This window comes from Doryrhamphus excisus, linkage group LG1, assembly GCF_037039965.1.
Source record: "Doryrhamphus excisus strain RoL-2023G ecotype Guam linkage group LG1, RoL_Dexc_Guam_v1.1, whole genome shotgun sequence".
NCBI classification, from domain to species: domain Eukaryota; kingdom Metazoa; phylum Chordata; class Actinopteri; order Syngnathiformes; family Syngnathidae; genus Doryrhamphus; species Doryrhamphus excisus.
This window is the reverse complement of record NC_136357.1, coordinates 8,741,456-9,274,186: the sequence shown is the minus strand read 5'-3', so window position 1 is coordinate 9,274,186 and position 532,731 is coordinate 8,741,456. Positions and strand designations below refer to the sequence as shown.

Sequence of the window (532,731 nt, the reverse complement as noted above, 5' to 3'; positions counted from 1 at the left end):
ATAAACATGACAAAAATAAACATGACTTACAGTGGTAGACCCTGTGTTCTAGAGACACACAACAATCTACACAAAAATAATTTTGTATTATTATAGAAGCACATTTTTGTGGTGGAGTCGTTTAAAAATGTTCTTAAGAGTGAGCGTGCTGTATATGCTGCAGCTATATGCACCATGTTACTATTTAATGAGCTGATCATATCCAAATCTTGTTGGAGGGTTCATACTAAGGGTAACCGTGTACATACAACTTAGAACAATTTAAATGTCCAAATCAGGCAGTGTGACCAAAGATGATAAAACACAGCATTTACTAATAAATAAATAAATCCCTTTTTACAAGCAAAAATGAGACTAAGCCTTTGAATTAAATAACAATAGCAACCGCCCTTTGCTGCCTGACATTATTCATGGGAATTACAATTATGTGAGCAACAAAGGGAATTCAATATTTGTTTTACGAATCAAAGAGTAACTTGGAAGGGTGAAAAATAAAAAAAAGATGATTGGCAGATGAAAAAACAGTTTAAATAACAGTGTCATTAGAGGTAACGTACGCAGAAAATAAAATTGGTTTCTTTTCAAAGAAGATGGATTGACAGCAGGAGTCTCGTGGTGGGTGATGTGAGGCAAGGAGAGATAAATGTTAGTTAAGGTGGTGCAGGCAGGTTCGGCCACATAATTGATGGCCATGGTTGTAGCTGATGTGTTAATGCTATTACAGGGGGCATGAGCATGGAAAGGTCACTCAGCTCACAGAATACAGTATATGACTTTTTCCTCCTGCTGGTTTCCTCACTCCTGTTTACTTCAAGGTTCTTTCCCCGCTCTTTTTTTTTGTTATCAGTCATGTATCCACAGTTGAAATGTTGGCGAGAGATTATCAGACACAGCTGGAGTCCATTTCCTCCTTTGGATGTGTGAAATGGGATCAGGGGAAGAGTTATGGCACTCTGGAAATTGATATAGTGAGTATTAAATCAGTTTTATGGAATTACTTTGTAGTCTGACATAGCATTATGTGTTAGGGTGTGTCAATTCTGCAAGATTAATAATTCTAACAGATTTGTTGCGTATTTCAAAATGACATTACAGCAAGTTTTGTGGGATAGCGCTCTAACACATTTTCTGTGTGGATTCAATTAATTGTTAAATGACAGTAGTGAACTTATTTCTTGACAAATTTCTCCATGGGCCACAGGTTTTCTTGACTGTTGGTGCGAAAAGCAAATATGTTTCATGGTGTTAATAGCAGCTGTGCCCCTTCAACAAAATTCCATTCCAAGCTCCATTTGAGCCTTACTAAGTCATCCTCTGCAACTTCACAAAGGTCACAGAATATTTGAAATTGTAGTTGGTTTCCAAGACAAAAAAGTTCAACATAATGCTGATTTGAACTGATGAAAGAAGAGAATAACTATAAAAAAAAATAATAACCAGGAGCAAAAGTACGAAAGAGTTTTAGAGCCACATTGAAAAGAAAGTTACGAGACATAAAGTTATATAGCGACTCTGAACTTTTTCTTTGATCTTCCCTGTTGATAATGGAGTTCAGCGCTGTAACTAAGTATATTGCTTGTATTTTTAATCCAATTTGAAAACCTTTTAAACTGTGTGATCATTGACTCCATCTCAAATAACAACACAGCCCAAAGAACCAGGAAGAAAAGCTATAGAAAAGAAATAGCCATTTCAGAAGTCTTAGAAAGTCCTATATTTGGGTCAGTATTATTTATGACAGGAATTGATGAAAACGGATCTTAAAAAGGAACTTATCACGGAAAGTAGTGATCAAAAGGAAAAGCTAAATCAAAGGTAAAGTTGTTTTAACAATTATTATTCACAACTGTGAATTGCATGACTTCTTCTTGCACATACTGCAGATCCCTATTGAAATTACTTGGTGACCACACTGTGTGGACCACACTAGACTAGACAAAAAAAAAACGACTGAGGTCTGTCGCAATTTGTGATGAGCTAGAAAATTACGTTAATTTAATTATTTTATTCATTATCTGTTATGGATAACGCATTTTTGTCAGTGCATTTCATCATTATCCGTATTTGTGGAGCCAGTATGGCCAATGCAACGCAAGCACTTTTTGACTTGACTGCCGCTGTCGAGGGAGAGGCTGTCGCTGTGTGTTACTGGCCAATCATAGGGCATGAAGAGTGAAACACAAATACGGATAATGACGAAATGTACTCGTATCCAGCAAAAATGCATTATCCGTATAATCAAGTATCCGGCTTGTTGATATCAGCATCATTTTGCAGCTCTTGTAAGAGGCAGAGGTCATTGCGTACAGCGCTGGTCAACAAAGGAGCATTAAACCATTTCTTCAAATTCACCCTTGCATAGAACAGACATAGGTCATGCAATGCCTTCTCTTCGCCATCAAAACTGTTGCCTAAACTTCCAGACTTTGATGATACAGATGACCTTAGTCATCTGCAAGGCCCCACTGCTGTAGTGTCAGTCCAAACCGTGCTTTTTCCTGCCCAGATCCAGATGCATTTTTTGGAACAGCTTACAGCTGTGAGACAGATTGTCCTGAGACTATTACTGGTAGCCGACCAAACTTTTCAGAACCTGATATACAGTATCTGGCATTAACTTCTCCCAGTGAGCTGTCAATGGTATTTTTGGATGGAAATCTGCTTTTATCGAGCTTGCATCTGCTTTTCTGTGATCACGGCGCTGACAACAAATAGAACTGCAATTCAATGCCAAATAAGAAACATCATGCCCAAGACTGTTGGCAGTTTCAATCACAACAGTCATCACATTCCCATCAGACATACAAGTATGATCCAGTGTGGTAGCCAAACCTGTTTTCAGCATCTCTTTTCAGGTGGTACTGTTTGATGGCAATAGATTCTCGTTGAGTTTTTCGTTCACCGAATTGCTGCTGGTCTCCATACATGCAGTGTCCTGCACTTTTCTTTCCAAGTTGGTGCTAAGTTCACCTTGGGCTTGCTGCTGTGGTGAGATCCCATGGAGTCACACTGACCCGTAACTCCCTGACTCATCTTGCAGGTTCCCTCAGAGGTGGCCTGGCTTTTGACCCTTGTCAACGGTCTTGTTTCCTTTTTCTCACGTGACTTATGGACACACATTATAGACCCCTTACAACCAGGCTTCTCTGAGAGTTGAGGAAGGCCCGATCTTCGTCTATCTCCATCAGGGTTATTGAAGTTTGATTTAAATCCAACTTCTTTTTTTTGTTGCCTGACTAACCTTCTTTTGGCATTTTTCTTCATTCATCGAATAAAACCTCCACTTTTGTAACGACATCCTGTTTGTGGCGAATTGTTATTCAAGAATTCTTCTACTTTACCTGAAGTAGCTGTAGAAGCAGCTCTGTAGAAGCACCAGTTATGTTTTCTTGAGGTGATAACAAGTATGAATAGTGACTACATTTGGAAGCCATATCGCTAAGCATCCACTATTATCGATCTACTGTTGTGTAGCTGACTTCAAACTGGACATATACATTTATTTTTCATTCAGAAAGATAATGGAAACCATGAGAACCAGGAGGAGTAATAACAGTGCTGTTAATACCATGTACATTGTAAACGATACAGCAGTGACATCAAACCTGAGGTACAGAATGCGTAAACTGCACTTCTGTGATATTATATTCAGAGAAAGATAAATCAAAACTTGAAAAATAAGGACCACACTAATGTGTAGGTGCGTACGTGTGTGTGAGAGAGTCATTTCGTTTCTGCAACGGCCATCACTATAGACGTCCACTCTATGGCATTACAGACAGCTATCAGTCATTCTCAGTCACACTTCAGTGGTTTGCTGCTCTTTCAAGAACTGCTCCATAATTTTACACACTCTAGTAACTTTTAAAGACTCTGGGCCTTGTGGATACATTTTGATGACTGGTAGAAACCATTCTTTGTGAAATGATTTTGGGGTGGAAGCTCGCTGACCCTGCAGTCACAGGGCCAAAAGCATATGCTATTGAGCCATAAATGTCAATACGCACAGTTAAGACAAGTAGCCCGGTGAAGTATGTTGCAATACAGCAGCGTAACGATCACAATCTCTTGCATCGAAACAGCATTAGTTACCGTTAATCACTGTTTCATCAATGCAGCTTTACGCACTGATCTAATTAGCGGCTGGTGTTGGCCATTGTCCTGCCTTAGCTACTGTTCGATGTCTCTCCAGCTGCCCCTCAGCAGTGTATTGTGTATGGTTGTTCAGCAAAATGCTGGATCAGCCATGGGAGGAGTGCATGCTGGGAGAAAGGATCCCTATCGATGTGGCCCTTATTCATTAACCCTCACTCGCGACTCCCTTTCCTTTGCGATCACAAGCCCGCCATTTTAGGATGGCAGGAGGTGATTTATTTGCTGTCCTGCCTTAATCAGCATCATCGACCCGCCATCTGAGGAGTTGACTCATACCGGGATATACTCATTCCCTCTCTGTGGGCTCCACCTCATTCAGTGATCTCACACCAGTCACAGAGGGAACCAGAAAGCAGCATGATTACTGTAAGATATTCATTTCAATTTGGAAAGCATCAGAGGAGCCAACGCTACTTGGTCCTCTTATTTGTACATCAGTATGTTTCAGCTTTTCGCTTTTGATTTAACATTTGCATCTTATTATGAAAAGAAAGAATACCAAAATGTTATAGTAGAACCTCTAATTGTATTGTATTTGTGCCTCCGGCCGAATGTCTTAATTTATTCCACCCACGGCCCGCCTCTGAGCACCCCCACTCGGCTGTGGTTGGTCACACTCCCAAACGACTTTCTGACTGCTGCGAACAGTACTTTAGTCTAATTTAGTCTGTATAGTTGATATAAATGATAAAGAGCTCATTGAAAAGTGTTACTGGCAGCTCATGAGCTACTGGCTGGAGACCCCTCACTTACCGTGTATGAACTCAAACAGTAGCCACTGCTGGTGGAGCACTCATTGTCGCTCACACTTTGTCAGAAACACCGCTGGTGCCATGGAGTTCAAGAGAACCGGGACGCAAGAGCGCTGCATTCATCTCGCCTGCCTGAGGAGGAGCCCAATATTGGTATATAGGTTATCAGCAAAAAAAGACAATATTGGACGTCCCTCGTATTAACTGAATATGTAAATTTAAGCCATAGCCATCGTGACTGGACAAAAAGAGTAATGCTCAAATTCAATCCATTCAAAGGTAAGTATTTATTTATGTGAACATATCAAAAATGGCAATCATTAGCAATGTGACACAGCATTATGTTACCACTTTGCGATCTTTAAAATGAAGCAGCATTATACAGGATAATTCCAGAAGAATGAACCGATGTCATCTCACAGTATTTTTTTACGGAAAAGAAAGAAAAAACTCCAGTCAAGTCACAAGTATTCTACTCACAATCAGGTTTCATTTCCTGTCCTGTAAGTGTTTAATGTGGCCACCAACATCAATGCCATAAGATATTTCCTCCCAGACTTGTATCAGCATATCATGATGCATTGAGTTGATGGCTGTTGTTATTCAATGGTAATCTATCACAGTTTTAGACACGTTGACATGAATAGCATCATAAATCTATGATGATTTTAATAATTCATTTAATAATCTTGTTTGGAGTCTTCTGGCTTGTCTTTGTTTTGACAACTCTACATATGACTCCGATCCCAGAGCACATATGAACAATCATTTACACTCACATTCACAACAACCATTGTGGGAGGAAGGCGCACAGTAAAAACACTGCATAGACTCGAACCCTTGACCTTATGTCTGTGAGACCAAAATGCTAACCACTCATTTATCCCTCTTTGAAAACCACTGTATTAAAGCAAATAAACCTCAATCAGCACATCTTGAATATACTGTGACTCCTTGCTTGCTCTCTGTAATAAAATGAATTGTGGTGTATTCAATAGCGAAAGTAAAAAGTCTGTGTGGCGCATCAATCAATCAATTGCAGCCCGTGTTGTCGTGTTTCTCTGTTTTCCTAATCCTCCTCAAACAAGCCAACAACTGATCCCTGTCGTTTCATCAATCCATTGTCCAAAAGTCACCTATTGTCAGACAAACATTTCTTAATAGAAACCATGCAGCTCTGTCGATGGCATTGATCACACTCCACAGTGAGGGGCTGGGCTGTAGGAACACACATGTGTACTGAATGCGCTCAGATCCTAATCCTACAACTATCATGCCGGTCAGGAGGAATTACCAGATCCTGTGCATGTGACTATCAATGAAAAATATTTAATGAAATAATATGGCACTAGCATGTCCACTTATATGTACCACGAGGGAGCTATTCAAAACTGTGTAAACTGACATGATGCACATAAAGTAAGGGCTTCTGTCCAACTACGTGACTCATTAACTTTTGCTTTACTTTTTGTACAGTATTGTATGTAACAAACTACTGGTAGTCTGTGTACTGCATCATTCAGTAAATCAAGTGCCCAAGCAAAGCACGCCATATTTCTTTTGATTAAATACACAGAATAAATACCCGTCATGGGGCCAAACAAAGTTGCTCATCAAGAAGGTCTGTTATTGTGCCATTTATAATTATCAATCTTTAAATAATGTATTTTTATTAATATTTTTGGATGTCTGGAACAGATTTATTGGAAAAATTCCCTTCATTTTCATATGTTTTGGTTTTTGTTCAACCTTTTGAAATGAAACTAAAAATTAGGTTCCACTGTATTTACAACAATATCTTTAAAGTAAAGCCAATCTAGCAATTCCTTAGTGTGGCTTTAATTGCTGTAGAAACACAATTAGCACAACTACTGCTGTATTACAGCATAATCCCATTGTTTAAAAACAGTATTAGCCAGTTTTAGGGATGTGAGGACTACTGATAACAGCGATTATTAAGGTAAACACTATTACAGTAAACCTACACCCCCATTCCCTCCTAAAGGAATTAGCTCCAACAGGTTGCTGCCATGTATTTATCTTTTTTTCTTTTGTCTTCACGTCTGGTTGCTCTGAGTTAATAGCCAGTTATTTATATTTGTGTATCTCATTAACGTTATGATTGATTTTGGTGAGGTCGAAATGAGCCCGCCCTCACTTCCCTTGTGCAAAGACAGAGTTGTCTTTGTTTTGGATGACCTTCAACGCTACCATTTTGTGTGTGTGTGTGTGCGTGCGTGCTTCTGTGTGTGTTGGTTGGGTGCTTAAATCCTCCTATTTAAAAAAATAATAATTTTTACAGTTTGCTGCACCTTTGTAATACAGTGAGCAACATTTCAGCTTTTTTTGTGGAAAATGTGAACTTGGCTTAAAGTAATGAGTCATATTAACCCACAACCTTGAATCAAAAAGTGCCTCTCATCATGCAAAACTAATTAGTCTGTTTGTATATCCCACTAGAAAAAGATTACCTTATATTTTCAAAAACTTTCAGAATAATTTGTATTAATGATTTTGCCTGCAAGACCATTTCTGTGACACCACAACCACTCATCCCACGATGCTGGTGATGTATGAGAGCTAGTGTGGTCGATGGACTGCCTCACCTCTCATATGCAAATATCTCTCCCCCCATGCAGAGACGTGATTGGCTTGCCATTATTAATATTCTGCCAGCGTGTGACTTCCTTTAGCCCTGAGTTACTGTGCCAACAGGCAGCACTAAAAAGGGACTTTGTCAATGTTTGATGTCTTATGAAGTGATGCTGTGTGTGTGTGCAGCAGGTATTGCAGGGACATAATCAAGTTTAATTAATAGGGATAAAAGATTCAATTTTACGGTAAAACTTGCCGTATAATGAACATGAATGCAAGGGTAGGTTAGGGTAAGGTTAAGGTGCATTTACATTAGCATTAGATTTTACATTTATGTAAATACAAATGTATTTACATTCGTCTGTTTTCATCAAGCTATTTGTATGGTTTGTTTGGTCAGTTGTGACGGCACTAATCAAACATTAATTCGAATTCGGGGAGACGGGTAGGAAACAGATGACTGTGCTGACATACATTTTTAGTTTAAGCATGTATGTACAAAGCCTTATCTGTGGGAAGTTGGTGTACATCCATGCAGGTCTCTTTTTTGGCACCATCAGTCTTCTCAAAACAACACTGGCATTGAATTAGGTGCTCCCAATGTATTAAAAATACAGAGTGACTTTGGAGATAGTAGTCCAGATTACTACACACTTTATTGCTTTCTACTTTTATGCTGTTACGATTCTGTGAACCTGGTACATAATTAGATATCTTATTTTAGATTTTGTACTGCTGTTATACTACTATATGTAAAATGACAATAAAGGGCATTCTGATTAAGATTTTTACAGTACATGGTCTGAAAATGTGGATGAGTGGTGACCCTAAAGTTAATCTGTGCTGTGATGGAAACACTGTTCAAAAGTTCCCAATGGGAGACCTTTCTTGCACTGACACCAACTAAACAAAAACAGTGGCTTTTCAGTGTAATCGCACTAAGTCTCAATCTATGAACAGCCAGTCTGTGGCACACCCATTAAGCCGCCAAAACCCACGACAAGCTAAATCTAGTCTCTGAGAGGTCTAAGTGCAGGTTTGGCTTATGGAAGCTGTCAAGGCGCAATCTCCACCTATTGCTTTTCATCCATTTAAGCCTGGGCCGCTGCCAGGTCTGCCTCTGCTTGTAAACAACAAACGAGTTGAATCATACGAGCCAAAACCGGGTAAAGGGACACGATGGCAAGTCTAAACTAGCTGTGACATATCCGCCCGTGGCCCGCCTCCAGTCAGTGGCTGTCACTCTTAAACTTCTCTGTCACTGCTGCATCTCAACAATGACAGCACAGCCCTAGTGCTCTCAAAACACATCATAAGGTTTGTCATGACAAGGACCACTCTCCATTGTGTGTGTGCATGTGTGTGCGCGCGTGTGTGTGTGTGTGTGTGGGTGAAGTCAATCCCCTAAACTTGAGCCGGTGACCCTCGGTAATACATTTCCTTTGGCACAGCCCTCTTGGATTTCCCTCCCTTGGAGCGCCGGCATTTTGTAGAGAGAAAAGTATAGGGCAGCATTTTCTAAATTGAAGTCAATACCAATTGGCCATTTATCTACAAGCACCCTGACGCTCAGGGCAACACAGACCAGCATGCACACACACTGTACAATACACACACACACAAGGTATTACTTCCACAGGCAAAATACATGATTTACAGCCAGCTATCATTTCAAAATGAAGCACATTTCTTTAATCCCAATTCATTCTATGAAATACCTCGGTTGTATATGAGCTCATTTGTAATTTGATATCAAGCTCCAGGGTAATATTTTGTCAGAAACTGATTGTTTTTTTATAGGTAGCAAGAGAATCTAATATCACACAACGTAATTACTCTTCACATTAAAACAGCATATTGGAAGTAGAACAACAGTCAATGGGGCACATGATAGATGAGTCATCATAAAACATGGCCAAGTCATCAGAGAGCATCAGTCGTGAGACTTGTTTGTCCTGAGAGAGTCCTTGTGTGACTTTCACAAAGATCATCCATTTATATACCGCTTTTCTATAATCATTTTCTATAGCGTATATCTCAACCGACTTCGGCTGAGAGGTGGGGTACACACTGGACTGGTCGCCAGCCAATCACAGGGCACATATAGACAAACAACCATTCACACTCACATTCATACCTATGGACAATTTGGAGTCGCTAATTAACCTAGCATGTTTTTGGAATGTGGGAGGAAACCTGACTCACAATAATCAGATTTATAACAATATAACAAACAGAATGAATGAGAGAAAACACATACAACAAAAAAACAACAAACCAACAAAGCCAACAAAAAACTAAACAGTGTCAATATTCCTCCTACCATTCTTACTCACGGTGTCTTAAAGAAAATACTAAAACATCACACAGCAATGTAATCATTCGATAGCAACAGATAAGACACTGCCAACAAATGCAGAATACCCTACAACTACGTAAATTGTTATCCATTTACAACAAAAGTACAACAAAGGACACTGGGAAACAGGAAGAGAGCCAACATCGAGTGCTGAATGTACGTACGTCAACATCCCCGCCATATAACATAAGTAATATAAGTAATTACTTACAGACATCCCTAGTTGTACTGTGTATGTATGCAGATTGCAGCTGGGTAGTCAAATGCATGTTAATGTTGACAAATGTTCCTCTCAGTTAAGTCATTCAAGGTCCATACAAAAACAAAAAGATGTACAAAAATCACAAAAATTGAGTTGTTATGGGGGGAAAACAGTAATACAATTTCCATGAGTACAAAGGACAAAACAAGAGAAGAAGATTAGATGTAATGGTAAGCGCAACAAATTACAATCACAATCGAGCTCTGACTTTGAAGAAAAGTCACAGCTGTTGAGCTGCAAAGTTACGGTTGAGGGATGTGAATATTATTTCCGCAGCATATTGAGGCAAGCAGCAACATGTTGAAACATTAAAAGAAATGCATTCTCATTTCTTGGTTAACAATATGATGCCATCCATTTCCTCTATTTAAAGAAAACATCTGTCAGAATAAGAGCAAGTCACTCCATTAGTTTACATTATAAATATATATATTTTTCATTTGCAATAATCAACTTTTCTTTGTGTTATTTCTCCACCACTGCTTTTTGACGGGCTGTGTTCTGCATGTTGTCCACTGATCTATATTCATGATCTAACTCTCCCCCTTTCTGATGGGGATTACATGGTCTCCAGGCAGGATAATTTGATATCCATTGATTGAGTCAAGAGACAATTTCAAATTGAGGAATTTTACTTATTGCTATTGATTTTAATAACTAGGCTATTACATTTCAATCTTTGCACGTCTTTATCAATAAGTGAACTGTTCCCTCTAAAATAGGAGACTATTTTATTCTGATGATTCTGATGCAAAATGCATTTAACGTTAACTATACACAATAGCCAATAATGAAGCTTATGGAAGAAAAGTAAGTATTGAGCAATGAAATATTAAACATAAAAAACCTCAATACAGAGCTATTATGTGTAATATTAATGGCTCTGGGGTACATATCTCTCGTTTTATAATTTGCTGCTTATGCATACTTTATGGTGTGGCTCATATTATGGTGCAGCCTTTCAGTAACCCCAAAAAGGTTGTTAATTTACCTTAGCCTGCAGAGACAGTCACTCAAACTTTCCACTGATCCATATTATTGGTTTGAGTCTCCACAGGAAGTGCTCATCATGAAAGATTACCAAAACATTTTAGACCTACAATGAAGACATGCTGAAAAATGATTTTAATTGAAAAAAAAATCCACTAACTGAAAACCCGCTAAACTACATTCCATTGTGATATTAATCACACATTAATAATAACAACAACAATGACAATAATAATAATAATAATAACTTTCTTATTGTCATTGTTGTTATATTATTGTTGTTATTAATGGTATTATTAATATTAATATTAATGAGACAAATTAATACAATATGCACAAAAATAAAATGCATAACTTAAGACAGTTTCCAGCTGTCACCATCATAAAACCTTCATAAATTGTACAAAATTAGATACCACTATAGTGTATTAGCAGTGCACTGCATCATACTGAGGGTTGCTCAGTGACTGGTCAGGCACTGACTTCTTTGGAGTGTTTTTATGTTAATGTAGGTTGCTCATTAAAAAGAAAAGAGGAGAATAATTCACTTTGGTTGAAATGTGTTTTCAAACACTTCTTTGCCCCAGTTATAATGAATAAGTATTAAGGACAATGACGTCACACTTACATTAAAGACATTACACTGGCTGGAGAAAGTCATTGTTTATAGCAAATGGGGTAATGGGGGCAAACGAGGTACACCCTGGACTGGTCGCCAGCCAATCACAGGGCACATATAGACAAACAACCATTCACACTCACATTCATACCTATGGACAATTTGGAGTCGCCAATTAACCTAGCATGTTTTTGGAATGTGGGAGGAAACCGGAGTACCCGGAGAAAACCCACGCACTCACAGGGAGAAGACGCAAACTCCACATAGAGATGCCCGAGGGGGGAATTGAAAGCAGGTCTTTCCGATCTCTTGGCTGTGTGGCCAAATACTAACCACTCGACCTCCGTGCAGCCTGTATTCTTTTCATAAATCTTTTATGAATGAATCATTAAGGGTGAAAACTACCCTGTGGTTGTACAGGAGATGCATTTATTCAAGCAAATAACAAGGGGTTGATTTTTTTAATATAGCACAATAATTACAGCTTTGGCAACCAGTGATAATGTGTTAGGATGACACAGAATAATGATTACTATGGACACCTCTGAGTTGGCAGTGGTGCGTATTGACAGTGGTCGTAAACGCAAGTGCTGAAAGCGAGGTTGATGATTGATGTAAAGTTCCATATATGAGGGATGATGGAGCTTGGGGTGTAAACAGACACAGATTCTGAAAAAGCCGACATAATTCACTGTGGAGCAGATGTACAACCATTAGCGTTTTTGTTCCAAGCTATTTTTACCTTCTGATCTATCGCGGAAAGTGTTTGCGATGCATGAAAATGAGGCAGTAAAATTTGGGAACCTTTAAAAAGGTCACTTTTTGCATCACAATCTGCGATTTAATGTGATGCAATATGGCAACCTGCAATTGCTATTTTTTTATTATGCCCATATGACCTATATTGATGAAACAGTGAGGCATATGTTCTGTTTTAAGATAAAAGTAACAATTTTTTTTGAAAATACATTCATCTTTGCAACCATTAACGTGTGCAAGGTGAGCTTGCTCACTGACTCAGAGCCTGTGGCCGCGCGCTGAGAGGCAATCCTTGCTAAGGAGATGAAGTGAAGCTGTTGCAGCCTCTAAGTGGGAATGAATGGAAGGCTAATTTGATGGGAGCCACTTCTCTCCTCGCCACATTTAAAACCTCATTATAACAACATCCACCGCGAATACCCCACTGGTCTTTTTTGAGATAAGTGAGCTGCACAGGTCATGCACTAATAAATATGCATATACAGTGCTGCAGCACAGGCTTTGTTGAGAAAAAGCAGGTATAGAAGGATCCGGCTTAAGTAAATGTGCCGTGGCTTTGTGGCTACTAGACCATGAAAGGTTATAAGAACTCACACAGTCTCTTTCTCACACATACACACACATAAACGCCCACACAGAGTCAATGGGGCCCATTAGCACCCCTGCTAGTTCGACTTTTCAGACCCCCTTCGAGGGGAGCGGAAAGTCCCCTGCTGGCTTTCTCTGCAGTTAAAACATGAGTGGAACTGTACTCACTCAAAGTGCTACTACTACTGGTACAGTCGGCCCTCGCAATATCATGATTCAATTATTGCTCATTCACTATATTGCATTATTTCAGAAATTCATTAATGACAACTGCCCAAAGAATTAGGCGGATTTGGTTCCCAAATATAAGGTCACCCACTTTCAACCAAAACCCAAATCACATTGCACCTTGCACATTTCATTGCAGATACAAGCGGCTGAAATTAGCTTCCTCCGGGAGAAGGCCCCAGGGGCAGACCTTGGACATGCTGGAGGGAAGATGTCTCACAGCTGGCCTGGGAATGCCTTGGTGTCCTCCCAGTGGACCTGGAAGAGGTAGTCAGGGACCGGGAAGTCTGGACTTCCCGACTAAGACATCTTCCCCTATGACTCAGACTCGGATAAGTGGAACACAATGGAATGGAATGATTGCTGTTTTGTGGTCCAGAACATCGGTATTGAAATACAAGTGATATGACATGTAGTTTTCAGGCCACTAGGTTGCTAGCTAGCGACCATCTATCTAGTTGTGCAATCCGGTGTAAACAATGAATGATCGGAGTGTAATGGTGACTATAGGGGTATTATTTAATTTCTACTGGGCTCTAAAGACCATATTTAGAAAGTAATAATCAGGTTTCTATGAGCTAACTACAAAAATATTCAATTTATTCGCATTTATTAACATTTATTAATGTTTATCAACATTTATGAAAAACATTTATTAACATTATTAACATTTATTGACATTATTAACATCCTATACTGTGGAAATGCATTTTTTGTGCTCTGGTGTGGAACCAATTAACTGTATGGCTGGGACACTTTTGATAAGTTAATCAATCATAGTTTAGACTTAATGCCTTATTTAGTTTAGGATGACAAACTGAAAACAGAAATTGTAATTGCTTTCATTCAGACAGTAGCTGTAATGTCTGTGTCCCAATACTTATGTCCATATAGTGCAGCTCTACATGCATTCTCTGCAAGTGGCACTGCAGTGCGGGATCACCTTCACGGGATTAGACCAGTCTGAACTCTACTGATTTCTCATCCAGCGTGCACACAGCCCCCTGCAGGGATCAACTCAACACTATTAGGTGTGCATGCATGAAATGGCTAGAGCGAAACTGTGTATCATTCTGTATGTGTGTGTGTGTGTGTGTTCTTTGTTGTCAGTGTGAGACATCGCTTGTGGAGGTGGACGTGCAGAGGGAAAAATATCAATACGTTGCAGAATTGTTTGCATGGTTATCTTTGCTTTTCCAAACCGATTATGCCACCATCAGCCTCGAATGGATCAAGACCTCCATCTGTGTCTCTGTAAAAGACATTTTAACAACACATGTACACACACACAATGAGCCGGGTCGTGTTCAGAGGCGAATTTCATAGCATCAACATCTATTCGGCCTGCTCTTTTCATACATCTATTTCCTTGTATATTCACTAGTGCCTAAATGTAGGAGCTGAGAAGTTAAGTATATTATTCAAAGCACCTTGGGCATTGCACTGAACATGATTACAATATCTAATTATTGACTCTGTAAACACATTTTACACAGGCTGCCTATCAAAACCACTCACATCCACCCCCCCACCTCGCAGGACTGTGTGGATGTGCCAAAATGCCGCCTCCATTTAAGTGTTTTCCATATACTTTTCTTTTAATTGCCCCCCTTGTGACTTGAGCTGAAAAATGCACGGTGGTCTAACCGTGTTAAGTATCGTTGGCTGGGAATGATCTGTTTAGTAGCTTCCGTTTGATCTTCTGAAACAAGTCATTAGATTCAAGCAATCTGGTTCCTTTCCATCTTGTCCGTTTACTTTTCCCTCACCCCCACTACATTCACAGTGAGTCTTTATTTAGTCAGTTTCATGAAAGCCGAGTGACTCAAATTGCTCACTTACATAACATATGTACATACAGTACCTATGGCAAGGATAAGGGAATGAAGAGATGGCTTTGGGGGCTGAGGGTTCTCTGCGGAGCAAAAAAAGACTCATCACTTGGGTGGGATCTTCAAAAATAATGACTTTGTACTAAAATTGTTCTGTTTAGTATGAGAGGCAAGTGAAGCTATCGCCACCAGATCCAGCCAATACCACCGTCCCTATTTGGAACGACTCTGCTGTCTTGTTTTTGTAGACCAGGGGTCCCAAGCAGGAGTGATGCAAGTAGTTGCTAAAATTACATACATGTTTAGATTTAATATAAGCTGAGTAGTAGGTTGAGTAGTGACCTCCTGCAATTTCCGATGGGTTGACAAGGAGTCAACAATTTTGGTTCCTGCTCTCACAAATAAAGAGCAATTTTCTTGAATCAAGCTAGAAATAACAATATTTCCTATCGTTATAATTATGTTTTACATTTTATTATGCTTGTGTGAGCTTCTGGTGGTGTTTGTTGACAAGTTAGTCATCAAATTGAAATGGATCAGGGTGAATACTTGATGCAACTCAGCTTCACTCGGCCTCTACCTCCAAAAGCCCCCAGTGAAATGGAGTTTGAGACCCCAGCTGTATACCATCTTCATAATATAACACTGCACTTGTGCAACCTTCCTGACTTTTTTTCTACTGTGGTGGCAGTGGCAGTTATCAACACTTGTGCATTATTTAGATTATTTCTCTTCCGTAAGATGCTGGTCATAATTTAGAACTTGCGGCAGGGAGAATTTGATAAATCCACGTCTTGAGCCCAAACCAGATTTGGTTTTCGTGTTTGTGCATTTGAAGTAGTGTCATATTAAGATATGCCTTTATTCGTCCCTCAGTGGGGAAATTTGTAATATTCCAACATTCCAGCATTCCACACTGCAAAATCAGCCATAAAAGTATGTATGATTTGTGTTGATATTGGATCGATATCAGTATCGGCTGGTACTCAAGGCTGCAATGTTGGGAGTTGTATCGGACACCCATAGCTTGGTTTATACAATACTACGGTATCCTATAAGGCACATTCATTTGGCAAAGTCAAACGAGAATGTTCTACAAACTTGCCAGTTTTGCCTGTATTGCGGAATCAAGTGTCCAAACAAAGAATCCCACACATTGGTGACTCAGTCTTGTCGTGTTATTAATACACTGTACAAGTCCAACTGTTTTCGTAACATGTCTTTATGTAAGGGATGCCTACTGGTGCAGCTGTGCGAATATACATTGTAAGTACATTGGTAAATCTCACTCCCTGGCACCTAAAAATTCGCGCTGGATGTGGAGTTGAAAGTGCACGCTTTTAGGTTAGTCTACTTGACTCTCATTCTGCTAACCTTGGTTAGAGCCCAGGTGGATTACATTTATTCCAAAACATGCCTGTTGGCATGCTGTGAACTCCAACCAGAGGCCAGCCAGGTTGATTCTGTAGTTCTTTTTGATAATTAACACAGTTACACTACAAATGTCTGCTTTTTTATTGAGTACTGTGAGTCATGTTTGTGCTTTCTGGTGAGTTTGGGCTTGCAGAGATAAATTATGTCTACAGTCTAGTTTATGTCATCATATACATTAAATATGGCATCACAGTTCCAGAAAGAGTGTGTCAACTGAAAGTGGCTTAGCTGATTTTCAGCTACTGAAAAGAAAACTTATTATTTATTGTTACTTGTACAAATGTTGTCTTAAATGGTCTTAGTCTTAACTTATTTTTTCAAGTCTTGTCTTTACTTGACCTGCGTTTATGGTGTGTTGATTACAACACTAAATAAAATTGCCTATCTGTACTTTGCCTAAGGTCTGTGGTTTAAATATGTATTTCAGGCTGTCACTGCGATACAAACAAAAAAAAGTAGCTGTGCTTCTGTCAGCAACACTGCCCTTCTTGTCCTATCATCGTCACTATGTGAGAGTAATGAAATGTAGATCACATTGGGGATTATTTGACTCAAACAGCATGGGTCTGCCATCGGGGGACTGTTAGTTATGTGACACTGGGCTAATCCACCAACACAGAATTGCTGCACCTGTTTTTTTCACACTGAGCAAAACCACAATATGCTTATCATTGTGCTCTCTCATGCTTTAACTCTTTCATGGCCTTCATTTTTTTTTAGTCATGAGAACAGTTCATAACATGTTTAAAAGGTACCAGAATCAATAGTACACTTAAGAATATAATGAAGTTCTTTCTTGAGTGTGTACTTCAGAGAAGCGGATAACGAGTTCTGTTTGTTAATCCTGTTGTTTAAGTGGAAATATACCCAGTATTGAAATGTCTCCATACAAAAAGCTAACACTATAATCGATGCCTATTGTGCACACGCTGTCGGTATAGATGTGAATGTTCTGAGTGTGTGTCATACTTTTGTGTGTGTGTGACAATTCTGTTGATGTTAGCAGTTTGTTGTGGAACAGAAGCAGGGGTGCTTACACCTACACTTATTCCTAATGAGGGTTTTACAGGACCCACAGCGTCTTTTATATAACTATACCAGTCCTTGTGTGTGTGTGTGTGTGTTTGCGTGTGGCAAGAGTTATTGATACTTTGGGAAAAGGAAAGGAGACGGAATGGAGGATGCAGAAAGTGAAAAATGTCCTGGTTGGAGAATAAATGGTAGGTGGAGCAGTTATTAAAATCCATGTGGGAGGTGGGGAAGGCATGCACAATACATGCAAACATGTCTATAGTTTGCATTGTATATACCACTAGCATTAGCTTTCAATGGTATCAGTACTGATGAATGTGTTCAGCTCAATTCCAACACCATATACTGTATGTATCCAAACACTCCAAACACTTCACTAGTCCATTCCCATTGCAATGCACTTCCTCCTTGTCACCAGACACACCATGAGATGCACTCAGAGACACTCTGAACATCACAACAATGACGTTATTGTGTGTGTATGTGTCCTCTAAATAAAGAGAAATACACTGAAAAACAATAAGTGAATATTCTTATCACTCGTGTTGTAATGTTTAATTTGGAAGTATTTAAGTATGATCGGAAATCCTACAAAATCCACTCCAGACATGTGAATTCAACTTAAATGATGTGGTGTTTTTGAATGCAACTCCTCATTGCTCATAACACATTTAAAGTCACATTTAAACCAGTGTTAGGTAAATAAATGCCATCTCTTAAGTTTATTTAAAATTTAAAACTGTTATTTGGTGCTGTTAATACATACAGTATAATCCTTTTATCTTACTTTCAGTAAAATACAGTAAAAATGGGCATTTAGTGTGACATGGTAATTAATTATGATAAATTAATTTGGATTAATTTTACATTTTTTTATCATTTGGCAGCAAAATTTTATTAAACCACCATTTAAGTGCTTGGTGAAACTCAAAAATAAACCGTAAGAGTTTAATTTAAGATGAAATTTTCATGTTATTCATGATAATAACCAAAATCAATTAAGTACTTACATCACACAAATGTTCCTTTAGTTGTACCAGACATTAATATGAACAAGAAACTTGTGAAAAAAGTGTGGTCTAGTATTCTTTTGCATGTGTGTCGTCACAGTATCCAAGGGTTACATACTTGAAACCTTCTGTTCACTACTAATATTGTAACAGCATTTCCACTGTGTGTACATTGTGAATTGTTGGTGTGCAGTCATAAAGCCATAACTGTTGTGCCCGTTTAAAACTCAATTAGTGATGAAAGCATCAGCGGCCTCTTAAAAGTCAACACTGTAGCACTACTCTGGGATGTTCCCCAAACAGAGAATCAAGCCGACAGCAAAAAGCTACTGGAAGATCATCTCATTACTTGTAAAACAGAAACACAATTACGTACACAAGGGGAGAGTTGTATGTAATTTACGGTTAAAATGTAATGCAGAGTGGCGTGGCTAATCATGCCTGTTCTGGAAGGGATGTGCAGGTGTGGTTTCATATTTACTGCCTTTTCATGAGTATGGTGTGGTTCTGACGAGTTATTGTGCAGAAGCCGCTGTGTGCAAAATGTACGAAATGCATTGTCTCTGTAGCATCCACACTGTTATACACTCATGCGCATAAGAGACTAAGAGACCTCATTACATGGGTGGATGGATCATCGACCCCTCGGTGGAGGAATTAAAGAAATCTCTTTTTTTCCACCACATAGTGTGACATGATGGCCCGGAGATATTTACCTGCTCTCTGTAGCATGACAGCTAATCTCACCTGCAGTCCCAAGAGGTCGTATGTGACAGTGCAACAGTCTATCAGAAAATTGTGTAAGCAAAGCCTTGACTCACTTATTTCACCAACAAAACTGGAAAGTTGGAACCCAGCTCTTAAGGATGCTCATGTTCCATAATAAATAACGTTCTTTCATCCCAAAACTATAGTAGTATTATAAGTCAACACCCATACAACATTCAACAAGGCTGTGACATTTTAGAGATAGTAAACTAATAATCCTCTCTTAAGCATCGACAAGGTCACTTATATTGCCACAACACCCACAGGAAAGTGTGTGACATGTTTGTCACCCAGCCCTACCAGGGCTCTTTGCAAAAGAAGTAATTGGACAAGAAAAGAGTCGTCACAGTGAGTTGTACAATGAGGAGCCGCAGGCAACAGGCTGCTAACCTCCTCATGTCTGGTGCACCGCAGCAGGGCAGGCGTGTCAAGTTCAATTTCTGAAGGACTGAAATGGAAAATCAAAACATATTACATTTCTTTCACATCAAATCATTTGATTCAGACTGGCCATTGTGTGAATGTGAGCACAGCGTGTTGCATTCATGGCCTAGCCACGCTGTCAATGCTGAAGAGTCACTAATGTTTGGAAGCTGATAAAAGCTGATGACTCCGTGACGTTGGTACTTGTGGTGAGACTCTTCTCACTTCAACTCAGTGGGAGGTGTACAGAATGCGTATATATAGAAATTATACATATTTTATTGGGGTTATATAAAATAGGTCTTTATTATTCAGAATTCAATAATTATTATTAATTATTATCAATTATTGTTAATACTGCAATACCCCGCCTCTCGCCTCAAAGTCAGCTGGGATAAGCCACAGCAGGGGTGGGAAAACTACGGCCCAGGGGCCACATGTGGCCCACCAAGCATTTGAATCCGGGCTGCCAGTTTAAGTATTTCAACTTTTAACAACCAGCTGACAATGTGACTTTCAAGTCGAATGTCTTATTCAATAAAAAAAAACAAACACTGTAAAATTCAATTTCGAAGTTTGATGTGGTCTGATGTTCTCCTGCTCCTGAAGTACTCCTGAAAAAAGAGAAATGAAAACATAGCTGCTATGTTCTATCAGTACAACTCTCGTGAGGACAAGCAGCATAGAAAATGAATGGATAGATGGATGGGATATTGTTAACAGCCATTTTTAAATGTACTTTTTCAACAATAAACAAACAATAAATCATCAATGTTTTGTGGTTGAATACGGTTTATTATTAGTCACAAATATGCATTTAAGCAAATCTGCATACATATTTTCAAGCATATACATGCTAAATGAGCTAAAATACAAATATGAGGCACTCAGAAGACGCAATGACACTACTGACACCTAGTGACTAGTGTCGAATACTAATAATGTTTGCTGAGACACACAAGCACCAGACTTGATTGCCTGGCTTGCTGTCAACATGGCTTATTGCAGGTTTAAAGTATCTTAAAAAACGCAACAACGGACCTGAAAGTATTCAGGTCAAAACTGCAACGTTTTATCGTTTCAGCCTCTCATCCACATTGGGACGGCATTCTGGGTGACCTGAAACGGTACATTTTTCCAGAGTGGGAAAATATGAAAACACCAGCTTGTCATTGCCGTACTTACTTGTCCTATACTCGTAATGATTCACAGAATTTCCATCGCCGTGTATCGTTTACTACATCGTGCATTACATGGTTTTTGCTCAGTTATCCGTTCCCGTTTACTAATCCAGTATACTTTTTTTCCGTGTGGACAAGGCCTAAAACTCAACTCTGACCCCCCCAAATTACTTTCAACCCACTTAGCTCCCCAAACATTTATCTTTGAGTTCCTTCATACTGCTTTTCAGTCACTCTTTATGCAATCATTGGTCGGTCTACACGTCAATCCTTGTATGCAGCTCCAATCTAACATTAGCAGCAAGGAATGAGGTCTTCATTTATCATTTATTATTGTTTAAAAAAAGTGCATTTTGTATCCCATGTGTCTGATTATGCATCAAATATTATTATAGTCTAATGGAAGCAACACATGACAATACTGACCCAAACGATTTGTTTACTCATGAGCTGTCGTCCGTGCATGCGTGTGTTGTGTTATGCTAATTTCATTTTATATCTCAGTGGGCCAGCAACGATATTGTTTATATTTGGCAGTTCAATTGTGATGACAGCGTTTCTTCTATTCATTTTAATTGTGAGGCAATCAGAGGTTCCAGATGTGTCCTGAGGAGGGAAGAGAGGAAGAAAAGAAGGAAGGAGAGAGAGGGAGGGCAGCTTCCAGTCGGCGGCCACGAAGACTCAAATTATCATGACAACACTAATTAATATGATGACAACCAGTTTAATCCCCCACCACAGCTGGGCTCAGGCCAACATGGTAACACATCACCGCCAAGTGTGCTTGACATTCTTTCCACCACATTGAGCATATTGTCGCGCATAAATCACAAGCACACGCTCACACTCACAAAAACTGTGGACACAAACAATTACAGGCCTTAGGAGGTGTAAATGTGCAAGTGGATTTTGGAGCATCTTGAAGCAACAGCTCATGTTCCGTGACCTCCTAGCTGGGGGCCACCGGAAGAAAATCACTATTAAACCAATGAAGCTTAGCAATGTGTGTGAGACAATGTGTATATATTATGATTACACATGTGACAGCTGGACACCTTTGGGGTGGGATGCGTCCGGCGATACCTTTATTGCTTTATTGCCTTCCTCATCTCCCTCCTTTCATTTAGAACCCCCACCGGCCACTTCATTTGGTACCTTTGCCCTACAAGTGTCATTACAGACCTCTGCCAAGGCTGAATAATTGTAATTTGAACCGCATTAATCTGTCATTTATCACGGTTAATTGGTTCCGGACCAAACATTGACAAGTGAATTTCCGAAAAAGTAGGATTCTTCATTTACAAAGAATACATTTTCATAGCCAGAGGATACACAACTTGTTTACAACCTTCACAGTTTGTAGACTAGGAATGAAATAACACCCCTATAATCACCTTTGCATTGGTATTACCAAACATAATCAGAGTATGTCAGAGTATATCAGAGTATCAGAGTATAATCCGTGTTTGCTATAAATGTTTTCTGAGGCGAAAGAGAGAAAGACACTGGAGGGTTCAGAGTTGAGTTTTAACTTGGATGGGTTGCTGCAGCAACAGAAGCCCATGTTTTCATTCTGGATTTTTAGTAGGGATTATTGTCCCTGTTGTGAGAAAATTTTACCCTGCAATTAAAGTAGCATTATTGGCACCTACTGACCGGTGTAGAGTACTAAATATTCACAGCTTGATTTAGCTATTTTAATGCTTAATATTGGCAGCAAAATAACTTAAAATGTGCAATTTGTTTTTACTCATATTAGTAAAATTCATTCACAAAACTACATAATTCATTGATTAATAGATTTTGGAAAAAACGTGAAATTCACAATGTGGCATTGGACAACTGTCCAGCCAAATTGGGCACTTTCACTGATTCATGCATTACAGTGGTACCTCGGATATTGTTATTAATTTGTTCCTGAAAACTGAAATACAAAAGACAATGCAATTTTTCTCACATTAAATAATTCAACTCTAAATAATCTCTTCCAGACACCCAAAATATAGTTTTACATGTAGAAGTCAATGCAAAATAGAACTGCCTCAACTGAGGGTGAAAATTTATTAAAAAAAAAAACATTTTTGGGGGGTTATTATTATACATGTCACCTTTATTACATTATTTATTATTATCATATAATTATTATCTGATTGTATTATTTAATTACATTTTCATGGTTGTCATGTTAGTTGGCTAGCAGGATTACACAAAGTATACCACCGATTGTTATAAAAACACAAATACACAGCAAGACCAAATAAATGATAATAAATTAATCATAATGAATAAATGATCATAAATATGGAGAATTATTTATATCAACCCACAAAGTTAATGGTAATCCAGATCTGTATAATTAACGTGATTGTCCCATCAGACAGATATTAATGCTAGTCATCTTGAACTAAATAAAGAATATGGCACAAAAAGGAAAAGTTACACAGTGTTGTATCGTGAAGTGATGGCACGTGCTGAAGTGCCGCTAATGACTGCACTGCATCACACTGAGAGTTAATGTTAGAGGCAGCTCTTGTCTTAGATGCCATTAGATTGTGCAGTGTACCTAACATTGTGGCCATTGAGGCTCTATTCAAACTCCAATTGAAAAGGTTCCAATGTGTGTGCTTTTGTGGGAAGTGCCAATATAATAGGCCAAAAGATGAGCTTGTGACATGAGGAAAATCTAATTGTGCCGTATGTGTGTTGAGGTTTAAGCCAAACATGAATGAGCTGACTGCATTTCATTTGAATGCCTCAACAAAAGCCTTATCTTAACTTCACAACCTGAGCCAAATTGGCCCGATTATTTGCCGCTGCTGCTTCTGCACTCCAACAATGAGGCGAACAGACAAATAATTGTGTCTGAAGACAACACACACAGAAATGCCCACAAAAGAATATAAAAAAGATGACAATACATTGAATTTAAAGTACATTTTCTGTCACCCCATCTTTATCCATTTGCTTAAGTAAAAATACTTTAGAACAGCTCACAGGCTGTCATTAAAGGTCTTGTTAATATTATAAATCTTTTGCATTACTGATTCCGTATGTGACAATTAAAAATCCATATTATAATTAAGAAAAATAAATATTATGATTGTAAGTACACCAAAAACTACAAAACAGCTAAGGGGGGAATGGCAAAATATCAGATAATTAATAAATACGACATGACTGGCTAAATTAGTCACTGCTTATCAAACACTAGCGAGCACTGGTGGATAAACTGTTCACAGAAAGTTGACTCACCAGAAAAACACTACGGGTGAGGAATGATTCGTTTCCGATGGGCGGCTGAAGCAGTGCCCCGCGCCAGAGGAGTGCTACTGGCAACCACGCTGGGGGGGGAGAAGTATAGCCCCCGGGCTGAGGCGAACACACATCAGCTCCAGGTGTTGGTCAAGCTCTCCCACGTTCACTGTCAAAGTACTGAGGGCTTCCACAATCTCTCACACTTATCATGGCTGCCAACTAACTGGCCCTGGTGTGATAACACAGAGCGAAAGTGTCCGCCCCCCTGCAGGGTTCATGTTTGGCTAGATTGCTCTGTTAGGAATGGCCAACAGCCAGTGGTTGGACCCCAAATCAGAGATGTGGAGAAACAATATATAATAACAAAAAGCACACTCAAAAAGAGTGGACAAAAACACAAAACAGAAACACAAAAACAGGGAAAAGCCACGTGGTACAATAATACAACTAAAGGAACTGCTGAAAAAACTAAGCAGAGCTTACAAAAGAACTCATAAAGTACAACAAGCAGGGTAACAGACCAAGAGGACAAGGTTGAGCTGGAGGCGGCGTGGACATTGCAATAATCTGGCAGCAAATGAGTGCGCAAGGATAGCTTTAGAAGTGCTGACTGAAACTGCTACCAGGTGCATGCAGGTGGCTCCGCCCTGGTAAAACCAGCAGTGTACTGCAACGGAGAGCAGACGGATGGAAGCAGTGATGGAACTGCTTGCCTTATAATGCCCCAAAAAGTATGTTTGGAAGACTTTAGTTCTGTATTCATTTTGTGGATATTTGTATATTTTTGTCACTTCATATTATTGGCACAAATTGTCATATTTATTATATAGTTTTTTTTTGCTATGGATATATTTGAATGTGCAAAGAAAAAATAACTACGTAAATATGTGAAAATGTGAACTAATGTATCAAACTGTCCAATAATAAACTGAATTGTGAAATATCATCTGAAATACAGTGTATTAATTGTATTAAGCCCCATTTCAAATATCTGCTGGTAAAGAGAGGCTATAAAGCATATTTGCCCGCCTTTCTTCTTAAGCACCAATAGAATTGTATAAAATTACACAGCATTGCAAAATGAATGAAATCAGTCATTATATGTCTTTGTTGCCAACAATTAGTTTGCACTCAAGACAGCAGAAAACACACACATACAAACAGAACTCATGTGTGCAAGGTTATTGCTTTTGTGGAAAAAAAAACATGTAGCAGAGGTTAGTCGTAGAATTGCACTCTTTCATGGCTGCATGCACACAGATACGAGTGATGAGCTGGTTGCAGCAAGAAAGATGTGACCAGCGGAATGATGCATGACGAAGAGCGGCGGCGGTGCTAAACTCATCTCATACGAGCTCAGCCATGGCCATGCACAAATGCAGGCACAATGGATGTGTGTTATGAAGACATATTAGAAAATATTCACATGTCAAAGTAACATGGAGAACTCCAAATTGCATTGCATCTGTATTTTTTTTAATACAGTTTTACTGTACGGAGAGATTCTATTGTTTTTTTTGTTCTGGGTTTAATTGTTGCCATGTGACTAGTTAATTTATTTATTATCGACCAAGGCCATTTTTTTAAACGAGAAATCGTGTCACATTTTAATGTCACAAGATCTTCTGACATACCTGTACAGTATACTATATACTTATCAATATCTATACCATCTATATATCTATATCATAAGACACAACAAGACAACAAGGTTGAACTGGAAGAGAGTGTACACGTTGCAACAATCTGGCAGCGAATCAGTGTGCTGGCATGGCGTAAAATGGGCTGAGTGGAATTTTTCCCTGGTGCATGCATGTGGCTCCGCCTCAATAGGACCAGCAGTGCACTCCAGATCAGACAGGTGGGAGCAAAGCAACTGTAGCTGAACACTCCATTTAAGAAAATCCATCATTTACAATAAATGCAGTCCCGTGTTTCTTTCATAACCTGATCAAGCTGCCTGCGCTTTTGTTCTCCCAACTATGTCTTAGATTTGTTATTTACCATTTTTTCAAGTTGTTTTTTTTCATGTGTATATTATTGGTTTTGTGCAAAACTGGTCGCTATACTACATTGATGAATGTTGTTACCAAACTAAATTATATATGCGCAAAACAAACAAATTGCATTTTAATGACTAACAGTCTGTATTGGACTGTCGGAGTCAAAAGAGAGGCTGGAGTGGACCAGTGGTGCCTGCAAACTGACTCGACACCAGTTTCATTTTCTATTGTCCTGGGGATCATCATTATGTCACAGGGATTAGTCTCCAATCAGAAAAATAACAGGAAATGTTAAGTGGTTTAATAATAAATCTAGCAACTTCTGATCGATCCATGTCGATTTCAGACTTAAAATAATGTACAGATGTAAGCCACACACATTTCAGGTTAAATCATGCCTACTTCCGGTGTATGCCACGCCCACTCCGAGTATAGATACAGATAATTTAGATGGGTGAATGGATACAGATAGTGGTGTAATCGCTAAGTCCCTATATTTTTACCCCACCAGCAAGCTGGCATGCCTGTAAAAAAAACCATCACACTGCCACCACCATATTTTACTGCTGATATGATGTTCTTTTCGGAAATGCGGCTTTACTTTGCAGTAGTTGTAATGGGACAGACACCTCTGAAAAAGTGTCTCATCAGACAACAGAGTATTTTCCCAAAGGATCATCCCGATGTTTTCTGGAGACGAGCATTAATGGTCTTTTTGTTCCGGAAATCTACCATGCAGGCCATGTTTTTTGCCCAGTCTCAGTCATGAGCGCTGACGTTAACTGAGGCAAGTAACCCCTGACTTTGGTAAGAGTAAGAATGCAAGAGGTGGCCGGAGACTGGGAAGTCTGTGCTTCCCTGCTGAGACTGCTGCCCCTATGACCTGCACCCAGATACGTACGTGGAAGAGAATGGATGGATGCTTGGAATACATGTGTCCTCTCTTGTTGCCACTGGTCACATAAAGAGTGAAGTAACAATACAGTATTGTAAAGTGGTGCAGAGTGTAACAGTAAACAGTGTTTGCAAATCAATACTTTAAAAAAAAAGCACTTAATATGTTGTTATGTCAGGCGCATATCCTCCTCCTCAGGGAGCCTAAAGAGCAATAGAGAACTCTCCAGTGTGTCTTGTCATCATTCAGCACTATTGAGCTAAACACTGGTCTATACAGGCCAAATGCTTTTCCCTGCTTTGCAATTGTTCCCAAAAGAATAAAGAAGGGGTATGCAAAGAATCCACTTTTACTTAATTGCTGCTTCTTCATGTTACGACGAAAGAGCCAATTCAGGCAATTTTTATAAATGAGCCATCCTCGATAAATGATGAATAACCTTTCAACATGAAGACACCATTTGACAGAGTGGTGCTTCTTTTTATGGAAGCGAAATGACACAGGAAAAACAAGATGTCTGTGCTTTAGTAAGTAACTTTTCATCTTAATATTCACAATCTCATCAGCAAATTTGTTTGTACACCTAATATTGATGAATTGATTGCTATAGTATACATGCTTTGATGCTGACTTCTTCTAATGAGCACTTTTATGTGCGCAATAAAGAGATGCTTGTCTGCAACCTGTGCAGTTTTCCATGTATGAATCCCTTATTTGCTTAAGGTGGACTTATTTTGGCTGTTGGGCTGTTTGGCTACCCTCTGAGTTGCACCTAAAATCTAGACCTTCATTGGAAGCTATATGAAGCAATGCCATTTTCTGTTGGGGTGCCCAAATTTAGGCACCTGCCTATTTTTGTTTAAATAATGATTGCACGCTTTCTGTAAATCCTATAAACTTTATATCATTTCTCATCTATGGCTGTGTCTGTCTGCTATATAATATGTTTAACTAAAATGGCTTGAACAACCAGTGATTTACTTGAAAATGATCAGGGGTGCCTAAACTTTTTCATACCACTGTATGTAATACAGATATCCTCAAGGTTTTACTCAAGTGATCGATGACCTACGGCCAATTAGTTGCTTAGTCCCACCCCTGCCCTTGTTTTGCTTGATGGCAGCCAATCTTGCTCAAATTTACAGGCATGTTTTTGTCAGTCCCCTAAAGGTTGAAGTCAAAGGAAATTGCTGCTAAATGTGGAATCTGAGTCAGAAGAGGATGCAACTGGTTGAGGATTGCGTTTAAATCAAATAAACATCCACACGTTTTTTTTTCTTCCCATTATAAACTTTTTTAAGAGCTTCACTGCTGCTCTTCTTCCTCCGACTGCACTGACGTGATTGGCAGACCAAGAGCAGACATCCTTGATAAGATCAAACTGAGTCCTTTTGATGATCACACATCACAAGTCTTATATGCTAATAAATGTGCTGTCATCTGTTCTGTAGTGAACACTACAGCTACAAATGTGGACTAAGAAGAATGGGCTGTTCTTTGATCTCTTTTACTCATTAGCATGCTGTGTATGTGTGCCTTCATATGTGCATGTATCCAGTCACCTCTCCGGTCACATACACAGTATATAAAGTCAAGGCTTAAACATAAAGAAAATGTATTCATCTTGAACTTTTTTGGCAGCTACACCACGACCAAGGAACACCTGCCAATTTCATCTGAGTATGTTGTACACCAATCAAAACATTGTTGTTGGTGTTGGCAGAGGTCACATGGTCGCAAGGTTAGTCTTGAGGATTTTTTTTATAATATTCATACTCAGACTGACAATAAAATAGAGAGAAATGTGATGTGTGGAGGCACTGCAGTAGTCACCCTGCAGGGACATGTTTGAGCAGGAAAGTGCTTGTCATTGCCGTCCTTCCATAGAAAGGAAAGTGGGTTTTTAGACAGCAGCACCAGCTAGAGCTAGATTGAGCAACAAGTTCATTAAAATTTAATGCAAATGCATTAAAAGGTATTTTTAATGCCCTGTTGAATGAATAAATGAGATTTTCCTGGAGAGGAAAGTTTATAAATAAGTAAATAAATGGGAAAACCGCTTCTGGTCACTAATAATATATATATCAGCATATATGAAAAGAGCATATAAGAACTGGCACAACTGAAAAAAACACCACTGAGAAATGTATGTATGCTTAAATTCATTAAAAGTACATCTAATATTCATTCATTCATTCATTCATTTTCTACTGCTTTTTTCCTCATGAGGGTCACGGGGGATGCTCGTGCCTATCCCAGCTGTCTATGGGCGAGAGGCAGGGTACACCCTGGACTGGTCGCCAGCCAACCACAGGGCAAATATAGACAAACAACCATTCACACTCACATTCATACCTATGGACAATTTGGAGTCGCCAATTAACCTAGCATGTTTTTGAATCATGAAGCATGAATGTGGGAGGAAACCAGAGTACCCGGAGAAAACCCACACATGCACAGAACCCTGGTCTCCTAGCTGTGAGGTCTGTGCGCTAACCACTAGACCGCTGTGCTGCCCACATCTAATATTATTAAATATTTTATTGATTTAGATTTGATTTTGCAATAAAATAATAGTAAAGTTAGTAGAATTTTGTAAATTTTTTCAGAATTTTTTGTAATAATAATCATTAAAAAATAGTAATGAACTAAATAAATCAGCAGAAATTTGTCAAAATATCATTGTTGGCTCCCAATTCCTGTCAAATTACACACTGGCGGCATGGTGTTAGAGTGGTTAGCACTGTTGATCAGAGCAAGTCGGTTCCTGGTTTGATTCCTGATCAGACCGCTCCTCACACTGGACTTCAGGGTCCTTCCTCCTCAAACGTGTATTCTTCAAGTACTCCAGTTTCTCCCACAATCAAAAACATCCAGTAAGTTTCCTCACCAAAGTGCAGACACAAGATCCACCCTCTGGGCTGAATGTCGAGTACACATCTCAAGTACCTCTGTGGACACATACGAGCAGCCTATAATGCAGTCAGCAACACAGCCAATGTAAAATGAACTGCATTTACTGTCTTGTGTCAGTTTGAGTAGGCTTGCACATACGTGGGAGTCAATGTGTATAAAAGCTCGCTCTCTGTCTGTTACTAAATACTTGATCATCCATCCCTGCATGTGCTGTGAGGGGTGAAGATTCTCCTCCCTCCATTTAATGATTGTTAAAAAGTAAGCTGTTTGCTCGAAAGTCCTTGTGTCTCACTGTGTCTTTCTTCTCTCTATCCTCTCATCTCAGGCCATTTTACCCCACCACCCCCTCCTCAACACTCCTTGTAGCCTTGGGCTAAAGTGTGAGCACTGCAGTGATTTAAAGGCTCACATAAAAGTCTGCCATGTGCCAGCAGACAAAAAAAAAGACAGACACAGTCGCAGAGGCTTGCTCTAAGCGTGTGCGGAGGTTCATGCGTGGTTATCGGAGATCCCTTAATCACCAACAGGGCCTCATTTCCATTTCATTTCGACATGTCAATCTGCACAACCGCTGAACACTCTTCATATTCACCCCCCTTGAACTCAAAGGAGAAATCAATTTCCTGACTGCATCTAACATACTGATTTTTTTTTTATATTCATTCCAGTGCAGCTGGAAAGGGACATGGATGTATGTCGCAAATTAGAAGGGGTGCAATTACTCATTATGGATTTATGAGGAGGCAAAACTGTGATGAAGACTAAAAAAAATTGCATGTTTGCACACTAAAATAAAAGTGAAGACAAATGAAAGAAGAGATGAGAGGAGCTTCAGCATGACCAGTCTAAAAATAGTGCTGATGATATACGCATTCATATGAGTGTGTGTGTTGTGGCTGAGACAGAGAGTGAGTGACTGCCCAATTCTAGACAGAGTGAATTTATAACAGTTAGCAAAAGTGCAGATTTTCAAGTCCTTCAGATAAATGACTCAAGGCCCCTGAGTGGGTGCGAGAGTAGGAGGGGGGGACGCTTGGAAGATTGAATCGAGCGGAAGGAGTTTTCTTTTTCTTTTCTGACCATTTGCAAACTTTAGATAACAATGAGGATATAATCAATTATAAGTGACCCTGAAAGAAGAGCTGTGACAGTTATTCATAAGATTCATTTGAAAGACACTCGGTAGAAGGCCTAACTGTCCTGACCACAACAACACAACTAACTATTTAGACGAATCAAGTCAAATGAAGTAGTAATGATAATAATAATGATGTCACTGTCATGTCATATAAGTAACTAACTGATAAACAAACTGACCAGATGATTGAAGAACTGACGGCCTCACTGACTGAATAGCTGACAAAACAACTCACGGACAACATATCTAATTAACTAACTCAGTAATTGACAAAGAAAATCACTTAATATTTGACAAACTGATTAACTGGCCAACTAACTCACTGATAAATTAACACTCATCACTCGCACCGCAAAAACACCAATATGAACCGATATTGCATGATTATGATAATATCAGCACAATGGACAATAAATTAATACATGGAAAGGACTTTAATCACTGTAAAAACTAAATACGTACATGAAATTGACTAGCTAGCAAACTAACTTGCTGACAAACAAACAACTGTTAATTTAAGTGGCTTAGTTGCTGCACGGTGGTCGAATAGTTAGCATGCTGGCCACGCACCCAGGACACCCAGGACTGGGTTCGAATCTCCACTTGAGCATCTCTGGGTGACGTTTGCATGTTCTCTGGTTTCCTCCCACATTCCAAAACCATGCTAGGTTAATTGGTGACTCCAAATTGTCCATAGGTATGAATGTGAGTGTGAATGGTTGTTTGTCTATATGTGCCCTGTGATTGGCTGGTGACCAGTCCAGGGTGTACCCCGCCTCTCGCCCAAAGTCAGTTCGTATAGGGTCCAACATACCCGTGACCCTAGAGAGGATAAACGGTAGAAAATTGATGTATTATGATTTTATATACTCTACAGTATATTCAGTGCAGTTTTTCCAGGTCCAGTTTATTATTATTTATTTGTGTTTTTTTATTGTGAGGGTGTTCAAACAAAAATCAAGGAAAACAAACGCTTAAAGGCGATGAAACAAAACTGGAACGTGTTTGTCAAACATTTGCATAGAGCTTTTAGGGACAGATAGAAGTGTATTCATGTGGAGGCGTTTTGTTCCATGAGTCAGCATTCAAAATAGCCTCATAATGTTCTAACTCCATTCATTTACCATGAAACAGCAGGCTCTCTCCACAGTTGGCTCAGTGATTATTTGATTAATCAATAAAATGTTATTTAAAATGGTATAGTAAAGCAGGGGGTCATACCAATGGTGAGTCTTTGGTTGTCTGTGTTTGACACACAATACATCATAAATATATAGCTTAGACTAGGTAGATTAGACCTATTAGTTCACCAGAGGGTTTGTAGGAAAGAGTCTGACTCATTGTGAGAAGACCTCCTAACTTGAACACATAACATGCAGTGATTTATGTTGTACACATGACATGAATGAATCTGCAGTGTTATGGACATAGTTCAGAGGTTTAAGAGGGTGTTTAGCCATAAATCAAATTGTTGACTGACTGATATGAGAAGTGCCTCAACACAAGTGCAGTGTTATTATTTTTGGTGACATACTGTAGCCTAATGCTTCTTTTTCATACTTACTGATACGATATTGATGCTTTTCTGTGGCAAAATTTCCAAAGTACTAGAAATACTACATAGTCAGCTGGAGTTGTCGAGTTGAAATTACATGGGTGACCACTGAAAGAAGTTAATTGGTCGAAGTTCATTCATCATCACTATCATTGAAGCATTTAAGGCTAATGGCTAGAAATAAACACACGACCCAATGTTTGATAGCTCTGGACATTGCAGTGTTATAGTTCACTCTTAGATAAAATTTGACTCCAAGATATGCTGAGAAAAAAATCAGCAGGGCATCCTTTCCCTCCATTTTTGGTGTTAATTTGGAAACACATCTTCCCATACATTTTGGATACTTGGAGAAGTTTTACAACAAGACTACTGCAAAACAGAAATTTAAGACAAAATACAAAATAAGTAATTATAAAAACTATGTCCAACAAATAAGTTGGTTTTCAAAGTGTGAGGGCTCCCCGGAGAAGAACATTGGGGGGTTGGGGGGGGTGCAGCAGCTTGAAGAATAAAGAAAGCCATCTTTTTGAGTGTTACACACTTTTTTGACCTGTGTATGATGATTTTTTCTCATGTCAGTGTGAACAGTCCAGTTCAGATTTTTTTCAGGCCTCATTGTTATGTAGCTGTATCCGTAAAAACAAACAAAAAAAAAAATCGGGCATCATGCCATGCTGTGTGAACATTGCCTGAGTTATGTATGCATAGCATGTACTGAAATGTGATGAGTACTTCCATCCATTTTCTATAGCGCTTATCCGCATAAGAGTCGTGGGGGTGCTGGAGCTGTCTTCGGGCGTGAGGCGGGGTACACCCTGGACTGGTCGCCAGCCAATCACAGGGCACATATAGACAAACAACCATTCACACTCACATTCATACTTATGGACAATTTGGAGTCGCCAATTAACCTAGCATGTTTTTGGAATGTGGGAGGAAACCGGAGCACCGATAGGAAACCCACCCACAAACAGGGAGAACATGGAAATTCCACACAGAGATGGCTGAGGGCCGAACTGAGGTGTTTATTCATTAAACTGTAAATCCTAACATTTGTTCAAGTGATCTAACATAGTCAAAAATATGTTACTCACCAAGATAATGATTTCAAGTATTTAATCTTGCTTATGTTTTATTTATTTATTCATTTATATGTTGTGTAGTGGCATGAGTCACTTCAACAACACACACATAATGTACAGCCATTGTAAAAATGTAGTAGAACCACTTTTAAAAAGACTGTTCGTGTTGATATAGAGATATGGTGCTTTGTGTTTTCATGCTCGGCTGGTGTAGCGGTGCTACAGCGTGCAGACACACAACATGTCCTCCACCAGCTCTCATTAACACCTAGTGGCCATTTGGATCACAGTGTTAAGCATTCTTTAATGAGTTTCCCTGCGGAGCAAAATGCTTGAATGTCACTCTCAGTCAAATGCAGGCTGATGGGCGGGGGCGGGGGGGGTGGGTGTGGGTGGACCAGTGGGCACTATAGATGTGTCTTCTTTCTGATGATGGAGGAGAAAGTAAACAAACACTCTTGTGAGCAAACAGAGTGTAGGAGCAGGCAGAAAGAGAGCCTTTATTGACTATCAGCGATACGTCATTCCCAGCATGCACTCTTGTTGCAGCAAATAGCAAAATAAATAAGACAGACATTACATTCTCAGTACTTGGCCTTTTTAGGCTATTACTCATTTAAGAGCAAAGAAGAACAACAAAAGACACAAATGAGACGCCCGGGAATGAATTTACGAGACAGGGAGCGACATTTTCATTGAGTGACCTCACAGTGGAAAGCTTTGCGCAATTCCAGCAGCCCTCACTTATAATGTTTGCGTGGAAACAAATAGGCTATGAAACTTTCAAAATGCTCTGATGCCAACAAATGCCCATGGAGACATTCAGAGGCACATTACTTTGATTCAATGATATAATGCCTGACTGATTTGCTCTTTTGAAGAAAGACAACAAAGCCTCTAAGCTTCCTTTAAAATCCTGGGAGCCTGTCGGAACAATGTTCCTTGGCAGGACAAAACTGTGTGTTGTCACGAAAAACTAGGGGGGAAATCTGGTTTGTTTCCTCCTGATGGGAAGCTTGAAATAAATCCAACTATAATCATCTGAAAAGTTCATTAGTACCTCGGTTTTCATAGCATTGGGCTTTTGATGAAAATGATATGTCCCAGTTTTCACATGGCTTAACAGTGCGGCTCGGAAACTAGTTTAACAAAGTTGTCCCTTTCCGCTGAATTGAGTGGCCTAATGAAGCATCCATGCACTGGTGACTCTGAAAAATTAATACTGAGTTGGGACACTATTGACAGATAATGGTCAGGGAATGCTTTAATCATGTTTATTGTGTGTTATTATTTGTTCATTCAATGCCCATAGAACAATGAACAACTACATGTCTCATATCATCCTCCTATAAAGCACTGTATGCCATGCGCTGATGAGGTGTTCAGGTTGTAAATAATCCACCATGGGGCCCAAAAAAGTTGCAAGCACCAGGACTTTGATAAAGAAGGCGATAAACAATATTGAATTCAATAAATAATCAAGGAATTAAGGCTTGAATGAGGATTGTAATGTTAAGGTTCCTACCTAACACAAGTTGCAGAGGGAACAGTTTCAAGGAGACAACAGAAAGCGTGATGATGATTGTACCTGCAGCTGAAGACAAAGTTCAAGTGAGCAAGCTCCACTGCTCTAACCATCTACTTTTTAAAGTTAACTTTTTAACAAACTAGAGTGAAACATCATCCATGTGGATCGTCAGTCCCCTCCCATCTTTCATCCGCTCATTTCATTCATTTTCATCTCTTCCCATGAATCATTTTTAAACCAATATCACATACAACCAGTCCATGGTACTTGAAGTACACAGGGCCAATTGTTGTATTAGTGCATATTTAATGTTAGGGCTCAAAGCTTGAGTTTTACAATAAGCTACAGTCTACCACAGTTAAAATATGCTTATTAAGTTAATTGGAAACTAAATTGTCCATAGGTATGAATGTGAGTGTGAATGATTGTCTATATGTGCCCTGTGATTGGCTGGTGAGCAGTCCAGGATGTTGGATGGATAGGCTCCACCTCAACAAGCGGAAGCGTATAGAAAATGAATGAATGTTTCTTCAATATTGTCTTGTATGAGGGGAAAAAAATTACATGAAAGCTTTAGTTTCAGCGTTTGGACCTACAGTATGCCTTTTGAATGCATTACAGGCTACACCTGCCCAAGCAAATGTGATGATGCTCAAGTTTAAGTGACACTGTCAAAGATGTATTCATTTTTTTTACAATTTCCAATGCTGTATATCCCTTTTAAGGTCACAGAAGGTGCTGGACCCACCTTGGAATAGTTTCTGTCAATCACAGGCCACTAAACTGGCATGGATCCCACATCAGCTGCATAAAAGTAAGTTATGCGAACTATGACAGTATAACAATGGCCTTGCTTGTTGAAAGCTTTCCATGGAAATAAAGGGGAAATACAAGTGGGAAGTTTTGAAAATGACAGAAAAAGCATTTGGCACCACCATCCTGATGAAACAACTATGTTGTTTTAATTGTTGTACTCCAACCAGTCCAAAAAGTCACCTGGGATAGGCTCCAGCATACCCCTGTAACCTTATTGAGGATAGAAATCTGCATACCGTACTTGCTTACAACTTGGTTAAGTGTGTGCTTCCAATATGATGTGATGCAAGGTGACATGAGAGTGAGTGACAGCTGAGGGAGGGGGGAGGGAAAGTTATAGGTGCTGTGTAAAGATGGTGGGGGCACCACAGGAGGAGAGGAGGTGAGAAATATAAGTTAGGGGGTGAAAGAGGAGACATCATTCTCCAGATAACGAGAGGTGACAGTGTGAATTATATTAGTGCTAATGAATCCACACTTGACCACAAGCTCCAGTTATAGAATATAAATACAGCCTTTATAGTATTAGACAGCAGCACGCACACACATATCATAGAGGCTAGTTTGCATCAACCTGTTTCATTTGCATTCAATTTGCTCATATTAAACCTGAAAATTAAGAGAGGAAATCCAGTGACGTGACAGAACATTGGTCTTTTTCGTGCGCGTGTTGGCATCCATCTATCTGCTGCATGTGCATACGTTTCTGGGAAGGAATGAGATGACAGCATGGTACATGACAGATGATAAAAAACAAAAAAATAGCAGCTCCTGCAAATTTTACACCATTTTTTTCACGTTGTAGGAAAGCTTTTTTTTTGCATAAGACTTGTGTTGTTGTGTTAATACACAGCATGATTCCAACTGTGTTGTTAATATATGTTTTAAAAATCATAAAACGGCCTTTCTTGTTATCATCCTATTAGATCGCTTATCAAAATACAGAAAGTGACTTTGGTACATCAGCCGTCTATGATGTAATCACTTGACTCTTAAAAATATGAGCGCAAAAAAGCGTTTTTATAGTTTTACTTTTGTAGTTTTGCATGCATAAAATAATTCAAAATGCAATAAATGAACGGTATAAATGACAATTTAAGGTTATTTTTTATGTATTACACCATCCCCGCTACACAGATTTGTCTGAGATTTCAGTGTTAGCAAGGAGCATTGGTTTCTTCCTGGACATGTTTGTTCGGGTTTGAGGTTCACTTAAATTGTTTCACGCATCTGGCATTGGGCAGAAATGGTTGATGTTGAGTTGATTATTCTGAACCAGCAAGAGAAACATATGGTTTTGTGAACATGGGAAAAGCTGGACTATCAAACTGTTTCTGAAGTCCAATGGCTTTCCAACGTTGGTCATGTTGAAGAGTCCAAAGCGCAAGCTCTAAATAAAAATGTATAAGTGTCCTAATTGTGTTTAGTAGGCTGTTGTGTGTGTCGCATTATATTGTGTGCATACAGGCAGCAGGGTGAAATTTACAAGCTCATCGGTGTCTGGAGTTGCTAATAGCCTTTTCAAGTAGCTCTCTGTGGGGTTAATTCTTTTATTATCAACTCCTATACCAACAAAATTACAAAGTGGTGTTTGGCAGTGATCCGGAAGTCTCAGGGAACACTTGGAAGTGTGGTCAATCACAGTGGAGTGGGCGTTCACAGAGGCTGGAATAAATTAAAACAGAATTTTTGGGAAATCCAAGGAAATATAGCTGGAATAGGTGCAGATTCTGGAAGCACTTGAAAGCTTTCTGTGCGGTTTATTGTGTGTAGCTGCTCTATAGGAGTCCACAACTCAATATAAAGGACGAAAAATTTAGCATAATAGATCCCCTTGAACATTTTGGAGTTTCTGGAGCAGAATATTCTGCAAGCAAATTAAAGGCATAGAAGCAACGACAATTTTTTCACATAGGATAGGACAAGACCTGAAAGGCAATCACACACATTTGGTATTTTTTCCACTCTAATTGTAGTTACAGAGTGTGAATGTGAGATGTTGGCTACTTAGTCTGAGTGGATGAACAGATTCATCAAAATGAGTGCAATAGAGCACTTTGACATTAACGGAAGCTGTTGGCATTCTTCACTGCATTTGCTCACAATCTTCAGCAGGACATATCACAACCAGGACGCGATAAGACCACTAATAGGACCTACCTCTCACACATAAGGCAAAAACATCACTTTGCAACAATAGATCAGGAGTGTTCAAAGTGTGAGGTAAACTATGCACACATGGGGACAGCATGCAATATCCACACATAGATGCCTTCAATCGTATTACTGCGACGCCAACATATAACCAAATGATTTAAGGAACATGTTAAGCCATAATAATCTTACATCTTTACAGTCGCTTTCTTCATGTGTTAAAGCTAAGCTGACTGGGTTTCGGCTCTGAGCCTTGAGAACAATTTCTCCTGTCATGAAAAAGCGCAGAGTCAGTGAAAAGCTTTGACAAGCTGTTAAAAACTCATCTGTTCCAGAGCCACTCTGTCTGTATTGTATTTTTTATTGCGCTCTTGTTTTACTTTTTACAAAGAGTCTGCTTGGCACAGCAGTGCTTGGGAAAAGGAGGAGGTCACTAAATGGAGGGCAACGACTTCCATTCGTCGTTATGGTAGTGCACACTCAAGTGATGGGACCCTGTGGTTGTTTTTGTCCACAGATTCTCAAATTGATTTTGAATGATGCCAGTTAGTGGCGTTCAAAGGTGAAATATCAATATCAAAACAGGAACATTATTGTTTTATGATATCAAGGGAGTGTTTTTTCAAGATAGGGAACGAGGCTTACAGATCATTTCTTTCAATTGTCTGCCATCATTGCATGTTTGCATGAATCACTAACTTCATCATGAAAGTCTTCCAGATCACATACACACATACACACTACACATATAACAGACTAATAATAGTAATAAAAATGAAGACGCCTGACAGAGCCACACATATACAGTACACAAACTCTATAGCTGGTTGATAAACAATAACTATAGCAACTTCTCATCAATCCATGTTCATTTCAGACTTAAAATAATGTGCTGATTTAAGCACCGCCCATTTCCAGTTAACCACGCCCACTTGTGATTCATGACCCGCCTACTTTGAGCAACTTCCGGTTTATGCCCTGCCCATTCTGAGTACAGATATCGGTGTACTTGCATATCCCTAGTAACTATGGAAATATTCAGTTTATTAATATTGAATCATACTTTGCGGAAATTCACTTATTGCGGTTGAGTCTGGAACCTATTAAACGAGGGATTACGAGGAGTAAACAGAATTATTAGTTGGTTATTGGTAAGTTTAGGCAAATGTATTTTACTTATACTTAATACAGAATAAATATGAACATGTGTAAAACAGTATACATAGAATATCCAGGAAGTAGGAGAACGTACAATACAGAAACTCAACTAACCATCCCTCGGAGAAAATATCTTTATCGCACACTGTGTATATTGAAAGTACAGTACACAACCAATGGAGTAAGATGTACTAACTGGCGAGATACCGTCTCAATTCTCAACAACTTTGTTGCCAGATGGCAACATAAGGCAGTGAGCTATTTTCCATATAATTCCACTCCTATTTAACATTTTCTTACGTGAAAAGCACCTATTTCAATCAATTCTCAATCAAATACCGCTGGAAAGCCAGTTTCTGAAGTAACGGTTCCTGAACATTTGGTGGAAAAGGGTTCTTTTAGGTGTTTCTGAGAACAGGGTACAAACACTGTACCCTGTAAGTCCACACCTGCTAAAACGTCCCTGTGGCCCATTGGGTTTAGCGCTTTAGAACTTTAGAACAACTTTAGAAGTGTTTGTGTCACGATGTGCATAGTTGGCTTTGCGGTTCGACCCCAGGATGCAGAGAACAGGACCAAATGCAGGAATTTTCATTTTTTTTGTAATAAATGCAGCAGCAGGATAAAGCAACTCAGGTAGGCAGACTGACAAATGATAATGGTCCCAAACAGGAGAAGCACACACCTGAACTAAATAGACAGGACAAATTAGGGACAGGTGTGGGTGATCAGTACAAGAAAGGAAGACGAGGCAAAGCAGGAAGTTCAATACAAAATAAGAGCATCCAAAACGGAAACTAAAGCCCAGAGAGGGAACATAAACAAATTGTTTTATGTGGGAACCTACACAGAGTGTGACACTTTGCTTGTTAAGCATATTAAGCAATGACATTCAACTTCTGCCTCGGTCCTCACAGACACCTCTACAATAATCACAACCTGTACACCTATTATTTATTTGGATGCAGTCGACTCAAACATTTGCTGGTATCTTCATTCCTGAATTTAATTCTTACATGAAAAAAAATCAGCAATGATTATGAGGGGGGTTTAGGAACGTTTCAGTGGGGCCTAAAATAAATCTAATGATGTCAGATAAGCCAGGTAGCTGATGCGAGAGGTCAGAACATTAGGTGTGCTTATCACGTCTTTAACCACCATGGATTTCAAATGATGCATTCACACTTTCAGGAAACATGCAGAGAATGTAATTTATCCAATCATAATTTTTCATTATATCACACACTGCAGTATAGTTCTCGTTTTAAGAACATGAAAGAAAGTGAACATCTCTCACCACTATCAGGTTCAAAGGTTATATTGTTGCATGTATTTTCCTTCTCTGTCAAAGCTGTGTGTGTAACCTTTGTTCTGAACGTGTGCATGCTGTCACTTGTGATCCAAACGCTGCTACATTCTTTATGTAAAAAATATCTGATTTTTTTTTTTAAGATGTAGCCTGTTACAAGGACATCAGTGAAATGGGAATGACACATGGAGAAAAATGTCCCTCAGTGCTTCTAGTGTCTGAATGTTGTATAATGAGACAAGCAGAGAAAGCCCCCTCCACCAGTCTCATGCATTATTTCACCTTTATTAGTATCAACCAGACGAGAGGGACCACAAGGACCATGGAGTGAATTAGATGTTTCCTGCATGACTCAAAACATGCTCTGATTTTTCTTGTCGGTATTTCTGGGAGTCATAGACGACAGGACTGATTGATAGCCTGACAAACATTGTCAGTTTTTTTCCCCCTACTCCGCTCAAGTTTGTTCATTCTGACGTGTGAGGTGTACTTAGGACACATACGTGAGAGAGACACTTGGAGGCTCGTCAAACTGATTGATTCATTTCCTTGTCAATTGGGGTGAAAAAAAAACGCAAACCCTCTCCCGGCAGAGTGGTGTGAGATAAATTGTGCGCTATTGTTTTGGCGAAATGCAGATTTCTTATGACAAGGCTGCCCCTTTTCTCCTCTTTTCCTCACAATGGCAAGGCTGATAGATGTCATTGTTCTCAATCTCACAAACCAAATGGAAGAAGAAGCTTCACGAGTCGCATTCTGTAACATGAATGAAAGACTATCCATCCATTCATTTTCTACACCTTATCTTCACTTAGGTTGCGGGTATGTGTGGAGCCTATCCCAGCTGTCTTCGGGAAGGACTCACATTCATACCTATGGACAATTTAGAGTCACCAATTAACCTAGCATGTTTTTGGAATGTGGGAGGAAACCGGAGTACCCGGAGAAAACCCACGCATGCACGGGGAGAACATGCAAACTCCACACAAGTTACTAACCACTCGACCACCGCACAGCCCTGTGAATCACCACTGCTTACCAATTCCTATTTGGAGTTAGAAGCTGAGCCTCATTGGCACCATGCTGGACGGTCACTCATCCGCCAGTCAGCTCCACTTGATTACTGCTGGCTGCCTGAGCGGGGAGAATTAATGGTGCTGTCACAACCTGATGCAGATCATATGATCAGGCACAGGAAGACACACAATTTGAACAATTTATGCAGAGCATGCCTCCAAAACACATTCACTAAAGTCTGTTTGTATTTGAGGTTCACATTGACAAGTAAATGCAAATATACCTTTTACTGCAAATAGTCGGTGACCTGAGTTATTTGTTAGTGCTAACAAAGTCGGTACTTTTTCACTGCTTGACAGCCGAATGACAAAGCCAGCGGGTAAAAGCTGAAGGTCATTCTTAACCAATCACCTCAAGCAAATGTGTTGCCAAATCACATGAAAATGTAACTATTTATGCAAAGTGTGCATAAAAATCAATTTTGTTGCATCATTATAGCCCGTTTGGAAATGTGTTTATCCTCATGAGCGGCTACATAGTAGCTAAATCTCAGGAAAACACAACAGTTTGTGTTTAATTTGTGTAAGAAAAAGAAAGAGGAAGTGATCCCATGTGAGCTTGGCTTTGGCAGGTGCAGGAAGCAAAGATTATGTACGTTTGGTGCTTCGAGCTAATTTTAAACTTTTGTAACCAAGGCGACAATATTTCCCTGGAGTGTGCCATAGGGGAAAAAAAAACAAGAATCATTCTTCACTTGTTATGAGCACAAGTGCAAAATATTGGATGACGCTGGTGGGAAATAAATGAAGGAGGGGGTGAAAAAAGATGAAGTTTGCAGATTTCTATTATATACTTGGCAAGGCTACATTCATTAAAATCCTTTTTTTCTTCCATGAATCATTTCGGGTAATTTTGAAGGTGATTTTATGGGTGCTTGTGTTTTTTTTCCCACCTCATTTCTGTCTCTCCAATCCTTTTTTATTTTTTCATGTACTTGTAATTCTATCCATCATTAGCCATCATTTACATTGTGTGTGTAAAATGTCACAACGGTTGCTTTCATCCATTACAATGTAAACCTAAATCCATACATAATTGTGTACATAACACATAATGAGACATGTACACGTTGTTGATGGATGTGCTTACCTTTTTCAAATGGCATCATTCAAATGCATATATATGCCAATCTCATGATGATAAAACTGTAAAGTAATTGCATGCTACTGAGCCACAATCATGTTATGGCTGTCTTCCACCGTGGGATTATTTTTCTTCATGCATGAAGTGGTCTCACTTAATAAAATGTAGTATTCATCAGGAAAAGGCTAACACAAAGACCCCTGCCTATCTAAATCACTATATCCATTATTCTGCCACATGCTAAATATGGAATATAATTTTTCTTGTTGAAGAAATGTCATGGGAGTGTGCCTTTTTCCCTTTCCCTGCCACCCCTGGCTTAATTAGAGTTGTGTAATTACTAGAACTGTAATTTCTGGGTAGAGGAAATAGGAAGTGTTGTGTGGGCTGCAGAGGAAATTCTCAGAGCACAGTGACGCCACGTACCCCCCCTCACAGATGTGATCATGAAAAGACTCCCGATTTTAAATGGGCATGAAATTAAAAGCGCATTTGCATAGTTTCGAGAAGGTAAAAACAATGGCGGTACTTTATTTCAAGTGTTATGAGAAGATGCTAAAGAGTAGATAGATGATAAGATAAGGCGACTGTGCAGAATGATGCCATTGGCTAAGATGATGATGCAATCTCTCTCCCTCTCTTCTAATTTCCCCTCAAGCAAATGTTTCCAAATAGGGGGTTTATCCTTTAAAGCGAAGACAACTTGTAGCCTTCGGCTCTTTTATTCCTTTCTAAGCTCTTAGTAAGGAGAGCCACAGGGAATCATGCAGGTTATTACATCTTACAGCTACTAAATGTGGTGGGTGACAATTAACTAGCGTTAGAAGTTGCTTTTAGAAGTCATAGTATCATTGAAGTCGTAATTTAATCAGACAATATTATTATTGTTATTATTAGTCTTGGTTCCGATTTACTAAAGTGATTGGTCCAACATCTTCCTCCTGAGACCATGAACGCGTACTGCTATCTTCTCATGCTCAAAAAGTCATTTAGCTCTTATGTGCATGAGTGATTAGAACAACATTTTCCAGGACATTAGGAGGGACAAATCACCCCTGTGAAGAATGTGGGTTTACACAAAAGAGGAGATGTAAAAGACACAATCCTACAAGCTGGAAGACTGGAAGACACAGATTCAGGGGGTTCCCATTGGGAGTGACCAGGATGGATAGGATCATGAACGAGGAACATCAGAGGGACATTACATGTTAAAGGCCTGGGAGATAATGTCAGGGAGGCCAGATTGAGATGGTTCGGACATGTCCAGTGGAGAGACAGTGAATATATTGGTAGAAGGATGCTGCCAGGTAGGAGGCGTAGAGGAAGACATGAAAGTTGTTGGCGTGAGAGAGACAGATGCAGAACAAAAGCCCAAAGAGAAAGGGTCGTTCATGCAATCCCCAGCTGTTTAAGGAAACTGGTTGAAATCGTTTGTATCTAGGTTGACATACATACAGTTAAACACCTGATTTTCATTATATTCTATCAGAAAAATCGCATCGATTTTCATGTATTTTGATTTGCGCCAGACCTGGAAAAAATGAATAACAAAAACCGAGATATGACTGTATGAAGATTTACTTTTAGTTTCCCGTATATAATGAAGAACATGTTTAGTTTGTTTTATATTAGCGCTGTCAAAAATAAAGCGTTAACAACAGTAACTAATTAATTTCATTAATAACGTTTAATTTTTGGACGTAACTAACGCATGCGCACCACAGCAAGCACCTCAATGAAGCGTCCTCAGAGGCTGACACTGTTCTAGAACTTCATTCTGACCTGAACAGACACTGCAGTACAATTAGATATACACTATATACTGTATGTATCTCCATTCCTTCTTCCTATGAACATAAAATAAACAGGAAGATCAAGAAAAACATGAATTGGATATTCTTATCACTCACTTCCCAACAGTTTAATAAGATTCAAGTGTTTCTACACAGAAGCGCGGTCAATGACAGTCCACAAAACTTCATTGTGCTCTGGTAGTGGTGAGGGGATAGCGAGGATGTAAAAAAAACACAAAAACGGCTAAATGCGCGCTGCAGGAAAAATACACTTCTAATGAAGGTGAAGACTGAGTGGTGTTCAAGACCCGCTGTAAATAATGATGATGATGGCTGTGTTGAGTGAGAGATGAGAAAGAGTAGATTAGCTAAATGGTGGAGACAGGGACCTGACCATTTCTGAGACTGGTGATGTCATAATATGCACATTAGGTGAGTGAATATACTCCCACCAACTTTGCCTCATACTGATGATTTTCTCTCATTTACAGTATGCCTTCATCTTTAACCATTTTCAACATACAACCATTTCAAATACTATTATCAAAGGGGTTCATTCAGACGTAGAGTTTGCTACATTTTAAGTACGCTGAAATGACACTGAAAAAATGACATTTACTTTAAACTACATTATGTCTGTGAACACAATCCCTCATTGCTCATAATAACACAGTTTAAAGGGAGATTTAAATGTTCTAATACTATTCAAGAGACTAGTATTACTCAAATTGATTTATTTGTAACTCTTAATACATAATGATATAGATCAGCATTTATCTTTCTATTCATTAAATACAGTAAAATGGGCATGTTTCAGAATTAGTTGTTAATGGTGATTAATCTTGATTAATGCGTAAAAAATCTGTGATTAATCTGATTAAACATTTTAATCATTTGACAGCCCTATTTTATATGGATTCTATTTGATATGGATTGAAAGTGAGTAGTTATATTACAATAATACTGTATTTAAATTGTAACAATTTATTGTGTTACAGCCAAGGTCTTTCTTAAGACCCAATTTTGTTTCGAAGGCAATATTAATTGTTGTTGTCAATATCAGTGAAATTAAAACCAAACGATTGCAATAAAGAGGACATTGCATACTTTAAACTTTGCTACATGTATCCAAACACAAGTCTATGTAAAGTAATTACATTTAGCGCATCTGATTGCATTTTCTTTTCCGTGGCAGTGCAGCCCTAATGAGACAACACATTTGCAGTCAGTTCCTCATTTAGTAAGTAGATTACTGTGGCTAGTTTTCCATCTGGCAAGATGCCTCTGGCAGGGCTCATCCGAGGTGTCTGACACAGCGAGTTTCACTGTGTCTGTTTCAGTCATTTTTATTTCATGCCACAACAACACAGCCAGGAACGTGTTTACATGCCAATATTGCTTCCTGGACACTGTGGCTGCAGCAGGTGACCTTTTATGATTATTTTATAATTCAACAAAGTTGTTTCATGAAAAGAAAAGTTTGAGAGTGCACTCAGAGGGTGCTGTAAAATGTTGAGCCTTACTATAGTTGAATCTTTGAACAGTGAGGGGATGCAGTTGAGGCCTCACCAATCATGATGAAAAATATGAAAACTGTCTTGGTTCATGAGTTTGCCCGTGTGACAGTATGTTTCTGTTGGTACATTCTTATTTTGGTCATTCTTCCTGCTTTACATGCTGTCTGCCTCCTATATGCCAGCTCCACCTGATTGGCAATCAGGCACCTGGGATGCACCTTCCAGAGATATGAAGAGAACAGGACCAAGTGTGGGTAAAAAGTGTCTTTTTAATAATTATGTCTGATATGCAGCGGCAGAATCCACACCACACACGCCTGAACTAAATACTATCAACACAAAATAGCAGCAGGTGCAAATGAACTGCAAGGCAAAGCAGGCAAACCCAAAACAGGGTTCTCCTGAAAGTGTCGCTGTGTGTTGCCATTTTGTGTCAACTACTTTTGTTTTGCTAGTTTATTTTGCATTCTGGTGTTGAGGATTGCTTTTTGTTTCTGTTCCCAGTTTTGTGGGGTTTTTTTTCAGTTGCTCCTGGAATTAAATACTTGATTTACATTGACCCATGAGTGTGAATGGTTGTTTGTCTATATGTGCCCTGTGATTGGCTGGCGACCAGTCCAGGGTGTACCCCGCCTCTCGCCCGAAGACAGCTGGGAAAGGCTCCAGCACGCCCCGCGACCCTCGTGAGTAAAAGCGGTAAAAAAATGAATGAATGAATGAATTTACATTGACCAGCTAGTGTGCTACCTTTCCCTTGTCTGGTATTTTTTTTCTACACTTTTATTCCGCCCCATTTTTGTTCTAGACACCTTTGGGACGTAACAGAATGCCTGACAGAAAATTTGAACGGATTTTGGCTTTTCTGGGCTGTGGTCTTAAACTTTTGATGAGATGAAAAACAACCTATTTCAGTTTATTTTGTTTGGTTTTTTTTTATTTAAGTCCAAATGTTTTTGTCTCACTCCCCATTTTTGCCTTTTGCATATTGTAGCTCTACTTAAAACCGCAAGATCAAAATGTCTGTCCATCCATCCATCCATCCATCCATCAATCCATTTTCTATGCTGCTTATCCTCACTTGGTTCGTGGGAATGGGAATGGGAACATTTTGATTAGGGCTGTATGTACAAAAAGAAGAATGAGGAAAAACAGTGTGAGATTTTTACATTTTCCAATGAGGAAGGGCTGTTTTATAAAACATGCTGCAAACCCAAAGTAGCAAGCGAGATTTCTGAGTCAAAAGTGTGAACTGACCGGATACTGTTAGGTGGAGTTGAGAGTTGATTTTAGTTATTATTTTTTTATATAGACAAAAGTATACATATGCAACAAATAAAACCTCCTTTTCAAGTCAATTTCCTGGATAAAATGGTGCCACAACTGGCTGCTTTAAAAAATTAATTGGGTTACATTTCCTTATTGGACTTTCACTTTCTATCAATGGTAAACAAGAAATGACAAAGTAGTGATTTTCCACAAAATCAGGATAGGTAGACCACGGTTTGTTCATCTCAGGTTGAGAATAAAGAAAGCAGAGATCTCTCAGGTTTTGGACAGGTGCAATACCACAGTAGACACGTCTGATGTCGCTCACAGCAGTCCAAAGAATGCTCGGGTCGTTTTTGTGTATGCTCAGGTACTGAAAAATTAGGAGGAACGTTGCTCATGGTGCCTGCCAGTTTGTGTTTGTCAGCATGTCACCAATAATATAATGTGGCAGGAACATCTGGTGTACACCATGACTACAACCTGTGTAATGTCTTTAGTGTACTGCATGTGACATTTTCTTTCTAATCAGACAATAAAATGCATACAAATTTCATTGGGAGGCTCATGCAGTACTGATGCCCTTCCAGAGAGGAAAAGCCAGCATTTTTGTTTTTTTCCATATATACAGTTGGGTCCTCTGCTGAATGAATGAATGGATGAATGAATGGATGGATTATATACCCAAGCTAACCAGAAGGTGATCAGAAAAAGTATCAGAACTTTTTCCCGGAGAAGAAACGGCTGCATGTACTTCCTACATAAATAATATAAGAAGCAAATAAAAATTGTGATTATCATTTCCAGTAAGTGTGCAACGACAGTAACTGATTCGGGACTGCACTGCACCTCAGGAATTAAGTATGCAGTGTAAATAGTATACATATCGGAGTATTTTTGTGTTTGTATTTTGGCTGGTAGATTTTGCAAGGTGATGTAGGACACTTCCTCATTGATGGAGAATGATTAAGGCAGGAGTCTCAAACTTGTGACCATATTTTGTGGCCTCTTAATTTCCATTCAAGGTTCACCTAAGTGCAGCCTGAGTACCCTCAAGGCCCAAACACACTTGGGCTGTACGTGGAACATAGGCCGCATAGGAATACCCAAAAAAAGAGGTCACCCACCAGCCCCCTACATGTAAATCTCGGATTTTACTACCGCAAAGACACTTTGGTGTCACACAAAACACACCCACCCATTTTTAATGTGACACCAATCTGCAATTTTGCTGCACAGCCATCCTCTACGCAGCACTGACCAGAGAGCAGTGACTCCCATAATGCAGAAATAGTGGAACGTCTTACATTTTTTTGTGACATTCCGAAGTATTGAAAATGCATTTCAGCAATAATACTTCTGTCCTTCACCAGCATGGCATATTCCCTTTGCTCCCCTTTGACTTGACTTTCAAAACCTGCAGGAAAAGGGGCTCTTCTTTCTCCACTGACGCCATGACAGAAAACAATAAACGTGCAAGTATTGTGGGAAATGTTGCGTGTCACAGAAATATGACAGGAAACTCTGTGGCAGTACATGCTACATTTATATGCAGATTTTCCCAAAGATGACACATTTGACACCTTATACAACATAGCATTGCATAGTAAATCAAAAATGTAATTTTTATTTGTACTTTTTGGTCACACTTCATTCTTATGGCCTTAAGGAAAATTCCTTTGAGCTAATTCCACCATCTCTTTCCATCTCTTTGGGATTACAAAGGCCCGAATAACTTGCTTTGTCAGCTTGACAGCGTCTTTCACCACCGTGTTCACCAGCAGGTCCTCGTTTTGTCAATGTGACAAAGACAAACGATGACCCCGGGAGAGGCTTCCTTGTCCGTGCGATAAAGCTTTTTACCTTCACGGGCAGGCACATTCATGCATACTCGCTTCATGGACAGTAATCTTAAATGTAGACATTCTCCCGCAATTGTTCTTTTTTGGTAAGCTAATGAGGCAATACATTCTAGATCAGTGGTTTTCAACCTTTTCTTCAGTGAAGCACCCCAGGTGGAATATTTTTTTTTCAGCCAAGTACACCCTACATCCTAATCAGAGAAAATCTTTTTTGGATGATTTTTTTTAAGAGGACCGAGGAGGACCGAGGAGGACCGAGGAGGACTTTTTTTAGAGATTTTTCTGACCTATAAATGGCTCAAAACACTCAAAAGGCGTGGTAAAATTGTTCCTTTGTGACATCACAGATCACAGAGGGGCGGACTTAAATGCTCTGCCCTCCCTCAAGCTCTGCTACTCTATTTACGAAACAAGCTCAGGCAGAAGTTATTTGTGTTTGGTGATTCCCAGCAAGAGAAAAAAAAATTAATCTGTCAACGACATTTCACACGAAACTGTTTTTGTGAAAATGAATGTGAAATATCCGTCAAACTGTTGCTGTAGCCAGGAGCAGCGCGCTCTCACCGGGAAAGGTGCAGTAATTTCGGACTTCGTCTGGCTGCTGAGCTCCAGCGCACCAACGCTGCCTCTGACAAAGTGTGTGGGACGATGAGCACTCTTCCTCGGGCAGGCGAGGTTGCCACATGTTCGAATTCTCTTGAGTTCCACCGCACTACATTACCACTCTGAGTTCATAAACAGTATGTCGGTGTGGAATAGATTAAAACAGGTTGTTTTGGCGGGAAGCACAAATCCAAGGAAATATAGCTGGAATAGGTGCAGATTCTGGAAGATCTTAAAAGCATTTAACGAAACATTTGGAAATGAAAATACATATGAAATAACTTCATGATAAACAAACAAGTTAATTACAAAAATGTTGGTGCATATAAAATAATAATCAACACTGACAAAAGTGACACTGTTTGCCATTATAAAAAACTAATTAAAAAAGCACATAGACATGTTTCTTCTGTATTTATTCATAAAATTCTTGATAAAATCAGCTTCATAACACTTGATGTACTTTTTTTTCAAATCAAATCAACTTTGTTTATATAGCACTTTTCCTGCAAAGACATGCAACACAAAGTCCTTTACAGAATTAAAAACAATTACCACAATTAAAAGGAAAAACAAAGAAACTGCTTGCTCTAGGGCTACTAATAGGCCCATTTGAGAACCACTGTTATTGATAATAAATGCTCTCTTTTGATTGACACTGTCAAAAAGGTATGTATTTATCAATACTGTATATGTTACTGTCCTGTAGTTTGCAGCTTTACAGCTGCACTGCATAATGCAAAAATAAACTTTTTTAAAGTGTAGAGAGTTGTTTTTAAATTTCCGTATCATTTAATAAGGGCGACAGAAAAAGGGGACTTTGTCAATAAAGTATATGCAGACTGTGTATGCTGTGCATCTCCAATAAAGCTGACGAAATTTATTGCAGACTCGCAAGATGGCTAATGTTAATAAATGAGAGCGGGGTTGACGATCCATTAAAAAGGGCTTTGAAGCTCCATTTAAGAAAAGATGGTCCCGTAACCTGCTGCACAGCAATTGAAAAGAGGAATAGGCCTTGTCGACAGCATTTATCCTAAATAATATAAATGTGTTAATGGAAAATATTTGTCAGTGGAAAGTTGCGGTTATTGTAGTCGTCATTTGACATGTGTTAAATGCCTATAGCAATTTGTCCAGTGAGAAGATGCATAGAGATTAGTGTTGCCGATATGGACCTTAGCATACGTGTATCCCAATATTTTGGGGCTGTATCACAATACAAAATTTTAATTCAGCAGAGTCTAATATAAAAAGCTACAAACCTTAACCCATATAATGAAATACACTCTCAAATTATTATTTTGTGAAACGCCTTTTACATTAAAACGGTTACGATGCCAATTCCTATATCATCATACCAATCGCATGGATTAAAGACTGACCAATTCCCTCCCCAAACTGGTTGAAATGGCGGTTGAATCGTAAATGGCAGCTAGCAGGAGTTAGCTTGTGTGGTTGTATGTGCGACTTTGCCTCCGTGAGTACATTTTCACCACGTTGTGTTTTTCAGCTTCTATGTAAGGAACTATTTACAGTGCATAATAGCTGGGGTCCTGGTCAGGTGACTTGCAACTGTTTTCTAATTGGTTGATTCTCCCAATTGCATTGTTGCACTTTAGTTTGTGTGTGTGTTTGTCCTCATCTAAGCATTGTTTATTTGTATTTAGTACATTTGCATGTCACAGTTTACATGAGTGATTAGAATATTATAACAATGATGTCAGATGTCTGTTTTGATTCCCATACAATACTCCATCCATCTCCCCCCGTGTGCTTGTTCCCTCCTTGTTTGCTTCCCCCCTTTTGTTTATTGTCTTTTTGTCCTCTCCCCAGGTACACCTCACCTCCGACAGCACCAGAATGAAGGATGTATTACCAATGAGTGTGTGTGTGTGTGTGTGTGTGTATGACCTATTGTGCCCCTGCTGAAAGCCTGCATGCCATAAGGGCCACTTGATGTGATCTGGCGCATCTGCTATCAAGACAGGTAGTTTCTCCACCTGGGGGAGAATTCTCATTGTGCCTTTGTCTTCCTGTCTCCTCCAATCTGTTTCTGCCCACACACACGCAAACACACACACATACAGTGTTCCTAGGATGTGTACCAGAAAAAAGATTGACTGATATCAGTCACGAGGCTGTAAAAGATGATGATTAAGAGCAAGGGCAACATTATCTGACCCCTCAAGGGCTTCAGTTCCAATACAATCTGTGCCCTATTTAAGCTCTATTCCACACTTCTTATTATTAACTTCAGAAAGAAAAGTTTGGGTACAGTTCTCGTATTGTATGTGTACCCAATGAAATGTCAGCTGGGTGTCTAATATGATTGACATTTCTGAAAATATGTCTGAATCGTGAATGAGTGTTTTTGTTAATCAGCCAATTTAATGCTGATAAAAGGAAATGAACTTGAAAGGCTGCCTCTCCACAATGGATGAAAAGAGACTCTGACTTTTGCTACGACAAGTAGCGATTCTTTGGCTGTTAATGACTGAATGCTGTTGTGAACAGAGTTGATTTAAATATGAAAAGTCAACTGACAGGCATGATGACATTTTGTCACTGTGTGTCAAAGCACATTGTTACACCCCGGCGAGGGGCAACGTCCAGGGCAATTACATAAATGACGAGACAACCACCTCTGTTAAATAAGCATTTTAACACAACTTTTATGATGATATGCCTTATACAGATCTGGGTTCACATAACTCGTATGTGGACTTATGTGGAGTTTGCATGTTCTCCCTGTGTATGTGTGGGTTTTTTTCCAGGTAATGCATGTTAGATTAATTGGAGACTGGAATGGATGTTTATCCATATGTGCCTTGCGATAGACTGGCGACCTGTCCAGGGTGTATTACACCTCTCGCCCAAAATCAGCTAGGGTAGACTCCAGCTACCCCTGTGACCCTTCTGAGGATAATCAGCATAGAAGATGGATGAAATATTCACATTTAAGCCAATAGTGAAAGTGACACTGATTCAAAATCAAACATGGCGCAATGTTGAGGATACCGTCAGGACTTCTATTGATCGATCTAAAAATGTCTTTTGCTTCTATATCAGTCAGTCTTCATCAGACCTAATCATAAAGGATTACAAACAAAAACTGAGGTACCACTGTAGATACTGAATAATGTTTAAACATAAGCTCTGATTGCTTAAGTCGAGGTATTGTTTCTTAACCACAGAAGGTTTAAGTGGCAAATTACTGCCTTTTGCTGTAATGTCGACGCACCGACGATGACACCAGGTAGTTTGGATTGCAAGGTTTAAAGTGTGCGTGGAGCACTTAAGGTGCGGTTCCAATCCTGCCTTGCACACTTTTATATTACACTCTATTATCATTCATAGTAGCAACACCATAGTTAAGTCTGATTGGCTTCTGCCTGCCACGATCTCATGAGACAGCTTTTCCCCAAATATTAATCGTGTCACGTTTTCATGTTGCCTTGATAGTACAAATATACCTTTGTCAAAGAATGAGATAACAACAATAAACAGCAAAACCAAAGTAAAACTGACTTAACATTATGTAGTGAATGGATAAAAACTGAGTATAGTTCAGATGAAACTGATAAAAAGTAAATAAACCAATTGGTGTGACATAATTTTGTATTATGAAGAGATGATTACATCATAAACTGCTAATGATAGTGAAAATGATAATAAATCTAAAATACAACAGCACAGTGAATGAGTGATTAGCGGGTTTGATTTCCCCCTTGCGTATCCCTGTGTGGAGTTTGCACGTTCTCATCGTGCATGCATGGGTTTTCTCCGGGTACTCCAGTTTCCTCCCACATTCCAAAAACATGCATGCTCCAAATTGTCCATAGGTGTGAATGTGATGTGAATTATTGTTGTCGATATGTGTCCTGAGGGTGTACTGGGATAGGCTCCAGCATGCCCCGCGATGGATGGATGGACAAGAGCACTCCTCTGCTGCTATGAAAATGTTATGGTCTGAACTATTTCTGTGTGAAAAAGACAATTCACCAAGTGTGTGATGAATAGGTAATTGTTTAAATCTGAAAAAGCTATTATTCATATTGATTTGTTGTTCTGTTGTCTGCCTTGATCAGTTGGGGTGAGATAGAGAGACAGACAGTGAAGCACATTCTAAATTCTGCACATTTTCCATGGAGTTCCAGTGAAATGTAATGCATTTTATGTCAACCTGGATCGACAGTGCATCCGGAAAGTATTCACAGCGCTTCACTTTTTCTACATTTTGTCATGTTACAGCCTCATTCCAAACTGTATTAAATTAATATATTACCTCAAAATTCTACACAAAATACTCCATTATTACGAAAGCCACTCCTTAGTAAAAGGAACATGGCAGCCCGTCTGGAATTTGCCAAAAAGCACCTGAATGACTCTCAGACCATGAGAAACAAAATTCTCTGGTCTGATGGCTTTCGTCTGGCCACTCTACCATACAGGCCTGATTGGTGGATTGCTGCAGAGATGGTTGTCCTTCTGGAAGGCTCTCCTCTTTCCACAGAGGAACGCTGGAGCTCTGACAGAGTGACCATCGGGGCCTTGGTCACCTCCCTGACTAAGGCCCTTCTTCCCCGATGGCTCAGTTTAGAAGGCCGGCCAGCTCTAGGAAGAGTCCTGGTGGTTCCAAACGTCTTCCATTTACGAATAATGGAGGCCACTGTGCTCATTGGGACCTTCAAAGCAGCAGACATTTTTCTGTATCCTTCCCCAGATTTGTGCCTCAAGACAATCCTGTCTCGCAGGTCTACAGACAGTTCTTTTGACTTCATGCTTGGTGTTTGTGCTCTGACATGCACAGTCAACTGTGGGACCTTATATAGACAGTTATTATATTTCCAAATCATGTCCAATCAACTGAATTTACTGCAGGTGGACTCCAATTAAGCTGTAGAAAGATCTCAAGGATGATCAGTGGAAAAAAGATGCACCTGAGCTCAATTTTGAGCTTCATGGCAAAGGCTGTGAATACTTATGTAAATGTGATTTTTTTGTTTTCTATTTTTAATAAATTCAAAAAAAGTAAAAAAAAAAACTTTTTCACATTGTCATAATGGAGTATTTTGTGTAGAATTTTGAGGTAAGAGATTAATTTAATACAATTTGGAATGAGGCTGTAACATGACAAAATGTAGAAAAAGTGAAGCGCTGTGAATACTTTCCGGATGCACTGTATCCCAGTTGATTAACAAAGACATAAAACAGGTATAAAGACATAAACTCTTGGCGAAGGTAATGATGTCAAAACCAGGCTCTTTATGGTGTACACAACTATGCTATGCATGCATCATTGTCACCTTTTGAAAACGACTCATTAAATCAAAATGGCTGAATGAAAGTGAAAATGTCAAGGTGTCCCCTGAAGAGGAAGGCATCTCAAATGGTTGGATCACATCTCCAATGTGTAGCAAAAGAAAACAAGGAGAGACAGAGATAGGGAGCGAGAGAGCCCCAGGGATCATGACGAGTGCCGCATGGGAGAAAATGCTTCTATGCAAGTGAGACTGAAATTTGGAATGTCAAGGTATCCTTTTAACTGTTCAACAAGTGTCACTAGCTCATCCCCCTCTCCCTCTCTCTCTGTCTCTATCTATCTCTATCTGCCTGCACCTCTATATCCCTCCCCTCCATTGCTGCCAAGGACACTATCCCTGCTGTGGTTACCATGGAGACAAGCCCAGAAGGGCTGTGGGCGAGACATGTGAGGGACTGCGGGTGACCGTGTGTGCGTTCATGATTTGTCAAGCTTACTTCCTCGTGTTTTCATGAGCATGGCTGCAAAGTGAAATACTGTATGCAAAGGTCAAAGTTCGAGCTATAAGTTGGGACAGTGATTATGAACGAAAGGGATAATAAGCATTGATGTGAAGTAGAATAAATGCATTTAGCAATTCTGAAAAGTACAACTTTCATATACTTTGATTTTTTATAAATGTATGTCTCGACACACCATGAAAGCTTCCAATATATTATGTGTGTGTGTGTGTGTGTGAGAGAGAGTTGTGGGAGGTAATGCATGTGTTGACAGGCATAATTCACTCCATTTAGCGAATGAGAGATGGCAAGAAAGAGCCATTTCCTCGTTCCACACACTCTCTCCACTAATGTCACTTTCACCTTTCTTAGATAATAAGGCCCCAATACCTAGCATCTTTCCACATACAAAGCTGGCATTTACGAAGCGTGGAGTGTGATTGATTTGTCTGATTCAGAGCAAAAACGCAGTGGCAATGTGCTACGTATTTGACAATTTTCCTAAACTCTCATTTAAGAGGGGTTTGCATGATGTGAAGTGGGCTATTACACAATGTGGCAGCAGCAAAAATGACACATTTCCCCCATTCCCCTGCCTCATTAACAAAAAAGACAACACAACAACTCTTGTAGTTGGAGGAGTGGAGCACTGACTCCTTTTAAATGATCACAATAGGCAAAGCTGCATACACATGCATGCACACATACGGTATTCTGCAGCATATATCCACACTATTCAGAAAAGTATAATGATTCGATGTCCATGAACGCACCATGATCTATTCCCTTGCGATGACTCCATGAGGTGCATGATCTGTTTTAATTTATTCTGCTGTGATTGGTCACACGCCCGAGGTGCTTCCTAACCATGAACCATATAAGGAAATCCGCCCCTCTATGACATCACAAAGGTGAAAACGAGCGTTTTGAGCCATCCCAAACTTCTTTCATGGCTCATTTCCAAGTGTGCACACCTCATTATCTGAAACTATGGCATCGTTTAACACGAGAATATAACATTCTAACTATATTTTTAAGTCAGAAAAGTGAAAAAAGCATAATAGGTCCCCTATAACAGTCCATGGCTGCAGTGCCACCATTATTTTGGCATGTCCATGACAGCCTGTGTGGAGAGAAATATTTTTTTTAAAACATCACTTTATGGATGGAGATTTTCTTTTTTTTACATGTAAGAGGGGCAAAGGTGCGTTTTTGAAAATATCCGTGTTCATGTGGACATGACCTGAAAACTCACTTTGAATTCTTTAAAACAAGTCGGGCTGCCTGTCTTCACAAGGTTCAAGGTGTTTCTTACTTTGTTTTGAAAACTCCAGAGGCGCTGCATTCATCCACCTCTAATGCAAAGTATTTCCACAGGTGACTTCTACTACTCTGCATTTTGACAAGCTGAGTTGTTGTGCTTTCTTTGTACTTGTTGAGACATTTTTTTTTTAAAGAATAGTGTCAGATGCTGCAAGGGCAAGACAAACATCTCTGACGGAGTCCTTTGGGGTTGTCAACACAGCTTAGCACACTAAAATGAAGTATACAGTATACAGTTTAAACATGTATGCACACTCGTGTAAATTGTTGCGCACACACACACACACTATAGTTTGCACGTGTGCACACACTCACACGTGAACACATTAGTAAATAGTTCTCTAAATAGATGATTATTCTGTGTTATGTTCTAAATCTGTGAATAAATGTTATTTTGTCATCATTTTTTCCCTGTTTTGTTCATGTTGTTTCATCGAAGTAAACAATGCTTCAGATGTGTCACTAAAACAAAAAATATGTCACCGTTCTGCTTGAATTGGCTTCTCTGCAGAAATATTTTTGGTCAAAATCAGGTGTTTTTGCTGAAACTATCTTGTGTTCTACTGTCTACGTTATAAAGGCGCAAAAAGGTTAGAAACAAACTTAATTCTGATGAAAGAAAAGAGTTTCATTACCTACAGTAGTTTCAATGTTTTTGTAATCCTAAAACTACATATTTTGTAGGTCTTCAAAGTTCAGCAAAATGCACCAAAAGTCTGGCAATCTCCTCTCTGAAAATGCCTGTCAATGAGTTAATAAAATTATTGGGGAAAAAAATAACGAAAAAATCAGGTCCTGATTTTATATTTTGCGTGCTAATGTCAAACTTGGTATCAAAGTTGAATTAAGTTCAGCCGGAAATGTTGTATATGTGACATGTAGTATTCCAATGTATTATCTGGTTAGTCATCTAAATAGTCTTTGCCGCTACTATGTAAACAGCCACTATGATATGTTTCTTCTGAAGGCTTGCCAACATGTTTGGCCCGGAGCAGCCAAAACACACGCTGTTTCGCAAACGTCCCATGAGGCTTTTAGCAACTTCGCACCTCCACCCACCGACTGCTCACTAAATGCCTGAAGACCGTGGAGCCGCTGTTTGCATCATGAGCTAAACCTCAGAGAGTGTAAATACAACAGTCTTGTATCTGGACAACAAGAATGAATGTGACTCAGCATTAAAAATGTGACACAACTACCTTTTTGTCACCATGATGGTTGTTACTATTACAATTTACAGGCTTCAGAGTCAATCACCATCCATTCCATGACGATGGTCCACATTAAATTTCAATTGAAAACAATTTTTTTATGTAATGTAAAAATATATAGTCCAAACTGTGTTTTGAAGTCAGTAAGGACTGATCAGAAGCTGATTATTTATTGTTTATTATTCAGCTGTATTTGTACTGTGTATGTGTTCAAGTGATCGGTAAGACTTGTTACTGTATGCTGTTTTGTTTTAATATTTTGTTTCTACAATGTGCCATTCACAGGCCCATAAAAAATACAGTTCACAAATGGACCACGGGTCATGCTGTGTTTAGTAGCACTATCATGAAATCACCCTCGCTATATGCAGGCTTCCACAGTGATGCACAGTTTTTGAATTTTGGACTTTGCTGTGAATCCTAATCAGGATAAAGATTCAGGAAATTTTGTTAGATTTGTTGAAACATTTTTAATGTTTGTCTTATTTTCTCACAGAATAAGGCCTGCATCGGTAATGATAGATTTCATGCTGATCCAAAGATCTCTGTGTGTTGCATACAGCCCCAGCTAGTTTATTTTTGCACATGACTTGAATGGGAACGCAGAGCTACGCTACAAAGCTAGCAGGCAATCATGCTTGTCTTTTAACATTTCGTCCTCCATCTTGCAGTGAATAACTTCTCAATGTCACCACATTGCTCTATGCACTACAAGGCTTCATGAAAGCTTTTTCTTGTATTCTAAGTTATGCGCTCAGCACATGGCAGAGACATCAGGACGAGAGCAAAAAGCTAATCGGGGCAAATAGAGACTAATATGCAGAAGGTAATCACCTCCATTAAACGGCCATATATTCAAGCAGACAGGACATCATTTTCAAATGTGTGTGTGCCATTTTAGAGTGTGTCTTTCTATTGCCTCAGCTTGAGCACTGTGGCATTGATGGAGCATCATCATCATCACCTGATGGTAAAGTGGCTCCTTGGCTAGAGTATCTGTAGGAGAAAGACTGGGGTGATCTCAGTGTTGCCGAGGCCTCACTGGCAGATCTCTTCGGCAAACAAATGGCATCCGCCTGGCCGGGTCGCTGAGGGGTGACGCTGGAGTGATGGGCACCGCAAAGTGCTTCATTTCTCCTGTCAGGACCACCACATACCACACTAAATGGTAAGTTTGCCTGGCCTGCGATGAGCTCGTTGAATTAATTTATCGCCTTACAGTCTTTTTGATATTGTTGCTGGAGATGCTGTCAATTTATTTTTGAAGCCAAGTTAAATAACAGACAAGCTCTGACGGTAACCAGGCAACAGACACCAGTGCCGATAAATCAATTTCAGCTAGGTTGAACGAGAGGACAGATAGAGTGAGTGGAATAAATGCAATTATGTGCAGCATGTCATTAATTCTTTATACGTTTTCTCCTCAAGCCAGCGCATTGTAATATTCAGTAATGGTCATTCAGCTGACAGAGAGGAGGAAATTAATCTTAGTGAATCTTTCATTCCCACTTGAGCTTGTTTCCCTACCGTGACCATCACTTTCCAATGAAAAATTTAGATTGATAGAGTAACATAAAAGCTGCTGAAAGTGAGTCTTTTGTGAACATTCGGAGGTCTTCACGGGAAGCAAAGAAAAACTTTTAGAAAAGTCTGCTAATTTTCAAAGAAACTGAAGTCCACCATCTTTCTTTCACCCACCAGAACACCCACTCTTGACCGCAAACATAAAAACATCACACATGCGCTTTGTTCCGTATTTACCGTGTGTGACAACAGCTTGCGTGAACTACAGTACAGTATGAGATTCTCTGCATGGAGAGAGAGTAGGTGTTTGTGTTTTGATGATTAGTCCAGGATGAGTACGTGCCAACACACGAGGCCTAAACACACACACACACACACAGTTTGGCAGAATCCTAAGAGAGGGTTAGCAACATCTCACTTACGCCCACCGACTGTTAAGTAATTGCCTGAATAGCATCCATGCGTCGCCTCATTTATTACACAGTGAGGGAAACCTGAAACCTCACATGAATGTGTGCAAACAAGATGAAACATAATTTGACTCAATATTTGCATGCTTCAATGTCAATCTGTGAATAGCTAAAATCTACAACAAAAACTCAGAAATTGGCTTTATTTTCAGATTTTTCATTAATGATGATGTGAAAAACCTGCACGGTGGCCAAGTGGTTTGTATGTTGGCCACACAGTCAGGAGATCCTGCATGTTCACCCCATGTGTGAGTTTTCTTTTCCCATATTCCAAAAACCCATACCTGTGTGGAGTTTGCATGTCCCGCCTCGTGTGTGTGTGGGTTTTCTCCCGGTACTCCGGTTTCCTCCCACATTCCAAAAACATGCTAGGTTAATTGGCGACTCCAAATTGTCCATAGGTATGAATGTGAGTGTGAATAGTTGTTTGTCTATATGTGCCCTGTGATTGGCTGGCGACCAGTCCAGGGTGTACCCCACCTCTCACCCAAAGTCAGTTGGGATAGTCAGCATACATGAGCATGCAACCCTGGTGAGGATTAGCAGCATAGAAAATGGATGGATGGATGAAAAACCTGGGAATATCACATTAAAACCAGGATTTGCTATTATTTTTAAGGCTTGCTGTACTTTTTTCACGGAACTGACACAGAATGGGACCAAGTTGTCCCTCCAGTATTCTCCCTTCAGAGTCAGTATCTGGCACCTCTTTCAACCACATGCAGTCACATTTCAGTGCAAGTGTGTATGCTTTCACACAGCCACATGACATGCTGCAATCATATAATTAAATACATGCTAACACCAGCGCCAGGGTTTGATGTGACATGTAAAATACCTATTATATAGCAATACAACAGGCTGGAAAAAGTGAGTACAAATGTCACACCACTTTTCCACTATTGTCATACACACAGGTACTGTCCCGCCGGTGGATTATGTGCAGGACAATGTCCGTGCAGAACCACAACATGTAAAAAAGGTGGGAAAATGTATAACTGTCTAGAAATTGTGTAAATGATGCATCCACTTTTGAATGCGGGGGGCTGTGATGTTATGTAAAAATGCACACCGTTGCAGAAATATCACTTGGTTTTATTAAAGCACCACTTTTATTGCCAAAGTACCACTAAAAAAAAAAAAAAGAGCACTAACATCTTTTTTTGCCATCGTAAACACTTTAACCGCTGTACATCTAAGGTTTGAAGTAAGAGTAAACAACTGTTTTAAAATAGTAGTTGACAACTTAAAAACAATAAGTTATGTAACATCATTCTTTTGATTATACGACTTTTGACGACGTACGTATAAGTGAGCATTCACAGATTTATTATCATAATTACAATTATCCTGCAGCTTCATCTTTCTTTTATTACTGATACAGTTCTGAGACAAATGGATACATACTGTTTCTCAATCATTGGACAATACTTTCCTTGAAATTTGAGAGTCTATTGTATGTCGTTTGTCACAGCTTCAAGGTAGGGATGTAGGGGACCTCTGAAGTTAGATGAAAATTTAATGTCTAATGTCTAATAATGTTTAAAACTGTATTTAAAAGGTCGTAAAAAGTTTTCTATGCTCTAAATATTATATGATTACTACTAAATATTATATTCCAATATCCTACTTTGCAGAAACGATGGAAAGTTTGGTTGTACTTCACCTCAAAAGATGCAGCAAATTCTTGAAGGTGAAATTATTACACAACTCCTGCATGAAGGATTAACTAGCAAACATTGTTGTCGTCTCACATCGCCACAATTGTATATCAATCATCAGTCTTGGCTCGAATCGTGTGGAATGTCTGCACTTGAAGTACTGTTAAGTGTAGCGATTTTTTGCGATTGTTGTTAGTACAGTTTCCTTTTGAAGTAAGGATGCATGGTGCCCTAATTGTTAGCATGTTGGCAACATGGTCTGGAAAATATGGGTTTGAATCTCCGTGTGGAGTTTGCATGTTCTCGCCGTGTGTAGGTTTTCTCCGGGTAGTCCAGCTCCCACATTTCAAAAACATGCATGTTTTTTAAAAATTGATATTTATGTTTTCCTTTTTTAAGGGATCACTTCAGGCACCGTTTAAGCACCGGCACTGTTTCAAAAGTATTGGTTATGGCACCAGTATCGGATAATATGAATATGTACCCCAACCTTCTTCAAGGTAGATGGAAAGCTATGAAATCAATCGTAAAAAGTGGTTATTTAACCATTGGAACAGGTGTTTGAGTTGCTAATGCGGTGTTACAGCAAGTGCACCAGATCCTCTCAAAGCAAAGCAATGCATGAGACCTCAGATTGCTTTGGATGTGCCCAGTCAATTTGCAATCGACTCCGTGTCAGCATCTCACAAAAGTAAGCTCTGTAACACAGCATGTATTATGCATGTTGCCTGGCGTGGAGAAGGAGCCGGCGCCGACAGACCTGACAGCCCCGGGGAGTCAAATGAGTGAATGAGAAAAGTTGATTATAAGGCTTTTAACGTCTCGGCTAATTACCACAGATGCTAATTAGATGGTGCTCGCTGCAAGGAGGGTAATCAGTGTCTGCAATGAGACAGAAGTTTGAGTCAAACTATCATCTCTCAACCCTTCACGGGGCACAGTTAGACGCTCTGCACTGCGCTGTTATGAGCCACAAAAAGTTCCTTCTCATGCTGACATGTGACAAGCCTTCAAGGCGACAGTGAAAGTTTGATGTCACAGACTTCCAAGAAAAATCACGGGTATGGTTTGGTCCCTGAGATGTGTCTATATACTTGAGTATATACGAATTTGCAATGTTTGACCTTCACAGCACGCAGTACACCATAAATAGATCAATGTAGTATTTCCACCGACATACATTTAGCGTGACTTATGTTATGTGTAATCATGTTATATTGTGCAGTAAATCCAGGATCACCACCACCTATGCCAGACTACCAGCTTCATCTTCAATTACCAACCCTCACAACCAAAGGGATTCCTCAGGGTCCCCATGGACACAACATTTGAGGACTTATATTACCTATGTCAAGCGCAAGAGCTATAGACAACGTATTGATCGGCATTTCTGCGTGTTAGCAGGATTACATTGGCATGTTATGTTTGGGTATCCTTTATCAAATCCACAGGGGAAAAAGAAGAGCCACTACACCCGAGCCCGAGGAGAAAAACAGAAGGTGTATTCTGGTGGTCCCTTACATGGATCCCCCAAAGATTGTCTCATTAGTGGCCAAGGGAAGAATGGCCCCTAACGAGTTGTTTTTTCACCAAGCATGCAAATGACCTATGCTATGCAGGATGGCTCTTCACCAACCATGCTGGACAACAACCCCAACAACAGCCTTATTGTGACCACCCACAGGGGACACACTCGCCAGAGACATAAATAGGGAGACTCCACACATAAAAATGAAATTGGTAAGTAATTAAGTGTTTTGTCTGATGACTATATCATTTATAACATTTGTCTTTCACCAAACATGTTGCCAACTTGGCAGTTTTGTCATTCTAAGCCCCCTTGACGGCATATTTACTCACCAAATCTGGTGACGTTTTCTGACATCATTGGGGAGTTTTCTAATATGTATTGTTCTGCATTTTGTGTTCTCACTGAGCAGTGGCGGGTGCTGTTGACAGGTCCGCCCTGCCCAAAACCAAGCCATGATGTGGAGCTCTACGGAGCATAACGCATTGAAAGTGCAATTACATATATTCACCAGAGTGTTCTATTCATGAACCATGTAAGATTTTCAGTTGGAAAACAATGGCCTCTTACTAGCCCGGGATAGCCATAGCAGCTGAAATGTTATTTATATTAAGTTTATTTCGCAAGACAGTGCAGCAGCATCCCCCCCCCCCCCCCCAGCACACACAACAGGCCTCTCTCAAACAATTCACCTAGCCCCTTTTACCTGTGAAGGGCCAACCATAGTTCCCAATGAGAGGGTGAGGCAATAAGTCCAAAAGGTACCCTATTTACATTCACAACACCCTTCTTTTATATTACAAGTCTTTCAAGAGTCCCACACTGTAGTGTCACTTCTTGTGTATATATATATATATATATATATATATATATATATATATATATATATATAAACACTCAAGTACACCTAACAACTTAGGTTCCCGAACTACCACCCAGTCAATCCCCCCCTCCTCCAGGTGGCACTTGGGAGAGTCCAATTAAGGTGATCAGCCTCTGGCCTGCACTCACATGGGCAGGCCACCATGTTTGTGCCCCGACCAATCACCTCAAAAAAAAGGAGAAACTGATGAGAAATTAGGAACAACACAAATGACTTCTAAATAAAAAATGAACTAACTAAAGTGGCACTTGAACTTAAATGGCAAACAAATATAATTAAAGCACTAACCAAAATATATGTAAATAACTAAAGCCAACTATATACACAAAGAAAAACCGGACAGTGTAGGTGGGGCATACACCTGATCAGTGAGGGAGGATTGGCAGCTCCCTCACAAACCAAATCTGTCATGTGAGACATTGAATAAACACAGCGTCATGTTATTATTCAGTTGTGCTGATTTTAAAAAGTTCTCAATTTCCAATATGTGATGGAAGATGCACTGGACAAGATATAAGAATATTAGTTATTTGATCTTTGATAAAATGGTGGACCATTTTAATTAGCATATTTTTTTAACAAACCAAGAATCACATGTATTTGTGGTTGTAAAGGTAATTAAGGTGTTTTACTCCCTATTTTTGTCTCTCCTATGGGATTTTACATCATATGCAAATGATATGCATATTAGATGGTGATCATCTAGAAGCTTCTGGCGACTTTTTTCTTATTGAAAAGTTGGCAAGCTTTTGGAACAAGTTTTTACACCCATGTTAGGTTAATTGGTGACTCCAAATTGTCCATAGGTATGAAAGTGAGTGTGAATGGTTGTTTGTCTATATGTGCCCTGTGATTGGCTGGCGACCAGTCCAGGGTGTACCCCGCCTCTTGCCCGAAGACAGCTGGGATAGGCTCCAGCATACCCGCACCGTAGTGAGGATAAGCAGAATAGAAAATTGATGGATGGATGGGTGGATGGACTCCGCCATCATCTTTTCTGATGATGAAGATGACTCCCGGAAACCACCATCAGGCAGAGCTGCAGTATTGTTGGATGTACAGATCCTGTCTATAAAACAAATATGTAAAAGAGGTTGCTTTAATTGACATGGTTAAAGAGGTGTTAATGTAACCTATACAGTATTCCTTGATAAGAGTTACACAGCTTTTCCAGGTTCTTAAGTCTCACATTTATTCTGAGGTCCTATACTTAATTCTAAAGCGTGATATGCCAAAATGTGTGGAGGAGCCCACTTTGCCATGTCTCTAGTCACCCATGTCTCTGAGCTGCACAAACAGCTTGACTTCATTAATCGGCTCTGGTCTCCCCAGCTCCCCCATCCCTCACCAGGCTTTGATGGTGTGTTGCTGCCACTGAGCTTACATCTCCAAAGGGGCTTTTACACGAGGGGAGCGACTCTCCTGCCGTGAGTCCCAATGCAGGGCCTCCTTGTGGTGCTGTGGCAGCAGCAAAAATCCCCGACAGCTTGCTGGTTGTCAGGACCTTTCATGTCCCTTGGAGGGGAGAGATTGCTGCATGGTGTCTTCTGGGAGGACGATATTATTCAGAAGCTTGACCTTGTAACGGTAGGCTGTCATCACAGCATGGCGTCCTCGTGGTGTTGGAGATTTTAAGGGCTTGAGAATATGATTATTTTAGACGGAGGATTTTAAAAGAAAGAATATGATTTGTGGCATGTTTATTCAAGCATGTGTCAAACGTGCGTGTTTATCCTTGAGTCGTTCTTTATTTGCTCTGACTGTCTGAAGCTGCAGTATGTCCGCACAACCACACCACACCGACCACAAATGCCAGTTGACATGAATATTTATCTTCAGGCCGATAAGTGTATGCCAGAGCAACAGGTGGCACTTGGATGTACATTTTAGCTAACAGATGCTTTTGCAAAAAAAAGCATGAATGCAGGAGAGGGTAGAATAACACATGTGGACTTGGGTTTCAATTATGCAGCAATTGCCAGATTTTGGAAGGCTAAGAGCGTGATTAGCTATCTGAAAAATGTGTCCCTTCTTTTTTAATTACTCTAGAGTGAAGTTTCATAAGCGCCTTTCACACAAACATCCGACTAAACGAAGCATCAGAGCCCGAACAGAAGAACCCAGCCAAACAGGATACTGCAACAAGTATGCTTTCACACAGCAACATTGTGTAGTGGTGCAGTTTTTTTTTTGGGCCACACGGCTATCGGAGAAGGAGTCAATGATCACACAATTTACTTATCGCAAATCAAAGCAACAATACAGAAGATCATTTTAAGATAATTGAAAATACACTGAGTTAATAGACTGAATCTAAAGATGTAATAATGATAACAATAACAACCACAAAGAGGTAAGATACCACAACACCTGGGTGTAAATACCCCAGATACAGGAGTACCTACTTTGTGATGGGGACATTTTCGGAAAAAAAATTATGTTATTGTGAATTGTAACGTTATGTTATGTTACGGACCAAAAAACATACAAATGATACAGTGGACTTTCCATTTGTTCATATTTGAAAAAATAACTCCCAACCCATGACAATATAAATACAATGGAACTGCGGTCTTATTAATCCATTCTGAATCACACAAAAACAAATCATTTTTTCTCATAGGAAACAATGCAAATCCAAGTAATCCGTTCGACAACCAAAAATATTAACACAAAACACGTTTTTAGCTATAACAGCTATAATTATAGTTTTTCTTGCAACATTACTGTAGTCCATAAAAAATCAGAGACTTGTGTAACCATGTTAGTTGGCAAAGAATTACAGAAGGCCAACAAAGTGGGAGACGAGATCAAGTAACCGTTTTGTAATGAACACGTTACAAACACAGTTAGACTCACACTGTGTATTGCCATTTTTAGCCATACTATAACCAAGACCATTTTCAGCAATAATTTTTCAAATCCAACGACAACTGGTGCATATGAAATCCACTGTAATCTGTTCCAGGGTCAAATGTGGCCCACATTAAAAAAGAAGCATTTTAGGTAACACAAACATACTAAACATCATAAATCGTAAACATAACTTAAACCTCTGTTACCAGCTATTCTTTTTCTTTACAATCTGAGTTGAGCTCCTAATTTTATGACTGTATCTCTTCCATTTCCTATTATTTTCCTGTGACTTCAGGCTGTTTTGTGTGCTTCCTGTACTCCCACCTGTGTATCCAACATGTAATTAGTCGCATTGCACGTGTTATACTTAGTCCTGTTAAAAAGCCTGTGACCAGATAGTGATTGAGTTGCAACACTCACTTTTATTTCCTCCGTGGTCCTCTGATGAAAACTTCTCCCCCAAGGGCTCGACTCTCTGGATTAATTTGTTGTGGTAGGAGAGCTTTTACTGTGGCGCTGCACGGTAATCACTCAGAGCTGCTCCACTGACACGCCGTCAGCACAGAAGAACTGCTGTGAAACCACTGCAAAAATAAAATATATATTTGAAAAAAAACCCAACAACATATCCTGCAGTGTATGAGAGCCTGAATCTCAATAACAAAGCATCAGTTTCCCATGGTGACGATGGTGTCTGCCTTCTGCAGCACTTTGATTTACAGAGAATGATGGAATATTGGAGTGCATGAACTTTATTTTATTTTTCAGTGTGACTAACATTAGCAGCTAGGCACAAGCAGCGACTTTGATGCCTTCAGGAAGTGAGGAGGATTGCAAATGCCTTTAAAGATGAAGCTGCCTTATACAAATGGTGACTCCTTTTTCACCTGAACATGCATGATGACTTCGGAGAGGGCGAGCGTGACTAAAACAACAAAGTAAGATTTACTGTATATCCAGAGGCACCAAATCCTGTTTTCAAGCACTGACCTCTTGAGAAATAAAGAAAGGTGAATTTACATGTATATGAATGTATATATAAATACATGCTATATTTTCTTACATTCATAGCACAGGAGCTCCATACAACAATGTTAGATTATGTAACAATAGACATAGATAGACATAGACTCCCTTTATTGTCATTGCACAAAAACACAGTAGTGAAATTGCCAACAAAATGTCGTTGCCTGGCTCCCATATAATAACAGACACAAAAGAAGATAAGTAATAATAAATAATAATAATAATAATAATGTGGAGATGATACAGTACATATTCGGTAAAATTGCACATTATTCAGCATGCTCTTGGGTTTTCAGAATAAAAGCCCAAAGCAATGACTCTTGAGCCATGTTTTATCTTGAATGCATGCGTGCTTTATGCCTTTTTTCTGTAGATAGACGAGTGCATCTGTGCCAGCTCTGTGTACAAGCAGCTATACATAAAACACACACATATAGCAGCAATTATCCTATGGAGGAAAAAGCAGTAAATGCACATATTAAAGCAGCTGTGCAGACAATATGTGATTGCACCACATGCATAATTGAAGCCCTGAGAGAAAATATGTTATTTCTTTTGTTTATTCCATGACAATAAGCTCTGCTCTGACTTTGCACATAAATAAATAAAAGCAACACAAACATACCCCCTCCTAAATTAAATTAAAACATTTTGAGCAAATAATGTCTTTCATTGAATTACTGTGCTTAGTGGGCAATTTTTTTGAAGGCTCATTTAAAATAATTACTACGTTCCAGTAGTCTTTCATCCCACTTAAGAGGTTTTGAAGGCGTCGTAGTTGTTTATGTCAGACGAGGTCTTTAGTTTTATTGCAATGGTCCACTTTCCGAGGCTGCCGAGTGGTTAGCGTGCAGGCCACACAGATAGGAGACCGGGGTCAATTCCCCGCTTGAGCATCTCTGTGCATACCCCTGTGTGTGGGTGGGTTTTCTCCGGGTACTCCGGTTTCCTCCCACATTCCAAAAACATGCTAAGTTAATTGGTGACTCCAAATTGTCCATAGGTATGAATGTGAGTGTGAATGGTTGTTTGTCTATATGTGCCCTGTGATTGGCTGGCGACCAGTCCAAGGTGTACCCCGCCTCTCGCCCGAAGACAGCTGGAATAGGCTCCAGCAGTCTCCACGACCCTCGTGAGGAAAAGCAGTAGAAAATGAATGAATGAATGTTACAATAACAATAAAGGACTATACTATACTGTATCTTTTTACCAGGTCCCTAAAAGTGGATCTGTCCAGGAAAAAAGCTGGTTATCCTATGCACAGCACTTTGAAAGTTGCTGTGGTTTACGCTAGTATAAAGTTTGTATAACAATTTTTTTCTCTTTATTTTATAACAATGTTGCTTCTGACACCATTTTGCAAGGAAATGTCTGAAGAAGAAAAAATAGACATACAGTACATACTTTTTCAGTAGTTAAACTTAGCTTTTGGATTAAATTACCACAAACTGCGTTGAAAATGAATTACGTCCTTCTATCAAGGAAGACAGCTGGGATAGGCTCCAGCATGTCCCAGACACTCGTGAGGATAAGCAGTACAAATAATGGATGCATGGGTCCACTTTCCAGAAGCTTAAATGGCAGAGAAATTAATTTGCTTAAATTCATACTCATATTTTTGACAATTACAATACAGAATTATGAACCAATATAGGAATGATGCTCATTTATACTTTGGGGGAAATACATTATGATCACTTACGAAAGTAACTGAACAAAGCATAATGTGGTTTGTGATTAACTAAGCAAAGAAAATGTTTGTGAGTGGAATCAAACTTGCAACCTTTGCTTGATGGTGTACTGTCAATCATTGTGGTAATGACGATGTTGTCTGATTGCTTGTCTCTTTTTTCTCTCTCCTGCACATACCACATAGCACAATGGTCAAATGTCAAAAAGATGATGTAATACAATTTTTTTTCAGTGGTCATTTAGATACGCAGGGATGACAGTTTATTGCTGTTATTTCTTTCTGGTCTTTCTACTGTCTCTATGCTCTGTTTGTTGCGAGGTAAGTGGAAGAAAAATCCCAATTGCCAGAGCATCTCTTCACTGTAGCGAGGATGTTGTAGCTCCCTAATGCCCCAGACTATTTGTCTCCCCAAAATACAACTTAGAGAGATGTGAGCAAACTACAGTATGTGAGCTAACACCTTCTCACCTCGAGCCATCGTGTTCAATATTGGGTGTTTTTCTTCTTCTTCTGCTGCTGCCCTGTAGATTAAGTGGTTGTGTACTGTAACTCAATTTAACCTTCACAGGTTGTCGACCTTTGATGGAAAATAGAGGGAAGCTTTCTTCATTGTTCTTCTAATATATGGGGAACATGGGAGAATCTCTCGAAAAATATCTACAATTTGGAATTCAAAGAAAATGTTTATTACAGTTTGGCTGTCATCCTCCACCTGTTGCAGAGGACATCCCAGGACAGAGTTGGCCTTCAGTTTGTTCAGCCTGTTCCTGTCAGCGGCTGTGATGCTGCTCCCCCAGCAGACTACACCATAGAACAGAGGTAGGGAACCTATGGCTCGGGAGCCAGGTAGGGCTCTTTTGATGACTGTATCTGGCTCTCAAGCATTTCTTACCACAATAAAAATGTATTTTTGCTAACATTTTAAAGTAAACCATCACAGAAATGACTGTTAAAAATAATATTCAAAATCAACAACTTTCTTATGCATTTTAATTCGTCCATCTATATTCTGCTGCAATACGGCCAACCATATCTATCTTTCCTGATGATATTTTCCAGGTCAAACACCAAAACTTGATTATTACTGGGTAATGCTGTAGTCTACCTCGGTCATTGAGATGTCAAAAAAACATGTAAATGTAAACTTTCCTCCTTTAGTCAAATAGCTAAAGCTGCAGAACCAAGCCTTCTGACGAAGATGGCCAAAAGAATGAAATACGTCTACGGAGTACGGTGCAAAACTATGCAGCAGCAGAAGTTGTATTAATGGCAACAAATATTTGATTTATTATTAGACACTGCGCTGCTCACGAAAGTGTGCTGGCCACACCCCATTGGCGTGCGGTAGTGTGCCTGGTCTACGTCATTAGAGCCCATTATCTAAAACTGTTGGTCTTACATAAAAATGCACACATTTTATTGCATTCAATGTTTAAAAAAATGTATATGGCTCTCACAGATACACATTTTAAAATATCTGGCCTTCATGGCTCTCTTAGCCAAAAAGGTTCCCGACCCCTGCCATAGAAGATGGCAGAGGCCATCACCGAGTCATAAAAGGTCTTCAGGCGTGCTCCTTGCACTCCAAAAGATCTCAGCCTCCTGATACAGTCGGTTCTGACTGTAGTGTAGGTAGTCCAGTCTAGCTTACGGTTTAGATCAGGGGTGCTCACACTTTTTCAGCATGCGAGCTACTTTTAAAATGATCGAGTCAAAATGATCTACCCATTACAAAAATGCAAAACATCTATTTATTTTCAAATGTATTGAGGATTATTTGTACGTACAATGTATGTTGATGTACCTTACATAACCAAATGAGCCAATATTGCAAAACACACATAATTAACTATTAACATTTTTTGTAATTACCTGAGTTTACTTTGATGACTTGCACTGAATTGAATCAGCCAGGGATGCATAGTCCGGACAGTAGCTGCTGATAGCCAGGTTAGCCAGGTTAGCCAGGTTAGCCAGGTTAGCTAGGCAAACGCACTTCAAAAAAGACATTGCGAAAAAAAAGTCCACCTCCCATTCCGTATGGAAGTGATATGTTTTTGCCTTTTTACTTGGTCCAGCGACTTCACTCATTTTAGTGACCATAAACTTTAGCGAGGGCTTAAAATCTGACGCAATTCGCCGACTAGCTTAGCACTTTGCATCGTTGTTTACGCATGAGCGGTGACCCAAAGGTCAAAATTCACTTGTCATCTGACTGGTTGTCCTGTATGTCAATCAAGTAACGGGGATGGATGATAGGCTGACATCGTAAGTTCTGCTGCACTTAGAGACGTTGTTTGATTTGATCGGTCACCCGAAGGGCAACATTCAGTTGTCATCTGAATGGCTGCCCTGTATATCAATCAAGTGATGGCATTGATGCTAGGATGATATTTTTTTAATGTCACGCCGCGATCGACCAGCGATCGACCAGTACCACCTCCGTGATCAACCGGTAGATCGCGATCGACTTAATGAGCACCCCTGGTTTAGATGAACACAAAGGCTCTTAAGAGATGTAACCGTTTTAATTTCCCATCCCTGGATGTTCACTGGTCAAATGGTGAACGACGAAAGCCCACAATCAGTTCCTGTATTCGCCTCAGGTGAACCTGAGTGTGCGGCCAACAGGAAGTGATGTTGGGTGCTCAGAGTTGATTGCCAGAACAACACGCTTTTATTGCAGGATTTAATTATCTCACAACAGTTTACAATAATCGCGAAAAATAAAAATCTCTAATGAAAACATGGGCTACTTTTGTGTCTGTTACCCCTGCACAGCTGAAACTCAAGTCTGGTCCATGTTTGTCTCATCAAACATCACAGTAATATTACCAGTGTAGATTACTAGACGACATCTTTGAATGCATCTTCTGAATGCCTTACATTTATATTTTAGTTCATTCAGCCATTTTTGTGTTTGAAAATTGTTCATTTAGAAAATGGTGCATAACATTTGCTTAAATATACATCTTTTTAAACCAATAATACAGCACAATTTCTTTTTGTGTTATATAATACAGTGCAGGATATATTATAATATTATAATAAGGCAAGATATTGCAAGTAACCCTGACATGGCTCACCTGTGAAAAGAAAACCATTTCAGGTGATTAACTTATGAACCTCACTGAGAGAACATGGTGAATGCATGATTTCATTATGATCATCAAGTAACAGTCCTTGAAAACACAAGCAATGGTTCTCTGTAAAATTGTAATGTGCCTTTATTGCCCAGACACAATAATGAGTCTTCAAAAATAAACACAACATCACTTCACACATTCTTGTGTTATTTATTTCCTTTAAATAATAATGCTGTTATGTAATTGTGGGCCTGTTTAATTTATTCCTTGCTACTAAGGAGGAATCCCCTCTTCATTCATCATGTATCCTGTTCTCACATTAGGTACAAGCATCACTCCACTGAAGCTGACAGTTCATCTTAGCAGTCACAGCACTCCTTGAATTCCCCCTATCCTACGTATAATCTTATGTCCTCCGTTGAGCATATGACTATGCATATTCACTGTATATAATAATATAGTTATTGTAACACACACTGATGATTCATCTAAGGCGACACAAATGAATGCACACAGTGTGTCGCTCTTCTGACATCCCAGTCCCCAGCATCAGAGTGTGGTCTCGATTAGAGCCCACATGTCCAGCCTATCAATCACTGTCTGTTAGGACCAGGAGGGTCGTGTCAGGTCATAATTTTGCTGTGAGATGGTTGACTGAAGACATTACATGCTTCTATCAGAAGCTTAAAATGACACTGACTGCACCCTAACAGGGAAAAAATGACATCGATATTTAGCAGATCCTCCTTTTGCAGAAATAAGCGCTTCCTATAGCTTCAACTGAGGGTGTAGATTCTGGTTGAAGGTGTTTTTGACCATTCTTCTTTACAAAACATTTCCAGTTGAGTCCAGTTGATGTGTTGGTTTACGAGAATTTTACACTACTCTATGTTCTTCCACTTCCTCCATGCTGTCATGTAAGTTTTTTCATTCAACCTCACATGCACAAATGCACTAGGGCTTAAAACTGCTCTAAAAGTGACATCCATTAGCGTTGTCACCTCGTTTTGCTTCTCACGCAAAAAACATAAAAGACACATAAATAAATCTTTGGGATCGGGCGTTCTGGATTATAAACAACTTATAAATACTTCTTTGCTATTGAAAGACTTAAAGATCACATCACCATGACAACAAGGATAATGGAGTATACGACCCACAAAGAAAGAATGATGCAGTTGGAAGATGATATTCAATAACATTTGACATCATGACCATGTTGCAAGGGACAGCTCAACAAGAAGAAATTGAATTAAGAAATCATGTATCTACATTTCATAATATTCGCAGTACAATATGAAAGATGGCAGGACATAAACACAAAAACCACAATCGAAAGTACAGTCAATATAACCCATGGCACACTCACTTACCCAGGGTTACATTTGTGTACGTAATAAAGACATGTCATTTACTTAAATTGCACCTCTTGTAAGTAATGAATGTCAATCATAACCTTGCACATAAGAAATGCAAAACTGACTCTGAAATACCCTTGTATGCTCTCCATTTTGTTTTTTTTTATGTTCCTGGTTTCAGTTTCAAGTTCAGTCTGTACAGTACAAATAAATAAATAGATATGATCTGTTTCTTCTGGGGGAGGGGGTAAGGCGACGGAAAATAATTGACTGAGTTAACCAAACAGGCATGTTTTTGGAGTAAACCCACGCCAGCATCTGGAGAACAGAGGTCCTGGAGTCAAACCCAGAACCTTGTGGGTATGGGAGAGATTGTTGTTGAATACTGCATCCTGAATCCTGAGCAGCTCCGGTGCAGCCTCCAGAAGCATTCCGCAAGATTGAAATCCCTGTTGTAAGCTCACATTAGCTCGGCGTGGAGCAGCTCCGGTTACCAAGGCCTTACAGCACAGCGGAAAGAATCGTTTTTTTCACTGGAGCACTCACTGGTCCAACTAAGGGGAATATTGAGAGCAAAATAGGAAGTCAGATGCCTCAAGATTGAAACTTCTGCTGCATTTCTGAATAAAATCAGTCCAAAGACAATGTATTTTGTCTTTTGTATTGCCTGTACACTGGCGCTAAGTCGGAAATTACATCATTACCGCGAACACGGGGTCATAAAGGGTGTGGCAGGCCATCACATTTGGAAAACAGAATTTTGTATGACAAACAAATCTATGACACCGCGGCTGTGCAGGCAAATATTGCTGTTGTTTACAAGAACTTCCTGTATCCAAGGCTAGTTATTGTGCAAACTAGATATGTATTTTCTTTTCTAATAAAACTGGACTTATGAATGGCGTATAGAAGGGTTCAGATTCTGTTCCACAGATGGCGGTAATGCACACGAAAGCTGCTTGCCAACTGCCAATAAACAACAGAAGAAGAAAAACACCACGAAGAAGAACGCAGTCTGACAACTTTCCGTTTGAGCGGGTACAAGACACCTCAATCGGATTGGGGAAAGGAATATTCCACCCCTGTGAATCCGATTATATATTCATTCATTATATGGCACTTCTCTTTCGGAATGATGTGTATACAAAGGTTAGATTCTTTCCGTTTAAGCAAATAACCCGAATGGAATTGGAATATTTGGGTCCATGTAAACGTGGCTAGTGTGAGTCCGGCGTGAATGTACTGGTACCTAATGTACCTGGATGATGAAACCAACTCAATAAACATCACTTATGGTAAAACTGACCACATTTGTTTGTACAGAAGACCTCCCATATTAGACTTGAGGTGATGTTGTCAAGCAGGATTAGCTAGTAAATGTGTACGTTGTTGTTCACGTCGCGTTCCGGGAGCACCAAGGAGGGGGTTCGACTAAAACTGTCACCAGCTGCCAAAGATAACATCCCATTGAAATTCATGGAGGCTGACTCAGTCATGAATATAACAATGAGGGGATGAGAAACCCATGCATGCCCAGGCGCACCAATACACAACAGGCTCTGCACGGCAGAGCAAACACCTACTTGGCACCCAAGGAGTCAGGAGCCAGTCATGTGACGTGAGGCGGAAGAAGAGTGCCATCTGACACTGGGGATCATGAGAGGCAATTTTTTTTCAAAGCATGTTTAAAACTCCTGCAGAGGCGCGATGCTATGGAAAAAAAAGAACAGCAGAGACAGCAGGTTGGAGGAAAGCAAAAGGGAAAGTAGGGATTGATGGAAAGATTAAATTAAGTCTGTGCGGTGGGAGAAAGAAGGCTGATACCACTATACTATATCACCCATTTACCAAAATAATAATACACCATAAGGAAGGCACCATCTGCAACACGGATCTTTGACAACCATTTTTCCAGTACAACCTTAAAAACAGCAGAGCGGTCTTGTTTTTTATGTAGGGGGTACAGTCAAATATAACAGCGTTTCTTACTTCCACTTTCAGTTTTTCACCTCAGCACCTTAAGGGCCACAGGAACACATACATTATCAACTGAAGAAGCCGGAGATATGTCATGTTATCCATTAGACGCTCAGTTAGTTTCCAGCCACTCTGTGGTAATAATGTATCGGTCAGTTAAACAAGCTCTCATGTTGCACTCCTGCAGCAAACCTTTTTACAGACATATTTATAATTCTTCAATACTGAATCTGTCACTGGCAAAAGGAAACTTATTGCTATTTTTAAACTGCTTTGTGAGCTGCATGCCAAAGAAATACTGTCATCCATTTATCGTCTTATCCTTACTATGGAATTGCGGTGGTATGCGGGAGCCTATCCCAGCTGACTTCGGGGAAGAGGCTGGGTACACAGTGGACTGGTCACCAGCCAATCATAGGGTACATATAGACAAACAACCATTCACACTCACATTCATACCTAATACCTAATTTAGAATCACCAATTAACATTGGAACGTTGGAGCAGCCTTTTAGTTTGGCTCATCTAAGGCAAAACCTTGCAATAATTAGCATCTTCATACACCACACCCATTAGGTGTATGGACAGATTTATGAACAATATCTTAGAACTATAAAAACTACTTGACAAAACTTGACAAACATCGGTTCAGCTCATGAAAAATGGTAGGACAAGTTTTGTATTTGTTTTGACTGTCGTTTATCAGGGTTAATTGGTTCCAGACCCAGCCATGATAAGTGAATTTCCACTGATTCCTTTTTTATAAATGACATTTATAGTTAGAGCATAGAAAATCTGTTAACAACCATCTAAATACAGATTTTTAGCATTACTACAGTCCTCTAGATATGAAATAACGCCTCTCTAGTCACTTTTACTCTCATATTACCCAATATAGTAAACATCCATGCTGTGTTATTTGCTTGGTACGCCGCCATGAGGTGAGTGCCATGTTTATGGGCGACTTTACCACGCTTAAGCGGGATGGGAGGACAGCGAGTAGGAACTCAACATGATGTCCGTCTGACAAACAGCTCCAAATTTCTGCTGGAGAAGAGCGTGTTTATAAAAGGAGATACACCATCTCACCGCTGCAGTCCATTTAAATATAAAATATTTGTGAAGTTTTAGTTGTAAAATTGCCACACTTTTCCGGGTCACATTTCTGGGTCACTGCTTGTCATTAGTGGTGATGGTGGGTCCCGCGGCCAAACTAGCTGAGAACCACCGGTGTAGAGGATTTTTGTAGTCTGAAAGACAGCAGTGTTCCTGTCACATAGAGGATCTTTGACTAGCATTTTTGCAGTACAGCGGTGAATGAACATAAGAATTGAGGGCGGTGTGATTGTGAAGGTGAGAGAAAAAAAAGAGTTATTTGGCTCCATTGCACCTGTGGCAGCACTGCAAGGTGGATAAATGGCTGCACAATTTTATTTCATCCTCCAATCGGACCGCTCTGCTGTTGAGAGGAGTGAGGAAGGAGAAAGTGTTTGCCTGTGGAGAGAGAGAGAAGGAGACAAGGTAAGCGACAGCTGGAGGATTAATAGGGAAATGCACAGCAGATGATTTGTAACATGACTACCTTCTATTAATCTTCCCTAATGCACTTCCCAGTGTGGGGAGGGCAGGGCAAACAGACCAGGAAAAAAAATAGTAAAATGTGCAATTTTACAGACAAAACACATAAGCACAACCTTTGACCTCCACATCTGCATTAAAGATGCAAGCCTACAACCTCCAAGCTAATTTCTTAATTAGATAAATGAAGGGCTCCAATTAGTGCCGACATGCTGTTCATCAGAATTAGCCCAATCGAATAATTAAGTTACATTTTCTGAGAATTGCTCATTCACAGTTTAGTCTGGGCCCATATGTGCTGAGCATATTTTAGCAGAAAAATAAATCTGTTTGATGATGAATCTGACACCTCTTTTTGCAACTTGTCATCATTATTTGTGACAAATACATATTGCCGTGTTGCATTCTGATCTGTTTTACTTATTATAAACTATATATGTCATTTTGTTGTTGTTTTTTTCAGTATGTCCGCACTGGTAATAAGAGGGGGAAGTCACAGTAGGTGTCCTTCTTTATGCTCATTTTCGGCCCTTGAGTTGTGGACGTCTACAGAGCAGCTATTCATAATAATCTACACAGAAAGGTTTCTAGATCTTCTAGAATCTGCCCCTATTCCAGCTGTATTTCCTCAGATTTCCAGAACTCAGAGTAGCGTTTAGTAAGTGCAGACAATCTTGGCACAACTTTTGTAGCGGAAATGTGTTCATTACACGTTTTTTTTTTTGCAGGACTATACGTGTTTAAAAAACTTGGGTAGATGCACCGATTGTGGTGGAAAAGACTATGAACAACTCCAGACATCGGTGAGCTTGTAATTTGCATGCAGGTAAGACGATCCCTGTATAGACACTCGATAATGCTACACAAACAACTGTTAGGACAAACACAGTTAGGACACTGATAAATAGTTACTCACAGCTTGACTGTAAGTAACACTGAAAAGGCATCGGACTTCAGCAACAGTTTGGCAAATTTCACCAAAACAGTCTTACTGGTCACCTGATGTTTGCCTCTTTCAAGTTCACACCTACCCCGTCTCTACCCCGAAGTCATATAGGATGGGCTCCAGCATAAGGATAAGGGGCATAAAATATGGATGGATGGATAATTAAATGGATGGATATTAATACACCTTGGACCTGTTGCCAGCCAATCACAGGGCACATATAGACAAACAACCATTCACACTCACATTCATACCTATGGACAATTTGGAGTCGCCAATTAACCTAGCATACATGTTGGGTTTCTGGAGAAAACCAACACACACACAGGGAGAACATGCAAACTCCACACAGAGATGCCCAAATGGAGATTCGAACCCAGGTCTTCCTGATGTCTTGACTGTGTGGTCAACACGCTCATCCACCGTGCGGCCCCATCACAGTAAAAGTATGTGTTGCTTCATGACATGAGAAGTGACGTGACATTAGTTTGAGGGAAAAGCTGCAGTCTTTATTATTAGTATATGTTGATATTGGTACCAGAAATCAAGTGCTGGACAGTATCGGTATATTGAATGTCTAATATTGGGCATCTATAAATATTTTCTGATGATGCTGACATGATGGGACACTTTCACCCTTGAAGCGCTAATTTTTTATTTCCATTCTTTTCTATGAGGGTAAAATGGATTCTAAGTGTAAACAAAAAGGAGCTTTAACGGGAAATAAATTATCTTTATTATTGCAACTTTTCGTGCTCCTTTTCGTGCTCCATCTCCTACTTTTTTCAGATAGATAAACAGATGGATAGATCTCCAAGGAGCAAAAGAAAAAACAACAGTTGTCTTTAGCTGGAGTCAAACTGCATCCTGTGATTGCCTGACTGCACCTAAATGTAACCTTGATGATGGCAGGCAGGGGAATAGCACCACTCTGCCTACATCAAAGCTGTAATGGCATTCCGAACGGGAAAGTCCCAGGAGACTGTGTGTTTCCAGGCCAGATGCACATTGCTGATTAAGACACTGCTCCTGAGTATTGACACAACTGTAAAATACAAGATACTTCCACATGTATTGATCGCCGGTCTTGGCCTAACACATCTTAGCCACTCACATGATGACGTGTCCACGCGCACGCATACATACATACATACATGACACATAATGAAGAAGTTACAGTATATAGAGACTATAAGCGCGCGCGCACACACACACAATGGGGTCTTTGGTTGTAGATCGATGAGAGACAAGGCTGTAAGTAATAGTGGTTAGTGAGGGGCCCAAAGGCGAGCTGGATTATCAGCGTGTAGCCTTTTATCATGTGAACCGCATCTGAAGGTTGCACATGCCTACAAGCATGTGTGTGTGTGTGTATTGCAGGGCTCAAAGGGAGGATGGTGATGTCGGGGTTCTAATGGTCGACCGTGAGGTCCCACACTGACTGCTCCTGTGTTCCTTCTTCCTTTCATCCCTGATTCTGTAATTAGTTGATTGACCTCTGCTGTCGGGGCCTAATTAGACATGGTAATTAAGGATTAGATGGGTCAGGAGAAGGAGGGGGCTGCTTGTGTGTGTGTGTGTGTGAGTGTGTGTGTGCGCGTGCGTTGACGCTACGGCGGGTGGGGGGTGATGGTCACATGTTGTGAAATGGGCTGATAGGGGATGTGAAGGTCAATACTTGCTCTTAATTAGTGGGGACAACAAATGGTCTAAGCAAGATGAATGTAAAGCGTGTTAATTAAAAAGAAAAACACACACCGCTTTGGATATCAATGAACTGACCAGCACAATAAAATAAAGAATTGTTGTGTATTTTGGAAATATTTCCACAGGCAAACTATGAAAGTATTGTGTTATGTTGTTAATTCGTAATGTAGTCATTCACATTGGCTGGATTTCCAGTCAATGCACTATTAAGATGCTGATGAGCCTTAGGCTGGCCACAACAAAAGGACAATGAAAATGTGCAAAAAACATCCCAGTTCTTGCATGACCAGTATACTCACCAGACATGTTACCCATTGCACTAAATCGCTCCTTCAGTTCCTGCTAATATCCAGCAACTTTGCATTGTCATTGAAGAGAACATTCCACAGACCACAATCAACAACCCGATCATTGACCTTTTATTGTGGCCAGTGTACGTACAACAATCTAATCTAATCAGTATCTTCATATGTCATACCTATGAGGTGCATGGATTATCTCAGCAGACATAAAGTGATGTCGTAGGTCTGTAATTAATCTTTGAGTGTGTAATGCTTTGGGTATTAATAAAGTATAATGAATATTCAAAGAAAATACATAAGGGCAAAGACACGTGCATTGACCTGTGACATTTTTTTTTTTACCAAACCTTTTTTTTCAGTCTAACCGAATGTTCCTGTCCCACTTTTTGTAAGTAATGCCACTACAGAAAGAGGTTGTCATGTTGGAATACGTCTTCCATCCCAACAGTTGAAGTACTGTAAAATTAATGCTCATAAAAAGCCAGTTTGTTTTGGCTGCTCAGAATGGCATCTTTATTTTGGGCTTTTCCCTTCGGTTTGCTTGCCGCCATCTACACAGCAGCAAGGAGGCTTACAGCACAGAAGAGAATAGTAATGAGGCTTTGTAATCATCTAAATTTGGCTTCAGGTCTCCCAACGGTTAAGTGTTTGCAATGCACCTTCGTTTCCCTCGCGTTCCCGACCAAGCACAGATGAGTGGAGCTGTCTTATGCTAGATATTTCCCCCTCTAGGCTGTTTTCCATTTGTGGTGCTGCGAATAATGTTACACACTCCATTATTTTTATAGGCCCTGGGCATCTCACTCAGATCCATTCACGAATATATTGACTTTCACTTTGCCGCATGATTGAGGCTTGTTTGCCTTGCTGCTGGAAGACAGCAGAGGAACGCACGTCATAAAATGGGGTGGAGGGGAAACTTCACCACACACTTTGTGAGTTACATTGTATTCACATTGCATTGTGATTGAGTCACTATTCGCTAAATTATTGCTTCACATTTGGTGAAACAACTAACATTTTGTCAATGTTAGTTGATGTTAATTTTAGTTTTTGTCCATCGGAGGTGCGGCGCTCTCTCAGGTACCTGGGTGTTTGTTCTTTGTGCTTCAATGGGCTGTTTTCCAGGCTTTTCCTTTCCCCTATCTGGCTGCTGGCCTGTCAGGGGTGTCTTTCCAATGGGAAAGCTGGGACGTGCTGCATGGCTGGTGTATCAGTTATTGCCAACCACTTTCATAAAAATGTTTACCATAAAAAGGGTTTACCATTCCAAAACTAACTGAACTGAACTTTGTGTTAACTTACATATTAATCATGTCTTTCCATATGTTTACCTGATAATTGATTTAACTGCACTCTCCTATGAGGATGTTAACAAGCACATAGTCCCTGCTGGTGAATGAATCGTCCCCCAGACACTCAAGGAAGGCAGATACAAATACGTCTCCGCCTGTGTGTGCTGTGACACTGTCTTCATTAGTCACATTTACTCAATGTGACAGGAGAACCTCTGCTGCATCAACGACATCAGCCTTTACATCCTTGGGGAATGACTCATTCTGCTAATGATGAGCGAATGAACGGTCTCACATTAGTGATAAACTAATGTGTCTGAAAGTGGCACCTCAGATGTGAGCTCCCTTTTGAAGACTTCATCCCGAAGCACATTTGAGATTACACATAAAATTAAAGCTTACACATTAACATAGAATATATGCAAAACTACGCTCACACTACAAACCGCAAGATATGCTGGGTAACCTCACACGTCTGAAATATGCATTTTTCTACATTAAGGACAAACAAGAACAGAAACCTCAGTTTGTTTTGTGTTGTTTTGTGTCTGAGTTAGAAAAAAAAAGTTAAACCTGTATATTTAATTCTTTCTGAATTTCTTTTTTTATCTGAAGAGTTGAATCAAAGCAACTGAACTCTGCTGGATTTTCTTAACCTGTTTCATCTCTCATTCAGGTACATGTCCAGTTGCTCTGATTCAATTCATCTCAGCAATACCATGTAAGATTGTGTTTAAAAATGTATTGCTTCTGAAATGTTCATAAAACTTACTTTGTGCTGGCACGCAGTGTTATTTTGAAAAATTTGGGGAAGCCGCTTGTCAGTATGGGGTGATGGTGGGTCCTGCAACATAAATCTGGGGCTGTTCGTTGAAGCAAACTAGAATTCCAACATGTACTGTGACATTGTGAAGCAGCGAGCATGATCCCCTCCCTTGGGAAACTGGGCCACATGGCAGTTATCCATGATACATGATAACAAACACAAACATGACAAGTGCCTTGCTAAAAGAAGATGGTGGTGATGGCGTGGCTGAGTATATCTCCTGACCTGAACCCATTTGAACACCTGTGGGGAATCCTCAAGTGGATCTTGAGCATGAGGTGTCTCACATCCCACAGCTCCACCAGTGATGTCCGCTGAGAGGAGTCCCAGAAGAATCCCAATAAATGCCCTAAAGGCTGAAGGCATTGCTGGACTACAATGGTTTTGGACACAATGTTGTTCACTGTGATAAAAAGTATATAAATGCAACACTTCATGAGCTGAACTTATGTGAGACCCCCAATGAATGGCAAAGAAACTACAACAATGGACACATCTAAGCCCTAAAAGTGTATTTTTTAATATTCTGAACCCTTTAAGCCCCTCACAGTTATTAAACACATTTTGCACATATCAAGTGTGCTACAACAAGATGTCTCTGTTGATTAAATTCAAACAACATGAAAAGAGCCTATTTATCTAAATATATCCATGTTGACTAATGGCTTGTGATCCCTTGCATTTTCCAATGCAGATATAAATCGAGAGCAATAAGCTCATGGGGAAGGTGATGCTGTATCTCATGTCTTCCTAAATGAGACATGAGGGAAATGGACTGCATCCACAAACTAATAGACAGCCAAAACTAGAGCAACATGGCGAAAGACACTGTTTATGGGTGCAGCTTTCTCATTTACATTATCTTTTTGAATCTATAGATTACCTCTGGGCTCCCCCGTGCCACATTCCAAAATCCCAGAAGCAGAACATCTGCCAGAGTGGACGGGATCATGCGATAGATGTGGATTATTTTCACTGATGGAGGAGAGATGTAGTATGCTCGAGGGGATGAAGACAGAATTCAAGTGAAACTGAAAGAAAGTGGATGATGGAATTTGGGATTCAAACATTCAATGAGGTTTGTGTTTATGATCAGATGAAAAAGACACTTAAACACGTCCACTGGCCCAACTGATGATTTCCACTTTCATGCAAAAAAGGTCAGCATCATTACCACTCAGTCACTGTCCTGAGGGAAATAATAGAAGAAGAAAATGACCCAAAAAAAATCACACACACACACAGACTGCCCTAATCCCCTGCTCGAAGGTGTTTGCTTTTACTCTTGTCAGCAGTTTGAACCAGCAGCCTCATATCCATTTATGGCATTGTGTTGTACAATTACACTGACAAATGCTTGAGTGGTTTCTTGGTGGTGTTTTATTTAAAAAATGAAATATAAGGAGAGGGATTCAAATCTAAAATACAAGCAGGGGAATTGAACAGACAGAGAATAAAATTGTATTTTTCTTTTCAGACTTCCTTCTCATAAATATTATAATTGTCCAGTGATGGCAAAAAAAATAAAAAATGTGATTTTTCTGCTTTCACTACTGGAGGCCCTAAATTGTGTGCAAGCTGAGCCTGGGAGATAATAAGAGAACATCTGAACAGTATCTTCATCGCCATGGCGTGCCATAAAGGGGTGACAGCTCAGTGTAAAACATGCAGATTTAGCAGACCGGCTCCACGAGGGGAATAATAATGGTGAGCTTGGGCTGTGTTCAGTGTGAAGGTCTTGCTGACATATACATACGTACACACATACACACAGCCTTCACTAAAGTCTAGATTTTTTTTAATAGTATGTCTTTAAACAACACTTAATAATAATTTTGTTAACTTAACACTGCATAATTATGAAAAATATGACACTTGGTAACCATGGAAATAAGTGAGCATTGTATTATTGAAGACTGTGAACTCCACACAGGTAGCATTAGCTACTAGCGCTAGTTCTTAGCTATCTGACAACGGACCACCTCAATGCCGTACATACAGGAAGGAAGAAAAACAGTAAAATGGAGAAGGAAAATGTTTTTTTTTTCATATACTGCTGCCCAAGTTTGTTTTGACATCCACCATACATTGTTTGTTCATATTTCTGGGCTGTTGAAAACAGTGCCTTAACAGCAGTCACAAAGGAGCGGAGTGGTGCCTCATTCACGTACACGGTGCAATTGGCAAGTTAAAAACAGCTCCAGTTGCGTTGGGAACATAGCTCACCTCTATTTCGGTTTGAAGGAGTGGGCTGACACGTCTCGTCAACATTGCATGAACGTCGGGAACAGTACTTCTGGATTGGCAGACCAGGGTGGTGGTCCCCCTTTTCAAGATGGGTGACCAGCCCGTGTGTTCCAACTACTTCTCAGCCCCCCTGGGAAAGTCTTTTCCAGGGTGCAGGAGGGAAGGGTACGACAGTTAGTGGAACCTCGACTACAGAAAATACACTGAGGTTTGGACCAGCTCTACGCCCTTGTAAGCGGAGCAGAAGGAGGAGGTAAATACTATTTGCCCTAGTGACCAGTACAGAACGTGCACTGCCTCTCGCACAAAAGCAGATGGGAATATCCCTGCTTATTGGGATTAAGTGGCACAGAAAATGAATTCATGAATATTTAAATGAAAGGGTGACAAGAGAGACGTAAAGCAAAGTAAAAGACAAAACAAAGAGGATGATTAAAATTGCAGGAATTAACTTATTTTTACACTTGCATGACAGTAGGACAGTTATATGAGAGTTTGATTAATCCCATTTCCTATGGGAACAATTGGATTGAAATTTGACCACCAGTCCTTATGCAAAGGCTTCTGAATGCTTCAAATTATTTTGGTCCTACATATCATCTAATATCTGTAAACCTTTTTGAGCTGCATTGGTTTGGACTGATTTTTTTTTTAGACTTTGTCAGGTGTCTATGTCTTTCTTTGTGACTTGGTTGGGAAAAACTGTCCTGTCCAAGTGGGGACATAGGTGATGCTTTCGCTTGCAAGTAATGAATGTACACTCTGTCAATATGGCAGCGTATGTGCACATGCGAGCATGCACAAAAAACTTGTTATCGCTAAAATAAATGAAGTGGAGAGTTGCAGAGCCATCCTTAAAGATAAGACCATGACATGCTGAGGTTCCTTCTATTTTTTTTTTCATTTTCCAGTTGTTATCGCTAGCACAGGTGAGGGGGGGGTGCAGTATCTATCTTGAAAACGACAATCTCAAGAGGCCACCTGACATCTAATAGCTAGACAGCGGGTAGATATGCTTATAATTATCTCCATATTTCCATGTTACGGCTGAGGGGGAGAGCACATCTCTCCAGTGGCGCATGATTCATTAAAGGCACAGTCCCAGGTTTCTGTAGGCCCAGGTGATTAAAGAGGTCAGAGGGTTTAGGCACCACTGCCTTAATGAATGCAACACATATAGCTGAGGATAAAGGTCAAATCCGTAACATCTTTAGAGCTGTACTGTTCACAATTTTTGTTCGGTATCAAACAAAACCCAAATTATTTTTAGATATATTAAAGAGCGATTTCTCCAGCTGCTTAGATGTGTGCTGCAAGCATTATTAGCTTGACTTGTGCTTTGACATCACCTTTTTCCTGCTTTGAATAGGTAAACGACACCCTGTGTAACACACACGTGCATTAGTGTGCCATCTGCTCATCTCTAATCAATTAGTTTCAAAAAGTTTAGCGACTAAGGTTTGCTATCATCAAATGTATAACGCCTGCCTGAGATTGACATTGAGATTTCCGATTCTGATATCAACCAATACCAATATGTGTAACATCACATATATTTTTATTCAGCAGTGTTTCTCAATTATTTTCTGTCATTCTTCACAAAGGATGGACATTTTTTAGCGCCACCCAAATTTGAAATGATAGAGACATTTATCACATTTATTCATGTATTTGTACTGTTCAGACTGAACTTGAACCTAAAACCAGGAAAATATAACAAAATGGAGAGCATACATACAAGCTTATTCAGCAGTCAAATTGCATCTTGAGTACTTTAAATTTGGTGCTACGTGCTCGGTTCTCATAAAGGGAAAATCCAAATACCGATATCAACCATTCACACTCACATTCATACCTACCATGATAACACATTTAACCTAACATGCATGTTTTTGGAATGTGGGAGGAAACCGGAGTTTCCCGATTGCCTGACTGTGTGGCCGACATGCGGCCATTGTATATCATTTTTTTAAAGTAAAATAATGGCACATATTTCCAAAATTGACATCTCTTTACATAAAAATAGATGTAATTATTGTTGTAGTTGCGTATCAAATCGTTTACCACTAAAATATTTAAATCTCTACTTATTATAGATATAAAGTTTTCATCTGTGATTAACTGTGTGATTCAACGACATAGTGAGGTTTAGAAATTTCATTTGTTTCACTTACCTTTGTGTCAAAGTAATAATTTGACAAAAGTTAAGCCAAATTGGGCAAATTAGACAAGGTCAAATAACAAACGAGTATTTTCATGTTGTGATGCTCTGCTCTTTCAACCAAATCGACTTAGTGACTGCTGTCTCATGTCAAAGGAAGACTGAAGCCTGTTGATTTCGATGGATATCACATACTGCTGTCGGCAAACCTCAAGTTTATATGCTCGTCAAGTCTTCAAGGAGTATGCTGAAAACAACTGCATGAAGCATATCTGACCCAATGGCCAGGGCGGCTAAACTCAGATAGGTTGATTAGTGCTCTACAGGTTGTAAAATTTCAGCTGATTCGCCTCATCAGTTATCACCTTGCAAAAACTGCACACTCCCACACTGGTTTTATTGAGCAGCCACACACACATATAATAGATACACAAACTTGTTTTTAGGCTTATTAGTTGTCTGATGAAGTGGAAAGACAAACAAGGGACAGCGAGATGACTGTTGTCTCTTAGTAAAATCACACTCAGCACACTATCCATAGAGATAGAGAAATACGGCTTTAATTAAACAACCCAGGAGAGTTTTTTTTTTTTTCTGCTGATGCGCCATGCAGTTCAAAGTACTTGAACAATACCATGGTCAGTCCAAATGGGACAGAAACAAGGGTAACCATAGCAACAGTCTCCTGGCTAAATGCCAAGGTGCATGACAGAAGCTTTAAAGCTAATTAACAGCATCATACACCATACAGTAAAAAATATTCATTGTTAAAGATAATAATGCTCACTTTTGAGATGAGAGGTGTTTCTAATATTTTGGATACATGAGAGGAAAAGTATGATAAACTTCTTGCTAAATCAATGCAAATGAAGTGGTGAGGTATTACTAGTGAAGGCACACGCCAACCAAATTGTCATGCTCTACATTCTTCTCTCTCGTTCCTCCTCCATTTCTCCTTCCCAGCCTCCTCAGTGATTTTTTTTTGCTTCTGTCCCGCGGGGGCAAAGTGAGGGGACGGAATCTAGGACACATGAAATATTAAAATTCTTCCTAGGAAGTTCTTATCATCATCATATGTTGCTTTCATCTCTGGTTTACTCACTTTTACGAGGACTTCTTCCGATTCTCACCACACTTCATATTCATTCATATCCTTGGTTGCGCTTCTGTCTCACTTTTATAAAGCATTCATTCAGCTTGAAGAACCAAAAAGAGGTCATGAATGGCTTTATTCCCCTGAGAATATTTGGCAACATTAAGCATTTGGCCTATTCAATGATCCTCACCCACTCACTGGCTTCATGTAATGTTAATATCTTCTGCAAATGACTTTCAAGTCATGCAAGAAACAAGAGGAATTCTCTGAAATAAGATTAGAAATACAAAGTGAAATGTAGTAGGACAAGGAAGCCTGTCATATTTCTAGGAAATATAGATAACTAAGCCTGATCCAAAGTAGTTTCAATAATGCCACTTTAACAGTTATCCCCTGAACTGGTCAACCACAGTGCACATATACTGAAGACATACAAACCTATTTAGAGTCCCCAGTTAACCTAACATGCATGTTTGTGGGAAGTGGGAGGAAGCTGGACGAAAAATGAATGAATGAATGAAAAAGTGAAGCCATATTGCTACTATTTTATGACGTTTTATTGTATACAGAGAAACTTGTTATCTTATACAGCACTTTCCATCTCCACTAATCCCAAACACAATAATAACCAGGGATAGTGAGGGAAACATTTCTAAAGGATCTCACATAAGGTTTTATGTGGAAGGTCCTATGGGTCAGCTAACAAAAACCTTTTTGTGTTGTGGTCAGTGTTCAGATTTTCAACCAAATAGACACAGTTTAAAATTGTGGTATTGGTTACTCTCCTTCAGATTCTGTTGTTAGAATTGAGATGGTTGATTGTGAGGACAAGGTAACACACCATGTGCTGCTATAAACACATAAACCGGCATGCCGGGTATTCCATGCATCTTAGAGACCTTCCATGATGTTGGGCAATTAAAGCTAGAGGAAGAATGAATACCAACTGATGTGAACATTTTCAAATCCTGGTCATATGGTGGTCATCCTGGTCCTGGTCCTGGTCACTCCATGTTTGAACTTTTGCCATCAGGTAGACGTTACAGGTCAATGAACAAACAGACTTAAAAACTGTTTTTATCCAACCGCAATAACAATAACTCGTGCAATAGCAATGAGTAAATTGTATGTTTGACTGAGTGTTTTATTTATTTATGTATTTATTTATTTATTTATTTATTGTAGTTTATATTTTAATGATGCACTGACTGTGTGGCACTTTTTAATATTTGTTGTACTTGTTACAATGACAGGCTGCACAGTGATCGAGTGGTTAGCGTGCAGATCTCACAGCTAGGAGACCAGAGTTCAATTTCACCCTCAGCCATCTCTGTGTGGAGTTTGCATGTTCTCCCCGTGCTTGCGTGGTATTTCTCCGGGTACTCCGGTTTCCTCCCACATTCCAAAAACATGCTAGGTTAATTGGCGACTCCAAATTGTCCATAGGTGTGAATGTGAGTATGAATGGTTGTTTGTCTATATGTGCCATGTGATTGGCTGGCGACCAGTCCAGGTTGTACCCCGCCTCTCGCCGGAAGACAGCTGGGATAGGCCCCAGCACCTCCGCGACCCTCGTGAGGAAAAGCGGTAGAAAATGAATGAATGAATGTTACAATAACAATAAAGGACTATACTATACTACATCTTTTTACCAGGTCCCTTAAAGTGGATCTGTCCAGGGAAAAGGCTGGTTATCCTATGCACAGCACCTTGAAAGTTGCTGTGGTTTACGCTAGTATAAAGCTTGTATAACAATTTTTTTCTCTTTATTGTATAACTATGTTGCTTCTGACACCATTTTGCAAGAAAATAGACATACAGTACATACTTTTTCAGTAGTTAAACTTAGCTTTTGGATTAAATTGCGTTGAAAATGAATTACGTCCTTCTATCAATTTCAATATGGTGACTGCGCATTTGCTGTAATTCAGTCTTGTGCGTGCTGTTACTGCTATCTTGTATTTTGCAGGTGGTTAGACTATGAATGAGAATAACCAGAGCCCATGAATTTTCCCGTAGTGGCAGTATCTCTCCCCTGTTCTAGCATCCTATTAGGCAACAGTCCATGCTGGCTTGTTTTTTGCAGGCTGTTTGAAGACGGAAATGTCTGCCTCTCTGAAGTGCTGATTTACTCACTTGGGGGAAGTAGAAGAAAAACAATGAGAGACAGAAAGCAAAATGAGAGCGACAGATGGCCCATAAAGGTAAACTGGGCTGGCGGCCAGACGCTTAAAGTCTTTATATAGAGTGAAGTAGCCACATCAGATAAACAGGTGTGCTGATCTAGATGATGCCAATAAGTAAGCTATCCAACTTGAGGGATTAATAGACAGAAGCTAAGAGTTGCTTGACCTGCTGAATGGGATAACAGCGGATAAGTTCAAATACAGACTTGTTGACCTGCTACAAGTGAAGAAATTGTCACTGGCATACAAAGTGTGTCAAGGTTTGTTTGTTCAGGACAAAAAGGAGAAAAAAAAGGATTGTTTCCTTGCGAGCCTGAGCACTTTCCTAAACACATTTGCGGTGTTTTTTCCTCAAGTGGCTCCTCAGTGTGTTACCACAGTGATGTGTTGTTGATGATGCTGTCACTGCTGCTGGCATTTCTGGATGTGCCCCAGTCTCTCCAGGCAAAAGAGGGTTATGATAAATCTTTTCCTACCTCACACACACACACATACACACACTGAACGAGCCTGTTGCCTCCTTGCTTCCCCCGTGCATGGCTATGAGGGGTGAGCTGTGCGGTATCAAGTTGGAGCGCAGCGTGTGTAACTAAGCACATCCTGTCAGACAGTCATGCTATCTGCTCGTGCTTCAAGACCTCGCCTTCCCTTCATGCTCCGTTTGCCGTTTCCCCCTCTGGAGGATGCTGCAGTATGGAAGTAGAGCTATTAGATGTACAACACACACATCATTATCACCATCCACTTTCAAGGTGAATTCTGCTAATCAGGGGATTTGCCTTTTTTTTTGTTAACTGAAGCAGTCAATAACACAACACAAGCCCCATCAGGTTCATTAAAGTGCGGCCATAACGGAATTAAGTTCAATGGCAGCAATCTTTCGGGAACATCATCAGAGCTCTTCCAATAAGATGAAAGCTATCACAATATTCTGATCTTCAACTTGTCTCATAACGTACACAAGCTTGTATGCAGGCATGTGTTACGTCATGCACCTCAGCATCAGGGGTAGCACAAGCGCTATTTTCCTTGAAAATTATTTTTGTCTTATTCCATGAAGTTATCATGAATCAATATAAGAATTTTGTTAATTTTCGTCTACTTTACCCACTTCCGGTATGCCCCGCCCACTCCGTGTACAGGTACGGATACAGAAAATGAACAGATACACACACAGAGACAGAAAGTGGTGTACTCGCTCATCCCTAGTAATCAGCCATGAAGTATTCTTAAATTAATTCCTCGATGATAGTTTTTAGAGTGTTATTACATTTGCCGTGTTCCACACAAGATGCTGCACTCGATTCTTCTAAGCACCTATCCTATCACACTTGTGATTAGTGTAGTGCTTTCAACCAAAGTCTATGTCACAACCATAGCCAGAAAACAGCATGTTTTCTTCTTGAGGTGGGCCCATGTACCACAGGTGCCCCATTCTAAAATTCATATTACTCTGTCCTCCTGGGTAACAATCCCACTTGTGACACCAATTTCCACGGAAGAATTTGAGGAAGAGTACACTCAACACAGATTTCAACCTGGGTCTATTGGGCTGACAAAAACAGCCGGTTCTTCTACATGAAGAAGCAGGTTCTTCTACATGAAGGGTCCTTCCAACTGGGCACACCAGAGATACCTTAGAGTTAAATATCCCACGTCTGACACCATTTGTCCTCCCCCTTCCTTCAAGAGCAGGTCAACGTCCCCAAACATGTACCCTCTTCCAGACCTTCAAGTGTCTTTACCCATCTTAAGGGATCAGCTGTCTAAACGGTCACACATTTGTGCTGCACACGACACAAATGTCCTTAAACTTAATTATCCCACATCTGACACCAAGTGCGGAAGAGTACCCTCAACCTGAAACCTGCATGGTGATCACGATAGTGGTGTGCCCCATTCCAATCTTCCGAGTGCCATGTCAAGACTACCCACTTTTAATACCACTTGTCATTTATCATTAAGGCCAAATATTTGTTAAAACGCTTGTTTTAGATTCCACTATTGTGTAAGTCAAAGTAGGAGTGTATTAGCCCATGTATGGTACCAACACTTTAAATGTCCTAAAATCAGCGCTACGTAAACAGTATTTTGGATGCAAGTCAATTTAAAACCTTGAAAAAAATATTTGGATGTTAACCAAATAATGCAGTAACCGGGGCGGACATTACCTGAGGTACCACTGCAATTCATTTTGTTATTTGTGGAACTTAGCACAAAAACTGTCAAATTGAGTTATTCTCAAATAAGGAATTCATTTATGTTTGACATCAATTCATCAATTTTTTTGGGGGGGGCGGGGATCAGACTCTCTATAATTTTCCTTGAAGCAGAAATGGGTCTGGGTCCTTATGGGTTAAAATGTACATAGAGTGAGTGAATGTTACATACATTAATATATTAATTCCCTTAATTTGAATTTAAAAGCGTCAGAAATTGAGTCAGCTTCCAAATAAGTTTTCTGTTTGGTTTGTCAGGAAGGTTTTTACCCGCACTGTCCATTTCCCACCCATCTTTGCATTTTGTGACTTTAAAAGGCTAATGTTCACATGAATAATAGCCATTTACTTTGACTAAATTGATGTGCCGCTTTGAATTTAGCATGTTCTATAATTCCATTCCCTTCTCATCAGGGTTCCCAAAGCGCATCACGATTTCCTTTAGCTCTCTTTCGCCTGAAACGCCACACATCAATGTGTGTGTGTTGCTCTCTCTCTTTCATGCTTTCATATAATTTGTACTGAAATCTTTCCTTGTCAGGGATCATTGATGTCACCATCTTGCCTTCTATCTCCATTATTATCCCATAAAAACAAAGGCACATCACCCTCCATTCATATTCACTCATCCATAGCTGAGCCAAAGATGGATGGCATCGCCATGTTAGCGTTGCCAATGCAAAGTGAATGTCCCGTAGGGCTGGTGGGTGGGGGGGGGGGGGCAGTACGGCCTTTTCACTCTGACCTCTCCTTGTACGCAAGCGCCACTGACCCAAGCAAACCAACCGTAACATTTAATCTTGAATGTGTCAACATCAACTAATATCGGGTGGATTCATTGCTTAGTTTTACATTGACATCATAGCGCTTTGATTTATAGCTGACCCAACTTTGCAGTTTTTTTCCTTTTCAAAATAAATGCTAAACATCTAACCATCTGTCCGTCCAAATATTATGATGTCTTTAATGACCTTGGTGGAGAGTAAAAACTTAATATGTGGTAACATTTATACTGCATTGGAGCAAAAAGACTGAGGCAGACAGTATGGTTCTTTTTTTTTTAACCTTGACAATCATCATCAATCATCCTTCCATAAAGCAGTCATTTTTTATTTTTATTGCATAACACACACTTTATTACTCCTGCAAAGCCAGACCACTTTCTCCAATTACGGTGGTCTGGCAACACACATCTGTGTGAGGGAGATTATTGGAGAAGCGCACGAGTCACGTTGCCTCTATTCGCTATGTTGGCAAAGCTTCCACAGCAGATGAGGCAGGTGATAATTCATCATAAAACATTTGCAAATCAATTTCTAACTTTTTACCCAACTCTTTAATGACAGATGGAAACTTTCAATTGGTGTTTGCAGAATTGTGTAGTTACAGAGACTGAACATGTAAATCAATGGTGAAAAACAACATGCTGAGCGTCTGTCTTGGAATCAAATGGACCGTGTTGTTACACATTTGGGTCCAATTTTACTATCATAACACCTAAGTTGACAGTTGTTCACAAGGCTGGGAGCTGGTGCCTTGCATCCAAACATACTCTAATTGACTAAATCTCCTGCTGCTATCAGAGGTCAGAGTAAGTCAGTGGTTTACAAGTCTCAAGTAAGTCCCAAGTCTTGAGTCAAATCTCAAGTAAAAGATGAGCAAGTTCAAGTCAAGTCCAAAGCCATAGGTTTGAAATTCTTGAGTTCTTACAACTCTTAAGCACTCTTTTGTGTCTCCTATATAAAACACAATTTTAACAATGTAAATATGTATTTAATTTGACAAATACAATGAATTGTTGCACTTTGAATTGTTTTATTTATTCAATAAAATAAGACGAGCCAAACAAGACTTAATCACAGAAAAAGAGTGCTGACGTACAGTGCATCTGGAAAGTATTCACAGCACTTCACTTTTTCTATATTTTGTCATGTTACAGCCTCATTCCAAATTGTATTAAATTAATCTCTTACCTCAAAATTCTACACAAAATACTCCATTATGACAATGTGAAAACGTTTTTTTTTTGACTTTTTTTGAATTTATTAAAAATAGAAAACAAAAAAATCACATTTACATAAGTATTCACAGCCTTTGCCATGAAGCTCAAAATTGAGCTCAGGTGCATCTTTTTTCCACTGATCATCCTTGAGATCTTTCTACAGCTTAATTGGAGTCCACCTGCAGTAAATTCAGTTGATTGGACATGATTTGGAAATATAATAACTGTCTATATAAGGTCCCACAGTTGACTGTGCATGTCAGAGCACAAACACCAAGCATGAAGTCAAAAGAACTGTCTGTAGACCTGCGAGACAGGATTGTCTTGAGGCACAAATCTGGGGAAGGATACAGAAAAATTTCTGCTGCTTTGAAGGTCCCAATGAGCACAGTGGCCTCCATTATTCGTAAATGGAAGACGTTTGGAACCACCAGGACTCTTCCTAGAGCTGGCCGGCCTTCTAAACTGAGCGATCGGGGAAGAAGGGCCTTAGTCAGGGAGGTGACCAAGGCCCCGATGGTCACTCTGTCAGAGCTCCAGCATCCTCTGTGGAGAGAGGAGAGCCTTCCAGAAGGACAACCATCTCTGCAGCAATCCACCAATCAGGCCTGTATGGTAGAGTGGCCAGACGAAAGCCATCAGACCAGAGAATTTTGTTTCTCATGGTCTGAGAGTCATTCAGGTGCTTTTTGGCAAATTCCAGACGGGCTGCCATGTTCCTTTTACTAAGGAGTGGCTTTCGTCTGGCCACTCTACCATACAGGCCTGATTGGTGGATTGCTGCAGAGATGGTTGTCCTTCTGGAAGGCTCTCCTCTCTCCACAGAGGAACGCTGGAGCTCTGACAGAGTGACCATCGGGGCCTTGGTCACCTCCCTGACTAAGGCCCTTCTTCCCCGATCGCTCAGTTTAGAAGGCCGGCCAGCTCTAGGAAGAGTCCTGGTGGTTCCAAACGTCTTCCATTTACGAATAATGGAGGCCACTGTGCTCATTGGGACCTTCAAAGCAGCAGAAATTTTTCTGTATCCTTCCCCAGATTTGTGCCTCAAGACAATCCTGTCTCGCAGGTCTACAGACAGTTCTTTTGACTTCATGCTTGGTGTTTGTGCTCTGACATGCACAGTCAACTGTGGGACCTTATATAGACAGTTATTATATTTCCAAATCATGTCCAATCAACTGAATTTACTGCAGGTGGACTCCAATTAAGCTGTAGAAAGATCTCAAGAATCTATGTGAATACTTTCCGGATGCACTGTAGCATTCAGGATTTAGTCACTGCACAGAAATATAATACACACTTTCATTGTTTGTTTTTAAACCTGATTGGACATTGTGTGATGCATTCAATGATGCAGATTCTGTGGGAAAGTATGTTGTCTTGCTGGAAATGACATCATAATAATCATGTCAGTTGAATAGTTTGAATGGGTACACATAGCTGCACAGTGGACGAATAGTCACACAGGCCACACAGCTAGGAGAATCGGGTTCGATCCCCCCCTCTGGCATCTCTGTGTGGAGTTTGCATGTTCTCCCTGAGCATGCGTGCGTTGTGTCCGGGTACTCCGGTTTCCTCCCACATTCCAAAAACATGCTAGGTTAATTGGCGACTCCAAATTGTCCCTAGGTATGAATGTGAGTGTGAATGGTTGTTTGTCTATATGTGCCCTGTGATTGGCTGGTGACCCTGCCTCTCGCCCAAAGACAGCTGGGATAGGTTAATTTTTTTTCAAATTTCAAATCTTTTGAAGTCATCAGACAATTGAGATATGGTGCTCTAATTTTGTGGCGCAGCGCAAGGTGGCGCAGCGCAATGTGGCGCAGCGCAAGGTGGCGCAGGGTGGGCTGGAGCGTGGTCCAGCGCACCATCATGCACAGCCAATTTGGTAAGTTGGTAAATTAGCTAAATTGCAAAGTGTGCTGGCCACACCCCATTGGTCTATGAAATTAGAGCCCATGGTGTCAATTATTGCAGAGGGCACTATTTGAAAAAGTAATCAACCTAACTCTCCTGTTGTTCTCTATAATGGGATGCCATCTTGTAGGGCTTCTTGTGGCTTTCGTGGGATTTCAGTAGGGAATCCAGTAAGCCACTTAACACCCCACATGACAGAACACGTTGGAGGGCTCCATGCCAAGTGCTCATCATCTACATTTTGCCAGAGATGATTGCCGAGCTCTTGTCAAGTGTGTTGTCACAGATGTCAGGCTAAACGCATAACACGTGAGAGGCACACACACACACACACACACACAAACAAATACAAACCATCAGGGAGGGGCAGGGGGGGCTAACTTCCACTTCCACACTCGATGCAATTGCACACTTGTGTGACTGCTGTCACTCAAGCCAATCGGATGTTCTCATTTCCCATTTTTGTGTTTTTAAGATGTCAAAGAGGCTAGCTAAGGCATCTCTAGAAGTAAATGTGCTGTGATGGAGCAGCCTATTGAAACCCAATATAATCCTGTTTATGGTCTATTTCAAGACTGCTGTCAGTCGTGCAGTAACTTGCTTTATTTTAGTATCAAATAAAGACAGATTTATGAAGGAAGGAGAATGTTTTTTTAATCACATCAAAATAGCTTTGGGATATTTTGACATTACCCATTTTCTTATCAGAGATCTTGCTGTCTGTACACATTACCACAGTTTTTGGCTTGAGTGAAGCAGTAGAATCTTAGAACAGAGAAAACTTTACATTTTAAAAAGCAGAAATTGGAAAAAAGGAAATATGTTAAAACACCATGCACAAACTTTTTTGGTGTTTGAAATTTTCGCAAAATATCAATCAATGTTTTGTGGTACAATATGGATGAAAAGCAGGAATGTAAATCAATTAAATAATATTTAATTGTGATTAATCGCATTTTGTCTATAGTTAACTCAATTAATCACAGAAGGGTTTTTTGTGTGATTACTGTGGTAAACAATTCAATATGCATTTAGATACATGGGGCAAGATAAGATTGAAAAACAATATATTTTAAAAACAGAATGATTTGATTCGATATCATTCACTGGATATTATTCACTGGTTATCCTACAAATGAATTGCCACTTGGGGATAAATAACGTTTGAATTTTTATTGATGTAAACATTCATCTTACATAATAAAATAAAGAAGCCAATTCTATAAAAGTGGCATTCCCACAGTATTTTTAAATGTGGAAAAAATGTCACGGTTCGGCTTGAGAGCTTTAAGGTTCGACCCCAGGATGCAGGACTAAATGCAGGTAAAAATATTTATTTCTTGCAAAAATTGCAGCAGCAGGAAAGAAACAACTCAGGAAGCAGAAGGACAAACTATAATGATCCCACACAGGGAGAAGCACACACCTGAACTAAATAGACACTGAAATTAGGGACAGGTGTGGGTGACTATGACAACGGAGGCAGACGAGGAAAAACAGGAAGTCATATACAAAATAAGAGCGTGCAAAACGGAAACCAAAGCCCAGACAGGAAACTCAAACCCAAACTGTCACTTGGGAACCCACACAGGACGTGACAAAAAACAGCACATCATATTCCCAAGCATGCTGTAAGGCAGTGGTCCCCACCCACCAGAGTCGCAGGAAACATTCAGAGGCAATGATAAAAAAATAATAATAATAATAATTTGCAAATAATTACATAAAATGTTATGTAATATTGGCCATCCCAAATGTACATCCTGGACTGGTTGCCAGCCAATCACAGGGCACATATAGACAAACAACCATTCACACTCACATTCATACCTATGGACAATTTAATTAACAGAGTATGCATGTTAACTGATGAAAAGGTTAAAGTTGACAGAAACATTGTTGGATGATGAGTGAGTACAGACAACGTACTGACCAAGAAATGAAGAGTTTAGAGGGAAGTGGTTCAGAACTCTTATTATAAAAGAAATTATGAGCAGGCTTCATTTTTTCAGACTAAACCCTCGAGAAAACAGGTTGTAGAAAGATGTCTAACTCATTAGAAGTCATGAAACCAGCACTGAGGACAAACCCTGATGTGGAATATGTCAGTGTAATTATGTGCACATATTTATATAAATATATATACAGTATAGATGACATGTATAGGCCAGGTTGCGTCCCTTTAGTATGCCACAGGACAATGAGATGCCCTCTGAGCGCCACAGTCATTAATCAGCTACTCATTACTGAGCTGCACTGGGCTTTACGCACACGGATGTAAATGTACGCACGCACACAAGCGTTAAAACATAGCTTTGTTTGAGCATCCCTTCTCTGACCTCCCCATGAGCCGCCTTATTACACACAAGCCATTAGTCAGCACTGGGGGAATTGGAGGGCAAAGGTAAATAAGTACAAGTACAGTCAAGTAAAAGTACATTTAAAGTATGTTTACCCTTGGCCAATGAGTGGATTTTTTTGCAGACCTTGTCCTGATCACTTCATGTGGCCTCATGAATCTATGCATGAGAATATGCAGCCAGCAAACCTATGAGAAGCTAACACTCAAGCACATACTTCTGTTCATTTGCATAGCATTATGCATTGTAGCATTCCCAAATTAGCATTTCATATTTAGCATTTGAGCATTCGCTGTCAAGTCTGCAGGTGTCGTTCATTACATGAGGCTGGACCACGTGACTATGGCGCACCTGTTGAGACGAGGGGTAGACGTCAGGCTTGTTGTTTAAATTAATGGATGAATGGATCACACATGATGGTTTACTTCTTTTTACACTTGTGTGAAAGTTAATTTACATGCATCATTGAAGTTAAGAATGGTTAACTTATTTTTTTATTTTGCATTTAAGAATGTTATGCTACACCCTCGGCCATCTCTGTGTGGAGTTTGCATGTTCTCCCCGTGCATGCGTGGGTTTTCTCCGGGTACTCCGGTTTCCTCCCACATTCCAAAAACATGCTAGGTTAATTGGCAACTCCAAATTGTCCATAGGTATGAATGTGAGTGTGAATGGTTGTTTGTCTATATGTGCCCTGTGATTGGCTGGCGACCAGTCCAGGGTATACCCCACCTCTCGCCCAAAGACAGCTGGGATAGGCTCCAGCACCCCCCGCGACCCTAGTGAGCATAAGCGGTAGAAAATGAATGAAGGAATGAATGTTATGCTAATGTATTGTACTAAGTTGTCCATGGGTGTGAATGTATATGTGAATGGTTGTTTTCTATAAGTGATGAAGTCAGTTGTGATTGGCTCCAGCTCATGCATGAACCCAGATTAGAGAAGCGGTATAGAAAATGGATGGACGGGAAATTGTTACTTCAAACATTGCCTGTACAGTTAATAAAGGTTTCATGGGGGCAACAGTTTGACCCTGCACGGGTTAATTCAATTTCCCTTATTTCCTATGGGAAAATTTCGACTCTAGCGTGTTCTTAAGAGGTTCCACTGTATAAATTCATACTTATAAGTGTAGTCTCAGGTGTATGCAGTCCCGCCTCAGTGAGTCCCCTTTTCATTTCTTAAGAGAAACATGAGCATCAATCAGCCACACACATTTGTCCCTGCCGCCTTACAAAAGTGTCACTACCAGCTTTCACCTCTCACTGCGGGTTGCAATCTCTGTTCCACACAAGACGAAGATTTATAACAATTCCCAGGTCGTCACCCTCCAATCCACTCTAAAGTCGTCCTCCTTTCCGCACTGTTGCCATGTGTTTGGAATGAAGAGAAAACTGGCCTGTTATCCACAGAGTCTATGACCAGCAAGTCCAGTGCATGTCATGTGTGCACATATGTTGGCAGGTGGGTGTGTCCATGCTGCTGCCAGTGAGCCATCCTTTTTGTCACATTGGAGCATAAAAAAAAATGTATCTGGGACTGTATCTCTGCTGCCCCACGCAGGACAAAGACTGTTACTGAAGGCAGCATGACTGATAAGACACTCTCCCCACTGTCCAGTGCCCTTCTCAGTCTCTCAGTGGGACTGATAACAGTGGCTGGACTCCAGCTGTTTCTTCACTTAGGCAGACCATGCGTGAACACACACAGTCACCGAAGCGTGCAAACACACACACACACACCCTTCAGAGTCGCTGCTGAAAAAGAGCGCCATGCTGACATTTCCTCTCCAGACGTGTGTGTCTGCCATTCATTAAAGTCCATCATATAACCCTGTTACACTGTTAAAAGACCATCCAAGGGACTAAAATGGATAGATTTATTTACATTTGCATTTATTGCCATTTGAGTAGGTACACATATTCTGGGATTGTGGATGTAGTTTACAGTGGTCCAGAACTGTTCTGCATCATGTGACATTCTTGTACTGTTTTGACGGACTTATGTAGCAACAAAAGAGGGTCACTATATTCGAAAAATCCCACAACAAAACTTTTTTTTTCCCATAGTAAATCCTCTTTTGCCACCATCATTCACTTTTGCAAAATGGTACAGGCCTTTTTTTTACATTCTTTGCACTCATACGTACTTTAAAAATAGTTTAAGTGCAATACACTTACTTGATGACACTTTCAGAATTATTTGTATTTTGTAGTAGCCATCTTTTGTTCTGTTTATTTTGTAACTATTAATTGATTTCATTTCATTTTATAGTATATACAGTGTATAGACTGTACATGCTGTGTATAAAGCTACATATATAAATACATTTTACTGTTTTTACTGTTTACTTTTTACTTAACTGGATTATTTTCATGATCTCATCAATTGGCTGGGATAAATAAAATGATTTATCCGTAATGTGAAATGTATGACTCAAATTTGACTTAAGTTAAGGGTAAAAATACAAGTTCTTCTTGTCTTCTTCTTGTTATTATTATTAATGGGATATTGAAGATTGTGATTGAATTCAAAATTCTTATTGAACTTTGGAGTTTCTTTTGTGTTTTTGGTATTTTGTACAAGTGCAGTCGAACATTTTCTTTTTTTGTCCTGTCAAACAGGAAAGCCAATTTTCTTAACACTCCCATCCATGTTCACTGCTCTTCTGGTGCAAAGTGTCCATCTTGTCTGCCCTTGATGGTGCATTAGTACACTTCTTGGTGCATTACTGCTATCAACTGTCACTCAGCAAAACAGTGTGTATCAATAAGACAAGAGTGCATCATGTGCTCTTAAGCAGCCAGCACTAACATCCTAACCGAGCCCACCACATTCCCAGCACCCATCTTCCATGCGTCTGCAAATTGTTCCCTTCCTTGTCTTCCATCCATTATAATAAGCATTATAGCTGCATCCAACTACTGTCATGTACAAACAAATCTTACATGCGGTTGCGCTCATGCCATAACAAAATATGATGCCACGGTGCATATTAGATTTGCTGTATTTCATGTTAAACGTAAATCAGAATGCAGCATTTCACTTCATTATGCAAGCAGAAAGATTCACCAGCAGGGTTTCTCTGAAGTAGAGCAGGTTTGATGTACACACGCCTCCTGCAAGTTTCATGAATCAGCCTTATAGGATTGCCATGCAGAATGTGGGGATGAATGTAAAACCTGGCTGTAATGACAAAGAAAGGACAGAAAATACAAAAAGATGAGATACCGAGATACTCAGTTTTGTGATTGTCGCCTATTATCCGGTGTGGAAGTGGTACATTTTTGGCTGCTTATTTTGTCTTTCGGTGGTTAGCACGCAGGCCTCACAGCAGCGAGGAGACCCGGGTTCTATTCCCCGCTCGAGGATCTCTGTGTGGAGTTTGAATGTTCTCCCCGTGTATGCATCGTTTTCCTCGAGGAACTCCGGATTCCTCCGTCATTCCAAAAACATGCTAGGTTAATTGGCGACTCCAAATTGTCCATAGGTATGAATGTGAGTGTGAATGGTTGTTTGTCTATATGTGCCCTGTGATTGGCTAGCGACAAGTCCAGGGTGTACCCCACCTCTTGCCCAAAGACAGCTGGGATAGGCTCCAGCATGCCCACAATAAGGTATAGAAAATGGATTGATGCACGATGCAGGAAGCCTTTTGGAAATAAAAATCATCTTTGAATGCGATTTGAAATAAAGAGCTGATGGCCATAATGGAATTATTAATGTTGACATTACAGTTTAAATAATTGATGGATTTTTTGTATTTAATTCTTATTTTATTATATGTATTTAATTTTGGCAGAATATACATCCTACATAATTACTGATACACGGAATATTAAAAAGAAATATTATATATATACATATAAAATATATATATATAAAATGTGGTTGTCATAGCAACATACCAACAAGAGTGTCCCCACATTCTTTTGCCTTGTTTGCCTGTCTTGATGTGCACCCCTACTTATGATAAGCAATATATAAGCAATAAAAATATACCAAAGCAAAGACAAAACAAGTCGATTTTACAGGAGTGGTTTCTAGGGAGAAATAGTGCTGACAGTCATGTTGAAGAGGGAGAAAAAAGTCTAATGCAGAGTTTTCTTTCTATTAATATCTGCAGGCACACTCTCAATGGATTTACAGCAAAACAAACAAACAGCGTTGATAGAATATCAATCTCCCTTCTCCCTCCCCAGCGACTGTCCTCTGGGTATTCCAGCCGACTTTGCTGTTTTTGTTTGTTCACTTTTGTTTTTTTAGGTCAGCCTTTCGTCATCCATCAGGGCTACAAAGGCAGCAAATACAATCATTGCATCCGCTTCATTTGTTTTCCTCCTAATGATGCAACTTCATCAATACTCCACAAAGACCGACCGATATGTACTATGAGGATTTTTTAAATTGCTTATGAGTAATTTACGCCCCTCCCAGATATAGCAGGTGGAATGAGGCAGATCACTGAGGGTCCAACATGGAGGCAGGAGTCAAACAGACCTGACATTACCATTCTCTCTGTGTTACCATTTTAGCAAGTCATTAGTGAGGTTGTCCTGTTAGATGTCCACCCTCTGCGTCCGTCAATAGCTTTTATGTTAATTCGCTTCCCAAACAATAAACTCATTTAGACTCACTTCTAAAAGGTAATTTACAGAACTCTGCGGCAAACATGGATTCTCCCGCGCTGACCTGGAGCGTGTTTACTCCAAGTGGTTGCTGCAGGAACTCAAGTGTGCAGCATGTAATGTTTAATTGTACCACTCTTATCTCTATGGGGGTTCAGCTTAATGCTGAGTGTGTTTCTAGGGGACAAATTAGCAAATTAGTTTCTATCTCAGTCTTGTGTGGCAGTCCATTGATTTAGTACAAGCAAGGTCGTCCAAGTGAGAGGTCTTGAAGAATGTCAAGTCCTCACAAAAGCAGTAAAAGTTCATACACCTAAATTGAGAGAAAGTGTTGCCAGTCCAAAAGTGTAAACACCAGAGCTGTGGACTTGAGTCCTGTGACTTGACAATATTATCAAAGATTTGCAACTTGACTTGGACTTGACTCAGACTTCAGTCTGATGACTTGATAATACTTGAGACTTTTAGTGAGTGTGTTGGCTCAAATGTGTCCTCATTATTCAACATTCAACCATTATTATTGAATTTTGAGCATATTTTCCCCCAGAATTTGCCTCACAGATGCTCCCGCCTGCTGGAGAGTGGCAGTGATATAACAGTAGGATAACAAACCAGTTAGCCTCCAATTGACTTATTCTGAACTTGAATGTTTCCAAAGGACTGGGGAACAAGGACAATGTATCACTTTTTTTTCACTCTATCATGTCAGACATGCCATGGCTGACTCCACGCAGTGTGAAAGTAATGTCAAATAATGTCATGTTTCAGCAGTGTAACATGACTGATGCCTAGTGACCAGAATACAACATATAACCTCCATCCATCCAACCATCCATTTTCTGTTCCGCTTATCCTCCTGGGGTCGCGGGCAGTGAGGCGGGGAACACCTTGTACCGGTCGCCAGCCAATCACAGGGCACATATAGACAAACAACCATTCACACTCACATTCATACCTATGGACAATTTGGAGTTGCCAATTAACCTAGCATGTTTTTGGAATGTGGGAGGAAACCGGAGTCCCCGGAGAAAACCCACGCATGCACGAGGAGAACATGCAAACTCCACACAGAGATGGCAGAGGGTGGAATTGAACTCAGGTCTCCTAGCTGTGAGGCCTGCGCGCACATGTAGCAAGGGACGACTCTATACAAATATTCCCCTGCATTCTAAACAGGAGTCAATGTGGGTCATCTGAATGTAAAACAAACAAATCAAATATAAGCACAATCTTGTGTCCTCCTATTTCTATTCAGGGGCAGGCGCCCCCCCATCCCCCACCCCCATTGTGTATGCGACACTGCCCCATTTGTTGCTTATTGTGTTACAGCGGCGTGTGTCTGAGTAATCCTATCTTACTTGGCCACAGGGATGTTTAATTCTTCATAAGGCTTGGTGGCGTTCCCATCTGGGAGCGCTACAAGCGTTTACTAAGAATCATATAGATAATTCAGGATTATTCATGAAACATTCAATCTCTATGAATTATTCAAACCGTTCATGTAACTTATCATCTGTCCCTACAGTGTTTTAAACCACTTAAGGGACCTCACAGTAACTCTGGACAAAGCATATTGTGACATGGCAAACCATCAACTTCCTGTTACAGTCTATTGTGGAAAATGGATAGAATAAAAATGATATTCATCTTTTTCAGGGTCAAACTGTTGCCATTGTCATAAAAAGAGTAACGTTATTTACCTTCAAACAGTGGAGAGATGCTTGCTGAAGGAGACTGAATGTGGAAGCAAAGTGTGGTCAATCACATAGATACCTGCAATACAAGTGTAAAAAGAAGTTAACCACTCCATATCAATTATTGATGCAAATTAGCTAACTTGTAATGAGCAGATGCAACAAATGTATGTATACCATGTGTAAATTAATTTCTGGGTCTATGTTCATCAGTGGTGTTCACCTGTCTGTGGTGGTATCACAATATTTTTTTTTAAAAGCTACAGAAAAATCACTGAATAAGTTTAGTGCAATTTTACAGGCCAAACACATTCTCACATGGAAAATTCAAGGGCAACTTCATTTTTTAAAATTCCATTCATTCCCTTTCTTTAACTCCTATTTGCTTCTTCATATTTTTACACTCCGCATACTTTTCATTCAGGAAGTGAAAACAATGTAAATGACAATGTCAGAAAGTAAAAGTTATGGTATGAATGAGCCGTAACAGCCATGGTGATGGGGTAGAATTAAATGTGATCTCTGCTTATTCCTACTCCTATTCAGACATGTAAACATGTGATGTTCCTTCATGTAACTTGACACGCATGTCTGAAGCAAACATACCATCTGTGATAAAAAATGCGTAAAATGTTAACCACTCCGTCAACATCACAATACAATAAATGTTATTTGGCCATATTGTATCCAGCACCAAAGACAGAGATACATATCCGTGCTGCATTTATGAGGCGTGCCACTTTGTGCATCTCATTTACAGTTGAAGTATCTTCTATGTTTTGTAATTTTGCGCTCTGAGGATTTTGCCTATCCCCCCAAAAATGCACAAGCAGAGTGTGTGCGGTGATTTACAGGAGGTCGAGCTTAAACTGCTTATTGTCAGGAGCCGTAATGGATGCCGGCGTCTGCTTTTAATTTCAGCGAGCAGGGATGCTGTAGATATTGCTGCTTGTTATTTCCCCCCGAGGCCATTTCACTAATGTTTCCCAAGGTACCCCACTGTGTTATATTTGTACCATATGGGCACGAAATGATGCAATTAAAAACACTGTGAAAGCCTTTTAAAATTGATCACTAAGAGGCAGATATGGTTCCAGTGAATGCTGTGATATATTTTTTTTAAATGGCCTGTGTTTTCCCTTATTGCAGATCTCATGATCCCCAGAGCTGAGATAAGAGGAGGATAAACCCAGGTGGAATTATTTGATGGAATCTGTCGTCCGTGGGCTCTGATTAAAGGCTGTTAAACATATGATGTGCTATCAGCATGCATACTAACAAACGGACGTATTTACAACTTGAAGAGCTTCTTACATAAGCTGCACTATGCACTTGCTTTGCAAAGGGTTCACCTCCAGACTGCTGCCATCTGCCGTTTGAGAAAAGCATTGCAGACGTTTTTTCACTCTTGTCTGGCAGATCTTTGCTTGTCAAAAACGATTTAGTGTTCATCCGTCTGCTGCAGGGGCTAAAACATGTGAATTGGAAAAGGGCGATGTGAGCATTAATTTGAGTGGGGACACAGAAAGGAGTGGGACGAGAGAATGATTGACATTCACCCGTCCACAGATGTTCTAATTATAGGCATGCAGTACCGAACTTCACCGCCCGGTTAGCCAGTGAGTAAATTCCCCCCGTCCTTCTTTCCTTTGAGATGATGCAATTGGGTTTGCCTTTATGATGCAGGTCACCTTAATAGCCAGTAGATGGCAATGGAACGTTAAGTTTGGCACTCTGATGGCACAACTTAGCATACTTATTACACAGATGTATTGACAGGGGTTCATCAACTGGTAAATAAAAAAAATAAATAGCAGGAAAGATCAATTACAAATAAACAACGAATAAAAGCATTAAATTAACAAAATAAATAACAGATGGCGATAGATAATTCTAATAATCCAAATACACCAAATGAGAATGAAACTAAAATACAGATGAAAAATAATATATATAGAGAGAGAGAGAGAGTCAAATATATGAACTAATTAAAATGAAGTAACAAGCTGAGATATTCATTACAAAATACATAAAATAATAAAACTATTATTGGTTAACCGAGTGAGCGCGCAGGCCATGCAGCTAGATGACCAGAGTTCAATTCCACCCTCGGCCATCTCTGTGTGGAGTTTACATGTTCTCCCCGTGCATGCGTGCGTTTTCTCCCACATTCCAAAAACATGCTAGGTTAATTGGTGACTCCAAATTGTCCATAGGTATGAATGTGAGTGTGAATGGTTGTTTGTCTATATGTGCCCTGTGATTGGCTGGCGACCAGTCCAGGGTGTACCTCACCTCTCGCCCAAAGACAGCTGGGATAGGCTCCAGCACACCCGCGACCCTCGTGAGGATAAGCGGTATAGAAAATGGATGGATGGATAAAATAATATACAATGAATTAGGGATGTTCCAATCAGGATCTTATGCTGCCGATACCAATACCGACCACATACATGCAGTGTAAATGTTTAAATGTACTACTGGCTATATTAGGGGGCATTTTTTTTCTTCAAAGATACTTTTACAAAATGGAAATGAACAAGAGCTATACTCATGTTTGTAACATTTATCTTCATAGTTTATTTCAAGCCAAACAAAGCCAATGTGCTTGTTTTACCATGAACAAAATGCTAGTATCCACAATTCACCTTTTGTAGTTCACAATGCATTAAGTTCTAGTCTTCTAACATTATTAATTGAAAACCTGAATGAAAAGCAGGTTCATCCACCCCTGCTGGACCCCTCCCGCCACATCCGCTGCCTTCTGAAACACAGATGCAGCCGACCCCCTCTTCTGTGCCCTCGGCACCCCAGAGAGGAGACAAAATGTCACCAAAACTCCACCAGCTAGCACTACTGCTGAAATCAGTGGAAGTGCCTGAGGAAGTGCGGAGAATGGCGTGCACGCATGTTGTGCTCATGGAGTCAGAAATGGTTGTAGATGAGCACGCCCATCACATGTCATCCATAAACCAACGCAGCCCCACACACAACGAAAGTTCCTCCTGCACCAAAATGCTACAAAGTGTCTGCATGCTCCCAAATCTCCAATTACAAGTATAGCGAGTTGGGACGGGAGCTTTAGCCGCAGCCTGATCACAGCTTTCCAAATCACCTCCTGGTGAGGCATTTTTTTGAGGTGCATTTTGCAGGGTGCAAAAACTATATCACGCTTACAAAGACAGACAGTCCCACACATGATTGACATGGTTCTTCTGAATGCTGCAGCGGGGGGGCGGAGCTGATCGGTGGAGGGGATCAGTGCTTACTGATAAAGTGCTTTTTCACTGATATCGGCCGATACCGATTAGTGGCCAATCAATCTGAGCACCACTACAATAAATACAAATGAATAAAATAAACTAAAACAATTTGATAAATTAAAAAATGCATAAACTGCAAAATTATAAATTTCAATATGTAAATAAAATGATACAATTGTTATGAAAACAGAAAGGGACTATTTTAAATAAAGTGGATTTATTATCATATAATCATGACGTCACTTTCCTCATGTATTTATGCATGTGTGTATGTAATAGCTCAGCCAATCATCGTATGAGCCAAAAAAAAACATTTGATTGAATATATTAAGGATTGAATGAACGATAGAGCAAGCAAATAATTAAAATCTATCACTTAGCTTGTATGTACTGTAATAAAGTAATGAAAACTGCTGTCCCGTTGATGGCTGTTGACACGGTTTGAGGCTATTGCTACACGCGCTCGCGCACACGCAGCTTCCGCTGCTGGCCGGGTTGCATGGAGGCTCTTTTGCTATTTTTATCCCCTCTGGTGCTGTTTGTGCTCCTCAGCTGCAGCCAGTGGAGAGCAGAGCAGAGGTGCGGGCGTTTCTCATCATCACGCCCACCTCTCTCTCTGCCTCCATCCCTCTCTTTCCTAAAAATAGCCCCAAGTCGTGATCAGCCCGTCCTTGGGAGAGAGAGAGAGAGAGAGAGAGACGGAGAGAGAGAATTCAGTATTATTGCTAAGAATCGACAGTGGGTGGGTTGGGGGGGTGCTTATGGATTGATACAAATAGTGCCCCCCCACCACCACCATAGCCAACCCCTGCGCATGCAGGCTGAATTAATGTGTTGCTATTTTTGGGAGCCCCGTGTTTCCAGGAGAGACCTAATGACGCAATGACGTCAATGCGGGTCAATCGCAGACTGGAGGAATTGAGTGGCTTCCATTTGTGGTGGTGGGGGGGAGTTGGGGGCGGGGGTCCTGCTTTTGCAGTATTTTCTTTCAAGAAAGGATAGAAACGGCTGGAAAACTGAGGCGCATCTGCTCTGAGAATGCGTGGAAATGTGTGAGGCGAGGGGAAACGTAGGGAGGTTGGGGGGGGGGGCAGAGCTGAAGCTCCATGCGTGCAGAGGTGAGCATGTTGCATCACGGGCGCAACACGGATAGTAAAGAGAGGTGTGTATGTATGGACGTAGGTATGATGGAGGGGGGGTTGTTTGGGTTTTTTGTTTGTTTGTTTTTTGCAGAGTGCATGCAATGAATGACACATTTGACTTAATTAGATGTGCTGTTTCTTTCACAACTGAAAATGATACACCACAATGGACTGATTGCTTGCATTTTGTGTATCTTTTACCTGTCTCTGTCTCCCAAGGGCTTTTTCCACTCCAGCCAGACCGATTCCAAGCGCTCGCATGGGCGCACAGAGGTAAGCTATCCACTAAGAGCACACACGCACACACACACACACACACACACACACACACAGAGCGAGAGAGGTGCATTTATATCACATCGTGCATGTATAGTTCAAGATGCATATTGTGTGTTAGGGTGGTTTTGGTGTCATTATTGTATGGCAGGCAGTTGAAGGTGCGCGTCAGGGGGGTTTGCAGGCAGCTCAAAAGGCTTCCTGCTGCTTCATTTGACTGGCCGGTTAGTGTTAAGATGTTTTATTTTAGATGCAAAAATGGGGGGGAGGTATGTTGATTTATTTTCTTTTGGATTTGTAGCCAAGATGAATTGAATAAAATATATACATGTTGAACTTCCACACACACACAAACACACGTGCTGACAGACGCTTGCACATACTGTATGCATGCATGCACAGTGCCGTTAAGGTGTGTGTGTGTGTGTGTGTGTGTGTGTAGTGGGGTGCAGGGTTGTGTACGTTGGGTGTGTGTGGGGGGGGGTTTAGGGCGTGTACCGGCAAGGGCTGCTGAGAGAGGTTTTCAGAACCATGGACAGCTCACACAAGGCTCAAGTGCAGTCTCAACAATTCCCACACATTGTTAGGCAACTACTGTCCATCATGAGACTTATTTAATTATGTTAATAATCTCCATTTTCATGTAATGATACAGACAAGTTAACAATTCTGAGCCCTGTTTATATATTGATACAGTTTTATTGAAATCACATGCTAAATGTTTCTGTTATACGTTCACAAACCAATACAAAAGCTCTACCAATAACTCTGCCTTGGCAAAGATTATAATACTCAGTTTTAATTGACACTGTCAAAATTACCAATTTGTTCACTATCAAAGTTGTATTGCAGTGATTTAGCCACTCTCATAACCCAAATATGAGTTACAGTTATGCATCACTGCAAACGACAACCACAATCACAACCATATTGTGAGATGAACAGCTATGTCAATTAAACGTCTTTATTATTAATGTTGTTCAATATTAGAATGTAAGGCTGTACCTGGTGTAAAAGTATTCTATTGCATCGTGGATCTGTGCACGTCATTGTGCATAAAGCAAAGACTTAAGTATCCAAATCAGTCCAACTACCTGTTACTCTAACAGTAATGTAGTAATGTTGCTTGTATTTTGTAGGTTTTTAAGCCCTTGCTACCTCTTCCAAGGAAGTTATCCACTGAATTATGAGGGGTTCCGATTGGATTTATATATTGAACCCAAATCATGTCTTCATATTACAACAACATTTACAAGGCAGGACATTTGTAGATATATGTCCCCTTGTGTGTGTATGTAATGATGTAAGAGTATGAAAGGTAGTAGTAGCACATAAATAGTAGTTATTAAATCAGAAATACCACTTTATTTGTTCTGAATGTGTTATTACATTGTATATAAGGGGCTTGTAGATCATTTTTATTCTATGCATTGCAACAATATGTTTACATTTGGTCTCTTGGTGTCATTTGTTACTTCGTATTGATCACAATATTTTCCCTGTCTTGTCTCTACATACAAAGAGCATTTAAATGCAGCTTTAAGTCATATAACTAAAACTGCACAAGGTTTTATGTGTAGACGTTCACATTGAGGGCATGAGGAAGTTTGTATTATGAGTTGTACTGTACATACTGTATATTTACTGCATTTGGGTTTTGGAATTAGTGTTATTGTTTAACACTACTGCAATACAATATGTGGCCATTTTGTAGTAGATGTAGTCACATTGTTGTGTGTACACTAATGTGTTTTTTTTTCACTTTTTGCCATGTCTCCCTACTGTGTGTGTGTGTGTGTGTGTGTGTGTGTGTGTGTGTCTAGTATGGAAGGTGGGAGGGAGGGGCTTAATTGTTTTTAATTCTGTAAAGCACTTTGTGTTGCATGTCTTTGCAGGAAAAGTGCTCTACAAATAAAGTTGATTTGATTAGATTTTTATCAATAATGTGAAATATGTCTCTCATTCTGTCACATATGAGATGTCAGAGCATTTACTTTCTTTCTCATGATTCCTCTCAATGTATGTTTCAGACACTGCAGCAACCAAATGTGATTTTAAAAGTCACACATCTTATTCTTTTCAGGTCTTTTTGCGGTCTGGGCTTGCTGTAAAATTGACTATCCAGGAAGCCCTTACCCCAAAAAGCATCTGCAAAGGATACTTACATCCTAAAATACCCTCCCTGGTCACCCCCTGCCTTGTGAGCGCTGTGTATTTATTGATGTCTTCTAATACGTCAGTAGTAGTACAGTGTTGATAAAATGTGTGTTTCAAACTACACACTCGCCGGCCCCAACATATGTACACAGCACAATCTCTTAAGAGTCAGTACAAGAGTTTTTATCAACAATTTTACTTATACAAAAATACATTTGAATGCTAAAATTACAGAAAACAGCTCTCGGTGTGATGTATTGTAGTTTCACACTATACACACCAATATATATAGTGGAGTATCAATGGTACAGCTCTTGTATTGTATCTCAATGGCTAGACAATGCAAGTGTAACTAATTATGTGGCTAGTGAGTTATGCATATGTGTATCGTGTGTCATCTCTACCCAAACAGTTGCTTTTATATATACAGTATAGTGTATTTTACTACTGCATTTTGTCATGTCTATGGAATGCTTGTCATAATTCGCCACAAGAGGGCAGAAGAGTTCAACTGTGTGAACTGAAAACATTTGTCATGAATCTAAACTCACATGTTGATGGCAGCCTTGTGTATGATCTTAATTTAGCATTAGATCTAACAATAATAATAGCTTGGGTTTATATAATACCTTTCAAGGGACCCAAGTGAGTCTAATTTGTGGGTACAAAAGGGGGTCTACTATGGTGTAATGTAACTAAAATCATCATTGAATCAAAGGAGGAAGTCAATTAGGAGCTCTTGTCTCCAGAGACCAATTCCTCATTGTCTATTCATTACTCATTCCTACATGGTCAGCATTTCCTGTGTGCAAATATGGTTTTACTTAGGGGAAAAAAGAAGTATTATTCATGTCTATTTACAAGTGCTGCACATATGTGATGCCACATTACTTCCAGTAAAGCATGTTCCTCGGCAAATTACTATAAATGTTATTTGAAGTGTTACTCAATTATTTCTTACAGTGGGAAACACAGTTTAGTCAGATAAGTGCTTTTTTTTTTTTTTTTTACAATGTCACAATTATTTTTTATGGGATAGAAATTAGGTGCACCTGTACATTCAGCACAAGAGCTCTATTAAATTGAACAATATTGAATTAAATGGATATTTGAATATTGAAAAAATGATTTTGCATGACTGACAAGTGGTTTTACTTTTTGAAAGAATATATATTATAAAAATAAACCAAATAAAAAAGGTGAATTTTGAGGTGTGGATTTAAAAATGTGTTAACACTTGTGGCCGAGCTTGAGAATTGTATTCACGAGATTTAAACATGACGAGATTTCCTTCAGAAAAAGACTGCCTCGTGGGCACTAGGCTTGCAACGGTAATTTAAATAAATAAATAGCCAAACAAATTCCAGCCTTAATATATTGCCATGTGCATGTGTTTCTGTTTTCCCCATGTCCCACCTCCAAACAGGCAGGACAGGAGTTCACTCCGTACGCTGGTTTCAGCAACTGGTTGGTCTTGGTGGGTGGAGGCGGGGCTAGTAGCATACACACAGAGGGCAGAAGAGCGTAACGCACTATAAATTATTTATCATCAAGATGTTTTTTTGGCAAAATTGAGATCTTTCTTAAGATGCAGTCATGAACACTTACCTTAACTGAATGGTGTTGTGGGGGCATTCTGTGACCTCTTGGATGAGTTGTTGCTGCACTCTTGGAGTAATTTTGGTTGGCCGGCCCCTCCTAAGGTTCACCAATGCTGCAAGCAATTTGTGGATATTTCTCTCAATGTGGGTTGCTGGAGTCCCAAAGCTTTAGAAATAATTGTCTTTATAACCTTATTTTCTTAACGGGCTGGGGCAATCGCTTTTTGTCTCCCTTAATAATAAAAAGTTTGATCTAAAAATTGCATTTTGTGTTCAGTTGTGTTTTCATTAACTAATATGGCCACGGATGAATGACACTTTGTGCATTCGAAATGCCATCAATAACCCCTCCTCCTCATTTTCACATTTGAGAATGGCCTTTTATTGTGGCCAGGCTACGACACACCAGTGCTATAATTATGCTGTCTAATAAGCATCTTTTGCCACATTCAATTGCCTTCATTTGTGAGGGGATGAATGATGAATGCTCACTAATACATTGAGACAGATTGTGAACAATATTCTAGAGAAATGAGCCTTATGTGTGCTGTACATGAAATGTTTTACATCTTTGAGTTAATCTCTTGAAAAATCAGAAGGTATAAACATATCTAAAGGATTGCATTAAAAATTTTTGTTGTGTCTAATGAGGTAACAAATGTATTATATTACAAATACAAATGCACGTATTACAGACAGCTATCAGAATGATGCAACATACTAAAAATAATAAACATGTCTTTAGTTCAAATCATAAAAATATAAAAATGGCCATTATAATCTTCATTGAATTATGGATACATCTCTTTTTATAAACATGTGCATGGGTTAACTAATGTTAACTTAAGTTACTCAATCTTGTTGGACGACCATTCACTGCTATGCACGTCATGAAAAGCCTGACGCAGGTTTTTTCACACTGCGTTTTATGGTGTCGAGACGTCAGTGGAGGGCTGCCGGTAGGGGCTGGGAGGTGGGAATAGCTTAAATAATGTCAGCACATGCAGAATCAGAATTCCCGTCATTCCTGTGACTCACCCAAGCAGGTCCTGCTGAGCGGAAGTCCCCTTTTATTTTCTTTAAAAGACAACATCTGGAAAAGTAATGCGATGCTGTGAAAGACCCCATATGAGCACGCCTCAAGACAGTCCTGCAGGGTCAAAGGTCAGCAATACCACCCTGCATGGCAAATACAAGCTTTATTACAAGATTGAACCTTAAATGAAAAATATATGCTCCAAGTTTGCTGAATGGGTGCATGCATTTCTTCTTAAGACATGACTCATATGCTACCATAAGTCATGTGACCTTATGAATAATTAATGAAGCCTTGCAGGGGTCCTGTCATACTTTTTGCTGTGCATTCGCCATTGATTCTCCATGGCGGCATCTGTAAATATAAGGCACTTTAAAGTGTTAAAAGTCCCATATTGTACTATTTTGCAGCAATTTACACCACTGTCAGAATATTTTTACTGGAAGTGTGTTCTAGCATAGATGCTGGAATTTACAACCCATCGTTTTGTGTATCTGTAGATTTAATGCTAATAATGCATGGCTTGATTAAGCGCTATTGTGCACTTTATCCACTGTTTGCATATACAATGTAATTCTGCCATTGCAATTGGAGGACAGAAGCATTAGCAACACAAGCAAAGCTAAGTGAGCTACAGTTCCAGTGTCACATTCTAACTGCAACATGCTTAACTTAAAGTGCCGTAAATAACACTTTAACATTACACTTTACACTTTAACATTGCTAATAACCATATGAAGCCGCAGAAGTGTTTGTTCCAATTAATGTTAAGTGATGGAACCAGAAACACAAACGCGTGACATCAGTCTTTAGAAATAGCAAATCAAGTTTTTGACTTTAGACTGAAGATGAACCCGTGCTACGTTCAAGTACTGCAAACACAGCTGCACCAAGGTCATCAGTAGCAAATACTTCCCAATAGAGCTCTTGGCTGACGTTACAATCCAGCGAGCCAACACACTAGCCCAAATACGCAACATGTACGTCACACATGCAGTCGGATGTCAGGGAAACACTGCTCTGCAAGCCTCAACAAGCCTGGCTAAGTGTTACTGGTCTTTAAACAGCTCTCAGCTCATCAATGCTTCATAAACCACTCCGGTTTTCACTCTTAGCTCCTTGAACATTCCCCTATTTATACAGATCAGGATGGAAAATACATACAAAAATAAAAAATGCCCATTGAACTGTATTATAAGTGTACTTTCTGTGTGATCCCAATCGTTTTTAACATTTCCTTATGTAAAGATCGTAGAATTTGCACAACTCCTGATCAAATACAAGGCAGAAACCTAGTTTTTTTTTTTCAGCTTTGTATGTAAGCCCCTCCACTAGGGGAGTGAGTACATGGCACCAGCAAGTTTCTGTTTGTCAGCATGTTGCCAATAATATAATGTTGCTAAAACTATTATACACTACGACTTTCTACAGCTCATGTAATGTACGTATTTAATGTAAGTGTTACATCATCATTATTGCTAATCGGACAATAAAACACAGAGAAATGTCATAATGGAGGCACTTGCATGATTTGGGTTATTCTGATGGGGTGTGGGGCATCCATCTGTGAGCTGGAAAGTGCTTGTCACTGCCATTCTTCCATAGAAAGGGAAAGCCAGTGTTTAGTTTTTAACTTCATCAAAATACAAAAATGCCATCCTTTTTTTTTTTCCCCCAGTGCCTCACCAACCATGAACTTCACCACATGTCACGAGGCGGCTGCCTAGAGGGTGTGCTAACTTTCAAAACATACTGTAAGCATTATAACCGGCCCGCTTCCGGCTTTGAGCTTCAACTATATCCAATGCAACACACACACACTAGTTATATTTATTGTCAGCTAATGATAGCAATTTGACAAAGTTTAGCGACTAAAACTGTGTTGGTAACATATACTTTACCATATTTTTCTGTGGCTGGAAAAAAAAGTAAGATAATTTTGGTGCTGGTGACCTACTACAGCTACTAGTTACCATGCTCACTAATAAAATAAGCATTAATGTCAACATGACTTCCTTGGTGGAAGTAATGAAATTAGATATTACCCTTCACAGATAAAACCTTACTATATTAAGATAAAATATAATGAATAATGAATTGTTGCTGGTCTATGGACCAGCCTGGACATACGTATACTATTACTATTATTATTTTAGCATCAGCCCCAACTTTGCTGCTTGTGCAGAGCTGGCCTGGTACAAACGTTAATTTCCGTCTCATTCTGACTCTATTGTATTTCACACCCAGAGGTGAAGCCAGGGTACAAAACAATTACATATGTATTGTCTTTACTTTAAGGTCTTACTTTCACTGCAAATGACAAGCTTGCATAGACACTAATCCTTAATTCACAATTATTAAAATTTGTTAATATGGTAAACCTTCAAACAGCTAAAATTATGCATAAAGCAAACAATAAGCTGTTACCCCAAAACATAAACAATTATTTTCAACAAGAGCGAAGAAATGTAATCTTAGGAGAAAGCAAACCTAAAACATGTATATGCACAGAAAAACACTAAAAACCTGCCGTTGGGGAGACCAACGGCAAAATATGATTCTTAGTCTGCCTCACTGCAAATGAAAAGTATATACAATCACCATGACGACACTTACCTTAAATGTTTCCTGTTAGCAATGGTGTTGCATTCCAGTAGGCAAAATTTCAGTGACCGGCAGCTGTTATTCATCCCAGATGTCAGCTAAAAAAAAAAAAAAAAAAAACAAAGTTAAAAAGTCTGTTTGCTGCTGGCACAGAAAAGTAAAAAGGACCTTCTTTAGTGCGTGTGTGTGTGTGTGTGTGTTTGGAAACTCCATCCAGTTCATTCCTTCATGTTTTTGCTTTCATGAATAATAGACAATTCCCGTTGAAAGATTAAAGTGGGACCTTGCTTGCCACCAGTTTACTCTAATTCCCAGAAATTAGTCTTTTAGTGTGCCTTTTCTCGTCAATTTCCAGATACGATCATATTTCTGCTCAAGCTAAGCGTGTTATAAAGACAACGCGCGACTTTTATGAGACCTCTGTTTTCTCTCCCCCTTCGCGTCAGTGTGTATGAGGTATGCAGGCTTTACAGTAAATTACCTTGAGAGAAAACTAAAATAACATAATAGCCTTGTTTTGTTTTTAATTTCCCATAAGGATGTAGACCTCCTCTAAGGCCTAAGTGTCTGTGTCACAACATTGAGATCCATCCAAGAATAGCTGCTTCATGAGAGAGAGAGAGAGAGAGGGGAAAAAAAGAAAGTAGGGGGGAAAAAAATTAAGACCAAGAGCTGAGACATCAAAAATGACCTAGAAGCTCCATTAGAAAAAATTGGCAAAAATACTGAATATGTTTTCATTAGAAGGCAGCAGATGTTACACAAGGCTTTTACTGTATGTGATGGTGATGGCTTGAAATTAGCAAAACACAAGCAGGCTGCTGCGTTCAACTAAGCGGTGAGGCATAAAAAGTTTTATTGGAGTGACTTGATTCTGTGCCGAAAAACATTCCGGGTAATATTCCGGGACCAAAGAGGATTTTTTTCCTCCCCCAAACCTCATCATATGCTTCTTTGGTGTGATAATTATCACAAATATGTAATTTCAGTATTTTACATTTGCTGATCTGGTAAACCTTAATTCATTCATCAATTCATTCATTCATTCATTTTCTACCGCTTATCCACATGAAGGACCGCGTGAGAGGCGGGGTACACCCTGGACTGGTCGCCAGCCAATCACAGGGCACATATAGACAAACAACCATTCACACTCACATTCATACCTATGGACAATATGGAGTCGCCAATTAACCTAGCATGTTTTTGGAATGTGGAAGGAAGCTGGAGTCCCCGGAGAAAACCATGCACGAGCGGAACATGCAAACTCCACACAGAGATGCCCAAGGGTGGAATAGAACTTCGGTCTCCTAGCTGTGTGGCCTGCGTGCTAACCACTCGGTCCCCAGTGGGGGCATGAGAACCACAATTGAGAACCATTGCACTTGACACACAAGACAAGACCATACATGATCTTGGATTCACAAGAACAAGATAACTATGATTGGCTGGCAACCAGTCCAGGGTGTACCCCACCTTTCACCCAAAGTCAGTATACACTTATGTGTCCTGACAACAACGGTATGTGATGTCACATGAAACGCAGCAATTACTAGAGCTAACACCGTGGCAGCTGTTGAACACCGATGAAAAATACATCCATATGTCATGAGGGCAGGCTGAATTACAAGGTTTATAGTATGCATGAAGCATGCATGTACAGTTCCAATCCTGCCTTGTGTACTGTCATTTCCATATTACGTGTATTATCATTCACCATACTGTAGTTCAGTCTAATAGTCTGATTTTGGCTTCCCTCTAAATGAGAAATATCATGTTTTAATGTCATGATGACCCTATTAATAACATTACATAGTGTACAATAAACGCCACACCTCTAATAAAGGCCATGTCCCATCTATGAGGAAATACAGTATCTTTAAATAACGCTTATGTGTTGGAAAAAATAAATCATTTGACGAAGCTGATTGTGGGTAAATAGTAGGTGACTGACTATTTACACTTTAACATTGCTAATTTACAATTTATTGACATGGCTTCTTAGATTTAGCCACCTTTTTTGGTGAACTCTTCCAGGACCTCAGTGCAGACTACCATTACATTTGTAAATTTGTAAATATATTTAAGCTTAAAAGAAATATATAAATGAAATATAATATTAAAATATTGATACAATAAAAGTAAAATTGTTGGCAATGATAATATAAACATAATATTATTGTATATTGACATTTTCAATAGTTATTTGGGGCTTGAATGACCTGCTACTGTGGAGATGAGAAAGTCTATGTACCATTTCTTGGCAAACAAATGGGACTGACCCGGTGGTATTAGGCAATATTTAGAATGAGCCATGGACACTGCAGGTCAGCACAGGATACAACACGTATAGCCTACTGATTATCTGGAACTGGGGCTTTATGTAAAATGGTACGAGAAACTGTTATTGGGTTTAAGACGTGATGAATTACGCATTGGAAAGCCATTAGCAACGCTTCTTCAAGGAACATTAAGAAACCATTTTGACGCATTTTTGACTGGTGACTCAAATATGGTAGGTTAATTGTTATGAAAATTGTATTGTATATTCAAGGCCCCACCCCGCCCCTCTCTACATTGCAAGGGGGGGAGGGGGGGTCCGATGGGAAGAGGTAGGTGAGGGGATGGACAAGGGGAATGGAGGGTCGGGGAAAGAGATGAGTAAGAGATGACTCAACATCCCACCACTATAAGATATGCCGATGGGCGCCTGGTATTGGACATACAACCAAGCAAGGGTAAGTGTAACTTTCTTCTCAGCTTCTTTAAAGTACATTTCAATGTGTCGGTTTGTATGGTTGTTAATATACTGGATGTTAAGCATTTTGTGGGATGCTTGGATGTTGACTTGATGCGCAAAAGAATCCTGGTAGTCAAAAGCCTTGTTGTTACAAATCTGTTACTGAGTTGTTAAGGTCGTCCTTACAGAAAAAAGGGTTGACTAGAAAAATAAGAAATGTGCCTCAGGTGTGCCTGATTTTACTGGTATTTAAAAACAAAAAAATCTGCATTCATATTTTTTTTTAGATTGTCTGCATTTTGTATTGTACTTTTCATAATGTATAATGTATGTATTTATTATGTAGTTCAGTTATTTTCTGCATTTTCTACTTTACCATTGTGACTCCTGCAGAACCTTATGTATTTTTAAATCTTCTGAAAATAATAATTCAAATGTTTGTATTCTTATTTACATTCATATACTACTACTTTGCAGGCTGATAATTATATGGATGTATATTAAATATATCATTTTAATTATTGCTATTTCTTCTTAGCTTATTAGTCTTTCCTAATAAATAAATAGCATCATCATTAAATAACATTTTAATATGCATATTTCAGGCATGCATGCCACAGTATGATCTGGGAAATAAATAGCATTTTATTTTATGTAGCCATTACCTTTTGTTGTTTTTAAACTGAGAATCTGGACATACAGTATAATTACTCAATACAAAACAATAAAATGATTATAACATGACTCATAATTACTGAAAATGAAATATTATCTATTGCAGGAATATACATGTATCTGTAAAAGAAGAGGTTACCTCAACTATGTCCAAGTGGCTGCTGAACCAAATTGGGATAGCACGGCCTCAGTGGAAGTCTGCATTTAGACAGTTAGTGATCTTTGTACATGTACCATACTTAGTCAGCTGCAGCTGTAGGTGTATCGCAAATATTTGCAAGCACATCATTGAGTAAATTGGCATTGGGAAGGCGGACGTGACAGTTCTGAGTGAGAATAAAATACGAGGGTGAAGGGGTGTAAACAAACAACTTGCATCATATCTAATCATGTTGGGCTTCCTCTTAGATAAAAAAAGTGAGTAAACATGGATTACATCACCTTGGCCATCCTGGTATCCTTCTCCCACATGCTGGGTGTGACCACAGCTGCCCCTCTGCCGGTGGAAGCCATGAAGATGAAAAACAAAGTGAAGCGTATGGCTGAACAGCTGGTGGTCAGGCTGAATCTAAACATCCAGGTAACATTCACAATATAAACATCATTTTGAGGGGGAAAAAAAACAACCTTGATGGATTGTTGTCACCTAAGAGCAGGTTCCTGCGAGTGTGACATTGACGCCACCCACAGACCAACTGGACGGGCTCTCCTCGGTGGTGGCGCTCTTGGACGGTTACAACGGCCTCATCTCGGACTCCCTGAACATATCCCAGGTCAAGACGGACATCTCCTCCCTAAAGGGATACCTAGTACAGTGGAAGCAGGTCCACTGCAACGACACCAAGTCCAGGACCAAACCTTCAGCATCGGTCCCACTGCAGCGGCTGCAGAGTCAGCGAGCCTTCAACCTCACCGTGAGCATTGAAGCGCTCATGAGAGTGAAGGAGCTCCTAGGCCAGCTACTGGGGAACATGGACCAGCTGGAGAAATGCTGAAAGACTGACATAATCATGTTCAACACACACTTATTTAAATACTGGGATCTTTATATATGTGGCATTTAGTTGTTTTAAATTGTATTGGCAAGAGCTCTGCAGGAAATTATAAATGCTTATTTATGATAGGAAAAAAACACATGAACTACATGAAGTCAGTGCAGTAACATCATGAGTGTTTAAAACAGGTTGAGGAACTTCCACCAAGATGCAATATATCATCAGCTCTTCCGGTATTGCTATTTATAGACTTAATATGTGCATTTTGTATATTTTTGTACTGTACTTTTTTATAAACACTATATGATAACTATTTAAGGAAAGATGTGTATCATAAAGTAAGTTTTTTAAATGTTAGAGTTTTCAAAATGGTTCGACATAAACGTCAATGAAATATTGCAGACCCAATTGTTTTGATATGTTTAATAAAAAGCCAGCTGACAAGTAAAACTCTTACATAAGTGTGCTTTCACTGGTGGATGCGACAACGTAGTGAAACACGAAGGTTTCATACAAATATATTGTTCAAACTGGCACCACATTATTAAATCAGCGTCACTTGAATTATGTTGTTTGAAAATACATGTTTAAATTACAGCAACTAACTATCAAACCACTTGTTTTTTCTCATACTGGAGGTTTTGTCACTTTTAGAGAGAAGTTTCTTCTTATACTGCTCCACCAGGTTGTCAAAGTGGTCCCCGCCCTTGCTCTTTGGAGCCTTACTCTTCTAGAAGGAAAGAGAACAGCAATAGTCAGGACATAACAAAAACATAATTATGACAGGGGCAAAATATTAAAGGCGACCTATTATGCCTGTTCCACTTTTCTGTCCTATAAATGTTGGTACAATGTTGTATTTTTCTAACACCGGCTCACTGTGACTGCACTGTTTCACTGCTCTGATTTCACCGTGAGCATGGAGCAATGGCTTCCAGGAAATATTTGCTCAGGTTTGAAGGACGGCTAGCTGCTTGCTGTGCGAGTTATCATGTGTAGGTGTTCTATAGGAATCCACAACTCAATACAAAGGGCCAAAAAAATTGCATAACAATTCCCCTCTAACAGCTTTAACTACTGCAATCTACATCCACAATAACAAATATACTGTGAAATTAATACTGCAATCAAACCGGATTATCGCTGTAAAGGCACAATTTGTGATACTTATTATACTTAGTCAAACTGTGCCCAATAAATTGGCTGGTGAACATATATAATAACTGGTCACATTGCAATGAATTATGACTCTGCTCATTACGCTACCATTGTGCTATATTACTTCAGCTATGTATGCAAACACCTGTGAATAAAAAAATAAATACAAAATGAATAACCATTATTAGAATTTTCAGTGGTGTTTTAAGTCATCAAGATACGACAAGATACATTTTCTTGCATCTTCTTGACTTTGTATTCTAAAACAACGTTTAGAAGTAATTCTGCCTCCTTGCCAGTCCACAAGAGTTGTTTTATGTTTAGGGAAGTGACAGGATGACAGAGGATGATTCTGATTGGACAGCTTTTTAGGAACTACTGCCGCCTACAGGTTTGGCAAGCTTATGACTGTGGTTCACAATGCTTTTGTATGGTTAAGTGTTGATGCATTTTTTTCATACAAGGTTGTGTGGACATAATTTTTTTTATATAAACAGAGAGGGGAAAATATGTGGTTTTAATAATACCATGCTACATGTGGACAAGGCCTTAGTCTACATACTTGAAACAAACCTGATTTTTTGGATGTGTGGGCTTCTCCATTAGTCGTGTTTGGCGTTCTTTCCTGCTGCCTCTTTGCTGTACTTTCTTGGGGGGTGGAGCCCTTTGCTTCCCTTTGTCACGCAATCTTAAAAAAAAAAAGTTGTTATTAGTGACTGAGACCAATAAAGATGACTATTTTTTACCTTGCTTACACTGAATGATGCATATATGTAAAAAGTATCACAGCTGCACCTGATCTTCGGCCCCCGATGAGAAGGAAACACCAGAACTTTCCTCCGTTTCTTTCCGTTATCCAAATCAACGTGCTCCACCTCAGGCTTGGACTGGAAACCGCTGTGTGAGTTGGGTCTCACCTCTTGAGTTGGGTTGTCATGATGAGCTGATGAACACACAACAGTTGATTGAAAAGGACCAGGAAGAGTGTACTTACACCTGCAGGATCATAGTGTGCTGTAGAACTACTTAATTATTTTGATTCTTTTGTCCATACAGTTTCTCAGCATACAAACAATAGTGTTTCCCTCATAAAGCCTGGGACACAACCCACTCTGGCAGAGAGCGGTTGCGTGTTTTGTATGTTGAGAACATGGTAAGTGAGCTGTACGTCCTTACAGCACCCTTGTCCTTGTACGATCTCTGTACTTACAAGTGCTCATGTACGGTGTCCTAACTCAAATGTTGTAAGTGTATGCAAGTGTGATGAATGGCAGTTTTCGCATCCGATGGAGACAGTATATATAGAACGACCTTCAGAGGTTCTCCAGAGGTCCCTGCTGTTGGCAACACAGGGCGCACACATCACACACATCTGTAGCCTCGACGCAGACTTGCTTGCAAGCAAAAGTTCCCACTAGACTAAAAGTGGTGCATAGTGTGCCCAAATTCGCACCACGTACACGTACCAATTTTTGCCCACATTTTTACAAGTAGACAGCACGCACTTGCAAGTGTGGCGCATTGGGAGCCCCGCTGAAGCCAAATATGTATGCTATACCTTTCCTCTTTCCGGGCTTCTGCATTGGGGACGTAACTTGAGTGTCAAAATGTTTGATTCCTTTCCCGTCTCTGCTTGTTGATACCTGAGATGACGTGCTGACTTTTCCAGTCTGTTTTTTGCAATGTTCCTACAAAAAACAATAATTTAGATATCATTAAAGTAGAAAAAAACTTTTACAAGCGAAAAAAAAGTCCACCTTATTTTTTTGTCGCTGCATTTCTTTCATTTTGAGCTTCCGAGAATCCTCCAGAGAAAATTCGACAATGGGTCTCTAGAGTATGACACAAGATGCAAACAGATAAATAAGAGATACATTTTATTTAAAAAATGCCCCCCCCCACAACACCACCACATAATGTAAAAGCAATAAAGCAAAATTATCATGTGGGCAACAAGCAAGCACCTTATGTGGGCCAAAGATGTTGGGGTTGTTGTTGAGGTAGCGAAGTGTAGCGAGAGCATGTTCATGCTCCTGAAATTGGACAAAACCATAACCTAGAGACTGGCCCATCACCTGACCCTTCTCAGGCTTCTTGTCATAAATGATGCGACACTGAAACACAAGCGCACAAGAGCAAACATACACAGTTTGTGAAGTGATAAAAAAAAAAAAAAAAAAAGACAAATAAAAACACCACCCTCTAGTGGACAGTTTGTAATGAGTGGGTCTAAAAGCTCACCTCTGATATCCGCACTCCTTTGGGTTCCTTCACTGCTTGGAGACACAGCGCTCGCAGCTTTTTGATGTCTACAGACTTTGGCAAGTTGTGGACGCACAGACGAGTCTTGGACACAAAGACATTGATGTCCCGGAGCTTTGTTCTTTTTACTTCTTCAAACTACGGGATAAAACAAATGGGACAAATAAATGCGTGAACTTCTGCTTTTTTTTGGTTGTTCCTCCTAACACTTGACTCACTCTGGCTCTCTTAATCATGTCTGCTTCAGGGACGCCCTCTGCTGCTGTGGTTCCAGCACGGATCACTGAGAGACAGTGGATAACATAAATTAGCATGAAATAATAATGCACAGCCTTATAAGAACATTGACTACAAACTAGGCCTGGGCGAATGAGATTCTGATGAAATGATAACCTTGGGCAGAAATATCACAGTTTTCATAATAATAATAACAGTTATAAAATGTGTCATTTTGAAAGATCTGTATTGAGAGAAAATGGGGCACAATACACTGGAACATGATTGAAGTGGACCATATGTATATCAAATATATAACAAAAATAGACAATTAAATGAATTATTTCTTAAAGGGTAACTATTATGCTGATTTTTCGGCCCTTTGTATGCATTGAGTTGTGGACTCCTTTAGAGCAGCTACACACAATAACCAGCACAGGAAGCGTTATAGTTCTTCCATTTCTTTGGATTTTGTGGTTCCTGCGAAAACGGTTCTGTTTTAATGGATTACACCCACGGCACACCTGCAGGCACACCCACTCTGCTGTGGTTGGTCACACTAGTGAGAAATGGACTTCTGGTTTGTGCCGCAAGCTGTGAACGGCTTAACATACATCTGTACTGTATATTTGCATGTAATAAAAGCTCCAAATGAACTGAATATGTAAATCAAGCTAAGATACCACAGTGGTCTAAAAATCTATTTGTCTAACTCAGGGATGTCAGACTTACGGCCTATGCGAGACGATTTTATAAAGTTGAGGGAAAAAGTATTATTTTTCAATACTACTGTTCTAATTATGACCGCTGGATGGCGCTATAGTGGTTGCTTAAGCAAGCAAAAAACTCAATCACACTTTAAACCAGTTCTTAATTATTTTCTGTCAGTTTCTGTTTTTTTATACTAATTTTATGTTGCTGTCAGACTATCAACACCATAGTAGCTATGCTGCGGTAAGGCAATCCAAACAGGAGTAGAAACGGTTTACTCACGTCCTTCTCTGGCCAGATACAAGTTCCTGGTGCCCGTCTGCACTTTGACTTTATTATTGACCTTCAGCTTGGCCGCGTCATCTTTGCTCACTGCAGCCACAATCAGCAGCTTTCGACCGTCCACCCGGATGCCGCTAGCCTGCACAAGATAGCATGATAGGGGTGATTAAAACACAACACTATGCCATGTTGGGAACTCATACAGACTAGATGATACAGTATCTTACCTCTGCTTCATCCTGTGCTGCAGCTATGCATCTGTCCGCTGCCTCTTTTGTTTTAAACTGAGCAAACGCACAGCCTGTTAAAAAAAGCAGAGCTAGGATAAGTACATGAAACAAAAACAAGAGCAAAAGAGCATCCCACATGAGGGGTGGATGGCTTGCCTTTTGAATGTCCTGTGTCTGGATGGAAAACAATCTTGATGTAGTTCAGATCTCCGTACTGGAGAATAACTTTTTCCAAGGCTTCTTCTTCTGTGTCAAAGGACAGGTTCCTAGGACATGGTGTGAGACAGGCATGTTTGAGTACAACCACCTCTGAAAAGAAGAGCATAAGAAGAGCAACTGCGAACCTGATAAAAATTGTTCTGCCCTCTTGCACATCTGACGGGAGCAGCTTCTTTGTTTTCTTGCGAGCTGGTGTGAATGAAAGTGATGTGAACACCACCCCAAAAAAAAACAATTACATGCAAAAGTACAAAAAGTATGAAAGAAAATACCTGATTTGTCATCTTCTGCCTCATCTTCATCATGACTGTCATCCGCATCCTCCTCCGAATCGAGGCTATGGTCGGACTCGTCGTCTTCTTCTTCTCCCTCCTGGGACTCTTTGTCATCAATATCCTCATCATCTTCACTGTCTCCATCATCATTATCATCATCTTCTTCTTCTTCGTCATCATCATCATCATCTGACTGTGAATCCTCCATTGGTGGTGCAGATTTTTTAGCGCCAACCCTGTGGGAGGATAACTGGATGAAAAAGAACCCTGCCAAGCCCCAAATCCAATTGACTTCCTACTGCTCATCACATTCAAGGGAAGCTGGAAGAGGGGTAAACCCTGAACTGGTCACCAGTCAACCACAGCTCACATATACAAATAAACATTATGCAGGAGTTACAGCCTGACGTACGTACGTGTTACCACAAACGTGGGCTCTGCAATTTCTGTACTTATGGGGGAAGTAATTTGTGACAATTGTCAATCACCCGACAAGTGTGTATTAGGTGCACTTCATGTAAGGCTGTTGTGGGTTTTCACTTGGGCGTGCTGGTTTCCGACAGCACCAACAGCTATAGTGACCGGGGGAACCAGAGTGTACAGTGGAAGTAACCGCCCCCGTGGCCAGACAAGGCCCATTAATGTCAGATTTGCTATGCCACTGTGTGTCCATGGAGGTGGAGAGAACCACAATGTTGACAGGGAGAAGCCAAGCGCTGTTGTCGGGTTAGGCGCATTAATGTCGGATACGCTATGCCGCCATACATCCACAGAGTTCGGGAGAACCGCAGTATACAACTGGAAGATGCAGCTCAGATTTTCCCAAGGACAAAGAGCACCAATGAAAAACTAAGTGATGAGTTGTGTCACCTTTGAAGCTTGTACTTGCTACTGGTGGCTTGATTCTTTTCCTCATCTGGGTCTTCGTTATCTGACTGAGGCTCTGATTGTTTTGCAGAGCTGCCTTCAGTTGTAGTCGTCCCTGTGAAAGAAAACAATGTCAATGAAATTGACAAAGTGACTTGTGACCGACTAGAAAAAGAGACATAAATGGTTTGCAATGCGGATCATTACTTAGACTGGAGGTCGCCTGCATGGCAACATACTTGTCCTTCGGCACAGCCCAGTCCACAGCCACTTGCCGACCTTAAAATGTTGCACAGTAAGTATGCAGCCACATTGTAAAGCTAAATAAAGGAAATGGGTGTAAAGAACATATTTTAGTGACCTTTTATCTCTTTCAGGTTCATGGCTCGAAGCGCTATGGATGCCTCACACACAGTCTTAAACTGAACAAATGCAAATCCTCGCATCTTACCATCTGTGAAAAGGACAACAAGTTAGGATAAAATGATTTAAAAGTGATCCAAACCTACAACTGCATGAGAAAAATCTGCATTTATATTTCTGTGTGCTTACGAGGTAAGAACTATTTGTACACTATGTAGAATTTAGGTTACTTCAGCAAACAATTTACCTGGCTTGAGGGGGATTTTAGCTGCAAGAACTGATCCAAACTTGGCAAAAACTTGCTTCAAATCATCCTCAGAGCACTGCAACACAAAACACGACATATACACACCATACTTCTCACAACAGCTGTAAATGAAGGAATCTTACAGTACCTTGAAACTGAGGTTCCTAATGATGAGTCGAGCTTTCAAGTTCTGCTTCGTTAAGTTTTGGGATTTCTTGTCTGTTTCCTTTTTTGTCGGTGGTGGTGCTGCTGCATCCTTTGTAGCTGGATATGCAAAATAAAAAAAAGGTTAATACTACTGGCAAGCAACTGTGAACAACTTCGTCCGCGGCTTTATGCACACCTGTTTTCTTCGTGTCTTTCAATTTCTTCTTTGCCACCGAAATAATCAGCTTCTTTCCATCGTAATCCTTTATTTCTTTCAGTGCTCGCAGTGCATCTTCTTCCATGGCATATATGACATAGCCAAAACCCCGACATTTTGCTAAGCCTGGTTTTAAAATATATGGTGTTCAATGACCCAACAACTCAAACTGATAGTTTGCATTACCTTTCTCTTTGACCACGAAGCACTGCTTGACAGGACCAATCTCAGAGAAAATTTCCTCCAGGCGTTCGTTTGAAGCAGATTCTGGCAGCGAACCGACGTACAGAGTATGTGCTGGCATGGCTAGCTACTGCCTCGCTAATGTTAATAAGCACGTAATAGCACGCCGATTCTACTATTTTTGGCTCGGTAATAACCCCCCAACGAACCAGTTCACCGTCGTCAACAAAATTTAAAACAATACAGAAACTACTAGTACGAATACGTGTTTGTAGATATGGACATAGATGCAATGTGCGCGACAAAATCGTGTGCGATGCAAGCGGCCATCTTGGAAATTACACGGAAGTCGTCACAGGAAGACTCGGTATCGCCATCTGGTGGTCAGGGTGCCGGTAAACCCAGCCTGGAAATTACAGGAAGTCGTCACAGGAAGACTCAGTATCGCCATCTGATGGTCAGGGTGCCTGGAAAACGCAATTCTATTCATTTTACTAACATGTATGAGTATGAGCTACAGTCCGTTCGGACTGGATTCACGGTTAGTGCTGCATTCTTATCAAACAATCTTTGGTGACGGAAAATAATAATATTGGAAATAGATGGCTAGCGGTATACAAGGTAGCGTGGCCGAGCGGTCTAAGGCGCTGGATTAAGGCTCCAGTCTCTTCGGGGGCGTGGGTTCGAATCCCACCGCTGCCAAGATTTTTTTGCTTCCCGTGAACATCGAGCCAACGACCTCAATCAACAAATCTATAAAATTAATTACACATTAAACTACAAATTGATATAATAAGTCACGTCAAATAATAAAATATTAATACTTTATTTAAAGAGACACTTAAGGCACGAGAATGTCACAGACCAAAAATGTGAATAAATTATTTGTGAAATTCATAGGCAAAAACATGTTATACAAGCACTGCTTTGGGTTAAGAAACAGCTCTTTCAGAGTACATTCATTTGTAAGCATGGTAAGAAAGAAAGAAGGTGTAATGTTTAATTTCAGTTGACCAAGCATCTGTGCCTCTTTTTACTGTACCATTCAAAAAGGCAAAAACTGTGAAATAGCATGAGGTTAACTTTTGACACTTGTGTAACACTTGTTTAATTGTTACTTGGAACACTGCTTGACGAGTTAATAAATATTTTGTGTTGGTGACAGTTTCAGTCTGAACAATTGACTTTCTATAGGAAAAACATAGATTTTTTAAAAATTACAACCTGGAAGTCAAACAGTGTCACAGAATGGATTGTGTTCACGTTTAGAGGTTCAACTGTATTAGCTTTGGTAGTAAAACAGAAAAAAACATTGCAACAAAAAACAGTCAGGTTCAAAACTACTACTACACTATACTTCACTTTAGTAGTTGGCGATGTTGAACAAAATGTTTGTGTCCTTGTAAACATATTCAAGATAGGTCACTAGAGTTCTCGCAGGCACATATGGATGGCATTGAAGTGAAAAAACACAGAAAAAACACCAGATATTTTCTGCAGTTGAGTGTCTCTAGCCACAATTTCAGGAAATAAGGTATTAGCTCACTTTCGCTCATGCAGTTATGCATTACAAATAAATAAATCTTCTATTGCAAGTAGTATAATAAACCTGAGAAGTTATTTTCAAGTTATATGGACAGTAATATTTTCCAGGTCCACTCAGGGGCCCACAAAAAAAAATCCAAGGTCATGTTGTATTGCTACATCTTGGCCTTCAGAAGAACCATATGGAGTGACTGAATGAATGAGTGTAAAGTTGCCAGGTACTCTTGCGGGTGGGTCTTTAGGTGGCCAGCATGTTTGGAATGCTCCCACTTCTTAACGGTTAAGTCGATGCTGCGCTTCCGCCAGAAATCTATCACGTCCTCTAGCGCACGGGGGTTGCTCAGTGGGTCGTTCTCGCAATAGAAAAATAGTGCAGGGGCGGTGACGGGAGAGTTCCAAAACACATCTATGCTTCTGGTGTAGTAGTTGGTTGTCTGCCGCTTGAATATGTTGAAGTATACTAAGCTTACTTGTTTCACTGGTGTCTCCCATCGAGGGAAGGCAATCTTGGCCACACCTGAGCACAGACGATGCAGGAGTACACAGTATACAGGAGAGGAAAACAATTGTTAATTCATGTATTTATTGCTCAAGCATGTCAAAACAACCCTAATGTTGACATTAATAGAGGGTAAATTTAAATAGTTAAAACAAATTTGCTGCCACGGCGACACAGCAGTGGTGGTAGTTCGTCTCAGATAGAGCCCACCACCACAGCTTCAAAACATCCTAGGAGAAACCCTGATGGTGTTCATGCTGCACTGACCTGAAGCCATTGTCTCCACAGATCCAGCCACCAGGCTGTCGTAGACTTGACCCTTGATCCTCCCTATAAGTGCCTGATATTTCTGTGGATCTTCAGACACCAGGACCAGCAGCTGGGAAAATGTGTAACCCCCGATGGAGAAGGCATGGACGAGCAGTGGCCGGGAGACGAAGCGATCGCTGAGCAGCAATTCCAGCAACTGCTTTCCGTGTTCTAAACTCCAGCGAGGCCATAGGAATTCTTGCACCTTGAAATGGACGGAAATAGCATGAGAGTTGATTGTACTATGTATTTTAAAATAATATAGAAATGTAGGCACTTTTGCAACTTTTTAAATATAATAGAACCTCACACTGAACTCATATTTAATTCCATACACTGGTCTGGACTCAAGTAGTATCAAATCGTGCCATCAAGCCACCCTTCTCTATTAATTTTCAACGTGAAATAATCTAATGAATTAATCTCTCCAACATTCTGGTGTAAAAAAATAAATGAAAACACAAATAAATGATACAACAGTCTTAAAGAGGAACTGCACTTTTTTTTTAAATTTTGCTCATCATTCACAATCCGTATGTGAAACATGAACACATATTTCTTTCCCTTTTCTGTGCATTATAACACAAGAAAAATACTTAATATGAGAAAGCTAACAGTGCACATCATTGGGACACACCTATTTTGACCTTTGAAGACCACTTCAAAAAAACCTCTAACATTGTTGCATCGTATATAATATCGCTGTAGTTTGGGTAGTTTGGGTCAGTTATGTAAATGGACACTGTTGGCATTTTCTTCAGCATTAAAAAAGGTACTTGAGCTGCACGGCAGACGAGTGATTAGCGTGCAGGCTAGGAGACCCGAGTTCAATTCCACCCTTGGCCATCTCTGTGTGGAGTTTGCATGTTCTCCTCGTGCATGTGTGGGTTTTCTCCGGGGACTCCGGTTTCCTCCCACATTCCAAAAACATGCTAGGATAATTGGCGACTCCAAATTGGTATGAATGTGAGTGTGAATGGTTGTTTGTCTATATGTGCCCTGTGATTGGCTGGCGACCAGTCCAGGGTGTACCCCGCCTCTCGCTCGAAGACAGCTGGGATAGGCTCCAGCACCTGCGCGGCCCTCGTGAGGATAAGCAGTAGAAAATGAATGACTGAATGAATGAAAATAGGCACTTCCCATGACGTCCATTGTTAGCTAGCTCATATTAACTTCTTTTCTCACACTCGAATGCACAGAAAAGGGGACTAAATATATGTTCATGTTTCACATAAAGATTTAGAATGATGGGCAAAATTCCAAAAATATACACTTTAAATACACAGTAATACTGTCAGTCATGTATCCATACCTCACTCTCCACTACAAGCACATCAAAGCCAGTGCGGAGATAGATCTCACAGTACTTGGCCACAGCCTGGGGACGTGCTCCCAACCATGGCAGCATGAGCGTTAGTGGTTTATGTTTGTCACAGGCTTGAGTGGAACCCGCTGGCGTGGCAGGGGCTTGTTCATTCACATAGAAAGTGACATTTTTACTGAGGTGGTGGCAGGAGAAGCTTCTGCTCAGTACGCTCCTCCCCAGCATCCCTTCTGCTGTCAGTGGTGCCAGTGGATGACCAAGAACTTCCAGATACAGTATGTAGGGGAAAAAGAATTGCAAATTATGTTTCAAATGCAGAATTATACATACATGTAAAACTAATTTATTAACATAGTCATCTTGTAACGCCCCGGTGTTTACACTCTTACACTCTACACTCCCTACTCTAACATTACGTACACTCACACAATTGTGTTGGTCCCCTCATGTAGGTTACTAAGGTAAGCTACATGATAAGATAAGTGAGCACTTATCTTGGAAATGTTCTTATACGAGCTCTTTTGTCCCTTCAATGACTAATTATGTCTTCACATTAGTGTCTAGCGGATACACTGACACGCATATGGACCGTGGCTCGTTTCGTGTCCTCGTTACACAAGCTTACGAATTTTGTCAACTTTACAAACCTTTGTCGACTTTGGCTGTACACCTTACCTCGGCTTGAAGTTGGCGTCTGTTCCAAGTGTTGACGTTTTAGTCACGAAAATTATTTATAAACGTCTGTTTGCGGTCCACAGTCAGGTGGCCTTCTTCGTCTTCTTTAGTATTTATGGGCGGTGCCCAAACCTGCTACTTGGTGCATTACCGCCAACTACTGGACAGAAGTGTGGAGTGCAGAAATGACCAAAAATAACAAATGCAATTACGTTGAATAAATTCATTCATTGATGAACTTAATGATGTAAGGGTATATTGTGCCTTATTGAGGAAAAAGCGGTAGAAAATGAATGAATGAATGAATAAATCTACCATCCAGTTTGTAGTACCGAAATATATATTATAAATTGTTAATATATATATTATATATTATATATATATTATATATTATATTATATATACTACGCCTTTTTGCTCTGTTTTTCCCAAATTTGTTTTTTTTTCTTTTCATGTTATTTCTACAATGTGCCTCGGGCCAATAAAAAAAACAAGCTGTGGGCTTCAAATAGCCCTCTGCTATCACCTTGGGTGATACAACAAAAATATATATGTAACACTTTTGTTTTTGCACATATTCTGTGAATGGTTGTTTGTCTAGTATATGTGCCCTGTGATTGGCTGGCGACCTCTCGCCTGCAGATAGCTGGGATAGGCTCCAGCACCCCCACGACCCTCGTGTGGATAAACGGTAGACAATGAATGAATGAATGATGCAGTACACTGGAAAGTATAACCACAATAATACCACACACTACATCACTTAGCAGGACTATATCCTGTATATTACAGTATGTCATTTTACTTTGAAATGCACCATGTCCCAACATAACCACTTTGTTGTCCTTGACTTTGCTTGTGCAGCTTTGTTTCTGCATCTTGTCCTGACTGTTCTCAGTCCCAGCGGTATCCCCCGGTCCCTGCTGACTTTGTCTTGCTGGATTATGACTTATCCAAACAGAAACCAGTTGCCCAATGGATTTAGTCGGCAAGTGTTAGGCACTGACGATCTGGTCATGTCTCTCACTGACCTCATATGTTTGGCCTGCCATTGTTTCTTTCCAGTCCTCTTACTTACGGCTGGGTTGGTGCTTTCCTGTGTCCCCTTCAGACAACTGATTTAGTACATGAAAGATCAGTTCTTCACACTGTCTAGTTGTGGACAAAAGCTAAAGTATCATCAATATCAACATCCAAAAAGTGGAAGAATGAATGAGTTAAACCAATTTTCGGGGGTTTGGAAAAATATTCCTCGGAAGTCAGAGAGGACTTCAAATGTGGGTGACTTCTCATGCCAGAAGTTTTTTTTGCTTTATCTTTGGCTTTCTTGTGCAATGCCACCACAAAAGAGTACGCCTAATGGCAAAAAGGAAAAGTGTGATGACTAGTGTGTTAACTTTTTGACATCATTTCCAAAATTTATTTTGACTTTGAAGTCAATCGCTGTTTTTGGTCAGTCAGTTTAGGATGTTTCCAATCTACCATACATCAGCTGACCAGGGAAGGGAGTGTGACTGTGTGAATGTGTGACTTTGTTGTACAGCAAAAGGTATGTGGATCAGTGTCTATTTTAGAACTAACCGGGGGAATTGAATTAGGCCACGAGGACATTGGATTTCACCCCCCTGGATAAAAGCACGATATATGAGAAAATGTAATAAAATGAGAGGGAAATAAAGACAATCACTTGCAACAATCAAGCTCTGAAACATACAGTACAGTTTCATAGTATTATTTAATGAGTGCAATCACTAGGATCGAGCAAGCACTCACCCACATGATGCATACATGATGCATTTATGCTATTCAAAGAGACCATTTTGCTTTGGGATGCAGATGTCGAGCTGTTGATGTGTTTGCCACTTCAGCACGAAGGGCACAGCATCAATTGTAAATTACATTCAATGCCATGTATTGATCCACTTTGGTTAGTTCACTATTGGCTGCAGCCACTGCAGCTCCCATCACTTACATGTGTTTTTTTTGCCATCTTTACTGGTGTACTCTATATACAGGACACCAAAAATAATATTCAGGGGTAAATTTGACACAGATATAGTGGTGAGGGCCCTACAACTCGTGGGACATATGCAAACGAGAGCATTTTGATCTCACTGTCATGCAATTCTAAAAACAGAATCAAGTGTTATGCAAAGCTAACCCACATATGTTCATTAATAATAAACTACACGCCCACTATTCATGGGGAGCAGCACAATGTGCAAGAGCGGGGCTTATCTGGAAGAGGTGGGGTCTGTCCCATGTATCTGTTGGAGGGGGGGGGCATAGAGCTGGATGTACAAAAATCACACAGTGAGAGTGCAGCTATACAGCGTTGAAGTGCGACATGTTAGGAGAATCCGCAGAGGACTGGGTTATAGATGAGGTAAAAATGCTGAAATAGGCTAGATAATTATCAGTGTTGGTGTATCGCTGTGTGCTGTTGTGGATCTCCACACTCGTGTTTGGAACGTCTGCATTATGGAGCTCACACCACATGCATTATTGTCTTGTCTCAGTAATTCTTTCTCTTCTAGGCATGTAAATATCAACTAAAATCCTCTCCAAGATGTGATTAAGGAATTTCCCAAGCTCTCATCATGCTGTTTCTGTGGAATCCTTATCATCTCTCTTCCTACTTGTGGTGGCTTCTCTCTTTTCATGTCACAATCCTAACCGGAGAACATTCCAAGGAGCAACTCTCACATGGGACTCATGAATTGGGTTCAGTTCCAGGCGAAGACACGTTTCAACACTCCTCCAGTCCATCTCTGAGTTGGGAAGATGATCGACAGGGAGTTCTGGGGGAATATAGCGATGCAGAGCTGATCCCAGAGATGACACAGTTGCATCAAAGTGACAGGGAAGCAACGATGCCAACAGAAAGTACCAGAGAACATACTCAAACAACAGCTTCTTCTCCTGGACGACCTCTCCTGACTACAAATGGATCTATATTCCATTCCACAAAGCCTGGAGAACATCAGCCAACTTTTCAGGGCTGGGAAGAACCCCCCGATAGGCAGGTTCTACTCCTTCTATCTGGTTCACTTTCTCCAAATGTTCCAAATCAGGATCTTACCTCTAACACTAGACCTGTACTGGGTGCTGAGGAGAGCATCATAACCAGCAGAAGGAGACTGACTGTTACAACAAAGGCAGTAGAAGATACAGAGGATGTGGTTCTGATCAGGGGAGCTAACATGGACACAGAAAGGGGTAATTGTATTTTACTTCATGAAAATATGGCACATTTATGTTTTATTCAGCCTAGTAATAATTAATTAGTTGGAAAAGTAGGGTGAATGCATCCTCGGCTGGTAAGAGCTCAGAGCTAAATTTCTCGACATCAAACTACAAATTACCATATGCCACGACTGTCATTAGTAATAATATTATCCACATGAATTATGTTGGATGTTGGTTTTGATGTTTGTTTTTACTTGAAAGGGACAGTGCTGGTTTCCGCCTGTAGACCCAGACATGTATCAAATGAATGCAGTGTTCCACAACACAGTAAACAGTATAACAACTCACTTGTACATGATGGTGTTGTGCCTGCACGCATCCATGCATTGACAGAACTGTGTTAATGTTTTTGTTGCAATGGGATTTTCTGTTGACTTCCCATGTTTTAAATGAGAACTCCCCCCAAAAAAGCACCTGTTAGTGTTGTCAGGCGAGAGTGGAAACAAGCCATTTATAATGAAAGAGGACAAGAACTAGGACAGTTTCCATTTATAACCACAACTAAATCGGAGCATCATTTTACTATGAATGAGTTGCACAATCACAATCGTTCATCATATTCTCAGTGAAATGATCCTGTGACTATACACAGCACATCTGGTGTATGCTTATTAATATCCAAACTAAATGGGAGCAGCTGTGAAGTCAATATTGGCATTCAGTCGTTACTGGCTCCCCATTCTGTGTGACCCAGTTAGAGTCCCTGCTACAAGCCTGTTGTCTTTTATTATGGATTAACTTCACCTAGCTCAGTTCATCTGGGAATGAAGAGACAGAGTTGAAAGACAGTTTTGATTTTATCACCTCCAGTGAGAGGTACTGCAATGTCATTGGTTGGATTAAGATTATGTAAAAACTGTTGAACCAATCATCATTTTTGATTACAGTTTGGTTGCACTGTGGCTAAGATACCCAATAGACCCAGAAGATGAAAAGTGCTCGCACTAAATGTGAGTGGTGTGTTTTATCACCACCTACAAGACTGACCATGACTTTTATAATGAAATGAGCCAGGTGGGCATTTACTTTAGGATTGTTCAACCGGCTCATCATGGTTGGTGCCATGAACTATAAATGTAATTTGGTGATTTTACCATTCACTTTGAAAAAATTAAACAATATAGAAGTTGATAAATCATGATCATGTCACTGTAAGCTAATAGCTGCAAGGTCTCAACAGTCAATCTCATCCCCTAAACAAGAAGTCTTGGGCTACCAAATGTTACTGAATGACTGACCTTTGTGAGGCAGCAGTTGGCCAAAGGGTGCGCAGACTGCCCGAAATATCAAGAATAAGAACAATCTGTTTTTATGATCAACTCTTCGCCATATAATTTGGATTGTGGTAGGAATTGGAGGACACATTATGTAAATACTGAGTAGTCCTTGTATGTACCTGGCTTTAATATTATTGTTGACGGAAGTGTCATTTTCTTGTTTTTTGACAGATGCCTCAAAAGATGGTGATGATAATGTAAAAGTCCCAGAGGATAATGGCCCCCTCCAAACAGACGAAAACACCAACAAGACGTCAGTGAAACCCTGGGGAACAACCATCCAGACATGGACTTCCATTGACTTTGATGATTTTACACCCAGTGACTCATTGGGTCTTTCTCTGGCTCACAGTGCAGCCCTTTTTGTCCCTCTGTACTCAGACTGGAATTCTGCCCTTGCCACATGGGGATTTGCCTGGGAAGCCCACATCTACGGTCTTGGTTCGGTTTTTACGGTATTTGGCCTGATCTCTGTGGTCTCTCTGTTAGGACTTCCCTTCCGGTGTCCATCTGGAAGCCCCTACTTCATCCTCCTGCACTTGTTCCTCCTAGGATTCACAGGAACTCAGGCTTTCTGTTTGCTCTATGATGCTTACAGTCACCAAGATCGTCTTCCACCTCTCAGCTCTCTTCTGCTTTCCCAACTTCCCTTCCCTTGTTTGACCTCCGCATTCTCTTTGGCCTTCTTCATTCTTTCCCTGCGTTCACGCAAGCGTCTTTCCCTTTCACTTGCCATTTCTCCCTCACTGTCCGCCCTCCCCAAACCTTGCCTCTTACTATGTTTATCCCTGATGCACTTTTGTGCTTCTCTGGGATGCATTGGCCTTCTCCAACTCTTCCCCAGCGTCCCCACTGTCATTCTCCTGCTCCCTCATGGTGTGTTTGTGAGTCTCACAATCTTCCTCTCGTGCGCCTACGTTATCTTTTTCTGTCTTATACAAATTGACACAAAACACATTTATAGGCTGAATGACAATGGGGAGTGTGGAGGATCTCCTGAGTTGATTCAACCCACAAGTTGCCCCTTTGCCAATGTGGAAGATTGGAGTAGAGCGGCAAGTGCTGGAGTAGAGGCCACCTTGTGTTTGTTAGGATGTGGAGGTCTACAGCTTTACGGAATCTTACACACCCTTGGTATGGGTGGGGTGGAAAGCTACGGCTTCCTACCTTGGCCTTGGTGGGGCTATCAGATCGGATGTCGGCTATGTGAGGCTGGTGTGTGTCTTGGTTTGTCTCTCATTGGTACGCATCCTCTATTTTGCCACAGCAAGTCCTTAAAAACTCATCCCAGACCAGGATCTTGGTCTCGACTTTCCTGCGGCTCCCCCTCACGAGGGGTAACCCTCCCTTCTCCAGGTGGCACAAATTCTCCTGTGCTTTCCTGGTCACAAAACCAACCAGAAAAGATGGTAGTGTGTGATGTCATCACAAAGGGACAATCAGAGAATCTTCCTTTAAGCTCCGTGGTGGATCTTCCTGGATATGGATTTGGATCTGTCTCAATGCCTTGCCAAAACCAAGCTTTACCACACACAAGTCCACCTCGGGCTAAAAATGCACTGGAAATGCAGCTGTCCTCCCAGATAAGTCTAGGACTGGGCGCTGACTCTACCGGGGACTTACGGCCTCCATCTCCTATAGACTTGTCTCGCAGCATTGACCAGGCTCTGTTCAGTGAATCCTTATTCACTCACAGTATATTTGGTCTGCAAAGACTCTTTCCGAGTTCCTCCAGCCATTCACTGGGATCTCCCAAGCAAGGTCCATCAAAACAAGGGTCTTCCTCGGTGGAAAGTTCTCTTTATAGAACCTCTTCCTGTGGAAATTTGGATCAAGAGGACACTAAAGCTTCCAAGCCTTATGTTTTACTGAAATCCCTCAACAACAAACCACCAATGTCACAGGAACAGTTTGATTGGAAAGGGAGTGTCTCTGGATCAACTTTGGGTCTCTGCAATAAATCCAAAGATGCAGGAAAACTGCGATCTAATTCCTGGGCGAACAGAGGGCAACATATTGCACAGAACAGCCTTCCACGTGCCATCCCTCACTTGTCTTATCACAGACGTTACCGAACTTTGAGCGTAGCCTCCAAAGACAGCTTGGGATGTGGACGACTGGCAGGGACTAGACAACTGAGTGAGAGCAAACAGCTAGAATGGGATTTGGCTGTACAAGCAGAGTTTGTCAACGTGTGCAGGCAAATTGATGCTTTTAGCGTTTGCAGTGACACCATTGATTTGTAACCATAGCATTGTCTCTTTTTAATCTCTTCTGTTATTCTACTACTTTAAGAAATATATGATAACGTATAATTTAACTCACAGAAAATGTGTCCATAGAAAAAAAATTACAGAGAAAAATGTGAAGAATTTTTACAATACATAAACCCTAAGTTATTTTTCATGTATTTTGAATTTAATTGGCTCCGTACTGTACATATTTAATATTGATATAATAAATATGACATTTCCAGCATCAGTTTAATCATGTTGGTAATTATTGTGGAGTCCAGTCAGTTTTGCCTGCTTTTTCAAACGTCACTGTTCTGTATAAAACGCTAAATGGGGGGCGAGAGGGGAGTTGACCATGTGTATATGGGTATTCCGCAATGCCAGGACCTGGGTGTGAATAAAATTGACACTGTCCTATCTTTCATCATCAAAGATATTGTCAATCAGTGTCTTCTATTTAATTCAGATAAAAGGTGTACATTCCAGCAGTCACACACAATAGCTCCTTTAAGGCGCTAGCAGCAGTTACCTACTAGTACATTTTACATATTTGTACAGGTTTATTCTTTGTTCCTTCTGCCATACAGCAGCTCATTTTATTTAATAGATTACCACAATATCCTGAGTGAGGTCACGTACTACACTGTACATATGTACCATTTGGAGAAAATGACCCTGAATATGCACTGTGCAGTGCAGTAAAAGCTAATGAACAAATGCAAATGTACATATTTTCTCCCCCAGCATGGCTTAAAATTCTAAAAAACAAAACAAAACATCCTTCCATAAAATGACTTTTTTGTGGTGCTGTCCTCTGGTGATGAAATAAAATTCAGTCAAAACACAATGTTGTTGCCTCTTTTTGTAAAAAAAAAAAAAAACTGTGCTAAAGGGACACTTAATTAGGTACACCTACACCGAATCCAAAATGAGCCAAAATTTGTACCACTGTAAAATATAATGACAGTACAATAACATCTTGTTGAACTGATACTTCTAAAACAGTTATGGTATTGGATCCCATTTGATTGTACAGGTGTACCTAATGTGTCAGCTGTGGCAGTCCAGAATGAATAAATCAGCTGTTTGTTCTTCATGAGGTATCAACAGAATTGTTGAAAAACATGTCATGGATAACATGGATATTATATTAAACGTGATCATTTCAGCATTTTGTTCACATGTATGTTGTTTGTCTGCTCAGTAGTGCCGGGGAAGGCACATCAGGTCCTGATCGGGTGTTTCCTTTTCCTCCGTGCTCAGTAAAGCCGCTTCTCATAACTACAAATTTAAAGGAGAGATACAAAAAGGTAAGTTTTTTTGTGGTGGTCATATTGCACTATATGCCATACATGGCTGTGAAACGGATGACTGGGGACAATGTAGTAATACAGTGGAAAAAGATGGACAAATACCAGTATGGATGTACTTACATGGTACAAAAGAATATCTAACATGATAGCATGAGCAAGAGGAGGAAGAGAAAAAAACAAGTTTGATGCATTACAACTACAAAATACTTCTTATATTAAATGCATAAAAATTACGGTGGGTATTGGTGGGTGACCATCAGCTACTAAACAATAGACAACACAAACTTGATGACACTGAAGATGGCAAAATGCAGTAAAAGGGCCAAAGTTCATCAAAACTTACGAGTGAAGGCCATGAACGCCGCCTTCCATCTGCGCAGACATCGTTCTCTTCTCGAATTTCAGCTCTCCAGAATACATCATTGAACTGTGAAAAAGACAGCTCAGTCAATGAAAGCAGTACAGTAGGGGCAATTCTGTAGGGTGGCAGAGAGCAGTACCTCATCATATCCAACAGATGGTACTGTTGTTCATTATTTTGAATTCATATTTTAACAGTGCAGCAATTCAACTAGAATCGCAGGGCAAATACAGACATATATATACAGAGAATGCGCTTCTGCCACCTTGTTGCGTTTTTTTCAACATAAAACTGCATTAAACATGCTTGCTTCTATTGTAGAATTTCATCATTACCTCTTTATTGAAAAAACTAAATACGGAGCATCTGTGATCCTAATGCAAAAGTAAAGCGTACAGCCTTGCAACACATCAGAAATGACCGGATGTCTTTACTCAATGCAGCAGTCCAACTCATGAAATCATCTTAGATAGAAGGCTAAACTCATCACACAGCAACTTAAGAAATATACCATGTGCCAAAATGTTGTGAAAACTGTTGTGAAAAAGTGTTTCCTGATTTCTTTGTTTTTGCACGTTTGTCACATTGTCTCATTGTTACATCCGTGTTTGATATTTGTAGTACAAAGGTAGGGAAAAAAACTCAAACCTAAATGACCCTTTGTGAAAAAGTGATTGCCCCCGGTAAAACATAACTGACATTAATTGAGAACTATCCATCTGGAAAAGGTACTCCATGAATTTTACCCAGTAACAAGTGATGCATTGTGTGATGGAACGTGGAAAAATTTCAAAATTTGCAGATCTATTGCTATTTCTGCTACATTGCTAAAGGTGTGAAATTTTGTATTCTGTATCAATCAGGAGATTTACATTGCACAGTGTGCAATAAAAAAAAACATTATAAAAAGCACAGCATTTTTCCCATCTTAAGTGATTGGTAGACTCACCGTAAAATTGACAAACTCTTGGCTCCAATGTCCTGACAGCCATGTTGAATGCCAGCAATGAGGTAAGGAACAAACTTATGGATGGAGCCTTTGTCTTGTACTGATCCTGATACACCTTGAGCCACCTTTACCTTGTCTCCCTCACTGTTCACCAAAAAAATCACACACAGAGAAAAGATAAATAAAAATTATTCGGATTGTGTGTCAATAAATCTACTTTGTTTACTATAAAATGGCTTCCTGACTCCCACCTGAAGTAGCGTTTCTGGCTGTTGTTTTTCTCCATGGCATCCAAGGAGCCCATTCCTCGATACTTCTTCAAACGCACCCCATCGGAAAAGAAATATTCTCCTGGAGCCTCGGTGGTCGCGGCGAGCAGTGAACCCATCATCACTGAGCAGAAAAAACAAAAGAAATTGAATGAATAGAAACTAAAACTACAATAACAAAGCTGTCTGACATTGCAAATCAAAGCTATGCAGTTTGATATTTATAAAGGCAGACATTTTTATCCATGGAATATGGTCACTTTTGTCATTTGGTAAGCGGGAGAAGTGTCTCACCTGTTGATGCTCCCAGAGCCAGCGCTTTGACTACGTGTCCAACCGTCTGAATACCTCCGTCAGCGATTACGGGCACTCCAAAGCGGCGAGCGTATTCAGCAACCTTGTACACTGATGTACCTTGTGGTCGTCCACATGCCATCACTGGGGAGCAAGAACATAAAGTCCAACTTTAATAAAAAAATATTCACAATTTGCGCCCTTCAGAAGACTGTGGTCTTAAACGGTTTCTGGTTACCTTCCTGGGTGATGCAGATCGAACCACAGCCCATGCCCACCCTGAGGGCATCTACACCCGCATCAATGAGGTTTTTAGCCTGGGCAGCTGTCACCACTAAAGGGACACGGATATGGACAGAGGTCTTTTAACGATGTAAATACTTTAACCAGGATGTTCAATTTCAGTAGGCAAACTCACCGTTTCCTCCAACCACCTGTAGTTCAGGGTATTTCTGTTTAATGTAGTTTATCATGTTGATTTGATACACGGAGTTTCCCTGCGAGGAGTCCTAGTAAAAAGAAGATGGTGAATGGGGAGGCACTGTTTAAAAGAAACTGAACTAAGTGACATTTCGTTACAGCCACTTGCCATTTAAGTGCAAAAAGAAGTCATACAAATTAATGTTTCCGTTTTATTTCGGTCATAACCTTATGAGAAGTTCTGGCAATTAGCATCTATTCATAAAATTGAGCTAAACCCACCAGGACCACCACATCCACCCCAGCCTGCATGAGGAGGTCCAGTCTGTATTTGTCGTCATCCCTGGTACCTATTGCTGCTCCACAAAGCAGCTGTTTGCGGGAATCCTTAGATGCCAGAGGGTAGTCTCTGTTCTTCTTCAAGTCTGTCCTGGCAATGATGGCGACCAGCTCATCGCTGTCATTGACTATTGGAAGCTTTCCTAAAAAAGTAAAAGACGATGTTGGATTAAAAAGTGGATCAGTTTTCCACTACCATTGCTTGAATTTACCTTTTTTGCTACGTTGTAGAATATCATTCGCTTCTTTTAGTGTGACACCAGCAGGTGCAACCACTAAATCCTCCCTTTTTGTCATTGCCTTTGAAAAGAGGTCAAAAAGAGTCACCACGACTGGCATTAAGTATTGTATTTCTATGATCTCAGTATCACTGACTGCGTGCACTTACCTCCTCTAGGGGTCTGTCATGGTCCTTCTCAGACAGGAAGTCAATGTCTCTGGAGGTGACAATGCCGACAAGCTTGCTCCCCATCTTGCCAGTCTCTGTAACAGGGATTCCTGAGAAACCGTGGCGTATCTTGGCCTCAAAGACATCGCCTACCGTGTGCCGGGGGCTCATTACCACAGGGTCTGTGATGAAGCCCTGCTCAAATTTCTGAAAACAACAAAAAAGTGTATGAGGTTAGCAAGTTTTGATAATTGTGTGAGAGAAAACAATTTCTCAAGACATCCCTTTAAGTTGTACTTCTGCTGTTTGTATAATGTTCACAAGTAACTGATGAAGTTATCAATGAAGGAAAATTTTCCCCCCAGAAACGGAATGGGCAGGAAAACAGAACATGCTTCAACACCCATCACAACATAAAAGAAACAACTGCTGAGAAAACAGGGTCCAGTTCCTATTCTGGTCCACTCTGGTTTTATTCACTGCTCAATGCAAAATAATGAGAAATCAACGAGGATTACTGTCTTATGTTCACATTGCTGCGGGTTAAGTCAATTGTGCTTGGAGCAAATGGGTCATTTCAGCAGGCTCCATTTGGAGTCTTTAAATATGGGTATAGAAAATATATTGCTTATTCCATCACACTCATAGCTTTGTTTTTCTGGCCTGAATCAGTTGATTGATGGGCTTGTAAACTTGGTCTGTTTTCTACCAGGTTTCACATTGTGTGGTAGATCCTTAACAAAGTTCTGGCCAAACTTATAAACTTTTAGATAGTGTATTATTAAAAATGCCATACTGTTTTGAGTTCCAGTCTTGAAACATCACCTCACATCATCTTATCTTACCTTGACTTTGCGAACCTCATTGGCCTGGAACTCAGCCGTACAGTTATGATGAATTATTCCAATCCCTCCCATCAACTGAATCCAGCCAATCAGAGACAGGAGAGAAAAACAACCTTTATTAATTCCAACAGGAAAAGTGGTTGAAAAATAATATGCTGTATAAATGCACTCACTGCCATAGCGATGGCCATGGATGACTCTGTAACTGTATCCATGGGGGATGAAATAAGAGGTGTCTTCAGTGTGATCTTTCTTGTTAATGCAGAAGTTAGATCCTACAAAAGGGCAAGGAACAGGAAGCATTCAAAGGTTTATGCACATCATCTTGCAGGAGAGGTCCACCTCACACATTGAAAACCACAGTACTCAGTTATACATTACAACAAAGATGTGTGCATTGATGCTGGTAGATTAAATGGTTCAAAATTTGCCACACAACACCACCCCTATAGTGTTGCATTTGCAGCACATTTGTTAACCAAATGCTAGTTTTGTTTCCACGCTACCACAGAATGTACCTAACAGCCAACCCCTGGTTATTAGAGGCCAAATTATCTTGCTCAGTGTTGGATGACACAGGTGTGTCTGTAGCAAGCACCTGCTCTCCCAGTAAACACCCATGTGACCTGTGCATCATCCCAGTAGAGTTTGCAAAGATGAAAACAAGTCCAGTCAAATGAACAAAGCAGTGTTTCACTGAGCAACACAGCAGAGTTGACTAATCGGTGGGATGGCACGGCATTATAAACAAATGAAATGATACTCACCACTTCATCAGAAGTAAAATCTATGAAACCAGGCAGGATTAAGAAGTCACTGGAAGGCAAGAGAAAATATACAGTATGTGACCTGAAAGTAGAACCTATGCACAGCTAACTGAAGGCTTTTGGAAATAGATATTCATTTAACATTAGGGGTGTGCCAATCGATATCACTGATATTTTATCTCTTCTCAGGGCACAGAATATGCGGCTGGAGGGACCCAGCAGAGGTGGATAAACTTGCTTTTCATTCAGATTTTTGGTTAATAATGTGAGGAGACAATAAATAAATGCATTGTGAAATACAAAGTTGGGGATACCAGCATGTTTGTTTATGTTTAGGTTTGGTTTGAAATAAGCTATGAAAATAATTGTTACAAAAATGAGTAACTCTTGACCATTTTCATTTTATAAAGTAGCTCTCACAAGAAAAAAACCTTGGTGCCCCCATATATAGCCAAAAGTACAGTTAAACATTTACACTGCATGTATGTGATCGGTATTGGTATCGCTATCGGACGATTTCACGACGACTTATCCAGATCGGTAAAATCTTGATCTTGTCTTTCTTGTGCAGAATACGACAGGAAAAATATTTTGTTCTATCACTACCTCTCTATCAATCATACATACATATCTCTGTGATGGTGTTTTTTCCCCTAAGCTCTTGTGTTTGTGTAGGTGTTCCTAAAGTTATGGTCAGTGAGTATACTGTAGCTTTCAAGCTCATATCAATTTCACCCCTTTTAAACTAAATGTGTGTCATCAGTCACTCTCTGTAGCCACTGAAATGTTCTGAATTCATCCCTTCCACAACCCTGCACATATACCCCTCCCCCATTAAGGAAACTACAGTGACACCATTATCTCACACAAATACACACACACACACACACAGCTTTTAATGTCCATAACAGCACTCAGTTATCCTCGAAAGTAGTATTACTCAAAATAATCCGCCATGCAGATGTGTTTTACTGATATTATTAAACATTCCATGGAAGATGTTGCTTCACTTTGGGCATGTACATACTTTGGTCAAACGTATGTACATGGTTGCATCATTTGCATACTTACTTGTATGTGAGCCCATCACCAATAGCAAAGAGCTGTTGCGCTGTCAACCCATCCTCAGGAACATAGCCTGTGCCTCCGCTGATCAAATAGTCGGCCATGCTGAAGAATAAACACACATGTGCTCAGAATGCATGACATAGTAAGTACGCTACATTTGTAAGAAACATGCAATTATGCAGACAATATTGTGTTTATTCTTATGTGCCACATCTTCACTACCTAAGTTAAACAGTCAAGCAAATTCTGATTCCTATTGGCTGTGTGGATTAGATGATCAAAGTCTCATCAGTAACAAAAGCTAAATAAAACACATTGGCAATGCCACACTGTTGTGGGATGGCATTCCTCAACCAGGAGTTGTGAGTCGCAAGTGCATTGGTTGTTCTTATCACTCTAGTACAAAGAGCACATGCAAGTGGATCTCACAAGTGTTCAGTTACGTTGAGATAAGAACCATTGGCAAGTCAGTCCATTCTTTCCACTTCCAAATTCTGGAGGCAGTGTCTAATACCACTCTGTGGGGGCGAGTGTTTAGATAGAGTTTGGGTCCAGATTATGAAGATGTGAGATTGCCCCCAATACTAACAAGTCTTGTCTATCCAGTGATGGAAACTCAAACATAGGTAGTGAAGATTTGACACATTTTTCCACCTTGGAAGATGTCTCCACTCTACTTAGTGCCATTCTAGGAAAGCAAAAAGCCCTTTGTCTTGCACACATGCTCTTGCCAGATCCTACTTCAAATGACGGTGTCATCACAGGAAATGCTAACAAAAGGAATCCACCCTTGTTATTAGAAACTTCTTCTTAAGACACCAAGCTCAGTAGGTAAGAGGATTTGGGTTCAGCCGAAGTGCATAATAAATGGGCTTGTAAATTTGGACGACAAACACTATCAGAAAGTGAAAACACCTTAGATGGAACTTGGTAGTGAAGTGTTTTGAAGAATTATAAGAGGTATGGTGTGATATTCTGATTATAACCTTTCATTTATGTTTCCATTTAAGCTGTGAGTCCCACTAACCTCTCTGGTTCATACCCAGCTTGAATACGTGTCGCACTGTATCGCTGTGCAGCCGTCTCATGCCCGTGACCATGTGTCGTCGAGTGGACATAGGTGCCATAATTGTGGGGTTGCTCCCCATCCTTGTTAGGCATGCGAGGCCTTGCTGGTTCCATGTCCCCTACAATCCTCCTGTAGTCAATCTGGTAGTTCTCCCTTTCTCCTTCCCCGAAGCGGTCATAATTATGACCTTCCATCTCAAGGAAATCCAGGGCTATGACTGACAGTCCACAGGGCCCGGACACTTCACACTCTTCAAGGATTCTGGACTCTCCAACCAAGTCACAGTCTTACACTCAGGGCGCCCAGTGCTGCCCAACAGAGACACACACTTAGTTTGCTCTTGAGATAAAAGCAATTAGAAGCACGCTTCCACAGCCAGCCCTTGGAGTGCATGTTCACACAAACACCCTTCAGACACACCTGACATGGGCTGATGATGTCCTGTCATCTCTTTGGCCACCAGTGTCGCGGAGCCAAAACAAAAAGGAAATGTCACTCAACAAATCTTGATTTCTTAGTTAATTTGGAATATTTCCTTAGAAAGTACAGAAGACTGTCAATGAAATTCCTTCAAAACCAATAGGCAGCCCAGAAGTACTCCAGTCCCTTTTCCTTGTATTGCCCCTTGTAGCACTTAGGGAGACTTTTCAGTTGTTTATGAAGACAGTGCGCCATGTTATTCCCCTGAAGGTCCCCACGGCACGAGCATCAGCTGGGAATGGGAGTCAATTCTTACGTGGCAAAGATCTCTTCTCACTGGAGGTCCCCTGTAAATGAGCACTGCTTGGTTATTCCTGCACAAGCTTCTCACCACTGTTTCTCCTGCAGATTAACTGTTTCTGACAGTAGCAGACGTCACTCTGCCTCAAAGAGGATTGGGAGCGTTAATACAGGATGGGGTGGAGTGAGGTGGGTGTATAGGGTGGAGTGAGGCAGCAGGGCTGAGAGGGAGAAAGAGAGAGAGCAAAAGAAAGAGAAGGATGGGTCAAGAAGACACTTGAACCTCTCGGAGGATTAACATGGTGTGAATGTGCGTGTTTTTGCCAAGCTCAAGGAGACGGATCTGTGAATGAGACCTAGGTCAAATCCCACAACAGGTAGCAGGGTTTGACCCTTTGACGTAGAGAGAGGAGAAGTCAGACAGAGATAAATGGACTTGTACATTAGCGGGTTAAGGAACAGATTAACAAAGTAAGAAAGGGACACATTTGTATTATCATTCACAAACACTCAAGTTTAACAAAAACAAACCTTTTTTGTTAAACCATCCTAATTACAATGAGGGTGGTTTAACAATACTTTACTGTAAAGTATGAGTTATCACTTTCATGCTAATAATGTCATTGTTCTGGTGTCTATAATAAACATGAAACAGAAACGGGAGCGTATACATACATGTTACCCAGGGTGACCTCGCCACTATCATCTGCAGGTGACTGACTGACTGCTTGTGACAGTTACCCAGGGACTGAACCAGAAAAGCCTCTTACCCAGTCTCTCTCACTCTCGCTCTGCCCTCTCTCCTGATGACTGAAAGAAACACCCCCCCACCCCTATTATAATAACATTGATGATCAAGTCTGATTGATTTCTACATTCTAAACAGCAAGCAACCATCAACACTGTAGTGGATCAACAATATTCTAAACAATGCTCCTTACCCTAAATCAATGGACAAATCAAATCGGTTTGCTGAATAAACAAACGTAACTGGGCTATACTCATCATAAAAGTGCCTGTCTGATGTAACAATCCAAATTATTTCATCTTTCATTATTTAAATAATGCATTCATATTTCAATATAAATAAATATCATATATCTATTCAATTATATCCGGAATATAATTGTATATGTAGAAGTGTACGTGTAATTCCAACATTTTATACTGGAAGGGAACACTCTTTTCATACAGGCACTTGAGACAGCTTTGGGGTCCTTCAGGCATATCGACAAGTATCCAACAGTCTTTACCAATAACTTAGAATTTGAGTCCGCATTTCAGGTAAGGAAAATGTGATTAAATGATTAAAGTAATGATAACGCCAAACGAAAAGTGAATACTTGTAAATGATGAACAATAATGTAACCCAAATCTTTATATCGTTTGTTAAATGTTTGATAGGATGTTGTACGTACATCTAGCGGTAAGGTCAAGGTGCTTGTAGAATTACCGACTGACATTAATTATATTTTTTGAAAGTTGTTTCTGGTTTACTTATTTTTCTGTCGTTCAGTGAGTATATAATTCTCACATTCTTCACAGTCTAATGGGCCGACTGACAACAAAAATACCAAAGAAGTCATCGGCAGCCAACAGTCTTGGTGCTCAGCAGTGCCATCTCCTGTTGAAGTCAGGTAAAGCCTCTTCAGCTTGGCGTGATGAGAACTGCATTGTGACTAAAATGGGTTTATAATATGACATCCCATTAGAAAAGTTAGCCACTTTGTTACCAATAAATAATTTGGGATAGGCTTAAGGTTTGTCTATTTTTTTAAGACTCTGCTGATTTTGAATGTTATATTGTTTTACTGTATATCGTCATATCATGATACATCCCAAAAAGATTGTGATTTAATGCTAAGGTCCATATCACCCAACCCTACTTTGTACTGATTTCAGCAATGCTTCTCAATCATTTTGAGCTGATGACCTAAATTAAAATGTAACTTCTTCCTTCGATGCAGACTTACAAAAGATATACAGTGCATCCGGAAAGTATTCACAGCGCTTCACTTTTTCTACATTTTGTCATGTTACAGCCTCATTCCAAACTGTATTAAATTAATCTCTTACCTCAAAATTCTACACAAAATACTCCATTATGACAATGTGAAAAAAGTGTTTTTTGACATGTTTTGAATTTATTAAAAATAGAAAACAAAAAAATCACATTTACATAAGTATTCACAGCCTTTGCTTAATACTTTGTTGATCCACCTTTGGCAGCAATTACAGCCTCAAGCCTGAGGTCAAGAGCGCTCTGGAGCAGGTTTTCATCCAGGATATCTCTATATATTGCTGCATTCATTTTCCTTCTATCCTGACTAGTCTGCCAGTTCCTGCTGCTGAAAAACATCCCCACAGCATGATGCTGCCACCACCATGCTTCACTGTACGGATGGTATTGGCCTGGTGATGAGCAGTGCCTGGTTTCCTCCAAACATGGCGCCTGGCATTCACACCAAAGAGTTCTTTGTTTCATCAGACCAGAGAATTTTGTTTCTCATGGTCTGAGAGTCATTCAGGTGCTTTTTGGCAAATTCCAGACGGGCTGCCATGTTCCTTTTACTAAGGAGTGGCTTTTGTCTGGCCACTCTACCATACAGGCCTGATTGGTGGATTGCTGCAGAGATGGTTGTTCTTCTGGAAGGCTCTCCTCTCTCCACAGAGGAACGCTGGAGCTCTGACAGTGTGACCATCGGGGCCTTGGTCACCTCCCTGACTAAGGTCCTTCTTCCCCGATCGCTCAGTTTAGAAGGCCGGCCAGCTCTAGGAAGAGTCCTGGTGGTTCCAAACGTCTTCCATTTACGAATAATGGAGGCCACTGTGCTCATTGGGACCTTCAAAGCAGCAGAAATTTTTCTGTATCCTTCCCCAGATTTGTGCCTCAAGACAATCCTGTCTCGCAGGTCTACAGACAGTTCTTTTGACTTCATGCTTGGTGTTTGTGCTCTGACATGCACAGTTAACTGTGGGACCTTATATAGACAGTTATTATATTTCCAAATCATGTCCAATCAACTGAATTTACTGCAGGTGGACTCCAATTAAGCTGTAGAAAGATCTCAAGGATGATCAGTGGAAAAAAGATGCACCTGAGCTCAATTTTGAGCTTCATGGCAAAGGCTGGGAATACTTATGTAAATGTGATTTCTTAGTTTTCTATTTTTAATAAATTCAAAAAAAGTAAAAAAAAAAACTTTTTCACATTGTCATAATGGAGTATTTTGTGTAGAATTTTGAGGTAAGAGATTAAATTTATACAATTTGGAATGAGGCTGTAACATGACAAAATGTGGAAAAAGTGAAGCGCTGTGAATACTTTCCGGATGCACTGTAATTTACGGTACTGCCTAAGTCTTCACATACTGCATATAATGAACACAACAAACATCAAGCGACCAAAAAGTAAAAAAAAAAGACCCAAAAGACTAAAGCAGACCTCAAGACTCAAAGGTTGGATAGGAGGAAAATGGTTTAAGTCTGTCCAATGATGTGGGTCATTTCCAATATTTCCATACACTGCTACACAATGGTTTCTTTCAGTTTCAGGCCAACTCTGTATTTATGGTGTTCACATCTCTTTAAGCTTTGAGAAGGCATCCTGACTTCAGATATATCCTTCACGACACACCATACCTGAACTTCAAATCGAATATCACCTTTGGTTCGGCAGTTACAGTAAGTGAAAAATAAACAAGTGCCTCCTACAGGCATATAAGGAATTTATTCAGAAAAGAGCTTGGCCTCAAAAAGTAAAGTTAGTCCACAGTTTAGCATAAAGAGGATTTGCCTTGGGAAAGCTCATCACATACAAACAAAGTGTGACCAATTCTTTTTAATCAAATTAACTGCAAGCATATTTTTCCATTTGGATGCTATTTATGGAACGTGAGTATGAATATACAAGAATTAGCAACTCATGAAAGAATGTAAGGGAAAATACATAGGCTATGTCAAAGTATTTTCACTCAAGACATTTTCAACTAAACTTTAATAGGTGGAAAAACAATCATGATGAATGTGATGTCATTCATTGCATAGTTTGATGTGTGCAAATTCCATGGCTACAGTATCAACTCTGAAACATGGATATGAAAAGTATGTTAACTCCCCCTTGTTTACTTCTCTGATGACCTCCTCAACAATTTTTGCATCTGGGGATTTCTTTTTTTGTACAAGGTACAGGTTGCATCTGACCCTTCTGGTGACTCAAGCATGCCACAATAGCACTGCAAGCCATATTGCCGGTTACAGTTTCTTATGTTAAAGGTTTAAAGGAATTTGTAATCACACGGTGGGCAGAATTAAGACACAATTTGGCCATCCCTATGATATTGACATATTAGTCGGTAACTGATATATCGCCAAGTGAAATAAGATATATACGGAATATTTACTGCACATGAACATATTTTTGTTTGTTTCTTTTGGCTTTTTCCTGATTACGGAGTCGCCACACACATATTGATTTGTAAATGTAAATCCTGCATGGAAGGATGAAACGAAGTGGGTCTTTATCTTTCTTTATCTCACAGAGGTGCAACTTACACAACATGAACATTTTAATCTACCATACCATGTTATAGAGCCTTGCAATGATAAGAAAATGACTTATATCGGAACAAATGATAAACGTAACAAGCCAACTTTGATAAATAAGATGAATGAAATGCTGTTGTCGTGAGGAGTATTTGCTCGGCACTACAAACACTAAACCGCCTTACCGATAGCCTTTCTTTATTAATCCGTTTCAAAGGGTCTGTCTGAAACCAAATGATAGGAAAAAGTCAGCCTTATCCCACAGGAAAACGATGTGAATCCATTGCCGACAACCAAAAAGGTTAACACAAAAACTTTTAATTTAGAACAATTCATAAATATGCTACATGTGACGAGTTAATGATCTGTTATGTTATTTATCATTTATGTATAAACAATTAATTTGTCATTCTTCAGTCTTCTTTGGTTAGTAATGCCCACGGAACCTCACTAATGTTTAATTTAAGTTATTTTAAGATTTATATTGCTGTAGTGTATTTACACAGACATGCAAACATTGTACCGACAGCCGTCATCAGTGGAATGATTACACTCGTTCATCACTTTGTCACCACTCCCTTCATCTGTCTTTTGCCTATTATGCGGTGTGGCGCTCATGCGACACAAAAGCCATGCTGACACAGTCGTCTAAATTATTCACATCCAGCACTTGTCTGAAGAATAATGATCACGCACAGGTGCTAGCGGATGTGACACCAACTAAGGATTCGCCACATGTTGCTGCACTGTCGTCAAACAAGCTGGCGTCTGTATCTTCTTTCCATGCAGCTGGCTTGATAGGCGCGGTCTGCTCTCTCTGTCTCTCTCTCTGTTTCTGTTCGTTCACCGGCATTTATCCTCAGTGGATCATTGACTTCAGTCACAAGATTTCTTCTTGTAGATCTATGAGTGGAGACATAATCACACCACCAGAAGAGGAGGAGGAAGGAGCGCTTTAGCCAGATGAATATCACATCCTCATATCAGAAAGGAAACCACAAGCCCATGTGTGACCTGGTGTGCTTTGTGTTGTGAGGAGGAAATACAGCAGAGAGAAGGCAGCGTGAAAAGGGAGGGGAGAGTTTTGAGGATCCAGTCAGTTGATGGAGGTGGGGGTCTATAGGGAGCATTTTTAAAAAGTGAAAAGGAGGAGTTGTGACGTGGTGGGGTGGGGGGATCTAGCCCACATCTTACATCAAAGCACTGAAAGGAGGAGGAATCGCTTCCCATTCAGTCGAAAGAGTCGCAGTGAGACTGGAGAGACACAGACTCTCCCGAGACTGGTGTTGCAATCGGAGACCAGAGGTTGTCTGCAGCATCCAGTGACTGACAGAAGGAGGTAGAAGAGGAGGAGGAGGTGAGAGCTGAGTGTAAAGACCAGTGCTTTCATCTGGACTGAGAGAGGAGATTTAGAACAGGAGGAAGAACGCAAGAAGGTTCTCCTGAAGGAAATTAACCAGAAGAATAGGGTCATGGCTGTCCAGCTCATCCCTGAATCTGCTGTGTGTTTACTCATGGTGAGTCTCCAGTGTACAGTATTATTGCTGCCTTTGTACTGTGCTTTTTTCCCCCCATCTCACCAGTCTCTCTGAAACACGGGTTAAAGCGGGTACCCGTGTGCTCCTCCCCTTTACTATCATCCATCAGGAAGGGTTAAGGGAATAACTTTTTGCTGAGAATCCCTCTTACTTAAATAAATGTGCCATCTGACTCGTAAAAAGTAAAGCTTTTGTCTCAGCACGCCACGTGTTCATGCAGTGTAGTAAGGTGGAATCCCTCAGAGACTGGCGTTAAACATTGTGTTTGAGCTATGCGGTCATATTTGCTTCTTATTATATGTGTGTGAGTAAAGTGCAGTGATATATGGCCCATGCAGTCTTAGAATGTTTTGTGCAGCGTATTGCAGAGGTCGCTTAGAATCCAGCACCTCATTGAAAAGGAACTAGCCTGACCTGCTTCAGAGCTGACCATTGTGTGTAATTACATCAAAATGTATAACGTGTATAAGGTGACCGCATTCAGGGAAGACAGTCAAACAATAACTCAGTGTTGCCTTGCTGCATGTTAAGTACGCTGTCACGCTATTGTGAGAAGCCCATTCAGAGTAATTGCTCTGCGCTGGTCCAATTTGTACAGAGAACACGCTATACTCGTTCTCATTCTATAAGGTTGGCATTCAGCACGTCCAAGGGGGGAGTCATGCATCACTGCACTACCTGTTATCTCCACCTGTGATGGCTGTCTGTTTCTATGGCAATGAGCCATGCGCCCTGCTCAGGGGAGATGCAGGAAAAGAATGATGGAGAGGAGAGGGAGGAAGGTGAAAGGGCAAATGTGAGTGATGAGGGCAAGGATAGAAGGTGGAAAGAGAGAGGAAAAAATTGGTTGGAAGTGGACACATTTCTGCAAAGCAAGTCCTATTAGGGCATTTATTGACACACTAAGCCCTATGCTTGTTGCTTCAGACCTGTACTTCACGGTGTAGGTGGTTAGATGCCATCAACAGAAAAGACAGTTTTTTGATTCTATTCTATGCTGCTGATGCACGTTGGCATCAGCAAATTGGCGGCATAGTGCAAAATGAATTCTTTTAAAGGCTGTTAAACTGCCTTGCTGTCTCTGAATTTTATTCGTTTTTTGGTTAGCTCAGTGGTGCAACTTTTCACTGTCACTGCACCATTTCCACACACAAACACATATTTAGAACGCTGCCTTGAGCACTTGGCACAGAACATGAGTGAAGTAAACAGCACACACTAATGAGCTTTAACGACGCATAACTCATTTAGAAGCAAGGTCATCGTTCACAAAACCCAAAAGCATTTGCATTCAGGCTGACGCATTCGGAGCTTGAACCCACCTGAATTATTAATGAGGGTTTATTCAGTCAGTCTGTGTCTGTGGGTACATGTGTGAGCCCAGGCTAATATTGATTATGCTTCCTGCGTCTGTGCGTATTAATATTTCAGGTGAAAAAGTGAGCATCTCCTGTGACAACACCTGGGAGCTGCTGCAAATAATTTATTCTGACACAAACAGCTAAACAGTAAACAGCTGTTTATTCATAAAGTTGATCTGTAACACAAGAAGAAACGGAATCCTAAAGGGTCCGGGGAACAAGCTTAATCTGTAACATTCTACAAAATCAACAAAAATAATATAAATTGTGAGTGCTGTTCATTTGATATTATTAATATAAACTCATATATGTAATTATATAAAATTGTATGTATATTATTTACATCATAATATTATTTACCGATGTTAATTTTAGAATATATCAATCATAAAAGGTGTATAACAAAAAGGTTCCAATAATAAGCTCAAACTTAATTAGAATTGAAGATAAATTTACCATGTGGCCCATATTAACAACTCAAAATTTGTGTGTTGAGTGTAGTATTTCTCTTTTTATTCTGTGGTTTCCCTCTGTCTGTGCTGTAATTATACACAGCAAATACAGTGTCTCTGTCTGCAAAGTATTAAGTTGGAGAAATCAATAACATGTCTCCAGCTATATGTTTATCAGATATAGGAGAGGATTAGAAGATAATGGAGTTCGTATCATTTTTTGCCTGCTATCAAGATGAAATTGGACATGTGTCCCGGCCTTATCTGGTTCCAAAATTGGAAAATGTGAGTGGCTTGGCATTTTCTCCGATATTTGACAGCATCGATGTTGTACATAATTGTATGCATATTTATGAGCTCATTACTTCAAACTGGAGTCAGGCAAACCCAGAATGCGTTCTGATTTTGGATTAGCTCTGCTTTGAGGGCTGCACAAGGAGCATGTTTAAGATGGCTCAAAGGCAAGCTATACACTGGGGATACCATGAAATACAAAATGAAATGTGGACCAAGTCAAGATGAAAGTAATTGAATTTCATGAAGAGGTCAATTAAAACCTCTGCTTCGTTGTGAATGTTGGTGTAAATAAGCACAGGATCTCGTCTGTAAATTTAGGTTTTGATAAAGCTATTCCAAGGTTTTTCATCTGAATACATGGCCATAAGGCACTTCCTGGAACTGTAATTAAGAGAAGGGTGGGGTCAAAAATGGTGCTATTTGTTATACTGAACCATGTAAACAACTGGACGAAGCTGGGCACTTTGTTTTTATTTGTTTCCTGTGTGACATCATTGCACCCCATAAAAGATGGCCAGTGTCACAACAATGACCTCATAACAGAGGCATTAATCATGGCCATCTAGCAGCTGAGGACCTGTGGACCGGTAATAGTACCTGAGAAGAGAGCCTGAAATACAGGCCTCACGTTACCCTTGATGTTCCCATCCATAGCTCATCATTACTGTCCCTCATTTAATTATCCCACCATTGAGGACGCAGACCAGATGACTCCATATTATCAAGCCTTGGGATTCATTTAGCACTAATCAAATCACTGCTGTATGACATAATGCATTGTGTGTGTGTATGTGTACAAACGCCTAATTGCATTGTGACAACGCCTATGATAATATATCATGTTCAAATCTTAACACCCATGCATCCTATTTTGTTGGCTCTGCTTGTACGACTATTGTTATGCTTCTTGATGTATACAGATAGAAGTGGACTGCGCTTGTTTGGGGGAGGGTAGGCACCATGACATCATGCTGAGATAATTGATTACTGTCCTACAACAATAGCAGAAGGGTGGTATGGCAGATTGCAATGTGTGTGTTTACACGATGTACTTCACATATTTATATCTCTTCTGTTTGTTGTAGATGAAAAGTGTGCCCATCAAAGCTATTTGTGTTTTGTCCAGCCTCTTCATCTTTCCCTCTTGTCCCTGCTCCAGCTTTTCCATTATAGTAATGAAATATGGTCATTTCACAGTTCATCATTTGCTCAAAGCTGATGTGTGAAAGTGGAACGGTCATGCTTGAGTGATGCTGGTAGCTGGTATTGCTGATATCAGCTAACTAAAGCTGTAAAGTTGCTGCAGGGGGGACCAACACTTTTTTCTTAATTTCTCTGTCAACTCTGTGTTCATATTGCCTTGTGTCTTTAAAATAAAAATAAAAAAAAACACACAATGCAAGAAACCGTAGAATAATCCACTTGCTCATTGAACTGTACAATATGGGTACAATGGAACCTGAAAGGTCAAACAAAGCAAAGCAATTTTTCCCTCACAGGAAATATTGGAAATACAATGAAACCGTCCTGGGTCAAACTGTAATTAAAACCTGTATTAAATGTACAGGAAACATATTAGTAGGCCTGTCACGATAACAAAATTTGCTGGTTGATAATTGTGCTATTAATTACCGACCGATATCCAATAATTTGTACTTGTGTCACGTAATCATTGTGTCATGTCAGATTTGAGCCACTAGATGGTAATCAAGTGTAGTGTTTCTCTGCGACACGCCATATTAGCTGCAAACCGCAGAGCATCAACACATGCATAAATGCATAAAGTATGGTCTGCATTAGATTGCAGTGAGGCTGGAGTATATCATTAAATTGCTCGCACTCTTGACACTGCAACCTTTTTAAAAACTACTGATGAGCTGCACGTTCCCCAGCTATAATTTACTGAGACTGAGTATTTTTGGTCATTTGTTCTTGCAGCCGCAGGAACCACTGAAGAGTGAATATTGTGAATTGTTTGTGTTACGAGCTTGTGCTTGCAGAAGTGCCCCCAGCCCTCATATCGATGCATGCAGTAGGCTCCCCGCGGTGTGAGACTGCATCGAAAGGCCAGTCGACTGTGATCCAGGTCAAGCAGGTCAAGAAGTTTGCCTTTGAATGAGTTAGTTAGGCCACAGTCAATGAGAGGGATGTGTGTATCTGGGCAGATGCTCTCTAAAGTCTGTCAGTATTTCCCAGAGCTCTTGCGCTCTGCTTGCATCCTGTTGTTTATATTTAGGGCTCCCCGTCTTACTTCTGGCTTCCCCTGCAGGCACATTGCAATGAACCAAAAATGTTCAAAAAGGGCAATTTAATTATGTAGAGCTTAAATCTGTCTGTACTTTCACATACCAACAGAAATTCAATTCAACAGAGTTTTCGGATGTTAGATGTTTGTGTCAGCTAACACTCCTGAACTGCTGAACACCAAAGGGTGAAATGTGGGCAAAACATGCACCCCTACTGTGTGGCCTGTGCTGTTACTTTTCTGACAAACAATGAAAAACACGGCGAAAATTCTAAGCACAAAGTATTGAGGGACGCTACTTTGTGCTTAGAAGAAGCAACTTCTTGCCGGACTAACTACGTTATGTCACGTCATTATCAGGTACTCTGGTTAACAAGTACATTGTATGCAGTAACTTTTAAAGATCCTTGTTAAGTTAGATATTGGCCACAGCAAAGCCCATGTATAACATTTATCTGATGGCCCGATCGCCTGCAAGCTGCCATGGAAATAAAGCTTTCAGGGAGCATAGCAATGAGCATGGCTCATCGTGTCGTTTCGGTGTAATTAATGCATGTTTAATTTTTTTTTGTCCAATCAGTGGCTGTGTCACACTCACAAGGTGCCACCTGTCATTTGTGCCAGAGTGCACATTTTGAGGAGGGGCAGCAGGGCAGCACGGGAGGTGGGGAGTGGCAGAGGCACCAGGCGGCCTGATTGGCTTGCCATCTGTCTCTGGGAGCGAGCAGATGTCTATGTCGAAAGACAAATCTCTGCTTCCTTCCATCTTTACTGTCAGTGCCTTCCTGGTGTGCACGCGCCTGTTGTTGTGTACACGGTACATATACGTATGGTTGTGTGTCTATTGCGTGTGTGCTCTTTTGACATTTCACACTCCGATTGATGCAGGTCCCATCGGGGCTGATTGTCTGCCATATTGAGTGAACAGGTTCTTGTCATAATGAAGAGGTGTCTTGTTAGGGGTGAAAACAAGACATCTGTCTACCACTTTGCATGACCACTGTCTTTGAATATATTTCATACATTGTTTTTTTTTATCATTAAACATCTTATTTTTTAAGCTACATTTTCTGCCAGGACTACTGTATATTGCACTTATGTAGCTTGCTGTGTCATCAACATATGCTCCCTCATAATATTGCGTTTTTTCAGAACATAATAAAGGATTGCTCTTTTGTGGTTAACTAGATAGATAGATAGATAGACTCCCTTTATTGTCATTGCACAAAAACACAGTAGTGAAATTGCCAACGAAATGTATATAGCCTATTATTAGATTAAAAAAATATTGCAAGACAAGTTATACTGTATGTATGTAGTATTCTGCTCACGAGGCATCAATGTTGTTATGTTGTTAAATTACATTACCTTTCACTGTGCATGCAGACTAGGTGCTGAGGCAACCTATGGCTGATTTTGGCTTCTTCCTTCTTCCCCACTGCGGAATTTTGGAAGTTTAGAATAAGTACATTTGAGAAGCTAGTTAATTTGTATAGCTTTCTATGCTAGAGGCAGCCGTCTGGTATATGTCCATGCAGTGCTCTTGTCAGCGGCGCAATGTAAAAAAGAAAAAACAAATGAAGAATAATAGGAGTCTAAAAGTGACTTTTGGGGGTGTAATTCCATGTCTACATGGCTCTAATAATGTTAAAACTCATATTTACAAAGTCATAAATGGGGATGTTGGCCCGATTGCACATAAGCAGGGTAGTTCCACAACAAAACAAAAGCTGTGTTGTGTTATTGACATTTGAATAACGTACCAGCCAAAGAAATATGTGTGTTGGTACAGACTGAAGAGAATCTCTCACCAGTGTGACCTTGGTTGTCACAGCAACAGCTGCAATACAAATTTGAGAACAAAAATACTATTTTGATGCTTGATATTTTTCCATGCATTTATTTTATAAGTGAAAGAAGTTTATTGTATTTGCATGCAAGAATAAGGTACATAAGTAAAATAATTTCATCTTGCATATAGTCGAAATAGTGGTGGTCCAGTTTAATCAAGAATTTGACTGAAAGGTGAAATTAATTATAAGAGAAAAGGATTCGGCAAGAAACAACGAAAACTGAACGGCCGTTGATTGTTTGGCCTTGATCTGGATTTGTGGCTAGACACATGGCTGTTACATTACTGACATGTATTTTTACAAATGATCCTTCTAGTAGTGCACAATTATTAATGACGCACAGCAGGAAGAAGAGGACTGGTGACAGGGTGGAAAGGAAAGTGTTTCTTGTAGTTTCTCTCATTTGCCACTTGATGGAGATGAAGACCTTTGAAGCAGTTCTCCATATTTTGTCTTCATATGGACACAGTACAATGGCTATTGGATGTTGGGTTTTAACACCCTATTTATTTACAGGCAGTAAAGTGTGCCTGGCATTTTACTCACATGGTCTGAGCCACTTGTTCTCAGGGAAATACCTGCTGTTAGAAGCGGGTGAGGGAGCAGGACGGCCTGCACCGTGGCTGCATCTTCCCAGCATGTTATAAATGGCAGCTCCACAGGAAGTAGGTCATATTCACATACACATAGACATACAGAGGCTAATGGTGTCTTTTTGGTGTCTCTGTTAATGTAGATGAGGGTTAATTATACAGTAGGTCAAATTCTTCTGGCAATGTAAGCTTTTGCTTCTGTTTTTTTAGATTATTGTCAGTCAGATCTGTTCACATGCAGACTTTTGACTTTTCATGTCACTTTTTCATTAATTCTGTTATTCATCAGTGCAATAGAACACCCACAGGCAGTAAGTGCATTTCTATTAAGGGTCACATTTTTGCATGTGTTTGCATGATGTGATGATTTATATGTTTTTTAAATTGAATTTATAAAGATACGTGATGAAATATGTTTACATTACCTTGCACATTAATACATTTGCTTTACACACATTAGACAAAGATTGGCTGTAGTGTATTGGCCTTAGTTACACCATATTGTCATAGTGTTATTTAATGTTTTATTTGAATTTCAAAGACGTAAAGCTCAGATGTTTTTGCTGTAGTTCAGTAGTAAGGAACAGTGTATTAATATACATGACCAATTTGCCACTTTAATAGATTGTGCAAATGTAACTCATAGGCATGTGCATTGTGCATGGCTCAGTGTGCTGTGAATGCTGGTTGCCCGTGGCAACGGTTGCCGGGATACCACTCTGGAGTGACTTCATAGCATCGGACGTGCGTTTGTGTGTGTGCCTCTTCCTTTGCCTCTGAATTGTGCATTTAGATAGCGGGAAATGTATTTTGTAGCATTTGTACATCTCTACCGTGCAGTGGTGTGGTGGGTAGAAGCCCCTTTTAATTCTACTAACGTATTAAATGAAGAAGATGAGTCTATTATGCAGATGCACTTTCATCAAAGAAGGGTGAATGCTGCTCAAATGAGTTTTTTAATGCTGTTTTTTTTTCCAGCTAAAGACCTAAAGAGACAAAGGATGTTTCCTTAGATGATGAAAGTTATGGAAATGAGTGTGATTAAATATTCTTTCTCTTTCCATCTCTGTCATTGCCACTCTCTCGCCCACTCTTGCTCAGCCCATCCTCTAGCTCACATTTCGCTCGTCCATCTGTCTCTCTCCCTCTAATTCTCTGTGTCTCTGCACTCGTGAGATAAGATGTTCCTCCCTCTGAGCAGCGACGGCGGTGGCGGTGAGGTGTGAGGGAGGAGGAGAGGGGCTTTCCCTCTCTTTTTTTTAAACTACCTCCAGGCTAGTGAGTGCACCCACACATAGCAAATATGGTCTTCATATATTTTGTGTCTGTGTGTGTGCATCAATATGCATGTACAGCATGATTCTTTGAACTGCTGTTTAATGAACTTTAGATTGCATGTCACACATGCAGTCGTCCCCCCTGGCAACAGTCGTCTCCAGCTACCTCAAACACGATCCCTCTGGCTGCAGGAATGGGCTAATGTAGTTTCAATATACAGTGGAACCTCTCAGATTGAAACAACCTTGATTAGTTTGTATTTCAGAACAGTTTTTTGTACAACAAACAATGGAGTTGGAAATAATCTAAGTAGAATATGTGGCATCGGAAAACATTTTTTGGACTGTGCGGATATTGTTTTCAGTAAAACTTTGCAAATCTTAACCGTCATTGGTGTATAATATATCTGCTGCATAATTAATCTTGCAGTCGTTTGCATTCAAATATCACATCGTGTTTGTTTTGTATGTCTTTATTGTATCTGTATTTACATTCATTGAAAACAACCACCTTCCTTCAGTTTCTTGTTCATTTTAATGCCTGGTACAACTAAATACACATTTTCACGTTTCTTGTTAATCACCAAAATCACCTAAGTTACATCAATCAACGACAGCAAAAAAAGTGAAAGTCTTATGAGCTACTTTTGTGGACATTATTATATTTGTTCATACAAATGTACCTTTAGAGAAAGTAAAGAAACAAGGGTGGTAGAGATCCAGTATTGACTATTATTTTGATCATTTTTTGTTTGTTAAAACCTCATCACCGATAACAACAGCATCACGCTGCGGGAAAAATTGGTTTATTTACTATGGAATTCTTATTTTTGCAATTTTCAAGTTCAAGTTTGGGTTCTTTCCAGGATTCTTTTGCAAGATAGTTTGAGTTTAAACACGGGCGGTTGTTTAAAATTTATATGTATTGTTTCACTTGAGGAAAATGAGGTGCGTCCTCGGGACGCAGGGATAATAAGTTAATTGCATCAAGGACGCGGGACGTGTACCTAGAAACATCATGAAATAAATATGTTTGGTTTCCACAATGTACAACTTTTAAGTTCACCATTTTGATCATTTCCCTTCATTTTTTATTTTGATAACCTCTTAAAATCTTGTTCAGGTGGAGGTCCAAGCCTTGACTCATGAGAATGTGTTTTTCAGATATTACTCATTATCACTGTTTGAGCAATACCTGGATTAAACCCTCTTCCATCTTACCTCCAGTCCCAGTCAGGATTTCTATGTATTTAATGCGGATAATTGATTTAAAAAGTCATTAACACCCGTCATGGTGTATTACTTTTATCTCACAGATACATGTCCCATGTATCCACCCGTAATTAGTGGAATTAGATTGCTCCTCTGCCTGTCTGAATGGCCTAATGTGGAGTGGAAAGCTGCAAAAAGGAGAGACAAATGTGAATTATGATCACGGCCGATGAAACATGGATGTTTGTGCGAAATGTGCAAACCAACATGTTCCAGACAATGTGCTATTCCATCAGACGGCCCGGTGTATTGACTCTGATTGTTAACAGGCACACACCAGTCAATGGCTGTTGTTTTGTGCAGAGCGGGAGTCCCAGCAAATGAGAGTCCACAGCAGTTCTCTCTCGAGTGGCATTGATTTAGCTGTAATGCTCTGACAGGGTCGCACATTGACTTATGGGTCCCCAAGCCAGATGCTCGGGCGCGCACTGCGAATAACGATTAATATGGCTTCTCTCTTTTCTCTTCCTGACTCTGTGTCTTTCTCCTTTCCATGCCAACCTGTTCTTATTGAATTCACATAGGCTGTTGGGCTGTTGGACTAGGTATCATCCTTATTGATGCAGTCTGTTACACTTCTAATGCAGATAATATTCCCTGGACAGTCCACAAAAGCAAACATAACAGAGTAAATCCTGGACCAAATTAATCGGTAGATTTTAAAGGCAGCAGGTTGAATCACTGGGTTTTTAAAAGCAGAAAAAAGCCTCTAATCCTGCCTTCCTCCCTGTGATGTAGTTTAATTGATAAATCAGTACAAGCACTCCCCGTGTTTCCCTGTGAAAGCACAGTGTTTTCAGTGGTTGCTAATTACCACAGCTCATTGGCTGTCTGCTTACAGTCTAATTGCAGCTCTCTGCAGAAACAGCCTGAGAAAATCACACATTTGTCGAGGCATTTGTGTGCAAATATTGTTCCCCCCCCCCCCCCAACATTTGCTCTGGCTGCAGGCACAAGCCAGATCACACACCAAGAAGTCAAAATTTAGTGGCAACACATGAGATAGGAATAGCAAGACATTATGATGCATCACCACACGCTATCCAAGGTGTGTTAGCTCACATGTGCATGATGAGAAAAGTCACAAGGGATTCATTTTAAGGTCCAGCCGGAGCAGCAAGAACCATAAGAAGAGGAGGAGGAAGGGGTAAGGTGATGGCTGATGGGGGATGGGGAGGCACGGGGGTTGGGTTTAATGGGCAGTGTATTGCAATAAATTGCAGTATGCATTGCACTGTGCAGTATTACCCTGTTAGTATAATGTTATCACCTCCTCCATCCCATCCACCCATTCCTATTTTCATGTGTAGCTATGTACAGATTTAATGGAGACTTATAAGAAGGGTTGGGGGCAGGGACAAGGTGTCTGTTGTCTGCCTATGTTTAGCTCATACTTTTGGGGGTTAACATTCACTGCCACCGGTAATGCGCTATGGCGATATATTTGGCCATATGTCACTGAGACTTGCCAAACTCGGTAACAAAGAAACAGAAATGAATAAATGAATGTAAATAAATGTCTCCATGCTTGAAATATATATATATTATATATATATAGTGTTGGTGCCATAAACATCATCCTTCCCAATCAGACGCCAAGCTAAACTTGCCATATTTACTCAGCTTCACCATGAGCTGTGAACATTGAAAGTACAGAAATGATAATAAAAAAAGCTAGGTAGACTACGGGAGGAAATGGCATAAACGTCCAGTCATTCTCTGTGTATATTTAGGAAAGGCCTCCTACTGCCGTCAGAGGTTAGCGAAATAATGAGATTCGAGGGCTTCCCTTTTGAGACCTCTGCTCCACTTATCCAATTTTATCCATTATTTGCGCATGTGTGAAGGAGAGAATGAGGGGTTGATGTATCGTGTGTTTGTGTGTCTGTTCGTGTTCATGTCCCTGCATGCTTGTGTTTGTGTCAGAGAGAGAGAGAGTGTAGCGCATGCTATGATACAGTCATATGGTCCAGTGGCGATGCTCAGTACAAAGTGATACCTTTTTTGATGTGAAGTCAACCAAGGAATATTCTCCTTTGGGAGATCCCCATTTGAACAGGCTTTTTAAATAAAACAACATGACTGTAAAGCACGTGCAGAGATGTCCATTTGTTGATATTAAGCACAAAGCTGAAAGATAATGTTTATCAGATAGGGCGCCACAATGTGCACATTAAGTAATTTTTCAAATTGTTGTTTAAAACAAAACAAAACTGCCCTTTTTTTATTTTACCCATCATTCACAATCCTTATGTGAAACATGAACACATATTTCTTTCCCTTTTCTGTGCATTATAACACCAGAAAACTAGTTAAACTATGATTATCATTGATTTCATTCTTTTGATTACATTTATGCCATACAGTATTACCCAATGAACCACATGGTACCACTACCTGTGGTACCTCGTGGTCCTCATGCGCCGAGGACCATGATGGTACCATCATGCAATAGGCAAGACAAATGTGCTTGGTATTCACATGTTGCCAGTTAGAGTATTTAGACAATGATGGCTGTGTATATCCAGTGCATAGTACATTGCTATTCAAGCAGTCCACTTACTCCTGTACGTTTAGTTATCATAAAGAATTATATACTGTGTCTTTGTAACTACTGTACTGTTATATACTTTTGTGCCCAGATCAGGCAGTAATGTGCTGTCTTGTCCAAAAATATAACAATGTGGCTTTAACAGTAAAGTCCACTGTGGTTAATTCAGTATATTTAATCATTCTCTTCACCTTTTTGGGTCAACACAGAGAAACTTGGCTGAAAATAAGTGAGCAAGACAGTGAGAAAGTGGGCGCCTTTGTGGTATGTGGTGGTTTTAAAGCCTCCCTTGTTGCAAATGCCACAGAATAGGAGGACGACACTTATTTATTTCCAATTTTACATTCTCACTTTGCACTTGTAGCTAAACTGAGATGGTTGCCTCGGCAACAATCACCTGCAATCTGGGAGCAGAGGTGACTATTTGTCCACTTAAATGGCAATGCATTAGCACACTTGCACACGCAAAGATGCTTATCTGTCACCATGTTGTGTAAATATATATAATCTTCAAACCTACTACACACAAAGCAGTCCTTGTGATGACCTGCCATGTTTAATGATCATCTACAACTGGAGCCATGTGAGAATGGCTATATGTGAAAAGGAGGGACAAGGTTTGTGTGTTTCAAAGAGTGACTCATGCTCTTGTCTATTAAGAGAATGGAAGCTGATCAGGTTGCTAGGCGATTAAGAGCCACTATTGTCCTGAGGGACAATGCTAGCCCCGAGAGTGCCCTCTGTGTATTTTTTTTCCCAATCACTTTCACATGCTTGATGATTTTTTTCCTCCCTTTATCACCACCTCACCCCATCTCACCGCCAAAAACGCACACACACACCTCCCTCCCATGTTAGGGGCGGGCAGTGAACAGGAGGACTGCAATGGAAACATTATGGGATGCAAGGAGTGCAGAGAAGCAAAGCTCGAACATTTTTTTAATGCAGTCATTTGCCACTTTGAAGGGAACAAATGTACTGGAGGCACTGAGATGGAGTGAGAGAGAAAGAGAGAGAGAGAGAAAGAGAGAGAGAGAGCTTGTTGAAATCACTGCTGTGTAAGGGGAAATCTCACAACAACTGACAGGTTGGTGGGAGGAGAAGCACTAGGAGTTTGGCACTGCCCTCTCTCCTCCCGCTCGCAAATGCATGTGTGGCTTTGTGTGTGTGTGTGACAGTGCCACACACACACACACACACACACCAAACCACGCAGTGTTCTGTGTGTGCGGGTAGGGAGCTCCGCTGTAGGAGAGGGAGATGCTTGCTCTAAGGATGAGACAGCGTTTCTAACAGGATCTATTTGCGGACCGGGATAATACCGCCGACACAGCCGAGGGAAGCAACCCCACCGGAACCAAGCCAATTCGTCATGGAGGGGCTGCTATCGCCAATGAGGACGCGGGTAGGTTACCATGGGGATTGCTGAGTGTCTAAAACTACTGCTTCTCATCCAGGGAACCATTACCAAAATGTCACACAGGGAGAAGGGATGCTGAGCTGCTGAAATGAATTGGTCCGTGATGCTGGAACTCAAGCCGAGAACTTTCGGTCCAAGTTGCTGCCTTATGCTGTTTTATATTATGTGAAGGAACGATGCAAGCTGTGAGTTTGTGCGTGTGCGTCCATGCACCCATTGACAAGTGTTGGCTTTGAAAGAATGACTCAGTGTGTGTGAGATTGGTGCCTTTCTCCTTTCAGTACAAGTCCCTGGCCTTTTGGTTTGGGCCAGAGGAGCAGAGAAAGAGGTGCAAGCAGTGCAATTGACTGTTGTTCTTGTTACATATGAGTCTTTGTATTATGTAGTTTGGCCATAAAAAGTACCCTGCATCCAGACCTGCTCTGTTCCAGGCAGAAAAGGCAAATAAAATGACGAAATGGTATATTTGTGTATTGAAAGTTTGTCAGAATACAGTTGATTACTTGTGTGCATGCCATGTTACTGCATGGGATGCCCAGTGTGATTGTGTGGATTTTAATGCACCCTGTCTCTCTCCTAGATGAGGTTTGGGATGAATATCTTTTTATTCCAGCTGGGATTTTATGTTGCATATATATTATAGTGTGAATTTATATGTGTGAGAGGTGAAGCGCTATAACTGCAGAAATACGATGGTCTGTATTACTATATCTAAAGGCATGATTGCATTTTCACAAATGTGTGTGTGTGTGTGTGTGTGTGTGAGTTAGTGGTCTGCACGGTTAAAGTAAGGCTAACAACCACAGCATACACTACAATGCAGCTGTATAACAACGTTATGCAGAATTCAATTGTTTTCTATTTTAATTCTTAGCTTCCTTTACCCTGCCAGCAGATGATTTTGCAGTCTGACAACCCCCCACCCCATCCCCCTACCAGAGTGTATCACCACTGGTGCTGATCGACACAACCAAAAATAAATTCTGAATGGAACCTGGTCTTCCAGCTGCACATGTGACAGGTTGCATACACCAATGCTACTTAAAACCAACTAATGGCACCCTGCTGAGGCCACGTAGACAACCTGATGCCGTTGTTATACGCGGGTACTCTACCCTCTCCTTTCTCACCTTCAAATCTTCCCCTCCTTCCCTGCACAGTGTGAAACAAACTTCCTTTCTCGCTCCATTTCACTAACTCAAATAACTCCAATACCCCTTGTAGTCTCTTTGGCACTTTATATAAGCGCACTATCTGGTAATTGCAGATCAGCCTCAGTGATTTGCCAAAGGAGGGACGTTTATTGGCTTTTTGGAGATAGTGTCAACTTCAAAGAAATGGCAGAGGGTCAAGTCTTGCTGCTATATCGATGCTGTCTGCCACGCTGACCACATTTGCCCAAAAGCTATGCTAATAACTGCAACGGTAACATCAGTGATTACGTGACCTTTTTTTCCCTTCAGTTTATCTTCATAAACCACATTTAGCTTCTGATGCCCTGCAGGAAAGATTTGTGTGTATCAGTGTGGGAATCAAAATCACTTTATTTGAAAGAATCACAGTGTGTCGTACCAGAAAGCCATTGCTTAATGTGTTAAAATAGTAGATATAAGCTGTAATCAATAGGGTTGTTGCCGTAACTACAACAATAATGGTCTATAAAATTACACAGATTTTTTTTCTTGCTTTTGCCTTCACTTTTAATCACCAGAAATATTGAACAAAACCAAACTCCCTTTTTATAAAATTGTCTATTCTAAAAAAAAACATAGTTATTTTTACTATGACTGATTCCTTCTTGTGAGAAATGTTCTGGAAAAACTAATGAAGAAACGCAAAAGCAAGTGATGGAGGCCATAATACAATATTGCTGTTCTACAAATACAGTCATCTTCTTACCTTATTCCTAGAAGATGTCTGTTACTCTCAGTTGAGTAGACAAACCACCAGACACTATATAAGGAAATACTGCAACAACTAATCAAACCCCAACATTTGTTTCAGGTCATTTGGAGCATTGAGGTTTTTACCTTAAGGAGCCACAAAAAATGACTTCAGTCTAAAGATAAATCATAAGGAAAAGCACAAACCTACAAGAAGCGGCACCTTCCATAATCATCTGCCTTCTAAAATGGGAAATTTTGTGCTGTGTAGGCTTTAGTAGATGTACTCCTCCTCTCTGTATCGCTCTTCTGTGCTGTTCTTTTATTACGAGTGACAGTAATGGGCAGTGAAGCAGGGGAAATAGAAATAAAAAAGGAATGCGTTGCAATGCCACTGAGTTGTTTTGAACAAAAAGACAGCAGAGAAAGCCTTGACCTGAAGTGTTTATAAATGTTGCTTACACATGTTTCTTATTGTTGCATTGTTATTTCCTTGTTCATATCTGCTGACCGTTGCATGCTTTCCTTGGAGGCGCTAAGTGGCAGTTTAGAGATTTCCAGAGGTCACGGCCCACAAGTGCAAGCGGTGACAATGACGTCCGTAACCACTATAACTGAAATAGCTCCAAACTCAAAGACTGCATACACTTCATCTGTAGGCTTTGCTTGATTTATGTGTCTAATTGTTGGATTAGGCATTGCAGTATAATGTTATACATTATGGAGGGGGCTGTGAAGGGTGAATGGCTGCACCTTACTTTGCTGACGTGCCTGGATGGAAAAGCAAGGTTGTGGAGGATGTTTTACTAGTAGCTATAATTATACAATACTATGTCCTAGCTAAATGTATCCAGCTGGCTGGTCTGAGCGTAAAGGACTGATGTTCAAATAATGTACAGGAAATCACCCACACACTAGTACTTATAATGTATGCATATAGGTCAGTAGAGTAGAACAAGGACATCCGTAATTGAATCTTTGCTCTCTAATAAATGTGCCATACTCTGAAGTGCATTAGTGTTGCTCGTGTGCAGTAACAACGCTTCTCCCCTCTTGTGTGTCCGTGAATCAATATGGAGTAGTTATCAAGAGCTTAACCCTGTAAATGTGTTATCAGTCTAATCAGTGTCTCCTGTGTACTCCATCACTTTCCAACTGCTGTCATTTGTACGCTCACTTGCCTCTCCTTCCGCCACGGTGACCAACACACGTGCTGCCCACCTGCTGTGACAGATGGGTCCATTACAGGATGTTTGCATTTTCAGACATACTGCACACTCAACACTATGTTTAGAAATGGTCAGTTTTGACAGGAAATATCTCTTTATTTTCAGTGGTTTCTAAGAACCTCTGGCATATTTTGACCAAATGTTATGAAACACAAATTTGCATGTTTACAGTTTCACACCAATACAAACATCAGACGCATAACAATGTTGTAAATGTACTAAGGCTTTGTCCACACAAATATGAATAAAAAAACACACATATTTTTATATGTGTTTTGGCCTTCCATCCACACGTAAGAATAGGTGTTTGGACCCAACAGCTGGTGGGACAATTTTGACACGCATTTTATTTTGGAAGAATGGCGTGGCAATGATCAGCAAGAATCATGATTGCGTTTGACTGAACAATTGACCAAGCACACACAGAATTATTTCAGCAATGGTAGCGTCAGCTGATGGAGTTCTAGCTTGACCGATAAAATGAACAACATTTCACAGAGCATGAAGGAGCATAATAGCCCTTAAAGGGGGAACTGCACTTTTTTTGGGAATTTTACCCATCATTCACAATCCTTATGTGAAACATTAACACATTTATTTCCCTTTTCTGTGCATTCTAGCACAAGAAAACAAGTTTATATGAGCTAGCTAACAATGACCATCATGGGAAATATCTAATTTGACGCTCAACCCTCACAAAGAAACTAAATTTTGAAAATATCTGTCATTACAGTCAGACTTACCTTTTTTTAAAATAAAATAAATAAATGACACATATTGCCATGGCAAATTGTGGAATAATGCAAAGGCAAAATACAGTATTGGTCCCTGCATCCCTTCAGGCAGACGGCTGTCAGGGGGACTAAATTCAGAATTGGGACAGAGAGCAGTCCAAGTCATCCAAAAGGGAAGTGACCAGAACCACAACCCTGCAGCAACGCCTTGCTGCTTGGATGAAAATAATTAAGAAGTATAGGCACGGTAAGTGTGGTTTGAATTTGCGGGACAAGGTGGGAGTGCCTTTGGCTACTCAAATACATATTCAACACACATCAGGTTGGCGTGAAGTGTTCAAGGGCCAAAGTAAATAACAGAGGGAGATAGTCTGGTGTTTGGAACCACAAGGGACAACAACACTGTCCCAAGTTCACTGTCAAGGACAGATATGCAAGAACTTTAGCTTTTGTTTTAAAGATTGTAACCCATTTTGTATTTTAGATTCAGGTTGTTTCCTACATGTGCTAGAATAAGGACGACTTACGTATGTATCTGCTGTAAATAAATGTTCAAATTGTTGAAATGATTGGTGCATAATGCTGCCCTTGAGTTGTAAACAATTGCTAGTCAGTGAATAATCACTTGTAAATATTATTGAGCAATGTAAGGACATGTTTACAATGCAATGTTTCTGGATTCTGCTTACCATCATGGCGGCCAAAACCATACAGGGCGCATAATGGAAATGAATGCAGAATTGACAGTCTTTTTCATTTTTAATAAAACAAAGAACCTTTGTTAATATACACTGCTATCCAAGCTGGACACTGACTACTCTCAAGTAGATCCATATTAGTATGTCCCTCAAAATATATACTCTACATAAAAAATGGTTCAGGATAATGAAGGATGTCCTCACTCTGGTGAGGTACTGTATACGTATGTGCAAGAATCTCATGTCAGATGCTTAATGACTAAATGTGTCTGGATCAGTGGGGATGCCATGAATCTCTATTTGAAGTGCTCCCTCTCCGCTGCACATTTTCATGCTTGCCGCGTGAAGGGCATAGCCGCCGTGCATCCGCTATCCCGGCAAGTGTTGTGCTCGCAATTCCTGCTGTGTCAAGCATGTCAAATGTGCTTTTGTCCCCTTGAAGAGGCCCGTGTGATGGGATCAATCAGAGCGCAATCGAGCAACCAAGGAAGGAAACCAGTGATTCACTTAATGTTAGAAGTTGTCATGGAAACACCGAGTACAGATTTTCGACTTCATTGCTCACCATCACGTTGAAGGCTTTCCTAGAAAAGCCATTGAAAGATGAGAGGGAAAATGTCATTTCTGTAAATACCCACAAAGAGACCAAGGAAGTAGCATAATAAAAATGTTCTCATCAATTGATGCTTAGCATAATAGGGATAATTTGATTCTAGTATACATTACTGTATGCTGTCAGTTTTGTCAAATGTTTATGCCATAGCAACAACCGATGAAACATTTTGCCTTTCCAATATCTCAGTGACAATTACGCTCTCTATTACTAGGATTTAGGCAAGAACACACACACATACATACTCAAACAACCACAGTTTGATAAACGAGCGGAGGATTAGTAATATCACCCCAACCATGAACGGTGACCTCTACATTGAAAGGATATCATATATCACCCTATCCAAAGATTTACATATATCAACATCAGAAATAAGCGCTTCGACCCCTTCATATATTTTCTTTTCGTTTCATCATACAACCCCCACCTGATTCTCTCCCATTTACAAGCACGCCGTCACTTCTACTTCTACCCAATTTGTCTTCTCTCCCAGGATTTAAAGCAGGCCACAGCCGTTGGCCAGTCTGCTCAAGATTGATTGGCCAACCATGGAGTGGACTGGTGTCAACGCTGTCCTGGGGGGGGCTGAAAGGAAGGAAACCAAGGACTGAGGGGAGTGGGAGGGGGGATGTGGATGTTTTGTGAAACTTAATTTGGAAGTCCATCCATAACAACTGGATACAACATGTAATACTCCCAGTTGGTCTCCGGTTGAATGCGCTGTCTTCCAGTCCTCTGGCTTATTCACAATTTTAGTCACAGCCTGAAGGTGTTGCAAAGGGAAATCACTCAGGTTCAATCCATGTCCCTCCTCTTTGGCCTTGGGTCTCCTTTGAGGGTAATTGGCAATCTAGCAAGTACAACAAGTTTGCTGGGCCCGGGTCCATTTTGGTTGATCCCTTTGGCCACCACATGTGTTATGTTGGATACAAGCTTTGTTCACTTTTTACAAGACACCAGAGGACTGGAAACAGCTGTGGAAAGGATGCTAGCCATTCCAAACAATGAAACAGGAAGAGAAGTAATGAGCACATTTAGGGGGGGGAAAGTTATGTTCCAACGTTTTACTGTAAGGATGACCTCCAATTTGTTCACATTTCCATATTGTTAAAATAAAATAATGGAAAGCGAATATGCAGTACACACATGTGTATGTTATGATTGCAACACTCAAGGAGAGAAAGATGTCAGTCCCCCCAATGCTCAATGCCTCACACATACATGTATGATGTTCAATTTGCATGCATAATAACATGCTACATGCACAGCTGGTTAGAGCAAAATTCTGCCACCAGACAGATTTTCAGTGTCGCCTGCTGAGGCTTGCAGTTTAGGAGCTGCTGGAAAAAAATTGATGGATAAATAGGGAGTCAGGAATAGCAGAATGATGAAGGTACCAAGATGAAAGGGGGATAAAGCTGCTCAAAATTGTACTCGGGATGGAGAATATTTTAGAGGTTCTGTGGGAAGCAGGAGTGCATGACACCAAAAACAGCGTCATAGTGTCTGACAAAGACATGTATTCTAGCAACTGTGTGTTTAATTTTTAATCATTCCATGCTCACAGAAGTATATACCATATTGTACCATACCATACAAACTTAAACATTAAATTATTGTTAAGTTAATTTTATTCATTCATTCATTTTCTACCGCTTTTTCCTCATGAGGGGGTCGCGGGGGTGCTGGAGTCTATCCCAGCTGTCTTTGGGCGAGAGGCGGGGTACACCCTGGACTGGTCGCCAGCCAATCAAAGGGCACATATAGACAAACAACCATTCATACTCATGGACGATGATGTCAATTAACCTAGCATGTTTTTTTTGGAATGTAGGACGAAACCGCAGTATCCGGAAAAAATCCATGCATGCACGGGGAGAACATGCAAACTCCACGCAGAGATGGCCGAGGATGGAATTGAACCCTGGTCTCCTAGCTGTGAGGTCTGCGCGCTAACCACTCGACCGCCGTGCCGTCCAAGTTAATTTTAGTATAGTTAATATATGTCTCATGCTGTACGAAAGTGGGTTTTAAAATGTTTTAAAAGTGGCCACGTGAAGAGGGAGATTGTTCCACATTGTAAGCAGCAATGGAAACTGACCTGTCCACTTTTAGCTTTCGCTTGGGTTTTGGTACCTTTTAAGAGCAGCTGATGCTGATACCTGAGGGACTATAGCAGGGCGAAGGAGTTGGAGCATCTCTTGAAAAATACTGTCAAATGTTGTTAGGTCGAACAAGACCAGCATTATGGGATCACCAAGATCAGTTGAGATCAGTTTTTAATGGTTTTGTTTGTTAGCGATCTGGCATGAACAGTGTCCTCAGATTTTGGCAGCAACGGGTGAAGCAGGAGCAGTTGGTCCAGAACCCTTCATCCAAGCCGGCCACTGGTACAATTCAGCCAAATTGACCCATGGAGGGCCAAGATCACGTAATCCACGCCCCTTCCAGGTAGCGATGGAAGAACGTGCTAGGATGACTTTTAGCTTCACCAGCTGGCTGCAGGGTAGTGATGAAACCCTCCATCCATCTGCTCATCCTCATTATGGTCATAGGGGTATGCTGGAGCCTTGTGATGAAACCCTTTGTTGAGTGCAGTAAGTTAAAACCAAAAACTTTAAATCGGAGTGACAGCAGTAGATCCTATTTTACTTGGCCTCTCAAGTGTATGTAGATATTTAGCTACCAAGGCCGCATATTGGTTGCCAGGTGTCTTATTATCACACTTCTCCCATTGTACACAGTACAGCAAATTAAACCTGAATAAATCATTGCACTTGATAGATTGATGCTCACCATACTCCAGGGAATATTTGCATCACCATAAGTGTCTCACTGACCCCCAATGCCCTGCTTGTTAAAGCAATTAAATACGACGTGCGTCAGCTTTATATATCTCTCTCTGCCATCTCACCCCCATCCCGTGTGTGAATATGTGCATGCATGTACTCCAGGGTATTTCATTCTGAGCAGATGTGCACATCTGCCGTTGCAGTAAAAGCCATTAATATGTGTCTGGAGGTGTTTGTACGGATGTGTCTGTTTTCTGACGGCAGCTGTGGTTTTTGGCCTGTAGTGTTTTTTCTGGAGAGTGGTGACTTTACGTTGTTCTTTTTTAGTTTTGGTATTCCTGTGCTGACAATTGTAACACAGGCAAGCTCTCAATCACAGAAAATATTTTTTGAAGCTGGGATAGGCTCCAGCATACCCGCGACCATCGTAAGGATAAGCAGTAGAAAATGAATGAAGGAATGAACACAGATGATAACCTACCAAAGCATTATAATGTTGACACCCACATCATACACATGTCTGAATTTTTCACTAAGTTTCCTATAGGCACGGTGTTTGAGTGGTTAGCGCTCAGGCCACACAGCTAGGAGACCCGGGTTTGATTCCCCCTCGGTCATCTCTGTGTGGACTTTGCATGTTCTCCCTGCGCATGCGTGGGATTTCTCCAGGTACTCCAGTTTCCTCCCACATTCCAAAAACATGCTAGGTTAATTGGCGACTCCAAATTGTCCTTAGGTATGAATGTGAGTGTGAATGGTTGTTTGTCTGTATGTGCTCTGTGATTGGCTGGCGACCAGTCAAGGGTGTAACCCGCCTCTCGCCCGAAGACAGCTGGGATAGGCTCCAGCACGCCCACGACCCTCGTGAGGAGAAGCCTATAGACTATAGTTTTCAAATAAAAATTAACGAAAATCATTCACGGAACCAAAATTGGTTTTGAGTTTTGTTTTTGGCCGCATCCGTCCTCAATGTTTTTCGTGAAATTTTCCCTTAAAATCAAAGCACCAAGGATAAAACATGAACTCAGGCCTCTCTGAGAGTGTCTACAGAATTGAGCGTTATTAATCTTCAAATGAGGTTTTCTGAATAATGTTTTGTTCTTTGCATCATCTTAACACGCAAGCATACGACCTCACTATCCGAGTTCATTGTGACCTTTAATGGCTACCTAACCTGAATTGTAGTACCGATAGAAAGGTATTATTTGTTTTTAGTTTCCTTGTAGTATGGGCTTGTCCATGGTTGTCCTTTGTACTTTTAGCCTAGACTCACACGCTCTGGCCACCAGAGGGCGCTCTGCGATGGGCTGCCACTTGCCAAGGCTTCTCTAACGGCTTATGTTTCAAGTTGTTTGTGCTTGGATTCATTCCTTATATCCTCCAAGAACCGGCTAAAGATTCCCGACTGCCAGGTGCAACCAGCCTCCACGCCTTGTCCTCTCTATGTATGGACTCAATTAGAGGAGCTCTTCAGCTCTAGTGAGCAGAGGCCTGCTGTCCTGGTGCTGTGTGACAGTGGTGCCGACTGGCTGTTTGGCCCCAATAAACGCAGACATTTAGTGGGCCACTCTGCAGCTCCGCCCATCCGTCATTATAGGTTCTTTGGTGAAGCATGTGAAAGGGACCAGGTGGGGAAGCAGGAGAGTGTATGTGTATTATTAATGGCCTCATGTTGATCCTAATCCTGTCTCAGGCAGAGACAACAATGATAAAGCAGCCAAAGACTGGAGACGGCAAGTAAGACGGAAAATAATGATGAGGGGAAACAGTAGGACACCGAGATAAGAGGGTAGCACATGTATGAGGCTGTGCATATGTCTTAATTATGAGTTTTGTATGTGGTCACCCCATCTCTGCTGTCTACCGAAGGGGCAATTACACTGGATTAAGTGCTCCCTCCCACGAGACCATCCTCCTCTGCACTTTCCCATTATTCTTTCCTTTTGTTACTGCAGAAGGTTCTAGGTTTCCATGGCAATGGTGAGGCTAAAAAATCATGGCAAATATCAAACGAAACGACCTTGACCTGAAGTGGACTGGGAGTGATCAAGCAGCTGCCTGTCAGGGCACATATGTTATCAGACTACTGAGGAGGTGAGGAGGACAAAAGCAAGCAATAGGTGACTTGATAGGTCCATCATCTCCAGACCCCTGTAAAGGCCAAGGTCCCATAAGATCTCGCTGCCCCCTTTCTGTAGCATTCATCACGATACTGTCACTGGTAAATGTCTGTTTAAACAATTGAAAACAGAGAGTTTCCAGTGATTGAAACTCAAACTGAAATGTTGTTGTTTTTTTCTTCATCATGGTGCAGTTTGGATCACCTTTTTCACTGTTCAACCAAATTGTTCGTTTGGTGAATACAAAGCTATCAAGAGGTACTGCTATACCATCTATACCATCTAGTACCTGCAGATGTCCTTGGTTGGCATGGCAACAAATCAGTTTCCCCCTGTCTGAGGTATTAAAAAGGTATGCCTGCAGCAAGTGGCGGCGCTCACCAAGACTGGGCTCACGTCGCTGCTCTCCAGGGAGCCTATGCTTGCATACGCTAACATTCATTAGGTCAGGTCAGCTCTTGCAGGAAACAAATGTATGTGCAGCCCGGTGCACAGGTGCATCCCCTTTCTACTTTACTGTACGTCCACATCTGCGTTTAAGTTGTTGGCTTGAGGATTCATTGTCTATAAAAGAGCCTAGTCGTTTAGTCATGTGAGGCAGAGCGGTTTATGACGGTTGTAAATGCAGCAGATATCCTGCTTGGAGATGAATGTGTTTGATGTAAAAGGGTGAGCAAGGAAAACTACCTGTGATGATTGTGAGATACAAGCCAAATGCTTACTAGACTCGGGATATAACGTTTTGAGAGTTATGAGCACAGTTTTTGTTGTTTTTGTCTGTGCATAATTTTGAATACATTGTTTAAATCCTTGAGTTCACTGGTTGGTTCTATAGGCTAGAACAGGGGTGGGCAAACTACGGCCCGGGGGCCACATCCAGCCCGCCAAGTGTTAGAATACGGCCCGCCCGTTCTTTCCAAAGTATTTCATTTAAACTTAATGGGGTGACAGGGCCTTCTCCATTGCTGCCCCCACCCTACTGGAACTCTTTGTCCCATTTGCTGCGTGTTTGCCCTGACCTTCCCAGTTTCAAAAAACAACTAAAAACCCACCTCTTTAAATCTGTTTTTAATGTTTTTAACCTCACAGCTAGGAGACCAGGGTTCAATTCCACCCTCGGCCATCTCTGTGTGGAGTTTGCATGTTCTCCCCGTGCATGCGTGGGTTTTCTCTGGGTACTCCGGTTTCCTCCCACATTCCAAAAACATGCTAGGTTAATTGGAGACTCCAAATTGTCCATAGGTATGAATGTGAGTGTGAATGGTTGTTTGTCTATATGTGCCCTGTGATTGGCTGGCGACCAGTCCAGGGTGTACCCTGCCTTTCGCCCGAAGACAGCTGGGATAGACTCCAGCACCCCCCGCGACCCTCGTGAGGAAAAGCGGTAGAAAATGAATGAATGAATGAACTTTTATACTTGACTGCTGTGCCCCGCTTTTACCCATGTTTTAACTGCGTATAAACGAATGAATGTTGTATTTTAATGTATCTTTTACTCTGTTTACTTGCTTTTATTCAAGTCCATTTTTCTGTAAAGCGTCTTTGAGTATTTTGAAAAGTGCTATACAAATAAAGTGTATTATTATTATTAATAATATGCAACCTGGGATCATGACTTGAGCCAACTTTTTGATTGTTTAAGTAGCTGTTTGATTAATTTTGTTATTTGATGGGGTCTGTTGTTTACAAAAAGCTCCTTGAAAAGGGGACATATAGCAGATTGCATGACATTTTTTATAGAAACAATAATACCAGGTGGACTGTTACGTGTAAAATGTATAGTATGCCCCCCCACCCCCGTCAATTTTGTTAAATCAATGCGGCCCGCGAGTCAAAAAGTTTGCCCACCCCTGGGCTAGAATAATTTATGATGTGATTATTTTATGCTAGGATAATTACAAGTCATTTACATTCAAATTATGACACCCCATGCACAAAACGTTGAACATTTGGCAAAACATGCACCCACCGTGTTGCCTTACTGTGCTGTTATAAGTCATAATGACTTGAAATTTCTCACACAGTTCAATGGGTGCTACAAAACACACACAGTAACTTGGGCAGTTTACATCACCACAGAATTCGGGGCTGACAAGCACATTTGTAGAGTTTTTGTGAGATTGGTTGAGCAGTTAAATCACTGACTTTTTGTCTTATTATTACAGATTAACTCATTTTCTACCGCTTATCCTCACAAGGGTCGCGTGGTTGATGGAGCCTATCCCAGCTGTCTTCAGGCGAGAGGCGGGGTACACCATGGACTGGTCGCCAACCAATCACAGGACACATATAGACAAACAACCATTCACACTCATATTCATACCTCTGAACAATTTGGAGTCGCCAATTAGCCCAAATTGTTCCCAAATTGCGCATCGGTGAAAACTTGTCACTGTGAAAATTAGGCTTTAGTGTTGGTTGTCTGTACAAAAAATCAGACTGGAATAAAAGATAGGTAGAATTATTACCTGATTATATTATCGATTTATCAGTGCTCATGTACATACGTTACACACGCACGTTTGGATGTGTGAACCCATGTTTCTCTTCTTGCCAGTGTTTTCCTCAGAGAGCAGAATCATGTCTAACCCATTTTCTCTCATGATCGACACTGTAAAGATTAAATATGTAGCCATGCCATCAAACATTTAATGCTCACTGCTGCAAACCAGACTCTTAATCGTGCATGGTGTATGAGGATGCAGACTCCACGTGAGTGTCTTGATGGTAAGTGAACATGAGTGTGCCGTTTGCACGCTAGAGTAGTTCATAAAAGTTGAGCAGGATAACCGACAAACGAGCACACCGTCTTACTCCAGTGTTAATTGGAAGTGTCATTAGGCATGCTGTTTGGATGGGAAGCTGTCTTGTTGCTGGGTAAAGTGCACTGAGTTTACTACGGCAAAAAACGTACGAGGCCTTCGTACAACCAGCATCGAAAATATGCCCGCTGTCAAGCTTAACGCTCCAAAGTAGACAAGTTGTTATGATGTTCTTCAAATGTTTCTGAAGACTCTCCCGGCAACAAACACATAAGAAAAAATAGCGTACCTGCCTTTATCCTCACGTGCCTTCCTGAAATCACACAAAGCAGCTTCTAGAGACAAAAACAAACAGCAGAGACATCCACTCTAATGTGGAGTGACATATTGAGGGTGCAGTGTGACGCAGCAAAACTCACATTACTAAAAGAATAACAGAGTGCAATGCTGCTTCCAGCACTTAAGGCAAACATCCATCCATCCATCCATCCATCCATTTTCAGTCCAACTTATCCTATTCCAGCTGTCTTCGGGCTAGAGGAAAGGTAGACATAGAGCATAGAGTAGCATAGAGTACATAGTGTATGTGAATTACCCGATTGATCCACATATAAAGCAATCCTGAGTGGATTTAGCATGTCCTCTCTAAGGGTTTTCTCAGGTACTCCGGCTTCCTCACATATTTTAAAAACATGCATGCTAGGTTAATTGGGGACTCCAAATTGTCCATAGGTATGAATGTGAGTGTGAATAGTTGTCTATATGTGCTCTGTGATTGGCTGGTGACCAGTCCAGGGTGTACCCCGCCTCACGCCCGAAGACAGCTGGGATAGGCTCCAGCATCCCCCCGCGACCCTTGTGAGGAAAAGCGGTAGAAAATGAATGAATGAATGAAGGTTGCTGGTTGATAATACTGTATGTGAGAGTTAGTGACAGGAAGAAAAGCGCTAACTTGCTGGGGGTGGAGTCGTTTGCTGTCTGTTGATTTGCATGTATAAATTTCAAGAAGCTGAATGTAAGATGACCCGTCTTTACAGCATGACAGGTCCATAAAGACACTTTTGAGTTTGATGTACCCTGACTTCAACCCCATCAGACACTTTTAGGATGAACTACAACAGATACTCCCACAAACACACTCACATTTAACAAAAGAATGAATGCAATAATAGCATTTGCAGACATTGAAAGGCACACAAACAGATGTGGTGGAGAGTGCCTGGACTCTGCAGACTATCCCACTACTTGTGTCAAAGTGTATAAGTAATAAATCCCTGAAACAGTTGGCTGCAAACCTTCCTTAAGAGGCTTTATCAACATGTCTGGAGTAGATGCTATTTTTGAATGACTGAGTGTGTGCAGTGCAAACTTTAAACTACTTGGAAGCCTGCCCGGAGCTTGATTAGTACCGTGTCTCTCATGGCATGTGACCATCACCATCAATCAGGTCGATGAAGAGGCATACTCCTCCTGCCCAGACTTAGGTAGGAGTGGGAAATGTCATCAGAAGTGAAGGTTGACAGTATTGGGGCTTGTTCATTTCTGTTTGCCATGCAAAGTGTGAGCTGCTGCGGTAGTCAAAGCTCTGTTGTTTTGGATGTTCTTTGGATCATGAGGACAGTAGGCTTCGATGAAGGATGTTGGGATAATACATCTGACTGCTTTGGCATGCTGCAGTTAAAGGTACTGTCATATTTTGGGTGATTTCCTCAAAAATGTTGATGGAGTACTAGATTTGAGGTATTTAACTAGCATAATAACCAACGCACTTGCTAATAATAATGGTGTTCAGTGGCGGACGGAAAGTGCTCCGGTCCTCCTGTGGAAATCTGGTGTTTGGCTGTAGATGATGTGCAAAGACAGCGCCACACTGGGACATGTCAGCCAAAATGGCCTCTTTTGGAGCCAAGCTTTTCTGTAATAACAAATGCGGGTCAACCAACACTGGCAACCTGCTGCTCTCTGCACTCCACCTGCCAGCTGCTTAGAAGCTGCGTACAGTTCGCCTTCACCTTCAAGTGAGAGGGTATTTATAATGCATGAGCGGCATGCCGATGTGAATTAAGAGGGATATGCCTGACTTATTAATGGTAGTTTGATGCATAATCACTGCAGGCGGCATCGGGAGCTTCTTCGGGAAGACTAAAAACCCTCCCGAGGGCTACAAAGACCCGATGACTGACTGCATTTTGTCTAAATCACCTATCCGAGTGTGTCATGGTGCCTATAAGGTGCGGCATCTGTGATTTGATAACAAAAGTGTAGAATCCAGGCTGTGTGATATCATTTCTGTCACGCTCCACGCAGCTCCACGAGTTAATATGAGAAGTGTTAAGTGGCTGATTTTGTTGACCTCACATCTAGGAGAGGTCAGAGGGAAAATATCACTGGCTTTCCAGGACTGTTTGGGTTTGTAAAAAATCAGGAGAGGAGCAGGCAGACAGAGGGAGCTCGTCACAATTTGCAGACTGTATTTTTTCTTATGAAAACAGTATGAAAAATTTGAATTGTCCTGTATTCGTGGTCTCAAGGTAAGTATATGCCAACTAAGCTCTTCTTCTTTCTCTTTCGGCTTTCGGCTTTTTCCTTCCCTTCACCTCCATCCAACCCTGTCTTCCACATCTGTCTCTCTCACACCAACTACCCTCATGTCCTCCTTCAATACATCCATAAACCTCCTCTTTGGTCTTCCTCTACGCCTCCTACCTGGCAGCTCTAAAGTCAGCATCCTTCTACCAATATATTCACTATCTCTCCTCTGGACATGACCCAACCATCTCAGTCTGGCCTTTCTGACTTTATCTCCAAGGCCTCTAACATGTAATGTCCCTCTGATGTACTCATTTGTGATCCTATCCATCCTGGTCACTCCCAATGTGAACATGCACCAGAGCTCATTTTAACAAATGACAAGTTTTTGTCTTAAAAAAACACTTTTCTGAAAGTGGGTCGACAACTTGTATTTAGGGCCGTCTTATATTTGGGTCAATGCAATATTCTCTTGACTACCTACAGTATATGTCTTGAAAACATCTGTGTTGTGTAAGCTACATTTCCTTATTCACTATAATAACCCAATTGTTTTCTCATTATACTGTAGTATGTATGTAAATGAGATCTGTTTCCCTCTACTTATTCCAGCCATATCCTGTTTGTTCTAACAGCCCCGATAAACTTGATGCCCCCCGCTTCTTCCCTCTTTGTCTGAGGCTGTCTGTTTCAGTCAAACTGAATCTTCTTACAAAGGTCCAAAAAGCAAGTCCTCTTCATAAAGCCTCCAATTAACATCCTTCGTTTTCCCAGTTCCCGTCTTTCACTTCCCTTCCTCCCGTACTAATGCCCCTGTTTTTCCTCCCTGCTCCCCCCAATGGCTCGTCTCATCCCGCCCGCCCCTTTCCCATTATTGTTACGTAAGTTTCCTGTCAAGTCCGCAAAATATTGCTGTTGTTGTCCCCAATGTGTCTGTGGGACATACCAGATCCAGGCCTGGCCTTTAATGAGGCTTTGACAAAGGCCCATTGATGAGAAGCCCAGTGTGAAAGAGGATGACCCCAGCCAAGATCGCCCAGAAATGGGCATCAGCTGCCCCAAGGCTCTTCCTTTGTACAAAGATGTCCACTGTGGTCATGGAGTTGAAAGGGCATGGGGGGGAGAGGGAGGAGATATCCTGTTCCAACAAATATCCCAAAAATTAAACAAAACTACACTTTGTAGCTTCTCAGACGATGACTACCCCATCAAGTTGTTCTCTCTTTCTTCTCTCGTGGCGAGCGAGACACACCCTACGCCTTTCCGAAGTAGCTCAGACGAGGAGATTGTCTCAAATCTTTTAATGAAGCCACCTTGGAGACTTTACAGGACACTTGTGGAAACTTAAGGAATACCTATTGGTGTGTACTGCACCGTTGGACAATATCATGGCATGGAAAATGGCTTTAAACTACTTGTCAAACTGCCATGATTGAAAATAGATTCATCTTAAATTCCTTTTGCAGAGATTTTATTCATACTAGCTGGAAGAATGACTTTCTCATCCCGGCTGGAGGACATCGAGATGACACTGGAGCATATGCTCACGGATGTCTTCGTAAGTCGTTTTGGTTCACATTTCTCTTTTCGTCTCTGTAATTTACTTAATTCCTTTAAAACATCTTATTTTACTCTCCCTCTCTTTGTGCATGGCATCTCTATGCTGACCTCTACATAATTACAGTTTGAGACCAGAGGCCAGCATATGCTCATGTCTCTTCCAGATGCTCTCTCATTAATTAGTGCAGAAAACAATGTGCCGATTGTATGTCAGCGGTAACCTGCAGGAAAAATTGATAGTCCGGGGAGCTAACCTGGGCTGTATGGCCTCCATGACTCCACACAAGGTCAGCCCACTAAGGAGAGACTTTAGGGAGTGTTTTCTCAACATGTGAAACCCTTTCATCCATTGAACTGAAGTATGGGTTTTTTCCATCAACATCCTTCACATGTTGTCGGTGAATCACCCCACCGGGAATTAATACAGGAAGAAAGGATTGAGAATGAAATAAGGACCAACAACAACAGAGGAATTCTGATGGATGTGACTGTCATATTCCCATTTTCCCCTGACACTTGTCTAAGAGGCAGATGACTCAGACTCCCGTGGTTTATGAGATGCTTCCTGGATGTTCCAATGAAAACTGACATTCACTCGGGCTTTAAGATACCTTAAGGGGCCTCAGCATGGACACAAGCTCTAAGTACAGTGTCCCATTCTCTCTGCTTTGAGCTGCTTTATGGTGTAATGAGTTTGGTCACTAAGCTCCTGTTTCCCTTTAACATTGTTTACAAGTGCAAGCATCTGTTGGAGAGAAGCAAATCTGTTCTTTACTGAGATAGACTGAGCTTGTATCACCTTCATTATAGTGTTGCTGAGCATCAGTCTAATACAGTTTTGCAGCATTTTCATAGCAAACTGGTATGAAATTATACTGTAAATAATAGTGTTTCAGACTAGAAGACTTGATTATTCATGCGATATCGAGGAAAAAAACATTCCCTCCTCTATATTTCCTCTCAGCAAGCTTAATTACACGGTTTATTTATTCATTTTGCTAATTGCCAATTGATGCTGAAAAACAGGGGGCTAGATGGCTACTTTGCATTGTTGAATATTCATATCACCCCCACTTTTGTTGTTTACCATGCACACACACACAGTGGTACATGCACACGTTTTTGGTTTTAAACAAGTTCTTATTTCCGGAAGAAAAAAAAAAAGAGTTGCCTACTAGGTCATCCGTCAAGTTCCTTTTTGTTGTTATTGTTTTATTGCTGGTATGTTATACAATCTGCTAGATGTTACTATCCATTCAAACCACAGATTTTTCTGTATGTTGGTGGGAAAAAAATCCCCTAGATTCTATATCAGGGGTGGGCAAACTACGGCCCGGGGGCCACATCCGGCCCGCCAAGTGTTATTATTATGATTATTAGATTATTATTAGATTATTAGATTATTATAATTATTATTAGAACTATTATGATTATTATAATTATTATATTAATGCTAATTATTATATTAATTATATATAATATTATTGTTATATTTGCATATTTTACATAATAATAATATAATAATTATTATTTTAATTTTATTGTAATTATTATAATATTTTATTATTTTTTAAATATTTAAATATAAATATAAAATAATAAATAATAATAGCAGATTGCATGACAATTTTACAGATACAATAATACCAGGTGGACTGTTACGTGTAAAATATATAGTCTGCCCCCCCCCCCCCCGTAAATTTTGTCATATCAATGCGGCCCGCGAGTCAAAAAGTTTGCCCACCCCTGTTCTATATAGTACTTACTCACAGTCAAACTGTCATCCAACTATACAAGCAATTTCCAATTTTAGCATATACAGCACTCATACAAGCATAACAATTAGTCGTACAAGCCATACAACACGGATAAGGTGCAGCATAATGACTTATTGCCTCGGCATACAAGCATCGGTTCTAGTCGGTTCCATTGTATTAAAACTGTTCATGAACCTGTGCCTCATTTTATGTGTGCACATGTGTAATGGCATATTAATGCTCATGAGCATAATGATAGTTCTCTCCACCCCTTATGTTGTCAGTCATTGGCCAAGAATGCACAGCCATTGTACACAACAACTCTTTTAATTAGCATACAGTAAGAGTAGCACACTGAGTGCACATGAATGATTCAGTGATGCTAAGAGGATTCAGAAAATGAACCTTCCTGTACAACCTCCACACATTGAAAGTGGGTCAGGAAATACAGTAGAACTGTTGTGGTAGGCTTAGGATTTTTTCAGGTCAACACTCTAATTCTTCATCCACTGTATATTTAAGGCTACTCACGACACAACTGAAAAGTCATGCCTGGAAGCTCGGAATTCCAAAAATGCTCCATGTAGAATTATTACAATAGAAAGAGAAAGGGATTGAACCCACAGTATACAACATAAATAAATACCCTGCCCAAGGGAAGCCTTGCAAAAAAGACCTTGAACTCTATTCATGTTTTAGAGGCAGAATAGTTCCCTGTTCCTTGCTACTGGCTTAATTACCATGGAGCCCTGCCACTGTGGTTTTCATTCACACGGTAACACAAAAACGTCCACAGTGACAAGCCGCTTAGTCAAATGGTGGCATGATGTGTATGTGCTAATTGGATCCTGTACAATGTCTGTTCATGGCATATACACATCGGTTCCAGCCAAAGTCATTGTGTGTTGTTGTGTTGCTGGGCACACGCACACACACAGATGGTGGCTCCTCATCCTCACAGTCTTACACAAAGCCTGTGACTGTCATGTCAAGAAATGGAGCGCCATGATTAAAAATGCATTCATTCCTTGTGTAGTTTAATTGAATCTCCTCCTCTCACAACACCCGCCCACCCCCAGCTCCTCACCCCATCCCATAGTCCTCTCCACCAACATCCCTTCTTTAACACAGGCTTGGTGACTGAGCCAAACCCACCCCCCCTTTTTTTCTTGTGTCTGTCTCAATCCCCCGCCTTTTTACAGAGTAGCAGGACGGGAATGTTTCTATCACAGCTGCTCATTTATGCATCTCCTGTCCTTGCAGTTGTCATAAAGCAAAGTTGATGCTGTGGGGAAAGCAAGTCTGCAACAAAGGTCATGTCATGAGCGCTTTCATTAGGCAGAACGCGCCAGAATCACAATCAATAGAACCTCCGCATCCATGTTTGGCTACGTTACAGTTGTTGGGATTGAACCGATAGAGAGAGTGGCGCCGCTGACTGCATGTGCTGTGTCCTCCTAATCTGTTATGTAACGCTTAGGTCCTCTACCAGTGACAAAATTACTCAATTATAGCAAGCTGACCCCATCCTGTGCTCCCCAACACCCCCTGCCCCATTTATTGCATTCTAGTTAGTTCTAGACCTGAGAGTGATAAGTGAATAAATAGAATATTTTGACAGTTAAAAAGCCTATTTACAGCCTCCTAAATACCCTTTTAACACTATTGGATACCTTGAGATGTGAAATAACATCCCATAGTCACATTTGCACTTGTATTACCCAGTATAACAATAATGATACATTTCATTTCTAAGCGCCTTGCTAAAAACCCAAGGACCCTGCACTTGAAGCAGAATAAAAACAACATAACCATCATAGACAAGTCAAAGTGAGTATACAGTCTTGAGTTGATGAGTTTTGAGTCTCGATATGAAGATGGGGAGTGAGTCAATATTTCTGATGTCAGATGGTAATGAGTTCCAGAGTTTCAGCCGCTTTGCCCCCCATGGTGCTGAGGCGGGCAGAGGGCACATTGAGTTGAACAGAGGAGGAGCCGGGGTGGCAATGTGGAGAAGGTCAGTCAAGTGCAGAGGGCTGAGGTTGTGGAAGGCCTTGAAGGTATGTACGGAATTTGGGAGTCAATGAAGTTGCCGTAGGATGCGAGTGATGGGATGAAATGAAGTTGTTCTGGTTAAAATCCGGGGCAGCAGAGTTCTGGACCGGTTGGAGTTTATGGAGGGACTGCTGGGATTCACAGTTAAGTTATGTGATTGGTATCGGCTGATTTCACCCCTGAATAATCCAAATGGGCAGCATAAAACCCTGATTGGAGCATCCTTAATTACCATTATTATTCAGCCTACATTTTCCATCACATCATATGAGCTGCCTATCACACACACTGGGGGTGTGCAATGGACTTGGCGTGTGTAATTCAGAGGCCTCATCTGCTATTCAGGACTGCAAATTGCACATCCCACGTCCATTCAAGTCGGCCGCGGCTCTCATAATAAAATACTTATAGGGCCATTTCAATGATATATTCTCATTCTAATTCCATCAGGGCATCATGGCTGCTTAATGGTAGTGGATGGGAATTGGGGGGTTTTGGAAGGTACATTATTCACTACATTGTAGGCCTATAAGCAGGTTACAAACAAAGGATAGTAAAAAAGATGGAGGTGATCCTTCAGCCCAGTGTTTGTGGTCATACAAGAATGATAAATTTGAATAATAAATCAATATATTTGTTATTTGGACTGTTCTCCAATGGCGCTTGGGTTTTCCATCGGTCTTGGGCAACCAGCGTTTTTTTTTGGCAAAGTGTGTGCTGATGTACTGCAAATGTTACGATGCTTTGCTTTGAAGGCATACATTATAATATAGTGGCAAAACAAGAAGGGACCATGTTTCTCAGCGGCTCGGCCTGGCTTAACTCCAGTGAGCGATTGATTTTTGAGTAGACACAGATGCATCACAATGCCAACATAAGGCTAGCCTTGCATGTGCTCTATCAAATCACTAATGCAAAGAATCCCCTATAGATTGTCGACTTTGCGTTTCACTGGCAACGGCATGATTGTGTGCAGAGATTCTCAATAAACTGTTTGTGAACGCCAGCATTCATTCTCATCGGGAATTTGTCCCGCTGTCATCGCAGAGTGGAAAAGTCAATGACAATCCTCTCTCTGTCTCTCAGCATGATCATATTTTGATTTGGTGAGTGTAGAGGAGGCGGAGGAGTGAGGCTGTGAAGGAGAGCCAATCAACCCGCAGCTCATCAATGGAATACAATTTTAATCATATTAAATAATCGATGTATGCCAATCAGTATTGACAATGTATGACATCATAAAATGAATAGGTCAAATGTAAATCATAGTTAAAGCTGATACACTTCTGTGGCGACACAGTAACCTCACAGCAGGTTGAGCAGATGTTGCACTGAATTGATGCGATTGATGTGACCAGAACAGCGTGTCCGTGGACCCTGACAAAGCTTTCCAAAATACAAATATGGCCCAGTTTTTCACCATAAGGTGCATAATTGTCCCTTTTTCCTGGAAATCTCCCAGGCAATCTGTTACCTTTGTGAGCATGTCAACATATTTCTGAGGCTCTCCTAAACCAACACCTTTGTGAGGAAATGAACGTGAAATGAATGTGCTTGTACATCTTCCCATATAGACCCAATAGTGGTCTGGGGTTTTTTAATAATTGATCAAAATGTGTATTTTTTTCCAACCAATTGTAGTGGATTATCACATGCCTTGTGAATTATCATCCAGAGTTTAATTATTGAGGATGTAGGATTGCATTTTCTTAAGGACGCCGCTGCAGCTGCATCATTTGTCATCACTGCGGTCGAGAAGTGATAACATGCAAACAGCCTTGAACAGCGAGAGAGTCCAGCTTGAGGGTATCAACGCACAAACAGACACACAAAGAGAAGAAACCCAGCGAGTAGGAGGACCATAGGGATGAGTCAGACAGCCCATGGGCAGAGACAGCTTGGGTTATCAGGCTAAATTAATGCCAGAAACATACAGCTGAGATCCAACGCTGCGTTTTATCAAATTCTGGAAGGGAAATGTCCTCTCCCAATCACACAGCAAACTTAAAATGATCTGTGTGCTTTGTTCCCAATCACTTTATTAGCGTCACTTAATATGAATTTCTGTTTGTATTTATCAAACCTCACGTCTTGTTATCTGGGGGATGTAAGAAGAGCTGATTTATTTGGAGGACTGCTGGTGCGAATTGACCCAGATCACTGAAGCATCTCAAAATCACCCAGTTTAACGCTTGATTTTCATCGTTTAATGCCTCACATCTTTAAATTACCATGTGCAGATTAGTTTTGCATACTTGCTCAGTGACTTAACCTCCAAAAATAAACATTCATATTTTTACATGTCAAGATGAGCAGGAAGGGTGTAACATGCTTGATGGATTGGTAGGAAAATTGGAGCAGCAGCGAAGCGGGAACCGACCTGAATGGTTCATTTAGAAAGCTGCACTGCCATTTCCATGTTGAAGGTGTCAAGCCAGATCCTTGTTAAAGTGACAAACACTTCTGTCTCAAACCAGCGGTACCTGTTAATTCTCGCACGTCAAACATGCATGGAAGCTGCCACAATGGGAAGACGACAAATATGAATCATGTCTTCAATTTCCCACAGTCTATCATGTGCTTCTACCTGCAGGTACTGCGCTCTGGAGGCTGTCTGCCTGCAGACCGGTGCTAAGTTATAAATAAACCTCTGATATTTCTCATGTAGGCCACAGTCAGTCACACTCTGATGTGGGCCAGGCTGTTGAATTAATAATGCTGACTGGGGATTACCGCAGCAGATGATTCTCTCCCGTATGATTGTTGGCCATCTTTAGCACAATGTGTGTCGTCGTGTCTATCTTTATAGTATCATATCACTAAGTCCAGCGGGTGGTCCTCCATTATTGCAATGATATTGGAAGGGGAGTTGGGGGGTGGATGCTCATTTGACCTCCTGCTTTTAATCTGATATAAAGACCTAGTTGCAATGACCTTTTCAATCAATCAAGTTCCCACCACAATTAGTGGCCACATTCGATTACCGATGCTGTAGAAAACCTAAAGCTAAAATGCTAAAGCTACTTACCATTGAGAGACGTCTTAAAGTAACCTCTTTTCTTGAGCAACATAGGACTATCCAGTCTCTAATTCCAAAGAAATACAGCTGAATAGGTGCAGATTCTGGAAGAACTATAAAGCTTAGTGTGCTGATTATTGTGTGTAGCTGCTCTATAGGAGTCCACAACTCAATACAATGGGCCAAAAAATGAGCATAATAGGTCCCCATTGACAATAGTTATATCATTGCTATACCCATACATAGTGGCTAGCTTTTAAATGCTTTATTTTGCATCCCACTTGGGGTATCCAATAAAACGCCCAGTGAGTGTACACACAATGAAGGCCTGCATATATTCGTGTTTGCATGCGTTGATTCGCTCAAGTTAATCACCCGACAGATCAGTATTGATGTGCAGAGGCAAACAGAGCTCAACGTTGAGTGATGACAAGAATATGGCAGCAAGTCAGAGGGCGCAGCAATAACTCATGGGTGCAATCGTATTAATGGTCATGTAAAGACCACCGTGGTGGGTGAAGGGGACTGACTCAGCTGAATGGGCCTCAAAAGGGTGCGGGGTGTCGATGGCTGCTTTGTGGAAATCTGGCTAATTTCCTGCACTGTTTTGCATACAGATGATGTATCTTGCATTACAATAATGTAGGCTTGACGTCACTGATGCGTGTTTGTGTGTGATCCCCCTCACTCCTGTCCCTCCCCTTCGAAAATCCAGACAGTGCAGGGAGAGAAAGCTGGATGTGGGATTTCAGAGATAATCTCCCGACCAGATGGCAAAACATCCCATATTCCTTTTGAGGTTCCCCCACATGTGATCCCCTCACAAGGGCTGCAGTTGGTGGGCGGATGTATAGACAGTATACGTTCATGCAAAATGATGATTGGACCACCAAATAACATCCACGACGTCACATTAATCCGGTGACCTGGTTAAGCCCCCAACTGAAGGAAGTGAAGACGGGGAAAGGGGAGGGTGATTGGAGGGTGTGTGTGCTGTCAGAGCAAGAGGAGGAGAGACAAAAGCGTCTCCCTCTCCCTCCCACTCTCACACACACTCATTCACCCTTGCCAGAATCCGAGTGGAGCAGAGCAGGCAGAATGGGCAGAGTGTTGACAACAAAGACGGGAACTTAAGGACTTCTTCTCCAGACATCACACACCTCTTTCCCACCTTTCTTTTGTGCACGCGCAAGCTCGCGTGAAGCCGGCTACCAGGCTGGACGGGACAGCAAGGACACCCACCCCACTCAGCGGCACACATGCTCACACGCCCACGGACACTCTGGAGCGCACCATGTTGGTCCAGGGAGCGGTGACACCCGGGAGGACCCGCCGGCTGATGCTCAAGCTGCCGGTCGGGACTCTCCGAAGGAATAGCGGAGAGCGGGTGAGGCCAGGCTTCCCTTTTCTCACTCTCTCCGTCTTCTACTCTTGAACGTGGTTCTCATCTTTCTGTGTGACCGGGTCTTGTGTGTGTAAATGAGATTTCAAGCAGTTCTAGGCTAATCCAGGAGACGGCATTAGTTTAGAGTTGGCGAGAGGCAAGTCAAGTGCAAAGCTTTTAATCTCCAGAGTGGACAATTACTCGTGTGAGTGTGTCTTCCCGTCAGTGCGAGTCTGTCAATCCTTCCTTGCGCTCAGTCCGTCTCTGTCAGCGCTAATGTATTCAAGTGTCGTTCTCGGTGTTCAAGGTTGTTGGAGGACTGTGGCAGTGCTTTTCTTTGAGGGTTTGTCTGACATGTCGATACATTCAAAGTGAGACACACAAGTATGAAGCTCCGACTTAACATTTCAAACCATGTTTTACTCAATTTGTCTGAAGATTACGTGTGTGTTTGTGTTTGTGTTAGGTGTGTGTTAGGTGGGTGTAAGCTGCTAATAATGGTTTTCTAGCTAAGACTTGTGCGTGCGACAGTTTCTTCTTTTTTTTTTTTTTTTTCACAAAGACCGGCTGCAACCTGCCAGGTGATTCATTCACCCTTTGTGCTCTTAAGGAAAGTTGTTTACCACACCAGCAAGCTGTGCATGTCAGCACTCAAAGCTGACTTGTGTATTTGTATGTGCGTGATACCCCATTCCTTTCATTCTGTCATGGCAAGATGTCAGCTCTCATTGGGAATCTAGTTAGATTTCATCTTCCTTTTGACATTCTTTCTTCCTTCAATGTGCAATATGACGTCACTTTTATGCCACTAGCTTCTGTAGAATTCTTTTTGTAGTTTTTTTTTTTCTTTGAATGCACACGTTCACAGAGAGGGGGGAGTCAGATAAAACAGCTTCTACTGTGGCTTCAGATATACATTACTTTTAATAGCATCCTGTTGAAGCCTATTCTAAACCCTCTTTCAAAGACAGGCTTTTTGAAACTGAAATCGGATTAAAACCGTTTTTCAGTGTGTTTGAGACTGAATATGCAAATATCAGAAAACAAGTCTCAAAGGGATGCTTAAGTTGTCAATTCCACATGAAACTTTTCATAAACATTCCCATTTTTATTAGGTTTTTCTTGTGCAAACGTATACTGAGAGGAACTGACATAAAAGCTATTTTCAGTACAATGATTGATTGAAGGACTAAGAATATTCACTGACGAGAAGTAATTGCCTCTTCCGCATTAGCACGCTAATGTACACGCAATCAGTGAAATCACCTCGATTAAACAAGGAAAGCTGATTTTCTGCCATAGTAGCAGAGGGAGGTCCTCTGCGTGATTGCATTGTCTTACTCTTAATTCTTTTTACAGCCTGCTGCGTTCACACAAACTCATTGGGATTACTTGTTATGATTTACGCAGTCACGTTCTAGAAACCACTGTGATGAAATGCAGTTGAATTGAGGCAAATGAAGAAATGAATGGTGTTATGTATTAGGATTTAATTTTTTAATTGAATGCATAAGAATTGTATAGCTTTTTAGCTTTTACCATTGTGATATGCAGTTGTTTTGGAGTGCAAGGCTGTGGGATTTTGTACTTGCAAGGAATGTTTGGGAAATGTTTCTCTATGGAAGCTCAGAACCAATTAAAAGCAATTAGGACACTTGGGAACCCAGTGTTTATTAGACCCTTCAGCATTCAGCACCAAACATCCACATGAGGTTAGTGCATGCACATCATTTTCTCCCAAACTCTCAGTACTCCATCAGTTACCATGGTGATTACATCTTTTTAATGGATTCACTACAATCTTGGCGTTTGTTTTTTTTCAATCTCTTCATCTGTTCCCTGTCTCTTACTTAATTCAGATAAATTGTCCAGTGTCTAAATATGTGATGAATGCAGGTGTCTATTAGATGGTATCTACAATGAGAACAGAAAGAAATGCTTTATGAAGCAAAAAACAAAAAAGCAATTTCCCTCCTTGCTATTATTTCTAAACATGTCACGCTTCTGTCTTGAATCGAGGGATGACTAGAAAAATGCTCCAAACACTAAGATAAATAACAGATGGTATAAACAGCTTGTTTTGAGATGTTTATCTTTGTGAGCAGTCTGAATTAGGATTATCACCCGCCTCTGTGATCCTGCTATCACTTTAAGCCGTTATTGTGAAATTAGGAATATAGAAATAACAAACAAAAGGATGAGACGGGAAACAGCTAGACATGTGTGCATGTCTGCATTGAGACAAAACATTGCGGTTTTTATGAGGTCAAATGCTCTCAGAGTGAACATGTTGTTGTCAAGGGGGGAGCAACGTGAGAGGAGTGCATTGCTGAAGAAAGGAAGTTTGCACAGGCGCAATCACATGTTGCAGACAATAGCGTGCAGACAATAGCGTGACTGTGATTTACCATAATATAGGCCTTTAAACCAAACCGGACGGGGGGGACGACAATGCTAATCGATACTCGTTACCTTTAAACATCTTTGTCTGCACCAATCACGGAGAAGGTCAGCCGTGGACATTTCTGTTTGCATCAGGTGGATGCAAAGCTTGCTTCTCATCAAGCTGATTTAACTGGGAGGACATCAAAGTCAGGCTTCATTTGCGGCCAGCCTGACTACAAAAATGCTTGTGCAGTGGGGACCCCAAACAAATAATATTTTAAATTGTTATGATGGAACCACTAAGTGTAATGCCTTTATACAATTTGTAATTTTGCTTCAAATTTTTGGGCAAAAGTTGCCCTCAAGTCACACAAAGTCTTGACAAGACTTCTCTACTAAACACTTTTGACTTAACTTATATTGTATTTATTGTGTTAACCATAAGTTTACAATTAATAGTTTATGATTTTTTCCTTCCTATACTTGCTAAGGGAAATTAATTGGAGCTTGACTAGCAGTGTCTGTTTACACTGTCCTTGCTACTATAGTATAGTGTATATATATAGTATGGTATTATATAGTATATATAGTATGGGTATTTGGTAGTATACTACCAAATTATTATTATTATGTGTTAGCCTCAACTACTTTGTTTTGTCTTGCAACAGTATTGATTCCCTGTGATCTCAAGCCTTCAGGACCTTAGACAGGAACGCTGTGGTCAGTCCAATTATAGAGACAGCGATAGGGGGAGAGGAAAAGGGAAAGAAGAAAGAGTTGTGCGAAACTAAAGCTAGAAGCTCGGCGGCCCCTGCAGGGCCCTCTTGCATCTCCCCCTGCTCGCCTTGAAAGGGAACCCCTTTCCTCCCCAAGGCAGCGCAGGGAGGAAGAATGTTGAGGACGGGTGAGTGGTGGGGGGACGGGGGGGGGGGACTCCCACCCTTTCATCACTCTCGGCTGTGATTTTCTTTTTTTTTCTTTTCTTTTCCTTATCTTTTCTTCCTCATCCAAAAGTAGACCTATAGCTCCACAGCACAGCTGTATGTGTGTTCAAAGCCAATCTGGATGAGATCAAACAATGAGGAGATGATCGGCTCTTGGCTGCGAGTAGAAGGTGACGCCAGTGAACCGCTACTAATGGTTTTTTTTCTCTCTCTCTCTATTGAGACAGTATGCTAGCAGGGTAGTGATGGCGACTGTGGACTCCTCTGTCCTTGGCAAAACATTCTCAGTTAGAGGATAGGTGGTGTGAGATGTGGGTGTTTGTGCGTTCACGTTATGCCTCCTTCATAGAGACCTTGGAAAGATGACTTCATTATCTCTGCCTCTTCATTCTCAGAAATATCTGCTAGCTTGGAAGCGCCTGAAAATAGACAGCGAGATGATGAGAACAATCCAAAGAGGATGCACAGATCTCTAAATGTTCTTTTTGTTACCGCATTGACTCACTCTTATTAGTTATTCTTAGCGTGTGAGTAAACCATGTCATGCAAAAGCACATTGTGAAATGTTCAAAAGTCTCTTGAAGCTGTTTTTTAGGCCCAGTTCGTGGCATGTGTGTTTGCATGAGTAAAAAAAAAAAAAAAAAAAAAAGAGGGGGAGTGTCTCTGTTCCCCTCTTGTTTTCCTGTGGGTGTACTGCAGTAACATGGTAATCCTCATTAATATTTATCTCACAGGCAAAGTGGAGGGAATGATGAGCTGGAGAGTGTGCTCTTTTTTTTTTGCTGTTGAGCGTTAGCATATTATGACTGGTGAACTTGGCCACGTTTTATGCCAGTCCTGATAGCTCAGAGGTTTGAATACACTCACTGATTCTTCATATTCTGTGCACACGTCACAAGGCAAACACAAACGTGCAGAGGCTCCTCGCCTTCATCCCTTTCTTAAGCCACATTAAGTTATGTTATTGATTTTCTGGCTTGCACCTCTAACACAATCACATTAAATTAGAGTGATCGGAATTGAATTTCAGTCCCAATCACTCGTGTGTCACTTATTGTCCCAGCTGCAGTGATAGTGGCAAAAAAAGTATCTCTTAAATTAGAGATTAGTTGCACAGCCTTAATGTTTGTACAGGTTTTGCATTTACACAGAGCTCCACATGACAGTGCTTGTGAATTCATAGCGTCTGTGACCCATTTCCCTCCACTGCTTTGCCTCTATGTGACTTGCATGCAGCACGCCTGACTGAAGATCAGAGAGCAGGAGGAGGTCTCAGAGATGCACCTAAAATGAAGCAGAGAGGAGATGAAGACAGGGGGAAAGTAAGCAAAGTTTGGAAGCAAATATACAGAGTGCGGAGAGGAGAAGAAGTCTTGGTTTTCTTTTCCGACAGAAATGACCTTTAACTCATTCACTGCCAAACATTTTCAGAGACGAGCCTGAGTTTTGGGTTTTAAAACCCACAGAATATTGACTTTTAGGACTAGCTAAACTTTAGAATCTTTAGATTCTTTTTCATCATTACAAAAAAGAGTTTGTTTCTAGCCTTTTGTGGTCGACAGTAGCATAGGGTGGTTTGAGCTAAATTTTGACATAAGAAATAACTGAGAAAATGAGCTTATTCTGCAGAGAAACAAATTCAAGCAGAACTGTGTTTTTGTAACACCTCAAACATCTGACGAGTTGTTTACTTCTGTGCAACGACACAAGAATAAATGATGACAAAATAACTATGGTTATTCACACATTTAGAAGTAAAACATAACACAAAATAATCATCTATTAACAGATGTGCGTGTTAAATATAGATGTGTGTGCACGCAAACTATTTATAGATGAACAACAGCAATGGCGTCACCAATGTCAACCCTATCCTTTACGATTGCGACAGATTTGTCGCCATATCCCTCTGTCACCGTGCATTTCAGCAACTTCGATCTTCTCCATAGCCAAGCTGTTGCTACTGATCGGCGGAAAATAGAATTGCTGCCCCCTGCTGGGACAGACATATATTGCCTACAAGTCTGAAATTCACACATAACATGCATAAGACTTTGATCTGTGACTCCCCCGGAACATACATGTGTAAAAATAAGATGACATGTTAAAGTGTAAAAAGAAGTTAACCAATGACAAGATGTCAACAACTAGCCAGTCGCATTGCATCAACTTATTTTGAAGTCACTCTTTCATTGTGGCTACAAATGCAAGGTTGAGGCTGATGGTCACGTGGTTGAGTCACCAGGCGCTGGTTTGGCGGTTCAATCAAAAATTCAAAAATGTGAGGTCTTTGCATGTTCATCACTGGGTAAACATAGCTCATTTTTGTTGCCTTTTGATTATTATTATTTTGTTGTCATTATCCCTTGCTCGGGCTGCACGGTGGTAAAAGTGGTTAACACACAGGCCTCACAGCTAAGAGACCTGAGTTCAATTCCACCCTCGGCCATCTCTTTGTGGAGTTTGTATGTTCTCCACGTGCATGCGTGGGTTTTTTCTGGGGACTCCGGTTGCCTCCCACATTCCAAAAACAAATTGTCCATAGGTATGAATGTGAGTGTGAATGGTTGTTTGTCTATATGTGCCCTGTGATTGACTGGTGACCAGTCCAGAGTGTACCACGCCTCTCGCCTGAAGACAGCTGGGATAGGCTCCAGCACCCCTGCGACCCTCGTGAGGATAAGCGGTAGAAAATTAATGAATGAGTATCTCTTGCTCAAGTAGCCTTGGTGTCAGGAGATTTGCTGTCGTCGAGTTACAAGTGTAGTTTCTGCTTGACTTTAGAGGCTTATTTTTCCCCAAATGTCATCTGAAACCCATATTGTCCAACTTCAACGATTGGGTTTCCACTGTACAAACTAAAGTGAAACATGCTTCATCATAGACTTTAGCCATCAGTCCCAACTAATGTTTTTACATCCCACCAGCTGTCACTGGTTGTTTACATCAGTTGGTCGGCGTGACCTTTCCCAGGATTCATTGGTACATCTGCACACACACCACAGAATCATGGGAACAGTGCACCGTAGCACCTAACCTCGTAGTTCTACCTCAACAAATATTTACTCCCCTCGTAAATTTGGTTCCCTCTGAGGTGTGCACGTTGAGTCTTCCCAGTGTAGCTCCAGCCAGCCCTGTGATTCATGTTGGAAAATTCACACTGTAGGAATGCAGCACATTCCTCAAGGGTTTCTCAGGACACTGCAGAGAGGGCAAACGGAGGCCCTGAGATAGGCTGTTGAGAAACTATGTGGTTGTTCATATTAAATCTATTAAGGCTCTGTGCGATGATCACATTTTCAAGTCATGATGTCATACAGTGATGCTCCCAGCAAGTATTCTACCACCATCCCTCTATGGGACACTGTAAGATGGCCCCAGTGTAACCCTATCCTCGCCAATATGAGATGCATGCTTTTGAATTGGCTGCAGCAGATGGATGCTGACTTCCCATATACTGTACTTTAAAATATGTAAGGTCATACATCTAGTACTTGCACAACATTGTGGAGTTTGTTTAGTATTATGTATTAGATCAGCACAACCAAAGCAGAAAAGCCTAAACTTCACTGTCCCGGACTGCTTTATCCAGCTTCTCCCAGATAATTTTGAGGCATTCCCAGGTCAGTTGAGAGAAAAAGTCTGTCCAACGTGTCCTGGGTCTTCCTCAGATACCTGAGCCATCTCATCTGAGTCCTCTCAAAGGAGCAGCGGGTCTACTCTAGGTGACGGTACCTTTCACCTCATCTCTAATGGAGAGCCCAGCCACCCTACGAAGAAAACCCATTTCGGCTGTTTGTACCCATGATCTTGTTTGTGGATCGGTAAATTGAGAGCTTAGCCTTACGGCTCATCTGTTTCTTCACCATGACTGACAGATGCAGGCTGCTCATCGCTGCAGACGCCGCACCAATCTGCCTGTCAATCTTGTGATTCTGTTGCCCAAAATTTTAGTGTTGCCTTTACAGTCAGGTTTTTCCCAGTAACGTCATGCTAAATTAGCCTTTTTAGTAATAAAAATCCCATAATTCTAAATGTAGTGAAGGCTGCTGTTGGTGGGCGTATACATAGGGTGGACAAGTCTAACTAGGACTGGGTATTTGGTGGTATCATTTCTATGAAGAAGATTTTTCTCTTATAATATCATGAAAACTTCAACAGCTTGTTTGGGTGCCTCTTCTCAAAAAATGAGTAAACAAGATTCTCACATTTGGTGTTCATAAAAAGGCTCGAGGGACACATACTATTGTTATAACATCATTAATAAAAAGTAAATATTGCATAATAGGGGACCTTTTAATGGTTTTGGAACTTTGGTGGCCCCTATTATCAATAAAAGCTTCCATGAGAAGCTATTTAATCCACCCACAGTCAGGGTGGCTTTGGTAGAAGAGCAGAGAATTACTGCACAGGGACATTTAATTATTATGGAGGTTTTGTGACTTTAAAAATGAAAGCAAAACAGGAAAAACTCTATATGCAATTCATCTTTCTTTTAAAAGCAGAAGTGTAAAAGTTGGTATCTTCAAAGTCTGACTTTTGGAATTAGTTGAACGCAAAATTTCACACAAAAGCACAAGGCTTGCATGGGGGTCTGTATTTCCTGTATGTGGTCGTATGTGGCCACAGTTACACGTTGCTAAAAATAAGCTCACATTTAAGTTTTGCTATTGAGTGGCAATGTTTACACTTGTTGCACAGCTTCTGGGTGGTCACAGGTTATTGAATTATAGCATATATTATAGTATAATAATAATTTAGTTCAGTGGTGTGTATCACTTTAAAAACAACTAGCAGGGTGAGAGAGTCGAGGAGAGCAGGGGAATGTTTGTTTTTTTGGCGATTCAGACCAGAGAAGTGAGGCTTGAGTGTTTCAGCGGGAGAGAACGAGGGAAGGAAGAAGAGAGGGTCACCAGGGACCATTAGCAGTGTGGGACTGAGACAGCAGGACCTGCGGGGTTTGACCTTGAGGAAGCATCCCGGAGAGACAGGCAGGACAGGGCAGCCATATCTGGCTAATGTCCAAAAATGAACCGATTATATTCTCTAAGTGGTCTCAGGAGGAAATTAAAGGCTGATCATAGGCGCTCATTTCTGGGGCCATGGGGGATGCTACCTGAAGTAGTTCATCTGGGCATTTAAGGTCTTAAGACAGTGTGGCTATCTCACTTGTATGCAGAAGTAGTCCAGTCATGGAGAGTCTCTGGTCAAGTATAGATGATTCAGTCTGCACCCAGCAGCAGAGTCTACTCTGGACTCTCACCTCTACAGCTCTCCGACGTCTTGGTGTGCATGCAAGGAGTTTTCACGGTCCTCTGCATCTGTTGCACAGTCACGGGTGTGTTTCTAGGCCACTGTACCAGGTAGGACTTACCCCATGATAACCAAACAGACATGTGCAGTGTTTGTGATGCATTGTGCAGTAACTTGTGATGATGTCCTTCAGGCTGTAGACCACCATTAGGGGAAGGGTTACAGTAAGTCTACATTCATCACAATGAAAGAATTGGGTGTGATGTTGTGGCGGTGATTGTGATAGTGGTGCTCACAGTTTCAGAAATCAACTCTATCGTATGTATGAAGGTGAAAATCAGCTTTGTGTTATAGTGTGCATTCGTTTGTTGGTAATTGTTCTGCTCAGGATGCAGCGCTCTGACCAGGAAATTGTGTTGCTCGGAAGCCTCAGCACATAGGCTGCTTCGTGTTTCAGTCGGTATGTGAAAGGAAGATACACTACATACAAATTAAGCTGTTATTAGCTTTCACTGTGTCCCCATTGCCTTAAGTTAAAACAAATGCCCTGGTCACTTTTGATATCCTAAATGTACTTCATTTCATGTTTCATTAGTATTATTGATTTCATGCATCGTAAAAGCACATTTTGTCTCTTATTCCTAGCTGTGAATCAGCAAAATGGTTCCATCAGTATTCGCTTGCTGATATCTGAATCTGCACTCGGTGCTTTCATTGAGCGATTAGTATTCCCTGGATGTTTCTCTGCCCCTTTTGCAGCTGGGACCACCAGAACAAATCCAACACATAAAAAGAAAGAGAGCTGGCCTGTTTCTTAATGCACGGACAACACTCTACGGACAACAGATATTGTACAGTTCGATTCAGTTATTCTGCATGACCAAAGACCATCCTTACTTTTGTTTTTATTGTGCTTCCTTGGAACCACCTTGAAGCATCCTTAGGGAACAGCAACACAATTAAAGGAAACTGAACCAATGCAACAGGCCAGTTCCAAAACAAAACCATCTTGAACACCCCCTGCAGGTTTAGAGTGGGACTCATGCCTGAAAACTTAACACCTACCAAACATCCTCTTCTGAACAATATGCCCCCCCCTGGCCTGACTAAGTGGTGGAATCCAAGGCAAGCAGTGGGGGAGTGACGATGTGTCATATTGCAGGAAGGGGATATCTAAGCCTCACTGCTTTGCCTCTAAACATTGCTTCCGCTGATATTTTCAATACAATACCGAGACACACAATTGGCATGCACACTTGAATGCGTTAAGTGTGAGTCAATATGAATCATTCTTACATTAAAGGAATATTGCCTTATTGGGAGGTAAAGTGTTTGCTGAGTGTTATGCATACAGTCATGGAAAAAAATATTAGACCACTGTTCTATCTTCAGTTTATTGATCCATAATCCATAGCTCCATTATGCCTGGTGCAACAAAAGGTACATGTATTTGGGCAGATATGATGATAACAAATGTAGCTCATAAGAGTTTAATTTAAGAGCTGATCTCTAGCAACTTCCATGGTTTCTTGGTAATAACAAACATCACTTACGTTCTTACATCAATAGCTATAGCATTGCACTGTCATTGTTATATTTGCTCAAATTAGTTTTACCCAGCATTAAATGAACAAGATACTGAAGAAACAAAGGTGGGCTAATGTTTTTTTCCATTGCTTTCTTCAATATGCTACCTACTGTCAATGTCAAAGTGATTGTTTTCTGTTTAAGGTTCTTAACATGTCCTTAGTAGTCAAACAGTGTTTGTTTAAGTTGTTGGCATTTGTGGCAACAATATACTGTTGTTTGATCTTCTTGCCCCTCACGAGACAGCACTTCACTGTGTTCACACTTCCATATATCAGACTGAGTAATGTTGACTCAACAGTCTGCAGTCACACATTTTCCTCTGTGGAATGACCCATTAAATAGGGTTAGCATACAGACATGCGTCTGAGGGCAGTGTTCTACTTTGTACATGTTAAACAGTGTCTCTGGGTAATTGTTTGTCATTTCTGCCGTTGCTTTCCTTTCATATTGATTTCAGCTGTGTGCATTCCTGTTTTCCTTCCTTCCTTTTGTGACAACCCACCCTGTCCTAAAGGCAGGATATGTTTGGGAAACAACATGGATAATGACTGTAGCGATTGCAGGTGGCCTGGTTTCATCTGAGTTTCTGAATTTTGTATTTAATTATAAGCAAACTCACCCATCCATAAACTTGTCACATGCTGTCAGCACCCTGTCAAATAATTTCAGCCAACGTAAACATCCTAAATTCGGGGCTTTTAACATTAGCAGGCACAAATGTAAACACACAACTTACCTATTATGCTTTTTTTCACTTTTCTGACCTATAAATGTTGATAAAATGTTGTATTCTCATGTTGAAGTATGCCAAAGTTGCAAATAATGAGGTTTGTGCATTCGGAAGTGAGGCCTGAAGGAAGTTTGGGATGGCTCAAAACGCTTGGTTTCAGAGAGTTGTTTGAAACGCTGGATCCCTGTGACATCACAATGAATCAGACTTCCTTATATGGCGTTCCCAGATACAAGCTGTCGGCTTCCCTACCTATCTGAGTTCATACACGGGAAGTCAGGGGCCAACCAATGGCTCCAACCACTTTTCAAATAGCTTTCCAAAGGGTTTATACATTTATTATCAAATCTTATACAAACAAAATTAACAGTGGGGTTCGGCATTAGTCTGGAAGTCTTCGGGAACAATTGCGAGCGGGGCGTGCCTGGGGGCAGGCCATGGATGGAGAAAATTAAAACAGAGCTTAAAACAGACTTTGGGAAATCCAAGGAAATACAACTGGAATAGGTGCTGATTCTGGAAGATCTAGACAACTCTAGATCTCTATAGGAGTCCACAACTCATTACAAAGGGTCAAGAAATGAGCATAATAGGTCTCATTTAAACTTTTTTTAATGTAGATAAGTCCTCGTCCCATTTCCTAGTCCTAAAGTCCTATTTCTCTGAAATATTATTCACAAATCTGTCTAAATTTGGATGATTATTGCACAGGTGTGCCAGGCTCACCATAATGACCAATTGTTTTTTTCCTGAGGGAACAACATTGTCAGTAGCCGTGTCCTATGACAGAAAGCAGAGACACTGCAGTAGAAATATACAGTAAAGCAGACACCCATCCTCCTACTGTCTTGCTGTTAGTGTATTTTGTCTGTAGTCTGTTACATCCTCGTGTAGGCCTCCATGTGCTCCATCAAGTAATGTTGGATCTAAACAAGTGTGTTTCTTGGAAGAAGAGTCCAGTGTGACTGCCAGAGGCTCCCCCTCAAACTCTGCTAAATTCAAATGTATCATTATTTATCCTTTCATATTCTACATAGACATGACTAATCTTACCAAAGACACGCAAATATGTGATTCCTGCTAATTCCAGGCCTTTTCCCTCTGCAAAGTATTTACTGAGTTTGAAGTTAAACCTGTGACAGACATCCTTCTGAGGAATTTTGATCACTGTTCCAATCTGGCATCTGTCTTTGTTCACTTTGCCAAAAAAATCAGGATCCGTATGTGGGAAAATCTATTCCCGGAATACATTCATTTCCCATGAGTTTTAGAGTGTGGATTGGTCTTGGTTTCTGAATTTTCCCACCATTCTTTTTTGGAAGGGGTCATTTTCTAATTTGTTTGCAACTCGCTGGAGGCATGTTTGTTTTTTGATATTCCCGCTTCGGCACACAAAACATCACTGTGAAGAGAACGGTGGCTGAAGTCGTTGTATCTCTCCGCAGATAACATCTTATTTGCATAGTTTGCCTGGAAAACATTTCCACTTCTCCATGACCGAGTTGTGGACTGTTTTTGTGTGGAAAGGGAAACAAGTCACAGCACCAAACACAAAAAGGATTCTTCGAATCTTACCACAGTCTGCTAGATTAGGCCAAACACGTGCATGGTTATCATGTTACAGTCCATTCACCGGATTAATTACAGTGCACTCAGATTGGAAGCACACTCACGCTGGCTCATGTGTTCAACAGGCAGCCATTCTGACGGACTAATCTGATTTCAAGCAGTAAATTTCATGAGACCAGAGTATTTAAATTTATAGCATAGGAGGGCTACCAATGAATTCATTAAATATAATAGTATTCTTCTTGCCTTGTTGAAGACTAGTCTGATATTAAACATGATAAAAATGGTAAAATCTTGCTTGCTTCATAAATCCAAATGTCTCTGAGTCATAGCCAGAGCCACAACAGCCCCAACCGACTTTTTTTTTTTTTTTTTGGGTGGCGGTGGTTCTCTGTGGAGTCCTAGGTTTTAACTGTAGCATTAGTGATGGGGATAAAAGGGCTTATAATGTTTTAGGTTCAGAGGTTAGGGCCTCGAGTGTAGGATGGTAATCCCGGCGGATTATAAAGGCAATCTGGTGAATATCTGAGGAAATCCCACTGAAAGACTTTCAGATCCTCTGTTTGCATGGATATAATATCCCCTATCTGTTTACTGAACAGTGATTTTAACTTTTGGGGATAAAAGATGAATTGCCATTTACCTAAACTTAAATATAGAAGATCTAGAAACCTGACGATGAGGATCACAGTGTGATCATTTAACAATATGTTTATTATTGTGGTTCTAGTTGATGTAGAAGTGTCATACTCACAGATGTATACTCACAGTATACATACTCACAGAATATTTTGTGTGGCCAAATAAAGCAGCCAAAACAATAGTGTTTTTGTAAATGCCAAATTTCTTTACTGCAGGGGTGTGCAAAATGCCACAGGGGAGCCATTTGCACCTCTGCCTATTCTAAAAGTAAAATGAATTTGTTGTTAATTAGACACATTATTACGTATTACGTTACTTTATAACACAGCAGAGATGAGGGTGCCGAGGTTCTCATTGGGAGTGACCAGGATGGATAGGATCAGGAACGAGTACATCAGAGGGACATTACATGTTAGAGGCCTTGGAGATCAAGTCAGAGAGGCCAGACCGAGATGGTTCGGACATGTCCAAAGGCGAGATAGTGAATATATTGGTAGAATGATGCTGCCAGGTAGGAGGCGTAGAGGAAGACCAAAGAGGAGGTTTATGGATGTAGTGAAGGAGGACATGAGGGTAGCTGGTGTGAGAGAGACAGACACAGAAGACAGGGTTGGATGGAGGAGCTTGATTTGCTGTGGCGACCCCTGAAGGGAAAAGCCCAAAGAGAAAGAAGAAGACATTACTTTATAACACAATGCTAAAATATTGATGTTTTGTTTCGATACTTAAGCATATATTGACCTACACTGGATCAGTTTTACCATCTGTAATGCACAAAATGTATCAAAGTGGCCCACATCCTTCACTATACTATACACATACTATAGTATTAATGCAGAAGAGATAATCCTATTGCACACAGACATGTTCTTCACAAATAATTCAGACTGTTAGCAGCAGGGTAAAAAATGACCACAGTCATATGTAATGTGATTGATCAGGTGTTTTTATTTATTGAGCAAACGCTTTCCACCTCAGATCCTGGCTGCTGCTTGAGATGTAAAGGCCAAATGGCGGACATTCAATACATTTACAATGACAGGGTTCCCTTTGGAGTAGAACATGGCTCTGACCACACATCCTTGCCAAAGGGATCTCCCTATAGATGAGTCGGATCATTTTTCATTACGCAGGCTCAAAGGAATCAAGTGTGCTGACACAGAATGAGCCAAAGTGTGGGAGGGCGGATTCCCAATTGAATGCAGATTGTAGGTTTGAGTCTTTAGATTAGATGTAATGTCACTAATGTAGAGCATGCTCCTTTCTTAGTTATTACACAGATGTCAAAAGTAGTTAACTGCTGTTAAAATTAAACATAAAATTATAAAAACTTGGACTCATCTGACCTTTGAGAAATCTACAAAGGGATACAGTCATGCTTCTGCTTGAAATGTGAGCCTTTTCACAAAAAGGAAAAACTTACAAGGCATGGGCCAGTATGCCGGTTTTCAGGCTGGTGTTGGATACTCTTCTTCTGTACCTGTCTTCCTAATTAGAATGTTTTTTCTGTGAAGACCCTGAAGGACGAATACGCAAACATTACCCTTGCACACACAAGTGTTTGCAAAAATAAAAAATGTTAAAGATATGGATGCCTTTTTAATCCAAACACCTCTCCTGTCTCAACACCTCTTCTGTTCTGTCTCAGTGTAGATGTTAGAAAGGCCAGGAGCTGTGACATGCACACATGTGACTCCTGAAAGGCCTGCTTAATATTCAGCATACTTAATGATTAGAGTGTTTGGTATTCCAGCCCACTGCAGGGCAGTGCAGAGAGGCCACTGAAGTTAGATGTCCCTATGCTGCACAGTGCCCTTGAATTTGCAAAACAACACTTAATAAAAACAAAGGCAAGATCAAGATTTCTCAGTCAGTATGATTGAGTGAGTGTGCAGGCTTCCACCCAAAATGCACATTGAGCGATAACGGATGCAGAAACAAATACTGTATGGTCTTCCTGCATGCCTTTCAAGCAGTGTCAGTGAACAGTGGCTCACTGGGGTCTACAGTGATTTCTCATGGTGTAAAATATAAATGAAGAGGGAAGGTGTAAGCAGTAAAAGATCCTTCCCTTGTGAATGAGGCTCTCACACACTCACTGCCAACATGTATCCATGCAGATCAACCAGACATCAGACTCGGTTTCATTGATAAAAGTCATGACATCATACCTACCGTGTTTGTCTCGTGTTACTATTGGTTGCCTTTTCATCCGAGGAATGTCCTAGTCATGGCCTCCATCATCCATACCACTTAGCCTATGCTAGATGTATACCATGAATATTCAGTTCAGTATGATATGATCAGATATAGAGAGTACCACAACAACTGATTTGTACAAAACCAGTACCCTTCAGTCAGTGTACCAACAACTGTACGGTACAATTATGTCACTGTATTCTGTAGATTAGTCAAGAGGGAATACCATATTTCTTTGTTGATTTCATTGCCGAGGTACAGTACATGGCAAGTTCCAGTACCCACACTGTATCTGTAGTATGTGACCCAGTTTGTTCATCCTATTCTTGGCATCAGAAAGGGCAATATTTATAGGAAGTTGGCCTTATGGGAGATGTTTTTCTGCACCACTACGAAGTGCAAGGGAAACAAGGCCAAATCCAATGTACAGTATAGTACCTATAATCTACTTTCTATACCACTTACAATGTATTGTTCGTGGTGACTAGAGGGACTGGAGCCCAGATCTGATGTGCCAGTTTTATATATAATATATGTTTTATTTTTAGTGCATTTACGAAGCATTTATTTTCTATACCGTTTGTCCTCGCTAGTGTCGCGGGAGTATGCTGACATTGGTGGATAGGCAGGGTATTTTGGGGTGGATTTGGGTGGATATGACAGATGCAAATTGAACTTCAAGATGTAAAGCCACTTGATAGGTTTGTGGATTTAAACAGAATATATTGCAGGAACACCACAAACTATTTAAATGTGTTTAGTATCACAACCAGAAGTCACAATGCTTCATCGATGAGCTTAACTAGTGGTTGCAGTTCATAGAATTATAGGCAAAGTTGTCATTTTGAGAAAACGTGCCTTGTCTGGGAATGGAGCGTTCGAGTAAAACCAGAACAAAGAAGAATTCGCTCCAGAAATATCTCCCATTTGTTTGAAGTTCCACAGTGTGTTGCTGTTTTTTTTTTCTAAAAAAAAAGCCCTAACTGGAACCACATTTTGGCCTCAAAGTCAGACACGGGCGCGAGGGTGGAGCTCACAGACACACACAAAAACACACACATATATACACACTTGAACAAACACAACACGTCTCTCTTGGTCAGTTCTTTCTCAAGACATTCCTGTCTGCCTTTCCATGACCCTCCCTGCTTAGTTTCACTATGGTGCTTGAAGCCCTGGAGGAGAGGATGGGTATTGGCCCTGTTATTTACCCATCAGGACATGGATAATTATAACAATAAATAATAAGCTTTATTGTCATTGCAAGCGAGTACAATGAAACATATATGATGATGATATGATATGAGAGTGCTCTGGAGTCTACAGCGTCTGAAAAGTTAGGCCCCAAATGGATTCCTTCCGTTTGTCCGTACGTCGGCGGGAGCCGGAGCTGTACCGTACAGAGCTAGTGTGAGCGTGAAGATGAGACATTGCCTGAGTAAGACCGTGATTGCTCTCTAAGTGACAAGTTTAAGAGCTTTTGAGTGTAATCACCATAAATATGGCGGTAGCAGTGAAAGGGTGACACAGACATGAAAACAGACTGAAGTGCATGCGTGTGTGTCAAAGAAATTCTCCATCTTGCTTCAATTAGCATTCAGGCCTGTTTATATCAAATTGCACCCAATGTAGGTTATTTTTTGGAGGACACGCCATCCCCCTAACTCTTTGCACAACCCTAAAACCTGACTCTTGACCCGCCTTCTTTAATAGAAATACACGCCATCAGCACATCATTAGGACCACACCTCAGCACACTGGCTCCATAACAAGGCCCAGATTAGTCACACCTAGTGAAGTGTTTCCCCACATTGTGCTTTTTGGCAAACACCCTTTGGAGGTTACTAAAAGAAAGTTGATGGGTGTGAGCACAGTGTGATACATGAACATTGACATTTTGTCATATTCCTTTCTTGCCGTCTCATTTCTTTAGAGCTACCACCTAAATGGATAGTCACAAAGGTCTATTTGATTCATTTTTGCTGTCATAATTTATTATTGTTAATATTAATTTATATACTATTATATTATGTTATTATACTATATTATTAATTTGTTGAGCTTCATCATTACTACCAATTTGGAAAAAAAAGGAAATCCACCATTTCAGCTTCTCATATTCCAAACTAAATATAAACGTTGCTTTCATCCAATCCATCTTTGTCAATCTTACGCCATTTCCCCTCCATCTGTGTTCTATCCCCTTTTGCTTTTCCTTCTCTTGCAATGCTGAGGAAGCAACCAATGAAGGCAGATATGTATTTGACCGAGGGGAAGAAAAAAACATGAGGAACGGGTGTTTGTATGAAAGCCAGAAAAAGAGTCATCTGGAGATGTTTAAGTTGGACAGGCCAGTTTCCGGTGTCTGGGAGAGGCCAAAAATATCCAGAAACATAAAAATCCGGTAAGAACGTGGGGGAAAAGGATACACCTCCTTGTTATTACTCATGTGACCTTCTAGAATTCCGCAGAATTTGAGTGTTGTGTAACTGCAACAAATGTTTTTTATGAAACCTAATTAATAGAGCATAGAGCATAAACGGAGGACAATCCAGACCCAGATGTCTACTAATATACAGACTCAGACCTGCTTATTTAGAGAACCTTTGTGAGTGGCAGGCAAAGTAAGTGGAGAAAGAATTGGTTAAATGCCAACAATAACACAATGCATGCCATATATTAGTTTTAAGAAAAGCACAATGAAAAAATATATGACAATACAGTATATATTACAATCTACCCATTTAATTTCTACTAAGTTAAACTCTTCCGCACTCTATGTGCATGCTAGCAGCCCCGCCGCCACCCATTGAGACAAAGAGACTGACAAAAGAACTCACTCCATTCATGTTCTATGGAACAAATACGCCAAGTGAGTGAACTCTCTTCCTGCCACCTTGTAGACGGGATGATGTACTTTTCGGTATTACTCATAAAGGTAGCTAGTTAGTGTCTTTATTCATGCTTGCGAGCACTCATGGTTTCTACAGATAAATAAATATGAGGTTTTCACTGTGTTTGAAATCATGGGGGACAGAAAATAATTGAGAACCACTGATTTACACTGTAACTCTGTACTCGTCCAGCATAATGGATGCCATATATTACCTACAACAATGCATCAGTGGGGGACAACACAAACGTTAGCAACACTAGCACAGCTATGGGAGCAACAGGAACACATTTACAGCTCCCACATCTGTAGATGACTGACATATCATTGGAAGAGGTCCAGGCCTTGTTTTAAGACATGTAGGGGACACATTTTACTGAAATATTGTGTCATATAACATGCTTAAAAAGTCACATTTTCATAATTAGGGACCTTTTAAAGCTAAGACTACATTAGTAGTAGTCAAAATTGTCCCGAATATAGTAAGGCAGGTGGTTCCCATACTTAAAAAGTAGTAGACAAAGAAAGCTCTGCCTACACGTACAGTACAGCCTCTCCATTTGTCTATTTTTGGTACCAAAAACTGTACTGATTCTGTAAGGTTAACAACTTGTGGTTTCCACAGCTGCTGCTGCCACCAGTGTCAGGTGAACACAAGCTTCCAATTTGGGCTTCCAGAACACGAGCGCCGCTGCCTCTCACTAAAGGCCGGAAATCATTCAGGCAAGACCAACCTGAGCAAGGATATTTATGGGGATAGCAATCCAATTGGAACCCTCGTTTTCCTCCCTTGTGTACATGCGTAGATGCATGAAAACGAGGAGACAAATTATCTGGAATTGATACAAAGTGTGGAAAGTAGCCTGAACACTGTGATGTGAATGAATGCCATCACATGTTTTGACTGTAGACTGTTCGGTGCACATACGCGGATGTCAAGACGGAGAGTGAGAGGGGAGTTGTGATTCACATAGCAGATACAAAACACTTGTTTTACGCCGGACCAAGTATTTTACGCCATTATTGTAGTTTTCCAACACTAAAGTAAAATCCGAATGATCGGTTAAATATTCAACAGACGTCTGAGTATGAAGCAGTTTCTCCCCTGCGTGGTACCCCCCCTGCTGTTGCTTACAATTGGTACGGCCCGCAGCTCAGTTCTCACAGTTTACGCTGGTGGCTGGAAGGAGGAGGAAGGGGAATGAGGGGGCGGGGGGAAGCGGGACTTGATCGCCCGGTGAGAAGGTCTCCTCAGCCAGCCTTCAGAGACGTAGGGATGAGAGGGAAGCTCGCCTCCGAAAACGCCACTAGTTAGCGGGCTCATTCCCGTTGCAACATTCGGAAGCTAGCCCGTGAGCTGTGTTGAACTGTTGGTCACCACCAACATGGATGCTGACGTGCCTCCTCCCTCAGGCCAGCCAGGAAATTGGCTACTATTTGACTGTTCAATGCCTGCTGCACGACCCTGCGTCTTTGCTTTCTGGGATTAATAGTTCGGGTGTTTTTATTTTTCTGCAAACCCTTGGAGGCGATTTCTGTGAGGCGTTTAAGGTAACAACATCCAACAAATAATTTGAATACTGGCTGAGCATCACTGTCAGATGTCAGTATGTGTTCTCTTTGGAGTGTGGTTAGCCATGTTAGAATAATCTGGAATAAATGCTGATTAATCACACCACGATGAAATTTTATGTGCTTCTATGTGTTATGAGCAGCATGATGAGGAGAATGTGTGCTGTGGAGTTGCTGTGATTCAGCTACTTCCTAACCATCCCACGTTGCCTTTTCTTGACTATATTTATGGACTTTATTGTCATTGGCTTCAAAAGCTCAGTAGTGCTCGTCCAATCCCACAAAGTTAAGTTTAGTATTTGTCTCAGCCTAAAAAGCCTCGAAGGCGGTGATTTGTTGCATGTACACTATCCCCATTCAGGGTGTATTTTTATTTGTGACACCGTCAGCAGTTTAAAGCTCATTGTGAGATATGTTTACTCATTTTGTGTGTGTGTTTGTGTTTCTCATCTGGAGCCATGACTGTTGCTTGGCATGACATCTGTGTTATTGTATAATCATACTCCAATGTGCTGCTCATTATTGATGACACTAATTAAAATGATTGTATATAGTATAAACACTGAATACAAGTCCCAAGGTGGATAGGCAAGTGGTAAATGAAAACAAAAGTCAACGTTAGAAAATAAAGTGTGTGTTGTTCGCTGTGTGTGCACAGGTGCACCCAATCCAAACCCTCAAACCACTGTAGAGCGGTGAGTGGGTGGGTCAGCTGAAGCCTTTAAAGTGTATAGTAGCCATGTACACACGCAAAAGCACACATTCACACCTGGATGAGTGTTGGAGGCACACCATTGTGACTGCTGAACTCTCACATCAATGCAAGCTGGTGCTGGAATGCTGTATGTTGGCCGCCACCACCACCCCTCAATATGGACACGCCCTGCCCAATGCACTACTGCCAGGGGTAGTCAACGTGAATCCTGTGGTTTAAAAGTTACAAACCCTTATCGCTGCTATGTTTTGGAACTGTCTTCCACGCACCCCCACCAGCATCTTTCCCCGTCCATGCCACAGATGTGAGGGCAGGTTGGTTAGTGTTCCTCAAGGTCCTCAGGATCATAAACAACTGAAGGATGACTAGTGGGATATATTGTAGTCATCTCCAACCATGTATTTCCAGTGTTTAGTTGGCTAACTGAGACCCACCTAGCTTTTCTCTACAGATCGGTTCAAGGATGGTAGACACATATTTTAAACTTTTTCAGTTCAAGTTGTACCGCCATTTGGAAACACTTGTCTGGGCTTTATCTTCATGTGGATTGTTTCCCACAGTTGCACTGTTTGGTTCTTGCACCTGCTTCTTTGTTTATGAAATTGGCAGATCTTTTCAACAAGCATCACATCAACTGTTCAAACAGTGCAGCAACAATCAGTCACAATCAGTTGTGCTCATTGTGGTGAGTGTATTGCTGCGATGGACTGTGGTTTCCCTGCCTCAAAGAGGGAATGCAGGACGATGATGTGCAATGTTCTTACATCTAGGATAGGCTCCAGCATACCTCTGACCTTAGTGAGTAAAAGCGGTACGGAATTGATAGATGGATGCAATGTTCTGGCAATAGATTAAATGGCAACAAATATTCATAAATGTACTTTCTTCTTTTGTGCAGATGACAGAGGGTAGGCGATGTCAAGTCCATCTCCTGGATGACAGGAAGTTGGAGCTCCTTGTGCAGGTAAGTCACTTGTCCTTCCTCTCATCTTAGCTCAGGGCGAGGGAGGAGTAATGCTGGTGTCCCGGAGGGCGCCGGTTGCTGCTGAGTAGACGAAATATGTCAGCAGTAGGTGACTTTGCACTTTTTCTCACGCTCGCCTGACCGCAAAGACATTAAACAGACTGACGACTACTGCCGCGCTGTTATATCTGAGGGGAAACATCCGAACAGCAGCCACATTTATTTCACTACCCTACTAAAGAAACGTTGTTTGTGTTTTTGGTGATTGAAATGCATGAACGTAATGATCAACATAAAGACCAACATGAAACTAATGTAGTGTACATTCCAGGCCAGTAGTTAGAAATGTCACTTTGTCAAAAAACACTGTTAAGCTCCAATTTAATAATAATAATTCACAATGGGCAAAATATGCACTCCAATCTCTCAAGCCAAGCAATCCATTCTGCAGCCATGGCCAGAAAAAGAGCAAGCGGCACTACCACGCACAAACCATCCCTTTCTCGAGGTGGTTTTAAACCACGGGAACCCGCTGGCTGTTTTAGGGTGGTCCACACCTTATTGCGTGGGAACCGTCCCCATAGGAGCACTTTTCAGGGCGGCGTACCTCATATAGTAATGTCTCCGGGGCAGGGGAAAGTGCCTCTGCGCAGCACTTGACACACTGGAGTTGATGTAATCATCTTGCTTCGACAAAGATGTAAACTCCAGCCACACCAAAACAAAACGGGATTTGTGTTTTTGAAGCTACAACATAACACATAAGTCTAAAATAGATAACTCATAACCTCACCTTGGTTCACCTTGTTTTAACTCCCAGACACCCGTGCAATTTAATTTCATGTGAAGCCCCCTCTATTTTTGCTACCCTCTCATAATGCCCCTTGGGTTGCCTCATTACCCGACTGCACCAAAAAGCAAAGAAGACAAAAGAATATAATTGCACTGGTGTAAGAGATGAGCAAGGGTAAAGTGGAGAGATTGACTGAGAAAGTCAGGAGGTTTAGCCAAAGAGAACAAATTGAGATAAGGGCTCAGGAATAGACAGACACGAGAACAGAAAAGGAAAGGGGGAAATTCAGTCTTCAAGCCAAGGATAGGTCTGCTGACTTTTTGATTCGATTACAGTCCCAGAACTGATCCCCTCGTCTTCATCTATCCATCCCTTTCTACATCTCTCTCGCTCTTGACTTTCCACTTCATGCTTCACAGTTTAGCTTCTTTACCCACTCAGCTATTCATTCCACTTTTGCTACCTTCCCCAAAATCCCAGTGCCTGTCCAAACATAAATGTACCAGTTCTCTATCATCTCCATCCATGCATTCATCCATAGGATAACCATTCTTATTCTCTGTCATGAATACAGACCAGCAACAGGGAAAAAGGTGGGAACACAGCTGTGGAAAGGTTCATTAGGGAAGTCTGAACTGCATAACAGCATTTTGGTGCCCTCCTTCTCCAGTTGAGGTTTCCATCTTACCTCTGAAACCTTGACCTTATTTTGGTCATGGATTTGTAACATTGACCAAGTGTTTAATCCCATATCAGTTGTTTTCTTTTACCACTTTCCTCTTACCTTTTGAGAGGAAGTCCTCTGCGGTTTGTTTGTAGAGCAGCGCCTCATTGGACGGCGGCTATGTGCCAGGAGGCCAATGCACCTATTGGTCAAGTTGTAAACCTAGAAGCCGATGAACTGATATACCACCCTAGTAAAACTATATGTTGTTCATATGGCTATCACTCCCTGAGGCTAAAATGGTGTAGGCTAATGGGCAGCAAATGGAGCGTTGAGGCCATGTTGAGTAATATTGTGGTGGCTCCTCTGTCAAGGGGCATTTTCTTCCTCATCGTCTGCTTGCTGCTTGCTTTTAGGGTTTTTTAACCTGACTGAAGATGAAATTGTGGATCACTTTAAATTTTGACGCATGTCTGGATAGAATGGCAGCGTTTTGACCTTGTAAATGAAGGGATTTTAAAAAAATCATTAATAATGTCTTGATTTATTAGTCCTCATGTTACATAGACCTCTATCTTCCAGGCACTTACAATTGTACCTTTCTAAAGTGCTAATAACTTGACATTGATATTGTCACAGAAAAGGTCTCAGGTCACAGAACAGAGCCAGCTCCTGTTGGTGGTGAGATGTTGCATTTAAACGCTTTGTCAAGCCTTGCTACATTATGCCTATTGTCTATGAAATTATATACCGGATGCATCAGGAAGTAAATGGGTCAGTTATTCTGATAATTCCCGTCACTGTCTGTTATTCTCTGTTTGAGTAATACGACTTGTTCAAGTTTTTTCTGACGCTATTACACAAGTAATAAAAATGTATGATATCGGACCGATATTGGTTATCGGTATTGGCTGATATTCATGGCTGTAATATCGGAAGAGGACAGGGAGTGAACATTTCTATTGGGACTTCCCTGCTACTAACTTTAGCTGCAAACTAGGATTGGGCGATATGAACCTTAGCATATATCACAATATTTTTGGGATGTATCATGATGACGATATAAAACTATATAAAATTAAAATTCAGCAGTCACTCTCACATTGTTGACATTGAATAAGTCACCTTTGTATTGGTATTACTTAATAAAGTAGACCTGACAATTAATTATAAGACATAATAACTCAAAGTTAATATCGTAAAAGATCTTTGTTGTGGTATCTCAAACTAAATGTCTGTCAATTGCAGCCAGGACAGCCAGTCTAACATTAACCTGCCACACCGCCAGCTTTGTTTACATCACATTGCACATTACTTGAGCACAGGCTACACCATTGCTAAAGTGACACGCTGAAATCACCCCCCACACCCATGGATTGCTTTTGTTGCTTTCATCCCCATTACACAAGCCTTTATCATTCCATCCCCGTTCCTTGCTCACTGTTGGTTCTGCTGCGGTTGCATGGTTACAGAATAATTGCTATTATCGCCCCAGTTGTTGACGGCTATGTGGAAATAAGAGACCACGCTGTATGTCTCAGATGGACCCAAAACATTAATTACCACTAATGCTTAAAAGAAAGCATGGTTCCGGACCCGACATTTCCATCCATTGGTTATGCCACTTTTCCTCTTGGGGGGAGCTCATAATGTGCCAGAAGGAGCTCTACTGACTATGTTGTTTCCCAGTCTAGCACAAAGTGACTACTAGTCACACTAACATTCACATTTTATTCACTTAAATTTATTAACATAACAATGTATACATTTCTCTCTCTGGTGTGTTTCTCTGCTCTCCTGAGCTTTTTTGTGTAGGAAGAAAAATCACTGTAGGCGCCTTATATGTGATCTAGGTCAGTGGATATGTGTGTGTGTGTGTGTGTGTGCTGGGAATGACATCACTGCCTTTTCTTTAAATAGCTCCCAGTAGCGTCTGTCACTGGGGTTGTAAGTGTGCTGTGAGTAGATAGTACCAGACCTCAGGGGAAGATTGTTAAGAAGATGCATCCCTTAGTGCAAGCTAATAGTTTTTATGGATGTGTGTGACATTTTTTGTTAGTAGATGTACCTGTAAGCTGTGAGTGGGCTGCTTTCATGATCGGTATAGGCGTGTGTGTGTGTGTGTGTGTGTGTGTGTGTGTGTGTGTGTGTGTGTGTGTGTGTGTGTGTGTGTGTGTGTGTGTGTGTGTGTGTGTGAGTGAGTGAGGAAAGAGTACGTAGGCAGGGGCAAGGCACACCCATGGGTTAACCTCAGGGTGGGGCGTGCTGTTACTCAAGATGTCACATCCCAGCACCATGAGGCTGCAGTCCTCCTGCCTGGCTCTGATTTAAGATACTCTGGATGCTGTTAGTGATGTGATGAGTGAAGTGGGGGGTGGTTGTCACAATGTCTCCTGTTCTATACATCACTTTCACCTGGACGTGATCCCACAGCGTGAACTAGAGTTGGCAATCAGAAGCTCATGCTGGCTGCAGCCCTCTTCTCCTCTGCAGTAAAGCATTCTGGCCCAGAGGCATGACTCTGCAGTAGAGGTGTGGGTCAGAGACTGAAAGGAGAGTGGGAGGGAAAGGAAGGACATGGCCACAGCACTGTCAGCAGCATCCACAACCTCCATCCATTTCCATCTCACTTCCTGTCATTAACCTCTTCTTCGTACTTATTTTTTTGTGCTTTTCCCTGATCTTTGTAAGAATGCTTTGTCACTGCAGTGGATCAATAACTGCTCAAATCTAAAATACAGCAGTGTATGTTGCAGTGAATTTGCTGAATTTAATTTACAGAACACTCATGATATTGAATGTATTTGTCTGCAGCCAAAGTTGATGGCTAAGGACCTCCTGGACCTTGTGGCCTCACACTTCAATCTTAAGGAGAAGGAATACTTTGGAATCGCATACACAGACGAAACGTAAGTTTTATTAAAAGATTTTCACTCAGAAGTCAAGTGTAATACATAATGTTTCATCATTCTCTGCAAGATTTGTTGTTTCTGTTTTAGCAGCATTTTTTGAGCGTCTTAATGGCAGTTCTGTAAACATAAGAAGACGGGGATACGAAGTCAGTAGTTCTTCCATCATACGCCTGTGGCAGTGGAGCCATCAACCTGAAAAACATTTGATTTTCTTTTGCTAAAGTTCGATGTCACAGCAATGACAATTTTGTTCCAGGGTACAAGCAGACATCACAGGTCTCTGCCAGCCGCAAGGTTTCCACTGACAAGAGTTCCTGAAATTCAGAAGAATTACATTTTCTTTATTTCCTCATATAGCTGGGAATGGGTTTTTTATGAAGCTATTTAGGATACAAAGGGGGAGGTGCTTATTGCTATAAGCCTCTATTTGAATAAATGCATTATTTCCATAAAGGGTTTTGCAAGTGTTTTGCAATACGCATGCTGACTGCAGGAATGTCTAATACAGTAAAACTGCACATTTTGGAGTGGCCTTTAATTATGGTAAGCCTGGCACACCTGTTCAATAATAATGCAAATTTAATCAGATTGATGAATAATATTTGCGAAAACTAGGACTTTTGTTTACATTTAAAATTTTAAAGGGGAATTATTATGCTCATTTTTTGGTTCTCCTGGTCAAGGAAAGAAGCAAAGGAAGTCCGAATTTTTCATTTGTGTATCTCAATAAGGGTGCTAATTACTGTATTTTTGTTTCTTCACTTCTTAGGGGCCATTTTAGTTGGCTGCAGCTGGACCGCAGAGTATTAGAACATGAATTCCCCAAGAAATCTGGGCCCATTGTCCTCTACTTCTGTGTCAGGTGAGTCTTTATCCACTTTATCACTTACTAATGGAGGATTGTGCTTGGGAAAGAAATACAGTGTGATGTGAATGTGCAGGTGAATGTGCATATGCACAATCCCTTTGGTGCAAGGAGCACATTAACAGGGTCAGCTATTATGAGCCCCAATAAAATTGCTTTGACCCTAGTGTTTAACTCCCACCGTGGGGCCTCAAGGCCAATCACGAGCCTCATTGACCTTGTGTATGCGCTGCGTGTTTCCCCATAGGGAAGCTTTACCATTTCCTGCTCTCCTACCAAAGAATGGCCATTTTTATGTTAAGGCACTACCTCTCTGGCTTATTGTTGAAAGCATTTTCAGCTCTGCAACATGTGAGCAGAAATAATAGTGGCTATGGAACGGAAATGGTAGTCCTACTACACGTCTTGTATGAAAAATATGCACAGTTTGTATGTGACGCCTCCACACACACAAACATGCAACCTCAGATAGCCTGGAGTAGAAAGCAGGGGCTTTGTTATTGACCAACTGAAGTTCTTTGTTCCCAGCACATCCGGATAATGTCATTGCCCACTCCCCCTCCTGAAAGGTCGCCATTGGCTAGCAAAGCGCATAGCAACGTGATACACATGACTAAACAATGTGGACAAGAAATAATTTCCAGGTTGACATTTACAACAGGACCAATCTAATGACACAATGTGACAATTGTTCGGCAGAAACATGTTCTCATCTCACTGAGGAGTTGTTTGTATTATTGGTTAAAACCATTGTGTCTGCAACAAAGAAATTTTTCTTTTAATATGTAGTTGCTGCTCTCTTATTTACTGTTACTTGTTGTCATGCCAATAACTTGTAAATAATAGCTTCATATTCACTCAGCAGGTAGTCAGGTAGAAGTTATAGTGCTTACTAATCGTAACCCCAGGGAACCTTTTTGGCTAATCGAGCCATGAAACACACAAGCCACATCTGGCTCCCATCCCATAGGTTACCTACCACTGCCGTAAGCTGTTGGGATGTGTCTTAATTGTTCTCACTGGTTCTTGAAAATCTCCAAAAGATGTTATATTGTATGCATCCCCTTTTAGAGTGCAAAGATGAAAAATATATGGTTATTTAGTTGACATATTTGTAATTCTAGAACCCTAATATATGCCAGTGTTAGCTGTTGGGATGTTGGGGGTGTGCCTCCTGAACTGTGACTCCAGTTAAAGGTTTCATTCCCCTATTCTCTGCCATGGCTCAGTCCTATCACAGACTCATCTCCGTTCAATCACACACACAGATGCAAGACTGACAGAAGAACAATCAACCCAAATGTCAACCCTGAATGCATTACCAGTCCAAGCATATTGTTTTCACAAGCATAACATATATGTGTGTTATGCATAATAAATGTCAGGTTGACCTGTGCCCGTGGCCCATCAAGAGTGTAGCTTTAATTAAATGTTTATACTAAATATTGATTGGGCTTTCTCTTGCAGCTTAATTGGTAAAGCGATAGGAGCCCTTTTTCATTGATTCCCTTTTGAACCCCTACAATCATTGCCGACAGACTGCTATAGCACAAGCAGTAGTACTATATGAAGTCAGAAAGATATGTGTTTATTTGTATAAAGGAATGTGTCTGGGATAATATTATTCCACTGTTTACTTACCATCCTTTAACATAGATGTTAATCTGAGAGGCAAGAACAATGACATACAAATCAATTCAAACTTTATTTGCAAGTAGGAAGAAATAAGAATAAGAAATAAGAAATAAGAAATAAGAAGAAATAAGAAGAGTAAGATTGAATAAGATATAACAAGAACGGCTAAAACAAAAATAGACGTACAGTACATAATGACATCTAAAAGCCCTATACTCGTATCACGTATCAACTGAGGGTTTTTAAATGAGATTTTAAAAACTGATAGCTCCGTGATAGACAGTAGCGCGGGTGCAAGGGCGCTCCAAAGCTTGGGGGGCAAAAGCAGCAAAAGAGCAATTCCCCCCATTTTTTGTGCCACCGTAGCATCCCGCTGGCTGTGCATGCATGCATTCATGAGCTAAATTTAGAATACATTATTATGTTACTTCCCTGAACACTGCTCGGCCAGAAGTGGGTTACTGTGCTGTGCTCTCCAGCGTGTGTGTATGCGCGGGTGGAATCACTACAAGATGTTGAGGCAATGCGTGACAAAGTGCATCACATGCACATTCAGAGTGTGTGTGTGTGTGTGTGTGTGTGTGTGCGTCTGCGTGTGTGTTTACAAGGAAATACAGTGAGAGAGGGTATGTTTTATGGAGGTGAATGAAAGACACAGGCTCACAAATACGGAAGGATATTGCACCCCCTTCTGGTCATTTTGACCATCACACTTTCAATGTTTGAAATATAAAAAAAAAAACAGTGTCTTATGACGATTATGATGCTTAGATTGTAATATGTCCTTTATCTTATATTTGGCTACATGAGACCGACAAAGTATAACTTATAAATGGCACACAATAATAACCATACAGTACTGTTAAATGTATGTCTCTGTTTGTGTCAATAAAAGATTTGGTAAATTGGGTACTAATACTAATAGAATTTATCATGAATGGAGGTGTATTGAACCATTTTACTGTATGATGATTTTCCAGGGTAAATCAAAACATGCACCATCTCTGTACATAATGATGCATTTTCAACAAACTTTTTTTTCTTCATTTTCAGGTTCTACATAGAGAGTATATCATACTTGAAGGACAATGCCACTATCGAGCTGTTTTTTCTCAATGCCAAGTCCATCATCTACAAGGTAAACCACCACGATGACTGTTGTGGATACACAGTTCAACTGACAAATAGTGTACTGTTTTCATTCCAAATGAGTAGTTTCCCCTCTGGGTAATTGACGAGATTAGATTTGTGAAGTCCTGATACATTCTATTAGGCTGACTTTAGCAATAGAAATCAAAACAAAAATAGCAGCGAATATGAATCAGCTGTTACCAACCATATTTAGTTGAGCAAGTAACGACTGATTTTTACCACTTATGGCCATCTGCTCTATGTGGCACAACAGATGCTGCTTATTGGAAGGACTGAGTGACGAGAAGGTTTTTGTTGCATCCAGAAGGGGGCATACATGACCCAAAATGATGTCTCAATTCCCTATGTATTGAGATTTATTTTCTAGCATGAATGAAACTGTGTTTTAATACTCACTCATAGCGAATATATTGATCATATTCCAAATGAGAAGAACAGTGATAAATGCCAATCAACAGATCCTACAACACATACATGTTAATTTATGATGTACAGAAAATACTCCTCTAAGTTCTGCAGTGTTTGAAGGAAGGACACAGTGGGTGTTACTCATTGTCTCGTGTTTCATCTCGGCTGTCTGATCTCACCAAACCAATTAAGAGGTAGATTGTCAGGAGAACATTCCTGGCATACTTGACCCACTATTCACTTCTCAACCACCCCTCCACCTTTATATACATTCAATAATGTAAACCTCCGGGGAAAGAAACACTTATTGCTTGCCCAATTTACCGATTTAAAGTTAAGTCATCCTGGAAAAAAAAACAAATATGCAATCAGAAATAAGTTATGAATAATACATTTCCAGATCGTCCGTGTCTCCCCGTTACCACAAAATCCCGTCCCTCCCCCAACCCGTGCCCTAATCTCCTAGCTCCATCCACATGAGGAGGTCATGAAATCTGAGAAGGCAGAGAAGAACTTAACAGAGGAGCATTTGTCTGCAGATGAAAAAGCAACCAACCAATCTTGGGTCAAGCTATGAACATCAGAGAACATCTCTACGGTCCACGCCCAATCTTGTCAATGAATCTCACACACAACTCACATTTTAGTCATCAAAAAGCTACGTTTAGCTCGTTAGTGCCTTGTTTTCATCATGAAAAAAAACGTGTCTCAACAAAATAATTCCGTTATTGTCACCACTGATGAAAACAACACTGGTGTTATTTCCTTCACCTGGTCCTCCATGTTTCTCCTACTCATGTTTCTCTTTTCTATTGTAGGAGCTCATTGAAGTGGACAGCGAAGTTGTCTTTGAACTGGCTTCCTATATTCTCCAAGTAAGCTTTTAACCTCCCCACACACACTTGATCCAAGGAAGTAGCCACCAGTGTTTGATTCTAATTGACAGGGATCAAACTCTTATTATGTAATGCACTCATCCGTCTGTCAGTGATCGTGTAAAGATGCATCCAAGTTTAAGTCCTTAAAAGCCTCAACTGTCTGTTGGCTCCCATCTAAATTCTTGGCTTCCCTCAGCTTCTTCTAATGTAACCCAGCAGCAGAAGCAGCTGGGTGACGCTTTTAGTTCACAGACACTTTATGGCATATGTGAGTGGCTTGTGTGTGCACACAGGTGCAAAGGTGTTTATCTTCTTCTTTAAGGTTTCAAGGATGATCATTCGGTGTTTCTCTGTGATTGCAGCAGGGAGTTTCTCATGTTTGCAGTCACTGCTGCGTTTTATCATGGATGCTTTGTGCTCACCTATTCATATATCTGCTTTGTTCCACAGGAGGCTAAAGGGGATTTCACCAGGTAAGATAACTTCCTTTGGCCGTCTTGTCGATTCGGTCATTGATTCACTGTGATGGCTTTCAATCAATAAAAAGTTAGACTCAGCTCACCCTCCACAAACGGTGATAGTCATTCCTACGCCATTATAGCTTGTTTAACATGTTCATCTTAAAGAGTCCTGCTGGTCATATAGGTTAGATAAGAGAAATTAATTAATCACGTGCATATGCAATTTTCAATCCATAAAAAAACAGCCGTTTCCCATGTGGACTGGGCCTTGGACAATGTAGGTCATTCCTACACAGTCAATCGAGAAGGGGGGGACTTTTTGTTTACTAGTGATGCCCCACATGTGGCTTTCCGTGAAGTATGACCGACTGCAGCAGCCTCTACCTCTGACCTCGTTTTCTCAAACCAAATATCCTACACACTCGGCTCGGAATGTGACAAACTCTAGTGACATTCCTTTCACCCTCCTCCCTACTTTTTCCTTACCCCTCCACCCACATGCACCCTATAGACCCCTCCTCCTCAATGCTATATGCAACTTTTCCTAGTAACTCTACTCTGCTGGTTGTCAGCTTTTAATACAAGTACAATTGTACTATATGAAGCATATAGAATATGAGCCGAGATTAAAATTATATAAATAAAATAATCCTGTGCCACCTCTGTGAGGCAGTTACATTCACATGGTAAAGAACAGCCGTGTAGACATTTGCTGGGAGCTCTTTAATGCCTGGCGCTCCCAGGGCTTTCCCCAATCCTCTGGGGCTTGGCAGATAGGCTCCTGGATATGAGCAAGCTTCCATGACCGCTTGCCAACAGCGATCTGAAAACGCCGTCTCAGACCAAATCTCTTTGGCTCCCTGCCTCCTTTACTCTTTGTGTTTTTGTTTTTTCTCTTCCATGTCTGCTCCTTTTGCTTTTTAATCTTTCTGTAATAAGCTTTAAGATTTTTCTTTGTCTTCCTGTTGATTCTTGCCTGTCTCCAACTGTCTAACAGTTACTTGATTTAATGTAGTGCTTACAAATATTCACTGTTACTGCTCTTTGAACCATCTTCTGAACCTAACAGTGATGTACTCGACAGAGTTCTTAGCTGGCCTTGTGGTTTTTCTTTCCTAGTAATGATGCAACCAGGTCTGACCTGAAAAAGCTGCCTGCTCTGCCCACCCAGGCCCTCAAGGAGCACCCATCCCTGGCCTACTGGTGAGCGACTAACCATATATCCTCATTGACCTCTCTTGTCATCTTTTTATCATATCTTTTCTTCTCTCACAGTGAGGAGCGGGTCATCGAACACTACAAGAAGCTCAACGGGCAGTCCAGAGGGCAAGCCATTGTAAAGTGAGTACTAGCGTGTCTCCACCACTTTTACCACGATTACTACGTTCTGTAAAAGTCTCACACGTGTTGTCTGTCTCCTCCTCACAGCTACATGAGCATTGTGGAGTCCCTGCCCACATATGGAGTACATTACTATGCTGTAAAGGTACAGTTTTACTACTCTGCCTTATTTTCCCCCCTGCTTTTCACCACATATGTTGTTTTTCATTCTGGACTTGCAAGTAGGCAGTTTGGGACTTTGGGAGTCATAATGGTGCCCAAGGCTTTTTGCTGCCGTTACTTCTGATGATGTCAAACCATCCCCATGCTCATAAGTGATGTTTTGTTTTGTTTTAGGATAAACAGGGAATCCCCTGGTGGCTGGGCCTGAGCTATAAAGGCATCTTTCAGTATGACCATCAGGACAAAGTTAAGCCCAGGAAGGTAAGATGACCCTCAGAGCCACAAATGTCCTTATCGGCTATAAAATGTAGCTGGTGAGAAAAATGTTTTTTATGCTGAAAACTCCTGTGGCTGGGGGTGTTTATTATGTTCGTCTAATAGGGGTGAAGTGTTTACTCCAAGTAGACCTTTTTTTGTGCGTCTGCATCTCTTTTTGTGGAAAATGTGGGCATCTATTGAGTGTTTGTTTGTTCAAGTAGACGACACACCCTGCACCGAGTCACAGAGTGTATCACTCTTTTAAAACCAGACCCAAGTCAATGGGACAGCGTGGTTACATTTGTGTAGCTCTGTGTGCTGTGTTGCTAATTTTAAAGAAAAAGAAGACAATTCAAGCCACAAACACTTGAATAGGCAAATAAATCAGCATATGTCATGAATATTTTCATAAAACAAAACAATGCGACAGAATCATCATTGTTTAAAAAGAACCAATAGAGTGGCAAAACCAAAACCTGCCAAAACCCTCTAAACAAGAAGATTCCTTTTACTCTTCCAGTAGCAAAAATATGTACAATTTCATATTTACAGTAACCACTGAAATCTTGCTTTTACTGTGATGCCAATCCATGCAGACATTGTAGATGCAGAGAACTGTTATTTTGCATATGTCTTTGTCTAGCAAGCCTCTCAAGCCCAGAGGCCCCTGTTAGAAGAGTGATTTTATTGTGTTTTACCCCCTTCCTCATTTCAAATATGTTGCTTTGTTGGTAATCTCTTGGCCTTCCTGTGACTAAATAGCCACTATTCAGTTTTAATCCCTGAGAGAACACATGACCATGCTTGACAAATTCTAGTGTCTGGAGATGTTTAGCATCCTGTACGCTTTCCTGCCTCACCTTTGGCTCCTCGTGGTTTATGGGGCTTTGATTGCTGGCATTCTGCCTCCTCTGACAGAGTGTTAATAGGTTTAACATAATGAACAGCCACCAGCTCACTCTGAGGCCCATAAACATCCAAACACTCTCACAGGAACTGGACTGAGCAATGGACTTGCCATCCTGATGAATACTGTACATCCTGTCTACTGCCACTTTCCTGTTTGCCTCTTAGTCTGAGACTCTTGTCATCTAGGCAAGTCATTATTACTTTATGAACTAAGTAAGGTTGAAGTTGTAGTTTTAGGAAGTTAAAATTGTTTTTAAAAAGTTCATTGTAGGTTCAAATCAAAATTGACTTTCACCATATCACTCGTTATAGCTTTACAGAATGAACAGTTTGAAGCTTTTTCCAAGAAAATGTCAACAGGAAACAGGAAGGAGATGGGCTTTTAACCAGCAAGGGAGAGCAGAAGCAGTATAAAACATTTGTACCCTGGTGACTTGTCAAGCATTACAGTTACCATAGCAACTCCCAGTACGAGGCGCTGGTCTGTTAAGCATCAGCGCTGACCTCCACTCTACCCCCTTTTTCTCACATATATCGGGGTCTTTCAGTGAAACAAATTTTCCCATAGGAAATTATGTTAATCTAATTACTCAGATTAGGGGGTCAAACTGTCACCATCATAACAACTTAATTCACTGTACAGCCAAGTACCGATTTTAGTAAAGTGTAAAAAGAAGTTAACTTCGCATTTATTGTAACAATTCAATGTATTATTTTAATAATTATTTTAAAAACTCTTAAAAAGAAATATGCTTTTTATTCAACAGCAAGGAAATGTTAAAGAAATAGTCTTGTCAACATGGATGTTTCATTGTAGTCTAAAGACCTTGACTCATACAGTGTAACCCCAGACTGACTAAATTCCATTGACCAAACTTTGGAATTAGTCAGAGAAAAGAAGCTGTGGGTGTGTGAAGTCTTTTCCCCAATAAAATGTACTAAAATAGACAAAGAGCAGTTTCTATATTGGCCAGTCAATCCAACACCAGTAACCACTAACTCACCCTGACATCACTTATTTGCTGATTCAGTTCGGCAAATACAGAATACTTACGAGCTATTTTGGGCCCAATTTACTGTCTTTTCCCACAGTTAAAATGAAGTCTGTTTTAAATTATCATTAATATGTTTACTAGGTGACTGTAGTTGTGCTGCAAAATTGGCTCATGGTGGGTTTCATTACTTTTCTTTTTATGGTTAAGATCCTGTTGTTATTTGGGGATGTTTAAACTTTACTGCCTCAGCTTACCACAACCACACATAATACACACAGCACCTGAAGCTCACAATACAGGATATCCTTATTCATAATTAAGATAGACATGTCTTTCGAGTGGCTGACTTAATTACATTTTTCTGCAGAACGAGTACCCACCCACTCGCTTGAGTAGAAAGACACATAACAGCCGGTTCCTATTATTTTTTTCCAGATATGTCATCCCTCCAAAATGGTACCGTCCCATACAAACAACAGGAAGAGTGTATAGGCTTTGCCTTGACAACGGGTGGATGTGGTTTACACACCAGAACCTCCCCACCCACATGGACATAACATTGTCTTTCAATTCTCAGGTCCATTTCTAGAAGTGAACAATCCTGCAGCCATGCTGCAGCCCAGGCTATTTAAAAACTATTCTTCTGGTAATCTCGGGAGAGCCCACTATACTAAAGAAAGGCCTTTATACTCTATCAGATCTGACCTTTTCAGCTCAAACAATACTATGCGTATGTCACACACGTGGGTCTGGGTTCAGGTTAGGAGCATAATTAGTGGTTGCAGCCTCTGCATGTGCATGTTTGTGCCGTTATGATTGCATTTCAGTGTTTAGAGGTTACAGGATTTATAGCATACATGTGCTCAACTCTCAGCCTTCAAAGACTGGCTTTGGCCGACTTGTTAAGAACACATCTGTCAGCATGAACTGCAAACATCTCGTGCCTGAACACAATTATAAATGTCTCTTATCTCCATATCTAACTATATGCAGCCAACACACACACTATCTGCCCCACCTGCTATATTTAGCACCATGCTACATTAGAAGACTTCACACTCCATTGAGAGTGCACGCCACAGCAAGATTTGATAAGAGAGCACATGTTCCTTCTCCGAGGCATCCACACTCATGCACAGCACACATACAGTACGTCAGGCTGTGTTTATGTCATCCTTATCACAATGTACCCTTACTCATTTTCCCATTTCCTCTCTGTCTGTCCGTCCATTGTTTTCCCAGGCTGTTAAAATTCCTGGACTGTGACTTTTTCCTCCATTTGCCTTCTTTTGCTGCCATATCCTGGCAACACTGGATCTTGAACATTGTTTACATCTTTTTTTAGCCTGACTTTTGTGCATTACTTGTTTGGGAAGTGTCAGCAGCAATGTACCAGTACAGCTTGGCTTCTCTCTCTCTGTCTGTTTCTCTCTCTCTCTCTCCCTCTAACGAGAAACAGACTCAGATGGTGTGTGTTTATGTGTGTGCTGAGCTCTGATCAAACAAAGCAAGGGTACTTCAATTGTAGGAGGGGTAGGGGGGCACAGAAAGCTTCATCACTCCTCCCCTGGACTCGCTTTGCACACACACACACACACACACACACACACACACACACACACACAGACACACGCAGTATTCCCAACCACAGGGCAGGAAGCACAGTCCCTAAGGGATGGAGGAGGGGTCAGACTTAAAGGCCCCCCCTCCTTCCAGTGAAGTTACTGGAGAAGAGGAAACTTTACACACTTTCACTCTGACGGGCCTACAGATGCTTTGGAAGTCAACATGCTCTACAAGGCCTTAACGCATATGCTGAAGAATACATCTTTGTAATAAAGCGGACGGATCTCCCGTGGGCAGGACTATCCGCTCCTTAATGGTGCTGCAGCATCGTTCCCTTCCACTTTGTGAGCTTATTCCTTTTAATGCTTCTCATCTGCTCGAACTTGCAAAGAAAAGGATTTGTCTCAAAGCTCTGTGGATATATCGTGCGGGGTGTTTTTTTTTTTTTGACGAGCTGTATTTTTGTTCTTCAAACCTCAGGTGTTCCAATGGCGTCAACTGGAAAACCTCTACTTCAGAGAGAAGAAGTTCTCTGTGGAAGTTCATGACCCTAGGAGGTAAATTTATGACTCAAACCTGTCAATTTAATGCAATTTAACTGATTGAACATGCTGTTGGATTTTTTGGACAGGGATCATGTTTCTCATTTCCTCTAGCCTTTAATGTTTCTTATTATATAACAGTGCAATTCCGCCTTTTGGTACTCTTTTATATAGGAATTCTGCTACATTGTTAAATGAAAGCCATAACAGTAAATGCGGTTGTTGCAACTTTGTGCACTTTGACACAGCAACATGCCATCCCACAATCAGATAATTAGATGTGTGATGACATGAATCTGTCATGTTCTTTTGTCTAAATGAACCTTTGAGACCCCAGAAGGAATTAATAATGCACACAAACACACATGTAAAAAACTCTCGATTTTGGCCCCCAAATGGGCTCACATTTGTATGATGGGGCTGTTTTGCAGTAAAAGTGACTTCAACTGTATTTATTTAACCTGTGTCCATATGTGGAGTGTAACCGGGCAGGAAAAGCAGTCAAACAGGGTGAAACAGCGAGCAGCGGTGTTTTCTTTGAAAGGAGCTGTCATTAGTGTGAGCTGGTCATGAATGTGTGTTTAAATAAGGATGAGCAAACAAGGCATCATCGTGTGTGGCTGTGCAGAAATAAGCACCAGCCTCCAATACGTGCCTTTCCTCTCCACTTTATTGCCGGTAAAGTGGTGCTCTAATAGTTGGAGAACTGGGAGTGTTTCTACTGTTGGAAATGCGTTTGCCATGTCTTTTGTTGCATTCAGTGTGTATAAAGAGGCCTTGTGTCCGCTTCTACTGTAGGGCGTCTGTAACACGGAGGACGTTTGGTCATAGTGGCATCGCTGTACACACTTGGTACGCCTGTCCAGCCCTCATCAAGTCCATATGGGCCATGGCCATAAGCCAGCACCAGTTCTATCTGGACCGCAAGCAGAGCAAGGTCAGTCATCAAACCCTCCCCCTCGTATGTGTATAGTAGACCACACACACCATTAGAAGTGATGGTTGAGATGCAAGCTCTTAATGACGTCCTCTCGCTTCTGCGTGTGTGTCCAGTCAAAGATCCATGCAGCACGCAGTCTGAGTGAGATCGCCATCGACCTCACTGAAACCGGAACGCTGAAAACCTCCAAATTGGCCAACATGGGCAGCAAAGGCAAGATAATAAGCGGGAGCAGTGGCAGTCTACTCTCCTCAGGTCAGTATACAAATATTATCTGGGGTGTTAAAAAGCAAGAGACGGGAAGAAAGAGAGACTGATATGTGAGTGCATTTTTGTGTGGCGGTATTGGTGTAGGGCGTTGGTTGACAACTGGATGGACAAAAACAGCTGTTGACGCCGTCAATTGCGCATGCCGAATGTTCTCACAGACACTATATCCACATCACATCCTGTGCCTTTCTGTATGTGTAACTACCAGCTCTTCCTCGCCCTCCATGTAGCATCCTCCCGAGTCCCCGGCCTCTAAATTTAGGGTTTGTGGGAATGAAAAGTTCAGGAGGTCAAAAGGCAGATTTTGAATGGCATTTTAAAACAATGTTGATGTATGCTATACAAGTTATGTGAGTGACAGGATGATTGGAGAGGACTGTACAACCTCTTTAACCAGTTGGTTGAAAGTAATAATGGTTACTATTATGTATTTAATTTCTTACCATACATACAATGGTACATACAATGAGCAATGAGGGGTTGCCTTCAAAGACGCCACATCATTTTAAGTAGAATACACATTTTGAGTGTATTTTCTGGGATTTCCAAACATACTGAAATGCAATGGAAATTGTAATTCTGCAGTTACAAAGTGATTGATAAATAGTAGTTGCATTGCTTCACTGAGACTTTTGTTCTTTTTAGTTAACTATTTCAGTTTAACCACCATTAATACCCCCAAGGTAGTGAGACAGACTCATTTGATGGCACCGTGTAAAAGTCTAATGAGACATTTTAAGACTCCAAGTGGAGATATCAACACTGGTTGCATGGCCAGTCTAAGCTGCTGAAATGCAGCGTTGATGACTATGGATGAAGATGGTATCATTGAACATGTGGAAGGATCTGCTCCTATGAAACGGACAAGGATAACAACATACTGTAAGCAGTGGAGTGTTTTCATCATTGAGACTTATCGAGACTTCTAATAAGACTGTCACATCTTGTAACACTCCCCCAGTGTGCAAGGTGCATAGGAATAAAAGGCAGGAATGGTTTCATTTAATCATTGTATCATATAGAAGCTAAATTCTACATTATCTGGCAGTTCTGAATTAAAGCAATATGTTTTTCTTTTCACATGACAATTCTGCTACAACTTTCACAGCAGGTGAGTCTTGTGTTGTTCTTCCCTAAGGTCAATGTGGGAGCAACGGTGTGTGTACAGTTTGTCTTTAATTTAAAGGAGTGTTCCAAACAAGACTGGCACCAACTCAGGGCCTCTGGGATTGTGCGTCACCAACTTTGTCCTCCACCGCTCCCCCTTTCCTTGAAACAAACAGCTTTGTTATCAAAATGTTCCATTCACTTCCCTATAAACATCCTGCAAGGCTTGTGCAGGTGCATGAACAATCTACCCTTCTTTTTTTCCTTAGCAGCCTGCCTCCAAAAGGCCAAGACCCCCACAACTGCAAACACTAACATGCCTCTGACTTCTGCTCTGACTTCTGTGCCCTTTACTCCCTGCAGGCTCTCAGGAATCAGACAGCTCCCAAACAGCGAAGAAGGATATGCTGGCAGCACTGAGGGCCCGGCAGGAAGCTCTGGAGGAAACACTGCGGCAACGGCTAGAAGAACTCAAGAGCATCTGCATCAGAGAAGCTGTATGAGAAAACACAGGATAGAAATTCAACAATGTCACTTTTTAAGATATTGTTATCTAACTTGCTGTTTCATTTGCAGGAACTGACAGGAAAGCTTCCCAAGGAATATCCTCTAGATCCGGGAGAGGAACCTCCTACAGTGAGGCGGAAGATCGGTACCGCCTTCAAGCTGGATGAGCAGAAAATTCTTCGTAAGGGAGAGGTGAAGCTCAAGCTCATTTGATTAAACATTAAAAGTAATGTTAAGATGATCCATCCCATTGACTGAGCAACCTGGTTGTGCCACATCTGTCTTCTACCACATGTTATATGCCATGGTTACATTTTATTCTGAGCAGCGGCACTTCTAAAAATAGTCTGGCAGGGTTCTCTCTGCAGGAAGTAGTTGTTTTTGTACGCTTTTGTATATGCATGGGTTTCTGTATGCTTTGAAAATAATCCAGGGAGTCTTATCACAAACCTGACCGACCAGCCAGCATAAAATGATAATGTTAGTAAGAGAGATTCCTTAAGACTGAGGTATTCCACTTAGATGTGAGTGCAACTCTAAAAGTCATCGGTATGAACACATACAACACAAGGCCACCTGTAAATATGTAGTACTGTGAGGAAATCACAGTATGCCCCCCTTTATCAATGAATACTTCTAAATATACTTGAACCAGGATTGAAATGTTTTCACTTGGTGATCCCAGCTTGACAAATCCCAGAGCAAGTCTTGAGAAAGAGGGGGTTTATATGGACACACGTATGTTATTATTGGAGGGATGGAGTGTTTCTGTAGAGAGTATTCCTTGGTGAGAAAATCTACTGCAACAAAGATACATTGTTTCTGCAATGTGCTTTCTCTGGCAATCTGTGTGCATACGTATGTGTGTCCACCCAAATAGAAAACATAGGAGACTTACAGTGTCTGCAAAGTAATCCTTGTTGTTTTTGGACTGCACGTCTGTAACTTGATAAAGCGAGTTCTCTATGATTGTGTTGTTGTCGAGACTGTTTGCTCATATTTGCATACGTTTGCTTGTTCTAGGAAGAGGAGCTAGAGCGTTTGGAGCGGGAATTTGCCATTCAGTCCCAGATTACCGAAGCAGCCAGGCGGCTTGCCAGTGATCCTCACGTGAACAGCAAGAAGCTGAAGAAGCAGAGGAAGACGTCCTATCTGAACGCACTGAAGAAACTTCAGGAAATTGAGAACTCTATCAATGAATACCGGGTTCGCTCTGGCAAAAAGCCAACGCAGAGGGCATCGCTTATAATAGAAGGTAACCAGTATGCATATATCAGTGACTTGAATAGCTACCATAACTTGTATAGTTTGTCCATTTTAATAAACTCCTCACCTCAAGCCACCCCATCTGCATGAGCTGCAGATGATGTTTTTACCACAATACAATGCATACAGAGAAGACCTGGCATCTGTAAAGCTGTTTACAGTTTATGGTCGAGTTTAAATAGTAATTGTTTTTGTATTTAATGTAGTATTTTGTAGCAGAAGCTACAAAATATTTCAACTTTGGCTCAGAAGAATTAAGAGATTGCAAGGAATTGGCCAATTAGATTTAGCCTTGATTAATTCTAACCCAGTATTGTCCTACCGGTATTTTATGCAGTTGAGACAAATGATTAACCCAAGATCAATTAATGGGAGAATGTTTTTGTTTCAATACACTGTGCTGTTAATCCTTTGCTTTAACTTTAAGGCGTACAATCATCACAACTTCTAATGACATTGCCATTTGACATTGTTCCAATGTATTTATGTATTTTTAACCCCACTTTTATTTCTGTAGAGGCCAACATTGGCTCAGAAGACAGTTCACTGTCTGACGCTCTGGTGCTGGATGATGATGATCCTCAAGTTACCGGTACCCCCAACTTCTCCCCAATTGCATCACCCCACAAAGGCCTTCCTCCACGCCCGCCATCTCACAGTCGTCCCCCACCGCCACAGTCCCTGGATGGGCTGCGGCACCTGCACTACGCACGCACAGATTATGATAAATCGCCAATTAAACCTAAAATGTGGAGCGAATCGTCACTGGATGAGCCTTATGAAAAAGTCAAGAAGCGCTCCTCTCACTCCAGGTACGACTCTGTTTACTAGTGTATGTATTGTTAAATGCAGACCAAGACACTCCCCATAAGGAGGTGTAAAAAAAATTTTGTTTTGTTTTTTGGGCTGATTGTTCAGTCACAGACGATTTCCAAGCTCTGGCAGCACAGAAGCAGGAGGTAGTAACTCTCTGCAGAGCAGCCCCATCAGGAGCCTCCCTCAATGGAACTCTCAGTCCAGTATGCCGTCCACCCCGGACTTAAGAACCAGGACGCCACACTATGTACATTCCACGAGGTTAGTCCTCTCACTCAGGTGATGGAACCTTTGTCAAAAGCTGTCTTTCTGCACTTTAGATCTTTGTATCAATTGTATTTCTGGATTCTCTAGGTCAGTGGACATCAGTCCCACACGTCTGCACAGTCTCGCTCAGCACTTTAGGAACCGCAGCTCCAGCTTGGAGTCCCAAGGCAAGCTCTTGACATCGAACACTGACACACACCCGCACGCCCTCGGCACGCTAGGCAGCCCTGACTTTTTCTTGGGCCCGGGACGGAGCTCTAATGGCTCTGATCCATTGGACGATTGCTCCTCCTGCACCAGCCAGAGCAGTTCTGAGCATTTCTACCCCTCAGGAGGGCCTTTAGCCCCCAGCACCAATCCCAACTACTCCACCCTCGGTGAGGACTCGCCCTCCAAAGCTAGGCAGAGACAGCGGCAGAGGCACAGGTAAGACTGGCAGGAAAGGACTCTTCTCTTTTGTTGATTTTCCCTAGAAGATGATTGATCCAGGTGTTCCCTCCAGGTCTGCAGGTCATCTGGGTTCCTCTAATTCTGGCTCCATGCCAAACTTGGCAGCTAAGAACGGTTCTGTTGGAGGATCAGGTGGAGGTGGCGTAGGAGGAGGACACCACGGAGTCTACCTTCACAGCCAGAGCCAGCCATCCTCCCAGTATCGTATCAAAGAGTACCCACTGTACGTGGAGGGGAGCCCCAACCCTGTGGTCGTACGCAGTCTGGAGAGTGACCAGGAGGGCCACTACAGCGTCAAGGCCCAGTTCAAGACCTCCAGCTCTTACACAGCAGGAGGACTGTACAAGGAGGCATGGGGTGGAGAGGAGGGCGGGGAGGGGAGTGGACGACTAACGCCGTCCCGCTCGCAGATTGTAAGGACTCCATCGTTGGGGCGCGAGGGGAGCGGAGGAGGAGGGGGCCGGGCGGCGGTGTCTGAAGAGCTGCGCTGCTGGTACCAGAGGTCGTCCGGGAGCCTGAAAGAGAGGAATCACTCCCACTCAGGATCCACGTCATCTGAAACAGGGTCACAGCAAGGCACGCTGGGACATGGGCGGGTCAGTCGGGTCGGGACACTCGCCAAGGGCTCACCAGGTACTATAATATTCTTTACAGTACAGTATGGAGCTGAAATTTGTGACTGGACTGATTGGTTTAGATGTACCCTCATTGTATCAGTAACTAACCACTACCAATATATTTCTCTAGTTGTGTCCCCACACAGCCAGAGGAGTATGACACCCTCAAGTGAGCAGGCAGCCACACCCACTCCCCCCTGCAGTCCACAGCACATCCTCAACTGGCAGAGCGGGTAAGACACAGAAACACCAAAACGGTAACGTGTTTGCAGCCACGGACTAACACTTGTAAAGCTCCTCTGTACATGTTGCTTCTTCTTTTCTGACACAACTTCTATCTTTGGGTCTGCTTGGTGCTTCACGCTTTTTTTTTTTTTGCTCCCCTTAACCTAAATGTGACCTCCTCCCTCAATGTGGCTCTTTCTATTCTTTACTAACACACTTTCCCTTGTGTGTGTCCCTGTGCTCTCTCCTGCTTTAGAGGCACAGCAGACAGCTCTCCTACTGAAGACGTCTGTCAGTCTCCTCTTCAGCACGGCTCTGGTGTCTAGAGGTACTGTCCCTAGTCCTGGGAGGGCCAAAAAGTCATGGTGGTGGTATCAGTACTCCCACTTTGACTGTAATCTATGCATGTTCTCTGCTCTGCTCTAACTCTGATACTTTATTAAGGCTTGTTCCCTGCAGGATTGTACTAATAAAAGATATACTCCACCGTATTCTTTAACATTCCTATCTTCACCACTTAGCATAGCAGAACTAAATACAGTGGCAACTGTAAGATTGAACACAGTGTGGTCAACCACTGATTTGTTTGGATTTTGTGGTAACAGGAAAGTGTAAAAATAAGTTAAGCCGGCTGTCTTAACTTCATGTAACTGACAAATATTCTAGTCTAGTTGTCTCTTGTTATGGGTAGTTACAAAAAGTCACATAAAAAGCAGAGCTCCCTAAACTCGTGTCTGGCAACTTACACTAACGTCCTCTGTGATGAAGATTTGGGCAATCTTCACAGAAATGTAGGTTGAATTTTGAACAGTAATAATTACTTTAGTGCAAGAGCAGCTTGTTGAAAAATTCAAGGAAAAGGGTCACTTTTTGTGTAATAAACATACTAAAACAATATAATGACAAGCAAGAGATGCTTGGCAGTTCAATATACAGTACCGAAAGACAAAAGCATGAAACTCTGGACTCGTACAATCAGTCAAATTATAAACTGGGTTCATTGAACACATCAGGAATTAAGACATTTTGAAAAGTATTAAAGGAAGACTCCCGTATTAGCAATCCCATTACGAATTGCATTTTTACAATCCAAAGGCAAAACATGGAAATAATTACAGACTGCAGACATGCTTAGCTAGCAAGCTTGCTGCTGAGTGGAGAACATCATCACTCATATGCTGATATCATTTTTGGCTGAAGGGCCGATACAAAAATGAATGGACATCTCCTTTTTTGCCGATACATGCCTAATACATCCATCTGCCAGTATTCCTACTTGTAACCATTTCAGTGTGCCCCTAATCATCTTTTGTGATGTTCTGCTGCACCATGTGTTTATTTTAGCTTAACTTTTGCAATTTGCTGCTGACCAATACATAACTGAGCTGCATTAGAGGTTCCACTGTAAATGATGTTAAATGATGTGATGTTAAATGGGCTTATTAGCCTGACTGTGGGCTCCGTCTTTCACTGCAGGTCCTTCAGTGACAGCTGTTTCCTCAGCAGCCCTTCGTGTTCGGAGCTGGCAGACGTGCAGTGGTACAGACGCGACAAGGCCAAACCTGGAACCCTGGTCTGAGACCTTGAGAAAAAGGGCCCCTTTGGAGAAGTCCCGGTATTGAAACCTTCCCTCCACCGTTCCTTCACCGCGTCCTGCTCGCAACAACCAAGAACCTCATTGCTAAGGCCTGACACATATCCATCCCAAATCATTTCCCCACTTGGGATCAAGCGACAGACGGAGCGTAGTCGGTGTGGCAAGAGAGAGCACAGTCATCCACTCCCCAAGATCATTTTCATATTTGTCCTTCTTACAAACTCCAATCCACTCCAGGATTCCTGCTGGTTTTGAGCCACCAGTTTAAAAAGAAACACATTGAACTCTCTTGGGTTCAGTTTTCCTTGCATATTTATTACAAATTGAGAAGGTGACATGCTTTCCTGGCATACATTTCTAAGAAAGAGATTCTTCGTCCCAGTTTAACCCACAACCAAAGACTGGATTGGCAGATCGGGCCAGGGTTCCCTTGCAGAAACGTGATGGATGGAACACGATCTGGACTATAGCAATAAAACTTTGTTGGAATTGTGTGGTGGAGAGGGTGAAGAGGTGGACAGTGTCGTGAGTTGTGCTTGTCGGGTTCGGGCATCCATCTCTGCTTACTTTTAGCGATTTCACTGGAGATGGGTTCATGTCTTGGACCTTTCATCCAGCCCCTCCAGAATTGAAAGATGAGAGCATTCAGTCCATTCTAGTCCGGCCTCAGTATCGGATCTATCTAGACTAAGTTCATCTTTTTGGTACTTCCTTCCTTGGCTATGCTACACTCTTACCTATTTTCCACTGTTGCTGGTTCAAAGCTGGTTCAGAGTACATTTTCAGTTTTTGTCAGCAAATGCTGGAATTTTACCACCCTACTACTTTAATGTCGGACATGTGTCAACCACTGCAGTGGATGATGCGAAGGATTATTCAAATTTATTTGCACATTTCTGAATATTAAATCGCTAACTTAAACGTGTGTTCCACCACACACTCGATAAATATAAACATACTATAAATTACCATCAGTTTATTCCTTTAATTCACACTCATTACATTTATAATGTTTTTCATGGTTATTTCTTGGGGTCTTGTTCACAAGTGAGGTGAAGAGGGAGCTGAGCTGAAAGGCAAAGCTCTCAATTTACCAGTCGACCTCACGATGGTCAGGAACTTTGTGTAGTGACCAAAAGGAAAAAATCATGGGTACGAGCGGCCGAAATGAGTTTTCTCCGTTGGTTGACTGGGCTCTCCCTTAGAGATAAGGTGAGAAACACTGTCATCCGGGGGAAACTCGGGAGCAGAACCTCTGCTTCACCACATTGACAGGAGCCAGATGAGGTGGCTTGGGCATCTGGTCAGGTTGCCTCCTGGAGACCACCCTGGGGAGGTCTGTCTGGTGGGAGGCCGTAGGGAAGTTGGAGAGACTGGGAATGCCTCGGGATCTGCAGGGAGGAGCTGGACAGGGAGAGTGAAGACTGAGCTTCCCTGCTTGGGCTGCTGCTCCGCGACCCGACCTTAGATAAGCGGTAGAAAATGGATGGTTATTTCTAGCGTACAATCATGCATTAGTCATAGAGAGAAGTATTTCATTTTGGAGAACAGGAAGTGTTTCATCTCTGTAACAGAGCGGTGTTTGCATCTGGGATAGAGCATGTTGACAGCCAACACTGGTTCAGCTCCAGCTCTGAACTAAATCTGCACCAGTGGAAAAGGGGTATCTGTGGACAAAAGTTTTGGGACATCTGGCTATACTGCCTTTATGCACTTTGGATTAGTAAACATTTGACTAAATTATCCAAAACATGTTCCTAAGAGGAAGGCATTTCCAACCAGGAACTTCAGTCTATCCCAACTGATCGCCAACGAAAGTCAACTAACCCAAAAACAATGCATGTCCCAGTACTAGTGTCCATGTAGTGTAGTTCCCAGCACCCATAAGTAGCCATTGTCTGCACAATACAGCAAGATCACACACATTGACAGTCAGAACACTTTTTTTTCAGTGCCAAACAAACTTGTTGCATTTATATTTATACTAAAGCCCCCATATTACAGTAGACATCAGCAAGGCAAGACCAGCCATAAGTCATGTTACTGTCATGTTGACACCAGGAATACAAAAGCACAATACTCATGCAAAACCACAAACACACACAAGGTGTCACATGCCATTCACTACAGAGAAAAGCCATAAGCGATGAGTGATCCTAACAGGGTTAGAAAAGCACACCTGCTTTTGTGTGAAGGAAGCAGGACCTATTGGAACTTTTTACATGAATGCACAAAAATTCCACAAAGGTGGAAAATGGCATTCTTTTTCGGTGTTTCCATCCATCCATGCACGATTAGGTTCCCAATGGAATGATTCTGCTTGTGGCCTGAGTGCGTTTCCAAACTTGTTGTCGTAAAGTCACAACCCGGCTCCTCCACCCTACGCATGTTCCACGGAAGAAGAAAGACCTTCAAGTAACGTTAGTGTCGCCCCCTAATTATTAATGCTCCCTATTGGTGACTTTGTGGAAATACTTTTGGAGCCCAGTGTGAAGTGCAACACCCCTTCCCCCATCTCTTGTCTCCATGGAAGAGAATTTTAACTTTTTATCAGCCTATTTCCTGTATGCCTAAAGGAACTTCACATTGTTTTAATATTCTTTTAACACTTTCACATTCAATATTGGTTGGGGGGTGGGGGTGGGGGGGTTCAGCCTTTTTGACATTGTAACAACCTGTTCCGGTGCTACAGTCGACCCGACCTCTTTTGCATTGTTAAAACCAATAGATTCTTAACAAGACAAGCTTATTTTAACAGACAAGATGAATAGTGACGCACTCCCCTTATAGCAGACGATAGAGCATGTAACTTGTTCTCTTCAACCGTTAACATCAATACATTTAATGTGCTGTAGGTAAAAAAAAAAAATGTGGAATTGATTATAAAAAAATAACTGAATTCCACAATTAATTTATTCTTTTCTATTAAAAATTTGTATAGTAACTTTACATTTTTCAAAACCCTGTCGTTGGAAACTGATGACATTTTTTCAGAGACGCTGTGGTGGTTCTTGAGATTAAGAAAATAAATTATTGATGAATGTTTGCAAGACTTCTGTGCCTTTTGTCTAATGAAGTGATTGTCAACCACTGTGCTGTGAGGAATTAGCCAATGTCATTTTTTTAATTTAACATTTATTAATCATTTCCTGCAAATATTATGTCATTGTCGAGTGTCCGTGGTGTAAAGATATTCGTCCGTGTGGCAACCTCATTCCTCCAATAGACTTAGTGATGCACGTGAGGTGGTTAGTGGTGTGCTGCAAGATAAAAAAAGGTTTAAAAACACAGGTCTAATGTACCACAAGAACCCAATCTAGCACTAGTTATTTGGAAATGTCAACGATGATTCATGAGTCTTGTGTCCTCTCATCCTCTCCTGTGGACACTCACTGCATCGTCCTGACTTGAATCACTTCCGCACCCCCTCCCACCCAAAATAGAGGATGATTTCCTGTGTAGGAAAAGAGGAAGACATGGTGTATGAGTATGTATGAGTCAGCAGCAGCTGCATGTCAGGAGCTTACTATAACAGCTCCACATGGTAGACCATCATTGTGGCATAGCTTGAATTAAATCACAGCACACACACACACAATAGGGAGAATCTATAGTATCTGTCGTGATGACACCCAACCTCATTACGGTCCTTTCTATCTCTTCCTCCTGTCCATTCCCTAATGAATTCCATGTTTATCCATGTGATCGCTGTGTTCCCATGGCAGCTCTCTCCCTCACAAAGCAGCCAACAGCTGGAAACTGTTAAGACATGGCGTGAGAAAGTAGCCTTGCTACACTTGTATGTTGGTGCGTGTTCATATACGTAGTATATACTAGCACACTCTGTGACCTTGCTTTGTAGTCTGAGTGAAAAGAAGAAGCTGTGTGTCATTTGTAAAACATGTCATCAGGACCACTTTCAAGTGCTTTCTGAAGAGCTAGGAAAGTGTTTGCAGCCTTTTATTTGGAACACAAAAAGGAAAGCTGGCTGAACAGACACTAGAGACAAACAGTAAGTTTTGAAGAATGATTTAATTCCCTTTCAAGAGATTAGTAGTGGAGCAAGTATCAAATCATTAGAAACCAAAATAATGATGTTATATCTTAATTGTATTTTCTTTCTATTTAATTTTTTAATATATTTAATTTCATTGTAAGAGATTATTCATATAAATACATAAATCATTATAAAAATAAGACACATTTAATATATAAATATTAGTCTCCTGCCACCCTGAACAGGATAAGTGGTTAGAAAATGGATACTATTCTCTTATAGCTGTTCTATTTTACAAATTGGAGCTCATTCATATCATTATTACTTACTTTTGTTTTAATCATTTCTATATTTTTTGCAAAAAGTCAAAAACATGGTATAACAAGAACTAAATAGAACTGACCAAAGTCTCATAGTAATATGATAAAATTGACTACATAATAGTGCTCTCTTGTGGTGTTTTGGGGAATTACAGCAGAGAATCTGTTAGAATCCTAGTTAGCACTGCTACTTGTGATAAATATACACACATATATAGAAGTTATTACATTTCATACGGAGTTCACTTGCTCCAGTAAAGGCCCGGTAGTATCATCTGGGTCCTGTGACACAAAAGTGAGACATCTTTGGCATCATTACACCACCTCTGTTGCTCTCATGCAAATAAGTTGAGAAATAAGTAAAGTCGTGATATGAAACCCCGACCTGTGCTACTCGGCTGTATGCTGGAACATGTAGAGGACCGTAGCGCCACAGGCCCCGCCATGACAGTAGAAGTACGTATAGTGATAGCAGCAAACACTGCACTGTCAACACAATGGAGCTCCACTTGGCCACGTAGGATCCAGCTAGCTGACGAGAGGATGGACAGCAGGTGGCTAAAATTCATCTTCAAGTTATTCATATTCAAAAAGTGCATGTACGTACCTGATGTTTGGTGTTTAGTGCGACTGACTTCTGAGACGCGAGGCAGTAAGCTAACAGCAGGGAAAATCCAGTCAACAGGCTAAGGAAGTTAACACCCAGAAGAATGATGATCTGCCTTCAATGAATGCACAGTTTTAGGACAGATCGTTACCTCCTCTGCAAAAATGCAAATATGTTACCCTGACCCTGTTTTACCCATAAATATATTTGTACAGTCCCATCATTGAGTCTTGGGTCATTCTCTATAACCCAGGAAGTTGTCTGTTAGCTTAAAAATGGCTAATTCATCTGAATTAAAAACGGTACCATCATCTTATTGTATCCTCCACAAACGGCACGGTGGTCTAGTGGTTAGCTCGCAGACCTTACAGCTAGGAAACCAGGGTTCAATTCCACCCTCGGCCTCGGCTTTCTCCAGGTACTCCGGTTTCCTCCCACATTCCAAAAAACATGCTAGGTTATTTGGTGACTCCAAATTGTCCATAGATATGAATGTGAGTGTGAATGGTTGTTTGTCTATATGTGCCCTGTGATTGGCTGGCGACCAGTCCAGTGTGTACCCCGCCTCACGCCCAAAGACAGCTGGGATAGGCTCCAGCACCCCCGTGACCCTCATGAGGAAAAGCGGTAGAAAATGAATGAATGAATGAAACCAGAAACTTGCAGGAAGTAGCCTGCTAGCTAATATTGCACCTGTAAGCGCTAATGCAAACGAGAAGCCATCTGCTGGGGGCCATTTTTTGGGGTGGCCTTCATGTAACAATGCCAGAACCTATGCCCTAAAATCGCAGAGAATTACAGTGTAATGTAATGGCCCCCCTTTGCCACACAGACGTTATTTCAGCATGAGGTCGCTCTTGAGACCATGAAAGGGCACTAGGGGACTCTGGCCTACAGGGTCTTGGAGCTTCTGCAGGGAAACAGCCGCTCGGAAGGGTGCATGCAGCATGAGAACCAGCTCAGGCTTAGGTGGGTGTGGGTGTGGGTGTGGCTCTGGAAAGTCCGACATCACATTGTCCTTGCCAGGCTTATGTTGTGTGGTGAAATTATACATTGCAGTTGCTCAGAACCTCTGCAAAGAAAGTGGCGGCGCTATGGAGTGGCCAGGTCTGGCCACCCCAGCGGCCACCCCCATGGCCGGGTCTCAATTTTGACGAGTGCGGCTATGTAGTGCAGGACATTTATTCTCGTAATGTTATGTTTTTCTCATAAATTGATCTTGGCCCTAATACCTGGTCGTATTAGTTCAACTGAGAACTTGCCTTAATTTTATTGGCCTTCCTCTGGACGTATATCGCCATACAACCAGTCACCACATACTAGAACAACAGCACAAAAGTTTATGTTAACGAAATGTATATGAGTGACAGTGAAGTACAGTCAGTGTGAACTTACAAGGAGGCTGGACCACACTGGTGTTGTCATGGCAACAGAGCAGTCATAGCTAACGCATGCGTGAGACACAGTGGTCAGTATGCAAGCTACGGCGCTGATGACCTGTACCACCTGAGTGCAAAGACACAATGAAGCACAGAGAACGCCATCAAAGTAAAACACTACAGCGCCTTACCCCGCTGATGAGGAGTCTGGTGTTCACCACCGAGGAGAACCAGCGATGAATCCTCACATTGTCCAGCTCCTCCTGGTTGGTGACGCGTGTCAGTAGTCGGCTGGAGGCTCGAGGGGCCTTCATGTAAACTTGGTACAGACCCTCCTGGAACATGTTTTCCCTCATCTGTGGATAAAGAACATTGACATCCAGACAAAACATCATAATGTGTTGCTGCCTACATTCTCGGAAGTGTGTGAAGAGTCACTTTCTTCCTCCATGGTTCCTCCTTAATGTCAGCACATCTTTCAACGAAAGACTGTGAGGCATGTCCAACTTCAAAGTTCACTCGAGTGCTGATAGTGAAGAAAGGTTCAAGTCCACCACAGAGGAAGTGATTAGTCAGTACCTTTGTTGACTTCTAAAACTAGGATTAACTCCACCAGTTTGCTTTTTATGACAGAGAAGCACTTCATAATCCCAGCAGTATCCATAACACACCACTAGGTGGCAGCAGCACCTTCCTTAGGGAAAGCAAGTGGCTGTCAAGTTCAGTTTCACTATCTTAGATTTATTTTACAGTGTGATGCGTTGAAGCAAAAAAAAAGTGCAATTTCGAGTGTGGTTCTCGGGAAGCGAGACATTTTGGCACATCATGTCCAAGCTAAAAAAAATTCTACCTTCTGCAAAATTACAAAATTACATTCAATTATATTTAGGGCTGTCAACCGATTAAAATATTTGGTCGCGATTAATGACATTTTGTCTCTAGTTAACTAATAGAAATACGTTTCATCAATAATAAGCAGGGGAAATCTCTTCGTGGTAAATAATGCATGGGCAAAAGTCATAAAACATTTCATCAAAAGTTCATTTATATTTTAAAACACATTCAAATATATAGAAATTAATCATTATATTACAGTAATTTATTACAGTATTACAATACTTTAACTATTAATTAGAAATCCCACCGTTTTTAAATGTTTAATGCGAGCTACGATTTGTCCTACTTTTTTGACGGTCATTGAACGCACCATCAACCACGATGCACCGAGGGATGTATAGATGTATTTGGATGTATTTTTTCTTTCAGCTCATATTTGCCCCTAAATGCTGATACTTATGTGGGAATGCATAAAGGTAAGATTTTATTACTTTGAGTGCTAATGTGCATAATTGGTACACAACCTCTCTGAAAAACACTTCCACTAAGCGGAATGGTAGCTCTGTATTCATTTAGTGCTATTCATTTTATGCTGTTCCTGCCATAGTTTTGGACAAAACATCATAAATAGGACCAATCACATCGCTATACTGTACCTTTGTTTTACAGAGATATTGAGAATCTTCCCATTGTTAGTTCGATGCTAAATCGCTAATGCTAGCATTATGCTAACACTGGCGGCCATAACTGGTGTGTGTGCTAGCTAACATGTTGTGGCTAAACATTAGCTAAAAGTTCAGAACCGTTGACATCTAATTGACATCGTAGATCGCTGCAAAGTGTGCGGTGCCTTACTACTTACTCTAGTTATCTAAAGTGTTAGAAAATAATACAATATGGGAAGTGCAGAGTTGTAGTTACAGTGTATAGTAAAAAGTGCACAAAAGCTACAAACTCTGAGACAGGTATGGATAAACACAGGTCATTAACTGGCATTAAAGCTACAGACACACAAAACAGCATTACTGTTTTTTTCTGGAGACTTTTTTTTTACTGAACTTTGCAGCCATCTAAAGCTCATTTCAACCCTTTGCCCCAGAACAGGGTGTCCTTAATTCTTTTTCTTAATGCTATGCATGACCTGTAAACAACCTTCTAAAGCCACCCTTTTTCCTACAGTAGGCAAAATATGAATGAATTAACACGTGTAAAGATTTAGAATTATGCAATAGGATCATGAGAAAAGGAGTCTGAGTTTGCTCACATGGTTGCTGGGCATTAGTGTGGCCAATGACTGGACAAATGAATGACTCAGCAAATATATATGGTGACTGATGATATTTGCAACTAAAAAAAAAAATCATACATAAGTAACATTTTCTTTCAACATGATTCAAGCAGTATATACTTATAGGGAACTTGTATGTCTTGTTTTACATCATCCATGCATCCATGAAAGCAAAGCAATAATAATAAGAGCTAATGCAGCAGATATGGGTGAACAGGTTCACAAACGTGTCTCTATTTATGTAGCTGACCTAACATCGCTTTTTTTTTTCAGTGGGACAGTCGTACCAAAGAGTCTGTCCCAGTGGCTGAAAAAAGGAGCAAAATTTCCACTGGGCCTCTGATGGTGCATATCATGAGCTGGCGCTCCCCCCAGCAGTCCGAAAGGCACCAGCTGATTGAGGCTCCATGGTAGGTCGTACCCAATGTGGTCCTCCACGGACAGCCAGATACTGAACACTGTGATCCACCAAGTGGTCAGTGGGTGACACTTGAGAAGAACGGGGTCCTGGTTGCTCCAGAGTCCTACGGTAATGAGCTCTGGGATGCTGAGCTGCTCGGTGGCCCAGGAGAAGGGGGCTGTGTATTCATGGTGGATGGCGTGGATGCAGCGATAAAGCTCTGTGTGTTTGTGGTGTATAAAATGCCAGATGTAGTATTGCGTGTCAAAGAGGAGAAGAAGAGCCAGTCCATCTATGAAGACGTTATGAAGGGCAGGGGCTTCCTGAGGTATCGCTGGTGGAGGTAAGATGAACGTACCAACCATCACACTTGGCAGGACAAAGACGATGTGGTTAAAAAGAGCTGTCAGGAAGCTCTTCGCCATCATCCCAAGTGTGGGCTGCCTCTGTGGCTGGATCTTATATTGGTGGAAAAAAACAACTCTTTCTCCTAACAGGTCCATGACTGCAAAAGGTAAACTGAAGAAAAAGTAGCTGCAAAAAGCGAGTAGGACCGGCAAGAAAGGAGATGAGATCAGAGGCAGGTGGTGAAGAAGCAGATAGTCCCAGAGCGGCTGCAGGAGACGGTCTGATCTTTTGGAGGTGAGATGGTGCAGAGACAACTCGCTGATGTTCAACATCTTGATGAAAGGCTGCACACTGCTTCTGCACACCCAAGCCTGGAAAATCCCTCTTTTAAGTCGCTGAGTTTGGCTCAGGATTAACTATTCAAGAGTATTTATTCACTACAACGCAGCAGCTTGAGGAAATAAGGAAAAACAGAGACAATATATTTAATCTATGTGTCACTGAGTGGATACACACCATCCCACCTTTAAAAAAACATCTAAGTAAAAGTTATGGATCAGATTGGGAGTAGACACTTGTGTACACTAAAAAACTCTACAAAGAAGGATGTCACTCTTACGCGGAATGATCATTCCAACATGATTTATTGGTGGAAATGATAAACTCGTTGAACTAATGATTTTTTGCGTGCAGCTTCACAAAAACAGACAATCATTCTACTTCTTCTCACTGGCCTTCTTTGAAACCGTCTTATTGCTGTTGGCATATTTCTGCCGATCATTTCTGAGAAGAAAAGCAAAATATATATATATCAATCCAATGCTAGCTGAATGTGATAAAACACGTCTTTATTAAATACCTGCACATTTTGACTTTGTTCCTGCAGCCCAGTCCTCCTTCCCAGTGGCTGGTGTGGGCGCCTCTGGTCATCATGCTCCCACAGCTGATGCAAGGCTTCCCGTTGCCGTACGGCTGCAAAACAAACAACAAATGAAATCAGGAGAGTTGCATGTCATCCAGCTTCACTGCTTCAAGCTGACTTGTTCTTTGGCGCAGTAGCCACAGATCATCCTGGTGGCGAGCTCCATAGGGTGGTCCTGGTCCTCATCGTGGCACACGTCACAGGGGTAAGCACGGCCACAACATGGAAACCTTTACAAAACAGGCAAATGCACTTCATGGGCTGTTCCATTACATACATAGTAGATAGAGCAATGCAGATACCTTAACCAGCGATGGCTCTGCTTGTAGTGTTTGCATGCTCCCTTTTCTGGTAGGGGTTTCCCCTTTTGTACAGCAGGATCTCTGACTGTCTTCAAATTAACGGATCGAGCACTCTGACCTGCAGGCAACAAAACACAATGTTGCTCCTTCCAGATTATGTAGAAACACCACAGCAAACTACAACCACAATATTTAACATACAGTACCGCTATATTAATATATCCCTGACTTTGTCAATCAAATCTGAGCATTAGTTTGCAATATTTCATGCATCTCTTAGTTTGGCTCTTTGTGCATTTCCTCCCCCTCCCCCCTAGTGAGCAACTATTAGTCAAACTGTGGTTGTTTAGTACAGTATAAGATGTTAATGCTTGCTAATCTTCTGTGGAGCTCTGACCTGTTTTGCTGCGTGGTTGAATGTATTGGAATCTGGCGCTCTCAGCCAAGAGACTTAGCTTGCCATGGCAGTTCTCACAGTTAACTTCCTTTGTTTGACCATAGCAAAGGTTCTGATGGGAAAAGTAATACACATAAATGTCACAAAATGTGGTTAATTATTTTATTTTTTTTTGGAGGGGATGGGTAATAATCCAGGTATTGTCACCTGCAGAGAGCTTTCCTGGGAACAGCTTAGGCAGCCCACAGTGAGATGGCACTCTTGAAGCACAAGGTCAGAGGGAACAGCGTTTTGGAGGTCCAGGTATCCCAAGACGTCGCTGTAATGGTGCAGCATGCACGGTCTGAACGCAGCGCTGATGCTTGCATTGCACTTTTCACACTGAGCTGCGCAGGCAGTCTTTCCATTCAACGCAAGGTCTGCTGTCACCTTACACCTGAACACATCCAGAACAAGTTAATACAGTAGATAAACATGTTCTTTGTAACATATATTCGTATACAACCATCTGCACCCAAGATCTTTTCATGTGGTTCAATAATCAATAATAATCAATAATCAAAACTTTAGAGACACCTCTTAGTGTGATACACTTCCATTTAGAAACATATTGTAGAATTAAAACTAACACATTAACGGAGAAAACTAATTTATTTAATTAATTACGTTAATATTTTTAACATGTGCTTCATGGCAAGCCCCGCCTCTCTGTTATGACAGTGGATGGAGGGAAGTGAAGCCTCCCCACGGAGACACACAGTGTCCATGCTCAGAACCTCATTCTCCACACCATCACAAGGTGCATTCACTGTCACTCTGAACTCCAGACCATATATCTCATCAGATGATGTTATGTTTATACAGGATTTGATTTCCTTTTATTCCCTTAAATCCAGAGGTAATGGATCTGCAGATCCTTTTAAGGATTAAGATCTATATTGTAGCCATTCACTTTTATATACATATGTGTATTTCTACATATATGATTGTACAGGTGTTCTGTAAGTATGTACATATAGCTATGTATTCGCTGACCTGTTGCATTGCAGGCAAACAGTGATGTACTCGCTGACCACAGTGGCTGTGTTCTCTCCCAGCCTCAGGCCAAGCAGCCTCACTTCTGTGCCTCGGCGGACGTCACTGATCTTTATATTTTCCACCAAGTGACTGGCATCCTCGTTTTCGTCCTGCTTTTGCTTACAACCCGGCCCTTCCCCGACTACTCTGTCGGCGTCTAACGTTTCTGTTCTCCCTTCATCACTGCCTTCCTCTTCCACATCTGCAGCGTCCGATGAATGATTGTCCTCTGATTTTTCACATACTGCTGCCTGCAGATCCTGATAGGGTATGAACTGTAACCCAGCCTTTTCTAAATCAATGTCCTTTTTCAACTGGAGGAAGAGCACAAGAGCTATATCAATCAAATACGTTATGTTAATAAGTGCTTGAGTAAGCAAGCATCTCTCACCTGTCTGGCTCCCTCTGTGAAAAGCTTCTCCAAACTGCGATCAAGCCAGCAGAGAAAAGGGCGGAAGAGCAGCTCGACTTTGCCAAGGAGTTGATTGGTTGCATGCTTTGCTTGAAGCCACTCCAGTGACGCTTGCTGTACGTGCCTACAGAGCCATAGCACAAATGTCTATGAACCAAAAACACTCTGAAGAAGTGCTTTTAGTACCTTCCCATCACTAAAGGCAGATCTTGATCCAATGGAATATCCAGAGTGAAAGTCTAAAGGGAATTAAAATGTCAATGGCAATTCATCAACACATTATTGTCATACTATTCAGTAGGAGTTCTCTTTACCTCCTTAGGGTACGTGTCTGGAAAGCTCACTATGATGTCTATTTCCTTCAAATCAAAAGGCTGCACAAAACATGAAAGTAGTTCAACTTGTAAAAGAGATTCATCTATAAACATCCAAACATCCAGTAAATATTTACCCAGTCTGGATCTGATGCTTCCACAGTGGCCCTGTAATAAGTAACCTTGCCATCGCTTCGTTCTTGAATTATGAGACGGTCTTTGGGGAAACGTCTCTTCAGCTGCTTGATCTCAGTGTCTCGTAGCTGCATGGCCACGTCTTCTGTTAGGTCGTACAGCTTGACCTCCCGAAGGATATTTGGACGAGGTACCGGCACTCTCCTTTGTGTAAAACTGGTCTGGTTTCCAGACACAACATTGTCATCCACTGAGGTCAGCTGTGGTGGATGCCAGAAGCGACACCTGTCCTCCATGGTGCAGTGCCCTGATAAAAAGTACCGACAGGCGCGTCGTCCAGAAGCTGAGGCCGCCTTGGACTTGGTCGTAAATGGAGGCCTGTTCTCGACATTTCCATCGAGACCCATTTGAGATAGTGACAGGTTGTCGGCCTGATCAGAAGTCCTGATTGTTTCTTTCTTGTCAAATCTTGAATCCTCCCTTATGTGTAAATATCTACACTTGGAACCAAAGTTGCAGTGTCTTCCTTGAGAGAAGAAGCGACACAGCTGCTGCGTTTGAGGGACCACCTTTGGAGGATATAGGTCCTCTCCAGTATTGTTCTCCATTGTTATTACACCTGAATTTAAAGGGAACATCATAAACCACTGTCTACGTTGCTTTGTGAGTAGCCAGAAGCCTGGCCAAAGTGCAGTAATCAAGTCTAACAATGTTGGCTGTGTATTAATTATTTACCTACAGAGCTACATTCTATGTGGGTAGATCCTGGTAGTCAGTGCCCATAACGTATTTCATAATATGCAAGTCCCCTTCTTACAATATTCAGTTTACCAAATGACCTGATATATCAAAACATGACGAAGCCACATTAAAAACCGCTGAGCTAAGTAAACGGTATCTGTAGTGTGACACGTTTACTCGTTTCTAGAAAAAAAAACAAATTAAAACATACTCTGCAGTTAATGTCAACGTTCTCGTCGATATGTTTATAACATTATAAAAACATAATGAAATATTGTGGAAATATGAGTGTTTTCCCTCACCTGAAAGTAGCTGTCAGATTTACGTGCGACAAACAATTACACAGTGCGCGACGTGATGACGTACGTGCCGTCACGCTGTGATTGTGATTATGTTTGCCTGTCGCCCTCTACAGGTTAGGAGTGTGAATCACTCAACTCTGTCCAAAAAAATTGGACATGAAAATATTGTAGTTTTAATAATTGTCATGTTTTCCAAGCTTTACAGTAATGTCAGTAAATTTAGTATTTTTAATTAAATTTTAGTGTAAAGTTGTATATTATTTTTCAATAATAACATCTTGCCACCATTTCCATCGTCATATCTGCAAGGTATGGACAATGTAGGAGTTATTTCACAGTTAACCTGTTAAAAGGACCGGTCTGAACAATATCTTTAATTTGTTGGTGTCACTTTACTGTCACTCAGCTGAAGCAGCCGCTGTTTCAAATTGGCATACATTTTTGTGGAGATATTCCCTCTTAAGTATGGCAATTTTAAATACTAGTGAAGATATTTGAGCATGTAACAAAGTTTTGTTGCAGCCAAATTGAGACTGGACTACGCATACAATCTATGCTCTCCACTCTTTCCCATTGTTCTCACCGTCTTGTCTTACTTCATCTTGTGTCTTCCAGGCTCCATCCATACTGGAGATGATTGCTGGGGTCCTCTGCAACCTGCTTCTCTTTGACCTGCAGTACTGTAATCTGGCATCTGTTGCATCACAGGATCCGCTAGCTGGATGTCACCTTCCATGCCATCCATGGTTTTGCACGTTTACGTCTCTATAGAGGACCGCTGTGGCTATGATTTCCCTTGGTCCACATCACGACTAATAAATACCCTTTGGGTTCTATGAAGGGCTCGGCAAACATGATGTGCACAAACAGAAACCTCGACAGGGCCATACGCTATCCATTTTCTATATGACCTCTCCTCATTATGGTCATGGATTACCTTAAGAAAACCCTCCCACACACGGGGAGGATATGCAAACTGCATACTACAGTCATTCAAACACTGTAAATGCTGACTACAACATTGGAGCTGTAAGTGTGTGCTGTCATTCACACTGTAGTTTCCTCTGTCGATCTTATGGTGGCGCTTTTCGACATTCCGACGGAGTTGGGCTAATGGAGTGAGCGAGCGAGCGGCTGCGATATGTCCATGTAGAAATTTACATCTTTCCATTCGACTTCAGTTCCTGTGTTCGCGATGGGGCATTGTAGTATTACTTCCTCGAAGACGGTGTTGGTTTTTCTGAACCTGATATTTTGGGTACGTTTGGAGATTTATTTTATAAAGAGTTTGTCGTGCGTCACAGCTTAGCATCTGGCTAGCTAGCTAGTTGTATAGCTATTGTGTGTTGTGAACTTCGTGTAGGTTTAGCTGTTATGCTAGCTTCTATACAAGTGCAATAGCTTTTCTTTGTTTAAGTCAAGGGCCACTGTTTTGAGAGTAGTTTGTTATGGACTAACATTTTTGTTCATTGCAGAAAATATTCTCTCAAACGTGGGATGTTTTAATTTAAAACTATCTGGTTTCTTAAAGAACCATTCAAGTACAAAAATGATGATGCTAACACACAGCACCATATTTTTAACCTATGACCCAGCGAGGTATTCATTCATATACGTTACTATATTTATTACTGAGGTTAAAATTAGTTTGCCAGCCAAATTTGGAAAAAAAATAACATTTTGGTCACTTCACAGGCTGCCGCTGGCATCCTCTGCTATGTGGGAGCGTACGTTTTCATTACGTACGATGACTACGATCACTTCTTTGAAGACGTGTACACACTCATCCCTGCAGTCGTCATCATTGCTGCTGGAGCGCTCCTCTTCATCATCGGGCTCATTGGATGCTGTGCCACCGTGAGAGAGAGTCACTGTGGACTCACAACGGTCAGTGTAAACAAACAACTCTGTAGACAGGAATACTATGGATAAAAGAGGGATGAGCAAATTGTGTTATCGAACACGATGTCTTGGAAGTGTGTAACTGTAATCTCAGCCTTCTAGTTCAGATATGGTCATTGGCTAACTTGTGAATTGTTCTCCACAGTTTGTCGTCATTCTGCTGCTGGTTTTCATGGCTGAAGTCGCTGTTGTGGTTCTTGGATATGTTTACAGAGCAAAGGTGAATAACACACAAGGCGCAATGTGTTTGTTTTACCTTGACGTGTAGCTCTGCAGGTTTGTCAAGGAATATCTGATTCATGCTTCAGAAAACACAATGCAATGCTTTGTTTGCTATAATATTGAAGATTTTGTTGTCAAGTGTGTGGACATGTTTTTGTATCATCTCCAGGTTGAAGATGATGTGAATGACTCCATCCAGAATGTATACAACGAGTACAACGGCACCAATGGCAACGCACAGAGCCGCGCCATTGACTACCTTCAAAGACAGGTCAGGACATAAAACAAAGGATGACATTTTTGTGCTTTTCGGAGTTGATGTGTTCTTTCATAGTACAGTTTTTATATGTGCAGCTCCAGTGTTGTGGCATCCACAACTACTCTGACTGGCAGTATACGCCCTGGTTTGAAGTGTCAAAAAACAACAGTGTGCCTGTCAGCTGTTGCAAAGCAAACATTGGTGGAATCTGCACAGGGTCCCTTGCTCATCCTGAAGATCTTTACCAAGAAGTAAAAAGCTTTTAATCACCTGAATCCAAATGACCTTTTTGTCATATTTTTTCCATATATTGTCTTACAATGTCTGTGTGTATGTTTGTAGGGCTGTGAGGCTCTGGTTGTGAAGAAGTTAAAGGAGATCATGATGTATGTCATCTGCACTGTGTTGACCTTTGCTGGCATCCAGGTACTTCCTCACTCATAAGCTCTCAAAAACACCGTACCCAAATTAATTGCCACTTGTGTCATCCACTTAAATAAGTAGTGTACATCAAGTAGACACTTAAAAACATCTCAATATACAATTGTAATAATAGTTAACCACAATAAACACTACTACATGCAGATGAGACAGGACATCTGTGAAGTTTAGAGCTGCAAAAATGACTTTAAAAAACTTCTAAAAATCTTTTAGATCTTGCCGCCTCTATTTTCACCTTGGACAAATACCGTATGTTTTTGTTTCAGGCTGAGGACACTGTAATTAACCAACTTAACCACCAGGGTGCACAACTACGCTTTTGTGCACTTTTAAGCACTTGTGTTATGAATGTAAAAAAAAATACAATGGGTTAATTCAGTGGTTATCCACAACCGTGCAGTTTTCAGGAAGCCTATTCAAATAGGTTTTACCTACTTATTGTACCGTGTTTCATACAGGACTGCAACCTGCGACACAGGTGCATGAGTTTGGTGTAAGAAGGTCTTAAATCTAAATAAACTATTTTGTTATACCTACATTAACTTAAGTCACTCATATACACAGAGCACATGAAATACATGAAGGCAGTAATAAAACAATAAATAAAAATATATGAAACGTAACTTGAAAAAGACAATTCCTTACTTATATCCATGTGAGTGTCTCACACACAAGAAGTTTGTTACAAGGAGTGAGAGGCAGGCTTATTGGGAGGAGGAAGTCTGAATAATGAGAGCACTACATTGCGTATGCTGTTATCACTTTCCATTTTGTAGGAGCACATATCCTTTCACATGCTCAAAGATACCATCTTTATCCTTTTATGTTTGCTACATTTCAGAAGCATGCAACCATAGTTGATTTTTAAAAAAAAATCACTTTTAACGTGCTGCCACTAGACCAGTCAACCTTAGTATCCCTGGGAGATATAAGGGTGATACAAGTTAATTATAAAGAACAAAAGGGATGTTGTCGCTTCCACACCTTGCCATTTGTGGCGGTCCCCTGCATGTCTGGAGCCCCACTGCGGTGTGGAATACTCGCTTTTTGTTCCTAAGTAAATGGATGAAACAAGGAACACTTCCTGCCTTTCACTTTTAATGCCTACCACTTAAGAATACGGATACAGCAGCATTGTTTATACACCTACTTTATTTGATTTCAGAAGATTGTGCAGCTGTACCTAATGAAATGACTATGTCATAATTAATGGATGTAATAAATATGCACAGTAACCCCTTGTCTTCTTCCCTACATGTTAGATATTGGGCATGTTGTCGGCGTGCGTCGTATTGTGTCGCAGAAGAAATGCTCCTGCCTACCAGCTCCTCATCACAGGTGGCACCCAAGCTTAAGACTCATTGGTAAGAGCTATTTCCACACTAACCTTTAAGACACTACACTGAAGCTGCATTTGCATTTTCTCCACAAAGCTGTAGTCCAAATTCTTAAATGGTGGCAAAGAATGATTTCATGAAAGTTGGAAGCACACCAAAACTGTACTGTATGGAGGAGGACTTACACCGGGTGGGTTCCTCTTGATTTTGCACTGTGTATGTCAGACTGTCAGACTACAAGCTCTAGTACTACTAATATTATACTGTACTGCCCCTTCTTTGGTTGAAGGCTGTCGCCAGCTCACGTTTATGGCCAAACATTTACTGTGTAACCTGCTCTTTGCTGGCTGCAAATCTCATTATCTTTGTACATAAGTTAGATTTTAAGTTGCTCGACATTATTTAAGTTAACATGCTTCTCAGGCTTTTTCCTGATTGTAGTTTTAGAAGTTGACTTGATTGTAGTAGTTGATACCAATGAATGTAAATAAAATATAAGGCAAGACTTTGTAGATGAGTCAAATATTTTTTTTATTACATAACACACAAAAAACTATTTGTAAATGTAATATTTAAATAATACACCTTATTGACAAATATTACTTGTAATTCATTATATAAAAAGTCATTCTTTGGCAAGGTAGGAGCCTGGAACCAGTCCATTTTGACCATACTTCTGCACCGTCCACCAGCCATCTTCACCCTGTTCTATGACAAGCACATTGTCCCCGACAGACATGGAGAGCTCATCATCTCGCTAAAGAAAGACATATGCTGTCAACAGAGTGTATTTTTTCTATCAACTTAAAGCAGAAGAGACACTGACCTGGGCCACATACTCATATACCGCCTTGTACTGCTCACTGATCTGGGACCCATGACTCCCAGGGATGGCGTCATAAAGTCCATCAAACGATTCCCCTGTAGAGTTATATGGGTCACTTATTGGAGTCCCAATATATTGAAAACGTGGGACTTATGCCACACAAGGAAAGGTGGGCTCAAGGAGAGAAACATAGTATGAAATAGCCCACTTGGAATGCGGATGCTTGGAGCATTCCATTTAATTAACAGAATTTATAAACAACCAACATGAACGTAAACATGAACAATAACTAATTTTCTTTCTAACAATTCATGCAAATCGGCCTCATGCTTTGGGCATACTGATATGCCGCATTTAGAGCAGACATTGGACACTCAGTGGGTTGTCACAAAGTCCACACTGCTTTCTCTTTGGTGAAGGTCCACGTGTGGCCTCTGCAGCCTGCAAGCCTTGGGTTTTTAGTGGCCCTCTGTACAACATTTCTGGCTCAATAAGTGCCATACCAAGTTCTTCAAGGAAAAGTCTCCGTTTGTACAGTTTTCCTTGATTTCAGTGAAGAGCATGAAAGCATCATAGTACGACACGTCCACCATGTGATAAAACAGGCACATTGGCCATCTCGGTGCCCGCCGGCAGATAGAGTAGGTGTCACACGCCTTCAAATGCACACATTTCAAATAGCACTTTAGCCCTTGTGGCATTTTTTTGAACAAATGCCGCAATCCAATGTTTGTGGCAAACATTGTCTCTGCCTTTTGAAGTGTGATAACTAAGTCATGAACATTTTTTTACTTTCGACCACTCCAAATTTTCAGTGGCATCAGACCTATCCATACATGTATAATATTTATTATTTTTGATACCCTCTATGTACAATAAAAGCAATAATGTGCTTCCTGGGAAAGTTCACCACTGTTCCAAGTTCTTGCCAATTATGGATGATGGCTCTCACTGTGGTTCGCTGGAGTCCCAAAGCTTTAAAATGGCTTTATAACCTTTTCCAAACTGATAGATCTTAGTTACTTTCTATTTTTTTCAGAATTTCTTTAATTCTCTGCATGATGTTTAGCTTTTGAGGAACTTTTGGTCTACTTCACTTGGTCAGGTGCCATGTGGCAGACCTGGGTGTGGAAATTTAACTCAGGTGTGATAAACCACGGTTATGTTTCACACAGGGCTATGTCGGTTTGGATTTTTTTTCTCCCTTGCTCATAAAAAGTTTCATTTGCAAATTTTATTTTGTTTTCAGTGACAAAAATGCTATAAACAAGAAATCAGGAAGGGGGCAAACACTTCTTCCACACCACTGTATGTAAAATATGCGCTGATGTATTAAGCAGAATTACTTTAGTTTACTTTACTTAAGTACTTTACCTGTACTTTGAACACCAGGATCATGAATGCTTATGTTGGAGCCAGTCAAGGAGGTCCCTTGAAGGAGATTTGAAAACCTAAAAATAGAATCAGTTGTTATTATTGTTTGGCATGATTGCTAATTGCTAATCACATTGCAATATCGTACTTTTTCTTGACTTGGCCGACGAGTCCTGTGCTTCCATTTCTGACAGCTGAAGCGTCTTTCTTGTAGTAATTTTGGTATTCAATGGCAGCTATGGAGAGGAAAAAGAGTTAATAATGAAAGGCAACTGGATATCATGCACAAAAAAAGCAGTGCGTGAGATAACATGAAAATGTTCAGTATATCATATTCAAATGCTAAATCAGGAAGGGCGCCTACCTGGACGCGTTGAGCCGGTGCCTTTCATTCCAACAAAGCAATTCAAGTCTGTGATGATGTCACACTTCTCCAACATGTTCCTCACATTCTCGTAACACTGGAGCAATTTTTGCATGCATTTAGTGTAATATTTACTGTCATTCGGCAAAGTGTGAGACGTAGCAGTTGGAAAAAAAACCTGCTAAAACTAACTTTAGTTATGTTTGTAGGCAAAATAACTCCCATGTAGAAGTCTGAAGTCCAAACCACAAAATATGCTCCAAAAAAATGAGGTTTTCAGCGAATAGGAATGTTCTACGCTTTGAAAGCCCTTGATTGAGATGATGCAAGACGCGTGACGACTCACCTCGTCATCCTTTACACACTGCAAGGACAAATGGTTGCAATGTACCCACAACCCATTCCTCAGAACTTGCAGACGCTCCTCTTCCTGCTGCTGAAACATCTGCAAGATATTGTCATTGGGAAAATTACACTTACAACCTGCTTCTCAACCTTTTTTTAATCTTTGGACTGTTTCACGTTCCGATAAAACTCTGGCAGACGGGGGTGTACGTACTGTAATAACTAATACATACCAAGGGCCGTACTAAAATGACCACTGACCATTGTAATTTTATATTTAAATATGGAGGTTTATCCTGTGTAAATGCTGCTGTGTTGCCTCAATATGTCCTTAGCCAACATAGGAAGTTTGTAGATTAGTAACTCACTTTAGTAGAACTATTGCACTTCCCCGTTGAGAAAACAGACATCGGGTATTGCCATAAATTTGCCATCACTGTACATTCCCCCCTTATAACATGTTCCTTCTCACAAGCTATACCTCACACGTGTTGCTGTGCGTCGATTCCCACTCTTGGCGGATCTTGTCCAGCTGCTCGATGTTGGATGTGTACTGTCTCTCTGTTAGAAGAAAACATGCCCCACTAGCTTAGGTTTGTAAATGTGAAAACTGCGTCTACTTCAGAGAGATACTCTTGTGACATCCTCAATAAAAGGGAAGCACATGTGAACGGTACAATTGGTCTTCAAATCCTTACCGGCCTCCTCTGCAGCTTCTCTGTACTGTCTGGATTTGCTGCTCAGCTAAACAGAAGATTACAATACAAAATGGCTTTATTCTTCATCTCATAGAAATCAACCAAAAAAACACATTAACTCCCAACATGTATGATTCACTAATATCATCTTACCTTATCCATTTGCTTGGGAGTGGCTGTGAAAGTGTTGCTCATCTTATCGGCTGCTTGCTCCGCCTCATCAGCCTCCCTGCAGCGTTGTTCATAGTGTTTTTCTGACTGTAATGGTCAAAGACACATGAAATAAGAGAGACTGGGTATGCCCTGGACTGTATATAATTATCATTCATTCATTCATTTTCTACTGCTTATCCTCACAAGGGTCGGGGCGGTGCTGGAGCCTATCCCAGCTGTCTTTGGGCGAGAGGCGGGTACACCCTGGACTGGTTGCCAGCCAATCACAGGGCACATATAGACAAACAACCATTCACACTCACATTCATACCTATACCTATTCTCCAATTTTGTTGTACATCTTGTATAATGACAATAAAGGCCATTCCATTCCTATGGACAATTTGGAGTCGCCAATTAACTTAGCATGTTTTGGGAATGTGGGAGGAAACCGGAGTACCCAGAGAAAACCCACGCATGCACGGGCAGAACGTGCAAACTCCACACAGAGATGGGTGGAATTGAACCCTGGTGTCCTAGCTGTGAGGTCTGACTGCTAACCGTGCAGCCCCGTACATAATTATATTTATATATGTTTCAAATTTAAAATGTTTAGTGCATATGTAGGATTCAAAGATGGATTATAGATACAAGCAACACTTACTTCTATTGTTTTCTTATAGAAGGAGACTTTTGTCTTCTGGACCTTCTCCACAACAAATTCAAGCTGAGGAGTAAACACAAGCAGACAAGGTCAATCGATACAAATATGTAAATAAAATAAAGTTGATACCTTTTTTCTCTGTTCTTTCTGCTTCTCTCTGAACTGCTCCATTCTTTTCGCCTCCTCTTTCAAGAGGGCCGACAGCTGAATGTGCAAGTTGCCAATCATTTCCATTTCTGGAGAAAAGCATAGTTAGGCTACAAGTGTGGATGCAAAAAAACAAACCAAAACAAAACAGTAGCAATCTTACGTGTTTTCATTTCATCAATGGATGTTCTCAATGTGCTGTGGAAACAAACACAAATGCTAAGAAGAATGTGATGTTGTCACTTCCTGATACCTGCGAGTGTAAACCCACGCACCAGATCTCATACAGACCCCCAACCTTGCGTGAAATGGCGACCAGTTCTTTGCCGTATTTCTCTTCTGCTGATGCTCTGAAATAGATGCAAACACAACGCACAGTTAAGGGTGACATCACTTACTTTCATTACTGAGCATCCCACCACAGCTTTAACACCTCATTTTCAGCAGCTCCTCCATGTCTTTGCATGTTCGCCGTCCATCGTTCAGCCTCTGGATGATGGCCTCATAGCCAGTGTTGCTGATGTAGTTTCCTCCCTGGGGGAATACATGACCACATATATATATATATATACATGACCACATACTTTATAACTTGAGATCAATTTCACATGGAAAGCTCATAAAGATCCTTCACTTAAGCGGTCATGCAATTCATACAGACATGTCTTACACAATATATCTATATATTTTGTGCTGACATTATAAAAACACTACAGAAATCACAGTGTCAATAATAACATTCAAAAGATATATTTTTTAAAAATACAATTTAATCCATCCATTTTGTTCGGCCATACCCAATGCCAGCTGTCCCTTTGATATTTTCCATGTCAGACACCAATTATTACTGAATCATGCATTACCCTACATGGGTCATTGAGCGTTCAAGAAGTAAACTTCCCTCTTTTGATCATACATTTTTCTGCCACAAGTAGACTTACATATTTTCGGTCATCATTGTTCCCAAATGCCGATGCTGTGTGTGAATGTACAAAGGTGAGCTTTGGTGACATTATTCTGGTTGTGGTGAGTTCTATAGTGTCCATCCCAGCTGACTTCAGATGAGAGGCGGGGTACAACCTGGACTGGACGCCAGCCAATCACAGGGCACATATAGACAAACAACCATTCACACTCACATTCATACCTATGGACAATTTGGAATCACCAATTAACCTAACTTAACGGATCTTAAAATTCACATTTCAGCAACCATTTTCATTATGAATCATTTTCTGTAGTCAGTAGTAGTAAATCTATCCTACTATACAAGCTGTACACTGGCTAATTTAAAGTATATTCAAGTTTAATTTCTATAGTATTGTACGTCTGAGATTCTGTATACCTGTACTGGAGTCAGATTACTCTTAGGTGGAGATCACATGAGATGTTTTATATGAATGTTGATATAACAACTGATTTTAACAGCAGAAAAATTTGTTATTTTCAATTTTTTATATTTATTAGAGGACCCAAGCATTGATTTCCGGCCACATTACGGGGTCAAAATGGAAATTCCCAAACTGAAAGTGTGGGAGTTGTCAATTTTATTATACAATTATGTACATACATTTACATTCTTTGTCTTAAAATGGGTGTAACACAATATTCAAACTTGGGATGGGAGATTGAAAAGCTATTAATAACACAATTAACCATATTTGTTGCATGAAGTAGATTGAAAACTTTCTTCAACAAAGTAACAGTCAAGTATTCCGTTTGTAAAGCTGACAAAAGTGAAAGCAAACACCTTATTGACCAATTTTTACCAGTCTAGTTGTATTTATCTAAAAAACTAAACTTTTCACAACATGTACACACATTGAACACAAAGTAAACCCTTCCATGTGATGGCGCTAATCATTTAGTACTTAGTTTTGAATTAGTGCTCAACAATCAACCTCATCCTCAGGCTAAAACATAGTTCCAAAAATTAGGAAGAGTTGCACAGTCTCACCCAAAAGGCATCCTTAAACTCCAACTCCATCCTGCATCCGTTCTGCTCTGAAGAACGGATTTGAACTCAAGCTATAACACGAGAGCGTTGTTTGACAGATTGTTCCACACAAGTGAAACGGTCCAGGAAACAAGCAGTGTCATACTGCAGCTATCACGTTTGTTAAAAAAAAAAAAAGAGGAAGCACGTCAGCAGCAGAAGCAGCGGCGCCTGTGTGCTAACTGCTGCTTTGCTTTATGACACGGCTGTGTTCATCAAATAAATGGAAGATTTACTTCTTGATTTTGGAGGGCCTCACTTCTACATACATTCTAGATAAATGTTCTCGATAAATGACAGTTGGATGTGTTGACACAGGAGCACCAAAATCCAAAAGCATGCTGTTATAATTCATCATGTGACAAGTGCAGATGCCTGCCGTAGTCTGTCACTTCACTGTTCATGAAGGTCTCTTGGTTTTTCAAAACTTCAGCCTCTGAGATCTGCCCGTCTTCATCCCGGTCCAATTCCTTGATGAGGTAAAGAGCCTGAACATGAGGAGAAGTGTACATTCTGCCATCAAGGAAATTCAATGTGACCATGAACATGAAAGACTGGAAAGTCTCACTTCTTCCCGAGCAGAACCGTAACTGTTTGGTGCAATCCAGCGGAGTTGCTCCTCTCGATTCAACTTGCCGTCCTTATCTTGATCGTAGAGGTCGTTGAAGCGCACTGTCTCCTCAACCTCCCACTGTGAAGGGGCGTCCTCTTTAACAGAAGTTGGGATGTCATTAGTACACCTTACAGAATGATTGTCTTACTTTATCACATCCAAAGAGGTGGTATAATACTCCAAACATTTATCTTCTCACGTAGGCAGAGGAAACGAGAAATGCATGCTCCTTGACGACCACAATGTATCGCACTGTACATCATCTAATGCGTTCCAATTGCAAGAGGATGAAAGCATAGTACCAGTCTGAATTTTGCACGTTCAGTGCATCATGTTTTTTCAAAACTATATCAATAAATCATGCTGTTTCATGGTTGACTACAGCCTAATATTAGTAAAAAAAATATGCATAATTAAGCAAAACATTTTTTGTCTAAATTAAGCATTTTCAAGGATAAAAATGGCAAAATGAACTAAAATACTAGCATAGTATAAGGCATCACATGTCTAGTATTCTACAATTATTAATAATAATTAATATAATGTCACAATATATATTCAATAATATACCAAAAAATAAGTAGGGGGTACACGACTCCCAGTCATATGTCTGAACGTGATGCGACTGTGAAAAGAATCAGAATCGCTTTTATTGTCATTGTATTGCAGACAACAAAAAGCTGAGAGACCATGGCTGAAATGTATTTGTGATGTATTAGCGCCATCTAGTGGGGAAGCTAGTGCATTACAATTTGGATTTCTTAACATGTATATATTTTTAAAAATTCTCTCTTCACTTAACACGCTACTGATTTACTGATTGTTAAGTGTTTGGTCAGTTTCTCAGAGAGAGATGTTCTTAATCAATTAAAATGGATACTAATTGGTTGTGAGTCAAATGTCCACTTCTGTTTCCTGTTACTTTTATAAAAACTTGTTAGCAGTAATAAAAACTTGTATCATGAATTTCAAGCACCCATGGTAACCCTGAAAGTCATCTTACTTACCGTCCCGTCGAAGATCACCAATAAATTCCTTCAAACTGATCAGTCCATCTTGATCTGTGTCATATTCACTCAATACGTCCTCAATGGCAAAATCCTGTTTGGGGGGCGGGGGGAGGGGTATAAGTAACAAATCAAATAGTTCTATGGAGTTAATCTCTTCTTACCGCCATGTGATCCACTTCAGAGGGGTGGGTGAAGGCCAAAAACTCGGTCACATTGAGGCCGGGCGTGCCGTCAACATCTGCAAAATTGAAGCGCCTCCTCTCCTTCAGGTGGAGCTGTGGAAGGTCATATGAGGTCATATCAGGATTTTAAGACAGCTGAGCCAGTAATAAGGTTTTTGGTGCACGTACATGTCTCAGGGAGTCTTGCTCTGCATCATCTACAACGGTGCTTTCATCAAAACTAAATAACTTATCCATGCTGTACTCCTGCCACGTTACTACACCGTCTTGGTTAGCATCAAATTCGGGGAAGCGCTCCGCTGCGTCGTCCAGTGCGTATTTTCTGTAGACATGCTGAATCCATAGTGTGATCTCCTCTATGGAGAAAGCCACATGAGCTGTTTTATTACAAATACAGTAATACTGCTATTACCTGCATAAACGTGAGCACAATCTTACCTGCACTTAGCTTGTTGTCAGCATTTGTGTCGATCTTTTTGACAATGTCCATCATCTTTTTCCTCTGTTCCTCTGGGCTTAGTCTCTTTAATTCTTCATTGTCCTACAGTGGCATCAAACGATAGCAAAAAGTCATACAATAATCAAACAAATAGGGATAGAAATGGTGCATTGCAACCTTCTCTCCCAACAGAACGTTCATATCATGTTCAGAGTTAAGGTGGTCTTCCAAATGGTCTTCATGTAGATGTTTGTGAGCACTCAGTGTCCACCAAAACTGGAGGACCAACAATAACACCGCCGTTACAGCAGGGGGCGCCATCACCGAGGAGCTACAATCACAATCCACTGTCAAAAAGTCAGTAAGATGAAAGCCGCAGTTTATCTTCAAAACATTCCAAGGGATAAGACGTTTTATTATCATTGTTCAAAACACGAAAGGCCGCTACGAAAGTAGCTCTGTCGTTATATACCTATCAAAAAACTGGCTTTAGGTTGAGTGTGATTGTTGGGAAATCGTGAGGTTATGTAAAACAATGACTACAGAAGCAGATTATTAATGATGCTACTGAAAATACGCAAGCATTATCAACTAGTCAAATAGTGTTAATGATGTGATATTTGCATTACCGTGAAAAGTTCTCACCAGCAAGACTTGCTGATCCTGAAGACTAGTTGTATTTCCGGTTTGGAGTTTCACAACAAAATCCTTTGTTTTGTAAAATAAATAAATAAATAAATAAAAATATATATCATAAAAATGACTGAGAACTTAACTTGAGACTATTATTTTCCAATATTTTACAGGTCAGTCGTAAATTAAACACACTGCTTCTGAGGATCATCAAACACATTAAAGACACATGCCGTTGCTGTTGTCATAAACGTACGTTATCCTTTCAAGTGTTGCAATATCTTTATCACTGCGAGTAAGCCGACTAATGCTTGCTTTATACAAGTGAAGCCGAGCTAAATGAAAATATAATTTTTCATACCTGGAAACTGCTAACATAATAAACACTTTAACAAGCACATCCGCAAGGATGGAGATTATTGTAAGTATGGCAGATTTAGTACATTTGGAAAAACTCGAATTCGTACAATTTATCTCACTTAGATGATTCTGCATCCATGTCAAATGAAAATTACATTTCCAAGCTTCTTGTGAAATATATCGAAAATTCCGATTCATGAATGTATCTGCAACATTTCATAGTGTTGTACTTTTATGTTGAAGGCATGTTCAGTTGTTCGAGAAATACCCGCTCAATCCGTGTGGTTGCCATGGCAGACAACCTGTAGTCCCGCCTCTTGTGAGCCCCCCTCCTTCTGACCCCAATTATCCTACATTGGATTGGCTATTTTGTATGACACGCGGAAATTAGAGTAACACCATTGGCTCAGACTGTTGTCTGTCCAAAATATCCCAAACTCAATTCACTTCCGGTTTTGTAGCGTATCCTCACTGTCATGTAACATGGTTTCCCACGAACTCTGACAACAGGACAACTTTGTCCGTGGACTTTTTTCCTTTACCTTTCACCGACTGGGCGTTTAAGATATCGTGAATCCATGTCCAAAGACGGTCGCCATGATGGACGGCGGCGCGGTGTGGGGCAACACCGTCTTGGACCGAGAGCCGGACATGGAGTTGACGGGAGGGAGAGGTCTGGCAGTAACAGCTCGGGGTCCTCACATGGAGGAGGAAAAGGCAAAAATGCGTCAATCGGTGTTTTGAAGGTAACCGTTGTTATTATAAGAATGTTTTTTTGGTCGAATTTGAGCTACTTTGGGTGTCCATGAATTTGAGATCTTTGGCGCGTGGTTGGTTCACACAGCTGCTAGCTAATAGCTATGATTAAAAGCATTTTGTTGGTGAATGGTTAGCGACCACATGATGCTGTTTTGAAAATGGAGTACGATTTATAGACTAACGTTGTTTCCTTAACGTTGTTTCCTTACACACCGTCCTAATAAGTGATGGTATTGTAAAAGTGGTTATATGTGTGAACTCTATAGGATTCGGATGGTTCCAAGTCATCGAGAGCAGACACATTCACTAGGGTAAAACCTGCACAGTTGAATCAGGTTGTTCAGAGATGTCTCTCTTTCGTCCATTCATTTTCTATAGGCTTGTCCTCATTGGAGCTAGGTTGACACAGAGCCGATCCCAGTTGACTTTAGGACAAGACAGGGAACACCAGTCAAACATAGGACACATATTTTGGGATGAGGGTGTAAATACCCAGTGAAAAGCAATTTATGTAAAATCCACACACCTTAGAAGACAAATTTTAAAACAAAATCCTGTTAGGTTAATTGACGACTCCAAATTGTCCATAGGTATGAATGTGAGTGTGAATGGTTGTTTGTCTATATGTGCCCTGCTATTAGCTCGTGTCCAGTCTAGGGTGTACCCCGCCTCTCACCCGAAGTAAGCTGGGATAGGCTCCAGCATCCACATGCAATCCTAATGAGGATAAGCGGCATAGATGATGGCTGGATGGATGGATGGATATTTTGTAGCATAATTTAAACTGAGCACAGCAATTTTGCAAGACCCCCGGACAGTTGTTAACTCAATGCAGCCCAAGAGTCAAAAGGTTTGCCCACCCCTGCTGTACAAGTTACCATCTGATATAGTGTATAACGATCAACAATTGCAACTATTATTTTTTTTGATCTAATTACGAAGAGATGCGCTAGAAAACAACGATGATTTATTTGCAAAGAGATGTGCTAGAAAACAATGACATTCTAATTACTCTTTATTAATTTTATTATTGTAAATGAAACCCAATTCTGTTACTTAATTCTTGTAATGTTTCAACAAAAATTAAATTTTTTCCTCATGTGACATTATTTTAATAATTAGGCTCCAGTTTACCCATGAACATGACCTTGAACAGGGTTAAATAATTAATCCATGAAAAAAAGTTGTATTTGTAAAAGTTATTTTTCTTTGCAAATTACCATCATCCTTGTAATTGTGTGTATTCCCATAATATTTCAACTATATTCTTGTTAGATATATTCTTTTCCTTCTCAATGTCACTAATACTCTATGCTAAAGGTCATTGACAAATGTAGTCAAAAAATAGAATACATCTTAACATAATTGATTCAAAAGAGAAACAAACTTATGCCATCATATATTATTTTCTTCTACCTTCGGTCGGCTTTTACATTTCGAGCATTTTGCTTGCAGTAAAACCATGCAGGCTTGTTCTTTTTTGTGCTTCAGCAGCCTATGAATCATCAAATGCAGAGTCCAATCAAATCTAGAGCGTCACTCTTATGTTGCTAATGCAAATGTGTTGTTCGACACACACACACAGACACAGTGCACACTGTCCCTTAGCCTGTAGATACACTCTCATCACTGGCAGCACAGGTTGGGGGGGCTGTATGCATGACTGCGCAGAGTTGTGGCAGAAGGAGAGTGAGAGAAAGCCAGTGTGGGTTCTGATGTGGAGCAGCGAAGGCGCAAATGTAAGAAGCAGTGGAAAGCTGATGGACAGCAGCAGCTCGTGAGTTTGGGCCTCAGAAGTGACAGCTAACACAGCAGAGGGCTCCCTCTCTCACTCTTTCTGCTCCGACCTTAGAGGACTTGACCCAGCGGGGCAAGTTGCTATGACTTTGTGGACCGCACAGTGGGAGTCTATTTTGGTCCCGTTGTCAGATGTCCATGGCCTCTTGTACAAGTGGCGTTGGTGGTGAGTGGGAGCTAGGTGCCTGAAGTGGGCAGCAACAGTATGTCTGGGCTGCAAGAGGACGAGCAACCTGCTTCTACACACTTCTTCTATTCCGTATGTATTTGTCTCTTCTCTTAATGGGCTCACACTAGTCTTCTTGCTTTGCTTGGAGCAAAAGGGGAACCTTACACTTGTGCCTCATTCAGCACTGCCCTGGTGAATGTGTCTTATTGCTGTTGCAATGCGAAGGAGTTATGCTCTTGGATGTGTCCTCAACTGGTTGCTTTCAGCCTACTAAGTGGGTTAAACGTGTGGATTACATTTGTGGATGATGAGCCAATGTCCATGAGCAGGTCAGGCACTGATGTTGTCACAAGTGTTTATGCAGTTAGATCTTTTTGTCTTTGAGCTTACTCGTGAGAATAAAAGCGCAGGCTACTTGACGTGAAGAATTTTGCTCACCAAAAGTAGGTCAGCTGGGTGTCTCCCTTGAGGCCATTAAATAGTATCAGGACCTATAATGCACAGTGTATCTTGCCTCTGCGTAATGTATTGTGATGAGACGCGAGGAATTACTCTTAAAAATATTGATTTACTGAATGCAGTGTTTGCTTATTTGGCATTTGAAATACACCCTTCTTTCTGATGGCAGGATAAGTAGAGACATAAGTTTGCCTTAATAATGTAACTTTTTATGTGAGTATTCAGGAAAGGATTGAACAAGCTCTGTGATTAGCGTGAACATCTGTGGATTTTTGTGTCTAATACAAACGCATGTCTTTTTTTAGTCGTGTCCAACTTTACAGCGGGTTCTTAGCTGGCATTAGATCAGTTATTAAATAATGCAGAAGTGGTAGAGTCCATTCGGCTGAGAGAGGGAACACAGTGAATGGAAGGCACATCGATGCCAGAATTTAAGTACATCTAGTGCTGTCTGTCAATTTTTATGACATTGTTTACCACACACATAATGCACAGCACATTTCTCATCTGCTTTCTATTTTTTGCCAAACTCGTGTCACAGAGCTTTTGGCCGAGAATGCAGGCATACTGTATTTCACTGCCATGTTTTATTACACAGTCTGGTCTCATAGTGCAATAAGCAATATATGTGATGAGTTGTTTGGTTCACTGTATTTGCTCGCTTTGAGCTTTTACAGCCACTGATGCATACTCAATGTGTAGGTCAGCCATGATGCATGTTGGGCGCAAAGCAAGCTCAAGCCTCTAGCAGTTTTCTTGTCACAGTCTTGCTTCCGCTTAATGCTCTCACACTATGCAGCTCTCATCCCCTCGCCAGAGACTCAACATATTGTTTAGGAATGATGCGCCCGTATTCTATGACAGGAAGTGAAACAATTGTGGATATAATATACAGTAATAAGAGGTTGTATTCGGTGCTGACTAATAACAGACATTACAGTACATCACATTTGAACCATTTTAACACAGTAGTAAACCAGTAACCATAGCAACAATACCAAGTCTTCAAGTCAAAAGCATAACTGGCCACTATAGCACAGTTGAATGTGATCCATCAACATTGTGAGAAACAGTATCGCTTAATGTTTTTTGGAATTTCCCTTAGTCAGCTCCAAATTTTGTACACAGTCTTTGCGTGTGTGTGTATCAAATACTTTGTCTAAGTTGAACCAATTCAGTCGCGATCCATGGCAACCACAACGTCTTGTCAAGGGAGGGCCTTAACATAGTCGCCCATAATTGATTACTGACAAACAGTCCAACCGACCAAAAACTTTGATTTCCTCACAACAAAAGCATTGCAGACGAGAACAGGTGGGGCCAAAAATGTAGTGATTAGACGTTAGCAGCATTTCACTTTAGACAGCTTGTTGTAGACTATTCAGGTGTAAGTAATAAAAAGATTGTTTGCACATTGGTCTCACTAAATATTTGTCTAGTGCTGTTCTTTTCATTGGTGTTTTAATCTGAGATTCTGACTGCTGCAAACGCATTTAATATCCGATTCATTGGAAGGCTTTGCTACCATGCACCACACACTGTTACATCACACTTGTTAGCACTGACTGTGCTAAATCAGTGTAGAGGGGGTACGGGCAGAAAGGTAACCATAGCAACAATGCCCATGCATTGGGTCATCAAAACCAGAAACTGATAAATCAAAGGTGTCGCCCCTCTTAATATGGCCACTTTACCCACTCAAATTGGCTCCAAATAAGACATAGACAGTCTGGTGCGTGCATGCATAACAAAGTGTCACATTTTGCACTGAGCTCAGGACCTTCTGCATTCTATTATTTGTTAGGCATTTTAAACGCCACAGATGCTTGCTAAAAATACATATACGGTCATGGAAAAAATATTAGACTGCCCTTGTTTCTTCACTTTATTTGTTCACTTTAATGCCTAATACAACCAAAGGTTTGGTCCAATGTAATGATGATAACATAAAAAAATCAGAAGACTTTAATTTAATGGATATCTAGCAACTTCCATGCTTTTCTTATTTTTTCCAAAATCACTTATATTCTTACATGAATAACTAATAACATTGTACTTTAAAAAAAAATTAACCCTTATAAGCTAGTTTTTCTGTCATTGTTATATTTGTCCAAACAACTGTACCTTTTAGTTGCACCAGGCATTAAAATGAACAAGAAACAAACAAAGAAACTAAAGAAACAAATTGGTCCAATAATTTTTCCATGACTCTATATACTTGTAAACCCACACTATATATTGTTGTCAATGGTTCAACAGAAAGAAAGGTCGTCTTTGCATACATTGTCTTTTTCAAAAGACGCTGGCTCCAACAGCCTCTTACAAAGCGCAGGATTATAGTCTTAAGGGTGCACTGTGTTGGAACTAGCAGATTGGGATTGTAATATAAAGATGTATTTTAAAGTATTGGAGGGGAAAGATTGTGAGCTGTATGAAAAAATATTGGACAAATATATCGTTGGTTGGTATCTAGGTTTTATAGTATTTGGATGCCAAGAAGGACTACCAACTTACTTGGGTCTTACTTTATGCTACTTGGGTAGTATAAATATCTATTGCTAATTGGATGCTACTTGGGTAGTATAAATATCTATTGCTAATTGGAGGGTTCAAGAGGGTTCAAAAGTTGATCTGATATATATGTCATGTTCCGTGTGTATTGTGCTAAAACTCTTTGTCATCAATATTTTCCACACTCCTTCCACCATTTTGAATCGGTTTCATGCAGGACAAGTGAAATATCACATACAGTCGCCTTTCGCCATTTTGCATTTTGAACATTGCTTCCACTTTCATGGTTTTTCAAAAATTAATTAATGAAGAAATTATCGGATTGGCTCGCAACCAATCCAGGGTGTACCCCGCCTCTCGCCCGAAGACAGCTGGGATAGGCTCCAGCATCCCGTGACCCTTGTGAAGATAAGCGGTAGAAAATGAATGAATGAATGAAGAAATTATCGCTATTTCGCTATTGACCTATTATTAGTCAGTAAATATTGAAAGTCAAGTCATAAGTTGTATACTGTTCACTGGGCTTCTAAATGTTACATTGTAACATTTTGGCAGGCTGCCACAAAGAAATGAGACCCTGATGTATGTTCAATTCCCCTACAGGCATCTTTCCAGCGCTCCAACAGTCAAGACAAAGTACGAAGGATTGTCGCCGAAGAGGGCCGTGCAGCTCGGAACCTCATTGCATGGAGTGTACCACTGGAGAGTAAGGAAGAGGAAGGTTCGTGGCATGTTTTTGCATAAAAGTGGACCCGTTGTATTGAGTTGTGGAATCTTATAGAGCAGCTGAAAGCTGTCTCGATCTTCCAGAATCTCTACCTATTCCATCTGTATTTCCTTGGATTTCCAAAATGATTTTTTTTTTACATTTATTGCCCCCACGGCCCGCTACTCACAGTGAGGTGAAACTGAGCATTCAGAGCCATCCTAAAGGTTTTTCAGGGCTCACTTCCAAATGCCAAAACCTCATTATCTGAAACTTTGAAATCGTTTAATACGAGAATACTACATTTATATGTCAGAAAAGTAGAAAAGGAATAATAGGTCCCCTTTAAGAGACTAGCTTAACCATTTCTTATAAATAGTTTTGATTTTGTCTTCTTATTCATTATATGTTAAGTTTCTTATATTTAGACTTGTGCCTGAATATAAGAAAATAATCCTATAATGAATAACATTTCGTTTATGTGTGATGAATTGTTCATACACGGAGCTACTCGTACCAGCTTCCACTCACAGCCTCCCACACAACAGTTTGTCTTTTTTTTCTGTTTTTGGCCTATTTATTTTAGCCAACAGAGCTACACTTTTGTTTGTTTCTTTCGGCTTTTTCCTGATTAAGGAGCATCTTTTTGATCCGCATACTGATTTCCTTCCTACCCTTTCCTGCCCTTCCTGACGAATACCGATGATGCTTACTATTGGAGATTTGAACGCAAGATGTATTTTTTCAGTTTTCGGCCTTTGTATTGTATCTGGCAGAGATACATTGAAACCTATGCATACTTCTGTCAGACGTTTCATCTCAAAGGAACTAAACATTGTTATCTCCCTCATGCTAACTGTATTTCTCTCTTTAGAATGCACAGAAATTGGAAGACGTGTGGTCATGTTTAACATAAGGATTGTGGATGATGCCGTTTTTTTTTTTTTTTTTTGTAGTGTCACCACAGTGGTGATGATGGTAAAGCTTATGCACCTTAAATAACCTTTTCTTATGATTGGCTTCACTTGTGTATGTAAGCCAAAGGTCAGTGAGCTTACCAAACAAATGTTGTGTTCCAATAATTAGCACTAAAGGTATTCAAATGAATAAAACAGTGGCCCCCAAATTTAGGCACCTGCTTACTTTTGTTTCCATAATTATTGCACACTTTCTGTAAATCCTATAAATTTAATTTCACTTCGCATCTATCACCGTGTTCGTCTGCTATATGATATATTTCACTGAAATTTCTGATCCCAACAACCAGTGATTTATAAAGGAAAATCTCTATATAATATATCATCTCAAGTGGTAAATGTTCTGTGCGTTTGTCCATTGGTGTGATACATTACGGTTGTTTATGACAAGCCATTTGTCATATACTTACTCATTGTATACGCATCTTTCCTGCCTGTCCTCACAGCCAAGTCCAAAAGTCATTCAAGTGGCAGCACTAGAGCCCAGAGGATTCATTCTGGCCAGCAAAGGAGTAAGAAACAGGTCAGTGTTTGCACCATTTCCACCAGAGGGCAGTCTTCACCGATGTAAACACGTTAGCAATCTGTTCCGTGTTTGCATTTGCATTACTAAAATTCGTCCAAATGTACTTCTTAAACATTTCTTGTGCCACTGTAAATTTGGACTCATGCATGTCTGTTCCTTGCTTGCTACCTGCAGAATGCTGGTGTGGAGAGTAAAAGCACAAATGGTGCCTTTTTAGACAAGGCAGGCGAGAAGAGCCCCACCAAAGCCCGGCAGCCTCGCAAAGTGGATCTGCGTGCACGCTACTGGGCCTTCTTGTTTGACAACCTGCGGCGTGCGGTGGATGAGATTTACGTCACGTGCGAGTCTGATCAAAGTGTCGTAGAATGCAAGGTGAGTCCATTTACATATAGTTAGAAAATAGCCAATTGAGGACATATAAAACCTTTCATGGCCCTGTGTCGTCATGATCAGCCAGCCAGCTATTTGTTGTGGAGGGTGAGCATTTGTATGTTAAGAACACTAGAGGGAGACATAGACATTTGATCGCAGGCTACATTCCTCTTGATTTCTGTCTTTTGTCATTGGGCTGTGGCTGCTGAGAGAATTATCACAGGGCTCTCTCTTGGCAGCCTGCTCTGAATATTGATGACAGACAGTAAACAATGTTATTTATGTTTTGTGTTGGGCATCTCTGTCATTTCTGGTATTTCCTGAAAATTGTTCTGGCACTTTATCCCGCATGACAGTTATATTGTGTTTGTGTTTAATATTGCTGTATCATTAGTGTAGGTTTGTTGTAGTGATACACTTTAAATGGTTGATTACCACTTATGCTCCACAATAGGCTGGCACTTTCTGTGTTTTATTTATTTCTTTGCCATGCTGCATTATGCCGAGCATGGCTCAAGTGATGGTCTGCGGCCATTGTGTAGCCATGATCCATGTGGCGTGATTATCATGTTGTCTGACATCTGGCTGCTTTTACCCCCCTTCATCTCACTCCACACTAATGCTATCTAATGGCTAAGGAGCTGGGTGCTGCTCATAATCCCCATCCCACCCAGTTTGGGCTCAGTGGACTTTGATAGATGATGGAGTCATCCCGAGTGAGAGGTAGAGTGCTGTGATAACCTCCAGCTACAATCCCCCAGTGGAGCTGTGGGCTATCTGCATTTATCTCTTCACACAGAAACGATCACTGGTTTCCATCTAAAGGAATACAGCCATAAAGCAGCCTTCATCTTGAATAGTGAAGGTGATTTTAATGTTGCTGATAGTTAATGCATATTGTATATTGGCATATTCATACATATTATGACTTAATGTCAGTGGTCGACAGATATGGGTTGTGTAGGACCGATATTAATTATAAGTAGTTAAGGAGGCTGATAACAGATATTTGGAGCAGATATTCATTTGCAGCAAAAGTGTAAAAAATGGCGTAAAAATATTAACTGTAAATACATAATGCTTAACTTTGTTTAACTGCCTAAAGCATGTTTATTTAACCAAACAAATATAACAAAAGATCCACAAGAGCATGGAGTTCCTAGACTCTCTCAGAAGTCGAATAAAAACTTAAATAAATAGCGCCATGGAATGTTTCCACAGTGTAAAAAAAAAAAACAAAACAAAACAGCATTTACCGTATTTTCTGGACAAAAAAGTCGCACAAGGCCAAAAATGCATAATTAGGTAGAAAAAAAACATACATAAGTCACACTGGAGTACAAGTCGCATTTTTTTCGGGTAATTTATTTTACAACCTACTTGACCAAAATAGACATTACGTCCTCTTGGAAGGCAAGTTTGAATAATAAAAGAATAAAGAACAGGCTGAATAGGTGTAAGATATGCTAACACAATGGTTATTCAGCTACTCAAAAAATAAACATTAACAAAAAAGATGTCCAGTGTTTATGTAACATGAACAGTTTTTTCATTTATAAGTCGCAGGAACAGCCAACCTATGGAAAAAAAAAGTGTGACTTATAGTCCGGAAAATACAGTATATGTACGTTTAGAGCAGGCAAGCTAATGTTATGGTAAAAGCTCGTCAGCCTTCATCTTAGCATACTTTTCTGCAACAAAACAAGACTTCTTACTCTCTCTTACAATATTGGATATCTACTGTAATTATCTTTATCAATTTACTGTGCTTGGAAAAAGTATGGAATTTTGACATTTCAAATCTATAGGTACGTTGGCAAACATTTTGATTTGTATATTAAGATATACCTAAACCATGTTTGTGTAAAGTTGAGATAGAATTTTGGTACATTTCATAGAGTGACAAGTAAAACAGTAAGTAAGTAAAATAAAAATGATTCATTTGTTTCCTTTGCATGGATGGACCACTGGCTTTTACTGACCCGCCTAATGGCAAGGCCTCCTGAAGGTTAAACATGTTGTCATTCGTCATGAGCTGTTATGTGAGGGTTGTATTTAGGTAAGTGTGCCTGTTAACATGCTAAAAGCCACTTTATGATGCCGCCACACGCTGTGGAGTTTGTCTGTCTTGAGATTTCAGCTCGGCCTTCATTACCAAATGAACATTGGGACATAGAGGTGGTCTTTGTTAACCAGTACCAATCAGCAGAGCTGCTGCTGCTGGACACATCTTTCACTGGCCTGACTTGTCTATTAACTAAAAAGCACTGTGAGGCTTTACTCTCAATTACCACTCCCTTCACGATCGCAATCAATCAGTAGTCTGCTTTCATTAGAGCTTTGGGAGGGTGGATTGTGGACATGTGGAAGGGTGCAGGGGGTGCGCTCCCGATGGGCCAACACCTCTGGAAAAACCAAAAGACCAAGTGCATATAAGAGGCATTCCCAATGGAAAATTTGTGTTCTTCTTCTTCTAAGTTTTCTCTATGCACATGAACTTGTTTGTGGGATTTCCAGCAAGATTAGTTCCAGTTCCATGCTTCAGGTTTTCGTCTTGAACCCATTTGAATGGTGAACCTATGTTTGAAATGAAAGAAACACCATTATTCACTAATATGCAGAAACTGCTTTGTTCATCTTCTGTTTTTTTTAACCCCTTAGGAAGTGTTGATGATGTTGGACAACTATGTGCGGGATTTCAAAGCTCTCATAGACTGGATTCAGCTCCAAGAGAAGCTGGAGAAAACGGATGCCCAGAACAGGTGATCTCTTTTGCAGTCATTCACTTCTTGTTTGCTTTTTGGCTTTAGTTTATTTGATTCTATTGAACACCAATTCCCTCCAATTAATTTACAGGCCTACCTCTTTAGCCTGGGAATTGCGTAAAATGTCACCAGGACGTCATGTGGTGCCTAGCCCCTCTGCTGCAGACAGAATGGTATCTTCTCCAGGTACACGTCGCACCCTCAATTTTGGGTAAGCCATTTATTTTATTCAGTTTTAGTCAATTAGCCATTCTACAAAATTAGTTGTCAACATCACTTGGCTTCCTTGTTTAGTTCCATTTGTTGAGTCTCTAACTAGGCTACACACTGGCCAAGTAGTTAGCATGTTGGCCTCACTATTGAGGATTTGAATATCTGTTGGGGCATCTGCGCAGAGTTTGCATGTTCTGCCTCTGTGTCTGTGGATTGTCTTCACGTACTCTAGCTTCCTCCCACATTCCAAAAGGATGCAAGTTAGGTTAAATCAGTGGTTCTCAATGATTTTCTCTCATGCCCCTGCTGGGGTATATAAATGTTCAGGACTATTTCCATTGGTGTGACTGTTGGTGAGCAGTGTTATTTTTCTATTCCGGGGGTCAGCAACCTTTACTATCAAAAGAGACATTTTTTTTTTGTCACTCTAATCACAGGTTTTTATACTGACGCTTTAAACATGGCAAGCGAGTGAGCCAACTAGTTAACCTCCTTTTTCTTTTTATTCTAAACTTAAAGGATTTAAAACTGGGTGGGGAAGAAGCAGAACGTAAAAAAACAAAAATGTACAACACGGAAAGGGAGGAGAAATTTTTTTCACTATGCATCCATGGCTCCATATGGTGCAAGTTAAGGTAATGTAATGTCTCTTCAATGTAGCATCACTAACTCTTATTGACCAGGGTAGAATCCCAAGTATGGCTTTTCTTTCAATATTGCAATATAATAATGGGCCATAGTCACCCACAAAACATCATTTTAGTGAGGGGGGGAGGTTCAATAATCTTGATGTGCCTTGTGACCAGTCTGGGGTGTATTCCGCCTTTCAGCCAAAGTCAACTAGGATAGGCTTTAACTCACCTGTGACCCTAATGAAAACATTGTGGAAAGAAGTGGTTAAAAGTGTCAGTTCAAGATTGCCGAAGCAATGCTCTGTAATTGGACACTGCAGGAAGTGCATATTGATCATGATGCAGGTGCATCATGTCTGATTGTGACTGGCAGTTAAGTGTGAAACAGCCGGCAAAATGGTGTAGTATTCCATTGTTCATTCTTCAGTCATCAGGATTTTATTGTATTTAGTTGATACTGTATATGATGTTTGTCATACCCAGTGGTCCTGCACCTGTACTAGCTGCAGCCCGGCTGTCCCACTCGGGCCCCAGCTGGGCAGACAGGGTGAAGTGTACTCAGTCTGCCCCAAGTTCTACTCATTTGACAACTTCTGAAGTTGGAAAATCATGTAAGACATCCTTCCCACCAACATCAACCCAGAATTAATCAGCAAAAATCATATAATATCACACACACGCTTGTCCTTTTTAGGTAAGAAGGATGCAGAAGGCTGGGAGACTGTCCAACGAGGACGTGCTGCCAAGCCTCGCTCAGCAACCATGATCGCCAAAGTCAGCCCGGTCTTGGCCGTCAATGTCACCCCAAAGCAGAACACGACCAACAAGCAGTCACATGTGGTCCCAAAAGATCCACACTTGTGCCCTCGTAGCCCCCCTGATGAGAACGCAACCCAGGTGGACTCTGAGCAGCAAGTTTCCTCACAGCCGGACCCACAGGAGGATGTTAAACATCCAATGAGTGGGGATGCAATGGAGGTACTGAGGTCATGAGGAGTGATATTGATTAGTCATGAAGCGCAGAGAAAAATGAGATGGCTTCATCAACCACATTGTTTTTGTTTTGAGCTCATGATATTCACATGCACAGCTTTAAATCGATTGTTTTCAGTCACTGCAAATCACTTTCCAAGTGCAGTTCACACTGAACACACAAGTGTGTCATTTCCATCTTTAAATTTGCATCTTTATCTTGTCTTTATCATGAATTCCCTGCATGAGTTTTGTGTTTTGTTATTGCTGAAGTGCATGTCTTTAATGGAGCTTGCATCTGCGTGTATTTGTTTGTGTGTGTGTGTGTGTCATTGTTGCTGCAGCACCCAGCAGAGAATGCACAAGAGTTGGGGCATTGTGTCAACGCACCCTGCGATAAGACGCTCCCCCCTATAGCAGATCTCATCCCTTCCCAAGCCCCAGAGCCCACCCTATGCTCAGCCTCAGTCCCACCAGCAGACACGACCTTATCAGTTCCACTTCCTGCTCTGGCCCGCTCTGCATCCCCAGATCAACCTGAGGCGGATGGGCTTGGCGGACCTTCTGTCGTTGGGGACTGTGTGGCTGAGGGGGGCTCTTCACAGGGCATGGACACATATGCTCTACAACATGCTGAGACTCCCATGGCAGCGGTGAAACTGGAGAGTGTTCTGGACCCCACAGAGCTTTCTACTGTGAGTGCTGAGAGATGGAGGAGAAGAGGGAGGGGTGGACTTGTGTTGGTACGAGGGGGTGAGTCAGGAAGGTCCCAAGGGGCTTTACCGCCTAAACAAAGTCATTCAAAAGAAACCCCCTGACCAACTGTAGGCAAGACTGAAAAGCTACGTATACTGTTGTTTTAGCACAATTCACTGTGAAGAATAGCTGTGAGTAGATGACGTTTGTATTGCAGTAAGTGCTCTCCTGTTACCTGGAAAAAAGACTCAACCGAATGTCCGATGTTACTTAACACTATCAAGCCACAATGATTCATATACTCGATCAAGGTGAACTACCCTTTTTCAATAGATTTTTTCCTCTGTAAGGCCACATTCAATTTTGCATAATGTTCAGATAATTCTATGTTATTGTCAAATTAAGGAAATTATAAAAATGCAACCTAGTTGCCTCCTTCCGCCATCTCTTTATCCTCACAGTAAATGTGTCCTGCATGACTGTGGAATGCTTCCTTACTTGTGATCCTTGCGACAGTCATGTGATGCAAGTGTGATGTTGATGATCTGGTGTTCCTTTTGATATTTAAATCACTCACAACAAATTATTGCAGAGCAACTGGCTAGAGTTATTTAACATTGTATATGATGTGTGTGAGGTGACACTTTTGTCTTCTGTCCAGCCCCAGTCCATGGCGGAGGTCCTGGCCAAGAAAGAGGAGTTGGCTGACCGACTGGAGAAGGCCAATGAGGAAGCGATCGCTAGTGCCATTGCAGAGGAAGAGCAGCTGACCAGGGAGATTCAAGCAGAGAACAATGATCTGGAGACAGACAATGAAAATGACTTCCCGGTTAGAGAAATTTCACTCCTTTTTAATTAGACTTTTTTTTTTTTTTTTTTTTACACTTTCGTTTACCTGCATAAATCTTACAGGCTAGCATGGCCAATGGAGGGTGTGGACCCAATATGGAGTGGAGTGAGATGCTAGCAGATTATGATGGTATGATCTTCCACTTGCAAATTTCAAAGGAATGTTTCAGAAATACTTTTTCATTTTGTAGCTCGGGAGACATGGCGTCAGAGCACCTCGTGGGGTGACATGGTGGAGGAAGAACCTTCTCGACCTCCTGGACACGGGATCCACATGCATGAAAAATTGTCCTCACCATCACGTAAAAGGTAGTTAATTTTTGTTTTTTATTTGATGTCATTGTTTCAACTTTATCATGACTTAACAGCCCTGTTGTGACTCGAAACTCGTACTCATTTGCAGGCAATTGACCTTATTTTAACAAGTGTTTAACCCAGCTGAGAGCCAGAGAGTCAAAGGCCAACTTTTTGTGTCTGACCCTCTTGTTAGCTGTTACTCTACCACCCAAAATGCCTCAACAGACCAGAGATTCTAATCCTGGAAGCCCTAAGCTATGTTAAGGAGACCTCACAAGCATACTTAAAAAGATGAATGATTCATGATCATACTTGTGACAGGACCATTGCGGAATCGAAGAAAAAACATGAGGAGAAACAGCTGAAGGCACAGCAACTGCGGGACAAACTGAGGGAGGAAAAGACACTCAAACTGCAGAAGCTTTTGGAAAGGGTGAGTAAAAACATGTTGAGCGGATGGAAACCCCCGGCCCCCTCCCCTAAAGGGACTCGATGCCAGCATATCCCAGACTGGTTCCCAGTAAGAAGTTCTGTCAGCACATTGCCCGATAGGATCACCAAAGTTTATAATCTTCTGGCTGCATGTAGACCACTTGATGAACTGTGGTCAAAGTCAACACCTTTTTAAAGTTTTTCTATTCACAACGTCTGGGCCAGGGGACCATAAACCACACACCTACTTGAAATGGTGTACAGTATTTTGGCATTCATGCATACATGTACAAACTGTAGAGAAGAGACATTGAACTATGTTATTTTTTCCCACTGCCTCCTCACTTTCTGCAGGAAAAAGAGGTGAGGAAATGGAAGGAGGAGTTGTTGGAGCAACGGAGGAAGATGATGGAGGAAAAGCTGTTGCATGCAGAGTTTAAGAGAGAGCTGCAGCTCCAGGCCATTGTGAAGAAGGCTCAAGAGGAGGAGGCCAAGGTAAGTGTCTAAGGAGTGAGGGCATTTTGAAAAGTGTCTTATGCTTAGTCTAATGCTAATACTGTCATAATATGTATGTATTCATGACAGAGAGGCACACCCCCACATCTCTCTGATGATGTAATCGTGTATTTATACATCTCTTTGTCCACCCAGGTCAATGAAATAGCATTCATCAATACCCTAGAAGCCCAGAACAAGAGACATGATGCCTTAGCTAAGTTAAATGAATATGAGCAACGGCTCAACGAGCTCCAGGAGGAGAGGCAGAGGAGACAGGAGGAGAAGCAGGCCAGAGATGAGGCAGTGCAGGTGCAACCAAACACCTATATAATTTGTCTATTTGTCCTGTGTTTAATACAAGTCATCATACTTATGTTTCCAATTCGGCAGGAACGCAAGCGTGCACTTGAAGCAGAGCGGCAAGCACGCGTGGAGGAGTTGTTGATGCGGCGCAAGGAGCAGGAGGCTCGAATTGAACAGCAGCGGCAAGAAAAAGAGAAAGCAAGAGAGGATGCCGCACGAGAGAGAGCCAGGTATGTAATTCCATTTGGGTTTTGTGTATACAATCGTTCCTTGCTTATTGAGATTAATTAGTTTCAGCCCCAAGCACAAGCCACATCTTTGGCTTCTGAGACAATTTTTTTTTTGTAGTCTATCCGATTCGATCCGGTACCGATGTTGCGTTTCCTTCTTCATGCGGGCGGCGAGAGTGTAGTGACAACCAGCTTTGCGGCTCATTCTCGTACCCAGCATGTTGGTGTGTAGCCCTTTGCTACAAACGTGATACAGAAACCTGATCGGCCAGATCTCATGGTGGAAGGCGATATTATCCAATCTTCAAAAATACACCTTCAGGGTTTTGACATCCCTAATAAGTCGGGTTTGTAAATCTTTGTGGTAAACAATTTGATAAGCGTCAAATATTATGTGATTTCTCTGAAATCAAGTCCAGTCTCGTACTGGTGGATTGTAGATCTGTATTCATTTTGTCCTTTAAATTTTATGTTGTTCCTGTCCTGTCACACAATACATAAGATCATTTATATCGCTATGATGTACCTGTAACAATTCCGATCACAGCGACAGTACATACTTTGGTCTTGTTGTGAGAAGCTCAATTTACCAATCAAAATACAATTTTCTTTGTCCATTTCAGCTCAATATTTGTTCCTGTTTGTGGCTCCACAGTCACCGCTGCTTCCTTAAACTACAGTGTGGGCCTAAGGTCAAACAGGACATGCGCACGTTAATTGTTTGTCAAATAAATACTGATGTTAAAGGAAACGTCTGTTAGAGTGTTATTCACACATTAACTTTGATAGCCATACTAAAAAAAAATTTGACAACATTATTAAAGCCCTGTAAACCTGAAAAAACACCACAGAAGTTACCTTTCTGCTCATAGTAAATATGATAAGCAATAAAAGGACATTAGTATCTTGACATCAGGCTACCAGCCATCCTCACTATGACATTTGTCACTTAATTGATATATTCATGCCAGTCTGACATAAATCTTGGCATACATAGACATATACTCCAACACTACTGCTGGCTTTGTAAACACTACTGCTCACATTGTAATGTTTATGCGCAGGCGATAGAATCTCTGAAGATTTTTTGGCATGAAGTTGTATGACATTCCCATCAACAATGTAGTCCATTAACAGCGACTTACCCCTCACTTGGTCTCTTTAGTCCAGTTCTTGTCGGATTTCAGTGGAGAGCAACGTAGTTCTGCTTAGTTGCTGGTAAAGTAAAGAGTTTGGCTTCTCAAAACAAAATGTGTTCAAAAAAATAATACATTTGCATCACAAAAATGCCCCCTTATAATGACAAGCGATTTTCAAACTGCATCTTAGCAAGGGACAACTGTTACCACTTTAACGCATTTTCAATGTTCTGCCTGAAGAGACCGAGAGGAACGACTGGCTGCTCTCAGTGCAGCTCAACAGGAGGCCATGGAAGAGCTGCAGAAGAAAATTCAAATGAAGGTAAGATTACAAAAATCTAACGACACACACAACATACAACCCCCTGTTTACCCTCTGACTCCTCGCTTTTTCTTTGCTTTTCCACAGCATGATGAGAGTAGCCGCAGGCATATGGAGCAAATCGAGCAGAGGAAGGAGAAGGCGGCTGAGCTCAGCAGTGGTCGGCATGCAAACACAGACTACGCCCCCAAGCTGACGCCGTACGAACGCAAAAAACAGTGCTCACTCTGTAGCGTGATGGTATGTGCATCTTCCTTAACAGGCCATTCAGCTTTATTACAATATAGGACCCTCAGACCATTCAGCGTCTATATAGAAAACCTGTTTCCAACCTTCTACATTTGGCTTTTAACATTATTAGAGCGAGACATGAAATAACACTCCTGTAATCACCTTTACACTTGCAATAGCCGACGATATAGCTGATATCCAGTCAGCGATTCCAGAGTTACAGCCCTAATCCACGTTTGTCACTTGATTGGTATACAGGGCACCCAGTCTGACATGCTTCTGGCAGACATACACGTACATTTGTAAAATAATCGACACTGCTGCAGTGCTGTTGGCTTCGTTTAAATCACAATGCGCAACTCTTAATGTGGGATCTCTGCAGTGACATAAGAGACAGCTGTTGCTTAAAGTATAGCAAACTACACAGCTAATTAGTTAGCCTCCAATGTATTTGTTATAAACTTAAGAAAAGGTTTGAAACTGAGTGAAAAAGAAAGTCAGAACTAATAAGGCAAAAACTTAGCACTTCCACACGGAATTGGAGGACAAACACCCCCCCCCCCCCCCCCCCCTCATGTCATGTCGGACTCTGCGTGCAAGTTAAGGTAATCTAAGATAAGGTAATTTTTCATAAATGTAAAATGAAGTGACCAGAATACCACATGACTCGTATTTCAATATTTTTCTTACTAACAATAGGCCATAGTCTACCACGAAACAGTGATCATGTGTTCATTATGTTTGACAAACCGCTATGGGGAGCGATGTTTGTTGTAGCGAGAGATGACTGTACTTGTGTTGGAACATTTTAGCCCAAGTTTCATACAGTCACATATTATCTATGAAGACCTGGCTAACATGGCAACAATCGTGGGGCAACTTGACACGTGAAACCATCACCAACTAAATAGGCTGAATGGTGAGTGAATTTTGTTGAACTGATGAATAACCTTGGGGATCAAGGGATCATGAATTATTAGCGATTGTCTGCCATATTTGTTTTATGTACATTTAATCAAATGTTGCAATAATAATTAAAATTCCTTCAATAAATATCAAGGTATATAACATGTGGACCAAACCTATTTAGTTTGCTTTTTCCTCAGATGTTCAGCAGTGGCAGGTCGTGTCCTATTGGCAAAAAAAAAAACCTAGTGGTATATAATTTCACCAGCATCCCATGGGGCTATGATGACCCTTTCCTGCCTCAGTCTCCATTGTGTCCTCGGCAGTGACCTCTGACCACTGTGTTTATGTTTGCAGATCACCTCGGAGGTGCACCTGTTCAGCCATACCAAGGGCAAGAGGCACCAACAGGCCGTGCGAGACAGCAGCAGCATCCAGGGACGGGAGCTCTCAGACGAGGAAGTGGTGCGTATCACCTCACTGCCGACACACACTTATTCTCTATATAATACCTCCCAGTTCCCGCTTGTGTTGTGTAAGAGGACAAGGACAGCCGACGACTGTCTTTTATGGTGCGATTATTGTTTATGCATCCACCTCATGCATCACCATGGCTCTGCTGCTGGCTTTGTGCAATTGCAAATGGCCCTTGAAGTGTACACAGTCAGGGTCCAGTGCCTCAGTGGAAGGCTGACATCACCTCGTTGTCACACTGCTTTTTCTTTTTTTTCCCCTAGCTATTGAGTGCTTTCCATGGGAAGGCGGTTTGTTAATGCAAGGTAACCTCTCAGGCTGCAATATGAGATTGGCTTTTCAGCAGTGCTCATTGTGAGGCTGACAACTGTTGGTGCTATACGCAGCACCTTTGGCCCCAGTAGCTCTTTCATTCAAAGCTTTTCTCCACCCCTCTCTTCAGAGAAGAATTGATACACCCTCCATCCTTCCTCTCGACTATTTTCTTTCTGAACGCCAGTCAGTTTGTTCTATTTGACAGCACAATAAACAAGGCAATGGAGAATTAGAATCAGGTTGATTGCCAATCATAGAATTTCACTCAGAATGAGAGGTAGGTTACAACATTAATTAAATGAGTTTAATGATAAAACCAATACAAATCAAATCAAGATACATTTAATAAAAAATGAAATGTAAAAAATCCCAACATGCAATAAAGCACAGAAATATAAACAACCATACATCATCCCTAAGCTCTCATCATTAAAAACATTACACCATGCGATATTAAGTAATAGATAAAAACATATAAAGTATTACAATATATGCATGTATTTATATATTAAGTAACTTTACTTTTCAATATTGTTTGAGAAAGCACTTCAGGAATAATTTAGTGTCTTTATAGAATTATAAACCACTAATACGAACTCATTCATTTGAAAGTATACAGTATTTTCCATCCAAGTCTAAGACTTGTCGTCTTCATCTTTATCTTACTCAAATTCAAGCTCTTGAGATCTAAATAGTGCTACTGTCTTTTCGTTTTAAGGTGAACTACCCTGGGCGCTGCGTCTGAATTGCTACAGTGTCAGTCTGGAATAAATGACATTTGTCCTGAGTATCTTGGGACATTGTTTAGAGTGCTTTTCCGTTGTCTCTGCCCGTTATTTATTTAAAAAATTTTTTTGGCCTGCGATTTTTCATTCATTCCACTGCCAACTATTTTCTCCACTGCGACTCCATAACTCTTCCGATAGTGAAGGATTCTTAATTGAAATGAAGATGGTTGGCTCAACTTCGCAGGGGTCACCATGTAGTTTTCAGTGTAGACCAGCTGCAAAGGCATTGCACCTTTTATATTTTGTCATTTTCAGAGAGACTGTTGAAATAAAATGAGAATACAATGATTATCAACAGGGCAGGATGGAAGAGAGGGCATTAGATTGTACTAAATCATTTTAATCACCACCTGGCTTGGTTTAATGTGATACCAGTAATATCCAAGACACATGGCTTTTGTCAGAGACACCATATTAATTGATCACCTTTACACACAGAATCTCAGAAACATACTGGTGGCGGTTGGCAAGCTTGGCCAGCAGAGGGATTGCGAGGCTGTAAAGGGGCGTCGGCAAAGAACTGACCTCCCAGAGGAGTCCTGAAGGTCTAGTTGACGCTCTTTCGATGGCCCCTGAATTGAGAACCTTGCTGAAATATCCAGCGCGCCAGCTGAAGCCCCCGTCTCGCTCCCCTTACTGTTTTGAAATGTGACACTCAACACCTTTCCAGCAATTATGTTGCTCTTATAAAGATACAAAAAAATGTTTCAGTTAAGCACGGGTGTCAGATTTGTGGTGTATGGCACTTCCATGCTGAAATGTCATTCAAAGCTTGTAGTTTGATACAAAAAAATTCCATGTGAACCACTGAAGCGACGGTAATCCCATCCATTGTCGTATCACTTATCATCTAGTTGCCGACATGAAATTTAGCTGTTTACTCAACGCCAAATGGAAAGCCAACCGCTCGGGCTTTTTGTGCGCGACAATAGGGTGAACATATCCCATATAATGTGTATTTGTGTGGGCTGCCTTTTAGATCTGTGATAGCTCTGTCTGTGTCAGAGAAAGGGAGTGATGTTTAGAGGCGCTCATGTTACTCCCACCAGAGGCAATCTGTGGTATTGTGCTGGACCGCAGGCCTGGGGCCAGTGTATTTGCTGCTTTGTGACAATGGTTCAGTGGTAGACACCTGTCTGTCACCATGTTTGACTGTCTCAAGCATTCAAAGAGCCAATGAGTTCATCTTAGCCCTTTCTGTAACAAATTGATCCATATTTGCTCACGTGTCTACATCTGCCTCTCAGCATTTTTGCCGCATGTGATGTTGTAATATTTCAGTTTTTATATTTTCCAGTATACATTTTGTGCTAAAGATATTTTGCATTATTTAAACAGTTCTTTTTGGTGAGTGTGCTAGATAGCCTCTCGGAGATGACGGAGCTGCCTCCAACATGAAGGGACATCAATGCTTATAAGCCTAATTGTAGTAGTATGAATGAAATTGTTTAAAAATGTAAAAAGGTATGCATTTGCAAAGGCTTAACACTTGTTAGTAGGGAAGCACATTGGCATTTTCAAATCAAAAGAAAATTAGCTCGACCGTCTGGGTCAAAATCTGATGGATATTGGCTGCCATTGTGTATTTTAACTCAGGATGGGCATAGTAATAATGGTTATCAATTCCACACAAAAGAACCAAATTAGTTTTATGTTTTCGAGGCAATCTGACAAATTGGATGCATTACTTGCCTGCGAACAGTTTCGTTAAAGGGGACCCATTATGCTTTTCCCACTTTTCTGACCTGTAAATGTAGTTAGAATGTAGTATTCTTGTGTTAAACGATGCCAAAGTTTCAGATAATGAGATTTGCACATTTGGAAGTGATCCCTAAAAGAAGTTTGGGATGGCTCAATGCGGTTTGAAAAAAAAAAAAAAACAAAACATTAAAACAGACCGTTTTTGCAGGAACCACAAAATCCAAAGAAATAAAGTTCAATAGGTGCAGATTCTGGAAGAACTTGAACGCTTTCTGTGCTGGTTGTTGTGTAGGTCCTCTATAGGAGTCCACAACTCAATACAAAGAGACAAAAAATTAGCATAATTGGTACTCTTTAAACATTTCATTGTTCTGCTTTTTGTTGCAAGTATTTTTTTCTTTCATATATAATCTATATTTAGTGCAGATTATATATTCATGATCATTTTCACACCTGTAACTCAGTAACACCTGTACGTCCTCTATTCAGCCAACAGGTGCAGCAACACCTGTGACCAAAGGCTATGACATCCCACACACAAGTTTAGCTTGACTTCTTAATGCAAGCCTTTTTATCTGTGAGGTCATCCTATCCTTTGGTGTGATGAATGACAGGATAATTGGCTAATTAGTTTCCTGCGCATACATTGTGTCATTCAAATTATATTACCAACATTCCACTGTCTCCTAGCAGAAATATGAAAATGATCTTGACATTTGCAAGCCACAAAGTAATCCCTCGGGCCCTAAAGCATGTCCATAGGTGGGAACGGCTTCAAAAGACAATTCATTTTTTAGTAGATGGTTGTAGAGTTGTTTATAATAATCAAATATAGCATACTATGACTACGTACTATTTGTGTCTTCTTTAGGAGCACCTTTCCTTGAAGAAATACATCGTGGACATCATGACAGATGGTTCAGTTTCCTCTGAGAGTGTTAAGGATGGGGAAGAGAGGCAAAAAGCCCGCAAGAAGGCCAAGAAGCTCCGCGCCAGAATGAACTCTCGGTCAGTATCTCTTTTTTACTCTCAGTACAGTTACAAACAATCTCATCAATGTTCACGTATAAGTGAAGGCCCTGTTTGCATGCACTATTTCCAAATTAATTATTACACCATACACTGTGTGGCAGGGCTGGTCCTGCATCTGGATGCAGGACTTGTATGTATAAATTGTTTTTATTTAACATTTTAAAAAACAGCAGAACAACCTGCTTACACTACAAAACTCTTAACTCTACCAAGTTATGCTTGAAATGTAAGCTGTTTTTCCTTCCTTTTGCATTGGGAAATGATTTTCTACTAATTACTAAAGAATGCAAAAGAGTAGAAACAGTTTTTTTCTGAAGAAAGATGAGAGTGTAATATTTCTTTTGGAAGGTTTATATAGCCATAGCAATGTGTGCCTCGAAAAATCAGAGAAAATAGGGATTGAAGTTTGGAAAATGGCTGGGACTGAATTAGTTTATATTAAAAAAAGTAGCCTGTATTTTTCGGAGGTGTATAGCATGCATTTGTATGTATTTTTGTGGACATTTATTGTTTTACTGAAAGTATTTTACAAACAATTGTTTTTTTTATGATTTTAAATTATTTTAATAGAACATTAAAACGGCAGCCTGGTGAAATAGGAATTTTAAATGGGATTTTTTATTTTTATTTGAAAGTGCAGTTTTCCTTTTTAAAAACGTATTTCAACCAAATTCATGCAATAATTGCTTTTTAAGTGCATGTCAACATATCGCCATCTGTACAAATGACAAAAGTACTCCAGGATTTTTGATCGAGATAGAGGCTTGGTGGAGGACGGTGGAGACGCTCCTATGTGCATCCTGACTGTCCACATGGTAACATTAATGACTTTAATTTATGGCCACTTCCAATGATTGCACAGCAGACCTGCAAATCGGTCTCTCGGGTTCAGCCCTCCACCTGTAAAAAGATCTCGTCCAAATCGCTGCTGTGCAATTCTCTGCACCTATCTTTTTCTGTGATGCATATTAAAGTATGTATCAGTCCTTCCTTTTTTATTTTTTTATTGTAATTTTTTTGAAGCTATTGTAAGTTAATCTCAACCCCTTATGTATTAATAAACGAATAGGAACACCCCCAAACTGCGGTCATATAAACCTGTCAAGGGTTGTTTTCCATTATCCTGGGTTTATCTCATTACTCTCAATAAATAAGGCACTTTCTGAATGTTACAGAAATTTAGTACAACCCACGAGAATATGCAGCAAGTTGAGTTATCATTCTTGATAACAGGATTTAAAAAAAAAATTTTTTTTTTAAATGCCCTTTAGACCAATTGAACATAAGTCAAGTTGACTGTTGTATATTCCAAATAAATAGCCAACTTTTCAGTGAGACGGCCTGTCATCTTCCAGAAAGAGTGTGGAAAAAATCATTGTGGAAAAAAGCCAACTGTATGGTTCATAGGTCAATAGTTTTTCATCATGTCCTATCAAAGTGTGATACAATCACACATACATAGTTTGTTTTAGAGAGTTTGGCATATTCTACAGAGACATTGCAACCCTAATGGCCGTGACCTTCCAGGAGGTCACACTTTTGAGACATTGTTAGTAATGCTTGTAACCTACTTTACGTGCTTATTAAAATACAAAATTAGAGCCATTTCGCAGTGTTGTGATACAGAGATGGTGTAAACGTGAGGATTTAATCTTGATTTCATTCAGTGCCAGCAAAATGCTCCTTCCCTTTTGAGCCGCAGTGGTGTCTGATTATTTTAGGCTGAGCTCCTCAGCTGACAGGCCAAATAAACAGACTCCGCTTGAACTTTTTCTTTCCCTTCACACTTTCATCTGATGTGTGCTTTACTGGAAGGCTGGAAGGCCAAACATTTTCCCCCCCAAGACTCAAAAGACTTTTCTCTACTTCTACCCCTGCAGAGCAAAGCAATACGAGACATCATTTCAGACGCAGGTTCCTGACTCCCCGTACAAGGCGAAGTAAGTGCTTTTCTCTTTTTTTTTTCCCTCCCCTGTTCAGTATATTTTTTTACCCCCATATGAGGAAACCAAAGAAATCTCTGCCTGTGATTATTTTCAGAATTTAATTCAGATTTGTATCATTCAGTCTAAGAGTGCACATATCAGATCACCATAAGGGAAGGTTATCATCTTTTCAAAAAATTAATTAAACAAATAATTTTGGAACGTTTGTCAGTTTGAAGTTCTTTTCAGTGTATATATGAAATCAAAATTAGATATTTTATGTTACTTATTTTGACAATACATCAAAATGTTAAAAATTTAAATTATTATGTTTAAGATCAAGATAAATATTACTGTCCCACAAGTGGAGAATTCTATTGCTATGCATTCAATGATAACAGTAAAAATTGGGTTTTAAAATAGCTGTACACACAGCAATGCAGTAAATGTCCCTGGTACCTTTTATGTTCTATAACACTGAGCCCCCTTTTAATGAATAGTCCAAAAAAAAAAAAATGTAGAAATGTTATAAATACTAGGAAAATGACAAATCTAAGAAGAAAGGAGAGGAGTTAGTTTACAAACAATCTTGCAGTGTGTATGTTGACAAAAATGAGATGTTTGACATAATGAGATGAAATAAATAAGTAATAAATAATTCTAACATTCCCTTTGTTTGTCATAATTTCTGTCAACCTCTTTGGCGAATCTAGGTAAAATTAATAAATCCTCTTATTATTCACATTGAAGTTGTATTGTCCTTTTATATTTAGGTTGCAGCGCCTCGTGAAGGACCTTTTGAAGCAGTTGCAGGGCCAAGACAATGGGCAGTGGGCCAACAACAAAGTGTCCAGTCTGGACCGAACTTTAGGAGAGATATCACGCATCCTGGAGAAGCAGGTAGACCAAGCAATGTGATTGGATTATATAAATTAGCTTTTCAATTGCACATATACTATACATAAAATGTAATTCAGGGTTTTCTATGTTGCCTTTACTGCCTCCCTCCTGGCCTTAGTGGCCGCCGCGCTCTTTTAGCTTGGCTTTCGGCTGAACCGTCTGCAGCCGAATGCAGGTCAGGCCAGACGCTGGCCATGTCTCCTCGGCCATTAGTTGTGTTTGGCTTCGTCTCCCTCTGTCTCACCCTCCTAAGTATCACTTACTCTAAAGCCACTTGCTTTTGGTTATTGGCTAATGAAGACCATGTTAACCATGTTTTGATTGTGCACCTGGTACCAATAGAGGGGCTTCCTGGCACGAGAGCGAGCACTGTCTTTATGTCTTGCTTGGCTTGTACCACTCCAACGCTGCTCGTTTGGTCAGTAGATTTAAAAAAAAAAATTTATTGTGTTTCTGCAAAACATTGAATGAATAGTTGTTCTTATTGAATGCCAAATGCATAATAGACCACCGCAATGTGTCCCATGGCACATTTTTGTATTTTCAATTCAATTGCAAAGTAATCTTGTGTATTTTCACCAAGCGTTCCCATGATAATGATTCTGTTATTCTGTAAATAATGTTACATACCATTTTAGTGTGTAATTTATCGTGTAATTTGCTAATTAATTGAATGAAGAAACATGGTAAAATTTAAAATAACACCTGTAAACAAACTTTGATTCCTCCTGCCACATTTTTTAAAATACTGTTTCATTGTGCAAGTCATTCATTAATTTATTAATGTATTTATTTAACACATTTATTTTGTGTAAATAAGCGGTTGTCTGTGTAGCATCATAGTGTGTGCATACAGGGATCGGGTTGAAATTACAAGCTCATCGATGTCTGGAGTTGCTATTAACCTTTTCCCACCGCAGTCAGTGGTATACCAGAGTTCTTTAAACACGGTTAGTCTTGCAAAACCCGCACTACCACATTTCTAATACCAATGTTGTAGAAAATCTATGTTACCGCTCTTGGAGTTCATACAGCCAAACACAGCCCAATCCCCAGCATGAAGGGCCAAAATGCCAAATTTTCTTGGACATATTGGCCTCCCACCATGTACACACTGTGTTGTCTTAGCCATGTTTGCTGGATGTTGGATGGTTGTGTACCAAGAAGACATCCTCTACGGTGAGCTTACTTCTACGAAAAAGATCTCCTGGCCAACCTAATCTGAGGTACAAGGATGTCTCTAAGTGTATTCTGAAGGCCAACAAGAGCTCTGAGTACAAAGCTTTACAAATTAGGCTTTATAGCCACAGCCGATCCTGTGCTAGCCATTCAGCACCATGGCCCAAAAATTGACCAATCCCTACAAACGTTTACCTGTGTCAGTGGATTATATCAGTGGGATACGATAAGCATTAGTAAACTCAACATTTTAGGTGTTTATAATTTACAGGTAGGGGCTGCATGGTAGTGGGGTGGTTAATGCAGGCCACATAGCTAGGAGACCCGAGTTCAATTCCACCCTCGGGCATCTCTGTGTGGAGTTTGCATGTTCTCCCTGTGCGTGGGTGGGTTTTCGCCGGGTACTCCGGTTTCCTCCCACATTCCAAAAACATGCTAGGTTAATTGGGTAATAATGTGAGTGTGAATGGTTGTTTGTCCCTGTGATTGGCTGGCAACCAGTCCAGGGTGTACCCCGCTGGGATAGGCTCCAGCACGCCCGCAACCCTCGTGAGGATAAGCGGCAGAAAATGAATTAATGAATTTACAGTTACAGAAACTTTGATTCTATTAAGTGTTCATTTGAAACCTGGGTTTCAGACCTTTTTCATGTATAAACTTTAACTGTAAAACCCACATCAATCTGGGCAGTAGGAAGGCATTGAGACACCTGCCACCATGTTTATGATGAGGAGAATATACAGCTCACTTCCTGTAATGAGGCATAAATTTCCTGCCAAGTTGCGGTTTACGCCATTATACCATCCTAGTGTGTGTCAGTGGGCGTTAGAATAGAAAGATTGAGTCCCATCAGTGACAACGGTAATAGCCGGAGATGCTGTTGTCCAATTTCCCTAGAGACCCTGAAAGACGTGGTTGAAGTGGGTTGTAAGTAGAGAGGAGGAGTCCAGTGTGATGTGAGTAGCTCACAAGCTGTCACTACATGAGGAGCCCTCCTCTCAGCTCCACCCACACTTTAGCAGGAGGTCAAGGGTCAGTGGGCCACAAGAGATGTGCTCCATTCCTCATTCTTGCTCCATGGTATTGAAGCAAATCAAGGACAGTGGGGTTCTTTGACTTTGTCTTGCACTTTGATTTAAAAGCTCATCTGGTCAAGTTCTTCTCGACCGTCACCTCCATAGAAACACAGCAATGGGGAAGCATGACTGGCAAATGAGGCAGTCGGAGGAACACTTTCCTCTGTAATCCCTGGACAAAGTCAAATAAATAGAGTCTCCGTCAGCATGGCTGTCTGGCCCCTGAGTCACTTCAAGTCTGGACCGTTTAGATTATTTGACCTAACAAGCATCTCTCATGTCACTGACTCACCTACAGATTTGTTTTTCTCCCCCGTATCTGATTCAGTCTCCACTTTCTCTGCTAAATCCGTAGACAACACCCGACACTCCCCTCCTGAACTGCTGTTTGAGCCCCACCCCGTCACTCTCCCCCACTCGTGAGGTTACGCGTCGTCTCTCTCTGACCCCGGCCTGTTTCTCCCTCTGTGGCCTCTAATGGTTTATTTTGTGTCAAACCCGATTCTACTAATACTCTTATGTGATTGAGAAGCGTAATTTTCCTATCAGCTGCTGCATTCTTTTCGTCACACACATTTACCTCACACTTACCTTATCAGGTACTGCGCCACATGCTTATTACAGTTTTTAATTGGAGCCGGTTTAAAAAAAGTTCCAACAGGTAGGAAAATGTTAGTTGGAACCTGAGAGGTGGGTTTTGACATTACAAATGGTTTCATTTATTTACGTGTTAATCATAGATGCAGAAAATATGAACTGGTATGTTTTATGATGGTGCATCCAAACACAACTAAAAATGCATACCGACGAGTTTACAAAGAAAATAATTGCTTGCTTAAACCACCTAAAAATTCCACAATTAAGTTCATTTTTTTCCAGAACTTATAATTTGCATTAACTTCGGCATCAAAAGCGATAGCACTAATATTTTTTGTGATGCTCTAGTAGTGTTGTAGAGGAATAATCTCTTAATGTTAATGTGCTGTATTTCTATTTCCATTCCAGTGTCGTGTTAGGCAGAATAAGGCTGTCTGAACGTCTGCTGAGGCAGAAGTCAACGTCGATGTATCTCAATTTCCCATAGCTGACATTATGTTGTTTCTTTCAATGATACGAAAATTACTTATACCAGTATAAATTATAAAGCCTAGTTGATTACATCACGCTGGGGTGGATACATAAGATTAATCAAATGCTGTCATGGTGAGAAGTAACGTTCATGTGGGGATTCTATTTGACTCCTTTTCCTCTGGTTAAATGACTTCCAATGTAAAAGAGTGAGTGCATGAATCCAGTCTTCTTTGAACTTGATCTCTTGTTTGTGCATTTGTGCATCTGCTGGTCAGACGGGACTGCCGAGGCTCTTCCCTCCTCTTGGTCTAATTAAAATGTCTGGTGGGAGGAGCATGCAAAGTTCAATCTGGCTGGTCTGCGGACACTGCACTAGGAATGACCAGCTGCTGCAGACTTCCCATCACCTGGGGTAACAATAGTTGACCCTGGCCAGTAATTGAATAAGATTCTCCTTCTTGTATTATTCAGAAGCCATCCTTCTAACTGGGGTCGTAATGATTGGCCTTTCGTGGCTGTGCTGCCAAAAAATGATAAATTAGCTCTTCATTCTTGTCATTAACTTTGGGCTTAAAAAGTAATTAAAAAATGAATTTAGAAGGTAAAGAATTATGTTTAGGCTTATTGTATTAAAGCCACTGTATATCATGGATATATAACTAAGCATTATACCTGTCCTCTTCCTGCTTTTTATATCCCTTGTAACACACACATGCATGGGCATTAGTTATGTTTGTTGTTGGGTAATGACAGAGATTTGACAAAGTCAAATTAACCAATAATTAATGTCAACAAACCGTCTTTTCCATAATTGCCTTTTTCCTGTTTGCAACATGATCTTGGCCATGAGGACACAAAAGTCAGGCTATTGTGGTGGATGTCAGCCTTGACAGGTAGTTTCAGTTTGTTTCACTCCATCTTCACAACACATAAATCTGTCAGCATAACGGAAAAGTTGAGCGACTAGCTGCACTTTTTCTTGTGTGGTTTCTACTGAAGAAGCCCAGGACTGGACAGGCCCTGTTTAGCCTATTAATTCAATATGGTTTGATAAGCTGCCTTTTCTGCTAAGGAACATTTAGGTAGGTGTGTTGATGGGTTAAGCCAAGCTCAGCGTCTGAAACCCAATTTATTGCTGGCAAAACTGCTGCAAGTCCTAATAAGACATTTTGCAAAACACAGTCAAAACTGCCTCTAAAACATTTCTCATTATGTTGAATGCCTAAAAGTCTGTTGTGTGTTTGTCTAGGTTTTTGTGTCCCGTGTCTTGTTCGTGTACAAAACCAGAATCAAGGAGCCAGTTTCTTTCATGAGTGACAGATGAAGAGCTTATCTGTAATTTGGCAAAGCGCTTCACCCTCAATGTGTTCAGGCTTGTTGGCAACTTCCCATCTATTGAACAAAAGTGCTGTGAAGTGGCTGCATATTAGTGCTGTCATAGCACTAAGGAGTCTGTAACCTCATTAGGTGGAGGGGTGACCTTCAGTGTAACATGGCCTGCTAGAATTGTTCAAAGTGGGTTGTATAGCTTCAACACCCTACAGCTCTTTTTTTTTTCCTATCAACGTAGGCACAAACAGAATGTGGAAAAAGGTGTTTTAATGTTGAAAGTTTTCACACAAGGGCAGAGGCTGAGAATGTGGAGACAAGAAATCCAAACTGTCCCATAAATAGGTGGTCCTCGGTTCACAGCATTCTGTTACAACATTTCATTGTTGCACACATGAACCCAAAGCTAAAATGTAATTTTGCACCGTTGACAGGAGACTTGCTTCAGAACTTGTATGTTGCCACTTGTGTTATAATCCTGTGTGTTCTGCATTTATTACTCTGTGACATTTTTTCATTGCCTCTTCACCGAGGCCTTCGTTAAGACCACCATGGTGCTAATCAAAGTCTGCAGCCTTTGCCTTCTACCAAAACTTGACTGTTGTAGTCTGAATTAGGCAGTGCACTTTTGAGATTTAACAGGAATACTTCAGGGATCACTTTGTTTTACATTTCAATCCTGTGTCCCTTTTACGAGAAAGAGGGTTTCCCTACCTAGTGAGAGCTATGCAATCTCTGGTTGTCCAATCAATGGCTCACTGTCCACTAAATGTACCTCTGTTTCTCTGACTCATCTGTTTCTGCCTCTACAGAACAATGCAGACCAAGTAGCCTTCCAAGTCGGTGGCGGCTTATCAGCTCTGGAGCAAATCCTGCAGGTTGTCACTGCTGCCTCATCGCCTACCGCCCTTCCCCGTATTCCACTCAAGTTAGTAACACATTTTAATTGTACAGTATTTATTTGTGATGCTATGTTATGGCTTACTTAAAGGGATAATTCAGATTTTTTCATATGAAGTTGTACGACATCCCAATCAGTACTACATCAACGGTAACTTATCTCCGACTGGACTCAGGGGACCAATTTGAATTTGGGGGGGAAAACACATCATTAGATGGTTGGAATTGGGCCTCGTGTGAATCTGAGTGGAGTTTTTGGACAGTGCCCTCTCGCTCTTTCGGGGTTCACGTTTCCCTGAATAGTTTTAGTGCTTCCTTCTTTTTTTTTTTTTTCTTTTATTGCGCCGTATGAACGCTGTTACAGGCTAGGCCTGGCCCTTTTAAGTTGAGTGTCTCTCTCTTCCCTTTGTCATCAGTCTGCACTGACCATTGTGTTCTGTATCCTGATTGGCTGTAGACTAATGTCAATCAATGTATTTTGTGCTGCCCTGATGCATGTGTCATCGCTAGGTTGCTTGCTTGTAAATTAATCAAAGGAGGAGGATGGCAACAGGAGGAATAATGCAGCAATACCAGTATGTCATACCAATGGCTTTTTGTCTTAACAATATGCTTCATTTTTCTTTGTTTTTTTGCTGTTGCATAAATTGATTTTATCTGTAATCCACTAAATCACTGGTGTTTGGTGATGTCTTAATAAAATATACTTAAACTTTTGAAATTTACTCTAGCAACACACGAGTCCCATTTCTTATTCAGAGTACAGATAATTTTTGAGTTGTGGGTCTGGTGTTTACCAGGCCTGCCAGTAGATAACATCAGAGGGATGGCCCTACTGGCTGGTGGAACTGTGTAATGGAGCAGAATGGCCTTGTGCTTCCATTCATTAGCATTTAGTGGTCCCTGCTAATGGACAAATTCTTATATTTATAAGGCTTTTAAGGGCGTCACGTGTCTATTGATTTTTTTTTCTTTTACTCTTTCATCAATCATCGTAATCTGATGGAATTCTGTGCAGCAGATTTCTTCGTTAAAGCAAATGTTATTAACCGAATCAGTCTTTGTCATTTGAGTGAAGAAGACCAATGTCATTCCAAGTTGTTTTCATAGTAGTTCTTTGTATCAAACAATAGAGTTCAAATGGTCGATAAGGTTTTAATAACAGAAGTTGTGCCAAAGTAAATAATGTTCATAGCAACATTTGGAAAAGCACTCATACAGCTATAAGCTACATCGTCACAATCATTTGGTTGACTATGTGTATGGACAGCCATGGAAACACTAGTGTGTGCAACACTATCTGTTTACAAGTGACTCTGTCATATTGATCACTCCCTCCCCCTCCAAAAAAAGGACAGCTGCAGAGATGCTCCTTCCATATTGCTCCCCAGGGAGGTTGATTCCATCTTGTTACCATTACATTAATCAGCTAATTCGTATGCAAGCCTCCGCAAATGCCCTGGTATAACACCGTGGTGACTGCAGGTGTAGACTGTTCATATTGAGAGGTGTTCTAATATGGTATTTTTACTTACACAAGAGGAGCACAGTAGCCATCTTTTTCAGGCTGTGTGAAGCATATATCAATACAATTCATTGTCCACCTACCACAAGAAATATAGTTAAATTAACAATGCAAGTCTTGTGTCTGAGTACTGTCTGACTTGAAAAGACAAGTAGAGTTATCATGTCAACTTCATTGGGTGATCTCCAGAGAAGGGTTTAGTTGTCCATGGATGTGCGTGTTAACCCAATCTCTGTTTCCACCTCTTTGTCTCACATGACCTAGTGTATCCTGTGAAATCAGACCCGCAAGCAGTGGCTTTATTTCAGGATGTTTTCCATCATTTGTTTTGAGGGTGTGCATGACGCTGTGTTATGCCTCATAAGATTCCCCACCCCCTCCTACCTGGTCAGCATGGAGCGACAACCAGAGTCGATGTCCTGCAAGCACTCAGGGTATCAGAGTGATCAGCAGCAGAATCAAATTAAATGTCATTTAGATAGAGGAGAATGAAGGGATTGTTTGACAGCACAAGAACTGGATTTCCTCCTCCTTTTTTATTTTGGCTTAGGATTCTTTTTCTTCCCCTGAACACAAATTTGCCCTGTTTAAGAGGCGGGGACTCAACCTGATCTGGAAGTTGGTCAGATTTCTGCCGGTTTACTCCTGCCAAGCTTGACTGCTCACATAGGAAGCGTACAGAGGGTGAGAAATGTGAGACTTGAGGAGCATAGATCCCAGGGTAGATAAATCAAGGCAGTGACAAAAAGAGCCTTTTACATGCTTGTCTTATCAACCACATTGAGACGCCTTTTGTGTATTAAAACAAAATCACACATCTATATGACAAGGTACATTGTCACTTTTAAATAACTTCACACTCATCTTGCACATTGTACACAATAAAAGTTGAGCCAAATAGATTTTAATGCAGAGGTCAACTCCACCTTGCTAAGCCTGCCCCCTATTATACAAAAGCTTGGTGACCACCCAGGCAGCAACAGATCACGGTTAGAGTTGATCAGGTGAGCTCCACCTCTTGTCCACATTCTCTGAGGATTAAAAAAAAAAGCTTCACAGGTAAAATGTTAATCCCTGGTTTTGTGAGGTTAATTTTGTGTGCAGATTATATCGCTTATCCCTATGAAATCTCCTGTTTTTGTCAGAATCGTAATTTTATAGCAGAATACCTATGATTATCATTATTGTAGAGATCATGTGAAGAACATCCTCGTGGAGGTGTAGCTAAAGGAATTTTGCCTCCATGGGCTGACCGGCACACCCAACAATGTGTTTGCGTAACACGAGACAAGATGGTGTGGCACTTTACCAAATTGTCTCTCCAAAAATGCAGACTGAGCTGTCACGAATTGCTATTGAGATTCCCAGAGAGGGCCGATCAGGTGTCAGGCCACATCAAGCTCAATTAGGTGGGAGGGAAACCAAAGACAGATCGCTGCAATGCTTCATTGTCCAAGCTGGTGTAAGGGCATAACACAAACATGTCTTTGATAGACTCCTCATTTGTTCAGAGATGACTAAAGACAAGCCCGATTAGCTGTGTTACAAAGCAATTGCATGCTCGTTACATGAGCAGTGGAGTGAGTTGATTGTTATGCCAGAGGCCAAGCTTATCTCCAGAAGTGAGTTGATTTCATTAAAGTCTGATCATAAGAGAGAGAAAATAAGCATGTATTCAATTAATTCAATACATTAAAATGATTCAATATATTTTCAATAGTTTTGACTAAAAAAATAATTTTAGTCAACTTCAGAGAGTACGAGGCATCTATTAAAGATACCATATACACTGCAGAGAATCTCAAACCTGCTCAATGGTTAGGATTATGGATGATGGGAAAAAAAATGTAAAGTGCTGTTTTCCTTTAAGGGTGTTGCTCTCGTATTGGGGAGTCTTCGCATCAACGAGCTGATATGGGATGGTTAATCCCTAAAATTGACTTGTGTTCTTGTGTTGTCCCTGAGATACATGTTTGACTCTGTGAGACAAACTACTACACTGTTAAGGAAGCACAAATACAGAAGGGTGTATTTGATTTCCTGATTAGTGCAGATAGTCCTGTCAGTGCTTGGGGCTACACATTGACATCCATGCGATATCATAACAAAGTAATCCTTAATCTGTGATGAATAATTGCTGTTGTCTTTTTTTTGTGTTAGGTCTCTCTGTGCAGCTGTGAATACCTACTACTTGGCGTGCTCATGCTGTCCCCTCAACTGCTCATATGTGCTCTTTAGCAACAAGATTGCACTCCTCATGGACCTCCTGCTGCATCAGCTAACGGTAAATCAGTGAATTCTAGCACATGAAAATCAATTTAACAATCTTGGCAACATAATTTTTACATAAAAGCCACAAATACACCAAGTGTCACAGTTAAGGTCTGCTTAAATTACATAATGTATCATATGACTGCAGGAGTATACCTCAATACAGTTAACAAAAAACAGGCAAAATTGGCTTGTTTAACACAAAGAAAACAAACTTTGTTTAATTAAATGTGAATTTTATTTTGTCTTCTTCCCATTCCGTTACCGTTTCAGCAACATTAGCTCCGCATTTAATTTCTATTGACCACAAATAGTCATAGTCAGTACATGCTTTATTGAGGCTGAACTGTCACATTTACATTTTCAGCAGAATCCTTCCTTGTTACTGTTTGTGCATGCTCTGCTGTTATCATCTAACAAACCATCATCGAGCCACTTCACAAAGGGAATGTGAGAACACACTCAGCCAGGCTGCACTTCGGCAACATGTCATGTTTTTGTCTTTCATCGCCCTGTAAGAAGCCGACTTCACTCTCTGCAAACATGTACTGGTGCCGGCCCACACTCACAACACAGACAGGACAAGTCGCAGGCACCAGGTTGCGGTGCATGCATGAACCCTACTGGGGCTTCTTTCTACAGTGCTGAGTTCCAATCATAAGCAGTCATGTTTCCTTAGGGCACAAAGGGAGAGTTTGGCTTGTATGCTTCAGTTTATATAAAACGTATCCCAGCAGCTGCTTCGCTGACTGACATGTCTAGGGGGTGCTACAGTAGACAAATTTCTGTTTTCCCCTGTCTGACAAATTATTTGTGCCCTCACAAATTCTTGGCATTTTTTTCATATACTGTCCATATACTAGGGGCTAGCTGCACTGAAACATTTTCAGGTCAAAACAGCCAAATATTTTATTGTTTCAGCTGCTTATCCACATGAAAATTACATTCTGGGTGCCCTGAAACGGTGTGCGGTCTGAGGCAGGAAGACCTGAAAACAAAAACGATAATGTCACCAATTGTTGTCATGTGACCGGAAGTGAGAGCTTTGACAAGAAGCTAACATAATACCTGAATATTTTATTTCTTCTACTATAGTTTATTGTGTCACGTCTTGTTGTAGCGCCACACATAGGTGCGCCTTGTGTATTACATAGATTTCACCCAGTGATCCATTTCTGTCCGGATGCAAATGTTTCACCCAAAAAACAAGGACAGGGCCTTAGTATGCAAGGTTTTGCCTTGCTATATGAGCAAGGCCCTTCTTTAATTGGATTTACAGAGTATGTCGGCATTGGTCTGAATTTACGTCCACTAATATTTTGTAGTTTGTTCATCTTTAAACTGTGCATTGAATATTGTATCCTTTACGACATACATGTGACCTGAAGATGATGAATGTGCTTCACAAAACTGTATAAAGTTACCAGTTACGTTGGAAAATGCATTATTTCTTCAACAAAAACGGAGTGTACTTGTTCTTGAATGCCTCTGCTTTAGAAGAATTGTCTGTCTCCTATAAAAATAATGTCCTAAATCTTAAGTGTCACTTAAACAAAACATGTAATTGGTAGACGGATTAATAATTTACAACATATACTGCAAATGTAATTAATGCTTACATCTTTTGCATGTTTTTACTTGCAGCTTTATGTCCCAGACGAGGACAAGTCCATCTTTGGCCGCACTGTTAACAAACAAGTCTTCGAGGGTTTGACCACGAGCTTGTTGCAGACCACTGCCACCATCATGGGGTCCCTTTTGCCGCTCACCTCAGAATCGGGACACAGTGAAAGCATGCTGATTTCTTCGCCAGATCTTAAGGGCAAAAACTCTGCCACAGAGTCCTTCAATACTCGCACACAAGACCTAATCAGGTACTGTATGTCCTATTTAATAATGTTCCTTCCTCTGTGACCTTTTCAGTATATCCTCTTCACTGGTCTTGAGAGTTGATCAATCTGTTTTGTTTAGCAGCATGTCTCATGTGAAGTATTGTTTGACAAAATGTGAGCTCTTTTGGAAATTGACCAAATGGTGTCTTGTCAGAATGGGAGTAGTGTGAGAATGAGCCTGTATTCTGGCATTTTTCCAACTTGTACGCACACATTTCAAGTAGGAGCACTTTCTAGTGAAGGGGGCACAAAGTAGAGTAAACAAAGAGCACTTGCAGGGCTTTGAAACATCCCCTTGAACCTGGTGTTGGAGCTCAATGTGTGGGTCTGGACTGTAGGAGTCGGCCTGTGATGGAGAAATGTGAGCTATGAGGAAAGGCAGACCGGTCCTCACGAACAAGCTTTGTGGAAGAGTGCTGCCTTTCCCCCCATCCCTCCAACAAGCCAGGATTCAGCTAGTTGGAGACAGCTGCAAAGAGCCACCACTCTCATCCACCAACCTGATCATAACCCTTGAGACAGGGGAGGGCCTAAGAAAAATGGCATCTTCTCTGCTAATCCCAAGTATGACCAGAGGATTTACCTCAAATGCCTTCTGTAATGTATTAGCAAGTGAGAAAGGACAAAAGATCAAAACATTTTTAGCTTTTGCTTCACACTCTCATTATGCCCAACCATATATCACACTGGGAACAGATCACAATTTCCTCTCTGCTCATTATCAGATTCTCAGTTTTCCTTTCAGTGCTTTTAGAGCGCTGGCATTGTTCTAAATGTTTTTGTTTCGCGTTCATATAATGCAGTGCCAAGCAGCAATTGCAACCTCCAAGCAGCTTGTCAAACATACAGCCGTTGCACAAAGCTGTCAAAGTCAGGAGGGGTCCTTTCAGCCAACGGTGGTCTGTGAAAGTGAAAGATGTCAAAATAATGGGAACTGGTTGAAGTGTCAGATGGCCTGCATGGAATCTGGTCGTACTCACCTGTTAAGCGCTCTCCTGTTAGTGACTGAGAAAACAAAGATGTATGTACAAAAGTATTGGGACACTGGGCCTGTAAACATACAGAATGTGAAAAAGGAGAAAAGACTTTAGGTTTGTTGCTGACTTTAAATTGTCCTTAGGTATGAAAGAGAGTGCGAATTGTCTATATGTGTCCTGCAATTGGCTGGCGACCATTCCACGGTGTACCTTGACACTCGCCCAAAGTCAGCTGGGATAGGCTCCAGCATACCCCAGTGACCTTAATGAGGTTCAACAGCATAGAAGATGGATGGATTGATGGATGGAGAAAAGACACAGTTGGTCCCTCCAATAGAATTGTCTGAAATGTATAAACCTCACTGATTTTAATTATTCAATGTAGATATCTACACAGGAATGGCAAAGAGTCACAGGTCTTGTTAGGCAGGTTGAGCCTACTGCAGCTGCGGGAAGACGGCCCCAGGTCAGCACACTGTCAGGGACCCAAATCCTGGCTGGCACAGGGGCCACAACAGCCCTGTAATGACACTATTAAGAGTGATTTGCGGCTGAAAGACCGCAGGGAACATGATCATGAGACCTGTCAGTGGCAAAGACAAATTGGAGATATCACAGTAATAGTGGGTGGCAGGCTTATGTGAAGTATCAGCTTTCTTCTGCAGAGCTGTGGAAGTATGCACAGCAAAGGCTTTTTGTTTTCCATGGTGAGATGAAGAATATATTTTTGAAGATATATTCAAGTGTATGAATATTACCATTCATCCCTCCTCCTTTCTACTTCCAGCTATGTGGTCAACATGGGTTTGATTGACAAGCTATATGGGTGCTTCCTGTCAATCCAAAGCCCTGTGGATGAGCACCCCAAGATGGCGGCTTTCCTCCAGCAAGCTTCAGCTCTGTTGCACAGCATGTGTAAGCTGTGCTTTGTCGTGACTGGACGGTGAGCATGTCCCTATCTCTCGTCAACACAAACATTAAAATCATTCAAACATACCGTGTGTCGAATTTCACAAGGATCCATAAAGTCAAAGCTCATGTCTACACAAAGACAGTGGTTACTCTGCATTAAGCCAGCTTGTCGTTTCAGCCAGCCAGCTAGCAGAGATAGGCATCTACTTGACCCAGCGCTCTGTCACTCACCATAAACTTTAGCTTACAGCTTGGGGGGAAGCCCACCCACGTGTGCTACGGTGACCTCCACTCAAGAGAGGTTCAGTGGCGCCGCTGACAGAGGCTAAGCATACAGTCACACCAGTGGTCACCAGCGCCACTGCTCTTCACTTAAAAGCACCACTGACACTCGTAGCTGGAGTATACTTTGATGTTACGTGTTTCCAGGAATGCACTCAATGCATTTTCTTATGCTCGATATTGATATCAAATAGCATTAGTAGCTCAAGATTTTTTGCCATGTTGACCTTTACATATTGCCAATGAACAAATTATGTGCATGTTCCATGTATAGTCTCCAAGCAAGTGTGCAGATAGCTAGACAACAAAGATTAAACAAAGTTCATTCCATTTTTGCAGATACCAGAACACAGATATAATATACATGGTCCAGTAAGTGACAGCCCTCTGAGAAGACAATATAGTTCAACTTTGTTGAGAAAGGTGTAAGTGAAAGAATGCAGCTTTCAAATGAATTTACTACTTGAATGGCTTCTACACAAGTAAAGGTCATTTGAATCCTTTTGACCTGCCACCAGTACAGAAACAAACAGGCCCAGTTCTGCCATCATTCTCTGTGCGTCATGTATGAGAATGTTCAATGGCCTTGTAGGATATTTGGCCCTTGCCAGTTGCTGTGTCTGGGGATTATAATGGCATTAGGCTGTGTTCTAGCGTAGCAGCATACTTCACACAGGGCCTGTTGGCTAACGTCAAGTATCAGCACGCACTGTGGGTTCTTTCCAGAGGTCACACACCCTCCACTTGTGTATCAGGGCTGCTGGTGTTTGTGTTAACTGTAGGTTGTCACCAAAGGCTATTGTATTAAAAGTATGGTAAAATATTACTTTCTAGGTTGTCAGCATGTAAATTGATTTTAAAGACCTTTTACAATTACTTTCTTTTTTATCCCGTTTTTCTTCTTAGACCAACTCTGTGTACTTTGTATGACTGTGGCTGGAGGGGGAGTGATTGTCCTGACTTTGAAACTTGAAGTTGTGTGTTCATTAGGGGTGTCCTGATCCTTTATTGATATCAGCCTAAAGAACAATATCGTATTATATTGCCTTGCATCTAAAACGACTACGACTTAAAAAGACTTTTTCAGAAGTGAAACAGTTGTATCGGGACACCCTTAGACTTCAATGTTTGATTGTATCTATGACTGTACATCATCCCTCTCTTCCTCCAGAGGGTCCAGTATTTTTGACAATAAGCGACAGGACCCAACCGGGTTGACGATCCTCCTGCAGTCCACAGACCTGGTGGGAGTCGTGCACACGCTGTATTCTATCCTGCTGCACAGCTTTGTACCAGAATCTTCCTCACAGAGCCAGGAACCCTACAGCCTTGGGGTCATCCAGGTGGCTTTGCAAGGCATCCGCTTCCTCAACAGTTTTGCCCTGCTTGACCTCTCCGCCTTCCAGGTATCTACATTGATTGTATATTTGGTTTCAGAATTGCTTTACAAATAAAATACTATATTGGTGTATTATTAAGCAAAGATTGGCCTTTTATTTTTCTATTGTCTCGCATTCTAGAGAAAGTAGAATGCATCGTAGCCTTAGCTAACCTAATATTCATTTAAGTTGTATTAATGTGTAACAACAAAGACAACTACAAATATTTATCCTTCCTTGACTGACAAGATCTGTATACCTTATCGGATTGATGCCGGCTCCTGTCTATTAGAGGTGGAGTTTCTCTCCTCAGGACAAAAGCAACCTATGGACATAAACATAGGTGACCTCTGACCCAAGGTCTGTTGTTGGGATTGATTAGATCCGGGTGGGTCAGCGGTTAGAACGAGCGCAAGTAAGCTGGGCCGTACATTACGCAGCCCTATAGGTAACGGCGACAGCTTCACTGTGCAGACAGTGCAGTTAATTATCTACCTCTAAATTAGTTTACCACCACTTCCTCTCACAGTCATGTTGAGGTGATTTCTAAGAACTTGAAATGATGCTGTTCCCTCGCCTGTGTCACAATTTCGCCCAATCCCATTACATAACAATGCAGTTAAGACATTTGTAATGGGATGTTTGTACATATAAAGCAGCTTCCCTACTGTGACTTGTGCAGTACATTTCATTTATTTTGACTTTATGCAGTGGTTTGGGGCCTTACAAAATGTTTAGCGTCAAAGGTATTGTGTTTATAGATTTTACAACTCTAACATGCTGAAACTCTTGAGTGGAGTTGTGATGATCTTACGGTGCTCCGTCACCCTGGCATGTTTGATAAATACTGTCAGTAAACTTCTCTTCTCATCTCATTTCTCTGCTGGTTTTGGGATGTTTTATGGCATTTGGCTTACTTATGCTCTTTCTACCAAGTATGTTCCCACGAACATATACATATAAAATGTTTTATTACTTTGCATTGTTATTACATAGAGGGCTTTGTAATCTCAGACCCAGGCAATTAGTGTTAATTTACTGCGCCACACACTGATGCTGCATGCAATTTCTCAGACTGTTCTAGGAGCTGAGGGTTTGTCGCTCGCTTTCCGGCACATCGTCAGCTCACTGCTGTGGTATTGCACCCAGCATTCGGCTGAAGAACTGCTCCATGAAGTCATCATCTGTGTTGGATACTTCACCATCAATCACCCGGACAACCAGGTAAAATGAAAAATGTATGCGTTTGCTTCTAGCTATCCTGTAACACGGATGCATATACTGTATGTATAGATATATATACAGGCCGGCCAGCCATAGCAGCCATGTAAGGTGCGTGCCATCCCCCACCCCTGCCTGTCGGTGGGTGGTGAAGGGTCGGGGGGTGTAAAGCACTGAAGGCATGGGATGGAGGAGGGCTTACTCCAATCAGCAACAGACCTGTAATCATGGGTATCAAATGGGTAGATGTTAGAGTTGGGCAATATGGAACTTGGCATATATCACAATACTCTTTGGATGCATCACGATATGATAACATTTTTATTCAGGAGTCTTGGGTAAAAAGCTACTAGCCTTATCCCATATAATTGAATATACTTGTCTATATTATTTATGGCACTTGTTTACACAGTTAGATGGCAGAAGGCGCTTTTATTTTCAAGACCGTCAGTGTGTGTTCTCTGTGATTTGAGAATGTCTGTACGACAAGTTGGGTACAAATAAATGTGCTTCTCACCTCCTTACGCTCCTTACATAAAAGCGGTGAAGATGTACTCATCCAGCCAACGTCGCGTATGCGACAACACTAAGCTAACCCCGCTAGCTTCCATTCATGCTCCGAGGTTCTGCCAACATTTGCCGGGAGGAGGCAATTTAGTGTTTATAGTGATTTTTTGCCATGATTATGTGATCTGCCGAGTAAATACTTCCCCACATGAACATTACTTCTCCTCACGATGATACCATTTTATTCATCTTATGTACCAATAAAGTCATCAACTCGGCCTGCTTATAATTATCATTTATACCTATATAGGTAATTTTCTTATCATTGGAAGAATGTATACTACTATACTGTTATATAAAAATTATCGACAAAACTCTAGTACTATAGATGTGTTCAGTGTCCTCAACGGAAAGAATCACCAGGCACATGGCCCTCCAACTCTCCCGCTACCACCCATCCATCACAGGGATGGAACCCGAACCCTAGCTTCTCGGCAAAAATATTTTGCCAATTACGTGGGGAGACGAGTTGATTTGGAGAACAATGCGGAGAGAGGCTCTTAAATGTATGAGACAGGACAAAACGACATTCCTCGCAACATGACACAGCAGTCTGGGCACAGTGAGGAGGAACTGCCGTTGTACCTACAGATCCGATTATCAAACATCCAAAGTGAAACTAACTTCACCACGGTATGCACGGACATGTCTGCATGATGGTGTTGCGTTTTCTTTTTCATGTGGGTGGCAAGAGTTGAGTGGCAAACAGCTTTGAGTTTACCGCACCTAGCAAGTTTGTGTGTAGCCCTTCTTACAAACGTGATATGGCAACCGTATCAGCTCGTTCTCATGGCGGAAGCCGGTATTATCCGGCGGATTTGCTACCAAACCTGATCTTGAAGACCAGGTCGGGACACAGTTGATTACATGACCTGCATCTGTTTAAAGATTAAACCCTTTGCGCCTTCCTGCATGTGGTCTCTGTCCCTCAAAGTAAACTCATTGTCCATCCACAGCATACAGCCTTATATCCACTTATTGGACACTACTGAAGTGATGTGCACAAGCAGACCTTGCTGCATAATTGGCTGTCATGCATGGCCCTTCTACTGGGGCCCTGATCAGCTACAGTTGGCTGCTCTCTGATGATGTTAAACCCCACTTGAACAGACAGCAGCCTATAACCTCTGACCTCTTAATAATTTATTGGCTGATTACTGATTCTAATTAGCCAGATTTTTCACTTTGAATTAAAGCGATCCGCTGCCACTGTAAAACACTTAGGTTTTAATGTGACCCTATCCATTTCAATTATTGTGATGTACTGAATCAGCATCAGGGAGCTGATTTGCATTTCATATTGGATAATTGAATGAGAGGTGATGATTAAGTTAAGAGACAGATGAATGGTCTGCATTAACACTGAGCCATGCATGACAATATTGGGCACAAAAAAATTGTGTTGCTACTTTGGAGCAAAATTGTTAAAAGATGACTTGCATGCTCTCTGTAGGAAAGTTATGAGACATAAAGAGTCATTAGAATTTTTCATAAATCATATTGTAATTTTTAGATTTTCCATAACTTTGGTCCAGTCGTGGGAGCACAAATATTGAGTGTGCATGACGTCCAATATTCAGAGCAGCTTGAGCTTTTCTCCAGCTAATGTAAGCACTGGCAGAGCAAAAAAGCAACCCGACCCGAGGCCGATGTGGTCGCCGTCAATACTGATCGACTGTCAGCACACCAGCTTTTTTTTATGTGTGGTCATAAAGCTGCTCATAAAAAGCACAACTTTAAAGCATACGTCCTGATGCATGCCCTCCCCAAACCCAAACCCTGCTCAAGGGGCATAAATAATTCACTTTGTCACACAAAAAGCCAATGCAGGAGCAACATATGTACGCTTGTGTGCTTTGCCTTGCTGGTGGGGGCCACTGAGCCATGTAGCCATATGTTTTATTGTAAGGTGGGTCTGTGCAGGTCTTTGCACAGTAAAGCAGGGCAAAAACAACTTATTAGGTACCTGACATGCAACACTACTTCCTCTTGTCCTATACAGACAAATGCACTTGTAATCACCCCGTCTTTTAATGCAGTGATTCATTTGTGAATCATCCGCTGTGAGGATCTGTTGAATCTTTGAACTGGCGGAACTGTAATTGGGAGCTGTTGACATGTTAACCCACCTGCTTGTTTTGGATATGAATCTTAAGAAAACACTGTTTCTTCCAAGTGCATGTGGAAAATGACCACACACGTCACATCAACACAAAGGGTTAATGTAAGTAGCATTTCTAGGATTTATGAATAAGATGACATTGTTTACCTCTACACTGGCTGTATCGCCCGGCCTGCGTATGCTTCCAAGAGGGTTTTGTAAATCCTAGCAAGTGTCTCATGGGCAACATCCCGCACATCTCCCCAGCTGAAGCTTATCTGCAGGGGTCAGCCCTCGTCTTCCCATTCTCTCAGAGGGCGTTTCCTCTGCCCTCCAGGCCCCAGCATGAGCTTTAGGTCTGTAATTCCTGCTAACCTGATGTTGAAACACTCCCTTCAGCGGCCCATTACTGCCTAGACAAGCAAACCCTTGCTGCTCGCGGGGGTAAGTGCAGCTCGTGCAGACCGTGGGGAGCCAACGGCAGGGAATGTTACACTCTGTATCACCCAGCAGAGTAAACAGAGGCAGCCAAAAGCAGACAGACACTCTCTCCGCTGACTGGCAGGAGAGCACCTGATTGTTAGCTCTGTCTGTGATTTACACCCGGCTTCAAGAGTGAATGCCGGTCCAACTCGAGTTGAAGTGAACCTTAGGACATTTTAATCCTTGCCAACTTTTTGAAAGCGGAGGTTACATATGCCTTTAACACTATCGTCAGACATTCCACAGTGGGATTATCAGCAGGGAGATCTGAGATGGGAGGACAGCATCAGCTTCTTGTGATAAATAAGAGTTATTCACTTTATTGAATAAATACATGCATCTATGGGATTTTATTAGACGGCTGACAGTTATCCTCAAGTCAAGTTGAAGTGTCTACGTCTGTGTTGGTGGAATTCACTTGTCCAAAGGCAGTTTACATAGCAGCCGGCACGTGTCTGGTTAAACAGTTGTAAACAGTTATTTGGCCAACTTGGCTTTGTTTGTTGTCTTATCAGTATTACACTATACCTTACACACACGGCCCTGGTTCCTGTGAAGCTGTTAGGCTGTCCAGACACATTAGTGAATGATGATTGTCTCTTCCTTTTTTATGACAGCTTACATTGCTAATTAGATTGCAGTGAGGAACTAAAAGCACTGTTTTTAAGATATACCCTCACTGGCCTCAACATTAGGTACAGCTACTACATAATCCAACTTTAGACAGTTTTTGCTTCCATACTTCCATACTATGTTTCCCCCTGTCAGGAGTTTATTTGTGTTCCAGACCATTAACTTTAACACACTTTGTTGTCATTGTGGACAGCGAGGAAGTTATGTCATAGAAGCGTCATAAAATGCAGCACTGTTTGAAAACGCCAGGTCTCAGAGCTTAAGAAAAAACAGAAGAGCTAAGACGTTTTGTTTTTCCATGCTCAGCGTTCCGTGCGGGCCAGATGGCTAGGTTCTGTTTTTTATGATGTCAGGAGGCTTCACTCTTGGACTCAATAGGAGAGTATATCACCACAGTTTAGATTTTAAGTGGAAGCCAATTCAGGGGATGGAGGTGTTGAAATTTAGTTGACTTTTTTTATTTTATTTTTTTTTTACCTCTGCTTTTAACCTGTTCTTATCTCAGTGTATTGTTTTAAGTCATTCTTTATCAACTCTTTATGTTATTACATTATTATACTGGACTATTATTACATTATTATACTGGACCAGTGCTATTTATAAGACAGTGGAATGTTCCTGAAAATCAACATAATTGTGTTCCAAAATCAAACTGTCACCATCATAAAACTTAAGCTTAAGGCCAATTATGCTTTTCCACTTTTCTGACCTATACATTTAGTTAGAATGCTGTATTCTTGTGTTAAATGATGCCAAAGTTTCAAATAATAAAGTTTGCACATTTGGAAGTGAGCTCGGTCAAAATGCTCGGTTTCAAAGGGCGTGATAAAACTGCCCCTTCGTGATGTCACAGAGGGGCAGACTCCTTATATGGTTCATAATTAGGAAGCACTTTGGCCGTGTGACCAATCACAGCGGATGGGTCGAAAAATATATAGTAGTAGAAAAATAGGTCCCCTTTAAGGCCATTGAGTATCGAGCGTCAGTCTTGCACTTTTGCTGTTGGACTGCCTCTAATGTTGCTGCCAGTTTGTCTTTGGCCGGAATTCCAATATGCAATTTAGGAGTGAGTGAAAAGTATCACAAATAGACCAAAGCTACACACATTGAAAATAAGCAGTGCCACTTCTGAAAACACCTTCAGTTTTTTTTTTTTTATTTCCATTAGTGGATGAATTTAAGCAGTGAGTCGCACATTCCTGCGTGAAAACCACTTATTGCTCCAGAACTTGTTTGGCTTCTTGTCGTTCCATGTGTGCTCATGGTGCACTTTCCTGCCCTGTTTCCATTGAATAACATGCATTTCCTTTTTCAAAAATTCTGAAGGTTCCCCCAAAAATAAATAAAAAAATTTAAGCGCACCACTTTTTGACACCTTTCCATGGCAGTATGATACCCAAAAGGTGGCACTAGACCCACATAAACATACTGCATCTTCTCTCAAACTAAAGTTTTCTGCTAATAAAAAAAGGACAAACTGAAAAATGACAGCGTGGCTGTGATAATCATCGCCAGTTCAGTGTTTACTGTTCCATACAGTACTGCCTGGTGGAACTGATCATTTTGACATAAACAAGACTCCTCCCAGGTTTACTACTACAACTGTCTTATAAAATGAAGTATCAGCTGTCTTGTTGGTCATGAATACCTGATCGTCACATCTAAACTTATTGCACCGTCTTGGTGTGTGTGTGTGGGGGGGGGGCTTCTGTAAACAAGCGGCGATAACAGAGAGGCTGTTCTGTGTCTCTTTGAATGCATCCGCACAGGACAGGCCCTGAGAAGCTTCACCTAGAGCTGATAAAAGTGATGAATTATCGCTTTGTTTATGCCTCAACTCATACTGGGAGCGTACTATCAAAGAAAAAGAGTAGTTGAGTGTATTTTTAGAATCTGAGGGAATTTATAGCACTGTGACCCCCTTTGCTTTTCATTGGCCCCTATTGTAAAGTGACACAGCATTTTGTTCCTCCGGCTTGGATTTACCCTACTGTACTCAAGTGTAGTGTAGTGTAGTTTGAGGCATACTATATTAGAATTGCCAGGCGTCACAAGCTCACACGCCATTCCGAGTCGTGGTGTCAAAACAACTACACGCAGCAACGCAATAGGCAGAAAACCAGACAAGACATTACAAACATGTTATGCAGATTACTACACTGGAACTGTGGCCTTTGGCTTAACTTTTGCCTTTGTGCCTTCATATTTGTGTCTGCTTGCGAACTGCTAGCACTCCGTGTAGCCCCTGCCTCCACAAAGAGGCTTAACAGTTGAACTTAACAGTTCACTCTCTCTTGTGTTAATTTCATATTGAGCCAATGCACACAGACACGTGCAGAGTGAACCCTCTTGTCATCCAGCCTGTGTACCACAGAAAGATGGAGTGGATGCGCATGCACTTATGTCAATTTATCATTGAGGGCTCATAATTACCTGTTTTTTTAATCATTTGATTCATTAATATATCCATTATCGTGACAGGCCTACGTCCAAGTCTTCCACTTGATAACATGGAATATTTAGTACACAGAAAGATGCTACACAGAATTTGTTTTTACTTTTGTGAAATAAGCAGAACAGTGCCTGTAATATGGCGAGTTAAACAGTAGCCTACCAGAAGAGTCATTCATTGTCGTCCTCTTCTTCCTGGGATAAAGTGGTCTTCTCCACCATCACAAATGAACCTCATAATTTTTTTCATCACACACTTTGTCAGTCTCTCTCTGTCTCTCTCTCTCATCGTCGCTCTTCGTCACTGTCCCGAGCTGTTTAGCTTGCTCTAAAGCTGTTGATGGTGGATGGTTGGCGGACTGAGTCCGAACAGAAGCATTAGTAATTCTACACGTATAATCAAACCTTCTTAAGATGTGTCAGAGATCTCTGCATTGCACTTGAAAATGTGATATTAGCTTCCACTTCACTCGTCCACGTCACTACTTCCTAAAGCTGCACGCTAAGCATGGTTAATGTAGTTTTTACACAGTAGATGCGGTTTTAATACCACTGGACAAGGTGGGGTGATTGACAGGTTGTGATGGAAAAGCAGCATGTCAGCGGAGGGGATCATTGAATCATCTGCTCATTTCTTCAAGTTCCTCTATCGAGCCCCCTCCCTCTCCAAAGATTGCTCTGTGGGGTCAACCTGTGTACAAAGGTAAAGTGTGAGGACATTTCCCCTTCTCGGGCTCTCAGTAGTTCTTGCAAAGGAAGAGCAAACCTTGTCATTTTTGTGTTTCATAACCTGTAATTGTGCAAGTGGGAGACTAAAGCCCACCTTCACATCGCCCCCTAATGACTGTTTGCATGTTGTTTTAGTGGCAGATTGGTGATTTACAAGTTGCAGCAGTGTTGACCGAGGTGCCCTCCCATGTGTATGTGTGTGTTCCAGGTGATAGTGCAGTCTGGACGTCAGCCCAGTGTGCTGCAGAAACTGTGTCAGTTGCCATTCCAGTATTTCAGCCACCCACGCCTCATCCGCGTGCTCTTTCCCTCGCTCATCTCAGCGTGCTACAACAACGCTCCCAACAAGGTCATCCTGCAGCAAGAGATGAGTTGCGTGCTGCTGGCCACCTTCATCCAGGTAGAAAACAACTCATAACCTTGAACACCAATCCAAACACCATAAACCAAATAAATGAGAGGGTCTGCATCCTGTATGATTTACAACACTTCACATGAGCTCTGGTCAATGTGTAACTGGCAGGTTTGCTTCTTTTTTCTTTTTTTTAACAAAGACGAATGGCTTCCTTGGCTGCCACTGGTTCAACTCCGAGTAAACATCTAGTCTCCTTTATCTTCCTCTGACAACAACTCGGCCAAGCAGCACTGTTTGCATAGCGATTAGCCTCCATTGACAGGGAGACAAGCTATTGTCATTTCTTTCAAACAAAGTCATAATGCATGTCGTCTTGCCCCCACTGGCTGCCCTCATTGTTGAGCTAACCCCCAGGAGCATTCCTTCTTCAAGAGGGAATCCCTGGTGCTGGGAATACACCAAAAGTATTGGGACAGCAGACTGTTACATCTACACAGTGAAGGAAGTGAAAATCTGACCTCTTATTTTACAGCGATAACACTGCTGGGACATTTATGAGATGACAGATGTTGGATCTCAGAGAGGCTGGATCACAATATTCTCTTTGATCGGCTTCTTACGTACAAAGCTCCTCCTAACGTGTCTTTATGGAACTTGGTTTATGCACAATATGTTATTTATTAACTTCTGTTTTTTTGCTTTAATTTACAGGATTGCGCTGGAAGTGAGAAAGATTCTGACACTAAAACAAAGCAAAGCAGTAAGTCTAATTTTTTAATTGCTTTTGATTATATTTTCTATTTATAGCCGATTTGTATTTGATTATATTTATTTTTACTTATTTCCTAATTTCATATTTGTAGGTATTTTACATACTTTGGCTTGTATTTTTAATTGTAGTATACACTCAGGTTTAGTCAGCTGAAGCTGTCTCCTGCATGCACACACACAAAGTGTATTATACTGTATCTCCCAATTCCCTTGCAGCACTCCAGCAGCTGGATTACTGCGAGTTGCCCAACCGCTTCCCGAGAGACCAGTGGGACTCTGCTCTGCAGTTTTTCCTCAAGAAGCAGGACGAGTGATGGCACCTTAATAAAACTGGCCTGACATTATTTGCTGTATTAAACTCTTATTCCATTCAAAAATATTATAATGTTAAAGGCTTATTCCAAGTTGGTGCACCTGCCAGGAAAGCAGTCTATGAGCAATTTGCACAAATGACTAAGTTTGTATATTAGAGCGCAACGAGACGGTTGTTTCTGTTCTGGAAACGTTAATTTATTACGTAATTTGTATTGGTCACTCGTGTGTTTTTGTAGCTGCCATATTTATCATTCTTTGTATAGTTGATCATATTACAATTTACAGTTAACATACACACTAAAATATTTGGTAGTACATTTTCTATTGATATAAATGTACTGTACATAATAAACGTTTTTTGTTCTTGCCAGCTTTTATTGTCACTTTTTTGTACCATTGTATATTTGTAATTTGGTTTATTTCATGTTATTTGTTTTGGATGTCATTTTAATTTAAATACCACTGTGTTCTATTTAAATACAGTGCAGCTGTGTATGGATGTCTTCATCGTTCTTCATTTAAAAGTACTGCAATTTTGACATCTCTCAAGTTCCAGCTTTATAATGAAAATGTATTGCTACTTTTAGTTGCATTGCAGGCAGCGCTGTTAATACTAAGGTGAGCTTAACAGGCTTGGGTCCTTCAATGAGTCTCCATTTCCTCCACTGATTAAAAAAAGTGGATCCTCCCCAACAAATTGTTGAGGTGTCGTGTGTCAGGTCCGGCTTGACCCGCTTGCTCGCTCTTTGTCCAGCGGCTATTTGCTGTCCAGCATTCCTACTGGAAGGAAAATAAACTCAGGACACGGCAGGATGCACCCGCTGGCGGGAAGGAGTGCTCCTTCACACACATGCGCACATACACCCCTAAACGTATCTCTGTGCGGCCTTGGCAGTTGATGCCAGATCCGATAAGCGACTGCTTTTTGCCTCCCCTCCATATATGTCTAGACTTGTAGACATTTATAAATAATATACACATAATATATAATTTTACAAAAGTTGAAGTCAACATGTTTTTTAATGTCTATTCAGACATGCGCGTTCCCTTTTCGTGGATCTTTATTTGATAAAAGGACCACTTTCCATGCATTTATGAATGGATTCTATAGCCGTCATTTTATTGGTAAGGTTGGCGTGTGTGTCCTTATAATAAATAATATAATAGCAGTAATAAGTTATTTTCCAGGGTCGTGTGTCTGCTTACATTTAAAAGAGTCGATAGTAACGTCATGCACATCCACGCAGTGTTGCCTTCTTCCATTTGAAGATGATTTAACGTCCTTATATTCGAATCCTCACAATGTCCACTTCAGAGCAAAAAAAAAAGTAGGAATCGCTCAGTATTCTTCCTCCGTAGTGTAAATCCATCATCATCATCGTCGTGTGTTGATTGTGTCTTGAGTGGTATTATTTGGCGCCACGTGACCTCATCACGTGTCCACTGGACTTGGAACCATGCTGTTTGGTGTGTCCGGTAACTGCGACGATAGAGAAGTGACGTCACTGGCGGAAGAGTTCCCCAAAGATCCCGATTCCGAAAAAGACATCTAAAGGGAACATACAGGAAATTTTTTCCCACATAAATAATATCAAAGGTGATACATTCGTTAACATTTCTGAAGTGAATCTACTAAATAGATGTCATTTGACTACATGGCAATGTAAATGTATAACCACCATTTTTTAATCATTTCTCTTCAATGAAACCAATGCAAATCATCACATTATGTGTTATATTTAAAATTATACCAACGAGGGACTAAAACTTAATTTTATTAGCACAATATGTGAGTAATTCCTTAATAGTAAATACCATGAAACCCCTTGTTTAACCCCAGTTGAATTTACCTCAAACTCAAACGTGGTGGTGGATAATGGTAAAATAAACGAGTACATATCTACATACATTGCCTATATTTTCTCTCATGCAGCTACGTAGGGAACAGTCAGAATATTATTAGAAATAGAAATGTTTCTAATATTTTGTCAATTATAGCCAAATAAAGTATGAGAAATATTACAAACACCTTCTAGTATGATGTTGTTACGCATATGCTATGTATATGTTAAAAAATGTATGAATGTTATTAGATTGTGCATAATTATTACAGTAGAAATAAGAGGGTTGGGGTTGATGAAGATGAAATAAGGTAACATTAAAATGAAATAATTGTCATTTCAAACTCCAGATTTCGAATATTTGTGTACTTTAGCAGTACAAGTCAACACAAGTTACAGTACAGTAAGGTTCACAAATATTTGGACAGTGAATTTAATCAAGGACACAAAATAATTAGAATTTTTGCAATCCTGAATGAACTTTTTTAAATGTAAATGTTACATTAGTTGAACTTTATTACATTTGTAGTGTAATAATTGTGCTTATCAATCACCTCGAGTTTAAGCAACATTTGATTGACACTGCCAGATAGTTATATTATATCTCTTATCTTCCTATATGCTACTAGAATTGCACTGTAATTCAAAATATTAGAAGCATTTATATTTGTAATTGCAGTATGTTTATTATTGTGGTTGTAGTGGTGTACTCATACACAGAGGGGTTGCTAATATTTTGGCTGTACATAACATTAAAACAACTCTCAGTATAGTCAACTATAACCAAAATAATAAATGAAATCATTATCATAATTATGTGACAGTGTAATTCAAAACTGAGTAATATTATTTTGAGGAAAATGTATTTATTTTTCAAGCATTTCTTGGATCTCCTTAGACTATGTTTTGCATTATCTTCTAATATTGATGCTTACCAATTGTTGGAAGACAGGCTGGTCTAGGTCACTCTGCAGGGCAAAGTCGCTCAGGGTCTTCCAGGGTGGTTGGTAAGTTTGCACCTCCACCGGGTTGCCCTGCACGGTGGTATCATGCCGGATGGGACTACCGGCAACTAAAGGTGTCCCTGTGAGGCCCTGGAGGTTCTATATAGAACGTAAAAAAACATGCATTATCAAGATATTGTGTACATTATTATAATACTTTTTTTAATATTATGTCTTTTATATGCGAGGATCATTATTTACATGACGATAATTGCTGTTAGAGTGTATGAATTAATATTTTGTTCAATATTTTCCAGTCCACATTTCGTTGAAACAAAAGCAAAATGAAGCCACCATTTTGTTGAATTGAAAATTGTCCATTTGTAAATAAACTTAAAAGTTATTTTCAACTCACAGTCTTGTCGTTGTGCTGCTGCTGCTGCAGCTGCTTCATCAGAATGGACTTCTTCTTGTCTTTACAGCGTTTGTTCTGGAACCAGACCCGGATCACCCTGGGGCTGAGGCCAGTCATCTCCACCAGCTGCTCCTTCATCAGAGCGTCGGGCCTCGGGTTGGCGTTGTAGCACGTCCGTAAGGTGTGGAGCTGCTTCTCATTGAGAACCGTTCGGACCCGGGTGGTCTTCTCTGTTTGCTTGTGGATGTGGTTCCGGTGATGGGGTGGATGCCGAACTGAGACGGGGTCTGAGGGACCAAACAATGAAATGACATGGTAGCCCAAATATGTTATATTTATCTATTCATATAAAATAGATCCCTCACCACAATGAAGTTCAGTTTTATTTATATGAGCTGTTATAGCCAAGTTGCAAACGCACGTTATTTACACTATCAGTGAAAATTATAAACACTAAAATATATTATGTAATTTCCAATCAACAATTAAATAAGCTTTAAAAAATAGATACATCGTTAATTTGGATATTATTAATAATAATAACAATGTGTACCTGAGATGTGCAGAGGTCTGGGGTGGAGGCTCCCCGGACTGAGTGGACTCCCTGCGGAGCTCCTGTCCAGCAACAAGGCATGATCGGCCCGACACAACAGCTCGTCTTCCCGCACCGTGAACTCATCACCGGGCAGGAGGTGTCGGCTGCACACGGAGCACCGGAAACACTCCATGTGATACACACTTTCCTTGGCTCTCATCACCAGATCGCTGCTACAGAAGCCCGTGTTGCATTTTGCACATTTTATACCAAATAACCTTAAAAAAAGGAGAGAGAACAGCCAACATCTGCATTAGTTTTACGCTTTTTAGGCAGACTTCCGATGCCATAAAAACAGGCAAAGTTTTGCCAAAGAAATGTATTATTTATGAGAATGTCATCACTTAAGAAGATGCATAAATGACGTCACGTCCTACCTTGTGTAATCTCTTTTACAGTAAGTCTTTCCGTCCCGGACGAAGCAAGTGCAGGTCTCGTCGAGGTACTGGCTGCACTCTGCACACTTGAGGCAGGCTGCATGCCACTCCAGGTCCGGGGACACCCTCATGATGTACTGGTCGTGTATCTGACTTCCACAGCCCACGCACATTGCAATTCCTGATTTCTCTGCATGAGTTTGAAAGGTGATATATTCATTAATAGCATGCACTGTGCTCTCTTTCAATGTCCATCGCCCTTAGAGGAAATGTGGCATGAAGGCTGCGCAATTATCCCAATGAATTATGTGGTTAAACAGTGCCAAAATAAAGTGTTACATGACGCACTTTAGCCAGGCACTTTTCTTTGCAGATTCTTTATTACAGGTGAGTTTTCAGGTTATTTAGCAAAGACAAAAAATACAAAATAAAAATCAGACACGGTCAAATTCAGGGCACAAATAATATAATAAAATGTAGGCCTTACTTTTGGAATGATCCCCCATATCATCCAAGAAAGAGGCATCAAGGAGGAAATCCACCATGCAGGAGAAAGGCAGGGAGGAGAGCGTCTTGTCCCCTGGCTGGATGCTTCAACTTGTGTGAGAGGAGGGGACAAAACAAAGCTTACCCCAACCAGTGACGTATGCAAACCTTGGACCTCTCTGGGTCCACATACACACACACACATACACACACACACACACACACACACACACAGAGGGTGTCACTAAGTACACCCCCCACATCTCCATGCTCTGTTGTGATGAGAACTTTGTTTTTTTCCAACATTTACAGCTTATCACCATTTTATTTTCTACTAAGTCATTTTTCTGTTATTCATTGCATCCCATACGCCACCAACGTATTTTTGTATTCATGTTTTGCTGATATTAGATTTTAAATCCATCTAAAGCAGTCCAAAATTCGTCTAAAATATTTAATCTGTTTTTTTTATTTTATAGATTATATTGTAATGTTTTATTACATCAGTTTTACAAAGAAATATAACAATATTGTGGAGTAAGAGCATTTTGGAAGAAATGTTTCTAACTTTAGGTTTTTTCTGCTCTACAGAGCCCCCTACTGGAGAAAATATATAGTCACCCCAATAAAAAATATATATGTATAATTTTAAAATTCATCATAAAAATACAACCCAAAAATATATAATTTCTTATAATTACTGTTATACTACGACTTCTACTTTACCCATCTAATTCTGCTAAAGCAGCCAAAATATGACAGCTCTCCACAATAATAATGTACCATGCCTAAAATTAACACTTTCTTGACAGTGTCAATCATAACGTTCCTAATTTCAATTACAACTAGTATTTTAATTATACGATTATTTTAATATATATTTTTATGCATTTAAGTTACATGAGGATAAGTGGTATAGAAAAATGTATGAATGGATTATAATTAATATTGGCAATATAATTGTAATTCGTGTAATAAATAAAGTATTCTATTAATACAAGTTGATAGATACGAACTTGTTTGTAGTTCAATGCAACAAAAGTTATATTTTAGTTGTTTAAAATGATGTGGGGGAGATTACGTCTTCACAGTCTTGCATGTATTCAACTGTAGTCTGACACACAGAATGTCTTATTACACAATGATGGTTCTCGCGGTAATGCTTGTATCTCGCGAGAATCACGCCAATGACGCAGGCTGACCTTTGCCTCAGACTTCTCTGTCACTGCAGCATTGTAGCGCATCCACACCGAGGAGTCCACCATGAACAGAGTTTTTGCTAAAAGTAACGTGGCACGCTTGGTAAGAGCTTGACTTTAATCATGAAGAAAGAGGTTTAGATATTGTTTAATTTACTGTCAGTGGAGTAACATTGTAAGCGCCAGTTAGCTAACGTGTTTTCTTGCAGCAAGTGCTAGCAGTGCAGGCTAATTTCTTCAAAACAATTTACTTCTTATCATTTCTGTGGAGCAGAGTTGGTTGAAGTTAAATACATCAAAGTGTAGAACAACAATGTAAAGTATACATATCACAGTTCTTGTTTGATGCTAAGCAGAGTTAGCATAGCTCGCGCAGTGGTTATGAAACTTCGGAGTTGTAAAAATTTCAATGATATAAGTAGACTGGTGTTATTGTTCTTAAAACTAATTGATGTAATACCACATGGCACTTTAAATTACCTATAATACAGCAAATATATGAACGCATTTGATAGTCAACATTGTGTAAGTGGACGTTCTGTTATCGGCTAGTAATGTCTAGCTCAGTCCAGCTGGAGCTGGTGTTATCTTGAAGGTGACAGAAGCACACTGTGTTATTTCACAAATACATGCCATTGGAATTGTGATTTATATACTACATTATTTCTCTTTTATTCCTCATGAATGTATTTAACATCTGCATAGTTTCAACAAGGCTATACACGCAGCACACCCAACATTACGTACAGTTACACAATCTTCAGATTCAATAAAGGGCTGTTTTTTTCTCCAACAGGGTGTCGTCCTGCAAAGGTTTCAGAGCACTTTGGTGGTTGCAGAGCACAACAACGAGAAGTTGACGCCAATTACTTTGAATGCCATTACTGCTGCAAGTAAACTTGGTGGAGAAGTGTCTTGTCTGGTTGCAGGAACAAATTGTGCAAAGGTGTGGAAACTTATATCCACTTTCATTTGGCTGTAGAGATATTATCACGTCTGTTAGAACACCCAGCTTACACTTGAACTATGCACTGAACTGTAATTGTCCTATTCTAGGTTGTAGAGGAAATCAGTAAAGTCAATGGTGTGAAGAAAGTATTGGTGGTTCAGAATGATTCTTACAAAGGAGCTCTGCCAGGTATATAGGCAGTCAACATGTCAACAATCATCTATTGAAATTGCATTTGGGACATTTACTTAAATGCTGCCTTTTCTTGTTGTGCAGAGGAGTTGACGCCACTCATCTTGGCAACGCAGAAGCAGTTCAGCTTCACTCACATCTGTGCTGGTGCATCCGCTTTTGGAAAGGTAACGCTGTGATAACAACAGGTCATGGCACACTTATTGGGCTTTACTTCAGAATTTATACTTCTTACATTTCAAGCCTTGACTTGAAAAATACACGTTTATTAAAGCATATACAGTATAGCTTAGTCAATTGTCAAAATAAAATTGAACATAAGAACATGGGTGGAAAATCTTTGCCCTCATGAAACCGTTATTGACTGTAGAAGCATATTATAAGTAGCACTTGAACATGTTTAACAAATTGTATGACCTCTCTCCTGTATATAAATTGCACACTTCTTCACCTGAACTGCATTATGTTCCACAGAACCTGCTGCCAAGAGTGGCCGCCAAGTTAGATGTGGCTCCAATCTCGGATATCATCGAGATCAAGTCTCCAGATACTTTTGTCAGAGCCATCTATGCTGGTAATTAAAAAAAATAATAATCCACTATTGTTCCTATGACTAATGGTGTTTGGTGTAAACAGGAAACGCTCTCAGCACCGTGAAGTGTAATGAACCAGTGAAGGTGTTCACCGTTAGAGGAACATCCTTTGAAGCAGCCTCGACCGAGGGAGGAAGTGCTGCAACAGAAAACGGTAAAGGATCGGTGGGGTTTTATATCATGTGGTATTTAATGGGCACTGTTTACCATGCATATTCAAGAGGTGTGTTACCATATTTAGATGTATGGTATAAGCTAGGCTAAATATCAGGTAACTTCACTATAACGCAGTGCACTGCATCCACAGCAATGAACATATTGTTCCATTTAACACAGACTTGTATTTAAGCTCAGTGCAGGTGTACCTAATGTTATGGCCAGTGTTTCATCTCTGATGTTCCTCTGACTTATAGTGACTGCTAGCTCTGCAGTGGGAGTTTCAGAGTGGGTGGAACAGAACCTGACCAAGAGTGACCGTCCAGAGTTGACCAGTGCCAAGGTTGTCGTGTCTGGAGGTGGGATGTTTGACTTACAAAATATACTTTGGTCACTGTTATATTTATTGTACTGTAACCAGGTCATTTATTTCTTTGTGTTTGTCTTACCACATTGTCCAATGTATTAATTTTTACTCAACGTTTCCAGGAAGAGGCTTAAAGAGTGGCGATAACTTCAAACTGCTGTATGACCTTGCAGACAAAATGAATGCTGCAGGTTAGAATCTCTTTCTGTTTCATTGCCTCTTTTGGGTTTAAATGCATCTTTTTTTAACTGGTACAATGTGTTGTTGTGTAGTTGGGGCCTCTAGAGCTGCAGTAGATGCTGGCTACGTCCCCAATGATATGCAAGTTGGACAAACAGGCAAGATTGTAGCACCGGTAAGTTGACACAGATGGACATTTCATTACTTACACTGAGCGTGTAAGCTTTGGATATGATACTGATCGGTCAAAACCGATATTGAACAAAACAAATCATCAAGGCATTAATTTACTTCTTAATGCGTGTGGGGTATAGTTTTAACCACAATGTACCTGTAGGAGAAGCTAGGCATAATTTCGCCAAGTTCGAGGTGCTCAGTGAAGCGGTTAAACTAGGGACCACCGATCAATTGGCTGATTTCCTGAAAAATCACATGATCGGTATATGCTGATAAATGCCTTCCACCGGCAATCAGAAAAGGCAGTCACCTGTGGCTAGTACTATTACAGCCCCACTCTTTGGTGTGTTGTACATTGCATCCGGAAAGTATTCACAGCGCTTCACTTTTTCTACATTTTGTCATGTTACAGCCTCATTCCAAACTGAATTAAATTAATCTCTTACCTCAAAATTCTACACAAAATATGAAATATGTGAAAAAAGGTTTTTTTGACATGTTTTGAATTTATTAAAAATAGAAAACCAAAAAATCACATTTACATAAGTATTCACAGCCTTTGCTTAATACTTTGTTGATTCACCTTTGGCAGCAATTACAGCCTCAAGTCTTTTTGAATATGATCCCACAAGTTTAGCACACCTATCTTTAGGCAGTTTTGCCCATTCTTCTTTGCAATAAGTCTCAAGCTCCATCAGGTTGGATGGGAGACGTCTGTGCACAGCCATTTTCAGATCTCTCCAGAGATGTTCGATCGGATTCAAGTCTGGACTCTGGCTGGGCCACTCCAGGACATTCACGGAGTGGTTCTGAAGCCAATCTTTTGAGATCTTGGCTGTATGCCACATTGTCATAGTGGAGTATTTTGTGTAGAATTTTGAGGTAAGATATTAAATTAATACAATTTGGAATGAGGCTGTAACATGACAAAATGTGGAAAAAGTGAAGCGCTGTGAATACTTTCCGGATGCACTGTATCAGTACGTATGTCCACATCATTTGTGTTGATGTCAGCGGACTTGCATTTAAAGACACCAATATGTCCCATTATTGTACTTTTTGGTGAACATGGTCATACATCTGGTCACTTGCTCATCAAAGTTAACACGTTTATAAATAGATAATTATTTTCTGTTTATGCTTTTGTGACAGTTAAAAGGCTAAAAGAGACAAGAATCACGTCATTAAAGTTAAATGTTGATTAGTTTGTACATTTTAATTTTAACAATGTCTAACTTTTTACACTTGTATGTTAAGAATGTTATAATATGACTTCAAATATTGCCTGAGAGTTTTATTTCCAATTAAAAACCAGAACCAGACTTAGCAGTTCCATTGAAGTTGCAGGTCATTATTATTGGTCCTGTCGCTAAATGTTAATTATCAATTAGGTAATTGTGTAACAGGAGCCTGGAGATGAATATCCACACATCAAGTATTTGACTGAATTTTTAAGTGTAATCAAGCACACTTAGTGTCCCTTCATCCACGTAGACTTGAGGCAGGCTCATCAAATGTTATGACAGGATCTGGTTAGGTCTGTTTCTCCCACTGACCAGGTGATGGAAACACATCATGTACATTTACCAAGCATTGGGCTGCTCTGAGACCAACCTGTATAAAAAAAAAAAAAAAAGATCAAGATTACTGAAATATTCATACAGAAGGAGCATGAACCTGATGCCAAAGCCGATGTGATGACAAGTGAACCTCTTGACAGTGACCCCGCAGTTTGCTGGCACTTCCTGTTTACAAGTTGTGTTCGTTGTCCACAGGAGCTGTACATCGCTGTTGGCATCTCTGGAGCCATTCAACACTTGGCCGGGATGAAAGACAGCAAGGTAAATAGGAAACATAATAGAAGCAACACTGAGGATGTCGGTATTTTCATTATTTCACCTTTTATTTGTGTTATTTTTAGACTATTGTTGCAATCAACAAAGACCCAGAGGCTCCCATTTTCCAGGTAGCAGACTACGGCTTGGTGGCTGATCTCTTTAAGGTGAGCGGTCATAGAGAATGGTTAAGAAGCTAAACAATGACTTGTGGGCCCTAAAAGTGGTTAATTCATGGAGGAGAGCTTGCACCTAATGTGGTAACACATACACAGAGATGTAAAAATCTTGTTTGGTGCGTGTACGTAACTGGTACTTAACAGAATATTACTGCGTGCGTTCCCTGCCATGTTTTATTCAACCCTCTGTGAGGTGCACATGAAGTGTGCCGGTGTCTTGACAAACCCACTGCAGATGTGATTAGTAATAATTGCAAGTAGCAGTGGACTTGTGACCTCCAGTGTGAGATCAGCTTACCAGTGATCAGATAGCTGATTAAAATGAATGGCCTCTCCACTTTTTTTTCCCCCCTCAAAAGGACAATTGATACCCATGATGAACTCTGTCCTAAAGTCGCTCGGCTCTTGAGGGAGAATTACACAAAGCTTGTAGGATTTGAATTGTTTAAGACGACTTATGTTTATGGGACAGAAGCTTCACATTCTTGTAAAACTTGTACTAGACATAAAAGTATTGGTATACCTGGCCATTACACCTTAATAGTAGAAAATAGGGAGTTAGTATACAGCATGTTGGAGTGTGTCAATGCCTGATACAAACGGCGTGGAGGTCAGTTGTGTGCCCGAATTCACTCATCATGCAAGAGCTCGTTGATGTAAAATAGGTAACGCTGTACAGTAAACACCCTTCAAATGTTTGCCTTCCATGAATTTAAAATACAATAGAAAAGGTCAACTCGCTAAAATAAATTAAATAAAAAACAAAAATAGGGCTGATTATACATTTAAAATTTATCTAAATTAAATAATCATGATTAATCACCATTTAGAACTGTGAAATATGCCAATTTTGAAATGTCAGGACACAATCATATACTCATACAGTTTTTTTCATTATGTTTTTTTCCCCACATTGCAAGAGGTTGCCAGTATCTGCTACACCTATCATTCCTGTACACCTGAAAATGTACAGAAATGTTACAGTTATGACCGTTAACGTGCAATTTTTTTACAGCCCTAAAAAAAAAAATCCAATAGTACAACATTTGTTTCTCTAGGCTGTCCCTGAGATGACGGAAGCCCTGAGCAAGTGAGGAGGGAATAAGCGTCACCCAAATCATCATCCAGGTGAAGCCTTAACAAAGACGAGCCACTGCAGCCCTGCTGTGAATGTCATGCCAGTTTTTGTATACACTTTTTAAATATCGGCAAATAAAGTTGTACTTTGAAGATATTGTTACACGTGTGGTCGTGAGTAACTGACATATTCTACTTACTGGTACGGTGTCCATCATGTCTGGAAAGTCGTCCTGCTATGCTGTAAAAGATGTTAATTTTCAGATTATGGTGTTAAAAGTGATGACTCGCTTGTGTGTTGTTGTCTTGTCCCTTTTATTGGCTCCACTCTGCAGTACTGGTGTTCCTTGAGTAAAATAAAAAAAAACATCTGTTGACAGTACAATAAAGTTGGTGTGCAATATCTTGAAAGGTGCATGCTCTAATCAATTTGTAGTAGCCACACCTCAAACCTCCTGTTTTGATGTACAGTATCTACACAGCAGCACCTGAAAAGTCGGACTCGTCTTGTTTCTGACTCGTCACGTGCAGCCACATTTTCCACCGATGAACTTCTCTATTCAAATGTCAGTACTGATTCCAAAACTCCATTCAAAGATTTAGATTACAAACATTGCTAAAATAGAAAGACAAAAGATTAGAAATGACTTAGTATCTCAACACTGATCCACTGTACCCTGCAGTTGTTCCATCAAACAGTATTTAGTATTTTTTAAGGCTGTTTAATAATAAAACAGCTGCAAAGATAAATCCGTGTAGCATTAGGTTTGTGCCCTGTTGCTGGTAAAAGTTTCATAAAAGTGTCTTTGTGAGAGTCATTTCCTGATAAGTGGTCCTCCACTGGTGTGGAATTGAAGCTTGTTGAGGTTCCTGCTGCTGCTCTCATGTTTCGGACAGATGATGGATAGGAGCATCTACCGGCTCCATCATCCTGTACTTCTCCTCTAGGAAAGCTTCATTGCCCTGCAGATGGATGAGAGGTTTGGTGTGTGACCCAACACGGCTCTCCTGGTTCCTCTTGTTGTAGATGTTGACCCTGTGCTCCAGCTCTGGGCTGTTTTTGGTGGAACCAGTCGGGCTTGGAGGTTTGAGGTTAACCGGGTCCAGGCCCTTCTGGGCAAGACAGGAGTCCTCAGAAAGAGAGGACAGTAGTTCTTGCACAACAGCGCTGGGGCTTCCTCTGGGCTGGGTGCTGCTGTAGGGTGGTGGGTAGCAGCGTTGGTCACTGTAGTCCGTGGACGTGGACGCCTCACGCACGGTGGAACTGCAGTCCGTGGCTGATCCCAGCGTGTGGCTGCTGATGCGAGATGCTGTGGTCGCAGAGGCCTCGCTCGCTGAGCTGTTGGCACGCTGTAAGCGGCTACCGGACACGACGTCGGCGCTTACCAGAGAAGGAGGAAGATGGCTGGGATTGTTGGGGAGGTGGACGTCAATGGCCGCTGTGGTGATGATGCGTGCGGCAGGGTCTGGGATGCCCATGTCTATAAGACACAACATATTAACACATACAGTGAAGAAAATAAGTATTTGAACACCCTGCTATTTTGCTATTTCTCCCACTTAGAAATCATGGAGGGGTCTGAAATTTTCATCGTAGGTGCATGTCCACTGTGAGAGAGATAAACTAAAAAGAAAAATCCAGAAATCACAATGCATGATTTTTTAACAATTTATTTGTGTGATACAGCTGCAAATAAGTATTTGAACACCTGTGTATCATCTAGAATTCTGACCCTGAAAGACCTGTTAGTCTGCCCATTAGAAGTCCACCTGCACTCCATGTATCATCCTGAATCAGATGCACCTGTTTGAGGTCGTTAGCTGCATAAAGACACCTGTCCACCCCATACAATCAGTAAGACTTTAACTTGTAACATGGCGAAGACCAAAGAGCTGTCCAAAGACACCAGAGACAAAATTGTACACCTCCACAAGGCTGGAAAGGGCTACGGAGCAATTACCAAGCAGCTTGGTGAAAAAAGGTCCACTGTTGGAGCTATCATTAGAAAATGGAAGAAGCTAAACATGACGGTCAATCTCAATCGGAGTGGAGCCCCATGCAAGATATCACCTCGTGGGGTCTCAATGATTCTAAGAAAGGTGAGGAATCAGCCCAGAACTACACGACAGCACTTGGTCAATGACCTGAAAAGAGCTGGGACCACCGTTTCCAAGGTTACTGTAGGTAATACACTAAGACGTCATGATGTGAAATCATGCATGGCACGAAAGGTTCCCCTGCTTAAACCAGCACATGTCAAGGCCCGTCTTAAGTTTGCATATGACCATTTGGATGATACAGAGGAGTCATGGGAGAAAGTTTTATGGTCAGATGAGACCAAAATAGAACTTTTTGGTCATAATTCCAATAAGCGTGTTTGGAGGAAGAAGAATGAAGAGTACAATCCGAAGAACACCATCCCTACTGTGAAGCATGGGGGTGGTAGCATCATGCTTTGGGGGTGTTTTTCTGCACATGGGACAGGACGAGTGCACTGCATTAAAGAGAGGATGACTGGGGCCGTGTATTGTGAGATTTTGGGGAACAACCTCCTTCCCTCTGTCAGAGCATTGAAGATGGGTCGTGGCTGGGTCTTCCAACACGACAACGACCCGAAGCACACAGCCAGGAAAACCAAGGAGTGGCTCCGTAAGAAGCATATCAAGGTTCTAGCATGGCCCAGCCAGTCTCCAGACCTGAACCCAATCGAAAATCTTTGGAGGGAGCTCAAACTCCGTGTTTCTCAGCGACAGCCCAGAAACCTGACTGATCTAGAGAAGATCTGTGTGGAGGAGTGGGCCAAGATCCCTCCTGCAGTGTGTGCAAACCTGGTGAAAAACTACAGGAAACGTTTGACCTCTGTAATAGCAAACAAAGGCTACTGTACCAAATATTAACATTCATTTTCTCAGGTGTTCAAATACTTATTAGCAGCTGTATCACACAAATAAATTGTTAAAAAATCATGCATTGTGATTTCTGGATTTTTCTTTTTAGTTTATCTCTCTCACAGTGGACATGCACCTACGATGAAAATTTCAGACCCCTCCATGATTTCTAAGTGGGAGAAATAGCAAAATAGCAGGGTGTTCAAATACTTATTTTCTTCACTGTAAATCTGGCAAATCAAGTAATAGAGGATTCATAATGCTCACCGCTGCTTGGCTCGCTGTAATACTGGCTGATGTAGTTGTTCATATCATCCTGGCCATGGTGATCTGCACACAGTTCCAAATGTTGAACTGAGAAGATGTAAATATAAAAGTAACCACTAGTAGGCCACTATTGGTTGTTCATTCATTCATTTTCTACCGCTTTTCCTCACGAGGGTCATGGTGGGTGCTGGAGCCTATCCCAGCTGTCTTCGAGCGAGAGGCGGGGTACACCCTGGACTGGTCGCCAGCCAATCACAGGGCACATATAGACAAACAACCATTCACACTCACATTCATACCTATGGACAATTTGGAGTCACCAATTAACCTAGCATGTTTTTGGAATGTGGGAGGAAACCGGAGTACCCGGAGAAAGTACCCGGTGGAATTGAACCCTGGTCTCCTAGCTGCGAGGTCGGCGCGCTAACCACTGGAACGCCGTGCAGCCCTACTATTGGTTGTCAATCCTGTAATACAACTTTAATAGGTGCAGATTCTAGAAAATCTAAAACGTTTTCTGTGCAGGTTATTGTGTGTAGCTGCTCTATAGGAGTCAAAGGGTTGAAACATGAGCCTAATAGGTCCCCTTTAAGCTAATTGGAGACCAAATTATCCATAGGTGTGAATGTGGAAGGTCCAGGGGAAGGCTCCGGCACACATAAGAATAAGTGGTATAGAAAATAAATGGACGGCTAACCACATAGTAAATGATGATCCCAAACCAATCTATGTGTTTTCCATTTGTTCATGAATCATTCTAACATGTGACAGGGTCAAGCTCATATCTCAGATGTACCGGTATTATGATTTATAACTTTGATAAAAATAAAGCAAAAGCCTCTCGGTGCTTGTGGCCCTGATGTGAGCTGCGCCGACAGCACTTTAAGTCGTCTAAGTTATGACCTGTCACTGCTTGAAATCTTTATGGTCCATCTAAAGTGTGCCACTAGAATTTGGATGTGTAAGAGAGGAAGAGGAAACCAACAATGCGTCTCTCTGTGTGTGATGTCAACGGTGTCGTAAAAGGTCCAGACAAGAGTAAAGCCTATAAATGTGGGTTTCATGCGCTTTGAAGGATTTCAGTCCTCTAGTGACCGGCTTTTGTTGTGTGTCTAATAGAATACTGTCCCCCCAGTTTCAGATGCACTTATCAGCATGTCAACAATCAGGTCTCAAAGCACAGAGGCCACAACTTAGTAGAGAAAACACCCAGTGAACGCTGCCGCTATCTGATAGCCGCTTTGCTACAAAGGAGCTGCTTATTCCAGACAGTTACCTGAGGGCCCCCTGGGCATTCTAACTTTGGCCGGCCTGTGATGTTCGGTGACCCCAGGGGCCAGTCCGTCCACCTCATGGAAGCTGCTGCTCGGTTTACCCCACATATGGTGGATTTGCATGGCTGCTTCCCGCTCCGCCACCAGATCCAGGTCCTGCTGGGCCAGGTGGGCCCTGAGCTGGCGGATTTCAAACTGAAAGGAGAGAGGGAGAGGAGGTGAACTGACATTAAAAATAATATTATTATAAAATAACTAAAAAAATAATAAAATTATAATAAAATAATAATAATAAAAAATATAAATCTAAAATAATATTAATATAAAGTTAACATCCTCTGATGGATAACGTATTTTCTCTTGTACAGTCTGTATTTTACACATGGACAACAAATCATTGTAGTTTACACCAATGTTGATTATAATGAATAATGTCTTAAAATAGGAAAACTTTCATTATATAAAAAGGTTTTAATAAAGGTTAATAAAGGTTTTAATACACACACAATGTATTAATATTACTGTTGACTGACATCTTATTGTAAAATGAGTCAACTGTACACTCGACAAAATCTCTTAATGAAAATGATGCAAATATAAATGTAGTCATAAGTCATAAGTACGTATTTCAAATATTATGAAAAATATTCAAATACAAAAATCACCTTGCGATGCTTTGGTTTAGTTATTTTTAGATTGGGTTGTCATTACTTTACCGTCGTTATTTCTTTCTGTAATAGTACTTTGTCGTCCTCTGCTGGTGACAAGCCGTAATTGACCCAATTGGACTTACTGCTTGCTCCTGGCAGATCTGAGTGAGGCGGTCAAGTTGCTCCTCCCTCAGCGCCTTGGCCTTCTCATACTGCTGGATCTCCAGTTCCATCTCCACCTTCACTTGCAGCACATAGGCTACAACAAGTAGACATTAATAGTAATTATTAATATTTCTACTTGTATTTTTCCTGCTTATATTATACTATCTAAAGATCACATATTGTGCATCTAATTGGATAACCACGAGAGGGAGCAAGACTGTTAAAATCAACAATTACTTCTAACAAATGTTCTGTTCTCCATAATTGATTCAACAGTTTGCCTGTAGCAACTGTCTGAGCAGAACAAAAACACATTCATTAGGACAATACGATACCAGAAGCCATGTTAAATAAATGCAATAACACAGAAAGAGACAACAGGCTAACACAGGAACCTCACCGTCAATGACCCTTTTGACCCTCCAGATGCGCAACGTGATGATGAGGCCAATGGCGTCCCAGGGGCTGCTGGGGCCGTTTGCCACAGTGGAGGCCACCATGGGAGCCAGCGAGAGGACGATGACAGCTCCATCAAACACCTGAAGAAAACACTCATGACATTGAGGCAATGACACTGCAGTGAGAGGAGTCCCCGAGGCGGGACTAATGGCGCCGATGGGAGTTTACCTCTACTTTGTTCTCAATGTAATCCCATATCCCCAGGACCACGATCCTGAATACGGTCTGAGGGGCAGAGAGAAGGTTACACACACAGTAAGAAGGGAGAAAACAGGAACAGCTGCAAGCCGTGGATTCTGGTTACTAATAAAAGATTTGGCAAACACAGGTGATGACATTTACGGCTTTGGTTCAATTCTGGGAGTCGAACCAACTAATGTGTCATGTAAGACAAATGTGGAGTAGGTAACAATTAACAGACTATATTTTCATGTTAATAATAGATGATACAAAGGACAACTTGGGCCCGCCTCCAGGCATGCCCACTCCACTGTGATTGGTCACACATGCCCAAAGTACTTCTTAACTATGAACCATATAAGGAATTCCACCCCTCTGTGACATCACAAAAGGCCAGTTTTACCACGCCTTTTCAAACCAAGTGTTTTAACCCATCCCAAACTTTTTTCAGGGCTCATTTCCAAATGTGTAAACCTCCTTATCTGAAACTTTAGCATGGTTTAACAGAAGAATACAGCATTCTAACTACATTTATTGGTCGGAACAATAAAAAAAAGCATAATAAGTCCCCTTTAAAAACCAAAAGTCACTGTGGTAAAAAGTCACTTTTGGAGTACGAAGACCAGAAGCTAGGTGGATCACTCAAGTAAGCAAGCTAGCAGCCTGTGGCAAGGTGTCAAAAGTACAAAAATAAAACAGTTTGGGATTTTGTAACTGATACGTGATATTTAAAAAAAAAAAAAAAAAAAACCCCAACAATATTCTGATATTATTATTGTGACCATAAAATAAAAAAGGTGTATTGTACAAGCGCAGTCATTCCCATGGCTACACACTTAAGGCTAATCTAATGCTTTGTCACTTCCTGTTGTTGTTGTTAGCATTCTAATGAGAATCTGCACAATAGCACTAATCAAGGGGACCCCTGCATCAGCTGCAAGAGGAGCTCTTTTGGTGTGATGCGGTTGTGTTGGGTGGGGTGGGGGGGGGGTGGATTACCTCTGTGAAGAAGACAGACAGGATAGCGAGACTGATCCAGTGGATGACGCTGGCAAACTGGGATGCGTTATTAACTGCAGTAGGAAGAAAAAACAAGAAGAGTGCAGCAAAGTGGAAGAATAAGAGTGCTCATGCGCAACCTCATAAATACAAGAGAATTGCTACGTGCCCGTAAATATACTGTGCTATACATACACCAGATGGCATTAACCACAGTCACATTGAACTGAAGCAAAATCAAAGCAGGTCATGTGCCCCGTATCCTTGTGCCTATGATGGAAGAGGACGTCTCCCGCCCTGAGAGATGACGTGGATGAAGGTGACATCAGTTTGTCATGGGTCACGCCACCTGGCAACATGTATCAACAGTGGAATACTAATGGGACAGTTGGCTTGCCAACACCGTGATTGATCACAGGTCCTACGGTCAGAGGATGGAGAAGATAAAGTAGTGTAGATAGGCTGTTCTTTGAAGAATTGACTCGGATTTTATATGATAAATTGTACAACAAAGCTATTTTGGTCACAGTTTCAACAGGAGCCTGCAAAACAAAGTAAACAAGCAAAAGAACAAGGAAGATATATTGTATATATTGTAGATGTTTGCTTCAAAAGCTGCCTTATGAATATAATTCAACATCATATCATCATATTACACCATAATGTAGTGTTGCCTTTCCCACCTGGGATCATGTTGAACATTTTGGGACCACTTGTCTCATTAAATGTTAAACAATAGGAGCATAATATAATAGTGCATGGATGAATAACGCATAAGATGTGAGATTCTTTGGTGGATATTTCTAACTCCAAATCACGTATCACATATTTAGGGTCAAATCATAATATTTATCAGTCATTCATTCTTTTTCGCATTCGCTTTTCCTGACAAGGGTCGCGGGGGGTGCTGGAGTCTATCCCAGCTGTCTTTGGGCGAGAGGTGGGGTACACCCTGGACTGGTCGCCAGCCAATCACAGGGCACATATAGACAAACAACCATTCATACTCACATTCATACCTATGGACAATTTGGAGTCGTCAATTAACCTAGCATGGTTTTGGAATGTGGGAGGAAACCGGAGTACCCGGAGAAAACCCACGCATGCAAACTCCAAATAGAGATAGCCAAGGGTGGAATTGAACCCTGGTCTCCTAGCTGTGAGGTCTGCGCGCTAACCACTCAACGCCGTGCCGCCCATTTATCAGTGAGGTATTTGAAAATAATAATTCATTGATTTTTGCAGACTTTTTTCTCAGTGGGGCTGGATTGGTTTAGTGGCAATTATAAGTGATTTATGTCATAATCAACCATGATAATCATGATAAAGATGGCTGAAAAGTCGTCAGCTTCTTCACGCCACATTGCCAGCAGCTGTGACATGCTACATGATGTTTGCAGGTGTTGACAAGTGCTGCCATTCCATTAAAAAGCGCAGCTGGTCTCCTAAATCCACATCTGTTTACTCACACTGCAGCAGCTTGGTGTCGACGAGCAGCTCCAGAGTCAGTAGCACAACCACCAGAACCACGCAGGCCACCAGGACGCAGTTGAAGCCGGCCGACGTCAGACACACTTGCCACAGTGCCGCTTGTCCTCCGCAGCACGGCTTCAGCCAGTTGGACCTGAATAGGAAAAGCCAAAAATTATTATTATTTATGATATCAGTTATTTTAGCAGCTGAGAGAGAAACATACACATCTTCATTATCTTAATAGAAGTGTAGATATATTTTAATATACAGTACATTAAATCATTTTGCTATCTTATTGTGTTCAGCACTCAAAGAAGGTGCAAAGACAGAACCATTAATGGTAGTGGTGCCATTCCATAATATCCAGCAGCAACCTCTGGCCAAGGATCAATATCAAATTTTGGTGAGCTATATAGAGGAGCACGGGAAAGGAAACATTTACGTCTCCATGAGCAGCAGAGAAGAGATGGGAATGGGCTGCACGGAATAGCGTGCAATGTAACTCACACTGTCTGGAATAGAAGAATAATTCATTCAGGCATTCTCACTGCAGCCAGGCAGGAAAAGTATTAATTTAATAAAGCTGTAAAGAACACCCCCCCCCCCTCCCCTTCTTCACTCCTGTCTGGAAGTCGAGAACATGGCAATGATGGATCATTCCCTGCTCCCAAACTTAATTTTAGGGAAATCACTTCAAACCTGAGGACCTGAGGTATTTATGAGTAAGTGAGGCTTCAGTGGTAAAAGGAAATGGGGGGGGGGGGGGGGGGGGATCACTTCAGTTGCTCTCTCAGGGTCATTGCAGGTTCGGATGAAATGGGAAATATCTAGGAGATTGGGTGGTGTGTGCTGCTTCATAAAGACGTCACCATGCATGGGGGTGGGGGTGGGGGCGATGGGGGTATGGGATGGATGGAAGGTGAGCTGACAGGAGGGCAAAGCCAGAGGATCATGAGGGCGATCAATAGCGGGTTCTGAGATGGACGTGATTGCGTGCTGTACATGATCCAGATAGAAGAACGATATCAGGCGGAGTGATGGGATGGACTTCCACTCACGTGTCACCGTTTTATGAACTTAGGTGGGAAATGAAATGAAATCAAAGGTCTGCTTCCTGTGTGTTTGTTTCATTAAGAGCTAACGAGTCACGGCCACTCTATCAACTCATTGAAGGTATTGATTGTTACACATCCACACAAACCTCTCCTGAAAGAACTCACAAAAAAAAACCCCACATCACATCCGCTCTTGATCAATGCATTGATTGGACATTTACAACAGAGCCACGTAAGTCAGCATAGGAGCACGGTACGCTAGCGCAGAGCTAATTAGATTTAGCCACAAAGTGATTCATCAGTTTTCTGCATGGCCAACAATTAGTGAATAATTCATGCACTACAGTTACCATATAGATTATTAGATATTATTCACATCATTGGTAACCACAAGCATTTGTGACTCTCATTTACTTCATATATGTAACTTTATTGCAAAAATATAACTGTTCCTCAGATGATGGAATCATAATGAGAGACAGGACTCAAAAATACTTTTCTAACCACGCTCCAAGTGGCGAGAGGTTCTACTAATTTGCCCGACTCAATGGGTTCAGTTGGAGAAAATGGACCCGGACGCAGGGAACAGAACAGCAGAGGTCAAAGGTAACCATCCAATTTATAGTCTCTTGGTACTTTCTCCACTTGTTTATTTAAGGCAGGGTTGTTCTCAAATATCTCAAATATCTTAATTTTTATTTTTCTGCACAAAATAATATGAAAAATAAATAAACAAATCAAGAATAAATAGGAAGGATAACTATTAACAGTTATTTAACCTTTAGCATGAACATTAATCAAACATAATAATTTTTTCTGTTTGAGACCCCTGATTTAAGGATTATTTTTGGTTCCATGCAGGATTCGAAGGCTTGAATGTTTGAGCCTACATATCCATTCATTCATTCATTTTCTATGCCGCTTATTCTCACAAGGGTCTCGGGAGTGCTGTCTTCAAGCGAGAGAAGTGGTACACCCTGGACTAGTCGGCAGCCAATCACAGGGCACATATAGACAAACAACCATTCACACTCACATTCATACCTATGGACAATTTGGAGTCGCCAATTAACCTAGCATGCATGTTCCTTCCTACAAATGAGAGCATAAAAAGACTTAAAGGCATAAAGTCAACATTAGATACATATATGTACAATGTAATGACATTGAATACAGGTCCTTCTTTTTTAAGACAACCACAGTATTAAACCTATGATGCAGTGTACTTGTCAGCAATATTATTATATAAATTGATGAAATGATTGTATTCTTCTTCGGGCCACAGCTGTTTATGTGATCAGATCTCTCATCCTGACCCTGAGGAGCGACATCGCAGTGGGAAGTCCAAGCAGGTCTTTGCCACAGATACTGAGTAAATGAAGATGGATTGGGCTCCATGTGCTGAGCAGCAGACAAGCCGTCCCTGATAAATAGGTTTTCACTGGGACATTGGATATGACACGCTCTCGGCCTAAAAAGCAATCTGGTACTTTGCATGTCTGTGAATATTAACAAACCCTCAAACCCTGCACTCTCAAATGTCATCTATTGTATCACACATGGGGCCAAGCTGGAGGCACAGCTTGATGGAGAGGACTGTTCATCTGATCATTTCAACGGGGGAGGTGGGAAAAGAAACATCTTTTAGATGTCAGCTCAGCTACAGGTAGTATGTCATGGATGTTGTTGCCAAAACTACCACTGTTGCCATCATTTACATGACATATTTGGAGTATGTACAGTGAAGAAAATAAGTATTTGAACACCCTGCTATTTTGCTATTTCTCCCACTTAGAAATCATGGAGGGGTCTGAAATTTTCATCGTAGGTGCATGTCCACTGTGAGAGAGATAAACTAAAAAGAAAAATCCAGAAATCACAATGCATGATTTTTTAACAATTTATTTGTGTGATACAGCTGCAAATAAGTATTTGAACACCTGAGAAAATGAATGTTAATATTTGGTACAGTAGCCTTTGTTTGCTATTACAGAGGTCAAACGTTTCCTGTAGTTTTTCACCAGGTTTGCACACACTGCAGGAGGGATCTTGGCCCACTCCTCCACACAGATCTTCTCTAGATCAGTCAGGTTTCTGGGCTGTCGCTGAGAAACACGGAGTTTGAGCTCCCTCCAAAGATTTTCGATTGGGTTCAGGTCTGGAGACTGGCTGGGCCATGCTAGAACCTTGATATGCTTCTTACGGAGCCACTCCTTGGTTTTCCTGGCTGTGTGCTTCGGGTCGTTGTCGTGTTGGAAGACCCAGCCACGACCCATCTTCAATGCTCTGACAGAGGGAAGGAGGTTGTTCCCCAAAATCTCACAATACACGGCCCCAGTCATCCTCTCTTTAATGCAGTGCACTCGTCCTGTCCCATGTGCAGAAAAACACCCCCAAAGCATGATGCTACCACCCCCATGCTTCACAGTAGGGATGGTGTTCTTCGGATTGTACTCTTCATTCTTCTTCCTCCAAACACGCTTATTGGAATTATGACCAAAAAGTTCTATTTTGGTCTCATCTGACCATAAAACTTTCTCCCATGACTCCTCTGTATCATCCAAATGGTCATATGCAAACTTAAGACGGGCCTTGACATGTGCTGGTTTAAGCAGGGGAACCTTTCGTGCCATGCATGATTTCACATCATGACGTCTTAGTGTATTACCTACAGTAACCTTGGAAACGGTGGTCCCAGCTCTTTTCAGGTCATTGACCAAGTCCTGTCGTGTAGTTCTGGGCTGATTCCTCACCTTTCTTAGAATCATTGAGACCCCACGAGGTGATATCTTGCATGGGGCTCCACTCCGATTGAGATTGACCGTCATGTTTAGCTTCTTCCATTTTCTAATGATAGCTCCAACAGTGGACCTTTTTTCACCAAGCTGCTTGGTAATTCGTAGCCCTTTCCAGCCTTGTGGAGGTGTACAATTTTGTCTCTGGTGTCTTTGGACAGCTCTTTGGTCTTCGCCATGTTACAAGTTAAAGTCTTACTGATTGTATGGGGTGGACAGGTGTCTTTATGCAGCTAACGACCTCAAACAGGTGCATCTGATTCAGGATGATACATGGAGTGCAGGTGGACTTCTAATGGGCAGACTAACAGGTCTTTCAGGGTCAGAATTCTAGATGATACACAGGTGTTCAAATACTTATTTGCAGCTGTATCACACAAATAAATTGTTAAAAAATCATGCATTGTGATTTCTGGATTTTTCTTTTTAGTTTATCTCTCTCACAGTGGACATGCACCTACGATGAAAATTTCAGACCCCTCCATGATTTCTAAGTGGGAGAAATAGCAAAATAGCAGGGTGTTCAAATACTTATTTTCTTCACTGTACGTATATGTACCTTTTTGGCTAAGAGAGCCATGGAAGCCATATATGTTCAAATGTATTTCAGTGAGAACCATATCATATTTTTTTAGTGGTTAGCTTGTTGTCAGGGGATCGACATGACTTGGGTTCGAATACTTCGGTTTCCTCCCACATTCCAAAAACATGCTAGGTTAATTGGTGACTCCAAATTGTCCATAGGTATGAATGTGAGTGTGAATGGTTGTTTGTCTATATGTGCCCTGTGACCATATGACCATCCAATGACATAATGGGTACCATAGTAAGTGTCAATATAGTGATATATATAGCACATCATGACTGGTTCAAGACTCTTCATCCTTGTATTTAGCAAACATCAACTGCTTGTATTGTTTCTTGAATTGGCTCATCGTTGTGCATTGTTTGAGAGTCTTACTCAATCCATTCCATAGTTTGATTCCACATACTGAAATGTTATGGCTTTTTAACGTAGTCCTAGCATGTAAGTGTTTCAAATTTAGTTCTTCCCTGATATCATATTTCTCCTCTCTTGTAGAGAAGTATTGGATGACATTTTTAGGTAATTGGTTATTTTTTGCCTTATGTATTATTTTAGCTGTTTGAAAATTTACTATATCAGCTTGTTTAAGTATTTGTGATTTTGGAAATAAGGAGTTAGTATGTTCTCTGTAGGCGGCATTATGAATTATCCTTACTGTCCTTTTTTGCAGTACATTTTGCGAGTGAAAATGTATTAAATTGTAATAACACTGTTGTCATCTTTCTATCTATCTACCCAATATTGTGAATTATGTCACACATGGAAGTGAGCTTTCCTTTAAGATGACCCTGTCCAGTGTTTATCACTGCATATGGTTAATCCCATATCAGTGTATCCATCATGATATCTTTGTGAATGGGAAAGTGCTTCGATCCTCCAGCCCTCCCTTTATCCCTTCTGCCCTCGCTATCCTCCAGTCCAAGTGGCCGTTTGACCCATATGGAGCATCTGTCATTGCTGTGTGCCTCACACCTCTCAGGCTGACCGCTGGAGATCAGTGGCATATGCTGCTGATGTTGCTGCTGTGGGCAGCCAGCTGAGATGTGGATGAAAACGAACTCAGGGTAAGCAAGGGCAGCGAAGCCCAGGTAGAAGCTTTGCCACAACAACCTGTTCAGATACCAGAAGCAAAATTCTAATCTCTGGAATTGAATGACTGTAGTCCGCCATCTCTCAAAGCACAATCTAGACATTATGGCTAAAACAACATCTCATTTGGATAATCATTATTTGAGATTATTAGTGGAACATTGTTATTGTTATGAGGGTACACTGTAGTTGTCTATAATCATCCGTTTTTTGGAAACTTTTCCGAATGCTTTTGCCCATCCAACTAATTGTATTTGTATTCACTATTAAGGTCATCCTTAATGGATGTTACAATCAGGACATTAAGGGTATTCAGCCACGCTTCAAATACATTATAATGATTTGACTGTGGAGTGATATCACATCTTCAACCTCTGTGCAGTAGATGTTGCAGCCAAATTCTATTAATAATTCCATCCAGCTCACCACTGCACAGAATCTGCAAGTACTGCTTGTGCCCCATGTGGTCCGCAAGAACATCCACCTCCCACATCATCGCCCACGTCTCCTGATGAAGAGCACTGTGAAGCTGCCGTGCAAGACTAAATGTGCCTCTGTGGTGTGTATTCTTTTGCTGCATTACAAACACACGGAGATAAAAAACAACAACAACAACAACAACAAAAAACAAAGCAAGGTTGAATCATCAAATATTTAAGCTAAAAATCACAAATAATGAGCCATTTCTCAGCAGAAATCCTCAAAATGAGGATTTCCTTTATAACGTATTAGTTTTTCTTATGCGTCCAAAACAATACCACATCATATGTGCTCCTATTTAGTCGATGATTTCCTATTTCGCTGGAGGGCACAGTTACGTCTAAACAAGCATGACAATGTCACAAAGCATCTCCGGAATGTAAATTACAACAGAAAACATCCTGTCATGGAAAGTCCAACACCTCCTCTTACTGTTAAAGTTACTGTACATTCTACATACTGTATGCATGCAGGGCTCGTACCACTGATGCAATGTATGCGTCACTAATATAGATGATGTTTTCTCAGTACCTCAGTAGTTCCAATCTATCAAATATTAAAAATACCAATCAAGCATCGGAGACCGGTAAGGGTTTTCCTCAAATAGATCCCACACGTTTGTAAACTTAAATGATTGTGCGTGTATTTATATGGTATACTAGTATCCTCAAGTTGTGGCCTCCAATCCAATAGGAGCCCATCGCTTGCTAGGGTAAGTTTGGAAAATGTTTGGGTCAAAACCAGGACTTTGAAGGCGAAATGTTTCCTGCCCAGAAGGCCAGGGATGCCCCAAGAGGGAGTGTGCCACTTGCTGCCAATAACAGATAAGAAAACACAATCTGCTGGGAAAAAAAAAAAAGTACTGCCAGAGGCCCCTGGTACTTGCGACTCTTTTCTGACACTTATAGAAACCTGTGATCAATTTCAGTGTCGCTGAGGCAAAATGGAACCAACACATTAGAAGCTAATGCCTATAATAATGAATTAATCGAAATTCGAGACTCATTGGACTCTGACATGAAACGTGATAATACCAATGCAGTGACGAGTAATGGCAGGATAGATTACACACAATTCTGCCTTAATGGATGTAGCACTTCCAGGCATCAACAGGCCACAATATCACTAGAATTCTCATAAATGGAGGCGACAACATCAGGCATTGTGGGGTTGCATTTTTGGTTGCTTTTTGTTGAGAACGCTGCATTATATACTGGAAATAAGGTTTTGACTGTGACATTTGTTTGAAGGAGATATATTGTTGCAACTACAAGTGACAATGACAATGTTGGTTGTGGTTAATTAGCCATCATAAAAATAAATGGGGTTTCTATGAGTCTTCTGTGATACAAAATCAGAATATTTGCTGACTTCAGTGTATCAAAAACGGAATAAAAACACGGTACAAACATACCCCTCTCTGTTGTCATCTTCATCCGGGTTTGAGATGAGCTGAGATCCAGCGAGGGACACATCTAGGGCAGCCAGAGGTAAGTCTCTGTAGGAGAAGCTAACCAGCTGAACCGGGGCCACACACTGGTTGTCCTCTTCCACCTGCTGAGAGATCACCTCCAGTTCTGATGATACAGCTTGAATCGGGGCCCTGTCATTACAAGCACACGACAAGAGCAGCATTAGCGTTCCAGGTCATGAACTAAACTAAAGAATGTTTTGATTAGTTAAGTTAGATTTTTCTAATCTAAGTGTGGTCAATGGCTTTACCATTAAAGCTTCTTCTTCTTTCTCTTTGGGCTTTTCCCTTTAGGGGTCGCCACAGCAAATCAATCTCCTCCATCCAACCCTGTCTTCTGCATCTGTGTCTCTCACACCAACTATGTCCTGTTCTCCTTCACTACATCCATAAACCTCCTCTTTGGTCCTCCTCTACGCCTCCTACTGTTCACTATCTCTCCTCTGGACATGTCCGAACCATCTCAGTCTGGCCTCTCTGACTTTATCTCCAAGGCCTCTAAGATGTAATGTCCCTCTGATGTATGATCCTATCCATCCTGGTCACTCCCAATGAGAACCTCAGCATCCTCATCTCTGCTACCTCCAGTTCTACTTCCTGTCTACCATTAAAGCTGCAATGCCATATCTTAGGGTTGGGAAATGCGTCCATGTTGGCTGAAATGACCTCTAATCCTCATGAATGAAAGTGCAAACATACTCAGACATTTGTTATCAGTGCATGCGGCTAAAAACATTTAAACATCATCGTTGAATGTTAACTTTTTACTCCTCACCTCTTTCAAAAAACTCCAGATGACAATAAATCAAATTCATTGAAGTTTACTGGGCTATTGTAATGTTGTTGCCACAAGATTCAATATTCATATTTTGTGTTCCTCTTCATGACATGTGAGGGTACATGGGCTGCCTTCACTCACCACACATTCTTCCTAAGGTCAGCTGTCATTTCATCTGCCAAGAATGGTCTTAAAATGTAAATACACAGCGAGGATTGTGCTCTAACAAGCTCAGCCAATACGGGACAAGGAGAAGTCACCCTACAACCGGGGTCTTACGTGTCTTGGCGTTTGTCCCAGTGCAACACACGTAGCACTGAGAATAGGGCAAAGGCATTGGTTACAAGACAAAGACATTGGCTTAGCAAATCGTACAACCTCTGTGTTGGAAATTTGGAAGTTGGATGAACATATCCACTTCTCTGTTAAATGTTAATGTAAGCAGGCCTGGAAAGAAAAATAGGTTTTTCTCTTTGCTTGACCTGATTTTTGATGGGGAGCGCTTTCATGGACTCTTTGAAAGGTTACTTTGTCATAAATCAACAGCTCACTTGAACTACACTGTCTTACATTTGTGTAGATTGACTTTGCAACATCTCCTGTATGAAGAGTCAACAGAAATGTTGTTACAAATGTTGTAAAATGTTAATGTAAATGAATATCTTCCATGCACTTGTTACTTCAAGCCACAGGCAATCAGTAATCAGTCATGACAGACACTAACTGTTTAGTGCATCAAAATTACATTTCCGGCCAATCAGATAGCGAGCGGGCCAGCAGCCATTATGACCACAGCCCAGCAGAGTGGCTGGATGCCATCCTGCATGAGGAGTGAAGACTTCACATTTTAACACTTGGCTTCCCTTTAATGATGCAGGCAAGGACATTCTGGATAAACTGGATGTGATACCAATAAGAACAACCAGGGGACGGGGGGGAAATAGCCGCATAAGCATTTTCACAGACACATTTAAGTGGTATCAATCTTGAGTTTCTGTGATTATTCATCTCAAAGTACATCTCTGACATGTTGAGCCACATAAACCATGAGTGACTGGTCTACTGTGGGTGCCCACAATCAGGACTAAACACATTGAGGCTGCATTTCAGTTTTATGCTGCCAAAATCTGGAACGGTATTCCAGAAGATGTGCAATTTTTGCAATGTTCAAGTCCAGACTCATAAGACCTGAGCTAAAATTCCTGTCATTGCTTAGCACAGCTCTCAAGGTGTCAGGGAGGTTTACTTCATGTACTATAATACAGCTAGGCTCGCTGGCATCCCATTATACTGTACATCCTGGATAAAAGTACCCCCTTTTCTCCAATATTGATACCATCCACAAATTGATTTCACAGGTGATAAATGTTTAAGCACTGGCAGAGGTATCTATTGAGTTCTCTTGTTTAAACTTTCGGTTTTCACTTTAGATTCTAAGAGACCGTCAGCGCCATTGTTATTGAGTGCTAACAGCCGCCGTATTTCCAGCCGGCTGTCTGGAAGTCGGCCACTGTTGCCCAATAAGTTTGAATCCAGACACTTGGCTGCTCCTTGGAGCACGGCTATTCACTGTCTTGATATCGTCAGCAAACCAAGACAAATGTGCCAAATCAATTACACAGGGACAGGCCATCCTCTCGGGCAGCAGCTCAGACACAAGCTCCGAACACAAAGTACATTATTTGTAGGATCACAGCTTGGTCGCCCTGATCTGTACTTCCTTTACAATTTACTGCATTTACTGCAATTTACAACTCCCGTGCAGTTGTTCTTTGGAGTGTCTTCATTGTTAACCAGGCAACAATGGCACTGAAGTACTACCCCTTTATAGAAGGACATAAAAAACAGGTTTGCCTGCTAAGTAACGTCACTGGACATGGGTACAATTATATCATATGAACACTAAACTGAAATTAAAATGTATTAATTACTGGACATATTATATATAGGCTCACCTCAATTTAATTGATTAACACTTGCACAACCTAAAAATAAACAATAAAATGCCCAATTTTCAACAATATGTTTATTATTTTTGGTTATACAGTGAAGAAAATAAGTATTTGAACACCCTGCTATTTTGCTATTTCTCCCACTTGGAAATCATGGAGGGGTCTGAAATTTTCATCGTAGGTGCATGTCCACTGTGAGAGAGATAAACTAAAAAGAAAAATCCAGAAATCACAATGCATGATTTTTTAACAATTTATTTGTGTGATACAGCTGCTAATAAGTATTTGAACACCTGAGAAAATGAATGTTAATATTTGGTACAGTAGCCTTTGTTTGCTATTACAGAGGTCAAACGTTTCCTGTAGTTTTTCACCAGGTTTGCACACACTGCAGGAGGGATCTTGGCCCACTCCTCCACACAGATCTTCTCTAGATCAGTCAGGTTTCTGGGCTGTCGCTGAGAAACACGGAGTTTGAGCTCCCTCCAAAGATTTTCGATTGGGTTCAGGTCTGGAGACTGGCTGGGCCATGCTAGAACCTTGATATGCTTCTTACGGAGCCACTCCTTGGTTTTCCTGGCTGTGTGCTTCGGGTCGTTGTCGTGTTGGAAGACCCAGCCACGACCCATCTTCAATGCTCTGACAGAGGGAAGGAGGTTGTTCCCCAAAATCTCACAATACACGGCCCCAGTCATCCTCTCTTTAATGCAGTGCACTCGTCCTGTCCCATGTGCAGAAAAACACCCCCAAAGCATGATGCTACCACCCCCATGCTTCACAGTAGGGATGGTGTTCTTCGGATTGTACTCTTCATTCTTCTTCCTCCAAACACGCTTATTGGAATTATGACCAAAAAGTTCTATTTTGGTCTCATCTGACCATAAAACTTTCTCCCATGACTCCTCTGTATCATCCAAATGGTCATATGCAAACTTAAGACGGGCCTTGACATGTGCTGGTTTAAGCAGGGGAACCTTTCGTGCCATGCATGATTTCACATCATGACGTCTTAGTGTATTACCTACAGTAACCTTGGAAACGGTGGTCCCAGCTCTTTTCAGGTCATTGACCAAGTCCTGTCGTGTAGTTCTGGGCTGATTCCTCACCTTTCTTAGAATCATTGAGACCCCACGAGGTGATATCTTGCATGGGGCTCCACTCCGATTGAGATTGACCGTCATGTTTAGCTTCTTCCATTTTCTAATGATAGCTCCAACAGTGGACCTTTTTTCACCAAGCTGCTTGGTAATTGCTCCGTAGCCCTTTCCAGCCTTGTGGAGGTGTACAATTTTGTCTCTGGTGTCTTTGGACAGCTCTTTGGTCTTCGCCATGTTACAAGTTAAAGTCTTACTGATTGTATGGGGTGGACAGGTGTCTTTATGCAGCTAACGACCTCAAACAGGTGCATCTGATTCAGGATGATACATGGAGTGCAGGTGGACTTCTAATGGGCAGACTAACAGGTCTTTCAGGGTCAGAATTCTAGATGACACACAGGTGTTCAAATACTTATTTGCAGCTGTATCACACAAATAAATTGTTAAAAAATCATGCATTGTGATTTCTGGATTTTTCTTTTTAGTTTATCTCTCTCACAGTGGACATGCACCTACGATGAAAATTTCAGACCCCTCCATGATTTCTAAGTGGGAGAAATAGCAAAATAGCAGGGTGTTCAAATACTTATTTTCTTCACTGTAGTTAGCATCACATTGGCAGCTCTTCTATTGTCATTCATTCATTTTCAACCGCTTTTTCCTCACAAGGGTTGTGGGGGGTGCTGGAGCCTATCCCAGCTGTCTTTGGGCAAGAGGCTGAGTACACCCTGGACTGGTCGCCAGCCAATCACAGGGCACATATAGACAAACAACCATTCACACTCACATTCATACCTATGGACAATTTGGAATGGCCAATTAACCTAGCATGTTTTTGGAATGTGGGAGGAAACCGGAGTACCCGGAGAAACGCATGCACGGGGAGAACATGCAAACTGGTCTCCTCGCTGTGAGGTCTGCGCGCTAACCACTAGACCACCGTGCCGCCCCTCTTCTATTGTTATTTAGCATTTTATCTCATTTAGCTACTGAAAGGTGAAATATTAGAAACAGCTATTAGTATGACAGAGTGCAGTTCTACACGACTGTAAATTAGAAGCATATGTAAATAATGAATAGGTACTTCTGTCTGTAGTCACATCATCAATAAACACCATAGTTTCATCTTCCCATTCTGATACATTGATCTACAAATATGATTCCATTTGAGATGTTTTTCTGACAAATCCAAAGCAATGTATTGATGTGTGTTGTTATGAATTGTGTGAAATATGTAATAAAAGAAACCTCCTGTTTCCACTACAGAGATCCAACAGCTAAGAGGGGCATCAGGGTGGAAATAACTCCAAAGACCTTTGTCCATGTGGGAGATTTCCATCTGTCACCTCATTGGCTTTGAGCTCCACTGAATCACGCCTGTAAACAGTCATCTTCTTCTCTCTGTTATTTACTTAGGGATGATTGGCCACTGTGCTGACTTTGAGCTACTAACTGTACTCAGCACCCTGCGCCTTTAACCGGAGAACACAGCTGACTGAACCCATTCTGGATTCACCCCCCCACCCCCCAACTCGGTTCTACTCTACACCGCTTCCCCCCCTCCCTCTCTCTTTCCATTCTCCCTTCTCTTAGCACCAAGCTCGGCTGTCATCAGAATGCAGGGCTTGTCTTGGGGACCACACACACAGAGTAATTATTAATAAGACAAGTGACAAGTGAGCATCCCTCAAGAATGCTAAAAGGTGAAAGCGGAGACAAGAGATGTTATACTGTAGATGATGCCCAAAGTCCCTTCACAGGAGAATGTGCAGGTTCCATTGAGCTAATCATTTCCCACCACGCCGAATGCCCCTTTGCATGACATGACATGTTCATCAATAGACATGGAGGACTTCATAGCCTCTCCTAGCAGGAGGCGTGTCTGGTGTACTTACTGGTGGTTGCTCATGTTGAAAGGCTTTGGAATGGAGGACGTTCACACTAAACCAGCCAAAATTGACATTCACCACAGCAGTGACCGAGCTCCTTCCACACCTTGTGGAAAATACAGAAAACAATAGAATTACAACAGGAATAACCTACACACAGCTATCATTGTGTGAGGATGCAATAAATAAACTCTCACTCACAGATAGATTATTAATTAACACTTTTTTAAACACCTCTGCATGCGCTTCTTCCTGGTGGCCCCCTCCTATATGACCTCAGCCTGGATGCTCTGTTTAACTATTCCCAGGGAGCACTAAACTGCAATGGATTTTAAATCTCCTTTAATATACGCTGTGCTCTGTGAACCGGGGGGGCTGAGGAACGTCACACCTCTTGCATAGCAAGTGTGGAAGCATGCTTACTAGCTATAGCTAGCTCCTTGTACCATGAGATAGAAGTGCCATTGAAGTGGGTTAAGTGACAACCCACTTTGCATGGATCCCACATGACGCCAGATATCAGTCAGTGTCCAGCTGTAAAGTTGATCAGGGAGATTAGCGTTGCAATGTGATCCCAAAACAGCATTTCATGGCACACATAGCAGTTACTATTATAAATATGTTGACGTTGCATGTAGCACTATACTTACCTACTTATATAATTACCTGATGATGCAGTATTTTCCTATATATTGAATATATTTACTACACAGAATCATCTATGGAAATATGATAATCAGTAGAGTGTATGTCATGTTGTTAACCTGAATAAAGCTACATTTGTTATTAAGGCCATCATTGACAATGCAGTAATTATAATATCCATATTTACATTACAGAGATGCCTCCCCCATTTTGTTGCACCGACTTTGCAGTGCCATTCTATCCTCTTCAAACTTGAAGATGTTTGTTTGTGCGATTAATCCTGAAGGTGATCATTGGGAATATGAAAAAAAGGAACCAACTCCCACATTTTGCATGTGCACCTTTCACATTCCTAGAAGTGCAGGCGCTTTATCGTGGAGATGGTCGTCTACAAAGGCTGCAATTTATTCATCATCCTCTCGTTTCCAGTCAACGAGCCTTGCTCTATTTCTGCACAGGCTCATCCTCATCAAGATGCATTTGCAATCATGTCAAGCGAGGCCGACATAAACTGTGCTCGGAGGCCCCTCTGTGAGATTTTCCTTCACAATAAAACCAACACAAGGCATGGAGGAAGGAAGGATGACAGACAGAAATAAAGAAAATGCACACTAACCTCCTGTGTATGATTGCTCTACATAGTGGAAAGTGTGGTCGTGATTCATTTGCCCTGGCAGTGGCGATGGACACATGGATGAAGATCACAACGACAGCTCGAATCTTGGCGTGAGTGGGCTAACAAATCCGCCGAGCACCAGTATCTCCTTTCTGGGGACAACGTGCGATAAATACACCTCCTCCGGCAAAAGGGCACCATGCTTCGGCAGTGGGCGACGCCGTCACCGAGTCCGTGGAGACGGTCCCATCGTGGGAGGGTGGCTTGTGTGTTTCCCCCCCTACACCACCACCCCCTCCTCCTTCGCTCCAAGGGCTTCCACTCCACTCCCTCTCCAAAATCACACCAGGGGCTCCATGTGTACGACGCTTCCTAAAAAAAATGAGGCTCACAACAGGAGCTGTCCAGGTGCTGAAGACGGGCGTCCAGCTGCCACAGATGTGCGAGTGGCGACGTCAAGCGAAAATGAGGCAGCACAAACGCTAAAAAAAAAAAAAAAATTAGATGGACAACATGAAAAACGTGCAAGCGATGTGAGGAGAAGCCACAGTAGACATTACTTACGGCTCTCTGAAGCATCGACGAAGAAAAACACTCTCGCTTCATTTCACTTCCTCGCGATAACAACCGAAGAATAAAGGGGAGGGGGGGGGGGGATTGCAATGCCAAGACGACGTTTTACCAAATCATATTTTTCATTATTTATTCACTATTTATATTATGTAGGTTCATTAATATAACAATTTATTGCAATATTTCCGTACAAATACAACTGGAAAAAAAATATGGTGAGCAGCTGTAACAAATATGCTAATGAGGTTGGATGCTAGCAAGCTATCAACAAGATTTCATTTCATTCGTTTCATTTTCTACCGCTTATCCTCACGAGGGTCGCTGTGGGTGCTGGAGCCTATCCCAGCTGTCTTCGAGCGAGAGGCGGGGTACACCCTGGACTGGTCGCCAGCTAATCACAGGGCACATATAGACAAACAACCATTCACACTCACATTCATACCTATGGACAATTTGGAGTCGCCAATTAACCTAGCATGTTTTTGGAATGTGGGAGGAAACCGGAGTACCGGGAGAAAACCCATGAATGAAACATGGAATTGAACCCAGGTCTCCTAGCTGTGAGGTCTGCACGCTAACCACAAGACCGCAGTGCAGTCCTCTATCAACAAGATGTTTACCAATATTTATAAGCATTTATAAGTATATATTTATAGTATTAGTAGCATTTGAGCAGTGTTTAGGGTCATTGTCTTGTTGGGAGTGTCCAGCTCCGGCGCAACTCACTGATTCTTGAGGTTTGTTAGCAAGAATCTGCTGATTCTGACTGGAATCCATGCAGTCTTCAACTTGAATAAGATCTCCAATACCTGCACTGGCCTCACAGCCCCACAGTATGATGGAACCACCATTGAGTTTGACTGTTCTCACCATCCTTCGCCTCTGCTTATCTGAGATTTTTCTTGGCCTCCCACTCCGGTCCTTAACTAGGACTGTGCTTGTGGTTTTCCATTCCCTCACTATGTTCCTCAACAGCTGAAATCTCTGACCTAGCATTTGTATCCTTCCCCCAAAACATGATGTTGAACAATCTTTGTCCATGGTCATTTGACAGTTGTTTTGAGGCTACCGTGGTGCTGGCCATGATATTGGCCACATTAAATATCCTTTCTTCTTGGCTTCACTTGTGTATGTAGGTCAAAGGTCAGTGAGCTTACCAAACAAATTTCATGTTCAAATAATTAATGTTAAAGGTATTTAAATCAATAAAACAACAAGGGTGCCCAAATTTAGGTACTTGACGACTTTTTAAATCGCATAAATTGTATAAATCCTATAAACTTCATTTCACTTCTTGTGTATCTGCTTCTGCTTCTGCTATATAATATATTTCCCTGAAACGGTGATTTATAAAAGAAAATCTTGAAAATGATGAGGGATAATTCCTAACAGGACAAATAAACTATATATCTAATTAGAAATGGTTGGTTGAAGACAACCACAATGTATCCCATGGGTCATTCATCAATTATGTATGATACTGTATATGTACCGTGACCCACAAACTAATCAGGTTGGTATACCAAGGTGAGCTTAAATTCATCTTCTATGTCGGGCGGCACGGTGATCTAGTGGTTAGCGCGCAGACCTCACAGCTAGGAGACGAGGGTTCAATTCCACCCTTGGCCATCTCTGTGCATGCGTGGGTTTTCTCCGGGTACTCCAGTTTCCTCCCACATTCCAAAAACATGCTAGGTTAATTCATAGGTATGAATGTGAGTGTGAATGGTTGTTTGTCTATATGTGCCCTGTGATTGGCTGGCAACCAGTCCAGGATGTACCCCGCCTCTCGCCCGAAGACAGCTGGGATAGGCTCCAGCACCCCCGCGACCCTTGAATGAATGAATCTGGAAGGAAAAATATAACTTTGTAAAAATAAAAACACAGGATTTCACTGTCAAAATATTGAAAGTATTTGACTTGCTACTTTGTAGGTAACCAACAATTGAAACTAAATGCCAAGCTGGTGGAGCATACAGTTTCTATTAAACAATGAGAAAGGGAGCAGAAACTTCTTGACCGGGGGCTGAGCCAAGCCTGCAGTGTGACGACGCAATTCCCCATTAAGAAAGTTGCAAACAATGAGGAAACCTCGCCAAATGATGAGTCAACTAACGGTCCAGATCACAAAGCACTAATCATTTCTTTGACGGAAGCAGTCTGCAGTGCTCTTTGACTTCAAGTTCCCACGATTCCATTCATTCCTTCTACACATGCCAGCCATTCATTTGAGTCTCACCAAGCAGACACACTTAACATGGGATTGCCTCACCCATTCTGGGCCTGCCTTGGCATGACATCACTCAATCACTGCGTATCAGAAATAGAAACCTGTCATCTCACACACACAGCCAGGCCATCCTCATCATTACCACCGTGATGACCGCAGACTGTGATGATGATTCCATTGGTCAAATAACATAGACACAAACAATAACAATAGGCACTACAGCGAGCTGGTATCGGCATTTTCAGAGACAATGTGAACAAACTGCATTTGCAACATTTTTCTCTATGGAGGCAGGGACACGCCCACGTGACATTTTGACACGTCCTTAAAGGTGTCCTGGTGAAAGGAGCTCAGTCATTATAACGCAGCACTATGACGCACATTGTCAACTTACTTTAGCTCCAAAAAAATTGGGAATTCACAGGCAGGTGAGGACAACTTTTAATATCAATTTGCTCATGTTCCATATATGCAGATATGAAGTATTTTGATGATAAAAATATAGGCACGCATTTATTCTGTTGCTGTTAATGTGTCTTCACAGGGATAAGAACAATAAAGCTCCTAGATGATGGCAGGTGAATATACATGAAAAAAAACACATTCTGTTTGAGATGGTTTAAAAAATATATGTAATTTTGTCTGTGCAGAACACGGAGTGCCCTGTGATGGGTGGGAGGCCACCTATTGCATGAATGGGGGTGCATGCTACAAAATTGCCTCAATGGACACGCTCTCCTGTGTGTAAGTCACACACAAGCATACTAAACATTAATATTTAGACAAGATGCAAGACACCAAGTTCACATGGTGTCTTGCTTTCTTTAGATGCAATGACAACTACAAAGGGAGCAGATGTGAGCAGTTCCAACTCCTCATTGGATCCTCCAAAGCAGAGCAGGCGGGTTTAATCGGAGCCCTAGTCATTGTTGCCCTTCTCATCTTCGTGGTCTTGGCTGTTATAGTCTACTTTACGCATAAGTAAGTACTGTACCTAATGAATATAAAAAAGTAACCTCAACTCTTGAACCGATTGACATGACATGTGTCCACTCACAGGATGATGAAAGCCAGGAAACAGCGGCAACAGAGTCAGCCAGAGTACTGGAAAGTCAAACCAAGAGTATGACGATGATGATGACGTTGAGTCTGCGTTGATTTACTCAAGTGAGGTATTTCTGAGTGATGGACATTGGGAGGAGGAAATGGAGAAAACCACATGGGCAACACAAGAGCATCTATTTCAGTTTTCTATGGATACAGGCCCGATGTGGAAATACAGCTGGGTCTGTTAAAGTGGAACAGAATAGTTAAACAGAATAACAGAATATGTTCCAGGATGCTGGTGAACCACTGATTTGTTTGCATTCCACTTCAGGGTCAGACTGTCGCCATAACTCAGTCAGGCCATGTTTATAGTAACATATAGTAACTGTTGACTGTTAACTGTGGTTCAGACAATAAACTTAACCTTAACTTTGGTAACGAGTGATGGCTGGCGAGTCTCTTAACATAAAAACTATATGCATTCCGTTGTTCTTCAGCCATATTTTACAGGGCAGCCAGTAGAGTTCACAGTGTACCACTGTGCCATGTCACAGGAAGTTGCAGTTTTACTCTCTGGACAGTCATTGTAAAATTGTGTTGTGTGACTTTAGACTTTACACGGTCCATTGTACTACTTATTAGATGACATTTCAATCCATGAGCTTTGTCAATAATATCATTACAAAGCATAGCTGTGCATGTAAAATACCTGTGCATTTGAACACTGTAACACTGAATTATAATATGATCCTTTTTTGTCAACTGATGGGTAAATGTTACATTTGATTTTGTAAATACAAGCAATGAAATCTACTAAATTATTTTATATCTGAACAAAGTGACTTGTGTTATTTTTGGAGTCCTGGTAATACACACCCACTTTCACACTGCACAAAGATTCCTAAATATTCTAATGACTGCTGACAATCAGTCATGCCTCTTCCAACTAGTACTGTACCGTGTTAACTTACATTACAGCTGAATTTTCTAGTAGTGTGCACCATCTAGTGGACAAAACTTGAAACACACTTTTTATTAAACTTAGTATTACAATATTATATTGTACATTTTCACATTTAAACTGAAAAACTCAAAGATGTATTAAGACTTCAGGATAAAGTGTAAAAACAACACAAGGAAGCAACAGCGGTGCCAAATCTGATACAATTGAATGTGTTTCAGTAAGCATTAAAACAGGTTGGACTGCATTTTCAGTGGTGTGTTACACTAACTTTTGATATAAAACATCTTGATTTGAAATATTATCAGTTTAGTTCATATGGAAAAGAGCAATCACTTGGACATAAAAAAAGCATGTCATGGGGAAATAATAAAAAAATAATCCAAACTAAGATGATTAAATATGACGAGTTCCTTTCATTGCGCAATAAAAATGCTTGTTCATTCATAATCACTTTGACTCATGTAAAGATGCATTAATGTGTCATAATCAGTGAGATATAGTCGTCATTAGTTCAACAGTCTTCAATTCATCAACTTCATATAAAAATATGATTTTCCCCAATAATAATTTCAAAAGAAGTATCACACACGCGCACATATCCTGGAAATAACTTAGGCGCTTCTGGCTTTGTCAAATTTGTGTGCAATCTTCAGGGCTGTGCTGTTGAGTCCCACAGACTGCATGTTGGTGATAATGGTGACCACAACACCCTGTGGAAGGGTGGTCTGTCCTTGCTGACGCTTGATGTCCTCACTGGGCAACACCAGCAGGACACTACTGGCCCCCACAGCGCCTCCTGTGTGCGACACATAATGTCTGCGCTTCCTGCAATGGCCGTACTTCTGCTCTTTGTCGACAACTAGCCAGCCTTGGCCGTAGCGTCCGTCCTTGTCCCAGCTGGCTTCTGTCTTGTCCGCGGCAGTCCATAGAGCTACGGCGGTTTTGGGTTTGAGGAAGCCAGGAAGCACGCCGTCTTTGTCCTTTAGCAGCGCAATCTGGTAGCTGTACAGTAGAACGTTACCAAACAGCAGCAGGTCGCCCACAGTAGAAAGGAAGCCGCCTCCTGCCCACTTGTACGAGTTGTCTACGTACGGGCAGTTCACCACACGTCCTCGCTTGTTCAGATGATAGTATCTGTGGGAGACAACTCTTTGTTAACATGCACATTATGTATGTCACAAACTCAAACCAACTCATTAGGAATTCAAATATAAATGTTGCGTAATGAAAATACGGAGGCATACAGATCTCCAAATGAGGAGGTGTGTCGGAACACTTTAGTCCATAGACTGTAACCTAGAATTAAATTACCTGGAGCGATGGTAAATGATAGGTTCATTCTGATCTGGCACAGTATTGAGCATTCCAAGTTCATGAAACAGGTTCATCATGACATCTAGGAAGCGCTGGTCAGCAGCCTGCTCCAGGACAGCACTGAGGAGGGTGTAGGCGTGGGTGGAGTACAAGAAAGTTGTGCCTACGGAGAAAGGAAGCGACATTACTCTTGTTAAATTGCTGAAACTATGTGTTCCATCCTCAAGAATCAATGAGCAAATACCGAATGTGGTCTACCTGGTTTAAAAATGAGTGGGTCGTCCTTAAAAAGGTCCAAAGCTTGAGTGACATTTTCAAAAGTGTCCTTCAAGTAGTACTCTTCATGCTCAAACTCTTTTTTCTTCTGTGTGTCTTTGGATTGGGCATTATGTTCTTCTGAGGGCTCCATTTTGTTTTCACGTGAGCTCTTGTCTTCTTTTTTCTCCTTTTGTAAAGGCTTTAGAAGTCGCTTGGCTTTCTCCTTGTCCTCCCTCACTTTGTTTGCATCCTTCTCATAATGCCGTATTCCACTTAAGTGGGACAGAATCATGCGAGTAGTTATTGTGACCTGAAAGAGATTAAAAAAAAAAAAGACCAATCAGGTTGGATTGCTGGAGGCTGGACATTTTGAGTGGGTTCAGTAACTTACATTCTGTCCATCAAACTGTTTCTGAGGAAACTCTGGTACATATTTCTGGACTGGAGCATCCAGATCTAGTTTCCCTTCTTCACACAGGCGAGCAGCAGCTGCAGATGTCAGCGACTTACTGATGCTGGCGATTCGCATCACAGTTTTTGGGCTGCACAGTACGTTATTCTCCAAATCAGCATAACCGATCCCTGAAATGCAGTAATGACATTTAATGTGTCATGACACAAAGCGGATGGGTGATGGTGGGAAATGTTACAAAAGCAATTATTTCATCGCCATGTAACAAGTGGAAACTTGAAATGTTAATCTCTTTGTTCAATTTGGTACTAAAAACAAATATTCCTCAAACGTTTGCACAACATTTAGTGAAGTTGAACAGACTCTAATCCTAATAATCAGGAATTGTGGTCATAAACAGATTCTAGGCACACATATTGCCATTAAATCATAAAAAGTACATTTTGCAGAATCCAGGACTTTTAACAATCAACGATTATGCCCTTCCTTAGTGACAATTTATGTTTTGACTCTTTGTTATCCCTCCTCAATGGTCATTTAAGTAGGTGAGTGTTGATATTTTAATGTATTAATATTAGGGATGCTATGAACAATCGGCCACCAATCAGTATCGGCCCATTTCTGTAAAAAAAGACAAAAAAAAACACATGATCAGCATATGCCGATAAATGCATTTCAAAGCTGATCACAGTGCGCAGACATGCCAAAACAAAAACAATTATGTAGGCCGTGTGCAATGTAACTACAAGCACATTTAAAAGCGTTTAAGAGTTTCAGTCAGAAGGCTAAGCTAATAACCCGAAAAACAACTGAAATCATCTGAAGCGATTGCCAGCCTTTCTCAGGGGTCTCTTACCTACCTGGTAGTCCTGCTAGAGCTCCAGCTATGTACTCTCACATCCAAAGTCTCCTTAAAGGAAGCGTCCTCTGTAAGTGGTATACTGTATGGTTTCTTGAAAAAGTAAGTCAAATATGTTTTTTCTAAATTAAGATGATTTTATGGTTCCTTTTTCATATCATATAGCCAGCAGCAGGGGTGCAGCCAGGGATTCTGGGTCCCATAAAAAACACATACCTCCCCCCCCCCTTTAATTAATTACTCATTGTATTAGTAATTGCACATATTTGGGCCCCTGACAGTCAAAGCACCTTGGAATTGTCCTGATTTTTCCCTTAATATGGTGACCCTGTCCAATAGCACTCATCATAAATACATGTATAATTAGTCCATGTGATCGTGTGTGATTTCTAGATAATGATGATTGTTGTTGTTTTATTTTACTTATTTTAACAAGGTGTAACTTAAACAAACACTGCCATTTTACTGCAGTACACATGCTGCATGAGGTGCTACACCTCCCCCTCATTTTCTCCACCCTGCAGCGAGCCACCATTCATCAGCTTGGGAGAGAAGTAATTAATTAGTAAAATGACTTTCTTTACACTTGTCTTTAATATGCACAGGAATATATTGTAGCCTGTGTGTTCCCTGTTTTTGACTTGATTATTTTGTTTTTTTATTAATTAAAAAAAATGTTTTTAGATGATGTAGCTCCACTGTATAGTAGCAATGGCAAAAGTCCAAGCCATAGACTAACCTTCACACCAGACATGGACCCCATCAACGGACACCCCCACCACCAGACCCGGAGCTCCGACTTCAGTCTAAAAAGAAACCCACAAACAAATAGCTGAATCAGAAGAGGAAGAACCGGAACAGTTCAACTGTCATGCAATCCTACCTGGATCCGCTCCACCAGGACGCGGCTCGCTGTAATTGCAGAGTCATATCGATGTTCCTGTGAGTCCCTCACCCTATTATTATCATCACAGGAACCATTGTCTGTCCCTGCTCGATATTTGAGCACCAAAACCAGAGCCAGTCCTCCACCGACCCCACACATCCACACCACGGAAGACTTCAGTCGGTATTTTGAAAAGATTGTGCTGGACTGGCTAGCAAAGGGTCGCCGTTGGTTAAAAACACTAAATTTGTCTGGCTGCCTTGCTCGCGACATCCATGAAGTGGACCAACGTGAAGGTAACGCTGTACCTTTGACACATAAACGACGTAAAATCAACAAATTTACCATTTCTTAAAAAGAAAAGACACTTTGTTTGGTAAATAAAAACGTTGCACTCGACAGTCAAGACTCACTTCCGGTGTAGTGTTATCCGGCCAGACCCAACTAGTCAAATGTCAATCATTAAAAACATCGAGCCATCGAGTGTCATTAGAGCAGTACTCCCCACTACTCCACTAGTCATTGGACAATAAATGAAATATATTCTTGTTGAATAAAGTGAATCAGCCACTAAAAATTAAATATGAATATAAATATATATAGCTAGTTTTAAACTTCAGCAAACTACAACCACATTAATAAACATTGCGTTGTTTTGCTTCATTATGCCTCAATGGGAATACTTGCAGCTTACTGTATTTATTGTGTTGCACAGTCCAATGGGTATCATTTGTATGAGTAAATGTGTGTGATTCGAAAATACATTTGATTTTCCCTTGCTTGCATTTATTCACCCCAGAATTGTTGCATTTATACTATACACCCTCAAATTAGAAAGCTTTCAAAACGTGCTTTAATTTGTTTTTTTTTTAAACATTTCAAATATGATAAACATTTGAAACATCTCCATTAAAAAAATCAATGCACAACCAAATAATGTACAGACAAAATGAAGAAAATCCCCAAAACAATATATTGTAATGCCTAAAGATGGATATACTAGCACCAGAATATTTATTATTTTTAAGAGAAGTGCAGCATCTAGACTTCTTACAGAATTCAATAAAGGCATTATCGTGAGGTTCCATTACGTGCTAAATTTCTCCACTTTGTCCTTTTTGGTGTGTGCAAAAATGAAGGTGGAAGCGAACACATGTATGTATCAGTACAGATGTAGAAAACAATAACCAAAGTCACCTGCAATTCCACCCAAGGAAAATCTATCATTACCAGGTTAAAAACTGGCTTGCAAAAACTATCATGCTTTTCACTTTGGGCTTCATCGAAGGGAATGGTTAAGCTTTACTTCCCTTAGCTCCTTGGTTTGAGTTCCACTGAAGGCAGGATGGTGCAATACACATGGTATCTGCACCATGGGCAAGGTACAGGTTTATGGGGTAGCAAAGGTGCAAATACAAAAAAAGGAAGCAAACACCACAGTGCAAGTCAGGGTCAGACTGCGTTTTCACAAATTATTCAGTTCCATTAGGGTCTGGTCCAACATCTGGTGCATATCAAGGTTCTCTTCTTTAGCATGGGAAAGTTTCTCTGTTGGAAATGTGTAAAAAAACAAAAAACAAACTTGTATTAGTTGCACTGCACACACAAGATTAACTATGTTAAGAATCAAGCTTGCTATATTAGTTATTAACGTGCAAGTGTTTTAACCAGCGCTACACAGCACTCAAAAATAAGATGACAACATTGTTATTCAGATGAATAAAAACACAAGCAAAATTGATGATTCTTGCTGTAGTTGGTAATAAATGGGATCAGAACGATTTAAAAAAAATATGACAGTCACACACTTGTAAGTACATTTAAAATAAAAAAAATAGCCCCAATTAAAGGCCGAGGCATACATTAGTGACACAGCAGTTTTAGGTGGAGGCCATCATACAGTTAAACAAAACAAAACAAACTCAGAAATCCGGAAAAATGCAAAGCTTACCTTTGCTAGAAAAGATAATCAGGGTGGAGACATTTAAAAACACTGGATGGGCTTTAGAATAACATGATTGATTCAAATCTGCATAGAGTTAAGCACCAAATTATTGATAAAGTGGTGAAATTTGAAGATAAAGTGAGTATTTGAATGACAACTGGAACTTGTGCTAAGAACAATTACCTTCAGAGACAACAGAATAATAAAAATATTAAAGTAAAGAAAAGCCTACAGCTGTTTAAAGCCATAAAAAAGCCAGACAGCCATTTGCACTTCCTTTAACATATAGGCAGCAGCAGAAAAGACAAAATATGCTGCAGAAAATTAATTCTTGAGACAGCAGCTGTATTATATTCTCTGAGGAAGGCTGACAGTGCCACACTTTGAAAAAACCCTGCTCTACGTTACGAGATATCAGGACCATTTATAAACAATGAAAAAGGTTGCTTTTCCACAAAATTGTCAATTAAGAAAACAATGTAAATAGAAAGTACTTTTACTTGTATTTCTAACACTACTTCTCACAGTCTTTTGCCACTTTCTTGTGTCATTTACAGCTAAAATTTTTAAAAAGTTAACAATGGGCTGAGCAATACACCATTTCAACTACTGTGCATACAGTACAGTTTTTTTATTTTGAGTTATTGAGTTTTGGCCAACATTTTTTTAAAAACATTTTAACTGTGAGAAGAGCGTGTATACCACGAATCATTAGGTTCAGGTGGCTATGATCCAGGCAAAGCACAACTTTAACAAGTTTTTTTTAACAAGTTGAATGTTAGTCCGAGCTAAACTATAACCAAATTGGTAAATGAATGATGTAAATGTTGAAGGCTGAAGCACCACTTTTGCCGCATACACTCACTTTCAAGAAGACTCAGCGTATTTCCATTTTACATTTATTGAAATACTGCATAACGTACAATGCCCAGGTGTCAGAATATTGCAACAGAGAGGCAGACGAAGCTTCTCAATCTGTTTTATCCAACTCGATGTTCTCCATCAACTCACTACTTTACCGACATCTTCCAAATCTCCCAAAATACCCCAACTAAGATTCCCTGCTGCAGTAATTAGCGTTCAGTCTCGGCTTAAGCATTGTCCACGTTCTGCGATGTTAAAACATGAAAAGGAGTGGAGGGGAAAAAGAAAAATAGAGACAGAACATAAAAAGAAAGGCTTCTAGGTTGAGCCACTTGAAATAAATAGGGAGAGAGTAAAGAGATACAGCGTACATAGAAGGGATGAGGTTTATTCTTTTTTTTTTTTACACAACGCAGAACGATTTTAGGATTCTGTACAAGAGATGGGATGGACTTTGATATGAGGATGAGAACAAACACGATGATGGGAAAAGCACAGATGAGAGGAGGGAAAGGAAGATGGAGGGACGGCTGGAGAGGGCGGACAGATGCCACTCAGCCGGAAGGAGGCGTCTTTGATGAGATGTAAACAATTTATCTGTGTGAGGGGGAGGAGAGAAGAGGTAGAGTGAAACAGACGGAACATCAAAACAGAGTCACGCCACAAAACAGAGCAAATGAGGAGGGTGGGTGATTTAATGTGAGGGTGTGGGGGGGGGTAGCTGGACATATTAGTAGACAATCAATCAAAAGAGGAAACGCTCGGGGCTACAGTGATTTACATGCTTTGCTAAGGATGCCACTTTGCTGTATGACTGATGACTAGAAATCGGAGGTCCATGCTATTCTATGTGTCATGCATGACCTTACTCATAAATTGGCATAGAGAATACTCACACATAGAAATACATTGTTTTCAAGGCTGAGTAAAACAATGTGACGTAGTAACATACAGCAGCATCCCGGCGAGCTGATATCAGCTACAGGATGTAGTACTCAGAATAACCGCATAACATGAAACGAGAAGGCACGGCGGGTCGGGGGGGAAAAAAATTACATGGAAGTCATGTCATTGAGGGCGTGGTCCAGCTCCTCGCTGATGGCCTTGTACTTCAGTTTCTGGGAATACAACTCATCTATTGGTGGGCCACGGATGGAGTGACAGGGGAGAGGCGGGGCAAAGGTGGAGGAGGAGTACATGACAAAAGGTGGTGAAGGTCATTCATTGGAGAGAGAGAGGAGAGCGAAAACAGAAGAGGAAAATAAAAGTTACACCAGAGGAGAATGACAGGAATGACAGTGCAGCAGAAGCCAGGGTAAAGTCCTCGAGAAAAAAATATTTAACTGCCTTGTGACTGTAATATCAACTTTTTTTACTACTTTTTACTACGTGGTTCTCTCGAGACTAAGTATATAGTATTCAAGGTATTATGGCTAGAAATAAGATATAAATTAATAAAAAACCTTCTTGCTTTGACTTGCCTAAATGTGAAAGTATTCAATTGGGGTCTCGTATTAAGTATTGCTTTTTAAAATAAATTATTGAAATATAATTGAAAAACACATTTTGTCCGGAAACAAATTTTTATAATATTAAAAAGAAAATAATATACTTGAAGTCTAATAAAGTCAGTTGTTTTGATTATTTTTTTAGTTTTGAAATGAGGTTTGTAATCCCTCTTTTATTGTGGTTTCAGACCTGACCGTGATAAATGAATCCGTGAAGTAGGATTCAGTATTAATAAATGGAATATCTTCATAGTTAGAGCACAGAAAACCTGTTTGACTTTTTAAATATGATTTATATCATTAGAGCATTCTAGACATGAAATAACACCCCTTTAGTCACCATTATAGTTGATATAATCAGAGAAAATAAGTCATTTAAGACATAAATAAGACTTGTGCTTCTTTGTGTTTCAATAAACGTCTTCCCGTGTGCACAGGAAGTGACGTCCGGGATTCAGAATTGAGTTTTAGCTAGGAGTACGGTCACAACAGTAGCCTGTGTTATTTTATTAATGATGATTATTATTATTATTTCTGTGCTATTGAGAAATAAATTACAAAATAATACAACCTGTTGTTCATCAAGTGTGGCTCAAAATCAAACCACAGGAGCAATGTTCAAACCATGATGGAGCGAGGCACGACTGTACTGCACATAAGCAACCAGCAGACGGTGCAATAATCCTGGCCCCACTAATTTGCTACCCTAATCCCTGTTTATGCTGAGTGGAATAAAAGACATGATGATATTGGCTGTAAAGTACCAACAATATGACACAATGGTATCGACAAAAAAATCCAATCAAGGGTTGGGGTGTGGGGATATTGGAATCAAACATACCCTCCAGGTCATCAATGGTCTTCTCAAGCTTGGCTACTGATCTCTCAGCAAACTCAGCACGAGTCTCAGCCTTGGGAAGAAACATGAATTTGAAAGAAGTGCACCTTAAGAGACGACATGTTTGACTGAACTGAAATGTTGATACTTGCCTCCTTCAGCTTGTCTGTGAGGACCTTGATCTCCTCCTCGTATTTGTCCTCCTTCTGTGAGTACTGTGGCACACAAACAACAAAAGGAGTCAGACATGTCCATGGAGTCACCTCTGCATTGGTTACTCCAAAAGAAGTCATCAAACCTAACGGATGATTACACAAAGTAACACAAAAGAAATTAGGGTTCGTGGTTCTGCAGAAGCTCCGCCTGAAGGAGCTCGGGAGGAGGTGTCAGCATGCAGTACGCCAGTAGGTAGCGCTTACCTTCTCAGCCTGGGCCTCCAGTGACTTCAGGTTGTTGGTCACAGTTTTCAACTCTTCCTCCAGCTCAGCGCATTTGCTGGTTTGTTTGACATAGGTGCAAAGAGAGGGAAAGGAGAGGGAGGACAACCATGGACAGAACCAGACACGAAACAGGTGGAGATTGGAGTGGGTGGGGGGTGGAAGGAAACAAGATAGTCATAAGAACTACAGGGATTAAATCATTAGGGAACCCCAAGTAAATTAAACAGAGCAGGAATGCGTGTGCGCATGATCAAATAGCGTCAGGTTAGCATTTTATGAGGTCAATGCAAAGTGTTCATGTTGCACAGTCCCTGCAATGTTAAGCCGTGTTTCCACCAAACAGTACAAAAGGACAAGTTTGTTCAGTGCAATCCCATTGTTGTATAGTTTGTGGGCAGGCTCCAGTGTGTTCAATTCCCCCCTTAGATACCCTCCACTGGCCTTTACACCCCAAGTTGTAGGAGAGCCAAAATGAAAGTTAAAGTGATTTTGGTATCCTTCACAACATCTGAGGATCAAAACTGTACTGTTCTGCTTGGTGGCATTTAGAGTCATGAAGGAAACTTACAGTTAAGCCCAAAATGATTCAGAAAGTGATTAAATGTTGAGTTCAAGTGAATATTTACTAGATGAAAGGGTATGACAAAAATGGGTCAAAATAGGAGATTTTTTAAATATACATTTTTGTGTCATTTCCATTACAAAATACCCATTCAGCCAATAAAAATATACTTTAGTCATTTTGGTCTTAACTGTACAAGCGCAGCATAAGAGTATAAAAAAGGAAAAGAACGAGCACAGCAAGCAAAGTGGAGATTTCTCATTTAAAAAAAAAAAAAAGTGTATTAGCTTTGGCTCGTAGTACCTGTGTGACTGAGGAGTTAAGCGATTTCATGCTTTGCTCCACAACTCTTAGCTCATCGTCCATCCTTCGACATAGTCTGTGAGTGGCGATCGTTTGCAAGCCGCAGCCATTCAAGCCAGGCAGGGAGCGTGTGCAAATGATCGGCACATACAGTAAAAAAGGCGTACAGTAAGGCGTCATACTCAAACAGATGGCCGGGGTATTTATTTTTGCGTCAACATCAACCGTTGGCATGCCGCACAGTGAGGGCGGGTATATAGAAGTGACCGGATCTTACCTTTCTGACAGCTCAGCACGCTCCTCTGTACGCTCAAGGTCACCCTCAATGATGACCAGCTTACGAGCCACCTTTAGGTGCAGCACAGAATAGAGTCATGACCGTGAACGAATATGACAGTTAGCGCTTGACTTGATTTATGGATATGAATCAATTATCAATCTCAAAGTAGTATTCGTAGTATCTACTTCTTGAAGTAAATGGCATAAATGAATGGAGCAAAAGCAAGAGCAGCAGCAGAAACCAGACCGGTTAACTGCCTAAACTGGAAATTGCATGTTTGGATTGCAGTGCATACCACACATACTACTGGAAGGTGAGCGGAGTGTGGTTCCCTAGGTTAGCAAAGCTAATGAACTATTTTTTCTTGCTCAAAAGTCAGTAATGTTACACGACTATTCATTTGTTATTGACTATTTGAAAATCTAACATTACTGTCAACTCCTAACCATTGTGCTAAACACATTTTTAAAGCATTTTCCACCAAGTAAAAAAATAAATCTAAAAATGTATACATGGAAAATAAATAAATAAAAATAAAATAAATATGAAAAAATAAAATAAAATCTAAATAATAATTATAAAAATCTAAAATGTATACAACATTGAATTAACCACCAATTCATTCTTTCCTGTTTTTCTACACTGTTAGGCTTCAATTATGAAACATTACTCTCCATTATTAAGACAAATATCTGAAAAACTCGCCTCCTCGTATTTACGGTCAGCCTCCTCAGCAATGTGCTTGGCCTCCTTGAGCTGGATCTCCTGGATCTCCATCTTCTCCTCATCCTTCATGGCCCTGTTCTCAATGACCTTCATGCCTCTGTTGAAGACACAACCAAAACACATCAGGACATGAAGACAATACCCGACCTAAGTATCAGAACTGGTTGTAGAACCCACCTCTCGCTCTCATCAGCGGCTTTCTCGGCCTCCTCCAGCTTGGTCAGGGCGGTGGCCAGACGCTCCTGAGCACGGTCCAGCTCCTCCTCCACCAGCTGGATGCGTCTGTTGAGGGAAGCCACATCACCCTCAGCCTGGGAAGAGGAGGAGAACAAGTCAGATATCAAACTTTACAAAGTCATGTGAGGCTTCCGGTGAGCCACAGCAGCTTGAGAAAATAAAGAAAAAAATATTTTTTTCTTTTTTCATTCCTGCTGCAAAATATGCTGTAGGAAATCAGTGTTTCTGGGAGTAAAGGAGACGCAAACTGTATGATAATTTCTATCCCCCTGCTATAGTCAAATATAATTTGACTTCCTCATAGATGGTTCCGCATTTTGACATTCTACTTGGGCAAACAAAAAAAAAACTAAACAACCTGAATTAGGACTACTTATTTAGCTCCCAAAACGGTGTCTTCCCCTACTCAGGCACAAAACCAGTTTTTGTAAAGCCACCACCGCCTGTGCACACATAAAACAACAGTTTTTAGCTATAAGTCATCCTGGGGCAGCACAGAGCAAAGTTCACCTCAAGAACAGAACAAGGAAGTTACAACACTACACATTGAGCTGTTAAGCTGAAACCAAGTGGACAAAGGAGATCAAGCTATATTAGACTGAGCCTGGCATGACCTCAGACAGAATAAGCCCTGATTGAAGGATTTACGCTTCTCCTAAAAGGTGGAAAATCAATCTGTTGCAGGGGTAAAAATGCCATTTACCTTATATGGGCATGACAAGCGATATCTGTCACATCAAATGTGGTTTAAGCTTCAGCTTCCTGTTGTTGGGACTGACTCAAACAATAAAGTCACTCCTACAGAGATCGCTTATACAGGCAGGAGCTCTGATTGGAGCGACAAATAATGACTGAATGAATGCTATGAATCGTTTGGTGCTGGTAGCAGGTGAAGTTCAAGTGCAGCATCCCGCATGGCCGAGGCCGCCATCTGACTGGCAAACGACCTACATAACGACAGAGGCAGCGTTTGAGTCTTACTTGCTCCCTGGCTTTGAGCTGCTCATGCAACTCGTGTTGTAATCTTTGGGCTCTGTCGTCCGCACAGTCCGCCTGCTCTTGCAAAGATCGTATTTTTCGTTTGACAGCCTCCACCGACGAGGGTCCCGCCATTCTTCTCCTTTATGATCACACTCTCTTAGACGCTCAAAAAAGGAAAAAAAACCGCTCAAGCTTCCGAGATCATGCAAAGAAGTGAGATGACGTCCTTCATTGTGGGCTGCCTGATGACATGCAGCCCGGCTGCTACGCCAGCTATTGCCCAGGAAGTAGTTCTTATTGATAAAGCAACTCAATTGCCGATAAAGAATTATATCGCTGCTACAAATCAACATTTAGATCATCCGTCCCACGGATCATAAAAGTAATACAATGCCGAATTAAAACTGACATCACTAGAATTACCCTTTAATGATGTGCACGCCCCTCTCAATGTGCAGGAATTAACCCAATAAGCACAGGGACTAACTGGCCTGCAGCACCCTCTGCTGGACAAATATTAGCATTACATATGTGATACTGGCAGGGTTACCAAAAAATCTATGAAAAGTTCACATAAAACCACCAAAATATATACTTAAAACGATATTCTGAGCATAATCTCACCCTTTCTTTCATGTTAAAAAGTGAATCAATAAAAAATTGCCAGAGTGGTAATATTTTATACGTAAAATATTTTTTTACCTGACTCATATATAAAACAAACAAATAAATAGGTCAATTAAGTGACATTTGTGTGTTAACAAAATGCATTTGCCCAGAAAGAAGCCCATATAAAAATATTAAAAAATAAAAAAAATCACACAAAAATAAACAAACAAAAGTATGTATCTTTGTATCTTTGTATCTATGTATCTATGTATCTATGTATCTATCTATCTGTCTGTCTATCTGTCTATCTATCTATCTATCTGTCTATCTATCTGTCTATCTATCTGTCTATCTGTCTATCTGTCTGTCTATCTATCTATCTATCTATCTATCTATCTATCTATCTATCTATCTATCTATCTATCTATCTATCTATCTATCTATCTATCTATCTATCTATCTATCTATCTATCTATCTATCTATCTATCTATCTATCTATCTATCTATCTATCTATCTATCTATCTATCTATCTATCTATCTATCTATCTATCTATCTATCTATCTATCTATCTATCTATCTATCTATCTATCTATCTATCTATCTATCTATCTATCTATCTATCTATCTATCTATCTATCTATCTATCTATCTATCTATCTATCTATCTATCTATCTATCTATCTATCTATCTATCTATCTATCTATCTATCTATCTATCTATCTATCTATCTATCTATCTATCTATCTATCTATCTATCTATCTATCTATCTATCTATCTATCTATCTATCTATCTATCTATCTATCTATCTATCTATCTATCTATCTATCTATCTATCTATCTATCTATCTATCTATCTATCTATCTATCTATCTATCTATCTATGGTACAGTAAGTACATTCCCCTCCTATATATCATTATGTAGATACAATAGAAAATGATATGCCATACCCCCCCCCCCCAACTATATTTGGCGTACTGCTGGAACCAGAGGAGGAACTGTGAGTGTTTTTTCCCTCTTTTGCTAAGCAAGCAGCCTGCAGCTCAATGTTGACCATATAAAGAAGTTGTCTATATATATCCGCTCTCTCCGCTGGCTCTGTCTGACTTGATTTTCACGGAGGGGAGGGAAAAAAATCCTTCAGCAGTCAGTGACATATAAAACGAAGGGGATTAGTGTGCAAAATATAATACTACCGCTCACTATCATGTGTCCATATTGAAAATAGATGCCTTGAGTGTTGGCATCAGGTTTAGGGTGACTTTCCTTGGGCTGACTTGTACATGATTGGAGCGACATATAGAGTAGGATTCCCCCTGTTTTATCATAAGTAAATGTTTTTAAAAATGACTGTCAGCCTATTTTGTGTAATGACCCTTAGTTTTTGGAACCTTTTACTGTTCTACATAGGGTTCTATAAGGGTTCTACACTACTATGATGATGTTATCAGGCCCCAGGGTAGCTTTATGGACCAATAGTTGTATCCCCAAATAGTATTTTTGAGGGTATATATATATATACATATATATATATTGAGAAATGTACACTTCTGGAGCTGAAAAAAACAAGTGTGCAATGACGCTTGAACATGCAGTGATAAGAGGAAGAGGAAGGTGCAAGGTGAAAGGGGGAAGGTGTCCCTGTCTTACTTACATCAGTGGCTTTCTTCTCAGCCAGCTCAAGTTTCTCCTGGGCATCCTTAAGAGCCTCAGAGTACTTGTCCAGCTCATCCTCTGTTCCCTTCAGCTTCTTCTGCAGAGCTACCAAGTCATCCTCAAGCTGAGGCCCGTATCAGTTGTGTGTGTGTTTTTTTTTGGGCGACCAAGGACACACACACACACACACACACATACATATATATACATACACAGACATAGAGGAGAGGACAGGACAGGACAAGAGAAAAGAGAAAGCAAAGTTTAGAGAGGTAGTATGGGTGAAGAGCAGATACCTTGGTGGCCACTTCCTCTGCGGTCAGCAGCTTCTCCTCAGCAGTTTGGAACTCCTCAAACACTTTATCTCTTTCGTCCTCAGTAACACGCATTTTCTTTTCCAACTCTCTTATTTCATCCTCTAACTAAAGACATGCATATGATAAAGACAAGCAAGTTATATACAGTATATGAAACAATGAAAACATCATGCATATGTAGGTCTCCATCTGCTTCACGGTACATTGTCGTTGCCTGACCTGTTTGCTTCTGTCCTCCGCTGCCTTCTTGTCTGACTCGGCCTGCTCAGCTCTGTCCAAGGCATTCTCCTTGTCGAGCTTGAGCATCTGCATCTTCTTCTTGATGGCATCCATGGCTGCTTAAAGGTTGAAGTGTTCCCCCAAAAGAAAAATGGAAAAACTAAACCAGGCGAGAGCGGGGAGAGCTGGGGCCGTGTGTGCCTCAGAGAACGTGAAGCTGGAGTGCAGGCTCTGCCTCCTTGTGCCCTCACAAATATGTACTTAGAAGAGGGTGGGGGCCAGCAGATTCCTTGTAGACATCCAATACTTTTTTTGGGGTGGGAGGAGGCCGGGATGTCTTGCGAGGGGTCGATGTGGTGATTTGTCGGCTTGAAACACATATGGCTTTTAATAGGTCTTTATATGGGATGCGGGGGGCTTCCTGATGATAACAGAAGCAGCTTAACGTGCACACAGAATGAAGACCAGGGGCATCTCCTCATTGAGTATGTCATTTACATCATTTAAACCAAGTCTGATGTTTTTTTTGTCACTCTCATTCCTCATTTGTCATTCTGTGATGTTTATTTCTCATTCCACAGTCATTCCTCCCTTAGACAGTGGACCACAAACAGCTGCAAACAGGCTTTGAAAAACATACACTGTGTGTCTGCATGCGAGAACGAGTGTTTGGGTGAGCAACTGCAGTGGCTCCGCCTGGCATGGAAGCTCCGTTTAATGGCTGTGCAACCCAGCTCCCCCTCGGGACATTTATTCAGCGTTGAGAGCTCCAAAGACCATGAGGAGTTCACCTGATAATCTACAGGAAATCCTTCTTGTAAACTGTTGATGTGATGTAGCTGTGACGCAGGCAGACACACCTCAAATTATACCAAAATATCTTTATTGTTGTGGTCGTAGTTGGAATATTTTGTATACCGTGGTTGAGTCTAGACTATATTGGCTTGCTCTAGGAAAATGTTTATTGAATGATCTTTATCATTCCTTTTTGTAAGTTGTCGGCCATAAATAGGGGCCACATTTCTAATCTGAGGTGCAAAAAAACGGGAAAGGTAATATTAAAAAAGGCTCTCAATATGATGCACTCACAACAATTAAATACATTTTTTTCAAACAAGGAACACCATATATACAGTATGTCAACAAAAAAATATAAATAAAAAATATTATTTTTTTTAATGCTCAATATAAGCCAAACAAAAAATACAGAAAACAAAATTAAATAATTATGATTATAATTAAGCAAATAATAAAAATAAAGTTGTAATTGATGGAAGAAATTGGTAAAAATTACATGAATAAATACAATAAATGTGTTTTATTTATTAGTTTATTTCATGTATTATTTCTCAAAATTAACATGCTTAAAATATATAAAAACTGAAACTAAAGAAATAAATAAATACAACTGACCATAATCTTATAATATATAATAAAAAAATATAATAGTAGATTCAATACAATTAAGTGATCGGTATCATGCTTACCTAAAAAAAAAAAATCAAATATCATATACTATATGTATGTGTGGCTTATTAAAAAGCAGTCCCAGACGGGCGTTGACCGAGGACACACTAGTGTCTTCTAATCTTCACAAAGATACTTGGGATATTTTTAGGATCGCCTTCTCTTTCGTGCACCTGCCTTGGTCTGTAATATGGATCCAAGCCTGTGTGCCAAGAGTCCAAGGTCCAGCGCCACCAGATATGTCCCTTAAAATAATTCCTGTCTTGCTCAGGGTTTGCTTGCTTTTATGGATTATTGTTGCTACGCCTGGCAAACAACTCAGTTACAGAATGAAGAAAAAGCTAGATCTAGAAAATCTAGATATAAAAATCTTTCGATTTGGAAGAAATCATGTTGTTCATCTTTGTGTTTTAAAATTGACTGACAGGGACGCCAATAGAAAACTATCTTGCTAATCTACAGGCTGGCGTGTTCTAATAGAAAGCTATCTGTGGAATTGTGATTGATGCAAATGGTTGGCATTAGCATAGTAATAATAATAATAATAATAATAATAATAATAATAATAATAATAATAATAATAATAATAATAATAATAATAATAATAATAATAATAATAATAATAATAACAAGTCTGCAAACAGACTAAAAGCTGTTTGAGGCATATCGTGATGTTTAAACTCTCCCCTGCCTCTCCAGGATTTGTATCGTCTCAATCTGTATTTCCTTCTTAACAGGCTCTGGGGAGGAATTTATCAGCGGCGTTCTGGGAAAATCCATTATGATATTTTCCCCTCGACGTCCATAGAGGAGTAAAAATAGCAGCAAGGCTTCATACGCAAGTGTTTTGTTGACAGAATTCTCTTGCTCTCTCTTTTTTGTTAAAGGTTTTTTTTGCAGTGCATCGTAAAGATTATAAACATTTGAATAGTAGTCTATAGACAGAAAAATCATAGAGAAAAATTAAAGGCCATCCACTATATTTTAAATTTTGTGAAAATGTAACCCCCACCCCTATTATTTATATATGTTGTAAGACAAAACTTTGTGGTATTACATCCCCACTGGTTACTAGGTGTCATTAGTAACACATGCATTATATTATTGATCGCCAGAACAATAGACGTTTATTGCAGGTTGGAATGAGCTCGCAACATAAGCCATAATAATAACCACAATGATCACCATAATCAGAATCAGAATCAGAACTCATGCCCTCGAGTCTGAACCCCCAAAGTCACTTCCTGTCCACCCATTATGAAGACATGTATAGCAACACACACCACAAGTCTTATTTATATCATAAATGGCTTGGCTGTGATTATGTCTCCAACATTGGGTAATACGAGTGTAAAGGTCTATTTAAGGTCTATTTAATGGTCACCCATTAACCTCAATAAACGAGGCCACTTTGGACATGCTTGCAGTAGACACTTCATTAGGTACACCTGTATAATTAAGCGCGATTTTTGTATTTACAATTGGATAAAAGGTATTCCATTCATCCACCCATCCACCATTTTACACTGCTTATCCGGGTCCAGGTCGCGGGGGCAATGGTCGCAGTATGGAAGCCCAGACTTTCCGGTCCCCGGCCACCTCCTCCGAGGCGTTTACAGGCCAGCAGTGAGACATAATCCCTTCAGCGTGTCCTAGGTTTTGCCCAAGGGCCTTTTCCTGGCTGGGCATGCCCAGTCACGTCATCAGGGAGGGGTCTAGGATGCACTGGACTAGATGCCTATGCCACCTCAACTGGCTCTTCTCGATGTGAAGGAGAAGCGGCACTACTTGGAGCCTCTCCCAGATGACTGAGCTCCTCACCCTATGTCGTAGGGTGAGTCCAGCCACCTTACGGAGGAAACTCATTTCAGCCACTTGTATCTGCGATCTCGCTCTTTCAGTCACGACCCAAAGCTCATGAGAATGATCTCATGACCATGAAGGTGGGAACATATATAGACTGGTAAATTGAGAGCTTTGCCTTCTGGCTCAGCTCTCTTTTCACCACAGTGGTCTGGTACAGCAACTACATTATAGCAGACACTGCGCCGATCCGCCTATCAAACTCACGCTCTCACCTTCAAGACCTCAGGGAGTGCTCCACCCTTTTCCGACTTAGAAACATGGCCTCGGACTTGGAGGTGCTGCGTCTAATCCCAGAAGCTTCACACTCAGATGCAAAGTGCCCCAATAAACACTAAAGGTCACAGCCTGAAGTGGCCATCAGGACCACATTATCTGCAAATAGCAGCAATGAGATCCTAAGGCCCCTGAACTGGACTCCCTTGACGCCTTGGCTCCACCTAGAAAACAAAGTAGAAGGTATTCATTGCACAATATTTTGATTTGACTATACTGAGGTTCTAGTGGTATAAACTGCACTACATCATCAACGGCTTTTGCATTGCCTAATTGCAGCCCATTGCTTCCAATCACGTATGCAAACAGCTGAGTAGATACTTTGTTTTTGGCAGCAAACAACAGCCACTTAACGCCACACAACTGTGCTGCACGTTCTGCACCATTCTGGCATGTGAGAGCCCTGATCCTGATGCTGATCCTGATCCAGATATGATTCTGGTTGTTTAAGAGAGGCAACAGCTGAATTTGCAAACAGGTGCTGTCAACGAGTTGAAATCACACTCACTTCATCGTCACTTTCCCACCATGTCGGATAGTAAAGAGGGGTCAGATAAATAAGTCCATGGCACATATTTAAGGCCTACGTGATGATCATAAACAAGGTCGTTAAAATGACAGTATGCTTCCATCACAGGGCAAAACACGTCACCACTCATTTTATGATCACATAATGATGCAAAATTTCTCATATTATAGGTGAAATTAACATGAGCAGCATTCCCATGACAACACAACAGTTACTGCAATTGCCAAAGCCTTCAGTGGCTAAAGTAGAAAACAATATTTTGATAATGAGCAAAATATGGAAGTGAGGTGCTTGATGAGGCTACTTCCACATACTCTCAGGCCAGAAACATCCATATATTACCTCTCATGTTGTACAATTTGGAATTTTACCATTGTTTTGGGGAAAAATATGCACCTGGAACCACACATAACTTCAGAATTTGGTAACACTTTACAATTAGTTACACAAAATTACAGAAGTTAATATGGAACTAACCTACTTAACGCTAACTACTACTCATTAGTTCCTTGGTCAGTACACTAAATGGATCAGTAACTACTATATTTTTGTGTACCTTATTGTGTATATTTTACTTTTTCTTTGACACCCATTCTAAAAGATCAAAAAGAACCATCATGTATGATATCAGCAAATCATTTTCTACCGCTTATCCTCACAAGGGTCGCGGGGATGCTGGAGCCTATCCCAGATGTATTCGGGCGAGAGGCGGGGTACACCCTGGACTGGTCGCCAGCCAATCACAGGGCACATATAGACAAACAACCATTCACACTCAGATATTGTGTCACCAAATTCACATGGTTAAAATAAACAACATTGTAAATTTAATTCAAATTAAATGTAAATAAATGCATATAAATACTCTTACCACAAAATAAACTAAGCTAAAATAAATAATAATAGGAATAAACTGTAAACACAACAATCACCATCAAACTATAACTCTGAATATATATTATATATAAGACACTCTGCAATAACATAGGCAAAAAATAAATAATACTACATATGAATGTATAGAATATCCATGAAAAACATATGTACAAAAATGATGCATGGGGAGATTTATTTGTTATCATTTGTAGTAATATAAATATTAATAACTAGTTTTAATATCATTATATACTGCATATGCTAATGGCCAGCCTGCTCTGTTGTTTGATACCTGGAATCTTGCATTTCTGATCCCTGGTTGAGCGCTACCTGTGCCTTTCAGTCCTGTTTTGAGACATCTAAGGTTCTTTGGAATTATGACGTATCTCTACGTGGTCACAGTTCCGACATTATATTTGACATAATGCTACAGACGCCAGGCGTTGAAGGGATACTTGAAGCTTGAAGGTGGCAAGCTCCTCGTCAAATGCCATCTGATGATTTGTGCAGACCTGCGCCAGATATTTAGAAATATATAAATAGAGACAGAGAGCGCCTTGTCACTTCCGGACTCTGGGATTAGATAGCTCCATGCACGGTCACAGTCATTAGGTGGAGCATAATCAGAAAAATGGCCGTGGCCCAATGCTGTAACTTAAGCCTTGTTGGGGTTGCCTGAAAGTGATGATCCATTTAAACACACTGGGACTTGTACTCGACCACAAGTGAGGCACCGGGACGTGCCGCAGCGTTACAACAAGGCCGTGACATACTACTCACATACATGGGGATTTATCTGTCATTAAGAGTTTAAAATACACAGAATACATTGAAAGATTTTCTTCAAGAGGTCACATGAGTTTGGGGTTTCTTTTTTTTGCACGTTAGGAGTTAAATTCTTTGGCTATGAAGGTCAGATTGTTCCCCTGCAGGTGCTCCATTGAAGATCATCTGCCATGTTATTTTTTGCTGTTAAATGAGACAATCTTTCATCTCTCACAGTGTTGAGAGAATTTTGTTTGCATGCCAAGAATGAAGAACAAGTTTGGCTTCAGTTGGGTTTTATGTGCACGCTCTATTTGAAGCATCCTGCCAAGGCTTACTGGCAGTAATAAGTCTGCACTACCAGGTCATTTCTGACCCTGGAGGTCCAAGTGACACTAATGTCAATCATTAGATTTCAACCTTTCCGTTGGCTTAAAAGGTACAGGTATGGAATTTGTGGTTGGCAAGGGCTCTACTTGTATACATACTAGGGCTGGGTCATACAAATCAAATCAATATCACAATAAACTGGGCAGTTTTATCTCAATGACGATGACTGCAGGATAAATCCCCCACCACTGTTTATCTTTGCCAACTGAAAATAACAGCAGGGAATGCAAATTAACTGCTGGTTTATTCATCAACTGGCACACATTACTTTCAATAAAAGTATAAGTATAAAAATCCCTGGTAACCATTCAAGTATAGACATTCAAAATAGCTTGCATGACTTGAAGAATGTCACATAGATCAGGAGAAAATGGTTATACTTCTGTTAAACTTCGCTTGTGCAAAGGTAAGCAAAGGCTCATATTTGTGTAAAGGCAATAATGTCTTTGTGGAGGTACAAACAAATAATATAAATAATGCCATGTGCCTGCATGGTGCTCGAGTGGTTAGCGCGCAGGCCTCACAGCTAGGAGACCCGAGTTCAATTCCACCCTCGGCCATCCCTGTGTGGAGTTTTCATGTTTGTTCTCCCCTTGGATGTGTGGGTTTTCTCCGGGTAGACCGGCTTTCTACCCACATTCCAAAAACATGCTAGGTTAATTTGTGACTCCAAATTGTCCACAGTTATGAATGTGAGTCATCATCTTTGCCGAACTTGAAATATTTTCAAAGGAATTTTATTTCCGGAAAAGAACAGCACGGTCAACGTCGACTGATGTTACTTCGTCTACGGCTGTCAGCCACTTTTTCATTTGAACCATCAGCCATATTCTCAATCAAATGATCAAATGACAATGTATAATCATGCAGCTTAGCTTTTACCAAACCTCCAACCTGTAGTGTGGACACAGACGGAATAAAATGCTGAGCTTTGCAGTAATAACACCCAACGTGAAGGTTTCCAGTACTACAGAAACAAAATGTGGCTAGGAATCATGATGGTGGAATATTTGTGGCCTCTCTGTGTGGGGGATGGGGGGCACTCCTCCTACAATGTTTGTTTGTGTTCCTCTCTAACAGATGGGGACGCACCAAGTAGCAGGAATGTCGGCCATATCTGATGCTGCTCGGTCAGCTTTGACCATGATGGGGGGGGGGAGTCTTATTGGGAGGGAACTGTTACGATTCATTTAGCGCTCATAGGGGGTTACTCAAGAATCCTTGTGGAAAAATTGAGTTCAGAAATGCCAGAAGTGCCGGAAATAGCTACACTTTTTGGGAAAATAGACTTTTCAACTGTCTGTATTTGTATCAAGAAAAAAGTGGTGGTCTACCTCGGATTTGTTCAGATTGTGCCACAATTGTTCCCAAAGAAAATATTCATTCAATCATTCATTTCCAACTGCTTATCCTCATCCTCAGCAGGTATGCTGGAGCCTATCCCAGCTGTCTTTGGGTGAGAGGACTGGTCGCCATGTCAATCACAAGGCACATATAGACAAACAACCATTCACACTCACATTCATACCTATGGACAATTTGGAGTCGCCAATTAACCTAGCATGTTTTTGGAATGTGGGAGGAAACCGGAGTACCCGGAAAAAACCCACGCATGCACGGGGAGAACATGCAAACTCCACACAGAGAGGCCCAATCGGAGAATCTACGTGGTACTCTGAAATAAAATGAAAACCTCCCCAGATCCAGATCAGTAGTCCTGGTCTAAACTGTTGACCTAAACACCTGTTCACCTAACCCCCCCCCCCAACATACGTACACACACACAGTGTCTAATTATTGCTACAGCCTCTCACTGGTCTTGTATCTCACTGCAGCACCGCATCTTGTTGACAGTTCTTTTTAAACATTTGCCCTCAATCATTTACTTCTGGCTGAGAAGTTTCCATGTTTGTGCGCTGATGGAGAATCTTTCATATACAGTCCGTGTCCATATATGGACTCTGTCTGTCTTGAGGAGACCCTATGTCAGGTCCAAGGAGGGACTACTGTATGTCTTTCCATTGCATTCCGGAGTTGTAAAATGTCTTGTGCACACAACCCAAGATGAGGATACTGCTCTTTTCCATGCTTCCTCCATAGTGGTGTTCAGTACAGCGAGTCGACTAAAAGTGGAGAAGGATCCTTGTGAATACATTCCCAAATGATCATTTTCAGTGAGCAGTCCTTCCCACAGCCTTAATTTGGAGCACTGTGTGTGTGAGGGGGGGGACGATGGTGGGGAGACATTCCACTGAGGTTTGGTTGTCCACTGCGAGTGGGCCTCAGTGGTTTCGCCACACCGAGGAGTCTCCTACGCTCCACCTGCATTCTTACCCTGCAGCATGTCTACAGTCACATGTTTGATCCCTGGCCGTGACCATTTATTTAAAATAAAAAATAAAATGGTCTGGCACAGACAGAAGTCAGACATCTTAAGAAATCTAACATCAGATCTAAGCCGACTGTGGAAAACACATTACATAATGCATAAAATAAATAAATCAGTCTAGTAAGTGCTTTCCATCTCATAATATTACAGGAAAGTGTAAAAACCAAGCTGCAATGAATGCATCAGACAGACAACAAACAACAATTAACAGAGTTAATGAGGAATTAGGCGGCACGGCAGACAAGTGGTTAGTTCGCAGGCCGAACAGCTAAGAAACTCGAGTTCGATTCCACCCTCGGTCATCTCTGTGTGGGGTTTGCATGTTCTCCCCGTGCATGCGTGAGTTTTCTCCGAGTACTCAGGTTTCCTCCCACATTCCAAAAACATGCTAGGTTAATTGGTGACTCCAAATTGTCCATAGGTATGAATGTGAGTGTGAATGGTTGTTTGTCTATATGTGCCCTGTGATTGGCTGGCGACCAGTCCAGGGTGTACCCCATCTCTCGCCCGAAGACAGCTGGGATAGACTCCCGCATACCCACCACCCTAGTGAGGATAAGCGGTAGAAAATCCTCTTTAGTTCTTCATTAGTTCCTCAGTAACTACTTTTTCTTTTGTTGTTGCTGTTGATTTTTCTTCTGCATTTTTTGTTGTGCCATTCATATAGTTACATTGTTATATTCATAAATTGTTATATCGTTACAAACCCAGGGCGTATGTCCTTGGATACAGGAGGCCTTTGGGGCCAAAAGTTCAATGCATTTGAAAGAAAGACAAGAAAGTAGTAGGTGTAGGTATTTATTTGAAAAACGCTATTATAACAAAACTAGTATATGTTTAAATCCTACAGTGAGTGAATTGAGTCTGTGTAAGCAGAAAAAGTCCATAAAATCATATTTTGGGGAGTAAGAGTGATCCCAGCTGTGTTTTATTATCAGAGCGTAGGCTCTTGTGCCACACTTTGAACATCCCTGGTTTAGAACATTGACACTGTAAGCTAATACTGTATTTTTCCTGCTCCATAAGTACGTGGTTAACTGTTTAAGGGCACTATCGTCTAGTTGGGACACACAGCGAGTGTCTTTTCTGACTGTACTTGGACCAACTATTTGTTCAGGTCTAAACCGGGTGAAGAAAATGTGCCCTGGTCATCAAATGAGCCTTCAGCAAAGTTTCCAAATTAAGGTAGACGTTTGAGTGTTGCATTTCGGCCCCAGGAGATCTAGTCTACAAACCACTCCTTGCAGCACAGCTTTGAGAGAAAATAACTTAAAAAAAGATCACATAACATCAGAATCAATCCTGTGAAGAACCTGCCTGAGCGGGTGATAAATTATATCATTTAATAGATATTGCTGCTGTTACTTGTCCAAATTTAGCTGGCGAGGTTTAAGTCTCAGCTCGGTCCCAATATAGCCCTGCTGCCATTGCTGACGGAGACATACTGTGTGGCATCCTTGCTTACATGCTGGCTAAAGAAGTTACTGCGCTCACATAGCAGATGACGACACACACAGAAGCACCGCCCTCAAAGCGACAATTCTGCATGAAGATGGCATTGCATAATGAAAGACTTACTGTAATTTGATACTTGATATATGGTATTGGAAATGTGCAGCCTGCAGGTAATGGGGGGGGCGGTGTTACAGCAACCTCCTAAATCATCTCCTCTGGCTGTTTTCTACTGCTCAATAAAGCGCAGGACCATTTGCTGATGACCTAACATAGTCATGATTTCCAGACTTGAGGAAGAAGACACTCCTCCAAGCATCAGCTGATGGATATTGTGTTTATATCGGAGAGTGTTCCCTCCTAAATATGCAAGCATCCTTTTTAAGTGCAATGACTTCCTTCAAAGTATTCCCCAGAAAGTATAAAGTGGTGTTTGGGGTTCAAAACTTCCTGCCCAAATTGGGCTAAAAGCCAAACCGGAAGTGCAAGTGGAATGTTCCCATAAGAAAGGATGTAAAGGGAAGTCTTCAGTTCCAAACTCAAAACTGTATCATATGAAGTGACATTGGACTTGGGGTGTACAGTATGTGTGTAGCTGATATTTAATTACAGGTTGTCCTCAGGTTCGCACAAGTTCCGTTCCTAGACTGTGATGTAAGTCAACCTACGCAAGAAAAGTTCTCCAGAGGGGATGTTGGCAGTAGAAAGATCGGACTAGCCACTGCCAACGGGCTGCACTATTGTCCTCACACATTACTGTCACCATTTTCACCTGCAGTATACATGAGAGCGACGAGGCACAGGAGTTTCCTGGGGAACAAGGCAGGGTTGACAGGTATGACTTTTGTACAACTTTATGTTTCTACAAAATGTAGAATCGTAGGACCTCAGCGTGAGTCTGACTTTGAAACTCTACTATAGCATGAAGTTTAACATGTGGTAAAGTTGAATCTGACGTTGTGACAGGCTGTTTTTAGAGAAACTGCTATGTGAATCTAAAAAAGAAATTCTACATATATCATGAAATAATCCGGAAATTGTGGCCCACAGCTCAGTGACCTCCAGAGGTTGTGATGGTGGCTTATACATGCCAGAGTTAACCAGACAAACATCCAGTTAAGAGAGAGAGGAGAGTACTAACACATGGCGTCACTTTCTCCTCTCCTCTGTCTGCTGCTTGGCCTTGCATGAGTGCAAACAACCTAATATGGTGTTCCTCAGGACGTCTCAGTGAGGACAGCATGTGCCAACAGTGAACATCCTTTTCATGCACGGTCACACGTGAGCTCCATTACCTCTAAAGTGAAAGAAAACTTTAATTGTATGACTTTTAAATGCTGTAAGAATGTGAGGTGAGACACGGGAATCACAGTATGCTTTAGAGTCTATACCGTGACCATAGAAGAAGAGACATGTCTATATTTGGTATAAGTTGACAATCCTGGATCAATCCAAACATACTACAAATACACCAAATGGGGCACTGCTGACATCTGCTGGAAAGAATGCAGTCTGGCATTAAAAAATAACTAAGGAGTCTGATTTTTGGTAGTTTTATTTCGTTTGTGATGAATACAAAAAATACTTCTGTGACCAGATAAGTATCATACATAAAGCATAAAGTCATCAAACTAAACACATTTTTTTAAAGCACAACACCTATTCATAATAGTCAACTTGTTTTTCTTCATTTAACTTGAATATTTGCAAAAACACCAGTCACACAATACACAGTGCTGTGCAAAAGTATTAGGCCAACTTTACATTTGTTGTTTTAGCACACATAATACTTCACTGAGGTCATAGCAAAAACGTCCACCCCAAGAGAATAGAAAATGAAATGAAAAATTAAATAAAACCAAACTAATCAAAATACGCCGAAAACATATAAAACGCACAAAATGGAAAAAACAATAAAAACTAATTAAAAAATAAAAATTTCAAACTATACAAAAAAATCTATAATAAAAAATAAAACAAAGCTAAATGATTAAAAGTAAAACAAAACTTAAATAAAACTAAAACATAAAAAGCAAAATACAAAAAAAACTGAAAACAAAATAGTGCAAAAAAACAATGCAAAAATAAATATTATAACAATGCAAAATGCAATAAAAAAATAAAAACTTTAAATAAAACAATACAAAGGCACAAAATACCTTTAATACCAATCAAACCAAACGAACTACACAATAATTTCAACAAATTAACACAACAAAAGATGATGAAACTAATTAAAAAAAATTCTGTCTTGATTCTCAACAAACTTTAGAAGTTTACTCGTTGGTCAATGCACCACCACACTACAACATTTTCACAAAATCCTGTTCCTGTTTTGCTATGTCAAACAGGATGCTATGAAAAACGTCAACAAAGGTAGTGCTGGCCAAATACTTTTGCATAGTACTGCATTTCTGGGTACTTATAGGTAAAAACAGACATTTAAAGTTAGACGACAGAAAAGGGAACAAGCACAGCCTCAACATCATTTTTTTCCCCCCAAACAACTTCAAACACAAACATGCTTAAGGAATGCAGTTAGTATTCCATCAAGGTGTCTAAAATCCTAAGGTTGCCCTTTGATGAATGAGCAGTATAGGCAGGTATCGGCCAGCAGCAAAGGCATTGGATCGTATGGCAAAGGACTCTTCTTGCTGACAGTATACGCGCAGGCCTTGGTGGGGATCGGCAAAAAAGGTTCTGATACAAAGTGGATCAAGCTCCAACTAGGATTCATCCCAATAAGGCACTAATAATAAGAGCATTCCCAATTCAATACTGAACCAGGTTCTTCCATCAAAACTTGACTTTTTATATTCTTTCAGTGTGTGAAGGAATGTCTTGGACTTAAATAATGGAAGCTTTGAATCACTTTCGTTTTAGCGTCTAAAGTAACATCAGTGCATCCAATAGGTGTATTTCATTCAATAAAGCATACAGTCAATCCTTGTAGCAGTGCAAGACCATCATCATAATCATCAGCTCCCAGTGTATTGATACATGAACATGGATGATATATGTGGCTTATTCAATTTTAAGCATCCTATATCCAAATATATGGAAAATAGGCCTTCTTACAGTATATGATGCTATCCAAGACAAAGGCCAAATCCTTATCATTAGATACATTTCACAGGTAGAAATTATTTCAAAATGTCATAATTTATCCCCACCCACTTAAACGTCTACACAATACCCTAAAATGACAAAATGGAAAAAATAAGTTTTGTGAAATGTATTATGAATAAAGGCGTCAATAGTTATGCATGAAGCTGCCCATGCCAGTGATACAAAATGAAAGCTTTTTCTCAGGTTAATGTTTCACACATGTTTCGGTTATGTGAAATAGCTTTGTTTTACTTTCACTGAAAACTGTCAAAAATACAACATTTTGTGCATATTTCAGGATACTGTATCTGCCAGGGTGTGTTACAGCATGGTTCTGTGCTTTGTGCATGCAGTTGAGTGGACGCACATGCATATTGCTCTTATTTTAACCTGGAAGCTAGCACTTCCAAATGAATTTACCTGTGAGAATATATTGCTAATCAACACTAGAATCTACTTGTTCCTTTTACTGTATAAACTTTGCTGCAAGTTTCAAGCAATTTGCATTAATTACAACTATTCAGAATTTGTCTAATGTTAAAAAATGCCTACAAAATGTATGCTTTTTTTTTGCCTTATTCCATAAGAAGGACCAGCCTCAAAAGGGGGTGTTAAGAGAAGATGAATACACCAAAAGTTACATAAAGCAAGCCGTCTCACATTTAAATTTGTAAGTCTCTATCAAAGCTTGTTTCATTGTTTTCATGTTTTAACTTTTTTTCCCCACACTTTTCACTTCACACCATAGTCACTGGTCAAAACCAGTGGAAAAAAATGATTTTATTCTTCTATGTTTGGAATGTTAATAAACATTTTTTAAAATAAAAAGGCTTCATGATAGTGGCAGATTGACCCTGGAATGGGCTAATTCTAAAATAAATGTATTATTAAATCCTAGTCAGAAGTTAGCTTAGAGGTTCCACTATATATTAAAAAAAAAAGCATGAAGTGAATTAATATGCAAGCAGATCACATCAAAAACTCAGAGAAACACCGATCAAACTTTCCCTACAATTCAAGATAAATGTTTCTCTGATTTAAAATATTAGCCAAGAATAAATATTTGCATTAATATAATTTTTTCTCTAGGTTTGCTGGCAACCCAAAAGGTTTTCACATTTTCTAATCATACATCATAAGTGCCATTCTGCTAGACTACTCTATTGGTTAGTAGCTTCATTGATATGTATAGATTGGATGGTTCATGCAAGCCAAGTGCTGAAGTGAGATATCGCCTTCCCTGCCTTTGTTTTGGTCCTTTCAAATACAGAAGATGTATCGGCTTTGCTCTGCCACGATCACAAGTAGTATTTGCTCAGTGACTACAAAAACATTCAGTATACTGTAGATGTACAACTTTTGCATTCTTCACTTCATTATTGTACTGGAAATGATGAGTGACACTCACAAAGCAATAACTGGATCATACTGTCCCCAACATTATTTGTCTGAACACATCCATTCACAAACACACACACACACACACACACACACACACACACACACAATACACAACAAAGCACAGGCACTTGGATGTCTTACCAAACAGGCCTGTTTCAAGTGCTGTATAGTCCTCGGTTATGTGTGAGTGTAAAAGAGCGGCGTTAAGGGCGGCCTTCTTGACCATCCATCAACCCTCATCCTCCCTCAGCTCGCTTGGTAGGAATTTGTACTGCTGCTGTCGGATCTGAGCTAGCTTCTTGCGGGCGTCCTCCAGCTCACGCTCTTTCCTCAGCATCTCTTCTTGAGCTGCAATGATCTGAGGAAGATGATGAAAAAACATCACGCTATCATTTAGGATATGACCAGCAGAACATGCATTGAAACAATATAAGCAGCGGTGGATGATAAGTATTTGAAATTAGGGCTGCACGGCGACACGAGTGGTTAGCGCGCAGGCCCCACAGCTAGGAGAACTGAGTTCGATTCCACTCTTGGCCATCTCTGTGTGGAGTTTGCATGTTCTCCCCGTGCATGCGTGGGTTTTCTCCAGGTACTCCGGTTTCCTCCCACATTCCAAAAACATGCTAGGTTAATTGGCCACTCCAAACTGTCCATAGGTATGAATGTGAGTGTGAATGGTTGTTTGTCTATATGTGCCCTGTGATTGGCTGGCCACCAGTCCAGCATGGCTCCAGCATGCCTGCGACCCTCGTGAAGATAAGCGGTATAAACAATTAATGAATAAATTAGTATTTCAAATTCATTTGGGTAGAAAGCAACAATAATATATTTCTTTGGTAGTACTGTTTTATGAAAGGGTGCCATGACACGTGAACACCGCAGAAGAGTTAATCGTGCGGAGTCAATAAAAAAATGCACCAAGCGTATGGATGGAAATCCAAAAATCATTCTGTTGGTCTGACCTGAGCGATGCCGCCGACAAACTTGGTTTTTACCACCACACTGTCGTCTTCTGACTTCTCAAAAGCAGCTTTTTGAGCTGCCTTCACCAGGTTGTCAGAGGCTCGCTTCACCGCATTGCCAGCAGCCTGTAGAAGGGCAGGAAGGAACGGAATAAACAGCATGTAGATGCAATAATCATATCCAGGTACTATGTTCTACCTGTAGTCTCCTCATTGCTTCGGAATCCTGGTCAGCCTTCACCTTGCAGGCCACCAAGAGCTGAGCCGTGGAGGCTGCCACCTGCTTGGCTGAACAGATGAGCTTCTCCTCGCTGGCGTGGCCCTGCACGGAGGCGTTGGCCGCCTCACACAGGTTACTGGTGGCAGCGGCAACCATCCGAGCCTACGATAAGTGTTGCATCCAAAAAAGCTCAGTTTGACTTACGTTTACTTCTGTCTGACTGACAGTGCAGCAACAATACTCACGGCTGATATGAGACCCTGCGACCACTGGCCGTCATCTACTGCATTGGCGATATTGGACCCAACCTGAGAGTAAACAATATTAAAATCATTTCTGGTGGGTTGGTGTAACATTAAATATAGAAAATAAAAAATGTAGAAAACAAATGTAAATATAAAACATGTATAGAAAAAAAGCAACACAAGAACTATTGATTGTGTTTAAACAAGAACCAAAGAATCATAGCATTATTAAAGGAATATTCAAAGTGCAGACATATTGAGATATTTACAATACACGTTTACAGCAGCGTGCAATATAGCCCTTTATGGACCAAATTGCAATTTTTTGTTTGTTTCTTTTGGCTTTTTCCTGATTTTGGAGTCGCCACAGCAGATCTTTTCAATAAGAAAATTTCTGTCATGTACAGTCGGTGCAGCTTTGCTGCCATCTATTGTCCATGTGTTGTAGTACACTTCTGTCTGGCTGGGAGGAGCTCATCACGCACCTGCAAAGTCATTCCACTTTCCTGTTGCCAGATTGTTACTCGTACCATGCTTGTGTGTTAACGCCTCCCTGCTTCATGTTTCTATGTGTTAGCTTAGCTTGGCTTTCTGGTCACTCAGTCTAAGTATGCCTGTATTCCCAGCTTGGCTACTTACAGCAGTGGTCTTTTGTTTGCTACTTTATTCATTGTTCACCTGCTTGTTTTTCAGCAGCGCTTTTTGTTCTCCAGAAGGTTTTTTCTGCTTAGCGTAGTGCTGTGATTTTGTTATTTTGGTTCACTAACTCTCTGTAATAAATTTTGTTACACGGAAGGCTGTTTCTCTGCATTTTCTCTGCCACTTGTGACAATTTCATGTCGTTAACTCATTCAATCCAAGCCATTTTTCAAAAGGGGTCCCTCTCGGTACTGTCAGCTTTTCATGATTTTTACAGATTTTACAGACAGGCACACAGAATATTGTGTCCTAGGGCTACATAAATATAGAATATACCAAAAGAACGATTAGATTCTCATCTTTCATCAGGAAAAAAAAATTGTTACTACCATTTTCTATTATATAGTAACAGCAGTAGAAAATAAGTACGTTTCAGAAAAATATCAGTTGTCAACAAACAAAGGGTGAAAAAAGGCTCCCTTTACAAAAAATGCATGGCTAATTGATAGATGAGAAGTGAGAGTACAATGACCTTGATGAATGATAATATTTACAGGCATAATAGATAAGACTCTTTATATCTATCTATGTAATTAATAGCGGTAAATAAATGTGGTTCAGACAGCGTTTTGATGAGCCGGAATTGTGGCGACAGGAATCTGACAAATTCTGAGCCTGGTGATGTCATAATATGCAAATTAGATTTGTGAGTTTAGTCCAACCACAAACTTTGGGTCATACTGAGGATTTTTTTAATTTACAGTATGCCTTTATTGCTAACCATTTTCAAGCTACAACGTCAAAACAGAAAAAACGCCCCGAAAGGGTTAAGGTTGGAACATGAGCAGTAACAGTGATGGTGTTCATTAATTAACATTAGCAGCCATGTTGCTTGTTGTGTGACATTTGACTGACCTTGCCTTGTGCCACCAGCTCTCTCTGAGCTGCTGATGCCGACTTGACAAGAGCACTGGTCGCTGCAGCGATGGACTTTGCGGCTTCTAGAATCTGCTCTTCAAAATCCAGCGTCTCATCGGCCTGCTGGAAATCAAAGAACATAGAGAGTCAGTTTATAATGACCGTACACAGTAATTGTAAGACATGTTCAATGTAAATGTTATGCAATGTGATTTACTACAGTCACTCAAACACTGTAACTGGCTCCAACTACTGTTGCCACTCATGGTTCTGTCATTGTAAATCATTGAAGTTACATTTATGTTAAGGCACTGTAACTATGCAACCTCAGTGTCTTTAATGACACAGACCACACAGAACCTAAACTGCACACGATCAGTTCAGGGACAAAAGCCTGCACAAAGAATACCCCAGAAACACAAAAGGCACAGGTGGCGGGAGACATGGCGGGACACTGTAGGAATATGTTTGATATATAGTTGGACTGAATAACAACCTAATATATCAAACATATCAGACAGAGCCCTGCAGAGGAGTCCTCCAGGTCTACAAAGGCTCTGAGAGGGCAGACGAGAGACAGGGAGACATGCATGCCGGGAGCGGGAGAGAACCACACAACCATACGCCCACACTCTCCATCCCTGCAAAGGGTGGGAGGGATGAGGAGCAAGAGAGGAGAGGGAGTAAAGAGGATTAAAAAGGTTTGATGAAAGCGACACTAGGATGAAAGTGGGCCGCTATTTTATGGAGTCATTTCCTCTTGAAATTATATTGGAGTTGCCACTGCACAATAATCTTACAATTACAATTAAATATTGTGTCTTTGCAATAGCAAGAGTTAATATTTTAAAACCTGCATTATCTAGTTTCTGAACAGAGAGCACAGTTGGCATGTAGGGAATGTAAACTTTGTCACCTGAGGAAAAAAATTACAAACTTTCAACAGTATGTGGCGTTAAATTGAATGTGCATGCATGCCATTTGACCACTAGAGGGAGGCACTGACATCTTGCAAGAGAAAAGCCTTTTAGTGACTAATCTCCTTTTATAAAAACAAAGGCCTGATAACTGCCCTCACAGAATTAGAGTACGAGACAGAGCATTAGGATCTTTATTAAAAGTGGACTGACCTAAATACATGTTCCATGACACAGACAGGACGTTGATCTGATAATTACTGTGTGGACAGGAAGTGTAAAAGCAAGTGGGAAAGCACAAAAGGGGGGAGAGATGCAGGTGGAATCAAACTATCACTAAACAAAACACACACACACACATACATCGACTTTCTCATTGTACTTCGGTGGCAATACCGCAGCACTGAGGAGGGGGGCTCAGCTTAGTTAGAAAATGAGAAATACAGTAATAAAACAAAAGGAAATATGTTCAATAAGACAGAGGCCCTATCTTTCCGAAAAGCGGTCACAACAGTCCATCATACCCATTTGAACTCAGTCCAACTTATACTCGAGGAGCCTGCTGTGTAATTTGCGTCTCCTGGCAACGGAGCTCAAAATAAGAAAGTTGAAGAAAGTTTACACAGGACCAGCTGTGCGGGCCGGAACAAAATAACATTCATCTCCAGCGATAGCGAGGAAAGAAAAGATAATGTCACCTTTTCCTGCAGTGGGCCAACGTGGCTCCCTGCCGATTTTGAGCAAAAATATACACGCGTGTGGGTGCAAAAGGGCGAGAAGGGCACATCTACCTTGGGCTTGGCTCTGGGCTTCAACTGCTCTAGTTTCTTGGCCGCAGCTTCAATGGAGGCTGCTGCTCCGAGGAGTTCGCTCTCTGCAATGACAGTGGGGTCCTCGGGGTCCACACACTCTGATCCTAAAAGGAAACAGCACATGCGGTGATAACCTTTCATTTCACAACGCTCACACCTCCACTTTGTGTTCAGAAGTGCTTGCTGCAATGCCTCAAAGTTAAGTAAGAGAAACGAAAGGAAGCCATTCACTTTTGATGGGCCTTTTTACAGGGCCTATAAAATGTAGCAGTTTGGGAACAGCTTGGTCAGGCAGATGGAACCGTGTTTTCCTAGATTATGTTCAGCTCAGGGGAAATCTGCCCTGCACCCCCCGCTTTCTTTCCAGCCGTCTATACTCCTCTACCCCCTTCTGACGCTGTGAAAGTTGATCTAGGGAACAAAACACAGCATACACCACTTACCTCCATCTGAGGCAGCCGGGGAAGGAGGAGAAAGGGAAAGACAGAGCACATGGGACGTTAGAGAGATGAAGTAGATAGCCCCAGCGGGTCTCAGTCTACACTCTAAATCAAATTCTCATCTAAACACTATCTATTACTGCTTTCAGACATAGCAGTGCAGTTTCATCAGGCATCACTCCAACATGTTTGTGTCACAGTCACACAGCAGAGCTTAATGTGGAGCAATTTTGAACGTGAAGCTATGTTCTGTCCAATTTCAATATTCTAAAGTGATTGTATGTGACCCGACATAGACAAGTTATCCGTGACCTTCAGTGATATTATTAATGTAAAAGAGGATTACGCCTCCTTCAACTAATCACTTGCATTTCATGAAACAATCTGCTCCTCATGGGAATCCTTTATCAGATTTTCAGACGTCTGTTTTAGAATCAACTATAGCGTAAATACCTGGAATATTCAACACAACACGCAGACACAAACCTTTGCTAATTGTTTTGTGTGGGAGTGTGCCAGCATACGTCATAAGCAGCCTCACCTTTCATGGCCTCAGCTGTCTGGATGAGCTCCGTCACACACGCCGCCACATGCCTCGAATGGACGGCCAGCTGCTGCTTCTGTTCCGGCGTGGGCTTCTGCAGCACCTGAACACATATTATGCAACAGATGAATAATAATATTAATTAATATTAGCATTACTTTTTCTTATTTATGTTAATACATGACAATTCAGTTGGTTGGTTGGTTGCTAAGATGGCATTAACACCTTGCACCTCGCATATGTGCTATTTGCTTTTTGCTAATATTATACTGTTAACGGTCACTCATTTTAATGAATATGCCTTTATTAAGAATGGTTGATATAATTTTAGACATGGAACATTGTTAAAAATAATTTACAAAATGCCAATGATAAAAACAGTTACCAAAAGGGTGCTATGGTCTGACAGTAACTGTCTCTTCTGACAATAATCAACAAATACAATAAAGGTGAGCATCTTATTCCAACCTGTAGAACGTGTTCCAGGAGGTTGATGTATCCTGTGGTGCATTCTGAGCCGTACTGGAGAGCCTTGCACTTTAATTCCTCGCTCACTTCTGGGTGGTGTGCCGCTTTCTGCAAGGGTGAGAAAGCAAAAGACTCCATCAAACATTTAAGTCAAGGCAAGTTAATTCATAAAGCACAATTCATAAACAAGAGAATCCATTATAAAGTGCTTTTCAGAAGGAAAAGGTCGTTAAATTCATTCAATGAAACATAAAACTAAAATCATCAAACAATTAATAATGGATTAAAAGCGAAGAGTGAAGATAAAACACTTAAGTTGTCATATGCCTGTCTCACATCTCTTCTGGAAGACTGCTCCATATTTTAACCACCAGATTTTGTCCTGGCTCTGGGCACCTGGAGGAGACCACTACCCCTGGTTCTCAGAGCCCGAGATGGTTCATATAGCTCTAACATGTCGGTGATGCACTTTGGTGAAAGACCAGTGATTAGGTTTCAGAGTTGAGGTGACTGATAACACTTTGTTTCTCTTGGCCACAGACAATGATTTCAGTTTTGTCTGAGACTAGTTGAAGAAAGCTGTTTTGCATCCACACACTGAAGCAGTCACAAAGTAAATCTGAAGGACCTGCCATCAGTGACACCGTACAGCTGAGTGTTGTCTGCATTGTTGTGCTAGGACACAATTACAGATTAAGTACAGATTAAGAACATTAAGGGTCCTAGGATTGACCCCGGGGGAAACCCACAGATCAGAGCCACAGTCACCATGATCAGCTGTCTTGTATCAGTGTTTTGGTGGGCCTAAAGCCTGATCGGAAAGTATCAAATGCATTGTTGAACAGGAGAAAAACATTAAGATGTTGGTATACAACCTTTCCTAAGACTTTTCCCAAAAAGACAGGTTTGATTATGTTGCGCAGAACTGTGGCATCAAGTGTGTGTGCTCTTCTTTAGAAGTGGCTTAATGACAGTAGATTTTATGGCTTTTGGGAATGCTCCAATTTGACGTGACAAACTGCTCAGCACAGACTTTAGAAATCTAGTGGATACCTCATCAAGGCAGGAAGATGAAGGACTCAGATCTGCAGATTTCTAAAACTGTTTTGTCAGTGACCGGTATGAAATGTGTGCTCTTGGTGTCTAGCTAGCAGTATGTTTGAATGTCAAATTCCTTCAATTTGACAGTCATAACAATTTTCTGACGTTATATACATAGATTAAAGGTGTATTATTATAATTATACATGCAAGACATCAGTGATGTGTTTGAGTGCTTCATTTGGGGGAGCACCTTGCAGGCTGTCAGCATATCAGAGATGGCTTTGCGGCTCAGGTTGGCCGTGGCGATCACATCCTCCTGTTGAGCAGAGTTGCCCGCTGCCACTGCCTTGGCCGTCGCCATGGTGATGCCCTTTGTCATGCGGATGAACTCCTCAGGTGTAGTGGACTTGTCTGGAACATCCTTCGACAGAAACACCTGTGATGGAGATGAGTCGAACACAAGACAGGTGGGGGTCACAGACAAACAAAAGGTTATGATAAGAATTCGCTGAAAAAACTCTTGAAACTATCTTTTTTTTTAAAGTGTCTATGTGGCTTTGTCCCATGATAAAGTTTGTCCTGCCATGGCTGTGAGGAGCCGATTAAAGAGAGCAGCCTAGTTGTTTGGTTAAGAATAATACACATGAATATCCCTGACCCTCTTTCAGGCCGACTCACTGAGAGGCTGCGTTTCATGATGACAAAAGAAGAGATCCAGCCTGTCAGGGTGTCTTACTGTCAGCTCCTGCTTGATGCACTCAATGGTGGCCTCCAGCGCCCTCGTCCCGCGAGTGGCTTCATCCTCCACTGCCTTCACTGTTTTTAGAAGAGACGTCACGTTGGTGACCATGACCTGTCAAATAAAGTCATGTTATGTCACGAGGCTCACAATCAATCCACGAGGTGGTGCTCTTTCTCCTTACATACAAAACATGTAAGATGGCATGAGTTGAAGGTTCAAATTTGATTATAATTGCACAGCTGATAAATAATTCATTAAAATAGTAGGAGTTCATAATATTGTTACAAAATAACATTCATTTTGGAAAAAAATTACTTTTTTTACATGTTGACATCGTGCACAAACTAGATTGCAGCATTCGGCAACAGGAGCTTTACAGGTTTAGTAATGTGAGCTAAATGCCCAGCAGGACTTTAAGAGGATCGTGTGTTTGGGGTAGGTTGGAGTCACCATATGTTGGATGAACAGAACCAATCTGTCAATGTGACCATGTCTATGGGTCGTCCCCATTCCATTTAGATGACAAAACACAAGGAAGCACCAGTTCAAGTTTCATGAGCAGGTTTATGTGAAGGCTGTGAGAAACACAAACACATACGTGTACTGTGGAAAAGTGGCATCTGAGTTGCTTCTTGCACTCATGGCAACCGTAACAGTTCTGATGTATTGTTGAAAACCCATTGAAACGAACTGGTCAAAATCGATACACAGGAATACCAGATACGGCAGTCATCTGCTTTTCAGTTTTTACCTTGGCTGCGCCTTTCAGCTGATACATGGAAGGGTCGTCAGCAGGCTTGCCAGCCGCACACTTGGTGGCACTGATGAGTTCAGCCAGAGCCTTGGCCACATCACGCACAGCGTTTATCAGAACCACCTAAAGAAATCAAGCAGGGATCGATAAAACACAACGGTGCAAGTAGTTTCATCAGGATGAGCCTGCAGAGAGGATTTCCTTGTGCAGCATTTATCACTCCCATCTAGTCATAACATACTGAGCAGGAGGGATAAAGCCAGATGTCATAGTCCCATTTGCACTCTTGGCAGACTCTTCCCTGTTCCCCACTTGTTTCTCGTATCTCTCTCTCACAAAGTGTATTTGTTTCTTATAACCAGTTTTGTTGCAAAAAGTTTTCGATTGCCATGCTCAAATCATTTGTTTTGTTGTTTTGTTTTGCCGATTGCCTTGCTGCTGTGTTCAGCTCAGCCTGGCCCTTCTGGCAGTCATACAAAAGAACAAACAATGCTCCTCAAATTAAATCTGTAATATGAAAATTGGTTCAACAATAGAATGACATCATAACGCTACATCATTGTATAATTGTATATACTACGGATGCGCTGATGGATCAGCTGATTTCCATGAAAAAGCATGTGATCTCCATATGCTGCTGACAAATGCCTTTCAACGCTGATCACAAAAGTTTTGGGCCCCATGAAAAAAAATGTGTTTTAATGAATTTCATTAATTAATTCATTTTCTGTGTGGCCTGCGCGCTAACCACTTGGCACCATGCAGCCCCTCTACCGCTTATCCACTCAAGGGCATGAATTTAATTATACGTTTTATTAGAAATTACCCACTTTTTGGGACCCCAGGCAGTCAGGAATTGTCTTGACTTTCCCCCCTTATATGACACCCCTAACCAATAGCAGTCATCATAATTAATAAAATTCATTGAAATGTCACTGATGGATGGTCAGTATTTGAATCGGCAGCATAAAATCCTGATTGGAGCATCTCTACTACAGTCCCCATGGTGACATCTCTGGTGGAGCAGGTGAACGTTCAATGCCTTGCACTCCTCCACCTTCCTTCTTATTGAGAACGCCCTGCAGGTGCTCAATTGGATTCAAGTGTGGAGACACGCCAGCTCTTTAAACAATATTGGCTGTATTGAGTCATTTTCAATGGATAGTAAATCTCTACTTCTATACAAGCTGTACAATCTGTACTTTTGAGAGATGCTACAAAATGATGTAAGTACTGTGCATGCTTAGATCACCTGTGTTTCAGGGTCTTCAGAACCCATGCTCGTCGCTCCCAGTTTGACCACCTCTGTGAGCTGGGTGATGGTCTTAGCTGAGGACTGGGCAGCTTGGGCCAGCTTCTCCTGGGTGGATGCAGCCCCAGCAACCAACAGCTTGGTGTCCTCCACCAGTGCCTTGGCTGTCTTCAAAATGTTCTCCCTGGAAGGAACATTGCCACAGTCTTACAACCCAAATTAATTCAGTGAGGCAGCACTGTGCTGCCCCAAATGAAAGATAACATTCCCTTGTTTGCATGACTAATATGTGGTAAGGTCACAGTGACAAGCACCTATGGTCAGCAAAGGACTCCTCATTCTCAGGGTTCAGTGTACCCGCTGAGGCGAACATGATGGTTGTGTCCAGGTCAGCGATAATGCCAGATACGGCGCTGGCTGCTGTAATACAGGCCTGGGTGCCTTTATTACCAGCCTGCAGCGCCGAGAGGACCAAGGACACCTGCAAAATGGGAGCATTGCATCATTGAAAGACAATAATTGGGCACTTTATTAAGTACAGCATCAGAGACTAATTCAAAGGCACTCTGTATAGTTTATAAATCAGTCTATCCATCAGTTTATCTGTGATGTTGTGATGCAACAAAGTAGACAACTAAATAATAATGAATTATGTAACCTTAAACGGGACCTATTATGCTTTTTCCACTTTTCTGACCTATAAATATAGTTACAATGTTGTATTATCTTGTTAAACGATACGATGCTAGGTTAATTGGCGACTCCAAATTGTCCATAGGTATGAATGTTGAGTGTGAATGGTTGTTTGTCTATATGTGCCCTGTGATTGGAATATTGGAAAAATATCTGCAACGTATTACATTTGCATTGCACAAAATATGTGATCTAAAAGCACTAAATTGTTTTTTGGTGGAACCTTAGATTCAATGATCTAAATGAGCTGAATAGATGGCAGAAGCTGACAGTAAGACATGAGCACAAGGTTAAACACGCATTAAAGTAAGAGCCCGGCACAACCAAAAGATGTTGATGAGGCCGACTCCACAAATAATGCAGCTCTGCCAAGCACATACCTCATAAACAAATGGATAGCCCTGAGAGGAACCCTTGAGTTTCATATCAGAGAGCGAGAAAACCTCAAATTAATCAAGTTGGATATGAGCTCTGAATTAAATCAGTGTTTGAAAGGAAGTGAATTACTAACGTGTGACTAGCATGCCTTGCTGTCTGCCAGGGTCACAGCAGGGACAAATTAGAATTACTATTAAATGTGCAGCGATGCAGAATAGCTTTAGTTTCATGACTTGTATTACCGCTGTGATGAAAGTCCAAATTGCATGAATGGTATGAATGTGAATGTGAATGTGAATGTGAGTGTGAATGGTTGTTTGTCTATATGTGCCCTGTGATTGGCTGGCAACCAGTCCAGGGTGTACGTGTCTCTCGCCCGAAGTCAGCTGGGATAAGCTCCAGCATGCCCATCCATCCATTTCTATACTGCTTATCCTCACTAGTCACGGGTATGCTGGAGTCTATCCCTAATAGTGTCTCAGTTTCTTTTAACAACATGTTTGTCATTGTAGTTGTAAATTGCAGCACATCGACAGTCGGTACCTTCTCTGTGACTGCACGAGCGCATTCAATGAGCTCCCTTTTGGAGAAGCTGTCCGTGGGGCTGAGCTGCAGGGCTCCTGCTTTCTGGACCAGGTAGATAGAGCCATGTCCCAGCTCTTGTACACGTGTTTTGATCAGCAAAGCAACCTAAAAGCACGAGCAGAACCTGATTTAGACTTCATCCATCTGATTTCACTCTTCTGTCAACAATCGTCTGCTGAACTTCAATCCCTTTTATCCAGCAGGTGGATGACAAATGACAAATGCACTCTTTAGAGAAAACAAAGCTGGCAATACCATTTCATTTCCAGACTGAGACACATGGGTGGGTGGGTGAGCCGTTTTAAGCATCACTATAGGCTTTTAGACTCGTCGAGGCAATGTGTCGCTATGGTAACCAGCTGGGTTTGCAGCAGGCTGTTATGTACAAGTTACTGATAAGAGCTGTGAGCTTATTAGTGTGATGTTTCCACACACTGACACAAACAACAGAAAAAAAAACTTTGATAAAGGACTATGTGAGTGCTGGGAGTGTTAGATGTGGTAGAGGTACCTTTTACTTTGATCGCAAAGATGAAATGCCGTATCACAGCGTAGCAAACATTAGCTTTAATGAACACAAGAGTGAACATGTCCAAGAGTGTAAAGCTGCACAGGGGCAAACTGTATCAAAAGTTTTCCACACTCTCACCTCTTCAGGCTCTGCAGTGGCTGCAGCGAGACGTCCCTGGTGTGCTAGCTGGCCATAGTCCACTGTCACTTGGGAGGCAAGGCTGCCAAGCTCGTCTGGGCAAGTCACCGACTTGGTCATCTACCCAGAACGAGAGGTAGGGTGACTTTTCAGGTAATGAACATTTATCAAGTCTAATTAATTATGGTTGGAAAATGGAAAGTAGTCACCATCTCCTGTGCCACAATGGCGATGGCCTTGGAGAACTTCACCATCGTGGTCTGGTAGTCCACAAAGGAGCCTTCAGGTTCAGGAGGTGCTCCTTCATCCAGCTGTGAAAACCAACATCACTATTTTCAGTGCATGAATTTTGAGAATTTTTTCTAACAACAGGAACGATGCACGATGTGTAGAAGCTGGAGCCTATCCTACCCAACTGGTTGGCAGGAAATCAAAGGGCACATAATCATCCTGATGCAGATTCTCACTGACTGATTCAATTTAGAGTCTCAAATTAACTCATTTCGGAAGCTGATTGGGGTGGGGGAAGGGTGTACGCACAGAGGTCAAAGCCAACTGTTCCAACCCTTCCAACCAATACTGTTAGAATCAAGGACTCACGGGATACTCCTTAACAATGTTAATTATTCTGCATTGCATCATACTGAGGAATGTTTTGCACCTCTAATGCGGCTAAATAAGGTAACAACATCAGAAAGAGGTCTTTGATGTTCATTATGATGCACAATCATTTTACACACTGCAAACTACAACCACAATACTACATAAATATTGTTAAATGAACATGTCTACAGCACAGTCAATTAAAACAGACATCTTCTTTTGAAGCTCATTAAATTGTACAAGTAAAGCTAATGAAGTGTCTGGTGAGTGTGTGCATTATCAATTATTAACCTTAAAGTCAATCCAGCGACATGTCCCGCAGTAGGAGAGAGCGACAGCTACTATCAGCCTTTGCCTGAGGACTTTAAATGTGTAATCCGCTAGACTAATGAGAGTCACGGACAAGGGCACACCCGTGGTGAAAGCACTTGGACAAATGAGGGACGCAATAAGCATTTTCTACTTCTCACCCTGCCCATGGCTTCAGCGATGGACTCCACCATGCCCCCAACCATGCCCCCCTCACTGGCCGCCTCATTTAAAGTAACCATGATGTCGTCCACTGCCTCCTTCATCAGCTGCGCGGCTTCGGAAATAGCGTCATGGGTGTGGGATGCCTGGGGATGATAAAAAGCAAACGTTATTATGGCACTTATTGAGATAGAATACTCTTTGAGACAATTTGGCTGAATAACGATAGCGATATTCTCAGTTTCTCCAATGGTGAGACAAACTAATGGTAACAATGACATACTAGCATCTACCCCTTTTGGTTTTTTATCCTGTATAAACTGTCTCTGTCCTGCTGAAAGTAGACTGGACCAATTACTGTAAGTGCATACTGTCTGCTTCATTAGGGCAGGGAGAAAGCACTGCTTCGCCTTGACAAGCAGCAATCAAACTTAGCAAATAACTGACATATAGCTGAAAAATGCTGAACGTTAGACCGACAGGACGCTTATGGCTTTGGAGGATCCTGCTCATCATTGTCATGGCAGCCCCCTCATAAGTATTTGATTTACACAACTAGCACACCAAACAAATTTATTCAATCAATACCAGTTGGTTATTACCTTTGGGTTGCCGCCACCTTCCTTGGCAGCGTAAAGCATCTGCAAGGCCGACTCTGACAGGGTCTTTGTTTGGTCCAGAATGGTCATCTGCTGTTGGTGGTCCTGCAGTTTGGAGGCCAGCCCTACTGATGCTACAATAAGTGGATCAAAGTAGCTGGCCAGCTGAGTCACCTAGGGGAAATAAGGTTAGAAGAGTCATCCGATGAAGGATTGTTGCCCAAGATGGAACACAGGCAGAATGATATTTATCTAAATCCATAAGGGATAAAGGGATATATTATCAGGGCTTCACCTTGTGTCCCAGCTGGGCAGCTTCACCTCGGGCAGCCGTAGAGACGGGATCAATCAGGTGGCCAATCTCCTGCACGGATGAAGTCAGCTGTTCCTGCAGTGCCTGGTTGAGTTACAAAGGCAGAAAATTAGGATATAAATCACAACAAAAAGACTACAGGTCACATTAAGCTCTTTCTCTCAAGACAAGCCAGAGCTGCTTGGATGCTTACTTCCATGGAGATATCATCTCTGCAGGGCAGCGTCTGTCCAACTGCAGCCAGGGAAGCTTGCTCAATGTCCCGGATACACTTATTGATGCTATCTATTGAGTAATCACACTCCTTCTGTCCTGGTGCCTTGTCCCTGGGGGTGAGAAAGTTTGAAAATTGCATACACACTTCTCCTATTGTTGTGTTAAATATATGGAAAAAAATTATGATGTTCCCGTTTCTCATATGTTTAGATATCTACAGTTACACAATACTCCAAGGACACTATTTCCATTCTTCTCCTTTCTACTACCAACAAAACAAGTGGGCGTATCTCTGCTTTATCCAAACTAATGCTAGAAATGAAACCTGCTGAATAGGAAAAGTCAAAATTAGTTCAGTTTACAAAAAAACTCAGGGTTCAGTTATGGCTCAATGTAATATCTAGCCATGAATAGTCAAATGCGAATTAGACTCATAAAAAAAATCAAACACAACACAAACCAGTTCATTTAGAATACCACAAAGTGATGAGAGCTACATATCATCTTTTTGAAGTTCTGTCATCTCTAAGGTTGCCAAGCAACAGTGGAGACCAGTCTTCTGCTAAATTAAGCTAAATGGTTACTGGCTTCCATACACCCATTCATTTTCTATGCCGCTTATCCTCATTAGGGTCGCGGGGGTATGTTGGAGCCTATCTCAGCTGTCTTCGGGTGAGAGGTGGGGTACACCCTGGACTGGCTGCCAGCCAATCACAGGGCACATATAAACAAACAACCATTCACACTCACATTCATACCTATGGACAATTTGGAGTCGCAAATTAACCTAACCCAGGATTTACCTGGAGAAAATCCACCCACAGATGCACAAGGAGAACATTCAAACTCCCCACAGTGATGTTGTTGTTGCCATTTTGTATTTACTTCGAACCTCAGAACTAACAAAATTTGCAAGATGTGGTTAAAACCAACCTGATAGAAGTGATGAGGCTCTTGATGGAGTCAGATACTGTTCTCGAGTGACCGGCTAGTATAGACCAAGTGGGCGGATCTTTGGGGTTGAGGACAAGAGATCGGGCTGTTTCTAAGAGGTAAGTGGAGCTATCAAGCATGGAGCGAGCCGAACGGACAATTGGCTCCTGGGCGACCGAACCCTGGTGAAACAGCAGGTAAAAGAACATTTCAACAGTGAGGAGATAGCTACATTGGTATGACAGAGTTGTTAATATTACTTATACTACGGCGGAGAGATCAAACGAGTAATCGAACTGAGGGATGGGATTAGAAAGACAGCTTTACAGAGACACAGGAAGAAACACCTTCAGTCTTTATGATCTGAGCCAAAGCCTCCCTCGACAATTAGATTAACAAGATGAAGATTAGAGCAGCAGTGAGGGCACGAGTGCAGTTAAACACTGCCCTCCAACAGATTACAGCCATAAAGCTTTTAAAGGACTCTGTGAGGACTTTCATGCTCAAGATTGAAAACATGAAATTGTATCTTTGTGATTCGTTTCTGGACATTACACTGGGGGGGGAATGAACTCCAATTCCCAACACATTTATCTCACAAACCTTTCCCTATTGTTTTGGAGGTTTTGTTTTAAGGAAACAGCTCTGACATTCTTGATAGGTAGGATGACATTTAGTAATAGAATGTTTCTGGAAATAGAAGCACTCATCAAACACTGAGATCCATTTTAGGTCAATTACATGCGTGCAGTGGGGAAAAAAAGAACTGCATTTTGCATTCTAAGCAGATATTTGAATGAATGGTTACCTCGTTGCTGATCTGAGCTGGGATGCTTGCAAAATCTGGGTTGTTAGCAAAGGTTGACAGGTTTTCTACAGCCTCTAGGAGGGGGGTGGTAGCAACACGACACCTGTTCCTGTTCTCTTCTGAAAAATCCCCATCTAGAGCCTAAAGACAGACAACATGAACGTTGGACCATCTTTCACAGGGGACTGCTGTATGGATGGATTGGGTTTTTACACACAGAGCTCCTCACGTGACGAAATAGATACTGTAACAAATTCACACTCAACGTTTTGATCAGTTGGGGAGTTGACCTTAATGGTCTTGACCAAGTTGGCGGTGGTGTTGGCCACCTCTTTGGCCGATTGGACAAATTGTCTACGAGCCACAGGGTTGGAGGTCTTTGAGGAGGCAAGGCGACAGGCGTTGCACAAAGCTGAGGTGTGCTTGGCTACAATCGTGGCTGCAGACAAGACCTGACAAAGCAAAGGACAACCAAGGAGAGTTGCATACCATTAGGCATTCTGTGGTGTGTGTTCGAGGCCATACGGTAAAATTTTGAATTTGACAAAATAAAACTTGCCATCAACATTTGTGATTAAGATGGTTATTTTGAAATGTTACCAGAGAACTGTTAAGGTTACACCAGCAACAGTTTGACATTGGAACAGAATTTGATTTCCCATTGTTTTCTATGGCAAAACTCAAAATCCCCAAAAATTGAACATCGACTTGTGATTGAGTTTTTTTTTTTTTTTTTACCTGCGAAGGACTACTAGTTGGGTCCACTAAACTCTGACAAGCCATCTGTATTGCTTGATGGGCCCTTGCAAACTGGATGGGGTCCACCAGTCCCTCATGGCCCGACTGACTATTAGGATCCGACACACCTACAAGGTAAGAGGCCTACAGAACACAAAAATATAGACCTCATTAGATTGATCAACATCCAAACTGCATTGTGTATGTTGTGTTAATGTAGTCGACCCAGCTATCATTACCATCAAAGTTTATACATAACTGAACTTGGCGAACTGCAGAAGATTTTGCCATTTATGAATGGTTTCCACCATGTAAAGATTTTTAAAAATGTTTTTGCATTCCTTGCAAGCTGTTCAAAGCAAGTATGTGATGTAAAATAAAAGGTACCAGAGATATTGTGAAGTACAGTATTACCATCCGGTGATCTCACCTGTCCTGCAGCCTCCGTCAGACCACAAAGTGCCTTGGACGCCACACCTACACACTCCCCAAAAGCCACCACGTCACATGTCTTACAATGCTGAGAGATACCTGCCATTGACTCCCCAAGGACCTTTGACACGTCAAAACAAAGACAACATTACCTCACTGTCTTGCTCCATGAATCAGACAAACGACATATAGTACAGCACAGTTATTCTAAGGTATAAATATGTACCTTTGAATTTTCCATGACGCTCTCAATGCAGTCAAAGTAGGACAGTTCGTTGATGGGCTCACTGGGATTATCCAGAAGCCCTCTGACAGCCTGTACACACACAGATGGTTAGAAATGAAACTGACACCATGGACACTTTTATCAGACTCTGTATCAGCACTGTAGAATGAGCCTACTGCTATAATGGATCTTGGTAGTCAAAGCTTTATTATTATTTCTGTAATTGAATATAGCTTAATTCAGAATTTAATGTACATCAGTGTCAGTATTTGGTCTAAAAAAATAATATGAGATTAACGACAAAGAGGTCAGTCACAGTGTGTGCAAGCAAGGTTACCTCCAACTCCCTCAAGGCGTTGTCACACTCCCTTTGTCCTGCAGCCTGCTGTGTACAGAGCGTGATCAGCTGGTTGATACTCTCTGTTACTGCCCTGGAACACACAAGGCAACCTTTTCACTTCATACTGCCTGGCTTCACTCATTCACACATGCCTATTCAAGCAAGCAAACACTGCTGGCCCAACCACTGCGATAGGCTAACACACTGGACAATAACACACAGACATGTTGCAGGGGTGTCAGAATTGTCTTCAATTTGAGGTTCAGCCTTCCTGAGCACAGACAGCTTCGAGCCAAAGCTTCCATCTTCCTAATTAGACAGGGAGAAGTCAGTCAGGCCCAAAGCCCTCTGGGACTAGCTGACTGGCTTCTCTCTGTGAGGAGGAGGACTACTCCCTGAAGCAAAATTGAATGGACAAGGCTATATATTTTTACAAACTGCTACAAGTGTAAATTGGGTTTGGGAATCATAGGATGGAGGATACACTTGTACAATAAGATACAAAACAAGATTTATGTTTACAGGGATGGTAATGCTAATTTTAGAGTGGTATTAATTCAACAATATGTCAAATTGTAGTTTAACATTTTCATTGCAAATACAGTACATTTCTTGAAGCTATACTGCACCTTGCTGCTACTGCAAGAAGATTCTTAGCATTGGCTGCACCTGGATCCACTGACAGAGATTTGGCAGCCAGTAGCAGTTTACTGGATGCCATGGAGATGTTCTTCAAATTACCAATGACTTGAATCTGATCGTCCCTGCTCTGCAGAAGGAAAACGACAAAAAATTGGAATTAACTGTAGAAATTATTATCAAAAGATACACAGTATCTACTCTTCAGTGAAAGGTGATGCAAGATGATATATTTCGTGTTCCCACCACCTGATTCCTGAGTGAGGCTTAATACAGTTCAAGTATCATGCTGTATTAGCTCAGATCCCTGAAGATATTCCCACACTAATGAACAAAATAACCAGAACACAAACATCACAAGATCTCATTATATGTGGCCCTTGAGCAAAGCAGTGAGGTTAAGTGAATTTGACATATCAAATTATAAAATGAATGGAGTAATAGGTAATAAAGTGACAAAAACACAACCACCTTTATGGACATTTGGGATACTGCCCCCTTCTGTGTGTGTTATATGCAGTGGCAGCAGAATCAGTACTGGAATGTTTAGTGGCATTGTATGATGAGGATGAAACCTACTTGGGTGTGTCCTGCCATCTCAATACCAGCATCCAGGAACTCATCAAAGTCTTGGCTGAACTTCCCGGAGGCGGCGGCCAGCTGGCTGCTCGTTCCACGTGAGGAGTGAACGACCTCGCCTGCGGAGTGGTTGAGCTCAGCTGCTGTATGGTTCAGATCAGTCTGGGCTTCCTGGAACGTCTTACTGCAGGGAGGAAGCTTCAAAAACATGCCAAACACACCACGCTGAAGATGCTATTATGTGATAAAGTAAGCCATTTGCAAATAAAATGTTTAATCATTAGGTAATAGTTAAATGAACCCTTAAATCAATATGTTTGTGCATTTGAGAACTCACAATATCCACCAACAGCTTTTTGCTGGCTTCTCCAATGCTCCTGAGAGCCATGTCAACATCTTTCTGGCCTGGCAGGCAGTTCACGCAATTATTCAGGGAGTGTGACACAGCTTTGGCCACCTGAAAGACATGATTGTCTGCCCTTACTGGGGTACCATCAGTCATTGTAACAATATGCCACATAATACAAAATCCCGCAGCAGTGTTGTGTGTCAAGAAAGCATCGCAAATGCAAATTGAGCGCACAGTGCACATTAATCAGTGCTGCCAATAATTTATGATACAGTATATGCCAAAAATATGTTTATCCCCAATATGGCTGCAGGGGAATGTTTTATTCTCCTGAGAGAGAAATACTAAGAAGCAGAGACAGAATGAAAATAGTAACACTTGGGCAGCATAATTGTTGTGGGAGGGAGAAATGCTCGAAATTCGGAGCAGCTGGAATGACATTTTTCAAAGGAACACAAAGACTTATATGGGTGACAGTATTTACATTTACATACACATCAAAATTAAACAATAAGCGGGTGTCTAAACTTTTTTTTTGCAACCAGGCAGGCGTACAGCCACAGCCCTATTGTGACCACTGCAAGAGTAAACTAGCAGACAGTAAGTGACTAAACATAGGAGGAGGTTTAAGCCAGCACCTGTCAATATCCTGGCATCACTCCATTAAAGATTGCCTCATTCAACAAAAACAGTGGCCATTAATGACTTGTTTTGCCACCAGGCAGGCAAATGAGCAATTGTTAGGCAGGACCGTCGTCCACCAATCACGTCGGGCAACAAATACAACAACCCTATGGGACATGCCCACAATGGACACAAACAGGAAAAACTCCACATCTAAAAGTTCTGAATGGAATAAGTCTGGTGAATTGTCTTCAACAAACAGTAAGCGGATTCAACCTCTGTGGATTACTGTGGATGATTATCTTTCAAATCTACTTTCAAATATTACATATTTTTTCATCATTAAATGAATGGTCACATATTATAATTAAATATCAGCTGCTAAAAACAATTTGCTAAAAAACAACAACAAAGAGAAGACTAGACATTTTACAAGCATTTTCCTTGTTAGACAATTTGTTTATCTTGCGGAATATTTAAAAAATCTGAGATATGCTTCTTAAAATAAACAAAATAATTTGCACAACATATTTTACATTTGACTTGGTTCAGGTATTATTATCTTTGGTATGTCCAGACTCCAAGGGCACTTAGTTCCCTTTCTCCTCTTCTTCATATCTCTGAATTTCCATTAATGCATGAGATGTAATGTATGTTACAATCATAAATATTTATGGTGTATGTTCAGAGAGCTGATTAGTATGTAAAGCACACCATGATTACCTCTGTTTTGATTTGTGGCTCCATGCTCATTCACATAAATTGTTGGACTTGAGAAAAAAGAATATAATCTCCACAGGGCTACAGTCTTATTACACAGGGTGCACACTCTTATTCCTAAAGGTTATCTACCTGGGCAAGTCTCTGCTGACTTTCTGCATCCCCTGGATGAACCAATGCCTGATGGGCTTCATGAATGAGCATGGATGAGCCTTCCATGACACACATGGCTGAGTCCAGCATTGCAGCTGCAGCTTGAGGCTCCTTCGTGCTGGCCGCTACACCTCTGGCTGCTTGTGCCAATGTCCTTAAAGCCTGGGCTGTTTCTCTGGCGGCACCACCTTGAACGAAACCAAAGGCTTTACTGCATAATTCTGGTGTTGGTAATTATCTCTTTATGCAGCAAACATTTGACTAAAGTGATTATGTAATTTCTATTTAACAACAGTGTTTAGGCAGAACACGCGCAGGTATGAGGTTTATCTTTCATTCCCATAATTGTGGCATTGTGCATGTCAGGGTTTTGCAACGCCACACAAAATAATAACCCAAAATACCCTCCATGTCCGAATAAATCAGGCAATATTGTCAACACAGCCTCACATGGGAGCTCCAAGTAATTTATTAAACATAGAAAAAGAATAGCAGCAAATTGCACCAAATTGCCTTAACCAGCCAAGAGAAGCCATTTGCTGATGGAATGTTAAATGTAGTCAAAATAAGATTAATGAGTATCCAGAAGTACCTTGGGCAACAGTGTGATGAGCTGCCTGTGAGCATTCATCGTTACAAAAGACATTCTCTAAGTCCCCAAATGGCCTGAATTGAAAGCAAAACTGGATTCAAATAATTCTCTTTGAGACCGAAAGCATACCATAGAGAAGTGAGTCATCATTTTTTCCTCTACTTGTCACACTTTAAGTAATTGCATACTAATTATACCTAACTTAACCTGGTAATTTAGGGAGAATTAAGGTACTTGTACTTGACAAAGTCTCTCCTACCTGTATAATGTTCATTGCCTTGAGCAGCACATGTCAGTAGTTGAGCCATGGAGGAACCCACAGCCTTAGATGTGCTTCCCAAATCCTGAGCACACTTCTCCAACTGTGTGAATAGCAGGGGGCACAAAAAGTACATCACAATTAAAGCTGCAATTCCCTGATTGTGCGGTTTGAACAGTTATCAGTGCAATAAGATTGGACAGATGATGGGCCTGACCGTTTCCCCGGGGAGAGGTTTGAGTTGGCTGTCAATAACAGACATCTTGGCATCCTGAAGCTCACATTTTAAGGTCTGAACCGTTTTGAGGGCTGAGTCAATCTCCAGAGGACCACAAGCTTCATGGGCCTTTAAACGATGCATAGATGCAGCTGTTACTTGTATGCAGCACGGCCATTATGTGGAGCAAACAGGGTGCCATCATTCAGTGAAATTCAGAGCCTTAGCTCTGGATGAGGTCAGGAGACCGTACTTCCTAACAACTATGTGGCAACACAATTCATGTGTTAATTAGATTACTTTTTATACACAGTCGGGGATGGATAGATACCTTCTGGGCGGCCATTCTGAGTTCTGCCAAGCAGGTCGCTAGGTTCTTGGCACACTGGCCCAGTTGCATCGCAGCAGCCTGGTCAGCCACTGTTGGAACTGCTGACTTTACAGACACCACCATTTTACTACCAGGCTAAAGGATAGCAATAGAAAAACATCAGACATCAGAAACATAAGCATTTAAAGAGTGGTTTTTCATTAGTGTTTCTATGCCAAGTTCTGACCTGTAAGAAATTCTGGCTGGCCATGATGAGGGCAAGTTGGGCACCAAGTTCTTCAGGCTGGGCTTGGCTGCTCCTCATGCCTTGCACCAACTGAGGAATGCTATCTGCTACTGCCTGCATATGCAACCATGACACATGCTTTGTTATCTACTGTATCAGGACTGAAAAAGCTAAGCTACCATAGCATGAATGCATTGCAAATTCAACAGCAAAGAAAACACAGTGCCTTGTGTTTTGGCGTTCCGCTTCTGACAGTGTTGTTAAATAAGCAGAAAAAAGCGTGCATGATCATACCTTGCAGCTGTGTACAAGTTGTTGGTGTGACATTGTATTTTTGTTGGAAGCCGCAGCATTCTGTGCCGCTGCAATTGTTTGAGTAGCAGCAGCCGCCGCCTGCTTAGCAGCTACCTGCACAAGGGACGCAAAGATTTGGGCCAACTGAGAATGAATGGTAATAGAGAATGACACACTCTAAAAAGTGCTCTGTGATGTCATGTCAGCAAAATAATCAACATATTCTTACTTATTTACATTACAGTATATCCTACTGAAGCTCACAACCATGAATGCTTTACTGAAAGAGCTTTATTTAGACATCAAAACATTTTTTTATGGTTAAAAAAAGTATGGAAAATATCACATTGCAAATAGAGGTATAAATATAAATATACTGTAGATATTTAGAATGTTTAATGTTGCGTCAGTGTTGTTGGTTAATAAATGACTTGTAATCCATCAATAATTTTATGAAAATCATAACCAAAATTATATACCAAATATGCCCCTTTTCAGAAACTTATGGGACATTACTTTTCTTCCTAAATCCTACTAAATTCCCTTGAGAGCATTCTGAATTAAGGTCACCAAACAACTGAAATAGGCAACAAAGCGCTCCTTTTTATTCCATTTCAAAGTTCCCCAACATAAAGGATTTAAAAAAATGCTGCTTATTTCACATTAATTGACACCAGCTTTGAAGTGATGACAGGACAATGACACTCCTGAGGTGATGAAGAGGCGAGCTGGCTCAATGTATCCACAGTGTGTTCCTCATGCATCTTCCTTGTGATAACGGAGGTGACCATTACCACTATTACTGTGATGTAGTATGTCTGATAGCTAGACTGGAGTGGCTGTACTCATTAGTGGTAAACTGATACCACAGGCTAAATACAGGTCTTTAAATATCTATTACTTACAGCACTTCTTTATGTTATCGGGAGAAAACATGAATAGTACAAATAAATATACATATTTGATTGTATTTGTTCATATTTGATTGTATTTGTTCATCCAAATGTCATCCAATACTCTACAAGAGAGGAGAAATATGATCTCAGTGAAGAACTACATTTGAAACACTTATATGCTAGGACTACGCTAAAAAGCCATAGCATTTCAGTATTTGGAATCAAACTGTGGAATGGATTGAGTAAGACCCTTAAACAATGCACAACAATGAGCCAATTCAAGAACAATACAAGCAGTTGATGTTTGCTAAATACAAGGATGAAGAGTCTTGAACCAGTCATGATGTGCTATATATCACTATGTTGATAGTTACTATGGTACCCATTGTCATTGCATGGTCCTCGTACTTCGGTACGTGACAAAAAATAAAACTAAAATTAATAATTATAATAAAAATAAAATTTTATAAAATAAAGTTAATTTAAAAAAAAATTAAATTATATTAGGAAAGCAGAGTGAACAAATGTAACAGTTACTGATTGTAAAAGTACCAGATGGAGGTGTAGGATTTAATAAGCTTTGCTTCTTCCTACTCCTTTTGGACATGTGGAACTGTGAACTGATTATGTGATGCACTCAATTGTAATCTGATGCATGTTCAAATGAAATAAAACCAGTACCATTTGTTTACTTCATGCATGTGTTCACTCCATTTTCTAATGTTTATATAATGTTTATATGTAAGGAGGACACACAATACAAGGATGCAAACATGCTGACAACTTTTGACTCACCTCCAGCCTGCTGACCAGCTTTTTCTTTATTGCATTTTGAGCAGCAGCATTAGTGGCGACACGCAAACCCTCAGCTGCCTCTCTGAGCCTCTGCTGCTGGTCTTCATTGTCCGGGTAAGCAGCTGCCCCCTTAGGGTGCATAAACACATAAGATACATCTTAAGTATTTGCTCAATATGCTACAACAAGAATCAAGGTAAACATAGTAATCATAGTGGCACACAATCTGTTTTTGAAAACAGCCAGTGCAAGATTTCCTTTTCCTGTTTGATAACGGCAGCGATTAATGAGCTGATTAAAAATGACCCATAAGCAGTGTTTCACTTGCCTGGGTATCTCACTCTGATAATATCCGGCTCACCAGGGCCGAGAACTTATTAAGAGCCACTGATGCTGCACCCTTTTATATGGGATGTGAAAAGATGCTGGTAGGCAGAGTGTGTGCAGATATGCCAAAAATATGCTGTAAATTAATGAAGGCAATACAGCAACTTGGTTGTGCTCATTCAACACTGCATTCAATATGGCATTACACACCAGAATATCATTACAGTGACAAAGGAGAAGTAAATGCGTCATATTTTCTGCTTCTCAGTAGATGATGATGATAGTGGGAGCTCTGTATTAATTAGATAGCAATTTCTAAATTAAGCAATAAAAGTGTGACTCAGATACATTTGGATAATCATTATCTATCATTTGAATCAAAGCATTTACTTGACTCACATTTATGCAAATTATATTGGTGTAAAACAATCACTTGTACCTTAGCGGCTTCCACCATCCGAGCTGTGGCATCAGCCAGGAGTTTTGCTGCAGCTAATAGCTTCTTAGAGTTGTCAACATCCACTTCAGCCTCCGCATCAGATCTCATGGCATTGACCAAGTCAGAAGTGGCTTGTGCTAGAACCCGGGCCTGACGCACCATCTCACCTATTCACACAATTAAGAATAAAAATGCATTTGAGTGCATGAACTGGAGAGTATAAAGACTAGTGGAAAAATTAGGACACCTTTGCGAATATTCTACTCCTGAAGGGCTGCACACATAAAAGTACAAATTTGTCAAACCTGCACACCTACTGTTCTTCCTCTTCTATTATTTTATTATTCCTTATCTATATTTTTATTTCAGATATATGTCAAATAAATTATCTGCCAGCAGATTGCAGTTTTTTGTTTAATTTTTAAACATCATGAAACATTTAGTTAGTACATTTGTTTGTGTGTATGTAACATCTCCCCACCCATGTGCTATAAAAAGCTGTTTTAGCCAAACACCCACCTGCAGGTGGAAATCACTCACCCACTCCTTAGAGACTCTAGACATCTAGCTTCTTTATGGCCTACATATATGGCCTTGGGAATGAATCAGGAATATAGATTGCTTTGTGGGTATAAATCACTGGGGGTTTGTTGATGGAAAAACTGTCTTCTGAAGGTTGAAAAAAAGTCTGCATAATTAGTTCAATTTGGAATGAGATGTTGAGATGTTGGGTATAAAACCTTGTCAATTGTTTGACTGATTAACCCCTCAATTTTGAGTACCTACCAGCATCACCCATGGATGTGAAAATATTCTCTGTGACATTCATGATGGTGTCTGTAGCCTGGTCGTAGCGTCCGATGGGCTCGCCGCAGCTGGCGTAATGGCGAACGTGCTGCAGAAGGTCGCCGAGGGCCTGGCTCACCACACCGGCCGCCGCTCCAACCTGCTTCAGCAGCTCGCCATTATCGCTGGATGAGCGGCAAGCTTTGACACAGGTCTCCACAGAGCGGTCCACTAACTTTCCAGCCTCTACAAGCTGCTCCTGGCACACCGGGGAGCTGATGGTCGGACTCACCACCTACAACACAGTCAGAAACTGAATAGTCACCTCAGTATATTAATGTTAATATTATTCATGATTAGCATGACTATTACTTTCACCAAGGAGATTATTTTCTTTTCAGAATAATGCCAACATGAGTTTTTTAACACATTTATGGTGCACGTACTTGGAATAACCCATTAAATGGTGGTGCAGAACTCAACTGATCTGGGATAGTTAGTTTACATGTTCTGCCACTGATGTGGCTTTTAATTTCAAAAAGCCCATTTTGCATAATTTATCAGTGATAAATCACAGGCAGTGACATTTACCAAGAGTGTCCTCTACCTAATTTGGCTGTGTATTTGAGCCAGTTTCAAATCATTACCTTGGTGCAGGCTACCAGCTGTGAGGTGGACAGGGCACACTGAGTGGCAGCCGCTATCACACGGTTCTGCAATATGGTGTCCTCGGCCACCTGGGCCACATTCTTGGCCTTCAGAACCAACATAGCAGCTGCATTGGCCACTGCTTTGGCCAGGTTCATCAGGGTGTCCTGCAACACATGAACCAGTGTCCTTTAGGTAAGAGGGTGGTGGGGAGAATGACTTCTAGGATGCTAAAACCCATAATTTAGTTATATTTCTAATCACTAACTATATGTGTTACATCAACATGTTCCTTAATGCACATCATCACTGGTACAGTTAAATTGCACTCTGCTCTGAATATGTATAATTGGAAATGGGAAATAATGTTGTAATTCTATGGTTCTATTTAATTCTGTTACTGTCACTGTCACTGATTTTTTTGCGTGATTTTTTTTTTGCGGGAGCTATACTTGGCAATAAACCTGATTCTCATTCTGATTTATTGTATTAAATGTAGAATACTGATAAATGCCAATGCAATGTATTTAAACACAGTAAAACCTGCAAAGTCGAACATCCAAAAAGTCGTACAAACTGAAGTTCAGTTTGTAGTGATTTGTAGTGTAGCTAGTGATTTCCGATGTGAATATACAAAAAAAGACTTTTTAATTGCAGCAATTAAAAAAAAAAGCCGCTATACGTGTCCGTGGCAAGTGTCAGGTGTTTGACAGTTGTTTGACAGTTACCATCACCATCACCTATAGTGAAATAAGGATATTATAATAGTTTCAACAACTTGAAAATCAAACAACGTTACAGAATATTTTGGAGGATCTATTCTTTCTGGGTTATAGCGCAAAGCTCTCTATGATCCAAAACTACATCAAGTATTAGCCTACTAAAAGAGTGTGGGATAATTACATAACCACATTACATTTTGGCCAGCATTGCCATAGGAACAAGGAGTGGGTGGGGTCCAACCTGGAATTTCTCATCAGTCTCACCCTCCCCCATGTGTCGGAGCAGGTCCCCGCTGGCTTGTCCGATACTTCCTGCTGCAGTCAGCACAGTCTGCCTGGACTGTATGGAGATGACATCACCACATTCATTATGCTGCTTGGCTGACTCTCGCTAATGCTCCCAGTAGAAATCAAGCAGATTTCAAGGTTCAAAATCACCCACCGAAATATTTTACTGGGATTGTGACAGCAAGAAAATCAAGTTAAATGTTCTTTGTGTTTGGATTACATAACATTGAGGTCATTATGGAAATGAGTAGGGATCTAACCTCAGCAGCTGCAGGCTCAACAGATCTGAGTAGATCTGACACAGCTCCTGTAAGCATCCTGGCAGCACCCATGAGCTTGTGTCCACTGCCGACCTCATCGTCCATTAATGCTGCAAGTAGCTTGACACCCTTGGACATTTCCGTCAGGTTGGAGGAGATAGTGGTGATGGCGCAACCAACCGCTGTGTAGTCAGTCTCTGTGGGCTCACCTGTGGAGGAAAGTGCATCTCCTCTGTGCTTCAATGTCACAGTGATACACGGTGCAGAGTCATATGCTGTACAAATGAAACACTTTGATGTTTCCAAATTGAGGTAAGTACATTGATGGAGTGTCTGCGAAGGAGAAGTCCTTGCTGAATGGTGGAGCAAGTGTAACCAAACAGATGGTGAGGTAAGATTAAAACATCACAAAAAAGCTGGCAGGAACTTGACTGGAAATGGTGCCAAGCAACATGAGGAGCAAAGAGATGCAGTGTCAGTTAATTGAGCTTCAGAGCAACAGGATTTATCTACCAAGAGAAATTAGAAATGCTCTCTTGTTAGAGAAAAATTCAGGCCCATGATCAGTGAGCGTTTAACGTGGGAAATTTTCTCAATTCCATCACTTTTATTACATTATTTGACCCAGTGATCAAATTTGTTTTGAACACTTGACCCTAAATATATATAAGTAACACAAATATGAATCAGATTTCTACTGCTGTGCTCCATTTGAGACAGACATGAGGGAAAACACACTGGTAGAGCTGTATTTCCCACCAAAATCTAATAAACATTTTAACTAGCAATAATAACTACCTCTTTAACATGCACACAAATTGAGCAATATAAAAAAATTATCTGTGGGGCTGTTATCATAATGGGAACCTGTGGCTGAACAGTGCAAAAAAAAGCTCAAATGATAAAAACAAAATTAGATCATACAGGAAGGTGGAGATAAACACATTCCACAGTGCAGAGGAATAATACAGGGGTGTCAATCACCCTCCCTGAGTTGTATTTGTATGTATTTTCCATGTTTGTCACACTTACATGTTTCAGATCATTAAAAAAAACAGACTTAAACTGCGGCCTGCAGTTCTTTGGATGTTGTTGTGGGGTCTTTTGTGACTTTTGGATGTCATCGCTGCACTCTTGGGGTAATTTTGGTTGGCTAGCTCCTTCTGGGAAATTTCACCACTGTTTCCACGCTTTCGCCCTTTATGGATAATGGTAATCACTTTTTCAGAGTCATTTAGGTTTCATTGTTTTTTCCCCTTAAAAAGTTTCATTTATTTATTATTTACAAACATGCAAAACAATCAGAAATCAGGAAGGGGGCAAACACAAGTGTATGTGCAGACTGAAGCATCCCTTAATGCGTATGTTTTCTGTTCATGTTATAGTCTAAATTGTTTTTCAGTTGACTTCATCATTTAATTTCTATTGCCTTAATTATAGTCTTCTAAACATTTACCTGCAGTAAGATTGACCACAGATGCTGTTCCAGCAGTGATGGCATCAACCTGAGAGTGGATTTCATGTTTGGATTCATCGACTTTGTTCTGAACCCAAACCCTAGATGCCTTTCAGTGGAAGAAAAAAAGGGGAGTTTTAGACACAGTGGGACATCCTGATCCAACACTAATTCCGGATTGGTACTGAGGCAGTTGTGCAGAATACATTTGTATCAGAATGAACACATTCTTAGTTGTGGAAAAGTGACACTAAAGATGTTGCGAATGTAAGAGATATTTTATTTTACCAAAATATGTGATGTGTTTAAGTGTGCGAGTGTACGTGTGTGTATGTGTGTGTGAAGTGCTGAGAGCACAAACCAGGTCATGGCCAAGAGGAGGCAGATTATCGACATGCCCCAGGTCAGATTGGGCCTGCTGCACTGCCTTCATGCTGCTGTTGATTGTCCCCATAAGGGCCTGCTGGGCAAGACTCTGACAACAACAACAGACAGGCTTTGTGAAGAAAAGTACAATAAGCACTGTCAAACATAAAACATAAGAAAGATGAGCCCTTAATGGGTGTGGTGTTTCATGGAACTCTTCAGATTGTTTGCAGAAATTTCCTCAACTGGATCTCTCTTTTTTTTCCAACTGGATCTCTAACTTTTAACTGAGGATCTGCCAGAAGCATTACGTATATGACATTAGTGGTAGATTCATATGTTGGTACTGACCAGTGGCGGCATGTGTCCTCTGTGCATCTGTCCGGTGGTCATTTGTTGCTGGGAAGAGGGCATTGTGCCCACATTGAAGTTGTCAGGGCCACCAACAGACCCCGAGCGAATAATCCCGGGAAGAGCAACTGAGCCATGCTCCACCCGGCCCACCCGGTTAAACTGCTGCTGTAGAATGGTGGACCTGAGACAAGACAGCAGGATATTCATTCATGCATTCATTTTCTACCGCTTATCCTCACGAGGGTTATGGGGGTGCTGGAGCCTATCCCTGCTGTCTTCGGGCGAGAGGCGGGGTACACCCTGGACTGGTCGCCAGCCAATCACAGGGCACATATAGACAAACAACCATTCACACTCACATTCATACCTATGGACAATTTGGAGTCACCAATTAACCTGTGTTAGCATGTGTTATCATGTGTTTAATGTAATTCTATCATAAACCCACCCAGAATGACAAGAGAGAATAAGTGTCAAGGCATCACAATAAGTTACCCTTGCTAATAATCCTGAGCACAACTATATTGTATATAGTAAATGTAAATAAAGTTGGTGCAGTGCAACCCATGTTGATTTTTTTCCTCAGTTTTTAACGACTGTTTAGTCAAACTTAGAATGTATAGATTGTTCAAAGTTGTCACAACATGATAATTTATGGGTGTTAAACACAACTGAAAGAGAAAGACTCAAAGAGTTTCTTGTAAACACTTCAGCTCGAATTAAAACAATCCTTACGCTAATGACCGTTTCCATGGTGAGCAAGCATATTCAGACAAATATTATACAGAAAGAGAAAAACTGTTTCTCTCTTCAACATAAACGATGATTCACTTGTATCAATTAGTTTGAGAAAAAAGACAAAGCAATTCTTTCAGTACCAAGAACCTCAACAATTCAACTGCCCTCAAATCAGCAGGGGGACGATGCCCACTTCTAACAGAGAATGCTGTGGATTTCAAATGAATACATATTTCCAAGCCGGGTGTGTGAATGTGTGTGTGATCGAGCTCTACACAAGAATTGCATTAGCTTCCATCAGTCACTCAGGCAGATGGGGGAAACTGGGGAAAACAGGACGCCAGCTGAGAAAGGAAAATGATTGCATACATCTGCGTGATACATTGGATTCAACTGCATGATAACTTAACCCCCAAATGGTGCAGTTTACCCTGTGAAATAACATGATAAGGTATTAAAGGGAATAATTAAAACAGTTTAATGGCTAGAGGATGGCAATATTTGAACGTTCTGCGACCTTTGTGAGGATAAGCGGCATAGAAAACAGATTTGTAGGGAAGTGAACTGCTGCCAATGTTTTAATAACTTCTCATAAATGTAATTAACACAATGAATAATGGTCATTGTGTTGGCTGTTTGTTGTTTATACCAAATAATAGCCTATGAGTCCGTGAGTCAAAATTGATCTGCTGGCTCTCCGTTTTCAGTTCTCTCTGCGATAAATTGACTTTAATAATATAATAAACCTTTTGATTCTTGCCCATTTAGACTGATAATCATTAGTCATTACAATTAGCCAGGTCTTAAGCAATTGAATGATATTAAAATTAAATGTAGTGTAAATGTCATATTTTCTCTTTTCCATGGGTCTCTGACCAGCGTGACGTCAATAGTTGTGTGTTGGCAACAGTCGGTTTTACAGAAATAACAATAAAAATACACGCTAAAAAATGTGTGTCCACTTTCCCTGTAAGCTACAAATACAGTATTACATTCGTGAAAAATAAGTATGATGCAAACAAAAATACTGTGACACAACTCTTCGTCGATCGCAAATCAATATTGTTTGATACAAATTCACATTTGGGACCAAACTATGTCGGAATAGTTTTGTAAAGGCCCTTTTCTGCTCCAGTACACAAAGTAAGTTTCATATGGAAGAACTTGACTAGGGAGGAGAATGGGATCAACCAGAATGAGGGATTATGAGCCAGCCCCTCTCATTTGCCAGACCTTCCAACTCTGACCTTCCAAATGCTTTACTGGATGAACGGACAAGAATCCAAAATCTTGTAGAATGATTATACAGGATTAGCCAGAAGTGTTATAGCTGCAAACAGTCTTCCCACTTGTTATTTTCACATAGGTTAAAAAGATCAGAAGGGGTCAAAAGCAACACATAGGCAGCAAAATGCGACGAAAAAAATTAATGCTTCTTACTTCTTTGGAGAAACTGATTCCTCTAACATCGTGGACTCTTCATCTCCCTCAAGGCCAAAGCGATCTTTACTCTGCTTCTGTAAGTGTAGAGAGAGAATAATGATCAAATTTAAAGTAAATAGATGCTTGTGATTTATTGGGGATCATATCTTGGACTTACCTTTTTCAGAATAATGTCAATATATCCGGCAATGAGTTGAGATATTTGTTCTCCCTCTGTAGTCTGGACAGAGTAGTAACTCTCCTGGTACTCACCAAAATCCTTAAGGCAAAGCAGGGATGTCAAGGCCAGTAAAATGGTGTTTAAATCTCTGCCAAACACTGCATATAGTGTATAATAACACCATGCTTGTCTATTATTGCCTATGTGGAGATACTTCAAAAAAGAAAGGAAAAACATGCAGGTCATCACGATGCACCTACAGTAAATCTCCAAAGAGCTGATTAAAAATTGGAAGCAGTGATTCCAAAATTTCTAATTGAAAAGCACATTGGCAAAACATAAAATGATTCGAGTCATCATTTACAATTATTTGTCAACGCTGTTTCCTGATATGGAAAGAAAACATGCTATTTGGTTGATAAAAACAGCTTTTCTTTGATAAATAATACATCTAAAGTCTGTACAATCCTCCTAAGACAGCTATTGTTCTGTTAGATAAAACAAGCAGCTAGTAGATTTCCCAAGTCCCAACAATTTCAAGAATGCTGTTTGTGCTGTAAGATTAAAAAAATAGAGGAAAGATGTATTTGACGCCTGTCAATCACTCTTGATCTTGGAATATCTGATTATATGCACAGGATGAGGATGTGATGCTAAGAGTCAAACAGTACCAGGGTGAAGCTCTTGGGGGAGGCGGCCCATCTTTTGACGGTGGTCAGGGGCCACTCCTGCACCACATCTTTAGTCTTCTCATCCACTCGCATCACCGACTCTTTGGTAATCCCCAGCAAGCGTGGGACCAACTTATTCTTACCTTTCATCTTTTCCTGCCAGATAGGAAAAAAATAATTCAGATAATATTCATACCGGTGCTAAACACCTACACATGATGATTCATCTGAGACACAAAACGCTGTGTTGATTCACATGCTGTGCCTGTGGCGAAGCAGAGGGGCAACTGTGAACTGACCCATCAGATTTCAGCTTTATTTAACTGCTGCTTTATCGAGCAGGGTCTCCACAGGCTTTAGTCACTGTCAGAGCACCAGCCTTGTGCTTCAACCAGCTCTCTGCTTGAGAAGCACCACTTTTGGCGCACTGGAAATCCATTATAGCTCACTTCACAGGGTGGAACTACACCCAGCTCAAAAACGGTACAAGAAACACAAGAGCTTTTGCAGAGCGCAGACCTCCACCAAGGTTTAAAGCCTTAGAGCAAGTTGTAAATGAATAAATGCGCATTTTTACACTTGGTTCTAAATGTCTTATATTAAGTAATATGATGAAAAATATTGAACTGCGATAAAGATTATGATGGCTGGGTAGAAGAGGAAATTCAAATCAACTTCATATTGATTTTTATTTAGCTCAAACTGACAATTCTGAGAAAAGTAAATTGGGCACTTAGTTGAAGAGCCTAAAGGTGCGGATCTCAAGGAACTCAATGTCCATGAATGTGACAAACACAGGTTGTTTTGCATGTCTTACATGGATGTCAACATCAATTGTCTATTGTCTATGGGAAGATATTTTAAACAGGTGAACTTTGGTCATGGTGTTCAAACATGCATGTGAAGGAAAGTAATAAAAGGCGGATTTTATTTTGTGCCGGCACAGACACACGCGCACACACAAAAACACTATTTTCCTAATTGTGATGTTTACAGCAAGAGCGTTTGCCAAACAAAAGCCTGCGGTGATTAGTGACAGATGAGAAAAGGAAGGTTACAATAAACTCTGAGCTCGCACCAAAACCCAACAAACCCAGGTGTGTACTTTCGCTTCCGTTAGCAACAACAGCACAGTGCAGCCGGTCTGAATTATTTAGCAGCGTTTTGAATGCTCCATCACTACATTTCCTCATCGAACACAGAAGAGCGCTTCCACATTTAGATGCGCATACACTACGTATGTACAAAGCAAGGCAAATCACGGGGACCAAATGTTCCATTTATTGTCCATTAAGAACAGTGGCATACAGCTGAACTTCATACAGGCCAAGGGCATCAAGCTTTTACGATACCCAAGGCATGATGTTATTCTATTCTCATGCTACACTTCCACAACATAAGTTATATATTTTTCATAATAATAATGCACTGTATATAGTACATTTGGGTATTATTATTATTATTATTATTATTATTATTATTATTAACATATTTGGGGTTTTACCTTCACCAGGAAGAAGGACACACCATACGTCTGCAGTGATCTGGCCAGTTTCACATACTTCACTTTGGCCTCTATCTCTGTCATCTCTCCACAGTTTTTATGATCCTGCACACACAGCCAAGATGATAACTCACATGTTCTTAATGTGATCAATTCACATCAAAACAAAGATCACATTTATTTGTGTTATGGGTGCAATTTTACATGCAACAGTTATACAATGTGTTGTACATACTTGGAATACTTTCTTCTCTGATCCTCTTTGTTTTATATATTCTTTAGGCAGGAACTCCTTTAGGCTGAAAAGAAGAAAAAAAAGACGTTTGTACTTTTCTGTTTACTGTTTTCAGGTCATTATTGCCATACTGCTTATATAGAAGTTCTAGCAGCAGATGCCATGGAGTCAAGGCACTTGTTCTCAATTAAGGAATTTACATGCAAAGCTGGAGAAATGCTGTACAGTATGATTTTAAACATTGGAGCTAATGCATTTGATTAAAAAGTGCTTACTCCAGAAATCCAGGCTTGTGTTTATGCTCCACGTGGGGTCCGAACTGGATCTGAGCCTGGATCCCCGCAAACTCACAGGCTTTATCAAAGGAAACAGGGTGGGATCCATTCAATATGTCATCTCTGGCCTGGAGGAGATATGAGGGGGGGTGGAAGTAGCAAATGCCGCATACATTAATGACATGGATGGAGACAAAGAGCTGTGAGAATGAGCCAAAATTCTTTCAACGTGTGCATTTCATCATGTGAATTGAATACTCTCATAAATGTAAATGGAACCTATAGGTATTATTTTATCTACCACTTTTGTCGATTTATCACAGCAACACTTAGCAACACAGCTTTTCTTATGTTAGTTTTTTCCTATTGCTAAAACACAATTTTGCAAAGTTTGCTAGTTTTATTAAAAAATATTCACAAAACCACACCCCCAACCTGCAAAATACCTCATAGTATATCTTTCAAAATGAAACACTGTATCCCAAACTACATATAGTGTCATCAAAATCAGACTTTTGCATGAAACTGTCCACACTTCATTCATATGACCAGATTTGTGATAATGAAAAGCACTATCATATTTAGTATGCTTTGCCATAATAGTGAAATAGTTCCACTTATAGAACATGTTTCATATTGTTCACATGCACAGAAATATTTGCATATATATACAGTGAAGAAAATAAGTATTTGAACACCCTGCTATTTTGCTATTTCTCCCACTTAGAAATCATGGAGGGGTCTGAAATTTTCATCGTAGGTGCATGTCCACTGTGAGAGAGATAAACTAAAAAGAAAAATCCAGAAATCACAATGCATGATTTTTTAACAATTTATTTGTGTGATACAGCTGCAAATAAGTATTTGAACACCTGAGAAAATGAATGTTAATATTTGGTACAGTAGCCTTTGTTTGCTATTACAGAGGTCAAACGTTTCCTGTAGTTTTTCACCAGGTTTGCACACACTGCAGGAGGGATCTTGGCCCACTCCTCCACACAGATCTTCTCTAGATCAGTCAGGTTTCTGGGCTGTCGCTGAGAAACACGGAGTTTGAGCTCCCTCCAAAGATTTTCGATTGGGTTCAGGTCTGGAGACTGGCTGGGCCATGCTAGAACCTTGATATGCTTCTTACGGAGCCACTCCTTGGTTTTCCTGGCTGTGTGCTTCGGGTCGTTGTCGTGTTGGAAGACCCAGCCACGACCCATCTTCAATGCTCTGACAGAGGGAAGGAGGTTGTTCCCCAAAATCTCACAATACACGGCCCCAGTCATCCTCTCTTTAATGCAGTGCACTCGTCCTGTCCCATGTGCAGAAAAACACCCCCAAAGCATGATGCTACCACCCCCATGCTTCACAGTAGGGATGGTGTTCTTCGGATTGTACTCTTCATTCTTCTTCCTCCAAACACGCTTATTGGAATTATGACCAAAAAGTTCTATTTTGGTCTCATCTGACCATAAAACTTTCTCCCATGACTCCTCTGTATCATCCAAATGGTCATATGCAAACTTAAGACGGGCCTTGACATGTGCTGGTTTAAGCAGGGGAACCTTTCGTGCCATGCATGATTTCACATCATGACGTCTTAGTGTATTACCTACAGTAACCTTGGAAACGGTGGTCCCAGCTCTTTTCAGGTCATTGACCAAGTCCTGTCGTGTAGTTCTGGGCTGATTCCTCACCTTTCTTAGAATCATTGAGACCCCACGAGGTGATATCTTGCATGGGGCTCCACTCCGATTGAGATTGACCGTCATGTTTAGCTTCTTCCATTTTCTAATGATAGCTCCAACAGTGGACCTTTTTTCACCAAGCTGCTTGGTAATTGCTCCGTAGCCCTTTCCAGCCTTGTGGAGGTGTACAATTTTGTCTCTGGTGTCTTTGGACAGCTCTTTGGTCTTCGCCATGTTACAAGTTAAAGTCTTACTGATTGTATGGGGTGGACAGGTGTCTTTATGCAGCTAACGACCTCAAACAGGTGCATCTGATTCAGGATGATACATGGAGTGCAGGTGGACTTCTAATGGGCAGACTAACAGGTCTTTCAGGGTCAGAATTCTAGATGATACACAGGTGTTCAAATACTTATTTGCAGCTGTATCACACAAATAAATTGTTAAAAAATCATGCATTGTGATTTCTGGATTTTTCTTTTTAGTTTATCTCTCTCACAGTGGACATGCACCTACGATGAAAATTTCAGACCCCTCCATGATTTCTAAGTGGGAGAAATAGCAAAATAGCAGGGTGTTCAAATACTTATTTTCTTCACTGTATATATTTTTTATTGGAAATTAGCTGATACTATCGATTGGCGAAACCCATTACACATGCATAAAATATATATATTTACATGATTCTTTTAACATCGTTCCGTCACTGCAGTGCATAATGGCCAGTAATGTGTTCTTGAGAAATCCATCGTCTGGTTGTGTTTTCCCATTAAGCAATAAAAAAGGTTCACATTTCAAAGCTTCAGTCACTATTCAATCACGCTGGAGGTTAGAAAGGTTTGAAGCCTTTTTTTGACATCCTTGAAAGGCTTGCGTGAGTGTTATTCTCTCCAGAGTGAAGTCAGCTCAAACTGTCTCCTGCTTTCTAGTTTAGTGCTGCAAAATTAATGCCTCCAAAAAAAATGAGAGCACTTGCTGATAGTGAGAAAGGCTCTATCAGTGCTTTTAGCATTAGCATACCAACTGTATGCACACACAGCCATGCCGACTCAACTCTCATTCTTATTTCTCATTACTTGAGTGAACAATTAAGCGGTGGCTTACAACTGAAATGAGGACAACAATTTCCTGCACTCATACTCAGGAGCACTTTCTCCAGTGTCGTTCACAGCGGAGCACACAAACTCCTTTGAACAGCAGAAGAAGTGCTATAATTAAAGTGTAATTTCACACATGCTATTATCTACAGAGAACACTGCTCACTGAGGTGCATTATTATGAGTGTTGCTGGGAATAACCTGAAGAGAATTTTTTGTATTTACCTTTATAAACAAAGCACAAACTAGGATCAATTTACGGTTTACAACACTTGTTTCACCTGCAGTCTACTGATGGCTTTAAAAAAATATAACAATATGTTTATGATAATTGGAGGAGTTAGTTGGGATGGGCAGTATTTGATTAATTATGTGGTTGGTCAACCAGCTCATTATGGCCCAGACAAGTGGATCAAAAATAAAAATGTTGAAAAAAATGACTGGACTCATATCTAGTTACACATTTGTCGTTCAAGTTAAGGCTTGCTTGTTTTATTTTGAGCCATCATAACATTAACGGTGGTTTAAACAAAATAAATAAATAAGCATGTAAAAGAGTAGCTAACAACTTTGTTTAAATAAATTCTACATAATAGAATGTGGGGGAGAGGAGGCGACCTTAATACATCAGTTTGTCAATTTCAGCGTGGCCCTAAACCCTTCTGTAACAATAAGTGAATAAAAAAATCATGACAAATTCCAGAGGTAAGTCCTCATCTGGTTCTGATTTTGCAATCAAAGATATCACCACATCCAGTTTGCTGTGGGAATAAGTTAAAATTAGGAATACAGTAAGTGGAAGCTGCAAAGTACTTATGGGCTGATGCTATTGCCATGGAGGCTTATCCTGTTCTCAATGCAAATACATGACAGGGAAGGAGTGGCTGAGTAGTAGGAGGATTTAGGCCAATACTGGCACAGTCTGCAATGTGTGTTGACGGACAAAATGATGAAGAAACATCTCAGCTATCATTGAATCATCAGAATGTGGAGCCAGAAAACATCTGCATAAACAAGAGTTCTAGAAAATAGCAGACATTATGAATCATGACATCAGGGGAAAACAAAGGGTGTGATCACTTGGAAAAAGTGGAAAAGAAAGAGAAACACTGTAATGGAAGACAGAGCTTTGTTCCACTTGGATAATAATCTTTCCTCTACCTCTTTTTGACAATTTTAACCCAATATCAAATTAGAGCCTTTGTTTTGTGAATAGCCTATGTGGCCTGCCAGCGCAAAAATCAAAGTGTGTTGTAGACACAAAGAGGCAAAGATTAATGGGGGAGGGCAACTGTGAGGCAGTGGAGAGGAAATATGACTATGTTGTGAGCATGATCTCCACTGTGCAGTGGTGTGTGTGTGTGTGTGTCAGGGAGGGGATGTGTGCGATTATGTCAGAATGTGTGGGAGATTGGGAGGGAGTGGACACAGATGAACTGGAAGGGAAGGAAGCAGAGGGTAAGACAAATATAGGGGCAAAAGAGAAGAAGAGCTGAGAACAGCAGGCGGGCTGGCTGGCTGGACAAACACATCAGGTAACAAGTAATCCTTTAGTATATTTGAGAAGTAATGCTTTAAAGTAACCATACGTAGAAATTGGTGCTTAACAAAACAGGCGTGATTTAAATATGACACTGATTTGGACTAGGAAGAGCATCTAGCACCTATTGCCATGGCAACTGTGGATTCGCTACTGTACTTCCAGTGTGGTATTCCAGCCTGGACATTGGCATTAAAACTAATACTCGGAGTTTGTCTGATTCCCAAAGGATCAATTGTTGAGAAGAACACAACAAGAAAAGTACAAGACCATACACTGGAAGTTACACAAAATGAGTGGAATTAACCATACACCCAACCTGACAACTCTTCTGTTTTCACCAGGAACTACCATATTTTACCCTTCTTTCCTGCCGTCCTCGACTTTTTAACAGTAACATTAAAAAAATTTCCTGTCTGGTTCTGACGATTCTGCACAGCTTCCGGTTCACTCAGCAACATTGGTGTAACACCTCCTGTAGCTTGTGAAGTCAGATATCTTGTTGAGTAAGACCCTCAAACAATGCACAACGATGAGCCAATTCAAGAAACAATACAAGCAGTTGATGTTTGCTAAATAGGTCTTGAACCAGTCATGATGTGCTATATATATCACTATATTGACATTTACTATGGTACCCATTATGTCATTGTATGGTCATATCACCCCGTACGTCGGTACATGATGAAAAATAAATTATATTAGGAAAGCAGGAAGTGAACAAATGTAACAGTTACTGATTGTAAAAGTACCAGATGGAGGGGTAGGATTTAATAAGCTTTGCTTCTTCCTACTACTTTTGGGCATGTGGAACTGTGAACTGATTATGTGATGCACTCAATTGTAATCTGATGCATGTTCAAATGAAATAAAATCATTAACATTCATCTCAAAATAAACAAAGCAAGCCAGTAGAATAACATTGTTGCAAATCAGTAGGCAGTGCTCTTTACATCTTTACACCATTTATTTGGGTGGGTGGGGTGCTAGTGTAAATTATTGGGAGAAGAACAGAATTTGTCTGATTTTTTGTGTGTCTATTGTTTCCTTATTTTGGCAAATGTTGACAAATATGCGAGTCACATTATGTATTTTTTGTATTTGGAGGCATGGCAATGTTAATTATGGTGAACTTCTGCGACAAGCTTAAAAACTGCCTGTACAGGAGGGAGACAGTTTGACACTGAAACTGATTATTCTTTGAAATCCAAACAGAGGTCAACCAGTGTCGCAAAACACATTAATTGGCGTAGCTTCTTTAGCGTTGTTTGTAAACAAATGCATGTTGACTGTTTTTTTTAAATAAAGAACACTCCACTCCTGAGGGGAGCCCGAAAGCACAAAACAATTGTTCCTTACGACCTGAACTTTTCTTGAATGCAGATTTTGTTTTCCATTTCTTTCAAACAAGCTATTGCAATCGTTTGCTAAATGCGTGTGTGTTTCCTGCTGCATGGACTGTGTCAGTGGGATTCTCTTCTCCCCTGGGAAGAAAGGCTAATGGGAATGTAGTGATGTGAGCAGAGTGCAAACTCTAATCAGTAGCTAACACCCCTCAGGGAAGCCTTCAGTGAATGCAGGGCTCCCGCCGTTTATAAACATTGGTAGAAGCACACTTGAGACAAACAGAAAAACAAATACAAAAAGGACCCAGACTAAGTCATCCAGATGCTCTGACAAAGTTTAACTGCATTTCTCAGGCTTTAAGCTATTAAGTTGTCGACTCAGACATCCACAAATTACATCTCCCCACATGAGACATTAAGCAGTCCATCACTGTCTTAAGGAATCTTGGGAACTTTATTTTTTTGTCTGTACATGTGGTACTTACAACTGTATGGAGATCTGTGTTTTCCCTGCAGTTACTGGTTCAAATTTCTTCGGCTTTTCCCGTCAGGGGTCGCCACAGCAAACCAATCTCCTCCATCCAACCCTGTCTTCTGCATCTGCCTCACATCAACTACCCTCACGTCCTCCTTCACTACATCCATAAACCTCTTCTTTTGTCTTCTTCTACGCCTCCTACCTGGCAGCTTTACATTCAGCATCCTTCTACCAATAAATTCAATCTCTCCTCTGGACATGTCCGAACCATGTCAGTCTGGCTTCTCTGACTTTATCTCCAAGGCCTCTAACATGTAATGTCCTTCTGATGTACTCGTTCCTGATCCTATCCATCCTGGTCACTCCCGATGAGAACCTCAGCATCCTCATCTCTGCTACCTCCAGTTCTGCTTTTTTTCAGTGGCACTGTCTTTAGACCAAACGGCATGGCTGGTCTCATCACAGTTTTGTATGCCTTTCATTTTAGCTGAAACTCTTCTATCACGCCTGATACTTTTCTCCATCCGTTCCATCCTGCCGGCACACGCTTCTTCACCTCCTTTTCACAATGACCATTGTTCTGAACTGTTTACCCCGAGTACTTAAAATTCTCCACCTTCTGTATCTCTTCTCCGTGTAACCTCACTCTTCCACTTGGATCCCTTTCATTCACACACATATGCTGTATATACTGTACATATACACACATATATATGTTCTTATTAAACAAATAATGTGTCTGTGGTTGAGGTCACACTGCAATTCTGATATAGTGCTCTACTTCTCACTTGTACCTTGCCATTGTTACATGCTTAGTTGTTTCCATCTCACCTGGACATAAAGCAGGTTGAGCTGAACAGGGTCCCGCGAGTCCACATTCTGGTCTGAGTAGAAGAACTTGCGTCGCAGCAACAGCATCTCACTTTCCTCCACTCCCTGCTCTCTGAAGGTCCTGCTGTGGTCCAGCCAGTTCACTGCCCAATCAATACACACCATGTTGGCTAAAGCACTCAAAATAAATGGATGCTCTCTTAACGAAGATGCTATTAGAGGAGTGGTAAGGGTGAAATTAACCAAGCACTTTTGAAATTGTAGACACACCAGCTTAGATGGATAATCTTCTTAATTAATTGTGAAGCTGTCAAAATCTTGTCAGGGTGTTGTTTTCTGCAGAAATTCAAATTGCGAATTATGCTGTATGTATGTTTTGTAATTAGAATTGCTGTCCTCGGAAGGAAAATAAGCTCTTATTCAATTAAACTTTTGACACTGGAATTGAAATGAAAAAAAAAAAATATTTGAGTGTTAAAACACATGCACAAAATACGATGCTAGGTAAGTAATATAACATTAGGAGGCCATGGAGACAGAGTATTTCCAGTAATGAGAATTATTAAAAACCTTATTAGATTGAGTATTTAGGTAGTGTTTGGCTTTAATGTGTACGATTTGCTGTTTTCTGTTTTCACATTTTGTTGCATCATGCTTGTTTCAAGCCTGTGTCAAGGCACCAGTGTATGCTGCACCTCCAATCTCCCCTCTTACATAGCGTGAAGTGCACCTTCAAAAAAATCTTGGGGTACTCTCAAAATGTCTTCATGGTTGGCAGGTCTGTGTCTTTATTCATCTTTGAGCGATGCTGGTGCCAACAACTCATACAGTGGTTGTCAAAATAGACAAATAATATTTGGTTCTCAATAGAATTTTAAATATTGGTTCTCTATGCGGGCATCACCGAAACTAATTGCCAAACACTGTTGTAATTTAGACCTTGTACACCAAAAAAAGTCAACGAGGGCAATTGTTTAATTGGTGAAATGCAAATATATTCATTGTAAATGGGCACAACATAATTCAGTGATTTTGCCTAAATGAGATTCTAAGAAAAAAAATTTTTTTTTGAGTGTATAGTGCAATCCTCATATTCAACTGGAGACTAACACTAGCGCTCGCTTACAGTCATCATCTGTATGCAGCTTGGCTTTGAGCTTCTCCATCTTCCTCTCATCTCTTAGCAGCAGCGTTCTATCTTTCTTCAGTGTTCCCATACTGTCCTCCTTCTTGTCCTCCGGCACCTCCTGAATGAGCGAGTACTCCTCATAGTTGGTAATTCCTGAAAGCAAAAGTAAGTCAGAGGATTCTGAGAGAAGATGGCTCAGAGCTTAAATGATATTATATATATATATATATATATTTTTAACCCCACTCCCATTTTAGGCCTTTTTCTAGTCTGTATACAGGAGCTTGTGCAGAGACATCAAACTATTTTCCCCAAGTCACTCTCATAGCAAGCTGATTGCAACAGATAGCAAGCTACGTATGTTAAGGGTCCCATGCAATACTACTTTTCACAATTTTAAATAGGTCCCACAAGAGTGAAATTTTGTTGAAAGTTTGTTGAAATACGTAGCCCTGATGCTTGAATTTACCAGAATTTACAGACAATTTCCATAGATAAATTGCATCCACTAAATTTACAAAGAAAAAAAAAACATTTGTACGTACATAAACATGCTGCACCAGTCTATACGCTGCAGGTGTCCACGTTGTAACATGGAATACTTAGTACACAAAAAGATTTCTTAAACTTTGAATTCCTCCTCTTGGGAACTAAAACCAGTAAAATTGTTGAAATCCAACAGCCCAAAAATTCCCTCAGCACACATGCCGCTGGTCTTGCTACCAGCGTCAATGAAAGAAGGAGCGAAACCAGCAACAAATTTGCCCCCGAGCCCCTGCTGTTCTCCTCAGTACGTGGCAGTTCAGCCCCCTGAAACCCGCCCCGACAGTGGACCTAGCAAAACTACTCCACACAGGCAAGATCCAAAAGCAAACCCAAGAAAAAGCTGCAAGATCAATCATCTTCGTTGCATCACATCCACATATCCTCACACGTTCTCCATGATGAGTAGTGATGTTCTGATCGATACTGAAATATCAATAACCTCCGATACCACACTATCTATTAACTATTAATATTATCTATTAATACACATTTTTCACCAAGAATTACTATAACATGAATGAACCACTTAATTATATTAAATATTTCAAGTTAATTAACATAATAAGGTTTAAGTGTGCAGGAGTAGGGCCTACATGCCTTCACGTCATTATCATGTCGATTATCAAATCGGTATCGCCAAATCTGCCGATTTGTGTGTCTGTAGCTTTAATGCTGAAGCGCTGTTTATTGATGCCTAGAGTGCGTGGCTTAAAGTAGCGCTATTGTGCACTTTGTCAACAGTAAACGCTATGAACTGTAAACTTGTCCAATGTAATAGATGCCCTATAGCAGATATAACAATGTAACATCGAATGGGAAAGGACACAAACATTAGCAACACCAGCACAGCTTATTATTAACACTATGATTACAGTCACATTTTAATAGCAACATTTTAGGTTTGCCTATTCACTGAAGAAAAACAACATGATGAATCTTACAGCTGAGCTCCAGGCTTTAGTTCAAGATGTGTAGCAGTTATTGTTTTTTTCCCCACAAAGTTGTCCTCTGTGAAGTGGTGGGCATGCACATACTCAGGGCAGACTCATGGAGCTAGGGCTGCGTAAGAGGCGATATCATGTCCATGAGGAAGAAGGGTTTTCATTTGTGACATCACAAAAAAAACAGAACTTCAAAAGCAATCCTTTGAGTGCTTTTCCTCTTAGAAGTGGCAAAAACAAGTCATGAGAGATGATTTCTCAAGTTTAGTGGTTATCCTGTAGGGAAACATCTTACTGACATCATTAAACGGCATTAAAAGCCATTTTGCACAAAAGCGAGCCTTTAATTATAGTGTTGAAAGAAGGGAAAGGTATTATTGTGAGAAGAGCATAGACCATAAGAGGAAGACTTCTTCTACCAGTGATAAATGACACTTATTTTCTGAACAGGGCGAGATAAGGACTTTTTTCAGTGTAGCGACAACACTTTTAGTGCCTAACAAATGCGGCTGTCCAAGTATAAATTGAACAACACATGAAAAGACATTCTGCATGAAGCAGAGTGGTATGCATCAGACTAAAAATAAAATAGCGGATGAATAATTCATGCATCGGACGATGGGCTGAAAAGGATTCATATTATGTGCACTGAAGGGACAATCACTCACCTATTCTGCTGCATATAGTGACAAGCAGCTCCCCAACAGTTTTGGAGTCATCCACCATGATGGTCTTCACAGCCCCATCCAGCATTTTGATCTTCTGTGGCCTTTGTTTCTTCTTATATTCTAAAACATCCTGCAGGGAACAAGAGAAGAGGAACACCATCTCAGTGAACATGTCGTATTGCAAAAATGGAAATCACATTAACGGATGATGAGTGAACGCTGACAGTTCTCCACCTATCGCTGTACGACTTAATCTTACTCCGTTTCGCAGCATGTAGTAATCCAGGGTTCTTCCAGACTCCAGCCAAATTCCTTTCCGGGGATCATCGTCAGAGAGAAAGAGACCATAATCTGAGGCTGCAATACAGAGGAAAACAGTGAATGTACAATACATACTGATTAAACATCCCTGTTGATATTTTTTATGTTAACCTTGTCCTGACTGGGCTTCTGGGACACGTTCTCTGATGATCCTGCATGCATCGTACACAGGCGTGCATGGCTCGAACTGCATGGTCTTCACCACATTGCACTGACGTACGCAGATCTTCAATGACAAAGCCACCATCTCGGACAGTATAATGGCCCCACTGACCTACACACCTGAAAAACAGATGGGGAAAAATGGATGTTGATCAAAGCTGTTGTCTCAGCTATTGTTAACAAGGTACACTCATCCCTCTCCTTAGTGGTTCGAACAATGCTCTCTCTCACAATTGTCTACAATGCATGGTGTGACTCATGGTGGCAGAGTGGTTAGCATGTTGGCCACACAACAGGAGATTGGCAAGACCTGGAAACACTTGAACCCAACACAAAGATTTTGGTTTAACAAGTAATAATTATTAATTTGCGTTAAATCAACTTGAGTATTTTAAACCAAATCTTATTACAACACTCTGATTTATTCTGGTAAATACAAAGCACCATCAGTTCCCTTAACTCAATAACTGAGTGGAGAGCAGAAAGTATAGTATTTGAAGTACAGTATTTACATTTATAGAACAATGGTGACAGGATGCCTCAGTTGATGATATGTAATCCAGGCACTTGGCAGCCCTTTGAGAATTATAGTAAAGCCAAATTGGCAGCAAAATGAGTTGCACTATTTGCATGCAACCTACAGAGGCGCTGTGGAGTCAGTCTAACTTGTCTAAAGTTACTTATTAGTCTAAAGAAGGCCAACATGACAGTTCACTCAGGCCTACATTAACACAGACCTCCTCAATGGCGCAACCCATCTGGGCGGCACTGATCTTCTCACTATCACAGGCATTGAAACAGCAGTTTATAGGAATGCTGCGTCCCAATTTGTGTACTTGTGTACTTACACTCAAGAAGCCAAGTTGGCACAACAGTACCTCCGCATAACATTTGCTGTTTCTGCATGCTCATATTTCTCAGCAAATGGAAAGTACTTTATTTAGTTTTATGGGCCGTGTATGTGTAATGTGAACAGGTTTAGTTGGACTTATGCCCAAAAATCTCATTCTTATAGGTCCTCTGAGTGTAGAGCCTGTAACACTGCCCTGGTCCTGTACGACCTGCTCTGCCAGCACGCTGGTTTGCATTCGCTTGACTAATGGGATATACTTGTAGTGCATCCATTCCAATGCGAGGATTGAACACCTTAAGTTTGCAGTATCCCGCATCCACAACAAACTTAATCTCATCTACAGTGAGGGAAGTTTCAGCTATGTTTGTTGCAACAATACATTTCCGAACACCATCTCTTCTAAACATCTTTTTTTAAGGGTCTGAAGATTAAAATTTAAGGGTGCATACCAATTTTGAAAATATAAAAAGGACAGGACAGAAGCACTAAAACACCACAAGGCAAAGAATAAATCATCCTAATTATCCCCCGCAGTCATTTCTCCCTGGTAAATTGAGTGTGTGTTATAGCAGCTCTCGCCCCCACCCCTGTGCATGTCGAACTAGATGAAGCAAGGTAAGCGACATAACCTTTTGGCAGCAAAATGGGAAAAGCGCAAATTTCCCTAATGTGCAAGAATAACCGGAGAGAAATCAAAACAATGAAAATGACATTCCGCCACCACCACCACATCATTATATTTGCTGCTCGTCTGCTCACTGCTTCACCGTGAGACAAATTAGTGTGTGTTTTGTCACATTCTGCGATACAGGTCAAGCAGCTTAAGGCTTGTGAGACTTAGAATAACAGTCCATAGCTGTTTTTAGCATGAGCCTCTCTCCTCAATCATACCACTTATTATTAACAAATCTCCGAAGTCAAAGCACTTTGCCATTCCAAATATAAGATAACTTACCGAGAGTACTCCATATACTCTGCACTTCTTTTTTAAACTATGTCCAACATTTAAAAAATGGAGATGACTCACTGTCAATACTAAATTTGACAAATATTATTGGTTAGGATATAAACAAAATATGACTAAAACTATTAACAATTTAAGTTTAAACAGGTTTTGACAAGGTTCCTTGTCAAACTTCAGTCTGCTAGCATCCTGCTAGTTGACTACTTCATTAAGAATGTTAGCAAGCTAGCAGCTAAAATAGAACACACGTTAGTTTTTCGAAATGTACAATTTATTGAGTTTTGGTAATTTTTTGTAGAGAGTACATTTGAAATAAAACAGTTGTAGTAGTGAAATGTGATTATGTTGTCAAAAACATATCAAGACTGTTAGCATATTAGCAGTAAACACAGAGGACACCACAGAGAGGAATTTTTTGTTTGAAATATTTGTTTCTAGGTTTAGTATTTGAGAACTTTGGAGAGGGTTAATATGTGTATATGTGTTAATAATAACAGGGTGTTCTATTACACAATATTAAAGTCAGAGAAGCGCTGTGGCCATATTGGTTGTTACCGCTATTATTAATTAATTGTTCGAATAGGGTTGCACAATGAAATATTTTAGTTTAAATGTTGCCAAGTTTTACAAATGGAAATAAATCCTCTTTTGTGAGTCACAGAGGAGAAAATCTGGGAAGTACATTTTCTATAATGATAAAGTTGTGAATGAGGTTGCCTTTGCCTGTGGCTGTGTCGCGGTTCCTCTCCAACAAACCCACTCTTTTCCTGAGTTTTTCTTATTTCAATGTATGAAAAAGACAACCACAAAGAAAATACGAGGTAATGACGCTGCATGAGCTCCTCTTTTCATAGGATTGCAAAAAAGCCCCGCTGAGTCTTTGTCGCATGCAGCGCTTGCATAGATTCTCTCCATCAGAGAACAGCATGAAGGAGTGCACTTATGTTTACCACTCTCTCTCTCTCTCACACACACACACATTTATTAGCCACTAATTGCAGATAAACTGTCTACATATTTGTTCAATCTTTACATGTTTTTTCTAGTTCCACTGATAAGCAACCTGTGGCAGCATCCATTTAAACTACATGCACCACAGGGCATTTGTAGATGTGCTGTCAGTGCCATCAGTCACTGGAGATCGTATGGCAGAAATCACGTAGCAAAACCCCGGAGGATAATTAGAATCTCTGAAGTAACAGTAGTGGGAGAAGATTTTTCATCAGCATCCTGAAGTAAAGACTCCAATAGCACAGTAAGGTTTTACTTAGATTCACATTCAGGATGAGTTAAAACTAATTTCTTGGAAAAAGGCTTTCAAATTCACCCCCCCTTGCCCTTCCAAGATTAAAAAAAGACCTGTTAAAAATGTGACAATGCAAAAAATAAATGGAAATGAGACCAAAAAAAAAGTAAGTAATTTATTGCATACAACCATTAAACTGAAACGGGCTACTCATCAGCTGATTAAAAAAAACCAAAATCCAAATAAAATGGAAATAGAATTTTCAAATGTAATGCACCATTCTTGTTAATGACCTCAAAAATTGTTGCCAGCTGGTGGAGATCTTAAATTGTTGATCAAGAGTATATACATTATACAGTAGCTACTGTCGTATAGTCTATAACAAGGGTTCCGAACCATCAGGCACAATGATGAAAAAAAAATGTAAAACAGAAATAAATTAAAAACTACCAGTAATTTTTTATACATGCATACTAATTTTGAAAGTAAGGGCTGTTATTTTATTCAAAAAATATATACAGTTTGTAATCCCCCAGTTTTTGCAACTTTATGTGGTTTTTCATCGTGTTTCGGAGCGCAGCGACCCTTCTCATGGTGTTCACTTGTCCTTGAACACACCTCAGATGCTACACAGATATTATAAGATATATAGTGTATATTTCCCATTCGTCTTTCTCCTCATACTTGTTCCCAAATGCTCATACTTTGTGGGAATGCATAAAAGTACGATTTGATGATGTTATCAAGTGCTAATGTGTAGGAGTGTCGCAAGATGAAACCTTGCTGAGATTTCTCGTTTGGAGAAAAGCTATCTTTCAAGAACGGGACAGCCAGACGGCAATCAAACTGAACTATGGTATTGCTACTATGAATGATAATACAGCAGTATGGAAGTGGCAGTGCGCAAGTCATTATTGGAACTGCACATTAAGTTCTTTGCAGTATACAGCCCTTGAATGGCAAGCTATCGCAGTGTTGTCAGCATCGTTGAGTAACATGGCTGTTTTTTCAATCAAAGTCGGACAGTAGCCGCCATGTTGTGTCTCAGCAAAAGCTGTAGTAATCCTACATTTCATCAAACTTACTTAAGATTTGTCAGATCAAAACACATTGATATTCCGACATGTCTGCATTCTTAATCACAGAGCATTTTTATTTATGCTTGGCTGACCAGTAACCTCATAACATACTTCATACTGTATGTAGAAGAGATCCATGTTGACCATTTAGTGACACAGTGGCTATAATTGATTTTACTATTGATATTGCAATTAATTAATGTTACAGATATAGGCATTTTACCACTGAGTTAGTTTATCTGTAATTGGAATAATAAAGATGAACATTGCATTATTTGTGTGTGGCTGCCGACAGCTCTTCTCCACTTTTTTTTTTTTTTTTTACCACCGAAGCACAAGAGAGAATCGGGACGGGGCTTAATGTCAGCTGACTGATGTCATATGACATTTTCAAAGTTATGATACGCGCCCACACTACCTTCGTGATGTAGGGTAATGAGCACCTTGATGTAGCATATACAGTATGTCCATGCATGCAATGTATTACTTAATGATGTTTTCAAGTAAAAAAAAAAAAACTGGTGCTGGGCCAAGATCCATTACATGTAGCAGAAACCCTGATATACTACTAAAGGCCTGTATAGTTTACATACTGTGTGAATATGAAGCTATAGGGTAGGGGGAGACAGACTGAGGTATGTGTATGTTGCTTGTGTGCAGAGCCTTGAACATCATATGGAAGTGGTGCACTGAACATCAAAAGCACACAGTGCATGATTCATAATATATAATACCTATTTTTTTATGCTTTGTAAAGCTAACTTTCTGTACTAAAAAGGGGCAAAATAAAGTTTGGGTTTAGCTTAATGTATATAAAGTATAGTAGCAAGAATAGACCATATGTTGTGAGTGTATCGAAACATATTTATAGAGAGACACAGTGTTGAATAAATGATAACAAGCATCTTTGTTACTTTGTTATGACTAAAATGTTTTCCTCCTTCATTCAAGCGGCGATTACAGTGAGTATAATATCAGCCCTAGTGGGATAGTTTGCAAGCATGACTGACATTGATTAAAGATCAATTTTAACAAGTAAGTGGAAATCTCTCCGTAGTTTAATTAAAACCTATATGGCACACTGAATTGACTTTTGCTTGACCACAATCTCCTACTTTATAGGCTGTAAATATACAGTGTTGCAATCACTTAACCAACAAATGTCAATGTTATGTCAATGTTATCAAATTCCTAACTTTAATTCCAAACTCAGCGATTCTCAGGAATGTGAGGAAAAGTGGGATTAAAGTGGGAGTGTACTGATTAAATGTGAATATTAAACTGTATTATTAAAATACTGTAATATTACTGTAATATGAATATTATATATTAATATTAATATTACTGTAATATTAAAAATATTAAACATATATGCTCATCCCTTTTCCCCTTTTGAACACCCTGACTGACATGTAGATCTCTGTCCAATTGAAGGTCTGCTTCCTGCACACCACAATGCTTGCCATTGGGGCCAAGATGTCGTTACAGAAAAAGACATTCTAGTGGTGAGTCACATGTCACTTGTTCTTTGTGTGTTTTGTTGTTTTGGTGCATGGCAGGAGTGAGTCATGTCAAGGTCAGGTGTGTTATTTGATCTTCTATGTTTAATTACCTATTTCATGAGCTATCATGTATTACACCTCTAGAAAGGGTAATATAATTGTATGCCTGCAACACTTGGGGGTTTCATCAACCACTATAAATACATCTTAATTGCAAGCAAGATGCATGCTTGATTTACTGCAAATAAAGAGCAAATCATTACGCTCGTATTTAACAGATCCAACCTTTGTATAAATAAGTAGCACATGAGCGCATAGACATTGTGCCAGCTTGTCTTCGTCACATTAATAAGATCAGGGGGAGTTTATTGTAGCGCACCGATGCAAAAAGCAAACATTTGGATGCTGCGGAGCCCACAAATATTACAGTAGCTTATTATCACCCTGTTTGTTTTGCTAGGATCAATGCACACTTGCACAGTGCAATATGTGCCTGAATTTTATTTATTCATTCATTCCTACTGGAAATTGTGTTGATGTTATTTAACAAGCAAGGCCATGCCACAAAAATCTTGGTTGTGATTGAATAGAATCAATATAAATAAAAGACAACATGGTGAACAATCTGCTATGTACAACAAATCACCTGCTGTTCTTTGAAAAATGGCCCTGATTTTTTTGTGAATACATTTTGTCATTACTATTTTTTTCGGTCCCTAACAGATCCTTGGCCATACCATAGGCCAGGTGTCATCAATGTGCGGAACCGTGCAAAATTGTGCCCTCCTTTTTTATTGGTAAGGTTTGTACTCACTTTTGTGGGATACTGTAAAACAATAATACAGTTGATTTTAGATATACTGATGGTGACACAGATTTCCAATTTATTTCCAATGGGGACATTTTTGCAATCCAAACCACTTCAAGGTCAACCAGGGTCTCAGAATAGATTGCGTTTGACCTAAAATGTCCCACATTATATTCAGACACATTCTTAATGAATTCAATTCATGTTAAAGTTACAACACCGTTTACAAATCTGTCGCGGTGGTCGGTGGACTTCAGTGATGCTTTGCTCCTGGCTCCGCTGTAATGTAATTTAAAGGGTGAAGATACGGTCAGAAAGTATGAATGTCGCCCTTGTCATGGGGAAGGAGAGTGCGGCTCGTCTTACACTAAAAATATCCACCAAAGTGGCGCATCCCCCAAGCAGCACCCTTTCAAAAGGATCCACTACACAGACAAGACAATGGATGTGACTGTTTCTTTGCAGTGGCATTGACTAATATGGAACAGCAGATAAAATCATTTGTATTGATTCTGCTCCGAACGTCTTAGACCAAGATAGATATCACATACAAGAATAAAATGGTCAAACAACAAAGAGATTGCTGCTATTGAAGATGTCCAGCTGTCTTACGAGACACGCATTGATTCAATACGTACCATTCCGGCACTAATTTAGGGATTTTGATGCTTGTGCTTCCTACTTACTGGTGATAGAAATGACTCTGAGAAAAGTGATTCACAGCTTGTTTTCAGTGGATTGCGGGTAATCCTACACTTTTATTCTGAAGGAGATTTTTTAAATGCAGCAGCCTTTCGACTATTAATACTCGTACAGGTGATGACAGCGCTCTGTAGTCTATTTAAAGGAACCTATTTTGCTATTTCCAGGTTCCTGACCTGTAAATGTAGTTAGAATGTTGAATTCTCATGTTAATGCATAAGTTTTCTGATAATGAGGTTTGCGCATTCGGAAGTGAGCCCTGAAAGAAGTTTGGGATGACTCTGAACGCTCGGTTTCAGAGAGTTTTTCCTATTACTGATTTCAACAGAAAAATAGATTGTTTTGTGAATATGGGGGAAGCTGACCTATCCACAAAACTGTTGCTGAAGTCTGATGCCTTTCCAACATTACTTGGTCATGAAGAGGCTCGAGGCTGAAAGTACCAATTTACCTGTGTCTTAACGTGTTTATTTTGTGTAAGTTAACGGTTGTCTATGTAGCATTATAGAGTGTGCCTACAGGGAGCTACTTACCTGCATGCATGCAAATTACAAGCTCAACAATGTCTGGAGTTACTAATAGCCTTTTTCAGCACAAGGCGGTCTGCACTTAGTAATCGTGGACCTACTTTACTACACTTTGATCTCATACATGGTAAATCATGGTTTTCCAAACAGTAGGTCAGGAGAGACTCGCAGCTCCTAACCATTTTTCAGGTAGCTTTCCAAAGGGTTTATTCATTTATTATCAACTCTTATACCAATAAAATTACAAAGCTTGGAAGTGTGACCAATCACAATGGAGTGGACGTGCCCGGATGGGAGACTTGGATGGAATAAATTAAAACAGACCATTTTGGAAAATCCTAGGAAATACAGCTGGAATAGGTGAAGATTCTGGAAGGTCTAGAAAGCTTTCTGTGTGGGTTATTGTGTGTAGCTGCTCTATAGGAGTCCACAACTCAATACAAAAAGACGAAAAAGAGCTTTAAGAGGTGATGATTGCCCCTGCAGCCAAACTAGTTGAGAACCACCGTCTCAAAGGCTGGATGCTCCACCCAGCAGCTGCCGCTTTTCCAGTAATGAACTCTGGTCACTCAGCTGGTACCCTAATGATAAGGATTAGCTATGCAGTAGGTGCTGTCTATTTTTACCAGCAATATTTTTTTCATTACTGATGGATGCTTATTTAATAGACAGCGTGGTCCATAGGCTTAACACTGGTTTTATGCTTGGGAATTGAGAATCTTTATACTTCACACTGCAGTACAGTCATCGTCTGTGAAAACTGTACTGTGAACTGTAAACGTATATGCATTTCCTAAACACAGTGAATATATTTCCAATTTCATGCAATGCAGCATAGCGCATGCAATTAAGCCAAAGATAACTTACATAAACCAGACCCTTGCAAAATCTAATTAAAAAATAACACTTTACAGTCATGGCACTCAAGTCCTTGGGGAGACATAAACACTTTCTCCTCTGCACAACACAATGTACATCACATGTATTAAACGCAACAGAAAAAGCCAACAAGTCGAAATATTTAAGGCTGTCAAAGAGGCTGCAAAAAGATGCATGTAAAATGTAAAAAATGAAAAATATCTGCAAAGGCATATATTCTTAAATCATCATTAGGGGAATACAGAACGTACATGCAACATGTATGGCAATCATCAGTTCTTGGTGGCAGCCAGCTCACAGACTGGCTGCTGTGGATTGTTTGGAGACAATAGAAAGGTGTGGCTGGAGATCCAGGCCTATATGTAGACAGTGGCAGGAAGTGAGGTGGCTGCAGGTTCCACTGAGGGTTTCACCACTATTGGGTCCCCTTGTGGAGCGGAGGGGAAATACTGAGGGAACCTTTTAGTTTGTAACAATGTCAATATCTTAGATATCTACTGTTTTTGGCCAAATATGTGGCGTCTCATATGAGTGCAACCCTCACATTTCAAATTAAATCCCTTAAATCTCTTGTTTTCGTGCTTGTAGCTGGTCTATGCTGGTCTGGAGGACAGTTATATTGCACAGAAAAGGGAAATAAAGTGCTCATGATGGGCAAAATTGCAAAATAGTGCAGTTCGTCGATTTGTGACCTCAGGCTGAAACCAACTTGGGTTCTACAGGAGGACAATGATGCAAACCACACCAGCAAGTCCACCTCTGAATGAAGACTTTGGAGTGTTCCTGTCAAAGTCTTGATCTGAATCCTATTGAGATGCGCTGGCATGATCTTAAAAAGGTGGTTCATGCTGGAATTACAACAATTCTGCCAAGGTGAGTGGGCCAAAATTGAAAATGAACACAATCGCTCGATTGCAATTGTTGTTGCTAAGGGTGGCCCAACCAGTTATTAGTTTAGCGGGCAATCACTGTTTCACACAGGGACATGTTGATTTTTTTTAACTTTCATTTAAAAACTGTAGTTTGTGTTCAGCTATGTTGTCACCGATTTGTTTGATGACCTGATATGTTTGTGTGACTAATTAATTTAAATAATTATTCACCTGATTAAAAATGTTAATCACTTGACAGCCCTACATTCTGTATGTTTAACAACAAGCAGACTATGTTGACGTAACTCTTCAATACAGATCATCAGTATTGGATGACTGAGATGTCTCATATGCACTGCAGGCTCACACAAACAGAACATTCTGCCTGAAAAGTCATGACCTGTAAATCAGGTGACTCCAGTCTCCCGTCGGCCTTCCATGCACTGAGCCTCTACCCTCCCGCCCACTTCTCACTCTCTCATCTGCTCTCACTACAATATAGCTGACTGATTTTTGACCACTTGCATGCTGACTTTAGTGTCAGGAGCAGTGGAACCAGAGTTCAGAGTGTGATACACTGAGGGACCCCATCAGCAGTTTATATCCTCCAGCATGCTGTTGTGGAAGAAAACGGATCCGCACTGTCAGAAAAACAGCAGACACATCAGTTTAAGTGTATCACTGTTTGTTTATGAATAACCAGTAATGTAGCAGTGAGGTAGTCGCACATTAAAATTAACCCAAATACATCAGAATTTCTAATAATAATAATAAAGTCAGGTGTTAATGGTGAGTAAAAATACGTAGTTATACATGAACAGGTTCAAGGAGAGGCCATGTTTTTGGCCCATTGTTTCCAGATCAGTGGCTCGGCCCTCGGTTGCCATGGCTGCTGCTGTGCCCACCTTTTCCTGGACATATAAGGCAGGACAGCACCACCGGCCGCTTCAGAGAGGCCATGTGGACTAGATCGCACTCTCACACAGCACTTATTCACATATTTCAGCAAGTGTCAGCTTTAAGAGTCAGCCAGAGAGCTTTGACAGTGTTAAAGTTCTCTTTATCTCTGCGCTTGTCTGCAATCCTGAATTCAACTAGCGGGTCTCTAACCCATCCTGCCAAAAGTACATAGATATGCTGAGCAAAAAAAGTGTTTGAGGGGGCTGATTTTGATCCACTTTGATAGAACATGTCGGAAAAATGAAAAAACCTCTGTGTGAACATGTCACTTCATTTTGACTGCTAAGTTGAAGGTTCCGCTGGGAAGCTCAATTTGCATTTTGTGATTCTTTTTTAAACACAAACACAGAAAGATGGATATAGAAACTGAATACTTTTTCAGAACTTTTCAAAACATATAATGATAAAAGATTGTTTAACATCAAATGATCATTGATGCTTCAAATGCAAACCAAAACTCAGTCAGTGAGCTTGTGGGTGCATTCGAAACACAACATTGGTTGTTGTCTGCTTGTGTGTCTCTCAGCAACAACCCAAAAGATCAAATGATTAAACCGGCCTGGGATAGTATGCTGAGGAACCTCTAAATTCAAATGCCACTTATAGTAAGTCATCCATCACCCATTTTCTATTCTCATTTGGGTCATGAGTCTGTGGCGGTGTTTACACTTGCACACATTTTGTTGTGGCAGCACGTGTCATTTATTTATGGCACACCTGAAAAGTGTTAGGACTAGTTTGTGCACTGTTTGCGTTCTGTTTACACAGTCGTGAAATGATTTTGTCCCGCATGACGCCACGCAACAGCAGGCATCACTCCTACAGTTGAATTTATTTCTCTTTTTGCAAGTGACTTAAGATGTTGAACTCCAGAGAAGAAGCTCAGAATAAGCAGTAGAAGATGTCTGGATGGGCGGCACGGCGGTAGAGTGGTTAGCTAGGAGACCAGGATTCAATTCCACCCTCGGCCATCTCTGTGTGGAGTTTGCATGTTCTCTCCGTGCATGCGTGGGTTTTCTCCGGGTACTCCGGTTTCCTCCCACATTCCAAAAACATGCTAGGTTAATTGGCCACTCCAAATTGTCCATAGGTATGAATGTGAGTGTGAATGGTTGTTTGTCTATATGTGCCCTGTGATTGGCTGGCGACCAGTCCAGGGTGTACCCCGCCTCTTGCCCGAAGACAGCTGGGATAGGCTCCAGCACCAAAAAATGAATGAATGAAAGATGGCTGGATGGATGAATTCATGACAAATACAATCAATGGTCTTGCTGCATAAAATTGTTCTTGTAATTAGTTCCAATTACAATCATCACAGCTAAACGTGTGGAAATTGAATTATTTCTGGAAATGTTCTGACATCATCCCCTCCTCTGAACTGATTTTCCACCCCCTGAAGGACACACAGTCAGAAGTGTTCCTGGTTACTAGAAACAAACATCTCAGAGCTTTCATCTACCTCATAAATAGCTGCACAACTAAACATCCACCCACATTCAGCATATATTGTACGACAGGGTCGACTGACAGGAGCTGGACTGACTATGTTTAATTATGCATGCTCTCGGAGCAGTGCAATGAGTAGTGAAGGAAAGGACAACCCTTTGGACCATATTATTCATCTGGGATTGGAAGAGTCACATCGCACAGAGCAGAAGAACAAAAGGGATTTTGCTATATGCTTAGTTAAGGACTCATACTGTATTTGTGTTATGTAAGCGGGTTTCCATAGCAACTGTTTTGGGTGATTCCCAAATCAGGTGGCTTTTGTTACACGGAAAATAAATATGCACAGCAGTTAATGAGGGCTTTGACTTTCCTCTGTGTTTTTTTAATTGGTCACTGAACTTTTCATTAAAGGTAACCGACCAGAACATTTATTTGGTTCACCTGCACAATAGAATTAGATCCAAAACAATCAGCTGTCACTGAGATAAGGATAATGAAATGATTAAAATAACACTTAATTTGGCACTATGTTTATTTTTTTTTTTTGTTAGGGTGAAATTAAGTCTGCCATTCTCATGGAGCTAAAAAGTGATCCAGAGCAGTTCTACTCCACTGCAGATGACAACATCACCTGTATTGGGTTGTGCAAGCGTACCGAATGTTTTAGCCCGTAATCAATATGTTACTACAGGTCAAATCAGTTTTACTAGCAATTGAGTTAGACTTAAATTAGTTTCTCACGGGGCTATGTTATTGCAGGAGGTTTTCACTATATTCAAGTCAAGTTTGATTATTGAGAAAATATACTACTGGCGCAAAATGGAACGCCATTTTATTATTACTACTGTTTTAGCGATTTTTCACTGTGCAATGGTTATCATGAAGACAAGCTGAGGTCACCTACGTGCACAAAGCAAAATCTGAATATGAGAAAAGAAGTATAATATCTGTGTTTCACAATGATTTGCAAAAGGATTGCATAATGACCATGAAGACAGCATAGTTGCAGTTAACCCCCCAACAGCCGGTTTTATACAAACAAAAGCAGGAGAGGGTTGACCATTAGGAGCAGGTCTCAGCAGCTTGGTCTGTGCTTGAGTGAGAGGTTCTCCATCTCACAGGGGAAGTCGAGAGGAAACATGCCCACAGGCGAAATGCTTCTCAATTCCACTCTCTTTAACCTGATTACTGTAACAAGCTCAGCGACTGCCGGATGTACAGCACAGCACAGCATGCTGTGTGTGGACTGTACACACAAACACTCTGCATATCACTCACTCACTCAGTGATAGCTAAAAAAAGGGCTCACCATCAGGCATAGACACAGACGCTGCATGTCTCATTGACCAGAGAACTCATCACACAAATTGATGACTACAGAAATTCATGCAGTTCATCTTAATGAGTTCTCTCTGAATAAATTAACCACAAGTAAATTTATACTTGACACCATTCTGAATCATTGTTTGTGTACCAATGAAACACATTATGTAAGAGTTACTATAAAGCCCGGATTATGCTTCCGTGGAGTCACTTACACCATCCCTCCATCCCACCTTGATCCCTTTATAGCTCTTAGTTGAGGTTGATTTCATGACGTCCAATACTATGCTGAAATTCAACACTTGCAACAGTGTAAAATGTCAAATTTACACTAAAACAGGACAATCGAAATGAAATTACAATAAGAGTAGGAAGATATAAAAATAACACTATATCAATGTGCACTGCACAGAGAGAAGGCAAAAAAAAGACAGCACAATACAGTCTTCCCCTGCGATATCGCCGTTTGTAAGTTCTCAAGTTTAGAAGAAGTAAACTCTGACAAACATCTGATGTTCTATGAATGCCTGATGACTGATGTCACGTTGTCCAAGAAGAATGTGCATTATTAGTAATTAAAACAACTCATCATAGTTTCATAATGATCATAGTTTCAAAAACATTTGCTATGTATCCAGTTATATTGCTTTGAAGTAAAAAAAAAATCAAATACATTTGCTTTTCAGCTGCACAGTTGAAGTCAATGGAGAACGGCATTGTTCAAGGTCACTCCTCTTGCAATAAAGAGGGAGGGGATAACACTGCTTTTTCACTTTCACCCACCAGTTCGGTCCATTCTCAACATTTGGATCGATTGTAAGGTGATGTGATGTGACAGCATGTGCAATGCAGTGCAATGATAGAGACCTTCAAACATTTTGCTATGATATTAACCCATTTATGTGCCTGTGAAAAGAGACTAGAGTTTTAAAACAACCCAATTGTTTTTAGTGCTCCATTTAATGCATCTGTCTGCTGATTTAATGAAGCACAAACAATGGTGTTGGTGGCCCGCCTGCAGTGTGTCACTCAGAGATGTGGAGTAAACCGTGTGGAATGATATGCAACAAACATTAAGACCAGGCAGATTGGTTCCTAACACTTATGGTTAATTGGCCTATAATACCTTACAGGGCAGACTGGCGTAGATCATTAGGTCACAGGTTTACTATAACATGTAAATAATTTGAACAATGTCATTACGTCTATATGCATCCTCAAACCTGTGCAGGAACACTACACGTACACCATGGACATGCTGTATATATGCTGCTTGTGCTTGAAATGCTACAATGTGACATTTTGCAATAATAACAAAGGGTAGGTTTTCCACCCTCGGGCTCTGTGTGCATGGTCTCCCGTGCATGCGTGGGTTTTCTCCGGGTACTCCGGCTTCCTCTCACATTCCAAAAACATGTTTGGACTGTCCATATTGTCCATAGGAATGAATGTGAGTGTGAATGGTTGTTTGTCCAGCGTGTACCCCGCCTCTCACCCGAAGACAGCTGGGATAGGCTCCAGCACCCCCGCAACCCTCGTGAGAATAAGCGGTAGAAAATGAATGAATGAATGAATTACACTTAATTCGATCCATATTTTTGTTAAGCTACCACTGACAGGAATGAAAAGCCCACAGACTGTGGACACCGGATGAGAGCATGGTATGAAGGCAGGCGTGCAGTCAGGCAATGAATTTAGCCCCGCTCTGTTCTATAATAACTGGACAAGCCATCCATTAGATCAGTGCGGCTCCGCAGGTCTCTGATAGGACTGGTATCATCTGACTCACTGGCAGGAGTACCGCCTGTAGCAAAGGAACCGACTTGCCAACATCCACATGCAGGTCAGGTTAACAAGGCACAAGGACACACTATCCAAAGATCTGTTAGAAGAGATACAGACGGCGGCAGTGACCGGTTTGAACTCTTGCATCTAATTGGGAGACACAGAACACAGCTGTGTCCCTCCTGCTTCTTTTAATCTTTTTATATGACACCATCATGTAATCAACATCCAGCCACCCAGAGAGGGGAAGACTGCGAGAAAATGAAATCAATGTTGTGTGTCTTCACTGGGTGTTACTTCATGGCATGGCTTGGGCACAGCAGATGTAGTCATGAATCTGATTTATGAAAGGATGACATCGGAAGCAGCACAGACACATGAAGAGGTTTTTAGTCGAGGACGCCATTATTCCAACACACTTACGTTACATTAGTTAGTAGTATATGCTTTCAGGCGATTAGAGTTATATGCATGCTATAGATCACATAGAAGATCTATGAAAATAGCCCCTAGTAATAATAATAAAACAATAATCAATCATAACAGCAATGTGTTCATTTTCACTGCTCAATGTGTTGATTGGTTTGTTTGTGACTCCCCTGACACATACTCGTGATACATAATGAAGGACACACGTTGGATTTCAGTCATTGAGAATCTTTGCCTCATCAGAATGTAGACCATGTGGCACTCTTGACATTTAGAAACAGTTGACAGGTAAAGGGCCCTTATTGTAAATGATGGCCCTATAACCATTTACTATATGATAACGGAACGATAACCATATTCATTTTTAGGCCACGCAAGTCAGAGCTTTTCTTTCCGTCTGTCTTTCACACACACCAGTGACCTGGAGAGATGGGTCTCGAAGATTGTTTGCACGTTAACATACATGTTTTGATACAATTTTTAAGACAATCTTGAAGCAGATCACTTCAGAAGACATGATTTTGACTTAAAAAACAGGGTCATCTTACATTTGGGTCAGTACGGTAATTGAGATACAGCCGAATCACTAAGCAACACTAGTGGTAAATCACTTTAACACCCACACTATAAACCAATTCCACAATGTGGAGTGCAAATGTATGACATCACACACAAGATGATATATGCTGACATTAACATGACATCTTTCCTACCACATTCTGGTTATATGTGAGTGAGGTCATAATGTTTACATTGAGCTTCTTCAACTGTTTCACTTTGAGAAAAAGTGATAACTTCAATGAACTCTCCTGGATAGCAACATTTAAGGGGTAATTAATTGCGTGCGTTGTAGTCAGGAGAAATATGACATATACCTTGCTGAAAAACTGATTTAAAATGATGAAGTTCTGCACGATAAGTTTATGTCCAGAGGGAGGCGGAGCCCATGTATATCATGGAGATATGCAAGATGTGAAGGCTTTGTTAGTGCACATGGAATATTGACAACCATGACTGGTCGTAGTTTATTTTAAAGAGATGAACAAAAAGACTGTGGATGGATGCAGGATGCCAAATTCTGTGTTGAGGCTGCTGTCGCCACAAATGAGCATGCATGTCAGCCGTACAAATCAAAGCATCGTCGTCTGCTCATCTGAGTACAGTCGCTGATGTTGGACCTGAGAGGGGGACCATTGCCTCACACTCTATTCCTGTTCATCCCTATGGTGTTTGATGGCCTAGAGCTACATTTCCCCACACCAAATTCATTGAAACATTCCTTTAAAGACCATTTCAAAAAAGGCCCTGCTGTTCAAATAGTGCAGAAATGTCACACATACATTATTTCTTAATAGCTACGCTACTTATGGACATGTGTGATTAGACATTAAATGCAATGCTGCCACATCACAATTTTTCAAACATGGCTTTGAAAGGCAATTTCCAGTGGTATGACAAAAAAAAACACACCAGGTGTACTGCTTGCATGCCTCCCACATCAATGCAATGTACGATCAAGGGATATGAGCCAGCAAAGAAGCATGCTTAGGGTTTGTGATACAAAGATGGGTATTTTTGATTTGTGCTTTCAGGCAGTTTCAATGCTACACAAGTAACCTTCAGCCTACTCAAAATCATCACTGTACTTTAAAGGCACTATGGAAACTCAACCAAAATGTCTCAAAAATCCAAACATCATTATTGCTAAAGCAGTGTGACCAAGAAGCACTCTGCTCAATTAAGGTGAGCCTGTGGGTGTCAAGCAATGAATGACCACATACAAACTCAGTATCTTTGTACAGTGTTAGGCATTTTAATGTACACAAAGGTGCATGGACAATGTTTCAGCTTCTGTACAATATGGTTTTAAGAAATGAATGAACAAAATACAAAGGTGCCACTAAATAATGTCCATTGCCGGTACATTTTATTTTACAGTTGCACTCTGCATAGAGATAAATGTCATTTATAATAGCCACTTCCCTGCCAGCCACAGAGGATCCAATCAAACAGAAACCTTTGAACATGCTTCCTAGTATGAGCTCTTAGTAAATAGCAGAGATGATGCCGATCATCAAATAATAACATTCATTTCTCATATGGCAGCACAACATTTGATACGGCAAGACTAATTAACCCGGCAGACAAAAAGCACATTAAGATGGTCAAAGAGTCATTATACAGTACAATGTGGATCAGCCATTTCAAGCTCAAGTATGGGTCATTGGTGAATGACTTGACCTTAGAGGGAGTAGCAGACAGCTTCTTTATATCTGATGATATTTTTAGTGTCAGTAAGATAGGTTTTCCTTGCTATATAATCCACCTAGTGCCTTTTTTTCCTGTCAGTAGCGTTGTAAAAGACACAACAAATTCCCTATGAGCAAGCACTTGGCAGGAGCGGGAAGGAAAACTCCCCTTTTAAAATGAGAAAACAAAACCTTGAGCAGAACCAGACTCGGGGTGGGGTAGCAATCTTCCTCAAGTGGTTGGGTTGTGAAACAGCATAAACGTCTCATAGCTGGAGCATGCAAGAGAATATGGCTGAAGGTCATCTTCCTCGCCCACCATGTGAAAATTGCGAAATAGAGGATATGTCTGTGTCTTATGCGAAGAACAACTTCAGCCTCTTTAATCCAAGCTAGATATTTTCATCTTGCTGCCAGAAAGCGTGATAATGTGCTTGGAGTTGACCTCAGAATGCTGACAATATGCCAGACTCAACTGAGCGCTTGCGTAAAAACGTCATTATTATGCTAGCTTTTAGTTCAAAATTAAATGTCTCTTTCAGAAATAAATCGTCCGGGCACATTACTATTAAAAAATCATTAAAAAGTCAAACTTGTATAATAGTATGGATGTTTTTGAAAGATTAATTTCCAACTTTGTGGGAACATTTTGTTCCCAGCACAAAAAGACATACTTGGTAATGGTAATGGTAATGGTTTTATTTCATTTGAACATGCATCAGATTACAAATGAGTGCATCACATAATCAGTTCACAGTTCCACATGTCCAAAAGGAGTAGGAAGAAGCACTGCTTATTAAATCCTACCCCTCCATCTGGTACTTTTACAATCAGTAACTGTTACATTTGTTCACTTCCTGCTTTCTTGATATAGTTAGTTTTTTTTATTTCATTTTATTTTTGTCACGTACTGAAGTACGAGGTGATATGACCATACAATGACATAATGGGTACCATAGTAACCGGCAATATAGTGATATATAGCACATCATGACTGGTTCAAGACTCTTCATCCTTGTATTTAGCAAACATCAACTGCTTGTATTGTTTCTTGATTGTTGAGGGTCTTCCTCAATCCATTCCATAGTTTGATTCCACATACTGAAATGCTATGGCTTTGTAACGTAGTCCTAGCATATTAGTATACAAGTATGAAACACCTTTTGGAATGAACTGGAACAGAGACAACATCTTAACCCCACATCTTCCAGCAGTGTCCCAATACTAGTAGATGCACCACATGTACATGCAGTATACACTACGGAGAGATAATCATTTAGGGCATTTCCAGCATAATGTATCATCTTACATAGCATCCTGTCCACTCTTTTTGTGCAGGCTTGGATGCGGCAGTGCATCATTAGAACAATGAGCACTCGTGTTGACTCCTCGCTAACATCCAGGAAACATTGTCTCGCTAAAGATGAAAAATACTCCTTGTATACATTCCTCGACTGTTGTGATTGAACAACTGTTACTGTTCTGCACATGTTCTTCAGCAGCATGAAGCACGGTCACCAAAGAATAGGCGAGGGAAGGGGAAACAATGATGTCTATTTTTGTTCCAGCTGTAGTGTAATCTTTAGTGTCTCTCTTTTCATCGAGCTGAAAGCATGTCGACTAGTGCAGTGCAATTAGACACTTAAAAAGGAAAAACCATGAGGGAACGATCTCTCTTTTGCACACTCTAAGCTCATGCACTGAGATATGAATGCAAAGATTTGGTGCTGTAATACTGTACATATATAGCAAGGTAAGAAATTGCATGATTTCTGCTAGTTTAGGAAGCCTGACAGGCTTATAGGAAATTCAACACAAACATTCCTATTCAGCTCTCGTTCGCTCTCTCCAAATAACACCTGATACACTATATAAAACACCAGGATTTTATATAAATCTGTTATTGTTGCATCAGATGACCTTATCTTCTGGTAACCATTTAGAATTGATGCCGCACTCGACCTAGTGGAGCAACATGATATCAGAAAATAAGGTCACCCCATTTACAAGGTGGAGATGACTAGGGACCAGGGAGTCAGGGAGTTTTGGTTTAGAAAACAATAGACGCTTACACAACAAATAAAACCACTTAGGACAACTTTACCATCCAATCCAAACCCGAGCAATAAATGTGATTCTACTGAGGGTGACTAGATAGTCACTTTGCCCTGAACAAGGTCAAGGCATGGCTGATGAGCTGCATACACAAAGCTAGTACCACAATACCACAACAACCACAATCACCATACATTACAGCATTCTGCAGGGCTTGTAATGAATCATTTGGGTGAGAGCGTCAGAGCACTGCACAGTTATTCGGTGAGATTGGTGACACATACAGAGTGTTCTCACTCAGTCAGCAGCCTGCACGTCATCCCGGTAGAAGACAGCAGGGATTCCAATAATGCACCGGAGACCTCTACCTCCCCTTCCAGCTGCCACACCAAACAGACCCAAAATTCATATTGATGACATGAAAATACATGCCTCACAAGAGGAGGCTGGCTGTGCCAGTCAATGTCAAAATCATCATGTTTCATTTATTTGGCTCACTGTCATACTGAAACTGACGTTGTCTTTTTCAGAAGGGTATGAACGTTGCGGACAATTTATAGGGTGTTACTTAACCCATTACAGGGCACACTTGGTAATTTCAAATATACCTAGGAAATATTATATACAAGACAATACTTTAAAACTCTACTCCATTTGCCGAAGGAAAACAAATCCCCAAAAAATCCAAAGCAAATCCAAAGCAAAGCCCATTCTGTTTTTGTTTTCATACAGCTGTCCTCCATGAAGAGGTGGGCGGATACATGCTTTGAGCTCATCTAGCTTGGGGCAGGTTAGAGGCTGTTTTCCTTCATGATGCCATGGGCTGTGTTTACACTGCAGGGTATGATGCCCAATTCGGATTGTTCAAATCTTTTTTGTTATGTGGTTCTTTACATTACCAAAAAATTATGACTTGTTAATGTGAATGCATTTCCGTGTGTTTACAGATGTAATGATTGCTGCAGTGCATGTTCTGATGATTTGCAGTGATGTCATTGTTTTGCACTGATTTCAATTCCTAATGCGCCTGGTAAATAAAAAAAATTGAGTGTATTGTATTTCAAATCATAGCATAAACAAATTCAAGACATGATAGATATTTACTGATTTTCTGATATTTTCATTTGAGAATGGATTTAGTGCATGAAGACCTGGTACCGGAAATATCGATATTTCAGTATCGATCCATACGTACATCACTAGTGTGCTCTCCTTAACGCGTTTGTGCCAATCTCACAGATTTTGTGCAACAGGAGCCAATATTTTCCAACCCAAATGATTTCACGCAGGAGATTAAGAAGAAAGAGGGCAAGATTTTTGGCAATGGCAGTTGGTGGAGAACTTGCTGTGGCGTCTGTTCCGAGAAACATTTGGTTGGCAGGAGTGGTGCTGTGAGCCACTTCATTGGCACTTATTCAAAATAATTTTTGTATGACTTTTGCCTGTATTGGTAAAAACCTTTATTCAAGTCTCACACGGTAAATCAAGCTTTAAACCACCCCATGATGTATAGTTGACATACAGTATATGTGACGGATTTACGTATATCTACACACAGTTGAGGCCTGAATTGCCTTTGCAAAAACACAGAATTATACTGTTCAACTGACATGAAAAAGTGAGATACAGGTCCCATATGAGCAAAAGAAATAGAATTGACCTGCAGTGTGAACGGTGCCATGAAAACCATGAACTTGAAAAGTGACTGTTTATTCCACTTTGGAGAGAAGAGGTGCTCAAACAAGTGAAGGAGATGTCACATTTGGTGGCCATAAACAGGCTCGAGGGTTCTCAATTATTTTCTGTCATGACCCCACTGGAGGACAGAAATGTTTTTGCTCTCCCCCCAATTTGAGATACACTTGAGAAACTGAGAAACATGAAATTTATCTGTCCTGTATAGAATGAACTTGAAACTGAAATGAGCAAAATGTAACAAAATGGAGAGCAATAAAGCATAGGAGCGACCAGTCCAGGGGGTACCCCGCCTCTCGCCCAAAGTCAGCTGGGATAGGCTCCAGCATACCCCTTATGAGGATGGATGAATGAATGACTCAAGTTGCACGCAAAGTACGACAAAGTCATGCATGTTAGCAAATCTGCACTAATACTGAAATTTAACTTCATAGTCGTTTGGAAGGGAACGCACACAAAAATGGCAAAGAATATCCCCCAAAACAGGCAATAAATACAAACCAGGAGACCCGTTTTCATTGGTGTTTTCCTTTTGAACCATACATTAGTTGCAATGAATTTTTAAGTCATTCATACCACTGTGCTTTGCAATGAGATCCCTCATAGTCAGCTGTATTTGGCTGTGAGGAAAGTCCGATTGCAGATCGATCACATGGTAAATGGTCTTCCGCTCTTTTCCACCTCTGAGGCTTTGACACTGTTAAAATTAACCTTACTGATGACGCAGCATCAGGAGCAAGGATATTTTGACATGATCACGGGAGGGAGGGAGGGGGGGGCGTAGGATCAAACGACCACTCTACCACCTGAGCCATGCCGCGCCGTACAACATCACATCACATGTGGTGCAGATTTCTGCCCTTAGAAATCCCCAGAAGAATAACTTATCTACCATAATAATGAAGCACCATAACAAGTCATTTCTCATGTGCTTTTCTATTTTCTATTGAGTCTGAAATAAGAGCTTTAATAACAAATGGATATATTTAGAAATAATCCGACCTCTTACAAAACACTAATTAATAATACTCCCACTGTCCTAATCTACAGGACACTATAATCCAAACTATGCATGTTCTGAGCATTAGTACTGGCATCATTCACCAAGCATAAGCATAACCATTATACCGGAATAAAGCACATCAGGTGATTAACTATGTTCAGTGGATTGTGTGACTAAAAAGACCTGCAGCGGTGAAGAAAAACACAATGGGGGAAATATTGACTCAAAACAGAAAAGCATACATTACCTCCCCAAGTGCAAACAGTACCAGCCAACCTCCTTATTAGCAATCATTCAATTTGGAGTATACAAACATGTCAGAGACAAAAGAGCTTTGATTCTGCCACCCTGCACAGGCTGCCCATCAGGCTATCACATGATCTGATAATCACTTTGCTTCCAAGTGAAGGTGCATGCTTTTGTCTTCATTCTGAGGTAGCATACATGTTTAAAAACATAGAAGACGCTTTTAATGGTCAAACACAATGTCAACAACTGATGCTGTTCAACTCTTAATAATACAGCCGTTTAGCTAATTGCATACATATTTATGCAAATATTTATATCTAACAACATTCAAGCATTATTTTTTTATTTAAGTGACATCATGTGTTTGGGGAACAAGGTAATGCTTGACGTGCATTAGCTGCGGTGCTGTTAACTCACTTTAGACCATGAGCTGGACAGTGAGGTCGAAACCCGCCGTCTCCGAGTCCCATTTGACCTGCTGATGAGAACTTCCACAGGCTGGGCAAGTGCCATTGACCTGAACCACACCACACTTGGATCTACTGACCTACTTGTGCAGTATGCTAATGTAAGGCTAGCATCGCTGCGTCCTTTTAGACTGCATGAGTAGGAAATACTGGTAGGCAGCCCTGCTGAAAAAACCAGCATACACCAGCATGGAAATTATGCTGGTCAGTGCTGGTCTATGCTGGTTGAGCTGGTGGACCATGCTGGTGTATGCTGGTGACCCAGCACCAGCAAGGTCTCAATAATGATACTGGTCCACCAGATACTGCACATAAACACACAGATTGAGTGACATTGCAAACAATTCCTGGTGTTGTTTAAAATGACTGTCAAGGACACAACCCATTGGTTGCATGAACTGAAATCATTGGGCGACTGAAATGCTGTCCAATAAGATTTCGACTTGCACAGTCCTTTCATTGATTGCGTGAACAGTGACTGTAAGGATGTACTCACATGAGGCCAATTGTCCCGTGACTGAGCCCACTTAATATCTAAATCACGGTACATTTGGCAAATGTGTGGCACGATTCCATGCACATGGACTGTAATGTCACTGCTCATTGCAGATACCTTATGATAACGATCACAATTTATAATAGAAATAAAAACTCAAAATGATCCAAAAGTCAGACCCACAGTGATGTGTGCGTGTGTAATAAAAACGTGGCATCACAAAAAACGAATGACACTGGCAAAATGCCGCAAAATATATAATCAGAATGACTGAAAATAAAACTGGAAATAGTCTCCTTAATCAGATAAATTGCAGTAACTCCCCCCGCTGCCTGTCACATTCATCTGTTGGCAAATACATGGGAAGCGGTGACTTCAAAGTGATGGAGTAACGAGGGAATGAGAATGACAGCCTGCATCTATACATCTAAATGTTATGAGGGGAAAGCTCTGGAAAGGAGCCAGGCCCTGAAATGATCACAGAGACACAGCAGCAAGAAAACACGACAGGACAGATCTGTTTCAGCCGTAAACATAGAGAATGGGTCGACAGCATGGTCTGTGTTTGAATCCCCCCCCCTTACATGCTTATGCATTAAAAATGGTTCAGCAATCACACTCTCCAGTGACTCCCCCAGAAAATGTTACTTCCCACCCTGCAGCTGAACATTTCCTGAGGAATTCCGAGCAGGAATGTGTTCTTGATGACGGACCAACAGCTGAGAGGACAATTGCCGTATAATGAGCGAGAAGAATAAAAAGTTGAGGCTTTGTCTTAAAGGGGACCTATAACCTATAATTTTCCGGCCCTTTGTATTGAGGTGTACGCTTCTATAGAGCAGCTACACATGCTAACCAGCACAGAAAGCTTTCTATATCTTCCAGAATCTGCACATATTCCAGCTGAATTTGTTTGTTTTGTTTCATGCTTCTTGTTTTAATGTATTCCACCCACGGCCCGCCTCCAGGCACGCCCACTCTGCTGTGGTTGGTCACACTCTCAAGTGCTTTATAGGAGTTGATAATTCATTCATTCATTCATTTTCTACCGCTTGTTCTTACTAGGGTCACGGGGGTGCTGAAGCCTATCCCAGCTGTCTTCGGGCGAGAGGCGGTGTACACCCTGGACTGGTCGCCAGCCAATCACAGGGCACATATAGACAAACAACCATTCACACTCACATTCATACCTATGGACAATTTGGAGTCGCCAATTAACCTAGCATGTTTTTGGTATGTGGGAGGAAACCGGAGTACCAGGAGAAAACCCACGCATGCACGGGGAGAACTTGCAGACTCCACACAGAGATGGCCGAGGGTAGAATTGAACTCGGGTGTCCTCGCTGTGAGGCCTGGGTGCTCACCACTTAGCACCGTGCAGCCGGAGTTTATAATATATCAATTTATCTTTTTAACATACAGCTGTAATCCAAACCAGAAGTAGAGACTGGACAGTCCCACGTTTCTCTAGAAAAGAGGTTACTTCAAGATGTCTCACAATGGTAAGTAGCTTTAGCATTTCTCTACTGCATCGGTAACATGTAATGTGGTCATAACATGTTTTTTGCAGGACTATCAGCGTTTAATAAACAGAGCTTGGAGGAGACCAGAGAGCTTATCATGTTTAAAGTCCATGCCCACATCACAAACGCACAGTTTGGGCAAAAATCCCCAAAAAGTGTGATTCCCCTTTAAATGTGTTTGATTCAGAAACATTTTAACACTTTTTCACACCACGCCTCTTCAACCCATCACCCTACCACTCACCCTCCCACACATATATATACAGTAAATATATAAATGCAATTTTTTATATTTTATTTTAAAATCTGACAAAAGCACAGTAGGCCCCAACTACATTATATTTGCTGAGGGCAGGCTCACTGCACCACACATTGAAAGCCCTTAGTCTAAAACAATTCAACATCCACTAAATTGCTAAATACTATGGCATTGACTATTGCAGGTTTAAGTATATTCAACTTCTTTGAACAGGTAGTCTTTGCCTCTCTAACCAGATAGCCTCTAGTGCTGTCACACTGTATACAATACTACAATACTGCTGTTGTGGCCAAGCACTGATTTCCAATGCCTCAGTATTAACATAAAATTAGATTTAGCAGTGCTTACATTGTGTCCTTCCTCAGCTACAAAAGCCAAAATACTTGCATACACAGCAAATCTGTAATTTATGGCCGGAAAAAATCAATATCTTAATCCAACTGACAATCCTCCTCTTATCAATTATAGCCAAAAGGTTTTATTCTGAAAAAGCTTACCAGCAGAAGCTAATCGCATCAGTACTTTTGTGTCAAATTAATATGATGTTCTATTCAGCAATCTGTGGCCACTCATGCAAATGCTGGCCCGTGAATATGCATATTGAGTTCATTGGAGACTTTACATTGCCAGTAAGCGGACTGAGGTGTGGGACAGCCATTTTATTAAGTACACCTGCACACTCTAATGATATCCAATACAAGATAGCAATGCATAGTTTCAATAGACATCTATTGATTATATCAATTGATTATTGTGGATGTAGTTTGCAGGTGAGTAGAACGCCATTTCATCATACTGAGAGCTGTTTCCAATATTTTGGCCACCGAATAAAGTGACACAAGTCATAAAATGTGATCTTTATATTGTGCAGGTTTACCTAATGTTGATGTAATTGAATGGAAGTGTCAGTCCTGCAATTAACAACATTGAGCAATATGTAGCTAATGGATGGCAAATGCATATGTACATACTTTTGTACACAAGTGCTTACACTTTTACTGTCGTTGCTTTCATCCAGGTTGCTTTACAGTATCACAGAAGGACAGCCTTTTTTTCCAAAGCGTGGTCTCACTCGGGATATGCAGCCTTAAAGCTATCGGAATTGCAGCTGTCTGCATCCTGCTGAGACAGCGTGATCTGCAATGGTGCATCACTTGGGTAAAACATGCCAGCTTTTACTATCTCTCCTACAGCTAGAGTATCCTTGAATTCACCCTGGATATCCAGGAGATGACTCCACAGTGGACAAGAAGGGGGACAATTTTTTTTAGTCAAAACACATAAGCCAAATACACGGCCTGTTAACATTGTCAACACTATATACTAAATCCAAAAACTGCAAAATGGGCATACACTGGAACTTTCATATGTGAAAGTCATTGTGTATGACGTCACATGATAATTAGGGTTGGGGTTTTTTTGTTGTTTTTTACATCCGAGTGGAGGAAATGTGATTTTTTTGTTGTTGTTTCCATTCATACCTGCATGGAATTTCTACTTTCCAATAGTCTGTGGATATAAGACTATGAATGTTTTGGCATATTTGTTCATTTCAGTGATTGTTGATCTACCACCTCTTCAACATTCTTTCAATGTCCAGGCAAAAGCTACAGTATTTTATATCAGCACAAAAACATCCCAATCCATGAGAAATGGGTACTTTTGACTGTCTTATGCCTTTCTAGTGTGTTATTTTGTACAGACAGGGAATAATAGTTACAATTCTGCCACTTCTAGTCATATACAGTTCAATTATTTTCCCTTTGGTCTGAATCTGACACCCTTATTAAGAATGGTTGCAAATTCTGTACTATATACAATATTGTTTCCACTTTTAACATCAAAATGCCAGAGGAGTAGTTTAGTATACCAGAGGAATTGCTCACTTACTCATATCGCTGTATCACTTTGTTTGATAAGGTCTGTGAGGCGGGCCAACTCAATGCTATTTTCCGAATAGTTCCACAGGATGAAATTGCAGCGTGGAAACCGGGCCTGAGTCTGACACATGTGATCTAAATAATGACCTTATTTAATGTGTTTTTCTTTTTCTTTGGATGTTTTTGTGATGCCAAAAGAAATGGGTACTTGAAATCGCAGAGAAACAAAAGAGTAGTATAAAAGTAGTACACAAACCTCTGTCCTGGCTGCTCAGTGCAATATGGCTGAAGCAATGGTAATGGCTGCATGTTTACCATTGATGTAGAAAGGCACACAAGTAATCCTTCCACTACATATTTGGTACCATGCTTGTAATCATACTGTAGTTCGGTATTCAGGTTTACTTTTCAGTTGTTGCCTTTACATTTAACACTTGCATGACAGTTAAGAACAATTAAAAACTTTGACAATTCACTTCAGCAGCCTAGTAATTTCATATTATCAAAGTTGTGAAAAATAACGTCTGAAAATGTAATGTAATGTAATGAAATCTAGAGGTTTACATATGCTGGCTCCAAATGACCTCTCGCCAAGAGAACCAGAGCTTTTCTTCCTGTCATTCACGCAAACACCAATGACCAGTGGTGAAGCAGCAGAGACCTGCCCAGAAAAATGTTTCTCAAACATTGGGCAGCTTAGTATAAACAACATCAATACAGTAGGATGCTAATTTTAAAAGAATTGTGATCGGTGAAACAATTTTTTTCATTTTTTTCATTGCCATAAATTACGTTATTTCAGTAATTCTAAAAATATATATATTAAAAAGACAAGTTTTGCCACATTTTAAATAGATGCGTAATTGAGACACTGAGAAAAGTAGCAGCAGTACATCCCTTTCAACATAAAACAGTCACTTTCTTTAAAAAAAAGGGACAATTTCTGGGAAAAAAGTGAAATTCCATCAGGGAACGGCGGTGGAAAGACCTAACTGCCCACTGCCGATGGACTGCACCATTTTTCTCAAGCATGGATATATTAAAATACGGCAAATTAACAGTAAATTATTGAAACAAACATGTGATGGGAATGAAGGGGAACATCCAGTTGTTTGCAATCTGTCACTCCCATAAACACCAGTGATCTGCAGCAATGCGGCCCTGATAGAGAAAGATTTTATGATTGCAACAGTTTGACTCTTATGAGAAAAATGTTTTAAAATCTGAATAAATTGGGCCAAATAAGCATCACAGCGTGCCCTGTGTTTGACCTTCAATATTCCGTCATTGGATACACACAGGGTTAAGCTATACCTGTGTTACCCGGTCAGATCATGTGAGAAACACAATCCACATCCAACATCTGGTGACACATGCACATCTGCATGCAACAGCAGTGCAGCCAAGTGTATGTAGTGTGCACCCTTTGCACCCTTGACCTCTGATAGAGCAGCAAAGATAGCAGTCCTTCCAAACTTGAGGCAAAACACATTTGTGGGATACATGCAGGCATCCAGGCACGCCCACGTCACAGCCGTACACCTTCAAATGTCAGCTCCGATTCCCTCACAACAGCATCCAGGTCAAGTCCAAGTTAGTAAACCATGTCACATTTCTTGTTGCAGGGCAGCTAGGATGCTGAGGTCTGCAAAGCCTACATCGATGCGAACGCGTCGAGGAAACAAGTAGGTCAGTGAAATATTCACGTTATTAGTCGGTGTCAAAGCCAGTCCCCAAATTTGCTGAAGAGGCATCTGATACTAAACGGAGCGATGGAAGATCCGAAGCGAGAGCGCGCTGGGAAGCGGTGAAGTGAGCCATTAAAAGCCCGCTAAGCGCGGGGATAGGTCGTCTGCAGGGGGATGAAATGTTTCCAACGGTCCGCAGGGAGCCCAAATGTGCCCGGATCGGAGTCGAACACAAAATAGAAGGTGAGATCCTACCTGATGTCGGTCAACGTTTCGTTGGAAGCATGCGAGCTTTTACTTGGATGTCGGCAAGGCGACACACACACACATCATACACTCACATATCTCACACACACACACACACACACACACACACACACACACGCCTGCCTACTCCTCATCATCAAGCCCCTCCTCATCTATCTACATAAGCAGGGATGAGGAAGAGGAGCACTTTGCGTCTCGTTTTTTTTAACCTGATCATTCTATTCAAATGCTCATATGCAGCCATGTACAATTATATGATATGCTTATTGACATATTCATGTGAAAAAATACACCTGTCAAAACGATGATTACACACATACACGATGACAGATGACTCCATGAAGGAAATATAACCAGGTCACACTCTGCATGCAAAAAGGTACCACAGAGGGGTTTTAAAGTCAACAAATCGTTTTATTTAATCAAATGATTAATTTGCAAAAGGGGCAGTCTGGTGGGATTGTAGGTTTAAATCTGGGTTACCAATTGAATATATGTGATGTATGTGTCAAACAACATCCTTCCTCAGTTTAACATCTCAGTGGGTGGACTGGACACGACTAGACAGGTCACATACTGCCCCCTAGAGGACTAAATTGTAAGCACTTTCTTTTTATAGACTATTCCACTGGAGTTTACCAGAGCAACTTTCTGCTTATAGTAATGGAAATAGTAATGGTTTTATTTCATTTGAACATGCATCAGATTACAATTGAGTGCATCCCATAATCAGTTCACAGTTCCACATGTCCAAAAGGAGTAGGAAGAAGCAAAGCTTATTAAATCCTACCCCTCCATCTGGTACTTTTACAATCTGTAACTGTTACATTTGTTCACTTCCTGCTTTCCCAATATAGTTTAAGTACAATACATATACAAACACAAACTATTAAGAAAAAGTAATCATGAACAATAAGTACGTAAGTACAAACAAACAATTTTCTACTTTGTACTTTTCTAAATTTATACCATTATTGCTATCACCGTTCCACCTGGGGCCTGATGCACAAAAGTAAGATTCAGAGATCCAGAATAAATGACAGAGATGAGTTCAATCAATCCAAAACAAGAGCGTGTAGGCTTAATTGGTTCCATAAAGCTCAAACCAAGATGAGCAGATAAGGATTAATCAAGCCAGGTGAAACCAATCCTGGATCAGAGTCTTCCTTAAATAGACCTCACGATCAGAGTGTCGTACTTCCCTCATAGAGACTAAAGGTTAAAGAGCAAAAAAAAAAAAAAAAGCAACACCTCCCCAATCATAAAATAAAGACAAATGAAAGGGAATCGTGTCGACTCAAGTCGAAATAAAAGGAAATAAAAAATTCAGCAATTTTTGCCGAAGAAAATGTTAAAAAATGATTAGAATCATACAGAAAATACATTTATAACATAGTTCAATGGACAAATATTAATATTTTCTATTTTATTTGCTTTTGTATTTTTCACCTACCAGCAATTTATTGACTGGCACACACATTCCCTTCGACACCGCTGCTATTTGTCCCACCACAAGAGGGCAATATTGTCAATAACTTTTTGTGTCTCAAAAGCAACTACATTTAAATCATCCAAATGAATGAATGAATATGCATATTTTATGACATAAATATAGTATACTGTCCAAGACATTAGGGCCCCCTAATAATTAGATGAGACGAAATACAAGACAAAAATCTTCCACTGCAATCATAAAAGGCCTTGTGTTGATTAATGTTGTTATTAGTAGGCAATATTTTCAATGCTACGTATATTGTTGTTTTGGTGTCGTAGAACTGCAGAGCCTTTAATCTTCAGTTTGCTTTGCGTCTCTTTTAACCCGGTGTAGGTCACACAAAGGTCAGTTTGGACTACTTAAGAGTCTTCAAACATACAAAATACACACAGTATGATGGATTCGCTCAGTTACGTTGTATCTAATGCAGTAACACAAAAGCTGATTTACTTGGGATGTATTTATTTTGTATCTTTTGCAGTAATACAATATTCATGGTCTTTACCGTTTTTGGGAACCCGCAGTTACATCAGTTTTAAGCTCTGTTGTGCTTCCATGGGGTGTTTCCATGACAACCGGGTCATGAAGACAGGGGGAGGATCCAACCGGAGGAGTGCAGGGGGTGTGTTTTATATTCACTGGTTTCCTGCTTGATTTAACCTGTCTGCTTCCCTCAAACAGACCCAGATGTTCAGGACAGAGCTGCTCTCTGCTGTTGAAAAGAGACTGTCTTCATTTTTCACTGCACTTTGACCTTTTAGCTGGAGCTTTCAGTCAGTCCTGTGCAAGAAGATTTGTTGGATATCTTTATAAGGCGGGGTAAGACTGAATTTTTTTATTCAAGACATTTTTGCTTGCCTAGTGCTAACAAATGTTCTCTTCATAATGTAGAGAGTTTTCCTGAATTCTGTCAGCACATCTATGTGGGTTGTGGAGAAGATCCGTGTGTCAATGGAGAGCTCAATCCTGCCTGTACCATCAACAGAATTCAGCTTTAAGATCGGAGACATCATGTTTGGGGAAAAACTGGACAAACCCAAAAGGATTTCTCTCTTCCCAAATGTCATCACCCCTGACAACATCCCAGAGTTCTGCATCCCTCCAACCATCCCATCCATGCAGGAGATAAAGAATACAGACAGAGCTTCCCGTCTTGTAAAACTGAGCCTTTGCGAGAAGCCCGATGCAGCGGTGGCGCAGCACGAGGCCATGAACCCACACATCATCCAGGTAGAGAGCGTGGATGAGGGCCCGTATGATGGCTGCAGTGATGAGGAGACGACAAATGCGGATCCCCAGAGCCAGGCCGCCTTGTCCCTCCCTCACATGGCCAAAGCGCAGACCTGCTATGGTTTTTGCACCTTACTAGAGAGCCCCCACACCAGGAGGAAGGAGTCTCTCTTCCATGCCGATCCAGGCTGCTCTCCCCTACTGCTTCCCAGGAGCAGGTCCACAACATGCTCCCAAGTCAACCCGCCTCCTTCGTCTTCCCCTTCTTCCTTTAGCCTCAACACTCTGTCCTCCAGGCTTGCTCCGAGAGGACACAGCATCAACTGGCAGGGCACTCTGGACAGTGATACCACATCCTCTACAGAGTCGTCCCCGTTCAGCTCTCCCTTGCTGACCAGATGCCCCGCCAAGTCGTCCCTCTTCAAGGCACTCAGCCATGAACTGCTGCTGTCACGGAGCATGAGGAAGGCCATGGTGTCCAGGAATAATTCCCTTTCCACAGATGAAGGCAGCTCTACAGACAATAGCCCCAGTGTGATGAGGAGGGCTTCGGAGGGCTTAGCAGAGGGATTCCCTAGTTGCTGTAGACTGGCACCCCCTACTATCTTCCCCATGGACTTGACCCTGCACAAGGAGAGGGTAATGAAGGAAAGAATGGTGCCCATAGGGAAAGATGGCAGCCTGAGACTCTCAACTGAGTACTGCCCGGACAACCAAAGACTGCGTGTCCGACTGATCAGCGCAGAGGGCCTGTACCCTCTCTCTGTAGATCCCAAGATCATTAACTGCAGCGTCAGCCTCTCTTTGGTTCCAGGGAAAGTTCAGAAGCAACGCAGCACCGTCATCCGAAAGAGTCGCAATCCCATCTTCAATGAAGATTTCTTTTTCGACAATATCTCAGAGGAAGACCTCAATATGCGTTCCCTTCGCTTTAAAGTGGTCAACAAAATGTCCACCCTGAAAAGAGACTATCTGCTGGGCAGTTGTGATCTGCCTCTTTGCACCATTGTGACACTCTAAGCCATTAGTACTTCCATGCGTTATTAGTATTACATTATTTATTTTCATTGTTTTTGTATTGTAATATGATATTTTATAATGAATAAATTATGAGAACCACCAATTTTGTTTTTATGTAATTCTGTGTTGTTTCTTAAAAACTTAATCAAGCATGAAACCAATTTATGATGTTTGGATTTTCAGACGTCATTAATTTATTTTCAAAAATAGCTACCACAAAGTTATGTCGAGCCATAAAAAAGCATAAATTTTAAATTTGATGGTCCACTTTTATATTTATCAATGCTAAAATGGCCCCAGCACTACCGGCCCTTACATGAAACAACAATGGTATCATGTTTCTTCCTAAGCCAGTTGTTTTCATCCTGACCTTTTCCTCTGATTAAAAATATCACTAGAAACCAGAAACCTTTCAGCGAAGTTGGTTATGCATGTAGTTGTCAGCACAGTAAGTAAAAAAAGGAGCAATTAATGTTCTTTCCCATAAAAACAACTTGGCAAGTCCTGGAAATTCACATTAAATTAGTAGTTTACAATACAGAATATAACCAGGTTGTCCTCCTCCCCCTATAATCAGGGAACAAAGTGTATATAAATGCTATATATGTGAACAACCAAGCAAAGCCGCAGATCCTGATGTACACCGAACATATCCTGCAGCTTGTAGCAATAAAGAGCAGGCTTAAAAGCTGCCACTATAGCTGCTGGTTAAACATTAATAGGTTTCCCGCAGGGCTCGGAAATGCTCTGATAGAGGGGGGTGACAAGTGCGGCACTCTGTAATGAAACAGCATAATGTGATTATTGCTTGTAAATATCCTTTGCTGGTCAAACGTGTCATACAAAAGAATATTCTGATTGGAAAGGGAGAATAATACAGTTTGTCATGCAAATATTTCAGTCCAGATTTGACACTTTGGATTATGCTTTTGAGAAAAGGGACAAATATAACTCATGATCCACTTTTCCGTCTGCAGCCACAGAGAGTCGCAATCCCCCTTCAGCCATTATGATGGAAATAAGGGCTTGTCTTTCTGTATGCGCAACCAAGTAAATCAGCTTTTGTGCTACTGCGATAAATACAATGTAACTGACTAAGAAAAGAAAATGCATCCCACACAAACAAGTCAGCGTGTATTTGCAACAATAGCTCTTTGAACAGGATGTGTGTTTTCGGGTCCTACGTGAGGAGGCGGATACTGTTGGACACTTTTGTGCTGAGTGTTGACTCAGCTGTAAAATGCCCGGTAATAAACGTCAATTACCTGTGATTCATCTTGCTGGTCCACCACTGAAGGGATTTTTCCAAAGATTTGCGCTTTTTGAAAGCAGTGCTCACATCGGTTTTAATACAGTAAACCACGGCATTGGGATCATGGTGCACACCTAAAACGATCAATGTGCAAAGTCAAAATATTCATTCATTCATTCATTCATTCATTTTCTACTGCTTAGCCTCACAGGGGTCGCCGGGGTGCTGGAGCCTATCCCAGCTGTCTTCAGGCAAGAGGCAGGGTACACCCTGGACTGGTCGCCAGCCAATCACAGAGCACATATAGACAAACAACCATTCACACTCACATTCATACCTATGGACAATTTGGAGTCGCCAATTAACCGAGCATGATTTTGGAATGTGGGAGGAAACCGGAGTACCCGGAGAAAACCTACATACACACCGGGAGAACATGCACACTCCACATAGAGAATCAAACATCATAGAGGAATCAAACCCTGGTCTCCTAGCGTGAACCACTTTTTCACCGTGAATACAACAATATACTTCACCAAAACTTTTCGCTTTTGCTGTTTTGTGACAAAAATTCCATAAAAAGAAACAGCATCACCGTATGGATTATCCCTTATCAAGGTTAAGGTTGTTTGTATTACATTTTACAGTGGCTAACTTGTCTTCTCGCTTAGTGAGATGCAAAAGGTGTATTTGCAGCGCCTTGCCATTTGCTTTATTATCGGTTTTCTTGTTTTGAGGTTTTACTTATTTCTGATCTTTTGATTGTTAAGGTTAAAGGTTACTTTTTATGACATACCTGACATACGTATTTAATATCAATTAACGTATTGTGTTGTTGTGTTAAATGAATTTGGTTTAGTCACTTCTTAAGTACATTAACAGCACAATATTCCAAAACCATGGCAACAATCAGACATAAACAACTCGGGAGTGTGTTTGTATCTAAAGGGCAATGTGTGGTCACTTAAACGTGATCATGAAAAGTGATATTGTATTATGTGCAGGAAGCATCTGTGCGTCATAAATGTAAATGCACAACAAGGGAAGTGCACTGGCTTCATCTGGAGTGCTGAAAACAGTTGCTTAGTTACCTTCATTTACCTGAACGTCTTTGCCAAGACTAATGCATATTTACAAAGTAATGAGCTGGAAGTGACAATAACTATATTTAGATTTTTTTATAGACATATTTTGAAAAGTGACTCTATTTGTGCGAAAGCTCTCTAGAAAATGGCTGGATAATATTTACATACCAAGAAAACCGAGATTGGCTCCTCCCGAAACAATATCACACGTCTGATAGTCCACTCCCAACACAAACCACTCTGGTCAAACCTGTGCACTTATCAGGGCTTATGTTTTACCAGGTTCTCTAAACACATCACTTAAAATGCCAGTGTAAACATACAGAACAGATTAAATCAACCTTTTGTTCTCAAGGCAAGCTGTTTGACATTTAGTGCAATGAAGGTTTGTAAGCCATTATGTACATCGATACTGTTTACTTTGGAAAAACACTGTGATTCACAGTCTGCAATACCGCTGATCAATACCACACACACACACACATAAGAAATCATAACAAACAAGCTCCACACAATTTGACCCAATTACAAAATATTCCATGATGTCAACAGGGTGAGCTGTTATTGCTTCAGCACCATGACATCACTTTTTATGGTCCCCCCTCTTCCAATTGGCAAACACGATGTTCAGTTCACCGGCTTAAATGATTAGTACAAGTAATGTAAGCAAACCCACAAACAGCATTAGAAGTGCGTCACAAGTCTGGTTTAGGACATGAAGTATGATTGACACAGAAACATTTGCTTTCCACTTACTTAAGAGGCCTTTACATTCCTTTCAGAACCTAGGCCATTGATGAAATGTTTTCAAGCTGCGTCCATGTCAGTCTTATCTTTTTCATTTTATGACTTGGACTCGACAATTTCATCAACTCTGGACCTGGATTTTGACATCACATTTTTCTCTGATAAGATTTTCAGTGAATGTGTTGATTAAAATATGTCCACTTTCAGAGTATCACATTAATGTGATCATTATTATGTAATTTCCATCATATTTTCCCTTTGAATCTGTTTCAGTCAATTCATTTATTCATTTCCAATCAGGTTTAAGAGCAATTCCTCGCTGTTCTCCTTGTGTGTGCGTGGGTTTTTTCCGGGTACTCCAGTTTTCTCCCACATTCCAAATACCTGCATGTGTCCACTAGCATTGGAAGCAAGTGGGAGCAAACAAGTGGGACATTATGCAAATTTTTTGTCCCTTTGTTTTGAGTTGTGGACTCCTATAGCGCAGCTACATGCAATAAACCACACAGAGGGCTTTCTCTATCTTTCAGAATCTGCACCTATTCCTGCTGTATTTCCTTGGATTTCCGACACGGTCTGTTTTATTTTATTCCACCCCCCGGCCCGGCTCCGGGCACGGCCACTATGCTGTGATTGACCACACTCCCAAGCGCTCTCAAGGACTTCGACACTACTGCCGAACCCCACTTTGTCGGTATAGGAGTTGATAATAAATGAATAAACCCTTTGGAGAGCTACTTGAAAAATGATTAGGAGCGACTGGTGGCTCATGAGCCACTGGTTGAAGACCCCTGAATTACCATGTATAAACTCAAAGACTGGTAACGGCCTTTAGCCTTCAGCTCATCTCTTTTTGGGTCTGATGTTACTTCCTCTTGACACAAATCCCACAGATTCTCTACAGGGTTCAGGTCAGGTGAATTTGCAGGCCAGTCCAGCACAGTAATAGGTAAACCAGTTACTAGGCTATGAAAATCTAAATTAAGAATTGAATAGCAGTGCCTCAAACCTAGAATATATGAAGATTTAAAAATTCAAATGCTATTATGGAAGAAAATAACTTTTAATGACTGTATAGGTCAGAAAAGTGAAAAAAGCACAATAGCCCCTTTTAAAATTAGGATTGTTAGGTAAACTGGCTGACATTTTGAAACTGCCATTCATTATTGTTAACATTGACAGGAAGATTCTATTATGTGTTTGGACATAGATGGACATGTTGTATCTGCACGTAGTATCTGTGCACCTGCCCCGTACAGCGCCACCCACTCACTGCCCTTAGGCACTATGTGGAGTCCAAGCGTGACTGTTTGGTACATAACAACCACACACAGTCTGGATCCGGACGTCCTCTAATTTAATCACACTTGTATGGACAGAGTCGTGATGTTTGAACTCCTCTCATGATGCCCATCCTGAAGTGTGACGAGGATGATTCATCACTGGGTTTTAACGTCACCAAAATTGGGAGGCTAATAATATCTCATCAATATCTCAGCTCGTCTTGTCTGTGATTTTCTTTCATTCAGCAGCACCTCCCTATCCAATCCCATGGCAACAAGGCCCAGCGGCAGGGGGGAAACCATGGAGATCCTGCCTTTCATGTCTGTCATGCTTTTATTTGACACATACATTGATCCATGATACTCCTGTTTGGATGTTTCAAGTGCTACTTCTGCTTCAAATAATGGGCACTTTTATATTCTGTTAGTATTATTGCTGACCAATTCAACTCCATACATGGAATTGTCCAAATACATACTTTTTCTACTCTTACTGATGAAGTAAAAAATTAGCCAAATATGTATCGGCAGGCTGCACGGTATAAAGTGGTTAGTGCGCAGGCCACATAGCTAGGACACCCGGGTTCGAATCCCCACTCGGGCATCTCTGTTTGCATGTTCTTCCTGAGTGTCAATGGTTGTTTGTCTATATGTGCCCTGTGATTGGCTGGCAACCAGTCCAGGGTGTACCCCGCGTCTCGCCCGAAGACAGCTGGGATAGGCTCCAGCATGCCCGCGACCCTAGTGAGGATAAGCGGTATAGAAAGTCATCAGGCAAGATGGAAGTGACAAAAATGAATACCAATATACTTTGATCAGGAACTGATCATGTAAACAGGACTTTGTTAAGTTTAACAGCCTTTTTAACAGCGCAAACGGCTGATTCAGAAGTTAATGGCAATGTAAATTGAGCATAACATTTCAACACTTTTGACACACTTTGACACAAAGAAGAGAGTTTTTACTGCAGGACTTAAAATATTGAATGTTCAGAAATCAATCCTTCAGAGCGCACCTTTAATTCAGCATGCGTCTCAATTTTCATGACTCTCAGAAGTCGAGACCCCATTTGTGAAAGATCTAATGAAGGGAGGAAGGCGGAAGAATTGTTACAGTGAAGGCATCTTATGGTGGGTTATTTAAGCATACGGACACATGCTTTGCACTGATTTTGGGGAGGGAAGGCCTCTGCGCTAACAATGATTCTTTAATTTATGTCTCTTTCATTGTAGACAAGTGGGTAGTGGGTCAATAGAGTGTCGTAAAACCTGTTTGACGTCTCTCCAAATACACACACAGCTGTCCTTAGGGTGGTCTGGACAGGTTTTGTACAGTATTATGACATCACACGTCATCTCCAAGATTGTCTGCAACATTTGCAGCATTATTTCAATTGCAATTCTGTTCCTAAGTTGTATGATATTGGAGTTTCCACCAAACCATGATTGCTACCATTACATGTATTGCTACTTTCTTTGTTGTTAAATTCTGAACTCAGGTGGCCATTGTGACATCAAAAGCATTTTTTTGAATTACAGGTTATAGACTCCCTGTTAGAAGAGTATAGTAGAGCATATTTTCCACAGCTGGAAATATGAGCCTCATGCAGCGACTTGAAAAGGCCACACAGCTGAGATGCCAGCAGGGCCCGTGTTATAGCCACCATGTGAGGTTGCATGTGTACACTCTCTCCTGTTTATGCAACCGAGGCTTACATGGATGCAGTGAAACAACACATCTCTGTGAATTCATTCATTTACTGAGATAAATTAAGCATATTTGAAATTAAATTCAAATCTATTGATGGTGTTGGAAGGTCAGTGAATCTTATGTCCCAGTCGGGACACATCAGAGAAATCCAGCTGTCTTAGTAGATAAAACATCTTAAAAGCGATCTGATGTGTCCATCGCTGTAACTGCCTGTACACAAATTTGATCACCGACATGCAGCAGACTCTATCTGCAAAGGGATTCAATTTGAACGTGGGCTCTTAGAATGCTGCCTGTGGCTGGACATGTGGTCCTTAACTCACATGTTTGTTGATGGTGCTCTGTGTAGAACATGAAAGGGCGTAATATTGATTACATACGGCGGAGTTGATGGTCCTTCTCGGCTACTACACGGTGCTTTATTCACTTCCTATCTCACAGATGTCATTGTTACAATTTCCATGTCCGGCTTTCAAGAATCAAGAGTACTGCCTCGGGCACAACAACCGCTTCGCAGGCTTTTTTTTATTTTTTCAGGAAGTGACCGGGGTCTTTGCCACATTAATGCAGGCCTGCACACTCTTTGAGGCACTTCCTTTAGGCTTGTATAATTCAGTGTGGAAGTCATCTGGGACAGGATAGTTCCCAGAAACATTTATTACCAGTGCTTTGCTTTTTTTCTTACTGAATAATCCATTTAAAATGCATTTGTCAGAATAGATATAACTGAGAAAAAGGTAAAGCCATAAGTGAAAACACAAGATAATCCATGTCATGATGAAATAACTGCAACGTAATTATGGGGGGGGGGGCATGCTAAGTTTTGCATAACAGTGCAAAATAATATACAAAACTGTGGTGACACCAGCCATGTGGTTTGGTCTAGAGACAGTGTCACTGAGGAAAAGACAGGAAGAAGAACCGGAGGTGAGGATGCTGTGGTTCTCATTGGGAGTGACCAGGATGGAAAGGATCAGGAAGGAGTACATCAGAGGGACATTACATGTTAGAGGCCTTGGAGATAACATCAGAGAGGCTAGACTGAGATGGTTGGGACATGTCCAGAGGAGAGATAGTGAATATATTGGTAGAAGGATGCCGCATTTAGAGCTACCAGGTAGGAGGCGTAGAGGAAGACCAAAGAGGAGGTTTATGGATGTAGCGAAGGAGGACATGAGGGTAGTTGGTGTGAGAAAGACAGATGCAGAAGACAGGGTTGGACAGAGGCTGTTGATTTGCTGTGGTGACCCCCGAAGGGAAAATCCAAAGAGAAAGAAGAAGATAATTGTGCAAAATAATAAATGACTTTGGCCCTATGTTGCAACAAAATAAGCCATACAAAGTGTAATCTATTAAGTTGAATGTTGGTAAGTTCGGACTAAATGGATTATGGCTACAGGTTACGGGAAAAATACATGACGTCGTACAAGCTCTGTTCAGCAAACATTAACTCCACCCTTGTTTTGCTTTTTCTTTGGTGTTCTTCCAAAACAATGAGCAGCCTCAACAAAGGGTATGAAGAAAAAGGAACCAATGTAAGCAGGCTTGCATTGAAGGATGTTGTTTTTATGTCTTATTTACAGTGCTTCACTTAAGAGTGTCAAAATGAAGATGTTGCAGACTTGCATTGCATTACATTGATGATGGACTCAACTTATGTTTACACTTTTATGTTAATTAAAAGACAACAGAAACACACACAGTACATTTCCATGCACTACTGCTATTAGTTGGGTTCCCCAAATAAATCAGTCTCCATTTTCCATTTTCACACACACTATTTCTACTATGATGGCCGTAAGTTGTGTACCTCCGGAAACAATCTTGACATCAAGTTGCAAATAGATAACAATGAGCACTAATATGAACACATTAACAGAACATTAACTACTTTTGAGAGCTTCTCCATCTAAATCACCATAGCCACTATTGAGATTTAGATGGAGAAGCTCTCAAATGTGTTTCTCTCCTGGTATTTCACTGGTTTATAGAGGAAAAGACAGGAAATAATTGAGAATACCGGCTATATAGCAACACTTCCATTCTGAAAAATTTAGACAATTTCTCTATAGATGCCGTGCATTCAGGTTGTATTGATTTGTGTCCTTGCATGCAGGTTTTATTAAATTGTACCTCTCAATAGACTCAAATAACTTTTCTTAGAGACAGCAAGAAAAAAATCCCTTGGCATTTTCCAACGGCGAAATCTTGGTATGTCCAAATCCTTACAACATTGACCATAATCTATTCAAGGTGTTTTTTTTGTAATTAATTCAAACAATAATTCATTTTATTAACATATGTAACTGTACCCATTGTTACAACCCTCTGACAGCACAAAAAAAACATTGTTTTTGCAAAGACTTTCTTTTTGGATTTATTTTGCCTAGTCTTGAACTTGACTTGACACACCTGACATCCATCCATCCATCTTCTGTAGGTCTTATTCACACTTGACATCTAGATAGCAAATGCAATTTGGAGGCTTGTGTATTAACTAAACCATACAAATTAAACTTGGTTTGTGCTGCCACCTGCTGGTCAATCTCTATTAACTCACTCTTCAAACAATTGTGTCTAGAAGACACAATTGGGACAAAACGCTTATCTAGTAACTCTAAAGACATTTATTAACCAGTTGTGAGTATAAATATATACTGTATATATGCATATACATTGTGAAATAACGCATGCATACACATGTAAGATTTATGAACTAAATTAAGGATTCACCTTTTGTGTTCTGGCCTAGCGTAATTATTCATCCCTTCAGATTAAGTATGGTCTCCTCATGAAGGTGCATGTGCACAAGCAATCACAGGGAGCTCATACATGTTCGGAAACACAGTGTGAGACCCTTCCTCTCACTATGCTATTTTTAGTAGACACCAATGCCTTCCGGCAAAAATCACATGAATATGGATAGCGTGCTTGGCTGTACGCAAGGCTTTGCAGCAAGACAGCCATGATTCAGACAGACAAGCAGCAAATATTCTCTCTTTATGTTCAATAAATATTCCACCATTGTCGAGAAAGCTTTACATTTGGAGCAATATCATGTATGGTGGCTGAACGAATGCATGTATATCACATGCTGTTATTTAGAAAAGATATTTCAGTAGCACTTTACTTCATCTGCCATCTTAAATCAAAGGCCAGAGTTATTTATTTTATTAGGCACAAGCACAACGCAGCACTCCACTGATACAATAGCAGGCGTTTGCAACTTGCTGTAATATTTTTATCTACCTCTCAAGTGCGCAAATCTTGTGATCATGAGCGCTTGTAAAAATAGATCAGCAGCACACAATGAAGGTGCTAGATACACAACACAAGGAAGTGGATGTTAAATGCTTGGATGGCTGTCAAAATGATGATGATGATGGTAATTATTATTATTGTTAGTCGTAGTAGTATCCATTCATTCATCCATTCATTCATTTTCTAAGCTGCTTATTGCAGGGGTATGTTGGAACCTATGTCAGCTGAATTCGAGTGAATGGCAGGGCACATATAGACAAACAACCATTCACACTCACATTCATGCCTATGGATATAATTGAAATAAAAATGCAATATTATTAACATAATTGTGCAATTATATGTGCATTTTTGTTCAGTACACAACCTCTCTGAAAAGCAAAGTCCAGGCTCGTACTGGTGGATGGTGGCTTCAAAAATAAAATACACTTACAAATTCCCCAGTTTTTCAATGCTTAATGTTAGCGTCAATTTGTCTCACTTTCTTTGACTGTCCTTGAACACACCTCCTTCCACTCTCAGGCTGCACAAATAGATACTTTATCCATCTACAACAGATATTCACACAGATGGACTACTATACTGTATTTTACCATTTTTCTTTCACTTCATATTTGTTCCCAAATGCTGATGCTATGTGGGAATGAATAAAGGTAAGATTTTATGGCCTCATTGGGTGCTAATGTACATATTGTGCATACACAAGTCTTTGAAAAACAACCAGCTGGGATAGGCTCCAGCGTGCCCGCGACCCTTGTGAGGATAAGCGGTGCAGAAAACGGATGGATGGAGTCTTTGAAAAAAGTGTTTGTATCTGCATTCATTTTGTTGTTCATCATGTTGTTCTTGTCATAGTATTACACAATACATCATAAATATGATCAATTAGCTTGCTTTCATGCATATATGTTTTTAATGATGTGTTGATGACTAGTTAGAGCACTGCTAACTCTCGCTAATACTAGCGCTGAAATGACAGAAGACTTTGCCCACCCCTGGTGTAAATGTTCATGTGAATGGTTGTTTGTTTATACTGTATGTGCCCTGTGATTGGCTGGGAACAATTTCCGGATGTACTCCGCCTCTTGGCCAAAGAGAGCTGGGATAGGCTCTAGCATACCCGCGACCCTACACGACAATGGATGGATGTTCATGTATCTTGACATTACAAGTACGACGTTATTACAAATATTACATAACATAACAATTATACAAGAACATTTCACTAATATTATTGTAAAAAGTAAGCATTTTAGTATCTTGTATAACAGGAGGGCAGGCTTATGAAGAATGTTTCCTGCTCCAACCTGTAATATTTTTCCATATCCAGTAACAAATAGCCAAGACTTTTCACTTTGCGCAACTCTGAAATATAACTGGTGGTCCTTTCCATCACTCTCATGCCAACTAACTCTTGGTCGAGCTCGCTGTCCTTGACCTCAGCGTGCTTTGCAAGTCAATATTATTCAAAGGCTGTCTGTGGTTATTCCTTTAAATAGGCCAATTTAGGCTCACAGCGCATGCATCTTGCAAGACAGGTTTATTTTGGTGGGGCTCCATTTTTCTCAAGTCTCCTTGGCCGCCAGGAAACATCCTTGAGAAGGAGGCCACAAGGCGTCTCTACTTCATGAAAAGGAAGGAGTCTTCTTTAAATAAAAACAGAAGGATAAAAAATAAATTGCAAATAATGCAGGTTCTAGCAATCGGCCAGCAGGGAGAGCCCTAACTCTGTTTAACAGCCACTATAATTAGCAGCTCATTTGATGATCATGTATGGTCATCAAGTAATACCTTTGTGCAGTACCCGTTTGTCATTAAGAAGTTACATAAAAGTTACATTGAACCTGCGACTGACCAGAAACCAGTCCAGGTTGTAGTCCACACTCATTCGCTCCAGTGACACTGAACAGGATAAACAAACATGAATGAATGTTAAAAAACACAAAAAAGAATCTTCATCTCTCTGCTGTGGGGCTCTCATATGAATGATCATTTTCTTCCAAACATCAGTCAATTCTAAAGCAACAAGATCCACCAATGTTCTGTTGAAGCAAATATAATTTGCGTATAATTTCATATTTCACAAAAGGCATACATAACTGAGTATTAGATCAAGAAAGGCTTTCATTCATTCTCTACCGCTTTTCCTCACAAGGGTCGCAGGGGGTGCTGGAGCCTATCCCAGCTGTCCGAGGCGGGGTACACCCTGGACTGGTCGCCAGCCAATCACAGGGCACATATAGACAAACAACCATTCACACTCACATTCATACCTATGGACAATTTGGAGTCACCAATTAACCTAGCATGTTTTTGGAATGTGGGAGAAAACCCACGCATGCACGGGGAGAACATGCAAACTCCACACAGAGATGGCCGAGGGTGGAATTGAACCCTGGTCTCCTAGCTGTGAGGTCTGTGCGCTAACCACTCGTCCGCCGTGCCGCCCCGAAAGGCTTTCAATGTATGATAAACATTGCTTGTGACCAGTGATGGGGATAACGGCGTTTAAAATAACGTTGGAGCCGTTACTTTTTTCAGTAACGGGTAATCTAACTAATTACTTTTACTGCCAGCAAAAGCAACAAAGAAGCAATAAAGTGCTTGTCAAAGGTCAAAGGTCAACAACTTCTTCTTCTCCTCTCAAGCTATGCAATGTTCTTCTCTCCTTCACGCTCTCCGTGTCGCCCTCTCCCCACGGAGCGGTCACGTTCTCCTCTCTCGCAGCTGATGTGCTCGGGGCGTCCGGAGCTGATGCAAAGTGACGTGTCTCCCCCATCATAAGAGAGGAGCTGAGGCCGGGCCCCTCTTCCCCCGCACTGGGATGTTTTTGTTCACCGCAGCTCATGCGGATAATTTGTCGGGATGCGGCGGAGGGCTGTCACAAGGACTTGGCTCAAGGGGTGTGGGAAAATAACAGAAGCGTCTTCCAATGCCGTGGCCCTGCCTTAATGATGAGCATTAAATATGAACATCTTTGTGTAAGCGATGCATTAGGCCACTCCGCTGTGTCCTCCTCCTCGCTTTGGCTTTTTATCTCTTTTTGGCTCTTCTGCAGCCTCGTCTCGGTTCAAGTTTGGAAATTAGATGAATAATCCGACTGACAAGCTGCCTGTAGGTCATTGCATCTCTCTTCGGAAAATATTCTCATTCTTTGTGAGAGCAGAGCACAAACACAGGGCTGAGCGACCGAGCTCATGCTCCCCTGTGACTGCATTATATTTCACGATTATAGTTTATTAAAAACCTTGGAAGGCACACACCTCAAAGGTGGTACAATTTAGAGTTCACTTAAAATATTCCAAAAAAGTATACCTCAAAATTTAGTTCAAACCGTCCTGTAGACTTCAGTTCAGTGAGCATCTAATGCAATGGTCGGCAACCTGTGGCTCCAGAGGAACTTGTGTCTCTTCAGCTTCCTTGTTTTGTGGCTCCCATGCCGAGCTCTGTGTGTGTGTGTTTAATAAACATGTATTAGTATGATAATACTATTCTATTATGTATAAATAATATGTAGAAATCTCCATATCAACTCCATAAAGACACTAACCTCAGTTTACTTCATCAAAAGTACCCAAATCCCTTCCATTGACAGGTGCAGATAAAGTGACCCACTCCCTTTTAAGATGAAAACAGCCTTCCTTAAAATAAATCTCCCCTGGTGCTGAGCCAGAGGACACAATGACATTGTGAACGCTAACATCTGTGCAGAACCGTGCGGCATCGTAGCAAATGCCCCAAGTTTGAGCAGATTCTGGCGACATCCTCCAAGGAGCAGCCTTTTTGGAAGGTTCTCCTGGCACAGATGTTGCATATTAAAAGAGTGGCGTGGAGGAAGTGCTGCGTTAAAACAGCCGAGGGTTTCTCCTCGGTGGGCCTCACCTGTGCCTTCATCTGAGAAGCCAATCCAAGGGAAGTGACTGTTTAACCAAGCGAAGATAAGTGACATTCATGATAATGTCATTTCAACCTGGGAGGGGCTCTTTGGGTGAATTAATGTAGGCATTATGAAAGCATAAAATAAACCATATCTGGAACTATCCACTATTAGCACCTTGGTAACTAACTTGCATGGTAGCTAATCAGCTTAGCTTCACTCAAGTGTTGTTTTTCCATTGGCAAAAAAAACCAAAAAAAAAAAACGGGTTTTTGGAGGTACTATTTCAGACACATATTTGTATGACTCAGTATTGCCAAAAACGTCTCGGTTATCGTACGGCCAAATTGTGAAGTCCGATCGTGGTTCTTTCAGAGATGGGACACGCCAGGGAATCCTTGAATGATCATTACTATTTGTGTTATTTATTTGCATTTATTATTTATACACACAGAGAACGGTAAACAACTCAGTTTCTGTCTCCTTTCTTCCTCACAGTGTGCTGTGATCCCTGCATTGATTCATTGTGTGTAAATTTTTTGTCATAGCTGCCTAATAACTCACTATGACGCCAAAGAAAGATGCAATTGTCAGCAGTTTGATAAAGAACGTGACAAACTGTTGGATTAAATTGATAACTCATAGCAAAGTATGAATGTATGATGTTACAATACGTAATGTAAAGGGTCCTAGTTCAAAATAGATGGGGAAGGAAGTTTAAAGAAGACACACAACATAAGGTGAGCCGGTGTGTGTAATGATGATGGTACCTGCTGCTGAAGTTCAAGTGAGCAAGTACATATAAAGCTCTAACCACCCACTGTTTAAAGTTAACTTTGTAACCGTAACAAGTCTTCAATCAAAGTAAAAGTGATGCTAAATGTTTAATTTCTCATCAATATGTAGTTCAAGTGTAAAACTTTAAATGTTCTCTATGAAATGTGTTTCATGTTAATATTTTTGGGTGTTACTGAGATTTACATTATTCCCTATGGAAAAAATTGCTTTGGTTTACATACATCTTGGATTACATCTGACCTTTTGGAATGGTTTTATGATGAAAACTGAGGTTCCACTGTATTTTGCCAAAGAACAGCAAGCCTTGCCAATAACAAAATGGCTCAAGACTGTCACAAGTATTAAACCTTTTAAGTTGACCATTAGTATTACAGCTAATGGACGCTTGCCTATTTGCATCACATGCCATAAGATGCCCACAAGATGGAGATATTCACCAGTTTAATGCAGGGTCCCCACTAGAGAAAGACAAACACAACGTGAGGGAAGCAGACAGAGTGATGCTCTGCATGCCCGAGTGTGACAGATTGTGTTTGCATGAGACAGTATGTTATGCCCGGATAACGTCTGAGTGTGTCTCTTTGTTTATGTGTACAGTCTACATGTCTATGAGTGGGGGCGTGTTTTTTTTTTTTTTTTTGCAGCACTCGCCTTCTGATGCACTGAGCGGGCAGACTGTGTAACAGGGAGGTCCCAGACCTGATTACAGCTGGTCCCAGGGGGCCCAGAGTAGAGGAGAGGTCAAAACTGGCCATCTCCCATGCTTGCTGGTGTAGGCCCTGAGACCAGGCTTTAGTTCAGGGGAAGGTTTATATCGAATGGGTGGTGACCTCCAACTCCAAGGCCCTGTAAGTAAAGAGATGGGGTCTGCTACCTTTGTCCAAGAGAGAAGATGATGCTGGAGCCCCGACCTGGACCTCCACATAACTTTTTTACCTCCATCTTTTGAGCCAAACACTCACCAAGAAACACAAACGAATAACAAGAAGATAAATAACAAGAAAGGAGGGAAGCACTGAAGGTCATCATCGAGGAATGATTGTGGGAGCAGGTCATTCAATTTTCAATGCATTATAAAGTACGCAATTTGAAATAACCACTCATTACTATTGAATTCATACACATTTATTATTAGTATATATATATATATTTTTATTACTTCAAGTTCTGTACTGCATCATGGGGAAAGGTGTTTTGACTATTTTGACTTTCTCATGCAGCTAAATACGATGATGCGTTACTTATACATACTGTATATTGATATATGAATATCTCTCTGACACAAAAACTGAGAATTACTATTTATAAAGGCAAAAATATCTTATTTTGTATACAGCTTGTATGCCATTACACTGTGCAGATATAGCCAATGAAGTGGACAGTGAGTGTAAGCACAATTAACAGGAAACAAACAAATTCAACCAATACATAAAATCAATAGCAATGTTAAACAAGGCTGACAGTCTGTCAGTTGATCAATGCTTCTTCTACCAGAATGCAACACCATAATGTGGCCCCTGTTTATCCAGTCTGTAGGTTTGCAACATATATACACACTACTTATTGACTGACAACATAACTAAGTTGCAGGCATAAATGATCTTATTGTTAGGGCGGTTCAATGATTAAAATTTTTAATCAGATTAATTACAGTTGACAAATTGAACATGATTAATCATGGTAATGTCTGAAATATACCCATTTTAACTCTTATATTAACAGAAAAATAAATGGAGACAGATAGCCTTTAAAGTGGACTCTGCTCAAAGAAAAAAAAATCCAAGTGTTGAAATGCAGCAAAAGCACAAAATATAATGCAATTGGACGTTTTACTTTGAAAACAGAACACCACTTTCAGAATGGAATAAAGATTTTATGTCAAATCGAGCAATCAAAGTCATTTCTCTTTGAGAACAAAAGCTCCAAACCATCATTAAAGAGACTTGCTTAAGCTGCAAAGTTAAAGAATAAAAACAGACATTTCTTGCATGCAACATAATGATGAAAAGCCATTCTAATGATGCCACAACTATGCATATTTTTACTGGCACTCACATATTCATCTGTCTCCCATTGTGTCTTCATGTGACTCATTCAAGGATGCCAAGCGGCTAATTCATGATAATAGTTGATGCCTGAGCTAATTAACATGCATGTTTTAAAACCCCCAAACAATTACTGCAATGTAGCTACAGTAACGCCACAATAGCCAATGTTTGCCAAATGGTATCGCTGCAATGGCACCTGGTGCTCGACGGACATGTTTGGCTACCTTTCGTGCCCATGTAGTGTGACTTATTGCCCTCAAGCATGGACCATATGACCAGGGTAGAGGGCTCTAAACGCCAGACTAATAATAGGAACATAGCAAAGCCAGGCAAAGGATTTTAGTAATTATGCCCCACTGTGGGACATGATGGCTGAAAAGAGTGGAGGACGGGGCTGAGAGAAAGAAGACAAAGGAAAAACAGCACAATAGGGGCCATTAGAGGAGTTTTTATACAAGCCTCAAACTCTGAAAGTTTATCTGATGCAAGCCTGTGACAATTAGAAGGGTTCGACTTAGGGGTTGAAAAGGCAAGGGCAGTCCTGAAAAAGGAGACCATGCTAGTCAGTGCCAGCTGTACAACTGTCTGATGCTGGTTCCAGTGTATTTGTTTGAGGCTCAAATTGTCACTATCAAAGTCAACGTCAACTACCACAAGATGAAACTAAAAGAAAGTAAAAGTACTCATGCACCTATGTACATAATGGCAGAGTGATACACTGTCACTGTCCGAATTAATGCATTTGTTTCATCAAAATGTTAAGATCTATCAGTGTTCCAAGACCCCAGTGAATGGTGAAAAATGGACACGCCCCTAAAAATACCCATTTTGATGCCCATAATATGTTATTAAAAGCATTTTAAATTACTGGTGTTTATCTGTAAATGAAAAATTCTGAATTAATTAATTCATTCATTCATTCATTTTCTACCGCTTTTTCCTCATGAGGGTCGCGGGGGGTGCTGGAGCCTATCCCAGCTGTCTTTGAGCGAGAGGCGGGATACACCCTGGACTGGTCGGCAGCCAATCACAGGGCACATATAGACAAACAACCATTCACACTCACATTCATACCTATGGACAATTTGGAGTCGCCAATTAACCTAGCATGTTTTTGGAATGTGGGAGGAAACCGGAGTACCCGGAGAAAACCGGAGAAAACCCACGCATGCACGGGGAGAACATGCAAACTCCACACAGAGATGGGTGGAATTGAACCCTGGTCTCCTAGCTGTGAGGTCGGCGTGCTAACCACTCGACCGCCGTGCCGCCTAAATTCTGAATCGATTTTGATAATTTTTTGGAAGTATCAGAAATGAGTGATGTGGATGATGTCACTCCCCCAATAAAAAAAAACAGATTCTTGAACTCTGCGAGGCATTTGTGCCTATAACTCCGCAGAAAAAGGTCGGTTGGCTTGGAAACCAATACAGGACATGTTGTCATCAAGTTCTACAAACGACTGATCCAAAAAGTATTTTTTGGTATTCTGTGCTATTCAAGTGCTTCTCTAGTTTTCTATGCCACTTATCCTCACAAGGGTCGCTGTAACCTACCATTCACACTCACATTCATACAATTTGGAGTCTCCGATTAACCTAACATGCATATTTTGGGAATGAGGCAGGAAAGAATACGGAGTAACTTTTCGTTCGGGCCGAATAAAATAACCGATGTTCATGGCTGTCACTGACAGTTGTTGGTATATACGTAACTTGCAGTCATGCTGCTGTCATGATAGGCTGTACGATCAATGGTAGTTAACATTAGTCAGAAAAATTTGCCAAATTGGTATCATTAGCTAACAAAAAAACATAACTGGTGCGAGTGTGTGTGTTATATCAACACAATCAAAGCAGGAAGAGGCGGTATAGAATGCCAGAAGTAAGTTCGAATGTTGGTGCCCTTGAGGCAGCTGGGAATCAATGCTTTAGTGGCATATTCACAATGTTTCATCATTATAATGACATACAATAATGAAACTAGTTTTCACTATATTTACTGTAATAGTAGGTTTTTCATGGATGGATGGATGGATGGATGGAGGCAAGGCATGAGAAAATGTAACCATACACAGCAGGTGTATATTTATGATGGTGTACAATTTTCCCAATTAGATTTGTTCAGCCTTGAGGGAGGTCTACTCAGTGTATTTCTATTGTAGTTGCAAACATCGTTAGCACTGCACTCCTGACGGGACAATTTGCCAGCAAGCCAAAAGCACAAGAGCACTGTGGTAGCATATTCCAGCGCATTGCTTAAACCGTGGCCTCTGAAAGCACCACTAATTGCATGTGGGATTTGCTTATCCGATCCCAGAGTGCATTGCAAGCCGAGCGAGGCGGAGGGGGGGGGGTGAATTAGAGGCTGGCGGGGTGATGCTTGTGCTTGCTGAAGCCTTGACAGTGCTTTGTACTGAATGATTGTTCTCCAGACAACTGACGGAGGTAGCGGTGCACGCCGGGTTGTTTGAAAGCCCAAAAGGATATGCGGCTGCATCATCAAAGTCCGGCAAGTCTTCCATGTGTCAGCGAGAGATTAAGCTCTTCCAGAGAGGGCATCGCCTCTGATCACTCCATTCAATCGATGGGAATTTGAATAAAGGAATAAAAGATCATGCATTGTGTATCCGGGCGCATGTGCAACCTCTGCATAGGATGAAGGTATGCTGCTGGAGCAGAAACAGTGACAGACGCCATCAATCACAAGTTCCTCACACTAGTTAGCTAAAGTTGATATTAGCCCTAAATAGGACGGCACTGTTTGTTGCTGCACACACTCTGACTTTAATTAATTCTCAAGTCATTTTATTTTTAGGAGCAGGTTTTTATTTGTTGCCGCTCCTGTATGTGCATGTGCAGGAAAAATGTAAATTGCATCCTTCCTTTGCTCCGACTGAGGGGCTCACATACACTGGGATGCAGCAAATTAAGCGCGTGCACGCACACACACGCACACACACACACAACCAAACACAAACACACACAAACACACAAACAATATGAAAGTCACTGTGCAAACAAACTTTGGTGTAGTGGTCCGCCTCGGCCTAATTTTCCTGGCTGAGTTCTCTATCATCGTCCGGCGTCTCCTTCCAAGGGCTGTCAGATAATAGCTTCCCTTTCTCCACATTGGACAGAGAATGAGTCTATTCCCTGGAAACACAGTTCAAGGGCAGGGCAGCAAAACTCACAGATAGTGACTCCAGATCCCGAAAATGGCTAAGCAGGTTTTACGGCATAGTGGAGCCTCCAAAGCTGTTCACCCCAAAAGTCATACATTTTGTAACTTTAGAAAAGGACTCAAAAGTCAAACAAATCTTGGGACTTCAAAGCATCACCATATGTGATGTCATGCAAGATATCAGCATCTGGAACACAGGTCGCTAAATTGCGGACAGTGGTCCAAATGCGGACTTGGACCTATAGGCAATAAATTAAGGGCACAATAGGGCTATTTTGACAGGCTCAGCCTTTTCACTTTATAGTACTGGTTTGACTGACCAAATGCATAATAGTTAAACCATCCTACATGATACTACTCCGCCAATCCTATCTGTGCGTTAGTACATAGACAGATACGAAGCCAGAGGACAGAAAAACAAGTTAGCTGGAGACAACAGAAAAGTAGGTAGTGAACGAAAGCTAGTGGGAGTTAGCTTAGTTTAGCACGCTTGTGTGGTTCTGTCTATGCGACTCGGGCCAAATGACTATATTTTCACCACGTTAGGTTTTACGGCTTTAAAGGGGACCTATTGTGAAAATGTTAGGAGCTTTTTATTGAGTTGTGGACTCCTATAGAGCAGCTACATGCAACAACCTGCACAGAAAGCTTTCTAGATCTTCCAGATTCTGCACCTCTTTCTGCGGTATTTCCGTGGACTTCCGACACAAACAATCTGTTTAATTTACTCCACCCTTGGCTTCCTCTCGGTAAAGTTCCAGATAACGAGGTTTGTGCATTTGGAAGTGAGCCTTAAGAGAAGTATGTAAGGGCTCAAAATGCTTGGTTTGAAAAGGTGTGGTAAAAGAGTTTTTTTGTGATGTCACAGAGGGGCGGACTTCCTTATATAAAATCTGCTCCACTGTTTACTTCTTAGCAGTGCCTGTCAACTGTAGAGATTTAAATTTTATGCCCAGGAAAACATGTGGCTATTGGTTACATATCATTATACAATGGTTTAATAACAAATAATTGCAGATCTGGAAAGACCTCAGAAGGGCCTTTAATTTAAGATATGACTCGCTTTTTGCAAAGTGACAGTGTTGACTGAGGTCAAGGTCAAGATCCATCAAAACGAACCAGTTGATATCAGATATCTACAATGGGTCCACCAAGTTTGGAGACAGTTGAGTTAAAAATCATGCTAGACCTTTCACCTTTTTGTAGTATCAAAACAAATTTAGTAAAGTAAGTGTGCATTTCTCTCCACATAATAGTTATAATAATTATCACACTTTCACCATGCAGTCAATACAATAAAATATGGGTATGTTCCCATGTTGTAAAAAGTATCCAGGGAACAAAAGTAGCACCTCCTGGCTACATCTTGTTGACAAGACGTTATTTCCAATGAGGCACAATCATGCACTTCATTTCTGAGAGTGCACACTTGTGGCGCTAAACCAGAGCAGTCCAGGGGCTTGTTTTATTGATGGCTCTATTGCTTCTTGCACTCATTAAGATAACATAATGAGCCTGTTGATGATCCCACTGTGGTTATGTTAAAGAGCTTTTTGCCCGAGCATATGCATGTGATTGCATCTACAACCCACTGATGTTGTTTTTTAATAGCCTACAGGGTCCACTGCAGCTAAACTGTAGTTTTGATGTGCTTAAGGCCTTCTTCAAAGCCCAGAGACATGTGGTCAAAGCAGAATATAGAGCCTATGATATATTTATCCCTCAAATAATCTTCAGGTGTGACTGCCTCTCCATTAGAATGATAGATTTGACTTGAATAACACCCACACAGTAACGGATGTCAGAGTGGAAAAAAAATGAGGCGGCATACCGGCAGGGATGGAATGTCATCTGTGTATCAAATGTGATCATCTTCATAGGTGTGTGCAGTGTGTGTTTGTGCATGGAGCCGTGTGCAGCATCTCCTAATGTCTTTTGACAGCCGCGCACGACTCATCCTTCATTGTGCGCCCTTCTACACCTGGGAAATGACCATCCTCGTCATACCGGGGTCTGTCATCTACGACTTGTCAGTGTTAGAGGAGCCTGTACAAAAGCATTTGTTCTGGGAAAAAAAAACTAGAATAACGTAAAATGACTTATCCTGGTAATGTATTCAATGGTACTGCTGGAATAATTAACCATTGTGTAGAATATACAGTAACAGGTTTATTTGCATTAGCATTTATTTTTTTTAGTTTTTGTTTCCTCCCACATTCCAAAAACATGCTAGGTTAATTGCCGACTCCAAATTGTCCATAGGTATGAATGTGAGTGTGAATACACATTTGCATTGCAAACAGGAATTAATCAAATTGAATGACATCACATGCTTTTTTTTCTTGTATATTGGTTGCTTAGTAAGTTAGAAAGTGATGACATGATGACTACATAATGAAAACAGTAAATTCCGGATAAAGGTGCCCATTTTTAACATCTTACATCATTTTCCATGTACTAGGAAGTAGCCTGCAAAATAATGAACAAATGGACAGAACGCTTTAAAATTTTAAATAGGCCGCACGCTGGTTCGATTCCATCTCTGTGTGGAGTTTGCATGTTCTCCCCGTGCTTACTGGGTTCTACTCCGGGTACTCCGGTTTCCTCCCACATTCCAAAAACATGCTAGGTTAATTGGCGACTCCAAATTGTCCATAGGTATGAATGTGAGTGTGAATGGTTGTTTGTCTATATGTGCCCTGTGATTGGCTGGCAACCAGTCCAGGGTGTACCCTGGATAGGCTCCAGCATACCTGCGACCCTAATGAGGATATTTTATAGAAAATGGATGTATATATTTTTCACTTATAGTGATCTAATTATTACTTGTGTACTGTGTAGATTGTTTTATATTGACAGTAGACTTTTTCTACATTGTTTTGATGGTGCAAAATGTCCCTGTCACTGATAATGGTATGATATTGTATTACTTTGTGATTATTGATATGTTACAGCGTACCGTGTCTACACTCTTTGTTAGTGCTTCACACTCATTCCTTACTGCGGCTTTAACATCACAGCACTAGTTTTCATTTATCTTTGTCAAATACAAGTGAAATAGAGAATAAATGTACGGTTTGAATGTATGCACCTCTCAACCCAAAACATAAGATGACCCGTCATTGTCAGACTTTTTTCAAGGGCAAAAATACCATCTAGTTTATAGTACATGCACAGTAGTAGAAAGCTGTCTGTACAATAAAACATTGTCAGGCTGAAGGACCATGTGACAACATTTAGTAGAATAAAACTAAGTAATATTGTATTTGTGCATGTGAATCAATCTCTGATAAGACAGTGAGGATTATAATAAATTACAATAATAAAACCAGAAAAATCCAATTTTGTGTAATGCACAAAGAAAAGCCAGAATTGTATTTTTTCCTGCCAATGTTTTTATTATGTATTCTTATTTTGGGAGGATTGTCTGTTCTCATAATAAAAGCAACCACTATGCTGTTTCCACACCTAACAGATGACATAGTTGCATACCACAAAATATTCATATTTATCTTGTTTGCATTTTGCAGCGCTGATCATATTTAAACAGACCTTTGAACAATCTACACCTCTGCTGTCAAAGAACTTTGGAGCATTGTGTGAGATGATGCAAAACTAATACCCTCGTCCTATGATTGTGTGCTCAGGGTTGACAAAATAAACAAGTTCCTCTCGGCTGCAGCGGAAGACATCGTCTGTGCTGACTTTCACACTTTTGAAAGAAGAATTCTCTACAATTAAAATGACACTTTTTAAGCAGTTAAGCAGTTTGCCTCCTGGGCGCAAAGTGGGGACCTCAGCATTGTTGTTGTTTTCTCAGTCTTCACCATTTACCTCCATTCTATCATCACTGACATGCTGCTTGGAAAACTTCAAGGCCAAGTGTGCATTAAACAAATCATTCCGAGGGTGTCAGCAGATAATGTGGGCTTGTGATGCAAATCTGTAAGCCACTTTTTTCTTCCTACTACATTAAAGTTACTTTTGTGGCGCATGCTTTGATTATATGTCACTGAGCAAAGAATAGACAGAGATAGACAGATAGATAGATATTTTATTCATCTTCAAGATAAATTCATATTGCCATTTCCAGCAGCTCTGCAAAAATGTCATCATAAGCTTGACTTGAACGTGTGCTTGTTTGTGTGCATTTTGGCTAAGCATCTGTTTATCTGCATCATTATTTCAAACCGTATGAAGAATATGGAGATAGATCTTCATTTGGCTTCCATTTTAAGTGCAGAGTGTAGAGTGATCACGCCATTAACGGTGATAGTACCTATCAAAGACAAGCAATCAATTGAAAGTCACTGCTGCAGGCAAAAGTTCTCACTTCTCACAGGAGAATTGTCAAAGTGAGTGATTTTACGAGACCTTTTTTTTTTTTTTTTTATGATGCCCCGTGTTGTAAGTACACACACAAAACAAAGCTCGGCTACTGTGTTTAGTGTAGAACGACCCAGTTTGCCCTCATGTTCGGCAGCCTGCTCTTTAATTATGATTAGGCTTCTTCACACTGTTCGCCCTGCTCATCACTCAATTACTGAACACTATTGATTTGTTCCCGCAATAACCATCAAGGATGCACGACTAGGAAATCACTGATATGCGCTGTAATATGATGAATGAGCTTTAATCCATTGTTACATTAAAATGCCATCATACACCGCTATTTGTCACTGAATTAATGATTGGAATTAAGCGGCTTGGCAGGTGGAACGATACTGGAACTCCTGTTTTGCTTTAAAACTTCTCCGAACTATTGAGCCCATTTATGTGGCGTCAAAAGTACTGCTGTATATTTGCCAGTATAATTCTTACATACTACATGTCTTATATTTCGTACTGCTCAGGCTCGGAAGCATGTGGCAGTGTCAGCAGCCTAGTGTGCGGAGCCAGCTTTCCTGGGGCGGAGGCTGTGCTGTGCTCCATACGGAGGGGCCTGTGCCGGGAGCCCGGGGGCCATGCAGTCCCAGGTCAGCAGATGGGCCTGTGATTATTATTTCCAAGCTTGTCTTACCTGACCACTTCCTCACTCCATGAACAGCTGTTTCACTCGCTTCAGTGAGATGCTACACAGGCAGCCATTTTTCTTCTGTTCATTCCTTTGTACATGATATAAATCTTCACTGTGACCCTGCTCTGGGCTCTGTCCTCCTGTGTTGTAGACCTCGGGCAAAAGGCTCACTCAAGAGGGTTTGGTTCTGTTTTTCTCTCTCTTTTTTTTTTAACCATCCAGACTTCAGGGACTCGTTTCCAGACAATGGCAACTACCAAATGCCTCCATCAGTTTCTGCTTAAAACATGACATCAAATTGCACGACATAGAAGAATATTGGTCAGATGAAGAATGCAGATCTACACCATGGTAGAACAATAACATAACATAGTGGTCTGCTCATGGTGGTAGCTGGTATTGGTGTTTTACCTTGACAGACTTTGCATTATGTGTGTGTCAATGGACAGACATGGGCTGCAGTAAGATGTTTGCATAGAGTCGTCATAGGAATGGTCAAACTAAATTTTTGGCCGTTAATGTATTATTTTTTTAATGTTTCTTCAGAAAGGTATCTGAGTCCCATTCTGGGCAGAGGTCCACACATTGAAGTTTACTGTCTAGAACAGGGGTCAGCAACCTGCGGCTCCAGAGCCGCATGTGGCTCTTCAGCCTCTTTATTGTGGCTCCCTTTGTGATGCTTGAATATTTTTAACACCCAAGTGGGGAAAATGCACGTCTTTTGTAATGAGTTTTAAAAAATCCAACTTTGTCTGAGACCATGAATGCATCCTGAGTGAGTTCTGACTGCTATCCAGTTCAGTACATGAAGAAAAACAAGTAATACTTACCTACAAATCTAAAAAATAAATTCGAGATAATTTAAAAACAGCGGCATGGGAACTTGTTTTTACGTTTACAGTAGTTTACACATACATTTATGTAAGTTTATCTCCAAAACTAGCAAGAGTACTCCAACTTGTCTTTTCTTATCTGAACTACTTTGATACCCCCAAATTCCCTCCAATGTTGTTTTAAACATACTATATGTTTTGCGGCTCCAGGCTATTTTTCTTCAGTGGGCATTGGGTAAAATGGCTCTTTTCATAGTAAAGGTTGCCGACCCCTGGTCTAGAAGTATACTTACTTTTTTACCTAGGTTTACAGACACACTGGAGAGGAAAAAAACCTTATACAGGTGAAGAAGCTCAGGAGATATGATTGGAAGGTGGTAAGACTCAAATGTGATTATTTAATTTGAGGTATTTTAAAGAATATTTTTGTTTTTTCTCTCACATTTATTTTTTAATCTCACTGAAACAATACCTTAACATTGATGTTTTTTATATCTGGTGTGGTGACTGTATAGTTTATTTACTGTATATGTTTAGTTATGGAGTGGTTTCATTCTTTTTTCTTTTGTACTGGACTATGTACGATACAATGACTAGTAATGAACTGGTTGCTCTTGGCACGTAGTTGGGTGCCTCAAGCTGGGTGAGGGTGGTTGGATGTGGGGTTTTCATTCTTGTAGACAAGGAATAATATATGCTTTGTTGCGACGAGGTTGGAATCTGGGTGGGACTAGATAAGTCTTGACTTATCATGTTCCCTTTCGAACTTGTGTATGTTTATATATACATAGGTATTTTTATTTGTGTTGATTTATGTTTGGTTTGTTGTGCTTTGGATGATGTTCGAAATAAAGAAGGAAGAAAAAAAAGAAGGTAAGTAAATTCTAATAAATATCCCAGTCATCTGGAATTCACAACAACTAGTAACATTACTGTATACTTAATCACTATTTACACTCCGTTTTGGATGACGGCCAACTTCATAACACGCATCCTATAGAGGAGAGATCAGTGTTGACAATTCAGCAACCTGGTCGTTATATTTAGCAAGCAGGAGTGTGCATTAAATATGAAAGACAGGGAGTGTTTCTTGTGTTTATTTGGTAATTTAATACAATACTCCACCGTAATACTGCCTTGGAATGCGGGTCTGAAAGCTGCATAAAACCCTCCACAATACATCCCAACACAACAGAGCCAAGAAGGCAGAGCTGGACACATGGGTGTCCAAAGTGTGGCACAGAGGAACAAAAGGAAACAGGAAAAAAAGGCTTTGTGACAACAAAACAAACCGGCAGCGGCAACAGGCACAAATACTAGTTCAGGTGACAGCACAGGTGAGGACACACAAGTCAGTCGCAAAGAACCAGTGCCATCCCTTTGGTGGCGATGCTGGGTTTTTAAACCCCACTGATTGTAATTGCCACCAGCCGGGTACAATTACACTAGGGTAAAGCGGCTGCAACTTCCCCACAGCAGGAAGTGCAGCACACCAAAATAAGAGCGGAACATGACAATAAAAACACAACAATGTGTCATGTATAACATGTACAGCATTGCTGTTTTATTAAAATATTGTTATTGTATGCAAATTTGAAATGACAGCTGGACAGTTGTCCAATTAAAGACAATAAAATAAGACAAAAAATGTGATCTGGCATTGTTGAACTATTAATTATATATTATTTGGGGTGGTACAAAAGTAATCTTGTGAGATTAAAACCTGACAAGATTTGTTGTTCTTTCGCTGTTTGTAGTTTTTTTGGATAGAACTAGGCATCTTAGCAAGGTCTTTGCAAACAAAGTGGTCCTGATGGTCTCATCAGGCTGTGTCCTTCACCGTTTACTGGGATGGTTCGCAGCTGAGTTTGAAGCTTCTGGAATGAGACTGGGTTTGAGAATGGGTTTCCTCCATGGGGCGGTTGAACTCACCCTAAGAGATGATTTAAGGAGCTTGGTCATCTCCTTCACAGCATGACAAGCCAGTTGAGGGCATTTATTTTTTTATTACTTGTGTTTTTGTTCCGTCCTGTTTTCTGCCTGTTTGACCTACCTGCTGCTTTGGTTTTTTTTTGTGTTTTGTGACTATTTAGTCCAGCTGGTGGCGTCTATGCAACGTCAGAGCATTGTCTGTGACTTTTAATGTCAATGTAATGTCTTTTGTAGATTCCTAACACTGCACAGAAGTTATTAATTATTAAAATACACTTTTTATCTTCATTCGGGTCTCAACTCTCGCATCCTGGGGTCACAACACTACAATGCCAAGAAGTGACAATTAAAACTGTGACAGAGTGAAGCCATGAAATTGAAAGTGTAATGGGGTGAGCGATGACTGTGTTATATATTCAATGTACTAATCTACATCCAAATTTAAATGCTTTTTCTTGACCCATGGTACAATCTTTCAGGACTTTTTAAGAAATTTGACATGCGTGAAGGTAGAAATCTAAAAAATTGTTCAGTATGCTGATATTTAATCACTTATAATAATTTGGGGGAAATAAACTTGTCACGTTTCGAGGCAATTTATGGGATGTAGTAAGAACATTCAATTTTTCCGAGTATTTGTTGGGTTTTGCAAAGGTGGCGTAGATGAAAACCCTCCTTAGTCAACCAATTCATCACACAATTCATCACACTGCAGGGAGTGTTGTTGTATTGCACCTGGTGTTCACACTATTTCTGTGCGTGGTTTGAACAAACCATTTATTCTCCTTCCAACAAAGCTTGAAAGGCCTCATTAATGCCCCATTATTCTTGCAAGATTTTGCACCCATCTTGTATTTGTTATTTTTCCAGTCTAAGTAAGTCATTTTCGGGCTCACTGGAAATTAAATTGTAATGCTTCCTGGATGGTGAAGTAAGTAATATATGAACAAAACAACAAAAATATATCATCTACACAGTCATCACACAAAATCACATGTTTAAAGTTTGTATTCAGTCTTTTCTGAACCTTTGGTGAAACATCTAACACTTTGGTTCACACAAAAACACTCTTAGTTCTAATGGAACTGCATCAAAAGTATTTTTTTCAATTCAAGAGAGAATCGATTTACTAGAGAAAAATGCAGTAGCTGCAGTGTTAAAGGATACCTGACATGATTTATCAACTTTGCTTAAATATGTTCAGTTTTTGGAAGCGGACAGCAAGTTGCAAGCATGATGACAGCATAAACATCAAATGATAAAAGAGAGTTTTATTTAGAGGGGTTCCTAGTCGAAATACATATGTCACAATGACATGCGTTGTTAGCTAGCTCACATTAACTTGTTTTCTCTTGTTGTAATGCACAGAAATGGGAACGAAATACGTGTTCATGTTTCACACAAGAATTGTGGATGTTGGTCAAAATTCCCCAAAAAGTGCATGTTTTGGAGATGAAGATAGGTCGCCTTCAAAACACAGAATGGTAAGTGTAAATTACACCGGAGCTGCTTGTCCTTCAATTATTGGTTATTATTATTATTATAAAAGGGTCTTTATGGCCTTTTTTGTGTGTGTGTTTTGCCTCACCCATCCCTCACCATCAACATATTGCCATGAAAAGATATTTATATAACATACAGTATATAATGCTTTGCAGGCTTGTCACTATGGTGGGATGGTTTTTAGAATACAATATATAAACAAGACGTGACTTACTCTGTTCTGTGGCAACTTTGATGTTCTTTTTTTTCTGTGTCATCGCATCAGAAATAGCATCATTTTTCAAAATGCGTTAATATTGTGCTTTCAAGCCAAATGTAAAGGTGTTCCTTTATAGCAGTCATCAGTGATTTCTTCACTGCAAAAAACAGAACTCGAAGTGGGCATCCATTTGTCTCTTGTTCTCTGACTCACTTCATCCATTGTAGGCTTAAACCTTCGTCTTTTGGAAAAAACAAAGACTATCACTTGATACTGTGAACATCCAGCAGGAATACGTTTTGACATGACTACTATTTGGATGAAAAATAGAACAAAGTCGACAAGCTACTACTTGGCTTTAGCTGACAGATGTTTTGTTGATATTACTTCTGGAAATAACCAGTTTGTCATGGCCGGTGAACTGAACTTTTTGCAAATTTACTGTTGGCTTACAAAAAACGAGCAATATAGAACATAATTACAAACAATATATAACATATTGAAGCAAACTTCGTAAATCACCTCTTTACCTGGAAAGTAAAAAAATGACACTGATATTATGCAAAGTATGGTAAATAAGTTGTTGAACGAAAGGGCAAATTTGGATTATTTACCGATCGGAATGAAATGGCTGACAGCGGAATTTCTTTGAAATGCAAAAAAGTAAAACATAATAGGGTTTCTCAACTGTATAAACTCTCACTGAAGATGAGGTGGTACATTTTGACAATGCAAAGTCTCTTGGTGCAGTGTTGGGGGGGAAAAAAGAGAGAAGTCCTTGTAGAAAGATAGAATACACCTGTAAGGTTGGGTGGCTGCCTTTTCAACATGAGGCCTCAGCTACAGAGCTGTTGATCCGACGCTTCTTTTCATGCAGCCGCTACATTTAGATTCCCAGCCCCTCCCTCAAATCCCACAGTGCGCTCTCAAGGAAATGTGTGGAAATGAATTATGGAAATTTTTGATGGAAAACTTGGTGCATTAGTGTTTCATTTAGCTTGCTCGTATCCTGAAGCGCTGCTCCGACCTGCGAGGGACCGAGCTGGAAATATAACTCTCCGTAGCAGGGGAGCCCACAGGGGGTGCATCTCCCAGTCAGGGCACGGGCCGGTCCATTTATCTGCCAGTGGCCTGTGCCTGTCTGATACAAGCTCTCTCACAGGTGGATTTATCACCGCTGCCTGCAGCTGCAGGCCTACGAACTCAATTCAGGCCTCAATATTTTATACTGGCTAAGCATGGCAACCTCAGCTGGCTCTCCTTAACCTCTCCAACTAAGGACTTCCTTCTCTGGACTATGCCTGCTCTATTTTGGAGAAACCGAACTGTGAAAAAAAACTATTACCGTATTTTCTGGACTATAAGTCTCTCCGGAGTATAAGTTGCACAAGGCCAAAAATGCATAATTAGGTAGAAAAAAACATTTTTTGCGGGTAATTTATTTTACAAACTACTTATTCAGCTACCCAAAAAATAAACATGAACAGAAAAGGTGTCCAGTGTTTATGTAACATGAACAGTTTTAAGTACAGTAACTGCAGTAAGTGCAGTAAGAGTAGCCTCCGCTTTACGCCAGTCCCGAACAAGTTTCTCACTTACTCCAAACTTTCTCTCTGCTGCTCGATTACTGTTTTCAGCTGCAAATTTCACGACTTGTAGCTTGTAGTCTGCAGAATGGGATTTTCTTTCGGGGGACATTTGTGTTCTGTTGTTCTCAGTTGTCTTTGTAAGCTAACGTCTACTGTTTAAATATTGAATTATTAAGGAGTAGGAGATATCAGTGTGAAAGTTGAGAGCGCCCTTTTGTGCTGTCTGTGAAATTATACATACAGTCTGTATTTTCCGAACTATAAGTCACACTTTTTTTTCGTTGGTTGGCGTCCCTGCGACTTATACTCCAGAGCGACTTATACAGTGCATCCGGAAAGTATTCACAGCGCTTCACTTTTTCCACATTTTGTCATGTTACAGCCTCATTCCAAATTGTATTAATTTAATCTCTTACCTCAAAATTCTACACAAAATACTCCATTATGACAATGTGAAAAAGGTTTTTTTTTACTTTTTTGGGACCTTCAAAACATGTAAAAAAAACTTTTTTCACATTGTCATAATGGAGTATTTTGTGTAGAATTTTGAGGTAAGAGATTAATTTAATTCAGTTTGGAATGAGGCTGTAACATGACAAAATGTAGAAAAAGTGAAGCGCTGTGAATACTTTCCGGATGCACTGTACATGAAAAAAACTGTTTATGTTACATAAACACTGGACATCTTTTCTGTTCATGTTTATATTTTGTGTAGCTGAATAACCATTGTGTTAGCATATCTTACACCTATTCAGCCTGTTCTTTATTCTTTTATTGTTTGAACTTGCCTTCCAAGAGGACGTAATGTCTGTTTTGGTCAAGTCGTTTTTAAAATAAATTACCCACAAAAAATGCAACTTATACTCCAGTGCGACTTATGTATATTTTTTTGTATATTTTTTTTCTATTTTTGGCCTTGTACGACTTAAACTCCGGAGTGACTTATAGTACAGAAAATACGGTATATATATATATATATATATATATATATTCTATTTATAAGTTGCTCTGGAGTATAAGTCGCAGGAACAGCCAAACTATGAAAAAAAAGTGTGACTTACATTCTGGAAAATACGGTATTCATCCTACTTACTTTTGTGTGTACTTTTTTGTATCTGGCAATGGAATAAATATAGCTTTCTAGTGAATACATATAATAAAAGTTCATGTTCAGTGATTTTGATGTCTGATTTTATGTTGCACAGATGGGCTTGGACTGCAGTCAAATTGAGGTTTTCGAATGCCCAGTTGTTGTATGATTTGGTTTTCAAAAACAATAAAGGCCAAAATTTTGCCTCAGTTACTGCCTCAGCGAGTAACAAACTGTTGTATTTTACCCATTGGAACGTTGTGTCTGCTGGTATCAATAAAAATGTGAACGGACAATACTAACAGCATTCCTTGTTTATTCAACCATCCTGGATCACACAGGCTCTTTCATTTGGCAAACTCAAACGAGAAGATTACACAAACTAGTCTGTTTGCAGCATCAACAATAAAATATTTTCACATGTTGTCAGTTTTTTTTTAGGAAGTGATGAAAATGTCCTGGTTTTGAATTATTTTAATTGGGCCATTAAACAAGCTATTTGTGTTGCCAAAAAGCCAAAGAAAAGGCAAAATATACAGTATGCATGGAGTTTATCCTCTGACGCTTGCCAAGTTCAAGTCTGGTAAGATTGGGGACATTGGTTCTTGTGACTTTAGAGTGCACATTTTCCTGAAAATGTTGGTTACATTACAAAACTTCAAGAATCGGGTTGCTGAGTCGTTATTTTTTCAGAATAATTTTTGTGCCGATCATTGGAATTTTTGTCTTCTGTCGAGATAATATTTTGTAACATAATAATATTCGTCCATACAGAGGAGGTATACCTAAAACATACTGACATTATAAGACATCTTGAAGTGAACTTTGAGGATTATTCAGAAAAAAATATTTGTATTAATATTTTTAGGTGCCTGGAAGACATGAATTGGCTTTACTTTATTAACTATGGGAACAATTGCTTTTGCTTTTCCTACATATTATTTTTTGTCAATGCTTTTTGGAACAAATTAATAGAATGAAATTTAAAAAAACAAGTCACCATTGTACTTTTCTCCAAGAAAGAAGTCTGAAAGAAAGAAAACAGCTACAGTACATCCAGAATGCTGCTGCTCGAGTCCTGACTAGACCCATGAAATAAATATGACCATATTAGACCAGTACTCAGGTCTCTGCACTGGCGTCCATAACTTGTGTATCGAGATGGGTATCAAATCGTCGATCACAAATAGACATGAAACCCTAACAGAGATGGTCACCTGTTCCAGGAATTGCGATGACATGAAATGCCAATTGAAATGAAATGATGGCAGTACTGTGTAACAAGGCAAGAAGGATTTCATCTTTCATATTGAAACTGTCTATAAAGAGCTGACTTACTGAATAAGCTTGACGTTACCCTTGATGAGGTAAAAAATGTACAAAGCACTTGAAAGTGGTTTTGTCGTGTTCGCTGGAACCTTTATTTAATCCCAAAAGCTCATTTGAACGCTCTTGTCAGCTTGACTCTGATAACAAATTTCTCTTTGGAGGAATACGCTGTCTGCCAACTGGTCCCTGTGTAGGGGGCAAAGCCTCCGGCCAGTGTCAAGCTGATCCCAACCTGATGGCGGCGGCAGGAACAGCGTGCCCTCTTCACGCTTGAGCCACACCCCCACCTCTCAGTCCGTCGTGCCATCCCGTGGTGCGTACCTGGCAAATGCCACAGCAGCATGCCAAGGAAGATTTATACCTGGTGTTTGACCCACTTGAGTTTGTATCTATATTAGTAAAGGGAAGGGCTTGGTAGAGAGGAAGGTCAAAGAGAGGTCAAAGAGATCCCAGGTCTTCCTTGATGCATTAGGAAGATGGAAGCAGCTAATTTAATGAGCAACAGTTGTCCCCTTGGCTGCTACAGATGGTGCACCATGGCTCGGCTCAAAGCCGTCTGGAAACATTGGCTTCACAGCGTACACATCACTTCTTAACAGCCAGCCTTTAATACTGCACAGATGCAAAGTTAATCCACTCTAAATTGTTCAGAGGATATCCAACCTAAGAAAAGGACCAGATTCTGGCGATATTCTGTCCAGCAAAATGATATTTTTTAACCCGTATTAGAGTGAAACAAACCCCCAATAGTCACCTTCACATTCCTGTTATTGTTTGTTTACACAACATTGCTAATGCTCAGGCTATGGGATCACTGCAGGGACACAGGAGTCGGCCTAGCATGCTAGCGGGCTAACTAGTTAGCCTCCCATTTATTTTTTCTAAATTTAAACAAACAGAGTGAGGAAGGAAGATAACTTTATCTTCCTTCCTCCTCAAGAAGCCAGAACATTCTTATATTTTGTCAGTAATAAGTTTGTTCACTTCCTGTGTTTAAATCTTACCATTTTCTAATAGGGAGAGTAACAAATAGACAATATGTAGCAATAGATAGTTAGCATGGTGTAATTTTGCCTCAGTTTTTAGCGCATTCTGTACAATATGGCACACACCTTGTTCTGTTTTAAAACATTATTTGAGTCCATCTGTAGTCTTAATATTTTTATTTTAATCAGAAAAATTCCCTCCTTGTTAGCATCCTAGGTAGCCAGCCGTCTACACCTATTTCCAGGTAAGTTTTTGCCATGATGTCTGTTGTTAGCTAGCTCATATAAACTTGTTTTCTCGCTCTAGAATGTACAGAAAAGTGAAAGAAATATGTGTTTATGTTTCACATGAGGATTGTGAATGGGCAAATGTTTTTTTTTTAAAGTGCAGTTAAGCCAGCCAGCACTCAAATAGGCTGAGAAGATCGTACAGGACGCTTTATCAACTGAATTCCAGTAGATTTTCTCGAGTTTTATTCCACACTTCAACTATTTACAGTATTATTATTATTTATAAGTTGAAGTGAAGAGGAAGTGCATCTTAATTAAGACTCAAACAAACCACAGTTAGCTTAAAGCAACAATAGTTCTTACATGCATGTCAGGTCGGGTTGTTTTTTTGGCTTCTTTAGGTCCTGCCGAGACCCCTGATGAATGTGTGGTGGGTTTTGTCCACCTCTTGGACCAGGAAAGTGTTGTTTAAACACTTTCCTTGTTGTTTAAAAAAAAGGATAATTTGCGACAGCCACGGACCTGAAAAATGGGAAAAAAATGAAGCGTCAAAAAAGTGGGGTTTCTTGCCTTTTTTAGGTCCTGCCGGGACCCCTGATGAATGTGTGGTGGGTTTTGTCCACCTCCCGGACCAGGAAGGTGTCAGTTCAATAGCTCAAAGAAAGGAGAAAAAGCGACAGCCGCGGACCTGAAAAACCGGCAAAAAAAACTAAGCGTCAGAAAAGTGGGATCTCTTGCCTTCTTTGGGTCCCGCCGGGACCCCTGATGAATGTGTGGTGGGTTTTGTCCACCTCCCGGACCAGGAAAGTGTCGTTTAAACACCTCAAAAACAGGATATTTTTGCGACAGCCGGTGATCTGAAAAACGGGCAAAAAACGAGTGGGATTTTTGATGAATGTGAGAATGTCTGGTGGGTTTTGTCCACCTCCCGGACCAGAAGGTCTTCTGTTTTTACAACCATTGATCATTGTCCACTAAATTATTTACGGCGTAAAACCACCTAGCATCATATAATGCATGTTGTAGTTATGTCACATAGGTTGTATCAGAGATTTAAAAGACATTTTAAAGTCTTTTGTTAGTATTTCAACTTTATGCGGTTAAATTTCTGTTATTTTTCCTCATTTTTTTCTCTTAATATTTGACTTTATTCTCATAAAATTACAGTTTTTACTGATAAAATTACTCTTATTTTTCCTTTGGGGTTTTTAGTTTTCTTCAAATATAGTTTTAGAATGTGGGCCGCACTTGGGACACCCATGCCTTACAACAAACATTATTTACTCCAAATTTTATTTTCAAAATAAATATATAAAACTGTAAACAATAAATACGTATTTTCATACAGAGTACAAATAAAAAAAATCTGAAGTTGTTTTGTGTTACCGTATGTGAGTCATGCTTGTTGATGAACTTTTTGTCGATGTTTATCCACCCTACTTTCCCCTTAAATTAAATATTTTCTTTTTTTCACTTCCAACTGAAACACACATAAGCTTTGAATTAAGGGTTCTTTCTTTTTAAGCGCTGTGCATTACACATGTGAATTATGTTAATCCTCATGGAAAAGTTCAAGACCCAGGTGGTTTCCCAAATAGTTTTAGCTGCCACAACAACAGCTTTATATTGTGTGTGTATAATGTGTGTGCGTGTGTGCCAGTGGTGGCATTAAACTACTACAGGTAAGTCACCTGGTACAGGAGCAGAAATAATTTGATGTCTGCAGAATGAGACACAAGAGAAATGTGCTGGTGTGCTGGGTAATTTGCATGATAGAATAACCTTCCTTATGTTTGGAAGAAAAAAGAGCTAATGTATTCAGTATATTTGTGGTCATGCTCCTCAGTTTTTATCACCAAGAGACAAGCGTTAAATCACCTCACTGGGGGAATGAGTCGCAGGAAAAAGGGGTGGGGAAATGAAGCAGCTTCTGGATCTAATGAATTCCTGGGAGAATAAACATGTCTTTGAATAAAGCCCTAATCGCAAATTAAGTGGTTGCTGCCGTCATACCTTTGTAGAACATAGCCCAAGACACAGGCCTGCTTGTGTGTGTGCTCAAATTATTGCCTCAGCTCCTGCGACAATGAAAGAAGATAAGAGGTAAGCGAGCCGCTCCACGTTTAAAGATAGGACAGGGCTCATTTCCAAACTAATCCCTTGTTTCAATCCCCACTTCATTTGCTGCGTCCAAAGCCAAGCAAGGAGGGTCAAACCAAAATAGGAAGCTGTGGGAAGGTCACTTCGTACGTAAGGCGTCTGTTTGCCATTCCGATTCTCCAAATATGCGTCACGCATTATGATAAATCACCTGATGGAAATATAAAACCTGCAAAGCGGCTCCTTGTTCATAATCATGTTTTTTTCTGCACCAATATTGGCCCGCAGACTTGCGGCATTGAACAAGGGAGAGCAACCGTCAGAACAAAGACGGGGCTAAGTTTCTCTTAGCGATATAATCCCAGTGAGCGTTCTTTGAAGGAGTTCTTACACCAGCAAGGTGGAGAGGGCAGATTTTAATCAATACAGGAAAACAAGGAGCTCAGGGGACGTGAGGAGCCTACCAGTCAGGATGAAGATTAAACACCTCTGTCTAAAGCGCGCTGGGTTCATGTCAGAAAGCCCGGGTAACTTCAAATCCATCTATCAAAGGGGTATCAAACTGTGTTTTTCGAACAATGCACTGTTATATGACATGTATTCTCCTTTACAGCTGTAGGTGAGCAGGCGGATCATAAATCATAGCAGACAAAGCTCAGCTTGACCTCTAAACGTTTGTGTATCAGGCTATTCTGATACAGCGTGGATATCTTTTGGCCTCAATAGGTACACTTACTTTATTTTCAGCTTTGAACAATGCAGAAGAAATCTCTAGAGGGATGATTCTACATAACAAACAATCTCTGCTTCAGTCCGACAGGTCTTTCTGTACTTTACAGACCTAAGAAGTGAGGATGCAGTGCACCACTTCTTAACTCTCAACAGTCCACAAACTAAAGTAGCGAGGAAAACAAGAACCTCAGCCAAAACAAAACAAACCTAATGTGGAACAGCTAAACCCTTGTTTCCACACAATAACAGTTCAGACTGCTAGATGACCCACAGATACACATCCATCCATTTTCTACCACTTCCTGCTCAGGGTCATGGGAAAGCTAGAACTTATCACATTCTGATAGACTATGCCCTGCATTGGTTGGCATATTTTAGCAAACATTTATATTACAGTATATCTCAAGAAACAATCCTATATATATTATATCTGGATATTCTTTACTGTAGTAATTGTACAGCTTGTATAGAGAGATTTACTATAGGCTGAACATTACTCAACACAGAGCCATTATTGTCTCAATAGCTGGTAACCCAAGTGAGTACCAAGACAACTGTATCTTAGCTACAGTTAAACATGGTGGTGGTATCTGATGGTGTGAAATGTGAGGGGTGTACCATGGATCTTTAGGAATCAGTGGTCACTGGATTGCATTTGCAGATTGACTGGATGGTTTGTTTCAACTATGTAGGGATCACACTCCTCAGCCTCTCTGGGAAAGTCTATTCCAGAGTGCTGAAGAGAATGGCACAACCGTTCAGGTGCAATGAGGTTCTTTTCTTGGTTGCGAAACACTGGACCAGTGCTAAACCCTCGCAGAGGTACTGGAGGGTACCCAACTGGTCTACATGTGCTTTGTGGACTTGCAAAAGGCATTTGACAGTGTCCCTCGTGGTGTCCTGTGTGGAGTGCTAAGGGAGTGCCATTCCGTCCTTGCACAACCGGAGCAGGAGATTGGTTTGCATTGCCAGCATTAAGTCAAACTTGTTTCCTGTAAACCATAGCCTCCACCAAGTCTGCCCTTTGTCATATATAATTTTCACGGACAGAATTTCTAGGCGGCGTCAAGGCGACAATATGGTCCTGATATCCTCTTCAGGCTGTGACATTAAGCATTTACTGGGGAGGTTTGCATCTGAGGGTGAAGCTTCTGGAATGAGACTCAGCACCTCTAAATCCGAGGCCATGGTTCTCAGCCTGGTTCTCAGTCGGAATACAGTTGGGAATACTGGAAGGTCCCGCCCAAGGTGGAGGAGTTCAATTATCTCAGAGTCTTGTTCTGGATGGGGGGAGGTTAGAGTGTGGATTATATTTTAATAAGTACAACAGTCACTCTGAAATGGGAGGAAATTGTCAACGTCAACCTAGACTGAGGGTTTGGGGGGCCAGGGGTAGCTTGCTATATATCAAAATTTGACATTTTTATGGGCATATTAATTACTCTGGGATTTTCACCATTGACCAATGGTCCTTGAGGCTAACGCGTGCAAAAAGCAGGGATCTACTGTACTTACTTTTGTGATAGAGACAAACAACCTTTCATGTTCACACTCAAAGTCATATATCCCATGCTAGCTGCATGCAAGTCAGCCATGTGTACCACTACACTACCAGTCACATATAGATAAATGCACCAAAGTTAAGTTTTTGCATAATCCAGCAATCGCAAAAAACACAAACAAATAAAGGGTGATGAGAGCATGAACCCCTTGGGAGAGGTAACAATATGGCTTGTATACATGAAGGTTGCACTTTGCTAATTGAGCCACCATGTATAAATTTATCAGACTACAAAAACAACTAGCTCTTGGAACATAGAACTCTTGGATATTTAAGATGCAGTGATCGGGGCTGTTTAAAGACTTTGTGCAAGCACTGTGTCTTTCTTTTGTGTTAATTAGAAGCTCGCAGCCATGTTGGCTCCAAGGCTGGATTTGCCTTTGATTAAGAGATCCAGCACTCATGAGAAGAAGAAGAAGGCCTGTGCGATAAAGCCACACTTGGGGGCCCCCCAGCTCAATAAAAGCTTTCCACCTCTCTCTGCAGATTAGGTCTGAGCGAGAAGAGGAACCTCAACAGCCTCACCACCTTGATTCATTGAACCAGCTGACTGACAGGAAGTGTAATATTGTACAACCACACCAGTTGCAGAGTTCAATGCAATAGGTGAAGAAGATGTCATAGACCTGTCTTTGACTGAGGAGAGCCCGGGTCTTTGCTCACAACTGCAGGTCACACTCAAGAGGGGCCCAGCTGAATAATTGATCAATGAGTGCGCAGTGAAAACAGAAACACAGCTTAGCACTATATTTCCCCTCTCCCTCTTGTAATGTGCATCGAATCCCACGGATCCATCAGCTACATGCAAAGCTCCGCTGAGCTGAAAGGCCTTCAAGTTCACTTCAATTATTCAGCATCCCTCCAAGATTATGAATTATTGAGCTAAAAATATGTTCCATATACGAGCACGAGTGCTGGTGCTTGCCGTAGAGAGGGCCTGTGTACTCTGTAGATATGTGGGGAGTGTGTTTGTGTGAAACAGCAGGCAGACAGGAGCCATTAAAGCCAAGACGTGTGCATGAAACCTGCGTCTATGGTTTTAGCAATTTGACTAAATTAGCAAGTATGAAAAGAAATGTATGTGTTGTCATTGGTGCTGAGAAGTGAAAGGTGTTTAGTTTAAGCCGCCATCTGCTGACGGCTCACACAGCCAGATTCCATCTATTCAACCACTCAGGCCTCGGATGGAGAGGCTTTTTTTTTCCCTGTTGTTGTTGGCTTGGTTGAAGGGGGAAACAGATGATACTATTAATTATCAATAAGTCCCTCAGCAAATCAAAGCCATTTTGGCAACCTATGACAAAAACCCCAAAAGAAGTGCCTTAGAGTCGCCGCCATGTCTTCATTGCCCATTCTGAACAACTGCTCTCTGGCCACCCGCCTCCAGTACCATCCACAAGGTGTTTGAATAGATTGTTCAAATATTTTCACTGCTGATTCTCACTCTCACATTTTCAATTAGAAAAGGCACTCAGTAGAGCGCAGACCTCCGCCAAGGTGGCAAGACAGGGGTCTGCGTGTTAACACAAAGGATTCCTGCAGTCTAAAACTGACTTAGAAGTTAATTATTTCATGAATGAAAGTGTATCCATCAACACAGTTGATGCCCAGTCTCATGGAGTGTTATGAAATGAGCAAACACGAGTCACACCAAAATTTAACGGACCACCAGCAGAAATGCATGATATATTCCACAAAATTCCTGCATCAGAGCTACAACAGAAGATACGGTGCATGGCACCTCGGTTCTCATCATTAATGCGTTCTCAAAGGTCTAAATAAAACCTCGTATGAAAAGTGGATCCGGTTCCAGATTCTATGTTCACAGGTTGCTAACAGTTGTGCACTCCTATAGTGCAGCTACACACGATAACCCGTACAGAATGCTTTCAAGGTCGACCAGAATCTGCAGCAATTCCAGATGTATTTCCTTGGATTTCCAAAAGAGTCTGTTTTACTTTATCCCACCCATGGCCCACCTCCAGGCACGCCCACTCCACTATGATTGATCACACTCCCAAGCACTCCTGAGGACTTCCGGACTACTGCCGAACCCCTCTTTGTCTGTATAGGAGTTGATAATAAGTGAACAAACCCTTTGGAGAGCTAATTAAAAAAGTGGTTAGGAGGTACTGGTCATGAGCTACTTGTTGGAGACCCCTGACTTACCGTGTATGAACTCAAATAGTGGTAATGGAGGTCCGCGTGCAGACAATCTTGACATTGGTAGTGGAAATGTGGTCGTAACATGTTTTTTACTGGACTACCCGTGTTTAAAATAACTTGGATAGACCCACTGAAAACTGTAATGTAGCCCCCAGCTTTACACTGTGGTTCTTCCCATTTCCCGGGCGTCATAGCTGACAGCCATAAACGGTAAAGCAGAGCAGTGGGCACGGCAGTCCTAGAGCTTATATGGCCTACAGTGCATGCCCATATAAGGAGGCCCAGCTCCCTGTGATGTTAATCCATGGACCAGTTCGAGTTCCAACAAACGTCTGCCGGACCAGAGAGAAAATGATCAAATTATTTTTTTGATCTGGGGGTAAGCTCACCTTTATGCATTCACAACCAGCACCAGCATTTGGAACAACAAAAAGGTGAAAGACGAATGGGAAAATATTTTACTCTATTTGTGGCATCATCGGAAAAACTTTCACTGTGCCTCAGAGCAAACAACTATGATGCATTCAAGGATCACTGGAAATACACCCTCTGCGTAACAATGAAACAAAATGACATAAACATGTACAAATGGTTTTCAATTTTTCTCTCAAAAATAATTGTTTTTAAACACTGATATAATCACATTTTATGAAGTTATTTACAAACATATCCTCCTGAAAGTTTTCCATGGGCTGATTCCACCCTGCCTACGAACCGGTACCAGGCCCCGGCCTGGTGGTTGGGGACCACTGTGGTGCCTTCTGTGCTTGGCGGAGGTAGAGTTTAGAGGGCTGGTGAACCACAAGAGTGATTGCATTCAGCTTTCCGCCCATCACGCAGACTCTAATGAGCTCTGGCCGTGGTGGAAGCATGGAGGCAGGCAGGCTGATAGTCACTCATTATCCTCTCGACCCGTGCTGGCCTAGCGCTCGCACAGTTTGTGGTGAGCCTCTTTTTTATTGTTGGATAAACATTTACCCAGCGGAGACAGGCCTTGACCATTAGGCACTGGGGAGCTGCGGTAATGGAAAGACAGCTCGGCGGTGGAGTTGTGCCTACCGTGCCTCTTTAACGTTATAACTCACTCATGCTCACTTTGGCGTGGAGCTTTTTATTGGAATTTACAACTGTCCGGGGACATTTCCTCTGCAGAGGTTGAACTGCGGCTTTGCCCTCACAAAGCAAAGGCCATTAAATATGGTTTTTACAAGCCTGACAGACTTCATGGGTGAACTATGAATTTTTAAACTGTCAAGGAGTGTGTGTTAACAATGTTGTTAAACATAGAGCAGCCTCCACCTTTGCCACAGCCATTTTGATGGGCATAACTAAGCAGGGTACTTTCATTGTAAAACGGATCCCCTGGTGATGTTTTATGAACAATCTTGGTGAAAGAAGAGCTTAGTCAAAGATGTCTGCTGTTCCTGCCAATATTTCATTTTTAATGCTGTAAATATGGCAAGGAATAAACATAATTACAGATTACTTTAACCCTTAACCCTAACCCCGTTGAAGACTGGTCTATTGGTATACTATATTGGTATAAAAAAATGTTAATCATTGTAATTATATCCATCTTTATCCTCACTAGGGTCACAGGTATGCTGGAACCTATCCCAGCTGTCTTTGGGCGAGAGACGGGTTATATACAAACAAATCTGGTTCTTGGGACATGTCACTTCTCTTGTGGGAAAGAGCCTGGTTGAGATGTTCCGCAGCATCTGCAGTAATGGGATCGATATACCGGACCGTCGTGGTGAAAAGAGAGCTGAGCCGTAAGGCAGGTTGTGGGTATGCTGGAGCCTATCCCAGCTGTCTTTTGGTGGAGAGGCCGGTACTCTCTGGACTGGTTGCCAGGCCACATGGAACAAACAATTCACACTCACATTCACACCTATGGACAACAGAGTCTCCAATTAACCAGCATGTACTGTGTATTTATGTGTGGGAGGCCAGAGTACCTGGGGAAAACATGCAAACTCCACACAAACCCACAATCTCCTGAATGGGAGGCCGACATGCAAACCATAAGGTCACGGTGTGGGTTTTTGTATTAAATATACAGTGTTCCTGGACCTAACTCATAGTCTGTGATCGGGCCCACAATAAATAAAGATAACAAAGTCCTGCTATTAAGCGTTGTGCTCGTATCACTGCTAAAGACAAAGGTTGTGTTTTTATCCTCTCCCCCATCGCGCGTTGGAAAAGCAACACATGTGATTGTGATGGACTGTGTGCAGTCCTTCATCCGTCTATGACAGGCTCAAGGGGGGGCGGAGTAGCGGGGTGAACTCTCTGGGGTAAAAGAGGCTCATTAGGCAGCCACTGCCTCCCAATAACCCAGCTGGGTCTGAGTGCCAGCACACTGGGCAGCCATCCCTCTCTTCATCTTGCTCGTCGCCTCGCTATTTATCTCCTCGCATTACGCACAGCTCAGCCTCCTCGTTTATCTGATTGGTCGATCATGTCAAGCTGCAAAGGTTATTTACATGTGCATATTCAGTACGTGTGTGATGAATGGCTGAAGTCACCTTTAAATTGTCAGTTGCTAAAGAAGATGCAAGGGTGGGGAACCTTGGGTGCTTGGGATATTTGAATTCCAAGCAAACCACAGCAAAACTATGGGAAAATTTCACAAACACAGCTAACCCAGGAAAGCTCATTTTAGATATATGTTTTTTTCATAAATTTACAATTGCTGACAGAGGACTATATAAATAATTCATACTGGAAAAGGGTAACTTGTGTGTGTGCACAGACGATGCATATGAGTGCTTTATTCACCAGTTATAAATACAAGATAATTAGGAGGTGATGGGTAATGTCCAGTTCGGCCCAAAAAGTAGGCTTTTAGTTTTGGCTTCCTGCGGCATTGATTGTCCGCAACATATAAGAAAAGAGGCAAACACGTCCATCACTGTTTTCCAAAGTCACTTTCCAAAGTCAATGTATAATGTACTACAATGTATAAATAAAGTAGGACACAGACTAGGCACCCATTTATTATTACTTGTATAATAATGATACATGGATGAGGATAAATGACATCATACAGTATGCTTCTCAGGCTCAGCTTTCTTCTTCCGTATACCTCGTAAACACCATATGTCTGTACCGTTTCATGTTGGTACATTGCATTTTATTCTGCATACCGACATGCTAAAAGTTTGTAGCATTGTGGAAAGAGTGGTCGTACTTCTCAATGACGATGCATAAATGTATAGAATTCTCCTTGAGTGCATCACAAGGGAGCTCCCATTTCCAGGGTGAATGATTCCTTAAAGAGGTTCTCAAGGAGGCACTGGTCACATGCTTGTTAGTGCACTGATGAAACACTTTGCCTCCCCTCATGTTCTGGTAATTATATACTCAATTAGCAGCCTCTTGGTGTCTGCTGCCTTGGAGCCACTGTTGTATTATTGATACCCTCACCGCTATTACCGCTTACAGTTACAGTTGAATGAATTACAATGACATGGTTTGTCATCCAACAGATTTGTAAGTTCAAGCTACAGCCATCGTCATTTTTGGAGTTTACTTGAGCAAACCTTTTTTTTTCATTATATGGACCTCTTTGCAGAAAGCGCTCCCACCTTGGTTAAATTTAATATAACAAGACAATAACACAGAATCTAATTGAGATAAAAAGGGAACCATGAAATACACTTGATGCAGCATTGCTCAGGGGGTGTGGTGGTGGGGTTGTGTTGAGGAGGGGGGCTCTCAAATTACCCGTCTCTCTTGTTCCAAGGTTGGAGACTAGCATGCCTTCAAATTAAGGCTGCTAAGCGCTGGAGTCAAATTGGAATTCCCATTCTATTAAGAAGTCATGCCCGGCAGCAAATAATGCCAAATGGACCTCCATGCAAAGGGGGAAGAAGACCATTATAGAGCAGAAATATGCATGTACTGATCTATTTGCTGGAGATAAACTTAGCATATGTCTCCCAGTGCTGTCTTCGCAGGATCTGTAACAATCAAACATCTTTTTTGGAACTTGATTAAAAAGACGTGGTAAGATCAAAGTATAGCGTGCATAGTGCAGATGTGATGAAATCTTTTTAGAGCAAAAAAAAAAAATGAATAATACGTTTCCTTGACAATGGAACATTAAACAATGCGGACAGTCTGTTTCAGCACTTTTATAATTAGCAAGACACTGCTGCGGGAACATGGGCGTTTTCTATGATCATGAAATAAGGGACCACAGGATTCTGTTTCTGGTCCTCAAGGTAAAATCAATCTCAGTGTACCTCATAGTGCTCATTATTGGACTACAACCTAACCATTTATACTCTAGCTAAGTTAAAAGGTGCTTTTGAACTAAGAACATACACGCAGTTTCATGTTGGCAGTTTGTTTATGCATGAAAACACAAAATTCATAAATTAAATGAAATATCAAATGGTTGCGTCCGTCTTAACACTGAAAAGGAGCCACGTATTCAATGTTAACGCATGCACCAGTACAGTGTGTCACAACCAAAATAACAATGGCAAACTGCAAATTCACCATTGTGTTTGGTTTTCACTTTTATACATTTTGGTTCCTTAAGTGCCTAAAATGGTAAAGCTACTTTTATCACTACCAGGTCTATTAATAGTACTGGAAAAGTACTGTATATATGTATCAAACCATTGAACATGGACATAAATATTTAGAGTACACATTAATATAAATATGTAAGAGTACACATTCACAAATTATTTTTATTTTTAAAAAGATTATTAAAAAACATTGGCACATATCCTGTTTATGTGTTGAAGAGTGGCTTATGATGCAGAATAAAAAGTGTAACTTAACCATGTTAGTGAGTTCCTACTAATCTGAGTGGGGAAAGTTGATGGTTTGATTTAGAATATATCGCTTTTTTCCGTCACACATCGTCCATGGTTGGAATGGATGAACATAATCCATGTTGCTGTCCAATCACAAAACTTGGGCACTGGAAGTTTAAAAAACAATGTACGATTCCGAGAGAATCGGAATCGTATATAAAACCATAAAACATTGTTTTTTAGAGTGCTTTATAGTTGAATTAGGTGTTAAGGGCATTGTTCACGCCCTTATGCTAACTGTTTTTCCTCTCTTTAGAACACACAGAAAGGTGAAACACATGTGCTCATGTTTCACATTGTTGATGATGGCCAAAATTCCCCACAAAGTGCAGTTTTCCTTTAAGGGAGACACACCTGAGAGGTGGTGTTCAGGCATCCCGGTGGATCTATTATGATCCCCTTTATGCCACTCTTGTCTGCCTTTCTCATTTAAAGATATTTGGAAGGCTGACAGCTCATCAGGTTCTCATATCCAGGCCAAGGGATGAGCCATCATTCGGCCACATCAGGCATGGAGAGGCAATCACAGCATGCACCTTGTTTAGTCATGGTGTGTACCCCTGATGGCGAGCCCACTGGTGGTGCTGTTCTGGTTGCATCTGTCTGCATATACCCAACTTTTTTACAGAAATACACAGTGGGCTCATTCATCTGTAACAGTACCCATGCAGTGTATCGCACCAGCCCACCTCACTATCAGCCTGCGCCATGCTGAGCGATATACCTGAGCCCTGTCAAACTATGTCACACAACACCAGGACACACAGATGGCTAATTTAATTTGGACACAGACAACCGTCTACTCCCTTGTCAAAGAGATATGGTACTCTACAGCTTTGGTTTATTGCGATGTGGACCTGTTCAATCATGTAAAGCGCTGAAAAGATACAGTGTGTATAAGACAGCTTGTTTCAATCCTGTTAAGTCTTGAAATGTCATACCAGGCCCGGGCCTACCTCTTCCAATCGAAGTGTACCGAACTTGTGTACGGGTCCAAGTGGTCAAACTAGTGAAACGTACTTTACTTTAAGTGTCAATGGACCCAAGCATGAAAGTTTGACCTAGTGTGAGTACACGCTCAGTGAAGGTAAAAACATAATAAACACAGTTATGATATTCCACTCCTCTCCAGAAAGTGGTTAAGATAGTGTTTCACCTATAAAATGCTATCGCTTAGATGCACTGTGCATGCGGTGAGGATTTTTTGCTATTACCAAAAGGATTATAATTTCTTCCCCCTGTAATAGAATAAATCTACTAGAGCTGAGTCAAAGAGGAAAGCTGTTGCTGGCGGCTGTGTCTTTTTTTCTGGCAGACCGCTCTATCTGGGGCACCTCAGGTGGAAAGGAATATTATTTTAACTGGCTTATTCATGGTAACAGGAATGTACGTTCACAGGCTATCAAAGGTTTGTGGGAAGACAGCAATAGGCAAGTGCGATTTATTTATTTTTTTATTTTTTTATTTTTTTTAGCAGAGCATGGCTGATAGCCAGGTTACTGTGAGCGTGTAAACATAGTTTTCTGCCTGTGAGCTTGCTGTGCTTCTGCTTCTGCACAGGTGTGTTTTCCTCAGCCGGGTGTTAGGGAGATGATTTACTGGGACTGAGGAAATGGGCACAGATTAGGAAGATACATACATTTTGTCCTCATGCCCAAAACAAGTACTAAATTTGTCTTCCTCTTGGTGAAAGTTTTATTTTTAACTTGAATGAGCCTTTTTTTTGGCTTCATCTGTTACCTAACAGGTGAGGGGTAGATAGGAAGTGATCAACCAGGTGACACATTTTTTTCTTTCTTTCTGTTATGTAGTTTCTATTTAATACAGACCAAACTTTTATCAAACTTTTCTTAAAATCATTATTTGCTGCTTTTGGAGTCCAATGTGTCATTTTGACTTTACATTTACGTTTTGGATGTGGCAGGCATTGGCCGATGGGACAACTATGTTTAAGCTTTACAAAGTGGCCATCCATCCATATTTCCATCATTCAGCCACGTCATTACCAGGGGCACTGCAAATGTATCATGGGACCATGAGAAAGAAACAGTTGTTAAAGCTATTTTTCCCCAATATAGCCTGCACCTAGGTTCATCAGTAATTTATTCCATAAGGTCAGACGAAAACCAAAACATGAAAATCAAGACAATTTTTCCCATAAACAATAATGAAAATCTAGTTAATCTGCTACAGACACCCAGAAATATTAACACAATATAATTTTACAATTATAATATAATATATAATGTAATTATAAAAGCCAAATAGATGTAACCTCATGTTGATGTGGACTTTGTCAAATTCAAAAGAGTGGATGCACATCATGTCCGATATTAATGCACCCTTCCCGGCAAGAACGTGCTGTTTCTGGCTCCAGCAACAGTTTGGCGGATATTTCACATTCATGATCACAATTATAAAAGTCCTGTGTGAAATGCCGTTGACAAATGAATATATTTTTCTCTTGCTGGGAATGACCAAATACAATAACTTTTGCCTGAGCTTGTCTCATAAACAGAGAAGTAGAGCTAGGGGGAGGGCAGCAATCGTATCACACCCATATAAGGATGTCCTCTGTGACATCACAAAGGAACAGTTTTGCAACGCCCTCTGTGACCGAGTGTTTTGAGCCATCCCAAACTTCTTTCAGGGCTCACTTCCAAATATGCAAACCTGATTATCTGAAACGTTTAACATGAGAACAAAACATTCTAACTACATTTATAGGTCAAAAAAGTGGAGAAAGCATAATATGTCCCCTTTAAGCCATTCCTCTAGTATCAACTACTACTGTGGAATTTTGATAGTGGAAACAAAATTGCATATTGTACGACTATCATTCACACCTATCATTTATAAGCGTGCCAGATTAAGTCCAAAAGTCAACATAATGTAACTGTACACTATGCCTTATAACAGTTACATCATGTCTGTACAAAATAACACTTTTAAGAGGCATAAGACGGTCAAAAGTCATCATTTTAACTACAATAAAACATGCTGAGGAATGCATAATCTGCCCTTTAACTCTTCCAGGTTACACATCCATCTCATGGATGGTGATGTTTTTGTGTTAATATAAATTATTGTAGCTTTTTCCTGAACAAGAAGAGATAGTCAACAATCACTTAATTGAAATGAGCAATCACGCCCAGCGGAGGAGCAAGAGTCCTGAAGGGCTCAAAGCAAGAAATTCATTGGGCCCCATGGGGTGTTGTTTCATAATTGCATCATAAATGTCCATTGTTGTTGTTTCTGTGCAGTACATGCATTAGGACTTAGGGCCTCAGGCAAACGCCTGGTTTGCCAGTTGGCATGTCCCGCCTCTGACCATGCCAAAACAATGAATGGACACAAAAAAATGCACATTTCCCCCACTCTAATGTCCAGTTCGGCCCACAACCTAAAGCAGTCTTCGAATTTAGGCACTCTGTGTGATTGGGTTTGACACCCATGCTGTAAACCATCCAGTCTAACTAGATAAGTGCTCATTCACGCACTACTTCGTTCGCTGTGTGTCACATTGAAGCAGCCCGTTGAAGAAGATGCCTCACATTTAAACAGATATGGTACTATCAACCCTAAAAAACCAAAGAAAAGTAGACGTTGAAAATTGAACACTCAACAGCGACTGGGCAACAAAACGTGCATTTACAGTATCGAAAATACGATTGAGGAGCTGTTACTTAGTAACAAAGTAAATACAGTTTAGAAGGAATATAAGCTGTAACCATTTTTAGATAAAACATCAAAAACTTGTTTTAGATACATGGAAATTTTATAAGAATGATCTTCAGTGGCAACTTCTCTGATATCCTTATATGCACTTTGTCGCATCTGCAGCTTCATGAAAGCCATATGGTTAAAAAAAAAAAAAAAACGTGACCACTGAAGAGACACTTCTAAACAGCCACCCATTACTTGTAAGAGTGACTTCTTCGTGTAGCTACCTGGGCGCTGGGTTTATTTTTACCCTCCCTGCGTCCCTCCTCATTCTTTAGCTGCTTCAGGAGATGGCGTTAGTTTGGCTTCATCTCTGACAAAAGATAAATGAGCTCTGGGTCTGTGGTGATCCACTATGGCTGCCAGGGGGTTCCAAAATAGCAAACTATTTTTCATATGGAGGGAAGTGATACAGAGTGTGATGGTGCAGCAGCTAACGTTTACCATATAACTGGATGCTGGAATGTACACTTCATTCTCTACCGACTCTTACTTTTTCCCTTCAACTTTCTGTTTATGTTGGATGGTTGGCAGCAATTAAAAGTGATCCATGTGGCTGCGGAGTACCGGTGTACATGTAGCGGAGTTTGTGGTGAAATGATTCAGCATGCAGTGATGCTGATTGACCTCTTTGTTTTTCTAATTGCACAACAATTGTTCCAATACGAAATACACAAAGCAAATTAATCTGTAAATTCATTCATTCTAATTCTAAAAAGATTAATCCTTGGATAATAAAATTACTACTCACGCTTTGAAATGTAACAGAAAAACAACAGAAAGGTGTTTGCAGTGGTGTCCTGCTTACATGATTAAAGCCTTGTTATATTTACATACACACTTTTATGACTCTATATGTTCTCAAAGGACGGTAGTATGCATTTAGTTATTTTCAATGAGCAGTAAATCTATTCTACTATACGGTACGCTGACTCCTCTAAAGTACATTATCACATACTACAGTATTAATTGGCCCTGTACCCTAGAAACCGCCCATGAATGATACGGGAAAAGGCCGAAATGATACTGTGTCAAAGCCCAGGGCAGTGATACTGATAAAATATAGAGTTTAACCATGTCCAGTATCAGCCCCCGTAGCTGTCCACTCAGAACGCACTGCTCTGGTATCGTGCCCGTGAAACAACCAATCAGAGAACAGCGCACGAGCGTGAACACACTGTTTACACTGTTTAGATATAATACATGTAATAAACTGAAAATTTTCTGGAAACAAAATGGTCTTTTGATTAAATAGTACGTGATAATAAGCTCATGATTAAATAGTATGTGATAATAAGATCATCACATGGTTTGTCTGGTATCAGGCCCAGTATCATGCCCCCTTCAGTCTCGGGCTGATAGATTATTATCTCTAGATAATAGATAGATAGATAGATTATATCTCTAGATTATTGTCCCTATGTTGCTGTATAATGATTCCTGTTCCATGGTTACCACACACAAACAATCGTACCCTTCTGTGATGATATCAGATTCAAGACCAATATCAAAACAAACTTGTCGTGTTGATTGTTTCGATGGTCACTGAGCTGAAGTCTCACAGGAATAATAGTTTTGATTGACTGCTGAGGCAGATTTTTCCAGAACATTTTGCCTTTTGTACCTCTTTGGGTGTTCCACCGCACAAAAAGTCATATGCGTAGCAATTAGGGTGGATTTGTTTTAGTAGAACGACACAATAGGTCATTAATAACCTCTCACAGCAAGGCGGGAAAACAAAAGTAGTGATGTGTTTTTACACGGTGTGAAAAAAAAAATGCCCCGGTGTCAACAGGAGATCCAGCATTGCTCACTAGCAACCGAAAGAAACTTTCCCATTTAAATGAGGAGCTACAGAGCTTCTGAGGCTCTTTGAAGAGATGTGCTTGGCACAAACAAGAGCAGCAGCCTCTCCTGTGTTTTTAACAGGCGAAACATCGCTGACACCTGATGGGTGATCAAACAGCAGCCATCTCTCCCAGCATCCTCGTGGGAGCTCATCTTTGTACTGTGCAGATAAATCCGCCGACCACGCTGCTGGGACACCCCACCACTCAATATTTACCAAAGACTCCATCACCTGGCTGGCTGCACTATATTTGTAAAGGCAAATATATTTGTTGGTTTTGCAGTTTTGCACTACGGCTGTCAGCGCCTAGGATGTGAAGCCACCCACAACAGAGTGAGGGGATGATTTGCAGGCTAAATCACCTCGGGGTGGGAACCAGCCTCCGCGGCACGTGTGTGCCAAGAGAGGATTGTAGGCTCTGTTATGTTCACACAAAGGTCAAAGTTATTCTTTGCTTGTGGGACTTGAGTTTTCCTTCCTCTTCTATATCTCACTTCCTTAATGATGCCTTCCTGGTGTGCAACTCGTTAGAGCCGTATTAGCATGGGCGCTACGCAATAACACGGAGTCAGAATGGCCACAGAGGAGATACACTCAGAGACCACCCGAGCCTGTCACTGAGGTGAGATGATTTATGATTTATTTTCCAATAACTCCCAGACTGCATGGAGCGCTGGGCCCACGTGTAAACAAACCAAGATTTTTGAGGGCTGGGAAAGGCTTCCACTTTTATGAATACGGCGTATTTGTACATGTGCATGTCTGTAATTGGAACAAGGAAAAGAGATGATTAAAAAGCTATGAATGACAGAGCTCCGGTGAAGCTGGATGAGGCTGGCAGGCTCCACACACCTGGGCCTGCAGACAGATGGTGAGGGTTGAGGGTTACGTAACACCAGATGAAGCCATATGCCTCCCAACCACACAGAACCTTTTGGAGGCCCGCCGTTCGCTTCCAAATGCAGTCCATGAGAGACCAGAGGCCAAATGTGTGCTACTATCTGATCCCAGACCAGGTGTTAGGCAACTGGCTTCTCTGTGGATGCAAAACAGAAAATCAATGACAGGTGGATTCATTCTGGTTTATTGCCTTTTATATTTTGCATTAAGTGTTTAGACCACAGAGTTAATGCTTGTTGGTCACAGACACAACAACAGGTACACTTGTACAATTGAATCTAATATGAATATAGGTGGGCGGCATGGCGGTCTAGTGACCAGGGTTCAATTCCACCCTCGGCCATCTCTGTGTGGAGTTTGCATGTTCTCCCCGTGCATGTGTGGGTTTTCTCCGGGTACTCCACATTCCAAAAACATGCTAGGTTAATGGTTGTTTGTCTATATGTGCCCTGTGATTGGCTGGCGACCAGTCCAGGGTGTACCCCGCCTCACGCCCGAAGACAGCTGGGATAGGCTCCAGCAACCCCCGCAACTCTCGTGAGAAAAACGCGGTAGAAAATGAATGAATGAATAAATGAATATAGGTCAAACAAATGATTCTCACCAGGGTCCCGGGCATGCTGGAGCCTATCCCAGCTGTCTTCGGGCGAGAGGCGGGGTACACCCTAGACTGGTTGCCAGCCAATCACAGGGCACATATACACAAACAACCATTCACTATATTGTGCCTTTTAAAAATACTTTTACTTTTACTTTTACATTTACTGGCTGTTGTACTTTTGCTCTGTTTAAATTACACATTAAACCATAAGGTTGTTCTGTGAAAACTACAAGTTCAAGCATCGCATCTCTACACTCAGTGTGCTGTTTACAAAAGCCAAAAAAAGTAAAGCTTAAGAGGTCTGTTGGAGGGAGAAAAAAACCAAACAAACAAAAACACACAAACACCTTCAGCAATCTACTTTCTCCAGTCCTCATTCTTAACTAATTATCCATGGTAGATTTCTTTATTGTGATACATCTTCTTCACAATAAAGGGCTTAAAGATGCAAATGCACAGCAAGTGCTGTATCTTTCACACAAACACTTTCAGAGTGACATTTGAGACGGTTTCAGGATGGCTATAATGAAGAGTCGACGCATCCAGAGGAGATTAGCGAGCTAAATGGGAAACAATAGACGCTCCAGTGTGGGACAGAAGGGTATGGTTCTTCATTGTGTTAATCACAGCGGAACAGCCCTGTCGTATTGGCCAAACAATGCCATGGGGATGCTAATGATGACTGCCAGTCTTGACTCATAGCTCAAAATGATTGATTGAATCATATCAAGGTGACTTTCAGCAAACTCCATCAAATTGTTGATCGATAAGAACTGCCGCATCTTGAAGTTGACTTTGTTGCAAAGAAAAACTCATTCATTGGTTTTTATTTATGTCCAAAGAGATATACTAGAGGTATATTTGCATATACCTTGATGTAATATTTACCAGGTGAAATGACCCGACTAACTGAATGTCTGTAGAGTAACAGTGGGGTTTGAGTCGGCCGGGCCAGCTGCAGACACGATGGCAACGTCTGCGTCCACTTGGCCCGCTGCCCTTACTGGCGCACACAGCATCATGTGCCTTCGGGCTAAAACAGAAACAACAACAACACAAAGAGTGCCCCATGTGCAATATTACAAATGAAAGATCAAACATCAACGCTCTCTATCGGCACTCGGCGCACGCTGTTGGTCACAGTCGCTCTCATATGTTCCACTTGAGAGGGTTCCATAGTTTAATGTGTTTGCTCTAATGAGTTTTTATGAGATGTGGCCACATTATAGTGTTCACATACTGCAGCAATAGCAGGCAGTATTAAAAAATATGCACTCACTGGCCGCAATATTAGGTACACCTAGTACAATCACAGCTGATACAAGAGGTGTATTTAAAATTCATTCATCTATTTTCTACCGCTTATCCTCACGAGGGTCACAGGCGTGCTGGAGCCTATCCCAGCTGTCTTCGAGCGAGAGTCGGGGTACACCCTGGACTGGTCGCCAGCCAATCACAGGGCACATATAGACAAACAACCATTCACACTCACATTCATACCTATGGACAATAGGTATAGAGTTGCCAATTAACCTAGCATGTTTTTGGAATGTGGGAGGAAACCTGGAAAAGTACCTGGAAAAAACCCATGCATGCACTGCATGCATTTGTTAATTATTTAGCAGGCTACTTCTTAGTGCATGGAGAAGGATATAAGATGTTAAAAATGGGCACCTTTAGCCGTAATTTACTGTTTTCATTATGTCGTCATCATGTCGTCACCTTCTAACTTACTAAGTGACCAATACACAAGAAAAAAAAGCATGTGATGTCATCCAATTTGATCTTTTTTTTTTTTTTGCAATGCAAATGTCTATGGCAGTATATAACCCTCATTCCGGCCAAGATTCTCACAGCAACAGCGCCAATCCGACAAAATGTGGCAACAAATTGTCCGATGCCACAGCGTCACCTCATTGAGAAGCTTACGCAAACCTGGGGGCTGGTGATGGATTCTTCCTCTCACCTAGAGTGATTCTAGAATGATTCTGAACGTCACCAGAAGTAAAATATGAGCACAGATATGTGTAGGTGTGTGCATGTGAAGCAGCCAGCACAGTTTTAGGAACTTTTCTGGGGGATAAAACAAGTAAAAAGATACATAACAGTCCCTGGGAGAACCCACAACACTTTTTCATTGACTTTTACCTCTTATTGATGATGAGATATTATTCTACTACACGGCTAAACTACTGTGCTTCTTTTTGCATGGAAGCACATCAATTTAAAATGTGTTTATCCCACATAATCAAATACACGAGAAACCTCAAAGCTAAATGCACTAAAAGTGGCACAATTTGGAGTTCAACCAGAGTTTCCTGGAGAAATATGCCTAAAAAAATCACACAAAACTTGGCATTTGAACAATCATCATGCTTGAAGTCTGCAAATCATATGGGACTTCACCTCAGCGAGCATCTAAAAGATTAACTCTCATGTTTTGCTGTTTTATTTTTTCTTGGTGTTTCTAACCAGGTTTATTGATGATGATAACCATAGAACCAGAAATGGACACATAATTACATATTAATTACATAACAATTTATAATTTTTTAGGGGGCCGAGGGCTATCACGCAGGCCACACAGCTAGGAGACATGGGTTCGATGCTCTGCTCGGTCCTCTCTGTGTGGAGTTTGCATGTTCTCCCCATGCATACGTGGGTTTTCTCTGGGTACTCCGGTTTCCTCCCACATTCCAAAAACATGCTAGGTTAATTGGCGACTCCAAATTGTCCATAGGTATGAATGTGAGTGTGAATGGTTGTTTGTCTTTTTGTGCCCTGTGATTGGCTGGCGACCAGTCCAGGGTGTACCCCGCCTCTCGCCCAAAGACAGCTGGGATAGGCTCCAGCACGCCTGCGACCCTCATGAGGATATAAAATAGAAAATGAATGAATGAATGAAAATAAACTTTTCTTCCTATCACTCATTCACACAAGTGACCTGAAGAGATGCACCCATGACACAGAGGTGAAAATGTGTAAAAGAGTATGCCAAATTTAATATAAATTGTCTTAAAATATATTTTTCCAAAGAGAGATCCAAAAGAGTTGTCTTATATTAAGAGCTGTCTTACATCTGGGTCAATATGGTAGTTTATTTTTACTTTTATTTAGCTTTATTATACAGTGGTTACCGTCTCTTTATTTTTGACAGTTAAAAATACCTCTTAAAACATTGTCTGTACAGTTAAGAACAGATTGTTTAACTTTACTTTATTCCCAGTGGGAAAAAGAACATTTGTTCCACCGTAATGGTTCTTCTTGTGAAGCTGAGAATGCAAAAAGTTTCATTAGATGTATTTTTAAAAGAGAGATCATGATCAATCCAAGCATTAACCACATTATGTGGAATGCTTTGTGTGTGGGTGCACCAGCTGAAGAAAGCTTGATTAACTCACTCCGCCTTGTGTGCATTCTTCAACGTGAAACACTTAACTTTTCTATTCATATCTAACCATTTTTCAGGCACGGTAATGCCGACATTGTTTATTTTGAAAAGGTCATTAGAGCGGCACGATAGAAGTAGGCTGTGTATAGCCAGAACTTGATGGAGGTAGAAGAGGAAGCTACCGGCACGCTGACTTATGGACATCCAACAGAGAGGGAGCCTCTTCATTAGTGCAGTGATTAAAATTGATGGGAACCTATGTAGCTCCAACTCCTCTGAACTCCCTGGAGCATAGCTCTCATTCTGTGCTCATTTATTTGGGATGTTGTGTTGATCAATAAAAGGTGCCTGCTGCTCACTATGGGGTCTGGTTGGGGAGGAGAAAAAACACACGGAGGAAAACAAAGAAGAGACAAACATTACAGGGAACAATTTAAGATTTTGAAAACCTGAGGAGAACAAAAAGTATGTCTTCGTCATGCTGTTCTATTTGTGTTTTCTGAATTTCCGACTTAATACATACATAAATTATGTGATGTATAATGTATTAACACACCCATTAAAATATATATTCTAATATATATATTTCACTCCTGGCGGCACGGCGGTCTAGTGGTTAGCGCGCAGACCTCACAGCTAGGAGACCAGGGTTCAATTCCACCCTTGGTCATCTCTGTGTGGAGTTTGCATGTTCTCCCCGTGCATGCGTGGGTTTTCTCCGGGTACTCCGGTTTCCTCCCACATTCCAAAAACATGCTAGGTTAATTGGCCATTCCAAATTGTCCATAGGTATGAATGTGAGTGTGAATGGTTGTTTGTCTATGTGTGCCCTGTGATTGGCTGGCGACCAGTCCAGGGTGTACCCCGCCTCTCGCCCGAAGACAGCTGGGATAGGCTCCAGCACCCCTGTGACCCTCGTGAGGAAAAAGCGGTAGAAAATGAATGAATGAATGAATATTTCACTCCCTCCAAACGCTACGGCTAACTCAAAATGTTTGTTTCTTTGTGTTTCACTATGTTTCACTTGGCATTTCATACTTTGTTCGGTGGCCATTGAAGGCACCATAGTTACGGTGACTTTTATTGCAAATGTCGATCCAACATCCAAGAACATGTCGAGCCGTGTGTTAAGAATAGACATTTTTATGGGCCCATCAATTACTTGTGTTTTTTCCCCCATTCGCTGGCAACTGTGGAACATAACTCAGAAGAAAAGCAATGTAACACAAAGATGAATCGCAGGGCAGATGCGCCTCACATAGTTAACATTTTTTTAATATAGTTTATTATTTCTTATTATTTATTATTTAGCTTCTTTTTATTTAGTATAAAAAGAAACTAAGCACTTGAGAACATTAATTCATTCATTCATTTTCTACCGCTTATCCTCTCGAGGGCTGCAGGGCTGCTGGAGCCTATCCTAGCTGTGTTCGGGCGAGGTGCAGAGTAAACCCTGGACTGGTCACCAGCCAATCACAGGGCACATATAGACAAACAACCCTGCCTCTTGCCCGAAGACAGCTGGGATAGGCTCCAGCATGCCCGCAGCCCTAGTGAGGATAGGCAGTATAGAAAATGGATGGATGAATGAATGAATGAATAAAATACTTGTGTACTTGGGACAGTGACAATTACTTTCACCTAGGGCTGTTAAAGAAATCATGTTAAAGAAATTAACAGAAGCGACCAGAAATTTCCATTTCACTTTTCGAAGTTACACTGTATTGAATTGTATTGAAACATTCGATTTTCAAAATATACCGTGTTTTGAATCGTATCTGACCTTGTGTATCTAGATGCATAATTGTATTCGAAGCTCCAATTAATTGCGATTAATTGTGAGTTAACTATGGACAAAAAAGAGATTAATCTTGATTAAATATTTTCATCAATTGACAGTCTTACTTTCAACACAACATGACGTGACTGTCAGGTCCTCTCTGTGTCAGCGGTCGTAATACAGAACAACGACACAGAAAAAAGTAGAAAAATTGCCTATACTGCTCACTCCCACTAGGGGGCATATTTGCATGACATGATTGCTATGATATGCTGAGATATATTATATACTTGCTATATATACCCAATATTTGAAATGAATGTTCTTCCCTGTATTTTCTTCAAAAGTCTGGAGTCATATTGGTTCTCAGGGCATGTTAATTAAAATTTGGTGCAGCCTTCGTGGATAAAGTAATATACGAGGAAGGGCATGGAGCCATGGGAATTAATTTCTGTGCATTGGACCAGAGCCAGATAATAGGCAGACATGATGAACACAGTCCAGACTGTCTTTGTCTGCGCTGGCCTGTTCATTCAAGTGGTGCTGGACAGCTCTTTAGTTGTCTCCCCTAAACAAACACAGATGATCATAGGGCATATGATAATAGGGAATAAGAGCGAGTGGGTGTGGTTTGTAGGTATAATATACAAAGAAAACCTAATTTCAGCATTTTCTGTTGTTTTTATTATTACTGCACTATTTGAATTATTGTTAAAGATGCAAGTCTGACTCTAAGCATGTGATGATTCTCAGCTTTTTTCAGGCCAAATGCAACTCTTGTAAATTATAGATAATATTTACCAGCAGCACGCAATAAGGGAGGCTGCTATTTTCAAAATTTTTTAAGTCATTCTATATTACACCCTAATAATAATGCTTTTGAATGCATAAGAAAGTTGAAAAAACGTCATTTTCTTTGACCAAATGATCATTTAGAAAGAAGTATATTTCACAACACAGCAGCAAAACCAATGTTGTAATAGTGGTAGGTATCAAACTATTCAGCGAGTATCATTACTGCTGATGATGTTCATTGTCAGCAACAATGTCGGCAAGTTTAACATTCATGAGTATCCTGCATCCCAGCGATAGTATATATTTGTATATATATTTGTAGTTTATGAGTGTTGGCTTCATGGCATACATATTCAGATGTGGCATCCAATGATGAAAAAAACATATGCTGCTCCAAAGTTTATGACATCTAAATTGTGAACAATACATTTTAATCGAACCCAAATGACTTGGGCCCTGTGACTGGTCTGTGTGGACAATTCAAGCCCCCCCCCCCAAAGCCAACGGGTTCCAGAGAGAAAAGGAGAGAGAATCAGGCTTTGAGGAAAGTCTTTTTGTGTTGGAGCCTTTGAATATCTATTCTTTATGATCTCTATTCCCTCTGATGAAGTTCAGAGTGTGTGTGTGAGCGGAGAAAGGGGAAGGGTGGAAATCATAACACTGACGATGAGATGACACCGAACATACTTTGGAGAGCAATTTTGATTCTTTACACATTATAAGTCAGACAAATATATCCAGAAGCCATGGCTGTATTCTATAAGGCGGTTGGGTGGTAGGGTAAAAAACAAACGGTTGTTATGACAGCAAGCAGAGTCAATCAGAAATGGCGGCTTGAAGAAGTAAAATAAGCATGAAACGAGGCGAGTTATATAAAGCTCTCCTTGATGTTCAGCATCATACCTCTTTACCCCTGGTGTGTGTGTTCTATAATGGCACAAAGTAAGGACGGCTTGCCGCTGTCTTTTTCATCTCTCTGCCTTTTGTTAGTTGCGTCGGGAGCGAGCCAGGGAAAGCGAGGAAGGAGGAAGACGAAGGAAGAGGAGGCTGCTTGGGATTGGACCCGGTCCCTGCACACCCAATTAAAGGAATCTTGTGCTCAAAAGACAGTCTGGCAACATGTGTTCTGACATTTGTCTTCCTGAGTGTTGTGATTTACCGTACCATGGAGCTAAAGGCTAAATTAGCAGCCGCCCAACATCAGAGACCGCACAGCGACGTCAGATGGGCGAGTATTGTCAGAGAGGATCAGAGAGAAGCAGCCCGAGTGCCGCTGTCTTGTTTTCATCATCCCGCTATGCGACTGAGAGAGACCGCTGACGACTCTTTTGTTGACTGACGAGTCCGAGTCGTGTTTGCTGTGATGGCAGAAATACAAATGATGTTCTTTGAAATGACTATATTAACCATGAATCAATGAAATATACATCGAAAACATGAGCAATAATAAAAATGTATTATGTGTCATGCATTCAGTAGACACAATAACTGTATCGCAAATATGATTAGTTGCGCCGAAAACGTGGAAAATCCTGTCTATGACCCTTGGTATTTAGACACCTTAGACACCTAGGCCCTCTTTGAGACAATCTTGCTGCAGCCACCATGCACTTTACTGCACTACATAGAAATTGTATTTACTATGGGCCTAAAAAGAAGGCCATTGCATTATTCTTCATATTATTTTTATGATTATAATACTACTCCAAATTGTCCATGGGTATGAATGTGAGCGTGAATGGTTAGTCCAGGGTGTACAGCTGGGATAGGCTCCAGCACCCCCTGGGACCCTCGTGAGGATAAGCGGTAGAAAATGAATGAATTAATACTACTCCAAATTGTCCATAGGTATGAATGTGAGTGTGAATGGTTGTTTGTCTGTATGTGCCCTGTGATTGGCTGGCGACCAGTCCAGGGTGTACCCCGCCTCTCGCCCGAAGACAGCTGCGATAGGCTCCAGCATGCCCCACGACCCTCGTAAGGAAAAGCAGCAAAAATGAATGAATTAATGGATTATAATACTTATTATTAGGGTTGTGAATGATAAAGCGATGCGATGATATACTGTATGATATCTAGTTTGACTATTAGAATTGTGAATGATAAAGTGAGGTGATGATATACTGTATGATATCTGGTTTGACAAGGGAGATATATGGCCGTTTCGGTGACAGCCTCTTGGATCAATAAGAATGAGCTATAAATCCTGACATTAATCTATTATGTATTCCGACATAACACAGCATTTTGTCACGCTCTGCGTTGACACTGGTTAGTTTTGTGGGTCATGTTACAGTTTGGTTTTCAGTTTTGCTTTCTCTTGCTTTAAGTTCTGCAGTTGTGTTCACTCTTTGCCGCGTATGTTCTTCCTGACTTCTCTACCACTGTTGGTCATCCAGTCAGCCAGGTCCATCAGCAACTTGTGCGTAGCTCCACCGGATTGGTTAGTGTTTGTTTGTGTTCTATTGTTTTGCCACAGTTTCTCCGCAATGCTCTTTGTGTCCCGGGGATCGTCGTTTTCTGTTTATGGACTTAAAGAGAAGCAATAGACACTGTTCTTCTTGCACTCATTGAGCATATGCATACTGGGATTCAGACTCGTGCACCACAAATCCTCACACATTTTAGGGACCCATACCATGCGAAAAACCCCAACATGTTATTTTCACTGGATGGTTTTGATGTAGGTAAGTATGCTATATAACATTTTGTGTAAGGTTATTAGGAACACACCATTCAGCCCGTATCGTGCAAACGCATATGGCCGCCTTATGAGGAACCCACCATTCATGCCATGCACATATGAGAGCAATCTACCAATAGACAACAAAAATCAGGTAGGCCCATTCAAAATTTCCACAGAAATGTTTATACTTGTCAGTTTAATTTGTACTTTCTGTTAGGGTTTTTGTTTGTTTTTGTACAGAAGAACCAGTAGCGGTTCTAGCTATGGGCCATGTGTGTAATTGCCCAGGGCGGCATTCTCCAGGGGGAGCCGCAGAGCCTCACTCACCAGATCCTCATTGAGTCAGCACATGGCAGATGGGCGCCCTCTACAGGTGTGATACCCCCGAACGTGATCAAATGTCCACCATGTGATGTGGATGAACCCACGCTTAGGGCGTCTTTCAAGTCAGAACTGCCACTGAGTGGAACCTCCAAACTTCAACAGTGCACTCTTTGAATCTCCTCAAGCTTTTCTGCCTGTCACTCACACACCAGTGACTTGAAGAGCAGATGCAGTCGTTGCAACCTTCCTGTTACTAGTCATTATATGTTTGTCTTGTTTCTTCAAAGGATGAGTAGTTCAATTTACAGTGGTTAACTTCTCTTTACACTTGTATGACAGGAATATGTTAGGAATGTTAGGAATATGAAAAAAGTTGCTTAAAAAGCTGCCTGTACAGTTAATAAAAGTTCTTACGATGCCGACAAAGCAGTTTAATGAGCAGGATACAGGAGTGTTGTGTTCCAGCTAAACTGACGTCGCCGTCTCTTGTAAAGTTTTGGCTGCATCTGAAATAGTCTGTTGTGAATGTGGGATTGTTCCCCCCCTCTCTAATAGAGATCCTCCTTCCCCAGACACTGCTTTGATGTCTTCCTGTGGGACGTGTTTGTGCCACACAGGATCCTCTGGTAAGACTTAGAACCAGGCGGTAATTACACTGCTAATTACACAACTACAAAAAAACCCTCGACCTTGCACTTGAATTACCTGCTTCTGTGCTAACCCGCCTCCGAATTCAACTTCTGTCGATGCCTTCCGTGCAAAAAGTTTTCAAGAAAATTTGCAAGTGGAACTACAAAACCAGAACATGAGTCCTCAAATCAGAGCAAGAGAGATAGAGAAGCTGGTGCAGAGTTAGTTTGATGGCGGACGGTAACACGAGAGTGATCTGGCAAGGCGAGAGGATGCTGCAGCAGCAGCAGCAGCAGAAGGCTGCCTTGCGGTCAGCAGGGGGAAAAGACATCAGGCCTCAGGGAAAAGCTCTTAACTCCTGTCAGACACCAATAACCATGCTATTTTTCACCTTCCCGTTTTTAACTGGGAAAAACATCCCACTCCCAAGTCATATAAAGTCACCTCACACACCATAAGTCAAGTCTAGACTTGTCATGAACAACTCCGCTCTCTGCCACCAATGTCTATTTCTAATTTTCCATTATTTGACATGTTTGGACATGCTCACACACACACCCACTGACCATTTCATTATGTGACACTGCTAATGAGATCCAATTCAAGATACTGTATGTGTCTGTAAAGTGGTTCAGCCCAAACCCTGCTCGGGCTTGAACCCACTTCCACATGGATTGAGAGTTATGTTGACCAGAACTGGCCAGTGAGCCAAAACTTGCTGTCCAGCGCAGCTCTTAAGATGTAAGGTAGTTAGGTTCTACAGTACTGCAAGCTACAAACACATTATTAAAGTTGAAAATGAATTACTAGAACAAATTAAGAAAATCTATCAAATAAATCAATAAATGATATTTAAAAAAATAAAGCTTCATTATTAGGTATTCAGTTCTTGTACGTATAACAGTTCTTGTATTCTCATGAAGGAAAAAAAAAGAAAAATACAAATACAACACATCATGCACTGCTACCATGGTTACTACTAATTGTTATAAATGCATTCATATAATGAACAATATTGTGTTATTATTACTAATTTCAAAGCTTGTGCTTGAAAAGTGCTCCTAAAAAACCGTTGTGGTAAAGCTGCAGCTAGGTGGTGCTATTGAGAGCCTCAATAGCAGCTTCTATCTGGAGGAAAATGAATAGTGCACGAGATCATAAAGTGTTTCTTTTTAACCCTTTTTAAATTGGAATGCAAAACTGTTCTATATTGATAAGTGTGATAGTATGGAGGTAAGGAATGTAGTATAGTGCTCTCCACTCAGCAGGTTCTACACCCGTTAAAGGAGTGCCATGTAAGAGCTGGTATGTTGCCATACATCACATGTTTAACCCTTTGAACTGTCGCGGGTGCGTCAGTCAGTCCCCCTGTCGACATGTTCATCTGTCAGAGTGAAATCATAAATACAATAATTTCCCCAATGTTTCCTTTATCCTGTCAACTGTTTCTGAATGTGACTGCGCCTCTTCAATTCCGATGCATAAATAAGTGAGAGGCCATTAATATGTCTCTTTCATTAGACTGCAGCACTCAGCACTGCATGCAAGGACATGCGTGTTTGCAGGGGTTTGGACCACTGGTGTCTGATTTTTCAAGCTATGTCACAAAAAAAAAACCCTCCTTCTTCACTTCTAATGGAAATCTAGTTAGTATGAGTGTGTCTATTTCACATCATTTTATAGTGTTGCAGCATTTTCATATTCCATTAAACATCAATGCACTGATCTTAATTAATTTGAGAACATATTTGTTTTGAGGAAAAGCAATTAAAGATTAACAGCATGAATGTAACTCATTCACACGACTCGCCTGACTGTGAGTTTAGCTTTAAGTAAACATTTTCTATATGATGATGATGTCAGTCCTTTCTAATGTTAATGTTAATGAACATTAGTTCTAGTTCTAGTTCTGTTAATTTGACTTTTATTATGGTGCTCAAGGCATGACCACATAGCATTTTGTGTTATGGCTCCAAGGTCACAACACCAGTCACTGTTTTCAAGGGTTAGGCCATTATTGTTCAAAGAAGGTCAGTATCCATTTTCTATGATGCTCATTATCACTAGGGTCACGGGGGTATGCTGGAGCCTTCAGGTGAGAGGCGGGGTACACCTTGGACTGCAATTGACTGCCAGTCAATCACAGGGCATATTCACACTCTATGGACAATTTAGAGTCGCCAGTTAACCTAACATGTTTTTGGAATGTGGGAGGAAACCGGAGTACCCGGAAAAAATCCACACACGCATGGGGAGAACATGCAAACTCCACATAGAGATGCCAAGCGGAGAATCGAACCCAAGTCTTCCCGATCTTCTGACTGTGTGGTCTACGTCCTAACCACTAGTCCACCATGCAGCCTAACCTGCATTCTATTTATTTTAATTGTTAGCCACATGAAGAAAGATTTGCGTACTATCAAATCAAATCAATCAGTTAATCAATCAATGGAGGAAAAGAGTGTAAACTGCCGTAGATTCATTCATTTTCTACCGCTTATCCTCACGAGGGTCGCGGGGGTTGCTGGAGCCTATCCCAGCTTTGTTTGGGCGAGGGTACACCCTGGACTGGTCACCAGCCAATCACAGGGCACATATACACAAACAACCATTCACACTCACATTCATACCTATGGACAATTTGGAGTCACCAATTAACCTAGCATGTTTTTGGAATGTGGGAGGAAACCGGAGTACCCGGAGAAAACCCACACATGCACGGGGAGAACATGCAAACTCCACACAGAGATGGATGAGGGTGGAATTGAACTCTGGTCTCCTAGCTGTGAGGTCTGCGCGCTCACCACTCGTCCACCGTGCAGCCCGCCATAGATTAAAAAATACTTTATTGTTGCCAACAGTATTTTCCTTATGTCTCTGGTGAAAGTCACATAAATGTGTAAGCAATGGCTCCGGTTCCACTGTCTATGACAGCTATTTCATTGGACAGTTACAGTGTGACTGTAGTCCACAATAAATAGCACTTCCTGGAGCCGCACACTCTGTCGTAGAGACAGATGTGGACAACTACAGCTCATTAGCAATGACGATCCAGACACACAAAACGGCATGTTCTCAGCAAGGCTTACCAAAATCACACAGTCTAAATAGATTTTGGCCAACTATTATGAGACTTTAAAAATGACCTTTAATGTTGAAAGGCCACAGGAGGGCAACAACCAGGCAGCAGGATCAACTTGAATTTAGAAGTCCCGCTGTACTGTGTGGGCTGTGCTTATATTAATACTTATTTTCAGTCTTCTTTGACAGACACCTTGTTTCTTCCTTCCTCCTACCAAGACAAGATTAGAATGGAAGCTCATCAGTCTCCTTGGCTGTTGTCTTGTCTGATACACTTTTTATTTGAAGGGTGTCCTATCTGCTGTGTCTCTGGTGTCTTCCTCCAGTGCATCGCTGATTTGAAATATAGCCTTACATAATAACGGAGAAAAATAGAGTGGTGTTGCGCCCGAGAGCCGGTGTCAGCTTAATCAATCATTTTTAAACGCATGCTCACTCTGCTCACTTCATATCCTTCCTCTTCTAAACAAAATGACAGCAGCATAATTCATTTTTTACTCAAAAATTAAAACTTGTCCTTGTCTCCTTTTGGTTTAAACACAGGGCGCTGTGGTATGTAACACTTTACTTTTATTTATATCCACACTTATTATGTAGGAGAAATTAAGACATTAAGAAATTAAGACAAGGCACACACTATATTACGTACAGTATGTGCACATTTTATATCACTAATGCAAGCCAAGGTGTTTTTCAGTTGTGTTACTTCAAGGTCAACTTGGATGCAACAAGCGAGGGGCACAGGGGTCACACAGTTGTATTGCTCTGGTGTGAAAAGGTCAAGGCAATTTGGAGGAGCTGAAGTTAAGCAGAGGGGAATAAAACTTGGCCTGGTCGTTTGGCAGTTAGAGCTTCCTATTGGCTCCTTTACAAGAAGTAGGCCCTGAGCGACACAGCGCAGCTCCTAAAGTTATATCATGAAATAGTCTTGCTGGTGTGCTATACAAGCTATACAAAAAACAATTATGACAGACTGTGTCATATGATAGATTGTGTCTTTTGGTTCTTATCTTCTTCAGCTACAGTTAAGTAGAATAATCCCTTGACAAATGTAATCTATCTCTCGCTTCTCTCTCATTGTCCATCCCAAGGTTCTCCAACCAGCTCCATAGCTGGTCCAAAGGTTCTAGGATTGGTTCCGACAACAACAACCATACTATTCCTGCACCAGCTGACGTGAAGTGGATGCTTTCACCATCTGTGGCTACATATTGTCCATTCTCTTCTAACCCAATGGTTCTCAATTATTTTCTGTCATGCCCCCACTAGACTCAATTGTTGTTAAGCAAAATTGACAAAATTCACTCATACTGAATAAGTATAAGTAAAAAAAAATTATAGTATATATACATATATAGAATAAGTAAAAAAAACATTCAAACTCAATTGCATTTTATAATAAAAGAATACGTTCTAGATCTTCCAGAATCTGCACCTATTCCAGCTGTATTTCCTTGGATTTGTGCTTCTCGACAAAATTGTCTGTTTTAATTTATTCCACCAATAGCCTGCCTCCCAGTACGCCCACTCCACTGCATTGGTCATATGTTTATATTGGTCAGGTGCTTCCCAACTATGAATGAACCCCAGTTTCTAATATAGTGGGTATATGAGTTGATAATAAATGAATAAAATGAAATTGGAGAGCTAATTGAAGTGTTTAGGAGCTACTGGCAGCTCATGATCTACTGGCTGGAGACCCATGACTTACCGTGTCTGAACTCAGAGTTGTAACATAGGCACCGCTGGTGTGGTGGAGCTCAGGAGAAGCCGCACGTGTGGGCTTGCCTCCAACCTCACCAACCCGAGGTAGAGCACTCATTGGCGGACACACTATGTCAGATGTACTGTTGGTGCTGCTCAGAAACCGGACGTGAGGGCGCCACTTGGACCCACAGCGTTTCCGTTTTCGTCTGATTCCAACAACAGTTTGGAGGACATTTCACAGTCAAGTTCACAAAAACAATCCTGTGTGAAATGCTGCTGACAGATGAAATTATTTTTCCCTTGCTAAGAATTACCAATACAAAAACTTCTGCCTGAGTTTGTTTTGGAAACAGAGGAGCAGAGTTTCGGAAAGGGCAGGGAGCTTATCTGGTTTACAGACACGCCCATATAAGGAAGTCCGCCCCTCTGTGACATCATAAAGGGGCAGTTTTACCACACCTTTTGAGACTGCACGTTTTGAGCCATCCCAAACTCACTTCCAAATGCACAAATGCTCATTATCTGAAACTTTGGTATCGTTTAACACAAGAATACAACATTCTAACTACATTTATAGGTCAGAAAAGTGGGAAAAGCATAGTAGGTCCCCTTTAAGGGAATAGGTTTGTTATTTCGTCATTTTGGAATGAAGTGAAAAGGAACTATCTAGAACTTTGGCATTGAAGACGTGTTGCCATCCAATTACTTGGGTAAGACTGGATTTTTCACTGCTGTACAGTAAAGTCACACTGTACCTGTCACTAACACATATCAAACTGTTATCATCTTTCTGGAAAACAGACTTTCACTGATGGAGAGTCAGCTTTGTGAAAATGTTTTTAATGTTTTATTTGGGGTGTGAGCTAACAGATAGATACTAAAGTAAAGCTCCCCTTCTAATTTAAAGTGATTTCATTTAATGTGCCTATTATTAAAAAGCCAAAGTCAAAATCCATTGCATTTAAGGGCCATGTCACAGTCAACGTGTCTGTGCTGAAATAGGCGTGTCTGCACAGTGATCACATGCAGGAAGCATGCTGCTGCTTTGGAA

General features: G+C 40.8%; 21 protein-coding genes and 1 non-coding gene across 59 annotated transcripts; 9 read left to right on the top strand and 13 right to left on the bottom strand.

The window, feature by feature from the left end:
- The first annotated feature begins 120,247 nt into the window (after positions 1-120,247).
- Positions 120,248-123,391, top strand: lepa (leptin a). The gene is made up of 2 exons (XM_058076043.2): positions 120,248-121,600; positions 121,677-123,391. Exons 1-2 carry the CDS (start codon positions 121,448-121,450, stop codon positions 122,013-122,015), a joined length of 492 nt encoding a protein of 163 aa, XP_057932026.2. The 5' UTR covers positions 120,248-121,447; the 3' UTR covers positions 122,016-123,391.
- Positions 122,424-129,775, bottom strand: rbm28 (RNA binding motif protein 28). Of its 2 annotated transcripts, none has more exons than XM_058076041.2 (20): positions 129,396-129,775; positions 129,189-129,335; positions 128,994-129,109; positions 128,846-128,921; positions 128,597-128,689; positions 128,443-128,514; positions 128,239-128,350; positions 127,366-127,604; positions 127,219-127,282; positions 127,031-127,140; positions 126,872-126,945; positions 126,645-126,783; positions 125,654-125,718; positions 125,415-125,573; positions 125,138-125,287; positions 124,931-125,005; positions 124,732-124,861; positions 123,969-124,116; positions 123,747-123,861; positions 122,424-122,745 (listed from the first exon to the last, which is right to left on the bottom strand). In XM_058076041.2, exons 1-20 carry the CDS (start codon positions 129,511-129,513, stop codon positions 122,617-122,619), a joined length of 2,331 nt encoding a protein of 776 aa, XP_057932024.2. In that variant the 5' UTR covers positions 129,514-129,775; the 3' UTR covers positions 122,424-122,616. The 2 variants fall into 2 exon arrangements, with proteins under 2 accessions (XP_057932024.2, XP_078645773.1); XM_078789647.1 differs by having other exon boundaries at positions 122,424-122,742.
- A 237-nt stretch (positions 129,776-130,012) lies between these two features.
- Positions 130,013-130,094, top strand: trnal-aag (transfer RNA leucine (anticodon AAG)). The gene has a single exon. It is a non-coding gene; the product is annotated as a tRNA-Leu (tRNA).
- A 127-nt stretch (positions 130,095-130,221) lies between these two features.
- On the bottom strand, positions 130,222-133,888 carry LOC131131141 (transmembrane protein 53-A). 2 transcript variants are annotated; one of them, XM_058075550.2, is made up of 4 exons: positions 133,745-133,888; positions 133,058-133,332; positions 131,704-131,950; positions 130,222-131,454 (listed from the first exon to the last, which is right to left on the bottom strand). In XM_058075550.2, the coding sequence occupies exons 2-4, from the start codon at positions 133,292-133,294 to the stop codon at positions 131,093-131,095; spliced, it is 846 nt and encodes a 281-aa protein (XP_057931533.2). In that variant the 5' UTR covers positions 133,295-133,332; positions 133,745-133,888; the 3' UTR covers positions 130,222-131,092. The 2 variants fall into 2 exon arrangements, with proteins under 2 accessions (XP_057931533.2, XP_078645770.1); XM_078789644.1 differs by having other exon boundaries at positions 133,058-133,886.
- A 2,135-nt stretch (positions 133,889-136,023) lies between these two features.
- On the top strand, positions 136,024-141,280 carry prrt4a (proline rich transmembrane protein 4a). Its single transcript, XM_058076172.2, has 3 exons — positions 136,024-136,130; positions 136,282-136,963; positions 138,442-141,280. Exons 2-3 carry the CDS (start codon positions 136,345-136,347, stop codon positions 140,514-140,516), a joined length of 2,694 nt encoding a protein of 897 aa, XP_057932155.2. The 5' UTR covers positions 136,024-136,130; positions 136,282-136,344; the 3' UTR covers positions 140,517-141,280.
- A 92-nt stretch (positions 141,281-141,372) lies between these two features.
- impdh1a (IMP (inosine 5'-monophosphate) dehydrogenase 1a) lies at positions 141,373-149,968 on the bottom strand. Of its 2 annotated transcripts, XM_058076173.2 has the most exons (16): positions 148,545-149,966; positions 147,521-147,619; positions 146,450-146,498; positions 145,856-145,957; positions 145,683-145,757; positions 144,838-145,044; positions 144,662-144,749; positions 144,393-144,592; positions 144,109-144,199; positions 143,929-144,024; positions 143,691-143,834; positions 143,379-143,520; positions 143,128-143,271; positions 142,161-142,244; positions 141,938-141,954; positions 141,373-141,785 (listed from the first exon to the last, which is right to left on the bottom strand). In XM_058076173.2, exons 1-16 carry the CDS (start codon positions 148,778-148,780, stop codon positions 141,682-141,684), a joined length of 1,878 nt encoding a protein of 625 aa, XP_057932156.2. In that variant the 5' UTR covers positions 148,781-149,966; the 3' UTR covers positions 141,373-141,681. The 2 variants fall into 2 exon arrangements, with proteins under 2 accessions (XP_057932156.2, XP_057932157.1); XM_058076174.2 differs by lacking the exon at positions 141,938-141,954 and having other exon boundaries at positions 148,545-149,968.
- Positions 149,969-155,033: 5,065 nt separating this feature from the next.
- frmd4a (FERM domain containing 4A) lies at positions 155,034-239,178 on the top strand. 13 transcript variants are annotated; one of them, XM_058074711.2, is made up of 24 exons: positions 183,031-183,227; positions 215,239-215,304; positions 219,576-219,670; positions 220,443-220,535; positions 223,227-223,311; positions 224,552-224,608; positions 225,062-225,084; positions 226,192-226,275; positions 226,348-226,413; positions 226,501-226,558; positions 226,750-226,836; positions 230,784-230,860; positions 231,644-231,782; positions 231,899-232,040; positions 233,526-233,659; positions 233,739-233,861; positions 234,693-234,924; positions 235,453-235,747; positions 235,854-236,012; positions 236,106-236,444; positions 236,521-237,101; positions 237,216-237,318; positions 237,567-237,638; positions 238,787-239,178. In XM_058074711.2, the coding sequence occupies exons 1-23, from the start codon at positions 183,042-183,044 to the stop codon at positions 237,634-237,636; spliced, it is 3,294 nt and encodes a 1,097-aa protein (XP_057930694.2). In that variant the 5' UTR covers positions 183,031-183,041; the 3' UTR covers positions 237,637-237,638; positions 238,787-239,178. The 13 variants fall into 13 exon arrangements, with proteins under 13 accessions (XP_078645720.1, XP_078645721.1, XP_057930679.2 ...); XM_078789579.1 differs by having other exon boundaries at positions 231,641-231,782; XM_078789592.1 differs by lacking the exons at positions 183,031-183,227; positions 237,567-237,638 and adding exons at positions 185,372-185,434; positions 185,540-185,631 and having other exon boundaries at positions 231,641-231,782.
- Positions 239,179-242,108: 2,930 nt separating this feature from the next.
- On the bottom strand, positions 242,109-245,759 carry tmem253 (transmembrane protein 253). 3 transcript variants are annotated; one of them, XR_013627182.1, is made up of 8 exons: positions 245,402-245,605; positions 245,227-245,337; positions 245,094-245,150; positions 243,832-243,942; positions 243,610-243,756; positions 243,453-243,506; positions 242,545-242,666; positions 242,109-242,361 (listed from the first exon to the last, which is right to left on the bottom strand). XR_013627182.1 is itself a non-coding variant. In XM_078789634.1 (7 exons), the coding sequence occupies exons 1-6, from the start codon at positions 245,603-245,605 to the stop codon at positions 243,456-243,458; spliced, it is 681 nt and encodes a 226-aa protein (XP_078645760.1). In that variant the 3' UTR covers positions 242,439-242,666; positions 243,453-243,455. The 3 variants fall into 3 exon arrangements, 2 of the variants coding, with proteins under 2 accessions (XP_078645760.1, XP_078645754.1); XM_078789634.1 differs by lacking the exon at positions 242,109-242,361 and having other exon boundaries at positions 242,439-242,666; XM_078789628.1 differs by lacking the exons at positions 242,109-242,361; positions 242,545-242,666 and adding an exon at positions 245,623-245,759 and having other exon boundaries at positions 242,849-243,506; positions 245,402-245,566.
- A 1,811-nt stretch (positions 245,760-247,570) lies between these two features.
- ch25hl1.1 (cholesterol 25-hydroxylase like 1, tandem duplicate 1) lies at positions 247,571-248,583 on the bottom strand. Its single transcript, XM_058074787.2, has one exon. It carries the CDS (start codon positions 248,413-248,415, stop codon positions 247,573-247,575), a length of 843 nt encoding a protein of 280 aa, XP_057930770.2. The 5' UTR covers positions 248,416-248,583; the 3' UTR covers positions 247,571-247,572.
- Positions 248,584-248,710: 127 nt separating this feature from the next.
- On the bottom strand, positions 248,711-252,747 carry LOC131130791 (uncharacterized). The gene is made up of 12 exons (XM_058074779.2): positions 252,686-252,747; positions 251,645-252,261; positions 251,508-251,567; positions 251,380-251,432; positions 251,173-251,317; positions 250,740-251,095; positions 249,912-250,140; positions 249,705-249,816; positions 249,308-249,425; positions 249,124-249,235; positions 248,943-249,055; positions 248,711-248,866 (listed from the first exon to the last, which is right to left on the bottom strand). The coding sequence occupies exons 2-12, from the start codon at positions 252,248-252,250 to the stop codon at positions 248,800-248,802; spliced, it is 1,971 nt and encodes a 656-aa protein (XP_057930762.2). The 5' UTR covers positions 252,251-252,261; positions 252,686-252,747; the 3' UTR covers positions 248,711-248,799.
- A 1,012-nt stretch (positions 252,748-253,759) lies between these two features.
- Positions 253,760-261,405, top strand: LOC131130795 (tetraspanin-3-like). 3 transcript variants are annotated; one of them, XM_078789613.1, is made up of 8 exons: positions 253,760-253,943; positions 254,381-254,572; positions 254,733-254,807; positions 254,979-255,080; positions 255,164-255,319; positions 255,411-255,494; positions 256,772-256,873; positions 261,290-261,405. In XM_078789613.1, exons 1-7 carry the CDS (start codon positions 253,881-253,883, stop codon positions 256,862-256,864), a joined length of 765 nt encoding a protein of 254 aa, XP_078645739.1. In that variant the 5' UTR covers positions 253,760-253,880; the 3' UTR covers positions 256,865-256,873; positions 261,290-261,405. The 3 variants fall into 3 exon arrangements, with proteins under 3 accessions (XP_078645739.1, XP_078645747.1, XP_078645744.1); XM_078789621.1 differs by having other exon boundaries at positions 261,293-261,348; XM_078789618.1 differs by lacking the exon at positions 261,290-261,405 and adding an exon at positions 256,943-257,351.
- pstpip1a (proline-serine-threonine phosphatase interacting protein 1a) lies at positions 257,362-263,901 on the bottom strand. 3 transcript variants are annotated; one of them, XM_078789607.1, is made up of 15 exons: positions 263,811-263,901; positions 261,851-261,951; positions 261,693-261,767; positions 261,581-261,615; positions 261,400-261,506; positions 261,271-261,333; positions 260,607-260,711; positions 260,454-260,499; positions 260,237-260,316; positions 259,757-259,855; positions 259,411-259,507; positions 259,195-259,282; positions 259,047-259,123; positions 257,673-257,767; positions 257,362-257,554 (listed from the first exon to the last, which is right to left on the bottom strand). In XM_078789607.1, exons 2-15 carry the CDS (start codon positions 261,871-261,873, stop codon positions 257,381-257,383), a joined length of 1,164 nt encoding a protein of 387 aa, XP_078645733.1. In that variant the 5' UTR covers positions 261,874-261,951; positions 263,811-263,901; the 3' UTR covers positions 257,362-257,380. The 3 variants fall into 3 exon arrangements, with proteins under 3 accessions (XP_078645733.1, XP_057930763.2, XP_078645729.1); XM_058074780.2 differs by lacking the exon at positions 263,811-263,901 and adding an exon at positions 263,375-263,512 and having other exon boundaries at positions 257,362-257,603; XM_078789603.1 differs by lacking the exon at positions 263,811-263,901 and adding an exon at positions 263,375-263,512.
- Positions 263,542-266,917, bottom strand: rcn2 (reticulocalbin 2). The gene is made up of 8 exons (XM_078789610.1): positions 266,758-266,917; positions 265,835-266,365; positions 265,657-265,759; positions 265,387-265,574; positions 265,198-265,311; positions 265,034-265,127; positions 263,982-264,121; positions 263,542-263,901 (listed from the first exon to the last, which is right to left on the bottom strand). Exons 2-8 carry the CDS (start codon positions 266,078-266,080, stop codon positions 263,758-263,760), a joined length of 1,029 nt encoding a protein of 342 aa, XP_078645736.1. The 5' UTR covers positions 266,081-266,365; positions 266,758-266,917; the 3' UTR covers positions 263,542-263,757.
- scaper (S-phase cyclin A-associated protein in the ER) lies at positions 266,580-317,225 on the top strand. 4 transcript variants are annotated; one of them, XM_078789555.1, is made up of 31 exons: positions 266,580-266,711; positions 272,949-273,066; positions 274,475-274,551; positions 274,729-274,926; positions 277,588-277,688; positions 277,783-277,902; positions 279,020-279,147; positions 279,231-279,514; positions 279,853-280,203; positions 280,866-281,033; positions 281,117-281,183; positions 281,245-281,362; positions 281,672-281,783; positions 282,137-282,277; positions 282,434-282,589; positions 282,671-282,813; positions 284,193-284,274; positions 284,362-284,514; positions 285,769-285,876; positions 289,561-289,697; positions 291,602-291,661; positions 292,420-292,546; positions 298,014-298,129; positions 301,787-301,910; positions 303,542-303,771; positions 305,554-305,709; positions 307,132-307,366; positions 308,414-308,563; positions 315,733-315,924; positions 316,591-316,639; positions 316,867-317,225. In XM_078789555.1, exons 1-31 carry the CDS (start codon positions 266,700-266,702, stop codon positions 316,962-316,964), a joined length of 4,311 nt encoding a protein of 1,436 aa, XP_078645681.1. In that variant the 5' UTR covers positions 266,580-266,699; the 3' UTR covers positions 316,965-317,225. The 4 variants fall into 4 exon arrangements, with proteins under 4 accessions (XP_078645681.1, XP_057930759.2, XP_057930761.2 ...); XM_058074776.2 differs by lacking the exon at positions 266,580-266,711 and adding an exon at positions 267,054-267,396; XM_078789553.1 differs by lacking the exon at positions 266,580-266,711 and adding an exon at positions 269,334-269,465.
- Positions 317,226-318,018: 793 nt separating this feature from the next.
- On the bottom strand, positions 318,019-321,736 carry isl2a (ISL LIM homeobox 2a). 2 transcript variants are annotated; one of them, XM_058075858.2, is made up of 6 exons: positions 321,625-321,736; positions 321,138-321,327; positions 320,719-320,978; positions 320,166-320,452; positions 319,742-319,909; positions 318,019-318,514 (listed from the first exon to the last, which is right to left on the bottom strand). In XM_058075858.2, exons 1-6 carry the CDS (start codon positions 321,680-321,682, stop codon positions 318,398-318,400), a joined length of 1,080 nt encoding a protein of 359 aa, XP_057931841.1. In that variant the 5' UTR covers positions 321,683-321,736; the 3' UTR covers positions 318,019-318,397. The 2 variants fall into 2 exon arrangements, with proteins under 2 accessions (XP_057931841.1, XP_078649922.1); XM_078793796.1 differs by having other exon boundaries at positions 318,019-318,445; positions 321,625-321,712.
- Positions 321,737-322,775: 1,039 nt separating this feature from the next.
- On the top strand, positions 322,776-328,823 carry etfa (electron transfer flavoprotein subunit alpha). The gene is made up of 12 exons (XM_058076222.2): positions 322,776-322,925; positions 323,619-323,768; positions 323,879-323,960; positions 324,048-324,130; positions 324,438-324,537; positions 324,600-324,710; positions 324,970-325,071; positions 325,202-325,270; positions 325,352-325,434; positions 327,212-327,277; positions 327,358-327,438; positions 328,509-328,823. The coding sequence occupies exons 1-12, from the start codon at positions 322,887-322,889 to the stop codon at positions 328,542-328,544; spliced, it is 1,002 nt and encodes a 333-aa protein (XP_057932205.2). The 5' UTR covers positions 322,776-322,886; the 3' UTR covers positions 328,545-328,823.
- Positions 328,824-351,958, bottom strand: tmem266 (transmembrane protein 266). The gene is made up of 12 exons (XM_058076220.2): positions 351,901-351,958; positions 351,337-351,818; positions 350,082-350,181; positions 344,303-344,491; positions 336,880-337,034; positions 335,411-335,484; positions 334,400-334,456; positions 334,173-334,311; positions 333,751-333,866; positions 332,960-333,152; positions 331,684-331,746; positions 328,824-330,008 (listed from the first exon to the last, which is right to left on the bottom strand). Exons 3-12 carry the CDS (start codon positions 350,093-350,095, stop codon positions 329,410-329,412), a joined length of 1,599 nt encoding a protein of 532 aa, XP_057932203.2. The 5' UTR covers positions 350,096-350,181; positions 351,337-351,818; positions 351,901-351,958; the 3' UTR covers positions 328,824-329,409.
- Positions 351,959-354,506: 2,548 nt separating this feature from the next.
- nrg4 (neuregulin 4) lies at positions 354,507-356,015 on the top strand. Its single transcript, XM_058075202.2, has 5 exons — positions 354,507-354,567; positions 354,684-354,717; positions 354,790-354,883; positions 354,968-355,120; positions 355,199-356,015. The coding sequence occupies exons 2-5, from the start codon at positions 354,708-354,710 to the stop codon at positions 355,266-355,268; spliced, it is 327 nt and encodes a 108-aa protein (XP_057931185.1). The 5' UTR covers positions 354,507-354,567; positions 354,684-354,707; the 3' UTR covers positions 355,269-356,015.
- Positions 356,016-356,191: 176 nt separating this feature from the next.
- On the bottom strand, positions 356,192-360,426 carry lactb (lactamase, beta). 2 transcript variants are annotated; one of them, XM_058075190.2, is made up of 6 exons: positions 359,949-360,426; positions 359,733-359,799; positions 358,114-358,304; positions 357,723-358,032; positions 357,462-357,627; positions 356,192-357,284 (listed from the first exon to the last, which is right to left on the bottom strand). In XM_058075190.2, the coding sequence occupies exons 1-6, from the start codon at positions 360,225-360,227 to the stop codon at positions 356,762-356,764; spliced, it is 1,536 nt and encodes a 511-aa protein (XP_057931173.2). In that variant the 5' UTR covers positions 360,228-360,426; the 3' UTR covers positions 356,192-356,761. The 2 variants fall into 2 exon arrangements, with proteins under 2 accessions (XP_057931173.2, XP_057931172.2); XM_058075189.2 differs by having other exon boundaries at positions 359,877-360,425.
- A 283-nt stretch (positions 360,427-360,709) lies between these two features.
- On the bottom strand, positions 360,710-371,610 carry tpm1 (tropomyosin 1 (alpha)). 10 transcript variants are annotated; one of them, XM_058075200.2, is made up of 10 exons: positions 371,370-371,605; positions 371,130-371,255; positions 370,832-370,957; positions 367,523-367,656; positions 367,325-367,442; positions 366,617-366,687; positions 365,454-365,529; positions 365,187-365,249; positions 365,038-365,107; positions 360,710-361,427 (listed from the first exon to the last, which is right to left on the bottom strand). In XM_058075200.2, exons 1-10 carry the CDS (start codon positions 371,481-371,483, stop codon positions 361,345-361,347), a joined length of 981 nt encoding a protein of 326 aa, XP_057931183.1. In that variant the 5' UTR covers positions 371,484-371,605; the 3' UTR covers positions 360,710-361,344. The 10 variants fall into 10 exon arrangements, with proteins under 10 accessions (XP_057931183.1, XP_057931179.1, XP_057931174.1 ...); XM_078789514.1 differs by lacking the exons at positions 360,710-361,427; positions 371,130-371,255 and adding exons at positions 361,434-363,285; positions 363,745-363,823 and having other exon boundaries at positions 371,370-371,608; XM_058075194.2 differs by lacking the exons at positions 360,710-361,427; positions 370,832-370,957 and adding exons at positions 361,434-363,285; positions 363,745-363,823 and having other exon boundaries at positions 371,370-371,606.
- Positions 371,611-382,913: 11,303 nt separating this feature from the next.
- tln2b (talin 2b) lies at positions 382,914-461,263 on the bottom strand. 3 transcript variants are annotated; one of them, XM_078789490.1, is made up of 57 exons: positions 461,107-461,263; positions 431,859-432,029; positions 431,686-431,783; positions 431,427-431,556; positions 429,269-429,424; positions 428,143-428,285; positions 421,175-421,302; positions 420,900-420,963; positions 420,665-420,769; positions 419,161-419,316; positions 418,487-418,588; positions 418,327-418,403; positions 416,146-416,329; positions 415,790-415,903; positions 415,429-415,537; positions 413,973-414,181; positions 413,666-413,764; positions 412,702-412,869; positions 412,055-412,349; positions 411,269-411,435; positions 410,503-410,631; positions 408,812-408,925; positions 408,518-408,631; positions 408,292-408,426; positions 407,961-408,089; positions 407,744-407,846; positions 406,872-407,080; positions 405,384-405,503; positions 405,047-405,244; positions 404,458-404,597; positions 403,826-403,919; positions 403,489-403,578; positions 403,261-403,383; positions 402,831-402,974; positions 402,359-402,544; positions 402,093-402,233; positions 401,285-401,466; positions 400,329-400,461; positions 400,118-400,219; positions 399,826-399,996; positions 399,223-399,369; positions 398,359-398,460; positions 398,150-398,269; positions 397,459-397,605; positions 396,159-396,325; positions 395,845-396,028; positions 394,590-394,715; positions 393,833-393,949; positions 393,347-393,532; positions 392,054-392,161; positions 391,583-391,688; positions 390,581-390,705; positions 388,870-388,995; positions 387,316-387,378; positions 387,050-387,232; positions 386,851-386,976; positions 382,914-386,243 (listed from the first exon to the last, which is right to left on the bottom strand). In XM_078789490.1, the coding sequence occupies exons 2-57, from the start codon at positions 431,992-431,994 to the stop codon at positions 386,115-386,117; spliced, it is 7,659 nt and encodes a 2,552-aa protein (XP_078645616.1). In that variant the 5' UTR covers positions 431,995-432,029; positions 461,107-461,263; the 3' UTR covers positions 382,914-386,114. The 3 variants fall into 3 exon arrangements, with proteins under 3 accessions (XP_078645616.1, XP_078645620.1, XP_078645622.1); XM_078789494.1 differs by having other exon boundaries at positions 388,870-388,992; XM_078789496.1 differs by having other exon boundaries at positions 402,383-402,544.
- On the top strand, positions 460,944-464,932 carry c2cd4a (C2 calcium dependent domain containing 4A). The gene is made up of 3 exons (XM_058074863.2): positions 460,944-461,094; positions 463,295-463,432; positions 463,505-464,932. Exon 3 carries the CDS (start codon positions 463,535-463,537, stop codon positions 464,861-464,863), a length of 1,329 nt encoding a protein of 442 aa, XP_057930846.2. The 5' UTR covers positions 460,944-461,094; positions 463,295-463,432; positions 463,505-463,534; the 3' UTR covers positions 464,864-464,932.
- Positions 464,933-532,731: the final 67,799 nt, after the last annotated feature.

Coding starts and splice junctions, on each gene's coding strand:
- lepa (XM_058076043.2), top strand. CDS start 121,448: ATGGATTACATCACCTTGGCCATCCTGGTATCCTTCTCCCACATGCTG. Junction 121,601..121,676: donor GGCTGAATCTAAACATCCAG/GTAACATTCACA, acceptor ACCTAAGAGCAG/GTTCCTGCGAGTGTGACATT.
- rbm28 (XM_058076041.2), bottom strand. CDS start 129,513: ATGCCAGCACATACTCTGTACGTCGGTTCGCTGCCAGAATCTGCTTCA. Junction 128,351..128,442: donor GCAGGCGACCTCCAGTCTAA/GTAATGATCCGC, acceptor TTTCTTTCACAG/GGACGACTACAACTGAAGGC. Junction 125,288..125,414: donor AAGGAGTGCGGATATCAGAG/GTGAGCTTTTAG, acceptor CTTGTGTTTCAG/TGTCGCATCATTTATGACAA.
- LOC131131141 (XM_058075550.2), bottom strand. CDS start 133,294: ATGCTGGGGAGGAGCGTACTGAGCAGAAGCTTCTCCTGCCACCACCTC. Junction 131,951..133,057: donor TGCTTGTAGTGGAGAGTGAG/GTATGGATACAT, acceptor GTCCATTTCAAG/GTGCAAGAATTCCTATGGCC. Junction 131,455..131,703: donor TGTGGAGACAATGGCTTCAG/GTCAGTGCAGCA, acceptor GTCTGTGCTCAG/GTGTGGCCAAGATTGCCTTC.
- prrt4a (XM_058076172.2), top strand. CDS start 136,345: ATGCTGTTTCTGTGGAATCCTTATCATCTCTCTTCCTACTTGTGGTGG. Junction 136,964..138,441: donor TAACATGGACACAGAAAGGG/GTAATTGTATTT, acceptor GTTTTTTGACAG/ATGCCTCAAAAGATGGTGAT.
- impdh1a (XM_058076173.2), bottom strand. CDS start 148,780: ATGGAAGGTCATAATTATGACCGCTTCGGGGAAGGAGAAAGGGAGAAC. Junction 145,045..145,682: donor ATGAGGTTCGCAAAGTCAAG/GTAAGATAAGAT, acceptor TGTTGTTTTCAG/AAATTTGAGCAGGGCTTCAT. Junction 144,200..144,392: donor GGGTGGATGTGGTGGTCCTG/GTGGGTTTAGCT, acceptor TCTTTTTACTAG/GACTCCTCGCAGGGAAACTC.
- frmd4a (XM_078789564.1), top strand. CDS start 183,042: ATGTCATCAGAAGTGAAGGTTGACAGTATTGGGGCTTGTTCATTTCTG. Junction 236,445..236,520: donor AGACAGCGGCAGAGGCACAG/GTAAGACTGGCA, acceptor TGTTCCCTCCAG/GTCTGCAGGTCATCTGGGTT. Junction 237,102..237,215: donor ACTCGCCAAGGGCTCACCAG/GTACTATAATAT, acceptor ATATTTCTCTAG/TTGTGTCCCCACACAGCCAG.
- tmem253 (XM_078789628.1), bottom strand. CDS start 245,661: ATGGAGGAAGAAAGTGACTCTTCACACACTTCCGAGAAT. Junction 245,338..245,401: donor CCAGACTCCTCATCAGCGGG/GTAAGGCGCTGT, acceptor CTTTGCACTCAG/GTGGTACAGGTCATCAGCGC. Junction 243,507..243,609: donor CATACAGCCGAGTAGCACAG/GTCGGGGTTTCA, acceptor TTTGTGTCACAG/GACCCAGATGATACTACCGG.
- ch25hl1.1 (XM_058074787.2), bottom strand. CDS start 248,415: ATGTTGAACATCAGCGAGTTGTCTCTGCACCATCTCACCTCCAAAAGA.
- LOC131130791 (XM_058074779.2), bottom strand. CDS start 252,250: ATGGAGAACAATACTGGAGAGGACCTATATCCTCCAAAGGTGGTCCCT. Junction 251,318..251,379: donor CTGCCTTTAGTGATGGGAAG/GTACTAAAAGCA, acceptor ATGGCTCTGTAG/GCACGTACAGCAAGCGTCAC. Junction 249,426..249,704: donor TCAACCACGCAGCAAAACAG/GTCAGAGCTCCA, acceptor TGTTGCCTGCAG/GTCAGAGTGCTCGATCCGTT.
- LOC131130795 (XM_078789613.1), top strand. CDS start 253,881: ATGGGGCATTGTAGTATTACTTCCTCGAAGACGGTGTTGGTTTTTCTG. Junction 253,944..254,380: donor TTCTGAACCTGATATTTTGG/GTACGTTTGGAG, acceptor GTCACTTCACAG/GCTGCCGCTGGCATCCTCTG. Junction 255,081..255,163: donor TTGACTACCTTCAAAGACAG/GTCAGGACATAA, acceptor TTATATGTGCAG/CTCCAGTGTTGTGGCATCCA.
- pstpip1a (XM_078789603.1), bottom strand. CDS start 263,404: ATGGAGTTGGAGTTTAAGGATGCCTTTTGG. Junction 260,712..261,270: donor TCTATAAGAAAACAATAGAA/GTAAGTGTTGCT, acceptor TGACCATTACAG/TCAGAAAAACACTATGAACA. Junction 260,317..260,453: donor AGAAGCTGCAGAGGAGGCCG/GTAAGGATTTGA, acceptor TTCTTCTAACAG/AGAGACAGTACACATCCAAC.
- rcn2 (XM_078789610.1), bottom strand. CDS start 266,080: ATGATAATAAAACGTCTTATCCCTTGGAATGTTTTGAAGATAAACTGC. Junction 265,312..265,386: donor AGCAAGACTCCCTGAGACAT/GTACGTGCACCA, acceptor GACCTTCCACAG/CTCCACCTGAAGGAGAGGAG. Junction 264,122..265,033: donor TGGTGATCTTCGACGGGACG/GTAAGTAAGATG, acceptor CTTCTGTTAAAG/AGGACGCCCCTTCACAGTGG.
- scaper (XM_058074776.2), top strand. CDS start 267,229: ATGTCCAAAGACGGTCGCCATGATGGACGGCGGCGCGGTGTGGGGCAA. Junction 280,204..280,865: donor ACCCCACAGAGCTTTCTACT/GTGAGTGCTGAG, acceptor TCTTCTGTCCAG/CCCCAGTCCATGGCGGAGGT. Junction 285,877..289,560: donor AGCTCTCAGACGAGGAAGTG/GTGCGTATCACC, acceptor TGTCTTCTTTAG/GAGCACCTTTCCTTGAAGAA.
- isl2a (XM_058075858.2), bottom strand. CDS start 321,682: ATGGTGGATTTCCTCCTTGATGCCTCTTTCTTGGATGATATGGGGGAT. Junction 320,979..321,137: donor TGTAAAAGAGATTACACAAG/GTAGGACGTGAC, acceptor CCTTTTTTTAAG/GTTATTTGGTATAAAATGTG. Junction 320,453..320,718: donor CAGACCTCTGCACATCTCAG/GTACACATTGTT, acceptor TTGGTCCCTCAG/ACCCCGTCTCAGTTCGGCAT.
- etfa (XM_058076222.2), top strand. CDS start 322,887: ATGAACAGAGTTTTTGCTAAAAGTAACGTGGCACGCTTG. Junction 324,131..324,437: donor GTGCATCCGCTTTTGGAAAG/GTAACGCTGTGA, acceptor TATGTTCCACAG/AACCTGCTGCCAAGAGTGGC. Junction 324,711..324,969: donor AAGTGCTGCAACAGAAAACG/GTAAAGGATCGG, acceptor TCTGACTTATAG/TGACTGCTAGCTCTGCAGTG.
- tmem266 (XM_058076220.2), bottom strand. Junction 334,457..335,410: donor TGTCTGTCTTCTTCACAGAG/GTAATCCACCCC, acceptor TCTGCCCCTCAG/ACCGTATTCAGGATCGTGGT. Junction 333,867..334,172: donor GGTCAAAAGGGTCATTGACG/GTGAGGTTCCTG, acceptor TACTTGTTGTAG/CCTATGTGCTGCAAGTGAAG.
- nrg4 (XM_058075202.2), top strand. Junction 354,884..354,967: donor ATGGACACGCTCTCCTGTGT/GTAAGTCACACA, acceptor TGCTTTCTTTAG/ATGCAATGACAACTACAAAG. Junction 355,121..355,198: donor ATAGTCTACTTTACGCATAA/GTAAGTACTGTA, acceptor GTCCACTCACAG/GATGATGAAAGCCAGGAAAC.
- lactb (XM_058075189.2), bottom strand. CDS start 360,227: ATGGTAAATTTGTTGATTTTACGTCGTTTATGTGTCAAAGGTACAGCG. Junction 359,800..359,876: donor TCCTGGTGGAGCGGATCCAG/GTAGGATTGCAT, acceptor GTTTCTTTTTAG/ACTGAAGTCGGAGCTCCGGG. Junction 358,305..359,732: donor GGTCCATGTCTGGTGTGAAG/GTTAGTCTATGG, acceptor ACTGCATTTCAG/GGATCGGTTATGCTGATTTG.
- tpm1 (XM_058075201.2), bottom strand. CDS start 371,483: ATGGATGCCATCAAGAAGAAGATGCAGATGCTCAAGCTCGACAAGGAG. Junction 371,256..371,369: donor CGGAGGACAGAAGCAAACAG/GTCAGGCAACGA, acceptor GCATGTCTTTAG/TTAGAGGATGAAATAAGAGA. Junction 363,824..365,037: donor GACCATTGATGACCTGGAGG/GTATGTTTGATT, acceptor GCCCACCAATAG/ATGAGTTGTATTCCCAGAAA.
- tln2b (XM_078789490.1), bottom strand. CDS start 431,994: ATGGTGGCTTTGTCATTGAAGATCTGCGTACGTCAGTGCAATGTGGTG. Junction 408,632..408,811: donor AACTTGTACACAGCTGCAAG/GTATGATCATGC, acceptor TTGCATATGCAG/GCAGTAGCAGATAGCATTCC. Junction 399,997..400,117: donor CTGCCCAGCTGGGACACAAG/GTGAAGCCCTGA, acceptor TATTTCCCCTAG/GTGACTCAGCTGGCCAGCTA.
- c2cd4a (XM_058074863.2), top strand. CDS start 463,535: ATGTGGGTTGTGGAGAAGATCCGTGTGTCAATGGAGAGCTCAATCCTG.